Raw genomic sequence first — 576,716 nt, forward strand, 5'->3', positions numbered from 1 at the left:
ATTGTCTGGTCCCGCATAAAGAAATGCAGGGGACAGTGTCGCGTAGCATGTGAACCCAGAATTGGGAAGGTGGAGCAAGCAGATTCTTGGGGCCTACAGGCTAGCCTAGCCACACTGGTGAGTCTCAAGCCAATGGAAGACGCAAATAAAAATAAATAAACAAATAATAAGTATCAAGGCGAGTGGCTCCTGAGGAACAACACCCAAAACTGACCTCTGTCTTCCACATTTACCCATACACACTGCACACACAGGTGCACCTGTGCACACACAAACACCTATGCATGCGTGTATGTGTGCACATGCACTCTCTCTCTCTCTCTCTCTCTCTCTCTCTCTCTCACACACACACACACACCCTAGACTTCACCATTCCCAAGTCCTCCAACCAGCTATGTACTAACAAAAACACGGAAAAGCACCCCTGCCCCACAGGGGCCTTTGTGCATAAGGATTAATTAGTAGAAACTTTCCTAAAGAAAGGAATATATCAATATCTAATATAATGAGTGCAGAGCAAACCCTGGGCTTTAGTAGCCTAGCCCAGCCACAGGCTTAAAATTTTGAGTTATAACTTTTAAAGGCCATTTTAATCACGCTTTGAACTCTTCACAAGATTTCGGGTGCAACTGTTCTCCAACCTGCCATTTCTATAGCAGGGTGGTGGACACCCTCCTACCAAACACCTCTAGGGAGAAGCCTGTTTCTGCCTTTGTTGGTATCTCCCTGCATTCCTAGCTCCCTGAACCATAATGGGAACATAACAGCCATCAGTCAATACCACTTAAATTGAGCCCAGAGCAGTCATGTTGGGCATGCAAGCTTTTCTCCCAAAGACCATGTGTTAAGAATGGATAGCCGATGTCAATCGCTGGTCAGTTGCAAATAGCAACTCTATTATTTAAGGCTCAAAACACCAGAGTCATCCTTGACCTCTCCCCGGGACATAACTCATAAATTCCTCTAGTGTTGGAGCTGGGGAAGCAGCCTAAAAGAAACACAGTGATTTGTCAATTAACTCTTACTAATCCCTTGATGTAGCTGTGAACCCAGACACAGAGGACTCCATTGACAGACAGTGCCCTGTATTCAGAGCTGAGGGCAGTGAGATCATAAGGAGCAAGAAGGGAAGAAATGTTTGTCTGTGAGGGCATAATTTATATTCTATAAATTGAGAGAAGCCACCTGCAGATCAGACACTCAAGAATGGAGGAGGATGCCAAAATAAACTCTCTGGGTTGGAGAGGAAAAAACTTACACGAACAGAAAAGACACCAGACACCCCAAACAGTGCAGAACAGATGAGTTTGGTCTCTAACACGGTGGAGGATGGGGGGCAATCTACACCCACAGCCAGTTTTGGTCGCCTGAGAGACGGACAGGAGTTAGAGAGCTGAGACGCTAAAGACAGATGCCTATGAAACAAAGTAGTAATGGGCTCCGTTGTGAATGATGTTTAGGCTGAGCTGACACCCAAAGAGGGTGTCCTTTTTGCCTTTCTTTCATGGCCCACAGGTAGGTTTAAATGGTGTCTTGGAGATGGGGAATATCAGAATGTCAGAAAAGAGAGAAAGAAGGCTTGGAGTCCCCCTTTCCCATCACCCCCGTGTCCAGTGAGGATGACTATACTAGAATCTGCCTGCAGAGTTCTGAATTCCTCACGCTTACCTAGCCTCACCAGGGAAGCCAGCAGGTGACAAGGAAAAACTGCCACCCTTGGGACCAATTTGTCCTTTCTCTCTATTGCCTGGATTTTGTTAAAACCACTTCCAAGCCCGAAAAGGCTGACAATTCCAAGACATGGAGGTCACTGGATGAGGAGGCCTGCATGAGGAGTTAGTCTCCAGCTGGGAAGGCAAGAATAACAACAGAACGGTGGCAGAGGTTCCCAAATGCCTGTTTGTTCCTTTAACGCCACCTGGGAAGCCTGTTAAGTAACATGCCATCCCTGCGACATTGGGTTACATATCTACGATGTGGGAATCACTGTTTCCCAAGTTCCTTTGGTGATTTCTAACCCTGAATTAGATACTACCGAGGGAAGTGTGACCTCTGACCTGACACATAGTTGTCTGTATAGGGTGGGTTCCATTTGTTCATCCACAAGATGGAAGGGGATGCACCCACTCAATCCTCTGACCTCCGTGTTGTGGGTAAAGACAAATAGGACCTAGGAAATAAGGACGACTCTGGGCTTTTCCAGAGCAGTTCTACCTGCTGTAATGTGAGTTCAGGTTTTGGTTAGTCTTTGTTCTGTCATTGAGCCCTATGGGGAAAGATTGGTTTGAAACCATCCTTGCGCTCTCCAGAGTAACTTTCCATCCTCCTGTTTCTCCTTTGACAGCCCAGTCAATACATAAATCTCAACATTTCAGCCCCATGCTGGACCAGCCCTTGAGTTAGAGCCATTCAGGAAATCATTATCAGTAATTGAGGATACATCTTCTAGATGAAGATGCATTGCCACCAAGAGGAAATAAATCACCTGCTCCATCCTCCCTGCCCTCACTCAAACCAGTATCCAGTTCAGATCAAACTGGACCCGCTTGGTACTGCACACGTAGGCTTCCTGTTCCCAGCTAATCCTTGCCATGATTGACATTCTTCACTTCATTATACCTGTAGGGTAACCATTTGCTTCCCTTTGGTGTGTGTGTATGTGTCTGTGTGTGTCTACCAGCACACCTCTGGTGTCTTCCTCCCTTTCCACCTTGTTTGTAACAGGGTCTCTCTATTGTTTCCAGCTGCACAGGCCAGGGTAGCTGGTCTGAGTGCCTCCCAGGGATTCTCCTCTTTCTACCTCCCATCTTGCCTGATGAGGGTTGGGCCACACACTTCTATGCTGGGCTTTACATGGGTTCTAGGAATTTGAACTCAGGTTTCCATGCTTGCATGGCAAGCTCTTTACCTATTAAACCATCTCCTTAGATTCTTTTTTGACTTTTTAACTAAACACTATTCGTTCATTCAGTGGCATAGGGGTTTAAACCCAGGGCCTTGTGCATTCTAGGAAAGTGCTCTACCATGGAACTGTACCCCCAACTATCATCATCCTCATTACCACCCCACCAGCACCATTATCATCATTATGTATTTTGAGACTGGATCTTCCTAAATTGTCCAGGCTGGCGTTGAACTCACTCAGTACCCTAGGCAGGGCTTTCATAAACTTGGGATCAACCTGACTCAGTTTCCCGAGTGTCTGGGATCACTGGCATGTACTGTTTTGCCTGGCTCTAACACTTTTTATCTGCCAATGTCTCCTGACCATTTCATTTCCTAAAATCCACCATGGAACATTCCAGAAAAGATAAAGAGCAAAGCTCCCCAGTTGGTAAATATCAACCATCGAGGTTTTCTGCAGCAGCCCAGGGTTTTACATGCCCCACACTATTCTCAACTGATAACACAGATAACCCATCTGGTCATGACCTGCTTTCCCTCCCAGGGTGGGCAGGGGATTAGAGCTGTTTTAGCGCTGGGAGACTCCGAGGTTGTAAAAAGCCCTGTGCTCTGAACAGAGGGACAGTTACATAAGTCCCCCGAGCTCCTGCACTACAGGGCAGCAGGCTCCAAGTGGCATCTAATTACAGGGAGGCTGATGGTCGCTGTTGAAGATCCTGTCACAGGACCCAGGTCTCAGCCCACTGATGTCCTGCCAGCAGTTGCACTAAAACGGAAATTAAGCTCAGTGTCACGGCCATTTAGGACATTAGGAACGGAAGGCGCCCGGGAGCTGCTTCCTGGCCCCTTGCCCATGTTATTAACAAGGTGCAAACGAGGACCTAGGCTGGGAGAGAAAACAGCTGGAGAAAAGAGACCTTCACTGCAGGTGGAGATATGGGCAGAGGTAGGGGATGCAGAGAGGCTGTGTCCCAAATCACCTTGGCTGAGAAGAAAATTGGCTTGATAAATGAAGAAAAGTTACCATTTCTTCATGCAACCCCTTTTGGAACATTTTGTAGGTTGTAAAGTTTCTCCTGAATTTCTGTGCTGGCTTCTAATATAACACACCAACATACACATTGCATACACACACACACATGCACACACGCACACTCCATGGAGGGTCGAAAGGCTAGGGACATGTGACATCCACATCCTTTAACACCACTGTTCGTTATTTGTAATTTGTTTGAAACCTTCAGGCTAGTGGCTCTCTGTAGAGTGTCACCAGACTGCCAAATTCTCTCGCTCAGAATCTGGGGAAATCCTGGCCTTGGCCTGGGTCCAGCTATGGCCAATGCCAGGGCCATTTGCTAAATAAAGAACACAAGCCCCAGGGCTGGAGGATGGTCTGAGAGTTCTTTGTTTTGTAGCTCATTCACCCCTGACTCTACCCACACCCAGCATAGACACAGATGTACAGATACACAGCCGGACAGACACATGCACACACAGTTACACACACACACACACACACACACACACACCACATACATGTGCATGCATGCATACTGACTAGGCTGACACACTTGAGTAACTCAGCAAAGAGATGAAGCACCATGGGACCCTGTCTGCTCTTTACCAACTCCCACTAAAAAGTGCAGACAAGGGGAGCTTTTCCCATCCTGGGCACAAAGAAGGTGGAGCTGGAGGATCCCTGGAGTCCACACAGTCATCCAGAACCTTCCGTCTCCTGCAGGGCTCTGCTGTCTTATGTCTGTAGTGGAGGTGAAGTGGAACATGGGAAACGCCAGCTCCCTTTGCATGGAGGGGGTGAATTAAAAAGCCCGTTTTTCTGTCCTGTCAGGTCTATTTAAGTATTTAATGAGGTGAGATAGCACCAATAAATTTCACATGGCACAATAACTCTGATGATGTGGGCCATGGACTAATAAGCTTCCATCCCGGGGATAGAAGAGCGTTCTTGCCTTTGCTAGATCTTATCGGGTTTGATTGCTTTGTTCAGATATTAAAAAGGTTGAGCAAGGACTTTCGGGCACTGCCACAAATCTGCCCGTATCCTCCCGGCCAAGATAGATTGAAACCAGGCTGTGGAATGCAAGGCTGTTTATTTTAATTGACAATCAAGAGGAGTGGAATTGGTAGTGAGCGGAGGGTGGGCAAGGAGGCCACAGGGCCTATGATTGGGTGGCTTCTGAGGCCACCTTCGTCTCTTCAGCACCACAGCAAGGCAAGGGGCTTTCCGCCAGAGTGTCAGCTCCTCAGGCTTTGAAGAGTCTCTTCTTTTCTGTGCTTGTCCTGAGCAGAGAAACAGGCCATTGACCCATGTGTCACCTGCAATTTTTGTCTTGGTTTTCCATGGAATGAGGCTGGCGACAGACATTTCTCTGGCACTTGTGTCCAAGCCGGGCTGCTGCTGCCACTTGCACACCCTGTGCGTTCTGTCCACTGGAGCTTTAGGGGAGAGCCCCCAGAGCTCTTTGAAGCCAGGAACCACACATTCTATAGGGATCCTTCACCTCACACATGCAACACGAAGCAGTGACTCAATTTTACCAAGTGCATATGGGCAGATGTGGGGCAAGGGATGAACTTCACATGCCACACAAGTGAGCATTCTCCGGTTGATTTGTAGGTTTATATTAATATGCGTTGTACTATTAAATGTAATTTATATGTCACACATGATTTCAGAAGCATTATTTCTCAGGATGAAGCCAGGGTAGACCAAAGGTTCATAAAGCAAATGAAGTTCAGGTAGATTATTATTTCAGTCTGTCGATAATGACAGAGAGTAGGGACTGCTTTGTCAGCTGGCTTGCTGATTGGCTGGTCAGCCCATGAGTTATTAGCCTTTTCTTGGATGGATTTATTTTCCCAACATTTTATTGTCGATTTTTCAAACACAGCAGAGACGTGGGAAGACTGCTCTGAGAGCATCCAGAGGCCTGTGCCCAGGTTGGACGGTCAACACCCTGTTGTGTTTAACCCCTATCTCTGTGCCCCAGGCTGGATGGTCAGCACCCTGTTGTGTTTAGCCCCTGTCGCTCCACATAGCTGTCCCTCAAAACTTTGCTCTGTCTCACTTACACATTTAGATTCATTTCAAGATGGAAAGCAGTCGCCAGTGCACTGTACCCCTAGACACACATCGTTAGAGTTCAACGTTTGCTCATGGTTTGGAGAAGTATAACATATATGCCACACAATGCACAAATCCTAATTCTATCGTCCAAAGAGCTTCAATAAATACACACACTTGTGTAACCTTATGGGTTTATAGATTACAATCACCACCCCAGAAAAGGTTCTCATAGAACCACCCAGTCCAAACCCACTCTTGTCGATATAAACAACCACAGTTAGAATTTTTGTCAAAATATATTAGTTTTCCTTTCCACAGAAGTTCGTGTAGATGGGCTAATGCAGTAGGCAATCTTTGTTTGGAGGAGTCGCCTGTATTGATGTATGGATCACTAGTTCATTCCTTTTAAATACTGAGTAGAGTTTCTCTGTTTGAATCTGCTTTTCTGCAGGGGGACACGTGGGATGTTCTGGGTCTAATCAGTAAAGCTGCTAAGAAATGTCCACAAAGTTCTTGTCAGCGTGGGCTTTCTTTTGGATGAGTTGCTAAGAGTTGTGTGGAAGGTTCATAGGCTAGGCATGGGTTTAGTTTTCACAAGCCCACCAGGCCCTTCTTCAAACACTGTGCTTGAGCACTGTTAACTGTGATGTTTGGGAGTTACAATGGCAGTGGCTGGGAAGGGCTGAGTCAGTCAAGTGCCTACTGTACAAGCATCAGGACCTGAGCTGACAGACGTGTGCACAGCTAACTGCATTAGAAGATATTAACATAATAAAATAACGTAATAAAAACCAAACCAGAAATCTATTCAGGGTTATCAGGGAAAGCTCTATGAGGAGAAGTCATTTAAATTAGACCAAAGAAATGGGGAGGAAGGACACTCCACTCCAAGGTATTCCAAAACGAACAACGCCTCTGGGATAGAAAAGACCAAATTCCTCAAAGTAAAAGTCTAGATCCACAGTACCCATAGAAGCTAGAGCAGGTACTGTCCTCTCTGTATTAAAGAGGCAGAGATGGTGGTGACCTTGATGCTTGCTGCCAGGTAGTCTTGCCAAATCGGTGAGCTCCAGGTTCAGGGAGACCGTGACTCACAGAATAAGAAAGGGAGTGGCTAGGGAAGACACTCCTCAACATCAGCCTCTGGCCTCAACATGCATGCATACACAAACGCATGCATACATCTCCACACACATAACACATGACCTTCTCACACATACACAGAGTGGCAATGTCCTCCTCTGTGCCATCTTTTCCATTTAAGCCATTCCTATACACATTTAATAGTATCTCACTGTGATGCATTTTTTTCATGTGCTTATTGTTTATAATCTATTCTTTAGAGAAGTACCTATTGAAATCATTTGCCTATTTTTTTTTATTACATTGGCTATCTTTTCATTATTGAGTGGTACCATTTATTTGTGTGGCCTGGATTTCAATTCTTTATCAGACGTGTTCTTTTAAAACATTCTCTCATTACTTGTGACTTAATTATGACTCTCGGTGAGTTAACGTGTCTTATTTTGATTAAACCTACTCCCTGTGTGTGTTTGCTTTTTCTAGCTTTTGTTTATTGCTTTTATTCTCCCAAGATGGCGTTCCCTGTGTCCAAGTCACAAGGGCTTCCTAAAGGCTCCCTCTAGAAGATTTGACATTTCACTTGGGGCTTTGATATATGATCTGTCTCAAGAGTCATTTTTTGTATATAGTATTTGATAAAAACCAGGGTACTTTTTTCCATATAAATATCCAGTTGTTTCCATGAAAATTAAGAGGCTTTTCTCTTCCTCATAATAACTTATGCAATTTTGTCAAGAATCAAATAATAATGTCAGTGCAGGCCTATTTCTGGCATCCTGTTCTGCCCCATTGATTGGTAAATCTTTTTTTTTTTTTTTAATGGATTCTTACAATGTTAGCACTAAAAGCAAACTTAGAAATTCTTTAATCTAAGGATTTATAAACTTTCCTGGATGACAGCCCTTTTTAAATATCTGATAAATATTTTGGAAACAAATTGCAGAGAGATACAAAGGCTTGCATATCATTTAAGAGGGAGCCTGGCCCTTAAAGAGTTTATTTTGACCCAGGTGGTTGATTGATGGCAAAACAGAAGTTCAGAGAAACTGTGAGAATTCTCAAAAGCTGCAGCTTCAGCTGGTGACAGGTCCGGAACCCAGGGCCTTCCGCTCTCCTCCACCCCCCAAACAGTGAGTTCTCTTCTCCGTCATCCAGGAGCTGACCCCCGCACTGTTTTCATGACTAACTTCCTTAGTGGGTTTTAATGTAATGAAAACCAAACAAGTATATTCCAGGTTATCAGGAAAGTCTCCACGGAGAAGGAATCATTCGAATGGGGCTAAAGAGAAGGGGAGAAGGGCTGTGTTCCAGAATGAGCAACACCTCTTTGGTAGAAAAGACCAAGACTCCCAAAGCTAAAGGCTGGGTCTAAGAAGGTATGAACCAAAAGGTACTGTACATGTGTGAAAATACATTCATTGTTATAGCAATATTCCTGTTCTTTCAGATGGAAAAAGATCAAATAACTAGGAAGAAACTCTGTGTCTTGGTATGATTTTCCACTACCCCCTTTCTCTGAAGCTATTACTACAGTGTGAGACTGTGTTTCTGGGTGTATTTAGAAAGGCTGTCTGAACCACCCTCTGGTCAAGAAAAGGAAGGAAGAAGGGAATTGGGCAGAAAGAATTTACAAGTTGGCATCAGTAGACCCTGAGTGGCAACCTGTCTCTAAATTTTACTAATTGTATGATCTTGCACAAACCTAGAAACCTTTCTGACCTTTTGTTTTCTCATTTGTAAAATGGGACTGACTAATCATAACACTGACCTCACTGGCTGTTGGGAGGTGTCAAAGAAATAAAATATGTAGAGACGCATCACCCTAGGCAAAGTGCTGTGCAAAGGGCAGAGTTGTCGTTATTTGAAAGGATTGCTGTGGATGCCAGAACATAGGACCCCACACCGCTGGTACCGGGCTATGTATCTGAAGCAGTTGATGCTGGGAGAACCAATGGAGCTATGCTTTCAGCCAACTTGTGGGTAACACATTCCTCCCCCAAAGGTAAAGTGTTGGGAGGAAACTCCAGCCTTATACACACTGACAGGCATCATTTATAACATGTGCTTTCTAGACTGTCTTTCAAATGTACTGGAATCGACCTGTGTCTTCGGGGAGTCTTAGGAGAAGAGGAGGAAAGAGATATTACACATTACTATTTCCCTAGACTACAATGACTTTATGAGTCAGAATAAGGTAGCCTATGGTGCCGTAACAATGTTTGAGTCGTATTGTGAGTCATATAATATACTATGGACTGGAAATGGGGATCCTCGCTCCAGCTCAAGTCAAACGGAGTAACTACCATCTCATCATACCCAATGGATATAATGAGGGAAAAATGAATCTAGAAGATACTATGTTGACAAAATGCTTGAGTATGTGAAGCTTCTGCTCATACCACATTGTTATAAAGCCATACACACAAACCCAGATCTGAGGCCAAGAGATACAGATCAACCCCTGTATGTTTAGGAAGTATAAAGCTGGAAGAACTCTCTTTTGGTTTATTTTATTTTTTAATTTAGTGTGTTGTGGGCAGGTGGTCAGAAGACTTTAAGGAGTTGGTTCTCCCATTCCACCTTATGCAGACAGAGCCTTTCTTGTCTCCGCTTCTGTATACTTCAGGCTACCTGGCCCCCAAATGTCTGGCTGACTCTCCTACCATCCCTTCCTGCCATACTGTAGAATTTCCAGTGTTACAGCTGTACATTACTGCATGGGACTTTTTTTTTAAAAAAAAAAACAAAACAAAAAACATTGCTTTGAGGACTGAACCTAGGTCATTGGTTTATGCTTGTACATCCTGATCCATCTTGCTGGCTGCAGATAAAGAACTTTCATTAAGGGCTGGGGAGATGGCTCGGTGGGTACAGCTTGCCAAGTACGTTAGTTTCTTTCTCTGTTACTATGATAAACCTCAAGAAATACACTTAAGAAAAGGGGGTTTATTTGGCTTATAGTTCCATGTCAAAGTCCATCACTCCAGGGAAGTGAGGGGAGCCTGAGAGAGTTGATCACATTGCACCCACAGTCAAGAGCAGAGAGAATGAATCAATGTCTGCTTCGGCTCAGTTTGCTCTCTTAATTTACTACTATCCAAGACACCCCACCCCCTGCCCAGCCCAGGGAGTGGTTCTGCCTACAATCAAGATAGATGGGCCTTTCCACATCAATTTACATAATGACTAGAATCCCTCACAGGCATTTCCAGTAGCCAATCTTCATCTAGACAATCCATCAAGTGTACCTAGAGGATTACCTCCTAGGTATTAAGTCAACAGTACTAGTCATTATTCCGTGCAAGCGTGAGGACCTGAATTTGCATTCCCCAGAGCCATATAAAAATAAGTGTGGTAATCCAGGTCTTTAATCCCCATTCCCCTACCTTGACAATGGGAAAAGCTAGGAGAGTCCCTGGATACTCAGGGCCTGCTAGACTTACATACCCAACGAAGAACAACAAAGAGATTGTCTCAAATAAAGATGAAGGCAAGCACTAGCTCCTAAGGTCCTCTGACACCCATATCTATATGAATGCTTACACATTCATGTGTATACATCACACACACACACACACACACACACACACACACACACACTCATACCCACATGCACACAAGAACTCTTATTAAGACATCCCTCTTAATACTGCTTGGATCTGCCCTATTCTTTCACATTTGGCTTTGTGTGTTTTGTCGCGTCTGTTTAGAGTGCTATTATCTCTTCCTGGAAAGTACCTATTCATCTTCTAAGACTCATTCAAATGTCTCCTCCTCTTGAAGCCACTCCAGAACCCCTTATCTTGCATAGACCAGTACAAGCCTGAGTTTATCTGTTTATTTCCTTACTGCACTGAGGACTCCTTTCGGCAACAAAATAAATTTTCATGAGATAAATGAATGAATTCTCACATTCCTTGTACATGAGAGCCTGATCTGGGTCCCTCACCCCAGCCCACCTCCTGAATTGCCCGGACTATAATAGACAAAAACAAATTTTGTCACACCCAGCTCCAAGGTCTTCATAAGAACATAGATGGCCCCAGATTGAATTTACAGCTCATGGATTAAGAACTGATTTTACCCACACGAAAGCAATATGCATTCAGTAGGAATGGTACTTTGAATTGAATCTCTTGCCAGGCTAGCAATTAGATAGTCACTCACGAAGGCTGACAGACATCACAAGAGTGAAGGACCAGCGCTCTACAGTGCAGTGTGTTGCTAATAGTCTGCTTGCTTGGTGGGTCAGGTGTATCACATGCATTTCACATTTAGGATCTTTCCTATTTATAATAGGTCTATGGGGATGCGAGTTGAGGAGCATCTATCTGTCGTTAACATTCAGCAAATAGTTTCTAAGGACCAGGCACAAGGAAGGGTGCTTTTCATGTCATCTAATCTAATCCTCACAACAGCAGTAGTAAAATCTCTGGGAGCGATTATACATGCAGGGTCAGAGAGTTTCTATGATCTGCCCCAAAAAAAGTGAAGAAAAGGTTCCTGGATCTAGGTTTGTTGGAGGCTAAAATTGGTCCTCCTGGGTCAGAGGAATTGCTTCAGTGGGTAAAGCAATTGCCAAGTAAGTCAGATGACCTGAGTTTGGAGAATGAAAGCCCACATAAAGGCTAGAAACAGTAGCACACATATCTGTAATCCCAATAAGGTCCCACTGGGAGACGGGGAGCAGGTACCAGAGGATCAATAGAAACTCACAAGCCAGATACCCTTGAGAATATAGCAGTGAACAATAGACCCTGCCTCAGACAAAGTGGAAGGCAAGAGTAGTCTGCATAGGTGGTCCTCTGACCTCTGACCTCCAGATAATGCACTGTGGTAAGCACATATTCACACACTCTCTTACACACACACACACACACACACACACACAAATGCGACACACAAACCATGCTCTTAACTTCTCCAAAGGCTATAGAAACTGGCCACCAGCGCACTGTTTGACTCAGAAGGCTCAGTTGTCTCCAAACACAAAGCTGACAACACAGATGGGGAGTCCCTCTGTCAGTCCTTAAATGAACTGCAAAGAGGTTCAGGAGATAGAATTAGAAGCCCTTCCCCACTGCAGTTCCTTTGGGTCAAGGGGTCCAAAGCAAAACTCACTGTGCAAAGCAGCCTGCTCAGACCAAGGCAAAGAGAAGTCAGATGCAAATGGTTCTTTGGATGGGATTATTTAGGTTGAGGAAATGTGGGAGTCTCTTCAGAGATGCTGGTTGATGACCAGATGTTCACGAAACCCACTGAGGATAAAAAAGACGTCGCTTAAGATTCATCTTTGGGGATTTCAATTAGGCAGCCAGAAGACTTTCGTAACAGTGAGGAATATTAAGTATCTTTGACTAATGAGCGTTGATGGAGTTTTTCTTTGAGCCTAGGGTCCCTACTCAGTTATTTATACCGCTGTGTATTTAGCCACCAACCCGCTCTCTCTTTTCGGCATTCATTTGTTACCCATGCTCTATAGTAGGTACTAAACATGAGTAAACTATAATCCTCTCCCCCTGGAGACTCCCTTCCTAGAATCTTATTTTCAAGATGTAAATTTCCTTGAAAGATATGGTAACTCGTAACACTTCAATGTAAGCAATTTTCCATTTCCCAGGGAGACTCTGTATTGCCTGACTGTCCCTGGGGAGACATGACCAAATGTCTGTTTATACCAGATAGGGTATTGATGACAGACCAAAGAAATAATCCGGACCAAGTCAAAGCTTGGGAATCAATAAGTTCTGAGGGTTGCTTACAGAAGCATGAGTGAGGGTTTTTTTTAGGGGAGCATGGATGACTTGAGCAGCAGTATTCCTCCGAAGTGATGGATTTTTAGGGGAGCATGGGTGATGACTATAGAGCTGTAATGACTGGCACTGCTTGTCCAACCTGAGACAGTGCCACCGAAGAGTATCTTCTCTCCCACCAAATATCTCTTGTTCTTACAACCTAGAGTAAGGGCCCCGAGACTCTTAGATCTTTTCTGCACTTAGGGTGTCTTGTGAACCTCCCATGAGTTCAGAGGGGGATGTTTCAATGCAGAGAAAAGAGTTCTGCAGTATCTAGATTCCCAGGTTTGTTGTGTATCAAGTTGAGATAGCAGAAGGGAAGAGACAGGCAGGTTGGAGAGCTTAGAATGTCACGGGTTTTCTATTAGTGCTACAATAGCATAAGTTTGTGGCTAAAGACTACAACCAATCTCTCTTAAGCTCACAGGGTGGAGGCTTGCAGTCTCTTTATCAGATGGTCTCAAACTCTCCACAAGTCTAACCAACTCTGGAGGCCCTGATGGTAACGTCTCTAACATCTTCAAATTCCAGCAGACCTCTCCAGTCTTTGGCTTGAGACTCCTTTATCCATCTCCAGGCCTCGGCTTTTCTAATCCCTACTTTGTCATCATTTGTCCCCTTGGCTCTGATTCTGACCTCTCTCTCCTGTATGCTTGTTAAGAGGACTGTTGTGATCTCATCAAGTTCATCAAGGTAACCCAAGACATTTTCCTAGCGCCTTGAACTTAGTTACATTCAAGAGTTGTATAAGGAAGAATCCCAAGTCCTGGGACTGAAACTTGGACGTACTTGGGGGACCATTATCTAACTTTCTGCAAGGCCAGAAAGATCATTCCAGGAAGTTCCCCCTGTTTAAAACTGTTCCCAGAGCTGGCACTGGCATCCTATATGGCTCTGGCCATCACAGACTGAGGAAGAGTAGAATGCCAATGTCATACATGGCACAAGCCATCACAGACTGTGGGAGACTGGCACACCAATGTCATGTATCTGGTTAAGACTGGCAGAGTCCTGGGCATACTCCGCGGTACTGCCAGACCTGGGAGTTAGCAGAAGAGAGGGCAGGCTATAGATGTTGTTCCTGCCAAGGGCAGGAGAATGGACATTTCCATTTACACTCATACTCACTAAGTTAGCAAAGCCAATTAGTGCGCCAAACATCTTACTAAGCATATTACATGGACTGTTTTCAATTAGTTTTTGTTTCTACCAACATAATCTAAGTATATGGCCTTGAAAACATTAAATCATAACAAAGGCTCACAGCAAAGAGCCGCATGCCTCCTTACTTCCCCAGACCCACAGCACTGGCCTCTCTCAACTCTTAGAGGTTTCTACTGGCATTTGCTTCTGATCTTTGACATGGCACGTTCAGACTGCTATTTATCAAGTTATCCATTTTAGACAGTTCATTCTATTGAATTTCTTACACTGCTAATGCAGATATTTGAAGCGGAGGGGGCCTCGCTCATGCCAGATCAGCTTGACCCAGAGACTAAGGTGCTAGATGATCAACCGTCACTTGAGCGTCCCTGCCTTAACCTGAGACAGTGGTTCTGGAGCACTATAGCTCAGACCAAAGAGGAATAAAGATGTGGACAGAGGATGAATGAGCAAAACAAATGCAGATTTTATGAGAAAAAGTGAAAGACTATGAAAAAGTAGGAGATAGGGGCATTGGTTTTTTTTTTTTTTTTTTTTTTTTGGTTTTTCGAGACAGGGTTTCTCTGCAGCTTTAGAGCCTGTCCTGGAACTAGCTCTTGTAGACCAGGCTGGTCTCGAACTCACAGAGATCCACCTGCCTCTGCCTCCCGAGTGCTGGGATTAAAGGCGTGCGCCACCACCGCCTGGCTTTGTTTTTTTTTTTTTTTTTTTTTTAAATTAAAACTGGTTAATTCTTTGGGCCTATCACAGGCCAAGCCAAATCGGAGCCTATATTCTCTGAGCATGCTCCTCTGGCCCAAGTATGGCAATGACCATACACTGCTCATGCACTGCTCACCCAATGTGGGGGTGCGGTAATACACTGAAGTCCACCTCTGTCCACCGTTGACTTGTGCTTTGGAAGCCGCTGACCTTGGCTCATCTGCAGGCTGCTGCCAACACTGGCTGGTGTTGCCAGTCACTGACCCTTGCAAGCACTGCTGGTCTTTGACCTTGGTTAGTGTCTTGCTGGCTGTTAATTAAACTATGCTTTCTTTGTTTCTCCTCTTTGTGTGGTCAGCTTGCAGAGAGCTAACTTCCACTCAGTTTCCCTCTAATACACTGCCACCTCTTCCTACTCTCTTTCCTTTATTCTTTGCATACAGCTAGACCATAGTTTGAGTCCATGGTCTTGTTTAGAGCATTATGGCTACAGGCGTGCTACTCTTGGATGAGCCAGATAATTTAAGATAATTTTAAGATAATTTAAGTTTACTCTGGTTTAGTTTCATTTCTTGCAGTTGGTTTTTCCTGGAGCTTCTAATTTCCTACGTTCTTACTTTTTTGTTCTATGTGAATCAATTTCTTTATACCACCGTCGTCACCATCAAAATCTTCAACTGATTAATCACTGAGCAATAACTGTCCAAACAGTTATATTGACTAATCTGTTCATTAATTTTTACCTGACAGTCTTCATCCCCAATTCCAATCTAAGCTCAAGTTTAGACACCCGCTATTATCCTAAGCTTTGTTTTTGATATCTTTCTGCACCGAATGACCCAAGAATCCATGTTGCCTAATTTTTTAATTCTTAGCTTTGAACCCAAATTTGGCTACATCAAAACTTATATTCTTAACCACTATATTACATGGCTTCTAGAAACCAAGCCTTGTAAAAATTCACTATAAAGTCTGAATGAGATATAATTAGCCCTTGGAGGTCATTATTGCTACTGTTGGCCTTGTGTTTGAGCTGTACATTGATACGCACTTTCAAAACAGAAAACAGCTCTCAAACTTGGGGATTTGTCCTTACCATCTGGAAAACAAACAGCTTAAATAGTGACTTTTTTTGAATCTCATATGCATTTCCACGAGTCTGTTATCATTTGGGAGTGGGGCCTTTCCTACTGTAAAGCTTTGTTCAGAAGCCTCTCATAGCTGTGGGACTTTCGTTTTGCTGTGCTTCCATTCATCCTGTTTTCTTTATTTTCTCTACTTTTCCCTGAAGTCTGTGAAGACTGACAGTAGGCAAAAAGCCTACCTACCCAACCACTGGGGCAGTGCAGAATAATTTCTACCCATCACCCCTTAGTTAGTGCCCTCCCTGCCCCCGTACTCAGTCTTAACCTACTGAAAAGGAGAGAATCTGGTCATTGTGACAGAGGTGAGTTTCATAACAGCTTCGGACTGGAATTATGAGGACGTGAGAGCGGGAAGAGAAAGGTGAGTTAACTATTTTAGAGCTCTTCCAAACAGGGACAAGGAAATAGCTTAATGACTAGAAGCACTTGCCACAAACCTGTGAAGACCTGCATTCAGATCCCCAGCACCCGAGTAAATGCTGGACTCCAGAGGCCTGCTTATAATCCCATTGTACAGAAGGCAGAGGCAGGGTCTCACAAGAGCAAGCTGGCTGGCTGGACAAAGGAAATCCACAAGCTCTGAATACAACTGAAAGACCCTTGCTCAGTATGTAAGGTCTCAGATCACGAAAGGTACCTGATTCACAAGCCTGGGACTTCTGTACATATGTGCGCACATATACACATGCACCGCACACACGTGAACACACACACCAGTGTATTTTTAAGAATTGAAACAGAGGGCTTGAAGGATAGCACAGTGGTTAAGAGCACTGGATGCTCCTCCAGAGGTCCTGAGTTCAATTCCCAGCACCTCCATGATTGCTCTCAACCATCTATAACTGTAATCCCATAGGATCTGATGCCCTCTTCTGATGTGCGAATGTACATCAAACATCCACTTATGTAAGTATATAGATAAATTAATCTTTAAAAATTAACAGAAACACAGTTATTTTCAAGATGCTTCTTTGCATCTTCTCCCATTCAATCCTCCAACTCCTCACAAACCCCAACACAATCAGAACTTCTGATCAGATTTTAACCCATACCCAGGTGAAAGCAGGGAGTCTCCCAAAGCTCTGATTTTACACTACTAAAGAAATCCCACTGATGGCATTCAGCTCCACAGCTCTCCTACTTCCTCCTTTCCCCTTTTTCTTCTTCTATTTTTCCTCATTCTTTCTACCCTGTTTTTCTCTGATGCTTCTTTAAAAAAAAAAAAACCCACAACACTGCCACCCTCTTGTTTATTTGCTTGTGTTCTGTGCAGGGAGCTCGGGGACCTCCCCAGAATAGTTTGTTATGGCGTTTCTGTTTGGCTCAGCCGCAGCACAGCAGTGGTAATACACTGGTGTCTCAGCTCCGCGTGGTCTCAGAGGCGGACAGGCAGAACAACCTCTGCTTTGTTTGTTTTTTCACTTGCGATGTTCTGAGAGCCACGTGGGGCTGCCGTGCAAGGTTCCTCCCACAAGACAGATGAGAGAAGAAGCCAGCTTGTGCTGTCTGTCTCCACCACACACACACACACACACACAGACAGGCACACAGGCAGGCACACATACAAATGCACACAGACATATAGACATGTACACATGCACACACACATATGCACACCCACAGACAGGAACACACACGTACACACACCTTTGCACACAATGGCGCTAAAGGAGACGTGATCAGTTCCAGATGACATTAAGGCCATAGAGAAAATGCAGTGCTCTAGGAAGGACGGAAGGAAGGCTGGGCAGCAAAGTGATGTTTACGACTTGCCTACATTTCTTAACGTAGACATACATGTAATTCCATACAGCTATTTAGGTGCATTGTTGCTCCTTTTTTTTTTTCTCTTTAGGAGGACTCAAGCCAACATAATCATTAAGTTATCCTTTTCCCTAAGTAGCAGAGTCAGAGCTGAATTCCCATCTGCTCAGTTCCTGAACTTATTCAGAGTTTATTACAATGTCCGTGTTTCTATTGAGGAGCAAGGTATTCTTTGTGCTAACAACAATGATGGCGAACAACCAACCAACCTTCCAACCTTCCAGCACTGTGAGGTGAGGCCGCAGGCCATCAGCATCTTTTTCAGCCGCAGAAGAACACTCGTAGATGTTAGCACGAATGAGGCTCTAAGTTCTTGAAAACATGAGAATTTGATGGGAGGGAAACATGAAAGGGAAGAATCAGGAGCATGATGGAGATGGGGCAAAGAACGATTCCCCCTCAAACAATACATGAGCAGCTGTGCTTTTTTAAAAAAATAATAAAGCTGGGGTCAGCAAGATGACTCAGCAGGTCACCGGGTCATTTTGCCATGCAAGCCTGAAGCCCTAAGTTCAACCTCCAAAACTCACGGTGAAAAGAGAGGGTTGATGTCTAAATGTTGTCCTCTGACCTCCATATGAGCATTGTGGCATGTGTGAACCAGCCACATACACATCATACATGTGAACACACACATATAATGCACATATGATAATAATAATAATAGAATATACCAAAAATCCTTTAATAAGCTAAACAAACAAACAAAGCAGATGGGTGGTCAGAGTCAATGATTAGATGATAGATAGATAGATAGATAGATAGATAGATAGATAGATAGATAGATAGATGATAGATCAATCTTAGCTTTTTCTAGACAATTTCCATCCAAAATACTTTAACAGCAGAGAATTAACAACAGGTTCTAGAACTTTCAAAGTCATGGCATCTGCTCCACAGGAAAGTCACAACAGCGGAGTGAACATGTGCGCCCCACTCTGGCTGTGTGTAACCACTCACTCTCACCCAGTTCTTGAACCAACTCATTGCTCTCTGTGCTGTTGTAAACAGTCTCTGGCATGCAGAGGCCATCCATCAGTAAATATTTGTTGAATGAATCAGCACACATTCCCAACACTGAGAAACCAGCCTTGTGAGGTTTCAGGGTGTCCAGGGCACATGCCAGGGAAGCACTGAGAGGGCATGGAGATCCAGGAAGCCCGCCCACCCTTACCTCTTGCTCACAGATCATTGCCCACAGCCTAATTTGCCATTGCCTCCCCTACCACTTCCCACCAAAAGCTCTCTCCTGACTTTCCCACCCCAAACCATGGAATTCAAAGTACAATTTGAAATGTATGACCTCAGGATTAGAGGGATGGCTTAACTAGTCAAGGGTGTGCCAAACAAACATGAGGGCCTGAATTTGAATTGACAGCACTCATATTAAAATTAGGCATGGTAGTAACCCTAGCCATGGGAAGGACAGGGTGATACAGGGTTTCTTAGAACTTGAAAGTCAGACATGTAGGCTTAATTGGTGATTGCTGTGTTCAGTTAGACTGTCTCAAAAATAAGGTAAAGAGAAACTGAGGAAGGTGCTTTACATTGAGCTCTGCCCCCCCATGCATGCACACACATATGCACACACACGCATATGCCCATGTACACATACATGCACATTGCACATTACACACGCATGCATGCACACATGTACACACATGCACATACACACGTGCATGCACAGACATATACCAACATGCACAGACATATGTCACATATGTGTGTGTGTGTGTGTGTGTGTGTGTGTGTGTATATATATATACATGACCCATGATACATGCAAGACATAGTGGAGAGGTAGAGGGAGAGAGGAACACTGTAAGAGGAGACTGCAGAGGACACAGCAAGTGCTGAGGTGAAGATGTGAGGCCTCGATCTAAGGGAGAAGTAAGAGATGTCATTAAGAACACTGGAAACAATCCAGGCTGTGGCACCACCGCCGTGGGGGCGCTGACAGCGTCTCCTATGGGGTTTGTGTGTTGTGAGGTAATCAATGACAAAGTTCTCTGCTACCAGAAGGATGCCAGCCTTGCTAAGGCAATGTCATGGGGGACTGGAGAGATGGCTCAGGAATGAAGAGCACTTGTAGCTCTTGCACAAAACCCAGGTTCGGTTTCCAGCACCCACACGCCAACTTACAACCCATCTTAACTCCAGTCAGATATCAACTTCAGTGTATCTGATGCCCTTTTCTCACCTCTGTGAGCACTGAGCTCACATGGTACACATGAATACATGCAGGAATATATACACACATAGGATTTAAAAAGTATTTTTTAAAAGAAATATCAAGGCTCCTACCAGGATGCAATGTCCCTTCCCTTCCTCTTCTCACCATAGATCTAATGACAACAGACAACTTGGCATGCATGTCTAGAAGTATCAGTGGGTTTCAGGGGTTTCAGCTCTGGCTGTGGTGATGGTCATAGTGGTGGTAGTATGTATAAAGCAGCACTAAGGGGCTCATAACTTCATATGTGTCGACTCTTTCATTGATCTACTTGATCAACAATATGAATCCCATGCTGCAGAGTGAGAAGGCTAATGTGTTAGAGTCCAAGGTTATATAGTGAGTTCCCAGTTAGAGGAAGTGTATATGTGTGTGTGTGTGTGTGCATGTGTGTGTGTGCATGTATGTGTATGTGTGTGCACATGTGTTCCTGTATGTATATGTGCACTCAAGTATGTGTGAATGTGTTGTATTGATAGGGGTGTATAGAGTATATATGTGTGCATGGTATACATGGTATGGTGTGTGTGTGTGTGTGTGTGTCTGTGTGTGTGTGTGTATGTGTGTGTGTGAGAGAGAGAGATGTGGTATGGGGGTGTGTATATGTATGAGTATCTCTGTATATGCATGTGTATTTATGTGTCTGTTTTGTCAGTTAAAAGAAAAGTTTGCTTTTTTAAAAAGTCATGCTAAGAGTTTGAACATAGGAGAATATGAGGAGGGAGGGCCCGTTTCTTCCCTTGGTAACAGTGAGAGTACAGGGTGGGAGCTATGGATATGAGCATCTGTATTTTTCAGTACAAGCTAATTGCACCACCTGATTCTCCTCCACCATCTGTCTCTCAGACTCACTGTCAGCCTCCCCACTCCCCTCAGCAGCCCGTCACTATAGCAGCCTGAGCGCACAATCCTCCTTAAGTTCCTTCAAGCCAAGAAGTGGCTCTGAAAAAGAGGATGCCTGGCACCTAGTCTGATCTGACCACTCTGTGTGTGTGTGTGTGTGTGTGTGTGTGTGTGTATGTCTGTGTGTGATGTAGTGTATGTGTGTTCTGTGATGTAGTGTGTGTGTGGTGTGATTGTTGTCTCTGTATGTGTATGTTATACATTCTCATGGGTGAGTACACATGCACACAGGTGTACCCAAGAAGGTCAGAGATTGATGTCAAGTGTCTTCCTCAGTCAATCGCCACCTCATTTTTCTGAGACCAGACCTCTCTTTAACCCTGGGGCTCATTCAATCAATAAGGCTGACTAGCCAGTGAGCTCCAGGGATCTGCCTGTCTCCACCTCCCCAGCTATGAGCTTACAGAAGCACACCTCCATGTCTGGCTTTGTGTGTGTGTATGAATCCGAACTTGGGTCTTCATACTTACATGGGAAGTCCTTCATCAAATAAGCCATCTCCTCATCCCTCAGTTGATCTATTCTAACTACTTTAAGAACTACTGGGTACTAGGTACTTTGAAACTGCAAAGTAGAGAAAAAACACATGTGCATGTGTGCGCGCACACACACACACACACACGTGTGAGTGCACCTACAAGAAAATTCCATGTGCAACAGAACCTGGAAATAGACATCCTATAGTTCCCTCAAAAGGGCCCTGTGATCCTGTCCTGCCAGCACTTACCCTTCCTTTCTTTCCTTCGTTACAACAGCCTCAGAGTAGCCACTTGCCAGAAGTCCCTCCCCTCTGCAGCTCTGGCTCACGCTGCCCTTACTCCTGCATTGGTGTACATCATAAATGTGTAATGCCGGTCTAAAAAAACCACCCAGCCCAGCCCGCTCTGCCTTGCATCCCTAACAACCTTATCAAAGGGTTCCTTTCTGATCGCGGAGAACAGAGAGCCCTCCAGGTTTTGATTCATAACAGGTGAAGGCTGCGTGTGCTGAGAACTGATTGAAATCAGAGAGGTCAGCAAAACACAGCCGAGAGTGCCCAATAATTAGGAGAGAAGCATCGCTTCCTGGTTGTCCTGCGATTCCCCTGTACCTTCAGGCTCCCACTTCTAAAGGGAAGTCTTTGTCTTACACACATTTTCTTGCATTGGCATGTGCTCCAGTTTTATAAACTTGAGATTTTGCTGACCCATCTGTCCTCTCCCTTTGTCCTGTAAACTGGTTGGACATGGTTGGGAGGGCAGGGGTGGCAAATGGAGATTGAAGGGAGGGTGTTTCAGAAAGTCTGGTTTTTTGTTTTTCGTTTGTTTGTTTGTTTGTTTTGGTGTCTGGTGGCAGCACCCTGCCTCCACAGGCTCATGCACACATGCCATACGCGTGCACCCTTCCATTTTGTTGCAGGAGAAGAGAACCTGCCCTCTAGCCCCACAGCCCTTTGATGAGGGTAGGAGCACTGCTTTGCAGGAGAATTTCACCACGTTCAAAGGAAATGGCTGCTTTCTAACCAAACTCTTGAGTTCTCACCTTCACCCTCTCCCTCTCTCTCCTCACCCCTCCCTTTCCCTTCCTTCCCTCTTCCTCCCTCTCCCTCTCCCCCTCTTCCTTCCCCCCTCTCTCTCCCATTCTCTTCTACTCATTTCCTTCTCCCCCTCCCCTCTCTCCTTCTGTTCTCCCTCCCGTTAAGGAGGTTCTAGGCTGAAAGTTCTTGGAAAAGGACGTGTGGGGCTTCTATTTCATGCACCCAAAGGACTTGGCACAGACAAGCGCTTGGCTGGAAGCTGGCCCAGTGCTGTGACTGGAAAGGATGTTTAGCTGAGAGGAGAGGGAGCTGAGCAACTGTCCTCTCTGGGTGGACAGGAAGCCATCATGAGGACACTTGGAAGAAGAGACACCCGGCCTTGGGTCAGACCAGTGGTGAAGGACACCCGGCCTGACCTGGAGCCTTAGGGTCAGAATGCTCGTGAAGGAGCAGGGCCTTCCATGACAAATCTGGGAGAGCCTCCTTAGTTGAGCTCTGGAGCTGTCTGTCTGGGGTTGGAGTCTGCTCAGATGACCTTGGGATGGTTGGGCTTCATTGTAACAGTCTTACTTTCTCTTGTTCCTGATTCTCAGCCAGCTCACAGTCTACGCAAAGAGGTAAGTTATTTGAGTCTTGCCCTGGGGGGTGGGGGGAGCGTTAACTCCTTAATCCCTGTCACAAGGGAAAGCTAAGGGAGTCAGCGCCACCCTTCAAGCCCAGGGAATATTACCTGTAATCACCAAAAATGTAGTTCTGGGATTGAGTTTTTTCTTTTTCTTTCTGATGGCTTCAAAGAGTCTCTAAAGCACATGCTGCCACCCGCGAGCATGAAGAGGGGACCTTGTCACAGTAAGATACCCACCTCCGTGTGCAAATTCAGAAGTTCACAGTCGTTAATACCATCAGCGAGGTTAGCAGTTCTGCCTGCCCTCCTGGAACTCACTACAAGAGCCCTCTCTAAGAATCAACCGACGTCTGCTTACCCTTCAGTCTGAGGCCACAGGAGCCTCCTGAATAAACAAATAAGACAAACAAGAACCGGTTCTAACAGAGACATACAGCGATGGGAACCTGGGTACGTTCCTGGTGGGAATATAAAACAGTGTAGCCACTTTGGAAGTTTCTGAGGAAATCAAGCAGACTATCTGATCCTATGCTTCCATCTTCCGGATAGACACCCCCCACAAATGCAACCCCACAGATCTTCAACCCCATAAAGCATGCATGATCACAGCAGCACTCTTCCACATAGCCAAATGGAGCAAACAGACCAAATGTTTGCCAGCTGCTGAAGGGATCAGCACAATGGGCCTGCCCATGGTTGGCCAGAGAATGTCACTCAGCAATGAAAAGGAATGCAGCATCGGTGAAGGCCACAGCATAGAGAGGCGCGACAAGTGCTGTGGTGAGAGAAGACAGTCACAGAAGGTCACGTGGTGTGTGGCGCCAATTATATGAACTATCCCAAATAGGGACAGCTATAGAGAAAGGGGGCTTTTGTGGTTCCCCAGAGCGGAGGAGAGCTGGGTGAGAAGTAGGGTGCTGTTTCTCAGCTGTGATGGCGATGGGTGCGGGCACATCATCAAATCCACCACGACAGATTCCTGTGTGCCTTAGTCGGCGTGATGTGAACATGTAGGTTAGATCTCCTCCGCAGCGGTACCTATGCTCCCAAAGAGAGAAGTCACACCTGTCTGGTCCCCAGCCAAGAGACTTCTGCTGCTTCCCACCATATTCCTGAAACAAAGCCGAAGATGCTTGGGGCCCCTGACAACTTGGCCTCTGTTCACCCCCTCTCCTTGACAATTATACTAAGCCTCAGAGATTCTTCTGGAACTCCTATGCTGAGACTGCTAAAGGACGCAGCCTTTGCAATGCATGCTGGGACTTGGAGCAACTTCATCATCCTGATGTCTACCTGCTGAGTATCAATTCATTCTTCATAGGAAAACATGATTCTCCCCCCCCCTCTCTCCTGGACCAACACTATCATGTTCTGCCTATACTCTATTCTTGTTCTTCTCATATTTAATTTCAATTACCCATCTACACAGTAAGTTTCACAGTAGCCCAAACCATGTATCTATGCTTTCTTTATGTTGGTGCCTCCCTCCCTGCCATTCCCACCATATGTTACTAACCACATGAGAAAGGTGGGGGGAGGCAGACAGGCGCGCATGCACACACACACACACACACACACACATACACACAATGTATCACAGGGGGAGAGAGAGAGAGAGAGAGAGAGAGAGAGAGAGAGAGAGAGAGAGAGAGAGAGCGAGCACTATGGGCTCACCCCTGCTCTGCTCTACTCTCTTACTCTCGCTCCTCATTTCTCTTGCTGGTCCTTCCTCTCCATAGTGTTCTCTTCCACTTTCACGGACTTTAGTTTATGCTCCACGAATGGGAGGGAACCGATGATGTTTCTCTTTCAAAGTCTGACTGATATTGCTCAACACAATGAACTCCAGCTCCACCTATTTTTCTGAAAAATGACAAAATTTGCATCTTCTTTACAAATCTTTCTTTATTGTTTTTATTGAGCTATACATTTTTCTCTGCTCCACTTCCTTCCTCCCCTCTCCCTTTTCACCCTCTTCTGAGACCTCCACACTCCCAGTTTACTCAGGAGATCTTGACTTTTTCTCCTTTCTATATAGATCCATGTATGTCTCTCTTAGGGTCCTCTTTGTTGTCTAGGCTCTCTGGGATTGTGAATTATAGACAGGTTTTTCTTTGCTTTATGCCTAAAAGCCACTTATGAGTGAGTACATATTATATTTGTCTTTCTGGGTCTGGGTCACCTCACTCAATATGGTTTTTTTCTAGATCCATCCATTTCTCTGTAAATTTCAAGACGTCATTATTTATTTTTACTGCTGAGTAGTACTCCATTGTGTAAATGTACTATATTTTCTTTATCCATTCTTTGGTTGGGGGGCATCTAGGTTGTTTCCGGGTTTTGGCTATTATGAATAATGTTGTTATGAACATAGTTGAGCGCATGTCTTTGTGGTATAAATGAGCTTCTTTGGGTATATACCCAAAAGTGATATTGCTGGATCTTGAGGTAGATTGTTTCCTAATTTTCTGAGAAATTGCCATACTGATTTCCAAAGTAGCTGTACAAATTTGCATTTCCCCCAATCAATGGAGGAGTGTTCACCTTACCCCACATCCTATCCAGCAGAAGCTGTCCTCAGTGTTTTTGATATTGGACATTCTGACAGGTGTAAGATGGAAGCTCAGAGCTGTTTTGATTTGCATTTCTCTGACGGCTAAGGATGTTGAGCATTTCCTTAAGTGTCTTTCAGCCATTTTAGATTCCTCTTTTGAGAGTTCTCTGTTTAGGTCTGTACCCACTTTTTTATTGGATTATTTGTCTTTTGATGTCAATTTCTTGAGTTCTTTGTATATTTTGGAGATCACTCCACTATTCGATGTGGGGTTGGTGAAGATCTTGTCCCGCTCTGTAGACTGCCATATTGTCTTATTGACCATGTCCTTTGCTTTACAGAAGCTTCTCAGTTTCAGGAAGTCCCATTTATTAATTGCTGTTCTCAGTCTGTACTGCTGGGGCTATATTTAGGAAGTGTCTCCTGTGCCAATGCATTCAAGTGTACTTCCCACTTTCTCTTCTATGGGGTTCAGTGTGGTTGGCTTTATGTTGAGGTCTTTCATCCATTTGGACTTGAGTTTTGTGCATGGTGATAGATATGGATCTATTTTTGTTCTTCTACGTGTTGATATCCAGTTATACCAACACCATTTACTGAATATGCTTTCTTTTTTCCATTTTATAATTTTAGCTTCTTTGTCAAAAATCAGGTGTTCACAGGTATATCCAGGTCTTTGATTTGATTCCACTGGTCCTCCTGTCTGTTTTTATGCCAGTACCAGGCTGTTTTCATTACTGTAGCTCTATAGTACAGTTTGAAGCCAGGAACTGTGATGCCTTCAGAAGTTCCTTTATTTTTCAGGATTGTTTTGGCTATCCTAGGTGTGCTATAGATGTGTGTGATGTATATGTTATGGATGTATGTGACTTATATGCATGTATGTAATGTATTATGTGATGTGTGATACATATATTTGGTGTGATATGTATTTGACGTATGTTTTATGATAGATGTGATAAATATATGTGAGATGTATGTATGTGTATGTGTGTAATGTATTATGTGATATGTGTATATATGATGTATATGTATGAGATGTGTAGATTGTATGATAGATGCACATGTCTGATACATATGTGTGTGATATGTGTACATGTAATGTAGATAATATATGTATATGATTTATATTGTGATGTATGACGTATATGATGTGTTATGTGATGCATGAGTGGCTATGATGTATTCATATTTTCCACAGGGATCAGTTAATTAGGTCCCATCTTTTGTGTTCACTCAGTGTTTGGGGGAATAAAACTGTGCATAAACAAACACAAAATTTGCATTATATTTAAATTTTTCAATAAGATGCCAATTACATTACAGCAAATATAATTTAATACATCTGTACACACATAGGCACACACAGTATACAAGAAGAACAAGGTATAAAGACAGAGGGGTAGATTAGCATTTAGATAGTGACAAGCCAGGACAGTGTGTGTCTCGCTGTTTATCACATGAACACTGCGGAACTCTAAACCACTGACTCCTTGCTGGGTTATTTACCTCCAGCCCTAGAAGACACTTAGCAACAACTCTAGAGATTCTGTCATGAGTGTGGAGAAAGCTGTGGCATCTTTTGGCCAGGCTCTGTGCTAAATATTCCTCAGCACTCTCTGTATTCCCAGAATAAAGACTATGCTGGCCCAAATATCAATCCTGTGAGAAACCTTCAATTACTTTCTCCTCCTAGCCTGCCCAGAAAGGAATCCTGCATGGTTGAAGCCAGTCATAGCCCTGGGAAGCCACCTGAAAGATGGCAGTTCCCCAGGGGACCTGGCCATTAGTTTGTGGGGTGACCTCGTGTCCAGGTCTTGACTTCCATGCCCTAAGCAAGACTCCTGAAATAATTAAGTCCAAAAAGGTAGGCTGTTTGAGTGTTCCCAGGCTATCAGGGTGTGAGAGGGGAGGCAGAGGAAGAAAAATAAACTCTAGATCTGGGGCAGAAAGTGACTGACACAAGTCAGTGCCCAGCAAGTATGAAGAGTGGTGGCTCCCCTCCTAGCAAGCAAGTAGAGATCTCAACTTTCACCAGCAAATGAGAAAAAACCACTCTCATTACAGTTTAGGAAAATCTCCTCTGCTTTAATTCTACCAGCCAATCAGCCCCAGGCAGATGGCCAGTGTGATTGGAGAAGCAGAAGTCACAGCAGAGGGACCCAAGTCACAGGAGCTTGACTCAGTTCAAATCTTTTAGATTAAAAGAGATAGAAGGAACAAGGGGCCAGGGAGGCTAAGGGGCTGGGGATTACCCTGAGGCTTAGAGTCGAGAGCACTTGCTCAAAGCTCTTGGGTTCTAACTCCAGTACTGGCAGAAAAAAAAGAAAAAAGGAAGGAAGGAAGGAGGGAAGGAAGGAGGAAGAGGGAGAGGATTGGGAGCAGAAGGAAGAGGAGGAAGAAAAAGAGGAAACAAATGAAGTGTGGGAGGGGAAGCCAGGAGGGCACACAGAAAATCTTCAAGATCAACAAATGTCCTGTAAATGTCTGTTCATGGTAGGGAGACGAGGACAGTGCTTCCCGAGGTGTCGTTCTGCAGAAGGAATGCAGTCCTGTCCCAGCCTCTTTCCTGTGATTGTCAAGTTGACAGAAGATGGCTCTTCCCTTTCTCTTTAGGATGCCACAAGAGTGGGAGCCGGCTGCTGTGGACCAAGAAGGAGGTTTAACAGTGACAGTTCTTCCCTGTGCGGGGGCGACTCATGACTGATCATCACTTCTTAAGATCAGATATGCAACTCTTCCTAATTTCAGGGTTCAGTCTGGAGAACTCTTCTTGCTGGGCTCCTGAGTCATATCCTCCGGTCTAGCTTTGATTAGCCATTAAGCTGGCATTTGGAGCTCTGAGTTGTGACTCATTGCCTGTCTCTCCTGGAGCTGAAAGCAGAGCTGGGAGCAGGTATGTCCCTTCCTGGGCTCTAACAACCTACGATGTTTACCTTCTCCTGGCATCATCATCCTCTGCTTCTTGTGACTCATTTGTTTAGACATCTCTTGCCTGCCCCCATAAACACATCACCCACTCCCTGCCAGTCCCTACAGACTCCAAACTACTTGAGACCAGAGATTAACTACTTTGTTCATAAATTTTATGTCTCCAGCACTATTGAGCTAAGATTTAGCTATTGAGTAGATATCCAAAAAGGTATTCATTGAACTAATAGGAGATCTTCTAATGCCTTGGTACTGCAAAAAGACCCCAGGACCTTTGTACAACCCTAGCAGAAGGAATCTCCTTCCCCATAAGTCTACTTCCCACATTCTCAGAAGTATGGGAAATGAAATATTTGATTTGGGATGACTTAAAGAAAATTTCTTGTGTGCTGGATTGTAGATGAAATTCATGCCCATGGAATTTGATTTAAGATGGGGAAACTGAGGCATACTAAGGCTAAAACTTTTTCTGAGGATTCCAAATCTTTGGATTACTCTTGTTTCTTTTATAGTCTTCTTTTCCACGTACAGAGATGACCTGGTCCACAGCATTCAGTGACACCACTGAAGAATGTCCTCTCTCTGGCTCGATCAGTCCCCACAGTCTGAGGTCCCACTCACTCAGTAGCCTTGAGGCCCTTTAGTCGGCAAGCTCACACCCTCTGTGGGCTTTAGCTTTGGCTCTGGACTGGATCTGCAAACTGCTGCAGAGCTAAGCGGCTGGTCACACCCGTGAGGGATTTTCTTGATTCAGTTGTTCGAAGTGGGAAGATCTGCCCCAGATGTTAGAGGCATCTTCCTGCGCCAGCCGGAAGGAGACACTAGCAGGACAGCGGCCCTTGTCTTCACTTATCGCTAGCAAGCTAATTGACCCCATTGGCGAGTTCGTCTACCCTGCTGTTGCCCATGCCTTGGCTGGCATGTCCAAGAAAGCAGTCAGTGTGCTGCCCGAACACCCAGCTGTCGTCCTCAACTGCTCTCTCCTTTCTTCTTATAAGCCTTGCTTATAAACTTCATATGAGAAACAAACATTTCCTACTAATTCCCAAGAAGGAAAGGACAGAAAGCACGCATCTGCTCTCCCTCCTGAAAGGGAATAAAGCAAAAATAGGAAAGGATAGTTGGCTGGGGAGGTGGCTCAGTGGGTAAAGAGCTTGTAGCTCAAGCCTGAGGATCTGAGTTCGGATCTTCAGTGCTCAGGTAAAAACAGCTGGGTAGACCAGCAGTGAAGACACATGGCGTCAACCTCTGGCTTCCACAAACAAACCAATAAACAATAGGGAAAGCATAAAGAAAAATAAAAGGATATATTGGGGGAGCAATCTGTGACTGCGCTGTTATCTTGAGTCTTTTCCTAAGGCTGACCTTGGTTTAGAAGCTCAGGTAATAGATGAGTGTAGGCTGAAACAAGGGACCACTGAAAGCTTTGTTGATACAAAAATAAAAGACTTTGTTAACTTTCCCATCTCCTGGCATCAATGAGGGGAAAAAAGCCAGATCCCTGAGCATCTTAACTACCGTCTTCCAGCCCAATCTCTCCCCCATCCTTCTCCCAACTCCCTGGTCCCTTGGCTAATAAGCAGTCTGGAGGCTTATGCTCTTTGCTTATTGTATTTGGCTCGGAAACACATTTTCTTTCTCTCTCCAACCTCAGGCAAACGCTCTGATATCCATTTGTTTGCCTGAACACTGCCGCCATTGCACCTAATGTCATTTTCTAGCGAGCTGCAGATGGGTCACTAGGCACAGCAAGAATGCCACTTCTTGGGGGACCTAGTGCTTACAGCCTGGTCAGCTTCTGTCTCGGCTCAGCAGTCTTGTCCCAGCTGCAGTGACAGGCCTCAGGGACACCTAAGCAGTCCTGCGGTTTCATTATGTTCTTTTCTGGAGTAACTCTGGAATCCACTGAGACTCGACTCTATTGCGGGGAATTTGCATCCAGAAAGGCAATTGCTTTGCATGTCAGTGGACCAGAAGAAGTGACTCAGAAATTACTTGTGTCTTGTTTATCTCAACACCAGGCTCAACACAAATAAACAAAAGGTATTTGCTTCCTCCCTGGCACCTCCTTCTGTCCATTTCCCAGGCTTTTGTGCCTTGAAGGTCTCCCTATCTTCACTGGGTTAATAACAACCCATTACACATTCAGGAGCCATTATTTTTGTTAAAACACAGGGACAGTCGGGAGATTCCATAGAATTGTTCAAGTAGAAGAGAGACTTTAAGATTCAGGGTCTGGGAAGGAAAGGGAGGCCTGCCTTGGATCCTGGAGAGAATGACAGGGTCCTGAGGAAAACAGGAAAAGGAAGGATCTGCACTTCCCAGAGAGGCAGACAGATGCCTGAAGCAGTCCTGTGTTAGAGAAACAGAGACCTGGGTACACTGGAGAGCTGCCTGGGAGCCAGGAGGACAAGGCTCCCATACTGTGGCCTCGGTTGAAGGTCTCCTAAGGCAAGCTCTCACACACAGTGCCAGCCCATGATGACTGAGGACTGCCATCGATTGAGGGACAGACTATTAGACAGCTCCTATGTGAGAGTTGAAGGGGCTCAGTACATTTAGACTAAAAACATGTAGACACTGGCCGCCATGTCGTTAGCTGGTTGTGTTTCTGTTTTCATTGTTTACTTGTGGTGGTAGGAGCCACACCCAAGGCCTTACGTATGTTAGGTAAGGGATCTTCCACTGAACTATACCCCCAACTCTCAAACCACTTGCAATTTGACTTAAGTGAAGAAATGTCCTAGGTATAGTTCTTTTTTTTTTTTTTTTTTTTTTTGGTTTTTCGAGACAGAGTTTCTCTGTGGCTTTGGAGCCTGTCCTGGAACTAGCTCTTGTAGACCAGGCTGGCCTCGAACTCTCAGAGATCCGCCTGCCTCTGCCTCGTTCTAATACAAGTTTGCCACCTGTGTTGGTTAATTTTCTCGTTGCTATAGTAACGGTTGTGACAAGAACAACTTAAGGGAAGAAGGCTTATTTTGACTCAGTCCATCGTGGCAGGGACGTCAGGACAGCAGAGCGAAGGGCTACTCTTACTGTGGATAGTCAAGAGTCAGCGAGGTGAACGTTAAAATGCCAGGGCTGGGCACACCTTCTCCTTTTTACTCAGCCCAGGGCCCAGTTCACAGAGTGGCCCCACCCACATCTAGGGTGGGTCATACAACACCAACCTAATCTAGACACTCTCATGGCCATGCCCAGAGATTTGGTGATTCAGGCTGACAAGATTAACCATCACACCACATTGTGGGTGGAGGGGTAGAGGCTGTTGGTCTTTAGAAAGCCTGGCAGTAGGGAAGGACCCTGGGGGCAAAGATAAGCATTTGGCCCTTGCCCCTAGCTCTCAGAGGGGGTTGAAGGATGTCTACAGTCAGAGCTCCTTGCATTTTTCTGGCCCACCCTTTAACCTAATGGATCTCACCAAGTACTGGGCATCTCCACACCTAGTCCAGAGCCAGCGCTTTCCTTCCTTTGATCTTCGGCTCCCATTTGTGTCTGTGATCCTATTATTTTTCAATTAGGTGTTGCTGTTCTTCTTTGTCCCTGGCCTTCCGGAACGAGTGCAAGCTTATGCTTTTGATCCTGCCTCTGTTAGATTTTAGCCACTCTCGTTTTCAGACCTCTGGAGCCATACTTCAGGCTGGAGGCAGCAGCTTCCCTTCTGGAACCTTCTGAGATTCCACACACAATGGCAACTCCCACTTGACCACAACCACTTGCTGACCTCGGCCATCCCCACAGATCCCTCTAGTCTTTTGCTCCTGCTCACAGGTCGTTCCACCAGATCTCTGTCGTCATCCCCCAAATCTCTAGTCTTCTGGAGGACTCCTCACCCGATAATGGAAACTCTCAGGTCTTGCTTTCCTTGGTTTCGACCCATTTCACTTCCATCCCATGATCCACTCTGTCCTTCTGACAGGCCCTTCTGCTTAAACAGCTCAGGTTCTTGTCTGCCCATGTATGGCGTCTTCCTCATGGCTTCCATTCTCTCTACTCGGCCCATCTTCTGTTAGCCTTACTGTACATTCATCCTTTACCTCTAGAGTCAGCGTCTTAGTTAGGGTTTTATTGCTGTTGAGAGACACCATGACCAGGGCAACTCTTATAAAGAAAAACATTCAGTTGGGTCTGGTTTGCAGTTCATTATCATCATGATGGGAAGGATGGCAGCACGCAGGCAAAACAGACTTTTGCTGGTGAGGTAGCTGAGAGTTCTACATCCGGATCAGCAGACAGCAAGAAGAGAAAGTACCGCCGGGCCTAGCTTGAGTTTCTGAAAGCCCAAAGCCCACTCCCAGCAACATAGTTCCTCCAACAAGGCCACACATCCCAAAGGTGTCACTCCTGTGAGTTTTTCGGGGGTATTGTCACTCAAACCACCATATCAGCCGTGTGGCCACTTCTTCAGTAACGGCGTAAACATGTAGGACCACATTATGTTTCTCAAAGTATATGAATGTCCGTCATCTTTTCAGCCTGTACAGGTGAGACTGAGGAAGTTGTCGAAGGCCTCCAACAAGAGGCAATGATTTAGCCAGGAACAATGGTATAATTAGAGGAAGCCCTCCCCTGACTAGGGGGCAGTGAATGAGAACTCCTTATTCAAAAACCAAGAAAATCAACCCTTGTTGGCGGAGGCCGCTCATTTGTTCCCGACCCGCTAAGACCCAAAATAATCACACAGAAACTATAGTATTTGCAATACTGTTTGGTCACTAGTTTAAGTGTATTTCTAGCTAGCTCTTATATTCTAAACTAACTGATCTCCATTCATCTGTGCACCACCACTAGCAAAGTGACCTACCAGCAAAGTTTCCGCGGGTTCCAGCAGAGGTGTCTTTTTCTTGTGGTGGCTACATGGCTTCTCCCTGACTCTGCCTACTCTCTACATCTCTGTTTGGATTTTCTACCTGGATTTACTCTGTTAAGCCATTGGCCAAAAGCAGCTTTATTCATTAACCAATAAAAGCAACACATATACAGAAGGATTTCCCACACCAAAGTCTAAAATATTGATACATAAAACTTCATTTTAAAAAATGATTATTTTTATATGTATGTATGTATGTATGAGTGCCTGCACGTATATATGTATACATGCCTGGTGCCCGAAAGAGGTATCAGAATCCCTTAAACTGGAGTTACAAGCTGTTGTAAGCTATCATGTCAGTTCTGGGAATGGAATGTGGGTCCTCTGCCAGAGCAGCAAATGCTTTTTGCTGCTGAGCTATCTCTCTGGTCCCCAAAACATCTTTAAAATTTTGTTTGTTTGTTTATTTGTTTTAGAGAGAACTGGAGAGAACTGGAGAACTTAGTGTACAAGCCTAAAGTCTTGGGTTTGGATCACTGGCACACATGCAAAGAGCCAGGTGCAGGGCACACATCTATAGTCCTCCTGCTGGGGACATGAAGACAGATGGATCCCTGCGGCTTGCTAGCCATCCAGTCTAGACAAATCAGTAAACTCTAGATTTGATGAGCGACCCTGTCTCAAAGCATTAAAGTAGAGAGTGGCTGAGAAGGCATGATGTGCACACATATCATACACACAAATAAAACAATAAAAATTAGTCAGGTGTAGTGCCCTATGGCTTTAATCACAAGACTCAGGGGGCAGAGGCAGGTGAATCTCTGAGACTGAGGCTAGCCTGGTCTACATAACAGACTCCAGAAGAGCCAGGGCTACAGAGAAACACCACAGCTCAAAATAAATAAACAAATAAATGGCAAATAAATTACTATATCACTTAAAAGACAAATAACAGAAGTAAATATTGTTCTAAGGTTTAAGTTAAAAATTGCTATTATATATTTTACTTTCATCTTTATGCAGTGCAATGCTAGTTCTAAAGGCAGATATAAACATGTTGCCACACACACAGAATCACAGATAGTGGATAGCTTGTGCATACGTTTGTATGTGTTCTTACAGAGCAGAGAGGCTCGGCACAACACGTTTTTCTTTGGCTTTGCGTGCTGCCTGCATCCCATCCAGCACTCCTTTGCTTCAGCTCAGTGTTGAGTAAGGACCGAAAGGAATGAGAACGGTGCACACCCTGGTTTTCCCTTCCCTCTGCTTCGTTGTGTGCATTCTAAGTGCTTCACTGGAGCAGGAAAGTGATGGGAGCAGAAAGGCTACGGTCAGGTTCTTTGTACTTCCTACACTGCTGAGCCCCTTTTCTGCACAGGAAGCATGTTCTGGCCTTGTTCAGTTGTGAGCACCTTGCTCCTTCAGTGATCTGACAGATGTACACAGAAGTCGGTGGGCCCATGATGTCTGAGAGCTCAGCTGTATCACAATGAGCATAAATTAAGTGTGGATGGAGGTTGTATGCTGACTGTATTCTGTACCCCAAGCAAGACCGTCAGATTCAAGGACACACACACATTCTCTATTACACCTGATTGTGTGCCTTCCGGATGGTACAATTAGATACAGTAGAAGTCAAGTTCAAAACAAGACTTTCCAGACAACGCCAATAGGGTTCTTAGACAAACACAGTACCCTTGTGAAAGCAAGGTGTCAGCTGCCACAGAGAGGTCTGTGACCTTGCTTGACATAACTCTTTTCAACTGAGGTCATTCTTAAAGAAGAGGGATACACCAACCAGCTGGCCATGCAGTCCTGAGGTCAGAGGAAGGCAGCTTAGGCCCACATTCAAAACACCTTCACTTTGAGCCATAGGAGATGCTCCCTGCTTTGGGGACAAAGCCACGCATCTCCTTACATTCCTTCCTCTCTTTCTCCCCTTAACTCTTGACCAATTCATTATCCCCATTTTCCTTCACCTCTTCAATTTCTTTCCTCATGACAGCTGCTTTAGCTCAACCTAAGAGGTATTCCAGAATCCTATGGAAATGGTCCCATTGTTCATGACTCTTTCAACTGAAAGCGCCAGACTTGCCTTCCTAACCTCCGAGATCCGTCCAAGAGCAATCTCCAGGTTCTCCTACGAGCATTCTCCTCCTAGCCCCAGCATCTATACACTGCTCCTGCAACCCCACCTGCTGAGGGCTTCCTGACCTTTTCATGATTTACGTCCAGTGACTGCCCTTCACTCTTCCACCTACAGACCCCAACCCAATGAACCATTTCCTTTAGGAAGTCCTCGATTTCGGTCTTGGTGAGAGGACACTACTTGCTATTGTCCACTGTCATTTCTCCCATCATTCCTTTTTGGATAGCATCCCTGGACACCCTTTAATCAGTTCCAGTTTTTTATCCACGAGCCTGGCTAGCCCCTGCTTTCTGTCTCTACCCATTCCCGTTGATGTCGTCTCCTGTCACCTGTAAGTCACTGATTCCCAATCCTTCAACTTCAGTCCTCATCAACTCCTTTCATTTCGTAAAATAATCTTGATCACCCAATACTTAAATTTTAAATTACTTTTTAAAATTATGCAAGTAGCACATGTTTTTTTCTTTTTTACAGAAAATCACAGATAACAAACGAAAATCTAAAAGGCAAAACCCTGAAATTCCAAGTTCCAGAGGGATAATCACTTGCAATGATTTGATGCGCACTGAACCTTCCTGAATTTGCCTGTGAAAATATATTGAGTTTTGGACACCAAAAAATTCACCTCTTTTCCCAAAAATTTTGATCTTACATTATAGATGGCTTGCTAATTCTTTTTTTTTTTTTTTTTTTGCTGTGGTCTTCCCAAATCACTAAAGATAATCCTATATAATCTCAATGGCTTCACAATATTTCATTTCTTCTTATTTCTATTTATTAACCTTACTCCTTATATTTTATCTTGTCATAAACACATAGCCATGAGCATGCTTGGGGCTACACTGTTCAGCTCAGGTGTGCAAACATTTTTAAAGGAACACTGTCAAATTACCTTCAGGAAATATTCTTCTCACCTATATGTTGGCCAGCAATGAATGGGAATACCTATTTCCCCAAGCCATTATGAGAACAAACAGGTAGCAGTCGGGTGAGGGCATAGCTCCGATGGTAGAGTGAGTGCTGAGTGCAGTGAAGTCCTGGGATTGATTCCCAGCACGGCAGAAACCAGGTGGAATCCTAGCACTTTGTGGATAGAGGAACCAGGGAGATGTCCCAGAGGGTAAGAGTGTGGAACGGCATTGTTGGAGGACCTGAGTTCAGGTCCCAGGACCTGCATCAGGTGGCTTACGACTGCCTGTAACTAACCTCCTCAGGCAAGTGCACTCATGCACACAGCACACACATGTACATCATTTTAAAATTAAAATACATATTTTAAATGATAAAACAAAATAAAAATATATTGATTTTTGCTTTGTTTATTATGTACTTTTTTGTTATAACTTATATTTCTTCTTTTTGAAATGGCTTTTGTTTTATCTATTTTATCCTCTAAAGATGTTCTTTTGTTTAACCATTTATAATAAACATCTACAATTCCTAAGTACTTATAACTAGGTTTCTCCTGGAACACTTCAAGACAAAAATTTCCAAATTCAACACAGTTATCATCCCAATGAAACACGCTAACCCATGCTTCCGTTGTTGTTCGCGCCCCCTTCTCCCAAGTTCACCAAGGCAAATGCTTGAGGAATCAGGGGGTCTCCTCTCTCCTGATCCATTACAAGGTCTTGCCCGTTGACTCTGAGAAAACCCTCAAGTCCATCTCCTCCTCTCCTTCTCCAGGCCACTGTGACTATCTCCTCTTGATCTCATCGTTGTTTGTCTGAAAAAGTTCCTAGAGGTAGCCGGGGCCCCTTCCCCTCTGTTTCATACTCATTCTAACCAAGAATGGTCTTCCCAAAGAGCACAAAGCCAGCAAGGCCAATCCTCACCCACTGCACGACTTTCAGTGTGGAATGGTCGCATTCGCCGCCATTCTATAAGAAGCCCCGCCCAGTGCAGCTCCACACTGCCTGCCTTGTTCCTCAGTGCTACTCCAGCCTCCTCACCACAGCCTGCCCTGCTGAAAATGGTTCCCCCAAAGACTAAACTGTGTCCAGAATGGTTTTTCCTTTTGGCCTGGAGCTGCCTGGTCACCACAAGACTCCTGTAGCACATCTTCTGGAAATGAGTAAGAAACAAGTCAGGTCATGTAAGCTTTGGGGTTTCAGCTAGCTGGAACCGAGATTCCAAAATCCTAGTTCTGGAGATGCTTCAGTCGTTAGAGGCTCAGGCTCATAAATAAAAGGACAAGAGTTTAGTTTCCGGCTCTCTCTGTCTCTGTCTCTCTGTCTCTGTCTCTGTCTCTCTCTCTCTCTCTCTCTGTCTCTGTCTGTCTCTCTGTCACTCTCTATCTCTCCTTTTCTTGCCTCCATGGTACTTGCACACAGGTTACACATCAATAAAAAGAAAAATAAAATTTCTAAAAAGTTGATGCACACACCCCACTGCTGCCAGGGCCTTGAAAGGATGGTCAGTGGTTACGAGCATTTGCTCCTCTTGCAGAGGGCTTGGGCTCAGTTCAGTTACCAGCACCCACACAGCAACTTAAAACTAATACCTTTAACTACATTCCCAGGGCATCTGATGCCCTCTTCTGTCTTCTGCTAGTACTGCATGCACATGGTACACATACATGCACGCAGGCAAAACACCCCACACAAAAAAGTAAATCTTTAAAAAGTAAGTTGATCCCTCATAGCTAGAAAACCTCACCCAAATCCAGCTGAAGAAATCTCCTCCATAAAACATAAGATCCCCAAGACAGCTGTCTGGTTCAAATCCTATCTTGACATCTTACAGTTCTATAATTCAGGACAAGTTAGTTAGCCCTTCTGTGTCTCAATTTTCTTATCTTTAAAATGGTGATCATAACTATGACTCCTGATAGGTTCTCATGAATCAATATATGTAAATCACTTAGAAAAATGCCTGCCATGAATGCGTTATTTAAATAGATGGCATATTTGGGGTAACTAATGTGGGTACCATCTGACTATATCTAAGTGTTTTAGTGGATGAAATGCTATAATGCGTGTACAAGCTCTTTGGAAAATTCAGCCCACTATAGCTTCACTATTGCTCTTGTAATTTCAAATAAGATAAGCCTCAACACTTACAAGAAAATAGATACTATCCCTCAATTCTTACAATTGCTATAAAATTTAAAGGAGACTTTAAAAATAATCGTATACACTTCATCTCATTCCAAAGTGGTTTTGAGTAAATTCAATCCAAAACCTGTACAGAAGCAAGACAGTGTAGCCATAAGAATACACAGGGCTAGCCATGGATGAGAGCAAATGCAGGTTCTCTCATTTACTAATACAGTTATTTCTCCGAGGCCCAGATCTATAAGCATCTCTCTCTAAGAGAGGCTGATAAAGTACCGGACGTTTGGAAATGATCATTATTGTCATTTGGTTGAATGAAGAACACATCAAGGCTGTCTTGGCAGGAGGAATAAGGCAGACATTTGGGGGAGAGATTAAAGGTTGAGCTGTATTGAGTTAGTTCAGAAGAACCGGAGGACAAAAGACATCCTTCTTGGGTAGCTAGCAGCCCAGCCTGGACTCAGCCAGCCACAGATTGAATCTCCAGGCAGAAGTCATTTCAAATGCTGCTATTTAGCCCTTATTCCATTCAGCCTTCTATCATAGTTAATTATTTCTGTCTGTCTCCTGCATTAAATTGTATCTTCCTTGCCGTCTGTGACCTCATCTTCAGAAACCAGATACCTGGACAGTACTTGGCATTCAGAGTCAGGCCTAGATAGTTGTGAATGAACGTAAGAACAGATTCCATCTACCCAGTGAACTCTTGAGACACATGAAGGCCCAGTTCCAATATCGTTTTTCATCAGAAATGAGCTCAATTGAAAAAAGAATATAGATTTTTTTTTTTTGAGAGAGAGAGAAGTAACAAGGGACCTGGGTAGAGAATCTCAATCTCAGAGAAAGTTTTCCAGAATAACGGAGATGTAGGAAAATCATCAAAGTAGACCCTGCCTCTGTATCCGGAGTAGGGTTTCTGTGCTGTGCTGCTCACACCCATCCTCACAGAGACTTAGGAGGAGCTGGACTTGTGGGAGAGCCACTGTGGAAAGCTTCTATGGGTAGAACATGGCTAGCATCCCAAATGCTAAGATAACCACAGAGACAGGCCAAGGACCATCATTACAGTTGGGAAAAGCTTGGGGGCTCACTGGGGTCCAGCAGGGGCTGAAAAGGAGCTCTCCTAGCCCTTCTCGTTCTTCTACCACAAGTTCTTTGTGCTGAGATCTACAGTCTCATGTCCCTAAGATGGGTTTCTGTTTCAGGAACCGGGAACGGAGGGAGGTTCCTGTCACTAGGTTATTTCTTCACTGAACTCGGTTCCCGTTGTGGATGGATGTGGGCGGGTGTAAGGGCCAGAGAACAACCCACGTGTTGTTTTGGAGATAGGATCTCTCTCTCTCTCTCTGGCCTGGAGTCTGCCATGAGGGCTGGCTGATTGGTCAGAATTCCCTGGGGACCTGCCTGTTTCCATCTTCCCAATACAAGGATTACAAGGGCTGGTGGCCAGGCTCAGCATTTTACTAGAGTTCTGGTTTTAAACTCCAGTCCTCATATTTGCAAGGTAAAACAGAGGGGCTGCATCCCATAGCCCCTGTGTGTTTTCTACGAACCCTATCCAGCCAGAAGCCGACCTGTCCAAGACTTGGTCAGTGCTCAGAAGCAATACTCTTAAACAACAGCTGGTGACGGGGCACAGACTTTGAGCATTCAGGGAGGGAAAGTAGCTTCCCTCCTGCCTTGAACATGTGCCCCTTGCCTGAGCCAGTAAAGCAGGGGGCAGGCTACTTTAGACAGGAGTGGGGATAACTTCAAAGCCTCAGATGGGTCTCCAATGCCAGGGTCCTTAGAGGGGTTCCAGAAGATATGTCTCCTTAGGAAGCTGCGTAGGTGAGGGCACACACTTGCAGAATGGTGGATGCCCTCAAAACTTGCCTGGACCAGCGAGAATGGAAACCCAAAACCCACACATCCACGTATGGGGCTTTCTTTCCTCTCTCTTCTTTGTTCCTTTCTGTGAATATTTGCTTTCTTGTACCGAAGGAGTCAAAGAAAACCAGCAACTGTTATTTCCTCCGGTATGGTAGTGACTTGTACTCAGATTAGCCCTGCTGGCTTTAATCAGAGCCATTTGCAATTCCTGAAGCCTCTGGGTCCTTGGGATGTCAACTCCAGATCTCATCTCTGTGGTCGGCTGGTCTCTGCCCGTGCGCATATCAGGGTTGGGTGGGGGCAGGGAGCGGCACCCGAGGGTGAGCTGGAGGAGGGAGCCACACACAGAGGACTTTTGTCCTGGGTTGTGTGTTAAAGCAGGTACGATGTGAAATCAAAGCGCAGATAGAAAGGGGAGGCTGTGCTATGTCCCAGTGTGAACAAAACAGCCTGCTCTGAAGTTATCGCTGCCCCGGAGACAATGTAATTTCTTCTCGGGCCGTGCTCTGATAGCCTGACCAGCAGGAAGGGCAGGAAGCTTCATGCACCGGCCAGCCAAAGGAGGGGGCCCGAATGAGCGCGATGCCAGGGCGCAGGCTCCAGTTTCTAGTCTTCATTTGTAGCACACGTGCCACCCTGGCGCCTTCACGCTGGGGTGAGCTCAACTTCCAGCTAAATCTATACCACGCAGGGTTTGTACATCCCTCACCCTCATCCTCCCTTGACATCCAAAGACTTTTCCTCCCTTGTCAGGACTGTAAAGACTTCCCTAAGCCCACAAACCAGCACCTGACATTACAAATTTCTGCAAATTTCCCGGAGTTCTGCCGGTGGGGGAGTTACTAAAACAGTTCTGTCCTGGGAAAAACCCATCTCCCTCTGCTGCACCCTCCCCAATCTGGTTTCCCCTCAGATATGAAAGCCTCCAGGGAAAGCCTCATAAACATCCAGCTGTCCCCCATTCTGATATCCACTGACCCCACTATCATTCTTCCGATATCATCCCACCACTGAGCTGCGGCAGCCCAACTGCCTCTTTGAAGACTCTCTGAATTAATCGCACACACCTTTCTGCTGCCCGGGAATCTAGGGGATTCAGAAGAAACTAGCCACCAATTTGTGCAGCACGGGACTGGGTTGTTTAGGGAAACTTGAACTAGACTCAGTGGATCTTTTAGGCTCAGAAAGGTTTATTTTGGGTATCTAGGTCATGATGTCCAAGCAGCTATGAGAAGTGACCTTTCTGTCCCTGCCAAGGCGTGAGGATGAGAACACGGTGCTGGCTGTGTGTCCAGGGGTCTGGATGCGGACAAAGCAAAAGCTGCAAATGCCCTGTCCAGGCCCGAGAAGTAGAAGAGGGGTCCAGTTATGACTCCCCACATAGCTCCACAGGAAGTGGGTATGGAACTTAGGGATAAAGGGAGGGTGGGTACCCATTGTCCCTTGTCGCCTGTTCCCTGAAAGCTCTCTGTGGGGGAAATGACTGCAATGTGGGGTGAAGGACTATGGGGCTGAAGAGACAAGGAAGGACGGATTGGCCGCGGGCAGTCCACAATTTTTCTTAATTAGCCATGGCATCTTGCCCATCATCGAAATAAATAACAGGTGTCCCCTAAGGACATCACATGAGAGACGCCATTTATCGCAGTTCTGAGAGGAAACTGACAACATGACGTCTGACACAGCAGAAATAATGAAGAAAAATGGCAACAGGCAAGAAGAGGCCCCCTCAAGGTAGCCTTGCCATCAGTCCCCAGAGGGAAGCACTGTGTCCCACCCTCCTTGGGAGAGCAGCACCTCCCACATGGCCCTGTTAGCCAAGCACAATTTACCTCTTCCATTAGCGCTCGGCGGGTACCATGTGGTACCATTTTAGGGTCACTGATTACCATGGTCGCTTCTATCCCAACTTGGGTCACCGTGAATATGTGTCAGAGCCCCTGAAATGCCACTTTCAGAGTTTCATTATTTTAGACATTTCAAGTTCAGGCCACTCTAATTTGTCTTTGTGGATTGTCTCTGCCAAATGTTAGGTGGTAGGCTTCTGATCTGCCACCCAGCATCTTTCTGGTCCTTCTCCTTGCATCATAATTGGTGGCTACATCTAGTTTAAAGGCAAAAAAAAAAAAAAGGGTCCCTCTCCTGTCAAAGGCTGATCTTATCACTGCCTCACGGGAGTTTCTCTCATCAATGATCCCCCTGTGTACTTTCTCTGAGGGCACACACATATTCAAGTCTCTTCCATGAAAAATACAACGAACTGACCGTGATGGTTAATCCCATGATTCCATGTCATTTTGACTAGGTTGAGGGATGTCCAGACAGCTCATAAAATATTGTCTAGGTGTGTCTGTGAGGACCTTTCCGGAGGTCAACGTTTAACCTGGTAGACTAATAAAGATGTGCTCTCTGCAACATTAATGGGCAGAATCCGATCCATTGCAAGTCCAAACAAACAGAAGAAAAGGCCAAGGAAGGTTGAATTCACTTCCTTTCCTTACAGTGGAACATTCTTCTCAAAACTCACATATCGGAGACCAGGTTCTCTACTCTGGTCTTAGAATCACATCGACAGCACCCCGGCTTCTCAGCTTTGGCTTGGGCCCTGGAGTTACAGCAATGGTTCCCCTGACTCAAAGCTTCATTCCAGACGGCAGCACACCACTGACTTTCCTGTGCGACCAGCTGGCACACAACCTATTATGGACTTTCTTAGCTTCCATGAATCAAGTAAAAACAAAACAGAACACCCCCCCCCCCAAGTCTACTGTACACATACATGCTATTGGCTCGAGTTCTCTGGGGGGACCCTGACTAGCACACCTATTCACCTTGAGTTTAACGTTCCTTTTTGTTAGCACACTTACACACCAATCCTTTTCATGACATCCCCCCCGCCCCCAGCGTAGTGATTTGAATGAAAAATGTCCTGCATAGACTCAGGCATTGGAACACTTGGTGCCCAGCTGCTGGTGCTGTGTGGTGGGGTGGGGGCAGGGTAACCTTGCTCGAGGAAGTGCCCTGAGAGTTTAAATTCATGAATAACTCCCAGCACTCTCTCTCTGTTCTCTGGCTGTGGCTCAAGATGTGAACTTTCTTCAGCTTCCTGCTCTGGCTGCCATGCCTGCCTGCTGCCTAGACTTTCCCAACCTAGAACAGCACACCACAATAAGGTCCTTATATGAGTAGCTTAGTCATGGTGGTTTTCTGTTATTGTTTTTTGTTGTTGTTTGGTTTGGTTTGGTTTTGGAGACAGGGTTTCTCTGTGTGACAGCCCTAGATATCCTGGAATTAGCGCTGTAGACCAGGCTGGCTTCAAACTCACAGAGATCTGCCTGCTTCTGACTCCCTAGTGCTGGGACTAAAGGTGTGTGCCACCACACACACACACACACACACACACACGCACGCACACGCACGCACGCACGCACGCACGCACCCTGACTAGCTATGGTGCTTTATCACAGCAACAGAACAGTAACTAACATATCAGGTATCCTCACCTCCTCACCCTCCCCTGTGTTGTGGTTTAAAGGTAAAACGTCCGTGTTTAAAAGGTTCATGGGTTTAAACCTTTGGTCCACAGTTGGTAGCAATGCTTTGGAATAGTGTAAAACTGGAAGTGGTGCCTGGATGAAGGAAGTGAGTCACTGGAGGGGATCTTAAGGATATGGCCTCAATTTCGGCCTACCTCCTAGTCTGTACCATGTGAGAGAGAAGGTGCTGCCACCACCAGCTCCTGCTCACCTGACTTGTCTTCCATGATGAACTGACTCTCCTGTAGCATAGCTAAAATAAATCTTTCCGTCCCTGACTCTGTCAGGCTTCGGGTCACGGTGATGAGAAAGGCCATTAACACAAACTCCAGTGAGTCCAGGGACAGCAGCTCTTGGGCCTTTCCCCAGACCACTCCTACCTGTTCGTTTCAGAGCCACCAGTAGCACTTTTAACTAAACCTGACACATTTTTAGCTCTTACCTTACTGACTGCTCTTCTATCTTGGGGTGCTTCCCCACTTGGCTTTGAAGAGGCTACCCTCCTCAGGTGCTCTTTCTCCTTCTTCCAACATTTCTCCTCAAAGTCTGTCACAATCTGGATATGAAACACCCTCCCCCCCAAAAACCAATCATGTATTGTTTCACCAATGAGTCTCTAGTCATCTTCTAGAAAGCTCTCTGGCTAGGTGCTATTAGTGCCTCATCTTTGGATCATCTAAAACTGAGTTTTCCTTTGTGTCTATAAGGTTCAGCAGGAGACGGACCTTGGTGGGTCCCATGGCAGGTGAGGAACTTGGGTAGGAAACAGAATACACCATGCAGAGAGTTTGGGGAGTTTTATTTAGGAAGAGGGTATTGAAGACAGAGAGAGACAGAGAAAGAGAGTGGGAGAAAGAGACAGAGAGAGAAGAGGGGAGAGAGAGACAGAGAGCTGCTTCTTCAAAAGAACTGCAGCCTACAGCAGGAAGAGAGAAGAGAGAGGGCCCAAGATGAGTTTGCCTCCCTGGGAAGAGAGAGATTGGGAGTGGGCGGAGCCTGTTTCTTAAAGAGTCAGGGTGCTGTCTGTATTCATCCTGCCAGGAGAAGGGAAGGCCAGCAGAGTCCTGACTGTGTCTTTCTCATGCTCACATGCATTCACACTTGTTTACCCCAGCAAAATCTTAGCGCTTGAACACAGAGTAAAGGGAAGTAAAGACAGCCATAAAACTTAGATGCTTTTCTAGTTCCTGGTGCCCTGAGAGCAACTGGGAAAATCTGTCTGTCTGATACCTCGGAGAGAGTCCCAAGACTCTAGTGTGTGGATGCCTGCCCACACTAAGTCGAGGAAGGAAACAAAGACCTGAGAAGTTCTAGAGTTTGAAGGTCAGATGAGGTCAAAGGCAAGGGAGAGTGCACTGATGGTCTATTCATATACACCAAGATGCTTGCAACAGGCATAGGGAGAGACAAGGGGAATCAGCTCTAGAAAAGAAGATGAATTCATCTCATGGATGAGAGTAAGCTTGCAGTACCTACTGCAGAAGGCATGCTCATGCCAGGCATGACGTCCCCAAAATTATACAGTGGGGAAAAATTCGAGTGGTAGAAGCCTTGGCCTAACGAGTGAATAATAGAAGCAAAAGAATTCTTTAAGAAGTTTTTTAGATGCCTGGGCTTCATGCAAAGATACTAAATCCTGCATCATAGGAAGCACAGCTTACTTCAAATTCTCACCAGAGAGTAGGAAGGAAATCCTCATGTCAGGCATAACAGCCTTAGAAACAGGAGTGGGCCTCAGCCTCCAGTTTAAGCTCTTCTTAGAGCTCTATGGAAGGACACATGGGGAAGATAATGAATGAGGGGGGCTGAGAGCCTGGTTTCTACACAATGGCATATCTGTATGCAGTAGGGGTCAGTTCTCTGGGGAGCTGGTCTTTTCTCTCTCTGGGCCCAGTTTTGCCTGGTGTTGCATGTTTGGGGGAAAGAGCAGGACAGGGTAGCCAAAGGCACATTCTATGGAGCAGCAACAGTAGGGTATTGTCCTACCAGAATTTTAGGCCTTGGACACATTGATGAACCAGAAGATATTTCCTAGTGTTTCAACCGAGTCTATTGAAGACAACAGTGGGGGAAAATAGCCTTAGTGATGTAATAAATAGATGCTGAATGCCTGCTAAGTATAGCTACAGAGTGGATCTTAATGAATTGACTAAGAATTTCTGTTTTTTAATGGAGACCGGGGGAGGGGGGTGCCAGCTTCTGGGCTTTCGTTCTGATGGTAACGTGAAGGAGAGAATGGAGAGGTTAAGGTGGAACAGAAGAAAGAAGAAATGCTGTTTACTAAACAGCTGTGGAGTCAAGCTGCTAGGGAAAAGGTCTGCACTCAGGGGAGTTCACAGATCAGTGGGAGCAAATAGAGTGAGCTAATCAAACATTGCAATGTTGTAGACACAACAGTAGGAGTAATAGTGATATGTGACATGGACTGGTCACTTACTATGGATGAAGTTCCATATAATCTTCTATGGCATTATATTGTGAACTATAAGCCCTGGCTGGACATGGGGGCACATGCCTTTAATCCCAGCACTCAGAAGGCAGAGGCAGGCAGATTTCTGTGTTCTAGGCCTGTCTGGTCTATAGAATGAGTTCCAGGACAGCCAGTTTACACAGAGAAACCCTGCCTCAGAAAAACAAACAAACAAACATGCAAGCAAACACTATGAACCTTAAGAACAAGACACCATCATCTCCGTATTACAGACAAGAAACCTAGGGCTCCTAAAGGTTAGTCAGCTCAGCTGTACATCGGAGAGCCAAGACTCTAACCTATACAGACCCCATCCACTCAGGCCCTCTACTCACTGCTTGCCTAGTGAATGCAAAGGCAGGGGAAGGCAGAAGAAGGGATGATCAACTCTTCCCAAAGAGCTCAGGGAAGGATTCAAAGAAGCTACATAACAACTCCCGGTCAATGAATAGGTAGCCCAGAGAACAGGGAAGGTGAAAAGGATAGTCAAGGCAGGAAGAAAAGTGTGAACAAAGGCAAAGTGTATGTGGAAAACTAGCTATTATGTATATTCCAACAAAAAGACACACACTTGCAGATAAACAAACACATTCTCGTACACTCTTATTCGTATATGCATTCACATATACACAAAGCCAACCCCCCCCCCCATACTCATAATGTAAGCACACATACGCTGTCTGGCATGTAGGATATCTTCCTGAAAGGCACCTTTTTCTGTTACCTCTCATCTTTAACTCCAATGATGCAATCATAGTCAGGGTCTCCCACACTGAGAGCCTCTAGGCTCCCGTCCCTGTGCTGTTTGTTTGTCATACCTGATCCCTAATGTTCACAAGAAGTCAGAAAGATGGTATTGTGGATTCATTTCACAGGTGTGTTTCCAAAGCCCCATTCAGGCCCACAATCTCTCCATTGTACATCATTGTACATCCGTAGCTTCAAGCTCAATTCCTTCTCTTTCCAGAGCTTGAGCTCTTGAACCCGTGAAAATGTTTCACAAATTATAAAGGTTCCTAGAGCAGGATTCGACCTAGAAGGGGCTGGACAAAGTCATGTACACTGGAGACCAGCAGGCTAAAGCTAGGACCTACAGTGATAAACACACTGAAGCAGCCCTTTCTCCTTGCAAGTCAGGAAGCCCAAGAAAGGTAGCCAAGACATGGCAGTGCCTCTGGGTAAAACATGAAGGCCTTCCCATCACTGTTCTGACAGATGCCATTGTCACGGAACCTCAGCATACAAGCTCATCTTAAAGGATAGGGAAACTGAGGTACTAACCCAGGGTTAATGTACCCAGAGACTCAGAGAAAGCCCAGTACCCAGTCACATTCCAGGCTCACATTTTCTCCTTTTTACCAGACTGCCTCTTAGTTCTGATGGCGCTGCATAGAAATCTTTTCCAGGACATTTTAATAATTAATTGGCACAAGCAGATAGGTAGGGTTTGTCTAGATGGCATAGTGAAATGTGTTCTGTTTCTCTGCATATGCTGTACTTTCTCAATTGCAGAAAGACGAGTGAGAGCGTGGTGGGATTCCTCCTCAGCAGATGGCCTACTTGTATCCCTGAGGGATTAGCCGGAACAAGAAGCTTAGAACTGCACCTTCAAGACAAGATTCAAGATCCCCTTTGTCCTAGATCTTGCCCTGCTAGGTTGGTGTGATTTTATCTTTCTGGCTTTAGTTCCTCAAAAGATCCTGGAAGCTCATCCGCCACTTTCTGGGTCTTAGACTGAGGCCTATATCCTTCCTAAGTGGCTGTTTTCTTCCTTACTGTATCCCTTTCTTGATTTTTTCCCACTTTACACCGAGCTGATTTATAGGCCAACATCGTCCCCTGGGCTGGGCAGAAAAATAGCAAGGAGACAGATTAATGATCCCCTCAGCATTGCTTGGGAAAATGCCAGTGCAGGAGCAAGAGTACGGTGCAGCAGGACTGGGAAAGCCTGCATCCATCTTCTGCATGTGGCCCGTGGTGTCGAGCTTGAGCATGCTCTGCTGTGCTTACTCTGATGCGTGGTGCAGGAAGGACTGACTTGTGATGCTGCTACCCAGTTACTCCAACTCCTGTCTCCTTGAACGGTAGCATGGAGGGCCTGGAGGAGGGGCAGGATGAAGGTAGAGAAGGGTTAGTAGGAAGGGATTTCCATGAGGATTTGTACCACATGAGAACTGACAGTTTACCATATACACATTGATAAGGAAAGCCATGAGCTCCTGGTCTTAGCACCTCCTTGATGTTTAGTATGTTGACAGGTTCTGCGGTGGGAAAAGAAAAAAAGATATTGAAACCTCTGCAGCCCTGGGTCCCCAGCATGCAGTCCCAGCTCCTTCTGAAGCCCTGATGGACTAGGCTGGCTCCCCTCCTTCCTCCTTTTTCTAATTATGACAGGCCCCAGGGAGGCCTGAGCAAAGGAGGGAGGGCTGAAAGGCATTGCAAGTGAGAAAGGAGGGCAGAGAAGGGAGGGAGGGAAGGAGAGGGAGAGGCGGCTGCAAGGTACTCTCTTCTGGGGAGAATCAAGTACATGGCTAGTCATGCGGGACACCACATAAAGAGTGATCACACATCTTTCTCCTTTCTCAAGGATCTGAAGCCATGAGGATGCCATGCCCATGCCCATGGAGGAACAGGTCCACAGTAAAGGGAAAGACATATTAGATGTGGGGTTATGACACGAAGTTGATTTGTCTCCACACTATCCCTAAGTATAAATTAATTTTGTGCACTCCATGAAGGCAGCAGACAGTAGGTGGGGATTGTCACTGTAGTATGTGAAGGGAGGAACCTGAGGCTTTAGGTCAACTTAACTCAAGCTCAACATAGAAGCCTCTTTGTCCCTAGCCTGTCACACTTTTTATTTCCCTGTCATCTTAGAAAAGGGCTGGCTTCCCCTTCCATTCTTAGGGTTAAAGGGCATTCGTAAAACCTTCTTACAAGTGACCAGACAGAAATGAACTCACCTAACTCACAGGCTTTTAATTTGGTTCAACAGTTCCTTACAGTGGGCAGGCCCTACACCTAGGACTGGGAAGGGGGCATGGGTAAATCTAATCCTGGACTCACAGACTTCATGGTCAAATAGAAGAGGCTAAAGAAGGGCGATAAAACCGTGTTATTTCATGCATGATTCAAAGAACTCTGTTAGGAAAAGGACCAGGGGAAGGAGGAAGCTTATTTGTCAACTAAAAAGAGAAGGCTAATCCCAGGGCAGAGGAATTCTCCATGTCATTGGCTTCTGGCTTTCTCAGCAGCTCCTGGTTAATCCAGTTTCCCAGGCTTCTCCTCCCCAAGCCTCACGATGAAGTTAAAATATCAAGTCTTCCTCTCCATGCGGTAGAACTGCCTCTCTTCCCAGATCTGTTTTGGTGTGCTTGTGAAGACTACCCAGGCAAAGACTCAGGATGGCAACTGTTCTAATTATGTAAAATGTGATTAAAGGAAGTACCATGGCCCCTCACATGCCCCTTCCACTTAATTCTTGCCTTGCAACCCTTGGTTGGGCTGACAAGCATAATAGATCTAGTTGATACATCTTGTGCTAAAATAAAATGTCTAGTCAAAAGTGCTTAGGATCCCTCTAGGCTGGAGTTGGCTAATGATGTCATTACTCCACAGGGCCTGGTACTATTTTTAGGATGACCATTTCCTCCCACATTAAGACTCATTAGGATTTTTTGTCCCCATATAGTACCCTACTCACACAATAGAGGTCATACAGAGAGGAGGCCTGGTGTGGGCCCACAAGGCTCACTCACCCTGTCTGACAACTGAGTTCCAAATTAGGAATTTGAACATGAAGGAAGTTTATCTGGAGTGGTAGGGATCAAACCAAGGTCAATGATTATCTGGGCTTGGACTGTGTCAATACAGTTGGTTTGCCCATAGGGTGATGGTCAGTCTGACATCCCCCATACCCAATCTACCTCCTGACATTTTATAGCTCTCAGCTACAAGGCCAGTTGTGGCTGGGATTGTCTTGCAAATAGCCTATCCTTTAAGACAAACTATCTGAACTCCAGTGTGAGAGTCAACCTCTACTGTGCAAGGAAAAAAACACAAAGACATTTTTATCCCTATAGATTTTGCAGTCAAATGGATATAAGTTCAAGTCCTAGGGTGACTGTTGAATGGCTGTGTAACCTGGAGGTAAGTTGTATAATGTCTCTGAGTCTTGCTTTCCTCATCATTAAAAGGAAAATGGTAATTCTAATGTCCTAGGACAGTTAGAGAACAAATATGAAAATAAATGTAAATCACTTAGTGACCCTGGCACAAGGAAAATGATTACTAAATTCAACTGTTACTATTTAGCATTACCTTTATTATTATTGTAAATCAACAGAGTGCAATTTTGAACCTCAAAAAGCTCTGGATACTAAGACTTTGTTTTATGGCTCATTTGGCAACAAAACTGATTTGACCTGAATTTCTTTGTAGGCTTCATTTATTCCACTTAAAAATGAATAGTTTCTACCAAAAATAAATCTGATTTTTTTTTTGTAAATTAAAACCCCAGACTTGATATCATGTACAGTAAGTTACTCTTGATTATTCTTTTAAAATCTAAAGAATTCTGAAACATCTGGCCTCAATGGGAGATGAAAAGGGACTACGGTCAGTAGCCTCTCCATGTCAGACAAATCCCACCAGGCAAGATCTAAGCCAACATCCTTCCTTCCTGCCTAGGTAAATGCAAAAAATAACAAGTGTTTACCTACTCCTGGCTGTGAGGCAGCCCAAGTCACCTGTTCCTCTACAACTCCCAGAGCAGAATCTCACCCCATTTGGTCATTCAGACACAAAATCTGTTCCTGAACCTCAACTGTTAGTCCTTGGCAATTTTAGACAGAAGGGGCAGCACAAGTAACCAAGGATCATGCTCACACTGAAGATGTCACTCTTCCGAATAAGTAACACTTCAGTGTACTGATCATCTGTTATGCGCCCTGCTCTGTGCAGATGAAAGACCCCACCAGAGTCAGAAGGAAAGTATGTTTATCCCCACTTTACAGATGTGTAAATCCAGGGAACTCAGATAAACGCCACCTGATTTTCTTCCACCAGCCTGCTCCTTCCTCTAGAACATGGCCTGCTGGCTCCTAGAAAACTACACATAAAGGAACAAAAAAAGACAAAATGTATTTTTCTGTTTACTTTTTAGTTTCATTGAGTAGGTAGCATGATTTCTTTTAAGACCAGGGCCCTGTCGAGATCGATTTACAAGTCTGGGAAGTGGCAGCTTTGCCAGATGCCAAATATTCTCTCTAAGTGCTCATCTTCTCAGAAATTGACATCGAACTGCTACCTAGCTTCCTCTTCCTTTCATCCATCCTCCATCTCTAGCAGCTGTACACACAGGGAGGAGTCTGAGGACGGTGGCAGTGGCTGGGAGGTGGCTGTGTTCTGGGAAGCTTGTTTTGCAGTTATGTGCCCTGTTTGATCTTATAAGATCCTCCAAGTACGAAGGTCAAGAAAGGAGATCTGGTCGCCTTGGCCCTGAACTTACCAGTGAGTGTTCAGAGTCGATGCTCCTTCAGCACACAGAAAAGTCCCTCCTGCTTCAAACACAAACATTTTTTCCTCTATCCTCGACAATCCTGGCTTCCCTGGAGCCAGAAGTCAAAATCAAAGGCAGTGAAAAAGATTTAAAAGGAAGTATCCAAAAACCAGGGAGAGCGGCTCACCCTCCCTTGTGACACCCGACACCCGATGAGCCGGATACAGTGAAGGAAAGGTGTTGTGCAGCAGGCAGATTAATCTACGCTATGCAGAAGTGGTCAAAGCCTTCCTTCCCCTCATAATAGGAAGCCCAGGAAGCCTCACAATGAATGCTTCAGTCAACAAGATCGCAAGAACTCAGCCTGGCTGCCAAGGTTTTGTTTAGCGGCCTCCTAGGGCTTTGAACTATGAAAAGATGTTTGAAAGAAACTTCGTTATCTCATTGTGCTTCTGCAAGCCACCACTCATTTCTGCGAGCAGTACCACTCCTCTTAGAATCCCTGACTTTTGATTTGAGGATGTGATTGTTCCTCGGGCTGACAATAGGAGGCTTGAAACGCCAGGGTAGCGGCTGGGTCTGTGGTAGTCTGCAAAACATAGGTGCAGCTGGGGCTCCTGACAGGCACCGGTGAGTTCCAGGCAGCCTGCCAGGTGACATGACTGCCAGTGATCCATGAGGTCACCAAGGTATGAATCAATGTTGGTGGCATCCATGGTTGCATTCATAATAGAGATGGTTCATGTAGCATGTCACAGGGCTGTGAGAAGGTGACTTGTCTTGAATGGGTCTCCTCTCTCTTTTCTCTCTGAGTAGCAGAGACAGCAATCATTCAAGAAATGGAGAGTGTGAAGTTACCAGCCCTATCTGGGAACCTCTGAATGGTGTCTAAGGAAGTGGCTTAAATTCTAATCATTGTGACCTAAATCATAAACTCACCTCCTTCTGGGTTACAGACACCTAAGGCCATTCCCTGTTCTGTTTCTTGGTGATCACTTAGAGCTAAATTACAGATTCGAGCTAAAAGAATCCTGGGGATTATCCTAACCAAAAGCCTCATTTTATAGACAGGGAAACTGAGGACCAAGGAGAAGGAAATTCTCAGGGTCATAAAACATGCAGAAGAAAAAATATGGAAGTCCCTCCTGATTCCGACACAAGAACTTTTCTTGCCTACCCTTCCCCCAGAAGCAAAGCCCCTAGAGTTTTTAATCCTACAAAGGAAACATCAAGTGGAAATCTCTTCTAGAAGGCAGTGCACAACACCTGACTGCAGCTGACTTGAGATAGCATGACACTAACAAAATCAAGTGCGCAGAGTCAAGGAAAGCGATGTTAACAGAGAAGTCTATTTAATATATTTTTCATGAGCAAACGAGAGGATATGAAATATACATTATGCAGGATGGTGTTAACACCCCATTTATTTATTCTGTAGCAATCAGATTTTCTCAACATTATAGGTTCTCTTTGACTCAAGTCATGATGCTCAGGAGCTTGGAGTTGTCCCCAGACTTTCCATGAATGTGACTCAGGGGCCAGTGTCACTCTTGCTACTCCTCCCTCTGCCCACTGAAGGATGATTTCAAAATACGAGATGTCACTTAACACACAGGTGAGCCAATAAAGAATCAACCTCTTTAGGTGCTGTCCCCTGACTCTTTGCTGGTGACATTTGGCGGTGGTACCCTTCCCAAGGACTTCCTCTCCTGTCTTCCCACAGCCATCCTCACCCTTCCAAGTAACTCAATGATTTTAGATCTCTGTATAGCACAGACCAGTGAAGAACATCAGATTAGAATTCTTACGAGCATAACACAGCCCCCTGCCTCTGGTGGGAGGAGCGGCCGGCTTCCGTTCTTCTGCTGAGGTCTTTGGCAGTGGTGGCAGATCCCTCTCCAAGTCTGGCACCGAGGACGGCAAAGTTAGACTGACAACAGCACTAACAAAGATTAATTCCTGTGTCTGATGAGAGTTAATTTCTCTGATTAGAGGACTCTCCAGGATGTGCAGGGACTAAATCTCGACTGGAAATATTCAGATGGCGTAGCGGCCAGGCGGAGAGCCCCAGTCACACCCCAGAGCTCTCGGAGGACTTCTGTGAGATCGGGAGCAGCCTTCGTCAAACCAGCTCAAGGAGTAAATATCCAGGGCAGGTGGTTCAGGCCACCTCCGGATGCTGGTATTTATCTGTTTCCTTTCCTTTATTTATTTGTGTTTTTCCCCCTTTCCGAGACTTTCTGGGAGGCCTTGTCTGGGGGAATAAACACGGGAAAGAGCGTTGGAAGTAGGGAGACACATTCTCTGGCTGATGGAAGCTGTGACCCACAGGGCTGCTGCCCTGCTTTCTCCATCCGCAAGAAGCTGATGGACCAAGGAAAAGGAGGAAGCTGATGAAATTGGGACAAGCTCCTTGAAATTGTTGTCTGACAAAGGGCATGTGCACACTGGCGGGACAGGTGGTGGAGACCATCTGCCTAAAAGTTTGATGTCCAGGATGGCAGCCTCCGTGAACTCTGGGTCCAGAGGGAAGCAGGGGGTAGTCTGAGGGTAGTACCAATAGTCTGAGCTTAGGAGGCCAACTGACTCACTTTTGAAACCTGGTTCTATCGTTTACATCTTTCGAAAGCTAGATGAGGTTCATGACTTCCGAGAGGCTGTTCTCCCTGCTCCAGAACAGAGATCGTTCCTGTCTATGCTGACTTTCTAGTACCCACCTCTTACAAAGCAACGGTTTCCCTCTCCTCCATACCAACTCCTCACCTTCAGGACCTAACAAGGACAAGATCCTCAACCATCTTCAGAGGAGACAAGCAATGTCTTTGGAGTTCTCTGCTTGAAGAATTCAGCAAGAGCAGGTAGCATGAGCAGGCCAGTTTCCTTTCCTCTTACATCATCCATTCTTTCCACCAGCCTTAGACCTACCTGCCATCCGTCCACCTCAGAAACATGTGTTACAGACTCACCAAGGACGGGGAGCCATCTCAGAATGAGGCGCTCCAGCTCCTTGAAGCAGATGGCCACCTCCAGACTTGTCTATCGGTTCCATAAACATTGAATAAGAGTCTATTTTGCACCATGCTAGGGCCCTTGGTTGAAGAGGTGAGGTCTCCTTTCTACGGAGCTCAGAGTATGTTGATGGAAATGAAGCTGGCTTTGGTCGGTCAGTTTGTTTTTTGGGGTTCAGGATAGGAGTGCCCGGAACCCCCCCCCCCACACGGGGCGACTCCAGATGTAAAGCTGCAGTCAGCACACTGCTAATGGGGCTTTGAAAGTCTCGGCTTTATTAGGGCAGCCAGGAAAGCCGATTTCAGCTGCAAATGCCTTCATTGCCTCCCCAGCAGAAATGGCTAATACCTGCTTTCTGGGACGTGCTCATCAAAGGAGACTCTCAAAGCCCCATTAGCAGTGTGCTGACGCTGGCTGTACATTCTGAAAGGGCAAAGTCCAGCCGAGTGAAAGGAATCCAGCCTATTTGTCAACATGAGAATGAGTCAGAGCTCCCCTCACCTCCCGGTCAATGCCCTCCTTCCCTCCTTCCCTCTTACCTGGCCCATGGGGCTGGGGAATTAGCATTTCTTAGCGAGGCTCTCCAGCCACCCTACACACAGTCCTCCTTCCTCCTTTTCTCATCGCTCCTTCTCCCTATCACTCTCCATTTAGTCTCCTAGACGCCAAAACACCCAACTGTGGGCTGAAGACCTCGGTGCTGTCACCCAGACTTCACCTGGAGAAGCTTAGACTCTGCTGTCCTCAGAGTGGCCATCTGGGAGCTTACTGTCTCAAGTTTGGAAAACTGTCTTCCCGTTAGCTGGCCCAAGCTGATAGATAGCCAGTGGGTTGTTTTACTCATCACCACCAAATGGAGATTAGGTGGTCTCCCAGAAGTGAAGATAGCCATCAGACCTGGAGGGTCTTCTTGGACACAGCTTGGGACCCTGCAACTGCATACTGGCTTATCAGGAAACTTCAGCATCCCGTTGAAGGCCAAGAAGATGGTTTCTCCCAAGATCTCCGAAGACCTTTACCAGCTAGCTACTACCCATGGGATACCAGGCTTAATAGGACCTCATCTTCATTTCTTCAGTGACCTAGTCTCAACATAAAAGGACATACGCTACCAAGAAATTCTGGCTTCCCAATTAATTAGGGTCCCCTGACCCCAGGAAGGAAGGGCAGGGAAGGAAATGAGATTCTTCCAATGTTGTTTACTGTTTCTTTATTCAATAGACAAGTAGGGTAAAGTGCCACCAAGGAACAGAAGTCAACAAAGAATCTAGCATCGGAGATGATATTTCAGTATCACTGTGAAAATCCTGCTGTGTGACACCCATGTGACAACAGTTCTAGTATATGAGGCTATATCTTAAACTTGGTCCCTTATGTTGATAGTTTAGAGGGTGACACAGAAATAAATAGAAATTATATGTAGCCGAAACATGCTTTCTTGGCCATGGGAACAAAGGGGCTTTTCATTCCTGTCTTTACTCTGGGTGTGTCATTTGTCATGTTGAATGCTACCCCTTTCTTAATTCTGTACTTACTTGACTTCTAATTTTGTTTTCTCTTTGTTGACTAGGGGGTTTCTGTCCCACCCAAGCCCTAAAGAAATACACAGAGGTCTACATTAATTTTAAACTGATTAGCCTATTAGCTTAGGCTTCTTATTAACTCTTATAAACTTATATCAGCCCATAATTCTTATCTGTGTTAGCCACATGGCTTGGTACCTTTTTCGGCGAGGCAGTCTTGCTTGCTCTGTGTCTGTCTTCCTCTGTGTCTGGATGACTACTATAGACTGAATCTTCTTCCCAGAATTCTCCTGTTCTCATTGCCCCACCTCTACTTCCTGCCTGGTTGCCCCACCTATACTTCCTGCCTGGCTATTGGCCAATCAGCATTTTATTAAAATACAATTGACAGAGTACAGACCATTGTCCCACAGCAATGCTCCTTGGTTTTCTGCATTGATTTCTCTTCTACCCACTCCCTAAATACTGGTAGTCCCTAAAATCTCTATTTCTTTTGCTGCTCAATCTGCAGCTCACAATCCCTCAAGAAATCTTCTTGAGCAGTGATGGTGCACACCTTTAATCTTAGCACGCGGGAAACAGAGGCAAGTGGATCTCTGTGAGTTTGAGGACAGCCTGGTCCTCAGAGTTAGTTCTAGGACAACCAAGGCCACACAAAGAAACCTTGTCTTGAAAAACAATTTTTTTAAAAAAAAAAAAAAAAGAATCATTTTTTTGTCTTTAGGCTGTGGCCACAGATAAATGCTAATGACCCCTGAATCCAAATCTCGCATTCAAGATTCTTTTTAAGTGGCAACTCTAGAACATCTATTTTTAGAAATAATTTCCTTAAAATCCTGCATATGATAAGAATCAAAGCACTTTATAAATATTAACTCATTTCGTCTTCCTAACGAAATGAGCACCTTAGGAAGTAGTGGCTGTTGTTCTCTCCATTTTACAAATAAGGAAATCAAGGCAGAAAGTGATTAAATAACATTTCTCAGCTCACACCGCTTGAGAATACCAGGGCTGAGTTCCAATCACAGATGACCCGATCCTAGGGGCACCACAACAAGCAACCCCTCTGCCCCTACCTATTACAAGCACATAACACACATCACACGCATGAAGCTGGGATATTCTCCCCGAGCCTACTCTTCCGTTTGCATAACTTAACCATTCGCCTTTGTTAACAGTGTCTTTGTCTAATCTCTAAACAGGAAACCAAGTTCCTCAAAGAGACAAAAATACTCAGTGAAGCTTCTGAAGTGAACTATTAGAAGCTGAATTGAACTGAGGTCTGAGAGTTACTCAGGATGAGAGCTTCTGCTAGGGCCTGGGGGAGACTGTCAAGAGGAGACTGGAGCAGAGCAGGATCGAGCACACTGCTCAGGGCCTTACAGTTTAACCTTGAGAGGGGCTTAGATACCAGCCAGTTCCATGCCTTGTTTTCCAAATGGTGGCTCTCTGCTTTGAGGGTTAGCTGAAGTTGTGTATGCAAAGGAAGCGGACCTTGAGGTCTGGGTCAGCAGTGAAGGAAGTTGTTGGGGCAAGGGAGATCCTACGCATGGTAGAACCAACAGTAGAGGGGGTATTAATAAGATCATCCATTAAGGGAGCCCAAGATGAGGTAATGGTTGGGTCAGCAAATAAAAGAAGCTGTTGGAGCACAGAGGATTCTAGGCCTGGTAGAACTAACAATGGGGGGGACTGGTGAATGAGATCAGCCATTAGGAAGCCCAGATATGCACATATCTAGTGTCTAGTGGAGAAGAACTGCAATTCCCTGGGGTTCAAAAGCGGTTTCTACATGGTGGTACAACCAGTAGCATGAGCATTGCCTGGAGCCTTGTTCTCAGATTGTCCCACAGACCTGACAAATCAAAATCTGCCTGCTAGGATCGCTTTCTGGCCTTCAAAGTTGAGAAGAAGTATTGTTCTAAGTTGTTTCTGTACTGGCCAAAGGACCACGTTTAAACAGACCTGGTAGAATCCTGATGAGTCTATCTCTTAGAAGTCCCTCGAGGTGGGAGGAAATGCATCTTTTTCTAGTTCTACTCCCTTCCTGATAACCCAAGGGGATTAAGGTAAGTTCTCTGTCCCAGGCACACACACATCTGTCAGATATGAGAGGCCTCATCCTCAGAAGCTCAAAAGAGACAACAATGTTGCTTAGTGCCCAGCAGTTGGTTTTGTTGAAAGTTGTGGAGGAAGAGGGTGACTTTGTCTGTGTGGTAAATCTAATCCACACACTTAGGTCAGCGGACCCAAGACTGTTCAGGATAGGCAATGGAAGACACAGTGCTACAAAAGTCTTGTTTAGCTACATGGTCCCATGGTCTAGGTGTGCGCTAGAGAAAGTCTTTTAACTTGTAGCCATAAGATGAGAGAGGCCTTCAAGCGTTAAGGGGAAATGGATGGAGGTTTGAGATTTCATTGGAGGTCCAAGCACAAAGTAAACCAAGACCCTGAAGTCTAGCCAGCAAGGGAGGAGGTTACTGAGGCACGAGGGATGATAGACGTGGTAGAGGTGACAGTGGAGGAGGGTGGTAAATGATATCAGCCATTGAGGGAACACGAAGAAGTAAAGGCTATAAGTATGAGAAAAAGCGCAATAAAATAAGACAAACCTTGGCTATGACTGAGGGCTGTGTGATGGTTGGATACATAGAAGAGCTACCAGAGAAGGAGAAGTCACCCCAAAGTTAGGCTTTTCCTGTCTAAACCTATGGGAGACAATAAAACTCCTTCTATAACATCTGGGAAAGCCATTCACGGATATGGCGCAGAGGTGTTTTATTATAGAAGGAATTCCTGGAACAGGTTGGTAGCGGAACAGAATTGTACCCCCTGAAATTCCTGCATTCACATGAATATGGGTGGTGCTGATAGAAGCAGAAGAAACAGCGATAGTAGAAAAAGGCATGCAGAGACATCTGTGTACCTGGGAGTGAACAGCCGTTGGCACACTACAGTTCTGCAGTTGGTCTAGCAAGCAAGGGAGTCATGGGCCCATATTACACTTGGCAGGAGCTGCAGAAAGGTTCCTATTGATCAGCACTAGTCCAGAGGTTAAGAAAAGAGTGCAGAGAATATTAGGACCCATCATCTAGAGGAATCTTGCCCAGAGCGGAACCAGAGTACTGCTGATGTACCGAGTATAGCAATGAACCAGAACTATGTTGTTCATTCACAAAGCCAGGTGAGCCAGGTGGTATAGGAGGAAGAAGAAAATCTGCATGAAAAAGATCACAAGAGAAGAACAAAGGGTCTTGGGAGAGGCTGAACTGAGAACCTCTCTCATGGGGAGAGCATAACAGGGAGTTTAGAGTTCTCCAGGCATGAGCAGGTGACCGTGAGCACCCACTGGATCAACACAGCAGCATCCTAGTGGCACAGGTAGTGGCTGTGTTTCTAGCATGCCTCTTTTCTTCTCTTCTGCTTACAGCTTTAACGTCCTTCCACACCCCACATCTCGTCTCACTGTCTTCATCTTCTTCTACTTTGCCCGGCAACAGTGAAGCTACAGTTTCTGATCTATTATTGGCTGCGAGGAATTTTGTGTTTCGTGGTATTGGTTTGGGAAACATGCAAGGGGAACAGCTTTATTTATTTGTGCATTTAAACACAGACTAGATTAGCTTGATTTTTTTGTGTGTTTTACATGTCTTCCCACTGTTGCCTTTGCCCTTAAAGATGGTATTCTCTGTGGCCATATGGCATCATGCCAGGTCTGTTACTCATCCAGTATTGGTAAAGGCTGTTTACAGAGAAATCATGTTGTGAATTGCTTCCGGGCGTGCCTGGTAAGCCTAGCCCTTTAGAGGGTGACATGAAATCTCTTATCTGACACAATGGACTGGGGATAGTGCCAAGGTAGAAAGACAGACAAGTCATATAGAATTTCACCTGTGTCCACTGATTCTGGGCTATCTCTTGTTTGAAGGTCACAGAATTCCTACCTGCTTGCCTCTTAAATCATCTTCTTCTGTCTGCAGGAGGTGACAGAGTCTCCAACGAACTAAAATAGTCATCTTTCAAGGTTAACAAGGAGCTACTCAGAGGCCCCAGCATGACTGTCAATAGCCAATCAAAGGGAGCTGTCAGCTGCTCCCCTGAGGAAGGGCTTCGGTTAAGGAAGAGGGGAGCGCTGGGGTGGCTGCATATGAAGAACCAGCTGCTTGCCTTCTAAGCTGGAACCCAAAGCTGAAGGTGAAGGAGGTGGGGTGTTGCCGTTCTCCGAAGCAGAACAGACCAGAATGGTCCCCGTGGGATATCTGCAACCAGGGAAAAGCTGCTACAATCTGGGGCTCATTCCATGAAATCCATTGTCCTCTCCCCATGAGAGGGGTTCTCAATTAAATTTCTCCTGAGGTCCTTTTACTCCCCCAGTGATCTATTTCATGCAGGATTTCTTTCTCCTCAGATACTGCAAGGTAGGGGTAAATGAATATTCTAATTCTAGTTTGGGATTGGATTTAAGCCCCCCAGCTATGGCCAGGACTTTTATAAAGAAGATCAATTGAGACATATTAGTTACTTCTCGCATAGCTCTGACCAAATAGCTGGCCAGAAGTACCTTAAGAGGAGTTCATCTGGGCCCACTTGTTTTGAGGGGTTCTGATCCTGCATGGGAGGGCAAGCATGGTGGCAGGTAGCTCCAGCGCAGTGAGAGCATGATATTGGGACCCCTCACCCCTTCATATACATCAAAGAAACAGAACATAGAAGCCCACTGCAAACCTCAAGGTCTCCTTCTACCCGCAGCAAACCGCTTCCTCCAGCTAGGCTTCACCTCCCAAAAGTCTCGCAATTTCCCAGAAGTGTGTCACCAGTTGAGGGTCAAGTGCTTAAGCACATGAGCCCGTAGAGGACGTTTCACACTCAAAGCATAACTTAAGACTGTTGAATATTAGAAGGTTCTTCATTCGATCCCCCATCCTCTTTCCTCCTGCAGTGCAATGTAAGAATTAAAGAAGAGCCAGGTGGTGGTGGCGCACACCTTTAATCCCAGCACTTGGGAGGCAGAAGCAGGAAGATCTCTGAGAGTTCGAGACCAGCCTGGTCTACAAGAACTAGTTCCAGGACAGGCTCCAAAGCTACAGAGAAACCCTGTCTCCAAAAATAAAAAAAAAAAAAGAATTGAAGAAGAGGCTACCATCTGAAGCCAATGTCAAGAGGCTAAGTGGGTCATAGAACAGGTAGAGTTTCCTGACTCCTCTGACACCCATCTCATCTGCCAAAAAAGCAACAACAACAACAAAAGCCTAGTCTTCCATCTAGGAAGGGAGAGCAGACTCAGGCATGAACAGACCGGAGTCCACGATGAATGGGGAGATAGCGAGAATACCTGCAAATGACCTCAGGCCTTCCAGCTCCTCTAAGACAGGTTGTGTCTCACACCAGTGGGACTGGAGAGCCAGTCTGTAATTCTGAACAAATCATGAAAAAGGAATGCTGCTGAGTGATTGGAGATAAGCACATTTGTCCCAATTTTCAAAGAAAGGTGGAAGCTACATTCTGGAAACCTAGGCTGGCGAGAATCATACCAATCCTTACAAAAATCTAGGTTGCGATATGAAAAAGACAGTTGGGACCATTTAGAAAGGAAAACAGGAATTTCTGAAAGCCAACCTCAGTTTATGAACACAAGTTCACTCTGATATATCGTTCTGATATATTAAATTCAGAGAAGAAAAGCAAGATTTTTAAAACGTGTGTGAGGGAGCACATTTATGTGCATGTATGTGTTTGTGTATCAGTGTGCTCATGTGTGTATGTGTGTATTTCATGTGTGTATGTGTGTGCATGTATGTATGTGTGTGCATGTGTGCATATATGTATGTGTGTGTGTGTGTGTGTGTGTGTGTGTGTGTGTGTGTGTAGAGACCAGGAGTTGACATCAGGTGTCTTCCTCCACCACTCTCTGCCTTACTTTTTGAAACAATGTGTCTGTCACATTACACTTAGAACTCATTAATTTGGCTGGCCTGGCTGGCCAGTGAGCTCTAGGGATCTACTGTCTTCCCAACCATTCCCAGAGCTGGGGTTGCAGATGCATGCCTGCAAGCCTGGCTTTTGACATGTGTACTGGGGAATCTGAAGCCAGGCTCTCATGCTTGAACATCAGGCACTTTACCCACTGAGCCAACTTCCCGGCTCAAAAGCAAGATGTTTTAAAGATACCTTTCATCAAAGACTGTATTTATTTGTTTGTTTTCCTCTCCAAAGGTGTAAGCTCCATCTGGGCAGGAATTTGGAGGAGGGAAGTCCTTTGTTTAGGGCTGTGCTTATTGTAATGCACAAGGGAAGTAATGGATACTTTTAAGTAAATGAATACATGTGCAGAATAAAAAATGTTGAAGAAAAATGAACTGAAATCTCTAAGTGGTCACATTTGGGGTGGTTGAAATTTTCTTCTGCATCTAGACTTTTTTTTTTCCCTAGCTTTTCCACATTTTCTATAATTAGCACAGGTTTCTTTTATAATCACAGAAATAAAATACTCACTTCTTTGCTTTCCTTTCTTTGGGAAAATGAGCAGACAGGTGGGCCAAGGGAATGAGAATTTCCATGAAGTGTTTCCCAAAACCTCTCCTGTTACCCTTCGATCCAGATGAAGGGTTGTGAGCCCAGAAATGGCTCACCTCTATAGCTTTGTTGAAGGACTAAACCAAACAGTACTGATTAAACGATCAATGCCCGTGTTGAGGAAGCCTCCAGTGCTGAGATACGAGGGCGCTGTCTAATTCAGCGTGTTCTTCAGAGGCCAGGATCAGGACAAAGACGATCCGCCGGCTTCAGCTGTAGCTTGAGTAAGTATAACACGGAACTGGAAACCCTAGCTAAGAGGTTGACATGCAAGACTCTACTCAAAAAATATCCCAGCAGTCTTTAACTGTAATCCCAAATCAATTCCGTTAAACTTCACAGACCCTATGTTCAGGTCCCCAAAATGTCAAGAGTCTAAGTGCCAAATGGAGACTATCTGGTTATTGATAGTGAAATGAAAACCAACCCAAGCACTTAGCCAGACCAAGACTCCAGTGAGTCGAAGAGTATGCAGTCACTCACATAGCCCGTGTGACTTGGGGACAGTATGAATAGAGCCCTTCTATCCAGAATTAAGGTTGATTTCAGCTCTAGCATTCTATTACCTATTACAAAGCTTTACAAAACATCATATAAAATCTTTCCTACCCTTGGAACTTGCATATTTTGACTTCCTCTTATAGAGATGCACAGTCCATACTAACGTATTAGAGACTCTGATCTGGTCTTCAATAAATAAACTTGTTTGTTCTAACTTATCTTCCTAAATTATTTGAGTAGGAAATAGTTTTAGGTTTTTTTTTTTTTTCAGTTTAGTTTGCTTTTGCATAACATCTGTTCACAGACTGCACTGGGGAAATACTGATCGACCACAAGCTACTCTAGGCACGAAGGATAGCCCACCCATCCCGCCCCTGTCCTCCTCAGCAAGTGGTACAGGACAAGATACACAGAGATCCGCAGCACAGGCCTGCTCAGAGGAATGAGTGTAAATATTCCAAAAATACCATGGTGTCATAAACTTTTCAAATCGTGAAATGAAAAATGTAAACAAGTAGCTGGCACGTGTCCCAACAAGAAGTGAAGGGAAGAGAATGAGTCAATGTGGATCCTTGGTTTTCTAGAGGAAGTTAGAAGAGGCCCTGGACAGCAGAACCTTGTATTAGATGGAATATCAGGGGGATCTGGAAGTCAGAAAGACTCGCCCAGAAAAACCAAATGACCCTCATAAGAGATTAGAAAAGTCCCATGGTCAAACACAGGTAGAGACCAATCCAGGGTGGCAAGGCCCTGAAGCACCTACTTCAGTAACTGACACATAAGAGACTATCTGGCTGGTATTTCATTATCTTAGTTGTACCTATTAACTCCTTGCATGGTATTAAAGATAGCAATAATTGGGCCTCTTCCTGGACCAAATAGATTAGCTTTGGTACTGGCAGGGTTCATATAGGTATGAAGCAAGCCAGGCTCTTAGGGCACATGATGTATGGAGACAGACACTCTCAGCATTCTACCAGTACAAACTGGTCCCCAATCCTATGCGGTGTTTTCCTTAGGTAGCTTTCAAGATGAGTCTCGTTTTTTACATCCAACAATACACTCAAGTCCATTCAGTCTGTAGGCTGTGAAACAGGAGATCTGAGGTCATGCAGGCAATGAATATCCAAGGCAGGAGCAGAGTGGAGTCTGAGAACAGGCAAGGGTCCAAGGAGAAAGCAGGCACAAGTACTTGGAATCAAATATGAGGTAGCTATCCACAGGGACGGAGTTTGGCTCCACTCTGAGGGAGGCTTTGTGAGGTAAAACAGGATCCCAATTCAAGGAACGGATGCCAGGCAGGAGCTCCAGAAGAAATCTAAGCATGTGAGAATAAACATGATCCCAGCCGCAAGCTGGACCTCACACATGGGCTCTGTTAGCTTGAAAAGACATGGTTAGCGATGAGGTCATGAGGGGGTATAGGAACAGTGTCAAGGCTGCCCACTCTGCAGGGCTTTCTGTGTTCTCCACCAGGGTCCCAGATCTGTTCTGTCTAAAATGACTGAGCAGGGCTCCATAACAGAGAGAAACCTATGTGCACTGCTAAACCAGACGCCTGCTGGACATTTTCAAAGATGAAGCCTGAAAAAATTAGATTTATTCAGAGGTTTTGAAAGGTAAGATCTGAACCAATGAGAGAAGTTACAATTTTGTCTTAACGTCTGGCATTTCTACTACTAGCGATCTTCCTTAATGGTGGAAGATAGGGCATGCCATCTAGCCTGAAAAACGGGGCATGCAGTAGAGGGTATATCTGAGAGAGGGGCCATTTTCTACTAAACTATTGCCGTTGCCCTTCAGCCTAAAGACTCAATGTTCCAAGCTGGGGTATGGCCCCAGGGAGTAAAGTTCCTGCTGAGCAGAGCATCAGGACCTGGGTTTGAACTCCAGGACCCACTGAACGCTAGATACAATAATGTATGTCTATAACCCCAAAACTCCCTCAGCAAGTTGAAGTGGGTGGAGGCAGGAGACTCCCAGGAAGCTCTCGGACCAACTAGCCTGGCATAAAAAGCTGCAAACAGTAGGAGACTCTGTCTCAGATAATATAGAAGGTGAGGACCGACCCCTGTACTTGTTCTCTGACCTCCACATGCACACCTGTACTCCCACAATGTGGCCACACTCCCACACACAAATATGCATAAACACACAAATATAAAAGCAAATCAGAGTGAAAATCCCAAGAAACCCCATTCAGCTGCTCTAAAATACTCTATGCAGGTATACAAGATAGTAAGGAAGACCACAGGGGTATTTGTATATAATTAGATTATAAAAGATTTAGCTTTGAATAAACTGTACTGTCTATTTACAGATAATTTACAGGTTAAAATCACATCACTGTTCCCCTTTAGTTATCATCCTTTGATTTCTCACTCCTGTTTCTCCTCCTGTACCTATTTACATTGACCCCGATCAAACCTAATCAAGTCAGTTAGCATCTGTGCTGAGTGCTCACCATGAGTCAAGAACAGCGTTAGATGCAAATGCACACAGTGGAAGCCGGAGGTAGGGAGGACTCAGGCCCATGGAATCATGGCCGAGGAATATGAAGGATGCGATGGCCTTGGACAATCCTTCCCAGACCCCATACACTCACTGCCTATCTCCTTTGGTTCACACATATAGGGTCCCTCAAATATGTTCCCTATAGCCTCTATCCACTAAAGTCAAGACAGGGGATTGATCTTGAAAATTCCACCATGTATCCATAAGGCTTCCATCACAAGGTGCAAAAAGGGAAGGTCTTCAGGAGAAGGATGTCCAGCACCTGGTTCCTGGGTAGATATCGTGAGCCATGCTGAGTTCAGAGGAAAACCACAAAGCACTTGGCTACCTTAGAGCTTCTGTCTGTGATGCTTCTCTGAGCAGGAAGCATTCTCTGTGCGCTCTCTGTCTTCCCTTCCCACAGTCCCTTCGCCTTGCTTCTTTGGAAGGGCAGCTCCAGAAAGCAGTCTCGGTTTCCCAAGGGGGAGCTGGCACCTTCTGACAGCACCCTCAAGCTTCCTTGTGTACCGTTTACCCCAATTCTACCCGTCTAACAACTGCTTCTGTCGTTGGCTTCCATCCAAACTGTCCGCTCCTTAGGAGCAGAGAAATGGAAAGAGTAAATGAATGGATACTATGTGTCACGGGAAAGGAAGGTATAGAAGCGGGTAAACTGAGGCATCACAAAATTGGAGGCTTGCCTAAAAGAAATGGGTAACAAGAAGGAGAAGCCAGGAGTGGGACGAAGAAAGAACTGTTAGGACAAAGTTTGCAAACACTGGATTCCAGCACCATCCATCCCTTAGGGCTAAGGATAGGTGCTCCCTTCCTGGGCAGGAGGAAGCTTTTAGGGATGAGGGTTCTCCTTGAACACCTTTGCTTCTACACAAACAAGATAACCTTCTCATGACAAAACTATTCAATATAAACTATGCGGCACATTGCTTTAGGTGACATCTGTCCCTCGGATCACAGGGATTTGCGATCTGTACTAAGCAAGGCTGCCATGTCCCACAGATAGCTGCCCCAGCCTTCTGTGGACCATTTTTTTTTTGTTGTTGTTGCTTGGGTTTTTCTTTCCCCATCAACTATAGCCAAGGGGACTCCATCATCCCCCTTCTGTACCCTCACTGCTCTGAGTCTTCTTGATTATAACAGATCTCTGGGGAACTTAAAAGATGGAAGAAGGAGAGCATATCCCAAGGGAAGGCAGAGTCCCATCTTAGAACACAGAATGAACATGGATGATTAGCTGAGGTAGGACAGGAAAGACAGAAGGAGTTCTGAGATCTGGGGATTAGATCTAGTCAGGTGGAGCCAGCTCAAAGTGGGAGAATGCACAGACCTAGATACAGGGAGGAGCACAGACCTTGACAGAGTGTGAGACCTCATGACACTGGGTACACGATGTGAACATCAGAACTTCAGTGGGAAATAGTAGAGGCCATTTGCAAGGGGCCTGGAGAGAGACACATATGAGAAACAAGGCGAACACTGACAGGGACATCTGTTTGCAGGGAGCAAGAAAGGAAAAGATGTGATTCCCAGGAAACTAGAGGCTAGGCCAGGCCAGTCATCTAAGGAAAGCGTGTCCTCGGATTCTGAAAGTATCAGCCCCAGGAAATTAACTAAGGCAAGAATGTATGGACAGAGGTGTACGTCAGACTAGCCACCTGTCAGAATGAGTCACAAGATTAGGGAGCAGTCGGGTAAGAAGACTGGATCAACACCACTGAACTACAGTAGCTTAAATCCTAGTGCCTGGGGCCAAGCTGAATTGGCAGATCTGGCAGTCAAGGAGCCTGGGCTCAGAGAGGCAAGGGGGCAAAACCTGGGAAGCAGGTAAAGCCTGGCAGATGGAACACAAATGATGCCTGGTTCTGCTCCAGCTGTTTCTGATAGCCTGACTTCTTGCTCAGAGGTCCAGGAAGGATGAAGAATGAACTGACGGGCCTCGGAGAACAGCTGCTTCTTGCTAGGAATGGTGGGGGGGGGGGGTGAGGTGTCATGACTACGGTGTGTGGCTGTGACTTGCAGAGCATACCCAGTGTCCTAGAGAGCAAGGGGACTTCCTGGGAAGGAAGCTTGCATCTTCCATCTGCAGTCAAAACACAGGCCTCACCGTGAAGGCTCAGAAAGCCTTTCTCATCTTATGCACTCATTTCCTATGTGGTCTTAAGGGTTTCCCCGTGCATTTTTTCAGCTGTCCTTTTCTTTGTTCAGGTCCTGTTCACCTCTGTGCCCTTGTGTAAGGAACAGATAGTATATCAGTTACTTCTGTTGCTGTAATCAAATGCCATGACCAAAAGCAACTTATGTGAGGGCTGATTGATTTTGGCTCACAATTCCAGTAGTCCATGGTAGAGAAGGCAGGGTAGCAGATGACCAAAGAGCTGAGAGACCACCAAACCATCCACGTACAGAAAGTCAGGGATGCCAGCGAGAAGTGAGGTAAGGTTATAAACTCTGAAAGCTCAGACCCACTGATGTGCTGAGGGCAGCAAGGCCCCTCTTGTAGCATCCATAACCTCCCCAAACAACACCACTAACTAGGGATCGCGTGTTCAAATCTGTTAGCCAATGGGGGGTTGGCATCTCTCGTTCAAACTGCCACAGTAAAGATCCCACAAGTACTCTTTAAGTGAATGAATGCCTGAAGAAGTCAGGGAAATGACCCTTGGCTTTATAGTCGCCAAATGTCAACTGTTCCTCAAAAATTATGAGAAAGGACTGACAAGGTGGCTCGGTAAATAAAGGCGACAGTCTTGAGTTCCAGCTACGGATCCCACAAAAACGTAGAAAGAAAGAACTGACTCCACAATATTGCCCTCTGTCTTCTCTATAGGCATAGTGGGATATGCGTCCTCCCCTCCACATCATGCGACAAACAGAAAAAAAACAACAAATTAAATTAGGAAGGTTTCATGAAAGAAAACTATGTTTCCCAAGGACATCTGACTGTCAAATGGCCTAAGGGCCTTAGAGTGGGGATGGCTGTACACCTATCTCTACTCATTAAGCAAGGACAGCGAGGCTCCTGTCGGGTCAGGATCCCGAATCCTCACATTCTCACACTGACCTTGTCATCTTGAGTTTCAGTACCATCTGTCTAGGAATATTTGTGAGAACCTGGATCCAGTAAGAAGAGAAGCTGACCAGTGGGCAGGACTGATTCCATGTATGAGGAGGGAGGGAGAGAGGGAGGGAGGGAGGGAAGGAGGCAGAGGAAGAGGGGCGGAAGGAGTGTGAATTATAGGTGTGCACAAACACACACAGGCCTGGGGAGGCCAGAGGAGGATGACAGTATCCTACGCTATCACTTTCCATCTTAGTCTCTTGGGACAGGGAGCTACGCTGGACCTGGAGGTAGGCTGGAAGCCACCAAGCTCCAGCAATCCTCCTGTCTCAGATCTCGACAATACTGGAGTTGCAGGCACAGGTGGCCAGGCCTGGCTTTAAGAAGCGACTTTTCAAGGACCTCACAGCCAGTCAACACAAGCTAGGGTACCTAATCCTGCGTGATGGATTCAGGGACAATTTGTCAAGAGTTCTGCACTTGTTAGTGAAATGTTTCAAGGAAAAACACAGAAGTAAGAGGTAACGACAGCAACGAAGAGGAAGTCAGAGTTAGTGATGGACATTCACGGATTCTGCTCGCGGTATGGTCACAGATGGGTGCAGAAAAGCAGCAGGTTAGAGGAGCAGAGTTGCTACACTGACACACGGCCGGAGCTGTGCTCCACCCATTTGCTGAGCATTCGCCGTGGCCCCAGGATGGGACCAGATGCTAAAGATATAACAACACACCAGGCAGACCCAGGGCATGGAGCCTGCGGACCCTAAAAAGGCAAGCAAGGGAGAAATGAGGGATAAGCAGGTCAGATCATGAAGAACCTCTGGATTCGGCCTAGGACTTTGAGATGGACCCCATTTGCCAGTGTGAGGCAGTAATAGGAAAAGGTGGGGAGACCAATACCAGGGCTTTAGGAAGAGCAATTTTTTTCTCCAAGAATCTCCCTTGATTCTCCTTAAAAAGTTTCCCTGAGCCGGGCGGTGGTGGCGCACGCCTTTAATCCCAGTACTCGGGAGGCAGAGGCAGGCGGATCTCTGTGAGTTCGAGACCAGCCTGGTCTACAAGAGCTAGTTCCAGGACAGGCTCCAAAGCCACAGAGAAACCCTGTCTCGAAAAACAAAACAAAACAAAAAAAAAGTTTCCCTGATAATGTTCCTGTTTTCACAAAGGTGCTGCTAGATCTTCCCATCGTGGCGACACTGTTCCCACCCACTGTGTCCCTGGTGCAGTGCCTGGCACATAATAGATACCCAACACACAGATGCCATCCCTTTTCAGAGGACGACAGTGCCATCCTCGCCTTACCTCAGAGGCACGAGGAGGATTATACGCACACGGAGGCTGTGGGGCAGCGAAAGTGAAAAGGCTATCCTCACTTGCTGCAGAGGGCAACTCACGCACATAAAGCCCACTTCCTTTTCCTCCTGAGCACTCAAGTGGGCGGCTTTTCCCAGCTTCCCTTGAGAACCTGTGTGACTGACCTCTATACTGAGCACAGGCGAAGGACAGGGAGATTCTCCCCTTCTAGACCCAGCCCACAAGCGCTTCTCCCTAGACTGAGCCCACACGTTCTTTTCCTTCCTTCTCCCAGTCGAAGGAAGAGAAGTCTGGTGATTGGAAAAACGCAGGCTATAAGGCAGAAAGAGTTTGGTCTCTGATGAGCTGCATAGAAAGCCATAAGCCTAGGAAAATATCACCAAATTTAACATGAGTAGGAAATTCTGTTTGGGACTCCTGGAACTTGTGGGGGTGGGGCTGGGGCACCTACCTGTTACACCAAGCAACTTTATTTGTTCTAAATAACACATGGCGTGCTTAGTTCTGCCTTCACCAAGTTCATTCCCTAAGGCCCAGAACTGAAGTTTCACCTAACCCAAGCTGAGTCTCGTGTCAGGGAAGAGATAGGACAATGGAGAGAACGCGGCTCTCTCTCCACAGACAAAGTCTTGTTCTTGAGAGAACACAGACCTTCCCACATGAACCAGCTTCATGACCCTGTCAACATTTTACACCACTAGTCCTCATGCCCCATTCATAGAATTAAAAATACAATCTGGACAGAGGGATGACTTGGGCAGCCCTGATTTCCATCCCCGGTGCTCACATAAAAAGTTGGGTCTGGCAGAGCATGTCTAAAATCTCTGTGCGGGGGAGGTGGACCACCTGCCGATCCTGCTAAATCTGCAGACTCCAGGTTCAGCGAGGGACTCGGTTTCATAGTCTGAAACAATGAAGGAGGACAAGTGACCTTAACCTTGGCCCCCACCAACACGTATGCACACAGACACGATCATGTCAACGTGCAAAATGAAATGTCAGATGAAGATAAGCAGCAGATTCTGTCATTTCCCTGGGTTCTTCCTCCACACACATGGCCATGTGGTCCTGCACTCATGTGGGAATGAATGTGTAACGGCGAGAGGTAGGTTTAAAGGGAGCGGCATGGACATAGTCTAAGACTTCTTCAGGTGGAGAAAACTTTCTGATTCCTTCTTAAGTAAGAGACTCTCTTGTTACCCTCCAAACTGGGGGAAACTATGAAACCCCAGGACTCAGAGCTCTGAGAACACACAAAGCAACGAGACAGAGACAAGCTATGCTCTATAAAAAGATAATGTTCTTGGGGTTATATGTAATTGCACAGAAAATTCATAGAGCGAATACACAGATGGCTCAATATTGCCTGGGCCCGCACAGTAGCTATTATAAACAGCAGTAGCTGGGGCTCCCGAAATACAGTTAATGGAGAATCTGTACTTAGCGAGGGAACTTTAAGAAATTGCTGCCAGAGAGGCTGAGAATCTCTTACAATTAGTTTAAATGGAAGCAACCACTCAAAAGTAGGTGTTCTGTCCAGAACAGCAGGGGATGTAGTGAAAGATACGGGATTATGAAGATGAAATATGAATTCCCACAGAAACAGCACTGTGCTCTGCTAAACTTCTCTCTAAATCCCCTGGTGAGATGGGAGGCAGGATCTGAGCTGCACAGGCTATGATACAGGGCTCGAGGGTATCTGCGCTCTACTCCACCACCAGCCATTCAATGTGGAGACTGGAACAAACAGGGCCGGGTTCGAAACTGCAGTCATGTTTCCTGGGTCCCAAGTGGGGACTTCAAACACATAGCATTCTGGAAAAGAAAACGGTGGGGGCAGATCTAATAAGGTTTTATTCTGGGTGTGTGTGTACATTTTATATTTCTTAGGGAGTCTCTTGACGTTATCAGAACTTCCACCCCCTACAAACCACAGCTGTGGAGTTCCCTTATACATCCCATCAGCAGATGTGATTGGGGCAGACTCTAGATTCAGGCAAAGCCACCAACCAATAACATTTGCTTATCTTGTCCACTTTTCTGGTCACAACCAAGACTACCTCAGACTCCCTTACGGCCCTTCACACCTATGTTCTCCTTGTATACCAGTCGTTCAGTCAATGAGTCTATTGCAGTGAGGAAACACCATGGCTAAAAGCTTGCTCCATATGGTCTTTCTCAGCCTGCTTTTGTAGTATAGAATCCAGCCCCAGCAGCCCAGGGGTGGTAGCATCCACAATGAGATGTGGTCCTCCCACAACCATCACTTTAAAGAAAATGCCCTACAGACTTGCCTACAGCCTGATCTTAAAGAGGCATTTTCTTTACTGATGCTGCTTTCTGCCAGATGACTCTCGCCTGTGTTGAGTTGACACAAAACCTACTGAGAACTGTAAAGGGAGACGGCATTTTTCTTTCCCAGCCACCCAGACTCAAATAATTACACAGAAACTATATTAATTACAACACAGTTTGGCCAATGGCTCAGGCACATTTCTAGCTAGCTGTTACATCTTCAATTAACCCATTTCTATTAATCTGTGTATTGCCACGAGGTTGTGGCTTACCAGTAAGGTTCTGGAGTCTTTCTCCTTCAGCAGCTACATGGCGTCCGCCTGACTCTGCCTTCTTTCTCTCTGCATTCAGTTTAGTTTTTCTGCCTAGCTATGCTCTGCCCTGCCATAGGCTAAAGAAGCTTCTTCATTAACCAATGGTAATGAAACATATTCACTGCACACAAGGGGAATTCTACATCAAGAGGAATTCATTCTTTCTTCTTGTCTAGAAATTCTAGAAAGGATGAACATGGAAGCTGGACATAGTGGCACACGTGTGCTAACCCACTTCTGGGAAGGCAGAGCCAGGTGGAATTCTGGGGCTCTTCAGGTTCTGAGCAGTTCAAGGCCAGTGAGAGAGAGAGAACCTGTCTCAAAGCAAACACATAAACAAACAAAAAAGGTGAATGGCTCCTAAGGAACGACGCCTGAGTTTATTCCCTGGTTTCACATGCTTGTACACACATACCTACACCCCTCCACACACACATGAAAAGATAAACCTAGGTGGCTAGTCCTCGTTACCTTGAATATGTCTCCATCTACTTATCTCATTATCAGGATCTTTCTGCCATGAACAATCTTGAAGACAACAACTGTCCAGAATGGGAGCTCCATCCTGTTAAGGCCTCAGCCACAGCTAACAAGAGATAATATTTTGGCATCACAGAGCCCAGCATGTGAATACCAGCAACTCAGCAGGGCCCCAGAAACGCTGAGAAAAGTTGGCTGCTGTCCTAAGAAATAGAGCTATGGGAGCAAGAGGAAACAGCAGGGGAGAGGTGAGGGGGTGTTAAGGGAATGGGGTCCTTGTGCTAGAACCTTGCACAAACAGCTGCTTCAGCTCCTGGTAGGTGGAGAATGACCCTATTCCTGGACTGAGGACACAGAGGAAGCTCTGGCCCTTCTTTCTTTAGCAGAAGGATTTTCACACTATCCTGGCACTTCAAAGCAACCCTTCAGCTAATTATTATGGAGATGTGTATTAATTGGGAGACTTCAACAGCCTCTTAATACTTGCTGTATTACCAACTTAAAAAGCAACTCAAGAAAAGAAAATCCAATTGTGTCCAAGGTGACTGGGGCAGAGATGAGGGAGGTGGGTACGGGCAGTTACCAACTCTCAAAGCTTCAGCAAAATAAAGCCAAACAAAATCACAAGTCTTTCTTCAGAGTGGAGCATTACAAGCACTATTATGGAAAAAATAGGACTTACCAATTTCTCTAGCATGTCTTCCATCCTTCCACTTTTTCAAAACCAGGTCTGAAATGAGCCAGACACAAAAGAACTAATATCATGTGGCCATGTAAGGTCAGAGATATGAAGCAGATTATCAATTGCAGGGAGTTGGGAGGAAGAAGGGAGGAGAAGTGTTGCTCAGTTATCCCTGATTTGGGGGCAATGGACCCATGTGGGGAATGGATGGCTAGTGAAGAATGTTGTGTGGTTCTGTGGATGTAATTAATGCAAAACATGTATGCAGAAATGATGGAAAGGTTAAACTTTTCTTACTTATACTTCTTCACTCCAATTTAAAAAATGAATAATGACATGTTATCCCAAAGCCATTGAACCACACACTAACATGGATGAATTGTATGTCTGTATATTGAAAAAGTTATTTTGTAAAGACATTAAGTCTATTAAGGAGCCTTACCTGCAGGCAGTTTCAGGCTTGGTACATCTTTCCTCCCTGCTTCTTGAAAAACTTCTACTTGTTAGGTATCTGCTAGGTCGTCACTGGTACCCAGAACAGACATGGCAAAACTGTCGAAGTGGCCTCAATCTCTTCTCTTCGGTCGTCTGCTGATTCTAGCATGAAGGATTGGTTTACGTCATCACTCAGGTGTACTCTCTCAATGCTGATCCAGAGAGGCATGGCTTCAGCCTGCTTGCTTGTTTCTTGTGGGTTTTTTTCTGCTTTATTTCTAAGTCTGGGTTTATTGGCAGCACCTGGTTCTGTTCACAGGCATCTTGGTTTTGGTCTCCACCCTGAGTTCCAGTTCTATTAGTCTGACCAACCTGCAATTGTCGTGGGAGCCTCAGCTCTATAGTAATAGGTCTTTTCCTAAAGAACCCAAGGGTAGTGATTCTAAACCAAATTCTACTGCCCTATCGGGGAGCTTGGCACCTTTTACAGACCACATGCCCTCTGCCCATCGATCTGAATTTTTAGTTCCACTTTCCCAAACTAACTTTAACCATATTCAATTTATCTTTTCCTCCCAGTAGATAATTTTTATAGCTTTCCCGTCTATCACCCTATACCTCCAATACTATTAATATAGCATCTGAAACATAGGTCCACTTCCCCATCATGCGTTCAAAGTAGGGGGAGTTGGTGCTACCTCAGCTTCTCTGCTCCACTGAAAATTTAACCTTAAGATGTGTCAAGTGCAGTCACTGCTATGTATCATGAAGGGCCAGCTTGTTGGATTTTATGTCCTGCCCAGTTCCCAAAGTCGGTAAGCCCCCAAAGAAATTCATACAGAGAGTCTGCATTATATATAAACTGATTGGCCCATTAGCTCAGGCTTCGTATTAGCTCTTATAATGTATACCAGCCCATTATTCTAGTATATGTTAGCTACATGGTACCTTTCTCAGTGAGGCAGATCATATCTTGCTTCTTCCGTGATCTGGGCAGGACTCGGAGGAATGGGCTTCCTCCTTCCTAGAATTCTCCTGTTCTCATTGCCCCGCCTCTACTTCCTGTCTGTTTGACCCGCCTATACTTCCTGCCTGGCCAATAAGCATTCATTTAAAACATGATTGACAGAATACAGACAATTATCACACACCACTGCTATATCTGAAACTCAATCATGTCCCTTCCTAGAGTTGAAAGTTATGATCATAAAAACACAGAGATGTCTAGAATGGAAACATCTGATTCTTTGCACATACTAGAATCACCTGGGGAGGTCTTTGAGAAACACTAATTTCCTAGAATTTACCCCTAAAGATTTTGACTTGAGTGATCTGAGATAGACAGGGTCTAGATGTGGGAATATTCTTTAAAGTCCTTTGACGACTCTAAAGAATAATACATCTGTTCCACTTTGCTCTCTGTTGCTGTGATAAACCCCATGACGAAATGCAACTTGAAGAAGAATATGCGTCATATTATAGTCTGTCCTTAAGGGGAAGTCAGGGTAAGGACTCAAGCAGGAGCAGAGGCTAGAACCAAGGCAGAAAACTGTTTACTTACTTGTTCACTAGCTCATGTTCAATGAGCTTTCTTACATAAGCCAGGCCCACCTGCCTGGGGATGCTATGGTCCATGATGCGGGCTCTCCCGCATCAACCATCAATCCAGTCTTGCATGGACTTGGCCATGGGTCAATCTGGTCAAGACAAAGTTTTCTTTCTAGTGGGAAGTCTAGGTGGTATCAAGTTGACAATGAAAACTAACCCAGCACAATATCCATGGGTAAAGTTTTAGTTGGGTATGAAAGGTTTTGGAAATGAGTATTAGTGATGGTGATGGTTGTCCAACATTGAGAATACAAGTAATACTCCTTAAGAAACATCTATATGTGTGTGCACAGTTATCTGTGTGTGTACATGGTCATGAATAAATAAATATATATGGCTAAAATGACAAGGTTTATGCTAGCTGTATGTTTTTGTTTGTTTATTAAAATTTTAATTTATTTTACATACCAAACAGTTTCTCCTTCCTCCTCTCCTCTCGTTCTCTCCTGCACCTGTTAGTTACGGTAACATGGCATTTTAAAATTTAGTGTCTGTATATTATACCCCAAACTACTGAATTGCTTACTTTAAATGTATAAAATATATGGCATATGAATTATAGATATAAAAGAATCTACTTAACTGTCATTCATTAGTATGTACACAGTATCTACTGTGCACCAGTTGAAAACTCTAAAATGCACTAAACTAATCAGTAATAAGTCCAATTAGTGAAATTTGTAGAGTCTCAAACATTCAAGGTGATGCTGGCTCACCACATCCTGGCTATCAACCTGTCCAGTGAGTCAGCACAGTACCCATAGGGGGTACAGCGCCCATTTAATATTGGCGGTGAGGAATAACAGAAGCCTAGGGTTCTTTACTAGCCAGTCTTCTAGGGCCTGCGATAGAAAGACATCACAGTTGAGGTCTCACGGGAAATACCCCACCCTACATGACATGCTGGCCTAAGGCACTGAGGGAGCTGGACCAGAGTCCAGACACCTCAGGTCAGTCCTTTCCTAGATCAGCATGCTATGTCCCCAGCATCTTCTACAGTTATTCTTGAGCACTCTGAGATCTACAAGTGAGAAAAGAGGAGAACTGGGCTGACCTAAGGCTCTCTGGAGAACTATCTAGTAGACGTTGGATAATGAGAAGAAAAAAAAAAAGATAAAGGAGAACCATAGCTGGAGATGGAGCAACAATAAAGTTAACTTTTCTTAGTGTGGACCTAAGTGTTGGGACCCCTGGTAGAAGTTTTTGCAATACGTGAGTCCCCAGGTGGTAAGAGTTGTCATCAGCTGGATCCCACAGCACTCAGAGTAAAACAGAGTGGCAGAGTCCCTTTGCAGAGTTTCTTTCTCTGTCTCTTAATGAACTTAAAGCCATTCATAAAAACAAAGTGGTAGTTACAAGGCCCATCAGCCTTGCTTCTGTGGGGGACAAGGATCTCTTGGGAACAGGGCTTTTAAAATGGAAACAGGATAAACAGGTTTGATGACAGCTGTGGGAGGCTGGGGGATTGGGCCCTCCACTTCCTTCTTCCTCCAATCCACACCACGCTTTCTTTTCTCTCTCTTTCAGCAGGAGGGAACCAAATACGGACAGTGCAGGCTTTCCCACCTCCTTCTTCCTTCCCCAAACTATCCAGGAGAACCAGGCTGGCTCAAACCTATTTGCCTTTAACCCAGGATGAGGTATGGATGTCTAGTGCTTCTTGTATCTGGAGGCAACAGGTCTGCACTCAAGCCCAGAACCAGTATCCTGGTCTGCTCTGACTGTTCTGGGGAAATCTCTTCTCAGGCAGCTGACATTCTGGTGGGGAATCGGCCCCTCAAGTGTTAAACAGAGGCTATTGTCTTTGCAGAGAAGTGAACAGAAAGCCAAGGAGTGTGCTGTTTTAGATGATATTTTCAAGGAAGCTTTTTCTAAGGAAATGACATTTGAGAAGAGACCTGAATAAAATAGAAGAATGGATTCCAAACTCCTAATAAATAGGACGCCTAGAACAGATACAAGCCTGGCAACTTGAGTTCGGCCCCCAGAATCTACATATAGGTAGAAGGCGAGAACACTGCAAAGCTGACCGCTGACCTCCAGAGTCCCCGTGGCATGTGCCCCCATCTTGCATGCACACATGTAATAGTAATAAAAAAAACCAAAAAACAAAAATAAGACAGAACAGCAACCAAAAATTTTCTCCTCCAAGTAGCTCCAACACAGGTCTCTTCCTAAGACACTGCCTTCCAATGGCTCTGGCGATAAGGCACCAAGATCTGGGATCTCGTTGCTGGCCCATTTCTATCTTCTTTGTGACTAGCTTCCTATAAGACAGTCTCTGGTCTATAATTCCTGCTGCTGGTTCAAGCTTCCTCATAAAGTTGCAATGCTCCCACATAAAGTCATCTAAAGCCTCAGGCTAATTCTTGCTGGAATTCTTAGAAGCAACTAGGAACTCCTCTGCAAATGCTTGGTTTCATCCTGGGTCGCATGTAAGTAGGGCAGGATAACTTCTCAGCTGTGGCCACAGCTAAGTCATCAACCGTTAGGTCCTTCCATAAGCCCTGATGGATATAAATGGGGTAGGAGCAGGAGAGTGAGACATCTTGGGACAGCTGTCCTATCCCACTGGCCAGGCAGATAAACCTAAGGTCCCCTTTGTTCTCCATGGATTGATGGAAGGTTCTTCTCTGGGCTTCCCTTCAGTCCCTTGTTCTGCAATCACTCATCCCATTGCCTTTGCTTGGGGTTCAGCAATGGGCCAGACAGGCAAAGGGTCAGGACTTGCACAGACAAAATTCATCCCCAAGCTTCTGCTTCTTCCGGTGAGTGAAGAAAAGGCGAGTGTTCTAGGAGAAGAGAAAGGGAGTTCCAGGACATAACAGCCTCTTTTCTGCAATGAAAGAGTTCAGGGCTGGTAGGCACATCACAGCCGGAGCGATGATAGAGACAAATTGGATAAAACTCAGGAAAGAGAAACATACTAAAAAAAAATGATGAAGAGGCTGGAGGGATTGAATGATGAGGAAAGATTAAAAGAACTAAATATGGGCAGACTGGCTAAACGCCGATTAAAAGCGGCGATCAAAACTGTCTGCAGGCATCTGAGCACCAGCAGGCGAGAGGGACACACTGGCAGGTGTGGGGTCAGGTGGGGAGGAATGAGGTGGAATGTGAGAAAATGGAGGGAAGCTGCGGGGTGGTAAAGGATCTACTGTTACCAGAAGAGATAGTGGGGTGTAGGCAGCGATGTTGCAGATATGGGGCACAGAAGAGGGGGTTTGTTTAGCCTAGGACTCCCCGCAAGACTTCATACACATAATGATGCTGGGAGGTGTGCTTCCCAATCCTGTGGGGAGATAAGAGGTGTACCCTAGGAGACCTTAGGTGTGTTGCATAAGCTATGTCCTCAGGTAACATCTAAAGTCGTCACAGCCGGTTCCTCTAGGCCCAGATCCAGCATGGCCAGAGGTCAAGAAAGCTAGGACCATCCATCAGAACCTGGAGACAGCAGAGATCAGGCTGTGTTGTGGCTGTCCAGCTGATGCTGACCTCTTATGCCCCTTTTTGTTTGAAAAGTAAAATTCTGGCTCAGAATTGTGCCCCCCCTCACTCCGCAAAGAAAGAGGCAGCTGGTCAGCTTGACAGGCGGAAACTGCAGCTTTCTTGTTAATGTGCAATCCTGAAACGGTGATGTATGGCCGGTGATAGATCATGTTGGGTTTCCGGAGAGCAGGGAAGGCTAAAGCCGGAGCCTAATTCATGATGCATGAACGCATTGATCTTCCTGGCTCTGAAAATACAGTGTAATGAACCCCCGCTAACACATCATTTTTATTCCACTGCACCTCGCTAATATCTAATGATTTCACCTTCTACTGTGATCAAACATAATTGTATGGGAGTTTCAACTTTGTTCTTTGATACAGGGACACCACTGGCTGGCACTGTTTTGTTCTTTCCTATTGGTAGAGCTAGTGTGAAATTTACACATATATGACCATTAAAATCCTGCAGATGACCTCTGCTGGGACCTTTGGAGGAGCCCTGTGTGTTTACCTGAGCACCCACTTTTGGAGGGAAGGGGTACACTCAAACATGCACGCATTCATCAAGCCAAAAGCTACCCAAAGGTAAGAAAGACACTCATAGGCAGGCCTCTCCTCAGCTCAGTGGCTGTACCTCCTCCCATCAGCAGGCTCCTGGGAAATGGCAATTACTTAGAATAGACATTACCTTGTAAATGTTATTGTTTGCAGACTCCCATCTGCTATTGAAATCACAGCAGTGATTTGGTTTGAAGACCATGAACCTTCCTGAGGGCCCCTTGCCAGGTTGCCCGTAGCAGCATCCCATCTTAAGCGAACCTCGTGTCTCTTGGACAGAGCTTTCCATGACACTGCTCTGTTTTCCATTCTGAAAGACCGTTTTGGAGAAAAAAAGAAATTATATTAATTTTATAACTCTAGCCATCTGGCCCGAAGGTAGTTTGTCTCCAAGGAAGAAGCAGACATTGCCTGTCTGTGGCTGAGCTGAGCTCTCCTCTGCCAGCTCCACACGCAGAAGCAGGACGCTGGCATTGGCCTGTGTGACCTTGGGGAAATCATCAGCCACTTCACCCGGATGGGATGTGTTTCTCCACCTGGTTAAAAACTCTGCAGCTGAATCGGATTGTTTACTTATTCGGTGTCTGCGTACGCATTTATGTGTGTGTGTGTATGTGTGCAGACGCACATGCATGCATGGGTTTGCGGAGGCTGGAGGCCAACGTCAGCTGTCTTGTGTGTGTCTTGTGTGTTGAGTCTCTTGCTTTTCCTTGGCATTCACTGGTTCAGGTAGGCCCCAGGGATCCACCTACCCCTCTCCCCAGCACTGGTTCTGCAGATTGAACTCGAGTCCTCATTCTTGCATGGTAAGCACTGTCAGATGTTTTTTGTTTTAGTGCCCCCTACAACTCCAAGGTTTATGACTGTGATACCCTAAGACCCTTTTACTAGGCTCTTTTATTCCTAGTGTCTGTAGAGTTGGCATTTTTTAGAAATCCCTCCCCCTTCTCACAAGAGCACAACCTTGCAGCTCAGATTGAGGGAGATTTGCACTTTTGGGGCCTTTTCAATTTTTTTTTTTTAAATTTTAGTCTTGATTTAAAAAAGAATTATGTATATGGTGGTCCAATTATTTAGACCCTTTAAACAGTCTGCTGCAATATCAACCGAATGTGACACTCAGCTCTCAACGTCAACCTTTCGCACAGTTTAATAGGTAAAATTCTGACCCCTGTCCAGGCCTTTGATTGTGGCCGTCACCTGTCCCATGGGGAGAAGGTAGAAGGTTAATACATGAAAAGCTAGTTTTCCGGAGAAATACAGTGCAAAGCTTATGATGCAGGTCAGGGTACAGTATCTGACTGCAATCAATATGCACTTAAATGTTTGGATCATCCAAACCTCCACTTGGCACCGAAGATCTCCAGAGAGACCTTTCCTAGGAGCAGAGAAATTACTATTCCGGGCTGTGGGGGTCTTCACAGTCCATTTGTGTTTCAAGGGAAATGCTGGTGAAAGGGGCAGGGGAGGTCTCCCTGGGACAGAGTGGCTGAAGAGTAAACAGCTTGGTTGAGGTAAACAGCCCTGCCTGTGATCCTGGCCACCACTACCGAGAATAACCTGGCTCAGTTCCTAATGCTAACTCTATTTTCTGCCTTTGCAATAAGGGTGATTATTGTGATGTGTTAACAAGATACGTGGAGACCACTGGATAGAAGGCAAATGCTGTTTATGTTCACAGACTTGACAGGGACAACAGAGAGACAGAGAGAGCTTTGAAGTTCTAGCCGCCCATTGTTCTAACACTGAAGCAGCAGAAGAATGGAAATGCTATCTATTTATTTAATCTTTGGACTTCCATACCTAGTCGTTTCATAGTCACAACTGCATCCAAATTCCTTATTTTAGCTTCTAACTGGTCTTAATCCAAAGCTGATGTAGAACTCGATTCTTTTTCTTATTACTCAGTTAATTCCTTGAGACATTAAAAATGGACAGCATTTCCAGGTGGTGGTGGCGCACGCCTCTAATCCCAGCACTGGGGAAGCGGAGGCAGGCAAATCTCAGTGAGTTCTAGGCCAACCTGGTCTACAAAGTAAGTTCTAGGACAGCCAGGGCTGTTGTTACACAGAGAAACCCTGTCTCGAAAAACCAAAAATAAATGAATGAATGAATGAATGAATGAATAAATAAATGGCATTATCAAAGAAGCTGATAGGCTCCCAAGGTGCTTAGGGCTGGTGGACAAAGCGGGGTTTGGGGATGCCCAGCTAGCTTGTGGCTGAAGGAGAGGTGGAATATCAGCTCCTTTTGGGAAGGGTGGATCTATAGCACAATGCATGCTTGTTGCGCATATCATTATAGATATCAGCTCACCCACACCCTTAGACTATTAATATGAGAATGAAGTCTGGTTCAGAGTACAGCTCGGCAAGAGTCAATATTCCAGGGAAGAGCAATGTTGGTGACAGGTGGTTCTGAAAGACAAGAGAAGAATGCAATGGCCAGACTAGTGACAAGGGTCTTAAATTGTAAGGCAAGAGTTGGCTAACGTACCAGGCTGAGTTTATTGGTCTTGCTCAGATATCGAATACCAGCTTGAACAACTGATAAAGCAAGTATCTTCTACAAAGAAACTTAGAGGACTCAGGAAGATGGCCCAGCAGGTAAAACATTTTACATGACCTCAGTTCAGATTCCTCGCACCCAGTGAAAAGATGGGTGTGGCTGTGGGCACCTGTCATTCCAGCACTGTGGAAAAAGAAGAAGCAGGACAGAGACAGGAGGTGGGGCTTGCTGGCCAGTTAGTCCAACCATTCTAATAAATGAGTTCCAGGCTCGTTGAAAGACCTTGTCTCAAAAGAAAAGAAACAAACAAACAAACATAGACAGAGATTGAAGTCAATGTGGACTTCTGGCCTCCAGGTACACATGCACACATGTGTATATGCACAATAGAAATTTCAAAATGAGATACCCGTTCCTATTGCGTTTGTATGTGTTCTTACTAGAGAAGCAGGTAGCCAGGTGAGTTGTTTCCCAGAGCTGATGAAGGTAAGAACCGACTTGGGTATTTGAATTCTATTGGTAGGTTCCCCTTTTTATAGCTACTCATCATTTGGTGTTTTAATATATTTTCACTCTATAAGAGTACTAAACGCATTAAAGAAAAAAACATTTAGATGTTAATGCAAAACCTGAGGTTGGACAAAGGATGTCAAACAGCTGAGAAATACTCTAGAGGCGTTCTGTCTCTACTGAAGGATTTGACCCCCATAATCTAATTTGCTTTAAATTTGACATGATCCTTCATTCCTTATTATAAGGCTCCATGTCGTTGGCTCATAAAGATTACAATTTCTTTTCTTCCAATTGTAATAAATCCAATTCAAGCACCCTCTTGACTTGGAACTCGTCACAACAATATGCAGAGGGCAAGACTCCCCAGTGTGCCTCTTTGGGGAGGACCTGTTCAACTCCTCTGCTAAAGAGAGAGAGGATGTAGGAGTATAAAGTGAGACTCCCCTCCACCCCACCTCCAATATAATCTGAGAGGAGAATGTTGTGTCTAAATTACAGCTGATTCCTCATTATCCGGTAGTAAAAAGGTTAGGCAAGCCAGGAAGCCAGACTGACTGCAGCGTTACATTTTATCTTTCCGCCTGGGACCAGTCCAGTTTCTCAAATCCATTTGAAAACACTTCAGCTCATTCCATCCAATCTAGGGATTTTAACCTTTTTCTTCCTTTCTTTTCTTCTTCTTTTTAAAACTGCCAGCTTAGAATTATAACTGACCGGCCCCATAGCCCACTTATCTGTCCATCTGTGTATTGATCAGTCATGGGTCTAGTGTCTTACAACAGAACTTGACTTTTGGATAACATTTGGTATTGATTCAGAGCTAAATTGGATGGATCTTTGAAGGACTCTGTTGTATTATTGAGGGCTTCTTGATTGATACATCATCATGATAATTACAGTACTTGTTAGGAACTTAGTAATCATGGGGTCTCTGACACCCAAAGATACATTTTTGACAGCTAGTAACTGTCATGGTGTGAATGGGAAACTTGAGCTCCAAACTACCACAATTGATTACTTTAACTAATATGAAGTAAAGGCAGAGCCTGAAGATGGGAAGCAAATGACCAAGCATGAATATGAGAGCTGTAGAAGGTGTCTGTCAGCTGTACAATCAAGCTTAGCTTACAGGCACAACCACTACTAATGGAGAGGATGCATCTTAGTGGTAAACATCTAAGTCATACACATCAATGCCAGACCTAAATACATGCAGGTAGTTCTTTAGCTATACCACCTTGACTATGCCTGTTCACATCTCATTTGGGAAGTTAAGCAGGGTCATACCTGGTTAGCACTTGGGTGGGAGACCGATACAACCAAAGAGAATATATACCAAGTTGATAGCCACTACAATGAAAACCATGTAGTAGAAATACTAGAGTATATATACTCTAGTATTTCTATAATATTTATAGATATGTATATGTTTATATGTATTCTCTAATATATGTATGCATATACATATATTATATATATATGTATATATATATATATGTATATATATAGTATATATATACATACTAAAGAATAAAGACAAAATGGGTTGTTACCCAAACAGTGCTAAATACAACTCAAACTGTGGAGAAGCAGCTGAAATAACCAAGCAAAACTCCAAAACTAAGAAGGTGCTGTTTCCATGATGCAGAAGGAAGAGAGATTGATCTTGTCAGAAAACTGGCAGAAGAGAAGAGGCAAAGCCCTAACCTGGTTCTTAATGTGGGCTCTGCTGCTCAGGTATCAGTGGGCTCTTAACACATTGAAAGTTTCCTTGCTAAAGATCCCCCCCTCACCAGTCAGGAGGTCTAGAAGAGTCTCCTTCTACTGGAAATCATGATGTATATGCAGGGCTGGCAAGCAGCGCACTAGACCAACAGAAACAAGAGAACAAGACCTCACTCAGTATGGTACCTCTGGGGACCAGGGTTGAGCGTGACATATGTGGCATGCACAAGGTTTATTTGACTGACCCGATAACCAACTGATGTAGTGATGAGGCAGGCAGCAGGCTGCATTCCCACCCGGCTCCCGGCCGCCTGGCTAGCTTATGCCCTGAAATAACAACACACAAACTGTATTCATTTAATCGCTGCCTGGCCCATTAGTTCCAGCCTCTTATTGTCTAATTCTCACATCTTGATTAACCCATTTCTAATAATCTGTGTAGTACCACGAAGTGGTGTCTTACCGGGAAAGATTCAGCATGTCTGACCTGGTGGCTGGCTTCATGGCGACTGTCCCAGAGAGGAGAGGCAGGGCAATTGCCCGAGGCATCTGCCTCACTCCCAGCATCCTGTTCTGTCTAGTCCACCCACCTATGTTCTAACCTATCAGGCCAAGCAGTTTCTTTATTAATTAACCAATGAAACAGCAGATAGAAATACTCCTACATCAAACTGAGAAATTGAATTAGTCAGCATTTCTTAAGTGTCCACACAGAGAAGACTTGGTCCTAGGAGTCTTGGATTTGTGTTGTCTTTTATTCTTAATGCTTCCAGTGAAGGTGGTATTATGTATATTTCAAAACCAGGGAATCTCTGGCTGGAGAAATGGATTAGAGATGGCTCGATGGGTAAAGGATACTTGGTGCTTTTCCAGAGAAATCTTTTGGTTTCTAGCACCACCCCCAAAAAGATGCACAACTGCTTGTAACTCTAATTCCAGATCTGGCAACTTCTCCTTGATTTGCTGGGCAGATGCACACACATAGGACACTAAAAATAGAATTGTTTTTGGTAAAATATTAGAGAACCCAAATCTCATGAAGACTAAGTCACTTGTCCAATTTTATATGCTAGACTGACGGGAGGAACCTAATCTCTAGTCATGTAAAAATAAAGGACGGGGCAGGCTTCGGGGATATTGTCACCATTAAAAGTGATAGGATAGGAGTTCAGATCCCAGGATACACACGTATATAACCACAGCAGAGACAGGAGGATCACTGAGGCTTGCTGGCTTTCTGCATAGCTGAAAAACATGAGCCCCAGTTTCAGGGAGAGATGCTGCATCCAAAGGATGAGGTAGAAAATGAGAGAGTCCCTCCTCAGGCCTCTACATGTGTGTACACATGTGTGTATATACTCAGATTCACAAGTGAGCAAATAAATAAATACTCTTAAAAAGATGAGTTTAACAAGGGAGAAGGGTGGCAATTTCAGGTTTCTTTAAAGAAAGGGTCTAGAGATGATCATTTGTTAGGGTTTGATGGCTTACCATAAAATTCTATTTGCAAGGTAAGAATAGTGATTTAACTTATATATTGACTTGAGAGGCTTTGTTGGGGTTGTCTGTGGACTCTCTGGGAAACCCTACTCCTGTCCTATCCCATCCTCTTCCCAGCAAGTCAGTGGCATGGAAGAATTTGACAGTCCTGATTCATCCTTCTAATACGTCAGGGTAAAAGAGATGCTGTCCTATGATTTTCTTAACTTCCCTCATTTTTCTCTGTCTTGCAGATAATGCCTGAATTTTATGTTAATGAAAGAAAGTATTAGTTATATAATTCAATAAAAAGGACTTACAGTGCAGGTGTGATTGCATGTTGAAATTCATTCATGCCAAGCCAACCTACCAGTAAGAGTGAATGCCTGATACCTTCTTATGCAAAGAAAAAGAGGGAAAGAGGATGCCTGATATTTGCCATGTGGAATAAAGGAGTCTTCTTAGACTTTGCCGATTTGCCCAGGATGAGCCTTATTCGCATCCAGCTAAGAAGGGACAAATAGACACTGTGCTCTGAGGTCATGGGCAGCTGTGTATACATGGGGGGTTTATTCAAATGATTTAGAGAGGTTTTTTTCTTTTCTTTTAAAGCGTGTACTAGAAGCGCTCCATTCCCAGAGGCTTTATTTATGGAGGTACCATCATCCCCAACGTTACCTGTAGAATCTGCAACGTGTTGAAGTGATCCAGACATGAATCCACACCTGGAAAGTGTGAGGCTGTAGCGCTCGAGGCTCAGCTCTGCCTCCAACAGGTTGCAGGTGGGTTGAGCAACTCACTTAATTTCTATCGTCTTATCTGTAGACGGAGCAATCGTTGGGGGTATTCCCCAGATGTCAGCATGCAAGAAACTTTTCCTTATCACCTTCATGACCCCTCACCACATTAACATGAAGAGTTCGCTTTTATTTTCCAATGTTAGGAATAAGATGAGTCTTAGCTTAAAAACAAATTGTTCTGCCGGGCAATGGTGGCGCACGCCTTTAATCCCAGCACTTGGGAGGCAGACGCAGGTGGATCTCTGTGAGTTCAAGCCCAGCCTGGTCTACAAGAGCTAGTTCCAGAACAGGCTCCAAAGCCACAGGGAAACCCTGTCTCCAAAACAAAACAAAACAAAACAACAACAACAACAAAAAACAATTGTCCCAAGTAACAAAACCAGCAGGTGGATGATTGGTTATTTCACATAAACCCTGCCTGATCTTGGAGCCCACTGTCTTAAACATACTATGCTACCAGTACCACTTCATGGACAGTGATGTACCGTATACATGCATGTATATGTGATATATGTCTTCCATTTAACTCTGACACATGCAGCCCAGATTCAATAAACATTATTCAGTTCTGAAATAGGTGCGACAATCCATTTGTTGATAACCACGGTTTTGAAAACATGGTACCCAGGACAGCAATATCTGCACCACCAGGGATCTGATGAGATTTACAAATGCAAATTTCCAAGCCCCACCCCAGAGGACTGAGTTAAAAGCACTAGGGTGGAGCCCAATAATCAGTTTTGACAAGCCTTCCGAGTGTTTGTGATACATGTTTGAGCTTGAAAGCCTCAGAGTGCTCTTGAGCTAACATGGCAGAAGTCACATTCTCTGCCAGTGACTGAAGAAGCCAACCTGCAATGCATTCAGCCACTGAGTTCTGAATTGTGCCAGGTGGGGACATGAGGGCTTTTCTCCCTGATGGTGTCTTTGCATTCTGGGAAATGGTTTTAACTTTCAGTGACCATAAAAACAAAATTGTATATGGCATGCACCATTGGGTAAGAGAAAGCGAGCGTCAGAGTGAGAGTGGAAACTTCACAAGCAAGGCATGTTCAAAGAAACAGCCCAGGAAACAGAGAAATTTAGGAGAGTAGATTCTGTTTGTTTGTTTGTTTATTTGTTTTTTCCTGTTACGTAACACATAATAAGCGTTAATGGATCCTGGGCCCATTAACCAGTGCTTCTAGAAAAAGTGGTAGAAAACAAATCAAAGACATTGTCATAATATCTGCACATCTGAACAACTTTGAGATCCGCTTCAAAGAAGAAGATTACTGGGGAGAGAGAGAGAGAGAGAGAGAGAGAGAGAGAGAGAGAGAGAGAGAGAGAGAGAGAGAGAGAGAGAGAGAGAGAGAGAGAGAGGATTATTATATAGTTGACGCATAACACTGACATTGGAGTTAGTCCAAGTTCCTCACTGGTTTCTAGCAAGATCCACCACTTATTAATGGTTACCTTGAGTAAATTATCTATTATTTCCAGCCCACGGTTTCCTTGTTGGGGAAAAATGAACAAGAACACTACCTTCCCATTACAGAGAATATTAGATTTGAGATGACACTTAGTTTTCACCCTGGCATGAAATGCTCAGGAACGTCAGTTATTATCGATAGGCGCACTGGAATTATTGATACTGTTTCCTTAAATGAGGAACGTGGGTTTAAAAAGGTGAGCTTCACTCCAGTTATCAGAGAGGGCAGCATGGCATCTCCCAGAATGCAGCATCAGGCCCCAGGAGTTTCTTTGCAAGCTTAGTAAAGGCTGATGCCTGTCTTCTGTGCAGAAATGCATGGCTTTTTCTACTAGTTTCCTCTTCTTTCCATGGCTTGCTACGTGTGGACTCTTTCCTCATAGCCATTCATGGAATCTCAAGTCCTGGCCTTACCGGTCACTTTGGTTCTGTTTCCTTTGGAAACTCTTCCTTCCTCTTGTTTTGATCTTGCCTCCACTCTCTGCCCTCCAGCAGTGGTTGTTTTCAATCAGTTAGTAAAGTCTCTTGGGATTTTTAAAAATAGTCTTTGGGGTGCTGTTGGTGGTGTCTAAACACTTCTGCTTCAGGGAAGCTAGCCTCTGGAAGGCTGTTTCTATAGAAAAGACAGGTTGGCTTCTATTCCCCTGCTTCACTAATGGCTGTTGCCCCTTCCAGGCAGCTCAGGGCCCATTCCTTTGACACTGAGCTCAGTCTTACTACAACACAGGCATTAGGGAATAGCCTTGTGTATGTGCTGTTGGTGCTTAATGAAAGTGTTCACTTGAAAACATCATGTTTGTGAAGCTGAGTAATGGTGGCACACACCTTTAATCCCAGTACTCGGGGAGGCGGAGGCAGGCAGAGCTCTGAGTTCAAGGCCAGTCTAGCCTAAGAGGCAAGTTCCAGGACAGCCAGAAAATATCATGTAGGTGTTTATATTTTAATAGAAAAGAAAGAGTAAGAGGTCTCTTCTGAAGTTGAGAAAGAATTCGGAAAAGAGAGAGTACTGGGAAGGATGAAGAAAGAACAAGACAGAGCATACTCCATCCTGCTGCTTTCTCATGTCACAGATGACCACCCAGGAAGGGAAGTATCCACTAAGAAGACAATGCTGGCATCCCATAACCCCTGTCCCAAGATGATCCTGCTGAAGGCTGCCCTACCGGGATTTGGATTGGGATTTATTTTTTGGCAGATCTCAGTGAGGAATACTCCAGGGGAAAATGTTGCAATAGGGCACACCTCCCAGACTGGGGAAGAGAGGCAACAGCTCTTCAGTCTTCTGCCAGTGGTGTCTGGGCAGCTGGCATCCCCTCCTACCATGCTGTGTATTTGCCCAACATCAAAGCTAGGGCAGCCATCAAAGAAAAGAAGGGAACACAGAGACAGGATTGACCCCCCCCCTTTCCCACCCCATCCCCTCTTTCTCTTGCCAAAATGTTAACTAGCAGTGAACACTGTATTAATATCTGCATGTTTACAGCAGCAGCTGGGAAGTTTTCATTCTAGTGCTGAGTTATGACATCTCCAGGAAAACATGGGACAAGGGCTATGGGCCTAGACTATGGAGTGACTCCCACAGTCAATTTCTACCTACACGAGGGCAGGGTATTCAGTTTGGCTTTTTTGTTTTGTTTTGTTTTTCAAGATGGGGTTTCTCTGTAGCTTTGGAGCCTGTCCTGGAACTCACTCTGTATACTGGTGGCCTCCAACTCAGAGATCTGCCTGCCTCTGCCTCTGCCTCCTGGGTGCTGGAATTAAAGGCATGAACAACCATGGCCCGGTGGGATTTTTTTTTTAAATCAGGATCTGAGAGTCCCTGATGCATAAGTCTTCGTTGGGCAAGCAATAGTGAAAGACATGCATACAGGTTCATGGTAAAGACATGCATACAGGTTCATGGTAAAGACATGCATACAGGTTCATGGTAAAGACATGCATATAGGTTCATGGTAAAGACATGCATACAGGTTCATGGTAAAGACATGCATACAGGTTCATGGTAAAGACATGCATACAGGTTCATGGTAAAGACATGCATACAGGTTCATGGTCAAAGTAGCCGTGCTTCACAGAAGCCTGGGTTGCCCTAACCCCATGCTAGAACAAAAAAGGAAGGTGTTGTAGCTTTCCTAAAGAACATGGGCTTGAAGGGCAAAAAAGGTTTTTTTTGTTTTGTTTTGTTTTGGTTTGGTTTTTTTTTTTTGTTTTTTTTTTTGCAAGTTAAAGAACTTTCAGTTTCCTAATAACAGTTACAGCAAGAATTAAATGCAATGCCTTGTACAGCAGAACTGGCTCGTGGTGGATAATCAATAAACATTAATGTCTGTATTCGTTTCTTGAAGCCACTCTATCAAATCACCACAGACTTGGTGACTTAAAATGAGAGATTTTTTTCCCCACATTTGTGGAGTCCCAAAGTCCAAAATCTACATTAATGGTCGAAAATCAAGGTATCAGCAGAGCCGCTTAGCCTCTGGAGGCTCCAGGGCAGAAGCTGTGTCTTGCGTCTTCCCGTTTTTAGCAGCTCTTAGGCCTGTCTTCATTTGTAGCCTTATCGCTCCAGAGCCTGTATCTTTCAGATCTCTTTTCGATCCTCATATCCCCCTTTCCTCTGTGTGTATGTTAAGTCTCTCTACCTCCTACTCATGGAGATAATTGTGATTACGTTTAAGGCCCACCTAGGTAATCTCCGCGTTGGAAGAGCTTCACTTTAAACACATCTGCACACACTTCTTTTCCATATAAAGCAACATCCACAGGTTCTAGAGATTGCATGCTAGCAAGGGGTGCTTGTGTGTGAATGTGTCATGTCTGTGCATGTGTGAGTGTGTACGTGCATGCACATGTGTGTGCATGGGTGTTGGGGCAATTCGGACCATCACAGTGTCCTTTGGAAAGAGAAATATACGAAGGAAGGTACCTTTTCACATGAATATAAATCATATGCAAACATAACACCAAGTTTTTAGATTCTTTTTTCTCCCAAGTTGACAACTTGGGAATTTGAAGGCAGCAACATAAATAGGCATACTTTTTGGATATAGGAATGTGGTTATTTTTGAAATTTGATTATATTTATAGTGAATTGGGTTGTATAAGAGCTTTCTATTTTATTTCCTTTAGGGATTTAAGCTGGCTGGACATAATTATGTCTTCAATATAAGAAATCTTTTAGCAGATTTTAATGTATTTGCATAGCTTCCCCCTCCATATACCAGTGGCTTTTCATATACAAGCTTTAGCTGTTAGTTAACTTTACAGATCTTGTCTTTAACTGGATTCTATATTTTTTGAGATAAGAGATCATGTCTTGTATGGCTTTTATCTTTCTCTGTGCCTACTGTAGTATATTGGTCAATAAATATTTACTTGACTGATTAATTTTAAAATGCCCAAGAAAGCAATTCAGAAGAAAGATAAAGCCAGGCCGACCACCGTCTGAGCTTCACAGACAAAGATATTAGGAGAAATATCTGAAACCTTGGGGGAAATATTGATGCCTTTCTCTCTTATGCCACACTTCTCAGTTCTGATTAAAATGTGTGTACCTTTGTCAAAACGCATTTCAGACTGACCAAGGAAAGATAGTAATATAGTATTTGAATACAGATCTGATCTCTCTTATTTCCTTTATCCACTGAAGTAGTTGAACAATTTGGATCCCTCAGCAAAAATTCAAATGATATCCCTTTAACCTTGTTTAGGATAAAAATAAGCCAATTTCAATTTTTATTTTTTTGCTAGAAATGAAAAGGCCTTTTAGATGCTATGCCCATCAGTGGAGAGATAAAGGAAATGCTCTCAAAGTGAACATATTCTGCATTTAAGGCAAGCAAGCCCATTTCCAGGCACATGCTACTCATTTCTTCTTGCTCTTTTTGTTTTTAATTCCCTCAGCAAACAAGTTTAATAATCAATAGAATGAGCAACAAACCTTCATAAAATGATAATTCTTTCACGAGCAGAGAGTTTAACTGAAACACAGAGTGTTTTTTAAATAATACATTATTACAAAGGTTTAGAGTCTTAAAAAGATCTCCTAAGAAAACTTGAAATCCAGAGTGTATGTGGTAGGGGGAGGGAGCTGTGTTAATAGTCTTCCTGCTGTGTGTTCTGACTTGTTCTCTGGATGCCCAGTCAGTGATTCTGACTTTGGGTGGCTTTGCTCTCTCTCTCTCTCTCTCTCTCTCTCTCTCTCTCTCTCTCTCTCTCTCTCTCTCTCTCTCTTCCTCCCTCCCTACCCCCTCCATTCCTCCTTCCCTCCCTCCCTCTGTGTGCATGTGTGTGTATATGTGCACATGAGTGCAGGTGGCCACAAAGGCCAGAAGAGGGCACTAGATTCCTTGAGCTGGAGCTTCACCAGTTGTTAACTGCCCACCATGAGTGCCACAAGTGAGCTTGGGTCCTCTGGAAGGGCAGTGCATACTCTTAGCCCTGGAACCGTTTCCCCATTTTTACTTTTGGTGTTTTTAAGGGAATGTTAGGATACAAGGAAGCCAAGCTACCCTTGAGTTTGTGTCTTTCTAGGAAAATGTAAACTTTTCTATCATATTTTCATGTGTGTGTTTAGTTACAACACTTTTCATAAGAGAGAAGGACTCTTTTGGAAATGAGAATGTGGAATTAGCCATGATAACCTGATTTGGCAAACCAGTTTAATTTGTGTGAATTTTAGCTTGCCTTTGAGAAGCAGAAGCTGGCCTCCATCTCCTTGGTAATCAGGTTGAGCTGATGTGTGCAAGGTGTTGCCCATTAGCTATAGAACCTCCTGCCTTCTGAAGAGCATATCTCTTTTCAATTTTTCAAAATATGTAAGTCAGTGGGAAGTTGAGAAATGGAGCAGGCGCTTGAGGTATAACTACCTCTCTACTCCTATATGAAGAGCAGAGCCTAAATTCCTGTGATTTTAGGGTAATTGCAGGGAGGGGGAAGGCCATCTGTATGTCTCGGCAAATTAATTTGGAACATTTGCAGATAAAAAGGCTGAGTTCCTTGGAACTGGCTTCAAGAGTCACAATCTAGGGCGATCCAAGGAATTAACTGAGGAAGGACTAGTCTGTGTATCCCAAATCCCCTTTTCTCGTTGGCTTTGAAAGACGGAGGTTCTCTGTAAAGCACTGCCAATTGGGAAAAGAATCAGCTAATGAAGAAGTGATGTCTCTAAGATGGCACGCCTGTAGGTCCCCAATAGGATTTCTCCCAAATCAAAAGACTTTGTTTTTATGGCTGTGTTTGATGGAGGAAAGGGAGGGGGGGCTTTATATATATTTCTCTTTTCATCTTCATAACAAAACACATATTGCATAAAAGCCTCTGGATGAGCCACAATGCAAACCCAGAGGGTGGAAGAGATAATTTTGTAAATTGTAAATCAGAAATTCTATTTGCGGTAGATGCCAAACACATGTAATTTAGCAGTCTAACATTGCTTCCCTGAATATAAGTGTGATGGATGCCTTGTAAGTTGTGAGATGAGGGGATGGTCATTTAAATATCTAGTATAATGTTTCTGGGTTCTCTAGATCTCACATTTTAGCTTCTTTGGGAGCTCAGCTACGACAGGGACACTGACATGTTGTCACCAACTGGAGATGGAGACTTGGACAAACTACCTGGGAACCCCTCTTGGTCTTGTTTCAAAAATCAAATAGGCATGGAAGCAGAAATGAGTTGGTGGCATATTGTGTTCAAATGGCGTGCTTTACAAAGGACCTCCTTTGGAGACTGAGATGCAGGGCTCTTGCCACCCTGGGATTGTTGTTTCCAACTCTGAACTGACTTTCGGGGACTTTTCTCCACCTTCACATTACCAAGCAAGGTGCATCCATCAGGCTGGCCATGAGGACTGGGGAGCCAGATAGTTGACTCTGGTGGGAGACCTTGAGTGGACAGTGTAGAGTAGGATCAGTCAAAATCCCATGGGGTACCTCTCCAGAAAGAACAGTCAGCGCTGAGGTCCCAATTCTCATTTCTCTGTTTTCCTTCTCGGGCTGGAAGCAGAGGCTGTGTACTTCCCCCGCTGTCAGTGCTCTTTCTAGGCCAAAGCTGATGCAGACAAGGGGGAACACTTCAGATGAAAGATAAATAACAATTACTAGAAATCATAAGGACTTTTTTTCTGTAATTGAAGTCACGAACTGTACTAATTGCCTTTGAAACTATATGCAATTTACTGCATTTTATTAACTGCACTGTAGGAGAGTTTACCCCTTCTGTGTATTGACATCTCCTAGATATATTGGAAGTTTTGCATAAATGTGTTATTCATCGTGGACCAAGACACATAAATAAAATATATAGAGAAATATCAGCACTGTGACGAAGGTCTTAGAGAAATTGCCTGGCGAGTGACAGTGCTCTCAGAGAGCAGGACAGGCTGAAAGTAAGCCTTGCTTTTCTTCAAAATATGACACTTTAAACAAACTGCATTCCAGTTCTTCGCAGTCCGGGGACAGGGACAAGAAGATATTCCAAGTACCTTGCGGAGTCCCCGCTGGCTGGAAGGAAGGCATCTTTAGAGAGTAGAAATAACTTTTCAAAGAGTGGTGGGGGCACTATTTAACACTGCTGCGAAAGTGTACATTGATCATTTCTCCTCTGGAACCCTTTTGACAAACCCCTGCATTTTCAGAGTTGCAGGGGATTTACTAAAATGGCGAGTTCCCCATGAGTTGTGCTGTGAAAACTATATACTGTTTTTGTTTGTTTGTTTTTAAATTTAGGGTTTGCTCTCTATTCTAAATTAGACAGAAGTTTGGTTATTTTTAAGTATTTATGCATTTATTTATTTTTTTAGTGTGTGTGTGCGTGTGTGTGTGTGTGTGTGTGTGTGTGTGTGTGTGTGTGCGTGTGAGCGTGGTGTGCCTGCAGGCATCTTAGCCACAGACTCAGGTCACCAAGCTTCTACTCTACCCAGTCACTTTACCAGACAGAATTTCAAGAGGTCACATCTTGGTGCAAAAATCCACACTCTGAGTCTCCGACGGCTCAGGCAGGGAGCATCAGAAGGAAGAGGCATGAGTGCATTATCCCACAGAATGTGCAGTTGGGAAAGGTGAGTTACCATTTGAGACTATGATGACAAACATAGGGCCACCCCAAGACAGCAAAAAGATGGGCTTTCTAGAACATTCTTCTATAAACTTTTCCTGTTTGAGACTTCACGATGAATCACCAAGAGAATTTCTATTCAGAATGTGTCCTGTTTACAACCCATATTACAAAGAGTTCTATTACCATTGTCATCTCTGAGCAGTATGAAGGATACAATCTCATATTCATAGTATGGCTAGTTTATATTGCAGCTTTATGAAAATCTATAGATATCAGTGTCTGCTTTTAATGGATCTTGCTGAAATCCCATTGCCTGGGAAGTTGTGCTGTAAGGAATTATCACAGCGCTTCATCTGACAATTATGATATCATATCAGGAAAATATGACTTCTAAAGTAAGGAAGAAAACTTTTGCAGAACCATAACCATTTTTTTTTAGTTTGAAAATAAAAAAAAAACAACTAAGGCCTATATGTGCTAATTAGCTGAGTTACCTCAGTTCCAACAATCCCTCTATCCCAACCAAGGCTGTCAGTGTCAATGAGACTGAATGTCAAACTGGAAACTCTGAAGCTCTTTCTCTAAACTAGAAAAGCATCAGCAAGCCACATCTTCTTGTTCTGGTGGCAAATAAGAGAACTCCTTGATTGGTCAAACTCTAATCAAACTGTTTAAATGGATGTGAGGTCATCCTAAGGGGACTTTATCTCTAGTGCCAACATCCAATAACCTTTGACCTCGTTGTATCGAGTAGCATGGCTAATTTTTTTATATTTATTTATTTATTATGTATACAATATTCTTTCTGCATGTATGCCCGAAGGCCAGAAGAGGGCACCAGACCTCATTACAGATGGTTGTGAGCCACCATGTGGTTGCTGGGAATTGAACTCAGGACCTTTGGAAGAGCAGGCAATGATCTTAACCACTGAGCCATCTCTCCAGCCCAGCATGGCTAATTTTTCTCTTCTTTCTTTGCCTTCCTTGCTTTTTGTTCCTTCTCTTCCCCATGTCCTTCAGTCTCAAGGTGTATTCACCCCTAAATTATCGCTGTTTGCCAGTTAGTTGTTCTGACTTCAAACTCCTCTGTCTTATTTAGGGTTTCTATTGCTGCAGCAGAGCACCATGACCAAAAACCAAGTCAAGGGGGAAAGGTTTATTTGGCTTACACTTCCATATTGCTGTTTGTCATCTAAGGAAGTCAGGACAGGAACTCAGACAGCGTAGGAACCTAGAGGCAGGAACTGATGCAGAGGCCATGGAGAGGTGCTGCCTACTGACTTGCTCAGCCTGATTTTTTTATATATATATATAAAACCCAGGACCACCAGCCCAGGGATGCCACTGCATAACATGGGCTGGACCCTCCCCCAACAATAATTAATCAAGAAAATGCCTTACAGCTTGAGAGACATTTTCTCAATTAAGTTCCCCCTCCTTTCAGATAATTAGAGCTTGTGCCAAGCTAACATAAAACTAGCACATCATCCAATATACCTTTTCTAGATTATTTCCCACCCACCACCCTCTAGTTCTGTGGCTTCAGTCTCTACTCATGACCCCATCTCAACGGCTGCTTCTAGTTCTAGAGGATCATTTCATCTGCTATTGCCTGGCTGAATATTTCCTATTTCGAAATCCAAGAGAAAACTATCATCTTCTTTCCAGTGTCCATCCCCCCACGTGAAACATCATAGCAAACCAGGTTCCCCGAGTTCCTGCCTTCAGGGATTGTTATCAATACTTACCGCAGCTCAAGTCTAAAAGGCATTCATGCCCCCAGTGTACTATTACTTGAAAATAAATCTGGCCCTTCAGTTCAACTACTTGAGTGAGTCCCTATTACTTACAAAAAATATGAAAACATCTTAGCTTGTCAACCATGATGCTGTATGTTCTATGTAGGTATAAATGTGTGCGTGTGTTTCCAGTTTTTTTTTTTCTCTTGACACCTGTCTTCTGTCAAGCTATATTCTAGCCATTCTATTTGTGTGAGTACAGGTGCCCAGGAATACCTGTTCTATCTGCCATCTTCTAAATACATATCGTGTTCTCTAAGACTTTTGAAACTCATAAGGGACCCCTGTCTCTAACCTTTCTTCTATACATTCAGTCCAACTCAAGAAAAAAGCCTTCTCCTACTAGGATGCTTTGCGGATAGACAGGCATTACACTTGCTCTGTGAAAGGTAAAGGCCTTTCTTTTCTGTCTGGTACAGCTCAGTACCCAAATTATAAAAATAATTATATGTCGTGTATCTGTTCTCTTACTGTTCTGTGAGTTACGGGATAGTAGATACATCCTCTCGTTTACTTATCTTTCCAAAATACGACAATGGCCATTTCACAGAGGCACTCTGAATTTTTCTCTTCCGATGGGTGTGTATTTGGATCTGACACTAATACCTGGGTCTATGCCCATAGAATTGACTGGAGCAAACGATGACTTGGATGCCTGTGGTAAATTTCCCTACAATGGGAATTGGGACTGCTCCTTCACCCAGTTTATGCGTAGTTTTCTGCAACCTGCTACATCACTAAATGTTTTTCTCGCCAGCTGGTATTCAACTCTTGGTATTCAAGAGATTATTGTTAACTCTGATTCTAGAAGAATAAACTTTTGAGTAGAGCATTAAATTACTCACTTAGGAATATGGATTTAGCTGGCTTTGGGTTTTTGTGAAGATTCATAGACATTCCTCACAAAGTCGAGCTGTTTAGTGCTTAGTCTTAATCTAAGATGACAAAAACTGTCTACTAGGTAGGGCCAAGGATTTATCTAGCTCAATTTGCCTCTAACGTAACATTAATTTGTCAAATACTTTTCTGTAAAAAGTTGGCATTAAGGATACTTTAATGTACCTTTGATAAGGCTCACAGATTGTTTCAGTGTCCCTAGAATGCTACAACAAAATACCAGAGGCTAGGTGCCTTAAACTAGGACTTCTAATTTATTTTCTGCTTGTGATGCCTATTTGCCTAGGAAATTTCTATGCAACCCAAGGTATGTATGTATGTATATATATAATATATATACATATATGTATGTTTATATACATATATATGTATACAAAATATGTGAACAAATGAAATATTTATCCATAAAAACAAATAAAAATAAAAAAATAGTTCTTTGGTGCACAGTGTTACTACCATTTAGTAAAGATTAATGGAAGTTTACACACCAATAAGCTGCGTTTGTTTATTCAGTTTTACATAAAAACTTGAAGCTTAGCTGAATATTTGGTACTTTAGGATACAGACTTCAATACTTTTCAGAGTTGACTGAAGTTGTTAGTTTATAATTGGCAAAACTGAGAATGCTGCTTTGCAAAGATAAGTAGCATAAGACAGCAGAAGCATGTCTGGGTCCATTTTAGGAATTATTGGCAATTCTGCCCCAATATCGAGCCCAAATTATTTGAATAATTTAAAAATAAAATGTAAGTAATCAAACAGCATTAAAAAACAAAAAACAAAAACAACCCCAAACAAATCCAAAGATGTACTAATTGAGACATGCTGAGGAACAACGGTAGCAAAATATAAACAGTCTTTGCTTCTCATACTTAAATCATCACGTTCCTCCAAGAGCAGAGAAGCAACACACTGTGACTCGGGGCACACAGTGTTTTCAAACTTGGGCTTGGGTGTTGCTGAAGTGTTTGTTGACATTGCACGGAGGGGAGTGACGGCACACACACCATGTACAGTGCAAAGTGTGTATGTTGTGTGTCAGAACTAAGGCTGTGGTGACGTCACACGGGACAACACTAGTAAGAGTTGTCAGGAACATCTCAAATTCATCACATATTTGATTTTTAAGTGACTGTTCGACAGTTGCATGTTAAGGAATCTCAGTGGCGCCACTTTTTCAAATGACCTTCACATGACTCCATAGAGGCTATGAACCACAATTTAAGAAGCGAAAGCTGAAACAACAAAACATTATTTTCCTTCCATTCTTAAAGTTTAGCAGAGTGGCTCTCAACCTTCCAAATGCTGCGATCCTTTAATACAGTTCCTCCTGTCGTGGTGACCCCAGCCATAAAATTATTTTCGTTTCTATTTTGTAATTGTGATTTTGCTGCTGTTATGAATCGTAATATAAACATGTGTTTTTCAGTGATCTTAGGTGACCCCTCTGAAAGGGTCATTTGACCCCCAAAGGGGTCTCGACCCAAAAATTGAGAAACATTGGCCTAGAGGCTTAAAGTCCAAATCCTGGTGCCAGCATTGTTAAATCCTTGTGAGCATCCTCTTGCCTTGCACAGTCCACCTGTTACCACGAATGTGCCACGCTTCCTTTGCACACACTCGTAGAACTCTACTGTCTCTTTGTTCTTAAAGAGCTTGAAGATCAAGGAGGCCTCATTCTCACGATCTCATTTAAACGTAATTACCTCTCAAAGGTCCCACCCCCAAAGAGTATTGCATTGGGGCTTAAAGTTTCATTGTAGGAATTGGTGTATAGGGGGACATGTAACATGAGGGCCTGCTTTCTGGGGTTTCTGTCCTGCCCAGTCCCCCAGCCGTTTAGTCCCAGAGAAAAATCACACAGAGAGTCTACATTTAACATTTAAACAGTTATAACAGGTTATAACTGTTTGGCCCCTTAGCTCAGGCTTCTTATTAGCTCTTGTAACTTATATTAACCCATTATTTTTTTTTTTTTTTTTTTTTTTTGGTTTTTCGAGACAGGGTTTCCCTGTAGTTTCTAGAGCCTGTCCTGGAACTAGCTCTTGTAGACCAGGCTGGCCTCGAACTCAGAGATCCGCCTGCCTCTGCCTCCCGAGTGCTGGGATTAAAGGCGTGCGCCACCACCGCCCAGCCCATTATTCTTATCCACACGGCTCTGTACCTCTTTCAGCCAGGCAGGTCACACCTTGTTTCTTTGGTGGTCTGGGCAGTACTCCTGAGGGAGCTTCCTTCTTCCCAGAATACTCCTATTCCCATCGCCCCACCTTTACTTCCTGCCTGGTTGACCTGCCTATACTTCCTGCCTGGCCAATCAGCATTTATTTAAAACATGATTGACAAAATACAGACAATTCTCCCGCACCAGAGACAGGGTAGTTGTCACAGTCAGTAACATGGATTAAAATACTTTTCTATGAATATTTAAATAACTCAGTTGCTGGGCAAAGCTGACTCCGAATACTGTTTTCCTTTTCTTAATAATTTGTCTGAGTTGCTCTTATACATGGGTATTAAAATAATTAGCATTTTAAGAGGCAAAATGTTACTAAGTTGCCATTAATTATCTCCGATCTATTTCCACAAACATGAATCCCCTTTAATGCTTATTTTTTATATATGTTTATCTACATTTCTCAACTGTTTTGGTAAAGGCAAACAATATTAAGTCTCTCTGGTTTCTCATTAAAAATAAAAAGAAAAAAAAAAGCAAGAAAGAAGGAAACCAGGGTCCTGGTGCTTCTGGCAAGTTTGTTCTAACACAAATCGCACCCAGATTGTAATTCTGATAAGTATTTCAGTCCTTTCTTGAAAAAATTAAATTCACAAAACAATTGATTATCAGTTATAAACGGCAAAAACACCATCTGGTTTTTAAAATTGGTTCAATCCATGTAGCAAGGGGAAAAATGTTGGAAGTTGTTCTTGGCGATGAGTTCTAGTCCGTGGAGCAGAAAATGACGCGCTCTACTATGAGAAAGCTGGGGTAGTCATAACTTGTACTTAGCGGCTGTGGGAATTTGATGCGTTCCTCGCATGTTCCATATGTTAAATCGCTTGGCGACATCTTTGGTGTGAAAGAGCTGGGGGGTGGGGAGGTGGGAGGGGAGCGTGGCTAGAAGATAGAGCAACTACTGCTTGCTTCATCCGAGTTCTCACCTCTGGCTCCTATGCAGAAGGTGTACCAGGCCTCAGTTTCCATACCTGGTAAAACCGGCTGTGCCAAGTTCCTCAAATCCTACATGGCAGGCAGCATTTCTGTGGCAGTCTCTGAGGCTGTTTGCATTCTTCCAGTGAGGTAAGTCATACAGCATTGGCATTTCCTATAGAAATGTCCCATGTTGTTCTTTGCCAACTGGAAATCTGAGTAGGTGTTCATTTGAAGTGCCAAGAGAATGGAGGGAGATGAAAACACTCCAGCTCTTCCAATGTCCCCATTCTGTGTTCTGAGTGTGGGAGGACTAGGGCCTGGCTACATTCTCCTGGAGCCTCAGCCTCATGAGGAATCCTTTCCTTCGGAGTCTGCTGCAATCCTGTTATTTTCAAAAACGTTTCTGGGCTGCTGGCATATTTTCACCTTATGTTAAAAATACAGCTCTCCTTTGCTTATTATTCATGCATTATGATGTGAAATTTATTCCTTCACTTAACACATATTTATTGAGGCACAGTGCAGCATAGTGGTTAGTTGTGAGGGTTCTGTCTACAATTTGGAATTTTTTTAAGGCTGGCGTTTAATTTTTCTAGCCATGTTGAATAAAAAATGGAGGGAAACAATAGAATGTTTCTGTGCTTAAACAAGATCATGCACAAAAATTCCTTGGTAAGGACTCAAGGACACATGAGTAGCAGCAACACAAAGAACACCCTCGTGCACCTGGCCCTGGGCTATTGTGACTGAGATGTAGGGTCAGATTTATCAAGTACACATTCCATTGTCAGCCCCTGGCTTCATTCTAATTTGGGTAGAAATCTGCTTTGCGTCGGGTCTGATCAAGGTAGTTCACTTCTGGCGATGATAAGAACACATAGGATTTTTTGCGGACTGGACATTAAATTATCCCGGTGGCCACATGGTGTTGGTTTTCTGCCTCATGTACTGTGATTTGCCCAGTGGAGCTTTCTCCACGTCTGGAGGACTGCCTGCAGTTGGTGCATTGGGGCCTGTAATTACAGAGCAGAAGATCCAGGGATGGGGAGACAGGGCAGTTTCGAAAATTAGTTTATGCATAATGGATAATATGAGGCTGCTTTAATGTGTAACTCATTTGATGGGTTGGCCGATCTTAACTTCCTTTTTGATATTTATTTTTTTAATTTATTTGCGACATGAGGACACGAGGGCTTTGGTATGGCTCTTCTGCACTATAGTTCAGATTCAGCAATTTACATTCAGTAATCTCTTGGTCATTTAGCCACAGATAATTTGTCATGGTTTGTTTTAGCTGTTGTGATATTGATATTTATTATGCAAATTGTATTTCCTACATCTTATTGTTCTGCATTCTATGAATACTTAAATTATTATAAACCTTTACACTTAATACGGCTCGTCCTTCAATTTGATGCTTGAGCAACAGAGGGTCAGAGCGCACACGGTCTTCTAGAGGGGAAGTAAATAAGTAATTAAAAGGCAGACAAACAAGAGAGCCGCCTGCTTGGTTGAAAAGAAAGCAAAGATAATTTAGGGGAGGGAGAGTGTGTCCAGAGAGGCATACAAGTCTCTTCAGCAGGAGAACTTCTCCGAGACACAACTGAAAACCGGGAGCACCTGTTGGTCTCTAGAAGCCTTTAAAAGGATTGAAAGCACAGCAGAGAAAGGAATTGATTTGTGCCCTGGTGGAGTAACTCGGCTGACTCTCCCTATCTTTGCAGTACTTGGTTCCCCACATTTCCTTCCCCACAAACCTGACGGGTAGATTTTGTGTTTTTGTGTGCGTGTAATCTTAAATATATATTGCTTACATGTTAAAAATCTATTAAACATGGAAGGATACTTTCAACAAGCTGGGGAGCCCGAGCATCCTCCATCCCCGCCCGCGATTACCGTTCCCCAGAATCTACAGCCAAACATACTCTTGAAAATCCCAGAACGCGACTCCTCGGCTTCAGTTTCTCTACTATCCCTTAGTCTACCGCTAGGATGTTGAGCGGGCTCTCCCGCTTCGCCGGACGTGCAAAGCACGCATGCACTTTTCCCAGATTGTTTTGTCAATCCGGGGACCTGCATTCGCACTCTCCACTCCCTGGCTTCCCAAAGATCTCATTCCTTCGTGCAAGGTGAAGGAAGGAAATTAGCAAAGTGTGACTTCCACAGGCCGATGCACACGCAGTGCTCGGGCCCAGGAGCCTCGCGGTGAGACTCGTCAGGCGTGAGTCCGCCGCGGCGAATGCCGTAAATGTTCCTAATAAGGGTGCACAGAAACTAGAGACCCGCCTCCTGGAGCCGCAGCCCCCCTCCCCCGCCTCCAAGCCAGGAGCCCGGGCAGTACACTTTTCCTCCAGCGGGGAAGCTAAGCCGAATTTTAACGTAAACATATTTGCATAGGCCCCTCCCATCGGCCCCGCCCCTAGGTGGCGCGGGCGCGCGGCCGAACGCGAGCGCCAGGGGGCGGGGTGGGGGAGGGGGCTAGTCCTCCGAGAGCCGGGTTGGGCTCGCGGCGCCTCTATTGGTCGGTCCTGACTCCGCCTTTAGCACATCTCATTAGCATCTCATTAGCTGTCCGCTCGGGCTCGGGAGGCAGCGACCGCCGCCAGTCTGAGGCAGGTGCCCGACATGGCGAGTGCTGTGCTGCCGAGCGGATCCCAGTGTGCGGCGGCAGCGGCTGTGGCGGCGGCGGCAGCGCCTCCCGGGCTCCGGCTCCGGCTCCTGCTGTTGCTCCTCTCGGCCGCGGCACTGATCCCCACAGGTAGGTTGGTGGGCACCCGCGGATTGGTCCCGAAATACCCCCCCGGGCACCCCCAGGAGCCGTAGCTATGGAAGGGGGGACGTTTCCATGACAACCTCCCCCCACTTCTCAAATCCGAAGCGGCGGGAGCGTGGCAAGGAAAGTCGGGGCTGCGATGGAAGGGGCTGAGGGGTCGGCGCCCCTTCTCTCCTGCCCGCCGGCTGCGGATGGTCGCCCTCAGGGATGGCTGCACCCACACCTCTTCCTCCTGGCGTAGCGCGGGGTGCTGAGTGGAGTGGGCTTGGGGGCCAGGGGCTCGCGCGTGGGGGAAGGGAAGCCCTCTAAGGCGCCCCGAACCTTCCGGACCCTCCGAAACTCGCTCTTGTCCCTGGAACTTGCAGGTCCTCCTGTGTCCCCGGGCTTAGCCTTCGTCCCCTCCGTTTCAGCTCGGCCCCCCGATCGATTCTCCGTTCCCCGAAGCTTTTTCCCCGCGGGTCCCCAGGACATCCCCACAGTCGTGTCCTCTCCCTCGCTTGCTTGCCCGCGCTCTGCAGGTCCCCCGCCCCAGAGCTGCACGCCTCTCGTGTTTCCCTCCAGCCGAACGCAGCCCCTCGCCCCCCTTCGCTGGGCTGCGGGTCGGCTTGGCTGGAATCCAGGCAGGGAAAGTTCCCGGCTCGGGGGCGGCCGCTCGTCGCCGCGGCTGCAGAAGGGGCTCCGTGTGCCTTCAGCCGGTCCGCGCCACGAAGGCCTCTGCCGCGAGTGGGGATCCGGGATTTCCCGGCTGCGCGTCCTTCGGGCAAGCGGCCCGCAGGTGGTGGCGGGGGCGTTCGCGGCCTCTGCGGCCCGGCGCTCGCTCTGCGGGCCTCGGGGCGCTCCCCGCGTGGCCGGCCGTCTTGAGAATCTGCCCGGGTGGCGGCTCTGCGAGCGCCGCGCCTTTCCTGAAGACGCCAAGCGCTTGGCAGGAGCCCCGCGTGTGGCTGCCCCTGTGCCGGGCGCGTTGGCGCGGTCGGGAAAGAAGAGGGCAGTGTTTGCATTTGCTAACAAAAGGGAGCCGGAGCTCTTCCTCACCGGAGAGGCCGGCCGCGCTGCGCCCGCCTTCCCGCCACCTCGTCGCTCTCGCCAGCCGCGCGGCGTCCCCGTGCGGCTGTGCCGCCTGCCTCTGGCTCCCGGCGGCCGGTGGCATCGAGCGGTGGCGAGCGAACTGCCGGCCGTGCGCGAGGGGATGCGCTAGGGGTCTGAGCCTGCAAAACCCCTCCTTGCAGCTCCAGAGCTGCAGGACCTGGGAGCAACAAGTGGTGGAGGACGCCGCGAGCTCAACCCCCACCTGCGGAGCCCCCAGCCCGGGAGGATGCAGCGCTGGGGCCAGCGTGCGGTTCCGAGGGCGCCTCTTTGCTTGGGTTGTGTCTTTTGTTTACACGCTAGAGGACACATAGTTATGTAAACACCGCAGGAGACACGCTGTTGGAGATGGGGATGCTTGGGAGTGCAAGCTTCGTATTTAGGGGGATGCCAGGTTGGTTGACTTACCCCCCTCAAAAAAATAAAATATAAAACAGGCTTGCAGAGGAGAACCCATGAAGGCTTTAAGGGTGGGAGCCTGGCAGCACCTTCTATTCCAGCTTGAGAATTTTGTTTTCCATGCTACAGTCTGTCTCCGGATGTTTATATGTTTTTCTTCTGTGAATTCTTAATTTATGAGTTACGAGATAATTAGGTTTAGCCCAAGCCCGTGTGGTTACAACTTAATTTCTGGTGATGCCACTGACTGGAAGGGTTCGATAGAGTGTTCCCGAAAGAGATCCCTCGTGCTGCATTGTAAAAAGCGCCACTGTCAGTTAAACGTGAGCGTGAGTAAAAGGCTGGGTAACTGGCGCATTACCGAGGCAACAATAGACTTGTATTGGCTGCAGAACGAAGGGTGGGGGTGGGAAGCGCTGACCCGGGATATTGCCTTTCCACTAAAAATGGGAGCCACGCAATGCCATTAAACCAGCAGAGTAGGCTTAGATTTTGCCTCCCTTGTCAAGCCTGCTCATTGAAGGCACGGGGTAGTAACAACCGTACTATATTTGTACTATCTCTCGGCGAGAAGTTGCCTTCCCGGTGAGGGATGTGTGCTGACTTAGAAAGGAATGGTCTGGAACTCAACCGTGCATGTCAAAGCTACAGGAAAATTCTGTTGCCAGTTACCATGGAAGCAGCTTCTTGCTCTTGTGTACATCCCTGTTTGTATGACGCTTATCAGATTGTGTTCAAATTAGAAAGCAATTGGGTTTGATTTGTAGTGGGGAGGTGAGATGACTTTCTTTAATTTTTTTGAATGCTCGTGTGTGTGTGTGTGTGTGTGTGTGTGTGTGTGTGTGTGTGTGTGTGTACACTTTGAGAGATGGTCTTGGCCAAGCCCTAGATTCCATACTGCAGGAGTCAATTTCAGGTGGACACCGAAGGACTCCTTTTCCTCACATGCTAAGCTGTTCTCAGGGGCCTCTGCTTCTCATTCCCCGGTTAAGAGAAACCTGTTGGTGCTACTTGCTAACTTCATTAGGCTTCTTTCATTCCCATTCTTGCCGAGAAAGCCCAGTCCCGCTATTGTGGACTGGGGTTCTGTTCTGTTTGCCTCTGTAGCTGAAGCCATCCTGCCTGTCCCCCACCCTTACCCCCATTCCAGAGGAAATCTCTTATCTCCTGTGGTGTTTGGGTGAAACAGACCCGAAATGCAGGCAGAATAGCATCGCCTGTGCTGTGTTACTCGCTCTTACCATGTCTAAGGTGCAGGCATGCTGCTGTTTGGGATCCTGAAGGAACCTGCAGTAGATCATCCTGCTCTTACCCTGTGCAGGATTAGAGACAATGGTTGATGGGTAGGGGATTTGTGGGGTGGCAGTTAGTCCCGGCTTGCCCTAGCCGGTTGGGACTTGGTTGGAGCTTTGTTGGAGCTTGCATACCAGGGACAGGGACTTTGCAAAAGTGACGCCCTGCTATTGTTGCCTTTCCCTGCACCAAATTGAATAGTCACTGGGGGCGCGGGGGGGGGGGGGACTTTCACTTGCCTATGATAGCTTCGATAAAATATCCCTCATTAATGCCACTTTATATTTACAGTGTGTCACTGGAGACGCACAAGGCTTCATTTAGTGACTTGTGTGACGAGACAAGCTTGCATTATTTGCCCGGGACATTTTGGAGGAACAAGAGACCCATTGAGCAATCTTTTGAAATGAACAAATACGAAAAAGGGGGGAATAAAAGAGCAGGCAGTTCTCCGGAACAAAGAGCTTTATTCATATGGATGTTGTACATGCTTTATCCAGTTTTCCCCAGTGACTCTCCTGGTAGAGGGGAGTGGGACGGGAAGGTGATAACAGGCCGGGCGCTCTGGCTTCCTCTTTTACTTCCTGACTTCCCATTCTTACTGGATTTGGTTCCCTACTCACTGCCTGCTTCTCAATCTCCACTCCCTCCAAAAGCCCAGAACGTAACAGCCTCTTAGGTTTCAAAGGAGATTTTGAAATCTTTTCTGCCATTGTTGGCTCTTACGGAAGAAGATACTGCTGGGTAGCTAGCTACCTGTTGACTGATCAACATTGGACAGTGTACTGGGTGTGGGGAAAGAGATGTCACTTGTCTATGACATGTGTCAAGATAGTGGATGTCATAATGGTAGGTGAGATGTCTTGCAATTATCACGTTAGCCTCACTGTGTTTATTTTTAAGGGTGTTGTTAAAATGAAAATCCTGTTTTTAAAAAATCATTATTAATGGTGCTCTTGGGTTTTATTTTTAAACTTTATCCCGTACCTGGTACATTTCAGCTACATACATGATATTTTTTCCTTTTAATTCTTCAGCCTCTATTATTAAGTTGTCCCCCTCCCCTTTAAAATTGATAGTAATACTATGAAAATCAATGCTACGAGACTCATTCTTATTGGGTCTGCGTATGTGATATTTTAAAGCTAATTGACCACATAGAATTGTATTAATTTTTTAATGTTTTGATTGATTGATGTGTGTGTGTGTGTGCGTGCTTGTGTGTGTGTTGTTTAACAAAAAGACTATTTTTATGTGAGGGGTATTTCTTACAAGGGGCCAAGCTAATTGATACTGTGGTTTGAATGGAAATTGACCACATACAAAGAAAATTTAAAGGAAAGAAATCCAGAGGATTAAGATGCTGTATATCTTTCTTTGGAAGAATGCTACTGACCATTATGCTGGGCATTTTTAACAGAAAATCCAGCACAGGAAGGAGAAATCACACAGCGACATCTGTTGCAGAACTGAAAATTTGCTGCTCTGAGATGGAAGCAATTAGCCCCGTGTAACCACCTAATAGTATCAGAGTATGTGTGCCGACACAAATATGAGCACGTGCACGTTTACATTTGCACACATTCACATTATACAGAAGCTCACGTATTCAAATTAAAGTACTAGAACGTGCAACATTGGCGTGCCAAAGTGCTTTAAAAACTATTAGAGATTCTCATGATTATGGAACTGCTGAAAACGAAAGATAATGACAATCTTCTTAGGAAACACCATTGTTTTTAGGTGAGGCCGCCAACGCCCAACTCAGCTAAGATTGAGTTAGCTGTAGATCTTGGATGGGGACAGGTCCCTTGATGTTCAGCCAGTGGACCTTTTTTTTTTTTTTTTTTTTGTTCTTCCTCCTGGCAGCGATACCCAGACAGAGAAGCAGATCATGGGAGGATATTACCTTGGCTAAAACTATTTTGTATTCTGAAGGCAGCGAGATTAATTGTTTGCTCTAGGTAATAAACCCATGGATCAGAAGGAGTGACCTCTGGGAAGAAAGGACCAGCTCTTGGTACCTATGTCTTTGGTGTTGACAAATGATTCTGCAACCTCTGGACTTTATTTGGCAGCCACTGCGCGAATGTCGTCCAAAGTGCCTTCATATGGGAGACCGCCGGGTTGTGTTGTTGTAATAAGTCACAGGCAAGAGCTAAGCTTCAGGAAGCACATGTTCTGGTTTTTTAAGAATTTCATTTGTCTTTTCTGAGTCTACAACAAGAGCCTAGCTTGGTTTTCTTTGCAGGTTCTCCATCGTCATTTGCAGAGAAAAGCTAAAGGGAATTTTTTTTTTTTCCTTAAAGGAAAACATTTTTTTTTTCAGGATGACTTTTATATTGGCCTTTATGTTTTCTCTCTCCCACCCCCAACTTGGTTATGGGAAATTTCAAATATACACAAAAGCAGAAAGGATGCCCTACTAAATTCTGCATGGAATCACCCGGTCTCAATAGTTACCCACCCCTACACATCCATCCCCTCTGTGCCTTTTACTACTCCCAGATTATTTTAAATAAATCTTGGACATCCTATAATTTTTCTACAGTCATTTCAGAATGAATCTCTAAGATGCAGCCTTCCGCTCATAATTACAGTATCGTTATCTGAATTATACAGATTCTCAACTGGATATACTGAATCTTGCCTACTACTCTTGCCTTTCTGAGGAAGGCAGAATGAAGGGTTGTCTCATTGGGTAATGGCCGAGCAGAAACTAGAGACTCAGAGCGATGGCTGTTTGTGTTCAGGAGACCCTTTCCTGTGGTTTAGTTTATTTTGAGCAAGGTTTTGTTTGGATCGGATAAGATGAGTTTTATTATGGTGTAAATATGGTTGTGTAAATATGCAGTAATTGTGGCTAATCCCGCCACTGTGGTCTGTACCCTTGGCAAAACTAGCCATTTCTAGTTGTTCCCATAATGAATACCCACCAGCTGTAGACTTTTGTAGGGAAAGCTTATTTTAGTTTGGTTGTGAGATACCCTATTCACACACAGGCACACACACAGAAACACATAGACAGACAAACACACACAATCGGGCAGGTACCTTCCAGTCCTTCATAGTATAAATGGCATTATATTTTGTGCATATATTGCTTAAAAGAAAAGTGTCTTTTTCCATTTCTAACTTACTGTAACTGACATGATGAAAATGTCTTGGTGGCATGAGAGGCACATGCTGCTTACTGTGAGTACTCTGGTGTTATTCTTGTGAGTTGGTGCTAAGGGCTAACCGGGGAAGAGGAAAGGTTACTAACTTTATTTCTCAATATTTGCCCCCATTGATTTAAAATACAATTTTAATATTTCAGCTGAAAATGTTGGACAGCCTTAATGCTCATTTCTGAAATTCTCTTTTTTTAACCCCTGAAAATAAGTCATTTTTTTCCCAAAGTTTGTGACGTGAGGTTGCCCCTTCTTCTTCCTCCCCTCCCTCCCTAAATTTCTTTCTTTTGATTAAAATATTTTACTATGATTTTATTTGATGTGTATGAGTGTTTTGCTTACATGTGTACTACATTCACGAAGTGTGTGCCTGGTGCCTAGCGGAGTCAGAAGTGGACATCAGATCCTCTGGAACTGGAGCTGTGGATGGTTTTGAGCTGCCCTGTGCATGCTAGGAACTGAACCCAGGTCTGCAAGAGCAACAAGTGCTCTTAACTTTTGACCCATCTCTCCAGCCCCTTCATTTTTGAAGGTTTCATTTACGGCAGATACAAATCTGAAGCTTTTTGTTGTTGTTCCCAGCCAAACAAGACATTACATATGAGATGATGTTTAGGGGTCTGAGTGGGTCTAGTCAGGAAAAACCCCTCTCCTGAGTTGGCCTTTGGTCAAGAAAATGCATTTAGGAATTTGTATATCCAGGGCTTGGGGAATTTCACCAAAATGGGGGAGGCAACCTGACAACCTTTGTCTGGAAGCCATCAATGAAGGAAGGAACCCACTGGAATGTTTGTAATCATAAGTGATACCTCCTTGTGGAATTTCAGAAGCCACAGGTTCTTTTTCAGAGATTTAAATTGCAGGCTCTAGCCAGCAGCTGCCGTTGGGGTTAACGAACACTTTTTCTTTTCTTCTTTGAAGGTCTTCCAGTGCTTGTCCTCCAGAGCCTTGTTGCAGCTCTCCACGGACCAGGGTTAGACAAAAGGGAGATGTGGGTATTTGTATGGCCCGAATGATGCGTAGCCTTGATGGCTGTGCGAAAGAGAAGCTCAGTGTGGAGATGCGGAAAGAGGTGCCAAGACTGACTAGCGGGGGTCTTGAACAAAGTGACTGCCTTAAGGACGAACTGCGGTGGTTTAAAAAAAAATCTCTTATGAGATGTTGTACTGGAATCTAGTTACTTAACCCAATGTTTTGATCTAAGTATTTCAGAGATGTTAAGTAAGCTTGGAGTAAGTGCTGTGAAATAGATTTAAATGCTTGAGGTTGGTGTTCCAGTGAACGTGGAATTCTGTAAATGCTTAGAACAAGTGTCTTGCTCTTGGCAGAGTTCTCTGGTAAAAGTAGACTAATTCCCCCCTCAGCTCTCTAGCACAAGACGGCACCATCAAGTTACAATTAAGTTATGGCATCCCTGGAGAGCCGAGGAGCAATCTGCCTGAAAACAAAGAGCAACGCCCCATCTCTATCACTGTCCATACCGGATCTCCACATGGCTGGGAGAGCGTGCCTGAAATGGACCTTTTCTTTGTTCTGCCACTGATAACAGCTTCCCTGAAAATCTTCTTTATTATTAGGAACAATACCACTATTATCCTAGCCCCAGCACCCCACGTCCCTAAATTTGGAGTCCCTTTCCCCTTCTTTCCCCTTTTTATTACTACTATTGTCATTTGAGACGGGGTCTCATGTTTCCAAGGCTTGTTTAAGTACTCGCTACGTCGTCAGGGATGACCTTGAACTCTTGATCTTGTCACTTTCATCTGCTGGTTACAGGTGTCTGCCAACCATACCCAGTTTATGTGGCATTAGAGATTGAATTGTAACTGTGCTGCAGATGGCACCTAGAGCATCGACGTGACACTTTACTGACCAAGCTAATTTCCTTAAATTAAAATTAAATGGGCCACGTCTCAAAACTTGGTGGCCGTGTGCCGTGTTTCCCCAGAAACTACCTAGCCACTCCCCTCTCTGAGTGCTGTCTCTGCTGCCTGCCGCAGTTCTAATTCCTTTCTGGGCAGGACCAGAGGGCGCTCCCCTCTCAGAAACTTAATCTCAGATTCTTGTTTCTTGCTGCAAATTCAATCTCCGCACTGTTTTGTCTTTAGGTGGCTCCTTCCTCAATTGCTCTCTCATTTCCTCCCTAATTGCCCTCATTTCTTATTACTTTTCAGCCCAATCCTGATGGGACTGGAAGACTGATGGCCCAGCCCTGCGACTGAGGGAGAAAGTGGCTGTGCCTATCAGCCCTCATCTGGTTGCTGCTGCACACGCGGCTCCGCTGCTCCTTTAACTCTGTCTTGGCTCATAGGTGAAGCCATGAGCTGACTCTCTGGCTCTCTTCGTCTCCTATGGGAATAAACACCTTTTCTTTTGCCTTTCATCTTAACCAACGTGAACTTTGAAGCAGGTCTCCATACTGGCCTTTCTTTTTCTGCTTTACAGGTGTGTGTGTGTGTGTGTGTGTGTGTGTGTGTGCGCGTGCGTGTTTGTATGTGTGTGTTTGTATGTGTATGTGTGTGTTTCTTTATAGCAGTTAGTGGTTGTATTGTGGATTGTGACAAAAGTTGTCATTATTGTGACCATAATTTTCATGGAATGTTTAAATTTCAGAATATTGAAAATATATTGTGTCTGGTAGACTCTTTTTGACTAGTTTGCTTCACTACACCCTAAAACAATGGTGTGAATGACTTAAATTACAGTTTGTCAAAATGATAGTTTGCAGCTCCAGGTGAAGTTCTTTCAAAGGAGGACCGTTTCTTCAGGGTGAAAAAACAAAACCTAAGGGCCTTGTGTGGAGCTACTAGCTTGGTATGAGATCAGTCACTGAAGGTGATCTGGGAAATGCCATGTCACCTTGCAGATGGCAAGTATCTTGATGATACTTACATCTGGCCCATGTAGTTACCACGGCAGAGAAACGGCAGACTTTTCTTAATCCTGGGCCTCTATGGAATAGTGTTCAAACATAGTTGATTTGGGAGCAGAGCTACTTACCTCAACACAGTCAGCTTCGCCAATTTTGTGGCAGCTCTAGTTGCTTTCTCGTAGAGATTGTAGAGGACAAATTATCATTGGCTCAGTAAACAGAAGCGTGGAGTCCTTGTTTCTCGGTACCACCGGTGAACTTGCTGTCTTAGGGATCCTTTCAGAGGATCTGGTATCACCATCTGCCATCCTTCTTGCCTTCGGTTTCCCTGGCCTGGTAGAGTTCTTGCTGCTCTACAAAGGTTAGCACTGTGAGAGCACAGTAGTACAACCTTTGATTGTCTTCTGAAGTTCCGGGACAGTGCTGGGGCAGGGATCGAGGGTCAGAGTGTGCTTGTGTTTCTGGCTCTTTGCAGCGTTTGCCAATCTCAACACAAGCTGCCCAGTCTTCTTGCAGGTCATTAGCCTCATTCTTCTGATAGAACGGGAGCATCGCCTCATTTCTCTTGCAGAAACCCTTATTTAAACAATGAAAACTTTAACGATACAGAGAAAAAAAAAACCAAGTTAATTTAGTATGAAATTACTGCGCAAATGGTTTTATCTCTTAAAAGGTTCAAGTAGAGATTAGCTTAGATGACACCCACTTTCACTTTTGCTTGTGCCTGTCTTGTGAACGAGCATCCTTGGGAGGAGTCCCCTGCCCCTGGTCTCCAGCTCTTCACTGCTCGCTCCTGGGGCAGATCTCTCCATCCCTGGTCCAGGTTGGCAAGTGGAAACCTTGCGTTAGGTTCCACATCAGGAACGTGAACAGCAAAGCAGCCTGCTTTAGGAATGACAGTAGTCAAAGCAGAATACACACAGGGACATTTTATGCTGGAGTATCCATGTCTGTCTATCTCTTCATTAAAAAAACTATCTAGTGGTGGCGGGTAAAGTCTACTAATACATATTCATTTGTAAATCCCTTACACGTTAGGCAATATTGAAAAATTATGTTGAAAGGATTAATTCAAGATGTTCTCAGTCTGCTTTGAGGGGAAGTAAAGGAACAAAGTGAGTAGAATCATGTAACATCAGAGAAACAGGGTGATTACAATCTAATTATCAGGCTTTTAAACACAGACTTTATTATTTTAATCAACTTCTTATACTGTATTTGCTATATTGAATAAAGACAGGGTACTGCTAGCCCATAAGGCTAGAATAAGGTAGAAAATTGAACATTTGATTTATGAAAATTATTTTTCAATGAGAATCTATTTTTATGCCAGGAGACTGTTGGGCATATTTCGGTCTTCCAAAAACGTAGATATATGTGCTCTTTTTTTTTTCTTCTCCCACCAGTTTTTTTGGGAAAATTTCAAAATCACAGGGAACTTGAAATGAGTACAATGACAGTGCACATTTATCTCTACCTTACCGAGTGCCATCAGCTGTTATCATTTTACCCATTCGTATTATTGCCATCTCCCTGAATAATACATAAACATATATTCCCAGCTTTTTTTTTTTTTTTGAACCCTGGGAAAATGAGTAGTAGGCATGATGCTTGACCCTTGAATATTCATCACGGAATTTCTGAAACTTCGATTATTTTCCTGTGTGGTCTCAGAAACATTGCTACTGTGCAATTTATTTAACTCTGCTGTGCTCTAGTATCTAGGTCATAGTCGGATTTGCCCCTTTGGCTTTCATTGTTCTTTTATCCTTCCCAGTACAGATCCAGAAGTGACCAGCAAATGCACAGTGGTTTTGATTTTCATATCTCTGGGATCTTTCAGTCTACAACCATTTCCACTTGTCCACCCTTTCTCCTTTCCTTTGTTTCTCTTTTGTGGTGCTAGGGATCTCCCAGGGCTGGCTTGCATGCCAGAATAGTACTGGCATTACTATTACTATGCACCTCTTACCACGTTAAAAGGATTTTTTTTAAATGAGGAATCTTTTATGGCCCTGGCATTTTGAGTCCAGACATGCTGTTTTCTAGAATGTTCTGTGGTTGTACAGATTGTCTGATCCTTTCCCTCTCCTTTGGCTCAGCTTACACATCTTCGGTGAGACTACTGGATAAGTGAGCTGATATTGTCATCTTGTAGCTTCTTGTCAATTTTTCTCTATATTATGGTTAAACATTAATTACTTTAGTTTAGGTAGATCACAGATTTCTGCATTGTTGCTTCTTTGTAGTTAATAAAAACGTCTCTAGGATAATTTTGAGAATGTTGATCCTGTTCTCTCACAGCTCTTCTTGAGTTAATAGGCCAACAGCACTAATAAATGCCTGCATCAGACATGCTGGTGCTTATACTCTTGGCATTTGCCTATTCTGTGATCCCCATATTGGGTGGAGGTATTCCTGTGTGAGAAGATCTTGTCCCACTCCACTCCTCTCTTGTGGATTTAAAAAGTAAAATTCAATGTGATTTGGCTGTGGCTCATTACCATCAAAGTTGACTCGCTGAGCTCCTCTTGGAACTGTTTTCTCATTCTGATGTAGCCTTGCTAGTTAAAAAATAAGTACGTCTATTTATTTTGTAAATGTGTGTACACATGTGCCTGTGTGTACATGTGCATGCTCTAGCATGCATGTATTGGGCAGAAGACAACTTGGAAATTGGTTATCTCCTCCACTGGTGGGTCCTGGGGATTGAACTGGGCTTATCAAGGATTTTTACTCCCTGAGCCATTTTGCTGGCCTAGTCTTCCAAGAACTTTCTCACTTTATGCTGTGAGATACATAAGCTTACCTTGAGTGATTCCCACCCTCGACCTGGGTTTAGCTATTCCTCCAAGGAGTCTTGTTTGCTTTCTGTGGAGAAATGTTCAGTAAGTAGAAGAGAATTGTACTCATTAGATTTGTGCTGTCCCTGTTTCTAGACCTTTCCGTTGGGCAGGACTAGGTAGGACTTGACACCCACTTTCTTGTTTGTACCAAACTACCCCCCATCACATACCTCCCAATAGCCTATCCTGTATATTTATTATTTGTTAAGTCATGCTGTATAACACTGTTGCTTTGTTTGCCAGCCTGACATCCCATTGTTTTTTTCCATCTCCCATTCCTACCTGTATCTTCTGCTCCAGGTGAAAACTCTGGGTCCCAGCCATATCCATAACCATATTTTATAATTAATATGGAGGGGTTTTAAAATTATTTCACCAGAATCACTGTGGACAATAATCTTTCCAAGTAAATCTCAGATTTCCCCCTCTATTCTTTTTACCATTAAAAGGATCCTACTTTTCCTGGCAGTGACACACACTTTTAATCCCAGCACTTGGGAGGCAGAGGCAGGTGGATCTCTGTGAGTTAAAGGCTAGCCTGGTCTACAAAATGAGTTCTAGGACAGCCAGGACTACACAGAGAAACCCTGTCTCAATAGCTCCCCCACCCTAAATCCTATTCTTGTAGAAAATAGATAGCATTAAGAAGTTTGAGCCTGCATGTGTACTCTCTCTCTTTCCCTGCAAGCCCCCCGCCGTGTGTGTGTGTGTGTGTGTGTGTGTGTGTGTGTGTGTGTGTGTGTAACTGAGAGAGGGATTTTACAGATTTATTTATTTATTGGGTGCCTAAATTAGGCACATGGCTCAAAAATCCTCTACTTTTTCTGCTCCATTAAAAACAAAACAACACCGGGCGGTGGTGGCACACGCCTTTAATCCCAGCACTCGGGAGGCAGAGGCAGGAGGATCTCTGTAAGTTCGAGACCAGCCTGGTCTACAAGAGCTAGCTCCAGGACAGGCTCTAAAGCTGCAGAGAAACCCTGTCTCGAAAAACAAAAACAAACAAACAAACAAAAAAAAAACAAAACAACTTTTCTTTCTATAGTAGTATTTTCTTTCATTTCATTTATATTCTGCATCCTATTTTTTAAATTGGTAATGTCACTCTTTTTTTTTTAATTGTGTTATCATGTCCCAGTGCTGTCTTTATTTGACCAGCCCTGGCTGCTTCCCATTTGTTTAGATGATCTCCCCATTATTCAGCTTTGTTTTAGAAACCATTTTTTTTTTTTTTTGGCCATCTTCCATTGTATTGCTACTTCTTTCTTTCAGACTTGGGTGGAATCTCTGTGAATTTTTAATTTTCCAATGTCTTTGAACAGGGCTGCTTTTCTATACCACTATAGTGTGTGTCTGATAGTTATTGGAACTAAGAATGATTTCTGGAAGTATAATCTCGCTAGCCTCTGGTATTTGATTGTGTTTTGCTTTGCTTTTGATTAGTCTCTTTTAAGATTCTTCTCCCCATCTAATAAGCTGGCTAATTATAGCTCAAGCTCCAACTCTTCCTACTTTTTACTTTTTTTTTTTTTTTTTTTTTTAAACAGGGTCTTGAAATGCTGTCCTGGAACTTACCATCTATAGTCCAGACTGGCCTTGACCTTGTGATCCCTCTGCCTTATTGCTCCGAGTACTGGGATTATAGGTGGCCACCACTATACCCAGCTCTACTGAAAACAAACAAAAACGTGGTATAACTTACTCTAAGGTGCACAGCCAAGGTGTCTTTGTATTTAAATCTCAGACCATGTTAAAAAAACAAAGAGCCTGCCTGTTGGACATCTCTACCACAGTGTTCTGCAGCCATCCCAAACAACGGGAAGCAAGAACGGCAGCTATGACTTCCTGATGGCATTCAGGAGCTCATTTGCTCTCACTGTCATCTGGCAAGCACTTACTACTGCTGATTTCTTTTACAGGTAGTAACTGGGGGGAGCAGGAGAGAGAAACAGAAATAGCCAGTCGCAGAACCAGGACACAAGACAGATAAATCTTCCAACTCTATAGTTTTAAGCACACAACTCTATGTTTTCAAACCATAATGTAGACATATAATGTCAACAACTACCCTGGATGTCCCTGATGAAGTGCCTTGCCATCCACCCTGAAGTTTGACTGGGTGTGGTCTCATAGCTCTACTGCCTCTTTCACCATCTTCTTCCCCTTAATAGTTAATAGGTCCCTCTCATCATGGTACTCTGCAGATGAGGAAAGTGGATTTACGGTGGTATTAACAGCGCCTTAATTGGTCCATTTACTCCTAGCCCCATCCCTTGTAATGCATCTTTAATACTGTTTCTAGGCGAATCGTTCTGAAATACACATTAGATTGTCACTTTCTAGTTTAAAATCCTTAAATGTGTTCTTGGTGCTTTGGAGGCAAGGCTTGCTCATTCTGCCTGGCCTGCGGTCTTTTGTTACCTCCCATCATGGTCAGGCTTCCTTTACTCTGACCTCCTCCCAGCCCTCCACACTTCAGAACTACAGAAGTGAATGTGTCAGGTGCCTCCCCACCTGAAGTGCATTACTAGTCTCTGTGGCTGACTCTTATTACCTAAGGACCGACCCTTGAAGGAAATTTCTGTCAGCTTGGTTAGGTTGTATTTTGTTGTTCTCCTTTGTACTTTGCTCAGGGATTTTCCTGACTTAGCCTGTTCCTTCCCATCAAACATCCTTCATGGAATTCAGTCTCCGGTATGTACTTGAGGTATGTTTGTCTTTCTCTAGCTTCTTTCTATGGAGAGAAATGTCTCATTCCTTTGCCAGTCTCAGGTTAAAAAATTTAAATCACATGCAGAATGGCTTCAATCTGCTGTTTCTTTTTCAGGTCTTATGTAATTTCCCGGGGAGAGAGATTATAATATTGTCTTTGCAATTTATTGCCATTTCTCTGACTGTTCCGTGACATTTGACATTTTATTTTTTACGTATTGACATGTATCCATGTGTTATGGATGGGCATGTATCCATGTGTCTTGAATAGAGGGGTGATTTCTTATTTATATCGATATTCTTAACAACGTGGAACCCACAGGTGTGTGCATAACACACCCTCAATGTGTTGAATCAATGAATGAATTGAATATTAGTTGCCCATTATAGATTTTCTAAGTCTTCAGTATACATGTGAACAGGGGACACAATGACGCTAGTTCAGGCTTGAAGGGCAACCTGAAAATGAACCCGTGTGCTTATTATTCATTTGCCAGCTTCCTGTCACATAGCTGAATCTCCAGTATGTCTGTGTTCTGTCCTTTTTCACTTGTGAATTCTCTTAGTTGGGATATATAATTTGTACCAGGCTTACTATTTATAAATTTAACTTAGAGGTTGTCCTGTCACCAGCTTAAGCTGTGATTCTCACGAGAGTTTGATTTTTCTCTCCTAATGGATGAAGTGCTGTAGAATGCCTGGCCATTTCAGAGCTTGAAGGACTAGCTTCTGGTGTTTGTTCATACTTGTTGGGCAATCAGTGGAGAGATTTAGACTGCTGGCCCAGATAAGAGACTCTCTTCCCATTTATTTAGTCACTCCACAGTCCTGGGATAGCTGGACTTTGAGTCATTGCTGAGGTTATAACAACGACGAAACCAAGAACCTTATCTCGGAGGTCATCTCTCCCTCCTCTTGCCGGCTTTCAGGAGAATCTTGTCTTAAATCCGAGATATGTTTTCAAAAGACGTGGTGAACATAGGGAAATTTAAACCTCAAGGTAAAAATTTTCCCTGTACAGTAATAAAGATGTATGTGGAGTCAGTGGCTGCAGAATCAAGAAATAGATGATGGTAATCGGATCGCACATGAGAAATGGCTTGTTGCTGTGCTCAGAAACGCGGGCAAGGCAGCGCGTTTTCTCCACTCTTTGCAACTACATTGTTGGTAGGAATTAAGACTGAGGCAAAATGAAGCCTACGAAGTTAATTACCTACAACTATTCTCCTTTTAAACAGAAAGATTTCCTTCCTCTCATCATGGAAGATGGAGAATCTGTGTGCAGGAAGAGAGCAGAGGGCTATCTAAAGCTACCTTGTAATTCAGGAGAAGTTTGGAGTTTAGTCTTTGCCTCGAGTGTAGAGGTGGAACCACTCTAAGGGGAGTTTATTGCTGTAATATTTTTTAAGTATATTTGTGACCCTGATGTACTGTGACCTTGTGAGGGTGTCGGAGAGCAGGGATGGCCAGCCCTCTCTCTCACTGTCACTTACCCTTCCTGGGGAGGAAGGACTTGTTTTTTATGGCTTCTTTCTCCAGCACTGTTTCCTAGTCACAGCTAAATGGTGAGACTCCTCTTCTCTGCCCGAGGCTTGCATCCAGCCTGGACTGCATGTGCTTCGTTAAGTACTTTGAGTGATGGGGATCGGAGTGTTTTATAGATGCTTCTCCTGGAGCTCTGTACGGCGCACAGCTTGTGTTGCTTGGGTGTTGTGAGTGGCTTGCACAATGAGCTGGGGTTCGGAGAGGAATGACAATTTCCCTTTAGTTCTACCATGTGCCAAGTTCTTCTTGGTAGATGGTGGTATTTTTTTTCTTTCTTTTTTTTTTTCAGGGATTGCCCTTTTGAGAAATCTTTTAAGTTGAGAGCATTAAACTTTTCTTTTCCTTACCATAATTTTTCAAAGAGATATCCTTATCAGTGTGACCTACTGTCAAGTTAATAACGATTTGATGGCAATATCCAAGAAAAATTATACCTTTCTAATATACATTTGGCCAATGTATTAATGTATAGTATATGGCTGGTATTACCCAAGAGGAAAAGATGAGTTCATCGGTTTCTTTTGGAATTAGGTGGTGAATGCTTCAAGTATCCTATTTAAATGCAATTGCATCTAGATCCTGTCTGCAGGCTTGCTTATTTCATTATTCTGGTCATTTGCATGAAAACAAGTTGATGATTCTTTAAATAACATGTCCGTTCACTTTTCTTTTTGTCCAGGATTGCTATTTCTCAAGTGTTCTCGTCCATTCATGCAGGAGCATGAATCAATTAAAAAACTTTGAATTTTAAACTAGTGTAGTTGCAGACTTTTCTTCACCTGTTTCTAGCCAAAAATGATCTCCCATTTTCATATTAATTTACCTGTGGTTACATCTCTTTATCCTCACTTCACAAGGTGAGTACGTACAGAGATAAATTTTAATAGAATATTTTCCAAGATTTTAGACTTTTTAAAAATGGGGTCATCACCGTCAAGATTTTGACCTGAACTTTTCGTGAACTAAAGGAGCATGAAAAGACGGGATATATATTAAACTTAGAATAACCGATTAAAGCTGAATTCCTTTTTAACATTTATCTGGTGCTAGTGCTAAAAGCAATTCCATTACAGCATGAGAGCCCTGCATTTCTGTATTTGATCTACCTGCAAGGTGATTCTTGGAAAAAGCATGTTTTTTTTTTTTTTTTTTTTGTCTTGTTTCATTTTTTTTTTTTTTTAAGTTTTGTCCCAGTGGTTCAAACAGAATGATTCCTTCACACTCAAAACAACAGGCCAGAAAGGACAAAGTGCTGTACACTGGGCAATCATGAGCGCTGAGGCTGTCCTCATAGGCAGTGATGTAGAGTCTGACATTTCCTCTTTTCCTATGCTTTGTGGTCCCACAACATGCGGCTGTGACCACAGCAGAGGATGGGAGGAGTTGAGATTTTTCCATCACTTGGCATGCCTGTCTTCCCTTCAAGAAAGAACTAGCTGGGAATGGGAGTATCACAGGCTTTCCATCAAAATGAAGTTCTAAAAATGCAGGAAAGATTTCTACTGAGTACGAGGTGGGGACAGAGATGTTCCAGCTTGAGGAGACCAACTGACTAAAGGCTTATAGGTAAAAAAAAAAAAAAAAAAACTGGAAATGGCTAATGGGAAATGGGATTAGCAAGAGATGAAGTAGGTGTGGAAAACCGTAGAGTTTGAGTTTAGATTAAATTTAGGAAGCCATTTGGAGCTAATGAAAGCTTCTTGAATAGTGGATTAAAAACAAGTTTTATTTTGAATGTGGATCTGGGAGTGATTAGAAACGGAGGGATTTGATTAGGCATAGAGCACTAGATTGGGGAATAATAGTTCAGATCCTAATGAAAACTTGAAGTAGGGCAGCGTTCGAAGAATGAAGGCAGAACTGACTGGACTTGCTAGCTGACTGGAAAATGGGAAATGAAAATAAAGAGAAAAAATGAAGATGGACTATGATTTTGAGTTTTAGTGACTAGAAAAATGGCTGTTCCAATTAAGATATAAAAATGTTACATGGTTAGCCGGGCAGTGGTGGCGCACGCCTTTAATCCCAGCACTCGGGAGGCAGAGGCAGGCGGATCTCTGTGAGTTCGAGGCCAGCCTGGTCTACAAGAGCTAGTTCCAGGACAGGCTCTAAAAAAGCTGCAGAGAAACCCTGTCTCGAAAAACCAAAAAAAAAAAAAAAAAAAAAAAAAAAGTTACATGGTGAAGTTAGCAGTCCTGGCTTGAACATATTATTTAAGCTGTTAATTGACATTTACATGAGAAATATTTAGGAAGCAGTTTGAAATATGGTTTTTGAGTTTGTGCAAGAACTTGAGAGTAGAGCTGGAGATGTGGATTTGAAAGACCCTGCAAAGAAATTTATGAATTTTCCAGTAGGTGTAAGATGTGTTAATGCAGGAAGGTATGAGAGAGCCCAAACGAGGTAGGTGTTGTGGGGACAAGACGAGAACTCTTGCCAGGAAGGACTAGTCAGAGGCTTGGAAGACACCTGGTGTAGAGGGAGGAACCACTAGGATGGAAGTGTCTTCACTGAGGTGCCAAGTGTCATGAACGTTCCTGCCATCGAACTGAAGTCTTCACCAGAGAGAATGTAAAGGAACTTTGGGGAAACTCATGTAAGCAAATGGAATGAGACCTGCATGCCTTAGCATGCAGCTCATGTATGGCAAGGCCAGAACTGATCCCAGTTGTTTTGGTTTGTGTACACAGATATTGTACAAAGAACCATAGAAAAGCCAGGCATGGTGATGCGCACCTTTAATCCCAGCACAGTAGGCAGGCAGGCAGATACCTGCAAGGTTGAGGCTAGCCTGATCTACATAGTGAGTTACAGGACAGCCAGAGCTATGCAGCGAGAGACCCTGTCTCCACAAAACAAAATGAACAACTATGGAAAGAACTATGGAGGACTTTTCAGCCTTACTGCACCACCTAAATGAATTAATACTGTTTTTTAATTAATAGGTTTTCATGTTGAATAAAGAACAAATTGTGAAGCTCACACTCTCCTTGTATTTTATGCTATGAACGACGGCTTTGGCAGGCTTAAGCATGGAGGGAGGATGGCTGGGAACTGTCTCTGAGAGTGTGCTGCTCTAACAACCACCGCCAGAGAATGACACAAATCCTAGTGTAGCTTGGGAAGCACTTTCGGGATGGCAGGAGGAATCTGGGCCATTAACAGCCACTCCTATTCTTCAGGTAGATTAGTGTCTGCAACCCTGGTTTGCAGCTCACTGTGAAGAGGCAGGAAAGCGCGCGAATGGCTCCCACCTCTGTCCATTTTTGCTGCTGTGAAAGTTCCTGAGGCTGGGGAATTTATAAAGAAAAGAGATTTATTTTGACTCATGTTTCTGGAAGGCTACAGACCTGATGTTGGCGTCTGCTCAGCTAGTAGTGCACACCTCTTATTGGCAAGGCCCATGGGCACACTAGGAGGAGGGAAACATATGAGGTAACATTGCTTTAAAATAGCTAACTCTCCCGAGATGTAATCCGTTCATGCGAGAACTAATCCAGCTGGTGAAGGAAGACATTCATTTCTGTGAAAGTTACTGACTCCCAAGACCATTATGCTGGCAACCCATTTTAAATATAAACTTCGGCAATGAAAACCTCTTCTAAACCAGAGCAGTTCCTTAGCACACATCAATCAGTAGGGAGCATGCGTTGAATTGGCATTTTGGAGCAGTTTAATCTACAGTTGAGTAGAGATGTAGCAGCAGGCCAAGTTGCAGACCAAATTTCCCTAACTCTTCTCTGTAGTTACACATAATGGTGGGGCCCGAATGGTAACTGTTGAGAGCACATATTGTTCTTGCAGAGGACCCAAGTTTGGTTTCCAGCACACATGTCTGGAGGCTTACGGCTGCTTATAACTAGTTCCAGAAGACCAGTCACTGCTGACCTCCGAGGGCACTTTCATTTAGGTGCACATGCCCCTCTCCCACATACACATAATTGAAATAATAGAATTAAACCTTAAAAAATAAATGACATACTTGCAGACATTTCATGATTTCCTTTGGGAGGTGTCTGCTCTAAAAGTGGCTTCAGCAGCAGCAGCACTTGGAACCTGCTGGTTAGTCTTTATTCCTTTTCCTGGCCTTGTCTTTTTTGTGCCGTCCTATGGAACTTTCTGTGATGGTAGAAATAGCCCCATCTGTGTTGTGTAGTTGAGTTATCACTGGGGACCTGTGACCATCAAATACTGAAAACGGGATTAGTTGCATTTAATTTTAGTTTTAATTTACATCTGAAGAGCCACATCCATGCCACCATATTTGACACTGGCAAACAAACAGACACAAATCAATGGCAGCAAAAGGTGAGGGGTTTGGAAAAGGGCATGCTGTACATGGTTACTCTCGATTTAGTGGGGTTTCATTAAAGGTTGGGTTCAGCCACTGCGGGCACATGAACTGTGAATTTCTCTCTTTCTCATTCTCTTGCTTTTTAGATTGCAAAGCCTCGGGAATATCTTCATTGTTCTCTCTTCATCTGAAAAATTATCCCCTTTAGCCCTCAGAGGGGTATAGGTCATCAAATACTGGATTAATGGCACCAGCTTTGTCCTTAGGATGCTCAGCCTGGAAGGTCACTGTTACGTGACTGTATGGCCATGCGCCAGTTCACATTGTGTTTTTTTTTTTTCTTTTCCTTTCTTCTTCTTTTTTATGATGCTGAAAGTGAGTGAGATGTGAAAGAAATATTATTCATTTTAAATAGTTTTGACTGCCAGGTTAATGTGACTCTTAAGCGGAGCTTCATGAGGTCTGGCCATAGTAACTGCTTTTAACTTGATTTAAAGTTCTTAAACATTCTGAATTGCCTCACCTAATCTTTTTATACTGAACGTACAATTTTCAGGCTCTTTTTTATTTTCAAATCCATAACTGACAGCTGCTCAACACCTCATTCAAATAGTTTTAAGAGTTTTAGAGAAAAGTTGGGACAGTCTGGATTTACTGACATCAGTTGGAATTGAGATACTGTGGATTTAAAGATGATAGGGAGAGAGAAAAGTAGGAAATAATTATTGCATGTTCACTGCTTTCCCAGTGACAGGGATTTGGAACCTAATAGCTGAGAAAACGAAGAAGCAGCAGAAGGACATTTGAGTAAACTTTCAAATCTTAACCTAAAAAATGAAAATTGCATTGAAAAACACAATTTGCCTGAAGTACTGCTTTTATTTTATGACATTAAAACTATGAACACAAGAAACGTTGTGTGTGCATCAAGCCCCTCGGTACTGCCTTCTCGTTTTTTGGTTTTTCCTGGCACACACATCTTACACATTCCTTGCTAACTCTTAAGGGGACTTCATGGTATCCCGTGCATATCATATGTTTCCCAGTTGAAACTGACCGTTGTGTAGGAGCATGGCATTGACAGATTGTCTTCCATGTCCATTCCCACTAAATGACTTGCAGCTCAACTCAGTGAAGGCACAGAAGCTTCAGAGTGTGCTTGTTTACCAAGATTTCAAAATATTGAGACTCTTATTTTTTTCTTCTAATGTGCTCTGATTGGTGTGCACGTGTGTATGGACTGACTGTGTACCGTATGTTAGGATGAGTATAGCTGCGCGAAGGTGAACTCTTCCCTCAAGATTCGTAATTGAGACTCTTGTGTGCTCAGAGGCAGGAGACTGGAGAGTACAGTGGAAGTATATAGGGCAGGGCTATCTACTCAAGGGTGCAGATTTAGTCGGGGAAGACTTTGAGAGAGACTTTAGGGAGGAGTCTTGACAGACAGGTAGATGGAATGGCATACATTGGAGGTTTTCTTGGTCGGGAGGTGATATGTGGAAAAACTTGGAAGCATAAAAGGCATGGGGGATTCTGGGAACTGCATGTAGTTTGCTATTTGTAAATTACTAAATTCAGAGCCTGGGGAGAAAGTGGTTGAGACAGCAGCAGACTGGGAAGCTGGTGAGGCTGGTAAGGTACCTGTACAAAGGTAAGCACAGTGGTCAAATCATGAAAGGAAAACTAGAGAGGAATGGGTCTCAGGTTTGGGTGTTAATCTGTGGGATATCTGTATGGGAGTGGGAGGGATAGGCTGGATAGGAAGATTAGAGACCAGGGTAACAGGAGAGGTCAGGGAGCAGCAACTGAGATGCTGAGAGCCTTGGCCAAGGAACTAGCCTTGCAACTTGGAAGGAAGTTGGTTTGGGGAAATGTTGGCTTTGCTGGGGAAGTCAGGTTAGGAAAGGGAAGGAGAGTCAAGGACTGATGGAGAGCTATGGTGGTTTCGTGCATATGTTAGTCAAATATGAGGTACTACAGAGGGTGATGGAAGGTAAGAAGGCAGCTAATCAGACTCATAGGGCCCCGATGAGACTTAGGAGGGACTTAAGCTTAAGGAGCTTGAATTTGTTCCGAATGTACGTGTGTATGTATGTATGGATGCATGTATGTATGTGTTCATTTATTTGTTTTAAAATGAGGGTAATGGGAAAGGCCTAGAATTGTGGATGTAGGTAATATTGTCCCTGGCATACTAATAACTCAGGGGAGCAAGGACCTGTCGGGTAATGTAGGAGCCTGTGCTGTGCCCATGGGAGATGGGACTGGGGTGGGGGTTAGTTGGGAGGGCTCGATGTACCCTTGGATGGTACTCAGAAGATTGCAGGGGGCATGCAGCTGAGCTTGGAAACTTGATGCTGTGATGTCTCCAGTGGACTTGGTTGTGCCTGAGCAGCAGACTGAGTATCCCAGGTTAACTTTGATACTGGGGTGCTCTTGACTCTTTTCTTTCTTTTTTTTTATGGTTTTTTTTTTTTTTTATTTAAAAATCTCCATCTCCTCCCCTCCTCCCTCTTTTCTTTCTTTTTAGCTTAAAAATTTTTATGTGTTTAAGTATTTATCTGCATGTATGTGTGTGCCATTTGGATCCCTTGTGCCAGTGGAGGCCAGATGAGGGCATCAGATCTCCTGGAACAACAGCTGCAAAGCACCATGTAGGTTCTGGGAACCGAACCTTCATCCTCTGCGAGAGCAACAAATACTCTTAACCAATGAGCCATCTCTCCAGATCCACATTAGTTACTTTCTTTTTTACTGTGACCAAAGGCAGGCAAGAAGTGCTGGAGCAGAGGAATGCATTGTTAGTTCATGGCTGATGTTCAGTGTATTGTGGCTGGGGTGTGGTGATGTCTAGGAGCGGCCTCAGCTGTGACAGGAGTGTGAGGACACTGAGGACACTTGCTCACATCTGTGCCCATCAAGAAACAACAGGAAGTGAGTACCCACTAGAAAAAAACAAAACAACAACAAAAACCAAAAACCCTTAAATTCTTCCTCCCCTAGTGACTCACTTCCTACAGCTTGGCTCCACCTTCTGAAGGTTTCTATGCCCTAATATAGTGCCACCTGCTGGGGACCAAGTGTTAAAGTCCATGAGCCTGTGGGGTACATTTCATATTCTGCTGATGACAGAGGCCAGTGTAAGGGAACATGTGGAGGGAGGACTGAGGCTGCCTCCTCTGCTTGTGGATCAGCGGCTGTCTCGGGAAGATGAGGAGCTCATCGAATACGTTCAAACTGGGCTAAGACTCAACTGTGCCTTGTAGCCGAGTTTTGTCTCTGTCCTTGCTGTCTCATTGATAAGAATTATGGCATCTTGTTGTTGTAAATTCTCTTCATCTCATAATTTGGACCTGATGAATTCTACACAATTTTCTTTCTTTCTCTTTCAGTTCTTTTTTTAATTTAATTTTTTTTTTTTTTGGTCAGGTTCAAGAAGGAATAGCTATACTCTAGTATTCTAAAAGTAACTAAATGTATGTTTTTCCCAAGAGGAAATGACATTTGATTTGGTAAGAATATTATTGGGACTTGTAATAAACTAGATTAAATACTAAATGAAGTGTTTGATGTTTCTCTTGTTATAAACTACTTAATTTCAAAGTCAGGTGGATTTATTTATAATTTATTCGAACTTTATATATTCTGTATTTCTGTTGACTCTTTATTTCAAGAGTGTCTAGTATGCAGCAGGGATTATGATGATGTAGGTTAGAATATTTCCATGTCCTGTTGTCTGTTATGCACAGATATATTCCTACCATCTGAGACCAAGTTTGATATGGCCAACCTGTGAACTTTGTGGACTCTGCCTCCCATGCCCTTAGCCTAGACAAGAACCAAGAAGCAAATAATAGCATAACTGCTGGATAAATATAGGTTTTTTTTCAGGAGCGATTTAGTATGGAGCAGGGGACCCTCAATTAATTATCATTGTTTATAATACATTTTCTCCTTTGTCTCTATGAATGCGAATAATGCAGCAATATGATTGATAAATAAAACATAAAAGGTCAGTTATGGTTGCCCTGGTAACTCTATTTCTCAGCAAGTATTTTGTTCGCTATGAAATGTGTCCTGAGTGATTTACTGGATCTCAAACTCTGAATGTCATGACTTTTTGTATTTAAATTTCATATGCACTCATTCAGAGAGGAAATGGGTTTTGTAGGTTATTTTTGAGTTGTGTTCTAAGACTGTAGGTATAGTAGGGATCCGTGTTTGTATGTGTAAGTCAAGTCTGTGTGTCAATGACGCGTGAGCATGTGTGTGTGTGTGTGTGTGTGTGTGTGTTCTCCTTTTCTTTCTTTCTTTTTTTTTGGAACACAAGCAAGAATCTGATTACAGTGAATCTCTTTGAGATTAAGGAGAAGATCCAGGTCTAAAGGAGGACTGAAGAGCACAGCCATGAATCATGGAACCACATTTTGGTCAGTGACGAGCTGCAAATATGATAGTAGTCCTGTGAGATTACAGTGGAGTCCAGAGATTTCTGTTGCCTAGCGACATTGCTGAGCACATACAGTTATGTGCAGGTCATCATATTTGAATAAACAAATGTTTCTGTTTTATATGCTTACATTAATACACCTTTATTTCAGAGTATTTTTCATACTATTATATTTATTTCAGTTTATACTCTTTATTTGAAGAGTGTTCTTTAAAACTCCCTGCTGCATTGTACCAGCTGGCAACACCCTGGGATATCTTTTTATTGGACCGGTTTCTCTTTGACTTGATTTAATCTCGTAGTTTTCTTCGTCATAGTCCTAGGAACAGTAGGGTCATACTACACAAACACACAAACACACACATCTCTTAAACTATACAGTTCAGATGTCTAATAGACCACACCATATAGATTGTTGTAAATTGTATCTATGAAACAGAAGGGTAAAATTAGCTAATGTATTAGTTACGGTTCTGTTGCTGTGATAAAGCACCAAGACTAAGGTAACTTACTGAAGAAAGAGTTTATCTGGGCTTACAGACCGGGGAAATAAGAGTCTCTCATTACAGAGAAGTGTGGCAGCATGCAGGATGGCAGCAGGAACAAGAAACTGAGATCTCACATCTTTAAACTGGAAGTAGTACAGGGCTTTTGATGTCAAAGTCTGCCCCTAGTGTCATACTTCCTCCTGTAAGGCTGTGATGCTTCAACCTCCCTAAATAGCACCAACAATGCCCGGGACCCTTAGGGGACATTTCTCATACAAACCACCACACATGAGCATCACATTTCTTTGAACATATCCCTATTGTACACGGCTGTATTTGAATATTTTTTTCTGATAACATGAAATTTTTCAAACAGGGTTTTTTTAAATGTAGTATTCAGACAAAGGACACTTTCTAATAAGTAGTCAGAAATACATTAACTGATACCTTTTGACTTAATTCATATGCAATTACTTTTGAGTAGCATACGTTATCAAAAATGTGTTAAAGCTGAAAATCAAAATAATTAAGCAATTAGTGCAATTGCCATCTTCTTGAAGATTTATAGTGGTATGATTAAAATGAAATAAATGATTAAAAAAGTTTAGTACATTCTTTGATCCCTGCATCAGCCCACAGTAATGTTTAACGAGTGCACAGATATAAACCTAGAGACTGTGTTGTTTTTAATATTAAAAATTGGAAGTGATCCAAATGCCCATCAGGAGAAGGCTGATTAAATGAGTTATGTTCCACCCACATAATGGAATATTTTGTAGCCATTAAGAAGAGTGGTGTTGTGCTATGTCCACTGATAGGATTAAATCTCTGGGCTGTATCCGTGAAAAGGATCCTGTTTTGGGCAAGGGAGATGGCTGAGTGGTTAAAGTACTTGCTGCTCAAATGTGAGGACATGAATTCAGATTCCCCAGGAAAATGCTGGTTGTGTGTGACTGCCTGCCTTAATTCTCCCTTGGAAGATGATGACAGGGATCCCCAAAGCAAGCTGACTTGCAAGACCATCCATGTCGATGAAAGCTCTGGGTTTGATTGAAGTATTCTTCCTCAAAATAATGAGGTGGAAGAGAAATCAGGGAGGATTCCTGATATCAACCCTGGATCTTCACATGTATCCATGTGCATAGATGTTCATGCCCACACATACACATGCAAAAACATGCATACACATGCAAAAACATGCATACACACGCATATTCTATGTATACACATTAGATAGTAGGAGGAAAGAAGAGCATATTACTAGAGGATATTGTAGATGTAGGTGGTCATGTTATTATAATTAGTCTAGAATGGCTATTCTCTAATTGGAATACTCATTTAACATTGGGAGAATGAACACAATCTTTCAGCAGTGGTTATCCCTGGAGAATAGGATTCTGAAGGACTTCTGTGAAAAGAAGTTATATTTGAATGTGGTTAAATTTTCTGTAATGAATATGGGTTACCACCTTGGCAATTAGAGAGAAAGAAAAGGTAAAAAGAGCCTGCTGCTTAAGTAAGCTAAAAATCAGCTGAGTAGGTGCTGCATGGAGGCTTGTACCACCAATTTTTATATTGTTTGTTTTTTCTGCTTGCCTAGAAAGTTGAAGATGTGTTTCTATTTATCTTTCTTGAGCCATTGTACTGATTTTTAAAATTACACTTGTTCATGTGTCTTGGGTATGTTTGTATGTGTATGCACATGCCATGGAGGCCAGAGGACAACTTAGGGAATCTGTTCTGTCCTGGCATGTGGATTGTTAGTTTTGATGGCACATGTCTTTATGTGCTGAACTATCTCTCTGGCACCGTTATACTGATTTTAAGCTCCTTAGTGATCAGCTGTTTGTTTCTTTACATGCCATTTTCTTTCAAGCATATCCTTTTTAAGATTTTCTTTTCACTCACTAACCTGCTAACATTAGTTAGTTGCTAATAGTCTTTGCTGTACATTGCTCTCGGTTTAAAACATTATTATTGTCTGACTGCAGGCTTTATTTTGAAACATTATAACCTCTATATACCAGGGATCTATGAAAGGAATTTGTGGCTCAGCATTCCATCTGGATGTGATTTTTCTAGATCCTGACTCTTGTCCTGAATGTCTAGGTTCCTGGTGTGTGTGTGTGTGTGTGTGTGTGTGTGTGTGTTTCTAGACATAAGCTGCAAGCAGAGTAGCAAGCTGGAGTCAGACTTCTGCAGTACAGTCAGTTTGTCTTTGCAGTGGAGTCATCGGTGCAGATAGGATCAGGGAGGAAGTGTACACGGGCTGGTGGTTATTGCCATCTTCAATATCTAAGCTTGTTTTTTATTTTTTTTAGGACAAGGCGTGGAGCAGAAACAGCAATTTCAGACCCTCACTGTGAGCCCTACTGTTTCACTACTGTGATATGTTAGGATATAGCTGCAGCCTGAGATAGACCTTGGGCCACAGCGTTGACACCCTGGATGTATTTTATGGATCTGCAGATACAATACAAATTTAGACAATTAGCTTTACATGCAAAAATTCCACCCCTCTTTCTATTCTGGTTCCATAAACTGGGTAGGTAATTTCTCTTCTTAAAATTATCCACTAGATTCTTGGGAGGATGGTAAATGTTCTTAAAGAGAGTTTGGGAAGGACCTTATTGTACCCTACACAAGATTCAAAATGGTTTTTATGTTTTCTTGATGTAAGCATATTGAATTTATATGATGTGTTTATCCTGTATGTGTTCGTTGTACTTGGTTTTTTTCTTCCTGTCAGTCCAAACCAGTCCGTCTTGTTTTAGTGGCCTTGTGTCTTCTGTCCTGACTTCCCTGTCCTGTGCTGCCCACCCCACTCTGTCCTGTCCTATCCATTTCTAGTTCAGTTCTTTAAAAAGTTCTGATTGAGAGCTATTCACATTATTTCAGGGTCCAGCATTTAAAAATCATGGTTAAGAAAGATGACAGATTGTTGAAATTACAACTACCCAAAATCTTGGAATCTGTATTTATTTGAGGATTTTCTTGTATTTTTCAGAAGTCCGTGTGTCATTAACTTTAGTTCTGGTTAGCACTCCATGGCTCGTTCCTTGGCTTGGTACACCTCGGGGACTTAGAGCACCTCATTGTGACACGTTTAGTGCTTGATTTCTTTTCTTTTTCTTTTTTTTTTTTTTTTTTTTGTGCTTGATTTCTAAGCCATCTTTCTTTCAGAACAGTATTGAAGTAGGTAGTCTTTAATTAATTAATCTTTTTGAGGCGGGGCAAGTTTCTATATATAGCCCTGCCTGTCTTGGAATTTGCTCTGTAGACCAGGCTGGCCTTGAACTCACAAAGGTCCGCTTGTCTCTAGAGTAGAAAATCTTTAATTGGCTCTCTTGCATGAGTGTTAAATAGTCTGCCAGAGGATGCAGAGTTGTTGGTTAAATTGGCAGGATACCAAGATGGCTTACTACTACCAAATGCTTACCCCGAGGGTCACTTCAGCTATCCGTTCAGGCTCCTGTGTACCTCCCGCAGCCATCCACTGATGCACATTTAGAGAATGAATACCCATTGTGATGTTGGTGTAAGGTGAGATAAACCTGTGTCTAAGGAGAGAAAATGGGAAACAAGTACCAGTTAGCTAAGTCCATTTACAAACACCTTGGAAATTATCCTGAATATTTAGTCTTGGCCATGTTTTAGTTTTGATTGAGTAGTGTTGATTTGTTCTTAAATACACCCATAATCAAATTTTAACTTTCATTTTTGGATTTATATAACCACACATAAGTTATAGTTTTAAGACTCTTGAGAGTACAGCTAGTAAAAATGTCTTGAATTTACTGTGGAAGCCAGCTCTGCACCAGGACATAATTAGTTCTTGATAAAAGTATTGATTTGATTTGAATGTGAATTGCGTATTAAAGACTGAGGCCACAGTAATGCCTCATTAATTCAAATTATTATTCTTTTAGTTTAATGAATTGGAATAGCAAAGTTAAAGGAACAGCCAGAAGACAGACAACATTAAAGACATCGGACTTGCTGGAGACCTGTGCGCATGTTGTTAATGGCTGGTGCCTGCTGTCTACATGTGTGTTTCCTTAGAACACCGTGGTAGGCACGCTTAGGGTTGCTATGGACCTCAACTGCTGAGACTTGCTCACTGACTTCTTTGTCTCATTTTGATAGTCTGTGCCCTCAAGTTTGTGCTAAAACCCCAAAATCAAAAATGGAAGAACCGCCAATATCCAACTTCTGTCCTCTATTTTCCCACTGACAGTCATGTAGTCAGCCACCCTTGGCTCCATGGAAAATATGGGCAAGGTGCAGAGCTAGCCATAACAGTAGGAGGGGGAAAGAGGGGTCTTTTGTTTGTTTATTTGTGAGACGCAATATTTCCTATCATGGTGGATTCGTAGCACACTGCACATAATGCCACATGCTAGCTGAGGTCGTTGGGAGTCATAGTGCAGGTTAGCATGGCTAACACATGGGCTGCTGCCTTCAAAAATGCCAATCAAATAAGCCTGTCTTGCTCCTAGGAGGCATTAATAACTGCTCTCTAAAGTGCAAATCTGTAGATTTCCAGAGAAATTGCTAGCAACAGACACTGGAAGTGGGGCTCGACAATTGCCAAGTTCAACAGACTTCTGGTAACTTCTAACAGTGCAATAGTAGGGCCTGTGAGAAGTTTTTCCACCCTTTCAGCGGAGGGCACTCTCTTGCTAGTGACTGTTGTAGCCTTTCACTTCCTGGTCATCCTGTCAAACTGTGTTCGGTCCTGGTGGAGTGGCTAATACCCTCCTTGAGCCCTGCAAGCTCTGAGAGTGCCAGGATTGGGGAGGGCACACAACTCTACTGCGTGCTTACTGGGAGCAGGTTGCAGCCATCACCCGCTGAGTTGACACAGCTATTCCAGAAGAGACTTCGCTAGGGAAGTTTTTGCCAGTTGCTATTTTTGAAGAATTTGTTTTCAAATCTTCCCCAAACAAAAGCTTACTTTTGGGAGGGAGGTGGAATTTTGTGAGTTTTGGGAATAGAATTAGGTAACCACCTCATGGCAACATGCCTGCCACAGTCAGCACCACACTTGCTTCTTTCCCTTCATGCGGACCCTGCAAGCAGACCACTGCTCTTATTCCACATTCTTAGCGTCTTAATTTTTCTGAAATGCCACAGAAATAGAGCTATCCTGGATGTAGTCTTTTGAATCTGGCTTCATTCACTTAACATCTTACAATCTAAATTTCTCACTGTTGTTTTTATGGTTGAGTAGAATTCTGTTATGAATGCACCATGGCGTCGACTGAGGGAGATTGATGCTGTTTCCAGCTTCTGGTATTTCAGATAATGTAGCTGTAAATATTTATGTACAAGTTTTTATGGATGTAAATTCTCACCTTTTCTACTGAAAAGCCTACGAGTAGGTTGTTGTGTCATAGTTAGTACATTTCTTTTGTTTGTTTTTTCAAGACAGGGTTTCTCTGTGGAACAGCCCTAACTGTCCTAGAACTAGCTCTTGTAGAGCAGGCTGGTCTCGAACACACAGAGATCCGCCCACCTCTGCCTCCCGAGTGCTGGGATTAAAGGTGTGTGCCGGCTGTAAGTACATATTTAATGTTTAAAAAAAATAAACCACCAAGTTCTCCAGAATGGCTGTGCCATTTTACATTCCATTTTGGAACTGAAGTCTGGTCTTCTTTCATTTTTGTAAGCACATAAATATTGTCAGGGCATAGCCATTCTAATAGTTGTATTGAGGTGTCTTTATGGGTTTAAGCTGCTTTTCCACTAATTTGGTGATGCAGATCTAATGTGCTTATTTGCTATCTGAGTATCTGATGAAATGTCTCTTCAAAAGTTTGGTCCATTTTTTTGAAAGTGTTTTCTTACTGTCAAGCACTGAAAATGGTGGGCATAAGCCTTTTGTCTGATACATAATTTGTATTTTCTCTGTCTGTAACTTGTCTTTTCATTCTCCTATTTGTGATACGTTTTGGTAAGAAAAGGCTTTTAGTTTTACGGAGTCCAGTTTTTCCCTTTGTGTTTATGGTTTGCATTTTCAGTAAGGTAACTGAGACTGTCTTGTCTAATCCAAGCATGAAGATTTTGTCCTATTTTCCTCTTGGAGTTTTTAGGTGTGTCCTGTCATTTGACATTGTGACTCAGTGTTGTCAGCTGCAGAGTTCCTGCTTGAAAACTGTAGTTGCCTTACACATACATACAAAATATTTCAAAATAAAGCAGAATCTTCAGTGCTCTAAGCAAGTTTCTGATTTTGCATTGGGGGTCATTCATAGCTGTCCTGAGGCACATATCACCCTTGAACTCACCCTTGAACTGCAGGTTGGACTCATTACCTCATTTTTTTTTTTGTTTTTGTTTTTGTTTTTGACTCTGAACCATTGAGCTAATTTTCACATACTTGTTGGGAAGAGATTGAGGCTTATATTTGGTTGTAGAGATGGCCAGTTGCTTTAGAAAATCTCTTGAAAAGACTACTCCTTTTGGCTTTCAACTGACTCCGCACCTTTGTGAAAAATCAATATCTGTGTGGTTCTATTTTTGGACTGTTTCTTTTTAATCAATGTGTCTATCTTTTTGTCAATTGAGGTAGTTACTTTTCAAGCCTCAGATTACTGATGAGGGAGCCGAGTCTTAGTCAAATTAAGCATCTTGTCTAAGGTAATTCAGCAACAGATGATTGAGCAAGCCTCATGCTAAGGGTGGGCTGTCCAGCTCCCAAAGCTGTGCTGGCCTGGGAAGTGGCTTTGGCACCTGCCATTATCTTAGTTATTTTGCTTCTTTTTAATAGGCTTGACTTTAAGGAATATTTGATGTCTCTGGTTTTGAAAGCATAGACATGATGAGCAGATCTCACTGAGTTATTTTAAAGTGACTTGAAAATTTCTTTTTTGCTTGCAAGGCCATTAGTTAGTAGGCCTAATTACTTTCCAGCATCTCTAACAAGGCATAATATTCTGTTTTAAAAATCCTGGCGCTCCGTACACCATTTCCTTTACTTTAAAGAGAGTGGTAGAAATCTATGTCTCTTATGTGGCGAGGAAGAGATGTTTCGGATTTGTGAATTTGAGAACACAGATGGGCCAAGAGTGACTTGCATCCAGATGGCTTATGCGAGGAACTTGGTGAGAGGTGAGAGAGTTATACTAACGTGGCAGTGAATAATAAATTAGTGTTTCAATATTGGCAAACTGGAAGATTTTGAAGAATACCATATTTAGTTAGCTTTTGATGATTACAACCTAAGCTTGTGTATTTAATTAAAAAAGAAAACTAGGCCCGTATGCCTGTCCTCCCCCTCTCTTATACCTACCTACACACACACACACACACACACACACACACACACACACACACACCATGTGTAAGAGACATTTCTAGTGCATTCAGCTTAGACAGTGTTGCTGCCTTGTTTTTTTTTCCCCCACTGTTGCTGCTTTTTAAGTGAAACAAAATGCAAAAACCCAGTCTCACTGTTTAGTCCAGACTGCATGAGCTTGCATTGTCCTGCCTCCACCTCCCAGATCCTGGGATGGTAGCTGCAGACTACTGTGACTGGCCTATGTTCAATAGCTCCTTTCCTTGAGATGCTGGGGATTGAACCCAGAAACTTATGCATGCTGAGGAAGCTGCATCCTCATCTACATGTCACTCTCATACATACCTTTTAAAACTTAAAAACATTTCATGTTTTTAATGTGTGTGTTTTCCTCATACATATGTCTGTGCACCACATGTGTGCAGGACCTGCAGAGACCAGAAGAGGCTGTTGGATCTCTTAGAGCTGGAATTACAGCTGGTTGTGAGTCACCTTATGGGTGCTGGGAATTGCACAGGATCTTCTGGAAGAGCAGCCAGTGCTCTTAACCACTCAGCCATCCCTCTCACCCGTTGTAAGTACTTTGTTTGCTTTTTTTGAGACAGGATCTCAGTGTGTATTCCTGGCTGGCCTGGAACTCCATATGTAGATCAGAATCTTAGGGATCCTCTTGTGTCTGCCTCTCCAGTGCTGTGATTAAAGGTGTGTGCCACCACACCTAGCTCCCTCAGTAAGTACTTTTAATTTTCAGGAACATATTACTGATGTGGCTCAACTTTCTTCAAGAGACAAACAACTCTCAAGCCCATATCTCTGTCCCACTACAATTTTCCTCTGATGTTTCTTAGATACAACTCCTGGGATGAATTTTTGATACTGGAAACTTAGACACAAAACCAAGCTCTATTTTCTCTTATCCTTATAAAGAAGCAAGCATTTCCATTTTCCCTATTTATTTCTATATGATAGACATGCTCTTTATTACCTCACAATTTTTGACGTTTCTCTCTCCTATCTTGTCGTGACATTATCCGTGGGTGACTTGTGCTGCTTGTTAGCTTGATCTGGCTCCTCTTACCTCTTACAGTGTCTTCTTATTCCTCCCTTTAGTCTGTCTCCTTATCTCAGTGCTTTCTTTGACTCTTGCAGGCCAGACCAAGTCTGCCTTGTTTTATGGGCATTGTACCTTCTTCCTGTTCTGCCCAGAGTAGTTCTCGTTTTGTAGGTTGAAAACTAGGACATTTACAGCCATCCCCTCTTTGAATCCCTCAATCCACTGCAATGAGCATGCTCCCTGTTTCCTTTGATCTCCTGAAACAACCTGCATGGGGTCCAGGCTAGCAGTATCAGCATCCCCTGGGAGCTTGTTAGAAGTGCCCCACCCCAGATGCACTGAATCATGAGCTCTGGGGATGGATCCCAGAAATCTGTGCTTAACAGACACTCCAGCTCATTCTTAGCATGGCAACAGTCAAGAACCCGAGAAAGCCATCTCTTTCAGTCCCAGATGCTCCCTGGCCTGCCACTGACGTGTAGAGCAATTTATCTTTTAATCTCTGCCACTGTGTGTGTGTGTGTGTATGTATGTATTTTGTTCTCAGTACTAACCCAGTTTTCTTTCTCAGCCATTTTTAATTCCTTGTTTAACATAGACTCCAAATTCATGCCATGGAGGAAGACCTTCAGTTTTTTTTTCATTATTTTTTTTTTTTCTGTGCAGCTTGCATTTACTTTATGCTGTTCTCATTTCTCATGATGTTACTGCTTCGTAAGGGCATAAGTTAATGGCATGTGGTTCAGTCTTTTCAACAGGGAGAATGGTCTAACATGTCCCCAACCCAGCACTGAGGATATATTTCAAACAAATTTTTGTCGATTTTAGTAGTAAATTGAAGGAAAAGTATTGAATGTCAAACAGCAAGTATGCTGTTGTTTGGAGTCCACCATGAGCCCAGCTATTCAGTGGTAGAATGTCTATGCTCAACAGCTTTTGATTTTGTCTGGGTCACCTAAGGTTTTCCTAATCCCTCTCCTCAGGCATTAGAAGATGTCTCGCTCAAGAAGCCTGCGACACTTCTGATGGAGCATGCACTGCAGATTGGGCAGGCATTTTTGACTTCTGGTCTTTCACCTTTCACAGTGGTTAATTCACACGGTTGGACCTTGTTCTGTCATTTGAAAAATTGGAAACCTACAGCCTGTTTCGTACAGTTCTAACTGTGCAAAGATTAAATGAGATTTCAGGGGAGGTCCTTATACAACCCCTGTCCTATATTCAGTGTCTATAAATGGTCCCTTTAGGTAGTAGCACCACTAGAACAGCATATTTAAAGCAAATTCTCCCTGGGTTCAGTCCTGTCCACTCATTGAATGCCTTTAGTGAATGTATTGCTCATAGAATAAGACATTTCATGGCTCTGTTCTGTGCAGACACCCTCTCCTCTACAGAGCTTCAAGTTTTAGTGCTTTATAATAGTTAATGAATGCTAAGAAATATTACTTGACTTTTTGACAAATCTGTGCATTTCTTAAGATTTATCCATTCAACTTTAGTTTTAATGGATGATAGCTTACTTTCTAATAGTATCTGAAAGGTTTTTATGGTTTTTTTTTCTTTTGTAGTAGAATAAATTAGGCTAGCTAAATGGGCTCTTTGACACAATGCCCTACCAAGGCTGTTGTTTCATTGTCAATGGCTGGTTTAATCAGTATTATTTGAAGGCAATTTCAGACTATTCTGGCATTTGGTTCCTTATTTAGTTTGTGTTCTTTTCCTAACACATCTAATTAATGGAACTGTCCAGTGGACTAACATGGAGAAGGAGAGATGACGTTGTGAAAACTTTAATCATGGTAACAGCAGCTAGCATTTGTCTGGCTTGCTCCAGTCTGCAGAGTGCCTTCTCTGGCCTCACGCCAGATTTTAGAGATCATGTGGAACTCACATTGTTCCTTTTGTTGTTGTTTGCCAATTAGAGAATTGATGATTTGATTATTGACTTTCTACAAAACCAGAAGGTAACACAAAGGACCCTGAAGTTGAGACTAGGACATTATAAAAACTGTTTGGGTTCTTGACTGGTGCTCAGTTGGTGGAATGCTAGCTCGCTAGAAGCTCTGGGTTGGATCTCCACTACAGTCCGCCCTGCCAGTGGTAGTGCATACTTGTAATTCCAGCCCTTGGGAGGTGGAATCAGAAGACCAAGGTCATCTTCAGCTACTTAGTGAGTTTGAGGCCTGGCTGGATCCAGGAGAACCTGTGCAAAACAAAACAAAATATCTAATTCTTCTTGGGCTAACACACAGAAAATGGGGTACAGTTTCATGTGTTCAAAAGCGCTGCCTCATTGAATGAAGCACATTCAATCATGTGGCACAAGAGATAATCTGCTTAGGTTCAGATTTTGGCTTTGCTTCCTTTCCTGTGACAGACCTAAGATAATCATTTCATCTTCCTGAGCCTCCTCTCCTCATTCATGAATGGGGAGCTGAAAGAATCAGCCTGGTAGACATGGCAAAGCAGTGCCTGAGACACAGTAAGCACGCTATAAGCATTAGCTGCTATTGTTGTGGAAGAATGGGTGAAGGGCCTCCCATGAAAGGTAAGTGATTGTACTTAGACATAATTATAATTACACAAGTGGAAACCAGAGCACCCATAAGAGTTCATTCTGACACAGCTGTTTAATTCTTAGGTGGGGTTCTAATATGGTAAAATGTATATGGCTTTCTTAGTTTGGATTTTCCTATAGTCACAGGTACATTTTGGGCCTCTAGTTTAAGTGAAAAACTGGAGCCTGGGGTGTGATTTCTATTTCTAAATCTCAAAACCCACACCAGAACTACGGTAATGTCCCAGGTGGCAGAAGAATCCTCCACACCCCATCCACACAGACATGCTGCACTGGGATCGAAGGCACAGTAGCCGCTTCCACTAGCCGTGAGTTGTTAATTGCCTTCTTTAGAAATTCTAGTTTTCCTTTTAGCATTTTCACAAGTGAAACAAACATTCTATTTGCGAAGTTCTGTTCTTTTCTTGTGGATTTGGCAAGTCACCTGTTCCAGGAGCCCCTTTCTGATGGCAGAGGAAGCTCAGAATCTGGCTGGCTGCAGGCTTTTTCCTTGCCAATGTCCCTGCCTCATCTCACACAATGTAGAGCTGAGAATACAAGATTGACACTGTGCTGCCTATAGTCTTTCTGTGTAATTTTCTCTGCCGCTTGATTTTTTTTTTTTTTTTCAGGGAGAAATGCATCTTTTTTTTTTTAATGTGGAAAACCTATTAAAATGTTGTTAAATACTAGAAATAGGATTAAAATTTGCAACATTTGAATTAGTGTTAAGATCTGGATGTGACTTCCCTACAGATACCATGTACAAGGCTGTTGTATCCCTGGGTCTCCTTGAGCTCTCAAAATACTGGGTTTCATTATCAGATTTGCATACGCATCTCATTCTTCTTTGCTCATCCTCCTCCAATCCATTTCTCTCCGCATCGTCCAACTCCCACTTCTCCTTAGCATTTCCCTTCTGTTTAACATAGAAGTTACAAGCTGGGGAAGAAAGTCTCTTTCTCCATGAAACCACAGGTTGTGTGTGACACTGGGTAATAACATTAGATACCTAGAGAAGTCTATTCATTTTTAATTTATTGATGTCTGTAATCAATATGAAAAGCTTTTCTTCATAACTAATGTTGAGAACTATGGACTTTAGACATATGCATGACTCCTTTCCAGAGGATGCATGGGTGTGACTAAAGGGAGGATTTTGAATTCTTTAGGTACTCTGCATTTCGTTCTTTTGTTTAAAGGTTCCTATGTTTTTCTCCTTGGTTTGCTGTAAAATAAGGAGAACACCTAGTGCACCTGTAAATTCTCCAAGTATTAAAGTATGATAAGTGTGAGTTTTTTTAGACTTTTTTTTTAAAATATAAATTTTACTGGTCTTGGTTCAAGGGTAGGTTCCTTTCTTTCTTTTGTCCAATACAGCCCTGGAGGAAAAATTGTTGACATGCTACCATTTTTTCTTTCTTGGTGTGTGTGTGTGTGTGTGTGTGCGTACATGCTTGCTCTTGCATGCCTGCACATGTAAATGAGAAAGCCAGAAGATGGCAGCTTTGAGAGTCATTCTCAGAAAAGCCCTCCTTTGAGACAGGGTCTCTCATTGGCCTGGAGCTCACCTAGCAGGTACCAGATACTGAGCACCAGAAGTCAACTATCTCCAACTCCTTAGCACTGTGATTACAAGCATGCAGTGGGTTCCATGATGGAATTCCTATCTGCATGCTTGCAAGACTGAACTACCTCTCTGGCCCCCAAACCACCTATTTTTGAATGCGTTTATTTCTCCATGCCTTACTATGATCATGTCAAAATGGAAACACCTTAGAAGGTGAGCTACTTTCTAGGTAAGTGGTCCCAGGAGCATTTAGGAAACACTGTGCAACTCTTTGTGGTCACATTATTTTTTTTTTAAAATGGATCTGGTGTTTGCTCCAGCATGTGGGGTTTATGGAGTCATGACATTCCTAAGGAAAGAACAACCTTGCACTCATCAGCCTCTCTACCATCAATTGGTTGGGTTTGCACATGCTAGCCTTTTCCATTTGAGTTACGTCCCCTATGAAGCGCTCCGCTCTGTGTGAAAGTTCAGAGCAGCGAGTCGTCATTAGTGACTGAAGCCCCATTTAGATTCCCAAATGGAAACTGTTTGTGAAGACTACGGCTCCTCCACTGCAGATGTCTTGTGCCAATGACGAGCGTGCTCCTCAGAGAACAGGCTCTCCCCCGGCCTTTCATAATAAGAAAGCGTTTTTAATCCTTCCAAACAGGTGCTGCCGCAGTTTATTTATAACCGATGCATTAAAATGAAAAATATTGAAAGGGTCCTAAGTGGAAGGCGGCTATTGAAATATTGCCATATTTAAATGATAGGATTTTGTCAGGCTGATTTGTGGGAGAGGACCAGTCAGTGCTGGCTGCTAAGTGATGTACTCTAGGCTTCTTGTAAGTTCAAGAGTAGCTTTCTGCAGTGAGAGAGTCCTGGATAGGCTGCCCCTTGCTGTCGAAATGATCACTCCCTTGCATATTCATAATCATTTGGTCGGCTCCCACGCTCTTTGACATTTCTGATCCTTCTGCAGCATGCCATCTGTTAGGCCCTTTGGCTTCCTAGACTTCCTGCAGCACAAAGATGTGAGCCCTTCCTTGAAAGAGTCTGCAGGTGGTTAGGCCTTTTCTTCTCAGTCCGAATTTCATCTCACACACGAGGCAGGTAGATATGTTCCTCCACATGGCCTAGGCCTGTTGATTTGAAAATGTCATGGGTTTATATTTCCTTTGCCTAGTTCTTTCCTGGGGAATCTGGCCAGAGACTAAAGTGTAGTTGGGTTGTATTAATAGGTGTTTGTGTTGTCCTGCGACAGCTGCTTCCGCTAATTTGTTTTTACAGGGCCGTTTATAGTAAATGAGTGGCACACTGAATATTTTACTGAGATTTCAGATTATCCAAAGAATATTTTCCGGTTTACTAATTGGTAGATAATGCTGAGTACATTGATGTTGACATGAGCAAATGGATTTAAAATGATTTGAAGTGAGCTTCATTAAAAGATGCTGTAATCATAGTCAGCAGGAAATGTCAAACTTGTTTCGCCTTCGTTCACTCTGGTGGACCAGGAGCTGTTGCAGTCTTTGGGTGTTGTCAGCCTTGTTGCTTTAGTTTTGGGGTGTGAAAGGTTTGGGGAAAAGATAGAGGGTTTTCCATTTTTTAGTATCTTTACCAGAAAATAAACAACATAAATTTCTAATTACCTGAGTGGATAAATGAACATTCTCTGAGAATAACAGCAAAGTGTATTGTGGTAGTCTCACCACCCACTAAAGATTGGATACATGGAAATCATATTTTTTTTTTGCCTACTCTGTACTGGAAGCTAATAAATTATGTAGTACTCATTCCAGCAGAAGCCTGCTCTAGAATTAAAGCTAATGCGCTCCTTGAAACACCGAAGAAAACATAGGCAAATGCATTCTAAATTCCTAGACGGATGCTTACAACACTGGATGTACCTTTTCATTTTAATTTATATTAAAAGGTATACAAGCTATTTGATCAAAATTAACTACTTGGGGAAAAAACTCTTAGGGTAAATAAGACAGGAAGTAAATACAGCAGTAAAGAGCCAGGCTATTCAGGCTTCAGAGCTCACTCTTGCCCATGCCAAGTGTGAGCTCAGCTTTTTCTGGTCAGTCCAGGGCCTTGCATAGGACAGGAAAGTTCTTTACCAGTGAGTTGTATCTCTAGACTGTTTTTTCTTCTTCTTCTTCTTTTATACAAAGTATATAAAATCAGAGATAATGATGCCTCTCGCATGAGGTGGTGTGCTTATTTATCCGTCTGTATCCACAGGAAGCTTTTCAAGGGCAAAGTAGCCGATGAGGGCTCCGTCAGTGTTGGTTAATGTGACCTAAATAAATGTCTTTCTTTTTTTTCGGGAAACTAAGGAACTGCAATGGGTCTTAGGTGTTAACACATTAACCAAACATCTTATTTCTTCCCAGTTGAGTTTAATGAAGACTTGTCGTCTCACTCAGAATATAGCTCTCTAGAACATGAAGAGTTTGGAGAGGCAGTGTTTTGGAACTTGGGATATGAAGAAACTAGCCCAAATTCCTGCTCTAGGATTCTGGGGGTGCTTACTTACTGCACTAGTCTTGACTTTCTCCTTGACAGCCATCAGCTCCATTTCTCTTTGAGCCCAAATGTGCTATGCTGAGATACTAGCCCTGCCAGGCACCGACCAAGGGCACATAATGATTTCTCAGTGAGAACACTGTGATGCAAGAGTTTATACAATGCTAGTGAAATCTGCTACCTGGCAAGTAACCTGTTCATTTCAGGCTCCTCATTAGCATCACATTCACCTACATGCCCCCTGAGCATTTGCACAGTTTGTGTACCTTTTAAATAGTGCCAGTATGGGTCAGCTTGACATACTAACAATCTAGCTGGATGCGCGATAGATTACAACGCCTCATGGAAGTCTCTAGAAAACACACTGCCCTTGTAGCAATAATAGAGTCTACTGAAATGGAGGTAGAAGGTTCTGGACTGCCCAAGTAACTTAATTAGCAACTACTATTTTTGGTTCAGAACTTCTCTCTGAATTGCCTGTGGCTTGGGCAGAAAGTGACCTCCCCATCTCTTCAGTCAGAATGCTACAAGACAGCTGTGAGCTGATTTTTTTTTAATTTTTCCCTTAATGCCATGATGCATCTTGTAGGGAGGCAAGGAAAACTTCTCACTCGAATGACCCTATTAGCTTTTCTGTGTATCCTGTAAACCATGCTGGAAATGTAATAATCTTTGGTGGCTTTGAGTATGGGATACAGCCTCTGTTGACAAATGTAAAAAATGGCCCAGCAGACTGCAGATGTGGTTTGTGGGTTAGTATGGACTTCCCTCATCAATGGGGAAATGGGGCTTAAGTCAGGCTTAGAAAATGAGAAAAATGCTTACGGGACGTGACTAATGCCTCCAGTGTGCACTACGCTACATAAACCCATTATGCGCTTTAATTTAATGTTCTCCATAAAGATTCAGGACCTGTCAGTGGAAGGAAAGAAACAAGCAATCCATCTTCAGTGAATTGTGAATAGAGTTTTATATTTAAAAAATATACATTCACCTCAACATACTTTTCTTTCATTCAGTTTTCCCCACATCTTGTCCCTTGCCTGTCTTGTAGTGCCACTGCTTTGGCATCTCAAGAACTGTTTTGTGCAGTGAAATTAGACTAATGTGTTAAATATTTAACATTGCTAATTGATTCACGATAAAGGGGAAAGGAATAGATGCTGATCATCCAAGCCCTCGTCAGCAGACTTGAGTGCTCAAGACTACAGAAAAATCTGGATGGAAGAGGATGTATCTCATGGGAGCATTTTCTGTGGATAATACAGCCTTCCTTGTGGTGGTGATTGAGCCAAAATGGTGTATGTTATGTGTGTGTGTGTGGGGGGGGGTTACTTACACCTGGGAGCCACAAAACAGTTTAATTCCATAGAAAGCTTGTCCTCCCACCCCCGCCCCCGCCCCCGCCGCCTTTTATTTTCAGGCGTCTGGAGTAGATGGGAGATGACCAGATGGACGCGGTATTTTAGTGATTTCATGTCTTTCGCATGCTAGGAGTGTTAACACACTTGCCTGTACTTCACTAAAGCAAGCCAGAATTCGCCATGATTTTAATTGATGAGGAAGGAATTAGAAACTGCACTGGGTCAGAGTAGAATTTTCCATTATGAAAACATAACCTTTTATAGGCCACCCCGTGAAATGTCAGATATCCAGGTTTGCCCCCCCCCACAAAAAAAGGAAAGGAAAACAGATCTCTGCATTAGATTTCCTATAATCAAATTCTATAATGTACCTATATACCTCTTTCTCTTTTAAGCTGTTTTGTTGGCTGATTTATACAGATGAAAAGTACTTCTGACATCTTTTTTGTTGTTGTTGTTCAAATTGTTTTAAATAGAAGAAGGCTAATGGTATGTTAGAAAATACAGAAAATATAACCATTATTATGTTTTAGCAAACGTCAGCATTGGGGATTAGTCTTGCTTGTCCCTTTTCTTCCCCCTTAGTGAGTGACATTAGTAAAGTGAGGCAGGGGCGGGGCAGAATTGTTTAAGAGATTGATGGGCTGTGTCAGGTGCTATATGGAAAAGTTTGGTGAGCAAGAGCTAGGAGCACCCACCAAGGGTCAGGGGTGGCTCCCATCAAGTGGGGGTTCAGTGATTTGTGCATCTCTGGGGATTACCCTGGGTGTTTTGTTTGTAGTTTTCTGGAGGGTCAGTGTTTTTATTGGTTCTTAAAGGGATGAAGAGACTCCAAGTAAGGCCACTCCCACCGGTCATCTTTACTGAACTCTTCCCCAGGCTCACTCATTTCCCCACTTCGAGGTCCTCTTCCTTTTTCCTTCTCCTTTTTCTCCACTGCCTCTTCTAAGTAGGACACCTTTCGGAGAGGATGAGCTGGGTGCCAGCCATTTTGACTGCTGTTCAAACTGAAAGGGCCTTCCTTAAGCTCCCATTGTCTCAGCCGGAGCAGAAGCTCTAGTCTCATGTCGCTAACCCTTTCCTTGTCGATAACATAATGATAGTTTACTAACTTCCCTTGCTTTCCTCCCTCCCTCTCCTCTACATCAAAAATAAATTACTTGTGGAATATTTAATAGGTTCACAGGGCTCCGCTCTGGTGTTATCTGTTTTAATTCCATCTGAGATGAGATGTGGCACTTGTAAGCAGAGGCGGCTGACGATGTCGGTACGCCATACTGAACACAGGTCGTGGTGGCCTGCAAACCTAAATTGGGTGGTTCAGCAGAGGAAGCCTCCTGCTGCTGAGAGGGAGGACCGGAAGCACAACCTCTGAGCTTACATTTAGCTGCTGGGTCTTATGCAGAGGACCCGGTAGGCTCCCTGTCCACCTATTGCAGTGTCCTGGGCTGCTCTTTGGACATTTTGTGGTCTAGCAGAAGCAGTCAGCTTTCTGAGATCTATCTTACAAAATGCTATTTTTGAAGGTCACCAAGCTTTGGTAGCCTGCAGTTAAGCATTATCTGCCTAGCCCGCCCTGTGGCATTTGGCACCATTAACTTCTGTTTCCTTTTACAAATTCCTCCATTTGCTCTGCGGCACTGCCTGGTTTTGGACAGCTTTATTTGGTGGTACTTGGGCTGGCTCTTTTCCTTCTCCTCCCAGCTAACTGTTTCCCTACATTTTGTGCTTGGCTATTTTCTTCTCTTTGGCCTGGGTGTTCTTTCTTCTAGATCTTACTCACTTCTCCAGGGGCTGTCTTGTCTTCTCTCCTCCTGGACCCTGTCCCCCATTTTAAAATTTTAAAAATTCTAAACGCATTGTCAACTGCCTTCTGTCCCTAGTTCCACTGCCTCTATAAATTCCTGTTGTTTAAAACAGAACTTCAAGCGTGATCACTTGCCCACTATTCCCCAGATCCTAAAACACCCCCAGAACAGGCTTCTGGCACCACCATGACCCAAGGGCTGGAGAAGTGGAGGTAGGCAGATCCCTGGGACTTACATATTGATTCCAGTGTCACCTGCTTTGGTGAGTCCTAGGGGGTTGAGAGATCTTGTCTCAAAACAAGCAAACAAACAAACAAAACAAAAAGCCAAGGTGGATGGCTCCAGAAGAACAGGTTGACCACTGCCCTTGTGTGTGTGTGTGTGCGCGTGCGCACACACACACACACACACACACACACACAGAAACACAAACAGAATAGAGCTCCATTTTATCTTTCCTTCTTTGTTTCCACACAAATACACAAGTACACCGAAAGGGTAGAATAAGAATTAGAAGTATCGTCACCATAGCCACTGCCGAAAGCGGAGCCCTGAGGCAGTTGTTCACGTTTCTTCCTTCTCTTTTCTGGGCTCCCAGTTCCTCTCCTTGGAGCCTCCTGGCCCGAATCTCAGCAGACTTACAGCTCTTCTTTCTGCACGTTGTGTGCACATGGTTCCGGTCCAGGTCTTCTTCACCGTAATGAAGCATTCTCCATCTGGACTTCCCATTACTTTCCTTGGGTCAGCAGTGATGCAGTCCTCTATGACAGAAGTTCTCAACTTGTGGGTCCTTACCCTTTGGGGGCGGGTCAAGCGACCCTTTCATGGGTCACCTAAGAGCATTGGAAAACACAGATATTTACATTATGATTCACAACAGTAGCAAACTTACCATTAAGAAGTAGCAGCAAAATAATTTTGTGGTTGGGGTCACCACAACATGAGGAACTGGATTAAAGGGTCACAGCATTAGGAAGGTTGAGAACCACTGCTGTAGGATGTGGTCCATCCACGTACTAAAGACAGATTTGTCTGCCTCATAATCTGCCATCACCACCGTCTGGCCCTAAAGGCCAGAGTTTTCAAAGCAAGATTCCTAGGCTGCCTTTTCACCTTCGTGAATGCGCTGTCCTAAAACACAGTCAACCATTTTGCAGCTTCTCACATGTAGTAATTCCCCCCACCCCCCCAGCATTCTTCTTTTCCCGTATCTGTGCTTTGAGGTTTACATTCCTATTTGAAGATCAAGTCTGCCTTGACTGCTTTTACTTTATTGGAGCTATGATTCATACTCTTTAGGGGATGGGGGCAGGGTCTCATGTAGCCCAGGCTGCCTTTGAACTCGTTATGGCGCAGAGGGCGACTTTGAACGCTTGATCCCTGCCTTCACCTTCTAGGTATTGGGATTCCTGCCTTCTTACTCTGCCATACTGGGAGCTGAACCAGAGGCTGAGGGCAAGGTAGGCAGGCACTCTTCCAATTGAGCTACATCCTCAGCCCTTGCCGTTTTATTCTTTATGAGGTTTGTGCAGCGCTGTTTCCATTTCATCTCTCTGCTAGGCTACAAATACTAACACAGTCCAGGCTTTCTGTGCACACACTTCTCTTTCTCCATTTTGTATGCTGCCCAGCACAGTACCATGTAAATGTTAGGAACCCAATAAATATTTATTGAATGGATTAATGAACACCTACACTGAAATTCTACTTAGGTTAGCAGGCTAACTCGAAGCAACTAAAGATCTCTTCCCACTAACGATCTTTTGTCTAATTGTTTTGGAGCCTCTCTGCTTAGCCGTGCAAATTAGCATGGGTTCATGGGCCCAGAACCTGAAATAGAAAGGAACCAGGTTGTAGGTATACAGGATTCTAGTACAAGAAAAATGGGAAACATGGTGCCAGTGACCAGCTGTCAGTGTAAGCTGTGCGGGTTTCTTTTGTTGTTGTTTTTCCCTTTTAAAAAGAATTATTCTTTTTCTCCTCCTAGCACTAGGATTTTCTTCCCCACTACACAGGCCTGAAGCATGGCAACATCAGTTCAAGGGTGGACAGGAAGAATTGGAGACAGAGAGAAAATATGATGTCTAACCATGTTCATTACCCAATATTCAATGCCATTATTATTATGGCTGTTATTATCATTTCTGCTTTCACCATTTATCATCTAAAAACTGCTGTGGTGACATTGTATTTTTATAAAGATTCTTAGGACATTATGTACACCCTATCATGAAAGGTTAATACATGGCATTTAAACCTACAGCACTTGGTCACCTGCGGGAGCAGATTTTGTCAAACCAGTGAAACCATGTATAGTTGAGATGTATTGTTCCGGGCTATTTGTAAATATTGTGTTGTGTGACACTCTGCCAGTACCTGGAGAACCTGGCCTCTGGGACTCATCTGAAGAGCTTTTTTCAGTTGTGGCAAGCCAGTACCATGGCCAAAGGGAAAGGTTTGCTTTGAGGGTGCACTTCAATTGAAGGGGGAGTGTGTGGCTCTCATTCCCCCTTCTCCCCTCACGGAGCTGGCTGAGAGCCTGAACATGATAGAGGGGCCGCTCTGGATACAGAACCTTCTTCCTGAACTCACCTGCTAGGCAGAGGGGACAGGTGCCAGGCGTTCAGGTCTGCTTGCGGGCACATCCAAAATTTAAACCCTTTCTGTGGGAAGTCAGTAGAGGGTTTAATAGAAGGTGAAACAAATTACACATAAACATATAGAAGTAGTCTGGCCCAAGTATGGAAAGGCCAGAGAGCTGGAGTGCTATGGTGAAGTCCTAGGAGGTAATTTATTTCTAAAATTTATTGAACCCACTGAAGCATAAGTGTGAGGATAAGAGAAACCATATGCACATGTGGTCCAGAATGAAATTCTTCAGATGCCTGAGATGGCTGCAACTAGTGACTAAGCCATTTTGAATTAACTTTGTGTCAGTCTTTCCAGTTTAGCCCCTTCCAGTGCTGCAACAGGGGAATGACAACTGCTCAGTGCTACCCAGTGCTACCCTTCAGCTGCACAGCAGGAAGAAAACAAGACCCTCATCTCTCATTCCTGCTCTGGGCATTCTCTCTGTCTCTCTCCTCTCTGTCTCTGTCTGTGTCTCTCTGTCTCTCTCTCTCTCTCTCTCTCTCTCTCTGTTTCTTCCCCCTCTGACACAGGGGAAGGAAAAGAGGACCTCATTTCTTGCCTCAGGATGGGGTAGTTTTACTCACTATGCAGATTCTTGCCCCCAAAATGTAATCGTACTGTTGTATGATTTTTTGTTTAGGAAGTACAAAATTAGGTGTGGTGCAACATGCTTGCAATTTCAGCACTCAGAGGCGGAAGCAGGAGGATTGCCACAAAGCTCAAGACTACATAGGGACAACCAAGCTTGTAAGGCATATACCCCAAGACCCGGCTTTGGGGGAAAATGTACAAAATTATCTGAAGGATAGACTTCTTTTTTTTTTTTTTTTTTTGAGGGTGCTGATGTCTTAAGGCTGTGAAATTTGGATCTTATTGATTGGGGGAATGGTTGTGCATGCTAACCATGAGAATAATCTGCAGTAACATCTAATCAGAGAGAGAATCTAAAGGAATCAAACCAAAGACAAATCATGGGCTTGAATACAGAAGTGCATTGTGTAGCAATAACACTCCTTTCCATTCATTATTGCAGTTATAATTATGGAACCCAACATATTTAATTGGCACGGTGTACTCTTCTCTACTGAATAGATTGCGTTGTTCGTGTTTTAAAAAAAACCTTATGCATCATGAATCCATGCGCATGTTGCTCTTTGGCTCTCGAGAGGTTTCTTTGTTTACATGATGAGTGATTAGCTGAACCGGGGGCCTCACAGTTCATCATCTGCAAAGATGAAGAGGAAACTCTGCTCTAACTTTGAAAGGCTTTGGGTAATTTAAGGAAAATCTGTTAGATCTTTGGGAACTTATGTTTTAACTTAGAAAGATGTAAATGAAGTATCAATTGTTCAGTTTGTGGGCTGGTCTTTTATCTGATCCTAGAGGATCTGGTGTGTGCTGAGAGGTTGGTTATTGGTGGGCATGTTTGAATTTATTTTTTCTTTTGGTTTTTTTTTTGTTTTTCGAGATAGGGTTTCCCTGTAGTTTCTAGAGCCTGTCCTGGAACTAGCTCTTGTAGACCAGGCTGGCCTCGAACTCAGAGATCCGCCTGCCTCTGCCTCCTGAGTGCTGGGATTAAAGGCCTGCGCCACCACCGCCCGGCGGCATGTTTGAATTTGACCCTCAGAAGTGGTATCCCTGGTTCCTGAACCCCTAGAAATGAGAGCAGTACTAAACGTACTAAACATGTGGAAAGTAAGGAAATCATTTGTATTGGACTTTCTACTTGACATCAGAGGCTTGTGGCTTTTCAGATCAAATGTCCAGGCTGTAACATAAGGATAGCAATGCTCACAACTGACATTCATGAATGCCTGCTGTCTTCCAAGGCCTGTACTAAGTAAGCATCTTCTAGTCATTGTTTGATTTAATTCTCTCAACTATCCCAGTGTATGCTTTTATCCCCAGGCTGTGGATCAATCGCACCATTTTCTCATTTGCTGATCACACAGCTAACAGCCCTGGGATAGGATCCCAGTGGCCTTTCACCTGCTTTTGCTGTCTGCTGTAGAATGTAGTAGAAAGGCAAGGCTTGTTGTCGCAAAGCCTTTGCCATTTTACCTACATCATTCCTCACTACATGTATGCATTTCTACCTTTGAAAATTAGAGCTCTGTCTCTGGAGATTGTCTCCAGAGACAACAGATTCCTAGAACACAGTCAGTGACCTCCACACTTGAGGTTTGAGAACACTGCCCTAAACCCATTCTGTGGGCGCCACAGGTAGACCTGCTCTTGGATGCAGAAGCCCTCTACTTCAATTTCGTGCTGCAATGGATTCTTCACAAATGAGGATACTCCTTCACTTGCTGTTTACTCACATGGATTCCTTCTGTATTCTGTGCTGTCCACATCAGGCTTTGAAATTTTTATATATTCTTGCCAGAATGCGCTTATTCATTAGCTGTTTTTATTAGCGTTCCGGTTGAGATGCCATTTTCCATTCGAAACTCCAATTTTCTGTGGCTTTTAATTTTACAAAACAATTACCTACTGGGCTGAAACTCTTTAGGCTGCTTCTCCTCCTGGGGAGGAGGTCTGGGGGGAGCCTGTTCCACTTTTCCTGGCAGCCTAGACATTTATATTCATGTAAATGCTCTTTAAATAAAGTTGCAATTGCTTAATTATTTAAGTAAACGGGAACGGAATGATTTGGGAATTTTTCTCGCAGGACAAAAGGCTTATGATTTCCTTCCTGCCCCTCACTCACAGTGTGTTTTTGTCCTGACCAACTAAGACTGAGTTTCTCACTTGTGTTTTGGTTATAGCTAGAAATCTGGGGTTATTTGATTTGGAGTTCTTTTTTCTCTTTCTTCCTTCAAGATGGGATTTCTTTGTGTAGCCCTGTCTATCCTGGAACTTGTTTTGTACACCAGGGTGGTCTTGAACTCAGATATCTGCCTGATGGAGGAGGGTCATCTGTCTATCTGTTGTTTCATTGGTTAATTAATAAAGAAAACTGCCTTGGCTCTTTAATAGGACAGAAAATTAGGTGGCAGAGTAGACAGAACAGAATTGTGGGAGAAAGAAAGCAGAGTCAGGCAGACGCCTCAGGCAGTTGCCAGGCCTCTCCTGTCTGAGATGGACACAAGCTAAGATCCTTCCTGGTAAGACACCACCTCATGGTGCTACACAGATTACTAAATATGGGTTAAAGCAAGATATGAGAATTAGCCAATAAAAGGCTAAAACTAATGGGCCAGGCAGTGTTTAAATGAATAATTTCCGTGTAATTATTTTGGGTAAAGCTAGCTGGGTGGTAGGAAGCGGCCCACAGCTCCTTCTACATCTGCCTGCCTCTGCCTCCCAAGTGCTGGAATTAAAAATGTGCCTCACCAGGCCTGACTAATTTGGATATTATATCTCCTTTTTTTGTAGAGTGCTGGATTCTAAATCCAGGATCCTGAACATAAACATACTAGCAAAGGGCTTTTCTCCCAAGTTACATGCACCTGTAGTCCCTAAACCCATGAACTTTGTAAGTTAAGGTTGAATTTTTAGTTTATTTCTAAATGTTTACATTGAATAATGTCTTCTTAAGTATATGATGGTGAATATTAAATTTTTATCCATTTCTTGAACACCTACTATGTGAAGGGTTGAGTAACAGAGTAGAAGGAAAGAGTGCACAGTGGGCTGGAAGGACCTGGGCTTTGATTCTGACCTTGCCTCCTCCTGTATGGCTGTCACTTTTGTCAGTGACTTGACTTCTGTAGGTGTCAGTTTTCTCTTGGGCAGCCCATCTTATTAGGGAAATGTGTGCAGAATCTCTTCACAGTGCCCGGAAGTGTGCCAGGGTACTGTGGGGACTGTGCAGCCTGGCCAGGCATCACACTAACAGGGCTTACCGGCACTTACACAGCTGATGGTCTGGTTAGGCAAAGCATTCCAAGCAGTGGGAACAGCGCAAGCAGAAAAGTGTCTGTGAAACCATGGAAGACTCTCAGCTATTCGGAAAGCCATTAATGTTCCAGTTTTGCTAATTTAAATATTGATATGAATGCAGCTACCAAGTGGAGGGATGTTTTTGAGGTTTGTAATATACATGGCATCTGTTATTTCATTTGATCTTTGCAAACCCTTATGTGGCCAGCAGGGATGATCACCTCTATTTCATAAGGGATTTGAGTGATTTACGCAGTCACATAGCTGGTGCAAGAGCTGGATTAAAGTCCAGGGTTTGCATTTCCTGTCCAGTGCTCTTCTTTAACATCCAGAGTCATTGGCCTTATCTACTACATACACAAGTGCTAAGCCTTTAATGGTAATTTAATGAGACTTTATAATGTTCTTTTTACTTAAACATTTTTACTTAAACTTATCTGATGAGATAAAATTATATAAAATGAAATTGAAGTTATACATTAACTTCTCTATATATGTCACTTGTTGCTGTAATTAAAAAAAATTAAAGTGTAGTTATTTTTTTCCCTGGATTTGGAAACTCCAAATGTCACTTCTTAATCTCATTGTATGGTCTTCTCACATTCCTTTGTTCTGTCTTCACTGTCTGTCATGTCTTACAGAATGAAGAAATCACATCCCCTTATATGTATTCTGATTCTCAGAGAATGCAATTAAAATTTCCATCTACCCAGGCCTTACCATTAACGACAAAAATATATTTAGGGGGAGATTTTTTTTCTTTCAGAGCTGTACTTGACTTAAACACATTGCAGCTTTTTGTTGTCATCTAAAATATTTTATTTATTGATAAATAAATATTTATTGATCGGTGAGTGTGAGTGTGTGTGTGTGTGCATGCTTAGAGGTAAGCTTTCTGAAGTCCTTCTACCTTCAGGGGTTTGAGGATCTAACTGAGGTAATCATGCATGCTGGTATTCAGCACTCACATCCTGAGCCACCTCGCTGATGGTCATGGCATGCATGTGTGTATTCTCCACCTGTGTGTGCACATGTGCTTTCTTTCCATGCTATGCATACTTGGAGGTCAGAGGTCGACACCAGGTACATTCCTCATCCACTCTCCACCTCAGTTTTGATTCAGGGTCTCTCACTGAACCTGGAACATGCCTTTTGGCTACACTGACTGGCCAGTGAGCCCCCAGTGTCCTCAGATCTGTGTGTCCCCAGCACAGTTTACAGATGGTGACACTGTGCTTGGCTTTTTTGTTTGTTTGTTTGGTTTTTTTGTTTTTTTTTTGTTTTTCGAGACAGAGTTTTCTCTGTGGCTTTGGAGCCTGTCCTGGAACTAGCTTGGCTTTTTATGTGGCACTCAGATCCTCATGCTCACCCATCAAGCACTACCAACTCAATCTCCCCAGCCTTCCTCCACCCCACTTTTTAAAGCTACTGCTTGAACAAGGAACTACCACCTTCCATTCTCTGGTGCCTTAGGACCTGTGCCATTGTGCCCGTTCCAAAGTATTCAACATGAAGGGCAGGAGCCCGGCTCCACTTCTCAGGAAGTACTCACTTGAACCCTGGAGTTGTTGGTTCCTGCCAGTTACTGACATTTCCAAATAAGTATGCAGGGCATGTCTGTGCTTTCAGCTTGATTTCTGAATCTGAAGTTGCAGCGAGAGGAGAGAAATGCTAATGTCCTGGCGATCTGTAAAACACTTCTTCACGTTGGGTGCTCCACAACCCACAGGTTCCCTTTGCTCCCGAGGAAGAGGTGCTTGGAGGGTCCATCTCTCCTCTTCGTTTTCTGCAGGGAAGAGCTTTTAAAAGTTTCCTCTAGCTGTGCAGATGTGACTTGGGCCCTCTGGTCTCATATGTGTGGCTTTTCTAGAATATTCAGAGATTTTCCTGAAGTACTTGACTCTTGGGTACGCTTCCACAGTTGAGAGCATCACTGAATATGCCAGGGCTCCTTTCACACTTGGATGCTAAGTATGTTATTATTTAAAGCTGCATATGGGGATTTTCTGCCAGGGACTGTATTTATCTGCTTCTTCTGTTTGAGTTTTTGTCTTTGAAGTCTTTCTATTCTTAGAATTACTCCTGCTCCTCAATGATACTTTTATTTTCCTTTTTTCTTATTTTTTCCAAAGCATACTGAAGAATTGTAAAGAAATACCTGTTGAACTTTTTGGAGCTACCCTGTGGTGTTTGGAGTCTTCTGAATGAGACCTTTTGAGTTCTCACTTTGATTTTGCAATTAGTTGCAGAAAAGAGGGAAGATACCTCAGGCTGGTAGCTGAGGTCCAAGAAAGACTTGCCATTTTAATAAACAGAATTTGAAGAAGAGAGTCCCAAGCAAAGCTGCCCTCTGCTTCCTTGAAGCTTTCCTCAGCTTCACGAGAGAAGGTCCTTCCACGGAATGAACAGGCAGCGGATGCTTCTCATGCTCTGTATGACCTGGAAGGAAAGCTAGGAGAGACAGAAATGCTTGCTTCCTGTATTACCAGAAAGTGGAGAAAGATGCCCAATCAAAAACCAATTCTTAGGCACATCCTTGGGGATGAGATTTAAAGGCGTGGCTTTCGACTCCTTTAATATAGATAGCTGCAGAGGAACTTGTGAGAATGTTGCCTTGACTTCTGGAGGGAGCAGAGCCCTGATAGTGGGCAGGAGAAGGGATGCTCAGTGGGTCAAGGTCACAGGGTGGAAGGGAACTGAGTGCTGAGAGTTGTGCTTTGGCCTACAATACCCGCAGCTGCATCTACGCCCCCCCCCCCCCCCCCCGTGTGAATAAGTGAATAACGAATGCTAAGTCTCCTGATTCGGGAGCGCCTCTTTCTGTGTGGGGATTTCAGGGATTTGGGAGGTCAGTTGTGTGATCTTTCCATTTTGTAAGAACAGTGAAACTGTTTCTTGACCCTGTGGAGTACCTAGTTGGTTAAGGGTTGAATATGTTTAAATAGCACAGGGTGGAACTGGAAACACTGCCAGAGAAATGTCTGTCTGCAAATTGTGATCCTGCCCCAAGAGGAGGCCTCTGCTTCCGCCTTGATTTACCTGGCAGGAGGGACCTTCTGCCGACTCTCCTGAAGTTTTTTTCTTAAATCCCTCTGCTTTGTATTGTGTCTCTGGAGCCATTCATCTTTGTCACCTGCTCTACTTCTGCTATTTTTAGCCTGGTGCCAAAGACCTTACAACTTCCTCAAGTGAAGGCTAAAGAATTAAGATCTGCTGTAAACAAAGACTCATCCCGGCACTTTTTTTTGTCTTCCTCCAGGTGTTCTTTGGAATCAGCTTTACTGGCTTAGAACCCAGAGCACTTAGCCACTCTAGGAAGGGGCCCCTGTCAGCTTTGATACCAGAGACCTCCCTGCGTCCTAAGGACACCCTAGAAGAAATTACCAGGGACAGGAGTACTTTTTTTTCTTCTCTACCTATTTTCACATCCTAGTGTTAAAGTATAAATAGGAAAAACTATGTGGGTTCCTTCCTGTGACAAAGAGGTCATGTCTGTGAGTTCATTTAGGCGTGTTCCAGTGTTTGCTTAGCTCAATCAGTTATTGTAGCATTTAACTTCAGATTTTATTGCCTTAGGCTCTTGGGTAGGTAAGTACTTTATTTTATGAGCATTTGCCTTGTTGACTTGGATTGAGCAAAGCTGGCCACCTTCGGAGAGCACTGTTCCGGGCACATACCATCTGACTCCTTACCTTTCATGATGCCGGTGCTTATGAGACCTAAACTAACTAGAAAGTCAGAGTTTTAGTTAACTGTTCAGTTATGCGAAACTAGCCTCACTAACTTTTATCAGGCCAAGTGGTAGATGCCGGCATTGTTCCTGCCACCTTGAAAGTAAATGAGGATGCTTGCTTCTTCCGCCCTCGCAGCAGGCACTGCCATTGTGTGCCTTAAATCTTGTTTTGGAGCCCAGCGTGGTGACACACATCTTTAGTTCCAGTATTTCTGAGGCAGACCCAAGAAGATCTCTGTGATCTGTGAGTGGGAAAGCAAGCCTGATCTACAGAATGAGTTCTAGGCCAGCCAAAGGTTACATTGTGAGTCCTTATCTTAAAACAAAAACAAAAACAAAAAAAAAAAAAACAAAAAAAAAACAACAAAAAAAAAACTTGTTTTGGAAGCTGACATGTGATAGATATTTTCCAGAATGGCATTGTTCAACAATATAACCTTTGTATCTATTTTTTTTAAAGATGAAGAAAACTGCAGAGTAAATTATAGTACATTTTATTCCACCCTTCCCAAGTTGAGTTTTGTGCTCTTTTTATTTTTATCTCTCCATCTATGTTTGTAGGGCTGCCTTTTTCCCCCAAGTGTTAATGTAAACATATTTTATTTTGAGACAGATCAGTTTACTTCCCCCTGGAAAACCTTGCCTATGATGTGGTAAACCTCAATATAACTCTCCGGCCCGAATGACATTTCATAACTGTGTACAAATCAAACAGACTGTTGATATTAAATGACAACATTTAATGCCTGTGTCAACAATTCACTTAAGTCTCATTTCATTAAAATACTCCTGGTCCGGGAGCAGCCGCTTGGCTGCGCAGATGAAGCACTTGTCTTTCACCTCTAGTGTCCAGGAGAGTCGCGACTGGGGGGCTGAAACTCCGATGGAATTTACAGCTTCTGCCTGTGGGACTGGAACAGAAATCTAGTTCTTATGATGTCGGGAGAGCCTAGGTTGCCTGATCAAGTAAATATCAAAACCAGTGACCCCCCCCATTATTTTCTGTGCCATTTAGTTCTTTTAGGTGATTTCCACCCCCACATCTTTTTATTTTAGAGAAGATGCTAACATAGTTGAAAAAAAAATGAGTGTGGGTCATGTGAATTACTTTTCCTATTTTTTTAAAAATTTATTTATTATGTATATCGTATTCTGGGCACAAGATCTCATTATAGATGGGTGTGAGCCATCATGTGGTTGCTGGGAATTGCACTCAGGACCTCTGGAACAGCAGTCAGTTCTCTTAACCTCTGAGCCATCGCTCCAGCCCCCTATTTTTTTTTTTTTAAGCAGAAGTCACAGCTGTAAAGTTTTCTTGGTAAGTTTTTGTTTCATTTCTGATTTTTTATTTCTAATTTTAATTGACTAACCAACAAATCAGTTTGGGTTCAGGAACTTCTTTTGTAACTCAGGCTGTTCTTGACGTAGTTACCTGAGGATGACCTTGAACTTATGACCGCCCCCCCCCCCCCCCCCCCCACCCCCCCCCACCCCCCCCACCCCCCCCCCCCCGCCTTCATCTCCCAAGTGGTGGGATTATAGGCATGTCCACCACACCAGGAGTGTTTGATCGGTTTCATGGCTACCAGCTACATCCTCAGCCCAGGCTCTTCAGTTTTTCTTCTAGGAGATGTGAGAGCATTTTAGTTTGTGGTAGCCTCTTGTGGACTCTTTGTGGGACTCTCTAGGAAGAGCTGGTTCTCCCTAAAGATTCTATTGACTGATGGATGGATTGATTGTGTATGTGTGTGCCTTAGTGTATGTATGTGTACCACATGCCTCCAGGAACCTCTGGAGATTAGAAGGACATTCAATCCTTCAGCACTGGTTAGTAGTAGTTCTGAGTCACAGTGTGGGTGCCAGGATTTGAACCTACATCCTCTGCAAGAGCAGTAAGAGCTCTTAACTATCGAGCCACCTCTTCAGCCTGGGGATTGTCTCTTCCTGATTTCCAAACTGTAATAAAAGACTGCAAATTTATGTGGCATTCTTATACACATTGGTTCCTCTGACTCCCTTTAGTTAGGAAAGAAGCCCAGCCCTGCTAGGAACCTCTTCTTATGCTGAAATGGTCAAGGGTGTTTCCCTGCATTTCCATGTCAGGAGTGTCTTAGATGAAGCTAGTAGGTAGTCTGCCTGTAAGTGACCAGCCTGGATATTTGAATAAAAGGATTATTATCTATTATTAGAACTACAGTTGCTTCTGCTCCTTTGATAATCTCATCCTGCTTCAGGCCTTGGTCCTGATCGCCTAGTAAATCTTTGTGCATTGTACCTCCTGCATTGCAAGCCCTCAGCAAGTTCAGGGTAACAGAGACTGTTGCCCGTGATACTGTCATCTCCAAAAGGCCACAAGTGAGGAAACACTGGGATAGTGCCAGATTTTTATATACTTTTGTAAAACGGGGAAAACTCTGAAATGAATTACATCCTTTGTCTCGGTGGAAAGGTGTCATTTGAAGTAAGTGGCTGTGTGTGTGGCTTCTTTCAGTCTTGATAACTTAGAGAAGGCAGGTGATTAATACAACCAAGACGGCAGTGGGCTGCAATTGTCTGCATACTATGGAAGTCAGATATCTCCCTCCCTCCTAAGTCTGGGAGAATCGTTCCACTATATGAGTGGAGAAGACAAAACTTGCTATAGCAGTAGTTTCATTTCGAGATTATTCTGAAAGTTATTTAAAAGTCAGCACAGGGTGTGCCTCACAGAAGCAATTTCATAGCTCCTTTAGGTTTTTTTTGTGTGTGTGGTTGTGTGTTTGTGTGTGTGTGTGTGTGTGTGTGTGTGTGTAAATCCAGATAATGAAAATGTTAGCCCTGATTGATTACTGAAAAGGAAAGAGTTACATCAAAGGGGTGATGAAGCTTGGGTGCAGGATAAAGACTCTGGGGCTGGGGTCAGGACCCCACACTAGTCTGTGTTCTTTCGTGGAGCCTGTTGTGATTGGAAATGAAAGGGGCATCGGAAATATGGTCATTATTTGAAGACTGTTTCTGAACTTGAACGGTGCTAGCTTTGGATCCCGTTCATACTCGCTGGCTGTGATAGCCATTTTCCATTCTGTGAGATCAGTTTGGAGCTTGCATAATTTTATTTCTGCTTCACAGTTCTTAAAATCCTGTTTGGAAATGTCATTAGGAGGATAAGGGATGTAATGAAGACTACGTTTCCTCATGTACCAAATCAAAGTGCATAGTTATGGGGCCGGCTATCTATACTTCACAACAGTTAACAAAATGAATTGGCTGCTTCTTGCATTTGAAGTTGCATAGTGGAAAATTCAACGAAACATTCAATAACTGGAAAGATCACATCAGAACCAAAGACTCATTTAGCAGGAACCGTCCTCTCCCCCACCATATTTTAAGGGTGGATGTTCCGTTTAGAACCAAGGAAAAAGGCTGTGAATGAAGTTAAGAACTGTGGGAGGCCTGGAGGTGGAAAGATAAGTTAGAGGCGTTGTGCCTGGGAACCCAAGCCGGGATGCCAGCAGAAGGCAGCTGACAGAAAGATGGGCCTTTGGGGACCAGTATTTTATAAGAATGGTGCTCCTGTCAGTACCTTCCATTGGAGGCTGGAAGTTATTTTTTGAAACTGTCATCTGTCAGGCTCTTCCCTAGGGCAAAAGACCTCAGGTTAGTGGTTGAACTTGCTTGGACAAATCCAGCAAGTCTGCCTGATCCTTGGGTTGTGTAGAAAGACCCAGGGTGGAGTGAAAGGTGTTTTTCTCTCCATAGTTGCTAACAGTTGGGATCTATTTCATAAGTAAATGAATTGACTGAGTGAACAGAAATATAAACAACAAGACTCATTTTTTTTTTCTGGAGGAGTTTCACTTGCTGTGAAGATATTTGTTATGAACTTGCTTTCCCTGATATGCAGTGAAAAATAAATCCATCAAAACATATACTTTAAGGTGTATGTAGTATATGATTGCAGTTCACGCTAACGTAATGAGGCTGTTCAGCTCACCACAATGGGCAACGCTATAAAGTTAAGCTGCTTTAAAATGTTGCTGTCACACAGTGGCCTAACAGAATGCATGTTTTCTTATAAAACATGGAGAGCATAGCGAGATGGCAGTGTAAGGAAATGCACCTTGCCATCCTAAGCAGTGGGCACACATCAGAATGCAAATGTGCAGGACCGCCTGGAGAATTACGAGTGGTTTACATATTCTTGAATTTTCTTCATCTGAGTTTTAAATAGGTTGGTGGTAGGCAGGAGCTGCTTCTGATTATGACTCTTTCAGGGAGAAAAACAGTTTACCAGACTGACCTTAAGTGCAAAATGGAGAGTAATTCAAAGCCCCAAGGGGCTTGGGAAACGGAGGTAGCTTATTTGGTTTTGGCAGGCAAAGGGTTAGCTGGTAAGACCATGGAGCCCCTTAGCTGACAGTGCTGACAAGCTGAGCCTAAAGCATGTGTGCTGTACCAAGCACAATCATTATTTTCATTGGCAAAACGTATCGCTCCCAGTTCTGGGTAGTCTGTCCATTTTGTCAGTAATTTGATCTAGGTCGGAGAAGGCATGTGGTATGAACTGCTAGTGTCGCACATCCCTGCAGGCGTACCTGGCAGGTTCCATTCCAGCTTTTAATGAGGAGCCTTGCTTTATGTTGGGGTCCTGCTGGTGACTTGCAGTATCTTTTCTGGGGTGTTTTAAAATGGAAGTACAGTCTTAAATTGAACATGGTGTCTGCAGAAAAGTTAATGAGAATCCCCGCTCCCTCTCTTGTTTTCTGCTCCTTGTAAAATTGATAATTAGGGAAGATTTTAAGACAGACTAAAAAAAAAAATATAGATGACACAGGGTCCTGTCTATAGGAATGGCTTTTTTTTTCAGGGGCAGAATAACTTATGGTCTGCAATGAGGAAGTTGGAGATGGACACTTCTTCCATTTGAGAATTTGAGCTGTACTGTGTGTGTGCATTGGTTCGATTCCACAGTCTGGGCCAGTGACACAGGACTCTGTGAGCCATGGTTTTTTTTTTTTCTGTTTGTTTGATTTTTAATATTCCTTCCCCAAGAATTAAGCTGGCACGTTTACAGGATGAGGAGGTGCATGTTGACTTGGTACCGTGCTGGCGAATCCCATTCTTGTCCTTTCGTTGTCTGTAGAGTGATATTCTTCCTTATGACTCACATGTTTGCACCAGCCCTTCTTGTCTGTGTTTTCTGTGATTTTTATCTTAGAGTTATGAAATGAAAACAGTTGCTTAAATGTAATTCTTTTGTATATTAACAATTTTCAAGATACTTTTGGAAATATTCCTGGAAAGAAAGCAAAGACATTCTCACGCTTTGACAGTCTCTTTAGATTAACTGAGGAATTTTCAGGAGTTTTTAAGCTGCATGCTGAATCAGTGAACAGGTAATTATGAGGCATCCCCTCTTTATCTTAATCAGATTTTGGCAACAATTGTTAGGGTATCTTTTCCTCTATTCATTTATACAGGGTGTAGGAATGGGTCCATATTGTGGTCAACGCAAGGATTTGCCTTTAAGAATAAGGAAGACCAGAACCCAGTCACTTATAGTTATTCTAATAATATACTATTTATTGAATATTAACCATATTTCAAGCGGTAATCTAGGAATTATTTATCGATGTCTCTTCTTCAAAAGGGAGAAATCACACTGTAACACAAAACAGGGACACAGAACATGGAAAACATAGAAAGACTCGTTAACTGCAACAAGGGATTGGACTAATGAGACTGGCCAGAAGAGAATAGAATTCCAAATAATAGCAAATACAAGAGGCCACCACTGCCCAGTTGTTGAAATGGAGCACAGTGAGGAGCCGGCCCCCTTGGCGGGACTGCAGCAGCAGGCCATGTGGAAGGGGCTGCAGCTGTGCTCACAGCGGCAGAGAAGCTGCTGTGCCGTACAAAATCAGCTGCAGGTCAGCCTCCGAGGGCTGCCGGGGAACTTCCCGGAAGTTAGGGTTTGGGAGATACTTGATACAATATTTTCTGAAGCGAGTGACAGGAAAGTTGCCCTGCTGACCCAGCCAGTGGGGACGCCAGGTTCACTGCAGTAGCTAACTGCTACAGTCATGCTCTGCAGTGCCTCTCTGGCGCCCTCTGTCGAAAAGCCTCAACCTTGTGCTAGAGGATAAAGAAAAAAAAAAAAACAGGATAGGCAAAATAAACATGAAGTGAAGCTGGGAGGCAATAAAGTGACGAAGTGACAGCTGGCATAGAAGCCAATGTCACTTGCTTTTGGATCTCAGAGAGACCAGGAATAGTAAAAAGGGAATATTTCCCCCATTTTACAGGTGAAAAATAATAATTTAAGTGAGGTAGATGAGTGATTTGTTCAATGCCTATATTAGTTGCTTTTTCTTGTTGCTGTGACAAGATGCTTGGACACAGAGCAGCTTGAGAGAAGAAAGGGTTATTTTAACCCATGACTTGCGGGTACAGTCAGCCTTGTCATGGTGAGGGGAGGCATGGTGGCAAGAGCAGCCGGTCACATTGCATCTGCAATCAGGAAACAGAAACCATCTTGCTCAGCTTCGTCCAACTTTTTATTCAGTCAGGAACTGTAGCTTGTGCGAAAGTACCACTCATTGTGTCAGGGCCCTACTCCATTAAATCTTTCTGGAAAGGCTTTCACAGATATTTTCAGAACTCAGTGTTCTAGATGATTCTAAATTCTGTCATGCTGGCAGTGAAGATTAGCCATGACGGGGCCATATAACCAACGAATGGAAGATTCACATCTCAGGCTCAAATTTCTTATTGTCTAAGGCCCTGCATTTTCTCTAGAGCTCTTTGAGCTGGAGATACCAGCAAACTCTAGAAACTGGGCAAACGTTTATTTCCCTTCCGCCTGGTCCTACAGTTGAGTAGAGCTCAGAAGGCAGTAGCTGTTGTGTTTTTCTACAGGGTATCTGAGTCTGAGACATTCAGGAATGTGTAGTATTCATTTCAGTGGGGATCCCTACTGCCCCCTTCTCCCCAAACCTTGGTTGGCTGCACTCGTATCGTTAAGGTTGGGGCTCCATACCTGTTTGTCTTGGCAGCTGTCATGGGTCTCAAACTAGATTCATTGGATTATAGGGACCGGAGATGAAGGATCTTGGGCTGTATAAAATTTTACCGTCTCTCCCTCAGACTGTCCCTTTAGGATACACCCCACTCCCAGCTGTCTCCTGGTTGACACCAAGTGTTCAGCCTTGCCTTTTTTTAGTCCTGTATTCTAATTTGCTTTTCTATTACTGTGAGAAAGTAAGCACTATGACCAAAACCAAGTTAGGGGAGGAAAGGGTTTATTTCTTCGTACGATCCCAGGTTTCCTCATCACTGGGGAAGTCAGGGCAGGGCCTGAAGCAGAAGCCACGAAGGATGCTGCTCTCACACTCATGCCCCGTCTCACTTGCTCCCTGGCTCATGCTCAGCTCTTTTTTTCCTACAACCTGGGACTGACTGCTGAGGGAGGGTGCTTCCTTCCTGGGCTAGGCCCTCCCACATCACTCATCAGTCAAGACAGTCTCCCACAGACGTGGCCAAAGGCTAATCTGATTGGAGTAATTCTTACTTGAGGTTCCCCTGTCACGAGGACTCTAGGTTATGTCACCTTGACAATTAAAAACGAATCATCAGATCCTGCTAGCTACATATATTTACCTCTTTTTGAGTAATAGACTTATTCTCCATATTTATGTAGTATGTATTATTTTCATGCTGATTGACACTATGCTTTCTAGAACTACTTTATCATTTGACTTTGGGTGAGTGACTTAACCTCTTAGGGGCCTAGTTCTTTCATCCGTTCTTTAATCTATAAAGGGGATGGCCTTTCTAAAGCTCCCCTCATCTTAGGAACACTCAGTGCCTATTCCCAGTTCAACACCTTTGGCAGTAGTTCACACGTGAGCTCTCACTTGCCTGATCCTGTCCCTGGCAAGCAGCTGATGAATCAGAAGTACATGGAGGGCAGTGTGATTGTGACTTTAGAGTCACACACAAGAGGGTTTGAAGCTCAGTGTTGCAACTTAGAAGTTACAGGGCCTTGGATGAGTGGTCTGTTTTCTGTGTCCCAGTCTTCTACCTGATGAACTGGGAGCCACAGTCGGTGGCCCCTTTTATGCTGATAAGTAGTAAGGGGAATGACATAGGCATAGCTGGCATGAGTCCCTCTTCTTTTTGTCATGTTCGAATTGCCAGTAACGCTTGGTACCCAAGACACTCAGTGATGTTGCTGGTTTAAATGGAGATGCTCACATCCACTTCAGGAGTCTTCCCAAATCTAGTTTCTTCATAAAGTAAATACTTTGCACAAGAGTAATCACCCCGACGTTTATCTATCTTATGCCTTGATTGCACATAGTCTTCTGTCTTGGAGCAGTACATTGTTATAGTTTTATTAGATTTCTTGTTAGTAATTTTCTGACTACATGGTTCTTTGCTGTTTTTAGAAGTCACGAATACATGGTATAATAGCAGCAGTAACATTATTAAGAATTTGGTATGTGCTAGTCATTATTCCAGGCTATACACCAGCCATTTCTTTAACATTCACAAGCCTCTTTCCTTTCCTTTCCTTTCCTTTCCTTTCCTTTCCTTCCTTTCCTTTCCTTTCCTTTCCTTTCCTTTCCTTTCCTTTCTTATATTTTCTTTTCTTTTTTCTTTCCCTTCTGTTCCCTTCCTTTCCCCTTCTCCTTCCTTGCTTCCTTCCTTGCTTCCTTCCTTCCTTCCTTCCTTCCTTCCTTCCTTCCTTCCTTCCTTCCTTCCTTCCTTCCTTTTTTAATCTCCACTGTCTAGATAAGAAACTAAAACACTAGCAGATTAGGGCACCTGGCTCAAGGTCATGAGCCAGTAAGTGGGGGAGCAACAGTCTGTCTCCAAGGCCACTGCTCTTCACTGGGCTCTGGTATTGCTTGCTTCAACTCTAGACTTAAAATTCTTTATCAGAGGTCATGATGAAAAGTCAACCAAATCCAAATTAGCCCGCTTCTAAAATTACAGGGAAGGTATATACTTCAAGGCAGGTTGACATGTCTTTATTTTTGCTCTCACATACATTTGGGAGTGGGGAGGGTAGGGTAGTTTCCCCTTTCCATAGCTTCAGAAGCGAGCAAGAACCAAACACAGCACATTTGTATTGTGAGATTAGAACCAGTTTTGACACACGAGAGCTCTTGTAGTCGTCATCCGTACCCTTCCCTGTCTTGTTCTTAGCCTCTCTTAACCCCTTCTCACACCCTGTCCCTTCAGATAGAACAGCAACAGTGGATTTTAGCCTCATGTATTCCCACCTCCTCACTTGTGAGTTAAGGTTAGTTTCTCCCTTTTGTGTCCTTACTCTCATTATTGACTTTCCCCTGGCAGACTTTTGAACGTGAGCAAGTGCGCATTGATTTTCTACTAATAATACGAAGTCCTACTGACTTGATTTCAAGATATTTGTAAGCAAGACAGTGGTCCCAATGATGAATTTTCAGATTGCACTTAATGAAATCCAGAGGTTGTCATCTGGCATCTACCTCTAATGCATGGGGACAGACAGATCCACAAGCTGTGGAACTGGAATGAAGTGTGTGTTCAGATGCCAACAGCTTATTTCATTTCTCCTTTTATTTTAGTAACACCATTATTTTCACGGTTAGGAAAAAGATTGGCTTGGTAGACTTTAGGAACCACTTTCGTCAGTGCGGATAAATGAGAAAACACAAGTGATCAGCTTTCATTGTGACAAATGGAAGCTGTCATTTAATTTTTATCCCCAATTATACAGCTCCGGGACCAATTTTTCAGGTGGAATGTTGGAGCCATTAAAAAGAAATAAGTAAACTATACTATATTCCATCATTTTTCTGGCAGCTAACCAATGATCTGTAGCCTTATTACATGTACGTTTTTATAGAGATATTTCTCTTAAGTTTGCAAGGGCTTTATTAACTCTTTGCTGATTGCTTCTGCAATGCATTTTTTCCACGTGAATTTCCTTTATGTTTTTCCTTGTCACCGAATGTTGACGTGGATGTACCATTTTTCTTGACCTTGTGTGAGTTATTAACTAGTGTTAATAGTGTTTTATTCAGTTTCACTTTTTAAATATTCTTTGATTATTGCAGTTGCATGGAATGGTGTCTCTCTCATTCCTGATGGTCCTAATGTTGAGTCTAATAAGTGTTCATGGGGATTTCAGAATCCAGATTCATAAAATGCATCACAGATGCAATTGTTCCCTCTCCTGCCCTAATGTGCCCTGAGAAGGGTGGGCACCTATAAAAAAGAATGCTACCATAGTACTGTGTACATTGTCCTGTGGAGTGAACAATGCGGTTTTCATTTGTGATCCAACTAATTGTCCTCAGTAAGTTGATATTATAGGTGTCACCTTTCCATGCCCCCCTTTTTTGCTTCTGATCGTGGAAGCTGAACCTAGAGTCTTGGGTATGCTGGGCAAGTGCCGTCCGTACAGTGAGTTACAGCCTGAGCCCCTTCTATGCACGTTTCCAACTCCTTGATTTACCATTCCTTCCACAAACTTAGCAGAGTGCTTGGCACTAGTGAAATATGAAATGTTTAAATGACTTATCTATTAATTTCTATTTCCAAAGGGAAATAAGAAGTTAGTAATAGTTAATAACAGTATTGAAAGCCAGGGTCTTCTGAGGACTATAAAATTCTTTTAGCTGTGTGTATGTGTAGTCATCTTTATATTGAGTAGAAAATTTGCATGTGTCAGATAGTCTGCATTGTACAGGCCAGAGAAATTCGAATCAAAGGTTATTATTAATACTAAGAATTTCAGAGAGAGCATCATTGTTGCTGCTAAATGACTGACTTCTGCCTTCTAAGCCTTCCCTCACTACATCACTTTGGGGCTCTGTAAGAAGACTGCTAATACTGCCAATACTTTTATCACTGAAAATATCACTCATTTATTTTTGATGCACAATTAATATATAAAGCGATGGTGGGGACGATGATGAGATGGGCTTGTGTGGCTTTTGTAGACACTGGCTAGTGGATGGGCTCCTTTATTAGCTCTGTACATCTACTTGTGGGAAATCGTTCTTTGGTGTTCACATCTTTTCCTTTTCATCTAATTAGTTATTCTTGGGAGCTTTTGGCTCAGAGCCAAGAAATGCTTGCATCTCCTTGACTTATCACCAAATGGTTAAACTCAGTTTTCATTAAAGAGGTACTGGAGTGTATTGTGACCAGGAAGGCACTGTTGTCCTCAGAGGTGTGCCTTGGCATCTGTTCAGAGGAGGAACGATACCCTGTTGTATCTACTTATAAAACTGTCATCTGGTACTATCACCATTAGAATATGCAAGTAAGCGTCTAAACATGCTGATGAGAGGATTCTGTTGGCTAGGAACCTTGTTAAGTAAAAGATGTTAAACCATGTATCCAGTCCTCAGGGGTGATGGACTAAACAGCTGCACTTATCCTTATTAATGCCTGTAGACTCCTGCTTCAGGAGCAGCAAATGGCCTTTCGTAAGAGTCACTATACTATGGAGAGTTACTTTTAGGCAAGTTCTGTATGGGGAATATTAATAAGACTATTAATGGTTAATATGGGGAATAAGACTATCTGGCATGGTAGATTGGGGTGGGGGTTGCGTAAAGGAAAAACCCTAGCAATTTGTAAATGTTTTCCCTAGTTTCTTTCTCTACTAGTTATGGATGGAGTAAACTCAATGAAAACGACATTGTTGGTGATCTGTCATAACTCATTTCGTGTGGTAGGTATCTCTTTTTAAGGCTACATTAGGTCCTCCGATGGGAGGAAGAATGCTCGATTTTGGCTAATGTACCTGCACTGATGGAGAGACAGTGGTCTCCCTTCTCTTGGCTTATAAATGAGAATGTTCCTGGGCCCTTTAGGGGGAGGGGCTGGTTGGTGAGTTGGGATTGGGATCAGAATTGCAGAGATAGAAGGGACCTTAGAAATTAGTGTAGACCTTAGACTCAGTATAGAATAGCCCGACTCCTTGGTAGCTGTAATGATTCAATGTTTTTATTTTATTTTATTTTATTTTATTTTATTTTATTTTATTTTATTTATTGCCCTCTGTCATTCCTGTATTTGCTACTCTGCAGTGTCCACTCCCCAGAGTCTAATCCTTGCTGGTCACCATCCATGAGTGACATTCCTGACTATATCATATTTTAAGTTCCTTTGTTTGTCAAATCCTCTTCTCTGTTCTTCTATATTCCTTCATTGTCACCGAGTTCACAAGCCAGTTCCCTGTACAAATGTTCCTCCAGGGGACTTAAGACCTCTCCACTCAGGTGGGTGCCCACTCTCCTCTGCCCTTTGGCTCAGTCTGTTTCCCACTTAGCCCAGTCTGTTTGCACATATTTCTCGTGCACCATGTTTCCTTTGTTTTACCCTGGCTGTATGGGCGACCTCTGATATTAACACATTGTGGAGTTTTGGGTGCCTTAGACCATGCTCAGTCCTTAAAAGCCATACATGACCAGATACATGTTTAATGTTCCAATTACCTCCTGGCTACCGGTGTGTTTTCTCTACAGGTGTAACTTCTAGGTTGCCTGATTATACATTGCTCATTGAGCTCAAGATAATTGAAATTCTCAGGGCTGTCAGGGTTGTCTGGTTTAGGGTTTGGGGGATTGGGAAATAATGAGAGAGGTGCTGAAAGTGCCGTAGAACAGCTTGTCATTGATTTCAGAGTCCACATTTCTCTTCTGGAAACATCTGCCTGAGGCGCCCAGGTGATCGGTGTGAGTGAAAGCCAGCGCCTTGCTCACGTGTATACATTTTGATTGTGTACAAAAATTTAATAGCATAATAAGGAGATTTTTCCCACTCAAAACTTTGCACCTGATCTTGCACCTGATCTTTTTGTCACGATAGAAACTTACTTACTATTCCCAAGTGATAGATTAATTGTTATCTTTCTTCCCATGTTTTGCAGTGCTGTGTAGGAGTTCAAATTAACACTATTAAGTGTCTTGGAAGAAATATAGCAGCATTATAGTTTTTTAACCTTGTGTCTGTCTTGCAATACTGTATTAGTCAGCTTTTCATTACTATAATGAAGTACCTGAAGCAATTAACTTATGAAGAGAAAAGGATTGCTTTGTCTCATGGTCATGGAGGTTCAGTCTTGGGCACCTCTTCTGCTTTGGGCCTTTGTCTGCATGTCTTGCCTGGAGGGCATGACAGAGTAGACCATTTAAAAATGAGCTGGGGAGCAGAAGAAAATCACAGAAGAGACCAGGGTTCCACGGTCCTCTTTGAGGGCACCTCTCAGAGGTTCCACTACTTTCCAAGAGTCCCACTGTGGGTGGTCTGTGACTTCTGTCTATTTACCCCAGATAGGGCACTGACTACGGACCCCCAAGAAATGATCCCACTTCAGTCTAGCTTAGTGAATAATGAATTTACTGGGATTACTTACAGGAGCATGGGCGATTCAAAGATGGCCGTGTGACTGAAAAGCATACCCCAACTTGAGTGAAAGCTGTGTCCCTGGGCTTGCAGGCTTTGCTTTTGAACTGGGAAGATTCTCCTTTTCCCAGTTTTATAATCTTTGGGGTTTCTGCTTTTTAAAAACCTTCATAAGGGAGGCAGAGGCAGGCGGATCTCTGTGAGTTCGAGACCAGTCTGGTCTACAGAGCTACTTCCAGGACAGGCACCAAAGCCACAGAGAAACCCTGTCTCGAAAAACCAAAAAAAAAAAAAAAAAAAAAAAAAAAAAGGTAAAAAACTTCATAAATATCTTTTACTTTTTTAGTGTTTTGAACTTTCCTTCTTTCTCCAGGAGGGGGTGATTCAGTTTGGAGGAAATTACTACACAACATTGGGGCCATACCTTAACACTTGGGCCTTTGAGGGTCATTTTATCCAAACTGTCACACGTATTCATTTATTCTGTGTGTTTTCTCCATTTTGTATTGAATGGTCAACACTGCACGGCTGTTATTGAGACTCAAGTCTTCATTTTCGTGGGAAATGTTAATTCTTCCTGTAAGTTATAGCACACACCTTACCCTTTCCCTATAATTACAGAAACCCTCAGCCACATGCATGCATATGATTTCTGAGCCTACAGGGTGCTGTGAGTGCTGACTTCACTTTCCTGGTGGCAGCCACTTGTTTTACTGTTGCTGTCCCCCGCCCCTCCCGAGAGGAGAGTAAAAAGAGACACCATATCCGTATTGCTAAGAGCAGTGCTTACTAAAATCTTGAACTGAACTTGACTTGGGTGACTGTACTTGAAGAATAAAACCCAAAGCATCCTAAGGATCCAGTTTGTTAACAGCTGTGAAGGAGAGCATGGGAAAGCAGGATTATTTGCATCATTATTCTGATGATGGCCTCCGGGTCGCACTGAAGCTAATGCCTCCTCCACGGACCCACTGGTGTGTTCTCCAGACTTCCCTCTGCTTTCTCTACATAAAAAAATACCCAGACTCTTGTCTAATTGGAAGAGCAGTTCATTTTCTCAAGTAGAAAAGCACCCTATTGCATTTATTTATTTTCAGAGTTTACTGGTAAGGGTCTCTGTATTTGTGTGTGTGTGTGTATGCACATGTCTGTAGGTGCATCTCTCTAGGAACATTTGTGCCAGAGGCCAGCGGAAGAGCTTCTTTCAGCTCTCTCCACTGTACTCCCTTGAGACAGGGTCTCTCAGTGAACCTAGAGCTCACTGGCTTTTATTTTTTAGACCAAGCTGTCAGCCAACAAGCCCCAGTTATCCCCTGGTCTCCACTCTTCCCCAGGCACTACCAGCTGGCGATCGGAACTCAGGACCTCATGGACTGCGCAGTAAGCGCTCTTTACCCACTGAGCCGTAGTTTGTTTTCGCATGCAAGGTTTCAGCAAGTGTCTACTGAGCACCTGTCATGTGCCAAGCACAGGGTTGGCTACTGGTAATGTGGTTAGGATGATGGGGAGAACCCCTGCCTAAGGGCTTAGAGTCTTTTGAGAGCACAGGCAGTGAAATCGTTACAGAGTCTCGTGCACAGGAAGCATAGGGGATGAAAGGTGTGCGGTGTAGCAGATTGGTACTGTGATTATGTTTCTAAAAACTGAAGTTAGTATGCCAAAGATATAAGATTATGCCATTTTTCTGGCCAAACTTAAATATGAATAAAAATATTAAAGATAAAATTGGGCATTCAAATATACGCATTTCTGGGACATCAGAGTAATTTATGAGTACAGAGGGATAGAATGTTTGGAATCAGGTCTGCCTTGGCAAACCTGGGCGAAGTGTTTGCTGGGCTTCATGGTCCCTGCCACTTGTAGAACTGAATTTATGACACTGTTAATATAGGGAGCAGGTTTAAATAATTGGTAGTACATAGTAAAGGCACCCCAGGATTTATTAAAAGTCTGATTTACTTTAGCCATTCTGAGCCTCACGCCCATGTTTTGATGGAGGAAATAAAACAGAAAGGAGGAGTGATTGTTCATGTTCTAAGTGCAGAGATTATTGAAAGGCCTTCCATGCTACCGGAGTGTTAGAGATTCCTTCCCTCAGATCACCACTTGGCTGTGCTTTGTCACCTGAGGGGATCTGACAGTTCCCCACAGAGAACTCTGAAATGGGCTTCCACTCCTGACTCTGCATAATTGTATGGTTTTAATATTGCTGAGGTCAGCATGTGGACATTGCTGCAAAACATTAGTTAAATAATTGGTCCTTTTAAGCTGCAGTCTGTCAACAGACTGCATCCATTGAGGCCACAAAGAGAAATAATAGGCGATGCTTCAGTGTATTAATCTATGCAAATCAGAGTTTCACAGGCCAGAAACCACAGTGGATAGGGAAGGCAGCGATGTCTGCATAGGTCAAACAGGTCGTACAAGACTGGGCTACCTGTTCCACCTCCCCCTCTGCAGCCTTGACCCTGGTGAAGACTGGTCTAGGCTCTTTGCACACATTTTACATCACAACTCTATCATCATTTGAGCCATTTCCACTTGTAACGAATACCTGTTCCGTTGTTTTCCGTATAATCATTCACCAAAAGCCCTTGTCTAGAGATGTGGGGGCTCAGAAATTACATATGTGAAATGTCTCTGTGGTTTGGGCAAAGTTGTACAAGTCTGTGAGTGGCAGGTAGAAGACCCACTGATGACTCATGGCACCCCCTTCCCTCCCAGAGTGGGTTCTCTGCCGGTAATGCTTCACCTTTAAGACTACTTGACAGGATTTAACCACACATGCAACAAATCAATGCGGTCTAGAGCACAGATGCACTTGATCTATATTGTTTGTCTTCTTTTGACCGATGCAGGCAAAAGAAAGCATCAGATAGCTACTTGGTTAATGCAGCTTCGTTCTGCAAAAAGGAGAGGAGCAATATATTTGGGGAGGTAAACGGCCAAGGCCTGAAACAACTGGAGACTTAGCTGCCTGAGGGTGGGGAGCATGGTCAATGTTTAGCCAAACCAGGCTACGAAAAGAACTAACTCCCTTGGGGTAAATGATGTTATGTAAATGTTCTCTAATGCTTTATTAGTATCATTGAAAAATACAGCCTACTAAAAATTCTAACCGATCATTTTAATGAAAGCTGTGTCATTTGTGAGTGGCACTTGCCTATAAATTTTTCCAGAGCAATGAAAATAAATGAGAAACAAGGCCTCTCTATGGTTGTTCTTCTTCTTTTCTCCGTTGTCTTTTCACCCCTCCCAAACCGCCATGAACAGCTCTGACTGATTTGTTTCTCCGCTCCTTTCCACTGCCTGTAGAACATCTGCTGGAAAATAATGCTTGCCCTGTCAGTTTCCAGAATCAGCAGCAAAACCAAAGTGTGTGCAGGAGGTAGATGTCAGCATTATCCCGCCGCTGCCACAGGCTTCTAGAAGACAGGAGGCAGAATCAATCCGATAATGGGAAGACTCGTTTAAAAAAAAAAAAAGGTCTGGACACCCCTATTCAGGAATGGGAAGCTTATCCCAAAATGCTCCGAGCAGAACACCAGCCGAGATGCGATTTTGAATGAAAGGCACAAATTCGGGATGATTATTGCCTGTTATTTAGTGGACGATGCTTTGTTCTGAGACTAGGTTATACTCTTTTGCTGGAAGCTCACAACAGATCAATAGTAATTTTGTTATGGGCCAGATGTCAAAACAGAAATGTGCTCTCCAATCCCACTGACTTGCTATGACAACTAGTATGCTAAACTACATTCGCCCGCCATCAGGCCTCTCGAAAAGCTCACGTAGGCCTGTCTGTTCTCATGTGTCTTAGTGGGGATTCTGTTTTGTTTTCCTCTCTTTATTACATTCTTCTTTTGATTGAGAAGAAAGACCTCCACAAGCTTCCCCTTTACCTCTGCCGTGGAGTTAGGTGAAATCCAGACTGCAGCTTTCAGTTACAGGTGTCGTTCTGATGCTAATACATAAATCAAGTCTGTAGTAGGAAAATGGTTCTAAAGAAAAGAGAACCATCAAATACCACATTTTTTAAAAGTTCCTTTGTAATTCTACTTGGGAGTTTTAATTTTGGCCTATTGAGGATTTAGGAGGTAAGTGTCTCCTGATGCCAGGCAATTTTAAGGGGCGTTGACTTGACGTGCCCATTGTACCAGTGTCTTTCTTCAGCTCTGTTTTACTGTGAGATTGCAGTTACCCACCCAAACAAGCAATTCCCAGGCAAGAAGATGTCTTCCTGTATTGATTTGTCTGTGTAGAAATATCTAGAATAAATCTGATGGAAAAGCACGGAATCTGGGGCAGATGCAGCTTGGAAGTGTAATTTACGACAGAGAATTTGTTCTTGGGCTCATGTTTGTCTAGGCTTAGTCTTCTTTTGCCACTTTCACCCAAAAGCAAGTAAGGATTTGCAAGACCCTGAAAGGACCTAACACACTCAGGCGTGAGCAGTGTCGTGACCTTGGCCTTTCCAGTGCTTGGGTAGGCCTGCCGTTTCTCACCATTACCCTGTGTCATTTCTTCCAAGGATGGACATTTTTGTAGAACCTGTTACTCTGCCACATTTTGACTTAGTCTTCGCCGTTCTTGCTTGGCTTGAGTCAGGAGGCTGAGAAGATATTGGGTCATGGAGTTCTGAAGTGACTCAGCCAACTCCAGTAGACACTCTACTCCCAGGAAGAATTACGTGGCTGCTGCTGTTCTCGTGTCTTTCCCGCAGTGTTGTTCAGAACACCAAAGACTATAAGAGCAAAGCAGAGGGGACAGGCCTCAAGTCTGACTGAGACCTTTGGAAACAGCTCTTCCCCTTGTCCTTGGCCACCAGAAGACCAGTGGACATACTCCTGCAGCACTCTAGGCCCGCGGTTCTCAACCTTCCTACTGCCATGACCCCCCAGCCATAAGCTTAATTCCTTGCTACTTTAGAGCTATAATTTTGTTACTGTTACGAATCATAATGTGAATGTGTGATATGCAGGATATCTGACATGTGACCTCAAAGGGGTTCTTTGTTAGAAGCAGGAGATAAAGCCACAACTTAATAAACCCAGTCTAGTTCTTTGGGAGTCTTTGTCATGCATAGAAGCATTGCTTCTAGTCCACAGCGGTGGGCCGCGACAGAAGATGAATTTGCAAGCTCCATCCTCAGTCCTTTAATTGATTCTCTTGATAACTAAGTGCATAAATTGCCACATCATCAGTCAGAGAAGCTAAGAAATCTGAGAATGAAGTCTAAGACTTAGGCTTATGGGATACAACAAATCAATTATATGCCTTGTCATTGTTACTAACTCAGGTGGATGCCAGTTCTTAGGAGTGAGGAGTGGAAGAATGTGAGTAAAGAACCGAGAAGAAGATGCTGGGTGGACTCCCTTCCCAGAGCAAAAGTAGGAACCGCAAATCCATTGAGCATAGGGGTTGAATATAAAAGTTTTGAAAACTGACTGGCAAAGAAAGCCAATCAAGAAGGTGAATGGTATTTCTAGGGTTCTAGGAATGCATTTGGGAACACTCTGACAATGCTTATCCAAATTCAAACCATGATGTGAGGAAAACATAGATGCGTGCGTGCGCTCACACACACACACACACACACACACACACACACACACACACGGTGAGTAATATGGAGGAAAATGTGTAGGCAGCGAAGGACGGACCACTGGGCTGGTATACAGAACCTGGTGCCTCTCACTTGTTAGGCAGCTCTACTGTATCCATATATTGATTGCTGAGGTGGGGGTTGGTGGTGGGGTGGGAATGGGGGAGAGGGGAAGGTGTGAGCTGTAGTGATAGAAAGCGTTAGGGACTGAGGGGCAGGATGCCTGTGTCAGAGGTTCAGTTGATCCTTGCAATCAACTTACATCTGATCAAGACAAATAGGCTTTCAAACCAAAATGGAGTAATGAGAAATGAAAGTTCAGAGAAAGTCCTATCTTTAAAAATGTGGCAGATCACAAGCCTGGAGAACGTGGTGTGAAGGTCCTTCCTTCTGAGCTCATGAGCTCCCAGCTGATAGCCATTGTCCTGTCTTAGAAAGCCGGAGAAGATGTTTCTTGACGTATTGCCAGTCCTTTACTTAAACTTAAAAGATCTTTGCATTAAAATTGCTTATTTGAAGTGCTGGCAAGCTAATAAATTCAGGGGGCTATTTTAAGCATTGTCCGTCCACAATGTAATCCTGTTAAAATAATTGAGTATTTTCTGAGTGGAGAATTCCCTATCCTCCTGTCCTCGGCTCACAAGAGAACAACATAAAAGGGATCCTAGGATGTCCTCTGAACATCATTGAAGCCTCTGACGTGCTGGCACAAGGTAATTCGCTTCAGTAAAGGATTTCCTTGGCTCTATCTTTTTAAAAGGCAAACCCAACATAATGACCGGTTTATCCTAATAATGGGAACTGGGGATTATATTTGGGGGGGTACCTCATCGGTCCTGGGAACCCTTGGTCTGGTAATTTGTGCTCATTTCAGTGTGTGATTGAGGATCTTGTGTAACTTGAAACGTTTGCGTTTTCTTCCTTCCGTTCATTTCTTGGGCTCCTTTTCATCCAGCAGCTTGGGTTACCTTGAATTAAATTGGTTTATGGCATGCCGTTTTCGGTAAAACTCTGCAAAAGAAATGGTCACATAACTCAGAAAGGTTTGCCCTTGGAGTGATTTAGTCATGCTGGATGATAGCTGAGGAGGCTTATTGACTTTGAGCTCCCTTTGGAACCGAAATCAGAAAGCTGTGCACTTCTGTGGTACCTGTGAGACACTCACTTGAATAGAACCAGCAAGCAGAGTGTTGCAGTTATTGGCATTTTTCCTAATGCATTCTGTATGTGTCTATACCACAGGGAGACATGTGTGGTTATTGTTGAAATATTATCTACATGCCTTTGCAGGAGAAGAAGAAAAGATACTGTTCAGCAGTCAACAGAAGATAGCTTGTAGTGTGTGGAATGGTTTGGGGGTCTGTGTGTCTGTCACCCTAAAACACCCACATAAGTTTATGGCTGCCGAGCTTGGCTAGCCCTATTCTACTCACCTTGAAGGACCTTGAGTGTGACAAGCTGGAAGTCGGTAGTGGTTATTTGGAATGTTATTTAAATACTAGTTTTCTTTCTGTTCACCTGGCTTTGATTGGGAAGTGAGGCTTTGATCCTCTTGAGTATATGTGCTGTGTGAATCCACGATCAGAAATCAAAGTCTCAGAAATACACTGGAGTTAATTTGCCTTCCCCTTCTAAACAGGTAGGCTCCTGCTTAAATAAAAACTTGTGTGGACAGATTTTCATTTTTGTCAAGTGTGTGAGTGGAGCATGTTGCATTTGTCTAAAGGGAGCAGTTTTAAGTTGCTGGATGTGAACACCCGCGGGCTATCAGGGCCACCTATTCATTTCTACAAATCCCCTCTCATCTAACAGCATTGCAGGAAGTTGAGGTAATTGATTCTCCCGAGCAATACAAATAGTGGAATTCTTAATCACTCTAAGATCCAGGAAGAGTAACTGCTTTTATGTTTTAAAATTTTTTGTTTATAGTCTGGCGTGTTCATTAAACCGTTACTGATGGCCAGTACAACCTGTGCCAGGCTCTAGGCTAAATGCTGACATGACAGGAGGGAGAACGACGGAAGGTATGGCTTTAGTTCTCAGAAGAAGACTGATCCCCAATGAGCAGCTGTTGTGCATGCATTCATTAATTCAGGATGTCCTAGTAAACAAGTAGTGAGGTGGGGGATTTGGAAGGAAAGAACATAGTGAGAAGTAGAGACAGGCTTAGCCCTCATGCTTCTTCCTTCATTCAAGGAGTAGTTATTAAGTATGCTCCATATTATTTATTAATCATATGTACAGTTGTAAAGTGATCCATTTTTCATGGAGGAGAAACCTGCGGTGCAAGAAAGTCACACACCAGGAGAACTGGCCCTGCCTGGGAACTCAAGGGAGGAAATCATCTAGGAAGTGATGGAGAGACTGTTACTTGACCTAATGAGTTAGCCAGGTTAGACTGGCCAGTAAGATCTTCCCAAAAGGAGCCATGTGACTTTAAAATCATTCTGAGCCATTGGCCAAAGTTAGTGACTTGGGAAAGGGAAAGGACAAGAGGCCGTGGCTTGTATTAGGGAAGGTGCAGCAAGAAGTGGGTGGAATTGAAATGTATCTAAGGGGTTAAATCTCTCTGTGTAGGGATTGATTAGATGCCTGTGAGGAAGTCTGATCCAAGTGAGACGTTGTGGGACATCCTAGAACAGGCTTTCAACCTCCCTAATCCTGCACCCCTTTAATACAGTTCATATTGTGGCGACACCCAACCATAAAATTATTTTCATTGCTACTTCGTAGTTGTAATTTTGCTTCCGTTTTGAATTGCAATATAAATATCTGATATGCAGGACATCTGATATGTGACCTCCTAGGGGTCATGACCAACAGCTTGAGAACCTCTGCCCTAGAGTAATGTTTAATGCTGACATTAAGTACCGGGACGTTGTCTTCATTTTGCTTCTATGAGATTGAATTTGTATATTTTTATTGTAGCTGTCAATTCATTTTCTAACTTTGAGAGGCCCTTTTTGTGTCTTTTGAGAAGGTCCTACCTTTTCTTCTCCTTTCAGTAGAAGGAAGACAGTAGAGGTTCTCAGTCTAGAAAGGCCAGGCTCAAGCAGAGGATGGCGGCAGAGTGAAGCATTTCCAGCCCTGTGGGCGGAATGCGCAGAGGCCACCAGAAACAAACTTGCTTCTTCCTGCCCTCCCTGCCCATTTGCATTCTGAAAATTTTAAGTGATTATTTTTCCTATCAAAAGTGAGCTGGAATACTAAGGAGCCTTTCATTTATAAACTGAATTCAGTGTAATTTATTTTATATGGAGAAGAGTATTAAATTAGCTGTCAGCTGGGCTACACAGGTGGATGGGGACTCTTGAATGAAATGACCAAATCTCCAGTCCCGAGGCATTCATTTTCATCTCTGCTTCCCATTGAAAAAGGCAAAACATGACTTGGTGAGATAATAGCACTAAACTTCCAAGTAATTGCTTTTGTTAGCTCCACTCATGTTTACTTCTATTAATTACTGAAATTTGATAACCCCTTTGTTTTCTACTTAGCGTGACTCTGAATGCAGAGGACGGAGCCATAAATCAGGTGGGTGGTTTTTGAGAAAGGCAGGACTCCTTTGCTTTGATGTTGACAGCTTAAGGCTAATTCTCCAAGCTTGATAGGTTTATAATTCAAGGAGATGTGAGTTAATGTTGATGAAATTTATTTTCAAAACTCTTTAAAGAAGAAAGGCTTTGCAAGTAGAAAATGAAGTTTTGAGCTAAATCTTAAGTAAACAAAGACTGTCAGGGTATCAGAACACCTGGCATTGGAGATCTCTATAGGATACTTGTCTTCAGTCTATAGCTGGGAGAAAATACTAGACAGAAGGAGCAAAGAAGACAGAAAGTGGAGGAGCTATGGCCCCCAACATATGTCGCTGGGGTAAAGGACACTGGCTTAGTGTTTTTCCTTCTCTTTCTGCATTTGGCAGTGGCTGCTTTTCTTATGAACGTTCATTCATGGCATGCCTTAGACATTTGTGATGTTTATGCTGCACTATACGGTTGTTGGATTTGGAGAAAACTGGAATCTATCCCAACCTATAACCTAGGTGTTCCACAATTTTCTACAAATACTTGTCTCTACTGCTGATGTTAATGAGGGATTGAGTTTTCATAGAATGAGCATGTTCACAGCTGCTCTAGACACCGGGGAAGATGCAGGGAACAAGCTCCACACAGGCCTGTCCTCGTAGCCGCTTAGACACGCTCACCATGGCTAGCACCTGAAATCACTTGATCTCTATGTTATTTGTTTTGTTTTGTTTTGGTCTCTTCACGACACTCAGTTGTGTTCAACAGACAAATTTCCTGCATGAAGTCTGAAAAATTGTTCTAAAATATAATACACAATTCTCTGCCTTTCAAAGATATAGTATATTGAATTCAGTCCTACTTAAATAAATGGCTCTGGGATCTTTTAGAATAGCAAATTGTTTTCTTTAGAAACTGTGAGTTTGGGTTGGTTGTTTTCTCCATTCGGTACTCAGAGAGAATGCTATGCAAGAGAGAATGCTATGCATTCTTTTGAGTTCTCAACAGTATTTTAAAAATAGGTATTTCTTTGCTTTCAGTTTTCTAGTCTCCTGCTTTCATTTTGTTTTGGTGCTTGGGCAGGGTAGGAACAGAGGTAACTAGGATTATCAGTAGTCAGAAATATGTGAAGACAGCAAACAGCCACAGCCACTGTACTCGCCCTGACTTTACCAGGGACTTCAAACTGGCAACAGAGTGGCTTAGATGTCTCTCTAGGATCTCAGATGATGTATAGAGCAGGCTGTAGCAGATACCAGATAGACGAGGAGTTTTAGAAATTGTGTCATCTGAGACATGTTCCTGGGAAATCCTTTCCTGTAGTTACCTCTGGTGCAAGTTTATACAGTGGTTTGTACTTTTGTCCTTATGAGTTTCATACGCGTATACATACATACACATGGTGCTGGCTCCTCCCTCAGTTATACTTCAGTGACTGAAGTCTTTAAAATGATATGTCTATATTCTGTCAGTTGTATATTAAGAATAATAACAAGGCAAGGAATCGTGAAAATAAGAATTGAGAGCTCACAGACAATTGCAAAGCTCCTAGACTAGATACTAGATTACATGAACACACAACATATTGATTTGGGGAATAAAGGCTATATATAGTTCAGAGTCAGGCTATGACAGATGGGGGTTCACTAGCAACAAATCTGATGACTTCTAGGCGTAATTCCAAACTCTTAAAAAAATTCACCAGCTGCACGGCCTCTTGCTATTCTTAATGAATTCACTTCTATATAAATGAGAACCATTTATGTATCTTTCTCCCATGACCAAATACCCTGAAGGCATTATAAGAACTCTTATTTTATTATTACTTTTTAAACTTAATGGATGTAGTACCATATGGTAGTAGGTAGTTAGGTTGGCAATGTTGACTTTTTTTCTAATGGAACTCAGAGATGTCTAGATATTTAATACCTATATAAAGGCACATTCCACTAGAACAACTTCCCCAATAAATATTTGTACTTTTGTCTTAGAATTATGTTCAAAATGAACTCTTTCAGAGGTGGTAAAAGAGGTTCATCTTTTAGCCCCTGGGTAGGATATATGTCTTTTAATTTTTTATATTATTCCTTTTGATTAAAATTCAGCTCATTATAAATACACTTCATCTTTAATTTCTAATTAGGATTAATACATAAATATCATTTTTTCTAAAAAGTATTTTCATTGGGAATATAGCCTAGTATAGCTTGCCAAGTATGTGTGAAGTTCAGTGTTCAATGCTACAAACAAACAAAAACAGAAAGCCATTTCAGAAAATATGAGAGTCCCCATTGGTGACTCTCAGTTCACCCTAGCTAACTTCTGTTTTTTTTTTTTCCTTCCCCTTCTTTCCCTGCTTGTTCTGTTATCCGACTGTCTGTCTGTCACCTACATATCTGTTTATCATCTGTCAATTACTATTTCCAGAGGTGAGGATAAATGCAAAATCTGTAGAAACCCTGGGTCACAAATGGTATCACACTGTTGTCATCACCCTGTGACATGCAATGTCCCAGAAGCTTCGTCAAGTTGCCCTCAGACTTTGCTTACTCTATTTAAATGCTGTATTGTATTCCATAGCACATACATCCCCTGCTTATTTAGCCTTCCCCATTTGTTCCACATATGGAATATGGGTATTTTCCCTACTGTAAAGAGTGCTTGAGTGAAGTTTCTTGTCCACACATCCACATCCACCTTTGTGGGAATTCCTTTAGAATGGTGCGATTGGATCGTAGAGTATGCATGCTTTAACTGATAGAGTCCATGTCCAGTGATGATCATTTTAAACTTTCTTTTGGAACTTTTTAAAAGTAAACTAAGTTGAGCCAAATGATGTTCTCAGATATCAATGAAGTAAAGGTACCCCCCCCCCCATTTCTGTTGTATTCCTGTCTTTCATGGGAGTTTATAAAAGTAGGTATTTATTCTCCCCTTCTCTCACTCCTCGCTCTGCCCCTGCCCCCCACCTTCTATACCACATCTTGCCTATGGAGTCCAGCCATCTTGCTTCCCACATCATTTCCCCTTTTCTGTCTAATTAAAAAGGAAGGTTTTAACTTTAACATAGTAAAAATTACATTTATCAAGCAAGAATTGTAGTTACAATATTTAGTCCATTTACATTTGGTAAATTAAGGAAAATACTTTATCATCTATCCTGTCTTTGTGAGTCTAAAGTTTTATATCTAATTTATCTTTTATTGTAACTAAGGGAAACTATAATTATAACTATCTAGTTTTCAGCTCCATCAAAGACCCCAGAGGATATATATTACCTAAGTAAACCGGAAGTGCATTATAAGCAATTTCCAAAACTCTAGCATTGACAGAGACATCTCACTGCTTGGATAGTCACCCAAAGTTCTTCTTAATGTTGGGGCATCCATCCTTAGCTTGTAGACCCATAATATCCAGCAGAGTTTTCCATGAAGCAGGAAGTTTGAAGATCTGTTCTGCCTTGTAATAGCAAAATTCATCAGTTGCTTTCTTTTGTGTCCTGCAAAATGTCTATGACAGTTTCCTCTGTGAAGCAGGAACCCTGAAGGACCATCCCATCTTTTGTAAAGAAGCAGTTAATTTTCTGTGGGTCCTGCATGTCCAGATAATACAGCATACCATAAAGCAGTGCAGGAAGAACAGTTTCTTGCCCAAACGGTTAGTCTTGTCACATTGAAGGCAAATTCCATAACGTGTTTCTTCAATGCCCATCATCCTCTCTGAAGTAATTGGTGCTGCCAGAAGCAGACATGTCTCACTGTCAAGAAAGGTCTAAGTTCTTAAAACATTTTAAATGCCATATTCTGTAGGTCTTTGGAGTGTTAAAGATTATTTGTCTAACTGAAATACATCTCTGTATATCTAGACAACCTAACTAGCATAATTAAAAGGTTGATTATTATAAATGGCTATTAATCTGTAATTTTTAATTATACATTACATTTTTAAATGAGCTGTATAAACATGATACCTTAAACAAGAGCAGAAATACATATACAGAGTGTAACAAAATTGACCTTAAATTTGAATAAATAGACCAAGATCCATGCCAATGCAAAGTATTTATTTCTACATCATATCTCTCTTTAAATGGAAACAATCATTTATAAGCAATCCCTTTTGGTGTTTGGATGCAGTTTTCTCCAAAATTCTTCCTGCTGTTTGTTTGGTGAAATATTTTTAGGGTTTGCTGAGAACTTTCAGGTCGTCTTGTTCACTCAAACTACATTAGCCTGGAAGGAATCCACAGGTTCTCATCATCTGTGGGAACAAAAGCAGAACTTCTTTTCCAAAGCAACATTATCTTTAGACTCAAACTTTGAACTCAAGATACCTTTATGTTGGTTTAGCTTAGCAGCCCCCAGAACCAAAATAACTCTCTGTAGTCAGAAGCTTTAAAGAAAATACAATAATATGTATAATTCAGACTCTCTCCATATATTACATCTTTACGTGGCTTTTTAAAATTATTATTATTATTATTATTATTATTTGGTTTTTTGAGACAGGGTTTCCCTGTAGTTTCTAGAGCCTGTCCTGGAACTAGCTCTTGTAGACCAGGCTGGTCTCAAACTCACAGAGATCCGCCTGCCTCTGCCTCCTGAGTGCTGGGATTAAAGGTGTGCGCCACCACCACCCGGCTTAAATTATTTTTTAAATATTTTATTATCTTTACTCCTTTAATCTATGACTGTCTGTACTCTTATATTACTTTAATCTTCTATAACTGTCTATACTCTTTTTGTTCTCTTTCCCAAGCCTATGTATATTTATTCAACACTGTGACTTATTCAGAGGTATTTTTCATCTGAATCTGCTTTCATTGTGTATCTGTATTTCTGACCAGGAGCACTTTTTTTTTTTTTTTAAAAAAAAATAAAGCTATGTGGGCATGGCTAGGACCAACTCCATAGCCTTACCTGTTGGCTCCACCCCATCTAACATGGGGGATGGTGTGTTCACTGCCTCTGTGAGCCATACTCACCGTTTCATTTCCAAGGATGCAGTGGGTCTATGTCATCATTTAGCAACTAGTAGCACATTGTTCACAAGCCCCATTTAAGTGCACTGAAAGAGCCAATGTTGGTGCTGCCAGCTTGAACCAGGAAGCTGTCTCTTAAAGAAGGCATGCAGGTTTTTGCTGCTAAGGCTGAGTCAGGAAGCTTCTCTTAAAGGAACAATGCCTCTGCTTGTCTCTAGCAAATAAAGCCCACCCAAGAAAATGCTACTACCAAGAAACCATGCTTAACTCTGTTCTTTTGTGTCTAGAATTCCTTCCCAAGCTCTCTCAGGTTTTATGTTCATGTAGTTGCCCCATGTTGGCCTGCCATTTTGTAAGTGCAGATTGCTTGTTTGTTCCCGGCCACTCAGACCCAACTAATCACACAGAAACTATATTAATTACAACACTGTTTGACCAATAGCTTAGGTGTCTTTCTAGTTAGCTCTTATATCTTAAATTAACCCATTTTTATTAATCTGTGTATCACCAGGAGGCTGTGGTTTACCAGAAAGGTTCTGGCAGTGGCGTCATTTTCCTTCTGCAGCTTCAATGTGTCTCCTTGACTCCACCTACTCTCTTTCTATATTTCTGTTCATATCTTCTGCCTGGCTTTACTCTGCTAAGCTATTGGCTGAAACAGCTTTATTCATTAACAAACAAACAAAAAACAAAAAAAGCAACACATATACTGAAGGATATGCCACATTGCCATGGAGTTTTAGATCAGTTACGCAGAGTTTATGATGCTACCTTGACCAATAACAGCATTTTCCGGGCTATCATCCATCCTGTTTCATCTCAGTCGATCTCTGTTAACAGTAGACATGTAGTCCTGCTATTTAGACTACAATTACCCAGATTTTGAGATGGAAAGTAGGTTACATTATCAAAGTTGTGGAGGAAGCCAAAGAGGGCAGAGGAAGGCAGGTGGAGGTGAGGAAGTGAACCTTCTGGCAGAAACCCGGATCCTGTCCCAGCAGACTAGGGAAATGCAAACACATCTGAGAAAAAACCTGGAAGCACAACCTTTAACTTGCTTCTCAGCTGGAACTGAGAGGGAAAATAAGATGCTGAAGCTACCATGTGGGTCCCACCCACTTCCAGCCAGCCATATAAGCGAGTGTCAGCTGTCCTCTAGGTGCACTGGCTCTTGAGCAGAGGGACATTAGAGTCTGAGGGTCAGAACCCGACCCTGCATCTGAGTTTTCTTTCTTGCTGATGATAGATCTGTGAGAGAGACCACTTTCTTTAGCTCCATAGCAGGTCAGGTGATGGAATACTTTTCTAGCATCCACTAATCCACATAGGATGGAATATTCTGAAAGCCTAACAGGAAATTCATGATTTTGAGATGCCCGGTACTGCTTGCTAAGATTGATTTTCTTTTGAAAATGTCGGTGTCTGCTGCCGCTCCTGCAGGTGGCCCTCCTGCTTCCTTATCACCAGAGTCCTTCAGTAGCCCAGGTTGGGGCTGCATCTGTCCCTGCAGAGCTTTCCTTTCTGCCAGCAGAAAGCTGGTTTGTTTGGCTGACAGATGGGGCACCTGCCTTGGTCCGGATGTGCCTAGTTAAAGGGTTTCTGTTCAAAGGCCGCAGGTAAAGCCCAACTCCACACAGACCCCTGCTTACAAAGTTCCCTTCATGGTCACGTAAAGCAGTAAGGAAGTTTTTAATTGACATTGTCTGCAGCTAAGAGGGCATAGTATGTGTGTCTTTGGAGAGGGTTTACTTTATCTTTCTTTGAAATGTCAAGCTATCAATTCATTGGATAATGCAGTGGGCTCCCTTTTGGACAGTAGAGACTTCTATTATTGGAGTTTATCTTTTCATATCTGGGCACATTAAAATCCCCTTAAAAGCAACAATCCCACAAACCCACGTCTCACAATCTAAACCAAAGCTTAAACTGCTTGAGTGATGGGTATGGTTAAAATAACAGTATTTAATGCCCAAAGCACATCAAATTTGGGTGTAGAGGATGTATTCTGCATAATGCCTGGAGATGTCTCATATGGTGTGGTTACCTAGCAACAAGTGGAAACTGTATGAAAATGAGGCGCTTATCTGTTTTTGAAGTGGGTGCAATGAAACTTATTACGCCAGCCTGCTTTGCTTGGCATGTTATTAAAATCACAGCTAATGTGGAAAGAACTGGAGCCTGTTCCCATTCGATACAGAGGCAGTGTTAAATACAGCTACTGGAAAATGCCAGTGCTTTGATCAGGAAAATGAGACCCACAGCCTCCTCAAATACTCAACATTGAGATGTTAGAATCTGATTTGTATTATGGAAGATTTATTAATAATGAAGGAGCAGACAGGATCTGTAGTGGTGACTTTAGAAACTGCTTGTTATTTAGATTAAAAAAAAAACTTCAAGGAGCCATTTATAGTTTTGTCTGTAAGGGCAGCTTGGTAGAGTTCCGGATCTCATGGCCAGATTGTATTTAACTGGCTACCGAACATATCGATGAATTCTAACCACAGCCTTCTTAAGTTTGTTGAATTTGCTGAACTCTGATGTGTGGGCTAGATCCATAGACATTCTATTTTTATTTAGCCACTTTGAAATAAGCTCTCAGTCTTTTATTCTAGATCCTGCTACACATATTAATGGACACCAAAAGCACCTTGCCTGTAGAGTTGCTCTCTTGTGTTTTCGGAAAGCGAGTTTTTCCATTGGCGTGTCCTGTCCCTTTAAAGTTCATGCAACTCACATTGAAGTCTTATTTCACACTTGATAAAAACAGGAAGTCACACCTAGAACTCGATCAAAATATCTTCCCTGGTGGCTTGAGATCCTAACATGAGCTAGCACTAGCGCTCCCACAGAGGAAAAAAAAGTTCACGTACTTTCTGTGCTCATGGAACACCTGTGATGACACACAGAAATCTGGCACATAGGACCCAACTCCGCTAGTCGTATCCTGACATTACTTTGGGACCTTGGAATGTGTTTCTGTGTAGCAGATGGAGCTATTAGTTAGCCGTGCTATCTTGAAGAATTGCTTTCCCAGGTAATCAGCTCTGTTCATTTAGGATGTCGTTTCCCTACCTCGATATGTCAGCTCAAGAAGCAGGAATGATTAATCGTTGCAAGTGGACAGTGAGCTGGAATAACTCTGTAAGGAGAACTAGACCCTAGTGCCCCCGTACAGCGGGGACTTTAGAGTGCTCCGAAGTAAAGCAAACAAGATGGAAATGATGACCAGTGTGCTTCCTGAGGCTTACATGTCAGTATATAGAGTTGCTGTGGCAACCTGAAGATTTGCAATTCAGAGGCAGAGGAGAGCGAGACAAAACCTTAAGTCATGGCTGTCATTACAGTGGAATGGGTGCCACCAACACCTGGCAGCCTCTATTACTTCAACTTGTTTCTTTTCACGCATGGAGGAAGAAAATACATAAAAGATTAATATGCACAATAAACCTTTTGGTAAAATATGTATGTGTTCTGCATTTCAGATGAGTGAAAACTTTAGGAGTTCTACTGTGCTTAAGTCAACATTAGCTAATAACACACGAAGTGAAAGGGTCATAGTGTTGATAGAATAAGAACTGGGAAGCAAGAATAAACTTACTAGGTTGTCTCTCGATTTGATGAAAAAAAAAGAATAAATTGCTCTGTGTTTTAAAGTTATTGTCTATTATGGAAATGCCCAGAATGTGCCTCTCTTCTAGTACTGAGTATAGTTAGATTCCCCCCCCCCCCAACTAATGACTATATTAAGTTTGTCCCAGGTAGAAGTATAATCCAGGAGATGAATGTTGAAAGATCACAGTGAAGGACTGTCTTTCTAGGGGGAAGTCAACAGAGCCACTATGATTTCTTAAATATGGCCTCATCATTTGTGCATGCTCTGTAATTTTATCATTTGATGGAAACCTAGGATCTAACATCAAACTAAAGTCACAGTTCCCATCCTTTGGTCTTCATGGAATGCTGGAGGCTGATGCTCTATATGTCAAGGCTCACTTTAGCTTTAGCTCATTGTTCCTAAGGCTTATATTTTGTATTTGCTGTATTAAAATGCACAAATGATATTTTTAAAAAGTGAGCAAACCCAGCTTTTAGCATTTTCAAGAGTTAGTGTATTTAGTAACCATTTTCCTTTCTTTCCCTCACTCCCTCCCTCCCTCCCTTCCTCCCTCCCTCCTTCCTTCTCTCCCTCCCCCACCCTTCCTTCCTTCTTTCCTTCTTTTGTTGCTATAGATAGTGTTTTGCTAGTGTATGTTTTTAAAAGCACTTCCAATGAACTTTGGGGTTTTCTTTTGAAGCTCTTCTGTTTCTTAATGTCAGGAAAAAAACACAGTTGCTTAAAACATAGCCGTCAGTCTCCTGACAAGTCTGGGATTAAACCTAAAGGGCTGATGTGTTACAAAGATTAAATATTTAATATTCAAGACTGGTTTCTAATTTTTCTGTCATCACTTTGGAGGGCAGAGCGAGCTAATGGTTTCCACGTCAAGTGTTGCCCTTGTACAAGGACCTATTCATTTTAAAGCAGCATCTAGAAATCTAGAAATCTAGGTTATGGCTAAGAGGATGAGAAAACAAGTCGATGCGCTGAGCTGCCCCAGCTGTTTGATAGCAGAGCTGCCACGGGCTTATGCAGCTTGAGGCTGCCGCATCCAACTTTCTCTTCTCCATGGTATTGTAATTGGAGTCAGTCTTCTTGAAGATGGAGCCTTTATTTTTGTGGCTTCCAGGGGAGTTGTAATGCCTACCTGCTTTTCCTTTTAATCAGATGCCTGAGAGCTGCAGCTTTAGGTCAAACGAGCATATTCATGCCTGGTTTTCACAGGGTTTTCAGAAACAGGAGAATTAGGTTTAAGCGAAAACCTATCCTGAATGGTCCCATTTCAGTAAATGGCCTGCCTGCGTACGGCTCTCTCCAGCACTAGCCAGCCTTAGAAGGTACTGACACCTATAATTTGTAACCCAGTTAAAATTGTTTATCTGACCTGGACACACCTGTTGACAGGGGAAAACAGCTTATTTTAAGTTCAGCTATGGAATTTTGCTTGTATGCCCAGATGTCACTTAATTCATTTTGTCGGAAACTAATAACAGTAGCAAGATTTCAGAGTTAATCGGCAGCTTCTATTAGAGAGTCCTGTGAATGGGTTGAGAGACTACCCTCAGGGCACAAGGCTGCGTGCAGATGTGTGACAGAGTGCTAATTCTGAGTTCATATAATCATTGTACAGATATATTTAAGATGGGGCTCTATCAAGTCTCATCCATTGAAACGTGATCCTTTTGTGTCTGGCAGGCCTCATGCAACAAATTTTCTTTCTTTTAAGTGATCCCCGAAGCTGTCAAGTTTATCTGAGTGAACCATACTTGAGGGAAACATGTACAGTGTCTCTGGCGATGGCATGGCGCTAAGGACATATTTTTAGAATTAGAATTTTTCCCTCTTCCCTCCACCCTTGGAGAAACTGAACTTTTATTTAAGCTCCCTGCTGTTAACATTAGAAAGAAAAGTTTCCTGTGCCAATGTTTGCTCAAATGGAGGAAAATGTTTGCATTTCGTATGCAGTGTTCATAGACTTGATGAGTTGAACAGTTTGGCACCGCTGGTGAGCATGCCTACTTGGGGTTTGAAGGGCAGGCAAAGATAGTGACGTTAAGTTCTACTGCAACTCTGTAAAGTATACGTGCACAGTTCTCTTTGCTTGTGCCATGCTTGCACTCAGAGCTGATTCTTCCAGGGACTTTGAAGATCAGTTCTTAGGACAAAGGTTTCTTTGGTTAAGCGCTGGTGACCAAAAACACATTGTTGTCCTCATTCACTCCAGGTAAGGTGAGTTGAAACCCTGGATCAATAGAAGGACCTTAACATTGAGTGTTTCTCTGATTTTGACTTTAGCCACACCAAACTTTGCCAAGATACATTATGATCTTTAACCTCTTCACTCTGGAAGCTGTTGCCACCAAATTAATCAGTCACATGACTACATTATAAAAAAAATTATTATAGGCTTGGAGATGTAACTCAGTTGGTAAAATGATTGCCTCACATGCATGAAGCCTTGGGTTTGTTCCCAGAGCCCTTGGTTCATGCCTGTAATCCCAGCCCTTTTAAGGGGGAAGCAGGAGGATCTGAAGTTAAAGGTTGTCTTTGGCAACGTACTGAGTTCAAGGCTAGCCTGGGATACATGAACCCTTGTATCAAAATAAAAATTAAAAGGAAAGAAAGAAAAACCAGAAGAGCATAACTAAGTGGGGGGTGGGAGTAGAAGCAAGGACACCGTAAGTTAAAGGCCAGCCTTGTCTACATAGCGAGTGGCTGTCTCAAAAATAAGCAACCCTTCCCCCCTCCAAAAAAAAAAAAATCATTGCGCTTTCACTGAGCAAAATCAAAAAGTTTTTATATTCACGATAGAGGTCAAGGAATAAAACATGTCCTGTCCAAGTACATATACCACTGAGAGATAAATGACAGCAGTGGGGAACTCACTGATAAGTGTATGACAAATGACCTAGACACGAATCCAAGTGACAATAATTTGTTCCAGGAACCTGTGCAAGACGATTTAGAAAGATACACTTTTCCTTGGCCCCTCTCCTGCAGCATCATTGAATCAGGTAAACGATACAGCTTTGGCTTTGTTCATCATCAGCAAGCCAAGAAGAACATGACATGGGTCATTAAGATTTACAGCTCAAATGTAAATAATTCAGGACCCACAAACAATAATTAAAAACCAACCGTGGCACTGTGTGGCAGCAGGGCCTCTGGGTCCCTTTGAGCAGGAACCTCTTCCATTTTGGCTGGAGACCTGTCCATCTGGGTACAGATGGTCGTAAGAGCTTTTTAATGACCTTTGCTAATGCCGGTGAACGTGCCTTTGGACACTATCAGAACCAGTGGATGAGGAGGAGATAACCAGCAGGGTAGTAGCAGCTGAGGAATTAAATGTCCTGAATTGGTTAGGCGTCTGTAGAAACATGCAATTTGTCGAGCAGGAAATTGTAAACAAAACAGACTGCATCAACTATCAACACACCTGTGACTCCCCAGGATGCCAGCTCCAGTCGTATAATGGCAACTTTCAGAGCCCATACCGGGAACAGCCTGTTGAATACCACAGGAGTGCCAGCGCCCTTGGATGCTTCCTTTGCACACAGGGCCAGGGCTTGGCTGGCAATATCAACAGTCGAGGACGTGAGGCAGTTCAGTCATCAGGAGGAAATTAGGTCTAAGTTTTCTGCTATGGCTTGACTCTGTGTGGCAGTCTCCCGTGTGGCCCTGGTCTTTCTACGTTGCACCCATTGCACTGTTCTGAGCTCACTGGGTCTACGGCAGCGATGCGTTGCTGAGGCACTTAAGGAGCCGAAGACTTGAGAAACACAAAACATGCCTTCTTAGTTGTAGTGTAGGTAATTCCCAAATACACATACGTTGAGAAATACCCTTTTGACTATTTCAAGGTGACTCCGAAGAGAATGAGGATTTTAAGGAGTCTGGGAAGACACAAACTGGCTTCAGCATTGAAAAAGGCAACTCATCGTGTAGATAAATATCATTCAGGACATGGCACAGTGGACATGAAAGTGATAAGGAGAGAAACGTGTTCCCTTGAGGAGTCTCTATAGAAGAGCCAACCGAGTGGCTGGCTTTGGAAGTGCACCACTTCTTGATTCCAGCGTCTGTTCCCAGCTCTGGATCTTCCCACTTAAGGTCCATTCTGTCATCGTGTTCACCCAGTTTAACTAATCAGATTATTGAGTCTCAGAGGCTCATTTTCAGGTTCATGGTCAAAGATTTCTTAATTCTCTAGAGGATTCCATTAATTTCCTACTTTAAAAGACCAGATGGGGTATTGGCTTTATGAACCTGAACTCATAGCTTTCATTAACAGGGAGATTTTTTTTGCAAACTGGAAATCTCTGATGATTGCAATTTATAATAATTATTATGCGGAATAAGAATTCAGAATGGGATATTGCCCTGTTTATGGTTTGTAGTCTTTAAGGCAAGAGGGCCACAGCAAAGGGAACCCCCAGGAGACCTTTCTTTGACATTCTTCTGGGATTGCAGAAAGTTGAGAAAGGTCACTATGCTGCCTGGAGGTATTTGTGTCTTTCAGAGTGTGAGAGATTAAACATAATGATGAAGAGAGGAGCAGGGAGGACTTGAAACCCAGGCCTGACTGGGGAAAGAAGTACATAGCTGGAAATCCTTTAGGAGCCAGAGAAGAAAAAGTAGCCACTGAACAGTGTAAGGGCGAGAGGAAGGAAGCCTCTCGCTGTGATATCTTCTAAAGGCATGTTTCTGAGGTAGAGTATGCCACCAGCAGCAGGCCACAGCAAAATCAGATCCTTGTGTGATTTTTTTTCGTTAATATATTAATATTTTCACCCATTATTTATCTTGTCTCCTACTTTAAAAAAATCTTCCTTGTGCATTCACTCCCAGCTCACAGTGCCATCTCCTTTCCCTCTGCAATATTTGTATTCTAAATTATGATTGAATGGGTTCCTGAATCTTTTATCTTTAGTAGATTATAATGTTGTATAGTTTATGTAAATATTTGTCTGGAGGTGCCTTAAGTACTGGCTCCTGTAAAGGCTCACATTTGAATTGTTTTATTGCAGTCACTCTGTTTAAATTAAACCCTAATCTCTTCAATCCTATTGTCAAGGCCTCACTCTTGGCTTGGGTTTAATGGAGGTAAAATCTGGTTAGTTCCTCCATGTGGTATATTTAATTTGATTTTTAAGGTAGTGATAAACATTGGGGTTTGGGCGATTGGTTCATTGGCATTAATATGTAAAAGCCTTGATCTCAAATAGAGAAAAGTTTAATGTACTTTACAGCCGAAATGTTTTTAGGTATATAAGACAGAATACTTTTTGGTTTGGTTCTGATTGATTCTGCTGTGGTTCTCACCTGAGGCACACTCCCAAATGGCTCATGCTTTCCTGAGGCTAATAGAAGTTTTTGGAGTCCTGGAAGGTAGCAGTTTGATTTGTGTCTTTCAATTCTCATGTTCTGTAGAAAGTTTCTACATATAGCAGCCTTGGATGCAGATAGGTCACATGATGCAGCAGAGGCTGGACTGTCCGTTTTGTTCAGGCTAATCGGTGTAGCCACTTGGACCTGTCACTCTTGCACCTCCACGTTAGGATGCTACAGGAATTTGGTTGTCTTCTAATGGATAAGAAAAAGCATACAGAGTTGAGCCACCTCATGACAAATGACTGGCATGTCCCAGGACTGGCAAGGCAATCGTCCTCCTAAGACCTTACTTCAGTGCTGCAGTAAAAACCTTGCTAGTGTTTGATAGGTAGAAGAGGAGGGAAACCAAGCATTTCTGCACATCGAATTCAGTCTGTTTGTGAGTCATCAGCAGGCTCTTGCCCGTTTCTGAAGCAGGTGTTCCAAGAGTCAGACCCATAGCATACCTGCAGCATCTTTCTAATACAGGGGTTCTCTGCTTCAAGGCTTGTGTTGACAGCTGAGCTGTGTCTGTCGGGGACACTCTAGCTACTTTCAGCACAGTAATGCATGACTTTGCAAAGATTCACCACAAGTTTCCTATAAACAGAGGGCTCCCTTCGTCATGTAATGCATGATTCAATTAAAATGTTTTGATTTGCATTTAGCTTTGGAGGAATCGACTGTCAAGGTGATGTCACAGTTTAATGAGTTACAGGGGTGGGGGGGGGGGTTGTGCAGTTTCCATCCAGTTGGTTTTCTAGTGAGCTGATGTGTTTTCCCTGGCATGGTTAAAGGAAGATGGGTATAGGGCCGTATTTTCCCTTAGTGTTTTCTTTTCTTTTATGGTTGTGTAAACCCACTGATGTGTACAGCTCAAATGGTCTTCACATGTCTGTTCATATATAATAACTAGCCAGCCCAAAGCTTCTCAATCCACTGAAAATGCTTTTGATTATATTATTTTAGGAACTCCACACCTATCTCATATCTGCTCTTATTAAATTGCATTTTCCATAGCTGACATGATTCAGTCTTAACAGTAATTATTTGAGTTCTCAAAAATGTTAAATTGCAAGGAATATTTTCTGATTTTATTACCCCCCCCTTGATGCCGAGTGTTGAGCCTAGGACCTTGAGCATTTGAAATATGATGTACCACCAAGCTATGCTTTAGCCTAATTTCATTTCTTTGACTAGCCGTTCTTACCTTATTGCCTACTTGAGGTTTTGGACTGTGAGTACAGAATCTGCCCCCACCCACCCTATTTAATCAGTGCAGTTGAGCACCATGAAGTGGGTCTGTGGCTGTACACTGTCTTGGACAAGAGACTACTGCGGTCAGTTAGGACTGGAGTTAATGTACTGACTCTGAAAATAAGCCATCTCGTCCTAGTGCAGAATATAGTAATGAGGTCCTGGAACACAGGATGAATTTAAATAGTGTGGTATGCTTTATCTGTGATTGTTGCTCCTAACTGTCTCTGCTGCTTAAATACTGATAAGGAGCATCTACAAGAATACTAGATGTGATTTGTGCTACTTGAGTTTACTGTTACCCGGCAAATTTATGCATTCCATGTTTACAATGTGAGCAGTTCGCTTCGTATCAGGCTTTAGTGATTCTGATGGGCAAAAATAGAAGTATATTGTTTCATATTTTTTCACTATGGAGATTTAATACAAGAAAGCAGTGGACAATTGGGCAAAGATGCACAGCTTTAAATAAGATTCCTGCTTTTCACAAAAATGTATCTTTGATTATCTCTTCATAAATGCATGACCTGGAGCTAAAATTTTCTATCAGTGTCTTCTGTGGAGTTGTGTATTAATGGCATGACTTGGCATTATCGGCTGAGGAGCTCTGCCACGGGACTCTTTAAACTGCACAGAGACATGGCAGCTGGCACAGCAGGTGACAATGGACCGGGGGTCTTTACAAGCCTCACATTGCTGTCCCACCAATATTTGTGTTTGGGAGCCTCATTTATATAAGTAGAAAACGGATTGGGGTGAGCCAAATAGAGTGATGCCCCCCTAAGTTCTGCAGCTCTGAGATCACTCTGGCTTTGTCTTGCATGTAGTTTCTCTCACAGACCCCCCCCCCCCCCCGTTCTCCCAGTTGTATCAATTCGGGGTTTGTGCTTTAATTTTATTTCCGATTCTTCCCCCTTTTCAGAAACAAACCTTTTGTGACTTAATTGCCTTCCATGTTGATTTCTTTTGCATATTTCTCAGCTCATAAGTTTTGAAAACTCACTAGCAGACTCTTCTAAGTCGGTGCCATTTCAGTGTGAGTGCCACTGTTTGTGCGCTGTCTGTGGAGAGGGCCAGTGAGCCATGTAAGCGTCAGCAGGAAGTTGGCCATTGCAGACTCGAAATTGCTCTCCCCTGTGTCACCTTGCTTGCTGTCCTGAGAGTTATCACCTAATAGCACCCTGAGGTGGAGGGAATGTTCCTCCTCTCAGGCATGAAAAGCATTCAAGAGACGTTGCAAGATCTTCTCCCAAGTCGTTGCAGTCACTGTGTGATTCAACTGGGATTGGAAACGATTTCTCAGACTCAAAACTTCCTCATTTTCACTGTTTTAAAAGAGGTGTAATATCTTCCTTATCCAGTTCTGAAGCTGAAGTTCCCTTGCAAATGCAGATCTTGTAAGGGAATCCTCTTTATTAGAATCTGATAATTGATGTGTGAAAAAGGTCACCTAACTGAACCCACTTAAAGCAGGTATCAGAAATTTGAGAGTAAATATAGGTAAAGAGATTGGATTGAACTTTTCTGTGCTAAGTGAAACTAAAATTAAAAATGTTATTTCATCTTCTGTTTAGCAGTACTGAAATTGTAGTTCCATCCCTTTGTTAATTCTTACAAAGAGTCGTGAGGTGCTTGTTCTCATGGCAGGCTTCTTGACACAGTCAAGTGGAGGGATGCCTCCACAGCCCCTGCTTTAGTTTACTTTCCTGTTGTTGTGGGAAAATATGCTGACCAGAGCAGCTTAAGGGAGAAACAGGTTACTTTGGCTCACAGTTCGAGGTGCAACAAGCACATTATGGTTGGGAAGGCAGCAGCTGTTCAGCTTGCCTTCTACAGTCAAGAAGCAGAGTGCAGTGAACACGTGCATGAATGCATGCATGAACACATGCATGAATGCATGCATGCCAGAGCATTCCATTTTGTACAGTTCAGGATTCTCTCCCAGAGAATGACCCTAATCACAATGAATGTGTCTTCCTACATCAATGAACACAGTCATGATAATCCTCCGCAGACATGCCCAGAGCCCCAAGCTGACCATGAACATCAGCCATCGGTGCCTTCCTTTTGACATTCTATCATAGGAGTCTTCATCAGTGCAGGCTTCTTTTCTACATTTTTTATTTTTGGCTTCATTTTGCTGGGTGCTCATTGGTTTTTGATTCTTTTTATTATTCATAATTTTATAATACTTATTGATTTCATCAAATTCTACATTTTTGATAAGTTTCACCGTACTGCTGCGGTCTGTTTTATTGAAATTGTAAGCAATATAGAATCTTCCAGGGACTTACAAACACTGTAAGTAAAGACAGATTATTTTGCTAATTGAGTGGAGATTAATTTTATAAGTGTTTGACATATTATTTTTCTTATAGCTTTTATTTTTACTTAATGATGGGGGCTCAAATAATTAGCATTAAAATAGCCAATGAAACCATTGCTTAATTAAATATTGTAAGGATGCCCTTTTTGTATAGAAGCATTGGATGTTTCTGTCTTCTAGCCCCCAGGCACTTACTTTATGAAAATAAAAGTCTATCAGTATAGTGGAGGTAACCAAAAAATAAGCCATGGTTCCAAGAGAGGACTTTATTTTAATGTAGCATTTGCATTGTTTAGCAGATTAACAATTGCATGTTTTGTGTGATGTGTTTAAATATGTAAGTGGCATTTACATAAGGAATTATTTCTCCTGAGTGTGATATCAGGAGACTGATGGTTGGTATTAATTTTATCCTGATAGATAATAACTGAATAGGAGCCTGGCTGGTAGGGTTCTGTTTTACCTCATTCATTTACTAGCTATGTGAACATTTTCAAGTTATATAATCTCTCAGTGCCATAATTTCCCTGTCTGGGTAATGGATATTTGATATCTCTCTGATAGATTTTTTTTGAGAATTGAGTTAGTATGTATATGCAGCATGTCTAGAAACATGGCCTGACACTTGGATATGTCAGTGAATAGAACGAGGGGTGGCAATGTGGTCCTTATTAGGTGGTTGTGAGGGCTAGGGGTGTCCATGGTTTCTGAAGAAGAAAACCTGACGAAACTGCTTTAGGCTGGAACCAAAGCATTGCAGCCTTCTACTGATAGCAAAAACCAGTGACCTCATGTCTTAGTTACGGTTTCTATCATTATGAAGAGACACCATTACCATGGCAACTCTTAAAAGGAAGACATTTAATGGTTCACTTACAGTTTCAGAGATTCAGTCTATTGTCATCATGGCAGGGAGCATGGTGGTGTACCAGCATATGTAGTACTAGAGCTAAGAGTACTACATTTTGCAGAAAACAGGAAGTTAACTGAGACACTGGTTTTATCCTGAGCATAGAAAATCTCAAAGCCCGCCCCCACAGTGAAACACTTCCTCCAACAAGGCCGCATCCACTCCAACAAAGCCACACCTCCTCATAGTACCATTCCCTATGAGATTATGGGGCCCAGTTACCTTCACACTACAACGCCTCAGAAAGAGCTGTTTCCTTAAAAACTTAAGTGTGTTTTTGAATGGCATGTGAGAACTCATCGTAATTCATTGGCATAAATATTTTTAGATCTTACAAATAGGCAAGTATTAATTTCTGCTTATGTACAGCATTTCTTCCCTCTCGTGTCTGTCTTCCTTGCCCTCCCCCTCAAGTAAACCAGGTCTTCCTTTGGGTTTTTAACAAAGAAGCCTTACAGCAGCCACTGCAGTGGCAGAGTGCGATGGTAGTTTTGGATTTCCTCCCTCCCGTGTAAGTGCATGGACGTCCAGTGAGAATCTCTCTTCCACTTGATGACTTGCTGCGACTTGTAGGAGTGATGGTGACAGATGAACAGTAATTGAGGTGTGAACAAAATTTTGGACAAGATAAATGATACCATTTTCTGTGGAAAATACTGCATTCTTCCATTGTGGGACATGGCCATTTATTAGCTCTTTTAATGGGGAATGGCTCCTGGTGGTTGCAGCATAACCATGGCTTTGAATGAACTCAGAATGAGGGTGGTAAATGATGTTGAAATAGAGACCTCACTGGCTTGCCACTCAGGTGGCGTCTGTCACTCCAGTGAGTTAGTCAGCCACTTGTGAACCATGGCCTCGGCGGGAAGAGAGGAGGATCATGGTCTTGTTGCTAAAATTTGTCTTGTCCCAAATCCTCTAATTCAGAACCTGCTAGGAGGCTGTGTTATCCTTCCTCCTACATACAAGCCATTTGTAAATCACTGTAAGGAAGCAAATTCAGTGTAGTACAATGAAAAAGATTCAAATTTGCATCCTAAAGCTTCTTATAAAAGCATGTTCAGAATTGGTTCTTAAGTTGCTGAAGTCTGTTTCATAAACTTGTTTACAGGCTTTCTCAGATCAACTTAGTTTAGCCTCAGCGTCCCTCTGACCCCTCGGAAAAATGCACACGTGGGGAGGAGGAAGCTAGAGTTCTTCCAAGCTGTGTGCTAAAGTGCTGAGGCCTGTGGTTGCAAGGCTTGTGATTTTCTTAAATCTGATATAAATACTTAATAAAAAATGAGATAAGTCGAATGAAGATACCTCAATTTCATCCTTTAGTTACTGGGTTAGAGTCCTTGTTGTAATGTAGTTGACTTTGGATTCAGTTTTTTACCAAGTTCTGGCCCTCTTCGCAGAAGTGCCCTTCGCTGGTTCTCACCTGCCTGTGAAGGTCTATGACACTATAAGTAGCAATGACTACTTATGGTAATGAACTCTGTCCCCAGGATTCTTCCAAAATTGAATTCTACTTTCTTGGACCAAAAAAGAATTTTACCTTTTCTTGATTCCTTAAGAGGGAAATTAAGTCAGACTGTACGGAGTCACCAATGAGTGGGGCGACTTTGTTGTGTAGCTGTGACATCACAGATTGTGTAGAGGCTGTTCCGATCATTAGCATATTCTACTTTTTATTAAGCTTAGAAAACATAAACCTTTCCTATCATTCCGTAACTAAATATAGCAATGAAATTTTATCTCAAGTGAGGAACCTTGTCCAAATCAGATTTGATGTGTGTAGGACACCGAACATTCATTGAGTGGTGCAGATTGTGTTAAATGGGCCTGAAATAATGTTCAGGAAGGAGAATCATTTTCTATTCTTCTTGACACAAACAGTTTGTCACACATATGCATCCCTCTCCCTATCTTGTTAGTGTAGTCGTTATACTTTCTAATACAAGTTTTATTCTGATATTCTAGTTTTCCTTGATTAGGTTTACGTGAATACGTTGCAATTATAGACAAGGTGTTATTAATATATGCAATTAAACATGTAATTAATATGTGTAATTACACAGTGAGAGGTGTGTCAGAGATGGGCTCTATGCTAATTTATTGTCTAAGTGCTGCATATCCGAAGACAGGGTTTTATGCCTGGCACTTACTCCCATTGTAAATCTGCAGTGGTTTGTCATCAGCATGCGTGCCTTTTCATTTGAGTTCAAAACTCATTTTTATGGTCATGGAAACAACTGGATTATGATTGTCCTTTGCTTTAGCTATATGAAGTATCCCATCCAGAGAGATCTCAGAAGAAAGTTGACTGCAAAACCATGGTATCTAGTGCATGAACAGCCCTATAAAAGCACATGGCTTAATTGTTTGTGTATTTCATGTTTTAATTTCCTTGTGATTTTCATCTGTTAAATTAATTTGTTCTCTTCTAATTCTTTTTTATTTATTTATTATGTATACAATATTCTGTCTGTATGTCTGCAGGCCAGAAGAGGGCACTAGACCTCATTACAGATGGTTGTGAGCCACCATGTGGTTGCCGGGAATTGAACTCAGGACCATTGGAAGAGCAGGCAATGCTCTAAACCACTGAGCCATCTCTCCAGCCCCCTCTCTTCTAATTCTTAAGCTTTTGCTTACATTCCCTCTTAAAACACCTGAAAGTACCTCTCCTGCATTTATATGTATGTATGTATGTATGTATGTATGTATGTATGTATATGTGTATGTCTTGGTACCGTCAGCACCCTTTGGATTCTTCCCGTCTCATCATTGCTCACCGTAGCTCTGTAAGCAGTCTCAATTTACTCTGCCTCCCAGAGACTATCTACAACTTTCACCATATTCCAGGTCTACCACTTGACTGTATTTCTTTCCTAGGAAAGATTTCTGAATTGAAACTATGGCAAGGAAAGAAAAGCATCCAGGATATACCCTTGTACAGAACTGGAGGGAGCGAGAAGCTAGCTGATGGGATTTGGTGGTCAGGGTGGACTCTGACTGAATACAGGTGTTACGGAAGAGAAGTGCACATGTATGCATGGCACCATTAATGAGAAAAGAAGTCCCGGTGGGAGTTGATTCCAGTGTGGTTAAAACATGTGCAGTGTGCTATTTGCAGCTCCTGGTTAGGATGTTGAGGTGGCCCAAGGGCCGGCTCGTAGCAACTGGCATATAATTTTGATCTGAGTGCTTAAGTAGATACACTTTCCTCAAAAACCACGAGCACTGAAGTTGACTGCTATCCGAATAGGCATGGGTCCAAGGGGGACCTGGGAACAGATGTGTTGTCTGTTCTGAATGCACTGGGATCCGTCCATGCTTTGCTTACAGACCCCCGTCTGTCTGGTGCACTCTGCCCTCCGAAAGCTTCCTGAATTGCTTTGTAAACAAGGCAGCTACTACAGCTGCAACTGTTGGATTTGGACATTTGCCAGCTTGAAATTTATCCCTGCCCCAATGTTATATATCTGGGACCAGAAAAGGGAGACTTAAAAAAAAAAAGGCATACGGAAACATTTGCCGAAAGAGTGTGTTCAAAGTAAAAATGAGTACAGATCTCCGAAAACTGCAGGTATTTTATAGGCTATTTTGACTTTTTATTCTTTGCTACTGTATCAGATTTCAGAACCCTTCATCTACTTTCAGCCACTTACTCAATTGGGCCATTGCTTCATTAAAAACCCATCATTCCAGTGTCCTTTATCTTTGGACTTCCCTTGGCTCAAGAGGACTAGAGTCAGCCCTTGAGTGAATGAATGGAGATTGTCTTTCAGAATTTCTCTCTTCAGCATGCCAGTATTTAACAATTCAAAACAGAACAAAACAAAACAAAACAAAACAAAAACAACACAAAGGGATAAGTAGGGAATGGGATTTCTTAAGGAATCTTGTTTTGGGATTGTCCTACTTGGCAGTTCCTTCAGTGCTGCATGGATTTCACATCCCTTTGTGTGGTATAGAGAAGGGCTGTAGTGCCTTCTCTGAATGTCAAAATATCAGTGTTTTTGCAAAAATTGAAGTGGGATTTTGCTTTATTTTATTCTGGGCTTGTTGATGAGGTTGGCACCTAGCCTCTTCCTTCTTATCTAGCTATTGAAGTCCACACAGGTGTGTTCTTGTATGCTTCCCACTAGATGAGGATTTAAAGCTCATTGTTCATCTCTAAGTGGACTTTATGCTGTTCAGGATGCTGCGCTGACCTCTTTGGACTGATGCTGGATGGCATTGTACAATTAGTTTTGGCATTACCCATTTTGTGTGCTTTGAGTGTGTTTCTCATTGGCGGATTAAGGCTAAAATAATTTCATTTTAGTAGCCACAGAAAGTGCAAAATCTTGAGTTTTCGTGCCAATATTCTCTTTTTGGAGCAACATCAAATGTAACTTTTCTGTTGTAATAAGTATTTGCTGGCCAACATCTTTTCCTTCTCCCAGCTTCCACTGGTGTCTTTTATCACAGGTTTTTTTTTTTGTTTTTTTTTTTTTCCTGGAGTAGAGTTGATTATGAGTAAGTGCTAGTAGTAAGAGCACTGTCGAACCTTTGGCATGTAGTACCCCATAGTAGAAGGAGGAGTAAATGGCATTTCTCAGGAACATATTGGAAACCTCCTCCCTGTGTCCGGTGACTTTAGATCACTTACCAACATGATTGTGAACTTCCCCACAGCTTTTGGCCACCCCATATCTTCCAAGAGTGCTAGCCTGCACAGTGGCATAGAAAACCAGGACTTCATTGATTTATTCCTTTTGGTTTCGGTCCCAGATCTTGGATCGTGCAGGGATTTTAACTGATGGGGCCAGCCAGCTAACTGCAGGCTGAAGAAGTGAGCTGTGTGTCAGAAGGAAAAATTGTTGTTTGAGGAGTTAAAATTGACACTTTTTTCTTTATTTTAAAGCCAGAGGAAAGCTAACACATGGGATTTTTTCCCCCAAAGGAAGACAGCATTCTTTTCTTTCCATTCTTAGGTAAACAGCCTGTCTTCTTCCTAAGCTGTAGCCAGTGTCAACATTACCACCTCATTTAAGATTTTATATTTTTTAAAAAGGGGTCTTGTTTTACAGTTTGTTTGGAGCTGGAACTTGTTTGGTTTTGGGGCCCACAGGACAGGGACCACTTTTTAGAGCTTTGATAATTAAGGCACTTTTCATGTTTACACTGACTTACCCCTCGTCAGTACACCACAGCTAATGCACGGTTCTTAGATGACAGCGGTCCATTTCCGAGTTCACTGTGAAACTTGTTGCTCTTTTGGCTCCGTGAGGAGCTTTGGAACCTTCCTGATGTAGAAAGAAGGTCAGCTTACTGGGTGCCTGTTGGGCCGTGCCATGAAGTTCCATAAAGTCAACCCAGCCTTTTTATATTATCATGCTACTCATGGGCCTGGTGTTCCCAGTCCCTCCTTTCCACTCTCAGTGTGTCCACTCTTCATACTCTGAAAGACCATGAGCCAAGGTTAGGGAGCCTTTGATGGTTAGAATTAAAATGCTCCCTCTCCCCAGATACGCTTATAGGCAATGGCATTATTTGAATGGATTAGGACACTTGGCCTTGTTGGAGGAGATGTGTCCCTGGGAGTGAACTTAAGGTTTCAGAAACTCAAGCAAGGCCTAATAGATCTTTCTCTATATCTGTTGCCTACTGATCCAGATGTTGAATTCTCAGCTACCTCTCCAGCACCCTGTCTGCCTGTGTACTGCCATGCTCCTGCTATGGTGACAATGGACTAAATCTCTGAACTGGAAGCCAGCCCCAATGAAGTGTTTTCCTTTAGAAGAGTTGCTATGGGCATGGTGTCTCTTCACAGCAATAAAAGCTCTTCACTAAGACAGATCCAGAGAACTAAGTTTTTTCAGCCTTATGGAATTAATACATGAGCAAAAGTCGATGAAGGTCCCCGGCACCGATCATTCATGCAAGTGTTGACCATTACCACTTTGTTTGGGAGAAGGGCCGCGAGTGTGGTCTTCATAGCCTGCACTCGAACCTTTGTGGCATGTCCATGGCTACTGTTGACCTTTCAGATGGGAAATCATTGTACTTGTTCACTGTGAAATCCAGTCATAGCCACAACTATTCTAATTCTGTGCAGTAAAGTACCCTTCTTATGTATATACCCAGGAGTATTCAATTTTGACTTTATTATTACTGTTTTACGGTAGTTTCTCCACCACAGAGGACATTTCCTATTAGATACCACCCAACATACGGCTTGTACAGTGATGTCTGCTGATATTTATCATGGGAAATTAGATTTTATTTGGTTATACTTAGGATCCCTTAAGTACACTGTTAATTATCTAGGTTTTGTTATTACTGTTTTGTTTTTAAAAATAAACATCTTTAAAATTTAACATTATCAGCATATTCTGATGTCTAGCACACTCACTAGGATTTGAGTAAATTTCTTCTCAAGTAGGAATTCTTATGGAACGGACTGAATATGTGAACAGTGAGGGAGGAAGTACTGTTTTGAAGGAAAGAAAGAGGAAGTTCTATTTTAGAGTAGGGGATCTAAAGATACTCTTGATGATTGCAGAAGAAAATCTAATAGGAAACCTGAAAGAAAGAAAAACCCTATCCAATTAGAATCTAGCTGAGGAGTTGGTTTAGTTTAGGGCACTGTCTCTAATGTAGGTCGTTTCTGAAATGTGTCTCAGGTTCGTAGAGAAGCTTATCTACAGCAGTGGAGAGATGCTCTATTGCACTTAGCTTCGCTGTGCTGTAACACTTGGTTTGTTTCTTCGCTTGCCTTCTTCCTCATCCTCTTTCCTAGGGTCAAACTGTGTGTGTGTTACTGGGGATCACACCTAGGACCGCACACATTTGAGACAAGCTCTCTACCACTATTCATAGCCCGATAATCTTCAGTTTAGGGCCTATCAACCCTGTGTCTATTTTAATCATTTTCTTAAAAAGAGAAAAGATTTTTTTTAATTATATGAATGTGTGTGGGTCTGTGTCTGTGTAGGTATATACACATGAGTGTGGATGCCTGTCAGAAGGCTTAGAAGCCCCTGGAGGTGGAGTAGCAGGTGGTCATGTACTTCCTGAAGTAGGTGCTGGGAACTGAACTTGGATCCTCTGCAAGAGTGGCCAGTACTCTTAACCTCTGAACTGTCTTTCAAGTACCTAGTCATTTTCTTTTAAGCATTTGCATGTTTATACAGGTGGTATAGTTTTTCATGTTTTAAATAAAATATTCAACAGTGTTATAGATACTCATCTAGACTATGGGTATAGCTTAATGGTGGAATGCATTCTTCATATGCACTAAAATGCTATCATGCTGTTGTATTTTTAAATTTGCTTTGCAGCTTGCACTCATTTGTGTGATATATCCATCTTGATGCATTAAGATTTTTAATTTTCACTGTGACGTGTTTTTCTGTTCCGTGATTGTGGCCTTTTTATTTGGAGTGCTAGGTCATTTCCAGATTTTGAGTCTATCTTCAGTGAACAGGATGACATCATAAATGTGGTTCTGTATTGTATGTCTTCTCTTTTTGAATGTGCAAGATTTTCTGGTGAGCAATACCTAGATGTGGATTGCTTTGGACACCCTTGGCTTTCTTGGATAACATAAGCAGTTGCGATATGCTCTTGGCTAGTCTCCTAGGCACTGTGTGAGACTCCCACTACCCCGGCTTTCTCCATTACTGGTGTTGCCTGGGTTATTAATTTGATCGTAGTGAAAACATCCCCGCTTGGTAGGTATTTCTCTGACATGTGAGGCCTAGTTCATTGCACAGTTATTGGCCATTTGGGTTTTCTCTTCTGTCAGTTGCTTTATCAGATCCCTCTCCTGGGTTCCTGTCTTGTCATTCCTTTTGATGTGTAGAAGCTCTTTATGTTCCGCATGCTAACCTTTTGTTACTTATATGCATTTCAAGTCTGTGACTTGTCTTTTACCCCGTTTATGCTATCTTTTGTTGAGCAAAAGTTTTTAATTTTAATGTCTTTCATGGTTTGTATTTTTTGTGCCTTTTTTCAAAAGTCCCTTCCTCCCAAGGTCATCAAAATGTCCTCTCTGTGCCTTTGTCTTCAGGAAACCTCAGAGTTTTTATCTTTTGCTTTGAGTTAGCTTGTTAGGCATTTTTATGATATATAGTAAGCCTCACTCCCTCTTCTCCCTCTTTCTTATGATTTCTCTTGTCACAGTGCTATACTAAGAAAAACCTCATTCCTCCCTCCCTCCCTCCCTTCCTCCCTCCCTCTTTTCCCTTTTCTGCCTTAAACATTTTTTGAAAAACATGCTAGAGAAATTTGGTGGTTCTGACCTGGAATCCCAGCCAGCCTGGTCTATAGTGAGTTCCAGAGCAGCCTAGGCTATATAGTATCCAGTATCAAAAAAGAAATAAAAAGTTAAAAAAGAAAGAAATAAAAGAAAAACAAAACAATTTAACTTAAAAAAAAAACTAATTTTAGGATTAATCAGGGAAAAGTTTTTAAAATAATACCAAACCTGGCCATAGATTAATCATCCAGATTGTCCAGATGTTATTGTATATGCTGTAGACAAAGTATGAACCGTGACTCAACACTATTGTCTTATTTTGAGACTATTCAAATTTCATCAGTTGTCCCCCTAATTACCTGTGTTCCTCTGGGCTAGGAGGACACATTTCATTGACTTTGTTTTGTTCCATTTACCAATTTGTGACCTTTTCTAGTCTGTCCTTTGTCTTTATCAGTTTGATGTTGTCAAAGACAGCTAGCTAGATATTTTTAAGAATGTCCACATTTTTTTCTGCTGTCTTCTTATGGGTAGATATGTTATGTGTTTGTTTAAGTAAACATGAGTATGTCCTTCTTGGTGTGTCATGAAAAATTTGGTCTGCAGTGCCTATTGGTCCTCTGGTTGATGGTGGCCCTTTCAGTCTCTTGGCTTCAGTAGTATATTAAGTCAAGCTTCTCTCAAGAAAGAAGAGAGAGTCGGGCGGTGGTGGCGCATGCCTTTAATCCCAGCACTCGGGAGGCAGAGGCAGGAGGATCTCTGAGTTCGAGGCCAGCCTGGTCTACAAGAGCTAGTTCCAGGACAGGCTCTAGAAACTACAGGGAAACCCTGTCTCGAAAAAAAAAAAAAAAAAAAAAAAAAAAAAAAAAAAAAAAAAAAAAAAAAAAAAAAAAGGAGAGAGAGAGAAAGAGAGAGAGAGAGAGAGAGAGAGAGAGAGAGAGAGAGAGAGAGACCACGTGTGTACTAAAAGGGGATTTATTAGAGTGACTTACAGGCTGTGGTCCAAGTAGTCCAGCAATGGGTATCTCCTGATGAAAATGTCATAGTTGTTAACTCTGTGAATGTCTCAGCAGTCCCAATCTAGTGCTAGAGTCCTCTCTAGTTTCCTATAGAGGGACTTGGCTGTAATTCTACATTGGAATCTTGAAGAAGCAGTTTCTTATCTTAAGCAACAGGATAGATGAAGTTGCTAGCGAGAGCAAGCAAACAAAAAGCAAAAGCTTCACTCTCCTGTGTCTTTTTATGTTGACCTTGTGACCAGGTTTAGGGCAGGGCTTCCCATCTCAAATAATGTAATCAAGAAATTCCCTCATAGGAATGCACACCTGGTTGGGTTTTAGTTGATTCCAGGTATATTCACATTGACAAGGCAATACCGGCTATCACAAGTTGTATACCCATCTCTTTCCCCTCTGCGGTGTTAGCATCCATTCTTGGCTGTGGTGTCTGCCAAATGGCTTTCTATTTTCATCATCTTTTTTATACTTATTAGTGGGAGTTTTATCAGTGTTATGGAGAATCCTAAATTTGTATCTTTTATATTCATAAGCAAATCTACTTCTACATCTCTACTAGAATCTGCCAGGTTTCCTTGAGAGCTTTTTATCCCTGTCCCTACTTACCAGCAATGTGCAGAGATGCCCTCAGCCTAGCCTCACAAAATGGACTATATTGTTTTATTTTGTTTTGTTTTTTATTACAAAACTATATTCAATCTAGTTTTTCAAATTTGCCTTGTGAAAAAAGCATATGAGAGTAAAAACAATTTTTTTTGAGTCTTGGTTAACCATGCTTTAGGCTTCTTTTTGATTTTTTTCTACATACCCTTTGTCCACACCTTTTGTCCATTGTGCTTTCTGTAGGAGTGCTTTTCTGTTATTGTTAAGGAGCTCTCTGTATGTTAGGCATGGTATCCCTTTGATAAGATGCAAACATTCATTTTTGTAAATATGCCGTTTGTCTTTAGCTGATGGCATATTTTTGTGAATTATCATGTAGATGAAGTTATTAATCTTTCCTTAATCTATGTTTTCTCATTTCCAGTTTGTAGTAGAATCACCCATTTTCTTTCAAGAGCTTTATAGATTGTGGGGAGATGGGATGGGTTTTATTTTTAAAAGATTGTGTGAAATTGAAAAAAAGTAGAGTCTCTCTCTCTCTCTCTCTCTCTCTCTCTCTCTGTCCACACACACACACACACACACACACACACACACACACACACACACACACACACAGCATTCCCTATAGAGTTGTGCATTTGCTAAAAAGAGTAAGCCCACACTGATACCTAACTATCACTCAGTTTCTATGACTTACTTTAGAGTTCACTCTTGGGCCTTTTGTAGTTTGCACAGATTTGTATTGGCGGTGTTTCACCATTGGAACACCATAGCGCAGGCCCACTGCCCTGGAAGACGCTGTCCTCTGCTCGCTCCTCCTTCCTGCTGCCCCTCCAACCACAGCAACCACCAATCTCTTTATTATTTTGCAGAATGATATGACACGGCCATTTTGGGTTGACTCCATTCATTTTCAAATACTCAGTTGTTTTCCTTCATGGCTTGAAAACTTATTTGCTTTTGGAAAAAAAAAGCTGTGGTAAACATCTGCGTGTAGGTTTGCGTGTGGACACAGTTTCCAGCCCCTTTGGGTAAACATGAGCAGGACTGCTGGGTGGAAGTATGTTTAGTTTTACAGGAAGCCACCACAGTTGTGGCTGTTTAGCCTCCCTACCGACAAAGGCTGAGGCCTTGCTGCTTCACACCTTCAGCAATGTTTGGTACTGTCCATCAGTGTCTTGAATTTGAGCCATTTTTAAAGGTGGGCATTGGTACCTTTTGTAATTGGCATTTGCTTGGTGACATGATGCAGTGCATCTTGGCAAATGCTTGTTATATATATGTGTGTGTGTGTGTGTGTGTGTGTGTGTGTGTGTGTGGTGTGAATGAATGTATGGGTGTGTATGTGCCTGTGTATATAGAACCTCAAGGTGGCTGCCCTATGTTTTTCCTCAGTCGTTTCTTAAGACAGGGTCTCTCGCTGATACTGAAGCTCATGGATTCTGATATTCTGGCTACCCAACATGCTTCAGGAATTCTCCTGCCTCCTGCAAGGCTGGGCTGTAGTCATGCTCTGCCATGCTCGGCTCTTTATGTGGGTTTCAGAGTTACAAGCTCGGTTCTTCCTGATTATACAGCAGATACTTTACTGACAGAGCCGTCTCCCCAGCTCAGGAATTTAATGTTTGTATGGTGGGGTTCTGATGTAAATTTGAAATGTATTGTAGATTCAGAGATAATCTCATCTGATCTCCTGTCAGACAGGTGTTCATCATAAGGTCAATGGGTAGACTGTGGAGTACAGTGAACCACAGAACCTACATGGAAAGAGGTGTCTTTGTAATTTTCTGGACAGAGGATTCATCAATTTTTAAAAAATGTTCTTTCATCTCAAAAATATAAAGGCTGTTCCAGGTTAAAGTGAGAAAAAGAATGGAATTTAAACACCTAGCCACAGAGAATGCAAAATTGGGAGAAAGGAAAAAACAGCCCTTCTTCTGCCGCTGGAATCAGGGTGTGCTGATTATGAAGGTGTCTCTTAATGTTTGCAGCAGGTATAATGCCTGTAAGGAGTCACTGTCTACATTTACAATAATGGTGTTTTCTCTCCTCTTCCTTTTAGGTAAGTGACAGTCTAATGCTTGGTTACCACAGCGTCAGAACAGATGCATGTTTAAGACTCCATCCCTGTCTCTGCTACCGTCATAGTAAGTTTTAGTCTTCATGTGTGTCGTGCTGCTGTGGGTAAGGGGCTGCCCTGCAAAGGAACCTGGGTAATTTCCTGCAAGTCACTTGCCTCTTTTCATTACTCTTTTTACATGTCTTTGTTTTTAAGAGCGGTCTCTGAAGTTCTACATAGGAGTAAAAAGGCAGGTCTCTCTCTGATCACAAGAGTGCCATATCTCAAGGTTGGTGTAAAAGGAACTTGGATTTTGGAGCTAGATTAGTGGGAACTTGGCTTTCCACTGTAAATTATGTGGAAGGTTGGCTGTAGCTTTTTCCTTTCTCAATTTCTCCATTTTTAAGTAGCTATAGTGATGTCTACTCTATTCCAGGGGGACTAAGCCAGGGACTATTTTTGCTTGTCCCATGCTCCAGAACACAGGTCTAGTGCCTTCTTTCTTTCTAGCCCAATCCTTTCTGCAAGATGTCTAGTACCAGTGTGGGCAAATGGAGACTGACTTTATGCCTGGTATTTCATGTGTCTTTGCCTGAGATTCTGAGAATCTTGGAAACCAGGTGCCCAGGGATTTTGTGGAGGAATCTATAGTGGCTCTAAAGCAGCAAACATGTCCTTGAACTTGCTAGCCACAGCAGAAAAGCCCACTTCAGGTGAGTTTCGATGTTGTTTAACAGGTGGCCTCTGAAGAATTGGTGACTTATCTTCGAACAGTATGTTGGGAAAAGAATGCCTTTGGTCCGTCGAAAACGGCGTTTACACAAATGGGGAAAGAATGTAAGCGGAGACTGTTTCCCTCATGTGATTCTTTGAGTACTTGTCACATTGCTGTGCTCAGAATCGTCTCACAGCCTGGCCTTGTAAACAGATGAGCAGCTTTCAGTGGGAAGTGGAAGCATGCACAACTTGATTTTTGAAAGTAGAAGTGATTTGTGCCCAAGTTGGAAGACACAAGTCTGTGAAAGGCTGGGAAATTACAAGCACCGGTGTTTTAGCTTGTGTGTTTCAACCCTATGGCAAGGGCCTGAGGAGAGGCTGAGGCCAAGGGAGACCACAGTTCATTGCACATTTAGAGATTAAAATATCTCCAAATTAGTTCCAGTGAATCATTTCAAATTATTTTAAAAGCCCTTTATATTTTAATCAGAGCCTATTCAAGACCAGTTAATTTGGATAGAACGTTCTAAAATTACTTCCCTCCAATGATGTTTTGTGCCATTGCCACAGAATGCAGAAAGCCCATGGGAGAGGGGACTTGGGGCATCAGTAAGTACCATGGTGCTGTTGATCTAGTGGAATGTTTCCTGGTTTAATAGTGGTAACGATTTTGTTCTTGCTGCCTGATTTAGCTGGGATAATGAGGACTGCTCTTTGTAGAGAGGTGGCTGATTCTACCAGAAGCCAGAGTCCAGCAATGTGCTTCTGTCTGCACATATTCAGGCAAGCCTCGGTGATGTGACCTGGCTCTTTCCTAAGTCTAGTCTCTAGTGGCTTGGTTGTCTCAGAATCTTTATAATTTTGTTCAACTTCCCTGAAATTGCAAATAAAGTCCCCACATAATAAATGCACAAAATGCCTTTTTAGCTATTCATGCAAACAGCATAGATCACAATGTCCTCTTATTATTTTAAATGAATCATGTGCTGATTCAAATTAAACTTTCATATTCTGCTGTTCCCCTTCAAAGAGGATGAAACAGAGTCTCAATGAGTGGATGAAAAGAAAGGCCTACATGGAGCTTCATGTCAGCTTGTGGATCCAAACCCTTGCTTTCCTGATGGCAGGCTTCTTCAGCCTCACTTGGGTTGGGGAGAGGCCTTGTGCTTAGTGTTGACATTCCTTGTCTCCATGTCCAGACCCTCCCTGTGGAAAACATCTCTCCTTGGACGTTCTCCCTCCCCCTAATATATTGCCTGAAGATGGCAGCGTCCATTTTGGGATGTTGTGCATTACCCATTAGTTACCAGCCTTCTGCAGGGAAAGACCTAAGAAAGATGGACAGGATGGGCTTTTATGTTGCTCTACCGTGGAACAACTGCTAGTCAAAGACTTTTTGGCAGTTGGATAGAATCTCATTTTAAAGCAATAACACACTCAGAGTTGTATTCAAACACTGAGATAAATGCATCAACCTAAATTCATGGTTTTGTTTTTTTCCATGTAGCTGCTAATTATTGAACATAACGAGGCTTATTCATAATTTCTTTTCTCTTGCTTGATAGCCATAATCCTGTATTTGTGCTACTGTCATTCCCATGGTAACAGACTAATGTCTGAAGCATAAGATTATTAAATACAGAGCAGTACATTAAAATAATGTGAAGGTTCTGACTTACAGAGAGACTTTCACACTGGGGCAAACTTCAAAAAGGAGAATACTTGCACAAAAAAGCAATTTACTTGGTCAGTAATGTTTAGTATTCACATCGCTATTATGGAAGAGATTTGTTTGAATTATAGCCTCTTTCTTCCCAGCCCATCATCTCCTCTGGCATTGCAGCCAAATCTTAATCTGGCATTTATGATGTCAGCCAGTTGCCAGGGGAGTTATTCTGTCACAGATGTATTGTGACTTCACCGCATGGTAGAGGCAGAGAAGAATGTAGGACAGAAGAGAACTACCAGGCTAATCTTGGGCAGATCTGTTCTGCAGTGTAGTGTATCTTCTTCAGAAAATAAGAGATAGATAGCTAAGGGATGCTTCGCCAAAGGTGGCTCGTCATAAATGTTGTTGAAATGTCCCAAAGTGACAAAAGCCAGCATTGAGGGAAATGTATTCCATAGCCACTTAAGTCTTGAGAAGTTGTTCTAATTTGTTTATTCTGTGCTGCAGTAATGAAGCACAGCCATTTTTTGTGGCACACAAATCGATAGCCCACTCTTCATCTGCTTTTCCTGGGAGGGGATTCGAGTCAATCTAATATGACCGCAAATCTAAGAACATACTTCCTGCCTTGTACCCACTGCCTAATCCACCATGCTTGGTAGCCACAGCCCCACTCTTCACCCATGGTTGTGCAAGCTCTGCCGAACCCAGAGGTGTCTTTGAAGCCAATTTTTGTAGTGTTCATAAGCACATTTACATTATGGTCTCTCAGGGGCTCTATCATCTGGTATCTGGGACATTCTCCCATTTGGATGGCATAAAAATAATCTGACTCTTCCAAAGGAGAAAAGATTTCTGTAGATTTAAGCTAAGTACACAGGTGGTGCTGTGCGCACGATGAACGCTTTGACTGTCATACTCCATACAAATGGGATGCATATACCAGAAGTGGTTTTCAAAAGTGTAGATGTGGAGGCAGAGTTTGAGGGGCAAGAAAATGCTGTGTGGTGAGGAAGAGATCTGGGCTGTGTTTAAATAGTTTGGGTAATTAGAAAATTAGTGGCACCAAGTCTTTGCATTAAAGCTGAAATTACAGGGTCTAGGAAGTTTTCTTCCGCTTCCTTCCTTTTCCATCATTGAACTCAATACACGTTTGTAATGACCTTTGCCCTATTCAGAGAGGCACTGTGGTAGTGGAGGCTAAGCAAACTGTCATTCTTCAAACATCTTTTTCTAGTTACTGCCAGTTTGTCACCTTGGAGTCTGCATGCGCTTGTTTTGGGTTTGTCATAAGATATCCTTTCCCTTCTGTTCTCTCTCCCAAATCAGCATCCTTCCTAAAGAAACGCATGTCAGCACACTGCCATGTACCTTTATAATGATCTTTTCTGCATTTTGTTGAGCAAGCTCCCGAAACTGCAGTGTGTGTGCATGGAAATGACTTTCTGTACAGAGAGGAGAGATGTATGCATTGGGTTGGTGATTATTTACTTCTCTCAGTCTTTAGTTTCTCTCCTTAACTCTCGGGCTCACAGTTATGGGAAGTCTCCAACATGAGGAAGATTTGTTTGGTGGGGGAGAGCATCAAGAAAAAACAAAAGCACTGATTCTTTATTTCATTTCAAAAATCATTACCTCATAGTTTTGGAGATGCTTTGTCTGGGATTTTAGCTTCTTTAAATAATCTCCAGGCGACTCTGGTATGCAGAGCAGTTTGTCTGGTTGCAGTTTTCTGTGTTGAAATCCTGCCCATTGAACTCAGGGCAAGTGAACACAACATGGGTGCATCAGAGTTCCTGCATTGGCTCTGACCCTCCCTGATTCATGGAGAGTCCCCCCAGAACTCCCATTTCCTCTTTCTTGAGTTCACGCAATGAAAATAACCACAGCATTTTGACATAACACTTTGCTGTCTCTCTTCTAGAATGTAAAAGAGATGATCATTAATTCTGACTTTTTTTTTTTTTCCACGAGTCTTTAAAAATGACTTTAGGGCTGGACAGATGGCTCAGAGGTTAAGAGCACTGGCTGCTCTTCCAGAGGTCCTGAGTTCAATTCCCAGCAACTGCATGGTGGCTCACAGCCATCTACAGTGTGATCTGGTGCCCTCATCTGGTGTGCAGGCATACATGCAGGGATAATACTGTATACACCGCAATCTGAACCTTTCCTTTCTGACATTGGGTGCCACACCACCCAACCTCTCTGTAGTGTGCTCTGCCTCCATGCAAATTGTCTCCTTAAGCTCTTTATAAATGATGTGATGGCATTAAAAGCATAGTTTACTCATGTTCTGTTTTTCAGAGTGTAACTAACGCTAGAGGAGATGAGAAAAAGCAGATTTCTTCATCTCATAAACCAAGTCCTTTGCAATAAAGTTCTGACTAAAACTTAGTGCAGCCAGTTTTCATTTATCTTGGTTATTGCTTTTCACGTGTCTCGTGGTTCTTGTAAACACAATTTTCCCTCTGGAGCTAGATACAAAGCAAAGGTTATAAAGAGAAGTGTTGGACTCTGAGTGTCTTGCTTCGGATGTTTAGCCTTAAGAAATATATTTGAGCTTAAAAGGAAAGTAATAGGTTTGCTTGAATTTTCTTACTTTTGCTTCACATTCTCTTTTTACCAAATCTATGGCTAGCCCTGAAAACTTGATTTAGACGGAGCTCCGAGGTAATTCCGTGAAGCTGCAGTGTCGGATGGTGGCAGAGGATGTGCTTGCGTCTGTTGATGCTGCCTTGTGGCCTCCAGAGAGCATGTGCAGATGTTAAGTTCAGATCCGGATTTCAGAGCATTTCCACCATTCTGTGTTGTTTGCATTTCTTAGAGCCTTCTGAAGGACTGCCTGTGTGGAAAAGAGCCTCCCTGAGCTTGCTGGGATTTTCTTCTCCCTCCCTAAAGCATTTTGTTCTCCCCCTGACTCCTTTCTCTCCTTTCCTCGCCCCCTCCCTATCAAGCTTAGTTTCTGCCTCATGATGGATGATTTGGTGACTCTATTGCTGGCTGATCACTGAAAAGTCCAATATTTATCATTGATTTCTAGTTTATATTCAAGGTAAAAGATGGAGCTAGCGATGTAAATGCTTTGTAGTTTTCCTTTTTGCTTTGTGTGTTTAGGCATATGCAGGCGTGAGTGTGTTGGCACAGTGAGTAGACTGCTGGCCTCCCTCAGGAATGCTGCCATTTTTTCAAACAGGATATCTTCCTTGGCCTGAAAAGCTGGCCTGACTGGCCAATGAGGCCTCAGGGATCTGCTCTTCTCTGTCTCCCTAGTACGGGGGTTACAGGCTCACACGTTGCCATGCCTGGACTTTTTATGTAGGTTCTGGGGATTGTGCTCTGGACCTTGCTAGAGGCCCTTTCCCCACCGAGCCTCTGCGCAGTGCACACCCCACTTTTCATTTCATTCTTCTTTCATGGATGTGTTGCTTAGGAACTGAAACTAGTAAGATTTCCTGTCTGTGAGTTTCCTGCTAGATTTTATATTGAATTTGAAAAGAAAATCTTGATAATTTGATTCTGCATGAAACGGACCCCGTAAAACTGTTTAGAACTGTCTCTTACTTTCTGTTACTTTTAATTTAAGGGGAATGGAGTTTTCTCTTTCTTAGAACAAGTCTATTTTTTTCAGCTATTGCTAATATTTGCCTCTCCAAGACTTTATTTTCTAATATTTTATTCCCACTCTTGATAATAATGACAACCTTGAGAGTATATTTTATCCTAAATTATGAAATCTCCAATTTTTTCTGATTATAGAAATAAGCATGTTACTTTAATTAAAAACAAAATGCATAAAAATATCTCATAGCCCAGGCATCATTTAACTCTTTATATAGGCAAGAATATCCTTGGATTCATTTTCTTTTTAGAAAGGAAAAACAAAAATAAACAAAGAATGGATGCCACTCTGTAGCCTTGACTGTCCTGGAACTTGATTAGTAGAACAGACTGGCCTTGAACTCACAGATTGCTGGACCTCTGCCTCCGGAGTGGGTGGGCAGTGCACCATCACTGCCCAGCCAAGACTTTGAGTTCTTTTTTTTTTAATTTTTATTAAAAATTTCTGCCTCCTCCCCGCCTCCCATTTAAGACTTTGAGTTTTTGATTGCCCTCTGCCTACTTTCAAGACTTGCATTGCCTTGGTCTATGACAGGAACATTTCTGCTTTCCATGCACTGACTGTGATCAGATTTCACTTTTGTTCACTTAACATTGCAGTGTTCAGAATTACTCATCTCTGCAACAATGCTCTAGGCATACATCTGAAGGGCATATAATTAATTTCCTGATGTGTATTAATTGATACTACTCCTTCTTTACTTTTTAAACCTGTACATTTCCTCCCAAATTTTGTTCCTGTAAAGAATGCTATGTTGAACATCTTTGTGTCTGATTTTTGTCTATAATTCCAAGATTTCTGAAAGTAAGGTTTCTCTATCCAAATACCTGGGTTAGAGATAAGGACATTATCTTGCTTTAGATTCCTGTTTGATTCCAAATGGCATTGCCTAGAATGTTTTGCTGTTGTTTTGAGTCAAGATCTCTGGTATTTAGGCTGGATTCCAACTCACTATGTAGCCCAGGTGTATCTTCCTGGTGGGGCTAGGATGGTTGTTTTAATTTTACTTTTGACTGGGATTAGCTGTTCTCTGCTGTTGCTCTGTTTGGAAATTTTCATTTTTTAAAAAGTATATGTACTTTTTTAAAAGTACAGGGGAAATATAATTTTATTTTAATTTGTGTTTGTTATTGATTAATTATTGGGGAGGTTATTTTCCTTAAGTATTTATTAACCATTTGCTCCTCTTATGACTGCTTAAGTCCTGTACTCCATTATAAATCAATGTTTAAGAATTTTTTTGTGTGCATGTGTGTGTTCATGTACTGTAAATGGACTTTTGAGAGTGAAGATAATAGCTGTTTATTTGTTCTGTCATGCCCAACTTTGATCTTTCCAGCTCTTTGAGTAATCCTTAGTTTGCTGAATGGTCTGTTCATTTAACAAACATTTATTATCTACTATGTGTCTGGCATTGGGGTGTATTCACAATCTCCTCCTCCCGGAGAACTTCTGTGCTTGGGAGGAGGTAAGCGATGACCAAATGTTATAATAGAAGGATAAATTACTCAGTATTTTATGGGCGATGGGAAAATAAAACAGGGTAAGAGGGACTGGGGAAGTAGGGGAAAGGTGAGCAGTCAGAGTAGCCCCGATGAGACTGACGTTAAAAGAGCCATTGATTGTTTTTACTAGTGTAGGAATATTTGCTCCCTTGGCAGTTTCACTATGAATTACTTACTTCTCTTGATTTTTAATAAATCAGATTTCGTTTGTGTTATTTGTATTTTCTTTTTGTAGAAGAGCCAATACCCAGACACCTGATTACTTTGCTGCAGGGTTTCTGATCACTCTTCCTGTCCAAGAGCTCGGGGACATGCCTTGCACTTGGCCTCCCCAGTTTCTACAACAGGATAGGTTCTTCTGGCTGTTTAGGTCAGAATGTGCATAGCTATAAAAGAAGTTGTGCGTATGTAAGCCAAGTGTGGAAAGGGGAAACATTAAACAGGAACGAGATATTTTTGCCACTTGTCAAAATTAGTTGTTTGCCTTGTCATAAGGACACTGTGCTTCCGGGGAAAACAGGAATAGTGATGAGGGGGTTTAAGCTTTTTGTTAATGGATGTGCAAATGTCTGGATTTCTCCCATCTTCTTCCCTTTTACCTTCTTTCTCCTTTTTCTTCTTCCATTGCCTGTGTCATTTTAGAAGCTGCTAATGTCAGCGGACGTTTCTTCTCTGGCATAACCATTGCAGTTGGTTTATGGTGTTGTGTTCCAAGGCCATTCACGTTTCAGAATGGAGCTGGGTTGCTTTGCCATTCATCACTCAAGTCTGAAAGACCATTGTAACCATTTTGCTGATAAAGAACATGAATACACAGAAGAAACAGCAGTAAACTACACAGCCTGAGAGTTGTGTTGCCTTCAAAAGGAACACGGGTTCATAGAGAAGTTCTTTATTTTTGTTCATTCAAATTGATGAATTCTCTAAATTGTATGTCTAATTGTACTCATTTTTTTCATAGCTTAGTGCAGACAGGTTGTATGATTTTTAGACACTAATGCTCATTGGTTTCTTTTACAAGTTTGGAGACAATTGTTGATTCATAAAACCTGACAGGAACTTTGGGTAATTGTCAATTGTATGACTGTTCTATGCATTCCTACTGCTTTGTTATCGGCAGTCATTAAATGGATTCAATTTGAAATCTGAATGAGAAATTAGTATATTCTTATGAATGTGCCTCACATAAATTTTAAATGAAACATTTAACTTTTTCGTCCAAATCAAGTTGGCAAAGGAATTTTAATTATTTTATTGGCTGAGTTTATGAGATTCGGTTGAAGATTACTCAAACCAGAGTACATTAAGAAATAAATATAATTAAATGCTTGCACTGGTATGTATGTGTCTTCAACAGGAACTGGACTGTAGTAATTATTTAATCTATAAACTTCCTTTTGTTTCGTCACACATGGCGCCTGGCTGTTTTGGCAGTGACAGTGGGGGCCTGTTGCAGTTTTCCTTTCTGTTAAGGAAACATTTACACCTGGCCTTTACCACCTAGTTTAAGGAGTGATTCTTCCCTCTGTCTCCCTTTCAGATCCTGCCTTTCTCTTTTTGTCCCCTTGCCCCTTCTTTCCTCTCACTGAATGTCACAGTGAGTGAACTCACTGTTGAGACAGGTACTCATGGCTCTTTTTAGCAAGGCAGGACTGTTTGGCTTGACCTGAAGAGCGCCATGTCTCCCAGCTGGGGCTAATTGGAAAAATTTCAATTTGAATGTATAGTCTTGGACATCTGAGCAGGAGTGGGCAGAACATTACAAGTAATACCACCATTGTCTGCTCCTTCGTGAGCACCCTGCTGTTCTTTCCCCCTCTTGGATGTAGGGACAAGCAGGTGATGATCTTATTGTCTCCAGATAGCCTAGATGTCAAAAGTCCCAGGACTGGGATGGCTGTATGATAGAACCTTCTGGACAGGACAGGGATGTGACACATGTGAATTCTTAACAGGATGCTTAGAACTGTGAAGGCCACACCAACTAACCTGCCAACATGGGAGGAGGAGGATTTCATAAGGCCCCACCCTTAGGTGAGGAGTTACAAGCTATCTGTGTTTGCAGAAGAGGGGAATAAACAGGTTTTGTTTTTTGTTTAGGAGATCACCCCAAATGTGTTTAGTCCCAAACACATTAAAATAAGGGGAATGCTAGTTGGACTCAGAAGATGTGTGTGTGTGTGTGTGTGTGTGTGTGTGTGTGTTTGGGGTGGTTGTGGATAAAATATAACAAAATAATTATAGAAGAAGAAGAGAGGGAGTGGTTGAGAAAAAGAGGAGTTGGAGTAGGAAAAGACTATGTAGATGCAAATGTGGTGTGTTTTCTTCAAGTCTTTGGGAAAATCAAAAATAAAGGAAAAGAATGAGGAGGGAAGCTCCAGTGCCTGTGTATGTGAAGTCCACATCTTCGGCCCTGAGGAGAAGTCAGCTTCCTAATGTGGCTTCTTCCTGTGCTTTGTTTCCCATCGTTGGGACATCAAGAGTAGACAGCTGGGCAGTCACAGTCAGCTGCTTATCGAGCTAGCAGGAGCTTCTTCCTATTTACTTTGAGTTGGTATTTTAGGAAGGAAGCTGATTTTTTCTAATTGTAACATTATATGTTTAGAGTACAGAAAGAAGGGGAAAGTGCTCATAAACCATTTCCTGAAGGGGGTGTCCAGAGTTGATATTTTCCTGAATTTCTTTCTAGATTTCTCCGTGATTAATCATGGTCATATTGCAAATGCCATGGATCCGAACACCGTTGTTTTCTCTTTGACCATATATTGTGTTTCCCATCGTAATCAGTTTTTCGAAACACATTTAAAGACCTTGTTGTTTTGTTGAATTCACATGAGACAATTGAGGTAACCATTGTGCTAGTTAAAAATACAGGCACTTTCAGACTTTTTGTTCTCATTAACAGTACTGTGACAAACGTCATTGTGTACATTTACTGCACACATATGCAGTGGTCACAGAAACAGGGTTGAAGCTGTCAATACTGTAAATATTATTTCAACGTTTCTAGGTCACGCGGACGGTGACATAAACATAAAACAAAACTTTGTGTTAGAAGCAGTGTTTTAAACAGGGGAAAGCGCAGCACAGAGAATGTCGGTATTTCACTGACAGTGCCTCACTCACCACAGCTTCTTCTTCTTCCTATTTCTCTTTTCATGTACCCTCCCTCCTGTGAACCATTGGAAAATAAGGTGCACACATCAAGCCCCTTCGTCTTCAAATACTTCATAGTATATTTCCTCACTCGCTTATAACACAATGATTAGATTTCGGTGCTTAAGCGTAGACATGATAGATTTTCCCCACTTGATCTCATAGTGTCCTGTACAGCATAAGCTCCAGTCTTGAATAACACACTGAGCCAGGTGGTTTGTCTTCACAGTTTCCGTGCTGGAGTTTGTCGGTCAGAGTCAGATCCCCTCTCCTTTTGTGCAGAAAGTCCCCATTTGGGTTTATCTGATGTTGCAGTCTGAACAGATCAAGTCTGTACTCCTGGTCCTAGTAGCGCCTAAGTGGGAGTATCTTTCTAAAAGTACTGTGTCAAGAGAGCATAGTGTCCTTGTGCATTGTGTTGGCGATATTAATTTTGTGTATCTGGTCAAGGCCTCGTTTGATTTCTCACTGCATATTGAATATATTTTCTCACAACAGGTGAGTAAACACATGTAAATATATCATTCCATTAAGATTTTCCTCTTTAGATATGACATTCATCCATGGTCTTTGCTTGAACTTGTCTTTCCTACAGTGGTTTTGCAACCTTAGCACTTACCAGCATTTACTAGTCAACCATTCTTTGGTACTGAGGACATACAGGACACACTTATATTGACATAAAGGACACACATGCACTCACACTCATACACATACATGCACGCATGTGTGCATTGGTGCACATGCACACCCACACCCACATATCCTTTTTGCCCTTTTTCTTTTTTGAGACAGTGTCTCATTTTGTACCCAGAATTTCTTCCTGCCTCAGCCTCCTATATGGGGGGGGGGATACGAGCTTGTGCCACCACCTGTCAGTAGACCCCATTTTTAATGGTTTATATTAATGCTGCTAAAATTATTTAGGTAGTCAGATTGCTCCAGACTGAAGTAGTAGGAACCCACTTGCCTTGGTTTTCATTTCCTTTTTGACTTATTCCTGTCTTTCTTGGAAGTATAACTTCTTTCTCTCGGCATGAAATGTCTTAGACTTGTTTGGTGGTTCATCTGTTAAGGCTTTGCAATGAAACATTCTCTGAGTAATTCTGGTTCCTCTTAAAGGACAGCAGTATTAGAAATCATTACTGGGGTACTAGGTGTTACTAACCGGGGGTTCCCATCTACGCTTCTTTAGGAGTCAGAAAAAATAATGTATGCATACACACACAAACACACATTTTAGGAATCATAAATCCACACTAGTACTTCTAGTCCAAGCTATCTCTATAGGGATTGGTTTTTCTCTCTAGTTTTTAAGATTTATTTTTAATTATGTGTGGATGTATGTCTGTGTGTGGATATGTGCATGTGAATGCAGGTGCCCTCAGGGTTCAGAAGAGGGTGTTGGATCTCCAGGAGCCAGAGTTACAAGCATTTGTGAGCTCTGGCTTTGAGTGCTGGAACTTGGGTCTCTCTCTTGCAATAGCAGCATCTGCTGGAAACTGCAAGTCACCGCTCCAGCTTCTCTTCAGGGTGTTACTCTGCTTCCTCGGAGAAATCCCCAGCTCCTTACACATTTATCCAACCTTGTATCACATCTAGTGATAGGCTCAGAATTGCTTTACTCATGTCAAAATAGAAACCCAGCACCTTAAAGCCTAGGGTCTATTTGCCGTATGCCTCCCCTGAATGAGAATATAGAGTGAAATGCTGGAATTCTCACTTTGGTTCTTCCTCTTTTTTCTCCCTAGAGGTTAGGTATTAACTTAAAGGACATTTGTGTTCATTTACTTCCACTTGTTTTCAATTTAAGGTTGTTATCTTTCCCCAATTCTGATTTATTAGTTTTGTTCTTGGTATATGTAGATGAGTCTGATGTTTTCCCAGGTCCATATTATATGATGAAAATGTAGAGGAGACCATTTTAGATGAAACAATCCTGAACACAAATTACTGCTGCAAGTTGATCATTTGTTAAAAGGGATGATTTATTCTCCGAGTTAAAATCACTATCTCCCTTCATTCTCTTAGATAGCTCTCTTTTCTTCCTATTCTCCTTCCCTTCCCCCTTTCTCACTTTCCTCGGTGTACTTCTTAGGACCTGAAAGGCAACACTTGATTATTGCAGGCAGCCTTAGATTTTTGCCTCTGGCTTTAATTATTTCCTACCCCTGTGGTTTAACTTTGCAAACATCTTTGAATGATAGATATAGAAAGTATGTGCTCTTTTCAAGTATCAAGCTCTTGATTGCGTCTTTTTAAATACTAAGGCATAGAATGTTTCATATAAAAGACGAAGAGAAGTCTTCACTCCACATAACATGACTTTGAGTCATGATGGAATATCTATGCTTTCTTGTTATTTTTGGAGGTTGTGACCATAGCCCATGTGATATGGTTGCATCTGTGTCTTATTGTTTATGAAATGGGGTTTATGGAATGATGGCCTCACAGAAGTTAGTCCCGAATGCCTTAATGACCTGCCAAGTAGCTCACTTGTAGTGGTGTTCCAGCAAAGATCTGGATTTGCAGAATTAAAGTCAATAACAAACTTCTCAGTTGCTTTTTTCATTCTAGCAGGTAATTTCATTAGAGGTAACGGATGTAGTCTTAATAACTGAGTGTGCCCAGTTTTATCCTTTTCTTTTATAGGCAGTCTCAGTACAGAGACAGACATGGGGTATTTTATATATACATGTATATATAAAACAAAGAGACTATAGAATTAGTGAGGAGGGCTCTACCAACCAGCTCTGCTTCTGATTTTGTTGCTTGCCTGTTGTGTCTCTTATAAACCAAAGTAATCAGGCATGCATATGAAAAGGAGGCCATTTTGACACAGCTGATCAAATGATCTCAGCCAAATGCATGTAAAATTAATGCTTTATTTAGGTATATTTGCAGGTTTTCTGGTTAGTTGTATAATTTTTTTGATACAGTCAATCATTAGCAGTTCATATGCTCAAGGTGTCTATTTTTCTTTAATCTTTCACATTTTCCTACCCATAAACAATAACAAATTATCCAGGCTTATACCAAATAGACTTTGTATACTTTCTAAGGTAAACAGTCAATATAAAACCGTTTTGAAAATGTGTAAGCGAATTGTTGAGGTGATCCTTAGAAGTGCTTCCCTTAGGAGGGTCATGTTGATGGCATTGGCTAGTCAGCACACGTCTCCACTGCTTGTTTTAGCTGGGAGAGACATTAACAGAGACCTGACTTAAGAGGCTTCCCACACAGGAAAAGCTTGGAGACAAATCTTCCATGTTTGATTCAGGAGCAGCAAATTCTTTTTATACAATTCGGTATTTTTAGCCTGTCATGTTGTGATCCTCTTTTTCCCACCTGCATTTAATGTGCCATTTGTTTCTCCCCTTTTCTTTTGTTAAAAAAATAATTTTTTTTAGTTGAAATCCCTTTCTTTCAAAGCACATTTAAAGAAATGAATCTATGCTGTTCAGTAGGTGGTAGGAAGGAAAATGAGTATGAATGTGTGTTTTCTGTGAGGGTTCTGAGCGCAGTAATAGGACCTTTTAAAGCTCTACTGTACAGGGAGGTGAGTGATCCATCAAAGGCACAGTCTTGGATTTGAGTCTTCTATTTAGATTAGGAATGTTAAGAAAGATGGATGGCAAATGTCTTTTAGCTGCGTTGTCCCCAAAACATGAAATGAAATCTAAAGACTCTCAAAGAAGGTTTCAATTACACTAGCAAATGACTTGAACAGGGATTGGGGAAGGGGAGGTCATGGGCCAATGGAATGCCAGTTGTGGATTTATATTGTTCCAAATGAAAACATTATTTCCATTAACCCCTTTCCACTGGCACCTCTACCAGAGTTATTTTCAGATTGTACGTTTGTAGGTGTTAGTCACACTTGACGGAAATACCTTATCACCGCCGTGGATTGCGCAGCCTTTCCACGGCTGTATTTTCTCCCTGTCCATTGCGCAGCCCCAGCTTGCATCTGGCTAATCCTCTAGAGGTGTATGGGAGTGCCTGTGTTCTCCAGACCCAATTTTCAAATGCAGCAGTAAGCTACCCGGTTGTAAAGAGCATTTCGAAATGTTGTAATTAGCAACAGGATAAATGGATTCTGATTGTGCTTTTCTGTGATAAGCTAATAGGCTGCCAGATCACACTGTGAGCTGGACTTGGGGGGCGGGGTGTGGGGAGGTGAGGGGGAGTGACTCCAGGTTTAAGAGCAACTCTCAATGAATTTGTCCTTAACTGTCAATGTAGGCTCTGGTGTGTTTTTTGCCCTCTCATGGCAAGTAGTGGAAAGAGTTGGTAAGCAGAGGATAAAACCTCCTTGTCATGAGCTTGCTATAGTATGCACTCAGGGCAGGCACTTTAAAAGAGCGCCATTAATTTGAATAAAACAGGAGAAGGTAGGTACTTTGTACATCCATAAAGCACTGAAGGGGATAAATCCAATTATCTGTTCAATATTTAATGGCCATAAAGTTAAAAATTTTAAAGGCAGTACCTTGGAGACTGCTTAGTCAATTCTGTCCATATTATTTTTGACATTCAGAAGTCAAGGTAGAATAGCCATATCGATGGCTGCGTTCATTTTGCTGGTCTGCTGCTTTAGTGGCAATGACCCTGGGGTTTGTGTTTCTCCATGTGGATCTGTTGCTGGGTTTGTAGAATCTGTCCTTCAGTCCATTCAGGAAACATGGGTCTCCTGAACTTTTAGCATGCTCCTTTTGTTTAAAGCCTTTGCTGTTGTCTCTTGTTGCCAAGTGTAACTACTAAAGACAGTGGTAGACAAACAAGTAAAAAAACATAAAAAAGCCAGGGTAAAAGTCCACAGCCTAGATTCAACCACTGCCTTTAAAGAAAGTAGGATTTCTTTAATATTTCAAATATTCCCATCTGAGGAACTCTTAGAAATGCCATTAAACCCCAGTCCTATCTTTATAGATGTTTTATACACTCTGTGCTTTTTCTAAGCTAATGGTGGGATAAACAGTTAATAGCTTAGTTCCTCCAGATCTCTACTTAGCCTTATGTAGGTGAGCTCTGCTCTAAGTGTGATCCAGAGGTAGCTGAAAAGCAAAGCTTCTAAAGAAATCGATGCAGTAGCCATGGTCGGAATGGATGTCAATATGACAGAGTGATCTTGGGATATGGTCTTGAAGCTATATTCGTCTTGCCTATTAGCTAACACAGGAACCCAATGAGCCATTAACAAGCTCTCACCTCATCTGTAGAAGCAAGCCCCACTGTGTCACTGCAGTACCCCCTTTCCTATTCTGTTTTCTTCTTTTGAATTGTATATCCTTCAAACCCCCTAGCCCCAGCCTCTCTGCCCTTTGCTTGCTGGGCATTGGGTCCTTTCCATGTGGTTTCGATTTTTTTCCTGTAGCATTTTGCTATTTACTTTTAAACTCGTACTATGTATGGAGGAATGTTGACACGAGACAGGTGTACCGCTAAAAAGTGTTGAGGGAACCACACAGACGGCCACTCTGAGGGAGATTAAAGAAACAGAAGTTAGTGTACTGCATGGCTTCTGAGGCGATAAGAGGCCCGTTTTGTCTTAAGATGCACCAGGTTGTGAAGATGGACCTGCCTCTGTGGGCTTCTTTAAGGCACCAGTGTTTTTCCCAGGGAATACATACAAAGTCTTTTTCTTCCTTTGCTATTTTGCTACCAATCTCCCTTGAAAGGGAGTGTTGCTTTGCTCTGCTCTATTTTCAAATGCAAATTCAGCTTATTCCTGTCACATGCAAGGTCTCTCAGGATGGTACTCACTGCAATCTAAAGCCATTTTGCTGTCCTGGATCTTAGAGTTTTAAGTAGATTGTTCCGTGTCTTGCTCCAAGAGTCTTCAGTGATTTGGCTGTTAAACCAGCAGAGACCTTTGTTTTCTCAGTTTCCCGTAAAGAAAATGAAGACGAGAAAATAATGATTTCCTGGATAATTCAAAGAAAAGATTTAACATACAAATCCCTAACATGCTACCGCACAAGGACTTCCAAATCAGCTTATGACACACTCAGCACGACAATTGTTAAACTCATTTACTTTAAAAGAGCTTTTATATGTGATACATGTTGAAAGAGCCAAGAGGAGTGGTACCTAACACCACGTTTCTGGACTGACACATAACCTTCTGCGCTTCTTGCCTGAGCTGTTTATTTACTCCTGATCCATACAGCTCTTGGGCCTCCAGCTTTTTGAGGGCAGACACCCCATCTTCAGCCTTTCATATTCTCAGAACATCTTTCTCTTGCTAATATCATTTAAAGACTATATCTCTTTTAAGTTTATTTATTTATTTTTTCCACTCAACCTTATCTAAATCAGTGTTGGCTGTGAAATCACAGATTTGTTGGGCTGTATCTTTTTATATGTATTGAGATTAAAATCCCAATTATTAAAATTTATGAAGCTTATTTATGCGCCATTTGAAATCCCCTCACATGTATCGCACTAGAAACACTGTCCTAGCGTGCTTTTGCACATTGTCAAGGTTTGATGAACATTGTGCAATTATGGGAGGAGTAGGGATAAATTCATTATGTACTCTATGTATCAAGCCCTATTTTCAGTAGCTTATGTTTTTTTCTTTAATCTTTATAACACTAGTGAGGAAGGTGTTCCTCAGTTTCACATAAGAAAATACAAGTGCAAGATAGTTTTGTTTGCTCATCTCTGCACTGGGGAGGCTGAGGCAGGAGGATTGCTATAAGTTTGAGGCCATCCTAGGCTACATGGTAAGTTCCAAGGCATTCTGGGCTACACAGTGAAACCTTGTGTCAAGACAACACCAAGGGAAACGACAAAAAAAAAAAAAAAAAAAAAAAAAAACCAAAAAACAAAAAAACCGACAGAAGCACTGAACAGTTAAGTGATCTTCTCAAGGTCAAATAGATAGCTTAGTGATAATTAGAGCTAAAGACAAGAAGCTGGGTCCTCCGGGTTTGCTCTGCGCTTTCTTTGGTACATGCTGCTGGTTTCCAGTAATTAGTGAATTAACTGTGTGCGTTTCCCAAGCAGTCTGCTATACTGATGTTAGTTCTCAGTGATTGGAGGACTGCCACTGCAAGTGGTATTTATAGTCTGTGATTTGCCTCTGGAATTGCATTTCTCACCGTTCTGAAAGTGTTGCCACCTCCTTGGAAGGCTTGGATAAAAGAGAGCCTCTTAGCACTTCTGGGAGCTGTACGTTCAGTTTTGATTTTTGAAAAGTTTCACCAGAGTTCCCAGCAAAGCGTGTGTGTGTGAGTGTGTGTGTGTGTGTGCGCGCGCGCGCGCGCGCACATACACATCTGTATGTTGAATCCTATTCCCCTCCTATTCCTTGGAGGCCAGAGGAAGATGCTGGTGTCCTGCTCTGTCTCTCTCTACCTTATTGTCTTGAGGCAGTGTCTCTCTGAACCTGGAGATTGGCTAGTAGTCAGCAAGCCTCATCAACTCTCCTCTCTGTTCCCAACAGCACTGATGTTATAGGCGCAAGAGGCCATATTAGGCTTTTTATGTGAATCCTAGGGATTTGAACTCAGGTCCTCATGCTTGCACAGCAAGATCTTTTACTGGGCCATTTTTAAACTTTGAAGGTAATATTTCCAATATGTGTGGATGCGATTCAAGTGACCATCTAATGCTAAATGGATTCAGAGACCCTCTATTTAATTAATTACAGTCCTCTATTTAATTAATTACCTCTAAGGAGTCTCACTCCTTTAAATTGCCTGCCCCCCCAACCCATAATCTTTTCAGATTAATTTCTTAGTCGTCATCCCCCTCTTCCTTTTTAAGACAGTCTAATGAGCCCAGGCTAGACTTGAACTCTATGCAGCCAAGGTTGATCTTGAACTATTGAGCCTTCTGCCTCCATCTCCCAAGTGCTAGGACTGTATGTCATATGCCACCACGCCCTGCTTTGACATTGTCATGGGATTCAATACTTCCTTCGACTAATTTATTATGGTGGTAGAAAATAAAGTTTTTAAAAATATTGTTTGCCTAAAGATAAATTTAGAAAATCTCTTTTCCCTTAAATCATTTGGTTCCCATTTCATATAATCATTAGGCTTGGGTTTTCACTCAGCTGGATGGCATACCCTGAGATTGTTTAATGGACCCACTTATGCTGATAGATGGTGTAATATTTTGAGGATCTCACACAGTTGCACTTTTAAGAGAATAATTGGAACTGACACGTGAGGGATGTGACTTGCTGGAGTTGAGCACTGAAGCCATTGAAGCTCAGTTTTGAGTTAACTTCTCTTTAGCTGCCAACAGACCCTTTTATACTTCCCTTTCCCGTGATTATATTCTTCTTGGTTTCCTGTCTGACTTAATTGCCAAATTTACTATACATCTTCCAAATCATGGGAAATGGGGAACTAGGCAAGGTGCCTGCCTTTCTGTTTGAGTATAAGGCTGCTTGGCTCCTTTCGACTTTGAATAGGGAGGAGCTACTGAGCCCCAAGAATCATAGTCGAAACCCAGCATTGTCATAGGCAACTTCCTGTAGGCACTTCCCACCCATCCACCTACTACAAATCTGTTGGATTTCGATATATAGCTTATACTGCAAGGGGAGGTAGGGACTACAATTTTTAAATATTTTCATTGTAAAATTAATTGACACCTTAAATAAATAGTATTATGTACACTATATTTTATGACATACATACCAAAATAGTTTCTCAGTGGAGTTGATATCTTGTATGTTTATGTCAATAACCTCATAAAGCCTGGAGAATAAAATGAGCCATAATCTCACTTTTAGTCTCAAAAGGTGACGTTGATAGAGGCGGTGACCACCTGGTCCCCCAGTGCTGCCAGCAAGTAAATAATGTGTACCCTCACAGCTTCCCCTTCCTACTCGAGGGAGGGAGTTCAACTTTACTGGATCCAAAAAATCTAGTGCAGCATTTGCCAGTTAGAGAATATTTTGAGCGTCTTTATTTTGCCTGTTGTCTCCCTTCCCCCCAAAGTGTGAAATGTTGGCATCACAGACAAACCTGGCTATTTTAGGTCCTCTAGAATGTAGCATCACTGTTGCCATGTAGGACTGGCTTTCTTTGTTGCTGTGCTGTTTTCCTCAATGTAACCTTTCTGTAAGGAATAGTTAATTGTCAGGATTGTGGGCATTTTAATTGAAGATAAGCATGTTTTATTTTTAAATGTCTTCAGTAGTATATAACTTGGGTTTTATTATCCTAATTTCAGTAGATTGCTAAAGCCAGATAGGCTTAGCAACCCTAACCTGATACAGCATTCATTACTTCTGCTAAATCAAATAAGAGCTGGCTAATCGAAACATGGCTTGTGCAGTCCTTCTTCAATTGAATTAGAATATTGCATATTGCATTGCACTTACATGTGTATACCAGGGAAAGAACTTTGCCATCAATTTGGAAATGTTCACGCTTTACCCTCCAGCTAAAGATATTTATCATTTATTGCAAAAATCTCCTCTTTGGGGAAGTCTTTGAATTATTAAGTATCAGCATTGCTTGAAGGAAGGGAGATGGAGCTAGCTCACTGAATGCGCCATTGAAGGTTTGGAAATTAGGTGTCATCTCACCCCAGATTGGCACACTTTTTCTATAAAGGGCAAGATAGTAAATATGTTAGGCTTTATGGGCCATACGGTCTCTTTCACAGCTCTTCAACTCTGCTGTTGTGGTGTGAAAGCTGCTGTAGACAATATGTAAACGAATGAGTGTGGCTGTGTTCCAATAAAACTTTATTTATAGACATTGAGATTTGAATGGCATAGGATTTTCATGTGTTGTGATATATTATTCTTAAAATTATTTTTCAACTGTTCAGAAATGGGAAACTATCCTTAGCTCATGAGCTGTCCAAAAGCAGGTGGTTCTGTTGGCTTTTGACTCTGAGTCTTATTCTGTTGACCCCACTAACTCTGCTAGGATTTTCTTAACTGTGTATATGCTCTTATATTTACATCTCTTGGGTAATTTGCTTTTTGTTCTTGCTTGTTCAGTTCCTCATAATACAGGAAATGTACAAATGCTTCTATCTTTATTATCTGCCCATCTCTGCTTGATGTGACAAAGGAGAGCCCGGGGGTCAGAGTCCAGTGAGAGTAATTTCTGGTAACAGTTAGTACTTGCTGTTTAATTCTCAAGGTGTGACAAGGCAGTGGAATAGACTTACCTCATTTTCACATTTTGGGAGATGATCTGTTAGTCCCAAGGATGTTGTCAGTTTTTCAGTCTGAGTCTCCCTGCAGGGTCATTAACAATAATGGAGTTCATAAATTGACCTGACCGGTTTGGATCGGACTTGTTGGCCCTGAACACTTGGTACACAGATTTACTGTCCGTGTTTGTGTTGAAAGAAGTAGTCTAAGATCAGCCTCGTTATTGCACTCAACCTCCTAACACATGTGTCCTCTGATGTTTCAGCTGTGCTGTGAGAGGGCTCTTGCTTCAGACATACTGCCATCATTCATACTTGAGGTTGGCAGTGTCTTCTTGAGAGAGTGCTCACCAAGAACTGGATTAATTCATCAGCTCCAGATTTTGAGAGATTTGTTAGTAGTGAAAGTTCAATTTGTTAATCAATCAGTGGGAACTCTGTCATCTGACGTTATGGATGTTTGGCTCTTTCTGATTAAGGCTTGTCATTGACCACGTTTGCAGAGTGTACGTACTTTGTAAGGCAGTTTCTAAATTTATTTTAAAACCATGAGAATGCTGGCTAATGTTAATCTCCTGAAGAGTGGAACTCTGGGCTAGATTTAGGTGTATGAACTGTTGTGCCTGCCCATTCGGAATGCTGGCTTTCTGTTTCAGTGATTATACGTGGTTTGTTTCTTGAATATTTATTCATTAAAAATAAGATTTATCAAATATGTAATTTTAGCTGACTTCTGATCAGATGACACCACGTTTTCTTGCAGTCTTAATCTTTGTTTTTAATCATTATGGAAAGGAATATTTTAGCCCTGGGTAATTTTGTTTATTCCCTTATTAGTTGTTTTGTGGTTTCTCACTTTGAGAACCAGACCACCTCTCTGGAAACATTTTCTCATTTTCTCCTTCCCAAATAGCATCTTGTTTGTAAATGGCTTGGAAATCCTCCCAGGCATTGGAGAGCTTTCTTCCAGGCGCAGTGGTTTTGGTGGTACACAGAGTTCTGTAGGTCAGCTTGGAATCATAATGCTTGCAAGGAAAAAAAATTGAAATTGACTTCAAAGGACAACTCTGACACGGTCAATTAATAATTAAAACAGTTTTTTAATGAGCTATGCAATTACCTGTGTGTCCCTGGAGATGATGGTTTATGGTATTATTCTAGTGCCCTTTCTTTAGTCATGGCGCATGACATTTGTAATTTAAAGCCGGCTAGACATTAAAGTGACAGAACTTTCATTAACCTTGTCTAAAGTTTGCTGATGACAAATGACTTAAAACATGCTGTTGTCAAAATATACCACGTACCTTAAAAGTCCCCGGGGCTCTGAAGAACTGGGTTCTCCAGGCAAGGCCAGGGCCACCTATGTGTCCTCAGGAATTCCCCAATGGGATCCCCCGCATCCACGTGGTACTTCCTACTGCAGGAAGTGGTGTCTGTTCAGTCAGACCTGCTGAGTATTTCTGGCTGTCTGCTTCAGGAGGCTTTCCCGTGGGGTTTATAGCATAAGACTTGGTTTTTAACTAATGGTGTATGGCCACTGAATAATTTCTTCTAAGTTTGCCTTGGCATGTACGTGTTCACTTTAGAGACCTATATGAAACGACAATAGCAACTTGAATTTACAGCAATTGTGTGTTGATTCGAGCTGTTGTTTCTTGGTCTTTAAGTTCCCAACCACCCAATTGCGCTATAGCCAAAAGCTTTATTCTTTTTCTCCCTCTTTGTTGAAATTTTCATTTTTGGGGGAACCCTCACATTTTGTATTCTCACTCTTTGAGAATTCTCTAATTTTGTGACTTTCTTCCCATCGCCTTTAGAGGAATATTTAGAAATGTTAACAAGGTAGGCATGGTACAAGGATCTTCTAAACTGGTAATACTAAATGAACTAGTATTATATGCCAGGTACTCAGCTACAAGCCCTAGTTTTTTTTATGTCTTCATACTACTGAGTTGGTAATAATTAAAAAGACTTAAAACTAAGACACCGAAAGATGACATTCTTGTGTACTGGCCTGTAATTTCTGGGTGAACTGGGATTCAGTTTCAAGAATGAGTTTGTTTCTTGATAATGAGAGATACAGCCTTTCAGTTCACTTTTCTCTGTTCAAAATATCTTGAAGTATTTTTTAATTATATTTTCATTGAAGTCATTAAAAATCCAAGTAACTTTATATTTATTCTATATGTAAATACCTACAAATAAGTATGAGTGTAATACTTTAAGGAAGAGCCACACACAAAAAAATTAGCCAGGGTATTCATGCTTTTTTATTCCAGTACTCAGGAGGCAGAGGCAGGAAGATCTCTGTAAGTTCAAACCAACCTAGTTTAAATAGTGAGTTCTAGGCCAGCCAAAAAGACACAGTGAGACCCTCTCTCAAAATTTAAAGGATGGAGAAGAGAGCGAGTGAGAGAGGCGAATTAGAAGACTAGTTAAAGGAATTTATAACCATCTGTTAACCCAACTAGCACGTGATAGGTGCTCCACAAGTATTTACAATTGTTATTACTATTCCCCAGCCTCTATACTTTATATCCTGATTCAGATTGGGGTCCTGTTTCCCATTTCACCCCTTACTACCTCCCATAAAATTAAAAACTCCCATTTTTGTGACGTTCTTTCTCTTGCTCAAAGTCCATACATTTCTGATGTGAATACTCTACATTATGAAGTGTTAAAGACTCCAGTCTTGTTGAAAAAAATCCCCTTGTTGCTGAGTTGTAGTCTAGCTCTCTGCATATTCAGGAAGAGATTTTGATTGAAGCATAACACCAAAAAGCACATGATATATAAACATATAGCTCAATAAGAAAAACATCACAAAGTAAACACACAAGTGACCATTACTCAAAACAAGAAATAGAACTTTGCCAGCACCCCAGAATTCTCCCTCCTGGCCTCTTCAAATTGCAGCTTTTCTTTCCTTTCCAAAGATAACCCAGAGTTGAACTTTAATGCTATAGTTGTGTGTTTTTTGTTTGTTTTTGCTTTTGACATTTTAAAATTTCTTATTGTGGAAAATGTCAAACATACAAAAGCAGAGGGACTTGTATATTGAACCCTCATGTTCCCATCACTCAACTTCAACAATTATTAACTCACGCTCAATGTTATTTCATCTAGAATATCACCCGCTCACCTACCACAGGTCATGTTACAGAAAACTGTAGACCATATCTCGTCTCATCCATAAGGATTTCAGTATGTATCTCTAAAAGACGAAGACTCTTTATACAAGGTGACTACAGTTCTATTTTCATACCTAAATAAACACAATTTCCCTTCATGCCAACAATGTCTAGCCAACATGTAAATTTTTTATAGTTATCTTAAAGTTATTGTTCTGAAAGCATATTTTTGTTTGAGTGAATAAAGAGCCAAATAAAGTCCATGAATTTTAGGTACTGGTCAGAATGTCAAGTCTTTTTAACTCATAATTTCCCCACCATCTTCCTCTTTCACCTTGAAATATATTTGTTGAAGAAACAGGAACTGTCCCCAGTGCTGTAGGTTCTCTGACTGTGTGTCCTTGCAAAGCTGTTCAGCATATTTCTTTATGTCTTGATTTTCTGCAGCTCAAAAGTGGTTCAGATTCAGATTTAAATTTCATTTTAGTTTTTGGGAAATGGGTTTGTGAAGGGCCAGAATATTATTCCACACATAGCATACCACGGGTACATCTTTGCATGGATTGGGTAAGTCGCTTTTGAAGGTCATTATTTAGATTCATTGTTTTAGTTGGGATGGAAAAAATGTTGAGGATTTTGCTCTGCCATCACCTCATCATGAAAGGCAAGAGCCCTGGCTGCATGACTTTAGATGTGGCCTGGACCCAAAGGCACAGATGTGATTCTATACGTTGAGTTACTGGTTTTCAAGATTCATTGGTTCTCTGTAACCCACCAGAGGAAATCAAGGAGTCTGTGTTTCGTTTTGTTTTAGTAGAATGTATTCTTTCCCTACATAGCCACTTGGAATTGGGTACCAGCATTCCTAGATAAAAACCCCAGGTGCCTAGATCCCCTTTGTTAAAATGTTTGTATATAACGTATTCTGGACCCTTCTGTGCACTTCAAGCCATTATAATACTCAATACAATATAAGTGCTATGAAAATAATTGTTATGTTGTGTTTTTGAAATAATAACAAGAAAAAAAGTCTAGACATGTTCAGTACACATACATATTTTTCCTTCAAATATTATTATTTATTTTGGGGGGTGGAAGGGGTTGTTTGTTCATTTTTTGATTTTTCAAGACAGAGTTTTTCTGTGTAACAGTCCTAGCTGTTCTGGAACTCGTTCTGTAGAGCAGGTTGGCCTTGAACTCACAGAGTTCCTTCTGCCTCTGACTCCCAAGTGCTTGTATTAAAGGTGTGTGCCACCATCACCCAACTCCAAAATATTTTTAGCCTGTGGGTGATTACCAGCTGACAGAGAAAGCTTCTGTGTTCTAAATGCAGGGTTTTAAATATTGCTGTGCTTCAACCCATTGTGACTTTTATCAATATTGATGCTCAAATTATCCTAATTTTGGCTGTAGGTGCCACTTCACATTAATTTCTAAGGCTTTTTAGCAGTGCTGCAAAGGTGTTTATAGCCTTCTTCTCTGATATTGCCTGTCTTATGAAGTGTCTTTTGTCTTAGTCTTGCTTTGGGCCTGGAATCAGTTATTTTTCTTAGGAACTCATTTCTTTCGATGGGAAGTGTTACAGGGGTGCCTATTGCTATTGGAGATGGTGGTTCATCTTTTTCCTATGCAGAGCTAGGGAATACCCCACTGTTGGGTTGAAGTTTAACTGAGTAAGGCCTGGTCTTGACTCCTCCTAGTCAAGTTCAAGCACACAGAGTTTCACTTAAAGCCACTCATTTTTGTTTGCATTTGTTCATACAGAATCCTAATATCAACCCTGATAGTTTACACACACACTGATGTAGTTTGCTGGAAATGAAGTTTGAACTTTGAATTTTTAGTAAGTTGCATGGATAATTCAGATGCCCCACAATGCGTAGGAACCACTAGCCTATGTTTTGGTACTACTTCTTGTTCCTGAACCTTGAGCCTTCCATTTCTCGCTAAGAATCGTCCCCCTTGATTGACCGTATCCTTGTTGAGCCATCCATGTTCCATCTGAATTGTGCTTCTGTTTAGCTCTCTGCTGACTAATAGAGAAGACAGCAGTCATTTCGGTCTTGTGCAAACCAGACTGCAGTTACTTCTGACCACGCAAGTGCTAACATACAGGTGATCCTCACAACTAAAGCTCTGCCTGCGGCCATAGAGTCTTCCTTGCTTTGAGCAGAATGCCTAGTGCTGCAGTAGATTTGCTCAAGGGCAACTCTGCATTTGATTAAATATCAGAGCAATTTATGTCCTTGTACCCTTGTTCCCTTTCTTTCCTCCTATGCAGAAATGTTAATTGACAATCAAAGGAATAACAAGTGCATACCTGAATTCACAGGCCTTTGGGGCCCATCTTTAATACCTCTGCGATGCCAGCCTGGTAGGGGTCATGCCCTCTCTCATCCCCACTCATCTAAGCGTGGCATGGCTTCCCTTGTTCTCTGTTCTGCACCCAGAGCTGGAACACCGGATGCTAGCTTGTCCTCTATTACTTCTTCCTCAGAACAGGCTGCAGATCTACCTTGTTTCACCAGGTCGCTGTCTGACTTAGTGTTGTTCTGTGAAGACAGGAAAGAATAGCCTGGAATGAACATATCAGAAAATTAAGTTTTAGTTAAAGAATATGTTTGTGTTGATTCTGCTAATTCTTTAACTTCATTTGATATTTGCCTAGCTTTGTTAAATGGTAAATTTCTAGACATTCACATTTTGCCATCATTCTTGAGAGCAAGGCAAAGTAACTACTGTTATTGTTAATGTATGATATAAAATGGGACTAGAGAGCAATTATGCAACTTTGGTGATGTAGGTCACACATCTTGTAAGCACTGAAGCAAGTGCTCATGTCTGATTCTTTCTTTTATAAAGCCCAAGTCTTTGAGTTCAAAATAGTGTCCAATATTACAGTACAAGTAAAATAATTTTAGAAAAGGTCAAAAACCAATTAAAGAAGAGAATGAGAATCCTGCTCAGTGCCTGGGTGGATTTATTCTTAGATTTTGGCACTGAATTTAGCTTTGAGTTTTCTGTTGGTTAGCCAAGACATAAAAGGAAAACTTTGGCTTGGGTAATGCTTATCTGATTAAGGAAAGCACATGAATTCACATGGAATACAGACATTTTCTTGGCACTGAATTCTGTGAAGAATACATTATATGATTCTACTAAGGGATGTTTGTAACAATGACTTATACCTTCAGTGGTAATTTTATACATTATAAACTTCAAAAGGACATTTCCTTGGTTCTTTTTAATCAGTAGCATGGGAATTCATTGGCAGTGTTTTCCATGTGAGAGACTATAGGTACAAGACTGTGTGCTTGAGGGAAGCATTTGTCCTAGATTGTAGTGTGGGCACATCTCTTCCCATGTTTTTACTTTTAACCTATTTGTTTTTATATTTAATGTTGCTTCCTTGTAGTAAGTGAACCATGGGATCTTGTGTTTTGACTTTTTTAGTATGACAATCTCTGCATTTTTAAGGATATTTAGACCATTTACTTTTAATGTGTGATTAGGCCAATCAAATCATCTTTGTTTTTCTCTTGATTCACATGTTGTTTGCTCTCTTTTCTACCTTTTTATTCTCTTTGTACTGAATACGATTTAGGATCCATCTCTTCTGATGGATTATCATCAGTAATTGTTTTAGAACGTATTGTACATATCTTCAGGTTACTAAGTCTGTCTGCAAATGATTGTGTAGTACAATACCTTACATTTCCATATTTGTTTTTCCCAAGCCTATGTGCTACTTTTCTTCTACATTTTATTTTTGTACATGCCAGAAACCCTACAATTCATAATCGTCATTTTAATTACGATTGTATATTCAATTAGTTATTAAATAAGCATCTGAAAGAGGTAACAGTTCTCTATGCTTACTATGTGAATCTTATTTCTGGTATACCTTAGTCCTCCCCAACTCATATGTTTCCAGAGTGTTCTTCATCTTTCCTGAAGAGGAAGAAACCCACCTTTCTTTGGTGGGTTTATTGGTTATGTATCATGCTTCATTTACTTTACCATTTTAAATTGTTTTTGATGGCAGCCTGTATTTGGTCCATGACTATTCAATAGGGAAGTGAAGCTTTTTTTTTTTGTAATTTTAAGTATAGGTTTAATTGTTAGTAGTTCCTGCTGAATTGTTTCATAGGCAAGTTCTGCTGACATTAGGCATTGACTGTTGGTGCTTCTGGTTTTCCCTTCAGAGGTTCATATATAGGAGTCAAGATGAACAACGATAAACCCCAAGTTGTGGGTCCAATTATATTGGTCTGCTTGAAATGCTATTACCAAATACTATACGCTGTTTAACTATATTAATTACAACACTGCTTGGCCAATAGCTTAGGCATATTTCTGGCTAACTCTTATATCTTGAATAACCCATTTCTATTCATCTATGTATCATCACAAGGCTGTGGCTTACCAAGTAAGGTTCTGGTGTCTGTCTTCTTAGACAGCTACATGAGGTCTCCTTGACTCTGCCTACTCTCTCTTTCTCTCTCTATCTCTGTTCAGATCCTGCCTTGGCAGAAACAGCTTCATTCATAAACCAGTGGTAATAAAACATATTCACAGCATACAAAGGGGAAATCCCATATCACCTAAGATCTAAATCTTAAGCAACGGGTTTGTTGCCCCAAAATGGAAACGTATGGAGAATGTGCTGTGTTTTTTTTTTCTCCCCTGTGGCTGTGGTTTAGAATTATGTAGTATAGCTTCGGCTTGATAGTGCCTTTCCCGTCTCTGCACATTAGAGTTAGAACTCTGATCAGAAGCGATGCTGCCTTTTCTTATTCAGCAATGAGGTGGACAAGGGAAGTCCATCGCATGTTCACGAGGAAAGAAGTGTCAAGTGAGTGAGGCAGGTGGGTTTCTTTCATGTGTAGTGTATATTTGCAAGCATTATCCGTTTGTTTCAGAGCCATGGGGTGACTATGCCCTGAAGTTTTTGCAGAGTTTTGTGTGAAGTCAGAATTTTGTATTTTAATTTACTCTGTTTCTTGTTACACATCCGTGAGGTGTTTTCCCCAAAGATAAAATGTATTGGCAAATCAAATTGTGACAATGTTTGTTAAGTTAAACAAGACTCCTTGCTGGGATTCTTACAGGAAATAGTACTTTAAAATCCTGCCTTTCCAGTTTTTATGATTTGTGTGCTCCCAAAGAGCACTTGCACAAACTCCTAGGATAGTTTAGAAACCGGCAGTAGTATCCCAGATGTTCTTCATGTTTACACAGATGTTGGGGGTGGTATCTGGAGAGGTGGGCTCAGTTTTTAAGAGTTCCCTTTCTTACAGTAACGGTTTTTAAAAAGATATTTTAATGTATTTTTAGTTTATGTGTATGAGTGTTTTGCCTGTATACATATATGTGCACCATATACATTCCCGGTACCTGCAGAGGCCATAGAGCACCAGAACCCTGAAAACTGAGTTCCAGATAGTTGTGAGCGGCCACATGGGTGCTGGGAACCACACCTGTTCCTGTGAGAGCAGCTGGTACTCTTGACCCTGAGCCGACTCCCCAGCCCAGACAGTCGTAGTTTGGCAGTGAGGTTAGGTTTTGATGGCATTTTAAATTTTCCTATTCGCAGTATAACCTGCTGCTTCCAGTGACCCCCTGCTACCTTTCTTTTTTTTATGGTTTATTTAACTTTATTTTATGGGCATTGGTGTAAAGGTGTCAGATCCCCTGGAACTGGATCTTCAGACAGTTGTGAGCTGCCATGTGGATGCTGGGAATTGAACCCGGGTCTTCTGGAAGAGCAGTCAGTGCTCTTAACCACGGAGCCATCTCTCCATGCTACCTTTCTTAAGGAACAGGGACCTTCCTTGTTGGGAATTTCAAACAAATTTTTATCGCCTACTAAACATTAAAAAAAAATTCTCATTACTTTCAGGCACTGGTGTTACAAAGGCACAAGAAGATCTTATTCTATCTCAATCAGCCACCAGACAGGACTGCTTCTGACCACTTGTGACCATTTCAATGTACTGCTAGTTGAAAATTAAGTTCCTGGGAGCATGGGCCACCCTCTAAGTGCTTGGTAGCTATAGGTGCTTGGAGATTGGAATGTTGGACAGCACAGAACAGAAGATTTCTTACACTGCAGATGTGTGTGACACTGGATAGAGATTATTCAGATTTAAGTACTCCAAACTGTGTTTGCTATGGCAGTTTTTAGTCATGTTAGCCCAAAGATGAAAAGGTAAACAAAATCATAAACAAAAGCATACTACAAGGAAAATCCCTGTTGGTCTCCAATGTGTTCTTCTCACTGCGCAGTCACCTTTAGTATGGAGATTTTCCACCCTGGGATATTATTTCTCAAAAAATAAGCCATTATATATAAAACTAGGATTTTACAAAGGCTCTAATATTATGGGTAATCTTTCAATTACTTCATTCTGAACATCAAAATGGCCTCCATGAATGCTTGCTTCTGATGCTCAAAGAAGTTACTCTGCAAAATCAGAGAAAGAGGGAGAACATTTAACACGAATTTAGTAATTTTGACATTATCTCACAACTACATATGTTGGGCATTGTCATAAACAAGCCTTTGTAAGGCCAGGTAAAGCAACAACACGGTGTCTTTGCTGTGGAGAATAGAGATCCCAATTATGTGTCTGCAGGACGTGCGGTAAACTGGCCCTGCTGTTTAAGTGAATTGGTGCTTATGGTAAATGTGTCATTCATGAATTTTAAAAAGTGCTACACGGCAGACAACCTGGATGAGAAAATGATTACCTCAGGAAAGTATCACAAGGAAAAGTGGCTTCAGTGACAATAAAGACACTTTTGTGCCCGGAGAGTTCCTAATAAATATGAGAAGGAAGAAGCAAAGTGTGCTTCTAAATTAAATATGCTCTATAATGTTCCGTGCGAGTTTGATCATGACTTGCAAGGAAACAATGGAAATACAACACTGAGTCACTCAGCTCTGTCTCGGTCTTAAGAGTCTATAAAGAAGGTGAACGAAAGACCAACCTCAGGCCGAAAGGGAGTAAAGGAGCTTGATGCTGGCAACCTGAGCCCAGTCCCCCACAATCCACACAGTGGAGGGAGGGAGCAACACCTGCAGGTTGTCCTCTGAACTTCACATGTGCACTGTGAAGTTACCCGCCCCCACACCACCTCCACACAATCAAACAAATAAATGTAAAGTTTGAAAAAAAAAAAAAAGGAAAACATTTTGAGGGAATCTTTTTTTTTTTTCCTATGGAAAATTGTAGATTTTCTAATACTTGGAGGCAACTTAAATTTGGACACATGTACTGTTTACTTCTGGGGATGACTGAACCCCCACTCCCCAAAGAATTTATTAAGGTTTGCAGAGGAGGGCTGATTAAAAAATTTTAAACCACAGAAATGAAGTGTAAAGACAGCTGAATTATTATTTTAAATGAAGTTAAGATATATAAAATTTTACAACTCAAATGCCAGGTGCATACAGGAAAATACAGTGGAGGGCAGAGTAGAGGCAGCAGCAATAGTGAGCAGCCCTGACTCTGGGCCATGGGACGCACGTGACTTCTCCTTGATCCTATTTTCTTTTCTATTCTGTTTTTCTAATGAATATGCATTGTTTTAGTAATTAGAATAGAAGGAGAAGTGATCAGTTAAAAGGAGCATGTTCAAGAGAATCCTTGGTGTGATTTATAGGTCTGCACTTACAGGTTAACTCAAGCAAATGGAAATGAACTCGGCTTGCACCGGCTCCTGTGGGCACGGATAAGGAAGAACACATTGTCTCCCAGCACATCTTGTTTTTCTCATCTTTAGCAATCCTAGAATGTCACACCCAAGATAAGCCTCAGGAATGCTTCCATACGTTATTAGACCTGTCTTCTTCAGCGCGCATGTGTAATGCCGTGTGATTCTCCATAGACCCACAGTATTCCAGCTCTCATCTGTCAGAATGTAGAGAGATCTTGGACACTAGCATTAGCACCATGGAAACCCCCTAAAAGTGCTTAGCCTATTTTTAGACCAATTATTTTTAATTCCCAATGAAATAACGGAGACAGTTTTAGGAGTAAAGGTAATTTAGATCTGTTTTTATCTTTTGGCATTGGTTTATAGTAACTTTGAAATATATTAATATATATGTAATTATAATCAAAGAAAAAGGCTATTGGCTAGGAGAGAGGGAGAACTTGGAAGGGGGCATTCATGTGGCTGGAGGGAGGACAGGGAAGGAGGAAGTGATATAATTGTATTTTAATTAAAAATGTAAAAAAGGCATTTGGTACCTTAAAAACTGCTTATTTTCAGTTTTTTAATTATTCATTTCTTCTGGTAAATACATAACATTTGGAAGAAGAAATTGTTCCAAGAAATTTGAACACAAGGTTATCGTTGGTGTGCTATTTTTCCTTAGGACAGCTTCTTGTGTTATACTCAGTAACAGTGGGCTTATTTCTTTACCTGCTGTACTGAATAGGAGAAAAGGGAAAGCCCTAGAAACCACCTTCATCTGAGAGACTTCTGAGACTCTGGGTGGGGTTGGCTATGAACTCCCCAGTTCTGGAAGACAGCCCTAGAACTGTCTTCATCTGGGAGACTCCTTGAGCCACGGGATGGGGTTGGGTATGAATTTCCTGGTTCTGGAAGACTGCCCTAGAAACCACCTTCATCTGGGAGACTCCTTGAGACATGGGGGTAAGATCCGGAGATCAGGTACGAGCTCCCCAGTATCAGAAGACAACCTTCACTGCCACCTAACAAAGTTCTAGACAGATGTCTTGCCTGTAAACTGCACTGCTTGTTGCTCTGGACTTCTGACACCAAAAACCCATGTATTTTGTAGTTTTGCATATCTGAATCTTAGCCAGAGGAATTAATAATAAATATTTAAGTAGGTTCCTGACTTTTCCTATCAAGGAGGTCCTGACACAGGCAATTTGCTCAGCAAGTCTTTTCTGCTGGCCTGTGTTTGTGCTGCACTGTGGTACAATGTTTGCTTCTGATGACTCTAGTGTGCCTGCATTGTGTGATCCGTGCACAGAAAATGTCAGTGCTGTCTGTGGAGGGCTGTATGATAACATGTGACCCCAGGGGCAGAAGTAAACGGGTCTCAGGAACAAGGCACCATTAATATTACCACACAGTGAACAGATTAATCCCGGCACCTTCATAGCAGCACCCTCATTCGCAAAGCTGACTCTGTGCTCTCACAAGTGCCAGGGCAACAGGCAGACCCACCAGTGTTCACTGTGACTTTTCTGGGGCACCTGGGTAAGATCTTCCCATTGTAGGGGCACTGCATTCCTAACTGATACTGTCCTGAAATGTTCTTGCCCTAAAAATTGATTCTTATTTCATGCAAGGTTGGTGTTGTAGGCATTTTTACATTTTGCCACTTGATGTTTTGGAAAACTTCACAAATTTGGAGCCAAAAGAAACGAGTTTTTTTTTTTTTTTCCTGTCCTCAGAACTCCTTAGCTGATTTATGGGACAATTAAAAAATTAATGTAAGCTGGGAGCAGTGGCTCACACCTGTAATCCCAGCATTTGGAAGGCTGAGCCAGGAAAATCCTATGTTTGAAAGTAGCTTGAGCTATGTAATGAGTTCTAGCCTGGCCTGAGCTAGACAGAACCGCTTCTATTTGATTTTTATCAGTAGTCTTCTTTGTCAAAAGAAGTTAAAACTAATTATAAACACATACTTTCTATTTTTGATTTTAACATCTGTGTCTATATCTGTCTATATAAGATCTCTTTTATGTGCTAATATTTGATGTTAGATCAAGGCCTAACTCCTTATAAAGTTTTTGTCTTTTTTTTGCATAAACCATACTCACAATGCTAAATCTTTTGTGCTTTTTCTCTTTTATCCAAGTTTGTGTATATATACATTGTGTGTCTGCATGAGTGCATGGGTACAAGTGGCACTGGGAATAGAACATGATACCTGCTAAATTAAGCAATAGCTTTACCAGGGAGCCATGCCCATCTCCCTTACTTGGTGAGTTAAAGATGCTGTGACTAGCCTCAGTGCAGAGCCCTTCTAGACCTCTACCAGCTCTCGCCCAGCCCTTTTCAGTTAGCTCACTGTGTTTGATTCAATACTAATTTTATAATTCGTCTTTATGAAGTCCTTCAAATAATCTGCTTAATTTTGACACAGACAAATAACATTTTAAAAAGTTTCACAAACTTATTTGGTGTCACCTGTTTACATAATATTTAATTTCAAGACTGAAAGCGCATAAACTAGTAAGGTGGTTCAGCAGATAAGGCACTTGCTACCCACACTGACAATCTAAGTTCGATTCCTAGTGTCCACACTATTTAAGGAGAGACCTATAAGTTGTCCTTTGACCTCCACATGTATGCTATGGCACACAAATGCACACACACAAATAAAATGTGATAATTTAAAACTACATTCCAGTAGAAAACCTAAAAAAAGGGGGTAAGATTTTAGACACGTGATCTACATACATTAAAACAAGATAATATCAATAATTTATAGACCTGTAGCAAACAGGGAGATTAATGTGGTAATAAAAAATTGAAAGTTCATTAATAAACTCAGCTGGCATAAACAATTTTGAGAATAAACCCAAGAAACTTATCAGCATGTCATTCAGTGAGTGGGCTGTTCATGCCCTGCCATGTGATAGGCTACTAGATGGAGATTCACTTAGAGCACCCCCACACTCCAAATCCGACTTTGCAGAGAGAATGGGAAGCATTATTGAGCTAAGATTGTTACCTTTCCCTGTAAGCATTTATAAATAGCTACAGCTGAAAACTGATAAAAATTTAATTTTCACCATTGTTCTCTATTTTCTTTTTCAAATGAAAAGCCAGAGGTAGTTGAGTAAATACTAATGAAACTATTATTTAATTTGGTACACGCTGACATTGATCTATTATGCTACTTTGTTTATTGTGTATGTGCTGTATTAATTGATTGTGATGCTGTTTCAACTTTTCAAGAGTAGAGAGCAATGTTCTCTCAAATGTGAGGTGAGGCTGGAAAATGGACAGCCGAGTATGTCAAGCCACTTAAGTACAGAGTTGACTGTGACAGGCATCTAAATGTAAAATTACCAGAGTGTGTCTGGCCCTATTAAACAAGCTAAATAAATAAAGGGCCATTCTCCCTTTTTTTTCAGACAGGTTCTAATGCGTGTACTGGCTTCAGTCATCAGGTGATCCTGTTCCCTTAGCGTCCCAAGTGTCGGCCTCCTGTTTCCTCCCTTATTTTTTTATTTTAAAGCTTTTTGTGCTTTAATGGAACCTCAGGTATCTGATGATGGCCTTGAACTCTTAGTTCTTCCGTCTCTACTTCAAATACTGAGATTACAGGTGGAGCCCACCTGGCTTGCTGGACCAGGTTCTTTCTTTGTTAGTTTGTTATTGTGGTTGTTATAGCATCTTGCAGTGTAGCTCAGGCTAGCCTCAAACGTGCAGTCCTGACTTCAGCCTGCAAGCGCAGCAGTTATAGATATGCAGGCACCGCTTGCTCTGTTTTCCCCTTTTCTAGAAAATGTGTGGGAACTCTTAAATCATGTCGCCATCTGTTACCACAATAGATGTGTGCATCTACCAAACCAAGTAATATGGGTATTTCCCTTGTGAATAAGGGGGAGGAGTGATTTAAGCAAATGCTTACTTAAAGGGTGTGTGTAAATGTGTGTGAAAGAGGAATACAAGAGAATGTTAATTGGGAGGGTTTCAGGTATAAAAAGACAGAGGATGGAGTGTAAATGAAATGTTAAGAATTCATTTGAAAGGATAAGTTGGCCTTAGAAATGAGTTCACAAGGTAAGCAATTAAAGAGCTGTAGAATTTTGAGACTGAGAGGAACTTGTCAGAATTAGCATATCTAAAATTTACTAAGCAGAGTCCTAGATGTATTTAAAATGATGAAATACCATCCCAGGGTCATTTGGTTCGGGTCCCAAAGGCACTAGAGCAGCCTTTCCCGCTGGGAGTGCACATGTTCTTCAGCCTTCCTAGTTGAACTGATGCAATGAGCACTGGACCTTGAATGGAAGGAAACAAATCTCTGTTTATCTTAAAACTCCTCTCTTGTGCTTTTGCCTGCATTCGTCTTGTTCTTTCCATTATTCTTAACTTAGTCATCCAGATTGCTGCTTAAAAAGGAAAATTACCCTCAAACAGACTTGGCAAACAAACAAATCTATCATTGTCCCGAGCTTCTGAATCCTTCTTAACGGATTCTTTCTGAGAAGGAACTGTTTTCCTTCATGTTGACAAGGCGTTACTTAGAGAACCCCTAAGCAACCTTGACCCCTAAGTTGAGTGATTCAGAAGAATTTACAGGCTCCTGACATTCAGAGAACAGCAGCCAAGAGTCACAAAAAACGGTAGGAGGTGGTAATAATGACCTCCAGTTAAGGTCACTGGTGCTTGAATGCTTTCGGTATGTTGGCACCAACTATGCCACATCCTGGTGATATTGGAAGCCGTGCCAGTTTACTCTATGGGGTCAAAAGAATTTTGAGCACAGTGACAAGAGGTTAAAGAGTCTGAGCCCCTTTGGCTTGTACAATTGATCCTTAATGGAAGATTTATGTGGACTGAGTGAGTCTCTGTGATTTTTCTGTTTGTAGGGACTGGAAATCAATGAGTGAGATAAACCCAAAGTTCAGATACTTGAACAGATTTCAAGAGCTCTTCTCATTCTTCTGTTTCCTGTCTTATAGTGGGAGTCTGGTTGTTGGGTAAAAGACCCACTATGCACATTTTCTGGGTACTAGAGTAACACCCGAAATGGATCTGTGTTTGTACTGCTGCTGGTGGTACACATTTACTGAGTGAGAATTGCTTTCTTCCAGGTTATAGACATGAAATAGTCAATGACCTCACAGCTTTATGGTACTTATTTGTGTAAAAGGATTAAGTAGTAAGTTGCCTCTTTTCCTTTGCCTTTAGTCCTTCATTGTTAAATAGAGGGTTATGCCATCTGTCCTTGCCAAAATCTGCCTAGATTTGAAAGACCATAAAATTCAGATATGCTCTATATTATATAGAGAAAAATGTATTCTCCAACAATCTGTTTACATTGTTAATTCTACGGCTTCTAAAACCAGGTTTGAGTAAATGTCCTATCAACCAAAACACAGATTGATCTGTTAATTAAAGCTATTTTGTTGACTTGGTCTCAATACTCTTGAGGCTATGGGAATTGCACTTAACTGTCGTTTCATTGGAAGATAAGATAGGAAATAGGAAATCCTGTCAAGTTTAAAAGGTAAAATACAAGGATGTCAGTTTTCTGGTATCAAGGTACATTCTTTGGAGAATGGCTAATCTAATTAATTTTTAGTGGTACAAGACAGGTCAAGGAGGATTGAAGGTGCATGGGCTTGGTTTCCTGGTGTTTTGTACCAAGTCCTTCTTAGGCAGTTCTGTCTCATCAATACGCTAGAGGGATAGGCATCAGTAACTTCAGCAAAGAGTTTATTACAAGTCATTGTTAGAACTTATTTCTGAATAATATGACTTTAGTATTTAAATGAGACACACTAGCTACTCCCATGGTCCATTATGAGGAGAGCATGCTAGAATAAGGTTTGAGTGTGTGATTTAAGGGCAGCGGTTTTACACACGTGTCATTTGGGGGTATTTAAGGTTTGCATATATTTCCCTCCACTATGTACAGTTGGAAGATATAACCCCCCACCTCCCAGTCAAATTTGGTTCTTAGAATTGCTTCCTTCTCAATCAAATGTGAAATGTAGAATGTAGTGAGGAACCATACTCAGTCATACATGGTGGCTGGTAGACATCATTAGGGCCATGTAAATAGAACTCAGGTCAGTCCGTATGTTCACATGGCAGATGTGTGGGTACAGTGTGAAGGAAGCATTCTGACTGTCTGTGTGGCTGGTAGATTAGCTGCTGTCTGGGCACAGCTTAAATTCCACTTCTCTCTGACGGGACAGTACCCAGCCTTACATGCCCCCAAATCTGTCAGTAGCTCCAGCTTAAAGGCCGTATTTTGTAATGACATCTCCCAGACAAGCACTAGGTACTCTTGGTGAGCTACTGTTGTGTGTTGGAGGAATGCTTGTCTTTCAAGGTATTTGTTTTCTCTTTCCTTACCCAGCCTCTGACTTCTCCCGTTGCTGCTGCTGCTGCTTCTCCTCCTTCTCCTCCTAATTTAATTTATTTATTTTTATGTTTTTTTTTATTTAGTTAAGAAGTGGAACATTATCAGTTACAAAAAGGCATTACAGTTTTAAGGATTTGTAGTCAAAATGTAAATTATAGGTTAAATCTAAACTGAGTACAGAATGACTAGTACCTTTGTACTCAATAAATAATGGTAGTAATTGTCATGGGAACTGTTAATATATCATGTTGCAGTCATTTGCTGTGCAATTAACCCCCCCACACACACATACACACCTAAAAGATAAAAAATAAAAACTCCTCTTGGGTCTTTGGAGCCGGATGCAGGACCCCTTTAAGAATTTAAAGCAGGACAACCTTTAGAAAGGGCTCAAGGTCACAGTTGTCAGTTTTCCTTTGAAAATGTGTGAATTGCTTCCCAGACACTTTTATTTAGCCTTAAGACTGCAACAGAAGTCTGTCTGGGGGTTGTGCTGCCAACTGGACCAAATGAGTACAGCTCCCTTTCTGTACCATCAGCACAATTGGAGATTGCAAAGGATGCCTGCGGCCTTTAGGATTTAGTCATGGAATGTAAGGAATTTTCAACAGGAAATGTATCCAGCTTCGAAAGATTTTCATCTGCTGCAATTACTTAACCTGCATACCTTTTGGGTGTCAGCATTTAATTCCTGCTTCCCCTGGGATGTACGTGTGTGTAGCTAGCGTTCTCCCTCACTGCAGTCACCTGTCTGATGCTGTACATGTACAGGTCCCGCTCCCATTACTCTTCACATAAGCCATGTTAGCAGGTTTTGGCAAATGCTTCATTTTAGCTACACCCAAGAACGTGAGACTCTCATCCGCAGCATAAACTGATTTCACTGTGAGAGGCTGGTTCCGGTGCAACCACAGAGTCAGCAGAAAGCCCGAGTTGTTGGTAGGTAGTTGATCTGTGCTGTGCTCTCTCTTATAGGAATTGACTGCTTTTAGAATCTTTAATAACAAATGTAATATCACTGTCAGCTTTGGAGTGCATGACTTAAGCAAATGTCAGAGTCGCAGGTATATTATTTTATTTCCAAAGAAAGGCTTACTACTTACACCCTCTTCGGTGTGATTAATGCTTCTGACCAGTTGGCTGCAGAATTTGACCCAGCAGTGCCTGACAGATAATAGGCACACAGTGAATGGATGCAACCATCATTGTGACTGTTATTCAAGGCTCTCAAAAATATATTTGCACAAAGGACACTTAGAAACCGAAATGTCAGGTTATTGTGAGGTAAGTAAAGAACAGTAGGCGGAGCCTGTGGGCTGTGACATTCTGTTATTTCCATGAATCTCAGACTTAACCTCAGCTGGCAATGCTTGATATTAGTTTTCATGTGTGTTCTGTCACATTTAAACTCAATAGATTTAGATAGTTCAGCAAAGATGGGGTCAGGATCTCTGTATCCTATTCATGTCTCCATAGTCCTGTCCCTAGAATGTGGGAACACAATGAATATTATGTATCTGGTTGCCTTAGTACTAATGAATGGGATATGTGCAGTTTTGTTAATGACTAATTGAAAAATGGAGGATAAATTGTAATTAAGGGAGAGATTTGTTTGTCTAGCCTTTTTTGGTCATCCCCCACCTCTGCCTCTTTTGTAGGGCTAGACCACACCTAGGATACTGCACATGCTACCCAAGGGCTCTGCCATTGATCCTTGGCCATTTTCAGTGTGACTGTGTCATGTCATGTCTTGGTCTTTGGTTGATTGTTTATCAGGGATGTTACTCTTGTTCTAGTCTCGTTGAGGTCTTTACTGTGTGCCAACTATTATACTTGTTGTTTAAAGGTATCATCTCATCCTGATGTGTTAGGTTAGTTAAAAATGTAAGAAATTTAATATTAAAATAAAAGAAGTTATTTGTTTTTAATTATATACACATGTGGGTTCATATGTATAGGCTTATGTGTTCTTCCAGAGGCCAGAAGAGGGTATTGTATCCCCCCCGCAGCTGTACTTACAGCGGATTATGAGTTGCCCAGTGTGGATGCTGGGTCCTCTAGAAAACTGTACTTGCTCTTAGCTGGTGAGCTTTCTCTCTAACCCCCAGTAAGATTTTTTTCTTCAGTTTTTTTATCCTGAAATTGCTTATTAATCTAGTACAGGAACTAGCGCTCCTTGCCATTTGTACTAGATATCTTCCAGAAGCTCGTGCCTCTGAGCAGTGGTCTTGGTCACTCAGCTGGAAGTGGTCAGTCTCCATAGGAGCAATATTTAGGCCCTAGAACATCTGTAGACTGGTTTCTCAAACATCCCTACCATCTTCCTACAAGCCACACAGATGTAGCTCTCATTCTGTAGTATATCTAAAAAGTACTGCACACATACACATGCCTACACATACATGTATTTATCTCGAGGGGGAGGGAGGGAGGGAGAGGACACTAACTCGAGATTCTGCTCTGATGGCTGATTCAAGATTGCTCATCTTCATTTTGTTTGCTTTATATGGGAAGCACAAAGCATTTATCTTTATGTTCTGACAGTAAACGTAGTGGTTGGCTGGAAGGTCTCAATGGGGATTCAAAGCAGTGACTGATGTGGAAATAGCATTTAGCATGATGTGTTTGTGAAGCAAACTCTTGGAAGCGTAGTTAACTTTAGATTGATTCATACTCCCTGGAATCCACCTGGAGAAGTTTGCCTGGAGATAGGGCATCTGAAGGAAAAGGCCTGACCTTGTAGATGATGGGATGGTCAGATGATTATTTTCATTCTTTGTGTTTACTGGTGGACATTTATTAAGCTGAAGAGAGTAAGCCAGATGAAAGACTATGTGCTGTACAGGTCCTTTTGTATCAAATTCTCTAACAAGGCAATATAAAGTCTAAGGAGAAGGTAGACCAGTTGTGTCTGGTTCTCACTGGGAGGACCTGTGTGTGAAAGTGGGATTCCAGATGGATCCTAGAATTTCTTGGAAGTGATATTTATTTTCATCATCTTGGTTGTAATGATGTGTATACTAATCTGTTTATTGTATATAGTTGGAGTATATGTGTATATCAGTTATACCCCAGTAAAGCTGTTAAAATAAAATTTTGTGTGGCTGGAGCGATAGATAGCTCAACAGTTAAAAGTGTGTGCTGCTATTGCAGAGGATCAGAATTTCCTAGCATCCCTGTCTGGTGGCTCACAACCACCTGTAACTCCAGCTCCAGGGACTCTGACCGCTTCTTCTGTCTTCTGTGGGTGGGTACTTGTATATATGTGTACATACCATTCCCCCCATATAAATTTTTAAAAATATAATTATGTGTAACATTAAACAGTTGAAACAAATCAACCGTTTACTATTTATCTCATACTAGACTAGATTGTCCAAGAAAACTGACCCCCTGTTCTGTGTTCTCAGTGGCCAACCAGTAAAGAGGTACTTACTGAGGATCAGCAAATCGGTTGAATGAAGAGATAGATAGGCAGTTTAACAAGCACAGACAGCTGCTATGTACTCAGCACTTGCCACCGACCGCATATTATACTGAAATATGCTATTTTATGAATCATCACATTTCTAAACATCAGTTTTACTATCTCCATTTCACAGAAAAGGAAAGCAAAGCCCAGAACAGTAAATGGCATGCCCTCAACCACCAGCTAATAAGGGAAGGGAATGCCAAAATCATGGCTGTCTGACCTAAAGTCCATGATAGTAACCTCTGCCCTCAGACCCATTGTCATTTCTTTATGGTCTGCATGACAGGATTTTTATAAACGGTGACAGGGAAATCTGCAAAGATATAAGACTCAGTTGCTAGCACCCGTCTTTCAACATGAGGAGTTTAGGTAAACACTAAGAAGGGGTGAACTGTTCAGGGCTGAGCATCTTTAGGGATATCCTCGTCCTTTTATTTACATTTCCAGCAGAGCTGCCACCTCTTCTATGACTCCCTTTATTCGCACTGGGACTAGAATACGAAACAGGATAGGGTAGAGCTTCAAACAGTGTGGCTTTCTGCCAAGAAATCTAGCAGAACCTTTTGGAAGCCCTGAAGGATATTTTTTCTCCCCTCTATTGTCACTTTTGAGATTCTTGTACCAGGAGGGGGATGAAAGGAGCACGCATTTCCATTGTCTGTGCTGTTGTAGTACATGCAGGCTCCCCCAAAACAGTGGATTTTTATAGGCCAATATTAAAGTTTCAAACAGGCATTATGAAATATTTGCATTGCCATACTGTAACACGGTAGGAATGTGCTCCAGCCTCTTTCTGCTTTCAACACAGGTTTGAAGAATGATGGAATATAAAGAATGTTTACATTTCTGGAAATGATACTTCAGGTGTTTTCATCAGGCAGTTGACTCTTTTCTTAAGAAGGCGTTAAAACATCACTTTATCACATATGTGTGTGTGATACTTGAAATACATCATACTTAAATTCACCGGCAAGAGTTATAGGTTTAACTGTCATGGTTCCCCATTAATTTTCATATATGTTTATATGGATGTCACACTGAGGTTTACATGGAATGCTCTTTTTCCTGTAAGTGCTACTTAAAAAAAAAATACTTGGAACATTTCAGATCCCCCTTTTAAATAATCTTTTGTAGGGAAATAAAATATATCATTGATTTCATTAGGTTTATCACCCAGTGATATGCTCTATTTACTTATTTGTTCCGTCAAAAGCAAATAAAGCAAAACAGCAAGACCACCCTGTGTGCTGTGTCTGTGTCGGGCGCTGAAGGCCCAGGCCAGCCCCTGGGTCTCTCCCGTGGCTCGGCTTGTGGAGCTATTAGGTAGACCAGAATTGTTAATGCTTTCTTATTAGCTTGGTAGTTCTGCCCAAATCTCAGGTACTTAGGTCAAGTTGCCTGACCTGATTGCCCTTATTCTCCCCTGCCTCATGTGTGTGACATGTATGTTTGTTCTCATGTGTGTGGGCTCACATGTGTGGATTCACATTCATATGGGTATGGAGGCCAGAGGTTGACAATGGGTGTCCTCCTTCATCAGCTTCCACTTTGATTTACCAAGACAAGGTCTTTTGCTGACAACACCCCCACTCCCTACCCCCTGAGCCTGCCAAGTTTGGCTAGCCAGATTGCTCTGGGGATCCCCTGTATTCTCTCCCTGCAGCCCTAAGATTGCAGGTGGGCCACCGTACCCACTCAGAGATCTGAATTGAGCTTCTCGTACTTGCACGGCAGACTCAATGTCCATTAAGCCGTCTCCTCTGCCCTGGCCTCCTTCCTTATTTTACACAATGCCTTAATTTCTTACCTGGTGTGAGTCATATAAGCAGTGTGTCTCAGGAAGAAAGGAGTGGGATGTGGAAGGCCTAAGAGAACAGGTCAGTGATCAACCCACTTTTTGAATGTGTGTGGAGAAGGGGAGAGAGAGAGGGGCATTTGCAGGTAGTTTTCCTGTACCTTGATTTCTCTTGAGATGACTTTTGAATTAATTATTTTCTTATCTTTGTGTTCTGACTTAAAAATTGTGAAAGTTTTGAGTTTGGAATTTTGATAATTTTTATTACTGTCATTCTAACAAATTAAACTTCTCTAAGATACGGAGGTGTGTTTTGTTCAAGTAGAAGGGAAATGGTCTCAGACAAAACTCCTTTTAGCTGACTTAGGTGGGTGCATTGGAGATGTTTAGGGAAATTCTCCGAGTGCATTGGCAATGGATAAAATGAAGGCAGAATAGGTTCTAATTAAGGCAATTTGTTGAGAGTCCTTTTATACTAATACAGAGGAACACTCTAGAGACTCAGGTGGTTTTCTTCAATTTCAGTTTGTTGATAACTTCTAGTTATTAGCCTTCTATAGATTCTAGACAGATTTTTTTTTAAATGTCCAGAACTTGCATTTCCCCATAACAATCCTTTTACTGTTTAAGGCTCGGGTCACCTTATGTTGTGATTATCTGACTACCTGCAAATCCCTGCAAGTCAAGGCTCTTGTACTGGAGTCTCTGGCTTTGATCAGTGCTTTCAGCGAATGCCTGATTTGTGGGACCAGCTTAGCAGCCTCCTCCCATTCCCTGATTCCTCTCCCTCACACTGCTTTTGTGTCCTTCATTTCCCGGTTGTGATGCTTACTACCCTAGTAAGCATACACCACTGTGTCCACTTCTTCCCTTAGCAAGATGTAGACCTTTATGCACACTCGGCTGTCACACAGATGTAGACCACTATGTCCTCTTAATCCCCTAAACAGATATAGACTACTGTGTTCATTTGGTTCTCTACACAAATATAGACTGCTAAGTTCACTTGACCCCCTAGATGGACATAGACTGCTGTGTCTATTGGTCTCTTTTTGCCAGTGTGACCTTGAGAAACGTACATTTCTTTTGTCCTCCAGTTTCTGAATTTTGTTTTTGTTTTTGCTTTTCGGTGGTGCTGGGGTTTGAAACCAGTGCCTCATGAATGCTAACTGCACATATCCCACACAACAAAGCTATATCCCCTAACATCTTAGTTGAAAACAACAACTCAATTTAGTATATCATGTGAACTAATTAAAAGAATAGATAGCATGGTGCTTAGGATATCGTAGGTGCTCAGTAAATTGTAGTTTCCTTATAATTTTAATCAGTTGTCTCCATATTTTTAAAAATCCCTTTATGTCCTACTAGATAATCATAGTAGCTTCACTATCTTTCCTGACATTTCACAGTCTCTCCTGCCCTAGGATAACTTTAGAATTGCAACCAGATTAAATATTTATAAAATCTTTACTGTGTGTTAAATACTAGGCCTTTTCTGTCCTGTGGTTTAAAATAAACGAGCAAGCAAACAAACTCACTGTGGCTTTGTCCCTAGAAAGTAAATACATACTTGGGTTGGCAGTTTTGCCATGAGCTGTCATGTGCTTCCCACAGCCCTAGTTACCCACTTTCTACTCTCTTTTTCCAATGCAACAAAGAGCAGAGGGACCTAGGTTCCAAGGCAGGGCTCTGGTAAAGACTGAACTCTTTCAGGGGTTCCAGCTCAAACTCAAGGGACATCTTCCTTCCTCTCTATTCCACACCTGGATTGGAATCTTCCTTTTGACCAATTCCAGTCAGGATGGAACCTGGAAGAATGAAGGAACAGCAATCCTTACTCCAACTACTCAGCTATATGGAAGCCCCTGCAGGTTGGGCTTGCGATGGCTCTAGGCTAGGCTTTGCCTTGGCCTGGTGTTGTGGCTGTGGAGTGGTGCTTCCTCCCACATTCATTCCCTATCATCCCAGCAGCAGTAACAGAGCTGTCATGCCCCTGCAGGAAATAACAAATAGTGAAGGCTTATTTCAGCACGTGAGAAAGTAAAAGCAGAAAAATTAGCACCTTTCTCAGAGAAGGAGGATGGACACTACACCTTTGAGTATATGGTAGTTGGATAGAGGCTATACCTTTGGGTATATGCTAGTCAGGGATAGTCTCTTTCCTGGACAAAGCCTTTTTTTTAGAAGCCCTCTTTACCCACAATTCAGTCCGCTAGTTAGGTGCAAGAATATGTAAAAAGGTCAAGCACTCATAAAGTTGAGCAGTTTAGTGGGGGACAGAGCCACAGGTGCCTTGCAGATGCTCCTTGATAGGGGTTCGTGGAAGCAGGCCAGAGCCTGTAGAGACCTGCTTCATTGTTTTCCAGAACTCCATCTGTCCCCTTAAGTGGTCAGCATGGTTAGCTTATGTCCAGCTGCAAGCCCTCTCCTTTGCTTTCCTTAGTGTTCTTGATATAGCCATTAAAAACCCTACCATTCATTTTAATTCTGTTTCCATCATAACACTGGCAGCAGAGGACCCCAAGAAGCAAGAGGTTCAAGAAAGCACTAAAATATGTGTCCAACCTTTGATACTCGGGGAACTCCAAATGAACCTTTAGTGCCTGGAGTCTATGCTAGCAAGCTGGCTTAAAAGTCCTTTTCTGGCCATGCTGTGGTGGTGCACACTTTTAATCCCAGGACTCAGGAAGCAGAGGCAGGAGGAATTAGCAGACAGCATCTCAAAAGTCTTGAACAGAGTTGGATGGCATTGAATAAATGGGGTTAACGTTCCATTTTCCATATCCAAGTTAATTATTGATAATGGTAGCTATGTCATCTTTATTTGGATTTTTCCTTTTCTATTTAAAAACGGTGTTAGCCTAATTTTTAAAACTACAGAGTTTAAAAAATTATTATTGTAAGTCTATGCAGAACACGTGTGACATGTGGAGGTCAGAGGTCAGTTATCTGGAGTCGGTCCCTCCTTCCCCTGTGAGTCCAGGCACCAGACTCAGGCCATCAGGGTTGCAGGACAAGTGATTTTTATCTGCTGAGCTATCTTACCAGCTTCAAATTTGAGTCCTCACACCCCTAGAATTTCTTCCTAATTCACCCTTTATTTCTTTCCCTGGTCCTTTTGAAGCAATTCATATACAATTTGCCTCCATTTTGGCAAATGGAGCTTTTATTTCTCCTAATCATACCGCTTAAATTTCAGTTACGCAAGCCTTTGGTCACTGCTTGCTAACTGTGGGACACTGTGCTTACTGCTCAGGAATTCTTCCTCAAGTCTCTACACCTAGTCCATGGGAAATTTAAAGTCATAGACATGGAGACTAGACACTATGAGGAGCCTGTTATTTCCAAAAGACAGGCTGCAGCTACAAGGCTAGAAAGATTGTCCCTGGGCGAGTCACTGTTGCTCAGCCATGACACATCAAGGGATATGAGTTCATCTGTAGAAGTAGCAACAGGCTAAAGGACTTTAGCCTAAAGCATGCTCAGATCAGACTGGAATTTTAGGAATGTTGCTTCCAGCGTCTTTGCAAGGTGGATTTAAGGAATGTAATAGTGGAAAAAGAAACAGAAGAGTCTTCTAACATAATCCAAATGGAAATGATAAGCTCTACCGGAGAAATGGCAAGAGGGATCAGGAGTATAGAATAATTCCACTTGTGGGCTTGAGTAGATCAAAGGAATTCAAAAGGACTGTGAGGGAAGATAATGCAGTTTTTACTATGTTTTCTGTATTTAAGATTTTTGAAAATGATGTCCTATTATTTGTTCCTCCATCTGCTCATCTAAGTATTCATCCATCTATTGACCACTTTCTGGACATAGGCTATGTATTGAATATTAGACGAAATCTTATGTATAATGTATGGTGTCAAATCTGTATTCTTCCAGATTCTATGTCTTTTTATTCTGACCAAATATTAGAGTAAATATCTAGTAGTACCTATAGAATACAGTGTGTGAAAGGTATCTTGAAGATTGCTTCAAAAGTATGTCTCAAAATACCCACTACCGCCTCCATCCAGCCTCCTCCCTACCACAGAGACATACAGGTGAGATGGCTTCGTAAGCTACAGAGCTCTGATAGTCATGGCACATTGTTCTCTGAAGGAGCATGACGTTATCCACTCACATACTTTGAACTTTGACTTGTCAACCCTTAGAAAATTTTCCAAAAGCGTAACGTGTGGAACAGATCTTGCATCCTATTTGCTGAGCAAGTTGTTTGTGTTCTAGAGCTAAAGTTAATTTAGATAGCAACATATGGCTACTTAAATGTAATAAACTTTAGGGGCTCGTAATGTGGTATAGAACACTTGCCTGTCTTGCATAAAGGTGTGGGTTCAATCTAGCAGCACAGACAAAGCCCAAACTTGTTCTCCCTGGTTGTACTAGCCATACTCTATAAACGCTCTGCCCAACCTTGACATGTAGCTGCAGACAACTGGGTGACTGAAGCCTTCCTGTGTTTTATCTCAGCTGTGACTTGGGCCCGATGCCAGCATCTGTTTCATCCCACAGTTGCCATGATTAAGTTGAGTAAATGACAGCCAACAGTGATCAACACGGAAGATGCTATGGCTTCACCATCCTCACCACTACCAGGCCTTTTCGTTTTTCTTAGAAACATACATTCCTTGAATAGGGAAAGGAAAAAAAATTACTTTGCCCACTCCCTCATTTATCTTTTCTGGAGACCAGCTGGATTCTGGGAAAAGAAGGCATTTCCCTCTTTCTCCTGTAATCTGTAGTCTGGCCAATTCAATAAAAATGTCAGTGTGCCTGTGTTATGGCTTGTTTCTGAAGACTGTTCCATGTAAAATGGTTCATCTAGAAATGCATGGGAGCTGCTCCTTCAGAGAGAGTACTGATTTGTAGGAAAGGGGGTTCCCACAGCCCTTTGCTGAAAGCTAGGACCAACTTCCCTTTCACGGGTTTGTTATGAGACAGATGGGCTGCTCACTGAATTCCTTTTTGTAGATTTGTATGATTTTTAGATATTTTGTTATGGTGACTTGGGAGCTTTTAATTTGTTTTTATTAAATCATTTTCTAGACTCTTAAGGCAATGGCCTTTTCAACAGGACATACACACGATTTGTTATTAGAGTTATTGGGAATTGCTGATGTAAAGCGTTCTGTGACTTCGGGGAATATTAATAAGCCTCTTAAAATACTTGTTCAGTTAGATGCCCTGACCTGTTGTTCAGAGGTGGAGCTGTCATTAACAGAGGAACTTTCCACTGTCTCAGTGGTAGTGGGCGAAGCCATTGTCTTTCTCCTCTTCTCTTTCTTGCTAGTTTCACATACCTTTTCTGGAGCAGCTAGGGAACATGATGCCCTAGTTCAGAGCCCATTTCTACTGTGGAGAAAAAGAGCTGGGTAGGTTTTATATTCCTATTGTGCCTACTTTTTATTTAAAATAACAAAACCAGAAAACATATTTGCTGTATCCACAGGTTGGAAAGATAATTTGTTTCACTAGTGTGGTGAATTGCTTCTTTCTGCCTCAAGCAGCGGGGTCAGAGGTGCATACTGTGTTTGCATAAAGTGGGTAGTGCTTTCCTAAACTCCCAGAGGGAAGAGTCTGAGGACTGTAATTGCCCAACTGGCCTGTCTCACTGAGGCTGGGCCCTTAGATGGGCTTGTCGGACTGAAAGACCAGGTTTTGACAAATGACACCACATCTGTACTGTGAGGGAGTCCAAGTGACCGTGGCATTCTTGGGTTAACATTGGTCTCTCACGCCAGTCTTTCGTGAAATTCTCCCACTGTCAGATGTGTAGTTTATTTCTCTGAGAATAGGTCACCTGACTTAACGAATGAAGGTCCACAGCCTCCCAAGCTTCTATGACACAAAGACACTGATGGAAAAAGGAGCAAAGCCAGAGGCCAGGGGCCAGAGGAGCTGGCAGGACACTGCAAACATGGCGGAATTTCCAGAGCGTTCCATTTTGTGAAGTCGTGGATAATTTAAAAAGTACTGGCTTTTACTTTTGTTTGTTTCTTTGCTGGCAACCACGTCTATCTGCCAACCTTTCTAAAATGTCATGATGTAATTATTTTAACAGGCACTGTATGCTCCTTTATTTGGGGGATATTAACCTTTCTAAACAAAAGGAATGTTAATATACACCGGAGACACAACTAATGGGATTTCATTTTTCTTGTTAGTCAAGAAGCTTGATTTTTTTTTTTTAACTTCTTGTAAAAGAATTCGGCAAGTGAAATAATTGCCTTAAGCTAATCCATGATAGCGATTTTAAACGTGACTTTCCAGATCACTTTTATATGGCTTAGAAAGAATAATGTGATTTTCTTGTTTTTGTTTGCTTTAGCTAAACACTGTTGAAAGATGATATAAATTCAATGAGTTGAAAACAAAGGAAATGCTAATTTCTAATGTGCTGCGTTCTTTTAAGGCATGAAATATAGTGTTTAATTCATTGTTTATTTTATATAGATGTAGTTAATTATTTGAAAGTTAGTATAGAATAAATTAGCAGCTAGCTAGCTGTTTTCTTAATCACTGTATTTCCGTTTGATGCTTGCGTGTATATGACCTGAATATGCTGCTGCTTGTAAGCCATAACAATTACAGCCTCTTAAACTACAGCAGGACATGTTCAGGATTTCTCAGGGCCCCTTCTCATCCCATATCTTTCTTCTCCCCTCTTTTGCTGCCCTTTCCCTCCTTCTATGATGAATTCCCACTGAACTATTATTCTGGACTTCCCGACTCACCCTGTTGACCAGTAACACACGTTTGCCATGGTATTCATAAGGCAATGAAACACCTTAAAACTAGTTGTCAGTGTAACATCAGGCCTGTAGCTTTGATGTTGTTATCATGAACAGCCTTCCCATAGTTTTGTAGACACCTCCAAAGAGAACAAAATCCAAACCATCAATCCCCTGCTGATGGGTGCACCCAAAATAATGGGGTTGGTAGGAGGGGGAAGAGGAGGCTGTGGATGGAGCCTCCATCACCCTCTCTGTCAGGCCCTTGAACAGCTTTCCCTTTAAGCAAGTAGGATGACGAGTTTTTGCTATTTTGGATTAGTGTGAGAGTATGAAATGGTTCTCTTTCCCTTCCAGGCAAAAATACCAACAGAATCTGACTTCAGAATGAAAGTGCTAATTTCATTTGGTGGCTTTCAGATTTGAAATATGGGCTCGAACCGGAATTGTGCATTAGTCAGCCGAAGCACAGGAGGTTCTTTTGACAATGCTAATTATTATTTCACGACAGGGGTTTATTTTATGTTGTCTGCCGTCTCCACCCCAAAACTAGCCATTGTTTGGGGGGAAAGAATCAGTTGGATTGTCATGCTTTCTCCAGACAAGTCTTGCTATGTTATGAGTGTAGACACTGTGCAATAAAAAGAGCTTTATTGAAGACAGTCTTGCACATGAAATGTAATCTGGATGAATATTAAAAAAAAAACTAATAGGTTTATATTTTAGTCTTGATTTTTAAAGTATATTTTTCTGACATCCTAATTGCCTTGCTTTATCTCCATTAAATTTAATCTGTTGTTATTGGAATACAACTAAATTTTTGTTACTCACATTGAACGTAGGAAGGAGTGACACACAGTTAACAAATAAATACAAAATGAAATTGAATATAACTTCCTTGATGCGTAAAGGAAGATGAGTGGAAGACAGAGTTGATTGCGTGTCTGGAAGCATATCTGCCTGATTTATGTTCTAATTTTAGTACTGAGTTTCCTTTGAAATAGTAAAATGTCACATTAGCATGTCCCTTTTAATAATCTAATATGCTACCAGTGACAATAAATACACGCGCCAAGTCTAGCTCAAGGTATCTCTAACTTCATAGGCCTGTGACCCTTCCCAGTGTAGTTAAATTGCCCAGATGACCCTCTTGTCATATATTTTTAATTGTAAAGCACTTGAAATTAATCATGTTTTATTTCTTTTTAAATAAGCACCTCAAGAGCAGCGGTGAGCAGTTTTGCTCACGGCACTTATCCACTCTTAAAGAAAATTAAAGATTGGAAAGGGTCCGTGGCTCAGAGTCAGCAAAGCCATCTATACAGGGAAAACACGTCAGGCAAGGACGTTGCTTGCTGCTCCTCCAACGGGTCTCTTTCTCTTGCCTGCACACTTAGTGACAATTGGTGTCGGTGCATATAACAAAGTAGAAACATTTCGAATTATTACCGCAAGTCTTCAAGTGGTCATAACCCAAGATCTCGAGGACCCCAGTGAGGGCTGAGGTTCCCTCCAATCTGTGCAGCAACCGAGTGTTTTTCATTTAAGCTACGCAGAGCTAATCTTTAGGAGAATTGGACTCTGCCTCTGAACTAATTATGATTTACAGAAATTGATAATTTGTCTTCGGCATGTGTCTGCAGGAAGAAATTACTATTAAATTTGATTAACAAATGACAGATTTCAGTCCAGTAATTTACCATCTTTATTAGCAAACTTAGAAAACTTCTAACAGTCATCCTGGTAGTTCATCTAGAAACATCGTCGGTCCTTACAGCCTCAGTACACACCTACCTTACCTGAACAAATAAGCTGTGGTATAGTTTGCCTTCTAAGTCCTCAAGCACAATCCTTGTGTTCAAACTGATTTCCCATGAGAGGTGGAACTTAATAATATGTAATTAACTTCCCCAAATGAAGAATCTGGCCTTCCAAATACATTCTCAACAGGCTCCCTCAGAATATTTAGGATCGTACAAGAGGAGGCAGAGCTTCTCTACCCCCCTTAGTTTTTCACACCCCACTTTGTCAAATGTGTTTCTTTGTGAAGCAGCTTGCAGACCATACATTTGCTTAAAGCTGAGCCTTAATATACAGTTGACATTGTGAGTGACTCAGAAGCCTCCTTTGGAAGCACGTAATTGAGATGTGAAATTATAGCATGGCACTGAAGTGGGGCATTAAAACTTTTCTCATGTGAGTAGCATGATTTTTTTTAAAGTACATTATCATCCACGTTTTTATATAGTTGAGAAAATATTCCACTGTAGTAAGCAACCTAGTGGAATTGCCGCAGTGGTTAAAAATGCCCTTTTGTATTCTCCTTTCAGGAGAATCTTAACTTCCTGTACGTGAAAAGGGGAAGTTGAGAGGCTGGAGGGAGGGCTCAGTAGATAAGAGCATTTGCTGCTCTGGAAGAGGACCCAGATTCAGTTCCCAGCACCCATATCAGCAGTTCACAAGTGCTTGTTACCCAGGTAATTGGACTCCCTCCTCATGCATCTGTGGGTACCTGCACGCATGTGGTATGCATCTGTATTCTGGTATGCACACACATATACATAAAACAATGCATTGATAAGTCTTTTGAAAAGAGAAATTGAATGATTATGTGTACCAGTATTTTGCCTTTGTATATATCTGTGCATCATGTCTGTGCCTAGTGCCCTAGGAAGTCAGAAGAGGGTGTTGGATACCCTGGGACTGGAGTTACAGACAGTTGTGAGCCACCATGTGGGTGCTAGGAATCAAAACCGAGTCTCCTAGAAGAGCAGTCAGTGTTCTTAACCACTGAGCCATCTTTCCAGCCCCCAATTAGCCTTTTAAGGACCCAGAAGTAAAGCTTAATTTTATAATAACATGAAATAAATGTTCTATTATCCAAGTAATAGTTCACCAGCAAAGTCTGAAATAGCCTCCTTTCTCGTGGATGCAGCTTGTTTGTGATGCTAATATTAAAATGGACCTGCCAAAGTGAGTGATGGGAGGCGCTAATAACTCCAAGTGGGGAGATGAAAACAACATATTGCACACACCTGCTCTCCGCTTTATGTCAGTCTCATCAAATTATTGAATGAGTGAGTATAATGGTGATTGAGGAGAGTCAGAGGCCAAGCTGCAGCAAGGAATGTGTCCTTGGCTCTGGAAGCCTCGCTCTGCTGTGGTCCATGCTTAACCTTTACAACAGCCTATCCTGGGGTGTTATATTGATGATACTGAGTGTTTTATTTACCTTTACTTTCAATCTTTGTTAGTATTGCATTGGGAATGGATGTTTATGTGCTGATTTTGTTTAATAGTCTCCATTTTGCTCTATCTCTTTGTGTTTTTGTGTTCTTTTTAAAGTAGGCCTGTGTATAATCTAATCAGGCAGAAGGGAGTGCTTTAAGCAGTTTACGAACAGTTGTTGCTGAAAATGGCCAGGGTGCCGAAGAGAAACAGTTTAACAGCAAACTAGACAAAACCCTGGGATGGACCTTGAGGCAAGCCCTCTTAAAGCGTGATGGGTTCCAGGGAACTGTAGATAGCTCTTGTGCCTTTCACCAGACAGACAGACACACAGACACAGACACACACACACACACACACACACACACACACACACACACACACACACACACACACACACACACACGTGACTTCTGTTCCTTTAAAAGCCAAGCACCCATTGAGGTTCAGAAAGAACACTGTCCAGCATACTGTGCACAAAAGACTGCGGATGTGTCTTCTCAGTGTGTTACTGGAGCCCTTGAGACTCGGTTTGCTTGGCATTCTCTGTCAGTTCCTTTGGAATACAGGCCAAACCACGTAATGGGTAGCATGGTGAGTCAGTGTAGGCTCACAAGGTTGGCTGAAAGTTTAACAGAGAGTGGACGTTGAAAGATGCCTGCATCATTTGTCTTCCGGACTCTGAAATCTGTTCTGCAAACCCAAGATCTCTGAGATAATAGGATTCACACAGAAGAGCCCACTAGGAGTTATGTGATTTCTGTGGAGCCACAGCGAATCCTTAGGCATCATATGAACTAAAAAGTATGGGCTCTCCCAAAACCTAATGAAGAAGGTGATTTCTGTTTATTATAGTTTCAGGGAATGAGTTAGATGCACGTATGTTTTTCTTTTAAATCCAGAGTCCCAGAAGCCAAGTGGAAATACCAACAAAAATAGAGTGAAGAAATTCTTGAACACTCGGGGGGAGAAGGGAAGAGGGTTCTTGGTAGAGGAAGGAACACTGAAGTTTAGCTCTGACAAGTGGGACCCCTGCCACTAGCCTCTGTCATCCCAAAGTGCTTCTGGGAAGACCACTAATAAAACAAGCAGCATGTAAACATCAGCAAGTTAAGTACTTGCCAGCCCAGTGGTTAGGAGTGGAAGTCAAGCTAAAGATTAAAGACAGCTTGACAAAATCCTACATGCAATCCAGCTGGGCTTTATACATTATGAGATGTGGTCGGACAGAATGAGGGTGTTTAAAAAAATTATTGCTATTCTGCAGCTGGAGGGCAATGGGCTGAGCTGGGAATATGCCAGGAGAACTTGTGCTGCTTGTGTAGATAAACTTGCAGGGCTCCAGCTTTCCACCCCATCCAATTCTTTCTGTCAGTTTCTCTTAACCTTGTCCTGTCCCTTGCTGAGCCCTGACATTTTCAGAGCAGAAGAAAATCATGTTAAATTTATGTATGAGGAGGGGTATGTCTGTGTGTGTTGCTGGAATCGGGTTTTAAGTGTTTGGGCTCTTTTGATTAGTTCTGTCCTTGGTTTATTTTGTAGTCACAGAGGAACTTATAATCTTATGTTGAGTAAGAGTCTTGATTCAGCTTCTCATGTTCTTGGCCGTCACAGGAGCAGGCCTTTGTGGGGGTTCTGCAGAAGATACTCGGTCCCTCTGAGAAAACCAGGTGAGCTTATGCTGTTTGCCTAAGCCTGCTGGAGCCCACAGTGCTAGTTTTGCCAGTGACTTAACCAGGATTTTGTCCAAGGCTTTGTTTGATGAAAGAATTACAAAATGAAGGATTTAAAAAAAACAAAACTTCTGATGCAGGAGAATTGTAGGAACTGCACTTGGAAAGGAGCATTTAGACCAGACTGTAGACCATCTGGGGCAGCTAGCAGTGCTAGCTTCCCTATAGACAGATAGAAGGGCATCACTGAGGATGACAGAGTGGTTCAGAGGCCATTGGAAAAATGAACTGGAGGGGTACTTGTATCAGAGTTTTCAGGCAGAGGGGGCCTGTTGTAGACCAGTGGTGTAAGAGATGGTTTCCAAGTCTACCAGTCTTGGGAGAACCATAAGGTCTTACCTCACATCCAACTCAAGTCCAAGTCTGGTGTTCCCTGAAGTATTTGATAGGAGGGATTATAAAATTATGTCTGTGTTCCTTTAAGAGGGGAGATAAGGAAGATGTTCCATGATCCATTAGTCATGTCTGTAATGGGTTAAACAACAGGGGATGGTGGCCCCTCTTCTATGTAGATGGTACCCCTGGTACTCCACAACACACAGGGATTAGCGACAGACTGAATGTGGAGAGTCGGAATGTTTGGAGGGATAATGATGGTGGCTGGTACTGAACCCTGACTGGCCTGACTTAGCAAAATGACAATGAAAAGATTAGTGGGGGGTCAAGGTGAGAGCCAGAAATGTGGGCTGGAAGTGCTCAGCAAAGTGCTGATTGTTCTGCTCTGGCAGTGGGGGTGGAAGAGCCAGAGGACTGCAGGCAAATAAGTAGAAAGCCACGCGATCATTCTAGAACTCAAACCTGAGTGTGTGACGTTTTCACTGCTCAAGTCAGACTGCAGAAAAAAAGACTTGGAGTCCAGCAAGCATTAATTAGGAGGTCACTCCAAACTTAGCAAGATTCTATTGATACCTTTTTATTTCATTTAAACTTTTTATAATTTATTTATTTTTATTTTATGTGCATTGGTGTTTTGTCTGCATGTATCTCTGTGTGAGGGTGTCAGATCTTCAAGTTACAGACAGTTGTGAGCTGCCATGTGGATGTGGGGAATTGAACCCGGTTCTCTGGAAGAGCAGTCAGTGCTCTTAACTACTGAGCCATCTCTCCAGTCCTAATTTAAACTTCTAAAAGGATTTTATTTTATGTGTATGAATGTTTCGTCTGCACATATGTAAAAGCATCCTGTGTGTGCCTGGAGCCCACAGAGGCCAGAGCATCAGATCCTTTGGAACTAGACTTTTTCAGATGGTTGTATGCCAGGAACCGAACTTGAGTTCTCTACCACAACCCCGCATGTTCTTAACCACTGATCTATCTCTAGATCCTGTTTTAAAAACTCTTATAAACACTCGTGTGAGTTACTACATTTTAGCATCTGTCCTAGCTGTCTTGATGAAAGGAAGCTTAGTGGTAAGAAGAGTCTAAGTCTCCTATTAGGAGAGAGCGGACCGGAGGGGTTAAGGTTCCACTCAGCATCTCCCAGGTAAGAAATGTCAGGATTGGGCCTTAGACTCGGGTCTGGTGATTTTCTTCCTGTGTGCTTTCTCTGTTAGCCTATGCTACCTTCTAGAATATATATGCTGCAGACTTGAACTTTATATATAGAAATAAAGGATAAATGATGTGCATAATCTGACAGAATCATTTGGAAGAGTGGAGATGCTGACAGTACCCAGCTTTTGCCCTTTACATCTTGCCTCTGCGTTCGTACATTCATAAATATATTTAAACCTGTCTCTGAATATTTAGGTCATTTCTAGTCATTTGCTCTTATAAATAGGAAAAGAATGGTATAAATTAGCCAGACTGCCGAGGTTTAAATCCAAGCTTCACCACTTCTTACCGATGAAATCTTTGGTAAGTTTCTTAACCTTTGTGTCCCAGTTTCCCGATTTGCAAAATGGGATGATAATAACTCGCCTCATATAGTTATTGTGACAGATGCATGAGGATGGCTATATAAAGTACTTTGAATAACTGTTTGGCATATGGCAAGCTCATATATGTAAGGGCATAATTTTGGGGTCAGACTTCTTTGGGTTTAAATCCCATCTCCGTCTTTCATTAATTATTGGACCTTGGACTTAACCTTAGCTTCTCTGGGCTTACGATTGCAGTCCTTTTCCAACTCCTGGAAGTTGGAATAACATGAGATAATGCTGTAGAGTTGCTTTCATGGTACTTAAGGAAAGGACACAATGTAAGATCATTGTTTCCATTATTGCTGTCATAATCATTATAATTAGGACTGATGCCATAATGAACATCCGTGCACATAAACCTTTGTGTGTCTTTGTAACTGTTACCTTAGGGTAAATTCTTAAAGTAGAATTGCTGTGTTTCTTTTGACTTTCAAAAAATATCAAAACCATATCAAGTTTTATATATTAAAAAATAATAAACTTGTACTGAGTGTGGAGTTGGTACCCTTACCAACTTGGACATCGTAAACTTCCATAAGACTAATATTCTCGCCGGGCGGTGGTGGCGCACGCCTTTAATCCCAGCACTCGGGAGGCAGAGGCAGGCGGATCTCTGTGAGTTCAAGACCAGCCTGGTCTACAAGAGCTAGTTCCAGGACAGGCTCCAAAGCCACAGAGAAACCCTGTCTCGAAAAACCAAAAAAAAAAAAAAAAAGACTAATATTCTCTAGGGTGAGAATTAAGAGTTAAAATTAACAATGATAAAGTATGATGGGAATTTTCATTGTCAACCTGACTGGGTGTGGACTCATAGAAAAGACATCTAGGTTTCTGCACAGACACCTAACTAAGGAGGATAGGTGAATTCTGAATATTGGTAACACCATCCCATAGATTGGGGACTCAAACTGATTAAAAGGGGAAAATAAGAAGAGAGAGCTGGCTGAACAACATTGCTCCTCTCTCTGCTTCCTGTCTGCGGGTATAGTGGGATCAGCCACTCCATACTCCGTCTGCCATGCCTCCTTCTGCAGTGGTGGCCTCTACTCTCTCAAGCTGTGTGGCAGACAAAATGAGACACCCCTTCTTCAGTGGCTTTTCTTGGGTATTTCATTGCAGAATGAGAAAATCAGCTATACATAAAGATAAACAACACGAGTCATGTCTTCAAAAAGGGACAGTGTGCTGTGAAAACATCAACTGGGGCTGAGAGAGATGGCAGTCTTGGCTTCTGGCGATGCATAGAACTCCCATGGAGCAGCGGGGGGGGGGTGTTCTCAGCACTGTGAGCCCTGTGCCATGGCTCTTTCTGTCTCCAGGGCCTTGAGGCTTAAGTGCATGTAGCTGTCCTTGGCTCTGGAGACTTAGAGACAAGCAAGGAGCTTGTCCTGTCCTCTCTGCTCACACCACTCCTCCACCCAGAATCTCTGTGTCTTCCTTTTTGGATTTTCTGCTTTCTCTCAGAAGCACGATGCTATGCTGTGTGTTCCTTAACACTGATTTGGGCTGCTTTGCACATGCAGCTCTTGAGTTTGTCAGGATAGAATTCTTTCCTAGGGTCTCTGATTACTTCCATCTGATTTCTCTTAAAAAAAAAAAAAGTTAATCTCGTGTTACAGTCTGGCAGAGCACTGCCTGTATAGCTATTTTAATGTAGTCACAATTCTTAAGGTAAGTTAAAACCTTTTCAGTTGTGGCTTATTCTTCAGTGACAGTTATGACAAATAGCTAGCATAATTTATTTTTTTTCTTTGTAGATGGTATAACAGAGAATCATGTATAGTGGGTATGCATTTTTTTAAAGGAATTTTTGAAATTTCAGCTTATAACACTGGATTAGATGTTAAAGCATTTCTGTTGACAAGAATGAAGTAAATTGTATTCTGATCCAGTTTGTATAATAATGTGCAACCCAATTCACTAAGTTCATATTGGGAACTCTCGGCATTACTGCGAGACTAAAATTACTTATACGAGAGTTGACAGTCATTCAGCATGGGTTAGACTTGAACTCCACAATGCAAAGGAGATGTTGTGCTTCTTATTTGCTGGAAAAAGAAGGAAAAAAATATCAGGGAAAGAATCTTTTTATTATTTTCTCCCATGTACCGTTTTTAAATGCACACTTGTCCCCAGTCCGCCATTAACCAGTGCTGGGAACCTCTCAAGCTGCTTGTTCCCGTCAGGGTTCCTTGTGACAAATTTATAATTTTATGTCTTATATCTAGGGCAACAGTTCGATTAATGTCTTATCTTCTGAGCAAAGGCACAGTGCTTCTTTGTAAACTTTATCTCACTCAAACTGAAGATGTGAAAACAAAGGCTGTCTGGTCCCGGAGTCCTCGTGCAGAGTGGAGTCTGCAGAGGTTACCCCAGCCTGTCTCCCAGTCCACTGAGCTCTAATTTGCTGCAGGTGGAGAGTCTCCTATTTAAAGCTTTCAAATCGTATTAATTAAAGTGAGTTACTTGTCATTAGTGATCATTTACTAACTTTTATTTATTTTTGCTTCATTATAGCACAGTAGGAGGCCGTTTAATTTAATCAGAATATTGTATACCTAGTTCTGGCCACAGAAAAGCATGTAGTGATAGTAGTTGAATGAATAAATTGATCACATAACCTACCTAAGAGAGAATTAATATTTAGTGTTTTCAGTGTTTATTAGTTCAGTTTTTTAAGTTAAAACTTTTGTATGTGTGGTGGTAGAGATTGAAGACAGGGCCTCATGCATACTGGCAAATCCCCTACCACTGGCTGAGCCCCACTTGCCACCCTCCGAACAAAGTAAGTGTAAAAATGTTATTCAAAAGAGGCACCCCTGGCAGTCTGAGAACTGGCAATTGTTGGCATCTTCTTTTCCTAATTGAAGTAGCAGGAACTGAGTTTTTTGTTTTCGGTTTTCTTTCTTCCCAGCCTTGCTATGTCACCAGTCCTTGAGTAAGCATGGGGGCTCATTAGTATTATTTTTGAAATATGCTACATATAATAGGGCATATATCAATATTTTCTTCCATTTGTGTTTGGTGACTTGAATCGCAGACTGGCAAAGTTTTATTTAAAATAGACCTCATTATCCTACATGAATTGCAGCGTAACCTTTTTCTACAATTCCCTCCAAAAGCATTTCAAGCGTTATCATTAAAATTCTTTTTAGTATTGGCAATCATAGCTATTTTCCAGAATGTTCCTAGAAAACATCCTGGAAAGGATGGACATAGAAGGTTGTTAAGCCCTCCCAGGAACAATGGATTGTCTGTGTCACCCAGATGCCATGAAAACAGGAACCATCTCTACAAGCTTGCTCGATCTTGCTTTCATGAAGTGCACATTTTGGGCATGTGCAGATCTGAATCTTATCTCATCCTGTCAAGAGCATTTTTAAGTCATTGAAGAAGAGAGATTTCAGTGGAGTGGTTTGGGAGGAACCTGAGATGGTGCCATCCAGTGTCCTGGAAACAGACTGTCACACTGGATTTTAGGGTAGCTCCATAATTTGGAAGCCTGACTTACAGCCTGAAGGTGTCACCCTGGGATGGGAGAGCAGACTTGAAGAGACTGATTTTATGTTTTTGTTTTGTAGGGTTTGTTTGTCTGTGGTTTGTTTGTTTTTTTAAGCAGGATTTCCTTGTGTGACCTTGGATGTCCTAGAACTCAGTGTATAGACCAGGCTGGCCTTAAATTCATATTTGCCTGCCTCTGCTTCCAGAGTGCTGGGAATAAAGGCATCTGCCACCACTGCCTAGCAAGAGACTGATTTTAAATGTGATCCAGGCACTTCAGCATCTTATTGTAAACAAGAATACAATTTAAAATGCCCAGAAGAATCAATACTTTATCTACTACCTCTTTCTAAGTAAAATATTATGAAACTCAGTTGGACTTGATAGGTATTGGATTGAAGAGGGCTCATGCCTGAGATCTGGTAAAACCTTCAATACACATGCATTTTGTTACAATTGAAGGGAAATTTGTTCTCTCCCTAGTGACGATGTTTGCTGAATGTCACCCAGCTAAAAGTTAGACTTTGGAGTTAATATCCTTCCCCTTATTTATTGTCCTCTGCTAGTAGATAGTTTTGTGTATGGTCATATATCATTGAATACTGGGACATATGCTAAATATGAAAACTGTGAATTCTGTGCTAAGTTTAGTGAGGAGGCAAAGGACAAGTGGCTTCTGGAGCAAGTGTGGGAAAGGCGCTTTGACCACTGATGTGCTTCGTTTGAGTTTTAAAATTACAACATCTTTAGATACTTAAAAGGAAAGCTGGAACAAAGCCCCTTAAAGTAGAAGGTATAGGGTCTTGTGACGTGCAAAATGCCTTCAGTCTCCTGCTTCCTTATGGGTTTTTTGTTGTTTTGTTTTTTAAGGCAGGGTTTCTCTGTGTAGCCGTGGCAGTCTTGGGCTTGTCTCAAACTCACAAAGATCTGCCTGCCTCTGCCTCCCAAGTGCTGGGATTAAAGGCGTGCACCACTACCGCCCGGCGCTTCGTCGTGTTTTTCTATCTGGAGAAATGCTTGGGTTTTGGACAGGAAGTAGTTCTGTGTGGTGCCATCAGCCATCACCTGTGCTTAAGGAGATGTTCCGTGGCATGGACTAGACTAGGGTGTTGAGCTTCACTAAAGGAGCAAGCACAGCCAGTGGCTTGACCACAGCCTGGCTTCCACATTGGTCAGGAGGAGCAATCAGAAGGCTTAAGTGATTGCGATACTTAGACACATGTTGGACTCAAGGACTTAGAATCTTTAGAGAGACGGTAAGTGCAAGGACACCACTGTGATCTACATGGAAGTGGGTCTTTAGTTTTTTTCCCCAAATGACAATGTCTCTAAAACTGGAGACAAGAGCATGAGTTAGACAGAGGGTTAGAGAGCTTGGATCATATTGTAATCAGTTCTGCTGCTTCCTAGCCGTGTAAGGTTCCTTAGGCCAATTACTTGAACCTTTCTGTCATTTAATTTTCTCATCTTTAAAATACAGTTGCTAAATGGTCCCTACTTGGTCAAGTTTTAGTGATCACTCAAGGAACTGATACGTAGGAGATGCTTACAGTGGTGCCCAGCACACAGTATTGGTGCACACGCTAGCATTTGTGGTGCTCGTGTCATTGTTCTCCTCCTCCTGCACATTAGCAGAGGTGTGAGCTTTGTCCCAGTTCCTTCGCTCATTCACTTCCCGGGGCTTGCAGACTGGAGTTTTAGAAGGCGATTGCACTGTTCTCCAGACGGACTGCATGCCACCGCTTTGTGCTTAGCCTCCCAATCTCTCAGAAGCAGAGCTGCATTTCCACTTCACTGCAGAGCTGGTAATTGTTTCTTTCCTGGTCATCTTGGAGGTGATTTATGACCAGAAGCAGCAGTGTGAGTGTGACCCTCTCATAACATTTTTATCAGAGTTCCCCAAGAAGTGGATTTTTAATAAACCATTATCACACTGGCATCATTATCAGCACTCCGTGGTGTGTTAATTCAACAACATTTGTAGGTCTCTGGTTTATATGGAGGACAGAGGTAGAAACTGTGAGAGTTACAGAGACAGTGAAAATGAAGGAAGGATACTTTTACTTGGCATGATACCGGCAATACATGAGAAGGGCTGAATGGTGTTGGGAAGGAGCGTTAGTGAAGAGTCCGGGGGCACTAGCTTGGATGAGGCTTCATAGACGTGGAAAAGGCAGCATCTTAGTGTTCACAAAGGACTAGTGCACACTGCGTGGTAGGAAGGAGTAAGTGGCATATTCAGAGAAAACAAAAACAGTGAGAGTGTTCTGGAACAGACCTGTACTCAGAGATAGTTGATCAGCAGGTTGGTAAGCTAGGAACTCAGCAGCTGTAAGGGGCAAGTTTGTGATTCTCTGAGAGTGTCCACAGCACGTCTATAAATCCAGGCACCACGTGCAGATTGCACACCCTCCTGCTCTTGGGATGTTAAGAAACTAGAGTACATTTAGGAGCTACCTGCAGCTACATATCAGAGCTGCTGGTCCCAGGAACCTCTTGAGAAGAGGCAGGAATCAGTAAAGTCATCTCTGGAATCAGTGAAGGTTAAACATGCTCGTTACACTCAGCTTCTTATTAGTTGTATTAGTGAACAAAATAATCTTCCAAACCTCGACTACCTCTTCTGTAAAATGGTGTGAATGTTGCTGCAAGATGGCGCCTTTCCAAAGTGTGAGGATGGGAGGCGCGAGATGGCGGGTCTGTGTGCAGCCTTTCAGCACTCAAACATCTGGAGAGTCTTTAATGAATGGTTACTGCAAACAGCTGTGACAGAGTACACGTCAAGCAGGTAGAAGAACTTCAATTCACTCGTGCCTTTTTTTCCGTATTGAGATGTCGTGTGAATGCTCACTGATGCTGCACTTCTCTAAGAAGCTGGAAGAACACTCTGTTCTTATTTTTAGCTTTACTGCTGTGAAATGACAGAGCTCCTGATTCTGTCTCTGAGGTCTCGTAATCCTTATAAAAGGATTAAATTGTGAATATATACATCAGGCTAGAACGGAAATCTGGTATTTCCCAACTTTCTGTTTTGTTTCTTATGAATATATACACACATATCTATCTTAGCGCTTGCATATTCTCATCTTCATTTTTACTTAATAGATTTTTTTTGCGAATTCCTTGAGAATTTCATAGAGTGTATCTCGATTATCTTCACCTCCTGCTTGTCCCAAATCTACCCAACTTCCTATTCCCCCACTTCATGTCCCCCTTTTCTAATTGCTACACACAACAGTTTTAAGAAGGGTAGAACTCAAGAGTAGATGTGGTTGTCTGGGGGAGGGTGCTGATGAGAGTTTGAGTTGTAACCTGGACTAACTCGAGATTTCATTGAGCACCCCTTGCACCCGAACCATAAGCAAACTCTGGTTATTAAGGTTTGGGTATTAGGCAGATGTTTCTGGAAATAAAGTGAGCCTGTCATTTCTTGGGAAACAATGAGCATTGTGTGTTGACAGCAGCAAAATTCACGCTCTGAATGGGAAACAGGAATTATTAAAAGACTGCATCTGCCACTGTACAGTTGGTAGATTTCCTAAGACCTGGAGATGGCTGCTGAGATTGGTGTCCATAGCAGTGAAAGTGATTGCCCTGAGAGGAATGGGCTGACCCAGGGAAGAGCTGTGTAGCCCAGTGAATGGCCAGTGTTTAAATGACCACTGTGTGCTGCTAAAATTCACAGGTAAGTAAAGGATTCATGAGCAGAAGTGCCACCGTGGCCAGCTGAACTCATGCGGCAGCATGGAAAGTTCTTTGCCATGGCTTCAGGCACTGCACCCTGTCTGTCCATTAGGAAACTAACATTTGCTGAGCTTGGTGTAGTATCACTGCCCAGCACCATCGCAAGAGACTACTAAACCCTTTTCCCTGTTCCACCTACGTAGCCGTGTGAGGCCGAGTGCTTTTTATATTGCTGAACACAAAGAACTCATTACAACAGACTGAAGAAGCAAACATGAGAGCCGAGATGTCTTCTAGTAAACTAAACATTAAAGAGGCTTGCCAGAACTTCCTTTCGCTAATAGTCCCCCCTTTGCAAAATGTAGTTATTTGTGCTAAAATATCTTTGATAGCCCATAATGGTTTGTTATATCTTAATTGGATTAATAAGAATCAATTTCTTGTTTTGATTTCCAATGTGATGACAGCCTATATATTTAGCCCAAGTAAACAGAATTCTTTGGGGTCCTCAATTAACTTCAAATTTAAAGATGGTTCTGACACCACAAGATGTGTGAACCACACCTCGAATGAAGTACAATTAGATTTGATTGTTATAGCCTACCAGTGCACGAGACTGCCATCTGCTGACAGAATAGGGAAGTGCAAGTATTTTTTGAAAAGCTCAGCTTGAAGCCTTGAACAATTTCTGAAATTGCTTGCTGGAAATTTATCAAGAGAAAGAAAGACATTGGCTCAGATGTCCAAGGGATATATCTTAAGGTACAATGTAACAAAATAATAATTTTCAGAAGGCAAGTAAAAACACTTCACAAAATGCTCATTTTAAAGGGTCCCCATCTTTTGCAGGTCAGCGATCAGGTCTTCCATTCTGGATGTGAATTTACTAATACAGAGACCCTAGTCTCTGTTTGACACACCAAGGCATGTGGTGTTTCACTCAAGTAATGTTCCGTCACCTATGTTTGGCTTCTGGTCAGTCACTGGGTAATGATACCAACTTCACAAAAGTGCTTTAGGATGTGGCTTTTAGGGTCATTTTCTAGTGAAGAGTTTGAAATCCATTGCCCTTAAAGACCATACCTCGGGCAATTCTGTATGATGTGTTTCACACAGAGTCAACATGGCTCCCCGTCTTCTTCCTTGAGGACAGAACCGTGCAGTGTGGGTGGCACAGACCTGTAGAAAGACATATAGACAAATGAGGCGAAGCCAAGCCATGAGGGGTGCAGCTGCAAGAAGCAGGCTCATGAATAGCGAGCATTTATGCTATGGAATGGCTTCCGCATGTTTGGGTTTGCATCGTTGAGCTACGTGAAAAGGAAGGAACCTCAGTGCATTTCCATTCAGTTAGAATGAAGGCCTACTGGCCAGTTTTTTTTTTTTTTTTTTTTTTTTTTTTTTGACTCAATTCGTCTGATTGTTTTCAAAATAACCTGTTCCTTTCAAACAGTTGTGCGTCAGGACAGCTGCGCTCAGATGAAATGACTGTGAGCCTGTATGCTAACTACTGGACTAATTTTCTGCCTATCTTCACTATGTGCCCAGTGACCCTGCTGATGAATATTTTAGACATCTGCATGAATAATCAGACTGCCCACAGGAGAGCCGATTGCTTGTTTGTAAGGCTGGAAATGCTGTGGAGATGATACTGCAATTCTGTGTGCCCATGTGAGAGTAATACAGACCAAAGGAAAGGTTCTTAATCTGGGTTGTCTTTGAGCATCCACAGATGCCCTGAAATTGGCTGTCAGATGTTCCTTGTAGGTAAAGGCATGCATTTATGCTTTTGACAAAGTCTCAGAGCTTTCATCAGACTCTTAGGAAGGACTGTGGTCTCATAAAGGGGAGGAATCATTGGCTAATGTTTTACAGTTTTGAAAGTGCCTCTCCCAGTGATTTTGTGAGGCCCATAGCAGGCTTGCTTTCTCTCAACATGCTGTGACTCAGAGCTTATGGGGCTGCCAGTGGGCCCTGAGAGCCATGGGAAGTTTTCAGTGAGGAAGTAAGTTGGTGTGGCTGCTGTTGAGGAGAGACGGAGCTGATAGTGGTGTGGAGGGTATTTTAAGCTCTGCGGAACCAGTTAGGAAGCCATTTGGGATGAGTGAGTAAAGATAATAGGCCCTAAGGATAGAAGAGGTAGAGGTCAGAATGGCAAAGAAGGAATGGATTTGCAAAGTAGTTGCAATCCTTGGGATTTGTCCATCAGTTGATATTGGGGAAAGAAAAAGGAAAGGCAAGCTAGATTTTAAAAGGTGACTTTCTGGTATGGGTGACCATGTTAACAGCAGCAGAGGAGAACTGGTAACTGGTTAGGAAGAGCTGATGCGACATCCAGAGAGAGGAGACCAGTAAGCCACTGGCAGTGCCAGTGAGGTGCAGTGAGATGACGACCTGCTGAAGTAGAGCTGGCATTGCCTGGTGCGCAGAGAGGAAGTGGAGAGTGCTGGGATGGGACCCTCGGAGGGCAGGTTGGGTCTGACCGCCATGCTGAGATTCCCAAGTGGCTAGAGAATGACACTCCGCTCTATTCCTGAGTTGTAAAGTATGGACTCTGTCCCCTTCGTGGCCCTCCTTATTTACTCTCAGTTTACTCCATTTTTATTTCTCAGTTGCTTTTACTTAATTATTCTTAGATACATAGCTATAGTCTACCATCAAATTGGTGAGGGCAGCAAGCAAAGACTGGATTTAGTATTCCCTTAGTAACTGCTGGGATTGCCCTCATTCTTAGTTTTTTGACAACCAAGCTTAGGTATTTGCTTTACGTTGTTATGTAAATGTAATGGCTGGGCTACACCTAAAGTGTAGCTTAAAGGAGGAAAAGTTAATTTGGCTTGCAGTTCAGAAGTGCCAGTCTGCTGTCACTTGACCATGTTCCTTTGTGTAGAGCATCATGGCTGGGAGGGATGGCAGAAGCTTGCCTGGAAAGAAGAGCTGGAGTACTAATGTCCTCTTCACAGACCTGCTCCTAATGTCCTAACTTCCTCCCATGAGGTCCACATAGAAAGTTCCATCTTCCAACAGAGCTGCATGTTGGAAACAAACGTTTAATACATGAGTCTTTAAGGAGCTTTTCAGATTCAAGCCAGAGCAGTATAGAAGCGCCAGGTTTTAAGTATTCCCACTACCCATTTCCCTTTTCTAGCAATAAAATGGAGCCGTGGTTGCCTCCAAGTAGTCTTGCCCTGTCCATGAGTCATGCAGACTCCTGAGGATGTGTCACGATCCCTCTAATGGCTTTTCTAGTACTTACATCCCAGTCCTCTGACTCCCTCATCTCAAATGACCTTCATCTTATTTCACTTCAGCTGTGCACACACATGCCACACCTAATAGATCTGTTCCACTCTCGGCATTTCAAACTCCATTAGCTTCTTTTGGAAGCAGGCTTCTACTCCAGCCCCTTTCTCTGTATTTCTCTAGAAGCTTCTTTCTTCCCCTTTCTTTCCTTGACCTGCCCTTGTTTTCCATTGTGAAAAGATGAGGGAGGGATAAGGCTGGACAGTCCCTTCATAGATATCCCAGCATTCCACAGTGGTTGTGCTTGCCCCATATATCGCTTTGCACACTGTTCTTTGAGATTTTCCAAACTAGGTTTTTTTCTCTGCTGTTTTCCTCCCGCCACTTTGAAGTCAACCGAGCATTGTTAGAAAACTTCACAAAAACTAGGGCGATTGGATCAATAAATGTGTTGAATAAGGGAATTTGTCAGATTCGTCCCTGTTCACATGGGAGCAAGGAACCTTGGAAAGCTAAAGGCTTGTAATTCATCTTAGTTCCATCTGCATAGTAGCTCTGCCTATGTGCATACTGGTGGCTGTCAGCTGGTAGTCCTCAGAAGTTTGGGACCATCTCAACTTAGCGTGTTTTTATTAGACAGTCATCTTTAGCGGCCGTTTGCCCCTTTAGCGTTACAGATTGATAAAAATCTTGACAAAAACTTCCCCTAGACATTCACCCTTTGCGGGTTGGGGAGTAGGCTACGTGGATGCTTTTCTCTCTAAGCAGTGAGTGATTTTATTTATTTTATTTTTGTCAGTTGTTTCCATGGTTCATGGATTCTTTATTACAGTAGGAGTCATCAGCTGGATGGAGAATCATTGAAATTGTAAGTTTAGAACATTAGTTGGAATAACCTGAACAATGCGCTTACCTTTTGGGCCCTTAATTTAATTTAAAATTAAATGAGTCTTATGATGGCAAGCTTCACAGATCTGCCTGCAGGGCTTTCTGAATGGAAATGTGTGGCTCTGTGTAGGAGGCTCTTTTGTTTAGCTGGAGAGGCTAGAAAATCTTTGCCTAAAAACACTCATTGTTTGGAGAGCACAAATAACTGAACATAATGTTAGTGAGAAGTTTCATTTGAGATTGAACCACTGACTTCCAAGAATGTAGCAGAGTGAGAGGAAGTGCCATGAACAACGTCTTCTGTGTTTTCCTTAAAATACCCATGAAATTATCTGAAAAGGCAACAAATCCCCAGAAGGAACCACCACGAGTACCCAGCGTGGAGCCCATGCTGGTTTCTGGAAGGAACTGTGGCATTGTTCTCCATAGTGAACTCTCCATGTTCACGGATCCCACTCTCCTGATTCAGCACGGCCCGTTTCACAGTCCTGCCCTACTCTCTACCTACCTTGCCTCTCCCCTGCTCGCAGAATCCTGCTCTCCTTGTCCTGATTTGGGAAATAATGACTATCTGCTCTTTCTTTGATGGCCTTAGTTTCTGCTTGGTACACCACAGAGACCTGTTATCATTCTACTGGTTCCTTGCCTCCAGGCAGGTCCTGGTTTGGCCTATGACCTTACTTGTTCAGAAGTTGAGGACTAGAATGTGAGCCTGCTGCTAGCCAGGCTTTGGTTCTGCTTTAGACACTAGAACATCTGCAAGGGCCTCTTTATCAGTCTTCCCTGTAGGGTAAGCTCCATGACTCTATGATGGTGGGGAAAGTAGGGTTGGAGGTAGAGTCCTTCCAATTCCAGCTCCCACCTCCTACCCCCGTTCTAAGAATAGTAGCTCACTCATGACACTGTTGAATCAAATTTATTGCTGGGAAATAGTCTTCAAGTGTGGTACACACTGAAAGACCAAGGTCAACAAGCCAAACTCAAGTATGTTTAAAAAGGAAAAGAAGAAGTAGAAGCTAAGCAACCCTGTACTGTAGAATGAGTAAAACAGAATTCTACAGCCTTAATACCAGATTGAGAAGGCGTAACACAGTCCTTTTAAACAGGTTTGATTTAAGGAATGAACAGAACAGCTCAGGCTTGTAATCTTCTGCAGATATCTAAAGGAGGTTGTGTCTGCTAACTGAGAACTGACAAGGATACCCTGAGACACAGATCACAGTAACTAAATCACTGGCCTAGTAAAGGAAGGACAGTGAGAAGGGGTAAACATGAGGAGGAGATGCCCAGGACACAGGAGAGACTGGAGAGACAGATCCAGCTCTGAACTGATTAGGATCGTTATGGAACTAAGACAGATGGACCAACTGTGATTCAGTTTTCAGTTGTGAGGGACCCGATTCAGGGACTGAGAGATGAATCCCTGTATCAGCCGTTTTCTTTTTGGGCCACCAGCCAGCTCCCAAATCATGTCACAGAGACTTATTAGTCTTGAATGCTCGGCCTAGCTTAGGCACATTTCTGCCTAGCTCTTTTAACTTATACCGGTTTCTTTTTATCTACCTTTTGCCTCAGGGCTTATTACCTTTCTTACTTCTGTCTATCTTGCTTTTATTGCTTTTCTGTGTCTGACTGGCATCTGCCTGGCTTCTTACTCCTGGTGTGTCCCTCATTCTCTCCTTCTTCTTCCTTTCTCTCTCCTACCTATTCTCTTTGCCTACTAGCCCTGCCTATCCTTTTTCCTGCCTAGCTATTGGCCATTCAGCTTTTTTATTAGGCCAATCAGGTGCTTTAGGCAGGTAAGGTGAAACAAATGCAATACATTTTTCATAATTAAACAACTTTAGCATAAACAAAAGTACACATCTTTACACAGTTAAAGTAATACTCTGCAGCATAAACAAATGTAAACACCTTTGCTTAGTTAAAGTAATAAACCACAACAATCTCACCCCATGCCAGGCAGAGTTTCAAATTATAATTGAACACTGACAAATATTTCAATGGTATCTTTAAGCTAGAAACTGGCAGGGACAGAAAGGGAAAGCAAATGGACTAATGGAAGCATTGTGATCTTTTGGGTTTTTATTGCAAGTAGACACAGTGTTTGAAAGTTTTTAAACGTTTATGTAACTGGTGTAAGTTATAAATTGTATGAATATAAAACTCAGTGGAGAAAGCAGAATCAAATACAAATCCCAGATCCTCCCCAGCTGTAGAGAAACAGAATACTTCCACATTCCTTTCCTTTCATTAGTTCAGGCCCATGCTTACACCTCATTAGCATATCCCAAAAATATGGAACACTTTCATAGGGCTTTTTTAGTATACAGAATTATTCCTCCAAAGGAGATGAGATTTGAAGATATGTATCCCACATAACCAAATAATATTTAATTAATTGACCCTTAAAAATCACAACATTGCTTTCAGACACTATTGGCAAGAACCGGAGTTTAAAACATAAAGTATGTTTTTATAAAACCATGTGATCCCTGCTGACACATAGTAGATTTGAAAATATCTATTAAATAAATGAACAAATGACTTAGAAAACTTAAGTAGCTGTATACTACGGAAATGCTATTTTATCCACAAATAATGATTTTGTAAGTAATTGCACCATTTCTTTCTAGTTATGGGGGAAGGAGGGGAGAGCAAGATTGTTCTGAGGTCTGGACAGAGATCTGCTGTGCTGTGGGACACTAAGGAAATGTTGGGATGGGATGTGGCAGGGAACTTGGAGGTAATGCTGCAAAGACAGAAAGTAGAAGGATTCCAAAAGAGCCTTAATTTTTAAGCTTTTGAGAGGTTAATTCTGATTGTTATTCGGGGATGTCTTCTTATCAGAGAGATTTGGCCAATCTGGTAAGAAGCATAGGTCAATAGAAATGATTAAGCAGCTGGAAAAAATCAGCTCAAAGGGGGGCTTCGTATATTATTTGCAAAAAAAAAAAACCCTGAATCTCTCAAAGTCTAGGGAAATAGGAGGGATAATTTAGTGTGATTTGGAGAGCTGTGGAGCCAATGGCAGAAAATTGAGTCAAAAAAATACTTACTGATTTAAAACACTTCTTAATAGAGTGACAAATTAAAGAACTGCTGAGTAGTCCAAAGAAACGTGTTCAAGGTGTTTTAATAAAATATGACACTCCAAAGAGAGATAGCAAGCAGTGTCTATGAGCACACTGTGTCCAGCACCATGTGAGCATCCTTTTGTTTGATCTCCTCAGTGATCTGTGAAGTGGGCACCACCACTTTCTGCTTCATTTTACACATGAAGGCAGCAAGGCTAGTCTCACGAGGCTAATAGGTGGTAGTATGCTTCATTGTGAACTTGGGTCCTGAACCCATCCTGCCATACTCACCTGCCTTCTGTGCTAGGCAGTTGGGGATAAAGAAAGTATCTTTTACACAGGAACCCAGTTGTCTCCCTTGTGCGTCATACATGATCCCAAAATGCCATTTTTAAGTAAAATAAAATAACCTCATGTATTCTAATCAGAACATACCTTTGTTCAGTTTTCTGGATGAACAAGTGCTTACAGAAACAAGACTTGCATGTAGGACTTTTTTCTCATGCACATGAAAAATAAGTATTGCTAGGTCCCTCATTCTCTGTAGGAGGAGGAGTAGCCAACAGGTGTCAGAATGCTGGAACTGTAATAGAATGGAGGAGAAAGGAGGTTGGGGCCTCTTACCATTTTAAAATTTGCTTGTTAGCTCAAGTAAGTCCTGACCTCCAGAGGGATAATGCCCTTGCAAGGCAGAGAGTTAGATGAGACAGTGTATGTGTAGAGTATTCATGTGTGCAGTGTATGCACAGGTGGTGTAAAGGTGGTGTGCACATAAGAGCATGTATATAGAACACCGCGTGTCTGTATGTAAAGTGCCTGGCACATAATCAGGGAGCAGTAGCTGACATTTTTGTTCAGATAGAGCCCTCAAGTAAATACTTGAAGACAAGTAGCCAAGTCGTAGTGCATGGTGGTGGGTTTTTAAAAACGACTTTAATTTTGTGCAATCCTCCCAGACTGTCTGTTTAGCAGTAAAATTCCACCCACTGTGTTTCCTTTGCACAACTGGGGAATTCACAAAAGGCTTTGGTGCTGTAGAGGCAGTAGTTTGTTCACTGCAAACTCGGCTTGTGACAAAGTCGACGCTGGCCGTGCTCTAATACGTTAGCAGGCCATGCGTGGTTTTAATATTCATGGTCTCTAAGTGCTACCAACTGACATTCGGTACTAAATGTGCAGATATGGGTGCTGAGCAAAACAGAGCTAGGGGGAGGACTTGCTAATTTGTATTCTAGATGGAAATCTTAAATTAGTTTCCAAGATTTTTAAATGGATTTTTAAATGCCGGGCACATAGGAGATTGAGTTCATATTAATATTTATAAGGTTCTAGAAGATATTTAGTGAAATATTTGTATAATTTAATTTTGGTCATAATCAAGAAGGAAACCATAACAAGAAGGACATTGTACTTTAGTTTGGTGGCTCTTTTGTAACTCAGAGTTAGAAATCTTTCTTTCTGGAAAACTCCTGCTGACCTCTGTCTGCTTAAAGGACACTTCTTTATTTGCACTCAGAAGTCAGGGGTTATATGTATATAAATTCTTTAAGTTGGATTGGTTTATGCTAATTTTATATAAGCTAATTAATTAGAAAATCAGTATTGATAATGATTTTTTAAAAGCCTTTATTGACACTTCTGCAGAACTCAGTCGTCTGGCTGTTTGTATATTCTGTAGTACAGGGAAGAGCACCCTGGGTTTACCAGAAACCTGTTTCCTGTGGTTTTGCTTAGGGCTAATTGAGTTTAATGTAGTTTTGTGTGCAGAAGGTATTGACTTGTGCATAGTATTTAATTTGTGTAAATATGTGTGTATGTACTGTTTTGCCCCTCTGAGTTTTATTTTAAATGTAACCCTTGAAACCAGGATAATAGGAATTCGTAGCTTAGGCCTGCTAGCAATTGCAGGTGCCAACGGTTTAAACTGCTGTAGAAATACAATTATGAGCAGCCAAGAGCAAATCTTGTTTTAAGGTCCATGTGTAATGAATGCCTGTTAGTATCATAGAATACAATTAAAAAGAGGTTTACCTCTCCTAAGCTGTGATTGGTTCTTTCTGATGGAAATGCAGAGTCCCCTGAGTAGAATGTGTATTCAGCTCCTGGTGATTTAGACACCAGCGAGCCTGGCATACTGCAGGCTTGGATAAATTCAGGGCAGTTATAGTCAGGCAGAGATGGGAAAAGACTGAAAGATTAATGAGCGAGCTTAAAACAAAGCTTCAAAAATGAGAGTGCTGCCCAGTCTTATATAATTGTGCAGAATAGAAGTTGGTTTCGGCGGTTGCTGTTAAAAATTTTTTTAGTGGGTTGGCAGAAATTGTTCGTTTGTTATAAAAATTGGATCTAGAGAATGCAAGTGAAAGCCTGAGATGAAATATCCAGTTCCTGCTTGACTGTAGAGCCCTCAAAGACACACCCTGCACATAGAGCGTCTTGTCACCAGCTTGACCAAGCCTCATTACTCCTCCCTACCCCCACCACTTCATGATAGTGAGGACCAACGTCCCAGCCCTGGCTTCCTCCAGGAAGTGGACATCCGTGTAGTGTTCCTGAGGGTCTCCACTGACACTCCTGAGTTTCCCAAGCCTGGCAGATGAAGAGCAGTCAGAAGCAACTTGCTTCTGATTACCCGTGGATCCCAGTTTCTGGCTGGTGGCTTTAAATAGCAGCTTTGTGACATTTCGTCACTAGAACGTAACGCACGGGACCCTAATGGCTTTAAAACGGTCTTTACCTTTGCCAGTCCTTTTAATAGCTACTGTAAAGAACCTTGCATTTCCCCAACACAGTTGAGCTCCGCAGTGGAGCTGGTCATCCTGTAATGCGAGGCTGGCACTCAGAGGGAAAGGGCGGCTCGTAAATAACGCGGTGCAGGTGAATCATTTCTGAGACCCAGAGCTTGCCGAAGCAGTGAAGTAGAGCTGCTTTGGAAGAGAGACAGCCAACTCACAAGCAGGTTCTCCAGGGCATAATTGTAGACAGACACTCAGCAGCCTTTCGTTTTGCTTCTCCTTTTCTTCAAGGAGTTTGGCGCCACCTACAGGAAACAGGAAGCGCCGAAACCTCAGCGTCTCACAGAAGCACCGGCTCCTCCCATTGGTCATTCTTCACATTTAGTTTTCGTAAATTTGATCACTTGTTCAGCATATTGTGTTTATCAGGCTGCTCCTTGGCCATGGGATGGTGCTAGGTTCTGGGGAGAGAAAGGTTACATCTGTACTAGCTGTTATGGCAGACGATTGCTGGCCCATAATTGCTGGGTAAGGTTTCTGTTTCTGCTGTCATGAGCCGGTTTCCTTGGACGCTGCAGCAAAAGAGGAGGGAGTTACAGATTGAGGGCCGGAGTGGATAGCCTCTAAGGGCTGCTGACTTTAACGTCTTACTTTCCTTTGTTTCTTGTGGACGGAGTGGCATGCAGACCATTATTTTATTGTTGTTTGTTTCTACTTGTTTTCTTTGGAAAGAAAGGTTAAGAAGTTAAAAAATAATTCTGCAGTCAAGGAAGTTCACGATGCGTGATTCAGTTCAGAGACTTCCAAGGGAAGACAGGTGATGGCTGTTCCTGGTGCATTAAAGGTGTTGAAGAGATAATGAGGATCGATTCTCTTCATTCATCAGCCTTTCATAACTGTTTCACTGAATTAAGCTCTCCATTGTTCCAAGCTGGGGGGGATTTGGCTTCAAAGGAGTTAAGAAGTTGGTTTTCTGCTTGCTGAATGAACAGCTGCAGTGTTCCGTTCCCACCAGCTCCTCTAACCCAGACCTGGCCCTGACCCCTTGGCCTGCATCCTGGTGGGTTCTCTGGGTGGCCTCACCTCCTCCGACCCTTATACCACGCTGCCAGCCGGCCTCCCCAGCCCCAATGCAGCTCACAACGGATCGAGCACCTGCGTGCTCTCCCCTTCGGTCCACAGTGTAAGCCGCTGTCGTGTAAACTGCCCACCTCGACCCCCACCTTCTGGGGGTTCTGGGGAGTGACTGCTGGTCATCTTCCACACTTCCTACCGGCAACTCAAGTCGGCTCCAAGCCTGTCTCTTTCCCTCTGCGACATTCTGTAACTGCTCCTGTTTCAAACTGAATTTATGCTGTGTTTTCCTGTCACTCCACCCTCTTGAATTTTCTGTAATTCGGTATGTTCTCAGTAGTTTGTCTTCTTTAGAAATCCTTACTAGCCGGCTTCAGTAGATTGGTGTACTGGCCTATTGGCTAGAGAGAGCTGTCTAGTCAAATGAAAAATTTCCCACAGACCCCCATGCTAAAATATACTGTGGAATTTCAACATTTTTCTGGTTTTAGACATTTGTGTTTCTATTTAAACATCAAAAGGAATTTGCAGATAAGAAAACATGTTAGTTATTTTATGGGAAAGGCCACACATGGGAGCTAAAAAGATTTTGAATACAGTATTTCATATATTTATACCAAACAACTGACTAAAGGCTTCTAAAAATAAGTATTTAATACATCTAAGATGACACACAGACAGAACACACATACAATATGCTTAATGTCATAGTCACTAGAGGAATGCAAATCAAAACAGTAGTAAGATAACACTTCACATCCACCAGGTTGGCTAAAGTTTTAAAAAAGATAATAATAAGTACAGGCAAGGGTGTGGAAGAACTGACAGCTTTATACATTGCTTTTAGTGGTGTATCATGGTGCAACCAATTTGGAAACAGCTTGGCAGCCCTCAAAGTATTAAAAATAGTTATTAAAAGATCTAGCAGTTCTACTCCTAGCAATGTACCCAAGAATCAAAATTTGTCTCTATAGAAACATTCTAGTATATGTACAGCAGCATTATTCATAATTGCAAAAGCCAGAAACAATGCAAATGCACATTACTCAACAAATATGTAATATGTGGCCTATCCCCCAGGGGAATAGTATGCAGTCTTTAAAAACAGTACACACTACAATATGGATGAGACTTGAAAACGTTACGCTAAGAGAAAAGCCCACATAAGTATCCCATTCCATTTACTTGAAGTCTCCAGGAAAGGCAAAGTTATAGACTCGGAAAGTAAATCACTGGTTGCCATGGTAGGGAAGAGTTCTGAGAATGATTGCTCATGAATGAAGGCAATGTGCATAACTTAGGTAGTAGTGACAGTTACAGGGCCCTGCAAACCTAGGGATTTCTAGCACATTCTAGAAACCACTGAACTGTATACTTCAAGTGCATGAATTACCATCTCTTATGTGCAATAAAGCTATATACAGTGAAGTCACTTGCAGCTGTGCTTGTCTGAATTTATGTCTAATGCATCTTCATATCACCCCAAAATGATACACACAACGCTTGATAAGCAACTGAAGAATGGACGGATGTATGAAAGAATTCATGAGAATTCTTGTTGTAGTGTGAGGAATTTTTTGGCGTGTGCTGTGCAAGAGCTGTGAAGAATGATGGCCAGGAATCGAACCTCTGTCCTTCTCCTCACTCATTTTGATGGGGCAACTGTCTTGTCAATTGATCTGGTGTCAGCCTGATGGAATCATGCTGTGCTTGACGTCAGCTGGATGGGCTGGCGGGGGCAGGGGATTTCTTTTCTTTTGAGCCATGCTGGCCGAACACTGCAGCAACTGTACACTGTGTGGATGGTGTGTGATACCAGTGCTCTGTTGTGACCTTTGTTTTTATGAGCTGTGAGAATTAAGAACCTACCAGTTTTAGTTTAATTAAGCAGCAAGACAGAGCAGATGGTGCATGTGTGGGCGATGATTGCCTTCCTCTAGTTCCCTTAAGCAGCGCTCTCACCCTGTGGTATGGTGTGCCCAGTGTCACACCACCATGACAGAACTGCTGGGAAGATGCGCACATGGCAACGGTACCATCAGGAAGTCTCGGAGGACCTGGACACTACAGAAAGTTCTCGAGCTAGCATGACCTGAACTATATCACGTTAGGAGGAAGAAACTCTAACTGTACGGTTGTAACATGTAACATATTACCATCCATCCGTTCCAATATTTGCAAATAAGTGTATGGAGGTTTTTATTACCCTGGTCTTGTTTTGTGTAATCTGGGGCAGCATTAAGAAGGCTTTGGAACATGATTTGTGTGTTTTAGAGTGCTGAGAGGAGATTGGCTAGACAGAGAAGCTACGATATTATGTCAGTCTGCTTTATTATGGTTGCTTTTAGTCACTACTGAGGTTCAAGGAGTGTCCTGTGCTAGCCATCTTCCCCAGGTACTGTGCGTTTCCTGCTAGAGTGTTTACTCCAGAGGATGCTCAGAGCATGCATAAGTGATCAGAATCTGGAATGAATCCAGCACTTTCCATGGATAGTGCCTCCTTCGAGGAGGGAAATTCAATTGTAAACCGCTTTCATATGTTAAGGGAGCTGCTATCTGTCTACTTCAAACTCGTTTCCCTTTACTGTCTTTGAAACATGAATACTTGAAAGCTGGTATAAAACTTATAATTGCACAATATTTTAGATCCTCAGATAATATGCCTCGATTTTTTCTCATTAATGCAATATATGAAATCATCAAAATGAAATACATTCACTTACTGGCTGTAATGTTGTTAAAAGCATGAACTATGTGGATCTTCTAGAATATCTCAATAGTTACTTTAGATGGAATAATCCATTTGTCTCATCTTACAGAGACTAGATAGGAATCCTAGTTAAATCATGAACTTAAAAATAATATTTTAATTACAGAATGCAATTTCTCTTTGGTTAAAGCCCATATTTTAATGTAGAAAAAAATTCTCCTCAAATCCTATAAAGGAAGTCTTCCCTCTGATTTTTTAAGTGTGTTGTCGACCACAGAGCGCATGTGTCCATTGTTCTTCTAGAGATTCTGCTTGCCAACTCAACTTTCATATTTAGCGGAATGAAGTGTTTCTGTCTGACTCCCTACCAACCCCCGGATACTTGAACGTTTGTGAAGATAAAGCTGAAGGTGTAAGCAGTCATTTTTTGCATTTTTTTTGTCCTAATAAAAGACAGTTAACCTTTACTTAGTATTCCCAGCATGCAATAAAGGGAAAATTCGTGCACACGCGCCTCTCTGCAGAGGAACGCAAACCAATGACTGATCCCAACCTATAGGTTATTAAAACCCGGCAAGATAAGTTAAAATTATTTTTATTTGGGAACAGACTTTAATGCAAACTCATTGGCATTTCATTTCTTTATAGAACTGGGTTTCCTTCTAATTAAAACAGAGAGGAACTAGACTGTTTCTCACTTACTCGTGTATGGATGTCTTGCTGCTCCCATGGCTCTGTTAGACACAAGTGGGTTGGAGGAGTCAGTAGCTAACTTAAAATCATGTCTGATAATTTTAGGGTGATACTGGAGTTTTTTCTAAAACTGGTATTATGCCAACCCTCCGTAATCACTTTTCCCTTTAATAGCGATCTGCTTCACATTTTTATCTTAGAAAATTGTGATTTAGCCAATAGCTGACAAATCTAGACTCTAGCCTTGATCTGTCCTGAGCAGCTGAATTCTTGTGCAAAGACAGGATTTTTACTCAACAGTTTGTATTCAGACCCCAACATACTCGCTCTATGACTGTGTCATTTAGGAATTCCTCATGTCTCTAAAGGAGCCCTCACATCGTGATTTTTTTCTGTGTATGCATGTATGTGTCCGTGCATATATGTACCAATGTGAGTGCTCAAAGAGGCCAGAAGTCAACACCCAGATGTCAGGAAGGTGGGAAATGCTGTCTTTATTGGGGCCAGGTTAAAGAGAGGGCGTTCTCTTTCCAAGGATGCAATGGAAAAGAGATATTTGCTAGGCAGCTGGCATTCTCTGCCATAGTGACTTTAGGCAATTTAATCTCATTGTACCCCGACTTTCTTGTCCCTAAAAATGGCCATGAAAACAAGATCTAATTCAGGATCCTGTTGATTGTGTTATCACTGGGGTTAGTGCATCTAATGTGTTTAGCACAATGCCAGCCACGTTATAAGTAAGCAGTAAATGATAATTATGCTTATTTCTTTCTACTTCTCCAGCCGCTTTAGGTTAATGTTGTATAGACAGTAAAACTGGAAGCATTCAGCTGTATTACACATCCTTGTTTTATTTCCTTGCTCCACACTTGCCTGCTCCTACAAGATGGGGAACCTCAGAGCCATTTTGGACTACGTGCTTGCTATATGTCTGTACTTAGCATTCACTGAATTTAGTTATGCTCCTAGGACTGTCCATGGTGTCCCCCATTCTGTCCCATTTTGTGTGTTCACTATGTAAGCAGAAGCTGCCTCCATGCCTTGCTTCCACGGGTCTTCACTATCTACCAGAGAACACCCAAAGTTCCTATAGCAGTATTCTTGTCTTGCTCTCATCTCACTGTGCTAGTAAAAGCTTGATCTTAATTAAGCCACTCTTCTAGCAACACTCCCCCACCCCCAATCCCACGTCTGTATTCTATGTACCACATTGAAAACTCACTGCTCTCCAAGTAAGGTCGTGTGGCTCAGGTTTTATCCTCAGGGTAAATTTTTATGAATTTTCCAATTGAAACAGGAACAATGAAATGCACATGTTTTCTGTCTATAATTTGAAATGTTTGGTTATGATTTCTGGAAACTTCTTATGATTTTGTTTCTGAGACCTGTAAGTGGGTAGACCACCACTCTCTCATAGCTGAGTTGGGTATCTAAATGTAGAAATATGAAGGCATGAAGGAACAAAGGATTCTTAAGTAGAAGAAGCGGGTGAAGGGAGCCATCCTTCTAATGGATGGGTTGGTTTGTTCAGCAGTTCTCAGAGAATAGGTTGAGAGCCAGAAACTCATTATTTTTACTTTGCAAGACAGTAGCATTGTTTTGGGTACTTTAATGTGAATGTTATGAATGCATTTTGCTTTCATATAAAGAACAGGGATGGTTAGCTTTATTTTCTATCAACATGCGTGTGTGTGTGTGTGTGTGTGTGTGTGTGTGTGTGTGTGGTATAATGGGCTGTGTAATATAATTTCAAAGCCCTCTGATGCAATATTTTGAAACCAAGTTGGTCATACAATTAAAACATATCTTTGGTCATAGATTGCTTGGCCTTATGCCATCTTCATAGGCAATGTCCTACTTACATAGCCTGGATTGGCTGAGAAAAATAATTGCTGCTATGAAATAATTTTGCAATTACCACTGTAATTAAGGGCAGTTTGTTAATGAAAGTGCTTGGTGAATAATGACTGCAGGGCACTCCATCCTGCAGCTTCATGCCAGATGATTGGTTGGTGTGGTGGAGGCAGTTAGGGAATTAGTGACACAGCTGTCATGGTTACAGGATGGATGCAAATATCCTTTGCAGTTGATGATGAAGAGCAGTCATTAGCCTCCTGCCCCTTGGGAACTGGTCAGAAGAACAAAAATAAACTTAACACATGATGGTAAAAGCCATTCCTTATGTCTCCTTTTCTTTGGTATGAACAATTAACATTCTAGTAGAAACCGCCGGGAGCACATGGATGCGCCCTCGCCACTTTTTAGGCATGTTAAGGTGATAGATGCTCCTCCTCGTAGGGCATTGGTTGTTCACAGTTTATAACCGCTCTTGTTAGCTTATAGGCCAGTTGAAACTGCTCCTTAGAGACCCACAGGCCCCACTGAAATATTTCTTGTTCATCTCCAGGTGTTGTGTATTCATTTCGACCACTTAAAGAGTACCAGGGATGGATTTTTGCACACCATTTTCACGGCTGCAGGTGCAATTGAAGATCAGTTTCCTAAGTTTGGGCTTACCTTGCTGATAAGCAAGATACTGCTAACTGAAGAAGGGCTGGCTGGCTGCTGAAAAAGTCATTGTTGAAGGTTGAGGGTTTTTTTTTTTCTTCTCTCTTTCCCTTAAAGTCAGGTGTGTAAGTGCACTTCGTATTCATGCTCATTCTGCCTCCTTGGTGTTCTGATGTTGCTTTCATTGTGAATTTGCTTAAGCAATCTTTTGTAGAGTAATTTCATAACGTGCACGCGCTGTGGTTTTACACCAAGTTGCTCGTGGTCTGCAACTCATTAACTTTCGCTGACTAGGAAGTCAGAATAGCATGTTGCCTTTCTTCCCCTTTGTCTCACCACGGCATCCTTTTCACTCTTTGTTAAAGATGCTAGCTAGTAGGGCCGGGGAGATGGCTCACTGGATAAACATCCCTGCTGCACAGCCATGAGGACCTGAGTTTAAATCCCTAGAACACATGTAAAAATACTGAGCATAGTGACCCCATAATCATAGGATTGTGGGGTACCACAAAAGAACTTCTGAGGCCCAATGGCCACCAGCCTAGCTACAGATTCAGTGAGAGACTCTGTCTCAAGGAAACATAGCTGAGAATGCTATAGCAGGATACCCCCAATCATCCTCTACTCTCCTCTTCTGCACACACTGGCACACACAAGCATTCCTACGCCATGTGCACCACCCGCTCCAGGAAGCAAATTTCACCCAACAATTAATGAGGTGCTAGCAACTCCCTGCTGAGGGGTGGGAGTGCAGCTTGACTGCAGTGTTAGCACAGGTTAAGGGGGGCTTGTTGCTGCTTATGCTAGGCCTGAGACCTTGTGTGGCAAGGGCACTTAGTGTCTCTGTGTCCTCTTGACTTTAGCAAGAACAGAGGCGACACAATGGACGGGGAGTGTGTCCTCGACCTCTGCCTATTCTGTCCTCATACTCTTCGTCGCCACACAGAGACTGAAGTACCAACAGGCTGACGTGCCCAGCAGCACTGTCCTGATGCCCACAGCTTCCTTCCCTACAGAGTTCATCCCTCAAGATGAACTTCCTGTCTCAGTGGCCATAGTTGAGTCACCCTGTCACCGGACAATGTGGGACATAAGTCAGCTTACTTGTTCCTAAAAGCTACACGTAGCAAACCTCCAATACTAAGCATTAAAACTATTATCTTATTCTAAACAAAAGACAGTTTCTACTTGAAAGAAGGAAACCATATCAGACATGGTCATGACTGGTGAAATCATATGGGGTCCCAGAGAATATGGCTCCCCAGGGACTTCGGAGAATGCCTGGGCTCCCGAAGAACCTGGGCCCCCAATGTCTTCATAGTAAAGCTGCAAGAATACTTGAGAAGGGAGGAGCAATTGGCACTGTGTGTGTGTGTGTGTGTGTGTGTGTGTGTGTGTGTCTGTCTGTCTGTCTGTCTGTCTGTCAGATGTATGGGATTTTGTGATAGGTCAAAACTCTCAATAGGAAAGGAAAACACCATTGTATTTTTAATTGGTCTTGCTCGGGTAGAGGACATGGAGACTTTATCCCCTTCGGGAAAGATGAGACAACTGCATTATTTAGATAGTCTGTGTTTTCATTCCTGTCTTGTTTGGTGGCATTTTGATTTATTTATTTTTTAACTTGCACGTGAGGTTTGTATTTGGTTGAAATTCCCCAGCAGCTGTGCAGGCATCTTGCACACAATGGTGGGGGTGGGGGGTAAGTGACCTCAGACTTTGGGCAGGTCGCTGAGATTCTCCAGTGAAGCCACATCTACTCTCACTGTCCTCTGGACCTGTGTGGACTGACTGACTATAGCTTCCACCCAGAACCGCCCTTGTCTGACTTCCCTCATTCCCTCAGAACAAATCAAGGACTTTTGGTATTTTTCCACAACATAAATGCATCGTGTTCCATTCGATCCTATTGTGGTCCTCTTTGTCACAGCAACACTAATTATAAAAATTGAACATAAATTTGTGCTGTTTAATAGGTTTGGGTTTAATTTTGCCTCAGTGGGAAGACATTTGATTAAAAGAGTCTTTTTTCCCCTCCTCCTTCTTCCTTTTTTCTTTCTTTTGGTGGAACAGTTAGTAAAGGCGTAGGAAATTGATTTCAGTGTCACAGAGGACATTTCTGACAGGAATGTACTTTGAAATGATTCAAGGCATCTGTTTCTCTCGCATATGCCCAACACTGCTGAGAGCTGTACCTAAATTAAACTGTTTAACGTGTCAGCTCGGAATCCGATCACAATTTACATCCCAGTGGCTTGGCTGGAATTTCCAACATTTCATGAACTCCCTCCCCTAATTTACTAAACAAGTTCTCACTCAAAGTGACCATTTGTTCTAGATGCCAATGTGTCACGGTCCGAATTGATTTAGCTTTGGAAGCTATTTGTTTGGGTATGGTCACTTTGCCTATGAGATGGGATCATCTCTCCAGCATCCCTTCTCCTGGAATGTCTTGTGGGTGGTGGCTTGGTGGGTGTTTTTGTTGCTGTTTGTCTTCCACTGGTGCAGTGTCTGTCAGGCAAGCTGGCTCCAGGAATTCCCACTGTAAGAGCTTCTGAGTACAAGTATGATGTGCACTCTCTCTATGGCTGGGTTGATGGCGCTCAGCATAGTACCTGGGAGACACTTAAAGAGAGTTTCTCATAAATGAACAGAGAAGGAACACTTGCACACGCCCAAACGTGTAACCCTAGAGTAGACACCACTGGGAAGACTCATTTGCTTAGAAATCAGCGCTACTCACTCCCATTAATTACACCCAGGCATGTCCTGTGAAGTTGGAGGGCTGGGGCAATTATTTTGTGTGTGAGGGAGCTTTTTATATTCATAGTAAAAATAATTCCCTGGGGAGCAGAAGAAAAAGTGTCTATGTTGAGGTATAATAGGAACCTGAGCTCATTAAGGTAATTATTTTGTGGTTCTTCACCCTTCTTCTCCCCTCCAGTGTCCACCCACATATCCTCACACACAATTTACCAGACCGTGGAGAGTGAAGAGCCCAGGGGAAGGCTACCTCTGTTGCCCTGCTGTGTTTGTAAGTCTGCAGTCTACCGAAGCAGCACTGGTGTTCGGATGAGCCTGTCCTGGAAGACGCTTGCTCAAGAGAGGTCCTGTGGTGGACCTCACTAATGAGCCGGCCACTGGTGACAGGATCTATGACTGAAAACCTATGACATTGTCATCTCTATCTGTGGCCCCTTGGGAATTTATTAATGGGTATAGAAAGCCTGAAATAGGTGATGGCTTGAGTAGCTAGTGATTTTATGTCTTCTTCCTATGCTAATCTAGCTTGAGTGTTCCATAGCTGTGGTTACCCCAGTTCCATCCAGTCTTAAAATAGTCAAAGTTCATGGAGGCTCTGCCATCTGGTGTGCTAGCTTCTGGTCACATCACTTGGGCTTCCCTGCAGGGGGAAATGGAAGGTAGAAGAGAAACAGCCTTCTTAGCAGCTCAGAAAGCCACACCTCCTTCTGCTCACACAGGAAAGAAAGAGCTGGGTCACCTGACTAATCCTAAACAAGGAAGTCTGGAAAAGGAGAAAAAAACGAGTGACTGAGCCTGCATAGAAGCAGGGATGGAGTTAATGGGGTCTCTTGAACCTTAGGCTTTTCCTAACTAGTTTGCTGCCTACCCTCTTTGTTTCGTAAAGTTCCACAGTTGCTGTGAGATTTTAAATAAAAGTTAATGCTGCCTGTTCTAAAGCTAATGCCTAAGCTGTTTATAAAGACGATCATAGAAACTGGCAGCATGTTTAGCTCACCTCCTAGTTAATGTCAAGGACTAGGTACTTTGCATAGACACATTTTCCATTTTGAAATTACTGTGTATGTCTGTCAGGCAAATGTTTGCTTCAACTCCTTCCGCTTTCCTATCTCTGGGAAACATGGTAGAATGGGGAAATGGTGGTAGATTAGTGATTTTTTTTCCTCCCCATTTGGGAAGATATTATATGTACTGCTGGTATGCTAGTCATTATACAGGAAAACCCAGAAGGCTTAATTACTATCGCCTGCAAATTCTCTCACATAGCATATACAGATGGCCACTGACTAATGCGAAATCAGGTTTCCATTCATGATCTTTCTTCACAACAGTTCTTGCGGTGACATGAAGGATTGTTACCACTGTTATTGCCTTCTGCTTTTCTACCCTTTCCTCCATGGAGCTCAGAAATCACCAATAGCATATTTTCCTCTACCTTGATTAGAGTTTAGAAGCCAGGTCTGATTTTCTGCATGCACTGCAGAGTGGCATCCTATTCCCCACCTTCTCCTGGATGCTGCAGGATGAAATATGTCCAGATCTTTGAGACCTTTAAGCCTGATCTTAGATCGGTTTTAATCTCTTCTGCCACTCTCTCACAAAACAAAGGATTATCAGGGTTCTTGCTGTGCAATAAATGCTATTTTTAAGATAGGATTTAGACGGTATTGTCATCCTACTTTATAATTATGAGAAGACCCATAACTTTAGTTTTGTACAGACAAAAATCACCTTGAGTTTTCTTACATTGGCAAGGGAGGGACAAGAAGTGCAAGTCAAGTGTGTGCCAAACCAAGCTCAACGCATGCTCCCTATGTTCTAGATAATCTTACCCACCTCCCCCCACAACACAGCTTGTCTCTTTAGTGTTGATATAGCATAAGATAGGAGAGGTTTTAAAGTGTTTTCTGGGTTTCAGTCACCTTATGCTCATAGGTCAGCTACATTGAGGTTACTCATAAAGATTGTAGATTTCAGCCACACGTTTCTAATGCCCTGCCCTCTGGCAGTCAGCATGTGGGAGCGTAGGTGTCAGATTGCTTGCTAAAGGTGATAGGAGAAAGCATACCTAGTTAGTAATAATAATCTGTTTTCAATATCTTGCAAATAGTCCTGATGCCTAAGGCATGCTAAATAGAGTCATCCAAATGTAGAAATTAAAAGTGGCTTTGGGTCAGGAAGAGAGCATTGCTTTTCTGATGGCGGACCACCCCACATCTCACCTTGTTCTCTTAACTCTAGCACCTAACGTGGCAACCACTGCAGGGCCTAATTGCTTTATAATTTTGTTTTTGTTCCTGTTTCTGCTTTCCACACCTCACCGTGAGCTTCTTTCAGGAAGAGAATGTGTTCTATTCATATTGGGGCATTCAGTATGTGCTTGGTAAACAAATTAGTAGTTGATGAGCAAATATCTAAAGGGAGGAAAAACCATATCCCTTCGTCACAGTTAAAACTATAGACACCCTGATTTTAGACAAACTGGTATTTGTGTTTTCTGTGTGCAGAGAATATTCTCATTACTCTTCTCTGCCACTTTATTGTTGAATCTAGCTTTTTGAAATTATTTCAGAAGTATGCTTTGTGTCTAAAATGCTAAAATTGTTTGGCTCACTTGGTTGCGAAAAGAAAAGTACTCCCTCAAAAAGCTAAAGCTAAATCCAGCTCTCCCACTACTGGGTCCATTTCTAAAGAAAATGAAGTTAGTATTTCAGAGCTAGGTGCATACCTCTGTTTACAGTAGCACCATTCTCAGTGGCCCAGAAGCAGAGCATCACCAAGGTATCCATCAGTGAGTGGATGGAGCAGGAGAGTGTAGTGGGTTTACTCAACCATAAAAAAAGGGCAAATGTCTTTCATCTGTGGCAGCATGGACAGGGCTGGAGGACGCTGTGTTAAGTCCACATAGTCCAGCTCACATGTAAAAGCTGAAACCTAAAGGCTAGAAGAGTAAGGGCGGGGTGGGGAGGCTCCAGGGGGCCTGAGAGATGGGTACCAGAATACCACTGGATAGGAGGGTAAGTTATTGTGTACCCCTGCAGGGTAGAGTGATTACCTCATTTCTTGTGTATTTTACAAGGAGCTGGAAGAGCAGAGTTCTGGGGTTCTCAACATAAAGGACGATTTGATTATTATGCACGTGTTCAGTGACCCACAGTGCAGCACAATGTCAATTAAGGTTCTTTTTTCACAAGAAAAGAGAATTCTCTCATGTGAGATTTTTGAACTCCCAGGCAGGGTCCTGCTCACTGTATGCTTGTGTAGACCCCTGTGAATGTAGATCAGCAGTGGGATTTAACCTAGGGTGCCTGTCATGAGTTCCAAATAAGAACCTTGGTATGAAGAACTTGACCCAACCAAGGTCAGCCATGAAGGTAACAATGACCCCTGTTGGTTCCTTTCCCTAGTGGTCAGCCATGAGCATTCAATCTTGTACTCTTAAGTAGCCCCATTGATCTGATGAAGGGAACGCCAGGAAGTGAAGGCACAGTTCCATGTGGTTACAGAAAATAGGAGATATGATTGTCCTTCTCTCTGCTTTCTAGGAATGTTAGATCAGATTGGTTGAACCATGTAAAGCGACAGTTGTTTGTTTTTCCAGCATACAGTGCATGTAACTAATGGAATTCTTTGCTATCAGATTCTGAAAGCTGCTCACACGGAGTGAAGTGATAAGACGCTGAAGATGTGTGTGTTCCCTGCAAGTATTTCTCTTCTCTTGTCCTCCATTTAAAAATGTATGTTTCTAGGTCAGAAACTGAAATGTAGCCACGACCACCTCCCTACCCCCAGCCTTTTATTAAAGCAACTGTTTCCTATTCTTTCTAGGCTCTAGTGATGTGGTTCAGCCCGCCTCACCTGGATGGGGGTTATATAGCAGATAACCTCAGTAGTCTGGACTACTGCATGTGCGTGCACAGGCTCTCTCTCTCTCTCTCTCTCTCTCTCTCTCTCTCTCTCTCTCTCTCTCTTTCTCTCTGTCTGTCTGTCTGTCTCTCTGTCTCTGTCTCTCTCTCTTTCTCTTTCACATACACACACACAAAAACAAACACAAATGCATGCAGGCCTATATAGTCACATTCTGTTTAAGAGGACTGGTCCTATATAAGTTTTGAAATATTTTTATCAGTATAATTTAAGTGAAAACTTACTATTCTTTAGTTTTTGAACTTTCTTGGGCATAGTCTTGGTTTTATACAGTTACCTTTGTAAAGTTACCTTTATCTTTTTGCCTGTCCCCAATGTACATAAATAATTCTCTACTACCGTATTTTTTACCTTTAAAGGAACTCAAGATTGTATTTTAGAGAATAGAGAAAATGATGGTACAAATGTAGAATTTGTCAAGGTTTTCAGCGTGTTTCCTCACATTATCTCGTCCCACATGATAATAATTTCCACCACCACCAGCAAACCCATCAGCATGCACAACCCACAGGAGTCATTGTTTACATGTGGGTCTAAGGATCTTGCCTGGAAGTCCAAGTTTCTCACACACACACACACACACACACACACACACACACACACACACACACACACACACACACAAAAGAAAAAAAAAGAAAAGAAAAAGAAAAAAAAAAAAGCAAAAAAAGAAAAAGATAGAATAGACATTGTCCTATTGTGCTGGTATATTGTGAAACATCATACTCTGCAGATTTATTTGAGAGTGGCGTGAGAAGCCAGCACCATGCCATGTGAATGTGAGTGCTCACTCAGCGTGCCCTCAGCAGCAGCCTCTAGGATAAATGCCGTTTTTCTCCTCATTTACAGATGAGGGTGTGTAGGGTCAGAATGTTTAAGTAGCTTGCTCAAGACACCCTGCCAGAGGGTAGTTCCAAAATGCATGTTACACCTGACTGAGCCATAGCTGATGCCACCAAGTCTATTCTAGTTGCATGGCTCGTTGCCCAGCTTCCTGAGCAGTTTAGCTTTCCTGAGCTGGCCCTTTCAGGTGTACATTCCTTAGAAGAGCCGAGAGCAGCTGGTCACGGTGGCACAGTACAGGAAGGCCCAGAAAGGCCTCGGGCTGTGTGAAGAGACCTTGTCTTCAGCCAGCCATCTAACTAAGCCATCAGAGTTTGTTTTGTAATTGATAAACAGTCAAAGAAGGGGAGAAAAAAAAAAAGATTGGTTGAAAACAACTTTTCAGAACTGAATTGGCACATCCATCTAGCTAAAAACCAAAGAATTGGGGGGGAAACTTTTTAAAAGCACTAATATTTCGTGATGCCTTTCTCCCTTCATCTACTCTTTTATTTTCTCTCTCACTTTGACAGAATTCTTAGTTGAGTATTGAAAACGCCCACTGGGCTGAGGCCGATCTGTGTGGTTAAAATTGTGCACTGCCAAGCCCTCCTTTGGAGCTCTTTTCCAAAACTTTTTTTTTTTTAAGAGGGTTGACAACTTTAAAAGAAATGGTGTGTTCCTTTAACCCCAAGAACATTGTATTGAAATTTAGTCACTGGTTTGGAGAAAGAATAAACAGAACGTTCACTTAAATGCTCCCATGTCTTAGCAGAATGAATGGGTAGTGATATGATTTATATAGCTGGTAGAAGAAAGAATAAAGGAGATAAAGGAAAATTGAAACCCCAAATTATTGGTTTCTGCCGAGCATTTCCGATCTAGTTCTCAATTGTGAATACAGTGTATGTCTTGCGTTTAAGCTTCTTGCCAGGCCATGGAAGCAAATCTCTGCCTTTTATGTAACATGTAGCTTAATTGAATGCTCATTGGCTATATAGCTGTCTGAAGTGGAGAGGGGAAAACTCAGCATCCATATTCACAGTCCACAGTGTCAGATACATATTTCTTAATTGACTAAATAGAGGAATGAATGAATTTTATTCAGAAAGTTCCAGGCTGACATAGTAGCATTTGTACTCTGTGTTACATAAACAGGGGGTGTTTCTATTGAGGAAACACTGATGAGAAGCTTCTGGTAGCATTGAAAGCTACCTCTTGCTACAGGAAAGTTCCCACTGGGAAGACACAGCAGAAGGCTTTGTGGGGGGATTCCCACTCATACCTCCGTTGCCAATGGGGGCTCACTGAGTCAGCTTGCTTCTGAACTAAAATGTTTGGTAGTGTATTTGGTGAGTCAAGGGGCAGGTTTAGAATGAGCTGGGAATGTGTGAAGCATTATCTATGACTGCACCCCTCATGTCTGAATTCCAGTCACAGGTTTCTCAAAAATTCCTTCCAGAACACAGAGGTGAATTTCTTCAGATGACACTAGAATGCTTCATGCCAGCATATTAATATTAAACCTTTGGTTGTTGGGTTTATTTGTTTTGCCATATCCTTCTATAAGTAAGTCAAAAAATATAAGCTATCTGTCTTTTACTATAATCACTTTGGAAGACTAGGCAGTTAGGGTTGTTAGGTTATATCAGAATATTCTTATGACTTATATTATTATATATTTATATTGTATTATAAACTTGGTGGCTGTGGATCTTTATCCTTTATCTTTTATGGTAACTTATTTAGGGCTGAGCCATTTGGAGTCAGGGTATTAATATTAAAGTGGACACTGCTTTTGAGGCTTTCAGACCAAAGAGCTGTAAAGCTCCAACATAAGTGTAACAGGTCAACTGCCATGCAAGGGGAGTTCCCAGGAGTAATTGGGGGTGCATGGGTCTTTGACAGAACATAGCTCTTCATTGCAGCTAGTTAAAATTTTTGTCTTTGACTTCCTTGACAGTTCTAACCTTATTAATTTAAAGTCTTATTGTATACAGACTTAAAAACTGACAATCATAAGGCAAGAAAAGCCCCAGGTACCAGGGACCTAGTTACTCCCTTAAGGTATAGATCAGCTCCAACCTTGGCATTGACAGTCTTAGTAACTGGGACCTGAGCTTAACTCCTTGGCTTAACTTCTGGAACTCGATTTAAAGTTTGGGAGCTAGCTCCAGGACAGGCTCTAGAAACTACAGGGAAACCCTGTCTCGAAAAACCAAAAAAAAAAAAAAAAAAGTTTTCCCATGACCCTTTACTGTTCTTTATAGGTTTCCTTCTCTCTTTGGAAACAAAGTAACTGCTTTTTTGGTGGGAGGTGGAGTCTTCCCTACTAAAGAAAGGTTAGTAAGCCCATTGAGTAATGTTTTTAGTTTGTAGGATCCAGCTAACTGGAACATTTTATCTTTGCAAGTTACTTTCTCCAGAGGAAAATAGTGTTGCCAAAAATTATTTAGACTCTAGCTATCATAAATGCTTACTTCCGATTGAAGTGTCCCAAATTTGGCCAGAAAATCCTTGTAGCGGGTTTGAGGCGTATCTAGAGCAAATATCCCTGCCATGTGGGCAATGCAATCTGCTCTCAAGTTGATCTTGATCCATAGATATGAGAGCATTTAAATCACTATTGTAACCATTACATTCATGTGTGTGATCAGCCAGAGATCCTTTCTGTACCCACTGAAATGCAACAGCTCTCCCTCTCGTGTTCTGATGATGCGTTGCTCGCTCCATCCGTTCTGGTTGCTCCACTACATGAGGGACTGATGGACAACGTAAATGCTTCTCGTTTTGAAAGGTGAAGCATGGGTAATTAAGCAATGCATCCATAAGCTGGATACCAGGTTTTGACTGAGGCCCAAGAGTGAATGAGAAGTGCATTAACCAAATTAAAATTCTGGCGTGGCCATTTGGCTCTTGGCATCCCTTTGTGGATCGCCTTACAGAACAGCACAGTCACGGTCCTTCCAGTGCTTCCCGGAAGTTTCCCCTCTCAGAGGTGTGTTAACGTCTTCAGTAGCTACCTTGTGACAGTTCACTTTTCTCACCAATATCAAATGATTCTAGTTTTCACTTCTTCAGAAAAGTAGAATATACATAGCAGACTGTTCTCCTGCACTGTGTTCAGGGCATAAATGTTTCCTCGAATTCTGTTTTATATAAAAAAAAACCTATGAGATTCTTTAATAATACATCTCCACGTAAGTGGGTGGTCATCCATCTTCGTAGATACTGTGTGTGATGTCTGTTCTCCCACAAATAAACCTTAATTAAAAATTTGACATTAAATAATGTTTCCTAGGGAAAGGGGGGTTTTGATGTATAGAAAAGTGTATTTTATATCAAATCACACTTTATGCTCCATGAAAGTTTGTGCTACATGGCTTTTATGCTTTTATAAAAATTTGACAAGAATTGAATATCTTGGAGCAAGTGACTGCCAGTCTGTTTCCGTCCCTTCTCTGAGCCACTAATAAATCATTAAGGGCGCCCTGTGCTACATCTCTTTGAACACTTTAGAATTAGGCTATCGCCGAGCCCTTCACACCCAGCCGGCCCTCCCCTCAAATTGAAGGCAAGATGCCAGTTTCCCATTAGCAGGGAAACACACACACACACACACACACACACACACACACACACACACACACGGGGGAGGGAGCTTGTGAGGCAGAAGGAACTTGATTTTAATAGAACTTCAAAGAAACTCTGTTCTGTTGTGGCCAGTTGTAGCCAGCTGATTCTCTATTTATCCTTCCTCCACTGTGTTGCGACTCTCTAAGGTGCAGAGGGGAGAAAAGATTGCTATTCAAAGGCATATAAGCAGCAGAGACAGAGAGGACCAAGCAGCAGAGCCCGGCAAGAGAAAACAGGACCTGAAAACATGAAAAATGAGAGGAATTTCAAAGACAGCATTGGACAGATGCATTTGGAGACTAGCGAGAACAGAGTCCTTTGACAGCGTAAACTGGGTTGAGGTCTGTGTACATCATCAGAGACTGGAATGAGCTAGAAGGTGCCCAGAAGCAGACTATAGATAGTCTTCTGGCCTTCTAGGGGTGATGGGACACATAAGGCTGGAATCAGTCTTCCTCCTTCCCTCCCTCCCTCCTCTCCTCCCTCCCTCCCTGTTAATCTCAATATCATCTCCATTAAGTCCTTGTCAGTAGTGACATGAGGCTATGGGTGATTTGGTCTCCAGTCCATCTCTTAGAAGTCAGATTCCTGTCTTGCTTGAACAGGTTCTTTGAGCACCTGAGCCTCCTTAGATGCCTGCTTGCCAGGTGTTGTGGCTTGCAGAACTTCAAGAGTAGTCATCCTTTCTCCCTGTCTCTGCCCAGGATGGAGGATGGGGCTTTGCATTGCATCCGTGAGTATCACACGTGGCTAGAAGTAAAGGCAGTCATGTTGCAGTCACTGGATACCCTGGCCACTTCAAAATCAACAAAGACTGTACAAAATGAAAGTGAAGCTTGTCATAGTTCCTTTTCCTTGAATCTTGGCCCTATTCGTCTGTGGGCCATTTCATTAGAATCGCTGTTGGTGTAGCAGGATTCCCAGGAAGTATATCTTTCTACCTGTTTGAAGTATGATATCCAATCAGATTAATTCTTTGATAATTCTGGGGTGAAATAGATAGGCTGCGGATGTGTCATTTTTAGCACAATGTCTCTATTTAAGTTTTCTTTGAAGCCTGGAAGTTTGGACGTAAGCTGTTTATTATGCCATACTTCTATGTCCCCCCAAAGCAAACCACCATTGAATTAACTTCTGCATAGTGTATTTCTATCAAAGCATTTGATCCTTGTTTCTGCAAGATAATCCTAAGAACTTTTTATTTTGAGAATAGAAGACCATGATGGATTTAATTCATAAAGGGAAGCCGCTGCAAGGAATGTAAATGTAAGCGCTTGATAAGGTAGGATTTCCTAGTTGCTATGGCAACCTTTGGGTCATGAGCCTGAGAAAATATAAAGTAAGTCCTGGAGCTGTGAAGATGATTATAAAATTTAACTGTCATTCTTCATTTAGAGTTGATGGCAAACATTATTTACTTAAGTTTATCTCAAGGCAGGCGAGGATCCAGTTTGCAAAATCTGAGACTCGGATCACAAACGAACCCATGTTGCACATGTCTAACATTATAAAGCACAGGCGGCATTTATTATTCTAACCAGACTGTTTGTACATAGCATCCCTGTAGACTTAGTCACCTTCCTATGGAAGCCAACAGTGCTCATCTCGTGAATTCTTAATGAAAACGGTGGAATGCAGCTGTATATGTTGAGTAAATTTGCAAAAACGTGTGTACTTTCCATGCTGCAGAGGAAGGCCTAGGGGATCATGTAGGAAGGATGGCTTTGTGCCGCCCTTTCAGATTCCCATATAAATAGTATATTGTTTGGGGTGGACAGGTGCCAAGATGTTAATATAGTGGTGTATTTTCAAAATATACCACAATCTGGTGATAATGAAGGAAGGTTGGCATCTCTTTCTGGGTCACACCCGCCTTCGCCAGGGAACCAGGGGTGAAGGTATGGGTGGTGGAACCTGATTTCTACAGTTGGGGAAGGGATTGGGAGATGTCAAGTTCCTAAATTGAAATATGATGCGGAGCTCTGCACTTTTGACAGAACACCAGTTTTTCTTGCTTTATCTTTTACAGGCTGCTCTTAGTTTGCGCTAATGACCTATGAGACCCACTGCAAATTACCCAATCTTGCAAATTAGTGAGTATGTGAACAAACACTATAAAACTATCAGATACCACATCAAACAAATGTAGTTTATTGCAGGAAGAAAAGTAGACTTGCTTATTGAGAGGGGATGTGTTTTCACAACCAGATAAGTGCTTTCCTGCTTGCCCATCAGGGAGCGTCAACACATTATATGGTCCGTGTCAGCCAATGGCTCACTGGCTCTCGAGCAAAAACATCAGTCTTTAAAATGCAGGCACAGAAAAGCTCATGATTACATGCGTGCTGGAATCTTGCACAGAATTGTTTCCCCTATTCTTTGCCTTTATTAAAAAAAATTCCTTTCCAACTCTATATGCTAGATCTTTGCACTAGAAAAAGAGAACAGAATTTAGGGTTATTAAGAATAGAACATATACTTGGCTGGTGTTTTCTTTCTGCACCCAGCTGAGTCTGAACCTGGAGCATCCTTCAGCCCCTCCGTTGCCAAGGATGAGGTAGAATCCAGCCCACACACCCAGCAGCATACACTCTGCTCATCAAAGCACTTTTCTCAGTTGGTTTGTTTTCATGTCTAGCAGCAGAAATAGCTGCTCCTTTTTCTTTCCTTTTTTCTTTTTTTTTTTCTCCTAGCATCTTGTAATTGCAACTGGTAATGTTCTTTCTCCTAACCCGAGACTGGCACAGAGTTGGCAGTATCTGCACCCGCCACCCCCGCACGACTTGTGGCGGGACCCAGTGACTTGTTGATGGCACAGTGCACTTATCTCTCATAGACTGAGAGCCTTACCTGGGCCAGCCAGTGTCTCCACCCATCTTCCCCCCACCCTCCTTAGGTGTGTTTTATATGGCCCCTAATAACAGCTGTATTGGCAACACATAGTCTGCTACTTATTGTATACTAAGCGCTGTGGGGGGAAATCTGTGTGTGTTTACTGGATATCTTTAAACTATCTTTAAAATTATCATGCTGTCCTGGAACTCTCTCTTTTGACCAGGCCTTGAACTCACAGAGATCCGCCTGCCTCTGCCTCCCAAGTGCTGGGATTAAAGGCGTGCGCCACCACAGCCCAGCCTCTAAGTCTTGCTTTAATGGATAAGTAAGTACATACAGTTAAGTTAGACCAGTTCATTTGCCCCAAACACTCCCTCATGTGGTGCGGTAAGCCTTTGTAATAGGCTCAGTCCTCATGAAGATATGAGATGTACAGTTAGTTTTCATTTGTCCAATTTTACTTTATTTTTAATTTAAATTTTAAACTATTTATGTATACATGTGAATGTGTGCAGGTACCTCAGAGTCCAGAAGAGGGTGTTGAGTCTCCTGGAGCTGTAATTAGAGACCATGTGAGCCACCAGGTGTGTGTGCTGGGGACTGAATTCCGGTCCTCTGTGAGAGCAGCAGGATCTCTAACTACTGAGGCAGCTTTCCAGCCTTTTTATTTGACTTTTACTTGTTGTTAAGAAAAGTGAGGCCTTAAAGGAACTGGGGAAGCCAGAGTGACCACCATTAGAATCCTGTTCTGGATCCAGAACTCAACCTGTTCTGTGTCGTCCCATGTTGTTACTCACAGAAACTGGCAAGCAACTACATTTTCAGTGAAGCATCGGGTTATCGCGTTGGTTTTAGATGATCCAAACATGACATTGCCATCTTGTCTAGGATTACAAGATAATTTTCTGTGATGTGCTTTCAAGAGATAGCAAAACACTGGGTGTGTTGTTCTTTTTTCAGTTGATTGTTCTGTTTTGGGTTCAGGTAAGACTGGCAATTGGACTAAGCTGAACATATTTGAGTCACCTGCAAACCCTTCTGGCTCTGGGGGCCAGACTCCCCTGTTTAAGTCTCCTTCATGTCAGGCTCACGGGCCCTCGGGCTTTATCACGCAGAGACCGAAGGCAGCCTTCCCTGTTTGCCATTGTCAGCTCACCCTGTCCTCTCTCTCTTTTGAAAAATCAACCCCCTTTCAGGAGCTGTGGCCCTGTCTTTGTGGGTGAGTCAGTCTTTGGAATAATAACCAGAATCCTTCATCCCGGCTTTCACTCTAATGTGCTGATGCACACACCATCTTACATATCAATACAGAATTGTGCGGTAGACCAGGATTCTTCTGCCATCATTCAGGATAAATCCCCTGCAGTGCAAAAGAAGTTATGAACAATAACAAAAGTGCTAAATTTCTCTTGAGGGGAGTGGGATGGGTGCAGAGGGACAGAACTCTTCCTGCAGGGGAAGGTGGATGTTTTGGAAGGACCTTGGGAAGCTCCCTTGTCCCAAGCAGTCTGCAGCCCCCACTTAAACTGAATATGGCTGGCATCAAGGGGCTCTTAGACCCAGCGAGCACGTACCTGTTGAGCAGTTTGAGTGGTGTCCTCCTCTCTTCAGTGGCCATGATCAGCAGTCAGCTGCAGCGGTGGTGAAGCTGTGGGGAAGCAGCCCCTTGTATCCAGGCCTTACTGTCCTTGGTGTCTTCCTTTAAATGGTAATCAGCCCGGGCTATTGAGATGCACAGAACAGCTGAGGGTTGGCACTCCAGGATGATTTGGTTTCAAGAGTTCTTCAGTAAAGAATTTGGAAAGCACTTGTTTTGTGTGACAAACTGATTGATAGGTGCCTAAGATGTAAGATCCACCTGGTATTGGTGTAAAAAGGGAAGGGAACCAGATGTTACTATGGAACCGTGTTTTTAGATTTTTAATTTTGTTCCCTTAATTTGAACCTTCATGAGGGAGCATCGTAGAACCTCCCTCTTATTAGGAAAGTATTTATGTATAAAGACAGACAATGGAATTTACTGGAAAAAAGTGAGGCTGTTTTTTTCCGGGGGGGGGGGGAGTGTTAGAGGTTAAGAGAGTATAACTGCTCTTGTAGAAGGCCCATATTTAGCACCCAGTACCATATTGAGTGACTCACAACCATATGTGACTCTTAAGTCCAGAAGGATCTGGCATCCTTGGCCTCAGTAGGCATCAGCACATACATATACATACCCACACACTTACACATGTAATTGAAATAAAAATAAATGTTAAAAATTATGTAATCTACAAAATAATGGATTTCATTATGAGATTTTTTCATACATACATATTATCCCTTGTTCTTATCCACCCACTGCCCTCCCCACCCCTTCTCTCCCCTCTTGCAAGTCCTGATGTGGAAAGACAAGCATGGCATATTTCTCAAATATGGAAACACACAGTGAAAGCAGAGAGGGTATGCTTTTAAAATGAAGATGTGTGAATGTAAGGACGGGGCTGGAGAGATGGCTCAGAGTTAACAGCACATAATGCCTTTGCTGAACACCAGTTAGGTTCCCAGCATCCACAGTAGGCAGCTCACAACTGCCTACAGCTCCAGCTCCAGTGGATCTCATGCTCTCTTCTGGCATCCATGGGTACCTGTAGTCATATGCATAGACACATATACATACAGTTAAAAGTAAAATCCACAGGTGTGGTGACTGGAAATGATTTCTTTATAGTACTCACAGCATTGTTTATGGTGAGGGAGGAAGAATAATTGCTGTAATTTAGATGGACAAGGACCCTGACCACATACATGCCCGTGCTGACGACATACATGCCCGTACTGAGTTTGCTCTAGCGATTTAGGTAATATTTTTCTTCTTTGTTCCTTTTAATGTTTTACCTTCCTGTTTGTTGTCTGCATTGTTGCCTAATTTAGATTGGATCAACCAGAAGAGTCAGTTGCATTTGCTTCTTAGACTACATTTAGAGTAGCAAATCTAAAGTCAGTTTTCAATCAGGAAGGAATATTGGATGCTTTAATGGAAAGATTACTACAAAGTCCCCACCCCTTTGTGATTTAGATTCCTTGAATTCACCTCATTAATGTCTGAGCACTGAATCAAATAGGGTATTTCTCCCAGTTTTAAACATTGAAAATTCAAGGCAGAGACCTCTCCTTCTGTCTTCAGATGAATGAGAATACCATCTTAAAGGAAGATGGCGGCTGAGGTGTCAGTGCTCTGTGTCACCTCTATCAAAGAGACTGATTACACTGTTGATGGTGATTTTCTAGGCCGTCGCTGTCTTGCCTCTGCTTCTCAAGAATGTATAATGCAGTCCAACCTTAAGACAAATAGGTCAAACTGCAAAACTCTGCAGGAATATGAGAATGAATCTCAAAATAATAAAGCAGTCCAACTTGGAGATACGATATACTGTATAAATATCTGCTAACTGAGAGGGAACGCCACCCCAAGCCTTTCCATCATGGTGTACACGAGTAGCCTGCCTTGCCATTCTCATTCTAGTTTTGCTAGCTGCTGTTCCTAGAATTTATTAGGAGTCACTGATGTTCAGTCACTAATGGTGGTTGACAGAGGAACATAGGCATACACAGTTCATCTTTGTTTTTTCCTCTGATGCACTCTGAAAAAAATTATTCTCCTGTGGGGTAGGAAAAATAATATTTTTGAGGATATCCCATGTGCAGATATAGTCATTGGCCATTTCTGGTTTTTTCAAAGATGAAAATCAATCACTTCCAGCTGTATTAACACCACACGTGGACATACGGAAGAACACATCTGTCGTGTTCCATCTGTCCGCCCGGTCCGTGCCCGTTTAGCCTGCAGTGGTGGTGAACTTCACGGGCAGTCAGGCCCACTCTTTCATGTTTCCTTCCAGTTCTAAATTGAAAATATTTTTTTTGAAAAGAACTATGACAAAAGCAATTTGAGTTAGTGATATCCTGAAAGAGAAGCCAATTTCAGATCACCTTTATGGCTGGTCATTGTTACCTACAGCAGGCAGATGTCATGGTGATCTTCTCGGTATTAGTATTCTGAGAGAGTCTGACCTGACAGTGTTCGGGTGACATCACAAATGGGACTATAATATTGAGATTTCAAGTTGTAGAGCAAAGGGCCGCTTGTGGAAATCCAGGGAAGACAGAGCCACTGTTGGCGAGAAGTGCAGCCATTCCCCTCCTTTAGCTCTTGTTCTGTGTGGTGTACAACTGTGGTTAGCAAAGGGGGACTAATTAAAGCATGTGTTGAGAATAAACTCTGTAATGAAAAAATAAAGTTGAGAAGTTTTGTGACGGCAGTGGTGTCCTCGCTGACCTTCTAACCTATAGCCTAAAGCGGGGCTGTGCCTCCGTCTCTTCATCACAGACCCACCACACTGGTCCTTCCAAGCTGTTCTGTTCATTTGTAACAGGGTTGATGATTCATGAGCACACAGTACTGAAAGCTCTCACAAACCCTAGTGATGACTCGGGAAGGAGACACTGTGGTTCATTAGGATGATCATCTCTCTCCTAGAGCGTGATTTACTGAGACACCCACCTCTGCCCCAAGCCATAAAAATAGGATCTAATGACTAGATCTCTTCCTTTCTCTCTCTGCCTTCTGCTCTTTCTCTTCCCCCTCAACCTAACCCTGTAGCCAGAATCAGTCCAGAGATTCTGTAAGAAACCACGCCACTGTGAGTCACCCTGCTTCTTACAGCATCTTTAGCTCTCAAAGCCCTTCCTTGACAAATAACAAGTGTTAGGATTGTTTTCTTGTCTTGGATGAGGAACCCAAGACAAGGAGGTGCACTGACATGCCCAGTGTAGGAGGGTGTCAACAACACTGCTGAGACTTGTTCTCAAGCCTCTCGTTTGTGACTTATTCCCGAACAAATCCCTAATCACCACCTCCGGCCCTGTCGGTTGGTGTGTGGCACCCACGTCTGTCATTGCTGGTGAGTCTGTAACGATCCATGAACTGCACCCTCTGCCCCTGTGTGATCAGAGAATCCGCTCTCATTTTCAGCTGTGCAGAAATGAAATGAGAAGCCAACATGACTTCTAAGGGACCATGCGGTGCATTTCAGAGTCAAATGTGAATGGCATTTAGCTCTGTCATTTTAGATCATTCATATTATTAGCGCAGCTCTCTCTTCTAAATGACCCAGAGTTAGTTATTCTTGAGTCCTGTGTTCTGTCTTTTTGTTTCCCAGTTTACCTGCATTTCTGAATGCACCATGCTGTACTGTGTTGGGCATTTCAATCTATTTTGGTGCTCTTACTTACTGTCATGTTCTTAGCCCTGGGGGAATGTTCTGGATCACACAGGATACACTATTGAACAGAAATTAGTTTCTTGATCCCAGTAGAGTAATGGATACTGAAACATTTCAGAAAGATGTATTCTGTAACGATTGGGAACTGCACACCCCGCCAGTGTCAGAAGCACAACATGTATGATTTTATTTGTGGCTTAATCAACAGGAAGAAATGCCAAGCAGCTTTGACTAGCTGGCAGTGGATCTGTTTGTGTTTGCCGTATTTTCTCTATAAGACACCTGCTGGAGATGAGAGCCGGCACAAACACCGTGTGGGTATCCAGGGCTTCATTATAGCAGCTTCCCTAATGATCAAAGGAGCCTTTTTATACAATCTTGTTCCTGATCATGCAGCTGAACATCTGTCTACCTGTCTGTCCACCTTTTAATTGCATCATCCGGGTCTCTCTGATCCTAGACAGCTCTGCCGATGCTGCTCTGCCTCCCACCATTTCTGATCATAGTGAGCACAAAAATTTCTACAAAGCAAAAACAGTAAAATAGAGTGCTTTCTAATAAATTTGAACTGAGCCATTTTATATGAAGTTAATTTTCGATCACACACCCAGTGAAGCCCTTGTGCTAATTTATTCTTCAAAGCCAAACTCTGAACAGTGAGGAATGGAGTGTGCTGTGGGAATACGTGAAGTATTATACACTTGATTCAGGAGAACCTTGTACTTCCCATGTTTCACCGTCTGTAAAATTGATTTGTATTTTTAACAGAAGTGGTGTAATAATTCAGGAATTTAACTCCAATTTATTCATTAAATCATTTGTTGAATACTTACGAAGACCACCCTGTTATGTTTCGGACCATCTGTATGATTTAAAAGTGAGATACTAGTTCCCTCTAAAAAGACCTGCGATAGAAGTAGATTAATTATGAGAATCTCTGCAGATTAATTTCAATAAAGAGATACTTACATAGTAGTCCCCTAGTAGATAGAGGAATCACTTTCATGTAAGGATATCCAAAATGGCTTGGGGAGTGGAATCTTGGTTGCTGTGAAACCATTAAAACTGAAGGTTACTTCCTCCACGGAGTGAGATAAAGCATGGAAGGTAGAAAATCCTAAATCATGCTCAGAAATTGGTAGTTGTACGTTAGCTTGATTGAACTTGGGTAGAGTCATGCTGAGGAATTGTGCTGGAGATGTGGGTTGTAGTAGATCTGTGGGTGAAGATGTAGATACAGTGTAAGAAGATATAGATGTACATGTGGTTATGATACAGCATGAAAAGAAGGAGTACGGGCTACAGAGAGGGGAGTCTGCAGGCGACAGAGCTCAGTGGTCACACAGGGAATTCCAGCTATGGCAGGAACAACCTCTGGGAGGTTGATATGAAGGCCTCAAGGATGTGGAAGGAGTCCGAATGTCTGTGATGGAAGGGCCAGGAAAAGGACAAGTGGCTTGATTGATGGGGTAGATTTTGCTGTTGTCTTACTGAACATTCATTGATGGAGATGGAAATGTACAAGACTTACTTTGCAGTATGAATGAATGGGAATGTTGCAGGAGACTTTGTTTGTACAGCCATTCCACTGTGCCAATAAAGCCACCTTATTTTTATTTATTTATTTATTTATTTATTTTTGTTTTTCGAGACAGGGTTTCTCTGTAGCTTTGGAGCCTGTCCTGGAACTAGCTCTTGTAGACCAGGCTGGTCTTGAACTCACAGAGATCCGCCTGCCTCTGCCTCCCGAGTGCTGGGATTAAAGGCGTGCGCCACCACCGCCCGGCCCAAGCCACCTTATTTTTGTTATGCTGTATGTGTTTCTACTCTTGCTTAAGATGTTTTTGTTATTGATACAAATTTAATGGTATTTTTGTTATTATATATATAATACATATATATATATATATATATATATATATATATATATATTCTTGCTTAAGGTATTGTACCTATGCAGCTCATTTGAAGATTTTAATGTAAAGTTGTAGTCCTTGAAAGCTATTTAGGGTGATAAAGAAATACAGGTTAATAGTTAGTCATCTATAATAACCAAGCTTATAATCACATTAGGTCTGTTTTTTTAGGTCAAATTGAGATATATTTTAAATATATAGATAGTCTTCAAACTCTTCAGAGACCTATAGAATATGACTTTTAGGATGTTTTGATAATGGGACTTTTCTTGACAACGAAACATGTCTGCTCCTGGCAGCACCAATTTGCTTGAAGGGAGGATGTTGAGCATTGAAAAACTTTCATATGGAGTTTGCTTTCAATGTGGCAAGGCTAGACATTTAGGCAAGGAACTACCCTTGCCTCAACTGCTTGCAGTATACTGTCCAAACTAGACAAGCAGGACACATACACTCACACACACACACACACACACACACACACACACACACAAAGGCAACTTCTGAACTTTGTCAAAAAAAGGTAGGAAAGTCCTTTAAAAATTCCTGCTTCACAAAACATCTGTCAGATATTCTAGGCCTATAGGCCAAAGCTGAATACCCCACAATGCAGAGCAACCTTGGGGTAACTGTCTAGGCAGCCAGGTTTCTCTGTCATTTCTTAGTTTTGGAAGTTTTGCTTGCTCTGCACTTTCTGTTTAATGGGGTAATGTTATACCCTTCTTAAATCACTGATGGGGTTAAAGACTAGATAGTTGTAGTTACAGTTTTCCTTAATTATGATAAAAAGTATTTAGGTACCAAACTATGGACTCACCAAGATAGATAATAGAGTATTTTCTCTGAATTTGCCAAATACTAATTTACTGGACATTGTGAATCTTTCCTGATAATTGTTTTTATTGTATATAGTTTTACTTGGCTATAGTTAAAATCTTTACTTCTTATTTAGACAAAAATGGGGAGATGTTGCCAGAGAATTGTTCTTACGAGCCATTCCACTGTGCAAAAAAAAAAAAAAAGAAAGAAAGAAAGAAAAGGAAAAAAAGAGCCTTTGATTCTTTGAAACAAAGAATGGTGTCAGTGATTGGCTAACCTGGATTAGCCATAGAGTCCTTGGAGGTCAGATAGAGAGTGACAGGAAAGGAGAAGAGGGAATTTCTCAAGGGGAGGGAGGGATTTCCAGGGTTGATGGATCAAGAAAAACACAGAGAGGGGGTCAGCCAGTTGACTCTCCACTGTTCCTTTGGTTTATCACGTCTTTATCTCAACTTCTAACTCCCAAATTTTTATTATACTGGAACAATTTAGCAAACTTCTATGGGAAGGTGGGTAAAATGTATCAGATATGGATACCATTAATGGTTTTTAATGGTTTTTAGAGACATTTGATGAAATGTCTCTAAACAAAGTGAATTTATCAGGAAATAAGCATTGTCGGGCTGTGGTGGCACACGCCTTTAGTCCCAGCATGGGAAAGGCAGAGGCAGGCAAATTTCTGTGAGTTCAAGGCCAGTCTGGTGTATAAAGAGAGTTTCAGGAAAGCCAGGACACAGAAAAACCCCTGTCTTGAAAACAAACAAACAAAACAAGACAAAAAATATAAGCATTAGTGTCTCCTTGAACTGATGTGAGTCTGTGGAGTAAGAAGTCTCACAGCAAGTATAGTCTCTGTTTAATCATTGTCAAGTTTTTAGACTCATCTGAGAGTCTTCTCTCTTACTTTATAGGATGGAGCCCTTGGGAGAATGAGTTAGCAGAAAGGAAGAGTAGAAAGCACAAAACCCCAAATAACCAGAGATGGGAAGAAGGCTGGGAAAGATAAGGGCTTTGAAGGTTGAAGAGAAGATGCCTAGGTGGAAGTGTGAAGCCAACTGTTGGATGGTTGTGAGTTTGGTGTAGAGGAGGACAGGCTGTCTGTGTATCTAGTTTACAGGAGACTGCACTTCTCAGGATCCAACCTGAGGCCTCCTTTCCCAGTTCCTTCTGAGGAGACTTTGGTAGGTGACCCAGAGGGGTGGGGCTGTGTTTCTCAGTGGTCTGCTTATTACCCACAGTGTGGAAGTGCTTTCGCCTGCTTCTCTGAATGGAACCATGGTGGATACCAGAAACCACTGTCAGTTCTTAGTGTATTGTACTTGTGAAATAACTTAAGATATGATGTTTTCATTTTTTTATGTACTTCTCTAAATAAATACTTTAGTGGGCCTGTTTAAGGGGAAAAGGGTTCCTTTGAGTTCTGTTATAATGCTTGAAACTGGGACTTCAATTGGGCTGTATGTTACAGACTCAAAGCATATTGTAATAAAATCACAACAAATAATATTGTTAAGGAGAGATGCTTCAAAAACGACTATGGTGGTCTCATCAGCACATGACCCCAGCCCATTGTGCATAGGTCACATTTTATATGTGTGCCTCAAATTAATAGTTCAGGATTTGGTCAGACAGTAGGGTAGAAACTAAAGTGCCAGTTGGGTTTGGGTGTTCACGTGATGTGGGGCTCTAGAGGGCAGAGGAGTTATCTTTAATCTTCTAGCTGTAAAGTAGAATGTTGGTTTTCTGTTTTCCCTCTTTAATGTTGTTTTCTCACAGTAGCTTAAGTGAAGGCTAATTGCTGCAGCATTTGGTAAATGTCATATATCCTACTTTTCTAAAGGCAGTGAGCAGTGTAAACATGTGGCTTCCTTCTACAGAAGATCCATCCCATAATTATCTTGAAGGCTATTACAATATGCAAATAGCAAGGGCCGTCCTTGTTTCCTAAATTAGAATATCAATATTGATTCAACATGTGCAAAAAGAAAACAACATTCCTGACAAATGTTAACCCTGTGTCTAGATGGGAGAGAACTCCAGTTGTCAAGGGTTGGTCAGTCTGAGGTCCAGTCCATTGAGTGCACCCCAAATATCATCTGCCACACTGTTGCTCCCTCCTGGTCTCCTTTTCTCTTCAATCAGATGGGCATGCTAGTGTGTGCCCTGCACAGCGCACAGATTCCTAAGGGACTGGGCATTGTAGCAACATACTTGGAACAGAATAATACACTGCACAAGTGTAGATTATTATTATTTCAGAAGAAACTTTGTCGTCTCTCAATTATTAATTATCACTAATGGAAAATGTACTAGGCATCTGATTTGGTCTGGCCTCCACAGAAAATTCCAGTGGAGATCATATAAGGATCTGTCGCTCCCCCTCTTTCATGTGAGGGGAACTGAGGCACATAGAATTGACTGCCTTTCTCCCCTCTCCAGCCCCCCGTTTAAACCATTCCCCCTTGTATATAAGGAAGGAGCCTAAGACACTTAGTGTACAGTAAACTAGAATGCTTGACATTACTATCTAAGGTATCAGAAATGAGTTTCCTCTGCCTGTGAACCAATAGTCTTGCAAGTGTTTGCATGCTAATGTAAAATTAATGTAAATATGACGGCCTTGGAGCTGCTCTGCTAATCCCCCCATCTGGGTGTGCCTGTGTGTAGCTGGAGTCTCTTTGACTTTACACTGGAACAAGGTTGTCAGTGGCTGCTCAGAAACCGTTGTCTCTGCCGTCACACCAGGTCGCTGACCCCTCCAGCTGTCGTTTCGGTGGGCGGTAAGCAAGCAGAAGACAAGCCTGTAGCCATCACTGCTCCATTACTCTGGGATGAGAAGGTTTTCAGCCAGTTAGTTCTATTTGCCATAGCTTCCCAATGTACAGATCACTTCCTAGTGTCACCCAGGCACCTATAATTTCAGATATGCCACACAAGGGCTGCTCTGCAGCCTCCCAGAAGTCTTTTTACAACTGAATTTATCAGGCCAAATTTAAAAGTGCCAACATGGAATTAAACATTCATTTTTAGTTTTTTATTCGCTCACCGCTGCAAGTCACAGGCTTTTCAAGCTCTCGCTGGCTGTGGAGTTCTGATTACTAAGCTGTGTTTCGTGCAATTAGTGAATACTCTTCTCCCAGCCCCAGTAATAGTAAGGGGGATTTGGTTAGGCATTTTGGCAAAGTCACATTAATATAAAGGCCCTTTCGGGAAGTGTGTAATGATAATATCAAAACTGTATTTAATTCCTGAAGAGGAAGGAAGGCCTGCACGGGAGACCCAAATCTGCTGTTCTCTTTGTGAGTGAAAGGTCACACCACTGAGCGCTGCGGGGTGGATCGGTGAGAAATGAGCTCCCGTTTGCTAGGAATTAGAATGAGTCTATCTGATTTTCCTTCACTCGTGACCTTTAAAGATGCAGCTTTTAGATTGATAAGCAGGTGGGTGCTTTGAGTAGCCCGATGCAGAATTTGTTTCATATGAAAAGACTATCTTTGAGACACCAAAGATATTGCTTCCACAAAGGGTTTTTTCTTTCTTTTTCTTCCTTTCCTTTTTTTTTCCTACAAAGCCTCTGGAGAAAGAAATTCGGTGATCTTATCTTATCATGCAAAAAGAAAATTCAGAATTACTGTATGCTCAATTAGAATGGCACCCCCACCCAAAGCATTAATCATTTTCTGGAACACATATCCTCCAGTGAAGGACCTCCAGGAAGGTTTGAGAGTGGGTACTCCTGGTTACTCTGCGCTTTGGATTTCCTGTGCCACTCCACCCAGCCTCCTCCACGCTGATAAAAAGAGCTTCCCGCGTTGCTATAGTAATCCTTTCATGTTGGGCACTGCACTATCTTGAAGGCAATCAGATGAGAACAAGGAGTGGGGAGCAGGATGGAGTTAATGTCAGGCAGCCGAAGGTGATCTGTGCTTTATGTTTAGAGATGTTTTGGTATGCTGAAGAGAGGAAGCCAGGCAACAGAAACCAGAGCCCACTGTGGGTCCAATTTGATGTTTGGGTTTTAAATATAGATTTTTTTTTCCTTACAGTGTGTGTGCATTCTAAATAAGCCTTACTTTGGACTGACAGTGGAAATCGCACACTCTCTGTGGCCAGGAAGCTCTGGTCTCTCTCTCACCGCTTGTTTGCAGACCCTAATTACATCATCCATCTTATTCGTTCTAATTCCCTCCTTTTATTTTCTTTATCCCTCAGCCATCAACAGCTCGGGCCCATCAGCACAGCCTTTATTTTGTCAAATTCTGGTGGTTTATTGGGGCTTCAGTGTGGTTTCTGTTTCTCGTTTGATATTCGTCCCTGATAATGAACGCTTCATAAAGCATCCCTGATCAAATACAGCAGGCCCTTATTCCTTTCCTGTGTACAGGTTTTAATTTCCTACTCAAAATCACAAATGAGGTTAAAAAATTCATTCCTCCCACACAGTGTGCCTGATATTTTGAGATGTTTAGGAAAAGCAGACATTAGTGGAGTTACTTCCACCCTGTCAGGCTTCCTGCAGTGGTCCATCACAAGAACGTTCGGCTCTGCAGAGGCAGCCTCTGTGGACCAGAAAATCCTCTCTCATTGGAAACCATTCTGGTTTTTGTTGTTGTTGTTGCAGGTTTGGTCTGGGTTTTGGTTTGTTTGTTTTTTAAACCTATCACAGTAGTATGCTGTACAAACTATATAGACAGACATTCTCATCTAAAGTATTTGGGGCCAGCAAAATGGTTCAGTGGTACAAGTGCTTGCTTCTAATCCTGTTAGACCTGAGTTCAATCTCCAGGACTCCATTTGTGGAAGGACCAACTCCTTAAGGACGTTCACTGACCTTCACATGTATACCATACATACACAGTCTCTCTCTCTCTCTCTCTCTCTCTCTCTCTCTCTCTCTCTCTCTCTCTCTCTCTCTCTCTCTCTGACACACACACAATAAATAAGTGTAATAAGAAGTATCTTGGGGCTTCAGAGCTCCTGTGGATAGATAGTGCCCTGCTAACACTGACTTTTCCTTCTCAAACCTCCTTCCACTTCCAACAGAGAAACCTTCACACAGTGCTAGGCTGTGGGCATAGCACACAGAAGCTTAACCATCATGGAAAGCACATTAAAATCAGTTTTGACTTATATGGAGGAGAAACAAGCCACCATTATAGAAAGCCCTTGGCCTTCATCACTATTGTTACAGCTGCCGCTTAGCCCCCTGTGGCTGTGTGAATCTTCATTAGGCACAATTCGATGTAAATGAAACTTCAGAGGCAGGACTCCCTGCACACCTGTAGTCCCATTCGGGTATAGGAGTGGTGGCACACCAGTGCCCCCTTCTGAGTGGGGTGTAATGTAGTATGCCTGTGATCCCATTTAGGGCTGGACATGCTGAAGCGCTCCTGTAATCCCAGACCTCAAGAGGCTGAGGCAGGATTGCCAGCTTCTGGCCAGTCTAGGCTATGTACTATGTAGCCCAACTTTGTCTCAACAAATCCAAAATGTCAACTTCTCATTGACTCCAGCTACACTTGGGTGCTCAGTTGCTGAATGGTTTGTGGGCACCATTTTGGATAGTGCAGGTAGAGAATGCCTTCCCTACCCCTGAGGTTACTGTCTACAATTCTACTCCAGAACATCCAGCTGAGAACAAGAGGCTCTCGCTCTGTCTCAAGACATGCTGAAGCTCCCTCGTCTTGATGTTTCCTTGGTATCCTTACTTATAAACAACTGGGATAAAGATCTCTTGGGGCTTTAATCCAACACTCAGGAGGCAGAGGCAGGCGGATCTCTGAGTTCGAGGCCAGCCTGGTCTACAAGAGCTAGTTCCAGGACCGTCTCTAGAAACTACAGGGAAACCCTGTCTCGAAAAACAAAAAAACAAAAACAAAAACAAAATCTCTTGGGGGTGGTTGTTTTGAAAGAGCGTCAGCACAGGCTGGCCCGAAATTGGCAGCAATCCTCCTGCCTCAGCCTCCCAGGAGTTATAGCCATCATGCCCAGCTTAAGAGAGCTGCTTTAAACAACTACTTGCTCATCCTCACCTGGGAGAAGCTGGATGGCATCTGTGACCTGGGTGACCTCTAGGCTATCTGGGTCATCTACCTCCTTTGTGGAAGGAGAAAGGAAGGCCACAATGGGAAAATTGAGCCATTTCCAATTTTTCATTCACTTTTCTCCTAATACACCAAGAGACTATTGAAATGAAGGCAACTGGTATTTTATGGCTAGTATAAGAGACAAAAGTCAGACAGTGACAGGAAGCCCTGTAAGTGCCAAGACTTAGGTGTACATGGGCTCTACAGGAATCAGGAGGGACTGTACCTGACTTCCTGAGAAATGAGGAAGAAATAGGAAAATAACGTTAAGACTCAAGGGAGGAGCCTAGGTTTCATTGGCCATGTTTCTCTTCTCTGCCTTCCACATGCTTCTCTTCACTGTAAACTAGTTTAAACACACAGCATTTACAGAAACAGACTGGTAGCTATGGATTATATAAAACATGCAATCATGAAATTCTTGATGTAGCAAAGACTCATAGTAGTTTATTTGAAAGCTTACCATAAAGCAAGGTTGTTGGTCTCTCCCCATCTCCTAGTATTCTGGAAAGGACTATTTATTTCACTCCACTTGTGAGTTCCTAGAGGTTGAGCCATTCTCTCTCTGGCAACATCTCTCACCCATCGCTGACTTGCTTGCTGTTTCTGGCACACAATAAACCCATTCTTCCTGTTGGACCCTTGTTTTAATTGCTCATTTGCCTAGAAGGAAGCACACTTCTCCCAGTCTTCCAGCTCTGCCATGTCCTCACACATGCTTGTTGACCACCCTGTCTGAGCTACCAGCCGCCCCATGCACTTCTGTCTCCACCTGATCTGCAATGCTTTTCAGACCTAACACTGTACATGTCACATTTATAGCCTGATGCCCATTTCTGGAATGTGAGCTTTCCGAACCAGGACTTGGACTTGTTTATGGCCATGATCTTGAAGAGTGCCCAGTGTGGTAGGTCTTGGTTCATTGGAAGGGACTAGATAGTTCTGTCTTTATCAAGAGGAATGATTGGATTAGCCATTCTAGTGATCTGTTTTGCCATTCCTCCTGAAAAGATAGTTGGTATTGGATCTTGGAGCTCTTTATTGTTCCAGGTGGCCTATACTTACTTAGAGGCCATTCTCAGCTTGCAGTACCCCATGTGGTGTTTTGCTGGGTTGTCTCTAGTGCACTGGGTTTGCCGTTTCTTCTTGCTTGGATATAGCATAGTGTATCTCTGGCAATCTCAGAAGAGTATCCTGGGTTTCTGACATTTTGCCTTTGTTATTTGTTTTTCTGAATTTAAGCTAGTATCTTCCATCACTTCTTGGCCCTTTGCCTAAGATCACGTATAAAAAAGTCCTACCTGGGCTTGCCTGTCTTCTTTCCCTCTTATAGTTTCTTCTGTCCTTTCTCCCTCCCCCTTTCTTTCTCTCTTCATTCTGTCTCCCATACTTTCCTCTAGAATAGGAAGAATTGTACTGGGATCCTCCCCGTGGAGGCCAGTATTAGAATCCCATCCCCAACTTCCAGGCACCTTTTTCAGAGCTGGAAGTTCAACATACAAACCTCAGAAGAAAAGTCCTGTTACAAGATGCCAGCTTCTCCCTTACTGGTGTACCCTTCTTAACCAAGCCAGCACACTTTCATTGCCTCTTTTTGGCAACTTGGTCCTTAGTCTAACCAAGATCCAAAAAGCAACACAATGTTTCAAAGAGGCAATGATTAGGAGAAGGGGTCTGGAGGAGAACTACTTGTCCTTTATTGATTTTGTGAAGATTGTTTGAAGAATGATTCAGCATTTTGGGGTCTAAAAATAACAGCTCTGAGTTGCTTTTCAATTAGGGGCATGTACTTTCTCTGAAAGGGTCTGCTGTGCTTTAAACGCACTTTTCCCTGTTCTTTCCAAGGCCTTTTCATCAGTGGTGAGGTGACAGGAGGTACAGCAGCCCCCCTGACACCCTGCCTCTTCTCTCTTCTCTGCCTGGGAGGCCAGGCTCCAGGACAGCTGACTGGCAAAACTGTTGCTTAATTGGGGAAAGGTGGTTTTGTGAAGACTGAAGCCATCAGAGCATAATGAATTGGACTTCACCAGAATGTGTGTTTTACCCCACTTAGCTTTTGTTTCAACCAGGAATTCCACACAGCCACCACCGGCTTTGAAGTGACATTTGTGTAACGTGAACATAGGACCAAAGGCCGGATTGTCCTATCTTTAGATCATAGTGATGAGAATCTTGTTTCATGGCATTCTAAGTAGTCAGGTCTCTATGCTTAAATTACTTTAGAAATGCATATGACATTGTGTTTTGAATATAAGCTGACCCCTCTAGGCCTTGGCAAAATGGCTGTAGGCATTCAATGGCCTAAGGAAAGTGGAATTTAGTTGGTTCTGGGGCCATTGAGGTGTTGTGAAAGGATTATGATGTAGCCCTTGGTTACTACTTGGTGACTGTATAGTACCCTGAATGGCACAAACTTGCCCAATTACAACATAAATTTTTAATAGGCTAGAAACAGATTTTAGGTTTACTCACAAAGAAAATTGAAGCTTTTATACATATCTCAGATGCCCTTCTGAAGGCCAGCTGGAAATGTGGGGACAGCTAGTGGTTCTTTTGGTTGTTGTTCTGATTTTGGTTTTGTTTGTTGTTGTTGTTGTTGTTTTGGGTTTGTTTTTGTTTTTTTCTGATGCTCTTACACTTGACAGGTGTCTGTGGCTTTGCAGATGACATATGCTGCTCTCGTGTCAATTGTTCCTTTTCTCCTTACTCCAGTGGCTCCTATGATAACCTTATAGATGACAGGTACTGAGGCCCAGAGAAGTCAGGCAACACCTCTGCTTTCTCTCCATCAAAGCAGAGACCGGGTGCCCAGGTTTCAGGCTGGCCCTGGGTTCTGGGCATTCCTGGTGGGTAACACAAGCTCACCGCTGCAAGGCCCAGGTGACTAGAGAAGAGCAGAGGCCCAGGGGAAGGGCTCCCCTTGAGCCAGCAAGCCCGGGCACTCTCTCAGTGGCATATATACTCTTTGAAAAATTATTCAATTCTCTTGTCTTCCTTGACTATCAATATGAGATGATCAACCCCACATCATAGTTTTGGTCCCCCTCTTCCCTACTTGATAAAATATGTGGAAACATGCTTATCACTTGGTGAGCTGTTTCTCCTCATACTCCCACCCAAAGTCATTTCCTCTGCATGCCTGATATCACAGATGCTATACTTACAGCTCCCTATCAGTGATCTCAGACCTCACCCCTCACCCTCTAGGTGACCACCTTAAGCCAGCTACTAAATCAGTGCTTCAGTTCCCACACTTGTCAAAATGGGGAGAAGAATACTGCTTCCTCGTTGTGTTAACGAGGACATAGGACATAGGGATTAAGGCATCCCGAGTGCTTCAGACAGTCCCTAACAGAGTCAGGCGGTACGTGTTATGAGTTATAATGCTGCCTTCTCACCTTTCACGTTATACATTGCATTCCCAATAGCCTGTGCTGTAAATTAGAGAGAGTTCTATGGTGTTTGATCTGATAGGAAACCCTCAAGTTAAGATGGTATTCTGACTCTCTGGACTGCATAAATCAGGGGGTTGGCAGTTTGGTTTCTGATGCCTTGGCATTGACTGATCAACATTTGGTTCATTGGTGAACATTTAAGAGCCACCAGTGAGAGCACAAGAAATTAGCAATCCTTCATACTGTCAGGAAGCATTGAGATTGAGCTGTCAGGGGCCGAGGGGGAACGCTTCATTGGTCTGAGCCACGGAATCACTTGGATTCTTTGTCTTTCTTGGCGTTCTTGGACAGAGTCCATTGAATTAGGAAGCAAAGACTTTGGTCATTCCATTTAATAGGAACGAACTTAGGAAATCCTGGGTTAACCACTTAGACATATTAAAAATAGGAGAACATTAGTTATTGATTAAACACCTTTAAAAATAAATCAGAACAGTAATCAGGCACAAAGAAATATAAACCTTCAACTTCAGCATACAGCTTAGACTATTCCTTTAGAGTGTTAGAAAAGTTTTTCTTTTCTTTTTTAATTCATCACAGTGACTGTGTTTTATAAGATACTGTGACAGAAGAAAAGGAAAAAAAAGAGAAACTGAACATTTGGATTGTACTTAGAGTAACAAAAACCTAAATTTGTGAATGTGTTTTATTGTTTTTTTTTTCTCTTTGTTTTCCTTTATGTCCAAACAAGACTTGTCTGACTGACTCTAACCTTTAAGTAATTGGGAAACTGAAGCAAGGGAACTGACATTAACATCTGTTGAAAGATAGGGAGAGAGGGAGCAGTATTCAGCCAGTTGGTCAGACAATTGTCCCTTCTCTTGTGTCCTGTGCAGAAATTATTTCTTCTCCTTAACTGGCAACATTGTCAGCTGTATTTAAATGACTCCCGTCGTTTCCATTGTTAACAATGGGTCATCTCTTGGCCCTGACACAGTTGACCCGTTTCTAGGAGCAGAAAGTCTTCTGCCTACAGCTACTCCTCTCACCATCCACGTCTGCTTTACTGCCCCTCCCTACACATGCGCAAGCAGTCTGCCGTGCTTGGAACCCCCAGGTTGTTGCAGCTCTGCCTTCTGGAATGGCTTTTCCTCTTCAATGGCTCGTTCACCTTTCAAAACTTACCCAAGACCTTACCCCCTTTCGCTGTCCTGTTGCACTCAGTCCTTCTCCATTTGAGAGATGTGTCTTGAATGCCAGACCCTAGAGACACTGCATGGAAGGATGTAGGCATAGCTTGCACCCTCAAAAGACTGGGGGGGGGAGGGCATAGAGATATAAGCCAGTGCATGGTGAGTGCCTGGCAAGGTCTACAGAGAGCTGTGGGAACTCAAAGAGGCACCTTGCCAAGTACTGTCTGCCCTTCTGTACTGATCTCATCTTCCCTTGAGTGTCTACGGTTCTCTTAGAAGCGCCCAGGGACATTTGCAGGCTCCTTCCATTGCTCTCTTCCTTATCTGTTATCATCTTGCTGGCTGGATGGTAACTACCCTGAGGTAATGACCTTTATTTTATTCTACTTTCCTGCTGCCTTCTTTAACACTGTGGTCTTACACAGCACTCAGTGGGTAGTAAATACTCTAGAAACACTTCCTAAGTTGCTCCAGCCTCACCCCGGCTCATCTCCTGCCTTTGCAGATGGATGTTTTCATCTCTCTGCTCCTTTAGATGTCATCTATAAAGCTGGCCTCTGAGCCTGGCTTATGGGTCATGAACTCCAGCTACTGATAGCTGCTGTCTTCTGCCCCTCCATGCCCAACCGCCAGCCACCTGTCTTCCCTTCACCCTGTCCTTGTTTCCCTTGGCCCCCAACAGTGCAGTTACACCCTCCTTTGCATGGTTCTATAATGCTTTCCCCGTTCTGATCTGTTTTCCTAATGAGGGCGGAGTATAATTTAGAGGCTTAATTTTAGAGAACTATATGAGGCAGCAGACCCATAAAACGTTATGATTCACGACCACTTGTTTTGTTCTCATAATGCAACCTAAACTAAAGAGCCATTCATCAAAGCTATAAAAGCCATTCATGGCTGTCTTTAGTATATCGTGTTGAGTGTAATTCAGTCCACAGAGAGGCAAGAGATGGATTCATGGGGCTGTTTGCCTTGGTGTGCATTAAAGGACAGTAATTTTAGGCTCAGCAGAAGACCCTCTTTTACCATAAGCCCTGCATTCTTTCTTAACCTCACTTAGTTTGTCTTTCCATTTTACTATCAACATATTCTCATTTTCAGACTTTCTTTATCAGTGAATAATTGGCAAGTCCTGTCTCCACATTCATGACCTTTCTGGTCTTAACAGACTTCATCTGTGCAGGAGACTGGCCTCTATGCTAGCTAAAACCCTGGCATAGCTTGCCTAGAGAATATCTTGGTCATCTATCACCTATAACAATACATTAGGAGAGATGCTATTCCTCCCTTCTCAGCTCCCCAGAGGGAAAATTACCAACATTTTCCTTGAAATGAATGAAGGAACAAAGCCTTGGGCGGCCTACACTGTTTCTCTGTAGCATTATAATAAGAAAACGGCGGTGGTGTCTAACCCAGATTGTTAACTATGGTGTGCTCAAAATTTGAGGTACCTCTTGTGTTGTGGGTCATGTTGGAATACTGAGGTCTGGCCTTTCACATGTCCTCATATTTGTGTATCTAGGTCATCACACATTAACAACTACATGTGAGATCCTGTCTCAGAAGTAAAGAGCTAAAGCCATAGTGTAGTCAGTCTTTGTTGGAGCCCTGCCCAAGGCGGGTCGCTAACGTTTCAGTTCCCTGATCTGTAAAGTAAGTTACTCCTTGTCCTGTAAGGGCCCTGCGAAGCTAATATAAGAGTCTGAATAAGCTATCACTTCACTAGTTAGTCCCTGTTAATTGGAAATACTTCCTTAAAAATCACTACTTCTTATTAATAGAGTCCACAACAATAATAATGATGGGGGTGATGATGAAGAGTGTTCGCCGAGCCCAGATAAACTGAGCAGTCTCAGTAGAGCTCCAGGGTGGGTGACTTTGATGCATGAGTCACTTTGTAAACTAGTTCAGGCCTTTTTTGTAAATAGAAGTACACCTTAAAAATGAGCCAGGTATTTAACACCATGATTAAGCATCAGCTACATGGCATTTTGTCTTTCGCTTTGCCGTTAAATACAGCATCATGACTTTGAACTTACCTTCTGCACATTGGTTGTTTAGCTGAAAAGTCAATTTTTCCGTGTGAGGAACTAAGCTTTTCTTTATTGGAAACTGCTACAGTTAGAGACAAGCTCACGTATTCCCACTTAGGGTGCACCTTGTACTGCATATTTGCCCTGGATCCGAACATCCATCTTTTTTAGCAGACTTCATTTGAAACCCTCATGGAGCTAAATGATTTTTTTGAAGAACAAGCTTTATTGTTTGGCAGATGAACCTGGCAGTGCCCATTAGGAATCTTAAGCTGGGTAAGTTTTCAAATGCTCAACAACTTTGAGCATAATTTATGCTAGGAAATAGGTTAAAATGGTTTGAGAATTGTTTTGAAAATATCATCGCCCTCCTTAAGAAGAGAGAGAAAGAGAGAGAGAGGGAGAGAGAGAGAGAGAGAGAGAGAGAGAGAGAGAGAGAGAGAGAGAGAGAGAGAGAGAGAGAGACTATTTCCCTTCAAGATGTAAAAATAGCATTTATGAAGATGTCCTTTTCAAGTACAGAGCCTGAGAGCGAAATATCCTCTAGAATTAAGCTCTTGCTTTTGGCTGAATTAATACTCCTGTTATTTTCTCTCTAGAGTTCTTAGACCTTTCTATAACTACAAAAGACCTGTCTCCTATGTGCCTCAAGGACATATATATATATATATATATATATATATATATATATATATGTCTTATGTGCCTCAAGGACATATATGTATACACACACGCACACATTCAAAATGTGTATGTGTGTTTGTGTATGTTTGGGTGTGTTCATGGTTTGTACGTGTGCTTGTTTGTAAGGAAGGGTACACATGTGTGAGTGTGCCAGAAGTTAACCTCAGGCATCATTCCTCAGGAGTTATCTACTCTTGTGCTTGAGACGGGGTCTCTCAGTGGCCTGGGGCTCTCAATCTGGCCAGTGAGCTCCAGCTCTAGGATTGTAAAGTGACCCCACCCCCACCCAGCCTTCTCTGGATGGATGTTCTAGGGACTGCACTAAAGGTCTTCATGTTTGTACAATAAACGCTTTCCAACTGAACCATCCTCTAGCACCAGAGAAGGGCCTTGGGTCTCTTCAGACTATCTAGTCACAGCTCTGGTCAGCAGTCTTCCATGACACATGGTTGTAGAAGGCACAGGCAGATGACATAGCCTACTTTTTTTTCCTCTGTAACCCTTTTCCATACGGAGAGAAACACATTCTGCCTTGAACATGCATGGGCTTTCCCAATCCTCTGGGAGTCCAATCCATTTATAGCTAACATCAGGTCAAGGCCAGAGGGGCCACGGCCCCCGCAGTTGTCATTAGCGAGCTCTTATTTCTCTTCCATAGAGAAGCTGAAATTGACAAACTGTCTAGGGAGATGCGCCGCTCTTGCCCGCCTGTTTTTAAGCAGGACGCATTAAGGATAAGTTACTTGTCAAGGTAGAATTCCTCATCATTAATCACCGAGAGACCACATTCCTAGGTAAATAAGCTCCTTGATAAAGCCACGTCTTGCTAGAAAACATCCCTTCTTGACATCTCCCTGCCTGCCAGCCTGGTCAGCAGTGTGCTGCCCACTCAGAACCGGCTGCCTCATTTAATTCTGGTAGTGACGATGCACTGCAGATCAGTGAGGATCTGAACCTTGGAGGCCATGTGAGGCCTGCATTGGTATGGGTACAATATGAATAAGTGTCCAAGTATTAAACGTGGTATAATATTTTTCATCTCTTGTGCCTACAGGGACTATATTGCCTATCAGGGCAAAGTTCATTCTGTAGGATTGATAATTAATCCCCTGTTCCTTTTCTTTCCCTGCCTTTTCATCCAGTGACTGCATTATATACAAATTCTAGTATTTTTTTCTTCCCTGTTTCAAATAAAGCTCTTTGGAGAAGCAAATTATATTTTTATAACCCTTCTTGGAAGAAGACGCATAGATTCCATTTTAGTTAAAAAAAGGAAAAGGATATTACATTTTGTGGCCATGTTGATGACTACTACCCAAGCAGTGTTTGGGAGGGTAGGTGACCAGCTTCACAAAGTCTCCGAAAAATTGTTCTTTTTGTTGTCCATATTCCTGGTGTCCATGGCTTTCCTGTATCCTCACTCCCACCTGTATTGCTTCTCTTGTTTTGTAGCTTTTAAAGAAGTAGGCTAAGCATAGATGTTACTAACCCATCTTTGACCAGGTAGTGCCTGTGTTACTAACTGGGACCTATATGTAACTGGATTAGGTCCAGTAGCTTCATGCAGTGTGGCCTAATCCCTTGTCCTTTTATGAAAAGGAGGTTAGTTGTGCAGCCATGCAGTATGCAAGCCACATGCTTGTTCTAGGGTACATTGCCACGTGAGAGCTTGATAGGAACTAAATATTTCAGATGTAGATAGGCATAGTGTTCTAATTAAACTGAATTTGGTGCCCATGGCAAAATTTGTGCTTAATATATTGGACTTTGTGTGGGAAAATTACATGTATTTTCATGAGTTGGCTCCTCCCCACACTTATTCTTGCTGAGGGCTATTGTTTAGATGTTGTTTACCACAAGGGAATTATTTTCTTACTGATCCGGACTGCACAATAAATGCTGAAGAATCGTAAGTTATGCTGGCCTTTAAATGTTTCTTTCTAAGAGAGAAAAGGAGCATAAAGTTGGATGAGTAAGGAGGTGAGGACCTGGGAGGGGTTGGGGAATGGAGAAAACATGCTCAAAATACATTGTATGTAGGGTTGTTTGTTGTTTTCATTTTGTCTTAATCGCTGTTCTATTGCTATGAAGAGACACCATGGCCAAGGCAACTCTTATGAAAAAAAGCATTTAATTGGTGCTTGCTTACAGTTTCAAAGTTTTTGTCCATTATGGTGGGGAGCATGGCAGCACACAGGCAGACATGGTGAAAGGGAAGTAGCTGAGAGTTTTTTCTACATCTGAATCTGCATGCAGCAAGAAGAAAGACACTGGACCTGGCTTGGGCTTTTGAAACCTCAAAGCCCCCGACACTTCCTCCAACAGAGCCACACTTATTCCAACAAGGTCACGCCTTCTAATCCTTCTTCCCTGATAACTAAACACTCAAATATTTGGGGACCTATGGGGACCATTCTTATTCAAACCATCCCACAATTAAAGGAAGTGTTTCTCTTAGACAGAACATGAAGAGTTCCATTGTCTTCTATAACTTGTGCTACAAAAGAGCCAGTGGTCTTTGGCTCTTATAATACAGAACTCCTGTGCAAACCCTGCATTCTTAACTGATTATTGTTTTACAGGGAAAAAAAAAAAAAACACCATCCCAGCACCCTTACCCTCGAGCTCAGGTCTGATTGTGCTGTTGCAGATTAGCTGAGTGGTTGTGTATGGCATCTGCCAGCCCAGACCATGTCCATCGCCAATGGCGAGGCTTGGCCACTTTCTTCATTCTCATTGACTCCCAAGCACCCTGTATCAGCTGTCTTATTCCAGGGCATGGCCATTCCTAGTCACGCCCACCAGGGTCAGGCAGCATCGCTCTCTTGCTCATATTCCATTAGCCTCCCAGCTGGTCATTTCATTCTCCTCTCAGACTGTCAAAACATGCAGCGCATCTTAGAATCCTGTGTGATGTGTCTTCTTCTTGGGGTAAATAGTTGGGTTATACCTGGTCTCTGGCCAGCTTGTTCTTCCATGCTCATTTTTCAGCATCTACAGGATGAACTCTTTCTCTTAGCCCACCGTATCGAGCCTTTCCCTCACCTTAGCATCCCTCATTCAGACACTCATGTCATCTCTATCATGATTCTCCTTCATCTTAGTTTCCTGAACACCTCCTCATCTATCCTATGAAATCCTAAATAGCCAGAGGACAAACTTAACTTCCTTTACTTGTTTTTAACCTGCTTCATACAATCACAATAAATTGTGACTAGTATTAATTCTAGCTAACATCTCCTGAATGTGTACTATCTGATCATCACTGTCCTAAGTCCTTCACACAGTCCCCCTCACTTTAGCTCATGTGACAACCATCATTCCTGTTGTTATTATTTCCATTTATAACAGTGCACAGAGAATTCAAGAGAGCATGCTTATGCAACATAATCAGACAAGGAATCATGCCCACCCACAGGGTCTAGCAGGAAGGGAATTTATTACAGAGGTGGGCAGCCATGAACTAGTGGCTTGAGAATGTAACTGGGAGGGAGTGAGAATTACTGGGTAGATAGAGAGATGCATGGTCACTGTAAGTATAGTAACAGAGATGACAGCTACTGGTGACAGGAATGTATACTCTAAAGGCATTGAAGGAGAAGAACATGGCTTATTCTTTTGTGTTTTCAGCATTTAGTATGTGGCAGATGTATGATCAGTAGCATGTGATGATGTGTGGAACAAAGAGTGGTTCGGCCTCTGATTCCCTCCAAACAGAAACTCCTGGGAGCCAAGCATGAGCATGGTAGCTGAAGTCTATTTGGAGCAGGAGTTTAATGGGATGGAGAGGGGGTTCTTAGTCTCCCCGTTTCCCAGTTTGACCATGATAACCACATGGCTTTAGTCTCTGGCTTCAAATAGGATAAGGTAAAGCAAGTCTGCCTCAGCAGGATCTGCTTCTGCTCACATACTCAGTAAAAGAGTCACCTCACTTTCAGCAGACTGCAGCACTACTGTGGTTAGTCATGGCAGTAGAGTTAGTTTCCAGCAGATTCTCTTCTTAGCAAATTAAGGAAGAAAGTATGCCTTGCTCTTTAGCATGCCCTTCAGGGAGCTGTAAGCCCACTGTATTTTTTCAGGCCATGGTTTCAGCAAGTCTCAGTAACAACATTAAAGCTTTGTGCTGTTCATGAGCTTTGGGGTGTCAGTGCTGCATAATGATCCCAGTAGGTGAATCAAAACAGAAACTTGCCAGGGCAAAGATGTCTCTGCGGCAGATCTTGGGGTGGGACATTGTGTTGCTGGTCAGCAATATGTCCCTGTCTAGTCAAGCTGGCTATTGGCTACCAACTGTGAGATGTCTCCTTGCTGACAAGCCTCCCTGATTCTCTACTTTGCCCTCAGGCTGGCAATTTACTGCATGCAATCTCGTTGAGAAAATGTGGTCTTTATTAGTGTTCTGCACAGATCGACTTTGCTTTGTCCTGATCTGCAGAGCTAGTTGGATGCTTGGTGCTAAGGGAAAAAGAAAAAAGAAAAAGAAAAAAACAAAAACAAAGAAACAACAGGGGACAGATGACAGTATGAGGACAGGAGAAGGGGTGGTTGGGGTATTAAGAATCAGAGTGCCATCCTCATAGAGAAAGATATAAGCAGAATGAGTAGAAATTGCTAAAAATAGTTTGTTTATAGCTACAGAGTGTTTGGGCACATTCTGGTCAACAGCTAATTGTCAAAGAAATGTTCTTGATAACAGAAGTGCAGTGTGTTGGTTTCTATATGTGTAAAAAATAAACACACTTAAATGGAAAAGTCAGTTCTTGCCCTCCAGGTAGTGATACCTCCCTTACGGGTGTGTGCAAATTTCCATGCATGTCATATGTCGTTGTGAGCAGGTAGGCACATTTTCTTGTGCCTATTTTTCCTTCTGTCTCTTAGTTTTGTCTATTGAATCGGCTCCATTTTACTGATCTAATGTATTCAACCGAGAGATCTGGGAGTGGCAAAGCCCCAGCTCTCTTTCTCATCTCCCATATGCTGATGTCTCTGTAGCAAATGCCCACGTGTTTGACTTTTTTCGCCTCCTAATCCCGATGGTGACTATTGTTTCAAGCAGTTCCTTGGTTCATAGGTGCTACGGAGTTGCTTTTTAAGCACAAACACAAATGCCTTGCCAGTAGAGATTAAATGCCAGAGTGCAGGTAACAAATATAAATCATAGTCATTGAAAGTAGTCATTTTGTAAAGCACTGGGGAAAGCTAGCCTGAGCATTAAATATTCACTGCCCACTACTTCTGAAATGCTACAATAGCTTTGTTTTTTTAATGATGGGTAATAATAAGACACATCAAGTTTAAATAACCTGTTTTCTTTCTCCCTCCTTCCGAAGGTATGACTTGGCAAGCTTGCAGTTAAGTACAAGTAAGGGCGATAACTAGACTGCCACTAACTCTGGTCATGGGCTACGCTCTCTGCTGCTGTTTTCTGAATGCTCTGTGGCTATTTGAAGAGACTGTTCAATTGAAAATTGCTGCTAATGGGATCAGTTTGAATTTAAAGAAAAAATACATCTCTGTTAGTGAAAACAAGTAATGCGAACCCTTAAGTAGCAAGTGTGTGATTATCCTCTAATGCATTCTGATTTGTCTCCCTATTAAGTCTCCCTGGGTCCTCTTGGAATAGTTAAAACAAACCTTTATCTAAATGCATCCCTGCTCCCTCCTCCCTTCACAACACCCTCAGCTCAGTTGTGTGTCCCATGTTCTCAGATAAGTTCCTTACGAATATAAGGGTGGTATCAAAGAGCAAATCATTACATATGTTGAATTCATATTGGCTCCTTGTTATCAAAGAGATGTATACTCCTTTCATCTTCAATCTTATTTGTAGCACACATTTAATTGACAGTGAGTTTTCTCTTTACTTCATACATGGGAAATACTGAAACAGTACTTCCTAAGGTCACATTTTAAAACAGTTTAAGAGCATGCCTAGCCTATGACGGGACGAAAGTGTTGTGTCTGGGTCTCTCTAGGGGAGAGTGGAGTCAGGAAATGGTAGCTAAGTTAGGATCTGTGAAATGAGTTGGAATTGGGCAGGCAGCGAGCAGGAAGTGTGTGAGAGGGGTTATTTCCAATGCCCATGGAAATGACTATACTTGATGTGACTGTAACCATGGGGGGCTGAAGGCACGGCATGGTGCCCTTGGTGGGTTGTTATACCACATAGAAGAGACTCATGGAACTGAAACAGTCAGGTTCTCCTCAGTTTCCTTTGTAGTTCCCTTTAAGCTGGTTAAGAAATGACAATTGTTTATAATGTTGAAATATAATCTTAGCTAAAGGGGCAACTTACTTCACCTGAAAAGGGCAAAAGGGGTAGAGGGTCCTGAGTTAAATTCATGGGGAGGAGATTTAGAGAGGAGCCTAGATATATGAACAATTAGACAGAGAGCTTCACTCTGCAGTGAAGCCAGCTCAGATTTGGAAACAGACCCATGCTCTGTACTTCCGGTGCAACAACTTTGGAGTCCCTGGACAGCATCCCCACCCAACACACTGGTGTTTCTAGATGCCTCCAGCATTCAAAGAAAGGTGCAGTGAGGTTACTACTAACATGAGGACTGCATAAAACAAAATTGGCTTTAGTGGCTCTGCCTTGCCCAGCCAATTCAGGAGATGCTTGCCTTGCTGTCCTTCCCAGATTTTGGGGTGCTGCTGTTGTCCTTACGCCCTTGATTTTTAGGCACTACAAAGAACAGGAGTGGCACAGACAGAAACATTGCCAGTGGCATTATTACCCTGGACCATTGTCAAGATTTTATATTAACAAGTTGTGTGAGGCAGAAATGGGGACAAGGGAAGACGGAGACTTTTTAAGCCCAGCCATTTTGTTTTTCAAGGGACAAATCTCCCTGGGCGATAACTACCAGATTGATGTGGATAGTGAATGGCACTCGGAGAGAAGAACTGTTAACACAGTGTGCCAGCAGAGCCTGGTGCTCGTGCCTAAGTACCTGTGTCGGTCTGTGACTCAGAGCAAGAAATAGGAAACAAACCCCCGGTGTCTAACGGGAACCTAGCAGGAACAGTCCCTGGGTTTCCATTTGAACAGAACTCCATTAAGAGATTACCAAGAAGCACTAAGGTTTGTGGCTGAATAAGCAATTGAAATCCAACCCTAAAGCTCATCTAGATGAATTCACACGTTCCTCTCTCTACAGAAGTTGGCTGGAATTATTCACACCTTATGTTGGTGTTTAAAAGCATGGGGTTGAAGGTATGGGAAGAAAATAGGCCTTGAAGCTCCACCAAAACATTCTGTAGCTGGGTCCTCATAGCAGGAGGCTGGGAGGGACAGTCACAACAGCAGACCCTTTTCCCGAAGAGATGATGCCTTCTACTGAATGGATACGAAGACCCCCAGAATGCCACTTTACCATGCCAGTCTGTATATGGTGACATTCCTTTTGTCATTCATTTCAAAGATGGGATTGAATTTGTCACAAGCCCTAGCCATCTCATTCTTTCTCCAGGCGATGTTTTTTTGATAAATGTTGATGAGTTTATAACTGTAAAACCAAATGACATTTCTAGTGTGATACACGATTTACTCCTTGCATAATTATATCTAATGGCTTTGCATGTAGAAAGGCATTTACCATTTACTTTTGTGTAAAATGACAATCTAAACCCTCAGGCCTGAGTTTTAATTTTTTTTAACACAAAGATAAAGACTTAATTAAAAACCAAACACAATTTATTTTTGTAACCAGCATTTAAGGTACCTAGTTCTTTGGTTAAATATGTGATAAAAATCACAATGCTTTCAGTAGCAGAGATCAGTGGGTTTCATTTTCCCTCTGTCTTTGAAACACTGACGAACCCATTTAATTATCAAGCTGATATCCAGGATGGCTTCTTGTTTCTCATTTCTAGTTAAAAGAGCTTTTTTGAAATTTAGCAGAGAATTGAATAATGTGTTCAGTTAATGAGGAGCATTTAAGAGATGTTTCTGAATTCAGTGTGATAGACCAGATGATAAACCGCCACCGCTGTGCTGACAGCCTATCTAGGCAGCAGTGACGTTTCGGCCCTGTTGACTGTGGGCAAGCCTAGTTTTATTTTGCTTTTTTTTGGTTTTATAATTTGGGTATTCTGGTATGTGGTGTAGAAAGGACCATTTATATATTTTAGAATGTTTGTTGTCATAAAGTAAGATGGCTTCTCAAGGAAAAACAGCTTTGTTCTTTAGCCTTCCTTCCTATGGGGGCTAGGATCTTGTGACGGTCTGGTAAGGCTGATGTATGCTCAAGGACAAGCTGGGTGGTTTTCCAGACAGAAGCCTGCTGTAGCTCCAGATCTATAACTAGCTGGTATTGACCAAGTCTGTCTTGACATCAAGGCTCCCTGAGCTGCTTAGCAGTGAGAAGTTCAAGTTCTCTGTCTTTCCACAGGGAAACATCATGATGTTGTTTCTTTACTCCAGAAATAAGACTAGGCAGCTGGAGAGATAGGTCAGTGTGTCAGAGCACTGACTACAGTTGCAGAGGATCTGGGTTCGAGTCCCAGCAGCCACGTGTCAGCTCAAAATTGCCTGTAGCGTCAGTCCCAGGAGATCTGACATACTCTTCTAGCCTTCAAGGTCACTGTAGACACACGGTGCAGAGACATACATGTAGGCAAAATACCCATAAGTAAATGAACAAATAAATATATTCATTTGTTTATAAAGAAAAAGGAGAACTAAAGTTTGGGGATTTGAAAGAATGTTCTTATTTCACATCTCAATATTTCTCAAAAACATAGTGAAAAATGTATGCATTATGTAGTCTCTCCATTTCCAATTGCTATAAGGAAATGGCATTTGCAGAGTTTTTTGGAATTCATGGTTTGGTTTTAGAGTTTGTTTTTTTTTTAATATTTATTTATTTATTTATTATGTATATAATATTCTGTCTGTGTGTATGCCTGCAGGCCAGAAGAGGGCACCAGACCCCATTACAGATGGTTGTGAGCCACCATGTGGTTGCTGGGAATTGAACTCAGGACCTTTGGAAGAGCAGGCAATGCTCTTAACCTCTGAGCCATCTTTCCAGCCCCCTAGAGTTTGTTTTTTAAGATAAACTTTGGTATTAAAAAATTCACCAAAAACAAAAAATTAAGTGGCTTTTATTTTTATTTCAAGACATGGTCTTACTGTGTAGTGCAGGCTAGCTTCCAAGTTTTGACCTCCTGCTCTTGCCTCCTTAGTACTAGTCACAGACATGTACCATCACACCAGACTCTTGATTTTCTGTTTGCTTTGGGCATAGGTGGGCATTGCTAATGATCAAACTAAGGACCCTAGGCTTTATAGACAAATTCTCTACAGTTCAGCTATACCTTGCCTCTTACTTCTATGTGATTTTTAAATTAATTGTTTTCTTTGAAAACAATTATTTTTAAATGTGACCAATAGTTATCTATGGATACTTGACCAAATTCAGAAGCCAGGGACATTTTTTTTGGGGGGGGGAGAAGAAAGGGGTAGGGGAAGGGAGCAGAGAATCTCTTTATCACAGTAAGCACACAGACAGGGGTAAACTGTTAACTGATGCCTCAGCTGGGTTTCAAACTGCAGAGAAACATTGTCGCCAAATCTAACCCTTGGGTTGGGAGAACTGAGGAATGCACTAACTTATAATTAAGATGCTGAGGGGAGGCTCCAGCTTGTATCTCAGGTGGGAATTTTAATAATGCATCTGTGAACTGCCTTCTACCGCCTTTAACCAAATTATACAGCCATAGTCGCTTCAAGTTTCTTTTTAAAAATCTATAACGAACCAGTGTGTTTGTGTGAGGAGGGGGGTTGTCTCAGTTAGGGTTACTATTGCTGTGAAGAGACACCATGATCACGGCAGCTCTTACAAAGGAAAACATTTAATTGGGGTGGCTCACTTACAATTTCAGAGGTTCAGTCCATTATCATGAAGGGGAGCATGGCAGCCTGCTGGCAGATGTGGTGCTAGAGTAGCAAGTCCTACATCTTGCAGGCAACAGGATGTCAACTGAGACTGGGTGGTATCCTGAGCATAGCACACCTCAAAGCCCGTCCCCAGAGTGACACACTTCCTCCAACAAGGCCATACCCACTCCAACAAAGCCACACCTCCTAATAGTGCCACTTCCTTTGGAGGCCAATCACATTCAAACTACCGCAGGAGGTGATGTTAAACTCACTTTTAAGACCTTCCCGAAGGCTGTCAGCATTTGTTGGAGAAAGGTACAGAGTAATTTTCTGCAGAAGAGTGGCTAGGAAGAAGAATTTTCATGCTTTTAGTCTGCGACAGGTGGTATAGATTAGTGTTGAATACATACAGAATCTATTGAGACTAATTAAAGATGCATATCCACATGGAATGCCACATCTCAATGGTTCTTTGGCAGCCAATCTAACCAGCACATGGAATGTTTATACCAAGAAGTTTTCAAAATTAGCCAAGAATGATTGCAACGAAACTCCTCAAAACTGCCCTAAAAATGTCCTTCCTTTCTTTGTACTCCAGAGAACCCCTGAGAGTTTCTGCCCCTGAACGGTACTTCCTGGACTAGGAAGGGTTATAATCTGTGTGCACCCCTGCTAGCACAGGTGATGTGCCGCGCCTGGAGAACACTCCAGAGCAGTACAGAACTGTGGCCGGCTGTATCTAGCCCCAGATCTTATATGCAGAACTCGGGGTAGCTGCTCAGCATTGACTTATAATAATACATCTAGGACCTTTACTTCCTAGGCGGGCATCCATTTCTAACCCGATAAGGTGTGACGGAAGGGCCTGTCACTGGTGTTTAATTCAGGAGGGTGAATTAACACATCAGCTCCTAGCCCTCCATCCCTTCCCCAGGTTGGCTGAATACCCTTTGGTGACTTGAACGTTCCTTGCAAATGCTAATGAGCAGTTCACTCTGACACTGTAGACAAACACAATCTGGTGGTTGTGTTCAGATGTTTTTCCTTCCTGCTAATGAATAAACTCCCAATAGCTCCCAGTTAGCTGAGGTAAGCAGTAACTTGAGGTGTACCCCTAAAATGATTTATTAACTGTGCCATAAATGGAATGAGCTGGATGTTAGAGAAAGTACAGTGTTTTCTTGACCTCAAAAATCCAAGGTAAAAAGATGATTTAAATAAATGAGCTCAATACTTTTAGAGTGCATTCAGTACTGTTTATTTGAGACTAAGGATGTTGCTCAGTGGTACAGCAGCTGTGAAGCACATCGTGAAGCTCTGGATTCGAACCCCAGCACCAAATAAATAAAAACAAAACCAGAGTGGGAATGGTACTACATACACAGATAGGTAAAACTGCCTGGTTCTCAACCAACCAAAGAGATGCCATCTGGAGAGCTTTCCCTTATAGTAATCCCTGAGTCGGACTTTGCTGGGCCGCCAGCTACCTGCTCTGTAATAAGCTGCAAAGAGTCAGTTTCTCCATCCCTTTTAAGATTTTAACGGAGAAAGTAAATCCAGTAGACTTCAGCAAGTGGGGGGAGACGGGGGGGGGGGGCTTGGAGAAAAGGGGAGGGGCATCCAGAACTTATGGCAAAGAGATTAATATTTATAGACATCAGCATTGGTCTCTGACCAGCATTTATAACTCTAGCAGTGGCAGATTGAGGGCTGAATCAACATTTTTTCCCCTCTGTAAAATAATAAATACGGTAAAGTAGCTCTCAGAACTGCCTTTATCACAGGGATAAATCAGGACAGTTTGTGTTGCAGGAGAGACTTAAAACTTATAAATATGTTGCCCTTTAGGCTACTATTCATCAAATTGTCTGATATGAAATCTAGACTAAAGGCTTTTGTTATTGTGTGTCTGCTTATTCTCTTTTAGAAGTATAAATTGGAAAGAGCGCTGTCATTTTGGTCATACTAGCCTGCTGTGCTACTTAAATGCATGTCCCTTTTGGGATGAATTTGAAGAGAAGGAAATAGTGGGAGTTGACGACTGCACACTTTTATACAAATCCTTTCTTTGGCCGCCCAAACTTCCCTTGCAGAAGAAGGCCTCATTTCCAGCAGGAAAATCCAGCAAATAACTGCTTGACAAATGACCTATTTTGGTGCAGCCGACTTTCTGAGATACTAGTGTGGAGACAGTGTTTCTTAAAGATCTCGTCAAACCCAGAGGGACCTTGCTTTCCTCCTCAGTGCACCAGTGCAAATGGGCACAGCCACAGCCCAAGTCTGCAGAGGGGCAGTCAAGCCAGACTAGTGACAGATGCTGTGGGTCACGTGGCTCTGCAGGTCTGCGTGCATCCGAAATCTCACTTGACTTTGCAGTTATGCAGCTGAAGTTCCTGACTTCTGTGGTTTGGAGTCAGAGTTGAAGCTCCAGCCCTACCTTCCACTCCCCTTAGTGCCTTTAGCTGTTGAATGGCATATGGTGTGTGGAATCACCTGCCGTTAGGAGGCCCCCACAGAGTATGTACTAAGCAGTTTTCCTTTTAATGTGTGGTATAGCTCCTAGTTTTCAAGAATAACTAATTGGGACCATAAACCTCGCTTTGCCCTTGAATAGTTTGCAATTTAGAAGACCCGAATAAAAGAAGTGGAGGACCTGTAAGGCAGGCAGTGAGCCATGATGCAGCTGAGTGTTTGTTTGCCCAGTTGGCCAGGGGAAGCTGTTGTTGGAGAACTGCCCTGGGAAGAAATGGCAGGCCCTTAGGTCTTAGAAGCTTGTTATGATGGTGATTTGGGGAATCTTGAGAGTTGTGGGAATCTCTCATTACTACTTGAGGCCTCTATCTTACCATATTAAGATGTATACAAGAGCAATACTCAATCCCCTGGTTTCATTTCGAATTGCCTGAATGGCATTATGTGGCCATACTTACAATAGAGTGCCAGAGTGCACAGTTTACGTTCGTACACAGGCATAATCCTTCTTGGGAGTCCAGCCTCGGAGCTCTGGCAAGGTAGAGAGTTGCTTTGCATCAGATAACCCAAGGAAACCCATGCCAGTTGCTCTTGCCCAAGCATTTTTACCTCCGTTGGTAAAACTGGAGTGCGGCCATCCAGAACAAGCAGTGTGATGTCAGATTCTGCCTACACATGGCTGCAAAGATGCACACTCTGGGCCCCCTCTTGTCCTGTTGAGGTGTGGCAGTTTGACTTGCCAAGTCAGATTTCTTGTGCTTTGTACGAGTCAGAATGCCCAACCTTATCACTGGTAACTGACTCTAAAGAGGGGCTCAGGATCGGGAGAGCGCAGGCTTTCTCTTTATCAGATGCCTTAAAGCCGCTTCGCATCCCTGTGATGGCTAACACCATTATGAAGATTGACAGTTTCATCAAGAAGGCAAAGAAGAAAATCTGCAGACAATAAATGGGGGCTGTGCTGGGCCCTGCTCTATTTATCCTTCATAGTGCTTCCTGGGCACTGAGCTGGGAGCTGGGAGTGCCTTCCTCGGGACCTAAGGACATGTGCCCCTTTTTTGTAGCCCCTTGCAAGCAATAATAGGTAGCTTGAAGACTTCCTGAGGGAGAAGCTCAGGAGAGTGTGGAGACCTAGGGGGTGGCTTGGCTTCCCTTGTGTGGACAAACTGCCTGAGTTGCTCAGCCTCTCTTCCTCCTCTCAAGCTAAAATCCAACTCAAGCTGCAAATATCTTAGCAAAGTGGTCAAACCAGAGGAGCTCAAGTGTAAAAATCACACACGAATTTATAGACACAGAACTTCTCAGAATTGTTACCAGTCACCTACAGCTGGTAACTGAGCCCCTAGCCTCTTTCTTACCCCAAAGACAGCTGCAAATAAGGTCCGTGGTCTGTGTGATTCCATACCAAACGCAAGCCTCTCGAGGCTACTGAAAACCCATTGTCAGTAAATACTTCTCAAGGGTCACGAGGCACCATTGTTGGCAGCAGAAGGGAGCAGTGTGGTCCCCAGAAGTGAATCCTGTTGCTAACACTCATCTTCCCTTGAGGTTTGAGTTCTAACCCTGTCATAAATGAGACGGTGACCTCCATAGGGCCATTCCCAAGGCTCCTTTTGGAAAGTGTCCTCAGTCGTCACCCTTGCCGCCCAGCCTTACCGCCTCATGCACGTCACATTCGTTTGTAGAAACAAAGGGAGACTTGGATGCTTCAGGAAGGAGACTTCTGCCAACACAATCAGTTCTGGGTTAGTTTATATGGTAGCCAGGGAAATGTATTGAGCATGGTAGAACATGTCTGTTGTTCATGTAATCTACATACTGCCTCAGGAAGGTGTGATTTCCAGCATGTGTTAGAATGAAAAGGGCCTGTTTGATTTATCTCCCGCAGTGGGAGGGTATTCTTCTACTAAGTGGCATTTCATTTGCGAGCCAGGCACTGTAAATTTGAACTGAATATGTAAGTAAATACTCCGTTAAGAGATGGCATGCTGGCTGGCCTCACCAGAGAAGATGCTACTGAAAATGAAGCATTTGGTTTGGGGGAAAGCTTAGGCACCCGAAACACCTTAGAATCCAGAGGGGTCATGCCAGCCAAGCACATTCAAAGTTTGTCTGAGCTATAATTACGGAGGGTTGCACAAAGTAGTATTGGGGTTGTTGCTCCCACACATTTGCCCTCAAGCACAAAGAAGTACATTGGAACCGTTAGGAGTTTGCTTTGAACTTCACGTTTGGGCACATTGCCTGGTTGCATGGCAGCTTGGTGCATTATAGCTATTACTGTGGCATCTCTGTGTGGCAGTGACAAAGACAGTGACAGTGTTTTATCAAGTCCTAACAAGATTGCCTCCGTGCATAATTGTTAAACTAAAGGGCTGTCGATCCATTGATGTGGAACAGGCGAGAAGCTTAAAGAATAGAGAAAACCCATAATCGCAGAGTAACTTGTATTTCTGATTTATTCTGATTTATTATTTATCACATCACGGTTAAAACAATTTCCTACGGTTTTGTGTATTTTTAATATTATTTTGACATTGAATTTTCACCTAATGCAAAGAAAGGTTTCAGCAACTTTTTGAACATTTATATATGCAGGTAGTTAGGGGATGGAAATCCCTTTTTTATTAAGATACAGGATGCATGTTTATCAAAATTCATCTCAGATTCCATTTAGAAATAGAGATATCTTGGGTTTGAAAGAGCTTACTGAGCTGCGAAGAATGACAGATATTACTGACAGAACAAAGTTGCAAATGATAAAAGAGCCCAGCAAATATGTATACCCATGTGGCTATAAATTAACCAGCAGTAGAAAGAGTGTGTTGTTGGTGGGCGCAGAGCAAGCATTAAGTCGGAAGATGTAGGAGGAGATACCTAGTGAGCATCCCTGTTTGCTTCTTGGGAAAGTATGTAGCCCCTTGGCAGCCTGGTCCTGCATGGTGGCTGGTGTGAGAGCCCACCACCCTGCTGGATTTCTACCAGCAGACATAGAGAAAAGTCACAGCCCTAAAGGAGGCCACAGGCACAGCAGCAGCACAGTGGGTCCTGCAGAGAGCCCAGCTGAGGAAGTCAGACTTCCTAGGAAAAATGAGGAGTTAGAAATGTTAGCTTAGGGTTCGGAAATGTTAAATTTCGCCGCTATGAGCAGCATCTGTCAAAGCCCCTCTGAAGAATGGTTTCCAAATATGAAGACAGAGCTGACTAATGTCACCTTTATTTTAAGCACAGTAACTGGCTCCCTGGAATAATGGGTACGGTGTAGCCATTTGATAAACCCTCCTGGTGATATGCAGGGCATACTGAATGCAGGTGGGTAAAGACTGCCCTTTCCCCCAGACTTCAGGAGGCCACAGAATCACCTGGAAGGCTTATTCAAACAGATTGCGGACTCCACTTCTATGGTAACTGAATCAGTAGAGCTGGAAGGGAGCCTGGGAGTTTGTATTTGACAAGTTTTTTCCTAATGTGATCCAGGGGTGGTCATTTGGGGACCTAGTTGAGTGACACACGTACTGAGTTGGCTTTATTGGTGCCCAGACTATTTTAAGAAAAGAGCTGGACTTTACGCCAAAAGGTTTGATGTGATTTTCTTTCCTGATTCTTAACTTCCACCATCTTCCTGGCAACTGAGCCAGTGATCTTCGAGCTCAAATACATCGCTGTAGACAGCCTGGGCTGCATGCTGCACCTGCGCCGAGAACACAGAGATGGAAGTCAGTGACAGGGAAGGCAGGGGAACCCTGGAGCAAGTAAGAACATCAGACATTGGCACCGGAAGTGCTCTTCTTGTGAGTGGAGAACAAGACGTCACTGGCCAGGGTGCCTGGATTGACTCAGCCCTCAGCATACAGACAAGAACTTGACCTCCCACCTGCAAAGGTTGTGCCAGGTCCTGTTTCAGGCACTAGAGAAAGCCACAAGTTAAACACCCAGGTTACTTCCCTTTTTGAGGTTCACTCATTCCCCCACCAAGAAAATGCGAACTTTCAATAATGGAACTGAATTCCTAAAAACTAGAGTGGTAGGATTCTGTGGTTTGAGAAATGTGCAGAGCAGCTTTCTGGTCGGGAAGGACAGAGGTGTGGAAGGTTGCAGCTCACCCAGTATCCTCTACTTTAAAAGCAAACATCGGCTAATGGGTGTTTTCAATTTTTCTTATGGCAGACTGACTTTTCCCTGCTCACATATATTTACATGTATACTGTCCTCCCAAAGAGATGGAGAAATCTCATCTCACATCCATGGAATTCCTTTCTGGTCAGAAGTAGACATACAACCATATTCTCACCTAGTCCAGTTTACCCTTGTTTTTAGATTTGGAAACTGGGCAATAGAAAGAGAATCATTAGCATAAAATGGCCAGCATTTCTCAAACCTTCAACAGGTCAGCACATGTATTGCTTATTTAATCCCCACCTCAACCTTCCAGAGCCTTCTTACAGCCCCCCCCCCCCCTTTTATATAGATGACGAGGTAGATGAGTGTATTGGCTCAAGGTCATGGAGTCAAATATGTTGAACCAGGGTTTAAACTTAGCTTCTTCAACGCCCTGTTAGGGTCCTATTGTTACTATGAACAGCCTTGGCTAGAGCCCTGAAACATTGATTTTGCAGAGCCTGTTTGTTGTCTCTAGATAGGGTGCACCTGTCCTCGGTCACTACACGGGAAGACAGAGATGGAAGTGACTATTTTAGATCTGAATGTGCTATCCCTTTGCCCATAGAAAGGAAACTTTTGTGAATGTTTGTTTTTCCTAATTGTGTGAGTTAAGTAAAGCAATTGGACAAACAGTCCTCTTCTCCTGCCTGGTAATCTGTCATAAATCAACCTTCAGATGTTAATAAAACAAGTCAAGACTGACAAAGGAAGTTCCATTTGTATTTTAAACTCCCAATTCATCAGGGTCTCCTCCTTCAGATCTTCTGTGAGAGTGTCCTTGGTCTTAATGTAGCTGCAAGATAAAACGCAGATAAAAGAGCCATTGTCTCAGAAGAGCATTAATAAAAAATGAATGTTGATCCTAATTGAGGAGTATTTAAACATACAGATGGAGGCAGGTAGTCTGCGGGGAGCAGCTGAGTCTGTTAGAATCTGAGTCTATCTAGTCTTCCTGCTCTGACTACATTGCCCTCGCCGGGCAAATACCTGGTGAGAATGTCACAGTGAAATTAGAAAGTGTGTGTTTGTGTGTGTGTGTAAACTATTACAAACATTCAGTTGTTCTTATTTCTAAAAATGTGCCATTCTCCTCTCTGTCCTCTGTCTTTTCCTAAAGTATTCAGTTGACTCATCTTCTGTTTCCTTTCCACCATTTGTCTGTTTACATTTATCCCTATAAACTTGGTTTTGAGTTCCCCGTACATCTGTTTGAGTGGATGGAACCCAGGGGCCAAGGGTAGGCCAGTCTGAATGACATCTACAGTGAATTGTAAGCCAAAGAACAAAATAAATATCCAGGATTCTACATCAGTATAAATAAGTAAACAGGAGAAAAGAAAAGGCTTGCCTTGAGGAGAATTTTAATTAAAAAAGTAAAAGGAGTTTTTTTTTTGTTTTTTTTTTTGTTTTTTTTTTTTTTTTTTTTACAGATTACTGCTTAAATTCCACTGTAATAATTGCTGAATGCAAGATCCACCAGTGAATGCTCTATTCACGAGTAAAAGTTTAAGGAGAGATATGATAGGTACACTGATATCCCCAAAATATGTGTTAATTGTCTCAGAGGTTGTGAGGTGTGCACATATCTACAAAGTCTTGGATACTCCTCACTCTAGGAGCTGGCCCTTCATTCCTTTGCCAGAGTGTGTACTGCACTTTAGGATATACCACCTTAGCCTGGAGACCCAGGTTGACATCAACAATAAGACATTGGTATCATGCACTCTCTTATGTGATACAGAGAGGGGACATAGTACCTCTTCGCTACTCTTCCCCTAAGTCTATAATCTCCATCTAATCTCAAGAGAACATAGAACAAGCCCGCACTAGTGCTAGACCATCACTCATCAGATTGTCAAAGTCACGCAGTGGTGTGGGCCCCTTTCTCATTGCTTTGCTGTGTAAGTAAATGTGACGTTAGAGCAAGGCAGACGCAAGGGTCACAAGAACTTGCTGCTTGCAAATTTTCAGGTCCATCTTTCAAAATGTTAAAAAGAAACTAAAAGTACAACCCATCAAGGTCATAAAAGAGCTAAGGCCAAGGAGAATTTAAAATGAATCCTATTCATCCATTCATTTATTTATTAGTTTGTTCATTCATTTGTTCATTTATTGAAGTAGTTCGTGTCAGACACTGCTGGCTGCTGTGGGCACCGGGCCTAAGAGAATCAGCACGTGATCGTCCTCTGCAGCTCTCTTCACGGTGCCTGCTTTGGAGAAGACATCTGATCGCTGCTTGCTTTTCTGGCTGCCATAGCTGAGTAGGGCACGGAGGGGCTTGACCAAGTGCTGAAATAAGTCCAGTGGGTGCTTCTGGAAACACACAGGAAAGGGGGATTCCCCTGGTTTGCTCATCACGTGAGCCAGCTTGTTGTTTGATCTTTCATTTCAAGTGATCAGTATTTTCTATGGGAATGTCATATTCACTACTTATGTTTTCAAGGTCATTTCTCCCTAATAGTTTCCAAATACTTTAAGAATAACACTGAAATGCTTCCGATGTGCCTTAAGTCCTGGAATCTGCTGCAATGTTAGGTGTTTTGTTGTTTTGTTTTGGAAAAGAATCTTTGGGGGTTGAAATCATAGTTATTTAGAGTTCTGTCTGACGACAGTAACAACAATGCCTTAAAGCATATAAATAGAGATTTTGGTTTTAAAAAATATTGAGTATCAAAACATGTTATTCTTACTATAGTACATGAAAATTTAATGCAAATTCACTAGTTGAAACAGTACAAATATCTACATAAAAGTCTTTCACTGCAGTCATTTTGGGGCAAAAATCTTAGAAACAATCTAAATATAGTGAGAATGGTAAAATGATCTTTAACATACCTATATGATAGCATAGACATTAAAATTCTTAGACACATGTGCATCAATACAAACATGTATAGCTGTATGTGAAAGCAAGACTCCACTAATTACATGAACTGAGTTATTATGAGATATTTTTGTTGTTTTTACTTTTTTGTAATTTTTATGCCATGAGTATGTATAATTTTATAATTAATATGAAACAGTAAAGTATTCGTTTTTGAGGTATATTCTATTTGTTTGTTTATTTTTGAGACAGGGTCTCATTAGACTGGCCTTGGACTTTAGATCTTCTGGCCTCAGCCTCCCAAGTACTAGATTTCAGGCATGCGCCACCATGACACAGACCCCATCTCCCAGTACTGGGACCAAATACATGCTAGGCAAGTATTCCTCCACTGAGCAACATTGCTAGACTTCCACAAAACCTTTTCCCATTTGAGACAGGATCTCGCAAACTTAGGCTTGAAGCATCTGCTCTTCTTGGAGCCCAGGTCTCAGCTTTCTGAGTAACTAGGATTGAAGGTCTTCGTCACCAGCCTTGACTGAATGGTGCCCTTAAAATTAGTGGTAGGGAAGCTCGGGATTTCTAATATATGGGTTGAACAATAGATAATGCTGTAATTAAAACAAGAATACTTCTAGAGCTCTGGAATGTGGCGTCAATTGTCTTCTGACATGGATGGTATTTTCAGATTAACTGTGTTTGTATTAGCTGTTTCTTGGTGCACTTTTAATGTATCTTTGATGGTTTTCCACAGAGAAAAAGCATTGTGGCCAAAATAGATGTAACTTCGTAGCATGGCATTTAGTCCAGCAAATGCTTCCTCTCTCATTGCTTGTAAGTTGTACACAGTGTTTGGCCAGTGTAGCAAGTGATTACAAGTCTCTCAAAGTACTAGTAGTCTCATTAAAAACACCTGGAAATCCTTTGCTTGAAATTGATCACAAATTGGTAAACCATACATTTCTGTGTTGGCCATTCTCATGTGGCCATCTGAGCTAACATGAGCAACCACACCCATCACGATTCTGAAAGCTTGACTTTGCCTAGGCCATCAGGCATATTGGTGGCCACCAAGTCAATGTGGGATCAACAGTTCTTAGACTGCCCAGCCCCACCTGCAGGAGGGTGATGACCACACCCAGAGTAGAGATGCTGGGGAAGCAAGGTCAGTGACAGCAACACCAAAGCCTGGGATGAGCCTGGACCCACTGTAAGATGAGGTAGGAAGACCCAGAGCCAAGACTAGGTGAGGTAGTCAGCATGCATAGTTCTGGAGGTGGTCTTGGGAGGTTTGGTTCTGCAGTCTCTGCAGGCACCCCTCCTCGCTCACTTCCCTTGGGCTGTATTCAGCCATAGCAAGGCAGGCTCTTAACCCTTAACCCTGGTTTGTTCTGTTCTCTTGAAAGAAAATTAAAAAGTTACTTACATGGTCTTTTAAAAATAATAATAAAATAATTCAGTTTATCTTTCTTAATGCCTTTGGGCTATAGCATTTTGAAGACAAAAGTAGGACTCGAAAGAGGGTTCGTAGGTAACATAGGATCTAATTTAGATCCACAGAACCCACATAAAAAATGATGGGTGTAGTGTTGTGCGCTTGTAATCCTGATTCCAAACTGACAGGCAGAGCCAGACCTCTGGGGCTGGCTGGCTAGCCAGTCTAGCTTAGTCCATGGGACCTAGGCTAGTGAGAAGCCCTGTCTCGAGAAAAACAAAAGGTGGACAGTGCCTGAGATACCCAGAGCTGTCCTCCAGACTCTGCACACATGTGCTTGCACACTAACTCTCACATGCATGCACATACATGCACAGAGAGAATAAACCAACGAATAGAGCCTATGCATTTTGTTTATACCTGCCCCCAAACTAGGGCCCTTCCTACTTGAAATCTGGATGAAGTAAATGAACAGTGTAAATGAAGTTTCTCATTCTTCTTAGATTTATTTAATACTTGCCTCCAAAAAACTCAAATATGAGTTAGATCCCGGAAAAAAATATACAATGTAGTTAGAGCTTTAGTCATATAGCCTTAGCTCCCAGTGTCCTTAACAAGGGTCTCCAGAAGTAGTGTCGCACCCCAGGCCTTCTTCTCAACATCTCTTTATCATATGACCTCAAACTGAAACTATTGAAAGTCCAACAAGACTGGGTTCTGGAGTAGGTCAGGAAACAGAACAGGTACCACGGAGCATCATGGAGTTCTCTCTGACCTGCTCACGGCCTCTCATTGAGCCTTGTTTACCATGCTTTTCTTGTGGTTTGTGACAGATAAGAGCCGTATTGATTCCCAGCATCTGCTGGCAGTAACCTTTGAAAGGGCAGGCAATGCATCACCACAGAATTTTATCTATCAATATCGGAGTAATAGAAAGACAGGGATGACATCTAATCACAACAGTGCTGGCAGATCATAAATCTGAGCTGATACAGGACTAATAATGGGCAGTAGGAAAAAAGGGGGGACGTGGATTAACATCTGGATAAAGTCGGGGACAGGACAGGACATTCAGATGGAAAGGACAAGATTTGGCTGTAGGAGAAATACTAAATGGTGATGGTCATCCTCACAGAGGCCCGGAGATGGCCAGTCTTTACAGCCTTAGTCTTCTCATTCTATAAAGTTGCCTTGACAAATCTCTGGGGGATTATGCAGAGTTTGGGGAGATTGTGTGATATCAAAATGTGGTCCCTAGTTCAGCAACATCCTCATCACCTGAAAACTCTTTTCTTTTGGACTCCACTCCTCACCTGGGCTGAGACCCAGCAGAAAATTTCAAGGTAACCTTTGAGACAAACATAATGAGAAAACTCAGGAACCCAGCTGGTTCCTGGCATAGGTCTAGTCTTCAAAAATGTAGCATAGGCCCAGGCAGTGGTGGCGCATTCCTTTAATCCCAGCACTTGGAAGGCAAGAGCAGGCAGATCTCAGTGAGTTCAAGACCAGCCTAGTCCACAGAGTGAGTTCCAGGACAGCCAGGGCTACACAATGAAAGAAGCCCTGTCTCGAAAAACAACAACAAAAAACTAGCATAGAGTTGATGTTTTACTATTTCTGTACCATCAGTGGCCAATAATCTACTCTGTGTATGAGCCCCTCATTCCTCGGGCATTTTTTTATTCGCGAGGGAATCGTGCAATGGATGGAAAAATGAATGATGAAAGCAAGCATTTTTGACATATTAAACAATGTCATATATAATTAAATATACTGATTCCTAGGCTAGCAAGATGTTTCAGCAGGCAAAGGTGCTTTCTGTCAAATCTAATGACCTAAATTCAATCCCTAGGATCCTCAGGGTAGAAGGCAGATTCCTACTAGGTGTCTTCTGACCATGCTTGCACAAACTCCCTCTCTCTCTCTCTCTCTCTCTCTCTCTCTCTCTCTCTCTCTCTCTCTCTCTCTCTGTGTGTGTGTGTGTGTGTGTATGTGTGTGTGTGTGTGTGTGTCCATTACTTAATTAAAATATAACAAAAATAAATAAATATACTGATGGCTGCACTTCTCTGGCTGGTGTGGCTGGAGGAGGCTGGCATCCTGAAGGTTAAGTTCTGTGTGTGCTCTGGACATATTTAGTGCTTTTGACATGTCTGGAAGCTTCCAGCCTGGACAGTGAATAGTGCTGCAATTTAATAACATAAATGGAGTCTGTCTGATTCTGCAAAGAAACAGCCTTCCTTGGGGCCCACAATATATAGTTCCTTCTGCAGTTACACTCAGTATTTTTAATCATTTCATGTTTTTATTATAGTCCAAGTACAAGGTGCTACAAAGAGTCCCTGGTGCTGGCAGTCACTCAAAAATTGACAAATCTAAAAGGTGAATAGAACAGCAAGTAGCCCATTAGGGATTTTCTTTTTCTTTCCCTTCTTTTTCTTTATTTTTTTAAAAAACTTTTTTAAAAAAGAAAAGCTACCTTATAACATCGGAAGGGTTGATTTTGGCATCTTATCCATAGAAGTAGTCGTAATAAACTTCCCCCAATTGTTGTTGCTTTCTCTACAGAAATTATGGCTGTGCACAACTGTGAGGGGTTAACTGTTTCCGTGAAGCTCGTAATTCAGGCTCTAAATGTGACGAGCCTGACTGCCCAGAAACCTAACGACGTTTTTAAGAGACTGAAATTCGGAACATTATTCTCTCTGAAACGGCACTTTGGTAACCCAGCAGAAGCCTGCTCAGAGTGTGCTCCTGCTGTAGTGAAGGAATCTCGGCGTGCCAATGCTTTTATATATTAAAAAAAAAATGATGAAATCTCTTGTATAAGAACTGATTTGTTAAAGGAATGATGTGCAAGCCAATTGCAATTGCCAGCTGAAGGGAGTGGAAGCCAGAATCTAGGGCATGGCAGTGACCATGTTGCTGTTCCCTCAGCCCTCAAGTAAATTTAGGGAGGTAGCCTACCCAGTAAACTTAGGTAGGAGTTAAGGGTCTAGGTACAGAAGGTTTCAGAGTGATGGGACCTTCTGAAACTGAGATTCTTACTTTTGGGTGAATTCTTTGCTTTCAGAGGAAGTGTCATTTTCTTCAGCAGGCAGTTCCTAAGGATGCTATTAGCCTGCATCCGGGTGGCAAGGCACAGTTAGTCCAGCAGTTGAGAGAGAACGAGCCAGAGGTCCAGGATGGTCTGTGGGTGCTCATTAAGAGGCGGTGAACAAACAGTGAAACCATTGTTTATCTTTTCTTCCCCTGAGCATTCCACTGGGCTCTTTCCAGACCTGATTCTTTCTGTCTCCAGCCAAACACTCTTATTATTTCCCTTAAACTTCTGCTTATGCCATTACCTGTATTTTTGCCGCAAATTTTATCTGCTAGGCAGAGTGAAAAGGCCTACTGTAATGGGTGCTGTCACTTCTTTTTTTTCTTCTTCCCTCCAAATCATAGAGTTGGATTTCATCACTTATAACAAACCTCAGCAGCCTTCTTTTCAGTTTTCATTTGGGACCACTTGCTTTGTTTCCTGACGTCCTGGTTTTGTCTTCACTGGCTTAATACTCACAAGCACTGAACCGACAGGCAAACCAAATAAGCAAAAATTTAACTAGGGTACTGGAGCTTGTGAACTGACAAACCCCACTATGTGTGACAGCGCTGACTGGGAGTGGTTGGGTGTTTTGTTTTGTTTTGTTTTGTTTTGTTTTATTTTTCCAGCTAAGTGCACAGTAATCTATTTGCTCTGGCCACAGGCAGCTGCTTGGGGAGTGGAGTTTGTATTTGTGCAGTGTTGGTTGTGTGCAGTCAAAGGAAGGATGCTAGATTCTGGTGCCTCCTGACTTGGTGAATGGTCCGTACCAATTTATCTTCTGACACATCAGCTTTTAAACATGTCTCTTCCTGGAAACGGACCTCACTTGGTGGTGGAGATTTCTACCTCTCTCTGTCCAGTGACCTACTGAGATATGTCGGAGCCTAGAAACAAGTTGTCTATGTGCCCCTTCACTGAGTTTGCCCTGCTTTAAGCTGTTGGTTTCAGGGTTCTTGTGACACCTGTTTAAGAGAGGAACGATAGTGACAGCTACAGCATTCTAGACACAGGTCCTCAAATTCACATGGCCCACGAATTATCCTAGTCTTTTATCAAAATTCAGGTTCTGACTGATAGTTCTGGTATGAGTTTGGATTTATGAATGTTTTGCAATCACCCAGACATTATTAAAACTCCCGGTCAGCCACACAGAAGCCTTAAGACACAGGGAGCAGAGGAAGCAGACTGCCTCACTATATGTAGGTACAAACAGATGCTAAAGAAAACAGATTGCATCCTGTGACTCCATACCCCATAGCCATGACTATCTATAAGGGCAAAACCAGACTTAGGGGCTATTAAAGGGGGGGGCACGGAGTTGATGGGGTGGATCTAGGAGGAACAAAATAAATTGTATACATGTATGAAATTTTCAAAAAACTCAAACTATATTTAAAAACACATCTAAGCAGTGAGCACTAGAAGTGACGAGAAATGTGCGTCTTTTGTCCTCTGACTTCTTTTCATTTCAGTGTAGCTCTGGCTGGGCTGGAAGTCAGAGCTCCACCTGCCTCTGTCCCGGGTGCTGGTGTTAAAGGCGTGCACCACTGTGTCCGGCTTTTGGACTTCTTTTAAAGTTAGCCCTTGACCGATCTTTCCTTAAGGCCACTGAGCATTAATTGGTGTTGAGTGTGTGACTAATGACAATGGAGCTAAGGACCACTGAGCCCTTTTGCTGAAAGCTGACTGGTGGTAAAGCCCTGGTGCCCAGCCCCCATGGGTCTGTCTGTCACCTGCTTTCTCACAGTTGTCATTGCTCCCTCTTCTTGTCCCTGTCCTAGCTCTCAGCTCTCTGGCTGAGGTCTCATCCCAGTCTTCCTTCTTCCATCCCCCACCTCTCCTTGTAAAATTTGGCTTCCACAGTCCAGGGGTGGTTCTCTCACTCCCTGGATTCAGACCACTCTTGGGCTCTCTATTAATTACAAGATGAAATGTAAATTTCCTAGCCTGACATATGATGTCCTTCAGTATCTGGCCTATGACCTCTCTTGAAAGCATTCCTTGTCTCTTTCTTGGACACTGGCGCCTTCACAGTATTTCAACAAACCAGGGTCTTCTCAGACACTCCCTTCTCCCCTCCACCCCCACCGCCTGTCTGTAATGCATAGTCCACTCATGTGAGCCGGGGCTACAGTTCTCAGAGCACAGTGGTGATATACACTTATACGAGGCACAGGCTGGCACATATTAGCACACTGATATATGTGTGTATATGTGTGTGTAGACAGTCTGTGGTCTATCGAAGACAGTAAAGAAACATGCTTACTGCTTGCTTTTTAGCCTTATTTTTTTTAAAAAAAAAGCAAATTTCTATTGTAAATCATTTAAAAATCTAAAATTAAAATTATAGAAATACTTTAAAAGGTTTTAATTCAAAAATCTATGTGACATAAATATTTGAAGATGTTTTGACATTATATGGACTAGTTAATTTATAAAACTGAGAGTGTTCAAGGCGTATGAAGTCCTAACAGATTCTTTAGTAACCTTGTTCATGCTTGGTCATTACCTGAGTGCCTGCCATATGTGGTGACAATGTGTTCTATTTTAGAGATAGAAAAGTAAGAGGACACTAAAATATTTAAAATAATAGCATAGGTAAATAAAGTTTTTATTTGGGGATACACAGGAGTAAGGAGCTAAAAATAATTAACATTAAGTAATTTGGGATATACAACCACTCATGTTAAGCATGCCGCTATATCAATCCATAAATTTGCCTCAGATCTTCAAATGAGACTCCAGTGGTTCTCAACATAACCTAGCAATGGAGACATTTTCATGTCCTGTTTACATGTAGGGAAGCCTGAGTCCTAGAGAGCTGACACAACTGCCCGAGGTCTAGCTGATCCCGGCGGAACAGAAAAGCACCCTGAAAACAAGTGGAACAGTCGGCATAACAAGACTGACATGTACAAGTCCCCGTGTGCTGGGAGTCAGGTAACACAGGAGGTCAATCACAGGACCTATATAAAAACAGCTGGTCTCCATGTCAACAAGTTTGTCATCCCAGCCTATGGAGGCTGAGACATGCAACTTTCTGATGCTAGCCAGCCTTGCCAGCCTAGGGAACCCCACCCAGTGAGAGAACCTGCCTCAGAACCCAAGGGCGGCTTCCAAGGAGTAACACCCAAGGTTGACCTCTGGGCTACATGCACTCACCCATGAACACACCCACACACCTGCACAATAACCTCACCACCACACAAATGAAAAGCTTGTGGCCGCACCTAAACCTGCAGGATGGATGGGAATTCCTCCAGGGTCAGCTTTTCTGCTTGTATGAATAGATCAGTGATAGGGGTTTGATTCAGTGATAAAATAAGAAACTACTGTCAATAGCCAACTAGTGTCAGACACCAATTATGTATTGATTTGCTTCTACATTCAAGGGTGTATTTTTACCTAAGAATATCTATTAGTGTCAGAGTATAATTGTCAAGCTAAATCATATATTATTATTAAATTTTGTCTGTGCTCTTTTCTTTCCTCCAATGTCATATGAAGGGGGGAATTACACCCCCGCATGCCACAGGAGAACAGCACTTAGTGAAGGTTACATTTCTGGAGACCTCAGACATCCCAGACACACCCAGGAACTCATTAGTAAGCAGGAAAGGTCTCAGAGCCTGGTAGCTTTCTCCCAAGCTCGTGCACTTAGTAAGAAAGGAGGAAATTATGTGTGAAAAGTGACAGCCAGCACTGGCCAGAAACAGCAGAGGACACAGACGAGCCTAACAGGCTACGGTGAGTTAGAGAGGGCTCAGCCATTCCTGCTTATTTCTGTAGTTCATGACGTCCTTTCTGTATTGAAGAATGGGACAAAGACAGGAGCCGATTTGCAAGTGTGGTGGAGCTTTTGCTTCATTTTATTTAGCTTTAGTTTTGGCACTTAGAAAGACCTGATTATGCCTTCTAACTTTTGTCCACCATGCCCCCTTAGTGTGTCTGGTATCTGTGATGTTGATTGTGAAGATGTGTTGCATTGCCAACTTAGTGTGATCTACCTGGGAAAATGGGAATTGCTCTCTGGACTTACTATGGGCGTATACAGAAATAGAGGGAGCCTAGAGAGTAAACCTGTTTTGAATGTTGTACCTTGAGTCTAATTCTAAGATCATCCCTCTACCTACACCTGCTGCTCTCCTTGTATTTTTCATATATGCAGGTTAGTTTGTAGTTAGGCATAAATGTTTTTCAGTGAAGATGTTTAAACTTGCTCTCTGCTCTCCAGAAAATTTTATAGTACCATGAGGTGACGATGAGCATTAGTGGTCAGCTTGACAAAATCAAGACTCACTTGCGGGCATGCGTAGGAGGGAATTTCTTGGTTATATGCATTGCTGTGGGAAGGAAGACCCATCTTAACAGTGGGCAGGACCGTTCCCTGTATAGGGGATCCTTAACTGTTTCACTTGAGAAAGCACAAACACTGACCTGTGCTCATCCCTCTGTTTCCCGACTGTGGGTGCCTTGTGAGCAGCTGTGTCAGGCTCCTGTGACTTGATGTCCTTCCCGTAGAGGACTGGCTGACCTTGACCCGTGAGGCACAGTAGGCCCTTTGTCCTTTAAGTTACTTCAGAATGATCTATAATCATAACAGGAAAAGAAATTAAGACAGATGAATAACATCTAAACTCTTAAAATAAAAAGTCTAACAATTTTAAAGAGGTTAAAAACGTCTTAGTTATATAGACAGAGGTCAGGAGGTGACGCTGACCATGAAGAGATTTGAGGATCTATAGTTCTTTATTTAGCCTTTTCAGAATCGAGTTTTTTATAGCGCGCACACACTCATGCTCACACATGCATTTCTTCACCCACGTCTCCTTATAACCCTGTTAGAGAGATATCATTTCCCAATTTAAAAGTGTAGGAAAATTCAGAATTACAGCTTTCCATCCCCAGGAAGCTTTGAACCACAGCAAGGACCCCTGTTTTCCTAGGCTAATGCTCCTCTCCTGTCTCCTCTGCTGCCCCCTACTCCTGGAAAACAAGTCATGAGTAATGAATGCCCTTATCACTTATCTCTAATTTCAGTGATGATTAATCAGCAGCCCACACTTGGATGATACTAATCAAGTTATTTGTATAATGGCACCAATTTGGATCGTTACTGTGCATATCTGCCTGACATGGGCTTGGCACCGGGCAATCAGCAAGCATGAGAGTGGAATCTGGAAGGAAGCTCCTTGGGCCACTGCCTCTCTCCTTTACCATCTCATCATCAGACTGGTTAGCAGGGCTCCCCGAGTTCAGTGTGTTTCTCCCAGAGGTTTCAAGGACACACCCCGCCCACCACTTGCTTTCTGACTGACGGATGATACAGTGAATAGCTCACCAATAAGGGCCAATTTTCCAGCTAAGACACTGTTGTTTCATATAATAGTCCAAAGCTGCTTGGCTTCCTGGTAGGAGATGTAAGTTGAATGTTGCAGCATTATTCAGCATGATGATTATCATGGATTTACAGCTGTTTTTTGAAGAAACCACATTACACACACTTGGGACAGACACTCTCTAGAATAAGAATGTGAAACATCTCTCCCTTTCTGTCTCCCGACTTTCTGTGTCTGTAGTAATGTCGTTTGAAGCTAGCATTCACCTGCAGTCTATATCTGACGTGCTCCAACTGATAGCCCTACGTGCTTGTCCTGTCGGTTCTAAGCTTCAAACCTGGAAGGTTTTCAGTGGCTTTTGTTGGCAGGAAGAAATGAACAAAGAGCTGTAGATAGAGACGGCCATTACAGTCCATGTTTGGTCACATAAACTGTTGATACTAATGAATGCCCTTGAAGCAGGTACTGTAATTGCCTGAAGCTGGAGCTAAGTGCTGAGCCTGGGTCAGTCTGCAGAACAGACGTCTCCTCCCTAAATACTAAAGACCTGATTTGTGGGCTCTGGTTGTGGAGCTGATTTTATCAGTATTGCATATTGGAGCATGCCTATTGCTGATAGATGGGTTGCTTGGCTTCGGATTCCTTTCTGTGCTGGGAATGTTGTTTGATTTTATTCCTAAGTCATAAATGAGATGCTGTAGAGGCTTCCATTAGTTCCCTCTGTTCTTTTACATCATAAAATGTAATGCCCTTTCAGCTACTTCACTGATACAGTGGGGTTGTTAGTGCAGCGGAGCTAGGGTTAAACAGAAAGGATCAGATCAATCATTTCTCAGTTGTCTTGTGTGCATACAGGGTACAATCAGAAGACAAAAAAAAAAAAAAACAATGTGAGCATATAGTAAGGTTTAAATGAGACAATATAAAATAAAACATAATACCTCACACATTGAAAACACTCTTAAAAATTAGCTTTGGTTTTCATGCATATGACCTGAACAATGGTCCCTCAAGATAATAGTGGTAGTTTTCTTGATGCTAAAAATTTAACAGTAGCAAGCACTTTAGAAAAATTTGGTTTTCTTGCCTCTAGACATAAAGAATAGCAGCCACTTCCCTTTTCTTCTGTAAATGTATAGTTCCTGGTTGTAACTTTGTGATTTAAAATATCTTACACTAATCGCTAATCTTTTAACCCCATAGGAGCAAACAAAAAGCGGGGGGGGGGGACCTCAGCTTTTAGTGAGTTGAAGCAAAAAGTGACCTAAGTTCAACCATCAATCATCATACCTTTTATCAGATGGGAAATGATATTGAGTTTGTTAAAAAGCAGGGGGAAGGCCTGTGCTATCTCCATTGAGACTGAAGGCTGGCACTCTACAGATATTCAGTTTGGAGAATTTTGTTGAGGCATAACTGGTAAGGACAAGTGCTGAGTGGTACCCATCTCTGCTGTACTTACTGCTTAGGGGGACTAGAAAGGCATGTTTCAGTCCCACTGACTACAGTAGGCAGCTGTGCCATGGTCTTTGTACTTTTTATTTCCTTAGGAAAATTTAACATTGTATTTTTGTTGTAGCCCAGCCATGGTTACTGTGGTGTATATACTAAGTAGTTGGCTGCAAAGTTCTTTTCTGGGTAAGATGAAATCCATACAGGAACAGCAAAATATAATGCTTTTGCTTTTGGGTGGTTGTCAAGTGCTTTAACAAGTAATTTGAATCTCAATCATATAAACCCTTCATTTCCGTTGTGGATAGCTGTGGTTTTAGAAATGGAGACAGTTCTGTTGCCTGAATTAAACCAGCCCTTTCCTGTCATCTCAGACTTCAGCTAATCTGGGGGCCCAAGGTACCACCCGGAATAGGATGTGCTTCTTCCACTCTCCGCTGCTAGCTATACAGTCAACCCCTGTTTTTGTATACAATTTTCTCCACCGTGGACCCACGCTTGTGGACTGCAGGGGCATGGACGACAGCCCCCTCTCACTCTGCAGAGCCATCACTGAACAGTCCCAGGGAATGGAATATGTCTTATTATCAGCTCATTAGCAAAGTGGCTGACACAGAAGATCAACAGTTGGCCTTCAGCACAGCTCCATTTTGTCTGGGAGAAGTGTAATGCGTTTTGAAATGCTGGCGTAGCAGCCAGCCTTGAGTTGGACTGAAGCAGAACCATCTAACCCTGTCCTTTCTTCTTTTGCCATAAATGCGCATCGCAGAATCGAGCCCATTGAGTAGAAATCACTTGCTCTGCCAACACAATTAGTTTTATAAGAAGCCGCTGTCTTCAGATTGTTCTTCTCCAAAGTCCAAGTTGGATGACTGCAGTTATTTTTTAATTAATATTTTTAAGAGCCACCCTCCTTCTCCCAAGAGCCTCTAAGCAGATTTAACAGGCTTAAAAGGCCTCTTTCACAAGGTGACTTCAATGCCATCTCCCAATCCTTTTGAGGACTCTTTTTTGTTGTTGTTTTCTATCTAAAGCCTGCCCAGTGTGTGTGTGTGTGTGTGTGTGTGTGTGTGTGTGTGTGTGTGTGTGTATGTGTGTAGGGGAAGTTCTTCATGGTTAGGCAATATGTTATCTTGTGGCTAAAGGACAAGACTCTGCTATCCAGCCAGGAGAGTAAATAAAAGGAGGTGGGGGAGTCTGGGTCCCTCCCCTTTCAGCATGAACAGCCGCAGGATTCAGCAATAATTCCTAATCTTTATGGTTTATTCTTTATATTCTTGTTTCTTTTGTTGCTGTCAGTTTCTTTAGTGCTTTCATTTTAATTGAAAAGCTAATTCAGACCTTCGGGTTTCATGGCTGGTACCACTCCTGAGACACACATTCAATGTGGTGGCTCACACCTCCTCCTTTTAGGGATCAGACAACCTTAAACGTCATAATGGGCCTGGCCTTTTTAGTGGTGTAGGCCCTGATTAAAAAGTTATTGAACTTGGGGTCTTTCAAAGGGATGGATGCTAATGTGATGGTCGAAATTGAAACAGCACAGACACACATACTCTGTGACTACCTTCTTTGTCACCATCTTCCTTGAAAAGAGTCTTCATGTGTCTAATCAATGCTTCCTTTCACAAAAGAGATACCCATTCCATGTAAATGCAAGTTGTACTGTACTTGACCTCAGTTCTTCAGCCTCCGTGCTGAAAACCAATAGACAAAATGGTAAAAATAGCCCGGTGCTTATTCGTCTTTAAAGTTGAGATTCCGGTCACCTTTAGTTTGGCATGGTATAAGGATCATTCCCCTGGGAGGGGAAGGCAGAAATAACTCGTCTTGCAGCTGAGATGAAAGAGTTTCATGGGGACAAGGAAAACTTTACATAATTCCTTACAGTAACTTTTCTCCTATTTTAAAGCCGGACAGACTACTTTGCAGTGTGTAAGGTCAGGGTAGAATTATCAAAAATCTCTTCAGTCTGGAAGATGTGTTGGCCTTAGATCTATCAAAAACCCCAGTGCAAGGGCTGTGAAGGAGAGATCTTGCTGTGCTGTTTCATAGCTGCCGCCACCCCAAGGAACTTCAAAATACAAGGGAGACAGGGAGAAGCGGGATTTGCAGAATCAAGCCTTTGTGCCTGCCCCTTGGTTTTAGCTTATATTCATGGAGACCTGAGCTGCATGTGTCGTAGCAAGCCACCTCCTGGAGCGTCTGCATCCTCGGCCATGCTCCCTGTCCTTGCATTTTGGAGTTAAAGGTGAAATTCCATCCTTAACCCCCTTTTGGTTGTCTGAGTTGTGATTAATGAACTAGACGTGATTCCCTGCAGACCTTTCAGAGAGTGGATGAAGGATGGAATTTCAACCTTTAAAACAAACAAACAAAGGACCACGCCTTCTGCTTAATACAGCTTTTAAAATTAATGTCCATTTTGGATGCCAAGAAAACAAAGGGAATTTCTCAAAAGTGTGTGCAGCTTGCCACAACAGGCCTTAATTGGTGTCAAGGAGATGTTAGGATGAATGAGGAAATGCCCATTTAGCTGATAAGACTGAAAAGTGGGACCTTGTTATGAGCTGTCATCTCAGCATGTATTTAAACTATAGCAAAACTGAAACATATTTGCCATATAGATCATAATGACTCCAAAGGAGCCATTATGCTCTATTATGTAATTACATAATCAAAGCATGCATAGTAATCAGCTTTTGGAATTCAATGCTAATCAAACATACCTATACTATGTGTTTAAGCTAAAATAGAGAGCGTTAATTTGCCATTAGTCAACTAAACAAGAATGTGTATACAGAATATTCATGAATAGCTTAATGTTGTGTCAGATATTTTTTGTTTTGTATTCAGGGGAAATCAACAATTTTAATTGAAGAAAAACTAGCACCAAGGAAGATTCCTCTTTATCTTGCCGTTCAGAAATTTGCCTCACCTTTTACTGATTATAAAGGAGATTAAGGATAAATTCAATCTTTTTCCCTTCTATAAGCTCAAGTGACACAACAGAAATTTTAGAGCAGTGGATACTTAGGACTGTCTGGCCACCTCTATGCATAAGACACAGCCTTAGAAATGCAACCTAAAACCATGGCAAAGCCTTCAGAACAGCAGCAAAAAGTAGGCATTTATCGTTTTTATAATTAGAACAAAATCATTGCATGTCATTTAGAAACAGGGGAGAGGAGGCCCTTCTTGGGGACTCCGTCAGACATATGTTCTGTCCCTGTGGTTTGTGACACATCTCTGCCCAGGGCAGGTCTGTCAGGAAGAGTTGTTCTTGGAAGTTTCTTTAGTTTGTCTGGGTAAAGAAGTTGACACAATGTTTGGGTTAGTGTCAGAGATCTTTGTCCACTCAGTTACTGTTTGTCTGTAAGCTCACGTCTGTGTGGCTTGTGGTCATAAATGTTTTGACCATTAAGAAGATGAAGCTGGTCAACATTCCAATTTTCTTTTTTGGGACAGAAAAACATGGATGTGGATCAAAGAGGTTAACAGAAGCCTTGTGAGTCATAGACAGATTGATTGCTTTTGATTTTAAATAAATATTCAAGCATTCATGAAGCTTGGGATATTGCCTCCCTTAAAAATAAAAACATTGTATTTGTTTTGAAGAGGTCATCCCCTTAACCTTTAATCCCCAGTTGATGGAACTCTCTTTTGGGGACATGGCTTTCACTGTCTCTCACCAATATGTGGCTGACTCAAAATGCTACTGTCATGTTTAAATGGGACTGAATTCTTTCATCAAAAGCCTTCGTGGCTTGAACTTCAAATAATTTATTTTCAAATTACTTTTACTGTAATTCTTATTAATTCAAATAGGTTTCTGATTTGATATAAAACTCTGTAAATGTAGGGAACAGTTTAATGAATTGAAAGATAGGATTGAGTCTTTTAAAGGAAATGTACAAAATATGCTGACAATAATTGCTTAGATAGAAATCAAATCTTAATGGCTTTGTTAATGATTTGTAGCACACACTGTGTTTACGTTGACTTGAGGGAACATATGCAGTTAGAAAGATTTCTCCCTTTGCGTTTCAACAGAATCTTAATTTTTTGTTTCCTTTTCTGAGACATACTCATCTCTGTTCTGGCTCTGGGAAATTTTAGCTAGAACTGCAGTGTTCCGTTTGTCGTAATGATCACACTCGGTCAAGATGGACTCTCTCCTTCTGCACTGGGCACTTCTTTAACAGGTAGTAAAGATAGGATACAATAGAAGTGAGCAGAAGTGGTAAGTCAGGTCACTCACGGCTCCCATAGCAGTCAAGAATAAGCTTTCCAAACGCATGCAGGTGTTTTGCTCCTTTGAAAGTTTCAAACTTTGATGCCTCTCGGAGAATAGGAATGTATAACCTCAAGTCTTTGATTGCTGTAAACCTTCCAGATCTAGCCTTGGGGAGATGGTGGGAAAGAGCGCTTGCTGGTCAGCATGAGGACCTGAGTCTGAATCCTCCTAACCCACATAAGAACTGGGTGTGGCTGCTTGTGCCTATAACTGGGGGGCTAGGGAGATATAAGCAGTCCTGAGGCTCACTAGACCACCAGCCTAGCAAAAACATGGTGAGCTCCAGGTACAGTAGGAACCCCGAATCACCCGTCATCCTTCTTTGGCCTCCCCACACCTGCTGCACTGGCTCAAAGTCCTGCACACAAGTACATGCATACGTGCACACAAGTACATGCATACGTGTGCACAGAATTTAAGAAATACTTTCAGGGACTGTAGTAGGAGCTTTTAAGTCCCTGAGTTCATCATCATCAGGGTGAGTTTTCTTTTAACCATCCACATTGGGGGCTTGGGTGTCTCCTTGTTTAGACAGTAACCCTGCCAAATTAATATTAAGGGGGCAGTTTTTCCTAGAGCAGGGATGGGGACAGAGTTTCTCTAATATGATGTAATTGCTGAGGGAGAAGGCCAGGGGACTTCAGTGTTGCTTCTTTGTGCAAACCACCCTCCCAGTTAAGTGTCCTGGTGCCCCTCTGTGTGTGTGGGTAGGTGGGAGTTTCCAGAGCCACCATAGCATTCGCTGAAATCTGTTTCAACTGTGACTTATCCTTTTGTTATGTGCCTGACAGGGAAGACGCCCCCAGTTTTTTTGTTTTATTGTTTTAAGTGTTTTATTTGTTAACAGCCGGACAGCAAGGGCGAGAGCTCTGGGCATTGGCAAATGCCCACTGTGCCCTGGTAATAAAGGCTTTCTCTGGGGGCAGACTGTGCTGAGTGCTGAAGGAGGAGGCAGTAGTAAACAGGTATTTTGCATTCAGGAAGGCCTCTCTCTCATCTTGAAGTGTGTAATTGTGTTCAGGATAAATTACGGGAATAAAAAAAATTCACAAGTTGCTCATAAGGAAATAACCCTCTTTCAAAACAAGTAAAATGTTCAAGGCAGAGCCAGAGGGACCTTAGCAACCAGTCCTGAGATGTTGGCTGGTAAGCAGGGCAGTAGGGAGGGAGTTGTCTTCCAGAAGCAGGTTCTAACACCCCTCAGCTCAGCCACTTCGCTGAATCACACCAGGCAACTTTCCAAACCAGGCACTGCAGTTCAATCTTTATGGTAGAAATACTGAAAACACCAGAAGTCTGGGAAGGGGGAAGCAGCTAGCGCCCCGCCCTGCACTGGGAACACCTCAGTTCTTTTTCCTATTTCTCACTTCCACCTCTGGCTTTGAGATCCTGTCACTTGTCACTTCTGTAAGGATGGATATGTTGCTGATTAAATGGACAGGGATGGAGTCTAGCATTTTGTACAATGCCACCTAAAGGGGGTATTTAAGAAAATGATGTTTAGAAAAGTCTCTGAGCAATTATATTAATTGCCAACCACTAAAAAAGAACTTATATCCCAACACCAGCCCTATCAAGCTGCTATAAGGGTCACTGGTAGTCATCAAAGGAAGTTTTACCTTTTGTAAACAATAAGCTTTCTTGTCGTTGTAACTGCCCAAGAAGTGTCTGGTTTAATGGAGGATGCTTGCTCATGAATGAAGGGCTCTCTTTGGTTCAGGTCTTTGTTTTTAGGAATTACAGAGCAACTCTGAAAGTTAGCCAGGTGTGGTGGGGCATATTTATAATCCCAGCACCCATAAGTATAAAGGAGGAAAATTGCCATAAATTTGAGGATAGCCGGTGCTACGTATCTTGTAGCAGACCATTCAAGGGCACACAGCAAGACTCTTTATGGAAGAACAAACTGCAGGGCTATCATGATGAGGTGCCTACTGCCAAGCCTGAGCAATTTGATCCCTGGAACCCACATGGTGGAAGGAAATAACTGGCTTCAGAAAGTCCTCTGACTTCCACATGCACACAAGAATAAGTAAGTAGAACTATGTGAAGAAAAATAGACAACAAAAACCCTGAAAGTTACAGGAAGCACCCCTCTAACATAACAACTTCTGGTCTAAATTAAAATTCAGTTTGATTCTGTCTCCCAAACTTCATCCAAATACACCAATTAGCGGCCGAAAATGTCTACACATGCCAGCCACTGCTCCACCCTTGAAATAAATTACCTGGCTGTTAACAGCTTCATTTAATGGCTAGATATTTGTACCTGTTTGATTTCTTTTCCCCCAGAACACATACTGTTCCTGCCTTGACAGTATGTCAGCTAATTGAGTTTTAGAAAACTCTGAAGGGTTTTAAAATGCATTCTTTAAGGAAGATACCAAAGTTTCGTGTTCCTCTCCTGTTACACATGAGATTGCATTTTGTGACAACCTAATTGTCTCAACATTCATTTCAAGAGGGAAATTTATCAAGTCACAGTGTGTACTCTTCCTGTTGGAAGACATATTGGAGGATGTGAGCAGCAATCATTTTTACATAAAGGCTTCAGGCAGTAGAGTGTACTGACACACATACTGTATTTTCCTTGCTGTCACTCAAGTCCTTTGCCTCAAATAAATAGGTCATTATTATCCCATTGCAGCCATCTATGGTGCCTCAAAGTATGGGGCTCTGTTTAATATGACTGCCATCCAGCTGACCTGTATAATTTATTGGTGATTTTTTTTTTTAAAAAAAGGACATTCTTGGGTCACCACCATCAGCCAAAGCACTATGATGTCTTTCAGCCAAATATTTCATTATCACATAATTTCCTGTATTGGTACTACAACCATATTAGAAGTTGACATTTTTTTTCTTAGACACTGGATGTTGGCCTTAATAATTAAAAAATAATAACTCCATGATGTTGACAGCATCACCATGGGTTTGCAGAGCAGCACAGCTAAGGCAAGAAGTTTACCTGAGTGACTTGACAAATGGACCGGTCATATAGTACCCCATTTTAAGTAGTAAGTAGGAATGTATAGATTGTGTTATAAAAAGGAAACAGAAACAAAAACAAAACATCTTTGATTTTGTCACTACCTTTGTTCTTAAAAATCCAAAACCATGCTTCACTCATCTTGGCTCCCAACCGGCAACACAAAGGCTACTAGAGTTAAAGTAGCCTCCTCTCACAATATACTGCAGTGCCGGGGAACTTCCATGAAGAACTAAAATTAAAGCCAATCATTATTCCACAGGAACCGTCTTATTAGAACAGGGCGGAATTAGAGGCAGCTTTAAGTCTCAGGAGCTTTAGTTAATATCCAAAGGAACTGGTGCCCCTCAGCAGGCAGCCTCTGCACATGTAGAAGAAATCCCTACCTGTCCCAAGAAGATCCTGTTTAGTAGTCCACCCCCTAAAGACAATCCCCTGTCTTTAGCATCGTTTTACCCTCTCATTACTCGGTGTCATTTTTCCTTAATTTCCATGCCTGACTAAGTTATCCATGCAAACATATAGTGTCCTGTTCACACTTACCCAGGGCCAGCACGTCCACCTTGAAAAGCTGGCCTGGTTGGCAGGAATTCCCGTCACCACAGTCTTGGCTCATATCTGGGAATAACCCTCCAAGCTTCCTCCAGTTCAGTCTCACTCCATCCAGCCACACAGGCCTGTGTCCTCACAGCAGGCTTAGTTTCCAGGGTCATGGAGCGCAAGGTCAAGTTTCATTTGAGTTTGCTCTACAAGCATCAGACATTTTGTTTATCTGTAGCTCTAATAATTTTCCCACTTATTCTTCTAGTTTCCCCTCCTCTCTTCTAATCCTCTACCAGGGGCCAGTCTATTTCTAGGCTGATTTGGCTTTAAGGCATCTTAGACACCCCATCACACTTTCCCACTGTGTCCTGCCAAGAAAGGATCCTTCAGAAGAAGTGTGATAGCAGGTGGAAATCCTCCACTTATTCTAATTGTACCTCTATGTATGCTGCCTCCAGCTTTGTATTCTTTAAAAGAGCATTTATCTTTGACCTTTGCTTCTTGATGTGACAACATTTCTTCAAGGACTGAAGAAGACACCCTAAGCCGATACATGGCCGGCTACACAGAGAGTCCCTGCAGAGCAGGAACCCTGAGCTGGTATTCTTACTGTATTTGCTGCTCCCACACATGATAATGGCTTACTAAGTGTGGGGATTTGTGGTCTAGAGAATGATGAGGGCGATGATGGTGGTGGTGATGATGGTGGTGGTGATGGTGATGATGGTGGTGGTGATGATGGTAGTGGTGGTGATGGTGGTGACTGTGGTGATGATGGTGGTGATGGTGATGATGGTGGTGGTGATGATGGTGATGGTGGTGATGATGGTGATGATGGTGGTGGTGATGATGGTGGTGGTGATGGTGATGATGGTGGTGGTGATGGTGGTGGTGGTGATGATGGTGGTGACTGTGGTGGTATGATGATGACCATAATGATGATGTGATGGAGATAGTAACAGTGACGATAGGAGTAGCAGCTACTATCTGTTTAGTTTGAGAAGCCAGACGTGGTGCGAAGTGCTTTGTGTTTATAACAACTCTTTGGGATAGCTTTTAATTACTGTCCCCATTTTGTAGATGGGAAACTGGCTCGGGTATGGTAGATAAATTTCCTGATGTAAGAACAGTCTGTCTTTGCCCTTCTGGACTGACTGTTACATCTGCCGCCTGTAAACACATTTTTTGTTTGGGAAATTGACATAGGTGTGTCTTGTATACATCTCAGCTCCCTAAAGGCTGGGACAGCGTCCCAGACTTCCCTGCCTCCTGTTATGGCAACCACAGAATCGAACACTTCACAGTTCCTTATCTTCTGCTTCTAAATTGAACTTCCACCTTGTGCTGTGGGTCTTTTCACACATTTGGGAGATGCTCTGGCTCCTGGAACAAATCTTGTTGCTGCAAACTAGTGCAGCTCTAAAGCTAAGCCTTGTATCAGTGGATCTGAGAACTCTCACATTTTGACATGTTCTGAAAATTTTTAGTGGCTGAAGGGGTTATCTGCAGGGAGGGTGGTGAGCTCAGAGCTGCCTGAGACTTTGGGTGAGTTATAAAGGTGTGTTTCTGAGAGCTGAGTCAGACTCTCCACTGGAGACCTTCTGGGTTGATTGAGGTCCCAAAGAGCCAGTCTGGTCCTCACACCCACACGTGACAAAATGAACTGCCTGTCTGTTACAAATGTCAGCATCTGCTAACTAGACAGGGTCATGTTTTGAACCTTCCTGCTTCAGTTAAGTGACCCTTGAATTTGGCTTGGCTCAGGGCATGTGGTCTAAGCTTGGCCACACCTTCCCTCTTCTAGGTGGGAGATCTTCGACGTTCACACAATCACCACACTGGTCTCTCTGCTCCCATCTCAGCACACTGCTTGACAGTTCAAAACATGGAAGTTGGGACCTCGGTACTCCTTACTTTGAGCCATATCGATTCCAAGCTTAGTTGTTTCCTAACCAAGCTCTGCCTTAGTTTGATGACTCACTGTGTGAACTAGGAAGAAAAGTATTTAGGGCCATATCAGACATTACTTCTGTAGTGCGTTTCTCATTTCTTTCTCTTTAGTTGGTCTCACTGACTAAATGTCAAGTGATGGGGGTTCCATCTGACCTTGTTCTCCCTTTTTTTGAAGGTGATGGACAGAATCTGTTTACTAAAGACGTGACAGTGGTGGAGGGAGAAGTCGCGACCATCAGCTGCCAAGTCAATAAGAGTGACGACTCTGTGATTCAGCTGCTGAATCCCAATAGGCAGACCATTTACTTCAAGGACTTCAGGCGTAAGTTTCCACCCCACAGTAGTAGATGCCAACTTTTTTACCTCTGTGTCGTCTTGATAAAGAGATTGCCAAGGCCACCTTTTTCTAATTTAATGTTAGATGCTTAAAGTTTAGTCAATTCTTTAGAGAGAAGAAAGAGACAGGCAATCATAATCTTTCTACTTAATAGAAACCTTGAATGGTCCCCTTTAAAAGTCTTACTTTGCAATAGGAATTGATTGTAGTAATTCAAGGTGAATTGCAATCGAGTCCCAAATACTTAGCTGACACAAACAACTCAAATAGGGCAAGGCAAGGAAAATATAGCATTCTGATAGGGAATCTGTTTGGTTTAAAGATTAGCATTTCCAAGGCAATCTATATCTGTAATGGCAGGACCAGATCTTTCACCATAGTATCTGCTGTACAGAGATAGCCATAGGCTGAGATCCATTCAAATGCAGTTTAACAAAGGCCAGCCTTTGAAATGGAATTGGTTATGACACCAGTGGCTCATAAGGTTGCTGTGGCTTCGTAGGACACCTAACTGTGAAGCAATATCTACCAAGCCTGTTTTCCACTGCTTGACTCCTGTTCACTCCCAGTATTTTGGGTCGTTCTGTGGGAAAAAGTTGATAAACAAGGAACATTTAAAGGGACTAAAGAAGAGCCAGTGCATAGCATGGCTCAGAAGCTAAAGGTACTTGTACCAAGCCTGACCACCTTAGTTCCATTCCCAAAATCCTCATGGTGGAAGGAGAAGCCAACTCCACAAGTGGTACTCTGAATTTCACATGCGTGTGGCACTAATAACCTTTGAGAAAATTCATAAGACATTGAAAAAGATCTTTTGCATTAAAAAAGGAGCCTACATATGGTGCTTTTTTGGTGTTTCCAATTTCCTGTTTGGGATCTGAACAGTTTCCCACTGTTAGGTGGACTTACCTAAAAATCTGTAACTGACTAAGGCCTCTAAAGGCTCTGGATCAGGCTGCCCTACCTCAATTCATATCTAAGTTAAATAGTCTGCTATAACATGTTAAAAATTGGTATTTTTATATTTTGCTTTAAAATTACTTTTTGTTCTGTTTTCTTTAATAATTTGGACCCACTGGGTTTTTCGTTTGTTTTTTGGCTTTGTGTTTGCTTTCTAAACGTACTTTTATTTCTGACCCTCTAGTACCTACCTGAGAGAGCCTGGCATGTTGTACAGTGTACTCAAAGCCTGCCCCTGCATAAGTTTCTTTAGGATAGGTCACTAGGGTTATTTGTCTGCATGTAGCTACTGCAGAAACCTAAAATAGCACCAAATACACACAGAAAGATTTACATTATTTCCATTCAGCGGCTGTTTTTCTCCATCTGACTTTTCCTCTTGCCTAGTTAGGGAAATAGATTGTCCGTCTTCTTTTGTGCAATTACCGACTGTGTTTTGTTCCACAGCTTTGAAGGACAGCAGGTTTCAGCTGCTGAATTTTTCCAGCAGTGAACTCAAAGTGTCACTGACAAACGTCTCAATTTCGGATGAAGGGAGATACTTCTGCCAACTCTACACCGACCCCCCGCAGGAGAGTTACACCACCATCACAGTGTTGGGTAAGAAATACTTCTTAGTCCCAGGGAGCCAGTGGGATGACTCAGGGTACCAAGTGACTTCCAGTACAAGGATAGGGTTAAGAGTAGGTCTCACTGTTCCTACTTGTTTTAGGGAGAATCACCACCCACCTTGCTGAATTTTAAAAATAGCCTATTCTACCATCCTCTAAGGAATAGTCATTGGCCTTCTTTATAGATTCCACATGTTCTTGGATGTCAACCCTCAAGCTTCAGCATTGAAGATCAAGAGCAGTTAAAGCCCTTAAATGAGTCACTCACCGCATGAAATGGCATTACTTCAAATTGTCCCAAGATTTCCCTTCTTCTGTGCAAGAGAGGGGAAGATGGGCTCCCATGGCTGTAGCTATGGAGTGTACTCATGGCAAAGCTCAGATATCTTGTGATGATTTTCCTTCTGACTGACATTCTTATTCAAATGTGCTTTACCCTTCCTCTTTGGCTTTATTTATATACTGCCCTATTTATTACTCATAGCCCAGCTCATGCTACGGAATGGAAAATCTTCCCCATGAACACATTCCTTGCTACCAGGTGCAGCCATCAGACATAGGCAGTTGAGAGTGGCTTACCTGGAAACAGCAGAGAGCTGTTGGCAGGCTGTGAGGTCACCTCCTGTGCTTGTGATTTTCACTGTGATCCCAGTGGCCAGGTTGATGGTGTTATGTTGTGTTATAGTCAGCAGGTATCTCTCTGCTGACGGGTCTGAGTTCACTGCAGTTTATATAGACACACACTCTGGTGCATTACAGGAGCTGATCCAGGGTTTTGGAACTGAATTTTCAAGGACATAATACTGTAGAGTGAGGCAGGATCTCTGATTTACACCTTCAGGAAGATGATGAATCAAAGTCTATTTGAGGCAGCAGGCTGCAGCTTTTTGGTGTAATGATATGAAGATTAAAGAGGAAAGATAAATATGAAGGACATTTTCACTGGGTGTGTGCACATATATGTATTTATGAACGTACATATTGAGCTGCTTCCTCATTGCTTTATTTAAACACAGCTGTAAAAGGGAAAATATTTTTAATTCATTAAGCCGACTATGTGCCCAGAGCCTGCGTGTATTTTTGACATGACTGATTGTGCTTTTAACGTCTGGCCACACAGTTTCTAGTGTGGACTATGTGCGAGGACCTATAGCATGCAGGTGTGTGTCTGTCACTTCCAGATCTGATCTGTGCAGGGTCTGCATGGAAAGTTTCTGCTGGAGTGGGTGTTTTGGTATGGTGCAGATGAAGCAGATTCTCCGGAAAGCATTTAAAGTTTCCCGTTTCTGCTTGTCTACTCGTGTGTGAATACAAATATGTGAATACATGTGTGACTTGACCATCTACACCTGAGCCTCCATCACTTGCAGCATCTCCACAGGAGTGATGGCAAAGAAACAGAGTATACCCAGGACATTTTGTATTTTCTAAATTTTTTTTTTTTACTACACAGACATTTAGGTTTTGATATTTTAATTTCACAGAAAAAAAATAATATTAACAGAGATAAGCCATTCTGCCACGGTTACAAAGCACACAATAAGAATTAATAATCCGAGGACCTGGGGTGAAAGGACCTGAGTTCAATACCCAGAATGTAGACATGATACCATGCACTTGTAGTTCACACATTAGCAAGGCAAGCAGATGAATCCCTGGTGCTGGCCAGCCAGTCTAATCTACTTTGAGAATCCCACTGAGAGACTTGTCTGAAAAAACAAGGTAGATGGTGCCTGAGGAACAATGTCTGAGGGCTAGTCTCCACGTACATGTGTTGTACACAAAGACAGGAACACGCGCATGTGGGTACATGTGCATGCATGTATGCATGCGAGCACACACACAGCATTAAAACCCTAGGAACTGAAAACAGACCTTACTAATCTGACTGACAAGTGCTGTGCCTGGTAGCACAGGTCATTTTCAGTTAAAGCCCAAGTGCTGTGTTTCAGGACGTTCCGGAGCTTCACGTTTTGTTTCCAGGAGCACATCCTTTGGACCATTGTAAAACACTGCTTCCTGTCAGTTATTGGTGTCTGGGGCATTTATTCTAAGTCACTATCTTAGGCTAGTTCAACTGTGCGTGTACCCTTTGCTTGGATCAACTGCCAACATATAGACTCCTGAGAGGCATCATGGCTGCAATCCATTTGGAGGTCTCATTATTCTAGAAGTAATAGGTTCCTGCTTGTATTTTATAGAGGCATTAACTTAAGTGTACTTGAAAGTAATACTAGTCAATGTTCTTTTTGCAGATATTATGCATTCATTTAATATTCTTTCCATTGAAGTTATTCTACGATTCCTTGACAGAGTAAAATTGTTGTCATCAGTGTGAGAGTCTTTCATATTCCAAAATCTGACAATTTCCACTGATACACATTCAAACCTTCCTCCTAAGGTTTAGAGTTTTAGATATTATAATGAATGGAGACTGATATATTAGCACCTCCGTTGCTATCCATGGCGCTCTAAAAAGGATTCCCTATGTACTTACACAGCTGTCAAACTCCTCGATAGGTTGAAGATGCTCGTTTTAGTGCATATGACTATTAGTTATTTAATGCATTCAGCAAAAACTTTAGCATAATTATAAGATACAGAGATGACTGTTTGTGAATGGCTTCTATGCTGTTCTGTAGTTACATTATGTTTAGATTTCGCTGTGCAAAACCCAAAAACTCTCCTGCGATAGTTTCTGTGTATTCAGGTACCATGTGGGCCATTCAGTCCTTCCACTTGTGACGAGTTCATGTCCTTATCCAAGCACACAATGTGGTACTCTTAATATTCTGTTCATAAGAGGAGATGAACAAGAGAGAGAAGACGCTGTGCTGTGATGAATGCAGTTGCTGATAATAGTAGCTAATATTATTACAGTCCTGTCCTCCTAAGATTAGTGCTCACTCTTAAGACTCCAGGAACGGGAGAACCTAATTATTTTAAAGGGTCTTAGAGTGAGATCTCACGTACTGATCGGCTTTAAGACTCCTCTTTTGTGGTAATTAATGTGACTCATCTTGATATTGCTGATTTTTTTAATGTTGTAGGCGTAATGTTTATAATTAGCACCCTTATAGGTTTGAGGTTAGCTAAGAAGAACCTTGACATTCCAGGCTGTTTTCTAGTGCTTCCCTATGTGTGATTTTTCATTCAGGTTTTTTTTTTTCTGCATGCTCCTTGCCAGACAGATCTGTGGTTGTTTCCATTAATGGCTGCAGGCAGCTCTTACTAGCTTTGTCTGCTTAGTGGATCGTATTTAAGTGTGTTCTCTGGCTAGCAGTTAAAGGGGAAAAAAAAAAAGATAGGATTAATAGGCCAAAAGAATTTTTTCTTCTCCAAGCTTCTGTTCTTAGAAAGGCAAATTTCTCCTCGCTTGTATTGTCCAAGTCTTCACTGCTCGTTCAGAGTCCAAGAAATGTCGACCCCAAGAGTGTTTCTAATTCAGACTGAATAAGGGTTTCTGCATGGGGTAAGAGCCCAAGAGAAAAGCCTCTACAACATCAGAAATGTAACTCATCATCAAACCTAATACTTGTAACCAGACGGCTCCCACCCCACTTGTCTCTTCCTTCTACTCTCAGCAAACAGGAGCAATACTGATCCCAACCTTGAGAAAACTGTTTATGAGCTTGGGAAAAATCATTGAGCTATTTCTCAAAATGATGACCTCAACAATATGTTAAGTTTATTGTTTTTCATGGGGGCATATTTTCCAGCTTTTGGAGTTTCCTACACGTTTCACTTGGCTTAAGGTAAAGAAGATGCCAACTGTATAGGAAGGTGATCCTGGGAACCAGAATAGACTGAGGTTACTCTGAAGGTCTTAGGAACATAGTGTATCTGTGACAATAGAGGTCAAAGGAACACAGCTAAGACCAATGGGGGAAAGTCAGATAAAACCTTACCTGCTGTCAAGCTCTCAGCCCCCAAAGTCAAAAGGTGCTGTTCATGGATTTTCCTGTCTTGTGTACACCTGTCTCTTTTTTTATTTCCTTGTTCTGAATTAATGTGGGATTAATTGATGTGGGAGGAACAGACACCATCTTTAGGGCCAAATGGAGGTAGTAAAGGCTTTTCACCAAGAGATACCATTGGAGAGTCTTACATTCGAATGTAAATTGTCTGTTATGGCTTGGTGTATTCTGGATTTTTCAACAACTGGCATGCTTTGGTGAAGTGATCAGGTCTTGAGGTCTCTGACTTAATCAATGAATTTATCCTTGGATTGATTTGTAACATGATAGCATTTGTGAGAGTGGTAAATCGTGGGAGTTAGAGACTCACTGAAAGAAACATGCCATGGGAAGCATGTCCTTGGAGCAACATCTTCTTGCCCTGGCCCCTTCTAGGTCCCGTCTACTTGCTTCCTGTCTGGCATGACATCCTCTGCACAGCTCCACCACTGTATTGTTCTGCCCAGATGTGGGCCCAGAAACACAGATTCCAATGACCAAGAACTGAAGCCTTTGAAACTGTGCACTAAAAGAAGTAATCCTGCTTGTCTTTGTTTTGTTTGGGTGTTTGGCCAACACAAAGAAAAGCAACTCGGAAAGAAATGAGCAGTTGGTGGAGGTTATAAGAGGCCTGGGGTGAGGAGTCTTTGTGTTTCTTCAGATCCACTGTAAAACATGAGAGAGCAAAGGCAAACTGTCCAGAACACAGAGCATGACTGGCAGACTGCATGGACCCCACGCTCCACCGAGACTCAGTCATCCGTGTGGATCCACAGCAGCCCCTGGATCTGTTCCCATTAAGGAAAGCCCTTGATTCTGAGTGCCCATTAAGGTGTTTCTCCCATAGTCATGAAGTGGGAGAAACACTGCATTCAGAGGGGACTCCAGCATGGTTTTAGCCATTTGCCCTCTCGTGTGTCCTTAGTGTCATACTCGGACAACGATATTAATAAATACAGTCCTCACCAGGAACTGTCCAGTGTATCAACTTCAAGATCTACTTTCTGTACTGTTTTCATTTCCACCCAAGTCTCAAGAGACTGCCTTTTCTCTTCTCTGCCTCGATTTGTTTGTAAAAACCCGCCTGTAGCCTTTCACCTCTTAGTCATTTCCTTTCTGTTTCTCTGGTGCTGTCATTTACCAAGATATTGGTTCCTTCAGGTTTAGACAGTTGTTTCTACAGACGTTTGGTTCAGCAGTGGCATTTCCCCTTCAGTGTTCCCACTATCCTGCTCCCAGAGTGCAGTGTAGTATTTGCTTATTCTGCATATGTACTGTCTGTGTATTCCCTGTGCACTATCTAGACATACAAATGACAATCCGTAACCCACCTGACTATCATTTGCACAAATACACTATGAAGAGGACACAGCCAGCCGAAGCATCCTGTTTCTTTATCACTGCTTTTCTGTGTCTCTAAAAATTCCATCAGATGTGCACCCTTAAACTGGATGCTAAACTTTCTCCTTCTGCTTAGTTTTTAAAATTTTTTTGCCATGAGTAAGTACTCCTTTGGGCCATACCACATTAGCAATCCACCCGATTGAACAAATGTGTTGTTTCCTGGTGCATGGGAAACAGAGAGCAGTACCTCTGCTCCAGCGGTTACCTCCTCCCTGCCTCCACAGTGCACCATCTTGCTGAGAAGCATATGCAACAAATCATTTTGTTTTCCTCTTTCATCATTCTCTATAAGAGTTTTCAATCGCTCTAATTCAGTATGAAAGTCTTCCTGTGGACAGAATTTTCACTTTGGACTGGAACAGTTGGAAATCCCAAATAACATGGTTTAATCCCATAATTTATTGAAGCGGTATCAGAGATGTATTATTCAACTTGATGGTCAGGATGGCATGTTTATACATATTTAATTTCTTGTTTCTCTTCTGAGTTGAGAAACTTATTAATCATAAGTCTCAACCCTGTCTTTGCTTATTCATGGTGGTCAGGGCTCCTATTCTCAGAGTTGCTTTACTGGGTTCTGTATTCTTACTGATTTTTATTTCAGGAGGCTCAGTCTTGAGGTAGGACTGCACATTGTATGAAGTTGCACTGTCAACTCCGCTTCATTTTAGAAAAAAAAAATAACTCCCGTCTTCATCGCCACCACTGTCATGCACACACTCTTGATGTGCTATTCAGTATGTCAGCCCTCAAGGCTTTTGTTTTGACTATTTTATTACAGAGATATTTAATATGCTTATAGAAAAGTGGTTTTAATTCCGATATCTGAGTGTCTTTCAAGCATTTAGGGATCTCTTGGTTTCCAAGATCTGAGCATTAGAATTCGGAATATGGTAAATGCCTGGCACTCCCTATATTGCCAAACCTTTCTTTTAATGGCACTCCCCAACGGGAGACAGGAGTGCATCTTATACAGATCTCTTTGGTTCGGTGGCACTGGTTCTGAGGCATACTTTTTCTGTGTGTGTGTGTGTGTGTGTGTGTTTGTGGTGAGTGATTTTTCTAAGGAACCCCAAGCTTTTTATCTTTGTTAGTAGACTTTGAAGTCTTTCCTATGAAGATTGAAATTCAAGGGTTGAGTTCAAGGAGAATTATTGCTTTCAGGGGCTTCCAGGTAAGGACATTAATTTCAGTAGTGTGTACTCCTTGATTTTATATCTATTTCCTTACCCATTTTCTAATGACTAATACCTAGATTGCTAATCTTAGGTCATTGATGATTCAGGAATTGGAGACTGGCCACTGGTTACTAAATAGGATGCATTTAGAAAAACATTCTAAATTAACAGATTACACATGATCCACTTTACATGACATTGTCTGTCTAGTTCCTTCCCCTCCTCTGGCTATTTATTTTGCCATTGGGATGTGATCCCATCAGCAATGTCCAATGTCTGCCTCTTTGTTGGTGACAGCAATGCCGCTTCCCAGTGAGTAGGTGAACCTATCCGTAAGTGGGTCCTGTGTTTATAAAGCATGTATGTTTGATTTGCAGTCCCTCCGCGTAACCTGATGATCGATATCCAGAAAGACACTGCAATTGAAGGGGAGGAGATTGAAGTCAACTGTACCGCCATGGCCAGTAAGCCAGCCACCACCATCAGATGGTTCAAAGGGAACAAGGAGCTCAAAGGTACGATACAGACTGCCCAGACATGAAGCAGTTAGCTGGCACTCGACTCTAGCAAGCAGACCTTTGTGAAAATGATAGACAAAGGCCCCTGCAACAAAATTGTTTATTCAGATATGGTTTCTAATCAATTAGCAAAAGCATCTGAGGCCAGAAAAGAACGACTTTCATTGTTTTCGTCCATTGCCTCCCTCTGTGGTTTGAGAGTTGGTGTTGAATCAAACACGTAAACTCGAACTCTTCAGACCAGGAGGAGCTTGTGCTAGGGATATCCTACAGTCCGAGGCTGTCCCTGTCTGTACCTCAGGTGTCACTGCGTTTATCTTCTGCTTTATGCTGGCTTAATGGTTCAGAGCCACACATTTCCATGGCATGCATTATTTAAAATCCCGAGTCATTTTGCCATGCACCACAGCCTCAGCTGTTGGTGTGTGTGTGCTTGCCCGGAAGATTGGTGGCATCACAGACCAAGAGCTTAAGTTCGTTATGAATTTGCAAGGTCTACGTTGCTAGTGAACCTGTGATTCTGTCACCTGATTTGCCAGCCCATTCTTTTGCAAGGACTCTGATTTGGGGTGACACTGCAGGCAGCTCCTAAAGCCCTGCTCCTGTTTAACCATTTTCTGTTGTTTATCCTGTCTATCATACCTGTCAGCATTTGGCTCTCTCTCTCTTCTCTAGCTTGCCCTAAAAGTAGTGCCTGGGCAAAGAACTCTGGAGCTCACCTCTACTTAACAGAAATGCTAGCTGTGTGCCACAGTTTCCTGTGAAAACAGGAACAATAATCATAGGGTATTGTTATGAAGATGAAATGAGTGAATATTTACAAAGCATTAAGGAAGTGCCTGAGACAGAATAAGTGCTATATGTGTGCTCATTAAATAAATAAACGATGTGAGGAAGAAAATAGCCCATTTAGGAAGGTGATATGGAATGCCATATCCAGAAACAGAATTCTGTAGAGAGCAGCAAGTTTCCGAAAGCTTGTTCTGTTTAAATCTCCTATTTCCTAAGTATGGTTTTAGAAGGAAAGAGGTTCTCATTTCCCCTCTTCCCCTCTGTCTAAGTGAATTGAGCCATTAAATGTGGACCGATAAGTACAAAACATTCAAAGAAAGTTAATGGTGTGCCTTGCTCCTGGGAGTGCTGGGTGCAGGAAGGGACTGCCTAGGCCTATTCATTCCCTCCGGAAGCCTCCTCCCTCCTTTTCTGGGTGTTCTTGGATGTGTCTCCCATCTGGCCCAAAGCCCTATATCTTACTTTGCTCTAGTCCACTGCCACTGCATTTTTCGTGGTCTTCCAGAAGTCTTCGAATTTAAACATTTCAATTACAATTTCAATTATGTAAATCCATTTACTTACTTTCCCTCTTAATTGTTGATGATGGGATGGGCAAAGGGGGCTGTTTATATCTCTGCAGCTGATTGAATTGCTTAGGGGATTTGGATGATGCCCTGGGATTTTTCAGAGGCATAACAGCCTTGTAGATATTTGAAGTTCAGATGATTGTAGCAGTGCAAAGCCTTTTTCCTTCCTCCTCCCAAAACCTCAAGCAGCCAGATGTCAAAGTGGTTGAACTTGGAACTGACTTGGCAGAAGGTTCGAAGAGAGAAGTATACATAATATATTTGAATAAAAGTAATGTGTGTTATTTATGTTTGGAATCTATCTGAAGTTCTGTTATACAAGGCTGAAAAGAAAGAAACTAAGGAAAATAATCATTTTATGGGGTCCCTAGCCACAGGTTACAGTGACCAGCAATACAACAGTACCATCATCTTAGGTAAAATAATACTCTTGGGGTTGGAGAGAGGGGAAAAGATCTTGATATATTTTGTCTCCTGCAGGCAAATCGGAGGTGGAAGAGTGGTCAGACATGTACACTGTGACCAGTCAGCTGATGCTGACAGTGCACAAGGAGGATGATGGGGTCCCAGTGATCTGTCAGGTGGAGCACCCTGCGGTCACTGGAAACCTGCAGACCCAGCGGTATCTGGAAGTGCAGTGTGAGTAGCCAAGCATCTTGTTTTCAGGCCAGTGCTTAAAAGCTTCTCAGGAGTCATTCATTGGAAGTATACATCCATTTTATAAGTATATATAGATGTCCCTCTGTTGTCTTGGGAGAAAAATAATCTAAGGATCATTTTGCTGAAATGATATTTTATTACCAAGTGCCAATGAGATTGTGAAGATACTGCAGCCAACTCAAATGTAGAGGTAAAATTGTGTCAATCTGCTTTAGCGTGTGACTTAAAATCAGCCTCTTTCAGTATTGACTGTCATCACTTTTAAGTCAACTAAGTCAGATGAGCCTCCTTCCCCTTCTAGTCCATCAGAGACGCTGGATGTTTATTTTCATTCCCATTTTATACCAAAATTCTGTTCTAAATTGCAAGCTCTCTTCTACTTATCCTTAGTTAGAACAAAGAATTGAAAGTTGAACTCTTTGGGCTTGGCACCATGTCGTGATGGCTTCATGCATAATGCTACACTGTAGTTAGTGAGACTGTCCCTAGCCATTCCCTATCGACCAAAGAGGTCTTCCTCATCTTCTCCTCCAAACACTTCTGCTTCCGATGGGGGATCTTCTTTCTGTCCAAAGCCGTGTTCCAGCCAAGGTTGTGACCAAGTTGCTATCTTCTCTCCCTTTTCATCAAGACTTCTGAAGTCTGGCCTAGAAAGTCCCAGGATACAGTGGAACATGTGTAGTGGCATAGAGATCTGATAGAAGAAATACATTAGCAGCTCTGGGAATTCTGTTCTAGTGTCCTAGGGCCATTGAAACAAATGACAGCACCACAGACTGGGCCTAAAACCACAGAAATTCACTCACAGTTTTAGGTGCCAGTGGATCAAAATCAAGGTCTCAGTTTGGCCGCCTTCCCTTCAAAGGCCTTAGAGAAGGTTCTTCATGCCTCTTCCAGGACAAGTATGCTGCGAGTTCCCCCACAAGGGCTTAGGGCTCCATGGCCTACAACCATCACCCAAGGGGTGTTCTTGTCATTGTGTGTCATACAGGGGCACACTGTTACTGAATGTAGGGCCCACCCAGATATCCCAGAGTGGTCTCATCTTGAGATATTTGAAATTGAATGTGAAGAGATTCTTTTTCCAAATTAGATCATATTCACAGGTTTTGGGGGTTTGAATTTGCCTTTGGAAGCTGTATTTTTAGTTGATACATTCCTTATTGTCTGTTTAAATTGTCCAAGTAGCTGGGTGGTGGTGGTGCACATCTTTAATCCCAGCACTTGGAAGGCAGAGGCAGGCAAAAGTCTGAATTTGAGGCTAGCCTGGTCTACCGAGCGAGTTCCAGGACTGGCTCCATAGTTACTGAGAAAGCCTGTCTCAAAAAACAAAAAACAAAAAAATGTCAAGATGTAGGCAAAGTTATAAACTCATAAGAGACCATCTTATCCAACCTCGTCTTGCCCTGCGAGCATGGCTCAATTTACATTAGAGAATGCAGGTTTTTCTTGTTAATTCATTTCCTCTACTTCATTATATGGCTTCATTATGAGCATCATGCTTATAATTTTCATATCACTAAAACTATTGTGGTGTAATGTCCCTATAATGGGAAAACAGAAATGATCAGATATTATCTAAATTGGCAGATACTAGATTTCTTGTGACTTTGTTAATATGTAATTCATTTAAGCAAACTTAATATCCATTAACGTTCCTTGTAGGGGCCCATTAGCTTTAATAATACATTAGCTCCTTCGTGAGTCCTGAGTGGATATCCACCCAGTTTCCACCCCTAAACCCTTTAAGTAGTTTCCTGGAGTATCTTTTAAATAGAGGGTAGCCCCTCCCACCTACAGAATCACGCTCACTGCCAACTGCAGGCTATTTCAAGCCATACACCTCCTACCCCTGGAAAATGTGATCATGATTCCTAGCCTTGTTTTCATTTTCTGTAGATTCAAGAGGGATTTGTCCTTCCAAGAAAATGAGTACGGCTCCGTATCTGAATCCATTTGGCTCCAATCTAACAAAGTACTGTGGGCTCCTCCCTTCAGGAGAGTGACTGTAACACCTCCCAAAAATGAGTCTGCAGCTACTGATCAGCTCAGACTTTTACCACAGCAGTCTTTTGTAGTTGACTCTCCTCTTCCCTCAGCTTAAGTTATGTAAAAAATGTGTTCTTGATGATTTTATAAGACAATATATGTAGGTGAAGAAACTTCTTGTAAAAAGGAAGGTTAAGAATTGCAGAGCTTTATGTAATTCTGAAAGGGCATTACGGGTCTAGTTTGTAATCTCAAGTAAGACTCTCCGAACTTAACAAAGTGCCCTGGCTCTTCCATCTGTGAGCATCACTTCATTCCCAGAGCTGTGCTGACCCTCAGGAAGTCAGCCAGGAAGTCTCCAGTGTCTTCAAACACAGTTGAGATTCTCTGCATCATTCCCAACCATCCTGAGTCTGCTTAAACACCAGTAGCTATTCTGTAGCAAAGTCTCCTGTCGCCAAGTCTTAGGCTCAAGTGCATTAGACCCTAAGTCTTAGCTGTTGATCAGTGTGGGTAGCTCAGCTCTATTCCTTCATGGCACAATCCATTCTCTCAGGCAAGCAGACATCTTGATGACCTGGAGCAAGGGGACAGGATTCTTAGAACAGTTGCTCCAAAAGCAATCTATGTAGACACTGAACTCTTGTGGACACCCTCATGGAATAGCAGTACACTTCTCCCCCCTGTTTTTAAATTGAGTCAAACCCCTGAAGTTATCACCTTGATGTCATTGCTAATGCCTAAAAAGTCCTTTGATAACAATAGACCTGGGAAGAAAATAAATTCAGTTACCACATTTTGCTTGTAATATAAGTTCATTTACCCATTAAAGTTTTGCTAATTTCTTCAACCACTGATAAGACCTATTTTCCACTTTATTGCTTTACTCCAACTATGATCTGTGTATTGATAGCTGTAAAAATCATATTTTATTCATTATGTGTTTTCATGTAAAATTTTCAAATGCACCATTGTTCTTTTTAATGTCCTGTCCTTTGTAAGCTAAGGTTTCTTCAAACTCTCATCAGGATCAACAGTTAGTTACTAGGAAATACTGATCCCTTTACAGCCCTCACTTTCTCCTCTGAGTAGCTAAGACCCGGGGGCAAGTAGATCTGCACAGTGGTAAGGATTCTCAGTTGCTTTCATCTTGACCAGTTTTGGACAATGAAGGTTTATGGGATGACCCCTCTGCTCCATCTAAGATAAATGAATATCAGCGGGGACATGAGCAGAAATACGGGACTAACGGTAGACGTCCATATGAGTTAGTTTGTGTTTTACAAGTGACGTTCACAGGAAAATGAAATGACAACCTTCACTCCATGCCATTGACTATCTGACTTGAAGCATGACAGAGGAAGGGGCAATAAAAAGAAAAGAAGTGGAGTACTTCTCCCCTTAAGATGGAGTGGCTTCATGAAACATAATGGGCAAGGTTGAGCTACAGCTTGCCATTCCTTTTGTCTAGTGGGTTCAAGTCCTAATTAGTTGAACCAGTATTTTGTAGTGTTTGTTTGTTAGTACCTCTATTTGTGGTACCAGGAGAAATTGTTGTGCCCAATTATGTGAAAAATCAGCCAGATGTGCATGCTGTCATACTTTTAATAACCCTTAAATTTTGGTGAGTACAGATATTAATTGTGTAGTATGCATTGAAGTGATTAACATCAATGTAATTTATCATCTGGAGATTTCTGAACATAAATAAATGAGTTGTTTTGTTCAGCAAGGTGTTGACCCCTCCAGAATCAGTGAATTAAAGTCCCCCCTCCTCTTTTTTATTATAAATATGAAAGGCACCACAATCAGCCAAGTGTTCAGTTATTTGATTTTCTGGGGCATTAGCCGCTCTTGTTTGTGACATTTCCCTGTTGGGTGCTCGTTTGCAAGCTCATTAATAAGGTTTTCTCATAGGAATGTTGCTGGGAATGAAGAACATACAGTAGGGCTCTTAGTTTGCTAGCTTTCATTCCGAGACCCAGCAAGGGTACAGCAACATGCAGCTAAATGTTTAAAACAGAAAATAATTATGTTAGCATGGTAGAATTCAGAGCTCTGTTCTCTTAGATGTTGTGCAGAGAACAGCTGTGCCTTTTAAATCCGCTGAGCTGTATGACCCTAAAGTCCGTCTGTGCTCCATCCACCTTCCCCCACCCCCTGACATCTTGCAAACTCCAGATAGGTGTGTTGCCCAGCTTTCCACCACGGTTGATTAGAACGGAGTGTGATGCCATTGTAGCACGGTTAGTAGAACTTCAGATCCGAGGGAATGCACTCTTGTGGAGTAACAGCCTGTTTAAATGAGGCCAGTTCACAGTCTGCGTGCTAACAGAAAGCTGTCTAAATAGCATCAAGTGCCAGCACATCGCAGCCTAAGCTGGGAATTCAAAAGGAAACTGCGACCCTCAGTATGGAATGCAGGGTGCTGTGCTTGAGGGGAGAAAGCCTTGCTCGGGATGCACACGAGCGTGAGCTGGAATGTCTGTGACACACACGTGTGAGCTGGAATGGCTGCGGCGTGGCTTTCATCCCCCCCACCCTCCCCCACACACACCGAAGTCTTGTTCTTTCAAATGTTTTGCAAGATGTCCTCATTTTGTTCAGGTTTTGTGCATGTGTCCATTTGTAAAAAGAGAGAAACAAATTAAGAGCTGAGTCTAGAAAGAGAAAATGAAACAAAGCCTCTAGAAGCTGGTGTTGGAGCCCTTCCCCGCCCAGATTCTCACCTGACTGTTAATCGTGTATGTGGGCATCATTCTCAAAATGAGTTTTATTGACTGGATGTAGGCAGGTATTTTATAAATCCATATTCCCATCCATCCAAGGTCTAGAGAAGAGTGGGTGCTGTTTGGTTTTTGTGTTTTCCCCCATTCCCTCAACTGGAAGAAAATTGGGCTTTGAGGGGATGAACAAAATTCATTCTTTATCTGTGACAAAATGAATGTTTTCTGTGATATTGATAGCACCCTGTGGTGATGGAGGATGAAAAACCTGGAAATTGGGAAATTTTTCCTATTTGGACTGGAGGATAAAACTTCCCAAAGCAGCTACTCAGCTCCTTCCCACTCTCCCGGGTTAATTCTGCTCCCGGGTTGTATTCTTAAAGTCAAAGCAGCTGTGTTTCAGTTGGATCTATTACTCTGGTCTCTAGGCTGTGTCCCACAGGATCCAATGTTTGTATCAACGAGCTGGGTTCCGGAGAGGTTTGTTCAGTGATTATTCCTTATGAGAGAGACCCTGAAGGACAATTTGTGACCTAGAATTCTTTGTCTTAGTCCAGAGCAGGGACGGCTCCAAGTTCCTGGAGTTTCTTGTGGAATGAGTGGTACAGTCCACAGGACCAAGGCAGGCAGGAAGCTAGTGACAGTATTCAAGACGTTGGGTAAGGCAAGAACGATCCCTGCGGGAAAGGCCTTTGCCTTCTGTGGTTCCACCCCCAAAGCCTTTCCAGTGGTGCTGTCACTGAGCTGTGCTGGTAAAGATGGCTGTAGTCTGGAGTGGTCGTCCACTACCTACACAGCACAGCTCTCCGCATATATAGTCTTTGCTTAAAGGTTTTAACGCAGGGTCAAATTCTGATTCTGTGGAAGGTTAAATGATTGTGACACTTGCCTCTAAAATTTAAAAAGAATTGTCAAACTAAACCCCTTATGGTGTCCCCAAAGATGCCAGGAATGTCAGGTAACAGTGCAGTGAAATGTGGTTTCATCAGCCGGAATACCTAAGCTGATCCTCCAAGTTGGGGAGCTGGCTTGACCTTCAGAACAAGCATATAAACAAACCCACAAATGTATCTTATTTTGAGGCCTAAGGTGGACTCCTGTCTGCTTTATTATTCCTAGCACTACTGTTATTTTAGTCTGTGGCCGAGCTAGGAGCAGAAGCCATGACCTAATGCCCCCCCCCACCCGCTGTGTTCACCTCTTCTACAGATGCATTATCAAATGTCTTCTCAGCAGCACAGATGGGCGGGGATTAAAAGCACTGACCCCTCCTCCACAGGACCTGAATTTGGTTCCCAGCACCCACCTGGCAGCTCACAACCATTGCTAACTCGAGTTCCAGGAGATCCAACACCCTTTTTAGGACACCAAGCACATACATGGTGTACAGACATACATGTAGGCAAAATGCCCATGTGTTCTACATTAAAAGCCAAGCAAAACAAAGCCCCTCTCTTCTCACAGAGTAGCACTTTTTGGTAATACTTGCTTCTGATCCTAGATATTTCTTCAAAGCTATGGGGAAACAAGCACTCTGTGAGTATGGACCCCTTTGTAACAGAACTATGTTCTTCAAGGGCATGGAATAAAATTAAAAAAAAAAAAAAAAACTAGTGCATCCTACAGGAGGAAGTGACTTTGTCCAGTGGTTCCACCCTGCCCCTAGCACAGTTATTCCATCCTCCTCTTAATCTATGATAGCTCATCTCTCCTTAAGATGTGTAATTGATTGTTTAAATCTCTCCTCTCTTTTCTTTTTTGTTTTGAGGCAAATGTCTTACTCAATAACCCAGACTTTCCTAGAACTCACTCTGTGTAACCCAGGCTAACCTCCAACTCATGGAAATCCTCCTGCCTCAGCATCCCAGCTGCTGGGATTGCAGGTAGGGAGTATAATTTTAAATGTGGCAATTTATACCACACTTGTAGGAGATCTTTTCACCATGAGAGCAAACAACCAGCCCTGAAAATTAGTCACGGATGTCTTGGGACAATAGAGAAGCAAGTGGTTTCCAAGCTGTCCTTTCTCCCTTCTCTGGGAGTTTCTGTGGACCTGTTCCCCAGCCAGGTGCCATCTCCTTGTGTACCCTGCATTCCCCTCTTCTCATTACAAACCTGTCTTCCCCCAGCAGTTTCGACAGCCATATGTAGGGGCTGATTTTTGCTTTGAGCTCAAACAGCTTCTAATACAAACCAAATCTCAGGTTAATCTTGGTATTGTTGTTCTATCCCAAACTGTAGTAATCCTGCATGATTGACAGACTCTTCAGTCACTACCTCCTCCAAGCTTGAGTGCACAGGACCTGACCCAGACCCTCTCCTAGCCACACTGGTAGCAGCAGTATGACTACTGCCAGGTTCTCGCTGGGAGCCCTTGATCCAAAGGCATCAAATCCCACCCCATTGTGTTTCTGAACAGTGGTTGAAAATGAAGCAAGGAACTTGAAGATTTGCACTCAAGCCCTTGTAGTTATAGGTAGAGATTTTCCTGCAAAGCCCTTGGGCCTGGTTGTAGTAGCCATGTCAAAGAACATTTGATGTTGGCATGCCCTGATTTAGAACTTCTCAGAAAAAGAGAGGAAGTAGCAGTTACCCCTAGGATAGTAGATCTCCTGCCAAGATATCAGGACACTCCCCCTGGCCTCGGCTCTTCTGCTGTCTGCTCCATGGGGAAAACGGCATCCTAGTAGGGGCGAAAGGGATCGCAGACCTGATGTGCTAGTGTTGGGCTTCACAGAGGAGACTACATTTTCATTTGCATAGGAAATTGACATCCAGGTTACAGAATCTTGAGTTTCATCTTCTAAGAAGATCACAGAACGTAGTGCAAGGTCAGACTGGCATGAAATCAATTGTAATCTGCCAGCAAGCCATTCAGACTTCTTTAAGAGTTTTCTTTTATACTTTCCCCTTTATAGAGAGAGGAAAGTACATTTAAGGAATGTCTCATCAAATCAGAATGTCTTCCTAAAATTATTTTTTTAATTGGTTGCTACTATAATGTGCCCTATGGCCTCCTGGTATTTAACCCTCTGTGCAACTTTGATTAATGAACAAATTTTGTCAACTCTAGTGGTCTTACTAAGTGTATTTTAGTGAACTTAAAAAAATTACAGAGTATTATGAAAACCTCAGATCTTTCCACCTAATTGATTGGCTGTTGCTGATGCCATCTCTCTGAGTGTAATGCTCCTTTAGTGCGCAGGCCTAACTATTTTTCTTATTTTTATATAGCAGTTCCATTTTATAATGACATTAAGCCATTCAGAGCAATATGTTGCTGGACAGTTATTGCACGAGTAGCAAGTGTCATCTGGCTTTTAGTCTTGTGCCTAACGACACCAACTGAGGCGTAAAATGATCCCCAGAAAATGTGCAAGGCTTTACCTCATTATTAAAGATAAATCTGGGAGTCTGGTTCTGTTTCAGAAAAGATTTGGTGAGTTATAACGTTTGATTTATGGGTGCAATTAAAATATAAATAAGTTCTGGCTCTTCAATCAGCCATCTGGATAGTTTGATATTTTGACATGTCTCTGTTGTAGCCAGGGTCTTTTTGGGGACAATTTAGTGCCCCTAATTTCTTGAGACATCACCAGAATCCCATGTTTGCCACCTCACCTGTTGAAGTATCTTTAGTTCCTCAGTTAGGACTTAGAAAGAATAAAATTTGCCTTTAAGTTTCCTATCACCTCAGAGGCAGATCTTGGTGCTCAGTCCTTCTGTTTTGGTTTATAGGGTATGAAGATAGTTCAGCTACCCATGGTCAGATAACACTGTTGGTCAATGGAAAGGGACCCTTTAGTGTACAATACAAGCAATATTGATGTGTGCTTTCTCTGCCAGCCATTAGGGTATCTGTGGCAGCTGTGTCCCCCACCTAACGTAGTTGACTCTTCTCCAGGTACTTGGACCATAAATTGTGAAAATTGGTGATCAATGTTCAGGGTATAGTTCTCATGGCATAGATACAAATTTCAGGCATGGCAAGTCCTTCACTTACCCTTTCTGATTTATGTGTGTGATTGACAACTGATAAACAGCTCATTGAGAACATGCGTTTTTAAAAAAAAAAAAAAAAAAAGGAAAGTTTAAGACAAAGTCAGTAATAGCAAAGAGGCAGGGTGGGTTAGCCTTCACTACACTTTATTATTAATGAAAGTTGAACATGGGAATACCTGAGCACACTGCCCTCAAAATACATGTTTCCTGTTTGCTTGTAAATTACACGGAGGAAAGAAACAACAGAAATTCTGCACATACACTAGCAAGACAGACCAGCAACTACAGGCCAGCAAACACACATCAGCAGGCATAAACCAGCAAGCGCAGACCAAACCAACAAGCATGCTTGGCAAGCACAGGTAGCAAGTGCAGATCAGCAGCCATTCTGTTCTGCTTAACCGTTGGGCTGAAATCAGCAGGGCCTGAAAATACCCAGCCTGCCTGTGGCTCACAGATGAACCTGTAGGCAGATGCTATGCTGCTGCCTTGATCTGAGGCTCTATGTAAGTACCCTAAGCAAGATTTCTTGGGTGTGGTTTGCTTTCTCAGTGAACTCTTAAACAGGTCTTTTGTTATCTGTGTGTCATAACCTCCCATTTGCTTTTGTTTATCCCTTTAAAAAACAGTTTTCATCAAATAGCTGTATGTCAGGCAGGAACTTGTATTACCAAAAATAATAGACATGGAGTACACCTCCAGGTTGTGTTTAGTCTAAGATACGATCCTGAAGGATCCCTTCTTCAACCCCAGAGCCAGTACTAGGTCAAGGTCACCCTATTTATTCTATGCATATCTATCTGCTTTGCTCCAATGGCATTTATCAGGATCCTCAGCATTTTGCTTTGCCAGTAAGTCCAAGGGAGGGACTGTGTGACTTGCACTGGCCATCTGGAGCTTCTGTCAGCTCCGTGTCCTCTAACAAGTGACACTGCTCTTCAGAAAGTACTACCCATTGCCAGTGGGCAGTGCACACCGGCGGGTGCTCAAGGAGGCTCTCTTAAAAGGACCTTATTGTCCTAGGTTCTCCAGGACATAGCAAAAGGTATGTGATGGGATCCAGGCTAAAAAGGCATCTGACAGCAGCTGTCCTGGGGGATGACTCCCCTGTGCAGCGTCCATAGCAGCGTGCAGGGTGAGGCTGGCAGAGCCTGGCCGTATTTCTGTCTTCTCTCCTGTTCCAGAGGATGCATGCTAATGAGCTCACCACTACTTGTAAAGGCCAAGGGGCTGTTGTTTAGGTGATGTGATTGTGTGTGGGAAAGTGAAACTATGGTAATTGTTTTGACCTTTCAGCCAGCTGATGCCCTGCCCTCTCACACTTATTACTCTTGGGTCCATTTTCAAAAATATACATTTACAGAGCCACAGAATTAAATGCTAAGCGTAGGAAAATATCTGGTTCCACTCAGGTTCTATTTATAAATGTCTTTGTCCATCTATCCGTGTTGATTCTAACTACTGCTTCCCTCCCTGGTCCCTGAACTCTCATCATTCATTTCTGGTACCCACATGCCATCTCACCGGCAATCTCAGCTTTACGCCACTGTTGGAAAGAAAAATAACATATGTTTCTTTGCTGAATGCACGGTTGTATTAGAAAGCTGCACTCAGCTTTAATTATAGAGTGCCTTTGGAATCAGAACTTTGCCCCACTCTCCATTCTATAGGGCTATCTGGTATTGTGTTGTCTCTGTGCCCTTCGAGTACCTATGTCATTTGTGGGTACCAAAGTTGTCATCCCTGAAACCCTTGCTTATTCCATTGAGGCTAATAGTTCCTCAGATAGTGGGCTCTGGGTGAATCTCAGTCTTCTTGCTTTTCTATGTTTATGTCAGGATGCTTTCATTTGGGACCACCCGTCTCTCCCAGGTCTTTTCCTCGTAAAGCTATTTGAGTGGAATTCAGGAAACAATTTGATAACAGGAGCATAGACGAGACAACTTATTAATATGCAGTGTCAAAACACATTGTCATATGGTATTATGTGATATACGATAAAATGTATCAATTCTGAACACCACAAATATCTGCAACTTCACCTCAGCATGAAGGCGAATGAGTTTCCCTGAGCTTGACTGAGTTTAGAGATAAACTTCAGTGTAACAAAATGTATTTCACAGGAATTGTTTGATGTGGAACAGTTGGCTTATGAATCTCTTATCTATTCAAGGTTCACTCCTTAGAGTTATTAGTCAATTTAATTTGAACAAATGCCAGGATTACTAACTAATTAGAAGGATATTGCTGAAGGCACATGGATGGGGAGAGAGTAAGCACTGGCCGTGTGGGGTTTGTGGCAGTATGCAGGTCTGATCTGCCTGATGCTATCGTTTGCTAAACATCACACTTTATGTCGTTGTCACACAGATAAGCCGCAAGTGCATATCCAGATGACTTACCCTCTACAAGGCCTAACCCGGGAAGGGGATGCGCTTGAGTTAACATGTGAAGCCATCGGGAAGCCCCAGTAAGTTCTGAAGGCCAAGGTTGGCAGAGGGTCGTGAGCAGTAAATGTCACAACATGAAGATGTGCATTCACAACTCATTGGCCTGTCACCTGTCTCCTGATGTAAAAAGGATGGATGATTTTTCCGAAAATGACGAATATTCAATGAGAGGGGAATAAATACCTATGGTTCTTAATGGTCAGGATCGGGAGGAAAGTGCCAGCTAAAGCTGAAATTCTGGTGAATTCTGTTTATTGTTGTCAACAGGCTGCTCACAGCTATTTTATCTTACATTAAATTTCAACATACTGGGGCTGGAAAGATGGCTCAGCAGTTAGGAGCCCTCACTGCTAGTGTAGAAATCAAAGTTTGGTTCCCAGCATCCGTATCAGGTGGTTTACAACAGGCATATCCCTCCAGCTCCAGGGGATCCAGCCCACTTCTCGCCTCCATAGGCACCTGCCCAAAAACACACATGGATACACAGAAATAAAAATCATTCAAAATATAAGTAAACCCTCAATGCAATAGAATGTCTGCTAATAAGGGTGTTCTTGCCACAGCTGGTAGATGGTTTTCTAAACTCTGGAGTACAGTGCTTAGGGCCAGATGTAGAAAAAAAAAATGCTTCCAAGTGCTGTACTCGACTGAGAAGCAGCTTTGTTGGCGGGGACTGCCCTCAAGAAGAATGTTACTGTCGCTGCCCAGGAGGAGAGAACAGCCAACAGACTCTTGTGTTGCTGAGGAGTGTGACAGAAATGCTCTGTTTATCTCTGCCCAATAATCCAGATGAATCAGAAGAGCGGTGTGGATCGCCACTACCGTGGCAAGCAAACCTCGAGGCTGCTCTACTGCAAATATCTCACAGTTTACTTAGAGAAGAGGGAAGAAGGGAGCTTTTTATCTTCCTAGTAAAACAAAATGTTTTTTAACTCTTTTAAAGGAAAATGAAACAAACAACCATCCCAGTCCACTGAATCATAAAATGGAAAGGACAGGTCAGGTTGGGATTACGGGCACTAAAACGCAAAGCAGTACCTAATGGGAGAAACAGCAGTGAGCTCCCTCTGCTGTCCCTGTGGCATGTTGTCGGTTTCCCTCACAGTCTGTATAAACATCATCTGCTCCATTCCCTTATAAAGACTTCGTAGCATCCTAGCACAGCTTCCCTCCGTATCCTTGGAGAGAGTGCTCCCTGTGATAGTTAGAGGGGAGCCTGACCATGGCTAATCCTTCTCCCTCTCCTCCATCCTCTGGGCATGGGCTAGTTAGTCTTCCCTGCCTGAGGAGGCAGAGCTAGAAAGGTAACCTTTAGAGGAAGGTGGATCTGCTTCTATTTTGCTTCTTTTCTGTGCTGCTGATTTTTTTGATCTCAGCTTTGACAGAGAAGGCTTTTTCTCTTTTAAGTCCTTCAAAAAGATTTAGATCTTTCCTTTTATAAAGTGATTTATGCCCTAATTAGCAGCCTCCCTTTCCTCCCAAATAACCCCAGTGGACTAAGGGAAAACACTTCTCTTGGGCCCCTGTTTACAGCACCTGTATTCAGCCACATCGGTCACATTTAACTGCTTGGATTACTAACCTGTATTTTATTTCTGTATTTTTTTTCTTCTGAAGAAGGTACTATGTTCGATTGCATGTGCCACAGGGACAGTAAATTACATGTTTCCTTCAGGACATTTTTGCCAGGGAGAGTATTTATTTGTTACTCTCAAATTGGAAAGGGTATGTGGCTGTATTACTCCGTAGCAATCCCCTCCTTGCATATTACCTATTTATTTTCTCAAGAAATTGCATACAATAAAAATGGTAATTTAACTTGCCATTATATGTTGTGAATATTCTCAGTGCTTACCCCCACTGATTGTTTCAGCTGTCAAGCAGCAGGATGTGAGGTCTGATTGCCAGGCAGCCGCATTTGCTACTGCCTACAGGAGGACATATGCAGCACTAACTTTTAAATAATTTACTGCATTGTGATGACAAACCCATGTGTAATTAAAGAAAAATTGCAACTTCACATCCCATTTGAACACTGGAATGCTACTTGACAGGCCTAACTTGAGCATCCGCTTGTCATTTACGCCTGGGTCTCTCTACCCATGTCATTGCTCCTAGAGGAAGTGGTAGGGACTGAAAGACAATTGCTTGTGTGTTCAAACCAGTGGCAATTCTTCCTTTCAAACAAAAGCTGGGTTATGACCAGAGGGTAAGTGCTTGCCTAAAACTCACCAGGCCCTGGAGAATGGCTCCAGCATCACACACACCACACGAAAGAACATGTCTTCAGATACACTCTTAGATCTGCGCTTGGTTTCCTAGGAGCACGAGAGAGGCACCTTGAAGACACAGGTTCCAAGTCCAGTGAGTGAAAGACTTGGTGTGTATGCTCTCTCCTCTCCAGAGTTTCCTGTCAAATGTGTTCTTCCGAATGGCTGTCTTAAGATACACGTGCTATTTCAAGTCACTAAAGCTTATTTCTGATAAGCAAGTTCCCTTGTTGGACCTAAAGAGTCCACTTTAAGATGTGTCCTTCCATCATTAATCCAGAACCAAATGCACTCACAGGGAAGGTCCAGCCATTTCTGGACCTAGAAGACAGAGAACCAGTTACTGATCAGGAGCAGATAGACAAGATGAACAGGGCCATCCAAGTGGCATCTCAGGTGGGGAGAGTCGGGCTAAATGGAGAGGAAGTGATTGCATCTTTTGAGAATCAAATGTAGTTTTTCCAAAAACAGATCAAAACAAAATCCTGTGTAAACCAGGGCTGATGGCACAGCCCTGCAATCCCAGCTGCTCTGGAAGCAGAGTCAGGACACTCACTGCCATTTCAAGGGCAGCCTGGTCTACACACCAAGTTCTAGCCCAGCTAGGGCAACCTTGAGAGCAAACGGTAATTAAAGAAGGCTGAGGATATAGCTGTGCAGTAAAGCCAGCATGTTCAGTGCCCACTGGAGAAAGGAATGAAGGGAGATGGGGAGGGCTGTTTAGGTGTCAACCTCTATTTAAAACTCACAAGAGGTTTCTGAGCAAGCAAACATTTGGTATGTTAGTAACCACTAGGTTATTGCATGCACCACTAGCCAAGACCTTGCTTTTTCCTTCCTCTCTAATTAATGAGCTGATTAACAATGGGTGAGCTCTGTCCTGGCCGAATTGGTGTGAAACCACACAGCAGGGCATGTCAGTTGGCCATGTTGGCTTATTTGCTAACTTACTGAAGGTGAACTGGGAATCATAAGACTCCCACTTAGCAAGTCTTGAAGGTTTCTAAACACCTGATTATGTGTTTTAAAGTCATATCCCAAGCATATGTTTGGCAGTTGCATGGTCTTAATTCTGTGACCCTCACACTCTCCAGTGGGTCCGGTTAATTGTGTCACCCTGCATGTGGTTAGTTTGCTGCAATGATGAGAAATTGGATTCAGATACCTGAGCGGGGAATGATCCCATGACCTGTCTTTCTCGACTTCCCTCTGCAGGCCCGTGATGGTAACTTGGGTGAGAGTCGATGACGAAATGCCTCAACATGCCGTACTGTCCGGGCCAAACCTGTTCATCAATAACCTAAACAAAACAGATAATGGTACTTACCGTTGTGAGGCTTCTAACACAGTCGGGAAAGCTCATTCGGACTACATGCTGTATGTATACGGTACGTGAGAAGACAAAACACTCCCCTACTTGCCCTCTGCATGTAGCTGCTGCCTGGGCTTCACCCCCAAAGCTGTTGGTCAAGTTGAAAAAAAAAAAAAAAACAGTTGGTGTCCTACATGAACTTAAAGAAGCCTGGCCTGAGGTGAACCCCAGTGGTCCCCACCTGGCTCAACAGTGACTGTTGTTCTCCTCCTCTGACTGTGGGGGTTTCCCACGAGATCACAGTCTCTGATCGTGCTAAGTACTAAGGCTGTCCTCCGGCACAGGTCATGGATCCTATGTTAGAAGTAATGTCTGAAATATTCAACCTTACCAATTAGTGGCGTTCAGCTCAGAAAATTTATTCCCAGCAGTTTTTTTTTTCCTATGATACGTGGGCTAGCCTTTCTCCTGCTTTGATGAGAAGATATATCTTATTTTCAACATGAAGCTATTAAATCCAGAAGACTTTGCAAGCCAGTGAACACTCACAAAAATACACTCACACGAAATACAAAGTCTTTGCAGCTGCGCAGACCACCTATGTCCTCTATTTTAGACACAAATGCCAACTTTTACAAATATGTTTTCTTAATCGACATTTTTCTACAAGGTTATTAAAGCATGTTACTATGAATTTCACTTTAGAATCAACAGATATGCATTGAACACCTATGGCAGCAGGCATTTCTCATTTCTATCTCGCTGTTGATTTTGCATATCCTCTATTTAGTTGAGAAGTACACTCTCTATAGTCTTGTGCTATCAAATTGAATCTCTTCTGTCCAACTGAAGTCTCTTCATTTTATGTTAAGAAAAAGTCATTCACTGGCCCAACACATAATGAGTTAGAAATATTTGAATATGGGGGCCACATTCCTGTCTTCATGATAGCTTTGTAAACACTCCAAGTTAAGTTATAAGTGTGTGAATATAGGCATAAACACATACATTATACATATGGAATAGTATTTAGACTATTCTGCCCCAGAACCTGGGAACCCTCCTTATGAAGAAAAAACAGGAGAAGCAGTTTTGAACAGAGAAGCATCTTTTCTTCCATACCTATATGAATATGAAATTATAGTCCTTAGCCTATACCTGAGGGGTTTTTTCCCCCATTAACACAGTGGTTCTCAACCTTCCTAATGCTGCAACCCTGTGGTGACCCTAACCATAAAATTATTCAGTTACTACTTTTATAATTGTAAGTTTTCTACTGTTATGAATTGTAATGTAAATATCTGACATACAACCCCAAAGGGGTTGAGACCCACAGATTGAGAACTGTTGCCTTAGCATAATGTAGAATTAAAAGATCCTGTCAAATCCCTATATTTGCAAGCTTGTAGAGTATGCTATCTTTGCATGCTTCTCAGCCTCACTAGTGCTCATCAGAACTGTTCTCAGTAGTTAAGGAAATCCACGGAAGAGAATGGTTCTGCTGTGTAGGTGAGAAAGGGCACAGGGCACCTGGTTCCAACTGGTAAGGTGCAGAACAGCTCTGCTGCACTCTTTGGCAGGAATGGAAGATGCTTTCCTCTCTGCGCTCTTGCAGACACCCCTTCCACCCTAAGGTCTAAGCCTGATGGAAGTGCCCCTGGCATTTGTGCCCAGGTTTATAGACACCAGTCAAGTTCTCCTTACAGACGTCACATTACAAAAAGCATTGATCACTTCCTGCCAGTCTGTGACACACTTCTCAACTAAAAAAAAAAAAAAAAAAAAAAAAAAAATGGTTCAATTTACAGTGCCTACTATTCCTATTTCTCAAGATGAGAAGAAACATTTTGATGCCTTGTTTGGCAAACATATTTGCATAATTTGGAAAATGAACGTATAACCAGAATTTGTTGAGTGTTCCCTTTATGCTGTTTCCAGCATTGACAATTTTAGATGATCTCATCCAGTTTCTACACCCTGATCTGTGCTTATTTTTTACCCCATTCAACATATGATAACATGAAGCTTAGAATCATATAACAAGGTTCCCAGATTGCCTTAGGGCCACCATACTGTCATCCCAAAATCTACTGCAAAGTTGGTCTTTGCAATTCCTCTTATTCTCATGGCTTGTCAGGAGCGATTAAGTCCCTCCAAAATAATATTGGCCTTCTAAAATTAGCCCCCTGAATCACAATGCATTATTTGAAAACCAAGTATTATAGGAACTATGCAACTAGTATTATGCAAACATACCTGTATACAGACATATCCATGATCCATCCAGGCTACTAGGGATTCTCTGTGTCTTGCTCCCTGCTAGTAGTACCATTGGAATGGCAGGCCAACATGCTAAACCCAAGTGTTGCTGGTCTAGTAACAAAACCTTCTAACAGTTTGGGCAGAGATGGGCAGATTGTCTTTCCAAAGCAATATATTGTAGTACTTTTGCAATTTTTTAAAGTACTCTGTGAATTAAAAGTTGCTACACTTTTGAAATATCTAATTCTCTGGAAGTAACTTCTCTACTTGAAGCATCTGGCTGGTTAGAGCCCGAATCCCAGTTGGGTTTGTTCTTTTAGCGTCCATGTCTCAGGCATAGCTCATTAGCCTCAGCTCTTTCTGTTGTTTGCTGTGAGGCTGCGCACTGATTTCCGGGCCTCTGGCATACTGGTTAAGCACTCTCGGATGAGCTACATCCCAGCCCTCTGATTTCTGAAAGAGTGGCCTTGTGCTACCCTTCTTACTGAAAATGACCTCAGCAAGGACGTTTCACCTGATAATGGAATCTGATTCATTCAAGGTTTCCTGAGCCAGATGTGAAGGACCAGATTTGCCCCGTAGTGATGGAGATTCCTGGACATGGACCATTTTTACATATTGAGAGGTCCTGGTGACCTCCCTGACATCTATCCCCTTGTTCATCTTGTCTGTCTTTTGGTTCATAATCATATCTTCAGATCACATTCATGCTCATTCTTGTCGTGTTGCACACATCATATGCTTTGTGCTATTGCGTTTAGAAGAGGTTTGGAAAATAACATTAGAGTACATCAGAGCAAGTCTTCCTAGTAGCAATATTGCTGTTCAGTGACAATACTATAATTGAAGCAAACAGAAAAAGCACATTATTATTTGTCCCTTGCATGGACAGGAGGGACGCTCTGTACAGTTTACTTGTAGCGGATGGAGGCAGTGTCTCCCGTGCTGGCTGAAGTCTCAGGGCACTCAGCTCATCTGTCTCAAGTTGGCACCTGTCATTGATGTAAATGTGTTCAAACCAGTTGCCCAATCACAAAGACAACTTTCTCACCGGTGGCTTCCGTAAACCACTCCAAAGGACAAGACTGAAATGATGCTCGGCTTTTTCTTATCCTGTTCTTTTTAAAAGGTGATTTAAATTTTAAATTTCATCATTTCTGCTTCTTAGGATGAGACTTTGCCTGCAGCCCCCCCCCCCTTTTTTTTTTTTGACTCATTGAAGACTGCATTAAACAACAGTTTAATTTGCTTGTTTCCTCATCTTCAAGGAGAAAAGCCTGTCATAAAGCAGAGCCATTTGCTGTTGGTTCTTCCTTATCAAGTTCATTGTGTGAGAGGAGCAGTTGGTGAAGAAAATGAAAACCTTTGATTATTGATCAATGATAGATATCATTTCATGCAGACCTTGCAGCCAAGCACCAAAAGAGTCATTCCATCAACTTCCAGGAAGTTGTGCCAAACCCAGTAAAGGTGCAATATATAATTAAAGTTTTGATGTATTAATTAGACAATCCGAGGGCTCACTTGAAGATAAAAGGACCCCAGATGTGTCAGGGAGAAAAAGCTGACGTGCTTTAGATAAAATTTAGAATCAAAAGCCTTCAAATCGTCCTCTGCTCTATTACAGCAGAGTGATTGCTTAGTTCAAAGTCTCGCTGACAATTTAACACATTCAGTTTGATCATCTGGGCCTAGACTTTTTTTTTCTTTTTTGCCCTTTTCTTATCCCCAAATAATTTTTGAGATGACAGAAATACAGTGTATCAGGTACCAGACAGAGGCTTCCTCTTGGGCTCCTGGATTTAAGGGTCAAACCTCATTTATATTTAGCTCTCTTGTTTACAAGGTGGAAGATGTTCTTTCATTTTTATCATTGTGGTCCACTTAGGTCAAGCTTTTAACATGAGCAAAGGCAGCTTATTAATATTTATAAGGTGTAAAAATTTATTGACTTTTAAAAAATAACATCTCAGTAAAATCTCACTTGCCTGGAACTTGGTACTCTGTTCGTGGTGACATTCTATCTTCTTTGTACTTATTATGGATACAGAGGTGGTTTTTCTTCCTGCTGGGCTGTATTGATGGAGAATAATGAAGTTAGCATTTGCAGAGAGCATGTGTGCAGTGCCACGTCCATCCTTGGCTGATCCAAGCCCTTTAAATGCAGCGCCTCCTTTCTCCTCTTTCCTCCCATCTGTGAAGTAGAAAGGGACAGCCATTGTGCTTTCTTGGCACTGAGGTGACTTAGCCTTGCCTTTAAGATCTGGCGAGGTTAAGGGTTTTGAGCGTTTAGATTTTTTTTCTCCCTTTTCTGGTTCTCATTTCATTTTTATTCACATCATGCATAAGAAAGCTGTTCTTCTTTTCTTAGCTCTTCCAACTGAGGCTTTGCCGTGTAGTTTCAGACCAACGTCTCTGAGGGCAAGGAACTTGATGGTTTAAAGAAGCGAGCCATCCAACCAACATCTCGGTGTCTCATGCCTTTGTTTGTCGTTACTGGTCATTGTTGTGTTCAGCATTGTGGGTTTGATTTTCTTTTTTTTTTTATCCAGATCCCCCCACAACTATCCCTCCTCCCACAACAACCACCACCACCACCACCACCACCACCACCATCCTTACCATCATCACAGGTATGGTACCTTCATCGCCATTGGAAATGTCCTCAATGTATATTGTCTTTCTGGTATAAACAAAGAGAAGCCTAGCTGTTCCCTGTAAGTCAGCTGAGCTTAACTGTTCCTTTACTTTGGAACTCCAGAGACACTCGATACTATACTCTTGAATTGAATCTTAAGGATCTAGAAGGACCTTTAACATCTGATCAGATGACTAGCACCTTAGTGTGAGGCAATTCTTTTTGAAGCCTCACCACCCAAAGCAAAAACACTAGGAAAAAATGGCTGCCTGGCAACTAAACCCTCCAGTAGCTTCTGCCTGGCCCCAGCTGATGAACTGGTAAGTATTGTGGCCTGGATCATGTCCTGGTCTAAATTTCATCTTAATCCACATGAAGAAACTACATGCACTAGATTTCAGCATGCGTCCTCAGGCCACACTATGGACCGCACTGCCATCGGCCCTCCTCTAATGGGTGCCTGCTGGCAGTAGGGCTGCCTGGGCCTCTTGTTGCCCAGGAGATTGCAGGGAACAGAGGGAGACAATCTTTTCCAAGCTGACCACTCATGTGCACCTCCTCTTTTTTACATGACCTCCCTCCTCATCCTGGTACCCCGTGGCTCTCAAATAGTTTGGTGTTGCTTGACTGGAAGCCTTGGCCTTTCTTCTAGTCTAACAAGAAAGGACAGCTCATGGCTGTACTATACCAACTCAAATGTGCAGAACTTCTTAGACCAGGCCTACCCCAACCGCTACTTCCAAGTGTCCACTCTAATGGAGGAAAGAGTCTCTTAAAAAGTGACTTTGCCACTTAGGTCTGTTACCAGGCAAGTGTCCCTTGTCCCTTTGAGCCATGAGTCCAGCCATTTCATCCCTGGACTCCTTGATACACACTGAATATCTCACTTGATGCTCTTCATGTTCAACTCTTTAGGAACCACCTTCTAGGATCACATTGATTTCTCTGGAGGTTTTCTTTTCCATTTGCTCAAGAGTCAATGAGACGGCAGAATGCTAAGTGCCCAGTGAAAGAGAAGGCCTCACCAGTAGATATTACAATGGACCGTCTAATCCAAGTTTTCTTCACTTCGCAGCTATTGCAGTGAGACAAAGATCTCTGCCATAACCACCACTGAAGGGCTTCCTAAATACGGGCTACAAGCACATCTGTGCCTATACTAAATGTTATACCTTCTGAAAAATCCATCAATTGGTTTTGTGTCTCACTTTAAACCTGGCTCCATCTAGAAAGTTTGCTTCCTAGTTCTTGTCTGTGTGTTCCTGCTTGAGCTGTTAGTTCCCCCTGCTTCTTAGTGCATTCAGTTTTGTGTGTAGTAGACCAATCCCTGACATCTGTAGTCTTCATTACCGCATCAGAGATGTTCCTCCTCCTCTGCTTGGATGTCCACAGCAGCCGTTCTGCTGGTGCTTCGTCCTAAGAATCCAGTCCCTTGTCTCTTCTCTATTTAGTAAAATGGATTGGGTATGTGGTTTAGATTGTGTTTGGCTTGGCTGGCATTGCTGGGATGGAACCCAGGGCCTCTGGCATACTAGGCAAGCATGTACAGCTGAAATATATCCTCAGCCCTTTAGGCACGTGCTTTTCTTTCCAGGTTACGTCGTTTCCTGTGAAAGGCCCTTGGGATGTCAGAGCAAATAAACCAACGGTATAGGTATCACTAGCAGTGTGTTCATCTTTGGCGAAGTATGACCCAGCCTTTATACCTCCCATGGTAGAAGATTCTATTTAGGTATCTGTAAAGGTTTACATCTGAAGTCAATAAAGCTTTCACTCATTCTGTGGATAAACCCCCCGTTTTTCTTGAATGTGAAACAACACTTTTTCATGTGTGTCTGATCTCATCACTCTCTTAGGTTTTTGTTTTTGATTTTTTTTTTAAATAGGAGGCTAGCTTTCCCTGACTCTTCTCCATCACTACAATCAGTCTTTCAAGTCACCCGAGTTGCTCTAATTCACAACTCTTAATCTTTTGCTCCCCAGGACCTCCTTCTCCTCTGAGGTCCTGCAATATCTACAACTCATCGTGATCACAGTTCTGCTGGCCCAGACTTGTTCTAAAAAGAAACTCTTAGAATAAACAACACCATATTTCTGTCCACATCAGAGATGACTTTAATCAGAATGTGTCTACTTCTGTCTCTGCCGCTGGCCCCTCCATTCAGAATAACTCAGGATGATCTCGCAGGTGCACTTCGGTCTGTGGGTGTTAGCGCTCGACTGCTTTCTACACCCCAAATGCACCTGTGGTAATGAATGCCCAGATCATCGGTGTCACACCCAGGAGTCATTAAACTAACATTGCTACTAAAACAGCCTTATGGAATCTGTCACCTTGATGGAAGTGATCTTTTAGGGCTACTGTGACTTAACAGGTTACCTTCTACATATTTATCTTGCCCAGAAAGCAACCTGTAGAATTTAACATGTGTCCTCTTCTCCAAACAGATTAAAGGTTATGGACTTGGTTCTGTGTCCCATTTTAAAGGTTCAGGCTAACCTCTAGATTTAGATTGGTTCCTAAAGAACCTTCCAGCCGGGATCCTGACAAATGGATAGCTAAATTAATTTCCACTCCTCCTCTCTCTTGTACTGTTGGGTACATTTACAGTCACCATTAGCCTTAAAAGCTTCAACAGCTGAATCCAGCAACAGTAACGTAAAGCTGGGGCTCTAAGGGAAAATGAAGCAGCAGCCACAGTCAGCTATTTCTTTCCTCCTAAGTCAAGCACAATAACTGAAACCCATTCCCCAGGTCAGAGTTTCATTACCAGGAAAATGTACAAATGCAATAGAAAAAAAATATTTTTAAGCTCAAAAGGTCCCAGTTGGTTTCTGAATTCTCCAAAAGAAGCCTTGCATAGATATCCCCAATCTTCCCCCGCCAGGATAATGGAATTGTTCCCCTTGTTAGGAAGGAAGGCTGGTATTCTGTTCCGAGTCATCTGACTCTCTCAACACATGCTACAGCTCCATTCTGAACCTTAAAGGGGAGGACTCCTATGGCTTCCAGCTCTTCTTTGCCCCCTCTCCTCCACTCTTACATTTCCTAGTTTCCTAGAAGAGCAGTGGCCTTTGCATACTGTTCTCTCCAATTGAAGCAATCTGGTGACATGTCAGCCACACCTGAAGGGTTGCCCTACCTAAGGAAAATTTTCTGCAGGTGTTAAGAACTGAAAAGAACACTCAGGTTGGGCATGGTGTGCACACCTTTAATCCCAGTGCTTGGGAGGCAGAGGCAGCTGGATCTCTGAGTTGGAGGCCATCCTGATCTACAGAGTGAGGCTTTGTCTCAAACAAAACAAAACAAAAAACAAAAACAAACATAAAAAGAAGGAAGAATATTCGTTATCCATCTACCATATCAACCAAATTATAGCCTTACCATTGATATTATTCTATGGCCTCTCCACATAAGAAACAATTTGAGGATAGAACTGGGTGAGAAGCCATGTAGAGCTTCGTTGGCATTTGCCCTAAAGTTCAAAAGTGTCGCTCTCATCTTTCCTGCTCATTGACGTTGGGATCATTTGGTTCTGCTCAGCTCTTGGCTTTGGGAAACTCCCACCCTTAGTGTTTTGTTTTTTGTCACATGAAGTTGTCCTTGGGGCTTCTTCATTTGTGAGAGTATGTGACACGACACGGGAGAGCAAGCCAGATGGACTGTTTGACCTTTCTTCTTAAGAACCCCATGTTTTGGGGCTAGTAGCAGTCCCTGTCTCTGTGCTTGGGAATAGCTGTAGCCTCTTCCTCTCCATTGGGTCAGGCTGCCTTTCTGAAACTTGCTTGGGAAAGTGGTCTGTTTCTCTCTTTAATTAATCTGGATCTTGTATTGTTCCTATCTGGTGGAGTCCTGACCTGGCTGCTTGATGGAGACTGCCAGGAAAGTTCCCAGCATTCAATCGTACACACTCCTGACAGTTTAGATACAAAATTCAGGCCAGGGGGAGCTCAACCTGTGGGTCGCAATGTACACGCAACTACCATAAATTAAAAAAAAAATTAAAGCAGCCTTAGAATAAGAATGAATAGCTATAGGGCCAGATTGTGAGACGCATTTAAATATGCTTTTATAAGAATGAAGTAGGTCATTTCTAAATGAGTTTTTCTCTTTTTTTTTTTTAAGCATGTATTCAATTAAATACTTGGTGTTTCTTGGAAAGGAAAATAGCAAGGTTTCTCTTATTGGTGTCAAAGCACTCAAAATCCAATATACCTGGGAGGAAGTGGCTCCTAGCCTCAGACCCTTGTTATTATTTGGGCTTTCACAGCTTGATAGCATAGGCTTTTTTCCAATGTTAATGTGAACTGGGTCATATAAAGGAGGCAGACGTAGGCTTTGTCCTTCAATGGCATTTGGGGTGTATGCCAATAAGGGAACTTACACCGAGCTTGCATGCCATGTCTTAGATGTAAAGGAGAAGACACGTATGCTCGGTGCCAAGTCTATAGTGTGGCCATCCAAGTCGTAATGGAGCTTTATTCCACGTAGAGGACTCAGTTTCCCAAGTCTCAGCTTAGTGATTTCAACCTTGTGCTACTGGTAATGGCAGGGTGCAAGGGCTATAAGCTGATCTGCCTTTCGGTTGCATTCCACAAAGATTGAGCACCCACAGTGTGTGCAGAGAAGGATTCCTTAAACCCCTTCCTGTGTAGTTGAGAGATCCCTGCAACCTGAGTGTTAAGTGTCAAATGCAACAGGCGCCACGGGAGACATCACAGAAGTATTCTTTGCTCAGTGCTGTCAAGTAACAGCTAGAATGCAGATACGAAAGAGTGGCATTTGGAAATGAAGCATGAAGAACCCATGTACTTCCAGCATCTCTCTTCAAGGTGTGTCTATTGATGTTGCCTAGGGAAAGCCCCCTTTTTTCTAAGAAACGCACATCCTTCATCCTAGGACGTTTACTGAACTGTCTTCTTCCTAGGTTTGGCGTCTACACCATTAATACATGAGTCTTCCTTCATGTACTGAACACTTACAGAGTAACTGATATGCCAGTATGCCTGAGGACAGGAATATTATTAGGGCACTAATTAATATTAATGAGCCTCTTTTTACCTAGTATTCCACCTTTGCATGTCCATTTCTTTTCATACTGTTCTGTCTACATTTTCATTTTGCCAGTAATTGTAAACCCACTATCTATTGCCTCATTTATATCTAGCCAGCATTGACCCATGCTGGCTTAGGAAGGAGCAGAAGAAAGTAAGAAAACCACAAATATTGAAAGTCATCAGATTCAACTGTTTTTTTTTTTTTTTAAACAGAGTGAGGGATGGAGAGTGAGATGAGATGTCTTCATTCTGCTATTTCTATCCTAATTTTCCTAAATGTATGTTCTTTATTTCAAAGTTGATCCTGGAGATAGAAATCCAACCGGTTTCCATGCCCAACATCTGTCAGCGAACCCGTAAATAATAGCACGAATATGGATTTCGTGGGATTCAGACATGATACCTGGAGCTCTCCCAGCAGTAGGAACAAGGGGATGAAGGGCACAGTCTTCCAGGATCTCATGCAGGAGGAATCTCAGTCAGCCTTGCAGAGCCCCCCTCCTTTTCTCTCTGGCCAGCACACTCCCTGCGGCAGCACTCCTAACCCTTCCTCCCCTGGCTTGAGTCCTGACCCCTTGGTGTGTTCCCACTGACATCCAGAGACATGCCATAGGGAAACCACTCCACAGATTCCGATAATTTTGCAGAACATCTGGTTTGCAAATGAGAAGATCTCTGGGGCATGGGCTGCACAGAGTGAACAATTTTGAAGAAGCTTTTAACAAAACTTGAACTTGCTTAACGACAACAACAAAATCAGCTCCCCTTCCTGCTGTTCTGAGACTCACAATCTCTTCACTCTAAGGGGAAAGTGACATTTAGAAAGTATGCTAGGGCTGAGGAGCCGAGGAGCTAGGGCTCCATGGGTAAAGTGCTTGCTCCTCAAGCATGAAAGCCTAAGATAGGATCCCCAGCACTCATGAAGGAAGTTGGGTGTGGCAGCATGTGCATATAGTCCCAGACTTGGGAGCAGAGACAAGAGAATCCCTGGAGCTCACAATTACCCAGGCTAGACAAAATGGTGAGTTCCAGGTTCAGTGAGAGACTCTGTCTCTAAATAAATAAATAATGAATGAATGAATGAATGAATGAATGAATGAATGAATGAATAAATAGATAAATAAATAAATAAATAAATAAATAAATAAATAAGGTAGAGAAGCAGTTAAGGACATCTTGACGTTGACCCCTTGTCTCTACATGCACCCAGACTGGTGAGTACATACACACACATGCATGCACGCACACACATAAAATAGCTTTCTTAGGGCATGTCGGTTTAGGTTTTTTAGCTTAGCTCTGTTCTTAGCCCCTTTCTCCATCATTAAGGAATGGTAGGTTAATTAAGCAGAACATAAGTGGCAAGGAAATTAATTGAAAACCAATAGAAAATAAAATTGAAACCCAAATTTCCCAGAACTTATTTTTGCTTTCAACAGATTTCAAATAAGTTAAAGTCGGGGGAGAAAAAAAATACTCATATTTAATATATATTGGCAAGTACAGCACAACTATGAAGTAAAATCGTCAGGGGAATTCTTTGCCTGCCCTGGTGCTAAGATTTAAAGTCCCTCCATAGCAGACACTGAAGAGGAATTCAATTAAGAAAGCTCGTTGGTTCCATATTGACTTTAGTTAAGAAAATAAACTGGGGGCAAGTGTATTAAAATGTTGCCAGACTGCTTGTCCCACTTCCACCTTAGCTTATGGCTGGCAAAACAGGAGAGTCTTGATTACTTACAGCTAACTTGGCTCCAGGGTAAGCTGGTCTTTCTAGGTTGTACCCATGGCATTTTCTAATGTCCACGCTAGTCTCACATAGCCACGCGCTGCCTTACTGCGACTCTGTGTCGTGATGCAAGAACAGCAGAGATCAATTGGTAAGAAAAGTGAGGTAGTGAATTTAATTTTGTCCTAGGATTTTCATTTTCATTTATGGCACCTGTTGTGTTTGAGACCATGGACTAATTTATGGATTAGTTTTAAGCCCCCAGTCTGTCACACTCAATGAACAATTCTAAGTTGGAGAGAATCCATCTGAAAGGATTAGAACAGGCCACAGTGGGGCTTACACATGACTGTTTCCACTAAATATTGCCCAGCTGCCTCTCAGGCAGGTTGTGGGGCTTTTTTGGTTTTTGTTTGATTCCCCCCCCCACACACACACACACACTGCTTCTTGGCTACTTGGTTAAGTGGCTACTGTCTCTAATCTCACACACTGTCGTAGCTTTTTCATTTTGCAAATATCTTGTACTTCAACATGGAATGTGTGATTGTTTTGCTGATTTGAGGCAGGGCCCCATTAGCAGTTTGCAGGCCTGTGAGCCTAAGAAGGGACGTCCGTGTTGTGAAATGAGTGCCTTCCAAGTCAGTGTGGGCCCTAGCTCACCTCTTTTTGATTGTAGACTCATAAAACCTTGAGTACATGCCAAGTGAAACTTTATACATTCTGCATTTGTGAAAACAGGGATTGACTTGGTTTTATTTTATTTTATTTTAAACATATAAATAATATACAATCCATTTGCCCTCACTATAATTAAAACTAGAGACAGTGGTTTAACTTTTTTATATATTAGAGCCAATGTCTCCCATTCTACTTTTTGTAACCAATTTTTTCATAGGCCTAGCTCAAAGATTTTTTTTAAGACAACACATAAGGTTTAAAGAGCTTTGTGAGGGCAGTCAGACACTAATCAAGGCCTTTATTGCAATTATAACTTACACTGGCATGTTTGCATTTACCCACAAATAAAATATTATAAAATGCTCCAGTGACCACCCCAGAAGCCGATTGTTTGGGGGGGAGGACTTGCACTTTTCTCCATTTTCTGAAGATACCCTAATAAATCATGCTTCATAGCTCTGTACTCACTGTAGAGCCAAGCTGTCTATGGTTTCTGCATGGTGTCATAATGCAATTATGAAGGAGAATTAGATCCTGTCCTAGTGCTGCCCCCCCACTCCAGGGGGGAGCACACAGTCACGTCTAAAGCATTTTCTCTTAACTCGAAATAGCCTCTGCTCAGGTCGCACACCAGATGCTCTGAGAAACAGAGTCAGTAGCTCCCCAGACATACTCTTAATCCCCATTTAAGCCCCGTACCCACCTGTGTTCCAGCCGCAGCGTTCCATCCATTGCTGCTCGTAGGTTTGCCGTTTCCAAGTGCAGTAATCATGTTGTTTGACTTGAATATGTGTTTGCTTAACTGTTTTAGAGTGTTTTTCCTTAATAGCCCTTTTCTCTTCTGTTGGGTTCAATTGATGGATTTCGCATCCCTAGAGTTGGGAGCAAAATGCACTGTGGTCATGGCTGCATTTATTGTCTGCTGCCCATGTAAGAGCTGACGCCTGGCTTCATCTGGTTTAATTTTGTCACGAAGGTGACATAATGTTGTAATACAGGAAGACAGTAAATTGGGATTGTTGGTCAATGCTCAGATCTGATTTTTGAGTCTTCTAACCATAAGGTTTTAATCCACTCTCTTTTTTCATTTTATGTTAATGGTTTACTTGGTTTAAAAAAAAAAAGGTATGTTAAAAAGTGGTATCACAAGAATAATGAGCCAAAACATTTATTGCTTTTTTTCTTCTGTTTTGGAAAGGAGCCAATGCCTGCCCATAAAATGTATTACATGCATATGAATGTTTATACAAATGTGCCTTTGATCCTGCCCCTCAAATTTAAAGTGCCTTAACCAGTGTTGGACTCAAAAGTCGCAACTATGGAGATGCATCTGTCATTTTTAAGGATCTGGTGTAGGGTTTGTTTCAACTGTACAATTTCCTGTGTTGTTTTCACTGCTATTTTAGGCCCACAGACTTGACTTATAAGTAAGTATTATATTCTTCTGCAGTGTATTTTATGGTTTTCTCTCCTTCCTCTGTCCTTGAGAAATTTAGTGATCAGTTATATCAAGATGCATTGGCCTCTAAGACCTCTGGTTAATTCTGGCTCCTTAGAAGGGCTTTGATTTTTTTTTTGATGATAATAAGGCCCCTATTGTCCCAAAAAGCATGCCAACTGAAGGGGAACGCCGGTGTGAATTCATGTGTCATATTTATACATCAGAAGCTCCAGGTTCATTTGACCCCCCCCCCCCACAAAAAAAGTTCTATACTTAATGTTCCAGTGCATTTAAACATTGCCTGTGTCAAGTTCAAGTCATTGAACAACTGCCAGCTAAATACCCCAATCATAAAAATGGCAGGGGATTGCTTGTGACTTTTAACCCTCGGGATCCTGCTTCAACCAGCAGCAGCTTCTGACTAGGGAGGGGCTGCTGGAAGAAACACACTTGAAAACTGCAGAACTGAGAAAGAAAGTGGGGCCTAGTGCATTGACATCAGAGTGAAGTTGGCTGTTTTTAAGAGGACTGGGGAAAGAAGGCCGTCGTGCACTTCGTTAGCTAGACTCCCCACTTCTGTAGCCAAAAGTAAAGAGCAGATTCCCTCCTTGAGTGCTTTGGAGGCATTTTACTGTGAAGAGAAGCTAATAGGAACCAACTTGAACAGCATCAGAAGTAGAAGAGACAGGTCACAGGTGGGAGAGCACCAATGAAGACAATAGCTCTGTCTCCCGACCCAGCCAGGACAGCAGAAACCTGACAGCCAAACCTGGGGACGTGGTGCTGAACACAGCTATGTATATATAGCTGGATTCTTGAAACTTGGAAATTCCCAAGTGCTGTTTGTCCAACTGTGTGAACACGTGTGTTTTTGTGACAGACCTCGTAGATTATAACATATCTTATAGAATGAAGAATCCGGGCTCTGTGTGTGTGTGTGTATGTGTGCACACGTGTGTCTTGAACATGTTCACTCCCATGAATTGAACTTACCAACTAACTTCTGATGAAATAATACAGTGGATGGAGAACTCGAATCTATGTTGCATATTCATCTGTGAGCATCTGGGCTTCAGATGGAAAGTGTCCTCCTAACAGTGGAGTTGATTCCAGAAGCCCCAGCGCCTGGGTGGGTTGGGTTGAAACAAAGGCAATGTTTGAATGTCTGAATCCATTGTTTAACCAGCCTTCCAACTGAGCTTTTCTGTCGCAGTCCTGAGCTTCGATGCTTTAAGAACCATCTAGCGGCCACTGAGTTTGCACTGGTGTTTCTCATCACTTTGCATGTTCCCCTGACTATTGACTGGCAAATACATGTGTCCTGGCAAGACCCCCGGAACCAAAGAATTTACTGTTTTCCTCCCTGGCTCGCAGCTTTGAGCTCAAGGCATGTCTTAAAACAGTGCGCTCACTTCAGATGCTCCTTGCTTTTCATTTATTATTGCTTGTCACGCGGTGTTCTTTGAAAGCTTGCTCATATATTATCTGTTCCATTTTTTTCCATTCTCCCCTTTTTTGCATGCTGTTCCTCCTGTTTCTTCCCTTCCTCCAATCCTCTGTTCCCGTCTGTAGACACCACGGCGACGACAGAACCAGCAGTTCACGGTTGGTATCACATTCCTGTTTATCTACTTTCTCAGCGCTGCTGAGAGGCAAGGCAAGCCTGGGAAAAAGAGAAATGCAGTCTTCAAGGGAACTCACGCTCCAAATAGACTGATCTCAGAAATGCACCATGATTTTTTAATGCTTGACATTACACTGAGTCTTGTCATTTTTGTTGTGAGTTCAATAGCCAATGGTTGCAGTGTGAGATTGAGACTTCCTCTCTGGTGGAAGCATGCCAGGGTGTCCATCACACATTCCTCCTTACTGATAAACTATACCAAACCTTAAAATACATGAGACTTCAAAAAATATTTTTAATTAAATGGAAAAAAAGTATTTGTCTACGGAGCTAGCATCTGAAATAGAGGTCATGTTCCTTACCTACTAGCCTCCCCAGTCTCTCTATTCATTTAAGGTTATGTTTCCATTGGGTGGGAAACAACTCCCCAAGAATGTTCCAAGTCCATTTGAACAGCATGAAGTGGGGTTTTAATGCACTCTTTAGTGTGTGGTACTTTGCAAGTCAAATAATAAAAGGTAGGTAGGTTAAGTTTTTTTTGTTTGTTTGTTTGTTTGTTTTTAACCAAAAGGTGAATAAAAACAGAGTGCACAATCTTCAGACAGGGACATCAGGACACCCTGTCTTCTTCCCCTGTCACCAGGGGACTAACAATGGGGACAGGTCTATTAACTTTTTTCCTTTCTTTCTTCCTTCCTTCCTTCCTTTCTTTTTTTCAGTCAGAAAGTGAGAGTCCTGTTTAATCTGTATATTATTTTATTACTCATCTCAAATTTAACCTTGGCAAGATTGTGCTTAGAGTAGATATGTTAGTTTAAAGGGGGCTGCATTTTAATAACTGAATCCAAGAGAATCATTTGAAAAGGGCCTGCTTCAGTCACTTTAAATGCTCTGCAGGGTGAAAATCTATCACCTAAGTGACAAGAGGTGATCAGTCAGCTGTATTGTTCATTCAGCTTAAAGAATGCCATCTAGCCCACACTGACTTCCTTAGACAACGGTGTCTGAGGACTTAAAAGTTGGACATCTCTGAGTAAAAGTTGTGCTGGTGTTGCTGGAGAGCTTGCCTTACTCAGGGTCAGCTCAGCAGGGCTCTCACTCCCTGTTTGTCTGTCTGTCTGTCTGTCTGTCTCTTTCTCTCTCTCTCTTTGTCTCTGTCTGTCTCTGTCTCTGTCTCTCTCTCTCTCTCTCTCTCTCTCTCTCTCTCTTTCTCTCTCTCTCACACACACACAGCACCACAACCTAGAAATTATGGGGCTCTCCAGCATACTCCCCACTTCATTCTGTCCTAATGTTCACGCAGTAAGTTAAAGGGGCCATAGTCATGAGAAATCAGTCAGGTATAAATTGTGTGTGTTCTAAGGTGATGTCCACAGAGTTGGCTACATCTCAGACTCTGCACTCCACTGAACTTAGTGTTGAATACCTCCTGACATTTATTGATAGCCTCGGAGCTTTACAGTGGTTTTAATGTAGTTCAAGAGATTTTGTTTTATTCTTTTTTGAGTACTCTAAGTTTTGGGGTTTCCTATAATTAACTCCAGGGTCAAGTACAACCTGGGTTCCCAAATTCTCTGACCTCTTTGAAGAAATAGTGACCATTTATCCCTAAAACCCCCAAAGTTCCATGTTTCAATCCCTCAATTAAATCCAAGGACTTGTATTTGTGGAACTCGTCCTTAAAGATCTAGACAGAGTATGTGAACTAGGAAACTTGTCCTGGCCTAAAAATGGAGAAGTCACCTAGAAGTCGATTCTGATTTGGGGCTACTCATTTAATCAGGTCTGTCTCTTTAAACAGGTCGGAAAGGGAAAGGATTCTCTGGGCACATAGCTTGGGATCAATTAGCATACTGGTGGAGGGTGTCGGTTTGTCTGCTCCAGGAGAAGTAGCCACTGTCTTTATTTGGAGACGATATCACACCAGAGCCATAGGGTGAGACTCGGGTGTGAGAAGCTCGTGGGAGAAAGTAGCAAGCACAGCCTTCTTGTACCCTATGTCTCTTGTGCCTCCAACTGGACTCCTTAGCAGCAAAGAGCCAGAGAAATGGTGGCTAAGCCCAGCTCATCTCTGCACAGTGTGTTTATAAATTCGTTCTTCAGCTTGTCTCTGATCCTCATAGTCACTTCTTAAAGGGTCCCCCACTATTTTGGCCAGCTAACTCTCAAGCCCACAGCCAAAAGCACTAATGTAAACCAAAGTAATGTCTGAAATTTTACTTGATGAAAAGGGAAGAAATTTTCTAGGTCGCTTGTAAAGGGTAACAGGATATGGTGGAAATTACAGACCAAGGAAGCAGATTAACAAGGACGTGGTATGGTAGAACTGATCTATCCCAGTACTAGAGACCCAGCTAGTCTTGAGGCGGTCCTTATGGTGTTGTGGTCCCAGAAAAAAAAATATTAAGTGGCTTGATAACTTAGCAACTGAAATGACAAGACATACTAAGTCAGCCAGCTGTGACCATCTTGTTGTTCTCAAAAGTTATACTGGACTTTACCATATGGCTGTTTTCTTTCATTTACAAAAACAAAACAAAACCAAAAAACCTTTTCAGGATTTCCCTATGAAGACTCATTACAATTCTTTATTCCAGCTTGTGTTGCCAGAGTATGTATGAAGTTTACTCTAGTTTCTATATGTTGATTGTTTGTTCTTACCAATAACTGATTGGAATAAGCATGTATTGGAAGGTTGGAAGTGCATGGGCATGATTCAAAACCAAATGGATTTTCTCCAAAAGAAAACCAAGTAACAATTCACCACCATATTGAAGGATCTCACTGAGAGCAAACATAATGTGAGCATAAGAATGAGATTTTTTTATTTATTAGGCAAGGCTGTCACAAGGGGTCTCTGAATAAGGATTTTGAGCATTTGTGGTTTCGGAGCTCATCCTTAAAGGCCTGCACAGGGAAAAATTAAAACAAAAACAAACAAAAAAAAAACCTGTGTTGTGTGTGCATGTTGAACAATACAAAAAAAAAAAAAAAGAAACAAGAAAAACCACTGCCAAATCCTGATAGCTCGTGGTCAGAAGCTGCTGGCAGACATGCATGGGTGGTTAGCGCACGGGTGGTGTCGTCGTTATCCTGATTATTTGGCGTGTGGGTGCGTGTGATGGTTTTTGTCTGTCTGTTTCAGTGTGGGCACTTTTTAAATGTCTTGTGCCTTGTTCTTTTCTGTCCTGTGTGTTCCCTCTCCCTTTCCCTCCCCTCCCCCTGGCCCCCACGAGGGGTCGGGTGACAGCATGCCCATGGTCTGGAATAGCGCTTGTGCTTCTGCTGCACTGCAATCAGCTGGCTTCTGGGTTGGGGCTCTCTCTCTCTCTCTCTCTCTCTCTTTCTCTCTCTCTCTCTCTTCCTCCCTCCCTCCCGCTCCCCCTCTCTTTCCCTCCCTCCCCCATCCCGTTCTCCCCACTCTTTCTAACTCAGCCTGCCTTTTCTACCTGTTGAAACAGTGGAGGCTGACGATCTCATGGATTTTCATATTCCACATGAGTCTTTAAATAGATTAATTCATTCTGAAATGGAGAACGCCTCTGAGACATTTTTTTTTCTTTTTCGTTTGGTTTCAAAGTATTTGGCCAGTGCTAGAGATCAAGCCCACACACCAGCCCACTACCTGTCTTAGGTACCTACCCCACGAGTCTCCCTGTCCCTGGTTTATGACTAGTGCAGACCGTGACAGAATTCTGAAAACATTGTGTTATGTCCTTATCTTACATGGGATTCAGTCGTGGGGAAATTCTTAAGCCCATTTGAAAGAAGACTAGCCAGCAGTGCACGTGATTACAACCGCTATGTCCACCGTCTGTGTATGTAGCTCTGTACATCTCTGTATGAGTACATAACAATGGCATTCAAGGGCTGTCATTCAGTCAAGGGACTCTGCAGACATTGTATGTTCTACCCAAGAACAAAGCTAAAGAGGTTTACGAATGGCTGCAGGACCTGAAGATTGCGTTGCAGCCTTGATATGCAGCTTGGAAACTATGTGCTGCTGTTTAACGGCGTGAACCAAATTTCTGCTAATGGGAAGAAGGGAAAAACTCTCCACAAAAGCTGACAAAGCAGGAAGAACAGGATGACTGAGCTTTTAGATATAAACTACCGGGGGCGTCTGAACTCTTATGGCTGGTGGTGGAAGTATCAGTTTCCATGACATGGCCAAGTGATCAGATGTGTGCTGCGTAGGTAAGAGAGAGACGTCGCCTACTCTGTTTTTCCTGATGAGAATGGTGCGAAGGCCGGTGGGCCGAGGTTTTCTTTCCTAGGGATTTTATCTAATTGTTCTTTTCCATAATTTTCTGTAATATATTATATATATATATATATATATATATATATATATATATGATAACTTGATGAATCAAATCCAGGAGCCTCTTTAGGTATACTTGATTTTTGCATTTATTGAAATGGCTGGGATTTCTAACTGATTCTAATTCTTTGAGGTTTTTCTTCTGGTTTAAAATTGCCACATTATAACCACTTTGAGAAGCCAGCAGGTGCTGTCAAGAAGGAGAAACTCCAGAAGTGCACAGTGCTTAGCCTGAACCACAGCACCTGTAACACCAGAAAAAAACAAACATGAGTCTGTGCAGGAGAGACAGCCTTCATGCATAAATTATATTCTCATGTCTGCACCTTAGGACTTCCTTAATTGCAAAACAAAAACAAATGCAACAAAAGTAAACTTTCATTTGTTTAACGGAGTTCAAAGAAATGCATTGCATGCATTTTAATTAGACGTGACTAGAAGAGTTTGACTAGATGATAGGAAACTTTGAATAGAAGAACCAAGAAGTAATTTCCCACTTATTATTAAATCACAATGTTTCCTTTTGAGAAATATTCTCTGCTTCATAAAGTGCATCTTTGTCATTTTCTTTGAGAAAATAAGAGGAGTCTAATTTTTAACATGAAAGAAAAATACCTAAACCAAAGCAATTCTGGGAGGTAGATTTTGTGTTTCCTTGCTTGTACACCCAGTACTATGGTAAACTCTTCTAATTATATTTATTCAGAAATTATCCAACTATGGCAGTGTGCTGTAGATTCATAAAAAACAATTGCCCTGCAGAAACAAATTTAACACCCCTGGCCTAAATGGCTTCTCAGTTTGGAACATAATCCAAGCAGGAGGTTCCAGAAGATTTGGTTTATCTTAAAATTTATGCCATTAAAAATGACAGTTTCAGCTTTAATGAGGTGTATATCAACTGTCTGTCGCTTCTTAATGGAAAACTTTGCATTTCAATGATACTTCATAAACATATTTGTCTTTATTTTTTTTAAATTAGCTTTCTAGTGTCCTCCCCAAGGAAACAAGCCTTCAGCAGTAAAGTTGCCTACTTGAAACATCCTTGTTTAATGTGGTTCAGTGGGCACCAAGCACATATGCAGAACACTTTGATATTCAGCGGGCCACGTAGAAGTGAGGAATTAGCCTTCTGAGGACTGCAAATTCATAATTAACTACAGAGAACTACTTTATGTTGCCCATTTATAACAGTTATTCAAATAATTGTATTCATTAGTCTTTATACAATGGATCCAGCCAATTAGAAATAGAAACACTTTCAGCCAATCAGATTTCAGGACAAAGGGCTAGCATCTCCCCTCAGCTGCCTCTATAATTTATTGCATTACCACGTCCCCTTTAGTTGCCTGGTTCCATAGCTGCGGAACACCTGTGAACTCTAAAGATTTTCATGTTGATTTGGCTTGTGCTCTGAAGCACTCGGCACCCAGGGTTCATGTGAGAAACTCTTCTCTCCTAGGGCTGCTGGTGGGCCAGCCTCTTTGCACTCAACCAGCTTGCCATGTTCATTTGGCGCCTTTGTAAATCACCTCAGAAAAGTGGAGCTTCAGTGTCCACTCATACAAGCTCGTTTTAGCTCATTTGAAATAAATAGAAATGGGAGCCAGTCTGCCGCTATGGCTGCCTTTCAGCTTTGATCAGTAATTGACCAAGGATGATTCACACAACATTGATTCAGCAAATACTTAATGAGAGGATAGTTTTGCTGAGCTTCAGGGAGGGGAAAGATACAAAAATAAACAACACCTGTGTCACTCTCTCCAAAGACCTTACAGCTGAGTTAGACCCACAACCACCTTCCAAACAACAGACACAGGCTGTAAGACAGCTCTTGTGGGAATCCGAGTACCTGGAGCAATAAATTGGGATTGAAGGAGAACAGCAAGGAATAAGCAAAGGCCACCTTGACCATCTTAACATTTTATGGTATTTAATAAACTTCCTTGAAAGATCAGCCGAGAAATGAGCATGAAGAAATGGAAGCCATCCCTAGCTGTACCTCCCTCTGTTTAGCTACCCTCCTCTTGGCCTCACTTAGTTCAGAGCAGAGCTGGTGGCAAGCTGTCCCAGCTGGGCCACATTGGGGTTGACTGGAACACTGGCATTTCAAGCCCTGCTTGATTATCTCCTGACCTAACTGCTTTTTCAGCTTTGAGGGTTTTATTTTTCTGGAATACCATTGATTTATGAAATTCTTCTTTTAAAAAAAAAATGAGTTGTGAATCAGATTTTTCTGATGAAGGCATAACCTGCAATCTGCAGTTAGCAGATGCTGTACCATTTTGAAATATGTGATCCAAGATCATTCTAAATTGATATATGAACTATGTTTGTCAGTATTGGCAAAGGATTTCAATTCTCAGTGAAATGCGAGATAAAGCTTACATATGTCAGTATGTAGCATCTAAGTACCTTCATATTGAAGAGATATATCAGAGTGTCCACAGCTAACAATTCAGCTTCACTTTTTTCTTTCTGCATGCTTATTTGAATGAGTGATTTTTAAACATTCACCCTCATGTTTCATCTGCTTTCAACAGTGGAGACTGAGGACTCTTTCTGCCTTATCGTATATCAATAACAATTACGTAATTAAAGAAACGAACATATGGATTAATATATATTCAAGCTCTCCGAAAAAGCGGGAGATAGCAAGAGATTTGGCTCATGTTTTCTTTTTTTAAACAAAGTCCATCCTCAGTTCTTAAGTGTTTTGTTTATGTCCCTCGAGGAATGAAAAGAAAAACGATTTGTTTTTACTTGTAAGGCCTTACTCAGTTGCCCAATTCCGCAGAAGAACTGGACAGTGAGGACCTCTCAGGTAAGGGCTAGTCATTAGGTAAGGTGCTGCTGTGTCCAACCTGTGGGTGCTTTGTCCACTGTGACCAAATGACCACTTGGTTTGCTGAGCAATCAGTGTGGGTGCTGAGACTAAGAAAAGAACAAACCACGTGTAGATAACTTCTTCTCCATTCTCTCACCCACCTTTCTTTCCTACAGTAACGATGCGCTATTGCAGACCGTGGCCTGTGCTTTTAATACAGTAGAGAACAAAATGCTGAGGCCACTCTGCTTGGTGACTTGAAGTAATGTTTCCATCCAAGATGCACAATGGCTCGGGAGAAATTTGGTTGCGTTATGAAGCAGTTGATGTTGGATTATGTGACATGATCTTAGAGCCCTATTGACTGTCTACTTCTGTGGAATAGACTAGAAAGCCATATTGTATACTTTGAAGTAGGTGGGAGAGCAGGACTGGGAGGAGGGGCCAATTGTTTTGTCACGCACCAGGCTGTAAACTAATTATCCACCTCAGACCTTTTCTACAGCATACTGAGCACTTGCAAAAAGTAGGTTTCATGCTTGATTCCAGGATTTAGGTGTTACTAATCCAGAATAAGAAGCATGTCCTACAAAGGCGGGAGGAAGGAGATTTAAAGTGGTCAGAGCTAAACAATTATTCGAGCTCCCATGATGTCATGAGACTTCGGTGACAGGTGACAACTGCCTGAAGCTTCTGGAGCACTTTGATTGGCACTTAGTGAGTCAGTGAGCACGCCCCTGACATTGCAGTGGAGAAGCCAAGGCGCTGGCATGTGGCTGCTAACCGGAGCCCACTGGAAAACAGGCTCCATATTACCCCTTCCCAGACAGCGTTCACTGCAGTTATTTTGAGTGACTGGTGCTTGAGGCGCCATCCTTACCTATACCTCAGTGAAAACAAGCTAGTACCCCCCCCCCATATCTCAGAACACACTGGATGTGTTTCCGGCTGTGTGCTTCAGACCTCACAGATACCTTCACTTTTCTGCTCTGTCCCTTGTGTTGGGGAGCTGGGCTTCTGGAATTTCCTAGAGCAGATGCTTCCAGGAGGCTACTCGCTGGATCTGTCCTCTGCTTGCACCTCTCTTGCAGTAAGCACCCAGCTAAGACTTCCTGGGTAAGTGAATGAATTCTAAATACCAGTGAATTTCAGTAAATAAATAGATTAGGAAGGTAGCCACCTATTAGCCGTGCCATTCGTTTGCCTCTTTCTTGTAATAGATATATTTAAAGAAGTTGCAAACGCATGAAAATAAAATAAAACATTTACTTTCTTTAAAAATAGAAGTAGGTAAGTCCTGCCTGGCTCTCAGGCAGTGCCAGCAGTGAACAGCTGTTTGCCTTCCGGGTGAAGGGTGAAGGTGCTCTCTGTTCTGGCGTCTGAGGTCACCCCCAGATACAGTGACCCTGCGCAACTGGATCTCCCAGGAATCCTGGGAAAGATCTAGATTGTCCCAGATCTCTCTTAGCGTATTACCCGACAAGGATCACTCATACAGGCAAAAGGAGTTTTTGTCCTCTTTAGGAAAATATGAGTCAGCCAGGTACCTCTTCTCCCAGCTTCATCAGTTAAAAACACTGCAGGTCTCAGCCCTGCAACATGTTAGATGGGTCCCCACTGCAGTTCTATCAATCACCTAAGTCAGGAGCAATAAACCAACAACTGTTTGTGTTCATAATAATTCGGTTAAATTAATAATTACATTGCCCCCCTATTCCCTCCAGGACCGAGGCACTCCTATTGCTGGAAGTCATAAGTCATGTAGAACACTGATGAACTAGCGGGCTGGGCTGGGTTGCCTTTGCATCTGGTTTGATGAACTAATCAAAAACTGATTAGCACCTTTGTTCAAAGGGGATGCTGATTAATCAATTACTATTGATTGTGAGCTTGGCTTCTCTGGGCTGCGAAGAGACATCTAAAGGGAGAAAAAACAACCAATAAAAATTGAGCAGCTGTCATAGTGTTTAAATTTATTAAAACAAAATACATTATTTTTTATGAAGCTGTCTTGAAATGGGTCACTGAAGGGGAGCATATTGATTGAGAAAGGATGAACTTCTCAAATCTCTGTAGCCTGGAGACTGAATTCAATTATAATACAAGACAAACAGGTTAACACCCGCCTTAAACAGCCCATCAATAAATTAGAGTAGGTGTTGCCCATTTAATGCTAAACTGTGATAATGAATAATGCTACCCACTCCCTGCTGTATTGGGTAGAAAGTCCATCCTTTCCACATTAGGGATTAATGTTGCACACTTGCAGGTCTTCCCCTGCCTGCTTCCACCCTCATCCTCCGTTCACTGGTGCCTGCCTTGGTTAATGACGGCTTCAAAGGCAGCATATGGTGTGCAGCCCTCAACCAGCAACTTGAGATGCCCAGCTGATCCTCCTTTGTAATCTGAATTCAAAGACTCGGTGCCTAGTTTACAGATTTAATTATTGGCCGACTTGGGGGGCTTATCTGGCTCTTCCTTGAAACCTTTTATTTACTTTTGGGGCGTTAATTTTATTGACAGTAGAGCCACACTAGTTTTGAATTGTTTTATCAATTACATCTGCCGTCTCTCAGAGACAGCTGGTGGTTCTTGCCACCCGTGTGGAATAGAATAGCTTTAAGCATATTTATCCTTCTATTTTATTTTAAAGCTTTAACACAAACGGCTCCAACTGACCCCTCCCTTCAGCAGTGGAGGGGCCTCCAGGAATGGTGGAGGGGAGTGAGGTGGTAAACAGCGTGCCAGAGAGTGGCCTCAGCCCCAGCAGAGCTTTAGAAGCAGAGGCACCGAGAAGGCATTCCAGCCCTGTTTTCAACTCTTGTTACCCTCCAAATGAGAAAGTGATCTGGAAAAATCCTCATGCCCTTCACAAGCCACAAAAACATCCAGGGGAGGGACAGAATCCTACCTGATTTCCATAACCCTTGAGTAGGTATTAGGAGAAATCCTGATAGACTAACTCTTGGCTCCTTTGGTGGGTTGCAGAGGAAGCCTCTCTACACCCTAGGCCTTTGTACCCAAGGATTCTCAGGCAAGGGAGAGTATGCGGGCACTTGCTCCTGCACACATGTGTCTACCACATGGGTGAACACATACATACATGGGGATGTAGCCACTGCACTGGGAGAAACCCTTCGGTTAGCACCACCTGAAGTGTGACCCTGATTTGGCAAACAGGCTGTTTCATTTCTTTGATAGATAATATGTCCACAAAGAAAGGAGAGAAAGGGAGAGACAGTTAAGGTGTGCTCATGAGTCTTAGGTGTATTTCCATTTAGCTTGTATTAATATACTCTACAGCTCAGAAAGTTCTTTCATATACATTTTTCCTGTTTTACAATTCTGAGGATTGAATCTAGGGCCTCACATATACTAACTAATTTCTACCACTAAGTATATGTTGCCTAATTTTTATTCTACAAAAGTATTTGAGTTCTGTATGCTTGACTCTGGACTGGCCCCTAAGACACAGTGGTAAATAAGGCCTGGAAGGAGTTCAGCCAGCCTTGGATTTCACAGGCTAGCCCTGCCACCCCACGATAACTTTCCAGTAGGGAACACATACTGAGGCTACCCCAGCTGGTCGTGACTGTGGAAAATAATCCAAGTAGCGGCGAGTGAGGAACTGGGACAGGAGAGGGTGGAGGCCAGAGCCCAGGGATGGATGAAGATGAGCCAGCAGCTGTGGGGATCCTCTGGAAATTGTGGTAGGATAGCGTAAGAAGGGTTGTTAATTTACAAGTGAGGAAAGTAGGCACCCATATAGACCCAGGCAATTAACATGGACAGAGCTTAAACACAGTCCTCTTGCCTGCGAGAAAAAAAAAAAAAAAGTGTAGCCCTTTGGTTCAGGGTTCTCAGCTTCCTTTACTCTGGAGTCTCTTAGTCATACAATTCCTTTTTAGTGTGGACATTAGGTAAGGTGCAGAGGAAAGCTGGGTGCTGAGGGGCCTGTCAGACATCCAGCTGTGTGCTAACTGACCTGGAGAGGTAGTTTTAATCATTAAATCAAGTGCCTTCCCCTTCAGAGATGATCCATCCCTGCTCTGCTCTGATGTTTTCAGTTCCACTGTCCCGTGAAGTCTCCAAAAATGATGGGATTAGTTCCCCTAAGGTGGCCCTAAGTGCCATTGTAAAGTAATGCTTGAGGAGGGTTAAGACCGGACATTTATTTCCTTCTTCAAAAGTGGAGTTTTGCTCCATGGTACACACGCCTGTGACCTCAGAGCCCGGGGGCTGAAGCAGAAGGATCTTGAGTTTAGTGTGAACCAGTCCATTGAGGGAGCTTGTGGGGCCCATGGTCAGTGATGTTCCCACAAATGGGGTTCTGGATTCCCCCTAGTGCTGATCTTTCCCATAATCCAACATGCTACTGTTTTCACTGTGGGAAGAAAGGTGGCCACCACCAAAGAGACCCAACCTTTTCTTCAGACTAAAAAGTTGTTAGCCACAGTGTGCAGTGTGAGTTCCAGTCCCACAGGTTGGACACTGCTTTGGGGTAACTTCACCATATTCATGATTCCATCCTCCTCACGCCCCCAAATGCCTGAGGCCCACCGAAGCATCCCTCTATAGAGACAGATTCTAGTGGGAATGCCTGTTTTGAAATACTTGACACTATCCTCCTTACCAGGTTCCTCTAAGGGAAACTCCAGTGTCATCCTCAGTGCCTTCCCATGGCTTAAAATAGAAAAGTCAACCCCACTGCCAAGTGTCCTGTTACAAGGAGAGCCGGGGTCGCTCTGAAAGTACTAAATGTCTTGGGATTGGCATCCTGTTTCATGGAGTCATTTCTGCTGATGGTTAAATTAACTAAAACCAAGTGACTGGAGAAAGGAGAGCAATCAACATTTAAAAGACTTGTCCTAATCTTTAGCTGCAGAATGGTTATCATTACAGTCCTCAGATGGTGTACCAGAATCATAGCGCGTGTCCGATGGCCCTGCGCTTCCTTCATCGCCATAGAGAACAGTGAAGCCGTTAGATGCGGCTTGCATCAATTCTGTATAAGTGAAAAGAAAGCTTGGTCACCATTGCTCCTAAAGAGCTGACAAATTTTGACCTAGGATCGGTGATAAGAATCAAAAATATCCTCCTCAGGTTTTCATAACGCAGACTGAAGCTCAGCAGACACTGAATCCTGATGACATGTCAAGCCCTAAGCCAGATAGGCACTTTCATGCACAGCCGTGCGCTGGCCCCTGGCAGAATACTATTGGAGCCAATGTCTCAGAGTAGGTGACTAACCTGCCTGAAGTCACACAGGAAAGAATTGAAGTTCGGTCTCTGGCCCAGGTCTGGTGCACTTTCCCATGTGCCATGCAGATGAACTCTAGCTGGTCCCTGTGCCTCCGTGCTGACAGGCAGGGAGAGTCCTGATCCCTGAGAGTGACCTGTACAGCCCCTGTCTGTGCACAGTTGTCATTTAAATGAGCATGTGCCGACCTCCAGGGTGCACACTGAGGACGACTACTGCAGTTTTCCTGGCAGTGGCCTTGCACAGCCCCTCCAGATGTCAGAATAGCAGCATGACATTGCAACACTCGAATGCAGCTGATGGCTGACACTGGCCGCCCGGCATGCTATATAGGAATCGTCATGATTTTCTTGCCTTACATTGATTCCTTCCCTTCCCTTCTCTGAGAAGACAGAAAGGAAAGGTTATGCTGCATAAAGGCTAGTGTGCTCCAATATATATTAACATCTTAATGGGAAAGCTGCGCATGTACTGTATACATTCACCACTCTGACAAGAGGGAATTAAATGTCAGAAGGATTTGTAGCATCTATAATTGAATTGGTGCTGAGAAAAGCAAATCTAAAAAGAAGAATAACATATTAGGATTAGCAAACAACGTGGCGTTTTGTCAGCGCTTGCCGTTCAGTGCTTCCCTCCAGTAATAAAGCTGTGCTTTGAAAGCGCATCCATAGCTTGGTTGCCCTCGATGATGAAAACGGTAGCTACACCTTTCAGATGACACAGTGGTGTGTGTGTGCGCGGATGTGGGTGTGTGCACACACTCGTGTTTGCTGTTTCGTTTTGTTTTTCTTCCGGTTTGGGATGTGTACCGCCTTCCCCCTCCCTCCTCCTTAGCAAGAAGTAGCAAGTGACATCACAGTCATTAAGCCTTCTCTGAGATAGACTAATCCGTCCAGCTCTAGGAAGCCGGAGGCAGCATTTCCATCATAAACACCAATTCTAAGAGTTTTTAATTAAACTGACTTGTCCAGCAAGACCTTGGCTGCACCAAGTGACAGAACTATTGCAAAATGTCAGCCTCGGTTTCAATCATCCCTGGGCAGGAGAGGCCCCGGGGGAGTGGGAGCCGTAGAATCCGCCACCTTAAATGAGCTCCAAGGCAATTTTTAGCCTCAGAGACCAGATTGGTGGGTGCTGAAGCGGTATCTAGCCTGCACCAAGTAAGCCCAAGATAGGAGGGCACAGCAGTGCAGTTATTGCCATCCTGGTGCTGCACATTTCACACTTCCCCTTCTCCAAAGAGAGCTCTGTATCCTTTTTGCAAGACGACTGACTTGAGATTCTGTAGCCTGGGTTTCCCAGTGGGCAGCCTGCAGTTGCAATAAGGGTTCTGCTCAGCGAGTCCTGCCTTGCCAGGAACCCGTCAAGAACATTCTAGCCTGGTTACCCATGAATCCCTGCTTTTGCAGCACAGCCTGCAAGGCTTATGGCAGATCCACAATCATGGCATTCTCCTGGCAGTTCGTGTGGCACATCTCCTGCTAGGTAGTAAAGTAGCCATAGAAACCAGGGCCCCTTACACACAGGCAGCAGAACAGGGGGGATGTTTTCTGAAGGAAGTGCTCCACTTTAGTAAGCATTTAAGGAATGAATACAAGTAGAAAAAGAGAGCTGTTCACGAGAGAGGTGGAGAGAGACTAAAAGTCCAATCCAGCCTTCAGAATTATCCCCATTCACATTGCCTTTGAGGAGTAGGAGGGGTCAGGTCAGCTGCCCTGCGCTGAAGAAAGCTGAGCAGTTTGGTACATCCCTGGGATTTGATGAAAAGTATCTTGTTGTTGTTGTTGTTGTTGTTGTTGTTGTTGTTAATTCTTTTATTGATGTTATTCTGAGATTTCTAAGATGCTAAAAATCATGGCTAGGCTAGTTGAAGATATGACACAGGGTTTTGTTATTGTTGTTGTTTAATTGATTTTTATTTGTTCGCTTTTTTGTTTTTGTTTTTTTCCAACCTGACATTCTGCAAGGGACTTATAAATCTCACATGAAGCTAAGTTGTTTAAATTTTTTTGTCACAAGAGCTAACTTCCCAACTCTAACCAGCTCGTGATGTAGCTGTCACATTTGACGCTATAATGTGGCACAGAATTCGGTGGTGGGGGCAGACCAAGGGCTGTGCCACAGCAGTGTTGCCACACCAAGCCACCAGTGTTGTCTGAGTTAGACTTAGCTCACTCATCCACCCGGATGTGTGTATGAAGTCATTTGGATGAGATTAACTACACACAGACCGTCGTTGGTGTTGTCTAAGTTAGATTTGGTCAGCCCACTCATTCACCCGAATGTGTGTATGAAGTTACTTGTATGAGATTAACTACACACAGACCGTCGTTAGTGTTGTCTAAGTTAGACTTAGCTCACTCATTCATCTGAATGTGTATGGAGTTATTTGGAGGAGATTAACTGCACACAGAGTGTGGTTAGCAGGAACTAGAATGGCTATTTTGTACATGCATGTACCAAGCATGTGCTTGGCATTCCTCCCCACTACAGCAAGAGCACAGCCTTATCCCAAAATAGAAACCCTAACACCTGTGGCTCCCCTTTACCTGGAGACCAGGCTCCTTTAGAAGACCTCCGCTTCCCCACCTGCATTTTTTGCTTGAGGAGCTGCAGCAGCTGGGGAGTTTGCCTCTTGTTTTCTTGTCTGGCTACAAAGGGGAGGAAGAAATCTGGAGAGCTGTTCCCAGGAAAACAGCAGCAAATGGTGTGGGACCCAATCGGATGCGGGGACCTTCAGATGATAGTGACAGCCGTGGCCTTTCCACTTAGTAATTCCTCAAGAACTCGTCTGAATTCTCACCTCTTGATCAAGATAGGAGAGGTGGAGGCTGGCGGACATTGCCACAGATCCTGTTTTTAGCCACCTCTGACAGCCAAGTGCATCCTTGAGCAAAGCGTATTGCTGCTTTTTGTGACCATCGAGAGGTCTCAGCTGCAGGTTCAGGGGGTTCTTACCCGGGAGCAGACAACCAGCATCACCCCTACCAGTCTGAGCCAATCCACAGCACAGTTGGAACTGCCTCCCCTCCCACAAGAGGAAACAAGAGATGAATGAGAAACAACTGATCGCCACAGGGGAGCCCGGCCCGTGACAGGCTGACAGGCACTTCGGGACAGTTGCAGCTCTATTACTGCCTCTCATGGTCAACCAGGGGTGGGAGGAGGCGGCCAGGAGCTCATAACCAGCAGTGTTCCCCGTAAATTAAACATCAGTTACCTTCTGTGTCCATCTGCTGTAATTGAAGGCAGGAAAAATGTCTTGGTGATTAACTAGAGGTAGTAAACTTTCTGATCAAAGTGAGTATCAGAAATAGCTAGAGGGATTACGCTTGCAAATAAGGATCTGCAACATGTGTTTGCCCTTGAGGGTGGGAAAGAACTCAAACCCAGGTGTTTAGTGTGAGCTAAGTACAGGGGAACTCGCTCGACTGAGCGCATTTGGAGAACAGAGGTCAGCTGAACTGCTGGCTTAAGTAAGGAATCCCATAGATGGCAGGTTTGTTTGGTTTGTTTGTGAAGCTTTGTTTGGAGAGGGTTGTTGTTAGTTTTGTCTGTCTTTTCTTCCCCTCTCCCCCCTGAAACGCAAACATACTGGCACATCTCTCTGCCTTTTCTGTGCCTGAAGTTGGAGGAATTTGTTTTTTAACAGTGGACAAGAGTTGCCTGCCTCCACATGGGTAGGGATTGAGTCTTAAACAGCTTCTAGAAGCGTTCAACAAGTCTCAACCTTCCCAAAGTGGCACCTCCCTGCTCTCTTGCCTCATGTAACTCTCTTCCCTCATCTGTATCCCCTTGTCCCAAATCTAAGACACAGGAAATTTATGGAAAAGTCAAACATTCTCTCTGTTTGAAGCCCATGACAACTCAAGATTAGTTGATATCATTCAAAGAGAACTGGCAAGTCTTACTATTACCCGGTCCCTGTGAGAACACTTGAGTGTTTGCCAAGGGTGTATCTTCATGATATAAACTGTGGTCCTCCAGCAGGCACCAGGATCCAGTACTACCCCGTGATGGTCACTCTTCATCATGAATGTGACTGGTTTTAGGATCACCGTGGAAACACACACACTCATGGACGTGTCTGACGATGTCTCCAGAAAAGTTTAACTGAAGACAGAAACCCAAATCCTAAATGTGGGTAGCACCATTCCGTGGGCCAGATCCCAGATCAAACTAAAACAAAAAAAAAGGAGGAAAGAGCAAAAGCAAGTACCAGTGTTCACCTCTTTCTGCTTCCTGACTGGGGATGCCATGCGACCAGCTGCCCCACTCACTCACTCCTGCCACCGTCCCTTCCCTGCCACGATGGACTGTGCTCTTAAAATGGGAACCAGAGGAAGCCCTTCCTTCAGTTATTTGTGGCAGGTATTTTGTCACAGAAGATCAATAATCAATGCACCCCCTCCCACACACACACAGTGCTTCTCATCAACAAGCTGTTTCATAAAAGGCTACTAAGTTTCCATGACCCCGGCCTGCCTCGTTGAAAGGACTTCCAAGACAATGGAAGCCACATTGTCCGCAGTCAGCGGCACTTGGACTGAGGCAGGGGATTCCCCTCCACTACATTTCAAGTGGAGCTTATTAGACACGTAGCTGGAGGGCCTTGCGCATCACGGAGTAGACTAATTGGCTACAGCACTCTGCCTCCAACCCATCTCCATCCTCCAATTAAACTCCCATCATCCCGTTGTCCAGGCGACCTACCTCTGCCTCTGACTTGGCATCTCTTTGGGGGTTTGGGGTTTGAGTTATTCTGTAGCCCTTCCAACGCTAACTCCACGGAACACTTTAAATACTCCACATTCTGGTTGAAGCTCTTTTAATTAAAGCACTTTCCACGGAGCCTCGGTCGTCACGAGTTACTTCCCCGCATCCTTCAGTGCCTAGTCTCCAAGCAGAATTGGAAATATCGATAAAAAGTGTAAGCCCTGCCCTCCTGCTGAAAGCGTTGTATCAGGTTTCGGCTCAAAAGAGTACCATTACCTTTAGCTGTCACGGATCTGTACACTTGATCGATAAACTTCAAATATTATTAGAGGTGGAGGCTTCAGAGATTTGCTCTGTTCTTTGGAGAGAGACAGAGATAAATCTTTCTTAGAAATTGACTTGAATTTGCACTCTCGGTCTTCCTGGTGAAATGCATTTCTCTTAGGCATCCAGCAACTACAAGGGGGGCAGATTTATAGGCCATGTGCTTCATGTACTGAAAGATTTAAATGGTAAATCCTTCACATATGACTTCACAAATCATGTAAAGTTAAAAGATTTTTACCGTTTCTGTTGCTGCTGTGCTTAAATTGTAAGGTACAGCCAGTAAATCATTTTAATGGAGGTGTCGTACTTGACTCAATAAAAAAAAAAGACAATGGTTTAGCTTCCACTCCAAAATGTTAATGTATTAATCAACGGGAGAATAATTGTTTTTTACTATGTTATAAATCTTGGGTGCCATTAGGATTTCAGCAAAGGGTGATGTAGCCACGTTCCTAAATTAAAATTGTTTACCCTGCCATACATCCATTCTGCATCACCATAGCTCATTCCGGGTTCATTCTGAAGTTGTTCCACAGCCAAAAACTCAAAGAGGGATGTCCCGAGGGAGCAAGGCTTATAAGAGAAAACTAATTGCATTTCGAGGTTTTAAATAAATAACATCAAACCCGTCTGTGGCAATGGACAAGTATTCCTTCCTGTCTTAACGTTTTCTGTCTCTCCCTCTCTCTCCCTTTCTCTCTTCATCCCCTCCCCCTTTGATTTTCAAATTTTCAGATTTTACATTGAGGCTTTCCCCCTCCTCACTCCTTGTAAATGTGGCAAGCATGTCATGTCTTTAGTCTCATAAGCCTGGTTTATCTCTACACAGCCTCGCTTTCCCTATGCATGTTCCTCTAAGAGAGTGAGCTGTGCGGCCTGTTGACATCCCCCTCCCCCACCCCCATTCCCCTGAAAGCCTGAAGATACCCTCTGTGGTGCCCATAAACAGTTAGGTCAGCCTCCTTAATTATTGGTAGCTGTAAGTTCCAGGGTGTGTATAGTGAGTGCTAGGGATAGGTGAGAAGAGGCAGGATCCCCAGCCCCCATACACACACACACAGCTCCCTAGTTCCTTTCACACACAGTAGCACGCCTATGCTGCCTCTCAGGAAATTGCCTTGTGGGGAGAACAGATCAATTCAGCACTGGACAGGTCAGTCTGTTCCCTCCGTGTAACTTGATCCAGCTGGTTTGTTCTTGCTGACTCCTCCATTAAAAAAGAAGGTGACCTCCTGACCCTGGAGGCAGTGTCCCTGGGGCTCCTGGTGTCTTGTAATAAGTTCTACATCCCTATTCCTCTTCTGGTTTTAACAGATTCTCGAGCAGGTGAAGAAGGCGCCATTGGTGCAGTGGACCACGCAGTGATTGGCGGTGTTGTGGCCGTGGTCGTGTTTGCCATGCTTTGCTTGCTCATCATTCTGGGCCGCTATTTTGCCAGACATAAAGGTAAGCAAGGTGCTTTGGCAGCCTGGAGCAACATGTCGCCACAGCCCTGGCATTGGGGACCCCACTGATGTCATCAGTAGGCAGCTTGGTGTAAAGGGTGACACAGCATATATGATTCCTCAAGCGGGCTTGCGTGGATAAAGAAACCTTGGCAGCCGCAGCTGAGGACTGCATGATAATTTGGATTCCCTAGAAATACAAAGCTGTATAGGTCTGTTTTACCCAGTCTACATTTGGGGTTAGAGTCAAAATAACAAGGTTGGGGCTGGTGTGATGAGTGGCCTGAGCCCTGGAAGATTGTATGCATGGCAAACATACACAACCTGCTCATTTTTCCCCGGAGACAGGTGAACCAGTTCACTGACCCTGAACTCTCTGAGTAAGCTGGTCCTCAGGGCCAGAATATTTCCTCCTTGATGTGGTATGCCCAGGTTTAAAAAAAGAAAAAGAAAAGGAAAAAAAGAAAGAAAAGAAAAAATCTTTTGCCTTAAAAGCCACATAAATATGTATTTTTTAAATTATCAGGGCAATTGATTTAAATTGCCATTAATCATCACACTTACCAACTGTGCAGACTGGATGGGCAATCATCTTTGCCAATGCTCTTCCTCTCTGCCTCATGCTGCTCTGAGCCTCTTCTCCCCTCCTGGTAATTTAGTCTTCCTTTTCTTTGTCGGCCCTTGTCTTTCTCAGTTGTTTTTCTCAAGCACTGTGCAATGAGCTTTGGGGAGGAGGGGGGGTTGTAGGCGCTTGCATACTGCTTGATTGTGACCTGGGTTTGGGGAAAGTCCCTGGAGCCCAGCAGTGGAGGTCCAGGGTGCTTAACATCAGACTTAGGATCTGGAAGTGTCTGGAGCACAGAGCAGCTGGAGACTCTTGGAGCTGTGTGGCCCAGAACCTCCGCCTTTCAGTGCTTAACTTGGTGGAGCTGGGAAGGTCCGGCCTGGGAGCCAAGGAGAGTGTGCAGAGCATTCACGGGAATCAGAAGACAGGGGGACATATGTCTCTGCAAGAGAGAGGGCTCGGGAAGGAAGCGTTTGACCACCTGCTTGCTCAGTTTCTCACTTTAAGATCTGAAAATTCAGTAAAATGTCTCGGGCTTTCTGAAGTATAAGAATCTTTAGAGTCAGAGCATAATGGGAAGAAGCCTATCAGATTATACCAGACAGTTTGAGTTCTACCTGCCTGCTAGTCTGAGGTGAAGTCTTGTCTTCCTTCATGTAAACCCTGGGATTTGGTGATAGAAATGTCACCCACTTGGTTAATGTCCTGTCTGTTGTCATTATAAAGTGGCTGTGCCAATTAGCAAATCCATGAATCCGGGTCCAGGCTCCAGTCACATGGTGAGAAGGAAACCCTTGTTCCTGAAGACAGAGCCCAAGCCTCAATTGCAGCCTTTACAGTGTCAAAAATTTTGTCTCCATCTGGTGCCCTACTCTGAAATAGAAGGCATAGAGAAACCAACCCTTATACAAGTTCAAGCACAGCCTCACCTGTGGGTGGGTAGCCAGTAGCGATTCATGAAGCCAGGAAAACTGTGGTTGGAGTAACTGACTCAAGATGACAATAGAAGCGTCACTGGGGCCCTAATTCATTTATTGGCTAATTGCTCTTCCTTGCTTTGGTCTTTAACCATGTGCGAACATCTCTGGTCATCGGTCTTTGGTGTTTACTGTTTATGCGTTAGTCAGCAGCTCTCCAGCTTTCTGCATTTTAGCCCCACTCACGTCTTCTTCTCTGGTCATACTCCCTGCTCTAATGTCTCGTTTGCTGAATTATATCGCAGCGGCTCAGTTGGAGTGGTACCTTTGGAGCCCCGGATCCCCATCTGTCTCACCCACCTCGCTCTCTTCTTCCAATTGTTTTTTTTCTTCCCCTCTGCTGCCTGCACACCACTTCGGCTGATGATGGCCATAAAGCAACTTGCCATCTCTGTACCACTTCACACAGAGGCCATCAGAGAGTCACAGTGCTTTACCCCTTCATCTTTCAGGTACATACTTCACTCATGAAGCCAAAGGAGCCGATGACGCAGCAGACGCAGACACAGCTATAATCAATGCAGAAGGAGGACAGAACAACTCCGAAGAAAAGAAAGAGTACTTCATCTAGATCAGCCTTTTTGTTCCAATGAGGTGTCCAACTGGCCCTGTTTAGATGATAAAGAGACAGTGATACTGGAACTTGCGAGACGCTCGTGTGTTTTTTATGAGTGGGTGGAAAGATGCGAGACTGGGAAGGCTTGGGATTTGCTATGTAAAAACAAAAAGAAAAAAATGTTCTTTGAAAAGTACGGTCTGCTGTTTGACACCTCTTTTTATCTGGTTTTAATTTGGTTTGGGTTTTGGTTTTTTTGTTTGTTTGTTTGTTTTTAATTTTCTTTCTTCCTACCAAGTCAAACTTGGTTTTCGGTAGATTGCAGAAAATTCTGTGCCTTGTTTTTTCATTTGTTTTTTTTTTGTGTGTGTGTGTGTGTGTGTTTCTTTTCCCTTCTCCTTTTTATGCATTTATTTTTCCCAAAAATCAATTTTTCCCCTCCCTAAACCTCCCGTTTTTTGGAATTGACTGCTGGGATTCCTAAGACTTTTCCCCCGTTGTTGCCGTTTCTGCTTTCTTTTGTTTTTGTGTTGACAGTGACTGCTTTCTGTTCCAAATTCAGTTGCATAAAAGGAAAACCAGCACAGTTTAGATTTCATAGTTCAGAATTTAGTGTCTCCATGATGCATTCTTCTCTGTTGTCGTAAAGACTTGGGTGAAAAAAAAAAAGAAAAAAGAAAAAAAACAATGAAAACTCTTTGCTGCTGCCCATGTTTCAATACTTAGAGCAGCGAAGACTAGAAAAGTAGACTGTGACTCAGAAACTGTGGTTTGCTGTGGATCTCTTCATTACTGTACAGGGTTACCTGCAAGTGAGGTGTGTCGCAATGAGATTGACTCTGTCTTTACTGTATCTGTAGGCGGCTCAGTATAGATTGCCCCACGCTGTGCAGAAAGGTTTGGGGTGGAAAGTATCCTCCTTCCTCATTGCCCTAAACAGACCCAACAGGTGAGGTCTGTCCATTTGATGTCAGTGGACAAATTTGAGTTGCCGCAGGAGGGGAAGCAGGGAGGGGATAAGGCAAGTCAGTCCTGCTCTGGTTGTTTCTATTCCAAACAACTCCATCCACCTTTCCCAATTGGCCTTACTGCCCACTGACGTGCAGGAAAGCAAGTCCGTGTGTTGTGTGAATGAATGAAGGGGGCAGGTTTTTGTTGGGGTTTTTGGTTTTTGGGTTTTTTTTTTTTTTTGCTTTTGTTTTTATTTTTTCTTTCCTTTGTGCTTACTTAGGAGGGCAGTAGGATGTGGCCTGCATGTACTGTATATTACAGACACTGTCCTGCTGGGACGCTTGTCCTGCTGGGATTTCCAACCCCAATCCCTAAGCAGCTCTCATTCCTTCAGATTTGGCTTGACAAAGGCAGGAGGTACAAAAGAAGGGCTGGTATTGTTCTCGAAAGGTCAGAGCCGAGGTGGGAAAGCAGCATGTAGAGAATTTCAGTTACTTAATCAAAACTCAGATGTGAGTGTTTTTATCTTTCTACCTTTCATACACTAGCCTTGGCCTCTTTCCTCAGCCTTAAGAACCATCTGCCAAAAATTCCTCATCTCGCATGATGGCAGCCATAGCGCATAGCTACTGAAATAGGTTACCTTGAACATATCTTAGACTGGAGCCTAGAGGAAGGTAAAGGAGTCATTACCATTTGCAGTCTTTAGAGCTAAGTCGGGGTTTGTTGCTGAAATGTTGAGGGAATCCAGAAGGGGTTCTGAAGGACGAGGACCTAAGCTCCTTCCCTACATGTCGGTAGGCTCCAGACTCCAAATAACAGTCCCTATGGAAAGGTGGCATCAGAAAAGATAGAGCTATCTATATATAGAGATATATAAATATATAGTATATAACATTTTCAGTCAGTACTTTTGGATTTTGCAAGGTGCATTTTTACTATTGTTACATTATGTGGAAAACTTACGCTGATTTATTTAAGGGGGAAAAGTGTCGACTCTTGTTATTTGAAAACGTATTTCTTTTTCTTGTCTTATTTTCACTTCTGATAGAACCATTGCAATATGGGGGCCTTTTGGGAATGGACTGGTATGTAAAGGAAAATTCATTATTGAGCAGTGTTTTGTTGACCCCTCTCCTGTCCCCAGGCACTTAACCAAGATAAAAAGCCACAAGGAACATCCCTTTTTCAAGAATTTTATAATGTGCATCTATTCCGAGCCCTTAGCACCCATCCTGAACATAGTGTGACCATATCAAAGGGTGAGAACCAGTTAGCATGTCGTTGGAAGGGTTTTTCAGCTGTTCTTTTTAGAAAAAAAATATATATAAAAATACAAAAAAAATACAAAAAAGCAAACAAACCTACCATTGTTCACAGAATCGGCATCTCATTTCCGGGACCGCCCATCTTTCTGTTTTTGACAAGTGTACAGTAGTGCAGTGTTCTGATGTAACTTTATGGCTTACAATGTTGACATGTCTCAGGTTCCTGTGTTTCGATTGGTGTTTTTCCGTCTCAGGTAGATTGCAAAGTGTAGGCCCCACCCATTGGAAAAATAATAATAATTATAATTATAATAAACAAAGCAAAAACAGGAAATTATGGACTTAGTTGTATATTGGTTTATGTATTTTTCTTAAGTATACAGTGCGCTGTTTGAAATGTATTGTTGAGTATTACTTTGTACAGGTTGATCACTTTTTTTAGAGTGAAGAAAGAACAAACTTGTTTTTTGTGTTTTTTTAAAGGAATATAAAATAATGAAGGATGTATAATTGATGCCAAATAAGCTTGTTCTTTAGTCACAAGGACGTCCTGTTTTTCCCTCTAGGCCAGTTCTATTCCTAAGGTGTACAAGGACCATGTTACAGTGTAAGAAACTCCACATCCGTGTGTTCCCATTCGCATTTTGTATCGGTTCATGTATACCATTTTTACAAAAAGAAAAAAGAAAAAAAAGACGTACTATAAAATATCTGTCTTCTTAATAAAAAAAATTAATGTCACAAGTGATCCTTTAAATCTCTTTCTGGATTCTTACAACACCCGGCCTCTGGTCTCAGCTTCCTCTCCTAGGACCTTGGATGGGGACCCAGAACACTGGCAGGAGGTTGCTGGGGAGTGGCTGCCAGCTGGGTTTCCATCCCTCTCGTCTGTGCGTCCTTGTCCTGTCCTCTTCTCCCCTCACAGTAGACAGAGTCCGGTGATTGGCTGAATGGAGTCACCTCCGGTGGGCACGGTGATTTGTGCAGGTTTGCGAGCAGCTGCTGGTGATGGCCCCTCCTGAGGATGTATCCACCACCACCTTTCTCTACTTCACCCACCACCCACCCACTTTCCTGTGTTGCCCACTGCACCTGTCTCTTTCCTTGGGGTTCCGTGTCTTAACAGTTCCTACCACCTTCTTCCTTTTTTCTCTTTCCTCGGGGTTCCGTGTCTTAACAATTCCTACTGCCTTCTTTCTCTTAAAATTCTCTCTCCTTTCACAAAAGCGAAGAGCTGAGCTGCTGAGGGCTAACAGCTCAGTTGCCTGCGGATTGTTCTCACCATTTAGGTTTTGGAGACCTCCGGGCCCAGGTGGACTGTGAGATTTGGCAGAATGGTCTCAGTGCCCTTGCCTTGCAGGCGAAGTTAGCAAGGACTGCTCTTATAATCTATGAGCAGAAAATCTGACCTCCCCAAAGTGCCCTCTCTCACCTTTACCAGCTCTCCTTGGGATCCCCTTCTGTCTCAGTGAGGTAACCAGGAAAGGTTGGCAGGGAGAGACAAGGTAAGCTCCAGAAGAGTCAGAGGCTGGGCATCTCGCTTTGGTTTCTTACATCACCATCTGGTCTCTGGTCTGTCTCTGAACAAAATGGCACCAACAGATGCAGTCACTGAGTGTCTGGCACATGGACATTGTGGGGGACACAGACAAGCGGAGGTGATCACTAGAGGCTAAGATGCCAGGTACACCAGTGAGTGCCACCCCACCCAATGGAATGATTGGCAGAAGCAGTGGGGACTTCTTGGGGGAGGGATATGAGCAAAAGCTGGCAAGTCGGCTCAATGGGAGAGAGAGCTGGGAAGGATAGTAGGGAAGCAAAGTGAGTCGGATACAGAAGACGGAGAGCTGAGGAGTCAGGTGCTCTGTGGACGGCATCTATTGGGTGGTTGCCCTCATAGTCTAGGCAGACGCTTCGGGCGTTCACTGACCTCTCCCAGCTTCTGCCAAAAGACAAGAATGACAGGGAGCCAAATGGCAAGAACAACAGGAGCCAAAAGGCAAGAACAAGGGGGAGGATGATGTACCGTATATCTCTAGAGGACCCACTCACAAGGGTACTTCAGGACAGCACTCGAGATCAAGGACTAGGGCGGACCAGCCTTGGGTTTAACTAACTGCCCCATCTTTACTAGGTGTGAAACCTCAGGAATGTTGCCCAGTGCACCCTGTCCTTTGTCTTTTGTTGGGTAAGGTAGAGCCATTAGGGGAGAGAGAAAGGATACTGCACCTTGGGCTGGGGGTATAAATAGCTCAGTGGTAAAGCCTGTGCTTAGCATGCAGAGGGCCTTGAGTTCAGTCTTCAACGTCACCAAAAAGATAAGAAATTGGTGCTTAGGCAATAAGGTTGCAGACAGGAAGTAAGCACTCATTGCGTGTTCATTAGACTTAATGTCGATTTAGAAGATAAGGCTGCCCGTGGCTAAAAGAACTGGCTAAACCTCGGGCAGAATTGTCTGTGTGGACTCACGCCTTGTGAGTTTTCCCATAGGATTTTGAAGGATTTTTCTCATCATGATTCCTCGGTGTACTTATTTGGAGTTATCCTAGAGCCACATGGCATGCTGTATGTGCAATGTCCTCACCCATCTCCTTGCCTATAGCAGGCGGCTCCAGATCTCCCCGGTGGTCAGTGAGCTGAGGCTGATGCATGGTGGCAGCTTGGCTATTGAAGCGCAGTAGGGCATGCCAATGAGACGATGCCAGAAGTAGCTGAGTTCGTGTGCACTTGTTAAGTTTCCCGTGTGCCTCTTGGTAAAAGCACAAAAACTGTCCGTACTCCCTCCAGAGGGTTCTCAAAAAATGTTTGGCCTGGTTGCGTTCTCCACATACATCAACTGGAACCCGGAGGTGATGCCCAGGTGTTAATTGGTGCAATCTTTCACTGTCCCCTGTCTAGGTGAAATGTAACTCTTAAACCATGGACTTGCTCTGTGGAGAGCAGCCCCTTTGATCAAGTCTGTCATCCAGAGCCTGAAAGCAATCATGCAGTCACATGACAAGCAGAAAGAGCCTCTTTACACGAGGTACTTGTGCTATATTACAAATGTGGACTCAAATTTCTAATACACCATTTCGCAAAGATGCCGCAAATGTTTAATCAAAAAGAACTGGCAGCAAGCTTCCTTTAGTGAGGTCTCTATTTTACAGACAGTTCTGAAAAACCTAAGATGAAGCTGAAATGACCTGACCCCACTGTAGAGCCAATGGGAGAGGAGGCTCTTTGTTATCGCCCAGTCGGGCTCACAGCCTCTCTATCATGGTCATAGCAGATACACTGAGCTCTCAGCCAGCACTGGGGCTTAAAAGGCCAGCAGTCAGGGGCTGGCTGCCTGACTTGAACTTGTACTTTTAGTCTCGATTTTCGATTTCAATCGTTGACTTTGCAAGTCCATCTCCAACTTGGTATCTCCTATAAGGAAATATGTGTCTGTCCACCCCCACTTTTAGCGCCCTTGGTCCCGTCTGTCTCTGAGGCCTGCCAGCACTGGTACTTGTTCCTCCTTGGGGACTGATAACCTTTGGGGTAATGGCTGAGCAAATCTATAAGGTGTCATCATTCTCATATACCAGGGCCCTTCAGAATGAGGTACCACAGGTCAGAAAAACTCATACTGTGCTCATAGAAAAAATGCTAAAGAGTGGCTCTGATGGGAGCCGTGGGACACTGTTGTCCCCACACCACTTTACCTGGTAGGAAAAGGGGAGTGGACATCAGGAAAGGATAATAAGAACACCCCAAAGCCTAGACTGAACATAGCAAGAGTCTAAAGCATCTAGGCTCTTTTGTACAGTATGAAACTACATACTTTGGTAGTGGTTTTTTTTTATTGTTTTTGTTGTTTAGTGTTTGGGGTTTGTTTGGTTTAGTTTTGGGGTTTTTGTGTTTATTTGTTTGTTTTGTTTTGTTTTTTTAAGACAAGGTTTCTTTGTAGACCAGGCTGTCATCAAACTCACAGAAATCCCTTGCCTCTGCCTCCGGAGTACTGGATTAAAAGTGTGCACCACCACCCACCACCACCTGGCTAATGGTGGTTTTTGTTTTGTGTTTTGTTTTATTTTGTTTGTGGTTTGTTTTTTTGGTTTTGTTTTTTGTTTTTTTGGATTTTTTTTTTTTTGCTTTCTCCTCCCCCTCCCCCCTTCCTAAGTTACTATAATGTATACCTCCCCTGGTGGCCACTATAGGAACTGCAACTCTTGCTTAATTAAAGGTAGAATTAATTTCAAGACTTGCCTTTTCTCTGGCACACATGCATATCCACCCACACTCCTCCTTTGCTCCCTCCTAATCCTTTAAAATATTGGGCTGTAGAGTCAGGACCACTACTGAGGAGCAAAGCAACCCATGCCCCGGGCCAAGACCTCTCCAGCTGTCCTGCATACAGACGCTGGCTCACACTCATATTTCAGACATGCTCGCCTTAAATCTTCCTTAAGTGCTATCTTCTCAGGTTAATTAATCACCAGGCTTAAACTTGCTGTTACCAGCAGGAAGTCCATCCTGAAGTCAGCAATGTTACGATTGCATCTTCTAATACTGTTTATCCTGCATTAGTGTTTACTTAGGGGGAAAATTGATCCGTAATTGATATTTCAGTCTTCCAGAGCTGGTGTTGGAAGAGCCTAATGCAAGCCTTTAATAGCAAGCAAATATTTAAATCCCTTAATGGTTGCTGAATATTGAAATGTGTGACTTTATTACTCTTTTCGGTTTGTTTTCTCTGTAGTTGTGTATTTCATCCTTTAAACTTGCAACGGATGCTGGCAGGCTCCAGTCTAGCTAATCCACAAAAGCTGTTTGCCAGACACAGCAGTCCTGATTAAAAAGTATTGCTATGGATGGGGTCTTCTACACTAATCAGTCTCTGTTAGCTAGTGACGAAATTACTATCCGTCTCTCTTTCTCTTTCTCTCCCTCTCTCTAGGCCTGTTTTCTCTAACCTCCTCTCCCAGAATAAAGTGATGGGGGCAGCTATAGTGTCGCAGTTAGGAGCATGAATCTTTTATCGTTTGGACAAGGAAGGGAAAATGCCATTACTGTCAACTGAAATGTCCTACTTGGGTTTTTTGCTCCTACTTCGCTGCCAAAGCCCATTGCTGCTGTTCACAGCTGTTCTTGATGGCTTGATCCTTAACGCAGCCAGAAATACAGCCGGGAGACACTTAAGACAGTTTATGGAAAATAATAGATTTCCTTGCAGAGACACCAAAACCTCGAGAAGGGCCTGGATTCGAGTTAGACCCAGCCAAGATCACCGGTTCTCTCCCTTTCTGGCCTCAGTTACAAAGGCTCTTGCTCAAAATGCGCAGGCCCTCTTGAGTTCTCTATTCCCCTGGTTGGTTTCTGTCAGCACCCGCAAGTCTTTGGCTCTGGAGCCCTTTGTCTCACCGCTCGCCCGCCCGCAGCCAGCCGCGTGAGATCCTAGAAGAAACAGTGCCTCCAAATGTGGACAGAAAAGATGCTACGATGTGGGAAAGAACTTCCAGGAAGCCAGCGGAGACGAGCTGAGAGTCAGCTCAGCAGCTCGGGCGCCGCAGAGACAGCTGCACCGGAGGCCACCGCTGCCCTCCCAGCACGAGGGTAGCGTCCTTCCTTCCCTATGTGGCATCCCCATGTGGCCAATCAGGAATGCCAAGAAGTGGTGTAGTTAGCTCTGCTCCTTCAGCTATGCAGCCCTATCACCTTGCCAACTCTCAGCCAGCCTGTAGTCGGGAGCCTCTGGGAAGGACATTCCCTCGGGCAGTCCGGGAGGGCGTGGCTTCTTGCTAACAAATCCTGGGAAAGCTGCAAGAATGACAGGACCACAGGCTTGCAGCTTCCAGACTGTGGATGCAAATTCAGGTCAAAAGCCATGAGTCTTTCCCCCACCGTGCCTGGAAGAGATGGCAGAGGGGAGTGACCAGCAAGCACCGGGGCCCCTCTCTCTCCCCTACCCTCTCGCTGCAGTCACAAGCATCCCCAGCCCAGTGCCATCACTCCCCCACCGTTTTATTCTCAGCTCCTCCTAAATGGAAACCATTAATCATACTAAATTGTGCAATGATTCCATGATAGGGAGAATGCTGATGGCAAAAATCATTCTCCTTTGTCGTGCCAGGCAGGCAAAAGGCAGAAGTATTAGTTTGTCTTTCGCAAGAGCCTGGCTCCTTGCAAATGCTGACCATGTGTTTGCCCAGGCAGCTGCCTCTATGTGCCCAGCTTATTTTAGCATCAGACTAAGGCACCCCAACTGTTGCCAGAAAACAAGGCTCCTAGTCTCCTCTCCCTTATTCCAAGGACTGCCAGGAATACTTAAATCTGCGGGTGCCTTCACCCAAGGTCTTTCCCATTTCAAGGTCCCCTGAACGGGGGAGGGCTGGGATGGGTGGAATGGTACTAGTGGAAACTCAAAGGAGGTCTCACACAGGGTAAGCTGGTAAGGTAAGCTATCTGTCCCCCTTCCCTCATCCTCCCCACCACACACTTCTGCCAGCTGGATTGCAGGGGAGAAGCCAGGTGTGGGTACCAAGGAGGCTTTTTTTTCCTTTTTTTTTTCTTTTCAGAATTTGATGTCTGCTTCGCTTTCGACAAGCCTCTTTGTAAGCCACCCCTTCTGAATTAGAATCGTTTTCCAAAAGCTCTTAAGCTATGATTAATGCCAGGGCTGTTTTTAACAATCATCCTGCCAGTCTTAAGCTGTAGTCATTTTCAATAATTTGGAGCGCTCAAAGGCAAGCCAGGAGTTTGTTGACAACAAAACCCGGAAGAGCACAGCCAGGCAGCCACAAAAGATGGAAAAGCAAAGGGACCACTTGGGCTTAGCTGGCGTTCTGCTGCTAGAGTCTCACCACTGAAAGTTTGATTGAATGCTCACAATGCATTAAGGGTCCAACTGTGAGCATGGCTGGGCGAGAGGGCTGCCAGCCTGGCTTTTGTGTGAACAAGCGAGCAGGATGTTTGGAGGACTCTGGTTTACTCATGGACACGTGTGCGTCCCCACACCAAAGCCTCCTTTGTCTTCCTTCTGCCGACCTTGAAGATGGAGAAAGGAACGCCATCCCTTTTGCTTTGGAGACTGTTTGCTTCCCAGGAATGCTGAACAGGTCTCTGGTTAGAATTTGGGTGAGCTGACCAGGTCCCCAGCCACATGCATGAAATTTTTTTCTTTTCCTTTTTTTTCCCCCCTTTTTTTAATTGTTGTTTTTGGTTTTGGTTTTTGTTTTTCGAGACAGGGTTTCACTGTTTAGTTCTGGATGTCCTGGAACTCACTCAGTAGACCAGGCTGGCCTTGAACTCACAGAGATTCGCCTGCCTCTGCCTCCCAAATGCTGGGATTAAAGGCGTGTGCCACCACCGCCCAGCATAATCCTGGCAATTCCACGCAAGATTTTCCACCTGTTTAAAGCCCAGACCAAATGAAGCTGTGGCAAACATTGCCACGATCACAGATGTCCTCAGATCAGACTTCCATGGCTTTTCTTTTTAGTCCATTGCTTTTCTCTGGTAGGAAAACGGGTGATAGGGGTGGAACCCAATGAGTTAGGTGTGGTTGATACACAGTGGTGTCTCCGTTCAACCCTGCCTCCCAGGTGTGTCGCCAGTGAGAGCAGAATCCCGCTGGAGCTGGAGGCCTTCAGAGCTGACTTCCAACACTTCCTCCAGCTATGAATGGCAGCAGGGTCCCGTTCTCCCAGCATGTGCCTACTTGTTGCACCACAAGATGCTTTCTTCTGAGGCAGAGTGAATGGATCATTAGTGGCTGATCTCTGGAGCCATGTTTGTTAGTGCTAGTCCAAAAGGAATCAAAATCTTCCAGGGATACTCCAGGGCCTTGTAAGAGTTTTTAATGGGGGTTCCTGGCCAGTTTTCAATGGACGCTGTCCTGCTTCAGTGTCCTGCCGGGGGTCCTGAGCCTTTGGGGAAATGACATTTCCTCGGGAATGCTCATTCATTCTGCCTCGGTTCGTTGTATCAACCTCTCCCCCAACCTAGAGACCTCGGCACCAGTCTCAAGTCTCTCTTCTCCATCACCACCTTCGGTGGTTACCAGCTCCTGCCCATTGTCCTCTAAGTGCTTCTCAGATTCCATATAAACTTATTTATGTCACTAACCTGGCCTGTGCCTCTTCAACTCAAAAAGATGTGACAGCCTCCCCACTGGTTTCCCCTCCCTGATTTCCCCTCTCTCTGCCCACTAGCCCATCACTAGACCTAATGACCTACTCTGGGTCCCTCCCCTGCTCAGGCAAAGCTCTTGCTTGACTTTGGGTTTGCCATTAACTCAATGCTCACGACACGCCTTCCCCTCACTCTGACCCCCAGCCACATGTCCTGTGCCGTTCTGTGTATTCAGCCCACTTCGGCACCCTCTCCACCTCTGTGCCTTGAAAGACAGGGGACTCCCCCCCCCCCCCGAGGGGGGATGCTGTCTCTGATCCAGGATGCTTCCCTTTGCCCTCTCAGTTTCTCATTCTTACCTCAAGTTCTGTCCTTATCTCATGTCTGAGCGCTTTATTTGCTTTTCTGTCTCCCTCAGTAAAACAGTAAATTCCCTGAGAAACAAAATCAAATCCAGCTCTGTATCCCCCAAACCAAGTGTGCTACCTGGCTCTGTGCTCGATAAATTGATGGATAGTCAAAGACTGGTTTTTTTTCCACCTGTTATTGGATGGGTCGTCTTCTGTTTGCCTCGTTTCTGGAAATAGGTGGTTATGGTCTGTTCCCTTCTTTGTAGCCAGCAATTCTCAAATATCTCCAACTCCTCCTGCTTTGTTGGATTCGGATTTTTTTTTTCTTCCTGTCACAGTCAAAGTTGTTGGCCATTTTTCGTTTTGTCTTTCCCATCCTGAACTGTTATCTCTCTAGGCTGGTTTGACCATTAAAGTCCATAAGCACAATGCCCACGGCCCTACTAACACCTCCGGGGCTTGTGAGCTCGTTTGAGGCCTGGAAAGGAAATAAACAGGGCCTCCAAAACCCAGAGGAAACAAGAAAACTGCCTCCTCGGATGTGTTAAGTGTTCAATTAAACACCTACAAAAATGTCACATTGTCAACCAAACAGCGAGCTGCAAACAAACTTTTCAAGGTGTGGAAGTGAGCTTCAATCCCGAGGTTCCAGATCCTCTAAAGATCTCCACCCCACCCCCACTTCTCTTCTTTCCTCACCTCTTCCTTCTCCCTATCCCTGGTCTCATCTTTTTCTCCCCACTTCTTCCTCTCCTTCCCCACCTTTCCCTTCTCGCTCTCCCCCTTACATCTCCCCCTCTCCTGAATCTCCCTCTCCCTAAGTATATATAACAAGCTCTGGAGGGAAGAACAGAACTGGCAGGTAGGCAGAAGGGGACCCTTCACAAGGCTCCACCCACACACATTGGGGCTTCAGCGTGGCAAACTGTTCAACTCCAAATAGCCACAGAACACTGCAGATCCATTAAGTGTTCAATTAAACACGGCCTTTACTGGTGCGTCTCCCGTGTACAGCAAGGGCGTTTGCAGTCAGTAGGGCTATGTGACCTGCACACCCACGCTTCAAGACTGCAAAAGGCAAGTTGTTCAGGTGATGCTCCAAGCTTCAGAGGGCAGCTGGCTTCTCTGCCCCACTGCTGTCTTCCAGCTTTGGAGTGTTTTTGGTGCATGGGTACAGGGATAAGGTGGTGTCGGGGAGATGTAAAGCCAGGGCACTGAGGAGTGTTTCCGGCTGTACCTCTGATTCAGCCTGCAGCCTTGGACAGTCGCTTCCTCTCTAAGCCCTGCTCTTCTGTAAAAAGCATTGATCCGGATTGGTTTCCAGTCCTTTGTCAAGTGTTCTGACCAAGGCACCCCTGTGAGTTAAGGGGGTGCTGTTGTCCCAGGGCATTTAGATGCCCGACAAACTGTTCTGCCTGCTCTTGAGTTGGAAGTTTAAAAGCTGTGATAAGAAATGAATGACTAATCCCACTTTGTTTTATGATGTCCTTGCCATCTCAGGATCATCCAGTTTGGGCCCCTTTTCTGGAAAAATAAATAAAACTCTTTTGGTAAGAATGGTTTCATTTGCCACATACTTTTGACTTGTATAATTACTTTTGTGACTTCTCTCCACAACTTCCACTCAGGTGAGAAAGCCCCTGCACCCCACAGCCCCGCCCCTGCGGCCTCCCATCCTTGGTTCTCTGTAAAGTAATTGTGCAATTAAGACGGAGAGACCCGAGCCCCACGGTTCTCTACATTGTAAGTTGGGAGTCTGACTTTGACTCCAGCTTGCTCGACTGGGTGAGCTGGCCCGTTATTAAAAAAACAATTATGCTGTTAAGAAATCAGGAGCTCCACAAGTGAAGAGCATCGATTGGCAAGAGTTGGTCAGTTATCACCAGAAGGTCCTGACAACACACTAATAGGTTTTTCTGAAGATCCAATCAAATTTTCTAGGCAGAGGCTCGAGGTGTTCCACATGGGATAATGCTTGTCCTGTGCAGTATTGATTTCAGTGTGTGGCTCGCTCCGACTCCCCTCTCACGGACTCCCACTTCTGCTGAGGCTACCTTTCCCCCCTCTCTTTTTTTGGTAATAAAGACTTGAGCCTTGTAGCCCACGTTAACGGTGGGATGAGGGAGGGGGAACCTCAGATGCCTCCCTCTGCCCTTGACGGGCCCTCCGCGTGCTGTCTCTTTTGTTAGTGCTCCCTTAAAGAGAGATGCATCAGGGATGTTCCTGCTCTGCTTCCCTCTGACCTTGTGGACTGTGTTCTCACAGCTGCTTCCTGCCTAGCCAGCAGCCCTCTTAAAAGATTCAGCTGGAAGCCTGCTGGGAAGGAGGGAACGAAACAGTGGGGAATCCCACCCCCATCGCCACTACCAAGGGAATACTCAGAAAAATAATCCAGTTTGGGAATAGCCCTGCTCAGGTGTGTGTGTGTGTGTGTGTGTGTGTGTGTGTGTGTGTGTGTGTGCGCGCGCTCTGTGGCTATGGATGCTGAGAGGGACATAAGATTACCAGACACAATGGTATACACTATTTGACAAGGGTTCCAGATCACAGGGTCCAAGGAGACAGAGATAAGGCTTCTCCACTACTAGTCAAACTCTGTGCCCTGACACTTAGTGACATTACCTTTTTGTTTATTTGTTTGCTTGGTTTTTGAGACAGGGCCTTCCTGGATAGCTCAGGCTAGTTAACTCACTATGTAGACGAGGCTAGCCTAGAACTTTCGTTGGTCCTCTTCCTTATTTTCTCCTGAGTGCTAAGATTGCAGGTGTTTTGGCCACCACACCCAACCTACTCACTATGTAGATCAAGATGGCTGGGAACTTTTATCAGTCCCCTACTGTGTTTTTCCTGAGTGCTAGGGTGACAGGAGTTTGCCATCACACCTGAACCACACGCATCTCCAAAGTATGGTGTGGAGGTAATTTCTGATTCATTCATGAGGTACCCTGCTATGGGATTCTGCTGAGTCTGGACTCTTGGCCACTTCCAGGAGCGTCCTCGGATGCAATGGCCGTGTGGGTACCGCTCATGGCCATTCTGTGGTCATTAGCATCTCACTCACAGCTTGTCTTTGTGTGTGAGGCAGGAGCAGGGGGATGGGGGTGCAGGTGTCTGTGTGTGACAGCCTTGGCTGTCCTGGCACTCACTCTGTAGACCAGGCTGGCCTCAAACTCACAGAGATCTGCCTGACTCTGCCTCCCAGGCTCTGGGATTAAAGGCACGCTCCACCACTGCCTGCCTCAGTTGGTTAAACCTATTTGGTTAGCATTCACCTCACCCATCAATTAGTCCAATTCAAGACACTCCACAAGGCCCAGGCAGGCTGCATGGGGTATGTCTATCCGTCATCTTTCACCCTCCTTGCCCAACCTTTTGAAGAACACAGGCTTTGACTGACATTAGTTCGCGCCCAATTTCTCCTTGTGAACAACAACTTGAAATGAGCTTAAGTCTGTTTCTTCATCCCCAAAATATCCTCCTCCCCTCAGCTGGTGGGGACAGTAAGAATGCTCTATTGTTATACAAGTGTCAGCTATAGGCTATTGTCTAACTCAGAGCTCTTGAACCCTGCCTCCTCTCAGGGCTTCTCCTTCTCCCCTCACTACCCGCACCCCCTGTGATTAACCCTTAACCCACTCAGATCAATTAGCACATAGCTATGCACATAGCTACGTAGCTGTGTCCTCAAACACACACACACACACACACACACACACACACACCTCATTGTTTCAAAAGTGTGTTTTCAGTGCCTTGAGCAGAAGGGTTGTATTACACTCGCCTTGGATTCCCACAGCCAGCCAATGGGTGCGCCTACCATAGTTATGTGATAACTCTTGACCTCCCTGGGTATCTACTGCTGTGCAATTTTAAGTGTGCAGCTCTTCCCGGAACCCATGAAGAGTCTTAAATGGAATCCTTAGCTTTGGTTGAGTTCATCCATCCACACAATACAGAATGTCAGGTCTACCAAACACCCCAGAGCTCATCCAATTTACAGAGTTTGAGTACTCACAGAGGAGTACCAGGTACCAGCCTTGGAGATGTGCTACTGACCTCTGCCCTCCTCCAAGCGAGACAGCAGAGCCCAGTTAGGGAGGCCAGAGAGTCAAACACCCAGAACACAGGGCTCGTTAACACGCAGATCCTCAGCCCCACCCATTGCCGCTGACTGAGGGGTCTGTGGGCTGGGGCTCAGCTTTCCGCATTTCCTATGTCGCCAGGGGACTAGATGTCCACTCTTCTGTGACCCTTACTGCCTGTCCTGTTAGAAAGATGCTAACTTGAAATCCAAGAGCTTGTGGGCTTTGCTCCCTGGTGTCAGCATCTCCATTAACAAGGCAGGAGCCTCGCTCAGCTCACTCGGCTTTTGTGTACGCTCACCAGAGGACACACCTGGCACATAGTAGGCACTTAAGAAATGTTAGCAGCGTTTGAGCTGCCACTTGTCTGGGGTGAGTGGATGATGTCTGATTGCAAAGCTGATTGGAGGGCATGTACGTTTCATCAGTTTCATCTGGAAAGACAAATCTATTAAGTGGCTAAATGCATGACATTCTGTGAGCTATGTGCGACGGGGGGGGGGCGGGGGGGGCTGGGGCGGGGAGCATTCCACAAACTGAACTAGACAAGATGCAGCGCAAAAGCCAAAGGGTCTGAAAAATAAAAGGATCGTGTTCTGAAGGCCAGTCCAGTGGGCTGACTGCGTGACCATTGCCGGCTTACACAGACACTCAGACACTCCACAGATATATCAGGGCTTCTACTCCATGCCAAGCAGTGTGCTAGGCATAGAAAACCCAGAAAGAAACAAGTTCGCTAACGCCCTATTATAGATCAAAGACTACACCAGCTCACTGTGTCCTCAGCCCTTTATAATAGGGCAGGGTTTAATGCTGCCTCTCAGGACTGAGACTACATGCTCCCTGCTCACACCTCAATCTCCAGTCTCTCTTCTCAGCTACAACCTCAGAGGGGGCCAGGCGCTCTACTTGGTGCATCCACAAAGGGATCTGGCTCTCTGAGTGACAAAGTGGAGGAGAGGCCATTGCTCATCGCCGTGGAACACAGGGCGAGACAGAAAGTGGACTGGGAATTTATGATCACATTGCTCAGCTCTGTCTCTCCTAACGAGTGAAGACTCATACGGGCACATGCACCCGTAATGGAAATGTATGCCCTCTGAAATACCCTATAGTATGAGAAGTTCCACGAAGGAGCACTGTGGGTTACTGGGAAAGCATGTAGGAGTGGGGTCTTACCTACCCTTGGAGCTAGGGGACTGCCTCAAGGAAGTTGTGGTTTTCGGCTTTCCATGAATACCACAGACACCAGAGAAAATCGGCTTTAAAGTGAGGGTGGGAGAGAGCCGGTTAATGACTCAGTTTTGGAGGTCTCGGTATGTCTGTGACTGGTTGGTCCCATTGATTTTGGGTCTGTGGCTAAGCAGTATCTTATGACAGAAGAACTCATGTTTGGAAAGTGAAAGAGAAAGAAAGGATGGAGTTCAGGTGCCACTACAGAGCAGGCCCTCCATCCCCTGAAGACCACCCCACTGAGTCCCAGCTCTGAGAGTGTCCATCACTTCCCACCAACTGTTAGCATAAAGGCCCTTTGGTGAACCTTATGAAAAGCTTCTCTGGAGAAAGGTGCACGGAGAGGTGATTAGAAAGACAAGGGCACACTAAGGAGCAGGGGGAGAGGCAATGTGTACAGAGCACACAGTCCAGCAGGGAGGAACACACGGAGGAGGGCTGAGGGGCAGGCCAGGAGGATGCTATGGAATAGGCCAGGTTCAGGATTTCAGAGTTGATCCTAACACCCGTGACCAAGAAGAATTCTTAAAAAAAACAACAACAGCAGAAATTTGGCTTTCCTGCCTCCTTGAACTTCATTCCCTTTACCTCTCTAATGAGCGCCATAAAGCTCCCTGGCTGCTTCAAAGCCTGACGGGGGTAGGATGGCACAGCCAGGGTAAGACACAGCACTTCTCTAGTACCAAGCATGTGGCAGACATTCAGAAGATCCAGCTGGTCCCTCTGTCTAGGTCCCCCCTGCTCCGCAGGTAGGTTTGGTGCCAGTGTACTGTAGTGTTCCTTTGTGAGAGACCCTACACCTCAGGAAGAAGTTGAAACGCCATGGCAGCAAGACCGTAGCTGCTACCTACTGTTACTCCATGACCCCATGGACCATGCCTGATCACAGTGACTTTTGTTCAGGTGGGGAAACTCACAAATAAAGCTATTAAACCATTTGTCAGGATCATGTAAGCTTTAAATAGCTAGGTATAATGAAACTGGGCTCCAGATTTGGGGCCCGATCCTGGTGTCCTCTCTGTTACTCACTATTCTTCATTAACTCTCTGAAGCCTATGAGACTTAGCAAATCAAAGTGGCCGGGGTCGGGGGATCTTGGGTCAGAACCACAGAGCTAAGTGCAAGAGAAAAATCACAGAATATCTGTGAAATCAGAATCTCCGCCTACCCAGGCTCTCACCTCACTTGTATACCTCTGGAGTGACACCCCGTTGCCAGTCACTTTCATCAGTCCCCAGGGAACCTTTCACAGAGAGGCTCCTCCTTCCCACAGACCCCTCAGCGACAGCCTCGGAGCCACAGTGAGTGTACCACAGGGAATGGAGCCTGGAGCATCAGCTATCAGCAGGGCCCTTGACGCAGGAGATAGAAGAAGGGTTGGACCTCGCTGGGCCTGGAGGCAAGTAGGCAGGATGACCTCCCGGCTCCTGCCTCTTTCTGCAGCCAAGCAGAAAGTTTTTTTTTTTTTTTTAAAAAAAAAAAAAAAGTAATGCTCAGTGACCAGTGAAGCAGATGGCAAAGAATATCACTTGTATACAATATTTATGAAATGGGGGCTGAGCAGAGCCGTGGCTGAGACTGCCGTCCCAGGCAGAGCAATTCAGCCCTGTGTGATGAACAAGATTGTAATTGGGGTAGTTCCAATTTACTAACCATTTGCAAAAGATTACATACCTCTCACATTTTATCCTCTCCTAATCTTACTTTAATGAACACTACTCTATCTGGATGTATAATTTTCAGGGCGGGGTGGGGGGTGGGGGGGACACGCACGACAATTTGTAGCCTAGAAGTCAAAGCCATCGCTAATACATTAACATCCAAATTAGAGAGAAGGAGGACTGTGAGATCTATAATGAAAGTCATAGGAAGCCTCGCTCCCCTTCTGCACAGTAAAAGGCAAGGTGCTGCTGGACTTACCACCCATCACATCTTCCTGGTGCGGAGGGGGTGAGGAAACCCTCCCCAACTTCACTTGGACCCACCCACTTCACTAGAGGGGATCCCTTAAGATGGTATCTCTCGGTTGGTTTCCACTGGAGGAGATGGGTCGTTCTTATATGAAGAAGGAGCAAGGCATACTGGTCAAAGAACTTGCGTGGAGTCACAGTTGTTGGTGAGCACCCCTTCCCTAATGCTTCAGGTTTGTAGGAACTCAGTTAATTACCATAGTTCTACCTCGTGTCCTCATCTATTGAATGGACGTGACGAAAATGCCACTGCCCTCCCCTCATTCATTCATTCACTACTGCAAGACTTGTTAAGTGTCCAGCGCTCTTCGAAGTGCTGGAGAAAACAAAAGTCAAATTAACTAGGAAGGAAGGAAGGAAGGGAGGAAGGAAGGAAGGAAGGAAGGAAGGAAGGAAGGAAGGAAGGAAGGTAAAGATAGAAAGCTCATTCCTACTCTTAGTGAGCTTGTACTGGTTTTTTTTTAAAAAAATAATAGGCTAGGTTAAAAAAAAAAAACGGCATTTAGAGAACTCAGAACAGAATTGCACCTCATTTAAAACTGAGGAAGGGAGCTGGAGAAATGACTCAGTGGTTAAGAGCAGTGTCTGCTCTTCCAGAGGACTTGCGTTCAATTCCCAGCCCCCACATGGCAGCTCACAACTGTCTGTAACTCCAGTTCTAGGGCACTCGCTGATACCCTCACACAGACATGCAGGCAAAACACCAATGCCCATAAAATTATAATTAAATAAGAAACAAATAAAACTAGGGAAGGCCTGAGACCGAGGACATGCCAGGGACTCTCTTGCTGCCTGGGCGGTGGTCCAGCAGGACCCCATACTCCCATTCCCCACCAGTTCCCTCTGTAAAATGGAATTTCCATGGTAAGTGAGAGGCAGCGGAGACTTCTTCCTGGCCTCTCACTGTAAGAGAAGACCCTTTGGTCAGGGCTCTACTGATGAGAGAAGGGAGGTAGGAGACGTATCCCTTTCACGAAGGAGGTCAAAGCCCATAGTCACAGAAGGCAGAACTTGGCATTGTGGACAGCCTGTTCTGGAATTCTCTTGGAGACCTGTCTGCAATGTAGAGAGGGCTCACTCTGCTCCTCACTAGCCCGAGCTCACCGAGCTGGGAGGCAGGGCGCTGAGGAGTGACGTAAGAACAATGGGACTCTTTATAAGGACCCAGGCCTCTGTCACTTCCCAGCACCTTCTGTGGGTCAGCGGAGGACATGCTGCGCGGTGGCTCTACTGGCTGCCCCTCTGCAATCCAGGTCAGAGCCATTCTGAGGAGCAGGAATAGCCCAGTCATGAAGCTCTGACAGGCCTCCCTCTCCTAATCCTTGACACCAAGAATGGCAGGAAAGGGCAAGCAACAATCAAAACAAATTTATCCAGGCCTCTCCAGCCTTCCTTTGCCATCTTCCCAGATCCCTTCTGCCATTGCTGACTTGGCCTTTGACTAAGAATTGAGGAAGCCTGGGTGAACCAGGACCCCTACTCCTGAGCTTTACCCATCAGGTTGGACACATGTGCCCCATCTTCCTCCTGCCTCCATAGTCTTTCTCTTAAATAGATAAACACGGTCACCTTAGCAACAGGGTGTGGGTGTGGGCTGTCGAAGGCCAGCGGGGGCTTGATGAAACACAATCACCAAGCCACAGACTTGAAGCCCCAAGTCCTCCCCAGCTTCCACCTTCTACTCTCTCCATACCTGAGCAAACCCAGAAAATCTGGTTGTTGCTTGCCCCAAGTCAGGTAGATGGAAAACTTTGAGGAAAAACTTTGCCCTGCCTTTCCTCACCCCAGTATTAAGATCCTTTTGTATTCATGAGAACAATGGGGCTGAGATCTAGGAATACATGTGTAGGGTGTTTGTCTAGCATGTAGCAAGCCCCGGATTTGATCGTCAGCATCACACAAAACCGTTTATGGTGGACCAGACCTGTAATCTCAGCCCTTGGACGTGGAAGCAGGAGGCTCAGAAGCTTAAGATCACTCTTGGCCACTTAACAAGTTTGAGGCTAGCCCATGATACATGAGACCTTGTCTCAAAAAAAACAAACAGAAAAATGGACCTCCCTGCAGAACATTTATTAAACATTTACTCCCCACTTTGATGGTGTTTGGGAATGAGGCTTTAGGAGGTAGCTGGGTTTGGGTAACGCTTTGAGCACAGGACCTCAGGGTGGAGCAGCAGCTCCATAGGGCTTCAGGGACTGGAGATTGTTTGCCTTTGCACGTCAATAGGAACCAAATGACAATCTAGCCTTGGATGTTCCAGCCTCCCAGAATTGTAAGAAACGCTGTGTTGTTTAGATCACTCATCCTGCAGTGTTTCAATAAGTCACATAGTGGATGGGAATAGACCCTTCCAGATACCAGCCCCTGCCTAATGGCCTCACGGGTCCCCCCACCCCAACCCTATTCTTCCTAGCTGGTCCTGGTTTCTATCTTTATAAGTGGGTGTGCTATGCACACACTTGATGGGGGAGAGAGGAACCTATACCAAACACAGTAAGAGGGAAGAATGGGTGTGTGTGTGTGTGTGTGTGTGTGTGTGTGTGTGTGTGTGTGTGTGTGAGCGTGCGCATACACCCACGCACACACATTTGTATTGGAAAGTTGTTGTGAATGTCAATGTCCTGGACTCTGAGCAATTGAACTGGGGCTGCTCTGATCTTCTCCGAGTGGTGTGCTGCTCAGTCCTCTCGGTTTCCCCAGGAATGAGGGTGGTCTGGAACAGGAACCTAGTCAGAGTAAACCAGGACCAGCTGGGCACAGTCCCACGCGCCTGCAATTTGTGCTTACAACAGGCTCTCCTAAGCAGGATCCTGGGGAGAGGGAGTTTCTGGTTAGGGAGGAAATAGGTTACAAAAGCAAAAGACCTCTCCTCGGTTTCCCAGATCCTTCCTGGCTGCTGCTTCTTCCTTCCCATGCAAAGGTGGGGCAGTCGTAACAACTATGGTGACAGCTGACACTCACAGGGTGCCATTCACGCATGGCAGGCACAGCCCTAAATCCTGTAGATGAATTAACTCATCTACCTTCCTAACGACCTTTGAAGCAGATGCTGCCATTTCCACTCTAAGAAGCTGAGACCCAGAGAGGTGACTTGTGCCTCAGGACACAAAACCAGGAATAGTTGACTGGTGGGGGACTCACCTACAGTTGTACTTCTGGCATGGGTTTCCCACTTAGCACAGGGGCAGCTAAGCTTCCTGTTGCTATGGGAACTGGTAGGCTGGAAGAAGCAGAAGCAGGGAGCTATTTTCTGGAAGCCAATAGTTAAGAGTTTCTCTTGTGACTGAGATAGAGTGACCAGGGCGCAGCCATTACCTAAGCTTCCATGGTTATGGGTGAGCTCTGGTTAGGGCTCTGGACAGCTCCCTCCCTGTCTTCCCAGGGTTAATGGCCTCTTCTCTCTCCAAGGACTTAATGACCAACCCTGTCACACTGTCAGAAAGCAGGTGGCCTTGTGGCAGCAGCTCTCTGAGCCCATGACAGAAGCAAAGGGAATAGTTGATCACAGGTGGCTGCTGACAGCATGAATGTCTCTGAAGTCTTCAGGCTGGGAGCTTCTTGTCTTCCTAGAGCCAGAGAAGGCCCTCTTCATGTGCGCAAGCCCAGCCCAGGGCATTACAGCTACCTCTGCAAAAAGAATACATAGGACACACCCCTCAGGCCACTAGTGAACCCCGGGCAGAAGTGCCCTCATGATGTTGGGCCTTCCTCCCGTGCCTTTCTCCTGTGTCTGGGGCAGAGTGAGGCTTCTTAAATTTTTGATATTTGTTTTTGAGATAGGGTAGAGATGTAGATCAGGTGAGCCTTGAACTCACCTGAATCCTCCTGCCTCAACCTACCCAAGTGCTGAGAATGCAAGCGTGCACCACCGTACCTGGCTAGTGTGTCTTTGGAAACCAGCCAGACTTCAGTTCAGATTCAGCTCCCAAGCATAGCACCACGGTGACACTGGCAGTGCCACCAAACTTCTGTGTCCTTACTTTAAGACTGATAAGGCGGGAATCTGGAATTATCTGACTTCTTGGATGCTCATTCAGAGTGCCTGAATTTGTGTCAGGCCCACAGAAGAGGCTCGCTGAGCAGTAAATATAATTCACCTAGGTCACAAGCTGAGTGCACAGTGGGAGTTTTTCCTTCAGAGAGGGCAGCACATCAGAGGGTGGCATAGTGGGGGCATCTTTGCTGCCAGTTTTAAAGTTCTCTGGGGAAAAGGAGGTTTTTGCAGCCTTCCGTTGTATCCACTTTCATGTTTTAGTGACTCCCCTCTGTGAGAATTCTCTTTTCACCTAACCTGAGTCCCTCAAGCTTCCACTGGGGTTCATTCTATTCTGTCTGCTTTTCAGAAGAGGCTGAGAACCGCCCAGACCACCGCGCTGTCTCTTCTGGAGAACGAGGTCTCTCCAGGCCTCTGCCAAGCAGGAATGGATTGCCAAGGGGCACGGATTCAGTCAGCCTCTCCAACGGTGAGCATCCAGCAGGTACCACTTCTTGCAACCCCATCCATCTCCAAAATCCCAGTCTTCCAGGGTCTACAGTCTAGAATTCTTTGTTCTTTTTTTTTTTCTTGGATTACATGAAGGGTGGGCACAACACAAGGAAAAAACCATCCCAAGCACTGAGCTTGTCTCCTGAACTGGGCTGTCTCCCCATTTCAGTGCTGAGATATGACCCTTTCAGGGACAGTTCCAATGGGAGAGAAGCGTGGGGACCTGAGAGGGGTGGAAGGGACCTCTCCAGGAGGTCCCCGTCTTCAGGCACTGCTACACTTCCCAGCTACTTGCCATTCCATAATCAGCACCATTATCTCTGGATAATTTTTCCTTCTCTTGACAATGAGGCATGTGGAAAACACTCAAAGAAGGACCCATGTTTCTGGGACCACGTGAACGGGAGACGCATGTCCTTGATTGCAAATGAAAAATTAAGCCCAGGAGTCTGTGTTTGGTGCCTTGTAATTGTGCCTGAGCCAAAGCACGTGCCAGCAGCTGCCCCCCAGCCTGAAGGGTAACAGTGGTCTTGCCTCAAGTTTGGTAAATCTACAGTGCGTTTAATCTCCAAGCTACAGTGTTTGGCTTTAAATGCCTGTTTTGCTGTCGAGAGCTCCAGCAATTCTCTCCCCACCACTGAGGATAGTTAGGGAAAACTTTTGTTTGTCCAATCAGCTCCCCACCCCCACCGCTGCTATGTGGCTGTCACCCTCGATCCCCTGGGTGATCAAGGAGCAGATGCTAGAGAGCAGAGCTCCTTTGCTCCCCATCCCTATCGGCTGCCTATGAACACCAGACATCCCTGCCTCCCTCATGGGTATCCTGTACCCTTTCCACCCTATCCTCAATCTTACACTCCCCCTACCCCTAACTCCCACCTCCTACTTTCTCCATCCCTGTTCCCATCTCTCATCCCCTTCTCACTCACCTCTATATCCCTATCCCACACCTCCACTTTCCTGAAACTCCACCCCCATCTTCCATCACCCTTTCCTCCATTCCCTATCTTTCTTATTTCCTTCGCCCACACCTTCCATCCCACTCCCTCTTACCCAACCCCAACCCTGTCCCACCAAGTTCTTTCCACTCCCGCTCCATCCTGAAATCCTGCCTACAATCACGAACAGGAAAGAACCAGTTCCTTCCAGAGGAACATCCCACCCCACCCCACCTCACCCCCTGCAACCCCCGGAAGGCCAACCCACACCTGAGTGATGACCACACAGTGGAATAGCTGTCTTCGTGGACCTGGAAAGGATGCTGCAGACGTGGCTCGCCTGTTGTAAACCTGATGCCAAGCTTCCTGGAAGTGCAGGTTCCACAACCACTGAGCAAGCCCAGGCTCACAGGGGCAAATGGCCAGGGCTGGGACCTGGGAGTGCTCTAGGAAGGAGGTGGGGGCTGACTGTGGGGCGGTACTGGGGAACAGGGAAGTCGAGAGGAAAGCAGACCCCAATGCCAGGACTTAGACCCTGTTGTGTGTCCCTAGAGGAGCAAGTAAGGTTTCTATGCAAGAAGATACAGAATTGTGGTCTGGTGGTTTACTCCTATAATCCCAGAAGGCTGAGGCAGAGGGATAACTGAGTTTGAAGCTAGTCTGGGCTATAAATGTTTTGTGGGCCAGCCGGGGTGCAGTTCAGTTGGTAGGTGCTCATCTAGAAAACATGCATTTCTGGGTTCAAGCCCCAGCACTGTATAAACTGGGCATGGTGGCTCATACCACTTGGGTGAGGGGAGTGGCTGGAAGGGAAGGGAGGATCATAAATTCAAGGTCATCCTCAGCTATGTGTAACGTTCAAGGACAGCCTGGACTACGTAAGAGCCTGCTGCGAGAGACAATATCAGCATTAGTCTTATATTCTATTTGGTGGACTCTCAAGTTCTATCTCAAAGGATTGCCAAAAAGCCTCTCCCCACTTTTCTTTCTCTGTTGATAAGTGAGATTATGGTGTGGCTGCAGAGGTGCCTTGGTTGGTACTATAGTCTGATAAGGTGAAACCGGGACTATCTGGAGCTGTCCAAGGGTTTTCTGCTGAGATTCCTGGAAAATTGCAGGTTTGCCGTTGAGCCGGGAAGAGGTCTTAGGTTGTTAATTGGGCTGATGTTCTTGCTTCCCAGATGATGAGCAGCCTCGACCAGACTCCTGGGTGAAGAGTTCCTTTCTCTTCCATGTCCCCGTCGTTTCCCCTGTCTTTCTATCGTGCCTCCGTTTTACCCCAGAAGCAGATCCCTCTCCACCAGGACCAGGGCTGGAGCCCAGCACCTCCTGATTCTTTCACTCTGTTTTCCCTCTCACAGGTAGAATGTTCTGGACTAAATGACAGATCACAAGATTCAAGCGGTCACAGCTCCATAGAGGCTTCCACAGACTGGTGTATCTGCATGTAGAGAGCACACATGCCCGTGGGCTGGGATGGCTGGAAACACAGGGCATATGTGAAGGGCATATCAGCAGGTCCTCGTTGATGTTGACGAGGCAAACCTTAGCTGAGGGACCTGGCAAGGCCCAGCCCAGTGTAACAGAGGTCTCAACTTGCCTGCATTGTATTCGATCCATGTCGGACACAGGAATACCTGTGAAACAGCTACGGAATCCAGAGAAACGACAAGTCAGTTCTAATTATTCTCCCCGCCCCCCACATGACCACCTGCAAAGCAAGCAATGAGTGACTCCGCTGAACTGGAGTTCTTCTCTCCCCAAGAAGGTTTCCTGGCAGCTACTTAGTTAAAGCAAATGGTGTCCTCGCAGGCCCTGGAGCAGAATGGATGATTCTCTCCTGACTGTATTTCCACAATATCCTGGCTAAAGGCAGCACTAAATCTGTCTTATGAGAGCTCTGCTTCTTACCAGAAATAATTTTATTTCTGTAAAGTGAAAGTTTGTTTCGAACAGAATGAAAACACTTTTATTAAGCAATTTAGAAACAGACAGAGGTGACTTGGTGAGTCCGGATGTTCTGTAATTCCATCCAGCCACTCCATGGCCATCCGCTATGGGAGTTGCTTGGGTTCTCCCATCTTGTCCTCTGCCAGCTGACTTGAGCTTGTAAAAGCTTCTCATTCAGTAGCATGATTTGCACAAGGCACTTAGCACATGGGTGTGATGCTGGGTTTGCTTTCATTTTGAAGGAGGCCATCAAGAAATCAGACTGGTCTGAAAGCGGGCTTAGCGAGGCTACAGCAGATTCCAGGCAGGGAAACTGAAGCCAGGTGAGAGCAAGCAGAGAGTATTGTAGCTTAGCATCTGAGACCATGGATCCCCAGTGGAGCCAGCCTCCAGCCCCTGGTGTGTGTGTGTGTGTGTGTGTGTGTGTGTGTGTGTGTATGAGCATGTTCTTGTATGTGTGTGTACCCTCATAATATCAGGTCCCAAGTAAACAATACCGTAAAGAGTTACAAATCTTACAAAGGAGCTGTTCTCACCTAAGCAAGGCAAACCAAATGTTTCCATGATCCTTACGTTTCCTAAACCAGGACTTAAGCTTCCTCTGGCTCCATAGTGGGGAGATGCTAACCTTCTACTAGATCATGGCCCCTATCTTGCAGAGAGTGTGCCCTGCATTCTGCTCACTGCCAGCCACATGCCTGCCTTTTAGCAGTCCTGTGCCCTGGGGTTAGTCCCTTACCCAGTTTTTATTCCATTGCTCTCTTTTATCCATCTCTCCTTCCCTTTCTTCGTTTTCCCTCCCCCCTCTCTCTTCCCCTTTATTTTTCCTTCCCTTCTTTCTTTTTTTTTAAGATAGTGTCTCCTGAAGTCATGACCTTGAACTTGTAAGTTGAGGTTAGCCTTGAACCCAGGTCCTCCCACCTTCGCCTCCCAAGTGCTTAGATTGTAGACATAAATCCTCACACCCAGATCTTTTGTCTTTCTGAATTTTAGTTCTGTGCCTTGGAAATGGAGGCATGCAAGCTGCATCCCCGAGCTGCCAAAAAGATGAAATGAAATAATCTGTATGAAGATAAACATTAAATGCTGTGTGGTGTCCAGGACTAGATCATAAAGGTGATACTGGAGAGGTAACTGGTCCTGCTTCAGACAGAAACTGCATAACCTATGAAGTGGAGCTGCTGCAGCTGTTCAGGTGACGAGGAAATATACATGGGAAAGCGGGGTGCTACTTTGAAATGAGAGACAAGCTATATCAGTGTGGGGAGTTCCCTACCCTGATACACACACAAACACACTCTCTCTCTCTTTCTCTCTCTCTTGCATAAACAAACTTCAATCATACTACACACATAGCTGCAGATGTTCACACAGTACATAGACACACCATAAACACATATACTTCATTAACATTTATACATAAATACAGATGGTCACACACCACATATATGCATATGACATAGAGATACACTACACACATGTGTACACATCACATAATAGTATACATAGATATTATATACTACATACATGCATACTTCTATCACATATATGTTACACACAGATAGTCACACATCACATACATACACATTCCATATGCATGCTATTTACACAAACACAGATTATAACACACCCCATACACACATATACATGCCACATAGATGCTACACATATAAACTCAGATGTTGCATGCCACATATATGCAAGCACACACTACATACTACACTTATACACATGCCACATGCAAACATAGATGGTCACATGCCACATAAACACATCACACACACCACACACTAGGCACATGCCACATTATACCCCCTCACTCACAAATGCTCACACCACAAGCATACATACGCACCACATATACACCACGCACATAAATAAATATACTTTGTACATAACACACACATACCACCAGATATTCATTCATGACAAATACACATCACATAGACCTATAATCACACACCTTTTTCCTATCAATACCAATTTCAACTAAATGCCATGATGAAAAGAAGTTGGGACCAGATTAATATGTCACAGTATCCCCCTTTTCATCATGTATGGCATGCCAGAAAAGGAAGTACTAGATAGCATAACATCAGTGACTTGCTATGAGGAAGAAAAAGCCTGTACTTCTGCTGTGTGGACCACTGGTTATAGCAGGCTGTCCATCACTCCAGCAGGAAGTTTAAGAACACAGACTCATGGCTTCCATCCACACTCTCCTGAGAATGTGAAGGTGTGTGTGTGTGTGTGTGTGTGTGTGTGTGTGTGTGTATGTGTTGCAAATTGTATGGTCAATATCTCCAAGCAGACCTGTGATGTGGGAGAGTCTTCTGTTTGTGTTGATTTCATTTGTTCATAAAGAAACTGCCTTGGCCCATTTAATAGGCCAGCCCTTAGGTGGGTGGAGTAGACAGAACAGGAAGAAGGAAGTGAGGTAGATGCCTTGAGCAATTGCCCTGACTCTCCTCTCTGGGACAGTCGCCATGAAGCCAGCCACCAACCAGGTCAGACAGGCTGAATCTTTCCCAGTAAGACACCACTCGTGGTGTTACACAGATTATTAGATATGGGTTAGTAAAGATGTGAGTAAGAGGCTGAAACTAATGGGTCAGGCAGTGTTTAAAAGAATACAATTTGTGTGTTGTTATTTTGGGGCATAATCTAGCCAGGCAGCCGGGAGCCGGGTGGGAATGCAGCCCGTCAGCTCCTCACTACGGACCTGGAATCTCCAGTGTAAGGGCTTTCAGAAGCAGCCCACCCGCTACCCCTTGAGCATACCAGTCCTTAGCTATGAATGGTCTCGACTAGGGCCTGCTGGCTGTCAATTGCTGCTGAGGTCAGAAACGAGCCTTCTTCAAAGATGTGTGCAGCTCTTGGCAAATGGGGCCGCCAAGCCACTGGAAAGACTGGTATGAGCCGTGGTGGTTTCCCCAACCCTGCAGACAGCTGGAGCCGGCAGGATTCCTGCAGTGGGCATGCCTACTGCGGCTGGGCTCCTGCCTGCAGATGCCCATGTTTACCCAGGGTGGGCTGGAGGGACCTGGCCGCTGAGCAGGCTCTCCAGGAATTTGGACAGCCGTCCCTGGCCGGCCACCAAGGCTCTGCCTTCCAGACTGAGATGGCGAGCTGGGCATGTGGTAGTGGCATGATTGCCACAGGTAAGTAACTTGGGTTCCTGGTGTTCCCTGCCAAACGGGCATCTGTCACCTTACATTATTGTCATCTCCCATTTAGGTCCCTGCTTTGTGATGCTTTCCTAAATAAAAGAAGGCAAGGGAAGCGATGTGTGGCAGAGCTCCAAGCTTCTCTTAATTGCAAATTCCCTTAAGTACCACTTCCCCGGAGCTGCGGGCCCTGTCTGCTAGTCAGGACCACTTCAGCCTGCCTAATTTTTAATAGGCAGGAGATCATTTCCAGTGTGTTCTAACCCTTCCCTTTTGTTCATCTGCATGCTCTCGTGTGCGAGGGATCTTAAATTACTAGAGAGAATGGACCTGCCCCTTTTCTTTCATTTTAACACCAGATGGAAAGAATGAGAAAAGGCCAGGAAGAAAGAAAGGCAGAGAGAAGGGAGCCGGGTGACTGAAATTGAAGGCCAGAGTATTAGCATTCACAAGTTGGGTTGATACTGGGGAGATCAGTTGGACTGACAAGTTGACCAGATATCAAAAGAGAAACGGACCCGCCGCCTGAGATTTTTTTGAAGCTTCCCCACTCCCTGCTTTCATTTGCACCATCTCCTCGTCAGTAGGACCCTACTGACCTCCAAACCAAACATGCTAAGAGATTTAATGTGACCAATACATGGGGCGGGGATGGGGGTCTGGGACCATGCTGACCCATTTGTTTCGCTTGGTCAGTATTCTGGCCGTAGATCACGTTAATTGTCTGGGGCCAAAGCCAGGAGTCAGGAGGAGGCTGTTTTCCTTCTAAGGGGAGAGGGACAACAGAGTGGGGAGAGCAGAGTATCAGGATGTGCAAACAAGAGAGCCGCAACCCAGCATGGCAGGTCCTGCACTGTCTGTACTGTTCCATCTCTGCCATGATAAGGGAGACCTAGAGACACGTGCGGTGATTGCCATGAAGTGTGTCGTGAGAGGCCCCAGCCCACCACAGACACAGCTGCCCCCGCTGGAGGAGGTCAGTTCCTCAGGCTAGCAGGGCTAGCCCCAGGCGCCCACTGCTGCCTCTTGTAGTCAGAAGAGGTCAGGGATAGAGACAGCAAGGCAGCCCTGAGACAGTCCAGGGAGAGTTAATATCAGAAACTGCTGGACTGATGCAAAACATGCTTGCTAAATTACCCCGGTACCCAAGGAAACAGCTGCACCATAATATGAAGGGAAAGGGAGGCCAGGAGATGGGAATTGGTGTGGACACTTCATTCTTCCTGACTCTACAGAGCCTCTCAGTGGCTACTGCTGTCTAGTGACCTGGCCATTGGTTCCCTGCGGTACCCTCAGGGGGCTGACAGCAGACCCTTACGTTCCCTCTGAAAAAACAGGCAGAAGAGGCGTGGATAGGGCAGTGGTTAGGCTGCAGGGCAGAGAGAACTCTGTCCTCAGGTGCCCCAGCTCTGCTGCTGACAGTGAGGTAGCAATGAGCAAGCCAGCTCTCTCACTAGGCTCTGGTATTTTTTTTTTTTTTTTTTTATGACTAGATGTGGAGAAACAGCAATGACTCTGGAAGAAAGAGATTAAAAACTAAAGTGGAGGTAGGGCCTAGGGAGATATTTTGGTTTATAAAGTGCTTGTTTTGCAAGCATCAGGTCCTGAGTTCATCAAAGAGCCAGATGGGTGGGTTAAGCTTGCAAGCCAAGTATCAAGGAGGCAAAGACCTGAGGTTTCCTGGCCTGGATGCCTAGCCTACTTTGTGAGCTCAGGTGAGTGGTGAGAAACAACCCTTCCTCAACAACAACAACAACAACAACAATGTGGGACAATATCTAAAGAACTACAACACCAGAGATTGTCCTCTGGCCGCCATATGCAAGGGCTTGCATGTGTACACACACCACAAGGGTGCTTTGGGAGGGGGCTGGTTTAGTAGTAATGAGATCATTCATGTCATTCACTGTGGTCTATACCAGTCTTCCTTGCAGAACATGAGAAGGAGACATGAGACTGGGAACAGGCTAGCCCAGTTCATTTCTAGGTGCTCATTGACTAGCAAAGAAGGTACCACTAGGTGGGAGCTGGATTCAGTGCCTCTCAGTCCTCATGTCCTGAGACTGCTGCATTCCTACCAGCCTGTCTACAAGCTCACTCTGAAACCCCCAAGCAGGAATGGCCTTGAAGATTTTTCCCCCTTTCCTCTGGTGCAGAGTACTGTTTCCTTTCACATACTGCCACTGGAGAAGGGGCAGCAGCCATGAAGGAGATAGGACTAGGGACTCCTCTGTATCTGGGCTACTGTTGCAGCAATTGCTGCAGGTTGTATTCCTTGTGAACCATGCTACCCTCTGCTCCTCCATCCGGTCCATCCCCACCCCACTGCTTCTCCACCTGGTCCATCCCCATCCCCTGCTCCTTCACCTGGTCCATCCCCTCCCTGCTGCTCCTCCACCCCTCCATCCCCACATCCTGCTCTTCCACCCCTCCATCCCCACCCTGCTGCTCCTCCACCCCTCCATCCCCACCTCCTGCTCTTCCATCTCTCCATCCCCACCCTGCTGCTTCTCCACCCCTCCATCCCCACCCTGCTGCTTCTCCACCCCTCCATCCCCACCACACTCCCCTCTCCTTGTGCAGAGTTATGACACCAAGATGTCCTACAGCTTAGATGCCACAGGAACACAGAAAGGCTGCAAACTGGTGACAATTGTTCTCCTCAAATCCTTGGACTTCTGGTCCTGCTACCTTGTGTCAACTCAGGCCCTGGTGGACTAGGTATACTCTTGTTCCTGAGCCCCTGTGATCTCAACCGAATCATAAAGGTCACCTAAAACTCATTGGCACATGATGGCTCTTCCTTCTTCTGTAAGGCTTGCTACAAGCCGTTCCTGTGGGAAGGAGAATGGAATTAAGAGGCAGTACAAACAGGACCAATTCACTAAATGTACTGAACAGATACACTCAGAGCTGGAGAGGTGGCTCAGCAATAAAGAATACGTGGTGTCTTTGCAGAGGAACTCAGGTTCATTCCTAGCACCCCTAAGGTGGCTCACAACTGTCCGTAACTCCAGTTACAGGAGATCCGGTGCTCTCCTGACCTCAGTAAGCACCAGGCATGCATGTGATACACTGGCATACATGCAAAGCACTCATAAAATAAAGTAAGTCAATCTAAAAAAAATAAGAAATATATATATATACATGTGTGTGTATATATATGTATATATATATATATATGTTCAACTCATAGAGTATGTACTCAATTCAGAGTTTCTATGTCTAACTTAAAGATGGTCTCAGTAAAGCCTACCACCTAGGCAGAGCTGGGAGTAATAAATGAAACTGAATCTTTCAACCCCCTGACCTCATTCTCATCCATTTCTTTAGCCTCAGCCTCCCTTCATAGTGGGTGGCAATACCCATCTTTCAAGATTTTATGCAAAGTGAATGAAACCCTAGATGCTAATTGCCTAGCAAGGTGTTGGACCATATTAGTCTTCAGGAACCAGAATTCAACCTTGCTTGTTGTTCCCTTGTAGCTCAATCATCTCTCGATTGATGCTAGAGGCAAAATGCTGATTCTTTGGTAGTTTTCTATGTGAAGTCAAGTGGGCAAGCATCTAAAAATGGGCAAAATTCTACTCCAGGCTGAAGCAGCACTGGCTTCGTTTGCTGACTTTGGTTACTCCTGTCTCTGTTCCTAGGCCTTCCTCTGAGATGCCTCGCCTTCAGTTCCCTGGAGTCTTTCAGCTGGGGTCTCAGAGCCCATCCCACCAATGATCCAGGCTCTTGGCTGGCTCATACGGAAGACAGATGGTGTTGAGTCACTACGCTTCTCTTCTCCCTTGGTAGGTTGGGCCAACTGAGCAGAGCTGACTTCAGCATCATTTTGGCAGCACATTTGAAGCTAAGTGTTCTCGCTCACCGTCTGGGTGGGCATAGCACAGGAGGCAGGGATGACGGCTTTTGGAATCTTCCCTGAAACTGGGGTATTTCTGGGGAGATGGCACTGAAGCCTCCAGCTTCCCTGCCATTGAACCTCCCGAAGACATCTCTCTTTGTTTGCCCGTATTTCACTCTGTCGCTGCCTGAAAGGGCTTCTTCCATTTGCTTTTATATATTCATTTGAAATGACTCCTCCAATATTTAATCTTTATCAGAACCTGGAAGCCTGGTATTTATTTTGCAGGTCAGTTGCTCATCCATTTTCCTTGAGGCCTCTGGCAGGAGGCTGGAGAGCCTGACACCTCCAGGGGGGTGCTGCCATCAACGTTAGTCCCGGTGACAGGAGGACAAATCAAAGTGCTGCAGGCTACCCGGGAAAAGATAAATCTGGCAAAAGGCTAATGACTGGGCTGTTCCTGCGGCCTGAGATGGCGGCCAAGAGTCTTCGGGCCTTCTAGAGGCACAGTGGGGGTCATCTTCTGGGCTCTGGAGTGAGAGAGGATGTGGCTGGCATGCACGGAGGCAGCTGACCTGCATGCTAAAAGTTCCATGTGACCGGGCGTGTAGTGGGCAGATGCCTGTGTTCCTAACACTTCGTAGGTGGAGGCAGGAAAGTCAGAAAATCAAAATTGCCCTCAGCTATGTAGTGTGTTCGAGGCTAGCCTTGGCTCCATGAGAATCAGACTCAAATTAAAAAAAAAAAAACAAATGAAAAGAAAGTGAAAATTCTGGGCTGTGTCAAAGGGAAGCGGCATTCATTCCCCTTGCTAGCAGTCCTAGTCACCGTGTTCACACTGCTTCAGGAAGAACTGGGGTGAGCAGAGGAAAGAATTTTTAGATGGTCTTGGCCAAATAACTATAGAAAGTTATAAAATACTCTTCTCTTGTAGGTTCTGTTTATTTGTTTTGAGACCGGATCTCACTATGTAGCCCTGCATATCCTGGAACTCCCTATCTAAACCAGGCTGAGTTTGAACTCACAGAGATCTGCCTGCCTCAGCCTCCTGAGTGCTGGGATTAACAACATGTGCCACAATGCTCTGCTCCTTTGTAGAAATAGGAGTGGTTTAAAATGCACTCTGGAGCCGGGTGTGCACCATTTAATCCCAGGACTCAGAGGCAGGTGGATCTCACAGTTTGTGGCCAGCCTGGTCTACAAAGTGAATTCCAGGAGAGCCAGGGCTGTTACAGAGAAACCGTGTCTCATAAGAACAAAATCAACAATGACAACATTTAAAAAAAAAATCAAAAATAAATAAATAAATAAAACGCACACCGTGTCTATAGAAGTCATCTTCATCCCCAAAATGTGTACAGTGCATCTGTCTATACGGAAGTGCACCAACTGGTCTCTTAGAGCGTGAAAGTGGGTCCTGCCCACAAAGAGATTATATAGGAGCGAAGAAGCAAGACAGCCCGTGGGTTTCTAATCCCTTTGCCAAACATTTATTAGGAAGTAGCTGATTGGAGCCTCGTGGCAAGAAAACCTGGGAAAGGACATTTGGTTTCAGGAAGAAAGTGGGAAAAGGATTTATTGATGCTTGCATTGTTCCAGCATGGGCAATTGTACTCACTTCCCCTCCTGCCGAAGTAACGAAGCATATTTAATTCAGCAAAAGTGTTTTGAACATCTCCACCTATTCTGGGCATTGGGGGGGGGGGTGGAGGTATGGAAGCCATTAGGTAGAATCCAATCTAGCTGGGGGAGTGTAGGGAACCGGCTGGTGGCTGCACCGTCTAACATCCTCGGAACAGGAAGCTGGTGGGATGCTCATTGCTCACACACAGGAGTCCTAGAAGCAGAGAGGGAGACGAGGAGCTGATGCGATGAGGAGGGAACAGTGGGGTCCACCTGGACTATTAGTATTCCACCATCAAAAGCTGGTCGTGGAGAGCGGGCAAGAAAGGATGGAGGAGGACAGCGAAGCCCAGGTGAGCAGGTTTCTTACTCCTTCCTTTTAACTTCCTCTGCCCCCTCTCTCAGAAGCCTCAGGAGCAGATGGGGGCCGCTGCGGTGGCCCCTCCCGCCTGGGCCTGTGCATTTCAAAGCACAGCCTGGTGAAGGAGTTGTTGCTGGACTCCTGTGCTGACCCCACTCCAGCAGGCGTGTGATGAATATTTCATAGTCCAGATGTAATCCTGCCTGCGCTTTCCTCATCTGCCTCTGGCCAGCACCTCTCTCTCCTCCCAATCCTCCATTTCCGCCCAAGCCCCAGTCCCCAGCCTGGTCCCAGTCGGGAAAAATCAGTCACAACGTTTATCAGGAATCGGTATGAACCAGCCAAGCGCTGTGAAGAGCTAATCTGTTCAGAGCTAATAAGAGCGAACAAAGTCGCCACAGACTCCGCCATGGGCATCGCTGATAAGGATTTGTCAGAAGAATTGCAGGTGAGATCTGAACAGCCCCGGGAAGGGGAATGCAAATGCCTGGCGCCCCTGTCAGCCTCTGTACCCAGGGACGGACTGGACCGGACAGGACCGGACCAGACCGGATCGCAGCAGGACAGAGTGGCACACACACAGGGTGGGGCCGGTGGAGGACTGTGGGACTCAGGCCTGCAGGATCACAGAGCACAGTCAGGAGGACAAGGGCAATGGTGGGGAGACGGGTGTGGCGATGCGGAATAAAGGATGGGTAAGGGTGAGACAGACGCCCTGGGAAGCTCTCCTCTCTGGGCTCCTGGGCTGAATGGATGCTGTACCCAGTGGGTGTTGACTGTTGACATTGTCCAGAGAGGCTTGGTGGGTAAAGCGCTTGCCTTGAAAGCGTGAGGGCCTGAGTTTGAAGCTCCACACCCCACGTAAAGCTGAGCACAGCGATACATTTCTGTACCTCCAGCACTCCAGCTGTGAGATAGAGTGGAGACAGGAGACTCTCTGGAGGCAGGCTGGCTAGCCCAGCATAAACATCGTAGTGACAGATGATGACGAGAGAGATTGTCCTTGACCTTTGTGTGCACAGAGCGGCACACTCAGGCTCACTTCCAAAGAAAAACCAAAGGCGGGTCCTCCTCATCACCGGGGAAGCACAGCTTCTGGAGGGACTGCACAAGGAGCAGTGAGGAAGGAAGGGGACACCTGCCTAGCCAGCCAGATCAGCCAAATCAACCCTGGTGACCAAGGGAGTGACAGATGTTGCAGTCAGGGTGGGCGGTAGTGGTACACACCTTTAATCAGAGTACTCAGGAGGCAGAGGCAGGCGGATCTCTGTGTGTTCGAGGCCACGCTGGTCTACAAAGCAAGTTCCAGGACAGCCAAGGATACACTGAGAAACCCTGTCTTGAAAAACTGAAGAAAAAAAAACCTCCAACATCTGGAAACTGTGAAGCTGCTAGAGACAGAAGAGGGTTGAGAATCACCCACTAGGACCAGTAAGGGAGAGAGGGCATGGAGCTAGGATTAGAGTCAGGTGCTGGAGTTAGGCAGACATGGGCCCCGGTCTCCAATTCTGTTGTGCCCAGCTGTTGAGACCTTCAGAAAGTTGCCTGCCTGCCTTCCTGAGCCTCAGTTTTCTCAAGACTCTGCTCTGGGTGCCATGGGATGGGACACAGAAACATTAAAAACCGTTAGTTCTTTTCTGTCATTGATGTTTGTTGCTTTTGTTTTTCTATTTTGGCACTGGAGTTTGAACCCAGGGCCTCATACATGTTTAGTACATGTTTTTCCACTGAGCACCTCCTCCACGGTGCACCAATTTCACCTCCCCTTCTCACTAGTTAACAAACAACCATAGACTATCTATAATGAAGTGCTCTAAAGGACGTGTTCAACTTTGAAGGCCAAACAGTATGAATCTCAATGACCGAACCCTGTTGTTGGGTCAAGGCAGCAATAGATTGAAGAGCAAGATTGTATTCTTCTAATAAAACTTTATTTATAAGAACAAGGAGAAGGGCCATCTCACATCTGTAATTTACCATTCAGGAGGCAGAGGCAGGAAGAACAATGCCAGAATGCTCTGCTTCGCGAGTTCCTTACCGACTTACGCTACATAGCGAGATCCTGTGGTTTGGATTTAGTCTTCAGGACTTTCTTTGCTGACCCTGGTGAAATCAATCTGCTAAGCTATGTCGGGCCATGTCCTCACAAACATGGACAGGATGCCTTTGAGTCAACTGACTCCCTGTACAGTCTGGAGGCCTCAAGGGTTGGGATTTTGGGGTATGTTTGCCCTAGCATGCAGAACTCAGAGTGTGTGCTGGGTTTCGGTTGGGGGCAGTCTCTAAGAGACCTGCAGTTTCCTCCTGACGAGGACATCCCATCCCTGGTTTTGCTAGTCTCCCCTCTCTTCATCTGGCTGCAAGTTCACTGTGGGCTGATGGATTTTCACAGCATCTCCTAAAAGCAGGCGCGTCTTCATCTTTTTCTTGAAATACATATCGTTAAATCTCTCTCCCCATTCCTTCTGGCTTATTGGACTTGGGAGCAAGCTGTGAAGGATGATTTGTTTTCGGGCCACAAAGCCACCCCCAAGACAGGTTTCTGTCACACCCCTGTAGCCACAGGGGAACGGGAAGGCAGGGAGGGCGGGAGGCTTTGCAGTGGGGTGTAAATGAGGTTTTTGAATAACATTGGTTTCCTATCCCTCTCATGTTTTCAAATCTGATAGTTTTCTCAAGTGCTAAACTCACCACTCCCAGGGCAATAATAGTCCTGCATCTGTGTGGAGCTTTACAACTTGGAAAACACTCCTTCTCTCTCTGTCTGAAAGTCTTACTGCCATAAGGCAGCAGGCAATCCGTTGGAAGTCTGTCTCCTTCTCGTACCATAGAAGAGGAAACTGGAGCCTTGAGGGGCGACTCTAGACACCGCTCCGGAGCAGAAGAGGCCAGGAGACACTTCTGAAAGCTAAATAATGGTCTCTAACAGATGCGGGTCCTGATATTTGGAGCCTGGGGTGTAACCATTGAAAAGGGGGTCTTTGCATCTTGAGGAGGATTATCCCTGATTTTCCATGTGGGCCCAGAATGCCATAGATGTCCTCAAAACAGGGAAACACATACATACTCATGTACATGCTACACGCTTGATCCTCCACATGCATGTGCACACATATACACTCACAGCAATGCATACATGTACGCATGACTCACACATGTGAACATGCACAACACATGTGAACACAAATGTTTGTGCAAACCTGTTCATGTACACATGCTCACTTCAGTGTGCACATGCACTTGCACACACATGACCATATGCATACTTGCACATGCTTTCTCACACGAGTGCATGTACATACGGCAGTTAAAAACATAGGAGAAAGAGATGCTGACATTAATGATGGGAGTGATGTGACCACAAGCCAATGACCAGCAGCAGCCTAAAGGCTTTGGGAGAGAGCAGACACAGGTTCTCTCCCACAGCCTCGGCACAGAATGTGTCCCTGCTGACGCTTTGGTTTCGGCCTGAGTGGTGATTGTTTTCTAGACTGTGAGAGCACAATGTCCATCACTGGTCACAAGGAGCTGATGCTGTAGTGAAACAGGAGCTAGGAGGTCAGCCATGTGTGGGAAGAAACCTCAGGCCTCCCCTCTGTGGCCAAGCCTGCTACCCTGGTCTCTGCCAAAGGTTGTTCCTCACTGGTCCTCACTATATTGGTGCTTAGAGATGTGAGCCTAGGGGAGAACTAGGGTCAGGTCCATGCCCTCAGATGCTCACTGGTTGGCTGGGAATGTAGAGAAGATGGAATGGGTGGGTACATGATGGCTCACCTGTCTGTGTGCTGTGTCCATTCATTCATGAGGCTGTGGATCTTTCCAGAACAGTCTGGAATGTGCTCTGGCTCCTTTACACTTGTTCCTAGAAGATGCCTTAGGGAAAGTGTGCTTCCCGTGGACGTGGGGGGTCCTTTATTTAGGTGCACAGCCGGTGTGAAGGCACTTTACAGTACTATGGCACTAACCTCCTGACCTGAGAAGACAAGATGCCCTGTTCAGCAGGACTCTGACCAAGACGCAGAATGTCCGGGACCCCGGGAAAATGGAAAAATGATGATAGATGTGATTTTTAAGGACCAAACAAGGATGAAAATTAAAAGGTGAGTGAAAACAAATTAAAACCAAATTGATTTCTTATGTCTAATAGGGTTTTCCTTTCTGTGTTTTCCCCCTTGAAGCAACATTTGGCACATCTAACAGCATACTGTCTTAAGCCACTCCAAAGAGTTAGAACTAACTGTCGGAATAATGGGGTGCAGAGCTCAGCTTCATTTGAGTTACCCCCAGAGTCTGTAACCTCTCAGTGCCTGTGGAGGGGCTCTGTCTTCTGCATGCTCTCCCTGCTGCTCCATATTGGTATACAGTTCATTTAGGAGGCTCTCAACCCTCTGGCCCACCTCATAGAAAGCAAGCTTACCTTTAAGTTGAACCCAAAGTGTAAATATCCAAATGGGCACCTTATTAGTGCAAGAGAAAAGCACTTTGTTACAGAATAGAATGCTCCCAAACCCTTATCAATTAATCTTTGGCTATGGCCAAAGTAACCCCATTCAATCTGTCACTGGGGTTAGATTCCAGTGCATACTGGAGGTGGGAAATGGTGACAGTCACATGTGCCAGAATCGCTGGGCTGGAGGATGGCTCCTCTTGAGTGTTTACCTTAGTCAGATTCCTAAGGGTGCCCCCACAGTGATCAGAGGGCCCAGGCTCTGAAAGAGGCTGGGGCATCCAGATGGCTGCACAGAGGACACAGCCATGTGGAAGAATGGCAGTAGATGACGAAGATGGACATCTGTTATCATCTGTGGAGTCCTGCACAGAAGCTGTGCAGCACCGCAGTTTGGGGATCTCCTTCTGGGAGTGTGGGATCCTCTGCCCTTGCTAGGAGGCGGAACACATGTCCTCTAAAGGAGTGTACGGTGCATATCAAAGAGGAACGTGGAGGGATCGTGAAACCCTCACCCCCTCACCGTTACACGTGTTCCACAGCTGTGCATCTTACTGTCTAAATAGCAAAGCCAGGTGGGATTTGAGTTCTGGTTAAGATGGCCACACAGCCCTGGGCCCAGCAAGAAAGATCTTCAAGTCTTCCTTAGTAGCTATGTGTACTGGTGACTTTGGTGGCTTTAGATTTTGCGCTGGGTAAATTGATAAGTGAATATTCACTTCTCCTTTCCCTACTTTGTTTCTTCCTTCTTTCCTTTTTCTGCCAGTGTCCTTGTCTTTTAAACTAAAGGATCATAGGTCTTGCCAGCTCAAAAAGTGCATGAGGATAAAAACCGACACAGTGAAGTAAACAAAAGAAAAGAAACCTGGGCAGGGTGGCTCACAGCTTCAATCCCAGGACTCAGGAGGGAGAAGCAGGCAGACCTCTGTGACTCTGAGGCCAGCCTGGTCTACAAAGAGAGTTCCAGGACAGTCAAGGCTCCATAGTGAGACCCTGTCTCAAAAAAGAAAACAAAACACAAGAAAGGATAGGAGGGAGGGAAGGAGGGAAGGGGAGAGAGAGAGAGAGAGAGAGAGAGAGAGAGAGAGAGAGAGAGAGAGAGAGAGAGAGAGGGAGGGAGGGAGGAAGAAAGGAAGGAGGAAGGAAAGAAGGAGGAAGAAAGGAAGGAAGAAGACAGAACTGTGGTAACATATGACTCTATCCTCTAGGAACTGATGTTAAAGGAGATTAGTCTTTGAAATAAGGAATAAAAGAAACGGCATCACCAAGCTGATGGCTGCTTGCCACCATTGCTCCTCATCTGAGAAGTCTGTGCTTGAACTAGAGCTGGGTTTCTATTTGTGTACCATTAAAATGAGGAGAACAATGTGGGAGGGGGCACAGATATCAGTTACTTTTTTGTTCCTAACCTATAGATATTGCATCATTGCCAGAGCTTCAAATATGCCAAAAAGCAGATTTTGCCTGGCATAAAACTTTGCCTGAGACCAGTTCTTAAATCCCATCAACTGTAAAATTCCACCTGTCCCCTTAGACACTTGATATTAACTCAAAGGATAGAAGCCGCGTGGTCTCGCGTTGTGTAGCCACATCCCCAGCCCTGGATACCTTTTTAATAAATTCTCATTTTACTGCCAGGCACCAACACACCCCACAAAAGCAATGCATTCTACCAGACAGGAAAAGGCAGTGAGGAGGAGGGCATTTGTTCTGGAGAGCTTGGCATGAGAGAGAGGCTCAGAGATAGTCTCATTTAATCCTTACAAACCCCTTTGAAACATCTCATGAGTTATTTCCGTCACTTCCTAGTTCTGTGGGCTTCCTAATTCTGGTCCATCTGTCCATCAGTCAGTGGCTGGTCTGGTTGTGAAGTCGGCTTCCCATGCTCCATACCTGGGCCGCCATGCAGTGACTGGCTGCTCTAGGGCCTCTGCTTAAGGGATAGGTTTCATCCTTGGGCTCCATAGAGCTCTGTATCGTCATTCAACTTTGGACATCTTCTCAAAAGATTTCCAGGATCCTGTAACTCAAGGTCAACGTTGATACCCCTTCCCTCTGTGCCAAGGGATGCCAAGTGGAAGCTTTTCCTAAAGATGACCCTGTCCTGCCTCCATCTTGGGAATACGCATTCTTTTTCAGAGTAAGCAAGCTCCTTGAGGCCAAGGTCAAAGCCTTGGTACTATAGTTTCGGCACAGGGCACCATGTCTCTGGTTTCTCTAGACTCAGTAAACACTTCACCACTGAACAGTAATCCAGGCCTAAGAAGCACAGAGAAGATGGAACCTTTAAGTCCACAATACGAAAGGGACCACCTATTCCAAAAGAGGAAGATCATCTTTGTGGGGTTTGTAAAAAGATTGAATTTTATTTTTAACTGTCCCACCATGTGTCTGTATAAGTGCATGCTGGTGACTGCAGAGGCCAGAAAAGGGCATCAAAGCCCCTGGAGCTGGAGTTACAGGTAGTTAGGAGTTGCCTAAATGACAGTTCTGGACTCTGGTCCCCTGGAAGAGCAACAAGTGTTCTTCCTGCTGGAGCTCTCTTTCCAGCCCAATTCCTTTGTGTTTTAATAATACAGTAATCTTAGTATATTAGTCAGGGTCCTCCTAGAAAGGGAATCAATTATATATATATGAATGAGACCAGTTAGGGAAATTGGTTCATGGAGGGCCTGGATGTCCTAATGATATGCTGGGTGTAAGCTGGAGAAACCACAAAGCTAATGAGAGAATTCAGGTAATGTCCGAAGTCCCAAGACCAGGGACACTGGTGACTGAGGGGACAAGGCAGCTGTGTCAGCTCAAAGGAAAGATGGATTAGCCCCCTTACAGCTCTTTCTTCCCTTCAGGCATTCTGGAGACTGGATGAAGTCAACCCATGAGGGGGTGCCCCACCCATGATGGGGAGTCCCACCATGATGAGTCTTCTTTATTCTGTCTACAAATCTAGCCTAATTGCCTCTGGAAATTCCCTCACAAACACACTCAAATACAATTGGGGTACCTCATAACTCTGTCAAGTTGAGCTACAAAATCAAATCTTTCATAGGCAGGAAAAGTAGGGTTGTCTTTGAACATCCATTATCAGGTTAAAAATTCAAGGGTAAATGAAGGATGGAATCTAACACACTTCTTTGACCTTAGACTGGCCCTTTGCTAAGACCCAATGAAAGATAAGTCACAAGAATGATTGAGCCTACCTTCCCCCACTCCTCCTAGTCAATATTGGGCCTTACAGTGAACTCTCTATGGCTACCTGATGATAATCCCTGCTGTACGTTTTATATCTCTAGCTTCTTCCTGTAACCCTCTAAAAATGGAACAGTTTTATGAACTTAGTTGGAAAACTAATTTTGACTCATTTTGTTTGTTTGTTTGTTTTTCCAAAACATAGTCTTACTCTGTAGCCCAGGCCAGCCCAAAATTCATGTAGTCCAGGCTAGCTTTAACCATGCAGCAATTCTTTTGGTATGGTCTTCTGAGTGCTGAGGTTACTGAGTGCATGTGCCACTATACACAGTATGTGTGCATAAGTTATCTGCATTTATATATGTTTGTGTGGGTACATGCATGTGTGTGTGCATAGTTCTATGCATTTGTGTGTGTGTGTGTACGTGCATGTGCACCTACATGCCTGTGGAGGCCGGCAGTCAATGCTGAGTGTCTCCCTCAATTGTATTTCATCTTATTTTTTTGAGACAGGCTCTCTCACTGCAGTTGGAGTTCACCAGCTGGCTAGGCTGACTGGCTAGCAAGCCCCAGGGAACTCCTGTGTTCATTTCTAAATCACTAAGATTGCAGACCAGCACTTACCATACCCAGCTTTTACACGGGTCATGAGGACTCAAACTCCCATCTCCATGTTTGTGCAGCAATCACTTCATTGCTTGAGACATCTCTTGAACTCGAGAATTATTCTACGATAACCTAGATGCCAGTCAATGGAGACGTGAATAAAGAAAAGAAAACTTTATAGAATGGAAAATTATATCATAGAACACAAAATTATATCATTGGTAGGAAAATGGGTGAAGTTGGAAGGCGCAATGTTAAGCAAGATGTTAAGCCAGGGTCAGAAGGATACAGAGCACATGCCTTTGTCTGTATGTGGAGTCTGGGAAGATGAAAGGGGCATTAAAGTAGAAGGGAGATTGTTGTTGGGGGACTGTCGTAAGGGGGGACAATGTAGGGAAATTGGTGTAAATAAAATTAAAGTATGCCTCGAACGCTTTTAGTCTGAGTACTTGGCAGGCAGAGGCAGGTGAGTCTCCGGGTTCGAGGCCAGCTTGGTCTACTTAGTGAGTTCAAGGACAGCAAGGGCTACACAGAAAAACTCTGTCCTGGAAAACCAAACCAAACCAAAACTAAACAAAACCCAACAAAGCAAAAACAAAAAACAAAGTATGCTATGAACATGTATGAAAATGTCACAATGAAATCCATTATTCTCTACAATTAATATGCCATGCTAGAAACATGACATCACACTATAGGAAGATATACAGTTAATATTTGTTAATGAAAAGGTTAAAAGTGGGTTCAGGCAAGTAGCCTGAAATAGTGCTAAAGCTCACTGGGGTTCTTGGCCCTTCCTCAGACTCCTCCCTAGCTTCCTCATCGGGCTCAGTGAACACTGCCTACAGGTGGCACCCCTCAGCTGCTTGCCTCTGGACAGCCGTGTTGGTATTCAGTTCAACTTTGATCACGTGAGTCCTCCATACCCATGACTCAAAGAGCATCTCAGACGACCTGTTCCACACTGTGAGGAAGCCTTGGGAGGCAGCTCTTGCCTGAGAGAATTTACCCCCCATTTCATTTTCAAATTCTACTTTCTTTGGCCCAAGGTCCCCACCTGCTTGGAGCTCAGCTGACTGAGGCAGGGAGAAGGCTGTCCTTGGATTGTTCTCACCGCGAAATAATTTCCAGCCGGCTCCGACGGAGCCTCAAAACCACTCCAAGTGTTGTCTGGAGAAATCTTGCCCAGATATAACATTGAGACAACATTTAAAACCTCATTTAAGTGAACACAAAGAGAGGGCTCCTGGGTAAAAGAGACTTAATTAATCTCGTTTCTGTGTAGATACTTTTAATTAAATGTAACTCCACATTCCTTGCAAGTAGATTGGAAGGGCCAGGCAGTCTTGCTACTTGGTGGAGCTGAGCACAGGGGGGGCTGGCAGGTGGGCAGGGGCAATGAGACACTCTGGAAGTGGGCTGCTGCCCCAGGGCTGGACACCGGGGTGTGTGTCTCTGCCTCTGCTCCGCCTACATCTCAAGCAACAGGTGCCTCCTGGGGCCGGCTCGGTCTCACCATCAAGTCTTGAGTGCCTCCTCTTTTCATGCCTCGTCTTCAGTTCGAGTCCCAGCTCTTGACATTCTTTCTTGGATTACAGCAGTAGATCCCTCACCTTCTCTCCCCTCTCCACTCTTCATCCCTCCTGGTCCATTCTAACTTAGCTTGCTAATGGGCTCCTCCTCAAACCCTACTTTTATTGAAATAGCACCCCTCTCTTCAACCATTCAAAACATCTTCCCATGTTTCATTCAGTGGGAGATTGGTGTGGCCAAACTATGATGTCCTAGCAGACAGCTGAAGCTGGGCCTGGAGAAGAGAATGAGCTAGGATGGAGCCAACAGGAAACCTCCTGGGGACAAAGAGGCCCAAAGACAGGCAGGCTGTACAAATCAATTTGACCAATCTATGAAAAGGGGAGGAATTTGGATATGAGTCCGTGGAAATTGAAGAGAGCAGAGGAGAGACAGCATGCTCATTAAAGTGGAGGCCCCCACATTTCATGATCCCAAGAGAGATCAACTAAAGGGAGCTTCTGGTGGTTGTGGTCTGCAGCCTTGGGCACAGGAGAGGGTGATGCAGACTGGAGTGGTCACAGTCAGAATTGGTCACTCACAGTAGTATTTCCCTTTCCTGTTGTATGGACTTCCTCTACGTCCTCCCTCCCAGACTGCTGGGGTCATTTACCTGAATGTTGGCCAAAGAAATGTAGGCAGAATTGCAGCACACTCAGATCCTCTCAGAGATAGTCTACACTGCCTCTTTTTGCTCCACACAGCTGGAAATAGGTTTAAGGAAGGATCTGGAAGATGACAAAGATGCTAGACAGATAGACTCGGAGCCCCTGGGTAACTTCAATGTATGAGATCGTGGCATGAGATTGTGGCAACAGCGTGCCACTTGCAAGGTTTGAGCATGTCCCTTGAGAGTCACAGGCTGGAACTTTAATTCCTCAGTGTGGTGGTGTTGGGAGCTGGAGTTGTGTGTGTGTGTGTGTGTGTGTGTGTGTGTGTAGGAGGTGCTTGGTTCGTGGAAGCTGCATCATGGATAAATTAATATGTTCCTTGTAGGAATAAGTTAGCAGTTTCAGGCCTTAGGGCCTCTTTTCTTTTACACATCCCTGTCTGCTCTTCCCCCATTAGGCTCCCACTAAAAAGCCAGGTAGTTGCTGGTGGGATGCTCTGGAGATGTCGTAGACTCTGGAAGCATGAACCAAAACAAATTTCTTTTCGTGAGTGTATGTATATATGCATATGTGCATGAATGCATACATACATATACACATACTATATATACATATGCGTTTATATATGTATATATATACACTCAGTCTTGAATGTTTTGCTATAGCAAAAGAAAGTGGAAGAGACATCAAGCCACTGAGATGTGGGGACTGAGGCACCAGCCTCCCCTCTCATAATGAAGACAGACAATAAACTTTGCCATAAGGAATCCCTTGGGAGAAAAAGAAAGTGGGTCTAGACTAGGTTCCTTCAGCAAGAGCCTATGAAGGTCTTGTCACAACCATGGGACCACTCGCCACACCAATGCATGCCAGCCTTCTCTTCTAACTCCAAAGGGCCTCAGTGACCAGAAGAGGAAATCTAGACCGGGCTCTACCTCAACATGGAGGATAGAGGTACACTAGCTGCCGGATTCTGCTGGGAAATGGCTGCAAGACCGCAGGCTGTAACCAGCGCAGCTGGGTTCGTCACCCACAGCTGTGTGTGCCGCTCGGGTAGCAGCTTCGGGCGGAGGGCTGGGCTCAGATCTGCTCCACGTGCGACTACTCCTATATTATGGCTGAGTGCCGAAATGCTAACCACTCAGCTAAGCCATGCGAGCACACTGAAGTTTCTGCTCTCTGGCACATCTAATGTTGCCTTAATCAAAGCAAGCGATGAGCCCAGAGTCAGCGAGGTAGAGCTCTTTGCTCTGGGTCCAGTGAGTCACACCGCGGTGGAAAGGAAAGGAAAGGAGACTTGCAGGCTTATAGTTCAGGGGTGGAAAGCTTGCTAGCATGCAGGCAGACTCTGGGTTTGAATCCTAGTTTTAAAAAAAGGGGGGGGGGCAGCCGGGCGGTGGTGGCGCACGCCTTTAATCCCAGCACTTGGGAGGCAGAGGCAGGCGGATCTCTGTGAGTTCGAGACCAGCCTGGTTTACAAGAGCTAGCTCCAGGACAGGTTCTAAAGCTGCAGAGAAACCCTGTCTCGAAAAACCAAAAAAAAAAAAAAAAAAAAAAAAAAAAGGGGGGGGGGGTTAGTAAGTCAATTCCTGCCTAGAATTCAGTGCCGCTGGGCCTACAAGCCTAGTGTTTGGGTAAGAGGCATTATACCTGTGTAGATGTACCAGGGAATTGTGGGAAATAGAAACAGGACTTGGAGAACAAAGCTCCAGTCTCTTGTCCTGCTGCTGGGTGGCCGAGGACCTTTGGAAAGTCACTTCTCTCTGGGCTGTACTTTAATTATCTGGGACGTGAGCGAGATGGGCAGAGTGATTTCTCCAATCTTTTCAAGCTCACTGCCCTGAAGACCTTGAGCAAATACCCTCCGCGACCCTAAACTGTGGTCGTTCTGAGGCTGTTTTCGCCCAGCCGGGCCCATGTGCTGTGTGGGTTCTGTACAGTCTGGGAAAACGTGGCTTTTGCAGAGCTGTCCCGGGAGGGAGCTGGGGAGAAGAGCCCGAGTGTGAGCTTGAAGTGCATTTCTCTGTGCTTCTAAAAGCCCTTAGATCAGGCTGCTCGGGGCCTGATAATTTTTCCATTAAGAGGAAATAATTTTCTGGGTCTGTTTTGGTTGTATTTATCTGCAGCTGACAGCGTCAGCCACCTCAGCCGTGACACACTGCCCACCCCCCAGACCAGACCGTGTACTTACGGGGGAAAAGAAAGGGGCAGAGGTCTTGCTTTCTCCTGACTGGGATGAAGGGGAACCAGACACAGAGTGACCCTGGTATCTATCTCGTGTGACCCGTGGGTGACCTCAGGCACCTCCTCCAACTCCATTTCATCCCTAGAAAAGAAACGTAAGCAGTAACTCCGCCATGAAAACCCCCACCCTGCGCTCTCCACCGCAGCCCCCACCTGCTGCCTATCGCTTCTCCTAAGCCAGCCTGACAATAACCATTCATCACCAAAAAGAAAACAAAGTACGGAGAAACAAAAACCAATCTAAGGCCGCAAATTGACGTCAAACTTTGAAAAATGGACTGTGAGATGGGACGCGGTCCGCTCTGTCTGCCTTCCAGAGCGGCCGGGGCTGGGCACCTCGGTCCCGAACCCTCATGGCCTCAAGTTCAGTTTGGAGGTGATTACAGCTGGGAATCTGGCATGACTTTCAAAGGTAACACTGGAACGGGCATGGTGAGTCTCCCAAGCATCCCCTGAGCCTTGTGGCATTGGGAGGACTGCTGTCTTGTGAGTAGGGCTGCGGAGGCTGGGTTTATGACATCGGCTCCATGACACCCTTCGAGATTCTGCTCTCTTGGGAGTTGGGGTATAAGATCCTGGTAGATATGGCTTCAGGGGAGTCGAAGGAAGAGAGAAGTCAGAGATACCAGTAGCTTACACGTGCGTGCACGGCAGCTTTAACCAAGTTCAAATGCCTTTCAAGGGGCGTGACCTCGTTGGGAGGCAAGCTGCGGGTGGGCAGCTGATCCATTGCACAGCAGGGCAAGTAAAGGACTGTCATCTTCCACTGTCCATGAGCAGCTCAGAATCACAGAGTTCACAGCCAGGGTCTCCTACTTCCCCAGTAGGCAAAGTCCCAGAGAAAACCAGGAATCCTTCAAAGAAGTTCCTGGGAGAGAGGCCTAGGTGGCAATGGGTCAGAGACAGATGGAATATTTCTCTCCTGGGATTTGTCCAGGGACTTGTTACCTGTCTATCCCTCAGACTAGTTCCAGGGAAAGATGGAAGGGTGGTGATTGGTCCAAGAGAATGATGTGTGAAGGTTTGTTTCTGTTTCCCTGAAAGCACCAGTCTCCTTTCTTCCCTCCTCCCCCTTTTGTTCCTGGTTCTCCTTCCTCTTCCATGCCCCTCCCCATCTTCTTGGAGTCAGGTACTAATTCTCTGAATGGGTACCCAGTGCCTTTGGTCTGTTTCCAGATGATGTGGACTCCCTACCAACCAGCCCGTGTCGTTGAAGAGTAGGTTGGATACTGCAGACATCATCCATACCCGCTCCCTTCCAGCCCTCAGCCAATCACTTGGTCATTGTCCATTTGCTCAGGGGCTTGAACTCCGTAAGAAGACCCAGATAATCTGACATGTAGAACAAACGCAGGCTACCCAGGTTCGAATCCAGGTCCCCTTTGAGCCTTCCATCTCCAGGCAAGTTAATTAACCTCTCTTAGCTTCAGTTTCCTTATCTGAGAAATGAGCATAATAACACTTCATAGGGTTATTGGGAGCTTCAAATGAATTTATGTAAAGAATGCAGCACAATGCCTGAAGCATAATAAATATTCAATAAATGTTAGTTATTTTTGGCTTTTAAACCTATTCATGATCCTGTCTTGGTAGAGGCTAATGAATCACTCCAAAGTTAAAATAGATATGTTTTTGTAGCAATCTAATTAAGAACAAAGGCTTTTATTCCTTGAGTCACACCTTTGGAAGAGAGACCCTCTTCGGTACAGGGGTCATCCACCTCAACCCTCAGAATCTGAGCCAGGCTCCCAATGTGGTAGACCTGTCTGTCACCATTCCCGTGTGAACCAGCAAGTTCTGGAACCACTGCACAGGATCAAAGGGGCGTGAGTAGAGGAGGGAAAACGGGGAGGCGTTACAGATGCCTCTGGCCTGGATGCCATTGCTGCAGAGAGACAGAAGGTCCAGGTGGGGTTTGGGATCTGAAGAACGACCAGGATTCAAATCTCCCCTCCTTCTTTGTGTTCTCCTGTAGTGTGTTGGCTGTTTCTTCTCAACCTAATACAAACCAAGTCACAACATCTGAGAAAAAGGACCCCTACCGAGAAAATGCCTCCATCATATTGGACGGTAGGCAAGTCATTGGGGCATTTTCTTGATGGATGACTGATGTGGGTGGAGCTAGTCCACTGTGGGTGAGGCCACTTCTCAGGCAGGTAGTCCCAAGCATGTACAAGAAAGCAAACTGAACAAGCCAGAAAGCAACTTTCCTCTACGGCCTCTGTTTCAGTTCCTGTCTACAGGTTCCTGTCTGTCTTAAGTTCCCAACTTGACTTGCTTCATAATCAGGATATATGAGCCAAACAAACCCCTCCCCAACTAATTGTCTTTAGTCGTGCATGATGTTTTTCATGGCTACGGAAATAAACCAAGACATGTAGATATCATATAGTTTCTCTGACCGTTTATTTTCTCCTAGGAAATGCCAGGAATACATAACACAGATAAAAAGCATTTTGTTAACGATCAATACTGAGGTACTCTTTTTCTTCAGCTATCTTGAGCCTGAAGTCAGGAGAACTTGAGATTTTGAAAGCTTATTTGTAGGGCACACGAACACCCTGCCCTGTTTATTCTTTCCAGAGCCATTGGTTGTAAGAAGCAGAGATTCCCAGAGCCTGGGGGGATGGCTCAGCCAGCAAATAGCTCATTGTGTGAGCATACAGACCTAGGTTTGGATCCCCAGCACCCTTGTAAAAAACTGGGCATGGTGGAGGGCACCTTAATCCTACTGGAAAGGTGGAGACAGAGGCTCCCTGGAGCTTACTGGCCCGGCAGAGAGAGGTCCTGTTTCAAAAAACAAGGGGGAGAATGATGGAGGAAAACACCTGGTGAGGATCTCTGGCTTCCACACCCATACACAGCTGCACACTCACAGATGCACACACACACATGAATATGGACATGTCACACACACACATGTGCACACACACATGTACACACAAGCACACACACACACGCACACACATGGTAGAGACCTCTAGGACACCACTGCAGGGTGCATGGAGAGGAAGGGTTGATAGGGATTAGGGTCTCAGAGCTGCAGAGTTGCAGGGCATTGTGGGAGGGAAAGAGGTAAAGTCTGGTTCAGCAGTAGCTGAGCTCTGAATCTCTGTCCTGTTTGATGAGCTTTGCTTATTTCACTGTCTTTCTTTTTTCCTTTCTTGGTACAGTTGTCCTATCCTCTCTCTGCTCAGCTTACCCCATGTGCTTCTCACTTCCACACACCTTATAACCAAGTTATCTGTGCCTATGGATTCCCTAGTTCTGTCTCTGTACTGCCAGCTGTCACCAATGGCAGCTCCCTCTCAGTCCCATCAAACTCCAAAAAGGACCTGATCTTCACTCTTCCCCACCGACAACAGGCCAGAGACCACAGGCCACTTTGTGGGTCACTTCGAGTGTCCTGTTCACCCTTTCTCATTTAACAGTTGCTGGAGAGCAGGGTCAGGAACCCTTAGGTGAGAGGAGTTCTGAACTGGAATGGGGTATTAACAACTTTTCTCATAATTGTGACCAAATATTTGGCAACAAGCAACCAGAGAGGAAGGAATTCATTCAGGTCCTGGTTTGAAGGCATACTCATTGCCATCGTGATTTTGAAATGTGAATTTGAGGACCTATTAGTGATGTAGGAGTGTTTCTATCTATCTGCTGTTTCATTGGTTAATTAATAAAGAAACTGCTTGGCCTGATGGGTTAGAACATAGGTGGGTGGAGTAGACAGAACAGGATGCTGGGAGTGAGGCAGATGCCTCGGGCAATCGCCCTGCCTCTCCTCTCTGGGTCAGACGCGCGATGGAGCTAGCCGCCAGGTCAGACATGCTGAATCTTTCCAGGTAAGACACCACTGTGGTGCTACACAGATTATTAGAAATGGGTTAAGCAAGATGTGAGAATTAGATAATAAGAGGCTGAAACTAATGGGCCAGGCAGTGTTTAAATGAATACAGTTTATGTGTTGTTATTTCGGGGCATAAACTAGCCAGGCAGCTGAGAGCCGGGTGGCAGGAACACAGCCCGCCGCTCCCTTCTTTCTACATATAAGACCAACTGCTGGTGAAGATGGGACGAAACCAGACATCTTCTGTTTTGCTGATGGGATTGGGTAGTTCTATGACATTAGGGAAAGTCAAGGCAGTGATATCGGTCATGACGAGACGACCGTAACTTTTGATTCAGCATTAGCACTTTGAACAGGTGCATCCTATGGAAACAAAAGCATTGGTATGAAAGACTGCCAGATTGGTCTGCTTATTATAAAGCATGACTTTAGGTAATGACATAATTGTAAATAACCTAGAGAACCAACAGTAAACATCTGAATACATTTGATTAACACATACCGTAGAAAATACATACCTTCCTTAATGAGTCAGTCCTGTAACTGTTGACAAGGATATATTACAAAATGAGATAAACAGGTTGCTTTATAAAGACTATCATTCAGACGGGCTGTGGTGGCACATGCCTTTAATCCCAGCACTCAGGAGGCAGAGACAGGCAGATCTCTGTGAGTTTGTGAGTTCGAGGCCAGCCTGGTCTACAAACTGAGTTCTAGACAGCCTGGGCTACACAGAAAAACCCTGTCTCAAAAAAAAAAAAAAACAAAAAACATATTTTTAAAGGCATCCATGCACGCATGATGGGCATGGAAGGAGGGGCTGAAAACAATGGGTGCCTTGCATGGCATAAAGCAGAAACCCCTAAGCTTTAACAGCATTGGTGCTACGGTATGGGTAGAAACACGGCATGCTTGTGTTGCACACTTGGCGATACTTTATGGAGATGATAAAAACTTTGACAGAACCTAGAGGAAACAGGCCACTTGAAGGTCTTTGGTGACCCCGGTCCCTTTCTCTCTAGTTCCTGTCCACCATGAGGGACACAGCCCCATTCTCCGCATGTTCCGGCTGCCACAGTTTTCTGTCTCACCATGGACCCAGAGACAGTGGAACTAAGGGTCGTGAGCTAAATAAAGTCTCTGTAACTGTGAGCCGAAAGGGTTCCTTCTGCCTGAACCACAGATACAAGGAACTGCTTAATACAGTCATAGATACCTAGCAGGCTGGTGGCAGGGGCCAGATGCCTGGGCCTCCCCAGTGTTCCTGACCATGCAGGGGTGGAGTGACCAACAATGGGCCTGATGAACATATACTGAATGACATTACTGCCACCATCCTAGGGAACACAGTTCGAGAACCATGGTGCAGCGTGGAACAGGAATGGGGTGATAGATGTGGGGGTGATTAAGGAGTTAACCTCTATACATTACATATTCTTTCACTGGTTTTAGCATGATTCTGTCACTGTGATCCAGGGTGAAGAGAGATCGGTTTGTTTGATTGTTTTATTTAAAGGAGAGAACGCAACTAAAAACAAGAAGTGAAAGAAAACACAGGAGCAGGCTCCCTAGCTCAGGTCACGTTTCCCCCATTCCCTCCCCTGGCTCCCCATGGCCCACAGAGTAAAGTCTGAACTCCTGGCACTGCCCAGCATTGCCTGGCAGTGCTCAATAGACCTGCCCAGGAGGCACAAAGTTGCCCATCCTTCCCCAGGGAGCCATGGTTCCCTCCCTCCTCACCTTTCCTACATTACATGAATATAAAAACTTTTTTTAAATTCTTGATTTGCTGGGGGTGGAACTGATAGTCTTGTGCTAAGTAACTACTCTACCACTGAGCCCCATCTCATCCTGGCACTAGGAAGAGGCCTGCACAGATACAGTCAGGTGCTCAGTACAGATTAGGGATCAGGGGCGACAAACGAATGACCATCCGGTACCCAGGGAAAAACCTCTGACATGGAACCTCTTTTAAGGTACCCTGCTCCGCTCAGCATCTTCTCCCAAGGGCTGGCTCTCTTTCCCCAGGTGCTGCTTTGTCAAGGAACGGGCAAATAAACCCCAGACGGCAGGAGGGCAGAGGCAGGTGTGAGGGAGCAGGGTGTGCTCCAGCCCCACCTGCTTCTCCTCCAAGCTCTTCAACCTGCTCAGCCTCCCTGAGCCCACTCAGTCTAAGTGGGTAATAGTGACGGGAGGGTGGAGGATGCAGGGAGGTCCCAGCATGAGGCTGTAAGCAGCCTGCATCCTTATGCTAATTTCTCTTTGGAGCAAGGATGTGTGCTTGTACGGATGAATGGGCACCTATGGATGTGGGGGTGTGAGCATGTGCATACTCATCGGTAATTAATTACAAAGCCTCACGCTCGCGTGCTACTTTACAGTTTATAAAGCATTTCACGTCCATTATCCTATTAAGTCCTCGTAAAAACCCCGTGACTTATGCCGTGATACTTATTTACATTTTCGTAACGGGCAAAAATAAGCCTTAGAGAGTTTAAGTGGCTGGCTTCAGACGGCACCTTGAGGGAACTCAGGGAATGAAGAGTAGAGGTATCCCTGGCCACGTGTCCTGATGCTGACATTCCTCCTGGTACTCAGGGTGGCAGAGAGGAGGCACAGCATGACTCCACGGCATCACCTAGTCACCCCACCTGGAAGGAAACTGCTTCAGGTCCCCATGCCCTGTTGGTCAGCGCATCACAGTGCTGATGAGCTGCGCAGGCACAGTGGGGGGTTTATGTGTTCGCAGGAGGGAAGGAACCTTAATGGACCAGAGGTCACACTTTGAAGTCTAGTAGGTTTGGGTCCCAGTGTTGTTGCTGTTTCTCTTCCTAGCCATGGACTGTTGGGCAAATCACTGACCTTCTTGGTTCCTTAGTCTCCATATCTGGAAAAAAAATAAAAGAAATGGATCTTGCTGACCTTGACTGCTGGGCTACTGAATGGCGATAATGCTCTATAAGGGTCTGGTGCATAGCCAACCCTCAACAGCCACAAACCATCATTACCTCAGATGATGCAGCCAGGGAGGGGCTCTCAGATGAGTGACCTCTTTTACTGTGTCTTGCTTGGGTGTCCCTGATTTGCAGAGGAATCAGGAGGTCTAGGTGAAGCAATCCCCCCATTTGTCTCTGGGACCTAGCTTCTCTCTGACATCCTGTATTGGCTACTTTCCATGTTGCCATGACAAAAATACCAGGCAAGACACCCCAAAGGAGGAGGAGTTTATTTGGGCTCACAGCTTCAGAAGATGTGACCCGACCTGTTACGGTGGGAGGGGTGACAGCGGGCTGTGGTGGCCCGTGCATGCTGTGGCTGCTTCTTCACGTGGCCAGAAGGCAGCAAAAGCAGGGCCCCAATCTGAAGGTGTGTACAGGCTTCAGTGTCCCCTCCCCAGGAGCAAAGGCTCCACAACTTCCCCACATCTGCACCAGCTGAATCCCGACGAAGGGGGCCAAGAGTTCAAACAGACAAGCCTATGTAGGGTATCTCCCTGTGAAATCACAGCAGGAAGGTAAGAGCTGGCAAGCAGGAAGAGCTCCGAAGGAGGCCAGGCTCCTGAGGGTGTTGGGGTGGGGAGTCTGGAGAAGAGGGTGGAGACAGAGACAGGGAGTGTAGGATCAGGTCGTAGGCACTCAAATAGAAGGGGGTGAGTATCAGACAGGAGCCTCAGCCCCTTCGAGGCTGGAGGGTGGAGCCCATCATGAATGTGTCCCTCTGCTCATATTTGCTCCCCCATCCTTCACGCTCTGAGAGGTTTTCTTAGTTCCTGGGATTCAAAGCCAGGAGTGATGGAGGAGAGTTATCTATGTTTCTTTCGTTGGTTGGTTAATGGAGAAAACTGCCTTGGCCCTTTAAGAGAACAGAAAATTAGGTAGGCGGAGTAGACAGAACAGAATTGTGGGAACAAGGAAGTAGAGTGGGGGAGACGCTTCAGGCATTCGCCATAGTGAGTCTCCATGCTGCTCCTCTCCGAGATGGACGCAGGTTAAGATCTCTCCTGGTAAGCCACACCTTGTGGTGCTACCCAGATTACTAAATATGGGTTAAAGGAAGATGTGAGAGTTAACCAATAAGAGGCTGAAACTATGGGCCAGGCAGTGTTTTAAAAGAATACAGTTTCCATGTAATTATTTCGGGTGTAAAGTTAGCCGGCCGCCGGGTGGCGGGGCACAGCCCCGCCGTTTCACACTACAGATTGGCGCTCCAACGTGGTGACTAAATCCACTCAGGTTTTTAACCTGAGAGGGCTTTAAATAAAGGAGAGAGAGTTTAACACAGCTTTCTGCTGTTTGCCTGGACGTGCCGTAGAGAGATTTTCTGTTTCTGCAATAGCGGCAGAGAAAAGCCGAGTCATTTTAAAACGCGGCTTCCTGGTGCTGTGCTGCCAGTGCAAATTCTGGCTATAAACCATTTCAGTGGCTTTTATGGACTGGATGTTTGTGTGTCCGCTTGGGATGGGGGAAAAAAAAAAGTACTCTGAGACCATGCCCATGGCTCACTGCTCCCTGCCTGCACCTGGGCAGATGGCGGAATCAGGCTTAGGCGAGCGGGACAGCATTTGCGGATTCCTGCCGCCATAGAGAGAGAGGTGTTTTCAGACTGCGCGGTGCTGTGCGCGTCAGATTCGGCTGTGACTTGGATTAAAAGAGTTTCTGTGCTGCACGCTCAGTATCAAAATTAAACTGCTGAGTGCAGCTCCAATGTGGACTGCTGTGTACCTGTAACTGTGTGCAGCTCAGGGACACCAAATGACTGAGGCAGTAGCAGCTCTGGCTCTGCTCCGCCATGCTGAATTGTGCTGAGCTCAGACAGGTCTATCGCAATTACCATAATAACAGCGCAGTTAAGGTTTAGACTTGGCTGTAAACAGGCAGTACCATATTACCTCTACCTGGCGCAACTTAAGTTTTTAAGAAGTGCTTAACCTTTTAAGAAGTGCTCCTGGATAGTAAAAAAATTACAGATTCACAATAGGAAAGATTCAGACATAGAAGGCCTTTAAATGGCTCACAATGTTGGATGAATATACGTAGGCTTGAGAGAGAGAAGAAAAAAATATAGAGAAGTTAATGCTTTAAAAAAAAAGGTAAAGTCTTTAAAGAGACAGAATAAAGTAAACTGATAGAGTAAAAATAAGCCACATAAAAATGGAAAATTCACCGAGAGTCTGGATTATGTATTTTATTGTGTTTTCTTTGAAATTTTTGACTGTAAAGGAGCTAAATACAGAGAGACATTTCATTATATGGGCTGCCAGTCTAGACCAAAATGGACATCTTAACGGTATGACTTCAGGATTTGGATCTAAGAACATGATGCTTTAGAAAAGTGTTTCTTCTTTTGTTTTCACAGAGGACGAGACTCTGTGGATTGCTTCTATCCCAATATGGTATGATAGACCACGCCCTCCTGAAAGGTTGCTGTAAACATCTTCAAAAAATTACTTCACTCAACTGCCAACTGAGAGGAACCTAGCACACAGGTTACACCATGAAAGACCTAAATAACAGCGCCCCCATTCAGCAGGAAGCAGTTTGGAGAGAAAAAACTGCGCCCATTTTCCCAAATATTGTTTATAAATGTTCTTTTACATTTAAAGGGGGAGATGATATAGATATGAATTTGCATTGGTATAGATTTTAAGGTCAATTTTGTTATATGTATATGTATTTCTGATCTTGATTAAGCTATTGTGATTGTAGTTCATTTTAAAAATTGTAATGTATAATTAGGAAATATAGGTTGTTAATGGATAATCATTGATAATAGTTAAGCTTATAGTCATGTTATTAGATTTTCTAGATATGTAGAGACATATTTCAGTTAGATAGACATTCTTCATATCTTTCAAAGACTGCAGAATATGGCATTTAATGTTTTAATAACTTAGGGTTTTTCATGACAATGAGACACGTCTGCTCCTGGCAGCACCAATCTACTTCAAGAGGAAGATGGGCATCGAAGAGGCTACTTATGGAGTTTGTTAGCCATTTGGGCAAGAAACTGCTCTTGGCTGGACTGTTCCATAAACTGGACACAAAGAACCCGCAGAGAGAGGACTGCTGAACTTGCCTAAAGGTGAGATGGTCTTTCGGGATTCCTGATTCATGAAAGAGTCTGCGAGACGTTCTGCAGGACACAGCAGAAAGTGACTGAACTGTCTTTGGAATTTTTCTGCTTCATGGAAATGTCTGCTGGATACTGTGGGCCTGAAGCCCGAAGATGGATGCCCCAACGGTACAGAGGAACTTTGGGTGACTGTCCAGGCAGCGAGTTGTCTCTGTCATTTCTAGAGTTTTATAAGTTACTTATTTCTTGTTTACTTAGGTAGCATTATATCCTTCTGGAGTCTTTGATGGAGTTGAAGAATGGTTCAATAGTTATAGTTTTCCTTAGTTATGATAAAAGATAAAATAGATTTAAATATTGTAACTGTAATTCTTGCTTGATAACTGTTTTGTTATATGTAATTTTGCTATGTTAAAGTTGAAGCCTTTCTTTTTTGTTTAAACAGAAAAAGGGGAAATGATGGAGGAGAGTTATCTATGTTTCTTTCGTTGGTTGGTTAATGGAGAAAACTGCCTTGGCCCTTTAAGAGAACAGAAAATTAGGTAGGCGGAGTAGACAGAACAGAATTGTGGGAACAAGGAAGTAGAGTGGGGGAGACGCTTCAGGCATTCGCCATAGTGAGTCTCCATGCTGCTCCTCTCCGAGATGGACGCAGGTTAAGATCTCTCCTGGTAAGCCACACCTTGTGGTGCTACCCAGATTACTAAATATGGGTTAAAGGAAGATGTGAGAGTTAACCAATAAGAGGCTGAAACTATGGGCTAGGCAGTGTTTTAAAAGAATACAGTTTCCATGTAATTATTTCGGGTGTAAAGTTAGCCGGCCGCCGGGTGGCGGGACGCAGCCCCGCCGTTTCGCACTACACAGGAGAGCTGGTTGGATCATGTTTTCTTTACATACTACCTACGCGATCTCAGCCTAATCCCTGAGTCTCTCTGGGCTTCATTTTCAACCTCCGTAAAATGGACAATGTCAACAATGCCCAACTCAAAAGTTTGTATTATGAAGATTGGATGGAGCAATGTCCCTAGCCTGTACATGGAACGAAAGGGACAAGACTGAGTTATTGTCCCCTAGAGAACATGACCTTCCTGCCCATCTCCTCTCTCCGGACATGGAAATGACCACCTGCCCTCAGAAAGCTGAAGAGATGCGCCTGTGTGAACAGGTGTTTTTTTTCTTCCTTTGTTGGCAGAGCATCAACTACAGTAGATGCAGTGCCTTCTGGGAAGAAATCTGGTCACAGTGATAGAGACAAGGTGCCTTAGAACCCGGAGAGAAGAGGAAGAAGGGTCCTGAGGCTTCCTCCGTGAGTCCTCACCTCCTCTGGTCTGCCTTCAGTACCCTTCCAAGAGATCATTCTGGAATGTTCACGATTATCTTTAATTCTCCTTTCTTCCTCCTAGTTTCAACCTGTGATTCAACAGATATTTTTTGAGCACTGACTACATGCTAAATGCTGTTCTATGTATGTTGGTAACTCAGATACACCCTTTCTAAGACCTTGCCTTAGGGCAAACCCATCTCAGCTGATGCTGGGAACAAACACAAGGGTGGTATCCAGTATCCTTATTCGACAGATTGAGGTCCAGGGGTCAGTGATTCTGAAGTACCTGCCACATCATCTAGTTAGTGGGGAACTGGAATTGAACTCTGAGTGTTAGGCTTCTGAGATTTAGTTCTGCTATTACACTCTGACTTTGTCCCTAGCTAGAACTGTTGCAGGGACATCCTCACACTGCCCCAACCCATCAGCCCCCACACTACCACCAAACCACCTTTCTTAGGTGCCACCTCCCTAGGTGACTCAAAGGCCCTCTTCTCTAATTTCTTCACTCTGGTGGTGGCCCCCATTCCCCAGCTACGGCCACAGCTTCTCCAGTGGCCTTATGGTTTCCCTTACTTTTCTAAAACACAAAACACTCCCCTTTCCTGTGTCCCCTCCTCCTCTAGTCATATCAGGTACAATGAGCTGGACTCTGAAGCTCGCAAAAGCTCGCTGTTTCTGCACCCATCAGCACTGTCCAGCCTGGGGATGTTCCTATTCTTCTCCTTCCCTTTGAACATCCACCAGCTCTCTCTCCTCTCCGAGAAGGCTTGGCCTGATCCTGCCAAGAAACCAAGCAGGGAAAGGGTCTACCTGCAACTTTTGCTTCAGGAAGCAACTCACTACCTCCTTGAAAAAGAGAGCAGGAAGAATGAAAGGAAAGTTGACAACTCAATGCATCATCTAGGGGGCCAGGCGTGGGAAAAGGGGAGGGCCAAAGAGGCAGTGCTCAGAGTAGAGATTTTGGTTGTTTGTTTTTTTTTTAAATATTTATTTATTTATTATGTATACAATATTCTGTATATGTGTGTATGCCTGTAGGCCAGAAGGGGGCACCAGACCCCATTACAGATGGTTGTGAGCCACCATGTGGTTGTTGGGAATTGAACTCAGGACCTTTGGAAGAGCAGGCAATGCTCTTAACCTCTGAGCCATCTCTCCAGCCCCTGGTTGTTTGTTTTTTGTTTTTTCTTTTTCAAGACAAGATTTCTCTTTGTAGCCCTGGGTATCCTGGAACTTGAACTGTAGACCAGTCTGGCCTCGAACTCACAGATCCTCCTGCCTCTGCTTCCAGAGTGCTGGGATTAAAGGTGTGCGCCACCACTAAAGCACCCTCTTCAAAACTCTAAAATATGAAAGGCTCCCAAATCTGAAACTCTGTGTGTGTGTGTGTGTGTGTGCACGCGCGCGCGCACTATGTGTGTTGGGGGGTGCATGGGCATGTATGTGCACCCTCTTGCACATGTGAAGTCCAGAGGATGACATTGGGTGACTGGCTCTGTCATTCCCCACCTTGCTTTCTTGAGTCTGGGTCTCATCCAGCGAACCCCAGGGATCATCCTGCCTCTGTCCTCATAGCTCTGGCTTTACAGGTGCATGTGCTGCTGTGCCTGGCTTTTATGTGAGTGCCAAGGATTCAAACTCAGATCCTGATGCTGTGCATCAAGCACCCTTAGCTCACTGAGCCATCCCTTAGCCCCGCCCCCAAATCTAAAAGTTTTGAATGATGACAGTGTGAGAGTCCACACCTGATTCCAAGTGAAGAGTCCTGAAAACATCTAGAACCACTCCCATGCATGTTGGGTGTGTGGAAAACACCTGAAATATTGTGTTTAGACTTGGGTCCCCAAAACATCTCATTATGTATATGGAACTATTCCAAAATCTGGAAAAATCCAGTATCTGAAATCCTTCTTGCTTAAGCATTTTGAAAAAGGGATACTCAGCCTGTCCAGGGAGAAACATTTGGGGGCTGTTTTCCCTTCCTAAGCCACCAACGGAGAGGTCTGCCCAGAAGGGGAACTGGCCTTGGCTCCCCTTCCCCCCCAACCCCACCCCCGCATCCCTGCGCCCAGCTTGTCTAAGGTTTAACAAGAGAGAAGATTTGCTTATCGAATTTGAAATGTGGAAAGGGTCCAGGGGGGAAGGGAAGAATATCAAAATTCTTGCCAGGGCTGAGCAAAGAAAGATTTCTGTCCATCTGTCTGGAGGTCTGGGTCTCCTCTAGTAGCAGTGTGTGTGTGTGTGTGTGTGCGCGCGCGCGCGCGCGCGCGCGCGTGTGTCCTCCCTGGCTGTGCATGGGTGCTAAGGTACCTAAGAAAGGCTGTGTGCCCATCCCTTGGAATGCTCCATGCTAATGAAGGAGGCATTACAATGCTGCTCCCCCAGGGCCCTGAGCCCAGGATCACGTCTCCATTAATACACCCCTGGAGTTCATTGTGATTGGCGTCGCTACAATAAACAGTAAATGAGTGAATAATAATTGGCCATCTATTTGACAGTGTTTCTGAGGTTGCCATGGCAATCACACCTTTTATTAAGCTTTATTAAGCTGCAACATAGGGAGTGAGGAGGTGGCAGCCCTAGCACCCTGGGCAGCTGCAGCGAAGTCTGACCTGTTCTGTGATCTTTTTGCAGCGGGGGGGGGGGGGGGGGGGGGGGGGCGGGGGGGAGGTTGTGTGTGGGGGTGGTGGGGGGTGGGATGATGGGGGAGGGGACTAGCTGTAGGTGCAGGTGCCAGGCTTGGGGACACTCCCTTTTTTATTAATTTTGATTTTTTAAACAATTCACCTTTGGGAACATTTGGGAGAGACTATTTAATGCCCAACTAGAGATGTGAAAGAGTTTCCATCTCTTTTCAAATATCTGAGAAGTGAGAATTGAGGCTCGCGGACCAGATGATGTTATTTTACTGTTGCCCTGAACATTTCTCCCTGAACCATGGTAGCAATTAAACTGAAGACCAATCCAGAAATGAGAACAATGGTGGAAAGCACTCTGGGAAGGTGCTGTTATCTCTCCTGCCGGCTCCTCCCCAGCCTCTGTCGACGAGTTCTGCCTCCCTCTGTGCATGGGGAAGGGTCCTGTAGGACAGCCCAGGACACCATCACTGTCCTTTCTGTCCACCAGGAGCAGGACCTGAAGACTTCTCAATGTCAGCATCATTTGCAATACAGAAGGAAGGAACACGCCTGCATTCTCGGACAGTACCATATGCCCCCCATCTCCTCCATCTCTCTCCCTTCTCTCTCCATCTCTCTGTCTCTCTCTTCACACACACACACACACACACACACACACACACACACACACCACAGAGACAGAGAATAGAAGTGGAAACTTCTTACTCTCATTGAGGCTCTGCCCTTCCTTAATTCACGTGTGTGTGTGTGTGTGTGTGTGTGTGTGTGTGTGTGTGTGTACACTTGTGCAAAGGCCAGAGGAGGTTGTAAAGTACCCTGCTCTATTACTCTGCACCTTGCTCCTTTGAGACAAGATCTCTCACTGAATTTGGGGCTCGCAGGTTAGCTAAGCTGGTGGTCAATAAACTACAGAAATCCTCCCATCTTTACCCCTTCCCCCGCAAAGTGCTGGGGTGCCACATTTACCTTTGCATGTGAATGCTAGAAATTTGAACTTGGGTCCTCACACTTCTATGGCACGGGTTCTTACCCAAAGAGCTATCTCCTCAGCCTTCCACCTTATGAGACAAACTCACTCCCTGAACATGGCTCTACAATTCAGCTAGACTGGCCGAATAGCAAATCCCCGGAATTCTCTGGTTTCGCTCTCCAGTGCTAAGGTTATAGGTGCATGACAGACAGTTTAACAGATTTTTTTAATTAATTATTTTTTCTTTATTTTATGTACATTTTTTCACATGGGCATCAGGCCCCCTGGAATTGGAATTTCAGACAGTTGTGGGTGCCATGTGGGTGAAACCAGGTCCTCTGGCAAAACAGTGCTCTTAACCTCTGAGCCATCTATCCAGCCCAGTGATCTACATCTTCTAGCAAGGCTGCATCACCTAGGCTCCCCCAAATATCACCACCAACTGGAGACCAAGTGCTCAATTGTCTGAGACCCGGGTGGCGGGGGAACTTCTCATTCAAAACACCACAGTATTTTATTTGACAAGCCTAACTATGCAATATTGTTTGATCTAAATTCTACGGGGTGATGGGTTAATGTGTGAAGGATCCCATGAACACACAATTCCAGAGTGCTTTGAGTAGGTAGCACATGGGACCCCAAACTGAAGAAACATCCCTAGGCAGTGCAAGATCTTCAGCCGCTAGTTTTATTTCCCATCAACACCAGATACTTTGCTAACTGCCAGAATTGCTGTTACAAAACTGTTCTCTTCGGTAAACCAAACAGAGGTTCATGTGTGCGCTCTCCTAGAAGTGTCAAATGCAGGGGCTCTTGCTGCCCTCCCAAGAAAGGTCTACAAACTTAGGAAGTTCAGTGACTACTCACGCTCCTCCAAACAATACCTAAGGCTCTAAACAAGCCCCATATGCCATCAGAGAATGATGACACCACATCAGAGAATCGCTCCTACGCCGGTGCCCAAGGAATGCGATGTTGTCTTGCAGGGAGCTGTCACTCAGAAGGGCTAGGATGACACTGACTTCACTGGATAGGTGTTTTGTTTGGGGCCAGCTTGCTAATAAATATTTGTATGCATGGGTAACCCAAGTCTGAGATGTATTTTCACTGAAACACACCTCCTGGGACTCGGAGCATCCCTTCAGGCATCGACAGAAAGAACTGATTGGTTCAGGTCAGTTTGGCTCAGGAGAGGGTCCTGCAGTGAAAGAAGCAAACTTTTGGTTCGTAAACGTGTCTGAATAAACAGAGTGGGGGACTTTGCAAAAGTCCTGCAAATGAATAGCAAAGACGTGGTAGCAAAAATTATGTGTGGAGAAAACCACTTTTTAAAAATTACTGTTGTGGGCCAAAGTGTTGGATTTGCAAGTAAGGACATCAGCCACCAAGACTGAGCTGCATCCTGCAATTTGAGGATGGAAGGAGGGAACTGATAACTCCCATAAATTGTCCCATGTCTTCCACATGTGGCATGGCACACACATGCCCACACACATGTGCATGTACATATGAAGAAATATTTAGAAATTATTATTTATCACTGCTAAATGTGCAGCTTGACAGCACAAGACATAATATAATTACATGCAACCCTTGCAGGTCTCCCTTGTTAGAATTTTTTCATTACATAAATAACAGTCATTCATAAGCACTTCTGATTTACCCCTCCCCAGCCCCTGGAAACCACGATGCTACCTTTCCTTTGGGCAGATTTGCATTCTCCATGGAGACGCATATGGCAAGTGTCTTTTGTGTGGAATGTTCCAGGATGCATCTTGGCAGTGCTGCTGGAGGCAGAATTTCCTGCCCCTTTAAGTTCAAACGATGTTTGCTGTGTGTGTACTCCGATCTATGCACATGCTCACCTACTGACAAATATTTCATTAGGGAAGTTTTTCTAACAACAAGTTTGAGGTTCAAAGACAAGCCTCAGTTTTGGTATTGCTGTGTTACCTTGGGCAAGTCCCTCAGCTACTCTGAGTCACATTTGCCTCATGTCTAGATATACTCCTCCCCTTGTTCCTTAGACCTCAGCTGTGAAGAGCAAGCCAGAGAAAGCACGTAAACAACCAGGGTCCCATCATGTACTACGTGTACTGCTTCACAGCTTCTCCTTAGCAGCAATGAAAAAAAAATACCAGAAAACAAACCTTTTTCTTCTCCAATGCTTGCAATTGCTTCCGTTTTTCAAGGTTTTGCCTGTTTTCCAAACACGATTGAATGTAAATATCTCGAGGCTTGGTATCTCGTAGCTCAATTTATTACAAAACTTTGAAATATTTAAGAGTAAATTCAATTAGTAAAAGTATAATTACTGCCAGAATAAACTACGCTTTAAATTTTAATATGCCAAAGAGGATTACTTTCTGAGCAGAGCAAGCCCTGGGTGATGGATTTTTAATATTTTTAAACTAACAAAGTGATATATGACGTGGAAAAGACACTAAAATAATTATTCTATATTTCACCCCCCTCAAAAAATGCCCCTACTTCACCCTCAGTTGAAGTAAATGGGCCCCTTTGATTTGACAGTGTCAAGATTCCATTCTGTGTCTTTAAGCAATGTCTATTTTTCTAGGTGAACTTTCCCTGCTTCTCTAACTAGAATGAAAGTGCCTGCCTGTAAGGGGCCAGGCTCCCCAGAGGGAAGAAGGAGAAGGTGTTAGGAAGAAGCTGCACTTAGACCCCATCCCTAGTGATACTTTGTTGCAGGAAGCCGTTAGTTTGTTTCCCAGCTTCCTGTCAGCTCAGACCTGAAATAATCACACAGAAACTGTATTAATTAAATCACTGGTTGGCCCATTAGCTCTTGCTTTTTATTGGCTAACCCTTACATATCAATTTAAACCATTTCTATTAATCTGTGTATCACCACAAGGCTGTGGCTTCCGGGTAAATTTCTGGCATCTGTCTCCAGTGGGGCGACATGGCTTCTCATTGACTCCACCTCCTTTCTTTTAGCATTCAGTTCAATTTGCCATACCTAGCTAAGTTCTGTCCTGCTATAGGTCTAAAACAGTTTCTTTATTCAATAATGGTAATTACAACACACAGAAGGAAACCCCACACATCACCTCTCCTTTTCTGTTTAAATAAGAAGGAAGGTTTTAACTTTAACATAGAAAAATTACATACAACAAACAGGTATCAAGCAAGAATTACAGTTATAATATTTATATCTACTTTATCTCTTATCATAACTAAGGAAAACCATCTAGTCTTCAATTCCATCAAAGACTTCAGAAGTAGATAATATTATCTAAGTAAGCAAGAACTACATTGTAAGCAAATTCCAAAACTCTAGAATTGAAAGAGACATCTTGCTGCCTGGACAGTCACCCAAAGTTCTTCTGTACCACTGGGGCATCCATCTTCAGCCTACTGGCCCATAATATCCAGCAGACTTTTCCATAAAGCAGGAAATTTGAAGATTTGTTTTGCCTTGTAACGGCAAAGTCCATTAGGTACTTTCTTCTGTGTCCTACAGAATGTCTGGCAGACTCTTTTATGAAGCAGGAACCCCAAAGGATATCTCACCTTCTTTAGGAAACTTCAGCAGTCATTTTTCTGTGGGTCCAGCATGTTCAGTTCATCAAACAGTCCAGGCAAGAGCAGTTTCTTACCAAAATGACTAACCAATTCCATAAAGAGCCTCTTCAATGCCCATCATCCTCTTTAAGTAATTGGTGTTGCCAGGAGCAGATGTGTCTCATGTCATGAAAAGTCCTAAGTTCTTAAAACATTTTTAAATGTCATATTCTGTTAGTCTTTGAAAGATCTGGATTATTTAGCTAACTGAAATATATCTCTGTATATCTAGAAAACCTAACTAACATGACTACAAGCTTGACTATTAAAGATGACTGTCTATGAACCTGTATTTCTTAATTATACATTACATTTTAAAATGAACTATACAATCACAATACCTTAATCAAGAGCAGAAGTACATATACACAATTTAACAAGATAAACCAAGATCTGTACCAATGCAAATCTCTATAGCATATCCCCCTTTAAATGTAAACAAACATTTATAGACAATATTTGAGAATATGGGTGTGGTTCTCTCCATATTGTTTCCTGCTTTTTGTTGGACAAAGTAATTTTGGGGGTTATTCACAGCAACCTTTCAGGGAGTCTTGGTGAATCAAACCACATTAGCTTGGAATGAACCCATAGGTTCTCATCTTCTGTGGAAACAAAAGAAGAACCTCTTTTCCAAAGCAACATATTTTTAGGCCCATAAGTATATATGTTGGTTTAGCTTAGCAATCCCCAGAGTCAAATGTCTCTCTACAATCAAAAAATTCAAAGAAAACACAATAGTCCACATAATCCAGACACTGTGTATACTCCATCTTTATAAGGCTTATCTTTACTCTATTACTTTTTAATATTTATTTTATTATCCTTACTCCTTTAATATATGACTGTCTATACTCTGTCTCTTTAAAGAGTTTGTTTTATTTTTTCAAAACCATTTACTTCCTTTTATGACTCTCTATACTCTGTATCTTCTCTCTCCCAAGCCTACATACATTTTTTAAACACACTGTGACCCATTTAGAGGACTTTTATGTTTGAATCTTTCCTATTGTGTATCTGTTAATTTTTCCTAACCAGAAGTGCTTTTTAAAATGCCCTTCTCATGAACTTAAGCGGCACTATTGCTAGGGGAAATACGGAACTCTCTGCTTGCCCCACCCAGTCCAGCATGGCAGAACTTTTGCTGCCTCGAGAGCCATGCTCACAGCCCCATTTCTAGGCAGGTAGATAGACTGTGTTGCCATTAAGAAAGTTGTAACACTCTGTTCACAGACCCTATTTAAATGCTCCACAGCTGGACCTACAGAAAGAGTCAGAGTTCATGCTGGCAGCATGGCCCAGAAAGCTGGCATTTCAAAACTTTAGCTTTTTTTTTTTTTTTTTTTTTTTTTTTTTTTTGTTACCACTAAATCAGGAAAACTTCTCCAAAGGAACTGCAGCCTGCTGCCAGTAAGCAAAGCCCATTCAGGAAAAAAAGTGCTAAACTTTGTTTTTAATGTCTAGAATTCCTCTGCAGTCCCTCTCAGGCTTTAAGTGGATTTCAGTTGGCCACGTGGGTGCCAATTTGTTCTTAGGGGACCACTTGTTTGTTTCCCTATCCCCCAGTAGCTCAGACCCAAACTAATCACACAGAAACTGTATAATTTAAATCATTGCTTGGCCCATTAGCTCTAGCTTCTTATTGGCTAACCCTTACATCTTAATTTAACCCATCTCCATGAATCTGTGCATCACAACGAGGTTGTGGCCTACCAGCAAAGTTTTAGCATGTCTGTCTCCAGAGGCGGCTCCAGGGCTTCTCTCTGACTCCACCTTCTTCCTTCCAGCATTCAGTTTAGTTTTCTTGCCTAGCTAAGTTCTACCCTGCCATAGGTCCAAAGCAGTTTCTTTATTCTTTAGTGCTAATCACAGCATACAGAGGGGAACCCCACATCAATACTTGACCGCAGGGGAGCCCTCAGGTGGGGGTGGGGCTCTGATGGAGTAGGATAGAGTGACAAGGGACTATGGGACTACAGTGCATGCTAGGACTGGTCTTCAGAGGCACCTGAACATATAGCAGCATCCATGTTCTAGGCGATACATAGGCCCCGAGAGCTATCTTACAGCCTTGAGTTCAGTGCCAGAAAGAGAGAGAAAAGAAGAGCAGGGAATGATCAGACTAAGAGACAGTGCTCGGAGCAGCCTTGCCCTGGCTTGTTCACACGGTCTTCAATGAAACCTCCAGCTCATGGGAGCTGAGAGGTGCTAAGCTGGCCAAATTCTCTCACCGGAGGCTTCCCAGACACTTGGAGGGCCAGTAATTAGTCAGTAATTACCCTGTTTATTGCCTCATTAGGGGGACCACCTTTTGGCAAGCTTTTCCAGGAGTAGCCTCTTCTCCAACCCAGGCTTCTTCATGCCAGGGAAGGAGCAGGCAGGCCTGCTGGCCCTGCTGCTGTGTGAGTAGAATTAGGTCCGCCCCCACCCTCTCTATTGCCCTTGGCCTCCACCCAACCTCCTGCCTTTACGTTTATCAATAACTAGCTGGGCAGAGCGGGTACCACTAGAAGTGTGCAGCTCTCACTTCCCCCTTACACCTCATTGTGACCAAGATGCATCAGATGTTAATGTAGCATTTGGCTTTCCCCCGGTCCTTTTCTGAACCTCACCTTTCCCACCTGCACAGGACTTCAGGGGCTTGGGGCAATGGCCCCAGTTAGTGTCCTTTAGAATCCAGACACCAGGAGGCTTGATAGTTCTAACAGCATATCCCTGGGCACTGGGATAGCAACTCAGGGCACACCTTAGATTTTTGTGAGTGTTGTTTGAGTGAGTAGGAAAGGGTGGGTGGATAGGATGTGTGTGTGTGTGTGTGTGTGTGTGTGTGTGTGTGTGTTGGATCTGCTACTATATATGTCCCTATGTCTTCCAAACAAGTCACAGGCAAAACTGGGTAGGTCAGAAGGGAATGGAGCTAGAAAATGAACTTGGTTTTCTATTGAAAACAAATGGGAACACCTTCTTTGGGGCTGAGCGAGTTTGTACAGACTCATTGCCAGTGCCTCTGCCAGAGACCTTGGGGAAACTCGGTTTTGGCACCACTTTGCAAAGACAAGAACAAAGCTTGACACAGCGACAAAGACTCGGCACTAGTACCTTACCCAGCATGCATTTGTGGGGGGGGGGCATCTTGTTTTGCACATCCCAGTCAGCCAGCTTAATTTGCTTGTCCCTGCCTTGCCTATCCTAACACACCTCTCTCAGCCTAAAAAGGCCATCACATCCATTTCTTTGTGTTCTCTGAAGCCTTCCACTGAGCACCAGGCTGGACCTCACATCATTGGAACATGGTTTTATAGGATAACCCTGTGTTCCTTGACCTGTAGCTGCTCCTCCCTGAAGCTGGGGCTACAAAAGCCTCCCCCCACTTTTTTTTTTTAACTTTTCCTGGCCTGGAAGAACATTTCCAAAGGTGGCCTGTCCTTTGATCTCTGTGAAAAAACTACACTTTTCCAACATTTCCTGAAAGATTAATCTGGCCTACTCTAGACCTTCTTTGCACTCAGCACAGGGGCATTTAGACTGGCTCTGGCCCTCCCAGTAATGTCAAGACCTGCAGGATCCCAAGGCAGGGGTGCGGGCTGCTGTTTGCATGAGCTCTGCTCTCAAATGTAGGGTGGGACCTGGCACCTGATCTTATTGTCTGCAGCTTCGTCTCTATGGAAGCTGCTTCTGTTGCTAAGTTACCACAGCCCATTCCGTGAAGCTTTAGAGCCCAGTGAGGAATGATGCACAGATGGTATCAGGGTCTTGTACAAACAGTACCCAGAGCCTTGGGCCAAGAATCTTTGTTTAGGAGGAGGGTTACATCATTCATTTATCCATCTGTCTGTATGTCCATATGTCCAGCCAGCAGTAAAAATGTATTTTTACTTCCCACTGCCAGGTTCCTTACTGTCTCCCTATGTCAGGTAGCGAAGATACAGGAGCAAGCCCGTTTCTCTAGTACTCTTTGGCAGCTCACAATCAGCTTTGTTATTGAACTCTAGCTATGTAGCCCCTTAAGATAACAGTAGTGGGCACTGGGTAGTGATTGCTGTGTGCCAGGTACTGTTTTAAGAGCTTAAAGGCTAAAAAAAAAGAGCTAAAAAATTTTATTTGTATTTCTGTGTGTGTGTGTGTGTGCATATTGCATGTGCATGCTACATGTATGCATGCTGCATGTGTATGTGTGTGTATGTGTGCTTGCTGCATGTGTGTGTGCAAGGGCAGGTACCTGCAGAGGCCAAAAGAATGTGTGAGATGCCCTGAGGCTGGAATTACAAGTGGTTGTGAGCTGCCTGACTGTGGGTCCTGGGATCCAAAACCCAGCCACATCCAAGAGCATCATATGCTCTTAATGGCTGAGCCATCACTCCAGCCCCAGTTTTTAAGGGCAGACAACATCTAACGATTGATTCTGCTGACTATCCCATTAGGGATGGTTCCATCACAGTCTCCACTTTGCCGAGAACATAGAAGCACAGAGATTGATGCAATGTTTATTAACCGACCAGTGCAGGGTCAGGACTGAAGCTGGAGATGCTCGTTCCTAAACATGCCCTCTGAACCCGTAACTCTGGTGCTGTTTGTTTTTATCCAGATCCTTGGAGAACTTTTTCAAAGTCGGACCAACGGTTGGATGGAAACTAAGCTGTCCAGGGCAAGGGTGGACAAAGATGGACCAGAAAGGAGGACTTTGCAGGATCCGGTGAGAAAAGGATCAACCACATATCACCTGTGACACACAGCGGGGCTGAGATCAGAAATACGGGGCTCATAAAAAAAAAAAAAACCCTCATGCGACAATCGAGAGACTTGCTTTAGAGTTCTGATTTTTCTCATGTCTGCTCTTAATAATGTTCCTTTCCTTGCTCTTGCTACCTTGGCCAAAGACTTATTTATTTGAATAGCACAGTTCAGTGAAGTTTACAATTTCAATCTTGGGCCAGATTCAAAATTCATCTGTTTAACTTTTTTCAACTTTAACCAGGTTTTGGATTCTGGCTGGAGACAATGTATGGCCTTGGACGTGGTAGGTTTCCTACTCAAGTGGCATTTTTTTTTATTGGAGGTGTGGGCTGGATGTGGACAGGGGACTGTCCCTACCTCTTTGCCATTCTCCTGAATCTGTCCCATCTGGTGGTAAAGCCGAGTGGACACCCGGAGCTGCTGTTAGAACAGCAGATGCCTTTGTAAGAGTGGTACCTTCCTATGTCGGTGATGGGCAGGGAAGGAACGAGAGACAAAATGAATGTGAAAGACAGACATGAGTTTATGCTCCCAGTGGGTAATGAGATACTGTCTAATAGGGAATGAAAGTTCATAAAGGGCAAGGACTCTGTGTGTGTGTGTGTGTGTGTGTGTGTGTGTGTGCATGTGCGCACGCGTGTGTGTGTGCACTTGTGTGTACAATTGTGTGTTTCTTTGCTCGTGAGATCATGCATGTATGTGGGTGTGTTTATATAGGTGTGAATGTGCACGTGGAGATGAGAGAAACTTGGAGCATCTTTCCCTACGTGGTGTTTTTGAGACAGAGTCTCTCACTAGCTTGGACTTTGCCAGCTGGCCAGTGAGCCCTAGGAATCAGTCTGTTTCCACCTCCCTGCTAGGATTTTAAGTGTGCACCACCATGCCCGGCCAATTAAAGCTGTGGGTTATAGGTAGCAAAGTTAGGTTCTTGTGCTTGCATTGTATGGACTTTTTCAACTGAGCCATGTCCCTAGCCCAAGAGGTCATGTTGAGATGGATAATTCTTGCATTTTGTGTTCCATAATCCAACCTACCTCTCCAATTTTAAGTCCTTGGCATGGTTTTTGTTACTCGTCAAATACATTGCTTTCTAGAACGCTAGGTACTTTTCCTTGTTGGTGGGAGAGAAGTGAAGCACCTTTGAGAGTCCGTAGAGAATTTAGGATTGTCTGTTCTGTTACCAATTAAAGTTTAAGACTGGTACAGAACAGGAGTGCAAAGTCACCTTCAGGAGGCGGAACAGCTCCCTGGGTGGCGTGACTTGACAGTAACCTGATTGAATGTATTAACACACCTACAGGAAGTGTGTGTTAATCAGAAGTGACGCTGGCTGCTCAGCCATCTTGCATAACAAACAGAAAGCTACCAAGGCATGGCCACACACAGGAGGAGACTAGCGGTATTCCAGCCAGTATTCCTGTGGGTGTCGATATCATGGCCATATATCAAGTCACTGCTCAGACCCTCTACATCTTGGGGGATGCCACCCCTATCTTAAGATTACCAACCTCCCTTGGGATGTTACTATTTGGCCAGAATAAGAGCATGATAAATGTTGTTGCTGCTGTTATTCCGGTTGTGAGTTGACCTCCTATGTGAGGAGAAGACATAACAGTCAGAACAACAGAATGGCTCCATCAAGGCAGGGAGGAAAAAGAGTCCTCATGTATGCAAGTGCATACATGAGTGCATGCTTATGTTCTTGGGTGTACAAGTTCACAGGTATTTGCATGTGGGTGTACGGACCAGAGATCAACCTCGGGTGTCGCTCTTCAGGCACAATCTACCTGGTCTTTTGAAACAAAGTCTCTCTAAGGCCTAGAACCCTCCAGATAGGTTAGACTGGCTGTCTCTGCCTCCCCAGAACTAGGGTCACAAGAACCTGCCACCATACCAGGCTTTAAGCACTGTCTGTGTCTTCTCAAGCGTTACTCTCTCTGCTCTTTTGACTTCCTACCTCTGCTACACATGATCTTCCCATCCACATCCCTCCCTCTGACTTGGCACAAATCTATCCTATGGTAGGGATCCTACGCTATCATTCACTCAGACACACAATACATACACGTGATGGATCTACACAGACAGATACACCTGACCTAGAGGTGTATCTGTGTACCTACCATCCTCCCAGAATTTAGTTTTCAGCGCTCAGTAGCAGCTGGAAGTCACTTAAGAGGATAAAGTGGCCCCAATACTTCAGCAGTACCTGAAACTCACTTTCCAGCGACAGAATTGGGTTGCTCTGGTTGCTGATGTAAACAGTAGACAAGCCTGGCACAGAGACGACGTAAGAGTACCTCTCAGCACTACATACATGCATGTATAGAGAGACCAGTGGCATCATGGGACAGCAGGAGGAGATGGAGTGGCTATTGTGGTCACTGCTGGTCTGTGTCCAGTTGTCACTGCCAACCACCTCTGGGAGCCAGAACTTCTCATCTATTATCTGGACACTCGAGAGAAGATACGGGAGCCAGCTTTCCAATCTTTGATCCAGGTCGAGAGGAAGGAGAGCATGTTTTGTTTTGTTTTGGGGGCTTTCTGAATTACTAACCCTGTACAAGCTCAGAGATAAGATGGTGGCTGTGTGGTCAGCGAGAAACTTGCACTGAAGAATCTTAAGGAAAAGATCATTACTGATAAACAAGCCCAGCACTGTTCTAAAGTAGAGCTTGTGTTCTTCTCTCAAGGGCCCCAGGAAATCAGCCAGCAGCCCACGCCTCTGAGAGCAGCGGGGCCGCCCCTCCTGACCTCACATTACAGCTAATGATAAAGGCGGGAGGCCCAGCTTGGGCCCCCCAAGGTGAGAGATGCACTTTTATCTTTGGGGATTTTCCACAACCGGTTTATTTTTAGCAAGGAGAGATTTTAAATCCCACAACTCGGTACAACTTGTTTGCTTAAACAAATTGTGTGTGTGCTCCCTTCTTCTCCAGAGAGAGTAGAGGAAGGGGGCTGGAAGCCCGTCAGCTCTGGCTGTGGGAGGGAAGGCCATTTTCGCAGAAGTCATGCATATCGAGTCCACATCCCAGCAAGAAGCTTTGGAGTACATCTCTGAAAGATGCAACCATTCTGCTGTGGTGTCCCTCAACCTCTTGTTGCTTTTTCAAAATAACACAAGGCAGAAAGAACCCTGTTTCCCAGAGGGCTTCATGGTCCCAGAAGGCATGGCCCCTTGAGAAAGTGCACTGAGCTCGCACCAGCCACCGCTAGGCACACACCTGTCTCAGGGCCTTTGCCTTTACTGTACCTTCTGGTTGGCAAAGGCATCTTTGAGATGACTATGTGTCCCGCTCCTTCCTTCATCTTTAATGCCTTATCAGAATTGAGCTCTTCACTAGACACGTCCACAACTTTGTTCTCTGATCTGATTTTTTTTTAAGAGTGCTCATCACCAAGTTAATGAGCATCTCCACTTTCTGCTCCACGGATCAGGGCTGCTGAGCCGTATCCTCACGGTCACCATGCCAAGAGGACAGAAATAAGGCAGATCATTGACTGAGTCTTGAGCTTTCACAGTCACTAGCACGTGTCAGTCTGGCTCCCGTTTCACTGGACCAACCCAGCCCTAAGGCTCCACCTGACTTGGAAGGGAGAAGGACATGCCACCGTGCCCTGTTCCCAGACGGAGAATTAGAGTCTCACCCCTCAGTTGTAATGGCTTCTACACCTTTCTGGCAGCCTCTGGCAGCTTGCTATGGTCTGTGGGATAGCACACACATTGCTCCGAAGGGCTGAAACATGTCTGCATGATCTTAGACTCATGTCTCAGCTGAGAGGCCAGTTCTTCCATGAAGTCCTACCTGACTGCAGTGTCTGGGGGAAAGGATGGTTCACAAGCCACTGCTTCCCAGCACTCACTCAGCTCCATCTTCTGCTATGAGCTTTCCTTTGTCTATTGTTTAGTCTCTGAGTCATTTTCGTGGTGCATTAGAAAGAAAGAAACAGAACAGCAGAACTCAGAGCAGTGTATGCAGAAAGCGTTGGAAACATGAAAATTTTGTCTCAGCTACGCCTGTGTGGATAGGTCCTATTGCTGAAGCTGACTTGTAAGTTGTATTTTTAGAGGATTTCTTTTATTTTACATGTGTGTATGTGTGTGTGTGTGTGTGTGTGTGAGTGTGTGTGAGTGTGTGTGTGTGTGTGTGTGTGTGTGTGTGTGTGTGTGTGTGTGTGTGCAGGTGACCACGGAAGCTAGAGAAGGAGGGAGTCAGATCCCCCAAGCCCCACCCCAAGCTGGAGTTACAGGAAGTTGGGAGCTACCTGACTCGGGTGCTGGGAACTCAACTCTAGTCCTTGCAAGAGCAACAAGTGTTCTTAGTCAGTAAACCATCTTTCCAGTCCCTCACACTGTATTTCTTAATCTGCTTTGCGGATTAAAGTGTTTGGAGCTGTATCTCTTCATACATGACTTCTAGGGAACATGGGGACATATCTATTTCCTTTATCTGAGCCTGTTTATAGCCCAGCTCTCTGGGACATTTTTTAAATTGAGCTATGAATGACTTCTCAGTGACTTCAGACAGAAGCAGCACAGAAGGTAGAATGAATTGTTTTCAGTCTTGCTCCTCCTGGTGGATGAAGATGGGCCTGTGTCTCCAATGCCACATGCCTGATGCTGCCAGACCACCTGGATGAATATGGGTAGCATTTTACCCACCCCCACAGCCCTCTGACCCAAGCTTGCAAGCCTAGAAGGGCCATTTTCCTGATTAAATCCCTTCCCTGGGGAAATATGAATGAAAGTCTGTTCACCCCAGATAGGGCTCATAGGAGAACCAAAGAAACAAGCCCACCCCAGTCGATTTTCGAGAAATGATGAGTTTATTGCAGTCACTGTCATAGTTATTTTTCTGTTGCTGTGATAAAATACCATGCGCAGGGCAACTTATAGAGAAGGAAGGGTTCATTTGGACATAATTGGGAAGCATAGCAGCAAGTGGCAGGTGCTTGGTAGCCTGAACAGAACACTGAGGGCACAAAACACACAAGCACAAGATAGGCGGAGCTTACTTGAAAAGGCCCAAGTCTTTGAACTCTCAAAGCCCACCCCCAGTGACACACCTCCTTCAACAAGGCCACGCCTTCTAAGCCTTCCCAAACAACACCACCAACTGGTGACCAGGTGCACATTCAAATGTCTAGACTGTGGGGGATATTTCTCATTTAAATCCCCACAGTTACCCATAGGAGCATGGGCAACTTGGACAGCTGCTTCAACAAAAAGATGGCCTCAGTATGGTCAAGAAATCCAGAAAGCCACATTCCTGGAGCTCTCTGAACAACTTGAAGAGGTCTCCCTACCTCTGCATATTTACTGCTTCTATGATTGCACGGGGAGGGGGGTAAGTCTCCTGAGATGTTTGTGAGCTAACACTCTCCTGAATTTCCCAATGCCACTTCCTTTTGAAAGCTACTGCAAAGAGTCTGAGATATTTGGAACCTGAGGGTCCTCCTCTGTAAGAGAGAGGCCAGGTACCTTCCTCATGGAGTTGATGTAGAACACTGCAGTGTCTACAATCAGGGCTATTTCTTCTTATCATTGTGTGTGTGTGTGTGTGTGTGCGTGTGTGTACATGTGTGTGTGTTTGTATTTGCCGGGGATGGAGCCCAGGATTTCCCACATGCAAGGCTAGTGTGATCTGAATCCCTCACAGGAGCTGAAGCTTGGGGGTAAGGCTCCCTTTCCTCTATACTGCTCTAGCTTCTCGTGGGAGGAAGAACGATCTGAAGCCATCACCGACATTTTTGTATGGCTAGCACATCTCTTCTCAGTGTGAGAGCCGCTGAGGGTTGGCTTTGATGGGCAGGAAGAGGAGAAGCAGTCACAGCACAGAAGCGGGGGATGAATGAGGTGTGTGTGACCCAGGGGACCTGGGTGCCTAGAATATAACAATTCACACAGTTTACTTCAGTGACAAGAGGCAAGGTGCAGATGATGTCAATTCTCTGGGCCTTAGTTTCCCTTTGTGGTGTAATGACTGCATATTGTACAGGGAGGAATACAGAATGCAGATACCAATGTGACCCTTCTTTGAAAACAGGGGAATAATAATAATATAATAATAATAATAATAATAATTTCTTCTTCATCCTCCTTCTCTCCCTGGAAGAGTTTTTAACTGAGGGAAGGAAGGAAGTGATTGGCAGGAGTCAATGCATGGAGAACTCAAACAGAGAGCTGCTTCACATATCAGAGGAAAGCCCCAACAGAGACACAGGAAAACAGAGGAAATAGGACAAAACTTGCAGCACGGTATCATCAGCTCAAGTCCTCGCTCGGATACTTCCAAAGGATCACGTATCATATGCTTTTTTTTTTGAGGGGGGTGCTAGAATGGAACCCAGGACTGTGTACATGCTGTGTGCGTACTCTACCACTGAGCTATACCTGCACCAAAGACTCAACCTCCTTATCTGTTGAGTGGGCATGCGATAATTCCTATTTCATGCTTCTGAGACGCTGAGCAGATAAAACAAATGCTCTTCGGGAAGCCGGAGAACAGCCGTGGGCTGGGAGATGACTCAGCTGGTAAAGCATGAGAACCTGAGTTTGAATCTCTAGCGCCCACATGAAAGGCTGAGCAAACCTGTAATGCATCTGCAATGCTGGTGATGGAGAAGTTGGGAGGATCCCTAGGGCTTGCTGACTCCATTCAATCAGTGAGTTCTGGGTTCAGTTAGAGCCCACATCCCAATAAATAAATCTCTAACTGAATAAATAAGTAAAGGAGATACCTGACATTGACCCCTTTAGCCTTGAGACACATGTACACACATGTGCATGTATACCTACACACACGACCCACCCATGTTCATATTCCCATGAACATATTCACGCACACGTTAGTGAGCATGCACACACACACACACACACACTGGTTAATGTTGTGGAAGGTGGCACAGAATGAGAACATAATTTACAATTATAATGCTGGTTTGGGGTGTTCCTGCATTATGATTCTGTAGTATTTTCAAATACAAAAGCCCCAATAGTTTTGTTGGTACAAAATAACTGTTATTTTTATAATAGTAAAATAATAGGATTTAACTGTCATAATTTATATAATCTTACATGATTACTTGCTAGTATGTTCATATAAATAAAAATTTAAAATAAAATATTATTATAGTCTAATAAATACCCAGTGCTATCATTTCCAAAGTTGTAAAACGTGAACTCTAAATTATTTGTACCCTCTAGACAAGAGAGAATATGCTGTTAATATGCTGTTCATGTTTATGGGTTGTTTGTCTTGAGGTAGGATTTCACTAGATAGCCCAGGCTGACCTAGAACTCACTATGTAGCCTAGGCTGGCTTCAAACTCATGGTGTTTTTCCTGCCTCAGCCTCCTGAGTTCTGAGATTACAGATGTAAGCCGCCACACCTGACTTTCCATTTTTAATTGAATAAGGGTGTATTGTTTAGAAAGCATTTGACCATTAATCTTTCTCTAGGTGAGACTTTCCAGTGCAACCTATTTTATATTTAATTTCATTGTCTAGCATTACCAGCAGAAGCAAGGTGGTACAGGATGGGGGACAAAAGGGGAATGAGACCCTCTGCTCCTCAAGACTCCATGTCCTGTGCTCCTTTCTCAGCTTTCCCCAACCTCTTTGGTCCACTGGGCCCAACTTTATTCTCTTGGTGTCTAGGAAAGAGGATACTCAGCTCTGGAATGGGGACTCTCTTTCATTTAATCAGCATCCGAGGTTAATCCTGCCCAAGAATTGAAATCCTTCCTCTTACCATTACTAAATGCCAGTATTCAATAGTGGATGGTCTAACATTGGTTAATGTTGCTGCCACTATAGATAAAAGAGGAAACTTTAGGAGCTGGGGAGATGGTTCAGTCGTTAAGAGCATCAGCTGCTTTTGCAGAGGACCCAGGCTCTTTCCCAGCACCCACATGGTATCTCACAACTGTGTGTAACTTCAGTTCCAGGGGATTTGATGCCCTCTTCTGCCCCCTCAGACACCAACCATGTACACAGTGCACACACATGCATATAGGCAAACTCTGATGCACATAAATATACCACTTTTTAAAAGGGACAGTCTGGTGACTATGACTACTTTGGGGCTGTTAGTCAGGCATGGTACATCATGCTCCAGTTGCCTTCTATTAAAAAAATCTGTGTGTGTGTGTGTGTGTGTGAGAGAGAGAGAGAGAGAGAGAGAGAGAGAGAGAGAGAGAGAGAGAGAGAGAGAGAGAGAGAGAGTGTTTATTACAAGTGTTATGGCTCTGGAGGGAAAGGTACCCTGACTGTCAGAAGTCAGGCTATACCTACAGCTGTGAAGGGAAGGTATCCTGGATAGCTACAGCTCTGAAGAGGAAGGTATCCTGACTGTCAGGAAGTCAGGCTGTACTTAAAGCTGGGTTCTGATGGGGGACAGCCTCTTGCAGGATGTGGCAATTCTTTCCAAGAGAAAGAGAGAGGTGGGGGGTTACAGCAGAGCTCTGTCCCACTCCCCTAAGGGAGTTTCCAGGCAGAGATGTTCATTTCTTCTCTGCTCCACTCCCACTAAGGGGGAAACCCCGGCAGAAATGTAGCAGTCTGCTCAGGCTCTGAGGAACGTTGTTATTTCTGCTCCACTCCGCTAAGGGAGTTTCCCAGCAGAGCTGTCAGTTCCTTCTCTGCGACCCTGAACTAGGGAGTTTCCCAGCACAGAGTCTGCTCTGCTCCAGTGGAAGGGACTGAGGAATCCAGGGAAGTGGCTACCTCTACCAGGGTGGAGAAGGACGGCTGCCCACTGAACAGTCTCAGGGCTTATATAGGGCTTCATAGGAGTGGAGGTTTTCCAGGGAGATGATTTTCAGGGTGGGAATTTGTCAGATTTCAATCACTGAGCTGGGACAAGCTCAGAGACTGGCTAGATTTTGGGCTCGAGGATTGGTTGGTTTCCTGTTTAGGGATTGGTTGGTTTTCCTGCTCAGAGATTGGTTGGTTTCGTGCTCAGCTGGTCAGGGGCAGAGTGTGTTCCTTCAACTCTGGTTTCAGGGCCAAAGTGTATTTCACTGGCTCTGGTTTCAGGGTCAGGGTGCGTTTCTTTGGCTGACCCTTTACCCTACACATATGTACATGCTTGTGTATGTGATTGATGATATGCACATTCCATGGCCGGCTGTAGATGTCAGAGGACAACTTTTGGTGCTTGTCATTGCCTAAAACAGAGTTTCTCAACTGTTGCCTCTCGGTATTCTAGTCTAACTGGCCTGTGAGTTTCTGCGGACCCTCCTAACTCCTCTTGCTCTATGGCTGTAGGAGTACTTGGGTTACAGAGGCAAGTTCTACACTGGTTAAAACCAGTTTCAAGCTGTTTTGTGGGAATCAAGATCCCAGTCTCATGCTTGCGCAGCAAGTACTTAACCCACTGAGGCACCGTCCCAGCTCCCAATTCCCTTCTTTGAAATGGGACCGAAAGCAAATCAACAGTGTCATTGTGGTAATCAGTGTGGCATCTGGCCTGGTACCTGGCCCACGGCAGACTTATGGGGAAGACAAGCTTTCTTTCTTAACTAGACTGCATTGTTCCCCCACTAGCCCAAGAACCGTCTTAATTAGAAGGCTCCCCTTTCAGCCCCACACAGTGTTTCATCGCCCTCTCCAACATCACACCTACAAAGTGTCTGCGGCACCGGCTGAGGTTGTGAAATGAACCCTGATTAACAGTTCCTGGGAAGATCCCTGTGTCTCTGTCACATAAAGTGCCATTCGTTTTCCTGTTCAGCGAGCAGGGCTGGAACAGAACAAGCTTTAATGACAAGCGTCCCTCTGTAAACACTGCACAGCCCCATCTGTAGGAAGAATGGACGATTCTGAGGCACGGTCTTGAAGATGGGTTCCAGAGTAAGTCCTCTGCCTTGAGAAAGCCAAGGATCAAAAGTGTGTGGGCACAGGTGAGGGTCGCAGGAGAGTGGGTGCATGTGGATACTTTAGTGGGGGGGGGTGGTTTCTAGGTCATCCAAGGGGTTAATTTTGGTGGTTTGAGGATCCTCTGCAGTGGAGGTATCTCTGAGCTGTGTTCTGTGAGAGCTCCCTCTGATGAGGTGTGGGGTTCCTATAGCCAGGTCTCCCCGAGTGTGAGATGAGGGGTTCCTATAGCCAGGTCTTCCCCTGAGTGTGAGATGAGGGGTTCCTATAGCCAGGTCTCCCCCTGAGTGTGAGATGCAGAGTTCCTGTGCCCAGGCTTCTCTCTGAGTTTGCCAGGACCTTGTGAGAAGGTCCCTCAAAGCACCTAATTCAATTCAGGTTATCAGGCCTGTGCTCAAGTAGTACCTCTACCTGCTGAGTCATCTTACTGGCCCCTGTTTATTTAAAACAGGGTCTCACTATGTAGTCCAGGCTAGCCTGGAACTTGGGATCCTTCTGCCTCAACCTCCTTGGTTCTGGGATCACGGTCATTTACTGTCATGCCCAGCTTGGACTCTATTCTGTATGCATTATTTTTCTCTTTATTCCCCCCAGCACAACCCCTGTATTATATGCTAAGAATGCAAATGTCAGCGACTTTAAATGACCAGTTTAAGGTGACTGAGCTGAAGCCAAGCAGACAAAGCTCAAAGCACTTAGCCTTCAGGCTGTGCCTCCTAACAATGGGAATGTATCATGCTCTCTTCACAGTATCCATGGCCTGGCCGAAAGAGAAAAGCTCAGGACAATGGTTACGACTCATCTAAGTCACATCAATCAGACAAATGGGTTATGGGATAGAGGGAGGTTCTGCTTAGCCCGAGGAAAGAAGAGTAGAAGGGAGAAGCCCCTGGCATCATTGTGAGCTGTGTTGTCTTCATTCCGCACTTAGTTATTACTACGTCCCTTTTACGGACAGCAAAACTGAGGCTAGGAGAGCTTCAGCCAATCCCCCAAGGTCACAGAGCTAGAAAACCAGCAATGCTGGTTGAAGCCCTTTGCCCTCAAGCCCGGATTTTCTGTATAATTGTGTTCCTTTGTGAGGACATTAAACACAGGGGAGAGAAACCCATGAGAAGGAAGCTTAGGCCTACATTGTGAGGGCTGGGGACGCAGGCCAGTGGCGGAATGTTTGCCTAGTTTGTGTCTGGCTCTGGGTTCCATTCCCAGCACTGAAACAAACAAACTAGCCATATAGGAAACTAGGTTCAAGTTTGTTTCCAGTTACCCAAAGTCTTGGAGATCATACAAAAGCCAGAATTTCTACAGATGTCGCCAAACTATTCCAAGGGTATTTTTGTTGAACAAGGGCTTGTGTACAGGTCAGGGTTTAGTTTGCCTTCCCTGCAGGCATCCCCAGGATCAGAAGTTCAAAGTCATCTTTGGCTCTACCATAAGTTGGAGGGCAGTCTGGGTGACAAGAGATAGGGGGACAGGAAGGGGAGGCAAAGTAGCACAGAGTCCACCATTGGAAGGACAACTTCCTGGAAATCCAGAATCCATGTGTGGGTGCGGTAGCATTTCCTGAGCCGAGAGGCAGGATCCGCACAGCCTTGAGGTCATTAGCGACCCCTGAGGGTATGTGGTGGTCCTGTCAGGCATAAGAACTTGGAGAGGTCCCACCCAGCTGGATGGCTGACTGTGGGGAGGAGTCCCCAGACCTGCTGTTCAGGCTCCACCCTGCAGAGACCCTCCACAGACTCCTGCTTACTCACGTTGCACCCTCCCTCCAACCTCTTCGCCCCTCCTCCCCGGCACTTTCTCTTGAGATGCATTATATCATATCTTGCGTTTTCTTTATTTGTTTACATAAACGGTTTTCCTTTGCATCGTGAGTTTCTCGGGTAGGATACGATGCTTTATTCAACACACATCTATTCAACACTTGCGATGATTTGGGGAAATTGTCCCTTTGTAGTGATCTGGAGAGCTGATTCTGGACACCTGCTGTAGGATGGGAATCCTCAGTGTGGCCCCTCGGGCAGAACACTCACCCTCTCTGTGCCTGGCCTCTATTGTCTATAAAATGACAGTCACCATAGCACCTGCCCCTAGGGTTACTGGGAAGGAAAATACATTAATTTTCACCTAGTGCTTAGAATGGTGGCAGGCACTCAAAAATATTAGCTATTAATAGTAAGTATTATTATTCTCAGCACCGCACAAAGAGTAAGTGTTTTCTGAATAGATGTCTGAGTGACTAAGTGTAGAATTCCTATAACCTCAGAGTCACCCCCAGTAATGTTTGCTAGAGAGCTGTGGTACTCCACTTGGCAACAAAACCAAAATGTATTTGTAGTAGGCTTGGGTTCAAGTCCAGCTTTGCCGGAAGCTAGACACACGTGTTGGGAAAGTTATCCGACCTCTTGTGGTAGCATTCTTATTTTTCAGACGGAGTAAATTGAAGTGGGTGGTTGGTCTTAGACGTAAAGGAATAATAGCCTTAGTCCTCACTTTTGCCTTTAGAACCACGTGGGCAAGTTGGGAGCCCTATGCAAGTAGAGTCTGGAAGCCTACAGGACAGCTCCCCTCTCCACAGCCCTCCCTCTGTGATCGGAAGGCGCTCACAGCTCTGGACTCGCTGGTTTTGGTTATTAGCCACGAAGATCCTGATGCCAGATTTCTAAAGTCAGCATTTGCTGAGTGGCCTATTGTAATCGGCTCAAAATAGCCTCGTGCCTCCATGTGGGGTACCAGGCCTTTGCCTGATACCCAGTAACTTCATACTCCAAACATCAGCCAGCTATTGTGTAACTCTGATGACAGCGGGTTCTTGCTACAAATCCTGAAAGCTGTCTCTTGGATACCCTTAACGTATTCATAACATTGGTATTTATGTATTTATCTCTGAAAACCATAACCTTGGAAAAAAGCATTTAGGGGAAAGAAGGCTGTAGTGATTAAAGAAAGCTCTGTTCATTTGAACAACATTAAATACAACTGGCATAATGACAACTGCGGGACCCGACAGAATACAGAGAAGGCTGCAGATAAAGGGCTTGTATTTCCCTGATGGAGCATAATGGTCACATTTTTCTTTCACAATGGTTTCGCCGAGATAAAGAACAAATTATACTGATTTGATTGCTACTTAGAAATACTTAAAATTGAAAAAGACAGCAGGTGGGCCTGGTTAGAAAGGATGGTTATTTTAGCATAACAGATGCATGCATGAGACATCGCCCCGCCAATTTTTTAATCATAAGACCCCCCAAACTTTTCCCTGCTTCTTTTCCTTGGGATGTGAGCAACTGGGTGAGGGGAGAGGGTGAGTAGGCTTTGTTGGAGGGCATGCTCTGGGCTCTAAGTGCCAGCCATTTTCAGAGAGCCCACGCCAGGGTAAGTTCAGGGGTGGAGGTCAGCCCAGGGTCTGTCAAATTACAGAGCAGGGCAGACCCACCGACCATAGGTTCTTAATGTCTGTGCAACAAAAAAACCAATGCTTTGCACGTTTGTTCTTATTGTTTCCTCCTTGTGGACAGGCACTCACTATGTAACCCAGCCTGCTGGTCTATGTGAATGTGTGTACACATATGTTTGTGTGTATGTGGGTATATATGCACATGTGTGGACATGCACAATATTGGGTATCTTTCTTCAGACACAGTTCATACACACACATATACACACACAAATGCTTTTCTTCTCTTTTCTTTTTCTTCTTCTTTCTTTCTCTTTCTTTCTTTTCTTCTTTCTTCTTTTTTTTGACAAGGTTTTCTTACTTGGCCTGGAATTCACCAATTAGACTAGGCTGGGCGGCCAGCGAGCCCCAGGGGTCCACCTGTCTCTACCTCCCCAGCACTGGGATTACAAGCGAAAAGCACCCTGCCCTGCTTTTTTACATGGCTTCTGGAGATCAAACTCAGGTCCCCATGCTTGTTAGACAAGAACTTTACCAGCTAAATGCTCTCTCTAGCCTTACTGGCTGGTCTTAAAATTTATCCTCTTGCCTCAGCCTCCCAAGTGGGAGATTTACAGGCAAGACTGAGCTCCTAAAATTCTGCTTTGTGATTGCTGGAGAGAGGGTATGTCTCAGTCTCTCTTCCCTCTTTCGTCATGGGGCCTCTTTTCCCCCTGATGACAGAATACCATTCAGCCACCCTACTGGGCTTCAGGCTTTCTGTTCCCAAGAAACACAAATTTGGGATTAAGGAAGGAAGAAGTACCTGTTAGCACTCTAGATGATGCTTCTCGGCCTGGCACCCTGACTCCCCAACTCCAGTTCATTCTGTTTTCTTTGTTGGAAGGTGTACGAGCCATTGACTTGAAATAAGAGACCGTTTTTATTCTGGGTGAACGAATAGAAAGTGACACGGGTGTTTGAGTGGCAGGCAGGCAGCACACGCGGCCTTTGTCTTGCTTGACACAAAGCCTTCTGATCTTGAGCCCTGCTTGCTCTGCTCCCAACCGGGAAGACAATTGCCTGTGGATTTGGAAGCCCCGGAAAGCAGGGGGCATCGCTGGCAGGAACCAGGCTCAAACTCCAGGCTCAGGATGAAACTGGCTCCCTGGTTCTCCCAGTCAAGCACTTTGTTCTTGGTTTCTTAATGCTGCATCCATCCAATCTATTTCCCTTCGCCAGCTTCTACAAAGGGCTCACACAGCCCCAGTCTCTCTAGATTTTTTTTTCTTTAGACTTTTTTGTTTTTAAATAAACATTTTCTGTAGCAGAGTTAGGGTTTATTAAAAGACATTTTTAGTGTAGGTTTTAAGAAGATAGTATAGGGAAGGTAGACGTAGCTGAGAGCACAAGCCAAGGCTTCCTGAGCAAGAGTCACAAGGAAGAGTCCTAAAGTCGTCATGGGTATCTTTATGGTAACCGCATAGACCGTTACTGCGCTGATGAAGGCCATCTTATGGATGGCTGATGATCCTGATTGAGGTCACAGAGTGGTTCCTATGTACCGGGTGGGGTCTCAGCGGATGGGACAAAGCCTAGGTCACAAAGGTTGCAGGATAAGATGGCTCTTTTAAAACTACTAACAAAAGGCTAGTCTTGCTTTTATGATTCCCAGGAAGTTTTTGGGAAAGGAGTGAGGCCATACTAGAAGGCCCTACAAGTCAGGCTTGATCAATGGTTGATTGTTATTTTATTTCATCTTTTAAAATGTTTACTTATTAAAAAGTATACATACAACACACTTAGAACATATTCTCTTAAAGATTTTAAAAGATCTATTGACTTTTATGCTTTGCCTGCATGCATGGATGTGTTCCATGTGTGTGCTCCTGGAAATGGGGTTAGAGGTGGTTGTGAGCCACCATGTAGGTTCTGGAAATAGGCCATGTGGGTTCTAGGAATTGAACCCCGGGGCCTTTGCAAGAGCAACACATGAGTCAGCTCTCCAGAACATTTGACTATATTCTTAAATAAACTTTTGATTTTAAAATAATTCTTGATTTATAGAAAAATTTGATAACAGAAAAGAAATTTCCCATGTACTCTAATTCAGTTGCCACCAAGTTTGCTGTCTTCCATTTAATATGCTATTCTGGCCTTAGTTAAAAAGGTTGGTACATTATTATTATCAAAAGAGACACCTTATTCATTCTTATTTCCTTAGCGAGTATGTATGTTCCTATTCCCTCTCCTTGCCTCTCGTGTGTGGCGTATGCATTCATGTGTGTGCCTAACTGTGGAGACCAGAGGTCTAGGTCAGGCATCTTCTTCCTTTATGGCTTTCCATCTAAGTTTTTGAGATAGCATCCCCTCACTGAAACTGGAGCTCACTGATTGGCTAGATTTATTGGCCAGTGTGCTACCAGAATCCACCTGTCTTGCTACCCCCTTCCATGTAAATCTCTGCCCACCCCCAGCATGGAGATTATGGATGCAAGCTGTTGAGTCTGACATGGCAAACGCTTGACACACTAAGCCACCTTCCCAGCCCCCTTCCTCATGTGTGAGTGTGTGTGTGTGTGTGTGTGTGTGTGTGTTGAAATCATGTTTCACCTTGTTGGCCAGGCTAGTTTGGAACTATTTGTGTAGCTCAATCTGGCCTTAAAATCAAAACCTCCTGCCTCCACCTTCCAAGTGTTAGGATTGCAGCCATGCACGGCCACACCGGGCTTTCTTCCATTCATTCTCTTTCTCTAGTCCAGCCTCCCATCAGACAGATCTTGTAGCATTTAGCCACTGTGTCTCTTCTCGGCTTGTCACTGTTTCTTAGTCTTTCCTATTTGGGGTGACTTGGGAGGTTCTAAGAATTGGCCAGGTGAATAGTTGAAGGGCCTCAGTGACAGTTTCCCATGGTTAGAAAGGCGTGTGGTGGTTTGGGAAGGGAGACCTCAGGGTGAAGTGGTATTTTCATCGTGTCTAATCAAGGCTGTGTCCTACCTAGAAACACATTTAGATAGAAGATGAATTTTCTAAAGGTTACCATTGCCCAAAGCCATAAACGATTTCCTGAGTAGATAATGATGCCCCCAACACAAGAGGAGGAATACAAGTTTAGACTGGGCAACCTCCACAACAGACCATTGTAAAAAAAAAAAAAAAAAAAAAAAAAAGACCCAGGAAATGAACATGAATGTAAAACAAAGATTACAGGACTAGGAAGTACTTAAACCTTTCAAATATCTGTCTTGAAATTCTCCTCTCTTTGTCTTTTTCCAAGGCAACATTCCCGGCCTTTCCCAGTGACCCATCATCGACTGAAGTTACCTTACTGCCTAGCATTTTTCAACACCCCCCCATAAACCTAGTAAAATAACACAAGACAGTTATGAATGACAGCTAATGAAGCAATAAGGCATGGCCACAGCCTGCTCTGTCCCTCCAGCTGTCCCTAGCCTCTTTAACACAGACCACAGCTCCCTGTTCTGGAAGTGGACCCGGCCTCCACATGGTTAAGGTAGGAATGTCAGGCCATGAAGTTACCTAGACCAGATAGAAGTCTAAGAAAGAGAAAAGAACCCTTCAACTGGAAGCCTTGAGAATAAGACAGATGCTGCCCCACCTGGTTTGGTGAAAGCCAGCTACGGGCTAACAAAACAGGGTCTAGGGAGCACTTAGCTACATCAGTCTTCTGTGTCAATTAGACCTCCAGGTTCCGGCCTTGCCCCTCCTATTTGTAAACCCCTTCCTTTCCATCCTTTCCAACTCACTCTGCTCATCAGCTACTCCAAAAATCACTTATGGCTTGGGCCATGCCAACTATTTGGAAATTTAGCTTATGTTCACCCAAAATGTGTTTCTAGGTAGCTTTCTCTTATTGATGCTACCCGTGTCTCCCCAGTGTGACCACACAAAACAACTTAACTCCTGCTCAGCAATCCTTCATATTTGTGAAAGTGTTTTTTTCTTCCCTTTAGTTCTAATTCTATAGAATATCATGAGCATTTTCTGTCTTTAAATATCTTTTGAAAACATGATCCTTAAAGGCTTCATAATATCCCATTGTAGTTATGCACTATAATTTATTTAACTATCCTCATTGTTAAGACTGAGATGCTTTCCAATTTGAGGTTATTATATATAATACGCAGTGAGTGTCATGTGTATCTTTGTCTATGTTTCAATGATTTCCTTGGGGTAGATTATTAGAAGTAGTGTTTGTGGGCCAAAGGGTAACTGTTAGATTGTATTTTGACAGAAAGTGGAGTTTTTCTGTTATATGGAGAGATCTGGGCATTGCTATGTGGTGTGAATCTAGAATGCTGAGACAGATTGGTTGAACGCCTGGTGGCAGTTGAGGACCCTGGGTGATTACTGAAACGTGGTGTAACTTCTACACCGAAGAAGTAGCATTGTCCTGTGATGAGAAGTTTAGAGCAAAGATTAATATGACATTTTGGATGGGACTGTATATACCCATAGGAAAGACACTTACAAGGCAAAAATACCTTTTGTAGATGGAAGAATAACAGAAGAGTTTATTGTGGACGTGTGTGTGTGTGTGTGTGTGTGTGTGTTATTTGAAATCATATGTCTGTGTATTTGAGGGTGCACATGCATGTGAAGGCTGGAGGTCAAGGCTGGATATTTCCCACTGATGTTTCTTCCTTTCGTTTTTGAGATGAGGTCTCTCACCAAACACGCTGCTCATGGATGAGCGGGACTGGTTGGCCTGTCCCTGCCTCTAACTGCAGTGCCAGGCTTGCAGAGATGCTGCATCACCTGGCTCCCCACTTGGATGCTGGGAATCGGAACTTGAGTCCTCGCACCAGCACAGCAAGTTCTTTACCCACTGAGTCATCTCCCCATCCCTGGCATTCGCATTTTTGAAAGCAAAGTCAGGCTGTCCACAGCGATACATGGAACAGTTATGCTTTGGCAATAGAAATACTGAAAAGATCAGAGGTGTCATGATTCTAATGGGAGGATTATTGAAGAGTTAAAATTAGATAACGGGGAAGATTCATTCTAGAATGGAAAGTGAACAGGAAGAAAGCTCTTGTTAATCTTAGCTATGGACTCAGAGTGATGGGGAGAGTCTCGGATGCCTTGGCATTTGTGCTGACAGCTCTTTTAAAGGCTGTGAGATGAAACAATACGTTCTGACACAGGGAGGTGATGTGAGATGACGGGTGGTCCTGAGGAAACATGTAGGCACTGGCATCTGAGAAAACTGGGATTCACTTTGATCTGCTCCACAGCTACCCAGGCAACCTGGGACACCATGGGCTTCCTCCTTATGGTTTCTCCTGTAAGGGCCTTGTGCAGGGGTCACATCCAATTCAATGAAAATAATAGTTTAGCATCTATCACGCAACAGGTGTCTGGTTAAGGCTCGAGGTTGCTGCCATGTCTGCTGTAAGCTGGAAGCTAAGCCCAAGTGTGCCACTGAGAATTGCAGTATCTCCTAGACAGCGGAAAGCAGGAGTCACAGCCAGAAGCAGAGACAATGTTGACTTCTTTCATTGACATCAGTAATGCTATTCGCCCAGAACTCATCTCAGAAGGTCAAGCTCTCAATGTCTGAAGCATTTCGAAGAGTTTTTGCTATACAAGAAGAGTCAAATTGATGCCCTGCTTTGGAACGGCTCTGTGGTAGAGGAGGGGGGATTCTTCCTCGTGGGCTTTGGGGTTTTAAAATGCTTCTGATTATGCTGAGAACACTTTCCACGAGATGTCTCGTCTCAACAAACATGCCCTGTGCATAGCACATTATTGTTGATGGACCAACCATGCTAGCCCTTTCAAAGTGGTCTCTTTGGGAACAAGTCCTCCACACATCCCCTCTTACTGCACCTGCACACAATTCTCCAAGATGCCATTTAATTGTGTTTAAGTTCATGTTCACAGGAATAGAAGTGCCAGGACCACATCCAACCTCAAAGCCTATGCTCGTTGCTCTCCCTTGAAATAAAGAATTACCAAGGGCAATGTTGGAAGCAATCCATCCTGGGCTCTTGGACCTTGGGAGATCTCACACACACACTTCCTGTAATCGTTTGATAATAGCAATCGTGACCCTCCTCCCAAAGCGGCTGGTACCCACAATGTGCTATTTCTCACTTTTGGTCTTTTACTCTGCTCCCTGTAATTGTCTCTGAAAGATTTCAGATTGCAAACTCTAGTTATACATAGGTGTGTTTGTAACCTTAACTTCCCAGGCTACATCGGCACAGAAGGGAAGGATGTAGATTCTTTCAAACAAAATGACCTTCCTTCTACTTCAGTTAATGAGCTGTGTACTCTGAATTGTCAAGGTTTTCTTTGCATGGTGGTAGGTCTCAGTTTCCTGTTCCTAGCCTCTAGGTGCCTGAGGTGGCCACTACAAGGCTCTCATCCTATGGCCCTCTTTCCTTGTATCCTGTGAATCTGATGTTTAACTCTCAAGAAAATTCTGATTGCGTTCCAAGACAGCTCTTGAGTCCAGCCATGAGCTACACATCACCTGTCCCTCTCTGGAGTGATGGCAGTGCTTTAATACATCTTATTTTAAAACTTTTAGAAGTGTGCACAGCCTCTTTCAGAACTAGAGGAAGGAAGGATTCAGGGTTGCAATGGTTCATCTTGTCCCCGCATCTCTTCTAGCTCTATTCTGCCTTGGAACATGCCTCTCACGGTAGATAGCCTGATATAGAACCCATCGGTGGCTGCAGGCTATTGTCTGGCCTCAGCCTGTTCTTTGCTCTTTGGATATGTTCCTTCATAGCTATGCATATGTTCAGGCCTCTGCCATGCGTCCCCTCCCACACAGTCTGGCCCTAGACAATGATAGCACCATGATAACCCCCAGCTCTGCACCCACAGAATCCTCAGCTTCTCTCTGAGCTGGGGTTTGGCTCCTTCTTCCTCACTGTCTGTTTTTCTCCTCCTAGACTTGGCATCTACCGTCTCTAGAACAAAACTGGGAGAGAAAGCAAGCATCAAGGCTGAGGTTGAAACCATTTGTCAGCTTCTCAACAGTCTATAGGTGCCTGTGGGCTGCTCTGTTTCTTCACGGGGACATGGGCCACTGCTCAAGACATAAAACTCCAGTCTCCGTCTGCCCTCCTGATAGCTCCAGAGTCTCATCTCATCTCTTTCTTTTTAAACAGGATCTCCTGTAGCCCAGCCTGACTTGCTATGTAGGCAAGGGTGACCTTGAACTTCTGATCTTGCTGCCTCTCCCTTTCAATATGCCCACTTTTGGGCTGCCCTGGGGCTTCACACATGCTAGGCAGGTACTCTATCAACCGAGCTACATCCCCAGCTCCCAGACTCTCCAATTTCTGATGACATGTATTAGAGTCTTATGAACGAAGAGCCACAAGCTTCGAGCTGGCCTGTCTGGATGCCTCTGGAGCCATGCAGGAAACCCTGGCTGGACCTGTTCGCCCTTGATCAGAATCTATTCTGGCTCATCCCAGAACAGATGTTACAAAAACATTAGAGCACTACAGCCTTGTCAGAGCAGGAAGTAGTTAATGCGAAGGGCGTCGGCGGAGCCGCGTGTGTGTGGAGAGACTAGCTTCTCACTGTCCAGCTGAAGGGTGCTGGCAAGCCACCACAGCCCATGAGTCTTCACTTTCTCCACCTCTGAAATGAGGGTAGAGAGGAGACCTTTCTGGTAGGGTTGGTTTGGAAATCAAATGAAATAATGAATGGGAAGTGTATTGGGGACTGTCAAGCATGTTTTAATGTTAACTATTAATAGTGATGTGTAGTATTATTAGCCTATGATTCTACAGGATGCTTTTGCAGCAAAGAACAGAAACCCAGAATCCAGCCAGTTGAACCACAGGGAGACTTATGCCCTCGTATAACTAAAGATCTGAAGGTACAGCAGGCTGCAGAGTTGGTAGGCTTGGGGCCTCAAGGGTAGTCCGAGAGGTCCAAATCCCTTCTGTGTCTGTGTTCTACCAACATGGGGATAAGCACCATCTTTGGTCTTTGGTCTTGTCTGAAAGCTTAACAGGTCTGGGCAACATGCAGATACAGCCAGCCCTGAGGAACAAAAGAGCCTTTTCCTGGGAGTGAGGAAGCTTTTCCAGCTCCCCATGACTGCCTTCTCCTCTGGCCTATTTTATAGAAATTGCTTCATATACCTATTTCTAGAACAATCAACTGCTATAGGATGTTTGGATGAGTTAGGTCTTACAGATGTGGAGGCCGCATGGCGTCAGACTATTTGGGTGGAGCCAGGATGGATGTATTAGCTTTCTGTTGCTATAAAAAACCATCCTATATTAACTTAAAAGGAGAGGCGGTACATGTTTCAGTCAACAGACTTGGGTCCTGTTGCCCTGAGGCTGGCGTTGATGTAGAAGAACATGGCAGGAGGTGATAACTGAAGAGGATGCTCTCCTCATGACAGTCAGGACGACTGGGAAAAAGATGACTGTGGGAATGGGTACCACTATCCAGGGGATCCAACACCTTCTTCTGGTCCACTCAGGTACCCACACATACATGGAACACTCAACACACAGACACACACACACCATATGCGCACACGTGTGTACAGGTATGCACATGTAATAAATCTTTGAGAAAGAAAATGGTTGAGCATCTATTTTCCTGAACTTTCCCAAGCATTGTACTAGTGAACCTTGTGTGAAGAGACACCATGGCTATAGCATCTCTTAGAAAGAAAACATTTAATTGAGTTGGCTCACTTACAGTTTCAGAGGTTCGGTCCATTGTGATCATGAAGGGGAGCACGGCAGCGGTGTGCAGGCAGACATGATGCTGGAGCTGAGAGTGCTACATCTTATAGGCAACAGGGATCAACTGACAGTCACACTGAGGGAAGCTTGAGCCACAGAGACCTCAGAGCCCGCCTCCACAGTGATGCACTTCCTCCAACAAGGCCACGCCTCCTAATAGTGCCACTCCCTATGGGGACCATATACTCGTAGAAGCAAGAACCTCTTTCTGCCTCTACTCGGCCGATGAGGAAACTGAGGCACCGAGGAGTTCTGGTACTAGTAAGTGACCAGGCTGTGCGTCAAGGCCCGGCATTTGACTCGGGAGCTGCACACTCAGCCATCTTTAATGTCCTCTGGGTCCTTGCCACATGCCGGGCTCTGTTCTCGAGACTTCCAAGCTGTGTCTGATTCAGTCAGGTAATCGGAACTATCGGTATCCAATAGACTAAAGCTGAGAGAGGGTGAATGGCTTGCTCCAGGTCAGGGATCAGGAAGATGTGCTAGGAGTCAAATCTTAGCTATTAGTCTTCCGCTACCCAGTGCCTCTTAACCTCATTCGTAAGAAATACAGTAGAATGTCAGTAGAAGCAGTTTAAGGAAGTTTGTTCCTTGCCTTAACTTTGCTCCTCCGGGAAGCCCTTTCGTGGGTCCACAAAGAATCTGTCACAGAACTTCAGACTGGAATCCTCTCGACACTGATTTCATACAATCTGAGACCCTTTCTGTTGAGAGGAGCCTCCTGAAAGTGCCACGGACATTTGCTTGCCTCTGAGCGGGACTGTCTCCAACACACTCCTGCTGTCTGGATGTCCTACCTAATTGTTTCCAGGAAGGGAGAGAGAGAGAAGAGAGAGAGAGAGAGAGAGAGAGAGAGAGAGAGAGAGAGAGAGAGAGAGAGAGAGAGAGAGAGAGAGAGAGAGGAGAGAGAGAGAGAGAGACATCTCTAGGAAGACAGACACAAAGGGCTGGGTCAGGATGCCAGGCATGTCTAGAAATGCAGGTGACAAGGAGCATGGGCCAGGACTCCTTGGGAGAGCCCCACTCCAAAATACGCTCCCTCAGCACTCAGACCCTCCCTCCCCTACCCCATCTTACTTCATCAAATGCAGGCGATATCCTGCAAACAATTTGTCCGGTCTGTGAGTAATGTCTAGTCACTAAATGCTAATTAATTTGCTGTTGCATTTGAGTTAATTTATGGGGTGTTCTCTGCACCAAGTAAATTTTAATTAAGAAGAGTAAAACAAATGACAAAGTAATTTCCAAAAAATTAATTTTCAGTAAACACAAGCCATTTTTTCCTTTTTGTTATCGTAATAAAAGTCAAAGTGGAGCCTCCCTGGCACCCCCTTTGCCAACTCCCCCATTTCTAAAGATGAAGTTTGAGCCTAAGCCAGGTTCTTGGGGTAGAAAGGCAATGGTGTAAATTATCAGCCAGGCAAGGCCAAAGTGAACTGGGCAGACAGCCTAAGAGGAATCAGGCAGCAGGCCTCCGAGAAATGCAACAATTGCTACTTCTTTGGAGTTCATAGCATGTAATTTGTTTTCTTTTTCTTTTTCGAGACAGGGTTTCTCTGTGTGTAGCCCTAGCTTCCTGGAACTAACTCTTGTAGACCAGGTTGGCCTCGAACTCACAGAGATCTGCCTGCTTCTGCCTCCCGAGTGCTGGGATTAAAGACCTGCGCGGCCACCATCCGATCTGTGTGCAATTTTCATTGAGTTCCTCACCTTTTAGGAGTTTAGTAGGGAAAAGGTACCTTGTACTCACTCAGGTAGAAACACGAAACTCGAGAGAATGAAGCAGAGATGTTTTAGGGCAATTTCTAAATTAAACAGATTGCAGAAACAGCTAAGAGAGAAAGGGGAAAGGAATCAGTTGAAGGCTTGGAGGGACAGCTCAGTGACAGCGCTTGGTGCTCTTGCAGAGGCCAGGAGTTTAGTTCCCAGCATCCACCTGACTCTCAGACGAGCCAGTAACTCTTGCTCCAGGGGATCGGATGCCCTCTTCTGGCCTAGGCAAGCACTGCACCCATGCACACGTGTGCCTAAAAAAGTTTTTGAGCATTTGTTTGGAAAATTATATGTGGCTGTTCTATCTAATGTCTTTCGAAGTAATTCACACCCGGTACTCCCATATTACAGATGGGGAAGCTGAGTGTCTCGGAGCTGACCCCGTTACACACTGCAGCAAGTCCGATTTGACACCTTCTTTGTAGCTCCTAAGCTGTCCACTAATGCGGGCTTTTTCAGGCACAGCAAAGTGGTCCCTGAGACGAATTTGCCTGGTTGTGCTTGCTCTGCCTGCTACACAGAGGATGCCATCAGCGAACCCCCACCTGAAGCTTTATGGAGAGCCAAGTGGCTTTGATCACAGCACAAGGCTGAGCGAGAAACGGCCTGAGGAGCTCGGAGCGGGAGGACTCCTTCCACACTGCACTGCTACCTGTTCCCGGGGTTCCATCCCCCGGTTTCCCAGCCCCCCAGCAAGGCTACATTGCGCACGTGTGAGCTGAATCTCTTCACTCACTAGAGTAAAAAGATGTAATCCAGCGTGGGAGCTGGGCAGGGGTCAGGGCTGGCCGCTGGGAAGCTGGCTGTCATCGTGGTGGCACAAAGCAGGCGCTAACCATAGAGGCTGCTTCTTTAGAACCCTGATTGTCCTGCCGCAGTCACTGGGGGCTCCTGTGAAAGTATGGATTTGTGTGGGTTTCTCTGTTTAATCCCAAATCTGTCAGGCCTTGTTAAATTTGATGGGGCCTGAAAGGTCTGGTGTTAAGCAAATACTCGGTGACCAGAGTCTTTGATGAGAATCAAACTGAAGCTTAATCCTGAGGTAATGGCTTTCCCCATAATCCCAGGAGGCCGGGGATAAGTGAAGGGGAAGTGGAAGTCAGGAGACTGCCTGAAGCACAGCTTGCTGGGAGGGAGCTGGGAGGGGAGAGGTGCTGGGAGCAGCTCCCCCCTCAGGAGTGCTAGAAGACCACCCCCCCCCCAGGCTCCTGCCTCTACCAGGTTAAATGTACAAGTCCCTCTGGGAATACATTCTGCTAAAAGTGGGGCGAGACAAGGTGAGGGCTGGGCCCCTCGGTCCCTGTTTATGCCAACGGCAGTGGGATAAAGAAAGAAAACAGAAAGGTGGCCAGGAAGGAGGGTGAAAATCCATGTCAGGTTTTCAAGTGTGCAAAGGTTCCCTTGGCTTAGGCGTGGGCTTGGAGAGGCTGTTTTGGGCACCCTAACTGCTTCTCACAGGGAGACCATGATCCACAGGTGGCATACTGAGAAAACCAAGGGCCACTGTATAGCACCAGCCTGGGACATCTGGAATCCCCTTGAGACTGTCGCCATCTGGGGGAGTTGGGCACCCCGGCTAGGTGCAGTGGTGTAGAGGGTGGGGGGCCGGATGGGGGACGGGACAGACAGTGCAGAGGCAGTGGCCACACTCTCTGCCACCCTATGTGACAAATAGGGCTGATGAAGCCATCTCCAGCAGTTCTCTGGGGACAGCTGCTGTGTGCTTCGTCAAGGTACCTGATTAAAGATTCATGGGGAAAAAAATAAACATTTTGCAAAGAGATGCTTAAGCAATCAGGCGCTTCAGGGGGTGGGTTACCACAGCACAGCAACCGCATGCCCCGAGGGTAATCGGCATTTAATGTCACCTCACCTTTCTCAGAGACCCCACCCACCAGGAGAGGCTGGGGGTCTCCAAGGAACTGAGGCTTTACTGTTTATTCTTTCTTCCTCCTTGTTCTGTTTACTGTGCACAGTGTACCCTGGGTGGGAGGCAGGCACTGGCTCTTGGTGGAGAAGGAAGATGGGAGACGTTATAGCAGACGCTTAGTCCTGGGAGGAGGAGGGCCTCAGGGGTCCTGAGTGTGTGGTTCACAGGCCCAGGTTGCCCAGTCTTCCTCTGTCACTGAGTGTTTGTGGAACTGTGACACAGGCTTGCATGTGATCCCTGCCTTCTCAGAAGTCGTGAGTCTGTGGGCTGTGATGTTGATGCTGGCAGCAGGCACCTCCACACACACATCAGAGACTGGTGTAAGGCTCTTGCCTATACTGTATTATCTCATTTATTTACTTATTTAGTGGGTATGCCTGAGTGCACACGTATGCGCATGAGTGTGTGTGTGTGTGTGTGTGTATGCACATTCACATGCCACAGTGGAGGTCAGAGGACAACTTTCAGGAGTCAATTCTCTCCTTTTAACCATGTGCTTCCCTGGGATCATACTCAAGTCAGCAGGCTTGGCCACAAGCACCATTATCCTCTGAGCCATCCCTCAGTCTTGCCAAGTAATTTTACGGATGTGAATGGCCAGGTGCCTAGAGGTGAAGAACTTGCCTGGGGGCTTGGATACCTTTTGATTCCAGGCTTGTGTTCTTGCCATTAGCTTCATCTGATAATTTCAGATAGAAATTGTGTTATGAGTTGCTTTCTCGGGCTTAGGTGGCCAGGAGATGACTGGTTAAGTCCTCAGTCCCACTGGGCTTGGTTATTACCAATGCAGAGGGGAGGCGGGATGGCATTCAGAATGCAGTGCGTACAGTTTCAAGCACAGCGCCCTAAGATCCCCATGAAGACAGTCTCCTTAGCCCCCTGCCATCTGAGGCCAGTGCCTCAGGACAGCAGACAGAAGCCCCTGTTTCTGTGGATGTTGCAGGGGCCACTAGAGCAGCTGCCTCATCTCTGCCATGTGCCTCAGAGGAGGGGTGATCCTGACACCCAGAAAGCTGTGCAGATGTTTGACCAGTATGTTGGTTAAAGAGGTAAGTTAGCCTAGCGTGTCTCCCACACCTGTAATCCTACCTCTCGGGGTGCTGGGCTGTAATCCTACCTCTTGGGGTGCTGGGGGAGGCAGATGCTAAAGCAGGAGGATTGCTATGACTGCAAGGCTAGCCTGGGCTACATGGAAACACTCTGTCTTTAAAAACTGATAAAAGAGAAGCCGGTTTCTGTTCTGCCAAGGAGTGGGGGCTGAGTGTCTGGAGGTATCATCTCTTAAGACTAGAAGAGCTGTCTTCATAAATTAAAGCAATTCATTGTGGATCTGCGGTCAACTGCACACCTGCACCCTTTCGTTAATACGGCTTTCTCCATATCTAATTATCGGCTAGCACAAGGTTCCTCACTGCACAGAGGGCATTTAGCCAGCAGGGCATTGGTGGGGTGTGGGTTGGGGAGCCAAGACTAGACACTGAAGGAATCCTCACCTAAGTGTGGGATATGGGGTCGCTCTAGGAGGTGGTGGTCACCTTGGGGTAGGACAGGATTTGGTGGAGGAAGAGAATCACAGTTCCTTCGTCCACCTAGCCATCTGGTTGTCTTTGTCCTCAATCAGGGCATCAGGAGGGAGCTGTGCTGTCTGCAGAGCTGAGTTCCTGCTTCTAGGCAGCAGCTGGGCTTTTCCAGTTAGTACCAGAAGTTCTTCCGCACTTCATGTGGAACATGGGAAATGAACTGCTGGACGGGGGAGGGGGGGAGGGGGGGATAGGGTGCACTTAGCGCCCCAAGTGGCATTTAGTCCAACCCCTTGATTTTGTAAAAGAGGTAAAAACAGAAGGAAAGCAAACAAACCACAAAGTGGAGACTCGAACCCAGCTCCAGGCATCCTCACATAATATAGTACTGGGGCTGAATATATGCCTTTGGTGACACAAAGCTGGCTGTGGCTGAGGATGCTGCGCCTTTTCTCTCGGGCCTACGTGGCTCCTCCTCCTTTTCTTATGAACCATGGTTTCTTTCCGCCGTGGGAGTCCTTGGCCAGGGGGAGGGCTTGCTGTGGACTTCACTGTCAGTATCTGTCCAGAAGAGTCCATTAAGAGAGACAGGCTCCTTGGCGGTGAATGAGGAGTGTTGCCCTGCTGTCAGGGAGGATGCGGGCCAACCTGTGATCAATGGCTCTGATGGTGACATCTGGGTGAGGAAGCTGGTGAGGGCTGGGCCCCGGGAGTCACGTGGGTTGATCCTTCCAGTTGGGCTGCAGAGGATCTGCTGAGTAGTGTGTGTGTGTGTATGTGTGTCCACGTGTATTTATGTGTGTACATGCACACACTTAATGGCGGGCTGCCCCTGGGACAGTGGGAATGATTACTTTGCTTCTCTAAAGGGAGCGATAGTGGGTGCCCTAAGGATACCCCTGCCTCCTCTGCTGTTTGGTTCCAGCTCTTAGCCCTGATGCCTGATCCTCAGGCCGTTCGTTCTCTCTCTGCTCTCTAGAGGAAGTGTACAAAGGACTCATTGATATACTCTCTATTGTCCAGCTGAGGGCTTCATAGAAAGTGCACAGACACGTTCAAATCCCAGCGTTGCCTCTTCCGCGTCTCTTTGGGCCACTACCCTAATCTCTCCACATCCCAGACTCGCCCTCTCTGTTACAGTATTGTGGTAAGAGAGCACAGTAAAGCATTCTCTGTGTTAGTCCTCATGCATGTCAGCGGATTCTGTGCTAGTTTGTCGCCCTCGACAAAGGAGTCACCCGGTCCTTTTCAGATAGAACAAACAATAGAAGAGAATACACTTGGTTGAGGCTGAAGAGATGGCTCAGCAGCTAAGAGCACCAGTCGCCGTTCCAGAGGACCTGGGTTCAATTCCCAGCACCCACACGGCAGCTTACGACTGTTTGTGACTCCAGTTCCAGGGGATCCTATACCCTCACACAGACACACATACAGGCAAAACACCAATGCACATGAAATAAAAACGAAATTATTAAAAAACAACCCTTTTTGTCTTTATAGATTAACATAATTCCCTTGTGTACATGTGCCACGTTTCCCTTCGTGTGTTGATGGACATTTTAGGTGGTTTCCTTTTCCTTGCTATTGTGAACGGAGCAACAATAAACATGGATGAGCAGGTGTCTTCACTGAGGAATATAGAGTCGTTGGGTGCCTGCCCAGGATTGATACAACTGGCTCATATGGTAGTTCTATTTTAATTTTTCAATTTCCAAAATGGTTGCACCAGTTTGTACTTCAATCAACAGCAAATGTGGGCTCCTCTTTCTCTACATCCTTGCCAGCACTTGTTGCCATCTATTTTCTTGATGGTAATCATCCTGACTGGGGTGAGATGGAATTTCAAAATAGCATGAATTTGCATTTCCCTGATGGCTAAAGCTATTGAACATTGTTAAAAAGTGTTTATTAGTCATTTGTAGCTGATCTTTTTAGAATCATCTGTTCATTTCATTAGCCAATTTATCAATTGGGAGTTTTGGATTTTTGGGCCTATTTTTTGCAGTTCTTTATATATTCTAGATATTAATCCCATGACCGAAGTATAGCTTTCAAAAACTTTCTCAAATTCTGAAGGGTGGGCCTGGGATGAGCTAGTGGGAGGAGTCATGGAGCGAATATAATTAAATTATACAGTATGAAATTCCCAAGGAACTAAGAAAAGTGACATATATATATATGCTTATATTTTAAAGGAGTGATGTGCATTGGCTAGATTGACTCCCCAGGAAAACTTCTTGAATGTGCTGTATCTGTTTTCTCATCTAAAAATTGATGTCGATAAGTATCCATAGTTTCCATGAGACCTAAGGCTTAGCTAGGGGACAGCAGTGGGCCGTCACTGTGCACAAGAGGTTCCCAAGAAATGTAAGCTGCTCTTACATTTGTGGTTTGCGTGTCAGACAGAACAAGCCTGAGGTCCCAGTTCCGTGTCTCGTGAGATGTGACCATCTGGGTTGTTCAGCACAACCAGCCTCTGTTTCTCAGCTGCGGAACGTGGATGCTCACAATGCTGTCTCAGAGCTGAGGGCATGAAAGGACAGAGGTGTGTGAAGTGTGTGGCAGCATTTCTGGACCACAGCAGGTGCTCAGGGAGACTTTCTGCTATGCTTTGTGAGTTCTTCACTATCCTTGGAGATCTGCTTTCGACTTATACCTCTCCTGCCTCTTGGCGTCCCATCCTGCTCGCAGTGATGTGCACCTGAGGAAACAGGGCCAGGGAGCATTTAGAGCTCACAGATCTCCCACTCCTATCTGCAAGCTTGCAAGCTTACTTGAAATGCTGTGTGTGTGTGTGTGTGTGTGTGTGTGTGTGTGTGTGTGTGTATGTGTGTGTGAGAGAGAGAGAGAGAGAGAGAGAGAGAGAGAGAGAGAGAGAGAGAGAGAGAGAGAGAGAGAGGTATGGATATATGGAGAGGCTAGAGAAGACATCAGCTGTCCTGTTTGATCACTTTGTGATTTATTTACTTGGGAGAGTCTCTTACTGAACCTAGAGTTATGCTGGCAGTCAGCAATCCCAGTTATCCTCCTGTCTTTGTCCCCCACAGCACTAGGAGTTATATGTGCATGTACAACCAACCACACAGCTATTGGGTAAGGGCTGAAATTTGAACTCTGATCCTCATGCTAGCTCAGTAAATGCTCTTATCTCCTGAGACACTTCCCCAGGTCCCTGACCACCTCCCCAGGTCCCTGAAATCCCATGGTTTTGGTTTTTAAATATTCACCTATTTTTATTTCATGTATATGAACATCAGGTCTCATATATATATATATATATATATATATATATATATATGTGCACCATATGCATGCCTGGTCTTATGGAGGCCGGAAGAGGGATTGAATTGAATGCTCTGGAACTAGAGCTTCACATAGCTGTGAGCCAGCATGTGGGTGCTGCAAATCAAACTTGGGTCCTCTGCAGCAACAGTAAGTGTTCAGCCACCTCCCTAGGCTCCTGCAATCTTGTTTTAAATGTCACCGCCGCCACCTTACTGGTGTGAAGCTCTTAGTGTTTCTCAAAGCGATTTTGTGTCTTTGACATGAGTTGGTCCCATAGCAATCCTAGAAGATAAAGTATATATTACTTTTCTTGATTCCCAAATGATCAGAAAAACAGTGACTCAGAGAGGTTAAGTGACTTGCCCAAAGTCACCCAGAAAGCAAACTGTATATACCCAGGCCCAAATCCATGTCCCCCATTCAGGAAGAGAGTGGACTTCTTGACTGCTTTATCAAAGACTTCATCATATCTGATATTATCTGTGGGGTAGCTTTTAACATTACCCCCTTGTAGACCCAGAGAGGCTAAGTGACTCGTTCAGAAATGTTCAACAAATAGATGATCAAAATAGTTTTATATGAAATTTTATATATAACTGCAGTTTTGCGGTCTTTCTGACTTTTTTTTTTAAGAGGCTGGTTGGCCACAAAGCAAATGAAGCACCAGCTGAAACAAGAACCTGCGCTCTGACAGTCGGGCCGCACGGTAACTTTTTCTGACAACAGCGAGGATCAAGATACCCAACAGAAGGCATGGAAATCTACCAGGCAGCTCAACACTGAAGGGTGTAATTAGAGCGCTGACAGGCTGTACATGCAACACCATTAGCGGGTCCACCTGTGAGGGGGACCTGGCGAGCACAGGTAATTTGGACCGAGTAGAGCACTCAGAGGAGACTCCGGGTTGCAGGTGCCCGGCCTGACCCCGGGGCCGGCAGCCTCCCCAGGGAACAGGAGGAAGAGCCCGGCCTGGACTCTGCTGGTGACACAAAGCTGTTTGCCGTGGTGCTCACTGCACATTATGCTAAAAGTGTGACAGATTTTTGAGGCAGTCTGAGTGGGAACCATGGAAACAAGTGAGGGGAGAGGAAAAGCTGATTGCGGCTGCTCCCGTTAGGGAGACAGGGGTGAGCTGCAGGAATGCACCCTCCCTCCTCCGCCAACCTCGGCTTCTGCTTATCTCCCCAGCTGCCCCAGTTGTCTGTCTTCAGGACCCCTCCCAAACACACCAACCAAAGGAGGTGAGAAACATCATAGGGACAGTGATAATTTGTGTGGTCTTGCAACCTACCTTTCTGGGCTCTCACGGTGAGCCTGGGCATCCTAAGAACTACCCTTTGCTGAATACTTGCCATGGGCGAGGCATCATGGGAGCTGTCTCCCTGGCATTGTCTCCAACTCTCTCACCAGCACCGAACACCATCATCATGTGTGTGAGAATCCGGGGCCCGAGGGACCAAGCCACTTGATTAGCCATTCAATTACTGTTGGAGCATATGTGAATCTAGGACTGTCTCGGAAGAGCCATGCTTCATTTATTGCACCACATGCACCTCCACGACCTTGCAACCCTCTCCAAACATTGACAAACCTAGTTTTCAACCCAGTCATTTAGGGCAGAAAAACAGATCCGTGAATTCCTTGTTTCAATATGCACAAGGTCACTGGGTTTTTCCACAGTGATGTCCTCTTTTCTGCAGAGAGTGGAGACAGTGTACACTCTCCACTTTGAAGCTGCCCCGAGACCGGAGGAATTGATGAGCTACCTTGCAATCAAAGTTCCTTCCTCTCTGTCTCTACCAGCCCCCCCACCCCTCTCTACGCTTTAGCCCTGGCCATCACCATGGTTTCCAGCCTCTTGAGCAGAGAAATCTGTCTCCTCTTCATGTCAAGAGTGCAGGGGAAGGGTGTTGGGTGTGGGGGCTGAGAGAGCTGATCCTGGTCAAGCAGGGAGGAAGGGGATGGCGTTCTGATGAACAGGGCCTCTGAATAGAGAAATGACCGCCAAGGGCAGAACTAGCTCTGGCTGTTGCACAGTGAAGGAGGAGGAGGGTGGCCCAGGAACTTGAATCCAACCTGGAAAGACACCACACAGATGTGAGATATCAGAGAGGTGCAGCCAGTGACCACCGAGGGCCTGAAGAAGCAGGACTATCATACTTTGTGCAGAAGCACTCCGTTTAGGGGGACTAGGAAAACACACCCAACAGAGGAAGTGTTGAGATATTCTAACTTAGGAGAGTGTGGACTGAAATGAGTCTATGCAGAATGGAACAGAGGCCACATGGAGTGGTGATTTGGAATGTATGTCCCCTATAGGCTCATGTATTTGAACCCAGCCCAGGGTTAGTGGCATTCTTTGAGAAGGTTGTGGAACCCTGAGGGAAAGGAGCCTTGCTGGAGGACGCATGTCACTGGGGGGGGGGGGGTAGGCTTTGAGGTTTTATAGCCTGGCTGAACTCCCTCTTTTCTCTCTGCTTCCTTGGTATGCATCAAAATGTGGCGAGACTGATTCCTTGACTGCTAGGCCCACCTCACACTCCTGATGCCGTCATGTCTTGTCTTTCATGGTGGACTGTGAACCAAAATGAATGCTTTCTCCCCAAAACTTACAGAAAAGTAACCAGCAATTACTTCCAGGGTAAGATAAAACAAAGAGATCTCCAGATAAGTGTTCCCTAGGGGACGGGATGTGCCTTGGGTCCCATGAAGCAGAACAGAGGACCAAAACCATTTTAGGGAAATGTTTCTTATCCTGCTCTGGGAGTGAGGTTGGAAACGGTTCACCAAGAAGCTCTCATTTGTAAATGTAAGGCAAGAACATGCCCACAGGAGTCAGGGCAGATGAGACCGCTCCGAGGGTGGTGTGAATATCCAGGTGGTGTGGCTACCTGGGGTGCAGGAACACATCTCTCTTTTGGAGAGAGGCCCTGCCCAGTGTTATCACATGCACACGCTCCCTTTCTGTGCCATCTCATGGCTTCTCCATTGGGTCCCACTTATACCAGCAATCTCTAGACAAGTCTTCCCACTGATGGATTCCCTTTGGTGGTACAGAGGTTATGTCTGCTGAAGTTTATTCCTATTTATAGGGTAGGGCAGACGGACATCGATCCCAATAACACCTCTAAATGCCAGCTTATAAAGATGGCAGGTATTAAGACTTCATGAAACAAGGTATCCCGTGAGTAATTGGCCGGCAGGTGTGATCTAACTCCGGGGCCACAGGTGGTGATTAACTTATTACCAAGTGCAATGATGCTTGATAGTCACGAGATTCTCTCCTAAAAGCGCGCTTCGAGGGATGGTCTTAGGTGCAGACGGACCCAAACAGAATGGTACAGCATTAGCCGATGATGGAACTCATGGAAGACCATTTGTGTGTCTCGACCACTTGTCTGTGGTCTACCATACACGAAGCTCCAGGTTTGATTCTGAGAACTGTAAAACAAACAAAAAAATTGCAGTGTGCCGGAATCCACAGAACAAAAGCAAGCATTTGGGAAGGTCAGTTTTGGGGCTCTTTACCTAGAATACTTATCTTTACTGTGTGGTTTGTCACTGTCCTTTATGAGAACATTCAAATTACACGATTTGTTGATGGTGTCTTCCCAAAGTCTCCATCGCGTCGCAGCTGACTCCTGTTGTAATCAATACTAAGTAGGCTTCGCTCTTTCTGTAGTTTTTCCACGTGTGCACCGGGGTTTAGTTTTGTGTGTTTTCCTTCCTTTCTCAGGAGTGAGGCAAACAAGGAACTGGGCAGAATGCAACGTCATTCATCTTATGCTCTTGACCTTTGCTAGCTCCCCTAGTCTGTGAAGAAGAAAGGGAAGAAATGAATGAAGAGGAAGGGTAACAGAGGAAAGTCGGAAGGGAGGATGATAAGAAGACGGGCAAATGGAAGGGTGATGTGTGGGTGGATGGGGTGGGTGGGTAGATAGTTGGATGGATGGGGGATGGATAGGTGAATGGGTGGAATAGTGATGAGTGGGTGGGTGGATGGATGGGTGGGTGGACAGATGCCTCTGGAGTTATATGAAGACACAGTTTGAGAGGTAGCAAGGTGTCACTGAAGGAGCAGAAGATGAAGACTAAGACGTCCTGGGTTGGGATCGGAATGAACCACTAAGAGTTGTCTCACTACCTGATTTTTTCTCTAACCTCTTGTGCCCAAGTTTCCAGTGGATGAAGTAGGAGAATCAAATTGTTTGATTACTAAGGTTCCATCACACTCTGCAATTCTATGCATTCTCATCCTCACAGGGAAGGATGATGAAGGCTCGGGTGGAAGGGATGTTCCTGGCAGATGCACAGGGAAGGATGATGAAGGCTCGGGTGGAAGGGATGCTCCCGGCAGATGCACAGGGAAGGATGATGAAGGCTTGGGTGGAAGGGATGTTCCCGGCAGATGCACAGGGAAGGATGATGAAGGCTCGGGTGGAAGGGATGCTCCCGGCAGATGCACACGTGGTGCTCATGGGCTCTCAACCGAAGGCGAGCAGCAGCGTGGTGCTATGGAGTTTTACAGAGGTGAGAAGAGGGCATGCTCCGTGCTTGCAGTGGAATTACTGTTTGTTTAGAGAGGTAAGACTGGGCAAGTGTCCAGGTCAGAAACAACTGCTTTTACCAGCTCCCTTCGCTCTCAGATGCTACGATAAATGCCATTTTGACCCAATATGCACAGCTTCCCCACTTCCTCAAGCAAGGCTTTGGCTTCTTCCAGCTCAGTACCTCCGTACCAAAGATTCTGCTGTGCTTTGGAGATGTCTCTAACCTCTGAGGACCTGTCCTGGTTGCTTAGTCTATAATCTAAACTGACAACAGACTTTCTGTTTTAAAATACAGCCCTATCATTTCCATCCTCTCAGCTCAGCTCCTTCCCCTCCTCTCTCCCTCCCCCCCCCCCCCCCAGCCTCATCATCCCTCTTCCGAAGTTGAAAGTGAGTCTTATTAAGTGGTGCTGTGTCATACACTGTTGAGTTGTGTCAGCTGGAAATGGAACATGATTAAGTATATAAAGGAGCCCCAGCTTTGCCTGCCACAACATTACACAACAGAAGCCTTGGCAACCTGAGAACGTCTTTTCTTTCTCTTTTCCTTCCTGGTGAGCTGTGTGACCTGACTCTCACTTTGGGGGTCCTGATGCTGGACCCGGCTGCCTTTGGAACAGGTGTGCCCAGACAGCACACTAAAACAAGAATAGCCTCATTATACAAGTGTGCCTTCAGGCCAGGTGGAGTTCATACAGAAATAAGCCTGCAGGACTTCCTCACATGCTCGGCAAACCCAGAAGGGTGGAAGGCATCCGGGTGATGTGTTCCTGAGAGCACTGGGGCCAGGTGCATTGCCATGGCACCCTCTGGTCGGGCCATCTCTTCCACTCACGTTCTTAAAGACTCTGCAGGAGCATGCCGCTTTCAGCTGAATCCTCCTAAATGGCAGCCCTCGCCTGAAATGCTCTAGGGATGGATCCAATCAACTGGTTCCAGCTCCATAAGAGGAGGTGAGATATTCAAAGTGGAAAAACTTCCAGACAGATCTATAGACAAACGAAAGAGAATACAGGATGTTTCACTGGAGCTTGGGGCTGAATACCCCACCACCCATCTTTGCCTGTCTCTAATTTACTGTATTTTCCCCTCCCCTTGTCTTTGTACTCTTCTGGTCAGGTCAGGCCCTGAGTTGCTGTGGGGTATCTGACTTTCTAGCTTACCCTCATTCTAGTCTTGTAGCCTTCACACCTTGGTGGTTTACATTTGGACTTGTATACATGTGCATGTGTAAAAATGTTCCTGTATGAACAGGTATATGTGCATGTGTACACGTATCTATGGTAGGGTATGTGTGTGCGTGCATGTGTGTGTGTATATATGTGTGTAAGTCAGACTTCAATCTCAGGTGGTAGTCCACAGGAGCCATCTGCTTTGTTTTTTTGAGACCTGGGACTTGTTGATTAGCCGAGGCCATCTGGCCAGAGATTTCCCCCGGCACTGGGTTTTCAAGCGTTCCACTGGATCTGTCCTGTTAGCATGGATTCCAGGGCTGGAGCTGAGGTCGTCTTGTAGGTACTCTACTGATGAACTATCTTGTCCCAGTCTCCTATGTTTGGACTTTTAAGGATCTTCCTTGTGTCAATCAATGCCACCTTGATTCAGTATATTACCTCTGATTCCAGTAATTGCCTCATCTTAAAACTCACCCGGGACACGGCAGCTGGCACAGAACCTCTGGGCTTCCTCTCTTTTTCTTTCCTTTTCACTCCGTAGCAATCTCTGCTTTGATTTGGAGTTAGGGATTTTGAGCCATGGCAAAGGGTCATTGGCATCATGGCTGTCCTCAGGGAAATATGACAGTCTCATCTCTCTGTGACCTTGAGCAGTGTTCCCAAGGTTCCCAGTACTTTCCCGAGTCTCAGACCCTGATTTTCAAAATGCCTGCTGGGTACCTCTGCTGCAGACTGGTTCTCGTATTCTCCCGTCCTTATTGCTCCCATTCAATCAACGTCAAGTGCTCCGGCTTCTACTGTCTAAATACCTCTTAAATCAATCACCGCTGAATGGGCTCTGCAGCCACAGCCTTAGCTCAGGCTTGACATTCCTTCGCGGGATTATTGCCTCTCGGCCTCCTACCTGCTCTCCCTGCCGTTGTCTTCCTCATCTTCTTTCAATCCCCCATATTACTGCCATAGCTATCATTCTCAGAAACATACCTGCTGTTGCTTGGAGGGAAAATGTCCAGTGGAGCTCCATCATCTTTCGTGTGGTGTACAAGGACTTTCAGTTTGGATCTGCTTTCACGTATTTGTCTCCCGGCACGCCCCTTCCCTTCTCTACCCTAGCCAGGCTGAACATCACACCAGTGTCTCAACGTGCTGTTCTTACCCACATCTCTACGGCTTCTGGATAGACTTTGCCCTCAAACTGGAGTTCCCTTCTGAACACCTTTCTAGTGCCCCACTTGACTAACACGCCATTCTCCAGACGAGGCTGAAATGCCCCCTCTTCCATGCAAGGCCCCAGGACTCCGTGGGAGGGAGCCAGCCTCCCTCCCTGTGTTCCTCTCACTTTGTTCTTCGTCATCCACCCAATTGATTTATTTGTAATTATTTGCACATGTGCACCTCTCCCTCCTCAAACAAAGACCTCCCCCAGTGCAGGAACTCAGCTCCTAGCGCAGTGTCTGGCAGAGACTGTAGGTGTTCGATAACCATTACTGATTGAATGCAGGAAGTTTGCTGGATGAGCTGGAAGGGTTTGTCGGGACGCGTGCGGAGCCGAGAGGAGACAGAAAGGACAGCCTTTGTGTCCCCCACAATGTCCCTACTGGTTTTCTATCATGGATTTCCAGGGACACTCCTAATGTAAAATATTTATTCAGGCTTTCTTTTCATGTACACCTATCCACAAGTCAGATAAAATCCTTTGTCTAACCACGTGTTTCGGGCTCAGCTTTAGATAGCAGCCTAGCGATAACCAATGGAGGATCTGAGCTGGTACAAAACACTTCTCTGCCTCTCCCCAAATGCCTTCTCTTTTTGCTTATTTCTGCCTCTCCAAGCTTCTGCTCCATTTTGCAGAGCTCTGTGGGTGCCCGGGACATTAGGACTGGAGGTCTGACTGACTCTGGGTTGGAGATACAATCTGAAGCGCTGGAGCCCACGAGGATCCTTATTGGTTGATCTTGGTGGCTGGGGTGGCCAAGAGAAAAATCCACACGTGCCTTTGTGAGCAGGCTCTCACCTCTGCAGCCCCAGGGGATTTGGCATTTAGCTGGCTTCTATTTGGCTTGCACTGTTTTTTTTTTTGTCCAATTCTAATACACAGCTTTATGTGTTTAGCTTGTGTACAAAGTTTATGCTCATAAATGGCTTATATTCTGTCTAGAGGGACTATGAGTCCTAGGCTAGAGCCTGTGAACAGAGTGTAATGTAATTCTGGTGTTTTATTAACCATAATAACCAGAAGTCTCCAGCCACTAATATATCTGCATAGAGGTTTGTCTGGATTTCCAATTATTTTCACTTTCAGCACAAACTGGACAGAAAATTCATTTCAATGCAGTTGAGCCTTTTATTCGTCCTAAGCTTAGATTAAGTCATCTGCCATGTGAACCGTGAGTCCAAGGGCAGTGAGAGTAAGTGCCTGGGCTCCTCTTTCTGGCACCACGGGAGGTCCCTGGGGCCATGTGGGTTGCATGGGCTTAGAGGAGTTAGTTTTCCATTCTCTACCACCTTTGAAATTGACATTCTCAGTACTCAGCGTCTGTCCTAGGAACTGAAAGAAAAAAAAATCCCAGAGATTTACTTCCAGTGTTTAGGCCCACACTGGTGCCATTTCTTTTATCTTTAAACTAGAAAACAAAAGCAAAACAAAATAATCTGTCTAGAGCCGGGTGGGGGTGACTGAGTTGGTAAAGCAGGAGGACAGTGGTTCCCCCTCCCCCACTCAGGGAAAAGTGCTGGGCATGGCTGTATGCGTACACAATCTCAGTACTGGAGACACAGAGACAGAAGATCCCCGGGGCTCACTGGCTAGCCAGTCTAGCCTAACTGGTGAGCGTTAGGCCAAGGAAAGACCTCCATCTCCAATGGTGTTCCTGAGGGTGACGTCCTCAGGCCTCCCTGTGCAAGCACACACATGTGAATGATCACCTCTACACACATGTGCATTGAAGCACTATCTATCTCTTCGATCAGCGATAAAATTAATTGACTCTCTGGCTGTAAATGACTTTAGACTACAACTTGGGATGTTATTGATTTTTTTCTCTTTATAAAGCTTTTCTATAAACTAAGGACCTGACGACCTTAAGTTACAAAGTTTGAGTTAAATTATGAGCCTTTTAGCTTTGCATTAGAAGTGGTATCTGGAACCCGACTTGCTAGATCAGACCACATTAGTTGTGTTATGTTATTTTCTAAAAACACATTTCAGAGAAATAACTCCAATCTGCGTTGCATTTTATAGAGCAAAATAATTGAATGGCGGCTGTTTGTAATTTTAGCAATCTCTTAACCTTAATCATATTTAATGGCTTTTCTCTTCAGGCTAACAGGAGAGAGAGAAAAAAAGGTTCCAGCTCCCTTGTATAGCGGCGTGACAGTAATGCACCCTGGTCCTCGGCAGCACAGTAAATTCCTCCTCTCTGAATTGTTGGTTCGGGACAATCATTCAGCAGGGAATTACTTTCTCATCTATGAAATAAATGAGATGTTAAACTAGTTTCCTGCTTCCTGTGGTACAAATGTATCAGTGTGTAGCCCCGTGCAGCGAGAAAACAAATGCCCAGGGTCTTGGATGCTGTTGGCCAGAAGGGGGAAGGCACTTGGGGTCCCTGGCATCAGAGAGAGAGAGAGAGAGAGCAGGGCCTTGGGGGGAAAGGATATTCAAAAGAAATGCGATAACAGAGAAATAGAAGAGTGTTCCAGCCACCGAAAGTGCTGGGATGCAAACCCCAGATGCAAGGAGGCCTCGGGAGCATCAGGGGCTTACAGACGAGAAAGGAGATGCTTCAGTTTGTGGGGGCTCTGTGCTGTCATCTGACTCCCATGGAGACGAGCAAGTGAATGGGATGACTTGTGACAGGTGGCACTCTGAGGTATTTCTAGTTTGGAGCCTGAAACATATTCCCTAAGAACTCACTGGTTTTAGGACCTCAGTTGGGATGTTGGAAGGAGCACTCTCTCCATGTTAGAGATAAGAAAGCTGAGAGCCATGCAAGGGAGAGGACAAGAGTTGGGGTGAAGGTGAGATGAAACTCAAGTGCCCCAGGGAGTAGAGGCTGTGAATCCCAGCTTCCTGGTTCCAGACGGGTGACTGGAGTTTTGCAATTGGACTGTCTCCACTCTTTGCTCAATATCCTCACCTCCAGACTTATATTCATTTTTAGAATTCTTCCAAGGGTCTGTGTCATGAGAATCTCTTATCTATGCCTTATCTGTTTGTTTTGCCAAAAACTGAAGATTCCATTTAGAAACAGGACCCAGCACTCTCCATCCCTGCGACTCTGCTGAGATTACTTACTTGTCTGTCTCTGCTTCAGGAGGAAAAAGTAAAGAACTAAACTCTGTCTCTTGATACTTCATCAACCTCAGGTTAGAAGGCATTTTAAAATCTAAGCAATAATTGTTTTTATTCACCTGTTATATATCTCAAACCATGCAGTGTACTGTAAGTATATGATCTTATTTTATCTATATATAGTAAACCTAGCAGGTACGTAATATGTGCCCATTTTATATAGGTAGAAATTTTGAGGCTCAAAAATGGATATAGTGGTACACGATCTGTATTCCCTAGGACTCAAAAGGCTGAGGTTGGAAGATCACAACTTCAAGGCCAGCCTGGGGCATAATAGTACCTTGTCCCCCAACGAATAAATGTCTGTGCCCCAGCATCTCCACACAGTCACTGAGGCTCTGGATCTAGGTCCAGTAAGTGACCCCAGATTCCTATAAACCTGTACCTGAGCATCCTAGCCATTTTCATGTAGTCGCTGTGACCTCAGAGACAGGAAGAATCTAGATACCCTAAACTCTTCTCCTTGAGATTGCCCCCAGCCATCCATCTTTGTAGGGAACAAGTAAAGTCCTGAGTAAATATGTATTGGTTGACATGGGAATGACCATGGCAAGGAGCCTAGTGCCTCAACCCCATGAGAGTGGCAAAGTCTTCCCTGTGGTGTGGGAGATCCTTCTGTCTATGTGTTGTTTTTATTGGTTAATGAATAAAGAAACTGTCTTGACCTGTTGATAGGGCAGAACTTAGGTAGGCAGGGGAAACTGAACTGAATGCTGAGAGAAGGAAGGCAGAGAGAGAGAGAGAGAGAGAGAGAGAGAGAGAGAGAGAGAGAGACACCATGGAGCTGTGGCCAGAGTCAGACATGCTGAAACCTTGTTGGTAAGCCACCTCCACATGGTGATACACAGATTCCTAGAAATTGGTTAAATTAAGATGTAAGAGTTAGTCAATAAGAAGTTAGAGCTGATGGGCCAAGCGGTATTTTAATTAATACAGTTTCTGTGTGATTATTTTGGGGCTAAACAGCCAGGAACCAACAAGCATCCCCTCCCCCAACATCCCTGGAATAGTAAAACCTTCATGTCCAAGTACAAATGTGGATATTACGTGCAGGAAATGTCCACTGTAGCTTTGTCTCTTCAGTGTTCACAGTCTGAAGACTGTTCACCTACAGACAGTGCTCCTACTAGTGTTAGCTAAATTTGCATTCCTGTACACCTGTATGCCATAAACCCCACACCTTTGTTCAGCTCTATGCAATAATTCTCCTTCATGTTCAACTGTATAAATAAGTACGCTGAGCTTCTTGGGTGTTGTAGTTTCTCCATTCAAGAGCTCAGGGCATCCAAGTCAGTGGTTCTCAACCTGTAGCTTGTGACCCCTTTGTGGGGGGTCAAATGACCCTTTCACAGGGGTCACATATCAGATGTCCTGAATATCAGATATTTACATTACAGTTCACAACAGTAGCAAAATTACAGTCATGAGGTAGCAACAAAATAATTCTATGGTTGGTGGTCACCACAATTTGAGGAACTCTGTAAAAGGGTTGTAGCATTAGGACAGCTGAGAACCACTGGTCTGATTCCAGTCTCTCTCTCTCTCTGTCTCTCTCTCACTCTCTCTCTCTCTCTCTCTCCCTCTGTGTGTGTGTGTGTGTGTGTCTATGTGTGTGTCTGTGTGCGCGCACGCGCGCATGTGTGTATGTGTGTGTTCTTTCTTCATTCCCTCATTGTCTCTAGTCAGGACTCCTGGACCCAAGCCATGCAAAAATATGACACAGCCTACCACTGGAAGTTCAGCATAGTGGGCTAAAATCTCATATAAATGACAGCCAGCACCCAAGTCGCAAATGCCCAGGCCCCACTGAAAAAAAAAAACACAAATAATGCACATAACCCCAAATAATATGCTCCCTTCCTCAAATAACCAATCTTAATTAATCTTCCCCCAAAAGAACAACTTAGATGACATTCAAAACACATAGCTCAAAAGAACAGATATAAAGACAGACAATGAAGTTACAGAATTCAGAGAGGACACAAAGGGCACCCAAAGTTACTCAGGACAAGAATCGCCAAAGTCCAAGAAAACACAAACAAATGGCCAAATGAAGCAATTCAGGATATGAAAATTGAAGTCAATAGAGATAGAAATGCTGAAGAAAACACAAATTGAAATGAAGTAATAAATGAAAAACTAAGTTTAATGAAAAGTTCAGGGGAAAGTGCATCACCAGCAGAATGGCTCACATAGCAGATAGAATAAGGCTTGAAGACAAGTAGAAGAACTGAATCGCTCGAGCAAAGAAATGAGAAGCTAAAAGTCTCACAAATGAGGTATGCAGCAAATTTGGGACACAGTGGAAAGACCAAGTTTATGAACTGTGGGCATAGAGGATGAAGAATTTCATACCAAAGACATAAGAAACCTTTTCAATTAAAATAAGAAAACTCACCTGATTTAGAGAAAGAGGTGCCCATCTAGGGAAATGAAGTGACTTTTCTTTAGTCTGTGATATTAGTGTTTTAACCATAACACACCATGGGGAGTTTTACTCCTGATCTTACCTAGTTGATATTTTGTAGTCCTCGTTTCCCTAGATGAGAATCTGTAAATTTGAGGCCAGTTTGGCCTACACAGTGAAACCCTGTATCAAAAACAGCAACAAAAATAATCTTAAAATTTATATGGGAGTAAAAAAGACCCTGGACAGCCAAAGCAATTCTAAACAAAAAAAAATACTGAGGGAGATACCACCATACATGATTTCAAATTATACTACAAAACAAAACACATGGGTCAATGGAAAAGAATAGAAGACTCAGGTATAAGTCCACACACAAATAATCTACCTGCTTTTTGACAAATATGCCAACAATGTATACTGGAGAAAGGGAAGCAGCTTCAACAAATGTTGCTGAAGGCTTGGATGCGTGAAGAAAAATGAGACTAGATCCCTACCTCTCACCTTTCTCAAAACTCAAGTCCAGATGGGTCAAGGACTTTAATGGAAGATAATCTGAAGACTGCTCAAGAAAAAGCAGTAAGTTCACTTCAACCCAGTCTTTCTAAACAGGACTCTATTTGTTCAGAAATAAGACCAACAACATCAAAGGGGTCTCACACAGTAAAAAATGAAAAATGCCACTACAGTGAAGAGACAGTCATCAGAATGGCAGAAGTTCTTGACCTAAATGCACTAGGATGGGCAAATATATATATATATGGGGACTTTAAGAAAACAGCCCAATTACAAAAAGTAGTCTATGGACCTGAAACAAAGTTGTTGTTGTTGTTGTTGTTGTTGTTGTTGTTGTTGTTCTTCTTCTTCTTCTTCTTCTTCTTCTTCTTCTTCTTCTTCTTCTTCTTCTTCTTCTTCTTCTTCTTCTTCTTCTTCTTCCTCTTCCTCCCCCCCTCTCAGATTTTCAGGACAGGGTTTCTCTGTAGCTTTGGAGCCTGTCTTGGAACTAGCTCTTGTAGACGAGCTGGCCTCAAACTCACAGAGATCTGCTTGCCTCTGCCTCCCAAGTGCTGGGAATAAAGGCATGCATCACCACCACCTCGCACGAAACAAAGTTCTCAAAAAGAGAAATGCATGTGGCTAAGAAACACTGAGAAACGCACTCAGCCATCAGGGCAATGCAGATCAAAACTGCATTAAGTCAAAATGGCTGCCATTGAGAATATAAATGACCACAAATGTGGTTTGTGAGGCAAGGGCAACCCATACATCATTGGTGGGAATGCAAGCTAGTGGAGTCATTTTGGAAACAATCTGGAGGATTATTAAACACAAACAACTATAAATAAGACTATAGTATGACCCAGATATACAACTTCTAGGCATATACACAAAGAACTCTACACTGTACTACAGAAATGCTAACACAACCACGTTCATTGCTGCTCTAGTCTCAATAGCCAGGAAACAGAAGCAGCCTAGATGTCTGTCAACTGATGAATGGGTAATAAAATATACATAGATGCAGTTTTTAAAAAAACAAAATTAGAAAATTTGCAGGTGGATGAACAACTGTGAAAAATGATCCTGAATTAGCTAACCCAGACCCAGAAGGACAGACACCATATGGTCTCTTTCATATGGGTTTCTAGCTTACAGCAGTGTGGTTGCTCACACTGAGCCTGCCCAAGACGAGCTCTGCCAACAATCATGGAATGGAAAAAGGCTTTGGGGCTCCACCCCCTACTGAAGAACTACAGGCTATGAATAGATTCCAGCAGCAGAGGAGTTACTGCCTTCAGTGGAGCCCACCAGGCTGCAGGGGATAGATCTAAACCCACAGTCACACCAACAACCCTGGTTCAACTCAGTGGGTTCTAACACCAAACAAATGTCAATTTGAGATGGTTTTGTAGGGAAAAGGTAGGGTAGATAGGAGTATAGTAGAGATTTAAAAGGGGCAGGAGAGCGAAATAATCAGTATTATGGTACACAGGTATGAAATTGTCAAAGAACAAATCTAGGTAAGAGAAATAAGCACAGAAATACCAGAGAAATAAAACAAAAACAATCCCATCACAGAATGGTTGGGTAGCTTAGAGAGCGTGACTCATTTAGGAAAAATGTCACACCTGAGATAAGTGACGTGGTTGGAACTTAAGCCCAGCTCATAGTGCTTAAATATCACTGCTCCTGGGAAATCCTTGCCAACTTCCCAGTCTCGGGAGGATCCCTCTCAGGGCCTGTTCTGTGACTCACCTCTTTGTGCAGTAATTTCTTATTTTCCAGGAGACTGCAAGCCCCTGATGGAGAAGGACTATGTCTTTTATGGTCACATTCCTGAGAAATCCTTGATGAGCATTGAATGGATGGACTCACACTTTGCTTACTAAGCCCAGGGAACTACTGGACAAGCATGGAGGGGCCTTAGGGGAGGGACAGACCTGGTGCCCGACTGTCAATGTGCCCACATTCCAATCCAAACCAAGGTTCTGAGATTTTTTTTTTAAGAGCCTGTGCCTTGGACCAGGAAGACAGTTGCTGACATATTCAAGCTTAGTATAGTCCAGGACTGAGCTCCAGCGAGCGAACGAAACTACAGATTGTGAAGCCTTTGTGTGTCGTTACTAATTAGAAAATTGCCTTTGGAATTGAAATATGTTTCACAGTGAATTTACTGAGCTCCTTGCTGAGGTGTGATTCTCCTGTGCCTGTTGTGAGACAATCCCACTCCAAGGTGGCATATGGAGATGCCCACAGCTCTGCAAATTAAAGAGTCATTGATGTTTCACGAAACAGGCTGGCTTCTTGAGGGCCGGCAGTGAGCCAGGCTGACCCAGGTTTGGAGTCTGGCTCTGGCTGTTCAGAGGGGCAGCAGCTGACTTTCACCAGATTGCCCCTATAGTTTCCTTTGCGTCCCTGTTTCTGGTCTGGGGGGGTCTCTGTGAATCCTTCTAGAAATGTCATCTAGGAGCTTGATCTGCACTTTACTCTTTAGCCAACTGTAGAGTTGAAAGGTCACACCTTCATTTGTTCAGACTAGTGCTGGCCATGCCATTCATTGAGATAATATGTTGGGCATCATTCTAGAATCATTTCTAAATGAGTACGGCTGGATCTGAGACTTGGAGTTACCTTTTTATTTTTTATTTTTTGTTGTTTTTATGTAAACAGAAAATGGGAAAAGGTTGGGAATATGCACCAAGAATTATCACTAAGACATAGCTGGAAATAATTTTTTAGCTGCTGATCTACGTCACAGAGCCTAGGAAAGCACAGGGGCTCATCCTCATGGGTGACAACTGGCCACCCAAGAAGACTGCACATATGAGTTCTCTTCCTAGTGTGACCACTGTCACCATGGCACCTGTTATATTTTACTTTATTGCGTTTTCCAACCCACCCTCTGCCTACAGGTGGTAATTTGGGTGTGAAATGTTCCACTTAGGCTCTTGCGTTGGCCTACTTGGCCACCAGTTGGTGGTGTTGCTTTGGAAGGTTGTGAGACCTTAAGACGATGGGGCCTTGCCAAAGGAAGTGTGTCCCTGGGGGATGGGTCTTGAGGTTTTCACAGCTCGGCTCCACTGCCTCCTGTCTGCTCTCTGCTGCCTGGTGAGCAAGGCAATGCCAACAGCCAATCCTAGGCTTTTGGCCACCATGCATTCCCTGCCGTGACTGACTCTATCCCCTCTAGCTGAGCCGAAACAAACCGTCCATCCTTTAGGTTTTTTATTGCCAGGTATTTGGTCTCAGAAAGGAGGAAAGTAGCTAACACTCTTCAAGTGAGGGGGAAAGTCTCGGGGTGGCTAGTTACCAGGGTCACACAGCTGGTTTGTGAAGCAGCTTTTCTGCCGTGGCTGCACTTTCTGCATGTTCTTCCCACAGTGGGAAAGGGCCATGGAGAACATGGTGAGAAAGCCTGAGAAAAAGCTGTGAGAACCCGTGTCTTCTCATGATTTCCAATGGGACTCAGCCACCATTTCACATCCCCGTGGTTCCTCACCTCTTCGGTGCCTTCTCATTACTCTTTCCCACCGCACGCTTGTCAATAGTGTTTGATGGAGAAGCATGTGGGGACATCATAGGTTGCTACAGCACCGTCTTCAGAGGCTTCTCCACGGGAAGGTGGGGATGGTGGTTCTAGGCAGACTATGGGTGTCCCATGGCGGCTATAACAAAGGACCACAAGCTGGGTGGCTTAAATGAATGGAAATCTTGCATTACCACAGTTCTAGAGGTTGAGAGTCCAGAATCTTGTTCCCTTGGACTCTGGGTAGAGCTCTTCTTTGTCCTTTCCTGGCTGCTCATGGTGGCCAATTCTTGGTCTCCAACCACATCACTCCTATAGTGTCCTGAGTGTTTCTGTCACTGTCTGGTGGTTTTCTTGTTACAAGGTCATTAGTCAGAGTGGTTTGAAGTCTTAACCCTAAGGACCTCAATTTTAACTTGATTTCTATAAAGACCCTATCTCCAAGTAATGTCACATTTGGAGGTACTGGTGTTTAGGACATACACGCATCATTTAGGACACAATTAGTCTCTGGGAGGTGGAGCACCACAGTTCACTTCTTGTTTCTCCTTGGAAACCTAAGAGGAGGAATCTAGACAGATTCCTGGGGCTGCTACAGGACTGGCCTGCTAGTTTAATGAAGCAGGACAAAGGCATAATGGTGTAGTCAGCGTAACCTGACTCCCTGAGGTGTGTGTGTATGTGTGTGTTGTTTATATGTGTGAGCATGCATATGAGTGTGTACATGTACTTATAGGTACATTTGCATACCAGTGCACATGCATTGTATGGAGGTCAGAGTCTTTCTCCGTCTCTGCCTCTTTGTTTATTCTTTTGAGACAGGGTCTCTCTCTCTGAACCCGGAGGTCACTGATTTGACTAGGCTGACTGGGCAGCCAGGAATCCTCAGGATCTGCCTGTCTCTGTGTGCCACCCATCCCCAGCACTGCCTCTCCTGGCATTTTCTTTGGGTACTGAGGATTCAAACTCAGGCCCTCAAACTTGCACATTGCAAGCACTTTACCCACAGATTCATCTTCCAAGTCCCCATGAAACCTTTTCTCAGTCCTCAGGCCGCTCCTGGAAGGCAAGCACCTTGATTTCTCCACTGTGGCTCTGTGTGAGTGCTGACTGAGAAGCCAGGGTCCACCCACATCCCTTCGCTCGTTCGCATCCTCAGTACATTCTCAGCATCCTTCCCATGGCTCCAACCTGCTGGGCATGACTGCAACTCTTCTACAGCCATTGCATTGCAGGAGTTCCCCAAGCATTAAAAATGCATCTGTCTTATTATCCTAGCACGTAGCTTGTGTGTGTGTGTGTGTGTGTGTGTGCACGTGCGTGCGCACATGTACTTGTATACTCAGTGCCTGTTTGACATCAAAAGGAAAATATTAAAGAAACCAATCACCTCCCTCCCCTCGTCAAAAGCACAAACAACTTAGTTATCTGGTGAGCTAATGGCCTGGCTCCCCCCACTCCCTCCACAGCCAGCTCTTGGAGCTACTTGCCACCATCCTAATTGTTTTTAAATGTCTGTGCTAACCATTTCATATGGAGAGCATCAATCTGAGAACCACACTGCCTCTTACAATGGCATATTTTTTTGCAGTAATTAAAAACAAGTGTGAGAACACTCAAGCCCTCTGCTGTAGCCCTCTGCTGGCTGGGGTGAGGGGTTGGAGCTGCATTTCCAGCCGTGGGCCCTGTGGGTGGGCAGCTAAGCTCAAACTCTCCTAGTGGGCACGAGGAACCTGCCTACTGGTGCAGTTGCCCAGGGTAGCAATCCACAGGGCCTTTCTTCTGAAAATGGTCTGTAAGACCCTCCGGGACAGAGACAGCGGGAAGTGAAGGGTTGCTATTTCTTCCCCACACCCTGGTTCCTCCAGGAGAAAGCCAGAGAGCTCTGCTCAGGGTTGGCACTTGGTGATTGTCTGCCTGCTCGCCCAAGTCAACTGCTGTTTAGCTGTCACTGATGAGTTAGGGACTCACGCATAAAATGGAGCCTGTACATGAAGCTGGAAATGAGCAGAAGGGAATTCTGGGATGAACGAATGATTTCAATCTCCCCTTCTGTCTCCCAGGAGTCACTGGAACTTCAGGGGTGCAGAGTCAGGAGCATCCTCTCTGCACTTTCTGTGCTGTATTCAGGACTCACACATGGGATGGGAAATGTACCGGGATTCCAGGGAGAGGCCGGTGCTGAGTTTGGCTTCTACATGCAGCATCACTGGGTTGGACTGGGCAGGGTGGGGTGGGGCAGGACAGAGCTGGACTGGGCTAAGGGGGGGGGGGTGAGGAAAATCAGAGGGCCACATGCTTCTGGCTAGAAAGAGCTAGAGCAGCCCCAGGAACAGACAGTGTCCAGCTGGAGAAGCAGTTGTGGCCTGGCAGATCCTGATGTTTCCACCAAGAGCAAGGCCTGGGACATACTGTAGAGCCCGAGACCTGAACCCAACACTGGCATCTCCCCTACCAAGCTGCTCCCGGCTCCAGCTGTAACAACACCTGCCCAGGCCAGGCTAACAGAAAGCAGGGGCTGTGTGGGGGAGTTCCCTCTTCTCTGGACTCCAGGCTAACAGAAAACGCCTTGTAATCACAACTTCAAGCCCATTACCTCCAGCCGACAGGAGACATGCCTGCACATGTGAGCATATGTGTGCGCACGTTTGCATGTATGTACACCTGTGAATTAAAATAGTCACAGAGGTAGGCTCATGCATACAAACGGTCTAACTTTCCAAGAAAATTCAGTTACACATCAGCCTCCAGGAACACTTGAACCTCAGGCTTTGTTTAAACGTAAATTGCATTGGAAGCAGTACATCCCCCCAGGTCCCAGGGAACAACCAAGTAAATAAGGCAAACAGGAACAGCATTCACAAAGAGCAGAGCTCTGAAGTGTGTCTGTGGCTGGGAGGGACTGACTCTGATGCCCCCTCTGTCTTCGCGGAAAGCTGAAGCGAAAGCAGGAAGTTGCGATCCAGCCTGGCTTCCCCAGCAGTTTTTCCTAACCAGCACATTGTGTGTGAACCTGGAAGACAGTATGTTTTCAGAGAACCACATTCATCACCTTAGAAAAGTCATATTACCATAATTCCCAGGAAAGAACAATGGGGGGAAAATGTTAGTCATTGTTGATGGAGCAGGTAAGTTTCAGTAGCACGATCTGTTGAATATTCATTCGATATTGTTTTTGACATTTAAGGACTCAATTATCCGGTGACTAATCAGTCTTTTACAGTGTGTTATTTTTGTGACTCGAGCTGAAGCACTGATCGGCCCCAGGAGAGCACAGTGTTCAGATGGATTTATTAGCGTGTTTCAGCCCTGGCTTCGGCTGGCATACATGTCCAGGGGAATTTAGTACCTGTGACGGTGAGGGGCCGAGGGTCTGGCTGGAGCCTGGAAGGGCATGGAGACCAGATGCTGAGCTGACGGAGTTAGCGCTGCTGAATATTTCGGTTAGGGAGGGTCAGCCAGCATTCTGATGGGCCCTAATGCTTTGGGCTTGGGACCAGCTCACCTCGTCCTGGCTACCACATCGTGGCAGAGCAGCGGGGAGCATGCCTGCCAGGCCCTCACCCCAACCCCCACCTTTGGGCACTGCATGATCTGCACAGTGAGGCACTTTGCTGCCGTGGCAGGTGAATGAAGTCTATTTGGGGAAGCTGCCAGTGATCTTTCTCCTTCTTCTACAACTAAGGTCCCTGAAGTGAATCAGAAGATTGCAACAACTTCCTCACTATTCATCCCACACAGAGAAAGCCGAAACCTTCCCTATTTGTGTTCATGTACATGCACGTGCGTGTGTGCATGCGTGTGTGTGTGTGTGTGTGTGTGTGTGTGTGGTGTCTGCATGTGTGTCCCATGCATGTGGGGTTAGATGGCAATCTTAGATGTCATTACTCAGGTGCCAGCCACTGTTTTTTGAAACAGGATCTCTGATCTCTCTCTCTGGACTGGAGTTCACCATGTAGGCTTGCTGGCCAGTAAGCCCCAGGTATTTACCTGTCAGCCTCCTCCAGCCCCAGTGCTGGGATTACAAGTGTGTACCACAATGTTGGGCTGTTTTTAAATAGGTCCTGTGTATCAAACTTGGACTGTTATGCTTACAACTTAAATTAAGCTCCTAAACTTAACTCCTCTCTTGAATCTAGACTGCCTTTTATGATATGATGAGCCAGTCTAGTGAAAGAAACAGTCTAGAACTCTCAAGACCAGGCTATGGGAAACCTTACAAATCCCTTTAATGTACGTCCTTGGAAGCCAATGCCATGTTGTGAGGAAGCGCAAGCATCTCAAAGGAGAGGTTCAAGCGAGGAGGACCCCTTAGAACACTTGTTAACAGTCCTCTTTGAGCTTCCCAAGTGACAGCCATTATAGTAGAACCACCCTCCCCCCTGTCTAATCAGGGTCTTCTAGCTAAACCCACATCCACTAGAGGCCACCACCAAGCCCAACCCAAGTGGCAGGCTTTGGGCAAAATCAGCGATATATTTTGTTTCAGCTTGCTATTTTCTGACATGGTTTGCTTTGTACCAAGAGCTCACCAGAATTGTTTTCAACCAGTCATCAAACTTCAAGTCAGAGACTGGCTGTATCCACTGTCCTGCTACCACTAAGTTGTCTGTGTGTTTGTGGGCAAGTATTTTCTCTCAAGGCAGGCTGCATAATGCAAAGAGCTTGTTTTTCCGGACCAAAGCACCCGAAGTTCAAATCCATGTTCTGGCACTTACATTATATAGGGAAATCTATTTACCTCTTGCTGCTCTCTGCTTCCTTGGGCATAAGTGTGGGCTGTCACTCTCCTGGGAGAGCTAACAGGCCCATGGTTGTTTTTGGTCAGTGGAGATCCCATGTGCTCTTCTGGACGAGTGGAGGTGCTGGCATGTTGGCAGGATGTGGGGCACTCGTGGGAAATGTCTGCACTCTGGGTTGGGGTGAAGTCTGCTTCCCAGTGTATAAGCACTTATTTGACACCCTAGCCTGAGGGAAGAGACAGGCAAAGATACCCCTGAATGAGTGAAGCAAGACAAACAGGCGGCGCCCTTGGACAGCCATCAACAGGTGCACCCGCACTGACTGGATTTATCTCTTACTACCGCTCACATTGCAGCACTTCTGCCCACTGCCCCCCTCACAATCGCTCATGCTGCTCCCAGACCAGTTCTTTATCACTCGCAAACTATCATCTTTTTTTAAAAAAAATTGTATTTATTTGGTGTGTGTGTGTGTGTGTGTGTGCGCGTGCGCGCGCGCGCGTGTGTGTGTGTGTGTGTGTGTGTGTGTGTGTGTGTGCGTGTGTGTGTGTGTACGCTGCACTGTGTATATGGAGGTCACTACCTGAAGTCTGTTCTCTTCCCACTACCATGTAGGTCCCAGGGATCAATTTCAAGTGATCAGACTTGGTGGCAAGAGCCCTTTATCCTCCGAGCCATCCTGTGGGCTCTCTAACTATACACAAATATTTTCAACTCCGTTTCCAGCCTCATAGAATGAGTGGAGCTGTGTTCTCAAATCCTGAAGAGCTACTGTGAGGATCAAGTGAACAAACCTATAAACTGTCCAGGAAGGGGCCTGGCACAAAGTACATGGTTAGTTTTCTTCCCTTACCTTCATAAAATAATGCTGAAGGCTTTAAACAAAAACATTTCTTGACTATCTAGGGGTGAGCAGTGGAAGAGAGAAGGTTAGCATCGGCTCCTGCTGCTGCCAAAGGACCAGAGGAGGAGGTAGAAGGACAGGGAAGCGGTGTCTTGGAAGAGTCTGCCAATTGTTTTTGATAAATTCCACTCCTAACATTCTGTGTCCTATGGCTTATTGATTATTGATGTTGAGTGCCTGTAGAGCTGGTTGCTGTCAATCAATGACATCATTGGCATAGTTGGGGGATGTCAGCTGGCTGAGCAAAGTCAAGAATTCATGTACACACAAGAGTAGATAGTCAGAAAAGTAAGTCTGCCCCAGTATTTCTCACAGAGCACCCCCTACATTTTTATTGTTCCCTTTGTCTTGTTTTGCACTGTTATTAGCTGGATGGTTTGTCCTCCACCCATGAGCACCTCGAGGGCAAGAGCTCTTCATCTTTGTTTTCCAGGCACCTAGCATAGTCCTGTGAATGTTTGGCTTCACAACCCAATGCACTTGGGGATGCTGAGAGGAGCTGCTGTTTATTAGGTGGCATAAATATTCAGGAACATTATTTAAGTTATCCATTGACTCTTGACAACATCCCTATTTATGGGAAAGTAGAGGAGGTAATAACATTTGCTGAACCTGATCTATGTGCCGGGAATTCTGCAAGGGACTTGATACATATAATTTAATCCTTTAAACAAATTTGCAACCAGGCCTGGCTACTTGGGAAGCTACCGCAAAATGATTGCAAGTTCTAGGCCAGCCTAGGCTGTAGAATAGGTTCAAGACTAGCCTGATTCAAAATAAAAAGAGGGCCGGGGAATATAACTCGGTGGTTTAGTGCTTTCCTGTTATGCATGAGGTACTAGTTTCAATTGTACCACCAAAAAAATGTTTTGCATGATAGGTGTGTTGGACTCATTTCAAAGATAGGAATAGATACTCATATTGAAATTAAGAAAAAAAACCCCAGCTTTCTCAGACAGACATATTTAAGGGTGGCATGGTCAAAGTTTGATAGCATACATCTTCCCGCAGGATAAAGCCAGTAGGTTGATGTTCGAGATACAAATGCCGGAACCTAGGTTCAAAGCCAGGGGGAAACTAGAAGAAGGGGTGAGTGCTCATTGAGTGTCTGCTTTGTGTCAGGCACCCTGGTCACGTGGGCTGTATCACTGAAAGTTTCTGCCATTGCTGAGCCTATAATCTACTGAACATATTATTCAGGAGTAAACAATGATCCTGGGTGCCTATTGTTTTTTAAATGTGTTTTGCCTGCATATATACGCATATATATGTATATATAAATGTGTTTTGCCTACATATATGTGTGTGTGTGTGTGTGTGTGTGTATGTGTGTGTATGTGTGTGTGTGTGTGTAAGGGTGTCGGACAGCCTGGAACTGGAGTTACAGTTATGAGCTGCGATATTGAGATCCTGGGAATTGAACCCACATCTCCTGTAAGAGCAGTCAGTGCTCTTAACGAGTCTCCATCCCCACTGGGTATCTATTCTAATCTGCAGAGGTTCATAGGGAGAGTTGGAGCTAGCATTTTATAAACATATAGGACAGTATTATTGTAGTTCAGGCTTGGTTAACGAGCAACGATAAAAATGATAAAACTACTAATTGATAAAATTTCAAGGAGCAACCATTTTCTGGGATCATCACTCTGCACTGGAAAAGACAATAGTTCAATGACTTGAAATGTGAAATAAAAGTGGGTGGCATAGGACATGGAAAGACTGACTCACTATGGAGTCAGCTGTGTCCTAACGGCACTCTGTAGCCATTGGGGTTGATCTTTGGACATCAAGGCAAAGGGAATGTGTGGTTGTTTGAGGGAGAATGGTCCCCATAGGCTCATATATTCGGATGTTTGGTTCCCAGTTAGTGGAACTGGATGGGAAGGATTAGGAAGGGCAGCCTTGTTGGAGGAGGTGTGCTACAATGGGTAGGCTTTGAGGTTTTAAAATATCACTTCATCTCAGTTATATCTCTTTGCCTCATGGTTTTTGTCTTAACACATAAGCGCTCAGCTACTACCCCAGCACCATGTCTAGCTGCCTTCTGCCAAGCTCTCCGCCATGGTGATCATGGACTAATCCCCTGAAACTGTAAGCAACAAACTCTTTCTTCTATAAGTTGGTCATGGTGTCTCTTCACGGCAAAAGAAAAGCTGCTAAGATAGAATGCCATGGTGGTATGTTACGGTTTGAGTCAGTAATGTTCCCCATAGGCTCGTGGTTTAATACTTGTTCCATGTCTGAGGGCATTATTTTCGTGAACTATGGAGCCTTTAGGGAGTAGGGCCTGGCTAGTAGAAGGATTTTGGAGGCTCCCAGGAAGACTTTTTAGGAAAGCCTTAAAGACTATACAATATACAATGGGAGTTGAATTCCTTGCAAGAGCCCTGGAGTGGGCTATGCATGAAAATTTGAGGGGGAAGCTCAACTAGCAATGGAGACCTCGGGATGTTTTAGAAGCCAATAATGTGAAATGTCTGCTGAGGAGAATTGCAGGTACTGAGGGAAGCAAGCCTAAGAGACAAACCCATACATGTTACAGGATGTAAGGCCCTAAGCCACTGATGCCCAAGACTGTTGGAGTCCACATCATGCCCCCATGTGCCCCAGATGCGGTACAGAAAGCTACAAGATTTGATGATTTTTTTTCTGCTTTGAACCTTTGGTTTGGTCTTGCTCTGAACCAGTTTTTCCTTGCAACCCTTCTGTTTCTCTTTTGGAATGAGAGTGCTTACATGCAGCTGTAGGTCGGCAGTATGCAAATTTCTTTTAGACTCTATGGAGGCTCATGGCTAAGAGCCTCTGGGTTTCAGAAGAAACTTTGTACTTTTGGAGCAGTGCTAGGGCTCTTAAAATTCTAGAGACTCTTGAGGCTGAACTAAACGTATTTTCAATTATGAGATAAGTCATAAACCTTGGAGGCCAGGGATGAAATGTGCGAATTGAATATAGAATGTGCCCCATAGGCTCATAGTTTGACATTTTGTTCTCCAGCTGGTGGTGCTATTTTGGGGGGTTTGGGAACTTTTAGGAGGTGTGGCCTGACTGGCAGAAGTAGGCCCACTAGAGGAAAGACTTTGAAAATAGTCCAGCCCCTGGTAACAACACACTTCCTATTTCCTGAATAACTCTATCTCATGTTTCCCAATAGCGCAGAACCATACCTGGTCTGCCAAGATGGTCTGAGACCCTCTGAAACTGTGAGCCAAGCAAGTCTCTCCTCCCATTAACTGTTCCTATCAGGTGGTTTGGGGTCACAACAGCATCAAAGGAACGAATCTCAGGGTCTGGGGAGCTGGCTCACTGGATAAAGTGCTGGCTATGTAGACAGAAGACCTGAATTTGGGTCCCTGGCCCACTTGTGGAAGCTGGGTAAAATAGCATGAGTCTGAAACTCCAATGTAACTGAGGAGAGAAGTTGGTAGCTCTGGTGACAGGTGTATCCCTGGAGCTTGCTGGCCAGCCAGTGGAGCTGAACCAGTTGGCTCCAGCTTTGGGAAAGTCTCTGAATCAGACGGGAAGATAGAGGAGGATAGAGGACACCTGGCATCAACCTCTGGCCTCTGTACACGTGTATACATTCACACACAAACACACACAGCACATATACACAAATACATCACACGCTTGCACAAGTAAGAGATACAGACCACGCATATTTTTTTCTTCAGGAATTGCTTTCTTTTTTATGATTTATTTGTTCTTATTTTATGTGCATTGAGATTTGTATGTATACCTTTGTGGGGGTATTGGAATTCCTGGAACTGGAGTTACAGACACTTGTGAACTGCTGTATGGGTACTTGGAATTGAACTTGGGTCCTCTTGAAGAGCAGCACTGCTCTTAACCACTGAGCCATCTCTCCAGTCCCAGGAGACGACACGAAGATTTAGGAAAATTATTGCATTTGGAAGCTTCTGGAATATGAGACTTCTTCACTGCTTAAGAGTATCAGCAATGGCCATGGGCCTCTCCCTCCACACTGAGAAATTTGGAACGTCTATGCACTTACTCGCCCTACCCTAAAGCACAACCAGCCCTTTGGAATGTGAGGGGGAGATTCTCTCTGAAGTCAAGCTGAGCGGGGAGGTCTTTGTTTTAGAAACTGTTACAAGCGAGTCATCCAGATGATCACTTCTTGATTATCTGCATGAATTTAGGTTGTTTTTCCAGCATCTCCTGGGTGTAGGTAACTTAAAATAATGGGGAATCTAAAACCCATTTACGTTTGGCCTTGGGATGTGTTCTGTGCTTTTAGTTTTTCTTCCAAACTGGTTTACTTTCATAATGATGTTTGACTTAGGATGATATTAAAATTCGTTAGCTTTCCCAGGGTACACATCATCTGGGGAGTGGGAGGAAGGAAATAGAGAGGAGCTCAGGGATGTTTGGGGAGGGGGCGGTGATGACTGACCCTGGATTTGTAACAGATAATCCTGTTGCTGACGGTGCTCTATTCAGAGGCATGGGCATTTTCCTCTAGGGTTTAGGGAGGTCAATATTTGATCCCTCAGATTCAGATCCAACAAGATTTATTGGTGAGCCAGGCACTGTGATAAGCACTTTAACATCTTTATTTCATTTAATCTGCCCAATGGCCTCATCACGCAGGCATTATTACCCCCAAATTACAGAAGAGGAAATTGGGTCTCAGAGAAATGAAATGCTTCAAAGTTATGGAGCTATCAAATGGCGGAGCTAGGATTTGACCCCAGGTTTTCTCATTAGAAAGGCCACCACTTTCCCCATGTTGGCCTCACACTTGGCAGCCAACACGCACTCAGGCAGGGGATAGTGGAAATGTCTGTGTCAGGCACGACAGTAGGCACCAGCCATGTGGAGACCAAGACCCTTTGCTGAGGACGTCGGGTGAGCTCTGAGCTTTGCCTCCCTTCTAAAATTCAGATGAAAGAAAGATAAATGCCATGAATTAATCATAGAGAATTTTAAACAAGTCCCTCAGTGGCTTCTATCTGGAGGTTGAAGCTTCTTTGGGGGAAAGGAAGCAGAGAGTGGTGAAGGTAGCTGACTACTTCAGGTGACTCCTCATCCTGCATCCTGTCACAATCGCTCAGGCGACTACAGAGCCTGTAGCCTCCCCATCCCAAACAATTCACCCTGGTCCCATATCCAGTTTTCATTTATAGACCCCAGAATAGGCTATTTCTCTCCCTCCATCAAGGTGGCAGAGAAAACGGATAGAAGAGGTCAGATGCTGCTCTCTGGCCTATCTCATAATGGCCAAACTGCTTTTCATTTTGTGCTGGAATCTATCCCACCAGCCCTGCTGACTTCATTATCATCTTTACAGCCCACAGAGTGAGGGGAGGGCACAGGCATTCTACAACTGGAGAGCTGGCTGATCTCTCTCTCTAGGGCACTTTCTACTTTCTGAAGAGAAGCAAGTGGAGGTTTGGGTCTCTCTGTGGAAGCCACTCTGTCTTGGATAAAATGTCCGGGGGCTGTGGAAGTCAACAGCGGACAGCGGCGTTTACAGTAACTGCCAAGCTTAATAGCGGCTCGTGATGAAGTTTTACTGTAAACAGCCAAGAGGGTGGAGGGGGTGAAGAGGGGAGGCTCATCCTGGCAGTATTGAGTGTTTTTTCCCCCACTCAGAAATAACACTTCTTCTGTGTGCTTCTTTATCAGCTCTTTACATTGTTCCGTGTGTGAGCGCCCTGGGATTAATACCCATGTCACTTGCTGATTTTGTTGTTTCTCAAAAAAAATTTTTTTTTGAGAGGACAGTGGGGAGGGAGGGAAGGAGAGGGAATTTGTGGAGGCCTTTTATTGTGAACTGGACCCAGTCATTGTGACTACATGCCCCCTAACTCTTATTCCCCGCCATGCCCACCTGACCCCCATGGTCAATGAGGGAAGGACTGTCTAAGGCAGCAGCAGTGACAAATCAAACAACCCCGGTATCACTCCTACGCTTTCAGGGACATCTAGGACTCAAGGAAGATGTACTTTCTAGATGGGTCCACCAGCCAATGAATCATTTAGAAATGTCCGTGAAGCCCTGCCCTTCTGGGCTTGCAGTTGGCATGGTTCCTTGGTGTGGGCAGAGTATTTTCTGGAAAGGAAGTTGAGAGGGGGGTGGGCCACAAAGGGCTGGGTGCCCAGGATCAAATCCAGGGCTGCCAGTCACTGGCCTTGGCCCTTTCTACGGGCCTGCTGAGGAAGAGCCCTCATGCTACATGAAGGGTTGAGGGATGTAGAAGGCAAGATTGTCACTCAGTTCCCAAATAGACAATGGGGATTTGGATGCCAGCCACACTCTGGACATATTGCTCTTGATTTCCATAACATTCATGCTCTGCGATCAGGGGAAGAGAGACAAGAGTCTACTCATTGGCTGACAGAACCATGCAAGAATAAGCATGAGTCAAGCAGCTTTCTATCACTGAGACAATTCAACTTCTTAAGTGCTATGAACCAAAGCCAAGCAGCACCTAGGCAAGTGATTTACCTCTAAGATAAAGCCACATCCATGATAAATAAACTACCAAATGCTTGTTTGGGTTCACGGTTTCAGAGGTTTTCCATGGTTGCTTGGTACTGATACCTCCAGGCTTGTGGCAAGGATGGACATCATGGTGCCAGCATATGGCAGAGGAAGATGTTCATTTTTCAGTGGCCAAGAAGCAATAAAAGAAATAAAGAATAAGTTGGGACCCCCAATATCATCTTTGAAGGCATACCTGGGTGACATTCACAACATCTGGTGATGAAGGCTGCTTTCTTCTATTAGCCCCTACCTCCTAAGGACAGGTCACTTCCCAAGAACACCACAGACTGGGGACTCAGCAATGTGTAGGTACTTTGGGGCAAATATCCAAGGTCTAAACTACATCACTCAAGATTTCTGCTCTCTGCCCCCATCACAACTATTTGTACCACTGGGAAAGGGTGGCAAAGGTAACTTTGAGGGAACAGAAGCTTGTAGGAGGAAATGGCTTTAGAAACAGGCAGCAGATACAGCCAGACCTCTGTTGGATATAACTGTGAGGCATCTGAAGGAGTCAGAGACAGAGTGTGGGGACTCTTGGGTCATCACTCATATGCAGAAGTAGTAGAAGAGCCACTAAAGGTGGCAGTAATAATAGAAACAACAAATTAGCTCAGATTTCCTGGGCATTTTGCTTCCTTGCCTTGACTTCATCTTTGTTTCTGTCTTAGAGTTTCTAATACTGTAAAGAGATACCATGACCACAGCAACTCTTGTAAAGGTAAACATTCAATTGGGTAGCATACAGTTTCAGAGGTTTAATCTATTATCATGGTGGACATGAAGCAGACATGGTGCTGGAGAAGGAGCTGAGAACTTTACATCTTGATATGTAGGCAACAGGAAATGGTCTATCTCATTGAGTGTAGCTTGAGCAGAGCAGACCTCAAAGCCCATCCCCACAGTGACATACTTCCTGCAACAGGGCCACACCTATTCCAACAAAGCCACAGCTCCCATTAGTGTCACTCCCTTTGGGGGCCATTTTCTTTCACACCACCACAGTTTCCCTTAAAATTATCAATAATTGGAAGATGGGAAGCATCTATTTTTATTAGTTACATAGAGAAAAATTAGGTTCAAAGTCATTCTGTTTATCCACAGGAGGGCCAAAATAAATAATAATCTTGAACATATAACATGCCATTGAGTGCTTATCGTGTGTTGGTGTCCACCTCTTCTTTCCTGCAGGACAATTGTACAGTTTTCTTCCCACAGAGCAGATGACCATGGAGACACTGTACTAACCTGTGCTAATCTTTAGAGTCAGAGCAGCCCTCCTCCATTTCCTCTAAGACACTGGAGTGAAGCAAGTGTGTCAGCTTGTACTGCCATGAAAACCACAGACTGGAGAACTTAAAGAAAGAGAGATTTGTTTTCTCTGAGTCTGGAGTATAAAAGTTCCAGAGAAGAGTGTTGTAGTGTTGGTTTCTGGTAAGACTTCTCTTTCTAGCTTGAAGATGGCTGCTGTCTCGGTTTGGTTGTGCTGTTCCTTAAGTACCCTGCAGAATAAGTAATTCTTAAATTATATGACCTTTTACTCAGAGTCTTGGAGGCTGGGAAGGTTGAAGGTCAACTTTCCTATGGATTTGGTTTCCAGTGAAGGTTTGCTTTCTGCTTCAGAGAGAGATCCTTCTGCCTCCGTCCTCCCATGGCAGGAAGAGGAAGTGGGGGAGGGACCTTATCTGAGATTCTCTTAAGAGGCTACTCACCCCATCAATGAGGAGAGTGGAATCCTCAAGACCTAACCACTTAGTGGGGCCCTTGCCTCTCAATACCACTAGCACTGGGGCTAGATTTCAACAAGGATTTCAGAGAAACTTAATCCTTCAGTTACCAGCAGTCACTTTCATTCTGATGGCATCAGTTCCGTTGGCTTAGGGTCCCATCCTTAGAGCATCATTTAATCTTCACTGTTTCCTCAAAAGTCCTGCCTCTAAATATAGTCAAATGGGCATGGCATAGAGATTCATCTATACATTTCAGAGAGATGCAACCCAGTCTACGACAGGAGGGAACTGGGAGAGTGAAGAATGGGAGGCAGGATCAGCACCGTACCCAAAAGGGAATGAAAGGCCCCAAATAAAGGCAGCACCAGGTGTTCATCTCCAAAACAGCATCAACAACAAAAAACACGAGCCAAGCCTTCTCAAGCAGTCCTGGTTTTGTTCCCAGCTATGGTACAAAATCTCATTTATAGAGAGCACTAGAAGCCCTGCATTTCTTTTCACATCCCCAGGACTAATCAGAGCATTTGACAGGTGACCCCTGCCCACTAATACTACCACTGAGAGCTTTGAAGGAGCAACAGCACATGTCCTTTAGCCCTGTCTAGGCCCCAGACACTTACAACCTTCTTCTGGTGGGCTTTGATGAAGGGGAGTGGACCAGGCCTGGAGAGGCCAGCAGGACAAAGGTCTCCTGAGGCACCTGTGGAGGGGTGCAAGGACACAAAGATGAAAGACATCTAATGCTCTCACTGACATGTTTTCCCAAGGAGGTTCTTCTGGATGAAGTGGGCTTATTGCATTGCACAAGACAAGCCATCCAGACTGTACCCACAGCAATGTTTGTTACTCTTGCAGCCTTTTGTCAGGACTTCTAGAGACCTCTATGGAAGAGCAAGACCACACCCCAGGTTCTGGGTGGAGGCCCAGAGGAGATGAGAGTATCACCACAGCCTTTTTCTGCTTGGAGCTGCCCTGTTCGGTGCATCCCCAGGGCCCAAGGGCCCGCACAACGTCCTCAGCCCTGTGTCTGGTTCCTTCTCTCTTCAGCTTCTCTGTCTTTTTCTCACTCAAGAGCAAAAGGCATGAAACTCAAATAAAGGTGGCTTTTCTTTGGGGTGACTATCTGGGCCAGGAAAGAGGTCAAATCTACAGGCTGCTGGGAGGTTTGGGGATTATCTGTGAGTTTTGAATACCCATGTTCTTGCCTGAGGATAAGCGAGGCAGGCTTGTTCCTGCTTTTGCATTTACCGTGGTGACAAACCTTTCCCCGGGACAATTACTTACCCCTGTCTGCTTGGCTGGAGGAAAAGTTGTCTGAAGAGAAAGCTGTGACTGCCAGCCTCGGAAAATTCCCCGTTGGTTGGTTTTAATCTATAGTAGAAAACCTCCACATTATTCTGCCATCCTGGGATGTGACAGGTATTAATAACCCTATTAGCTACAATCCCATCCGGCGCTATTTACACAGGCCTTGCCGCAGTCACAGCAGCCACTCGGATGCAAGGGACTGTGGTCGTTCAAAGCTAACGAGACGCTGGCTTCTGTTTCTCTCCTCTGAGCCCGGGGTGTTGACAAATTAGGTTTTCAGGAGGAGGTTCCCCCATCCCCATGTGCGCACGCTGCATATGGACCCATGCCAAATAGCTCTCGCAGCTCTGAGGTGATTTCATAACTCCGAGAAAGGGTTCCCAGCCGGAATCCCGGCCTCCCCAGCCTGAGGGGCTTCTCCGGGCCCCTCCCTTTCTCCACACCTGCAAAACCTTTCTATCCTTCAAGATCTGGTTCAAAGTCACCTTTTCTCTGACACTTCCCCCTGAGATCCTCAGCCCAAAGCAAGCTCCTTTTATCACTGCCATCACTTCATCTGGAGCTCACTAGAGGAGCTCATAGAGTTGTCAGCCAGGCTGGACCGTGGGATGCCCAGAGAGCCAGGCATCGGCTTCACCCTGACAACATCTGGGAGGGTGTTTGTTGGGAGCCTCAGTGAGGGTGTGCATCGTCTACTCCACGGAGGACAGGGTACAACAAGAGACAGGAAAGATTCACTTTTCAGCTCTACTCAGTTTTTGAATTTCCTTCAGCAATTACATGCGTGGAAACAATGCATCTGGATCATATCTGCTCCTACTCCCCACCCCCAACTCCTCCAAGACCTTCCCTACATCCTCCTCCCAACTCCCAACTCCCTAACCCATGGAATCTAGTTGATTCTACCTCCATGGCCATGGGTAAAGGACTATCCATTTGAGCATGGGCAACCTACCATGGGCCACACCCCTGCGAAAAAATTACTCTTTCTACCTGGTAGCCAACCCCTGCCAAAGCTAAGGGTGGGGCCTTTCGAGCCCTTCCTCCATCCATGCTGGAATGTCAACTGCCTTGGTCTTGTACAGGCAACCAGAGTTGTCCTGAGTTTGTGAGTGTAGTGCCCTCATGTCTGGAGGGTAGCGCTTCACCCCACTTCAGTTTCTCACCATTTCTTCACTGCCCTTTTACAGTGTCTCCTAAGTCTCAGAGTAAGAGTGTGAGGTGACACCAGTGTCCAGCCAAAAGCCATCATTTCTTGCCTCAGAAAGCAGAGCTTCGGAGTCCCCAGCTTCTGGACTCCAGGTGACCTATCCTAGTGGCCTCCCCTGGCGCTCCATGACCATCACACCTGGACTGAATTTCATCACTGCCTTCCCTGGCTCTTCAGTGTGCAGAAGGTGAGACTCTGGGACTTCTCATTTTGCATGACCACCCGAGCCCATACCTGCACTAAAATCCCTCGTATACAGATCTCCCTGTGGAGCCTTGCCCCGTGCAGACACCAATCACCTTCTGCTCTGCATTCTCCGTCCTTTCTCTTACCTCTCTTCTTAGGGACAAATGAAAGCTTTGGAAGTGTTCTGCCCTCCTGCCTTCTGCATCCTGTTTTGCCCATCTAACACAGTTGACTCAGGTCTCTTGGAGGAAGAGCGTGGGCAATGTAGCAGGGAGTCAATCTGGGAATAGGGCAAGACTTGCCGGATCCTGTGGCCCTGGTGTGCTCAGGGCTGCTTAGGAACCCATAGCACATAGCTCTTGGGGTTGGGGGATTTATCCAGTGGAGCACTATCCAATCATGCTACTGGTCTTGAACGTGAGGGAAGGCAAGGGTGGAGTATTAAGAGAACATGGAAAGAGCTTAGGCAGGCTGCATGATTAACATAGGGAGCAGGCGGGCAGGTCCCTTTCTTCTGTGTGTCTCTCAGTGACTGTCCGGGGTAAAGACGATGGCTGAGGTACACACAGAGCAGTCCTCAAATGTTCCATTAGTTCTCCTGCTACAGCTCAAGAACAAAACACATGGTGGCCAAGCCCAAAGTCTAATTAGCCGGTGTCATTAGCCTGTGTGATGAGAGGTACCACGGTCATATGTGAAGAGGTGCAGAATTGAGGACACCAGTGCATGGAGGTTCAGGTGGACAGGACACAGTATCCTGACCACGTGTTGTGTGTAGCCCTTGGCTGACATCAACCATTGCATTTCATCCTGGGTCCACGTTCACCTGCCAGCTTTGCCCATTTGGTTGTGGTATGTACTTAGCTTGCATGGGACCCTTGTCCCTTCAGGCCATTCTCCTACCATCCTGCCATAGTAGATCACCCTCTGGCCACTTTAGTTTATGTCTCTGTTTCGTTTCTCCATCTTACCTGCATAAGCATCCTCTTCTCTTCCTCTCATTCCCTACTAAAGTAATGCTCACACAGGATGTGTTCTGAAGGTGCGTGTGTGTGTGTGTGTGTGCATGTGTGTGTGTGTGCATGTGTGTGTGTGTGTGTGTGTGTGTAAGAGAGAGAGAGAGAGAGAGAGAGAGAGAGAGAGAAAGAGAGAGAGGGGGGAGAGGGAGAGAGCTAGGAACTAGGAAAGAGGGACAATAAAGGGCATCACTGTGAAGACGTGGTGCAATCCTTCTCCTTAACAAAGGAAAATTTTTGAGCTGACTTGCGAAGTAACTTCTCAAGTCCATCCCCCAAATACCATTGGTTTCCAGTCTCAGGGGTTAAAACTCAGGATGCCAAGATACCCTTCCCAATACCTAGCTCTGAATCCCATTGTTATTGAAATCTACTCTGATTTTTCTTGATCTTGATGTTGTTTTTGTTGTCCAGAAACCATTTGATACATAGACCAGCTAATTTTCTTTTTTGTGTGGAAGAAAGATATTTGCTGCGTGTGTGCTCCCCTATCAAGCAAAGGCACAGAGTCCCAGTCTTCCCACATGCACTTCTACCATGAAGCAGAGAACCCAAACATTTAATCCTTGACATCTGGACCCCACTTCATGGCAGACCCTGATTTTGTGCACTTACTTTCTGTCGATGCACACGACTCCTCCTGGATGGAAAACGATCGTCGGTTTTCTCCGTGGACACTTTGGGGAATCAGGCACTTCACGCTGCTTTTGGGTTATTACACTGTCACATTTCCCCACTTTGCTGAAAGAACATATTAAGCAAAACAGAGTTCTCAGGAGCCAGGATAGCTATTGTTAGAGAAACAATACTTGGGAAATAATTCCCCCCAATTTCGCCTTCATCTTTTCTCTGCTGTGCAAAGAGAAGAACATTTTATTAACAGGAGGCAGAAAGCGATGCTGTGGCTTTTGGGCAATGGTCATTTACGGGGGCTACAATGTATGTTGTTTTAGGAGCTCAGAAAGCAAGAGACTTTGGAAGCTGAGGGAAGTGGGGGGGAACCCAGAATTCCCAGTGGGCAGGGTTGCTAAGGAAAAGAACCTTATTTGAATTTCACAAAGGTTTTGAAAACCGAGGCGATGGTGCCCTCCTGTTTGTACTGTGAGCCCTTTATTGTTTCAGCTCTTGTCAGCTGATGGAGAAAGGGGCTGTAGGGAGGGGACAGGGTAGCCTCGGGATTCTGTTTGACTTTACCAGTACCATTAGCAAGGCTGAACCACTATGCCTCAAGCAATGACCGTAGCAAGTATCTCTGTGTCTAGTGCTTTCATGCTTGCCCCGGCTCTTCGCTATTTTGGACTGCCCAACTGATTCTTGACTTTAATTTTTTCCTCATATCCAAACTTGACCCTGAACTTAGTGCTGGAGTGGGATTTCTATTTGGACAGTGGCAGCTGTTTCTTGAACACAGGTGATGCCCACACCTCTAGCTTGTATGCCTTTGGTTGTTCTAGACCACCTTAGCTCCACAGACTCAGAGTCTGGGTTGCTTCATCAGCTGTGACTCGTGAAGCCACACATTTGAAAGTTTTGTTCCAGCTCCACTCTGGAGGCTGACAATTACTTGGTCAGCGGGAGGGGGCTGACTTCTTAGGGACCTACCTAGTCAGGTGGGATAGATTTCTGCCTTAGACTATAGAAAGTTGTTGGGTTGAAAGTCAGCAGAACCACGGGTTGAGATTTAAGAGACGAGTAAGGATTTTCTCCCATCCTTGCACTAACCAGGTTCAAAACCGAGTAATTGCTAAGGAAGCTTGAGATGGGATATGCTTAGGGTAAAGTGGCCATAGGCTGCATGAAATTTCTTTACATATGCACCCCCTTGAGTCAGTGTTCAACCATCTCATTAAAATTAAACTTTGCTGCTGACTCTGGTCACCCTATAGACCCTGGACTGGAGGTCAGGAGCGGGTGGACTAGGGGTCTGTCTGTAGCTGGAAGCTCAAACTGCAGCCTGGCCTGTCAACAAAGACATGGAGGCAGAAGCCTTACCCAGCTCCACAGGAGGGACCCGTGTGACTCTATTAATGAAGCAAAAGATATTGGAATCCAATTGTTGATGGATCATCACACGCCGGGAAAACTCTCAGCTGCATTGACTGGGCAAGCAGGGGGTATCATTTTGAACTTCTGGAGTTAATGAACTATGGCCTCAAATTTACAACCTGGTTGTGAGTGTTATGGATTTCACTCCAGTGCATGACTCCAGGAAGCTGACACACTCTTTCGGCCTCTGCTCTGTGTGGGCCAGAGCCTTAAAGGGTTTGGCCTCTGTATCCTCCCATTGTTCTACAGTGCATTAAAGGGGGCCTTGACGACCCAGAGCGTCATGTTCATGTGCCACCTCCCCACCCTCAGTGGGCCTTGGTAAGACACACTCACTACTTCCCCCTGTGACACTACCGTGCCACAGGACAGATGACAGAAGACGTGAACTGGGGCTGCTTGTTTCAGGTGTCGTGAAAGAATTTAGAGCATTAATAGTACCCGTGATTTAGAACGTGTTTGTTTTTGTTTCTCCCTTTCAGTCTGGGCATATTCACTTAATGGACTCAGACTACAAAGAAGTCTGGAGTTGTGTGAGGAAGAAAAAAGAGAGGAGAGCTCGTGGAAGTTGATTGCTAACCTTTCCTGCAAACCAGCTGTGTACACAGAGGCTCAAATTGTGCCTGTTCTAGATACATCTCTGACAGAATAAAACAGGACACACAGAGAGACTCACTTCTACTGTAAAAACACTTCCTAAGTAAATATAGTCTATATATAAATAGTTAACGCTGTAATAATGTTTGCCTTGGGAAGACTTAGAAAGGACTTAGGCTTCTGTTGGGGGCTGCAGAACCCTGGGCCCCTTGACTTTCTTTGCCTGCCTCAGACCCTGCTGGAGTGAGCTGAGCAAAACAACTTGGTTTCCTGTGTTTGCAGCTGCTCTGAGCATGAGACCCTGATGAGTTCCTGCTGGCAGGGTAGTGAATTCTGGTGGGTTTTGCAGCTGAAAGATCCCGAGAGCTGGGGCGTGGCTATCAGTTAAGGGTCCCTATATAAGCTTCCCTGGAGCACAATAAAGTTGGCATTCTTGTATCAAGGATGACCTGTCTCTCTCTCTCTCTCTCTCTCTCTCTCTCTCTCTCTCTCTCTCTCTCTCTCTCTCTCTGTCTCTGTGTGTGTGTGTGTTTAAATCTCCAGCCAACTCCCAGCTAGTGTACCATAGTGCATGGAGAAGATGCGGTGCTTTAGAGGTTTCCTCTACTACAGGTGAGACAAGACGGGCTATCTTTTGACATCTTTCCTTTTCTGTTCGTTTCCATTGGCTTTTGATGCTTAACTTCAGGACCAGTTGATTTTCGCTTCCAAAATGACCTGCTTCTCCTTGGTATACTTTGGTCTGGACATCCCTCCTACCTTGCTACTAAGCTTCATTTTTTGAAAGTAACCAGTGCTCACTGCCGCATGGAGTCCAGAGCCCTATCCAGGCTTTCAACCTGCCCCAGTGTTATAATGGCCTCACTTCTTAAAGTTTTCTTTTCTGAGGATTGATAAGAGAACACACTGAATTGAGTGTTGCCTGGGTTTCTGGCCATTTTTTGACTTCATTTATTGGTTTGTCTTCTGCTTATCTCATCACCATTGACATAAAAAAAATTAAAATCCAGGCCTGAAATTCTCTTGGCATTCTGACTTTCCCTGCCTCTCTATTCTGTTTCATCACTTTTGAAACTTCAAGCACTGCTTCTTAAAGAAAAGAAAAGAGAGACGATTCATTCCATATTTGACCTTTCTCCCAAGTACCAGCTCCATTCATCTGGGAAACGTTTATTGAGCATCTAAGAAGTACCAGGCGCTTTCCCAGGGACTGATGAGAGAGCAAAGAACCAAATACACACGATTTCCTTCCATGACGAAACTGTGTTCTCTCGGCAAAGACATATAGTAAACATAATAGCCAGATGCCAGAACTCTCAGTGTTTTCTTTATGTCGGTCATCATTCTAAGTGATGTGTACGTACCGGTTTAATCGCTACAACAACTCCTTCTAGGACACAGAAACTGAGGCACAGAAAGGGTAAGTAAGTTATATGAGATCACATGACTGTCCATTAGGGGGTTCGGGACAGGGCTCAGGTAATTTGGCACTACTAGTTTGTGTGTGTGTGTGTGTGTATGTGTGTGTGTATGTGTGTTGCTAACGATGAAACATGAAACCTAAGGCTCACGGATGCTAGCCAGGTGTCCGGTTACTGAGCTCCCAGCCTGAGGTTGGGTTGCTGATCAGTGAGCTTTAACATGTCCTCAGATGCAGAGTTGGTATATGGTACAAGGCACTGTTGCAAAAAACTGAAAACGAGGCAGGGAGATGTGGTGTTCATGTGTGGGTGCACCTGTGCTTTTGGACTGGGTGATTGCAAAAGGACCCATGAGCAGGTGATCTTTGAATCCTAGAAGGGTGAGGGAGACCCTTGAAGACTCCGGGGAAGTGGGCGGTGAAACAGGTTCCCAGGTGAACCTAACCTTTCTCAGGAGCCAGTGAGGGGCGTGGCAGGCAGGGAGAAAAGCCAGACTGTTAGGAGGCAGGGGCAGAGCAGACACATATTCAGCCTATGCTGGATCTTGGCTTCTACTGTGAAAGAAGCTGAAGTATATCTGGGCAGGCCATGTGTGGGTGCAGCTTAGAAAATTACATAGGAGGGTTCTCAGAGCCGGTTTTAGGTGTCCGTGTGTCTTTGAGCTGGGTGACAGCCAGGAAAAACCGGAAGAAGCAGATCCATTCTTGGTCTACATCTAAGAGAGAGGGAAAGGGTTTCTTGAAGGATTAGGTGTAGGTGTAGGGCACGGCAGGAGGAGATTAGGGTGACTGTGGGTCATTCAACCTGCTAACTCAAGGACTGCAGTTGCCCCTATCTGATATAGGGGCTGTGTGGCCTTAAAGGAAGAAAATAGAAGCCAAGGTAACCTGGAGTTCAGTTAGAAGCTTGTTGGGTGGGGGTGGGGCTGCTAAACACACAAGTGGTGGCAACAAGTAGCTGGTTGACTATATGAGTCTAAAGTTGAGGGAAGAGTCCTGGCCTAGACATACAACTTTTAACACATAGGTCCTTCTATATCACTGAGCGGAGCTTCTTAACCCTTTTCAACTGGCACTTCCTTTTCACCTGAGAAATGTTTGCACAACCCTGGGTCTCTAGGTCTGTAAACTGGGCAAACAATTCAAATATTTACTTGTAATAAACGACAAAGAAATTTATTCTAAATCTTTCGAATATGTATAATTTTATGATTTATTAAAGACAAAGCAAATGTGTGTACTAATGGGAGGGATTGGCTGTTTATTTTTACATCAAGAATTTAATCTTGGCTGAACGTTTGGTCCTGCAGGATGTAGAACATCGTCAACACTTCTCAGCATGGATCGATATTTTGATTTTATAATCATCAATGCTGAGAATGTCACTGCACATAAATACATAGTACAAAAAGGCAACTCAAACAGCAATTTTAAAAATCAAACATTCTAACACAATGTAAGCCGAAGACACGTTAATTTGATTCTTACAAAATGAGGGATGATGGCAGGAAATGTTAAAATCTTTGTATCCCATAAGCCATTGTTTCTACAGGAACATAAAACTTTGTGTATATGTGTGTCTGTGTATCTCTCTGAGTGTTTGTGCATTCATGCATGTGTGTGTATACCATGGCATTTGTGAACCATGTAAGTATGTGGAGGACAGAGGACAACCTTGAATGTTGATCTTTGCCTTCTGGATCCACTTTTTATCTTGCTGTAGAACCTGAGATTACAGATGCATACTACCATGTCCAGCTTTATTTGGGCTCAAGGGATCTGAACTCATGTCCTTGTGCTTGTGGAGCAAGCACTTCACTCACTGAGCTATCTCTTTGGCCCCAGAAAATTTAGTAGGCGCAGTAAAAACCCTGCAACTTCAAACAAAGAATAGTCTTGAATCTGAGCTGGCCTTGCATGACTTGAAGGTGTACACAGCGAAAATGTGTATGCTGTGTATTCAGCATCAAGGCTGTGGTGGAATCATGTGACGTAACAGAGACAGGCCCTTCCAGAAACACATGGTCCCCTCGGGTACTTGATTTTGAGTTTTCTCTTTGCACAATTAAAATCCTCTTACTATTGCCTTGGGGCTTTGGGACGCCCACATTCAGTCATGTGACTCCCTGCAGTGACTCACAGTTTGTAAGCTGGGTTTCATAGAAATCTCCACTAATGTTCTGATTCTTCTTCCTTCCCATGGAGGTGTTTGTTGTTAGGCTTCCCTTCCCTGCTTTGATCACTTAGCCCTGACATTGACTCTTCAGCGATACTGTTAGTTCCATCTTACAGATGAGGAAATAGAGACACGTCATGCTAGCCTACCTACCACTAAGCCTACCAGAGAGGGACTGAGAAAATACGTAGCCAAGAAAAAACATAAACCAAGTAATATAAAGACAACGTATTTTGAGTCAAGTAACAACAAAGGGGTACATTTATGCCAGGATATTTGAGTAAGACTCCACAGACAAAACATAAAACTGGCCCTGAGCTTCTTGGCTGCAGTCATAGAAAGGCAAACAGCATGGACACGAGTTCATCAGGAGACAGAAATTTTTCTTAAGTGTGTAGATACTTGGTTTTTAAAATAACCTTTTCTCCTGAGGGAGTAAATATATTCTTGGAGGGATTATTAGGAAGCAAAATAAGTTATAGAAAAGACTGAAATTGGTTAGATTAATATCCTTCTCTCTCCCTCTTTGCTTCTCTGTTAGTAATCATTTATTAAGCAATTACATATGCGAGGCTCTATAAAATGGTGGTAAGAGTGTGAGAAACGCAAAGATACACGAAGCCTGGCCTTCGCCTTCAAGTATCTTATGACCTAACTTAAAGATGAAGTGCAGGCACCCACAGGGAAGGCAATCCAAGCAACAGCAAATAAATGAACTAAGGTCTGGTGCCACAGAAGGCATCTTATTCCAGACTTTATAAGAGATTAGAGCCACACTCCCAGGCTCCACTTCTCACCCTGACAAGTGAGGTGTCCCTAAGCAGATGGCTTTAGCTCCCCATGGTCAGTTGTTTCCTTCTACAAACAAATAGGGATGGTATTCCCAGACTGTATTTTGAAAAATGATTGCGTGATCACATGGATTAGTGCAATCTACGCAGTCAGTCGAGAGCACAGCGTGCACAGCATTGCCATGTTGTTTTCTAGAGCAAGGGTGAGACTGTTTGACCTCATGATGGAGCTGACTTCCACTGTGAGGCGTGAGGTCTTTATGAGGGAATAGGGTTATTAAGAAAGAAGAGTAGTGTCTTCACAGCCGTGGGTTAGCGGTCTCAAGAGTGAGTTGTTACAGTAGGAACTCAGTGCTGTGCTTTGTTCTGCAGTTGCCCATGAGCCTTTGCCTTTCCCATGACAACACAAAGTGTCATGAGGTCCTCGCTAGACATCATCAGGAAAGCAATGGCACACACACGCGCGCACACACACACACACACACACACACACACAGAGAGAGAGAGAGAGAGAGAGAGAGAGAGAGAGAGAGAGAGAATATGCCATTCTCTCTCAGTTGTACAGGGCGAGATTATTCATGGTAGGGATATTTGAATTATTTGAATGTGCTCCAAGGCCTCTGGACATGGATATGACAACTTTTTGCCCTCATAATAGGCTTGCCATCTCTAAGGTTCCCATGGCTGTCACCACAGTGGCCATTTCTACTTTTCCAAGTGCATCTTTTTAGAACAGCTTCTTGGAGTCAATGGGATATTAAAGTGAATTTGTTATATGCCGCTAAGGGAGGTTCCATACCAGGTTTGAACCATTTTACAAAGATCATGGCGAGGAAAGTTGTTTACTTCTTTGAAACCAGCTCTAATCCCATCCTTCTGGGCCTGAGCAACAGACAACAGAGAAATCCATGCTGAGCCATTGTGAGCCGGCCACTGTTCAAACCCCAGTGGCAGGAGTCCAGACCCCGCAGTACAGGAGGGTCCCAGGAATGCAATGCAAAGAGCTCTGACTTCTGCCTCTGGGAAGCCAAGGACCACGCATGCACACCCATCTGAAGACTGAGTCAGTCAATATCTAAGCAGTTATTTTGCCCTAACTCAGAAAGGAAGAGGCCTAAGCAAGCTCTCAAGGGGACAATGAGTGTCAGGGAGCTCAGCAGATAAGGGTGAGACTAAGGCAGAGTAGTGTAGTCTGGGAGGGAAAAGGAGACCGAGGAAGAGTGAGCCAGGAAAAGCATTTTTTCTGTCATGACCAAGGTACGTTTTATCTTTTACCATAAGATGAACCCGGAAAGCTGCACAGAGTGGCTGGGGACTAGGGTGATTGCTCAGTGCTTGCCATGTATAGTGGTTGGTTTTCTGTTACCATGATAAAATGCTGCCACCAAGGGCCGCTCAAGGAAGAGAGAGCTTATTTTGCCATATGGCTCCAGAGGGAAGAAACTTTGTCATAGCGTGATGGAGATATGGCAGCAAGTAGCAAGCTTGGAGCAGGGGCAGGAGTCTGAGATCGTGTCTTTAATTGCATGCATGAAAGCATGAAGCAGAGAGTGAACGGGAAGTTGCTGGGACTATAAGTTCTCAAAGCCCACTGTGGTGGTTTGAGTAAAAGTGGCCCCCATAGGCCCATGGGAAATGGGACTATTAGGGGGTATGGTCTTGTTGGATTAGGTGGGGCTTTGTTGGAGGAAGTATGTCACTGGGGGTGGGCTTGATGTTTTCTGAAGCTCAAGCCAGGCCCAGTGGCTCACTCTCTTTCTGCTGCTTGGCCATCTGGATGTAGAACTCTCAGCTACCTTTTTAGTACCATGTCTGCCTGTGTGCCACCATGCTTCCTCCCATGATAATAGACTAAGCCTCTAAACTGTAAGCCAGCCCAATGAAATGTGTTCTTATAAGAGTTGCTTGGTCGTGGTGTCTCCTCACTTCAGTAGAAAACCTAACTAAGACACCCATTCCTAGTGACTTGCTTTCTTAAGCAAGGTTACAAGTCTCTATAACCGCTCCAAAGAGCACTATCAACAAAGGATTAAGTTTTCAAATGCCTGAGTCTATTGGGGACATCTATTGGGGACATTGGTCATTCAAACTACCACACCAGGCACGCAGGAAAACTTGAGTTCAGATCCCCAGCATATAGGTAAAGAGCTATGTGGGATGATGGGACACCTGTAATCCCAGGGCTGGGGAAGCAGAGGCAGGAAGATCCCTGGGGCTTGCTGGCTAGCCAGTCTAGAAAATCAGTGAGCTCTGGATCCACTGAGCAACCCTGTCTCAAAAGATAATATGGGGAACGATTGATGAAAGCATCAGATATCAACCTCTGGGCTCCACACACGCACGCGCACACACACACACACACACACACACACACACACACACACATATACACACACACACACTCCTGCACACACTTAAACACATATGAAGGAACATGCACACTTGTGCCCATGCACACACATGCATACACACACACAGCGACTAGAAGTGGTACCTTTGATGAAGCCCCCTGCTGTGAGGGGCTAGCTTACTTTACCCCATGCTCTGAGCACTCCCAGGGTGCAGCCCTGCTATGGTGATAGACTTGCCATCCAGGAAGGCCCTGCTCAGCTCTGGCCTCTGAAATAGGAATCTTGTCTGTGGCTCATTGGAAATTGTTGCCCAGGTGGGTCCAGGCAATGGGAAATATATGGTCAGCAGACACAGACAGACGTTTTTTCCTCAACATGGGTCCTTTCGGAGCTCATAGCTGCAGTTGCCAGCATATCCAAGGGTTAGCATTACCTTAAAAATGAGTTTGAGGGGTATATCAGATCTTCAAACAATCAGGTCATCATAAATGTGGAAGCATTGCAAAGAGAACCAAGAAAAAAAATAGGATTTTGGGTTCTTTTTATTGGAGAAGTTTCCCTTCTTAGGCGAATCCTCTCCTACCCTTTCTTTTTTTTTTAGTTGGACACCACATGCTTGAGGCTAGGGGAGGTACAGGAGGCATCAGGTCAGATGTAGCTTGGCAGGATTTGAAAGGGACAGCTTTGGGCAGGTGACCCTATCCAGCTTCTCCCTTGTATACAGCCTCAGTGTTTGACAGGGAACTTGCTGGGATTGGAGCTGGATGTTAGTGGAGCAAGCAGGCTAGCATCCTCCATGGTCCCGAGTAAGGTGGGAAGGGGTGCAGAGGAGAGACAAAGACCTGAGTAAGTGAGGTATAACCAGCTCAGAGCTGAAGGATTAGCGTAAGAGAAGAACACAGATCCAGGCCAAGTAGGGAACCAAATGGACACAACATGGAGTGGGGTCCCTCCTCCAATAGTAATAGAGAGGGAGAGAGCAGGATTATCAGGATGTGTCTGACTTTATTCGCCCAAGCTGGACTGTTGGGGCATGGTGCTGTAAAGGCATAGTAGAAATGTCCTTCTCCAGAACATCCTTCGTCATTATCCTTAGTAACCACACATGACCCACTCAAAGCAATACCTGGCCACTAAGGATTGAGGCTGCAGAAACCTGGCCAGCTCCAGGCAGCCCGCTCCCACCCTCTGCAGTGCGGAGAGAGTCAATACGAGTTTTAATTTTATTCATGGTGCTTGTGCTTGTTCAGGGCTGCGGCTCCTCAGTGAATACTAATGCAACTCCAGATTGTTTTAAGTGAAGATCTGAGCAAGACACCTCCTTTCATCTTGTCAAGAGCTGTCATTTCCAACAGAGGGGTTTGGAGTCTCCTTTCTTAACAGACTCAATGCAAACTCCTCCCTCCAAAGAGCTGTGCATGCGTTGCCGGCGCGGGGCAACTGCAAAGCAGCTTCGTGGAAAATGAAATCACCCTTGGCCACCTGCCCCCACCATGGCCACCGTCGATTGAGAATTCTCCTGTCGGAGGATGGAAGGAGTGAAGGAGAAGGCAGGCAGGAGGTGGCTCAGAGAGCATCTCTTAGAAGGTACTGAGAGCTGGGACTCTCCCTTGCAAGGTTGTTTTGATCATTTGAAATGTCGTTTCCATTATTTTCATAACCATGAGGCCTTTAAGGTTTAGGAGAATAGCTTCATGGCCATTTGAACTACTTCCTTAATTCCCATTGTTCCTTGTTCCAGTCCATTTTGCATACAGCTCATGTGATTAAAAATGTTATTCATAGCTTTAACCTACTCAGAACTCCTTAAAGGTTACAGTGTCTCTCTTATTTCTTCCCTGGCTGACCCTCTGCCGTTCCTCTTTGGCTTCCATCTTTCTAATCTCTCCCATCCATCCCTTCGGCCTCCCTCCTACCTTGCCAAGCTGCCAAGCGTGAAAGCACTTCCTTTTAGACTTAGCCCCATTGGGGACTCTAAACCAACGAGAGACTGATGTGAAGTTAATGGATTTGCTTTCCTACCAATGAGCACAGGCTGATCAGATTTCAATCCAGAAGCCTGGAACTATCACCCAACTACCTCCTTCCTGCCCTGCCCTCTGCCATCCTTAGTCTTGTATACTCAGACCCTACATGATCTGGAGAGATGTGATCCGAAGTATACAGAGGCTTCTTTGACAGACATGTTGTGTCTGGTTCAGAAACAGAATGCCTAATAGCTAGGCTTTAGGATTTCTTTGTTATCTTGCAGTAGCTACTTAACTGGAAGTCCCTTTCCCCATTGATAAAATCAGAATAATCACAACACCTACTCCATAAGCTTGCCTCAACTAAGAAGATTGGTGTGAACTAACCCCATGACACATAGATCAAAGTTAGGCAGTCAAGAGATGGGAGAAACCATCCCACTGCTTCTCAGTTGGTGTTACTTGGACAATAAGTGAATTAGGCAAGGTTTAACATTTGCATAGCTAGATAAAGATTCATTGTGGTTTAACGGTCCTTTTCCTTCCTCAGACATACACTCCTTCAAGCAAATATTAACAATGCTGATGATGGTGGTGTCGTTGCAGAATCTACAGTGTTTTCTCTTCTGACCTACCACAACACAGCAAGAGCTACTGCTGGTAGAATGGCCCGCTGGCCTGCTGGCGTG

General features: G+C 43.8%; 1 protein-coding gene across 5 annotated transcripts; it reads left to right on the forward strand.

Annotated features, from left to right (window-relative positions):
• Positions 1–104,200: 104,200 nt before the first annotated feature.
• Cadm1 (cell adhesion molecule 1) lies at positions 104,201–432,828 on the forward strand. Of its 5 annotated transcripts, XM_038321949.1 has the most exons (11): positions 104,201–104,369; positions 367,870–368,016; positions 369,439–369,591; positions 376,518–376,655; positions 378,500–378,658; positions 389,767–389,866; positions 393,332–393,504; positions 398,243–398,323; positions 408,810–408,842; positions 427,633–427,764; positions 429,758–432,828. In XM_038321949.1, the coding sequence occupies exons 1-11, from the start codon at positions 104,237–104,239 to the stop codon at positions 429,874–429,876; spliced, it is 1,368 nt and encodes a 455-aa protein (XP_038177877.1). In that variant the 5' UTR covers positions 104,201–104,236; the 3' UTR covers positions 429,877–432,828. The 5 variants fall into 5 exon arrangements, with proteins under 5 accessions (XP_038177877.1, XP_038177878.1, XP_038177879.1 ...); XM_038321950.1 differs by lacking the exon at positions 408,810–408,842; XM_038321951.1 differs by lacking the exon at positions 398,243–398,323.
• The last annotated feature ends 143,888 nt before the right edge of the window (positions 432,829–576,716 follow it).

This window comes from Arvicola amphibius, chromosome 3, assembly GCF_903992535.2.
Source record: "Arvicola amphibius chromosome 3, mArvAmp1.2, whole genome shotgun sequence".
NCBI classification, from domain to species: domain Eukaryota; kingdom Metazoa; phylum Chordata; class Mammalia; order Rodentia; family Cricetidae; genus Arvicola; species Arvicola amphibius.

Excerpts from the sequence above, each read along its gene's own strand:
- Cadm1 (XM_038321949.1), top strand. The coding sequence starts at position 104,237 with ATGGCGAGTGCTGTGCTGCCGAGCGGATCCCAGTGTGCGGCGGCAGCG. Across the intron at positions 104,370-367,869 it reads CGCGGCACTGATCCCCACAG|GTGATGGACAGAATCTGTTT; the intron begins GTAGGTTGGTGG and ends CTTTTTTTGAAG. Across the intron at positions 369,592-376,517 it reads CACCACCATCACAGTGTTGG|TCCCTCCGCGTAACCTGATG; the intron begins GTAAGAAATACT and ends TTTGATTTGCAG.